The 570,479-nt window shown below is 40.5% G+C and overlaps 19 protein-coding genes across 22 annotated transcripts; all 19 read left to right on the forward strand.

Annotated features, from left to right (window-relative positions):
- The first annotated feature begins 115,808 nt into the window (after positions 1 to 115,808).
- On the forward strand, positions 115,809 to 366,292 carry EDIL3 (EGF like repeats and discoidin domains 3). Of its 4 annotated transcripts, none has more exons than XM_071801892.1 (11): positions 115,809 to 116,113; positions 182,607 to 182,735; positions 214,744 to 214,773; positions 238,924 to 239,052; positions 262,145 to 262,258; positions 290,284 to 290,465; positions 307,881 to 308,036; positions 309,151 to 309,295; positions 314,848 to 315,032; positions 349,686 to 349,841; positions 353,297 to 353,393. In XM_071801892.1, exons 1-11 carry the CDS (start codon positions 116,047 to 116,049, stop codon positions 353,351 to 353,353), a joined length of 1,350 nt encoding a protein of 449 aa, XP_071657993.1. In that variant the 5' UTR covers positions 115,809 to 116,046; the 3' UTR covers positions 353,354 to 353,393. The 4 variants fall into 4 exon arrangements, with proteins under 4 accessions (XP_071657993.1, XP_065716630.1, XP_065716629.1 ...); XM_065860557.2 differs by lacking the exon at positions 353,297 to 353,393 and adding an exon at positions 362,390 to 366,292 and having other exon boundaries at positions 115,812 to 116,113; XM_065860558.2 differs by lacking the exons at positions 214,744 to 214,773; positions 353,297 to 353,393 and adding an exon at positions 362,390 to 366,292 and having other exon boundaries at positions 115,811 to 116,113.
- Positions 366,293 to 376,811: 10,519 nt separating this feature from the next.
- LOC136115289 (inositol 1,4,5-trisphosphate receptor-interacting protein-like 1) lies at positions 376,812 to 378,743 on the forward strand. Its single transcript, XM_065861290.2, has one exon. It carries the CDS (start codon positions 376,812 to 376,814, stop codon positions 378,564 to 378,566), a length of 1,755 nt encoding a protein of 584 aa, XP_065717362.1. The 3' UTR covers positions 378,567 to 378,743.
- Positions 378,744 to 383,663: 4,920 nt separating this feature from the next.
- Positions 383,664 to 385,403, forward strand: LOC136115254 (inositol 1,4,5-trisphosphate receptor-interacting protein-like 1). The gene has a single exon (XM_065861256.1). The coding sequence runs from the start codon at positions 383,664 to 383,666 to the stop codon at positions 385,401 to 385,403; it is 1,740 nt and encodes a 579-aa protein (XP_065717328.1).
- A 5,103-nt stretch (positions 385,404 to 390,506) lies between these two features.
- Positions 390,507 to 392,246, forward strand: LOC136115286 (inositol 1,4,5-trisphosphate receptor-interacting protein-like 1). The gene has a single exon (XM_065861288.1). The coding sequence runs from the start codon at positions 390,507 to 390,509 to the stop codon at positions 392,244 to 392,246; it is 1,740 nt and encodes a 579-aa protein (XP_065717360.1).
- Positions 392,247 to 397,293: 5,047 nt separating this feature from the next.
- Positions 397,294 to 399,125, forward strand: LOC136115311 (inositol 1,4,5-trisphosphate receptor-interacting protein-like 1). Its single transcript, XM_065861349.2, has one exon. It carries the CDS (start codon positions 397,294 to 397,296, stop codon positions 399,031 to 399,033), a length of 1,740 nt encoding a protein of 579 aa, XP_065717421.1. The 3' UTR covers positions 399,034 to 399,125.
- Positions 399,126 to 404,080: 4,955 nt separating this feature from the next.
- Positions 404,081 to 405,820, forward strand: LOC136115089 (inositol 1,4,5-trisphosphate receptor-interacting protein-like 1). The gene has a single exon (XM_065860986.1). It carries the CDS (start codon positions 404,081 to 404,083, stop codon positions 405,818 to 405,820), a length of 1,740 nt encoding a protein of 579 aa, XP_065717058.1.
- Positions 405,821 to 410,943: 5,123 nt separating this feature from the next.
- LOC136115354 (inositol 1,4,5-trisphosphate receptor-interacting protein-like 1) lies at positions 410,944 to 412,683 on the forward strand. Its single transcript, XM_065861421.1, has one exon. It carries the CDS (start codon positions 410,944 to 410,946, stop codon positions 412,681 to 412,683), a length of 1,740 nt encoding a protein of 579 aa, XP_065717493.1.
- Positions 412,684 to 417,725: 5,042 nt separating this feature from the next.
- LOC136115276 (inositol 1,4,5-trisphosphate receptor-interacting protein-like 1) lies at positions 417,726 to 419,465 on the forward strand. Its single transcript, XM_065861278.1, has one exon. It carries the CDS (start codon positions 417,726 to 417,728, stop codon positions 419,463 to 419,465), a length of 1,740 nt encoding a protein of 579 aa, XP_065717350.1.
- A 5,042-nt stretch (positions 419,466 to 424,507) lies between these two features.
- On the forward strand, positions 424,508 to 426,247 carry LOC136115277 (inositol 1,4,5-trisphosphate receptor-interacting protein-like 1). The gene has a single exon (XM_065861279.1). The coding sequence runs from the start codon at positions 424,508 to 424,510 to the stop codon at positions 426,245 to 426,247; it is 1,740 nt and encodes a 579-aa protein (XP_065717351.1).
- Positions 426,248 to 431,289: 5,042 nt separating this feature from the next.
- On the forward strand, positions 431,290 to 433,029 carry LOC136115090 (inositol 1,4,5-trisphosphate receptor-interacting protein-like 1). Its single transcript, XM_065860987.1, has one exon. The coding sequence runs from the start codon at positions 431,290 to 431,292 to the stop codon at positions 433,027 to 433,029; it is 1,740 nt and encodes a 579-aa protein (XP_065717059.1).
- Positions 433,030 to 438,132: 5,103 nt separating this feature from the next.
- LOC136115274 (inositol 1,4,5-trisphosphate receptor-interacting protein-like 1) lies at positions 438,133 to 439,872 on the forward strand. Its single transcript, XM_065861276.1, has one exon. The coding sequence runs from the start codon at positions 438,133 to 438,135 to the stop codon at positions 439,870 to 439,872; it is 1,740 nt and encodes a 579-aa protein (XP_065717348.1).
- Positions 439,873 to 444,914: 5,042 nt separating this feature from the next.
- LOC136115275 (inositol 1,4,5-trisphosphate receptor-interacting protein-like 1) lies at positions 444,915 to 446,654 on the forward strand. The gene has a single exon (XM_065861277.1). The coding sequence runs from the start codon at positions 444,915 to 444,917 to the stop codon at positions 446,652 to 446,654; it is 1,740 nt and encodes a 579-aa protein (XP_065717349.1).
- Positions 446,655 to 451,696: 5,042 nt separating this feature from the next.
- LOC136115261 (inositol 1,4,5-trisphosphate receptor-interacting protein-like 1) lies at positions 451,697 to 453,436 on the forward strand. The gene has a single exon (XM_065861263.1). The coding sequence runs from the start codon at positions 451,697 to 451,699 to the stop codon at positions 453,434 to 453,436; it is 1,740 nt and encodes a 579-aa protein (XP_065717335.1).
- A 5,108-nt stretch (positions 453,437 to 458,544) lies between these two features.
- Positions 458,545 to 460,284, forward strand: LOC136115252 (inositol 1,4,5-trisphosphate receptor-interacting protein-like 1). Its single transcript, XM_065861254.1, has one exon. It carries the CDS (start codon positions 458,545 to 458,547, stop codon positions 460,282 to 460,284), a length of 1,740 nt encoding a protein of 579 aa, XP_065717326.1.
- A 5,108-nt stretch (positions 460,285 to 465,392) lies between these two features.
- Positions 465,393 to 467,132, forward strand: LOC136115262 (inositol 1,4,5-trisphosphate receptor-interacting protein-like 1). The gene has a single exon (XM_065861265.1). It carries the CDS (start codon positions 465,393 to 465,395, stop codon positions 467,130 to 467,132), a length of 1,740 nt encoding a protein of 579 aa, XP_065717337.1.
- Positions 467,133 to 472,250: 5,118 nt separating this feature from the next.
- On the forward strand, positions 472,251 to 473,990 carry LOC136115104 (inositol 1,4,5-trisphosphate receptor-interacting protein-like 1). Its single transcript, XM_065861009.1, has one exon. It carries the CDS (start codon positions 472,251 to 472,253, stop codon positions 473,988 to 473,990), a length of 1,740 nt encoding a protein of 579 aa, XP_065717081.1.
- Positions 473,991 to 479,088: 5,098 nt separating this feature from the next.
- Positions 479,089 to 480,828, forward strand: LOC136115105 (inositol 1,4,5-trisphosphate receptor-interacting protein-like 1). Its single transcript, XM_065861010.1, has one exon. It carries the CDS (start codon positions 479,089 to 479,091, stop codon positions 480,826 to 480,828), a length of 1,740 nt encoding a protein of 579 aa, XP_065717082.1.
- A 5,093-nt stretch (positions 480,829 to 485,921) lies between these two features.
- On the forward strand, positions 485,922 to 487,661 carry LOC136115278 (inositol 1,4,5-trisphosphate receptor-interacting protein-like 1). The gene has a single exon (XM_065861280.1). The coding sequence runs from the start codon at positions 485,922 to 485,924 to the stop codon at positions 487,659 to 487,661; it is 1,740 nt and encodes a 579-aa protein (XP_065717352.1).
- A 5,042-nt stretch (positions 487,662 to 492,703) lies between these two features.
- Positions 492,704 to 494,407, forward strand: LOC136115285 (inositol 1,4,5-trisphosphate receptor-interacting protein-like 1). The gene has a single exon (XM_065861287.1). The coding sequence runs from the start codon at positions 492,704 to 492,706 to the stop codon at positions 494,405 to 494,407; it is 1,704 nt and encodes a 567-aa protein (XP_065717359.1).
- Positions 494,408 to 570,479: the final 76,072 nt, after the last annotated feature.

Below are 570,479 nucleotides of genomic sequence, written 5' to 3' on the forward strand. Positions count from 1 at the left end.
GTTCAGATTGCCTGGGAGGCAAAGAAATCCAAGTGGGAATTTAATGACAGTGAAAAAACGACACAATCAAATTCACACATTTGTAAGTTTCAAAGGATAATTTTCATTATATATAAAAACTGTATATAAATACTGAATAGACTGAAACTGTAAATATGGTTTTCAAGCTGTTGTAGAATAACGTGTTGTTTTTTTTTTTTTTCAAAGTATCTGTGATGCTGTGAATCTGTATTAAAAGATAATATAACGAATACTAAAGGTAGAAGAAAAAAAAAACAAAATAATGTTTATTACAGAAATCTTCCTTTTTGTATTACTGCAGTAACTCAGCATACTTCACTACGCTCTTTGGACACCATTCACAAAATTACATTAGAAGAGCAGGTTAAATAGGCTAGGAGTTTCATTTGCATAGTACTTGACATTCAGCAAGCTCTTCCAATTAGTCGATCACTTAAGACTTCTTGCATTGCGAAATGTCTTCCTGTAAAATTAGAAGTCTTAGTTGTCAAGCATTAGCTAAGTATAATTCAATTAAAAAGTAATAAAACCACATTATCATATTAAATGAAATATGACGTGCATTTTTGCCAAGGTCACAAATTTTCATTCCTTAGAACTTGCTAGTGTGTGACTGTCAGATTATTTTTTTTAATGCAGACAACATTCTAGTAGTTTGCATTTTGTAAAAGGAAATGTTCTGCCCTCTGCTAAAGCAGCTGAACAAAGCCTGACTGCCTACTTAAGATTTTGTTTCTTAATGGCAAATTATGGTGGAGTCTGTTTTCTGTTCTACTATTAGAGGCTGCCAGGATGGCATCTTACTGCTCAGATGCCAGTGCATCAATGACCACACTTTGGGAGCTGGCTGTTTCATGATGGGAACAGGACCAGCTTTTGTATAACTTCAGGATCTATTTCTGTCTCTCTCTCTCTAATTCTGTAATGGTTCTAGTTTAGAGTGTCCAAAAAATTAGCCTGTATTATCTAGATGTTTATGACTCTCACATCCATTCATTTTTGAAGAAGAGGAGTATATTAGTTTGCTTAAAGGACACTCATTTTCAACAGAATAGTAGGAGATATCTCTGCAAACATTTACATTAGAAATTCAAATTACCTGTTTTGTCTATAGGACTTTGCTCTACCATAAAAGACTATTGTTGACAATAATTTATATTTTGAATAGGCTGTCACATGACCACGCAAAATAAGCAACTAATTGGAAGAACAGAACGTTCTGAGTGCCACAGGTACTAAATTAGCATTTTTGTCTCAGAAGGCTGTATCAGAACAAAATTTAGCAGATTCAAATAATTTATTTTTCTGCTCTGTTGCACACAACCTTTTAAAGTACATGGAGCACAGATACAGTTTTCTGTATGAATTGCAAATGACCTTTTAGAACTTCGAGCTGTAGCTTATCGGTAGCACAGCTGCTGTAACATCTTTACAAAGTTATATACTTTAAAGCATGTTTCATCTACCTTTCATTAACTATTTGTTTTTCTTTTAAAGTAACAGACCTACAAATCTGTGTATTTTAAAATGTTTCTTCTGTTTTAGGAAAAAAACTTATCAGAAAAAACAAACAAACAAACAAAAAGCCCAATGGTGGCATTATTGATTATTTTTCAATTTGACTGAAGTATTTCATTCAAAAATAAATACTGTTGAAATAAATGGTAGAAGACACGGAGTTTAGTTAGCACGTTTAGAGGGAGAGTTGTGTAGTAAAAAAAAAAAAAGGTACATCCTTCTTTCCAGATTCACTAGAACTGATGAAGCCAAACAATGTAATCCTTAAGGGTTGTTTCTACTTTCATATAAATACTGCCAATCAGAACTGTTTCTCTATATTGCTCTTGGTAGTTCTGATTGGTGTCAGAGTTGAACATTGAAATATTTTAAAAATATATACTTTTAAAATTCAAGTGACTATGCTCTAAATATGTTCACTTGACCAGGAGAATACTGAAATAAATTCTTCCTCAACACCGTGGCAAAGAGTTGAAAAGAGTTGGGGGCAAGAGGTAATATCTTGATGATATTCAGCTGGTGTGGCCTTTACATCCCTCACTGAGGAGTTAAAACTGCACAAAGTACAAAACCTACCTCTGTTTGCCTATATTTTTTCTGCTCTGTATTGCTAATTAAAAAGTTCCATATGAAGGACCTGATAGACCAACACTTTTGTGCAGCTGCAAGAGTGGCAAAGGACTGGAACTTAATGACAAGTTTCAAGTTGCTTTCAGCCATCTAAAGATGAGAGGCTGCTCAGTGTTAGCATGTTTATAACAATATAAATGAGTGTATTTTTAATAGATACATCTCAAAGTAGTGATTCCATTTTCTTTAAACTTCCCCTGGAATGGCAAACTTCTATTAGTACACTGAAATTTCCTTCCAAAGCATTCCTGAAAAAATTATAAGGACAGGAACAGAAAGCAACTGATAACAGAGCAGCTCTCCAATCTTAACCATCAAACACTCAGGGTAGAAAGATTTTCAGGAAGACTTTGTTCTGTGTTCTAGAATAATGTCACCACTAAGTTAATGGTCAGATGTTCTGACCCTGATTTATGGGCATGAGACAATGTAGGTACACCTTGTAGATACACAGTTAGACTTTTGTATAAATGATGACCCCAATGTGAATGGGGCAAATAGGTGAGGAAAGAGAAAGAGACAAAGAAGTAGAAGAAGGAGAAGAAGAAGTATTAAAACTTTTTTCCTCTTCTGCTTCTGGAATTATCAGCTGTAGCAAGAAGTAATCAAGGATCTTGTACAGCACTCTGGATAACCTGCTTACTAATTAGATGATTTTTATTGAAAGTGGTCCCCACAATGTAGGGGAAAGACTGTTTCATCCCTCCAAACATTCACCAATAACTATGCATGATTCAATAAACCTATCTTCCATCTCTGTTTAGTAAATGATATGACAGTCACATCATAGCTCTTCAGTTCAGACTGTAAGAAACACTACATTTTTGTCAGAAAGCTATAAAATTAAGATGTGTGTGGAATAAAAAAAATAAATCACTCATTCAATGACTACCTATACTATTTACTAGGAAAGACAAAAGAGAAATTGAGTTCAAATTTCTGTATCTTTAGTCTATTCCATAATCACCTTTTCCTGCCAAATATAAAAATATTTGAGTTTAAATCACCACCAGTACAAATAAAGTTATGCCCTATAATCATGTTACAGACAGCAGGAAGAATGCTAAGGTGATAATATTCTAGTTTTTGCCAATAAAATATCATATTCTAGTTAAATTGCCTACACCAGGAGCCTGAATAACAAGTAGTTCACTAAAACATGACTTTTTTTATATATTTCCAAAAGACAAAGTTAATGCCTTTTGATTATTCTGAATATTTAACACATTTAAGGAAAGATTGCATTCATCATCCATTTTAGTAATTGTGAGAAATTACATATTCTTGTTCAAAAAGGCAAAAAGCCAGACAAGATATTTCTGATCATCAGGTTCCAGAAATGGAGGCAAGGCATAAGACACAGCATGACCTATAAGCATAATGATTGCAATAAATCTGACTGCATGTTGAATAATTAATGTTAGTAGGGTTTACAAGGGCTTCCACTCCTCCCCTTCTCCTGATATGTAGTCGAGGCTGTTCTTTAGCAGTGTAGTAAAAGCAATGCAAAAGAAGAAAAGCAAAAGAAAAAATGAAACAAACTTTCCCATATTTGATCATATTCTGTTCATGTTTAATGAAAGGGTAATGAAAAGATTTCTTATCCAATATTTTTCTTTTATTTGAAGAACATTTTTTTGAACCTACTAATGCTTAAGGAATTCTTACTTCGTTGTGGCATTGGATAGAAATTCTGTAGTTTTTACCATGAAGTCTACATAATATTTGTTTTCAGTTTCCATGTCAACATTTCCACTGTGAAGCTTTTGTTCTCATTCAAATTTCCTAAATCAGAGTGTTCTGTCTTCTATATTTTAGTAGGTTTTCCCTGTGTCCACTCATTAGCGGTCTTTTATTTCTTTCTTGGCTTTACACGTGGCATTCAGTTTTGATTTCCTTGTAAAATTTTGGTTCTCTAGAGTATGATTTACTTGATTTCAGAACAATAACAAAGCTCTAAAGAATGAATGAAACTGATTTTAAAGCCATAGAAATTATAGACGGACAAGGATTTTTACATTGCCTAGTGAACTCCCACATTTTTTGTAGGTCAAATGAATTTTTAAATATATTTTTAAAATGATCTGCAGTGTGCCTTTTCTCAGAAAGACAAATTGTCATTTATCACTCATCAGTTGTGTTCATCATACCTAGTCATCAAATATGTGTTCATTAAAACACAAAATAATAGAATTTTTTTCAGATCTATGACTATGAGGTGTTTCTACAAGATGTCTTAGCAACACATTCTTCTTTCATCTGGTCTAAGAATGTAGGTCTCTGATCAGGTCCTTGATCATTTGTGTGCATAATATACCTAAGAGACATCAAACTTAATTCCAGACCCCTGCCCCCCACCCCGCCCCAGCGACAGTACTTTCCTCAGTCCTATATGTCATTGTCCTCATATCTCTGTCCTTACTCACAACTTCTCATTTTGCCACTTGTAACCGTTGCCATGCCATAAAGATTATGGCTGTTCTTATTTTCTGGAGACTAGGAGAAAAATCTCCAAATTCTTATATCATCCTTGGCATTTTTCCAATTTACAAGAGACCTTACTGAGAGCAGCTAAGAGTCATCAGGTATTGCACTCGACTGCATTTTTTTCTATCCTAGAAAAGGAAAAAGAGGACTAGACTTCGTCCAATGAAAAAAAAAAAAAATAATAGCATGTAAAAATTAAAATACGTTGAGAAAATAAGGAAGTGAATGGAAGAAGAATATATAGGACATTAAGCAGTACTTAAGAAAGTTAAAGGCTTACTTTCATGTAGACCAACGGCATGGAAGTTATCCTTTATAAGCAGCTGAAGTCAAACACTTTATTCCTCTATGGTAGTCTGGTTTCAACGAAGAGAGCTTAAATTTATGCTGGACTCATTATACCAAGAACTTGAAAATTAAATTTTAATTGAAAACTGGTAACATCATTACCACTGTGAAAAAAGTCATACACTTATACATACAGAAACAAAACAACTCTCGCTCTTTAAAATGCACATTAAAAACATATTATGTCCTCCAAATAGGTAATATGGACCATTCTCTTTTGAGGAGAAATTTGTTTTTAATGATTATTCTTGGTTTTCAGCGTAACAATTTGTTTTAACATTTGTAATGGATTGTAAATTGAAAATGTCTCTCAACAATGGGCGGTAGAGAACAAGTAGAGTCTGGCTGTGAGAAGAGCTTAATTCTCATTATACTAATGCATCGTATGCACATTATTGAGAGAGATGGAAGATCTTTGTAGGATTATATGTTGCTGATTCTATTGGAAAGCTGTAAATAGTGAATATTCCAGGCAGATATTTTGTAAGGACAAGCTAAACCTGCTAAAATTTTAGAAACTAGTTGAAACTGTATATCTTTTCCATGTATATTTACAAAAGTCTTATTGGGATAATAGCACATTTCAATTTTGCTAACCACTTTTGTTCAAGCTTCATAGAACATTTTGCCAATTCTGTAAATCTCAAAAAAGCCCTGTTGGAAAGACTTTTTTTTTTTTTATTTCACCACTTAAATAATAAAGGAACAACAGCACAAACGGCTTCCAAAAGTAGTGTATAAATTTTTGTACCTTAGGAACAACATTAAAAATCAGAACAGCTTTTAAAACATTGTAGTAGCCCACTTGCTCATGAATACAGCAACCTCCATTACAGAATCAAAACCAGTGATCATGTGACTAGCAGATTATTTGTATGTTTTTACTTCATCCTCTCTGGCACATATTGGCATTTGGTTTTGCATGTGGTGGTACGACTGTGTGTCTTTGCAATTGTGACCATTCTTTCGGGCAATTTCCAACTCCAAGCCTTTGTGCTGTATAAGCACAAAACCATCTTTACCGTTACATATGAAAAAAGTATCTTCTAGACAAAACATCAGAAAATTATTTGTCTTTATGATAAGATTTCTTTTGAAATATAAAGAATATGACCTTTATATTGTATCTGTTTTCCGTGGTGTTTTTTTTTTCCTTGAACTGGAAAATTGGAAAAGTGATGACAACTGAAATGATTCTGCTTGATCCTCTGTACTGTAGTTCTTATGTAAATTACTGGAATGTACTTTTATTGTGTCTCTCTTTATGTTCTCTTTAAAATAAACCAGCCATATCTTTTCAATCTCTCTTCAGAAAAGAGTTTTAGTGTATTAAGTCATTTTAATCATCTTCCTCTGGATGGTTACACTATTCTGATGTATCTTTTCAGAACTGGGATATACAGAATGATATTCCGGATGAGGAAAAGTGACTGATTTATATAGTGACATTATATTTTCTGCTGGTTTCCCCATCGTGTTCTTCACACATCATTACATTTTGTTTATTTGTTTTTACTGCTGTTGTACATTGCCCAGACAATGGTGCCAATCCTGGACCATTAGATAGTTTCTCCCACAAGATCTTGTTCACTTTATTATTCCTTGTTGATATTCCTGCAGTGTATATCTCACTTTTTGTTTTTGTTGTTGTCAGTATTGTTCTTCCCTAGCTCCATAAAAATATGGAGTAATTAATATAATTTCAGAAAATTATTGCTATAATCTAGTGCCTCTTTACATTTTTTTTATATATTTGGTTATATTCAAACAAATAAGAAAGCAGAATCTTTAGGTTTTGTTTTTCTTATTTTAATGGATGTGGTTTATATTTTGTATAGTGTCCCATTGTGCTCATGTGACTAATAATTACAAATTGTACTTTGTCCAATAACTGTATTTTCAAGAGTGTGTGTCCTAGGAGTTTCTTTTCCTTTTGCATGCCTACGAGTAAACCTGTTATACAGCAGTCAAAAAGGAAAAGGTGCAAAGCTCTGCCTTATATTTAGCTCATGTATAGCAAAGAACTCTACCTGGGCGATGCATCAGCTACTCTATTGCCAGGGCCTTGAAATGACTGCTCTAATCCCAACAAGATGAATCAGACTGTTATGAAAGAATCAGATGAGAATGTCCCTTCCCTTTGAATATGTGAGGCAGAGGAAAAGACAGAAGCAATACCTTCCCACTCTAAAATGGAGTGAGTTGTCTGCAATGCACTTAAGAAAATATTATCCCATTAAGGATAATGGCAAAACTTTAAATGTCATAGTTTTCCTAGGAATTTCCTTTATGAACACCGCACTCACATGAAATTGAAAGAAGATTAAAAAGTCCTTCGCTTCTAGAGTTGCACATTCCCAAATAGTAACTTGCTTTATGTAGAAAAGCACAACTGTGCAAACACCAGATTTTCTTGCCTTTCCCCCCTCTTTATCTAAATCTCTCTTCTGGGCACTTTGTCTCTTTCTGGAGCAGAAGACTTGCTCCTGAGCACATCTCATTCTTGCCACCCTACCGTGAAAAACGCTAACTGTTTGCTTCATATTTGTTTGACTGTGAAACTAAATTAAAGAACAATCCGTACATGAAGTCACCAAAGCACACTGATGCTTGTCTTGCCTCTGCCATCCTGTTGGCAGCGTCTCAGTAAACATGCAATAAAAGACCTTGCATCTTCCTACTTGCTGCAGGGAGATGCCTGACATTGCTATTACTGTCACCATCCACAGAACATCCAGTTTTATAGCTGAGAGGTGCCAAAACCACTGAAGAGTTTGGCAACCCAGACTAACATTTTGCATATTTGCACTGTGTTCATCACAGTGACAGCTGCTCAGACAGATTTCTGAGTCTTTTGCACCACTAGTGCACCATGTATTTCTGTCCTTGGCAATCCTTTCAAGAGAAGAAAATACCAGCTGTTACTCCTGGTCACCAGAACAGCAACAGCCTTCTTTCCTCACCACCTCAAAATAAATAACGGAAGCAGGCAACTAAATCTAGACTGAGGAATGGCTTCCATTTCTAAATGGGACTGATAAAAGGATATTAAGTCAATGGGACTCTGTGAGTCTTCAGTGGAAAAAATAAACAGAAAAAATGAAAATTATGTAAATGATTGTGATTGGGGGTTTTGGGTTTCAGTTTCTTGGTTTCTCAAATTACTTTTAACAACCAACATGGTTTTTTTTCTCTCTCCTACTGAATACTCATACAAAACATTGGTTCAACAATATCTCATATCTATGGAAGACATATGAAGATACATTTATACAGTATCATCCAAAAAGATGACTGCACATACTGAACCTAATGGTTTCAAAATTCTGCAATTCTGTCTTCTCTGTTGTATATTTCAACAGAATATATTTTCTCCCCCTTTATTTTTAATTATTCACAATACACACTTGGACTACATCTATACCTCATCACTTGCATATCAAAGGTACTTGTAAAAGACACCTCAGTCACAACACAGACACAACTAGGGGCAAAAGAGTTAATCTCCAAGTGTCCCTGCAGATAGAGAAAAGTAAAATCACATAGCCATCACTTTCCTATTTTAATTCCACCTTGAAGGTCCCTGGCTGGGATGGCAGGGATGTGTGGTCACAGTCTCAATTAGTTTATTCCATCACTGATATCTATGTACTATGGGGCTGCTGTAAACCACTCTGTCAGGATTATGCCCTTCTCCTCCTGGTGGATTTTAACCTTTGAGTTCTTCTTGTAATAGTTCAGGTATTTCAGATAGGACTTCTCATTCATGACCTGTTTGCATGACAGTTTGCTCAAGAAGACCCTAACTTGACTGCTAATCAGATTTTCATAGCAGTTCCTACAAATATACTTTAATATTTGTTTTAGTAAGCATTTATTATTGTACCAATGTTTTTCATAGAAGATACTGTTAAGTCAATGACTATACTGATTCCAGTTACTGAATAAACAGGTGACATTAATCCTGTTAAGACATTAAACAGATTGGGGGATAGTAGGGAAAATTATTAAGAGTGAATTTTTTTCAGTTAAGTTAGCTACTGACACTAATTTTTAAAGTAGGCAAATAAACAGCAGGAATCAGCAGAACCTCTATATGTGTAGCAGTAGTTACAAGAAGTGTGTCCTCCAAAAAGTACAAGGAATAGTTTTTTAATATTACATGTATCTGCTATTCCTGTAACACTAAAAAAAAAAAAATAAAATATCCTGATGCACACAAGCTGAGTAGCAGGTTTTCTTCAGCTTGCAGTTCTGCAGTTCTTCTGGGATTAGAAACTGGCCCTGAAAATAGAGCATGTCAGAAGTCTAAGTCACTATAAACCCTTCACACATGAATAAACAATTCTTCTCCACTTTCTTCATCTCCTTTTTTTCACAGCACTGTGACATTCAGATCTTGAACCTATCACCTGGCATTATACCCTTTACAGGTTGTGATGTTAATGTATTGAATATTCAAATTGCCACTATTTGCTAAATATTTTTTCTTCTTTTTCTATTTTTTTTTTCTCTGTATTACATGTAATTCTCCAGAAACAGCTCACTCAGTCAAATCTTTTGGGTTGTAAGGCCTGAAGTTACATTCTTATGCTGTTGGCAGTAGAACAGGGACTATACTTATAATAACATATAGAAGCTACACATTCACAATACTTCTGCAGTGCTAGCTGTTTATGTGAGCTTCCCATTATATCATAGGATATCATATCATTCAGTTCTGCCTTCCATGAAGAACTAAAGCACCACTAAATATTACCTGTTATCTGCCATGCAATACACATTCAGAAACTGTGTGATTAAGCGGTCAACAAAACCGAATCATTTTTTCTTATTATTGGAGTATAAGAATGGCTTTATAACAATTTTAAGACAGATGCATGGAGACATAAAACTACCCAATTTTGAGTTTAATTTACAGAAACAAATTCTGACTTTAACTATGTATACCATGTCTACTCTAACAAATGCTTAATGCTACTGTGGTAAGAAAATATATATTAAGAAAGAATAGTTTTAGAAAGAAGCACAATATGCTTTTACACACTTTAAATGCCTATTCTGGGATTGGTTTGAGATAAATATGTTTTATACTTCAATTTAATTTCTTTGTAAGACCTTCTTTCACCATATAAAAATCTATGAAACCTTGGAGTATAAGCAGAGAAAATAAATTCAAAATCTAACTTCCAATTTAGATGCTTTGTGTCCTACCACACAAAAGAGTCTTTTCTCTCAGGAGGTGAAAACCCAATGCACAGGTATTAATAGCAAACTTCAACTGAGTTTCAGGCTTTTGTGATGTCTCTTGATATGCAAGATAACAGCAAAGTGAAATGCCACAGAGATAATGTGCTCTGTCAATGCAACCAGGAGCAGGAGACTGAATTTAACAGAGAGCAACAAATCTTGCAGATAATATCCTCTCCCAGGTGAGTGGATGATGTAGTTAGTATTCAATAAGTCCTGGAAGTGGAAGAATGCAGGAGAGGGATAACAAGTAGTTGCACTGATGGGTATCAAGTAGTTTCTAGATAATGACTCCATGTAAAACATAGCTGAGGATAGGGAAAGTCTTGTGAGCACCTGAAGGATACTGAGAAGTTTGATTCTTGGTTTTCATACAGCTAGTATAGTTCTTTTACAGGACACAGCAAACACTTTAACATACTTAATAATTGGCTCTATTTGTCTTTATTTTAGTCATTTTCAGCAACTTTGCCTGTCAGTGAATTCTCTGAGACTGGGGAGCATTGGGACTGAATTGACTCAGCCCTGTAGATGTCCTCACCTTGGTTGTTAGGTCTTAGGCAAGTTCACAGCCTGAATACTATAGATTTGGACCTCATAGAAATAGGTCTGGTCACTCACTTGAGATGACCATAGAGGCTAAAAGACACACCTCCTGGGATTTATATACTAGTAGGTGTCTATGAGGCAGTAGGATGTAGGGTTGATTCTTAAGAGTAAACTGAAGTCTTTGACTTTTATACTCCACAAATGTTGAGGTTGTGTCACAGTATGAGTAAGAACAGTTGTTATTTATCACTAAATTTAGCATTTTCTCGATTAGAACTTCATCTGAGCTTGATTTACATTTGCTGCTTATCTGTATCAGAACTCCCAGTTTGCCTCAAGAAGAGGGGCAGGAATTTGCATAGTCTCCCGCAGTTACTGTAATGACCCAGATTCTGACATAACACAGCAAAAACCATTTTAGAAATGTAAAGTTAAGCTGAAGTTAAACAGGGAACCAGAAAAGGCAGCCTAAACAAAAGTGCTTTTCCCAGAAAAATGAAGAAAGACTAAAAAATAAAAAAGGGAAAATAAGTAATAGATCCTTCAAAGATCTGATAATATTATATATGTAAACTAGAATATCTGTCTTTTTTACTTTTATCATCAAAGCTATGGAGTTCTGTTCACAAATTTGAAATTGCATAGTATTTATACATATTTAATGTATGTTCTGTAGCTTTTTTGTGTGCCCAGTTTTCACGTTATTTTTTACAGGTAAATTTTTTTTTTTTTTTTTTCTAGTGTGAAAATACGTGTTCTGCAAACACATCAGGTCCATAGACTATTTTCTGACAAAAGAAATCTTAGAACTCCTTGATACAAAGAGCTTTCACATTTGAAGCAATAACAGTTGTAATTTGAAATAATTTACAGACAGAGTACATTTTATAGTAAATAATCTGAGTTCATAATATTTCAAGACACAGAATTCACTAACCAAAATTACATTCTTTATATAAGAGAAATACCTGTAACTTCTATTGAAAGAGACATTTGATCATTTTTAGAAACAATAACAGAATTTTAAAATTTCTTTTTGTTAATTGTATGTTAATCAACCTGTGGAATAATATCTAAGTTCTGCACTGCACTTTTGGAAATGAGTAAAAAAATGTTTTCTTTGTTTTATCTGTTGAAATCTCCTTTCAGATCACAAGAAACCTCTGAAGTTCCTGTAGTTACTAGCTTTGCTGATATTCTAGGCACAGGATAGCATTCTAAATCCATAGCTGAATCTGTAGCTGAGCATTCAAAAGATGTGAGATATAATCTGCATATAGCTGACAAGTATGGGAAAAAATCATAGAAGATCCATTTGTATACAATAATAGAGTAAAAAGTCCTCCATGTACTTTTGGAATTTCTTGAACAAATCTGATCCCAAAAAAAAATAATAAAAGCAGTTTTTTAACCACATCTAGCTGATGTATCACACACACAAAAATAATTCCTTCAGTTTCAATCAGTTTGAATTTGGACAATAGTCCTAAAAGGTCTTTGATTTTTTCTTTTTAATTTTTGTAAAGATCAGTAGTAAACAGATTTGGGATGACTGCAAAAACTAGAACTAGTGGGATTTGTAGAAGACTTAGCTGCTGAGCTATAACTTCTTGAAAAAGAAAATAAAAAGTTGTCAAAGAGCAATTAAGCCTAAGGGGAGGAGGCTTAATTAGTTGGTGCAATCCCTGTGATGCTTGAAAGAAAGAAGAAAAATCCAAGCAAAGCTACCTTTGGGGAGACAATTCAGTATTTCTCTTTTCAGCAAGCAGCAGTTTTTCATTGTTTGTTTCTCCTGTTTTTTTCCACTTTGAAGTGCTGAGAATAAAATGGAAAATTTTTGAAGCCTTATCTCTGCAACAATGGTGGTGTTCTGGGGTTGTCCTGCACCATGAGAAACTTCTTACATGTGGTTTCATTGTCTGAGCAGGAGGAAATTGTTCCCAAACTTCAGCACTTTGCATTGCTATTTCTCACACTGATCTTTGTGGCTTCACCCACAGACTTCTTCAGACACTTTAAAATTTTGGTAGCTCCTAAATGTTGGATCAGGTTTCTAATGGCAAAATGGGAGACAATATACATTTTTTTCTAACCAAAAGAATACTTCATTCCTTAAATTGGAAGCAGTCAGTGAAGGCACCATTCAGGATTTCAAAGTCTATAAGACAAAGGGCATGGCCCTGTCACATATATCAATCAGTATTCAGAAGTACAGGAAAGAAACATGACTTATTATCCATATTAAAGTACTAAAATCTATTTCCCCACTCCTAAGTACTTTCTGGTTTTTGATATGTTGAGTCAGAAGCCTAGGAACAGAAAACAAACAAACAAAACAAAACAAAAAACAAAACACAAACAAAGGAACAAACAAAACAAAAACTAAACAAACCAAAACAGAACAAACAAAAAAACAACACCCAAACCACACACATTAACTTACCTCATTTAGGTAGTGACTGTCTTGGATAAAATTTCACTATGAATTAGGTTTCTGCCTCCAGACAACACAAATTATGACTATCCAATATTTAATAACTCAATATTTCAGTAACAAGTTTTTACTTACAAGATTTTACAGGAAAAGCTCCATTAACATAAACAAGTGCTGGGTTTTTTTTGTTTGTTTGTTTTTTTAACCAAAATCACAGATCATTTTTCATCATCTGCATGTGTTGTTACAGGCTTCTGTTCACCTGAGCCTTAGACCTTAAGACACATCCCTGACACATTCATAACCCAGTAATAGCAGTTTGACGCTCCTTGCTTTGGACAGAAGATAATGATTTAAGGGATGCTGGAGAGTGCAAGAGTCTTTTATTTCTAAGCCCTCGGAGGCAAACACACATCTGAGCTATGACATGTTGGCAGACAGGCATAAAACGATGTCACTTGCTGATTGGACTTTGTCAGGTAATTCACTGCCAAGGAACACAAGTTTTTATGATATTGGCACAGAAATTATAGAGCATTTTTACAGAAAGTCTGGGAGTAGCAGACTGGCAGATTATGGCTAATGGTGAAGAGGTATATCTGTATTAATCAGGATGTGCACTGAACAAAATAATGTTTTCTATATTTCTCAGGTCATGACCATGTATTCCTCAGCAGGGCAGTGACTGAGTATAATAAGTTAGAAAAAACTCTTTTGGTCATCCCTCACTGCTATCAGAGAGGACCTCAGGGATAGAAGAGTCAAAAGAACAAAGAAATATAAGCACTTCTCCCTGCCCTCTGTCAAAAATAACTGAGTTATTCAGTGTATTTTGTACCTAAGAATCAGGCAAAGCTCAAGAAATCACATTTTTGAATCTGCTGTTTAGTAGGAAGAAGGAAGTGATACAAATTTGAAACTGAAAATCTACGACACGTGACTGTGTTACTTAAAGAAGCTGCCAGCTTTCATTTGTTTTATACAACCAGTTTGCTGGAATAGAACTTTCAAAAGGAAGAGTATGAAGGATCCAAAACTTCACTAAGTGAAGACATTTTGCAGAGTACCTCTGCAGAAATAACTTCCTTATCTCCTCTGAAAATACCAAGCAAATCATGAAATGTGAATTACATGGTTTGTATTGGATATGATTTTCTCGAGTGTTTGGAAAACCTAACCAATTTTCAATGAAGTTATTTATGGACATATCAGTAAGGTTTATGAGAGCAGAATTAGAACAAAAAATTACTATTATTAATTATTGTTCTTACTGATTTGTATTATAACAGCACTGTCCAAACATGGAACTAGAATATAATTGTGATCTTGATTACTTATCTCTCCTTGAGTAGGTAGTCTAATTAATTAATGTTGTGTTCTTCCAGATGTTCACATAATAGAATTACTTTTTAATCAGTGTTTTCACATCTGTTGCAGCCAGGTCTACAGTTATGCCTCATATTACTGCTGCTCTGTTATCCCTAGGGAACAAAGAGAAAGAAAAGGAGCCACAATAGTGCATCAACCTGGCAAAATAAGAAATTAAAAAACCTTATGTGTGTATACTTAGCATTCACTACATTTAATACTAGATCCCATGCTGGGTAAAACACACAAATTTGTTGGTGTTTGAGTATCAAAGAGATAACACTACTATTGTTTTGAACTTGGAGGACAAACAGCCTTGTACTGTGACAGTAACATCACATGAATATAGTGGGCTGGAAAATACTTGTTTAGTTGGTATCAGATGTCTGATAAAAATCTTGTCACTGCTTCAAGGAAAAAGAAAGGAAAAGAAAATATTTGTTTGATAATGCAACTATAACAACTAAGCCATGATGACTATAGATAATGAATAGTGGTAGTGCTGAACATGCAACTGAAAGAACAAGATTATACTGTGAAGTGTGTGATTTGTCCTCATAACTTTCCTGTATCACTTTGAGTGCTGTCTGTTAAAAAACAGAGTATAGTAGTTCTACACAGTCACTTTGCTGATGTATAGCACTGAGTTTAAGCTACTACAGCTTTCTCCCAGTCAAACACCTCAGCAATATTTTAAAGTACCTTATTGTAAAGAAAATTAGTGTAATTGATGACGAAAGTCATATATATCAAGCTGTTTCCTTGCACAGAGTGCCAGGTGTTACCTTCCCCATTGTTTGAAGTCAGGCTCAGGTTGAGAACAGAATATTTATTCATCGATCTGGTTTTTTTCATCTTCCTATAAAATATTTTTCCCCAACAGATACAGATGCTACCAACATTTCACTGTGTTCCTTGAGGAATCTCCTTTAAGAAGAAAATATTCCTTCCAGCTGCTTCTGACATCTGATGAACCCAGCATTCAGAAAAAAAGAGTTTCTAATTCCTTCAAAGATATTGTACCAACAAGCTACAAAAACCCACTCACAGTAAAACAAAATACACCTGTAAGTATAAATAAATGTAATGTTTTGGACTCATGCAGACATTTTCAGAGTCGTAAGCCGTTTTCATCTTCTTTTGAAAAAGCATTTTGCTGAAGGGACTTCATGGGTTGCAAATCAAAGATTATGGCTTTGGATTCAAATAAAAATCCTTAAAAATTCTGAATGTCAGAAAATACCCGCATAATTTAGCAGTCCCATTAACCTCATTGAGGAAACCATAATTGTATTGAAGCGAATGGGAACTCTGTAATTAATTGTAACAAGCCAATATAATTAAGTGGGAACTACTGCAAAAACATGTACAGGAGACAGAACAAGTTGATCTGGAATTGAACCTCAGGTATTCATGCTTATACACTTTGGGAAACCAAAATAAGTTGGGGTTTTTTGGACCAGTATTGTGTACTTTTTGACAGATAGGGAGCACATTGAAGTGTCTAGAATCACGTGTAAAGTAGTAACACTAACAGATGACATGGATGCAATGGCAAAAAAATGAGGGTTTATGTGCTGAAAGGTGTTCTCTTTGGTCTGGCAAGTAATCTACCCTTTACATGTGTAATGTGCTTAATGGAATAGGTTTAATCTTTGCTAATTCGTAAACAGAAATAGAAGCAAAATGAAAAAAACAGTACTGCAAAAGTTTTAGAAATCTCAAGTCAGGGCAATAGAGATAGAACAGCAGGGTAATGACTGATCTTGCTATGTTAACTGTTTAACTTGTTGGACTTTAAAAGTTCATATCACTGAGCATGAATTCAGGAAGGAATGAAATGTTTATGCGTGATTTTGTTATGTCAAGTAGGAAATGCCTTTCTTTGGTAATCGTTATCAAGGACAGCAGCTCTGCCAAGGGAATGCAAACCAAGTCACCTCCTCAGAGGTCACACCAGCAACATGACAATTTCAGGCTTCTGGCTTAGTCATGACAGCATGTAGCAGTGCCTACAACCCTTGAGGGATTTAGTGGCATCTAACCTTAATGACAGAAGAGATACTGACAAAGAGATTTGACCAAGTATTTATTTAAATATAAACAGTGACACTGTTCATTATAAAGTGATTTATTTTCCTAAGTGTTCCTAGTGTGGGGTTAAGCAGGAGAGATGCAATCTCCTCAGACAAAAAGTTTCCAAGGAAAGTTTTATTTGAATCAGAAATGCTTAAGACATATTATCTCATTGATAGATCAAGGGGTTTGCTTTTTCTACAGGTTAATTCTTTTCTCCTCAACATATGTTCAAGAAGATTTTATTGTCCGTGAAAGTGAAGGTCAGACAGTACAGAGTCCAGCTGAACACAGCTTAGGGAAATGAGATGCATAGTAAATGATGTGCATAATTCCCTGCACACTGTGGTAGTGACAGGGAATCTCAGGTGTGAAAACACTCAACACCCCATCTGTTCCAAATGAACTCCTTTCCTGTAGGAAGGGGTACAGAAAAGTAAACAGGCCTTTAACTTTCAGTCCAAATCTACAGTGTCAGTTTTGTTATAGAATTTATTTTTTTTTTAATTATAGAAATAGACAAGTATTTGATTTGGAGGACTATGAAATTACAAAGAGACTAAGAGCAGCTCAAGATCCACATTGTCCCCAGAGAGTGTTCTGTGCATTTAATTCTTTGAAAATTTCTAGAAGATCTCAGAAGCAGTGCTTATCAAAGGAATAATATGTGTATCTGCATTGCATAGAAGGAAAGGTTGGTGCTTATTACTTGGCAAAACTTGGCCAAAGATGTCTGATTACTTGATGTCCCTTAGCCTATGATGTCTAAGTGTAAGAGAGAAGAGTGCTGCTGGACTTCAGTTGTGTGTTGGCAACAGATTGTAATTGTAGGCAGCTTACACGTGGTTTTTATTTGACCCCTTTGAACTAAGAAGACAAATCTTGTCCAAGAAATAACTTTGCATAATAAATAGGGTGAATATCTTGCTTACACACTCCCAGCTGTTTCAGGTGCCATAAGAACTACAGATATCTCACCATAACTACTCTGGTGACAAAAAACAAAAAAAGTAGTAAGCAAATTGTATTGATTTTCTACCCAAAAACCCTCTAGAATATTAAAATTTGTGTTTGTCTTTTTTCCCTACTTAAGACTGGATTTCAGTTGTACATTTTTTCCTATTGGGCTGTGTTTTAGAGTGGATATTTTATCTACGTAATGGTACTTTAAAGTATTTGTTTTAATTAGATTTTCTCTTTTGGCCAAAATTCATTCAAAAATACTATCTAGATGTTTTGTTTGCTAAATATATCTGAACAGGGTTTTTTGTTGATGCCTAATCCCAGTCTGAATTAGTTCTTGGTACACAAAAAATCTAGGTCATACTTGAAGGTATCTTATGAGTTGTTTATATCTAGGATTGAGTGAACAGCAATCAATAGGTTTTTATTAGCAATAGAATCTGCAGTTTCTGATACAGGAATTTAGTTTCTATTTTAGAGTCTTGTCCAAGTTCTCAACTAAATTTCCAGTGACAGTCTGCACCCTAAACTTCACCCTGCTTTTAGTAAATTTGCTTCTCTCATGTCTTTGAATAATAATGAAATTTTTAAGCATAAACTATGGCAAAAGCTAGCATTTCAAATGCACACCTACTCCTAACTAGTGTTTTATTTCTCTGCCAAATATTGGACTAGAATAATAGGAAGGAAAAATACATATTAAAAGTCATGAAAGGCTTTCATTTGCTATTTTCAAACACATCAGCAAGAATCTGGCTGTTTCTGCCATTTCAACCATTTATAGATAGCTTCTTTTATCTTCACTTAGAGATATCTTACAATTGTTTCTACAATTCTGCTTTGTGATTTTCTCAAAGGTATTTCAGGGTTTTTTTAAGACTGCAATGGGTTATCATTTTATAGTTCCATTTTTATGAAAAAATTACTAATATGAGGTATGTATAAACACTCAGAGGAAAACTATCCATATTCAGAATTAAAGGAGTCATAAGTTAAATTTGGAGAATCAGAGGTAAACATCTTTTAAGTACTAGAGATACAATTGTTTTACAATTTTAGCTTGGCTGGAAGTCTGTCACATCCAGGAAAAGAGCCCATCTGTCATATGATGCAATCCGGAGTTTAAACATAAACATTCTTTTCCCTCTCATTTGTCTTATTCATATCCCTTCTGTACAAGAATAAAGCAGGAGTCCTAGGAAACAAAAATATGTCATTAAGTAAGAAAAGGCTGTCCGCCAAGCTGGATTAAAAATGACAAGCAAATTTCATTCTAGGATCTGAGGTATTGCTGAACTACAGGATTCATGAACTGTAATAAATTAACACCAGTATCTAATGTATTCCTAGTCTCTGACTGAGCAAGTTTTCTTTTGGGCATAAGCACTTTTTGCCAGTCACTTTACCTGAGTAACATTAACAACCATCTAGGAAACCACAGTCTTTAGAGGACATGGTAGATGGGAAAATTTAGAAACAAGAGACTGCAATCACATTCTGGATTATACTGTCAAAACTAAGAAAAATATTTTGAAGCTTATTATATAGCATTTAAAGGCTTAAAGTGTTCTTTTAAACTTCATTAACATATCCTGAGAGTTTCAAACAGCTTTTTCTGGTTTTGGTGTTTTAAGATTTTGTTTAGGTTTTTGTTGTTTGTTTGTATTTTTTTGTTTGTTTGGGGTTGTGGTTTTGTTGTTGTTGTTGTGTATGGTTTTTTTTCTTTTTTTCCAGAAACCTCTCCATCTTACTTTCCTAGGAAAGTTAAAAGCAAAATAAAAAATTCTAGGCTCGGTCAGAGAGCATGTATTTGTTAACAGTAGAAAATAACAAAGAAACAAAAAAAAAAAAAAAAAAAAAAAGAAAATGAAAATAGATTAAGTTTTCCAGAAAAAAATCTAGCAAAGTTTCTATAGAAAACTTATTTGATGCTCTCGAAGAGTGGAGAAAATGAAACACTCGAACAGGTTACATCTCATTGATTATGTGCCTGATAATGCCTTACTGTGACATACTTAGCTGGCTACAATCTACAAAAGATAATCTGATAATAATAATGAAAATAAGTGTACACTCAACACCTGTCTGACTATCATAATCACTTTTGTGTCTCTTGAACTGCTATGATGATGACTTCAAACTATGAGGTAAAATTTGGCTGAGAACAGTTTCTAAAACAGGAAATCATCCTACATGCAGAAATCAATGCAAAGGAAAGTTATAGAAAATGTCGAAATTGCATGCAATCTTTTAGGACCTCAATATAATGTGCCAAGGAGATAAAAGGCTATGTTTCCCCAAACGTCTGTTATAAAAGCATTGTTTAAAATTATTATCATGGCTTACATGCACAGGTATGTCTATTTAAAGTAAAAATTATCATCTTTTGTATTTTCTCACTGCCCAACCCATATAAGAATTCTTTGAGTATGTAAAAGAATCTTGAGATAATAAATCTGTGGTTCTTTTATGGAAAAATAGTTTATATTCCTAACTTTGGATTATTAGCAACCTATTGTAATCATGCATTGTTAACCTTTTCTTTTTCTTCTCAAGCGGTAGCTGTCTTTCAGAGTGCTGGTTTCTTCTGAAAACATGGTGAATGGATATTTTGTGATCTGAAACAATTACTTGGCTGCTTGCATTACTGCAATAGACACATCACTTTAAACTAAGACTGCACCATCTGTTCTGCCCTCTAATTACAAATACAGATACAACATAATTCAGAGCTGTGCCTTATAATGTAAGTGATTTAAATCTATGTTTGTTCCTTCATGCAATAAATAAGATGTGCATCTGGTGTATTTTTTTTGCTTGTAGTTTCAAAATCAAGAGAGAAATGTTTTCTAATAATATGGACAATATTTGATGGTTATAGGAATTCAAATTTAGAGGTTTATATAACTATTACTTTTGAAAAGAGCTATGATGAAAGCATAAATATACTAAGCCTGTGCTCTCTTGCTTATTTAAGTGGAGAAAGACATTCCAATAGTCCTAACCTTTAAGGTCCTGGAAAAACTAGAAGATGGACTGATACAGCTTCCTTGTGACTGAAAGTCTTCAAAAGAGACAAAGACAAAAGACTACAAGCTTTCTTTGAGTTAAATATTTTTTGGAGAGTATCTGTAAAGTTAATGTGATATTCACATCTATGAGGTGGGTCTTTTTTTAAAAAAAAATGCAGAAAATAGGTGTAATACCATCAGGGACAAAGGTACAGGGAGAAGACCAGTAGGAGACATGGCCACCTGGGAGAAGAAGAAACAGTACATTGTCATCCTTGCAAGCACAGGCTGCTTTATAAACTGCTGTGCTCCAACTCACCCCATCAAGCAAAAGTTACTAACAGGACGTAACAAACTGACACCATGTGGACAATTATTTAGATCTTTCTGAAACCCCTGAACGTTAGCATGTCCCTCGGCCTGCTCCTACTTCATTTAACATCTCTAAATCCACGTAACTACTGAAATGTAAAAAAATCTTCTGTTCTTCTCTGATTTGCTCATAGTTTCTGATTATTTTTGTTATCTTCAAAATTCACATGCTATTTAAGGAGACCTGCAATGGTCAGTGATGTCTGAAAGATGTGATCATTCATAGCACCATTATTAACCTTCCACAGAATTCAAGCCTAAAAATAACTTCTGCAGTACAATCCATTTCTCTTCTATCTAAATATCACTTATCTGTGGCTTAAAGAGGTGCTAACCTCTACTTTTTTGGTACATTGAATTAATATTTACACTGGTCATAACTGTTTTTCTATATCTTTTTTTTTTAATAAAGATTTTTTTCTTAACTCAAACTGTGAAGTGTTAGTTACAAAGCTGAGATTTGCTGTAAAATAGCAAAAAGAGTGCTATTATGTACTGTCTGAAGTAGTCAGCATCAGACATATCTGTAGGTAAGCATAAAAATTAATCAATAAAATGCAATACATGCTTCTGTGTACAAGTATATATATAATTCATAACACCAAGAAGTGCACACAACCAAATTAACCTCTAGACCACAGAAACCAGACTTTCTCTATGGTTAATGAAGTTCATTGCTAGAAAACACAACATTAAAACAATAACACTGGGTAATATATGGCAAATCTTTATCAGCTCCTTTGATTTCCCATTAGAGCAGTCCTAAATATTGAGTATTTCCATATCCTTGTATTTTGCCAAGAATACTACTACAGTAAAACAAAATGCTACTGAAGAAGTTGGGTAAAACATCCAGTGTTAAGGGCACAACAGCCGGAACTAAATCTGCTGAACCAGAGCCAGACCTCAAAAATACAGATTTTTGATGTTCCTGCAAAAATTAGTAAATACCAGAGATGCGGACTTTGTGGGAGGGAGCAGGACTTATGAACAATTAACTCACATTTTGAACACAACCTCTTTCTAGCATCGAGCATTCTCTTTCAGGCTGGTTGGGGATAAAGAGGTGTTGCAATTCAAGCAAGTCCCTTACAGAGATAATTAGCCTCACAAATACACTAATTTTACTTAGCTAACTCAGCGACAGAGCTTAATAATAGAGGAGTTTTCAATGCAGTGCGGTTTTGTAAGGATTTAGAATGTCCTCTAACAAGAATCAGGTTTTAGCCATTAGGAAACAAGAAATAAAAAAATCAGTGACCATTTATGTATAAAACAAAAAAGACTGGAATTTTTCAAAGAGGAACTGTTATGCTAATCTGAAATAAAGTAATTCTTGAATTCTAAGGATGAGATTGTTTTATTAGTGATAGATGATCTGAGACGAGTTTAGCAATTCATTGTGTGATTGGAAACTCAAGACAATACCTTCTTGGTTTGGATCCTTACATCTGTCATCCTCTATATCCCAAAAGAAAGCAACACCCAGATCTGTACAAAAGGGACATTAGAACACTGAAAAAACATCTGTCTCTCTCCTCTTCCATAGAAAAGCTCTATAGTAGACATGGTGGGTATTTAGCCAGCTCTGGTTTCTACAATGCATTCTAAAATAAGTAAGAAGTTCTTTAAGGAATTTTTTTTTTTTTTTTTCCTGCATGAAATTCAGTCTGTTCAAAAGTATGGGCTGTTTTGTTTTGGGGTTTTTTTTGTTTTTTGGGGGTTTTTCCTGAAATATTTGGAACTTTTTGTCATTTAGTACTTAAAAATGTCAGTGTCTTCACTAGGCTGTCTCTTAACTACAGAATTCAAGAGGTAAGAGGAACTTGTCAGGAATTAAATGGATATCCAGTCAGGAAATGGAATAGAATAAAAATAGGGATCTGAAGAAAAATAAACTTTGTGTGTGATTTTGCTTCCTGTGAACTAGCCATTCTTGTAAGCAAACAGAAAATAGAAGAGTACATATGGCAAAATGGCAAAAGCAGTCTAGAGGAGTTTTGGATGGATGTTGAAAGAGGTAGATGTTCAATCTTGTAAACCTTATTTTTATCCTCTTATTTCACTATAGTTGTCTTACGTTGCCATATTAATGCACATCTATTATTTTTTAACTAAATATCATACCTATTATCAGCTTTACCAAGAGCCCGCCTCTCCATATTTTATTTCAAGACTGAATCTCATTAGAGATTGGGTAAATACTGGTGTAACTCACTGAGATGTAACGGACAAAAACAAACCTCTAAAAAACTTAAAACGTGTGTCAGAATGGGGGTGTTTTTTTCTTCTTGCAATGGGTGCAATAAAACCCACTACCAGATGCACACAAGAGCAGTCTTGTACAGAGCTACAAGGAAACCTCCCTTAATCTTTCATTTCCTTAGACTTTGGACTTTCGCTCTCTCCTCAAAATAGCAGAAATTATAAATAAAATTATAAGCTTGTAATATAACAAATAGATTTCTGATCAGCACAAGGTGTGGTAGGTGACCTCTTTTGGGTGCACACGCAGGGCACTCACGTGTTTCTCTGTGCATGCAAAACTTCCTGCCTCTTCACATTTTCTAAATTACATCTCAGACCTAAGACACTTTCTCAAAGAAAATGCTGTCAAAACACAGCATGATGTTGCAAACCAGCACTTTCAGCAGAGGCTGTTTCATCACAAAATTCCAAACTAGTGCTCGTAAACAATCCTGTAATTTTTCATGGCATGTCAACAAGCAAAGGCTTTGATAATTTTATTTTGACAGCAAAAAACAGTGAGGAATTAAGTTCATAAAACTTGACTTAATTATGGAGAAAACCCTGACATACTATTCTGCTACATTTCAGAAGTCAATTAAAGTGTTTACAGATTAGTCAACCTCTATCCATCCAATTCACATCATCATTATGCAGTCTGCAAGGGAAATGCTAAATAGAAATAAACAAATGCCTGTAATTTATAGTTATAGAAAGTTGTCATTTGCTTCCTTCAGCCTAGTGGTCTGTCAAGATTTCTGTTCTAAACTATCATACTCAAGAAAGTCTACATCTTGCCTTAGAATTTGTCTAGTCAAATATTTTTCTAAACATATCGTCGCAAAGGCTGGAATGTCATTAGATAAAACAAAGACCTTCTCACACTTGGCCCATATCTACAAATCAAACTAGGTATTTTTCAATCTTTTTTGACATTCTGAATTGACCTGATAAAAATACTTTTCACCCAACCATTCAAAAGCTCAGCTAGGCCTTTCTATTCAGACAAAAAAATCCAAACAACTCAATCCAACATTCAGCAAAATTTAAAGTCCAGAAATATAAAATCACTAACAGAAAGGAACTTGTCTGGAAAACACTTTGCCATTAAACTTTAGTATTTTCTGGTACAAGGTAAATTCTTAATAGTATTATACAGCTCATAAAAGGATATTTTTGATGTTGAGTCAAATGAACTGCTTATAAAAATGTTAATTTATTGTCATTGGCATTTAAAATTAAATTTAAATTAAAATTTTAAGTAAAATATTTTTTAGTTGCGTCAGGTATTATTTCATTTAAGTACATAAAACAATTGCTAACAGAAAATTTCTGTGATGATTGTATCATGATGTCCAATTTTTAGTCTTGGAGACAGGACACTGGTGTATCAGAATATGCTTGGTTTGGTCTGGAGTATCTTATCATAGCCCTGAGGCAATAATCTGTGAAAGTCAAATTATGGCAAAATAAAAACAGCAGAGCAATTTTGCTTATATTTTGGCTAATTTTTTCTGCATAAGACAATAAGCAGTTTTAAGTTTATTGACCTACGATTTAATCTCCCTCTAATAATATATTAAAACACAAGGAAAAATCCCAGCCTGCACAGCAGAAAGACTTCAGGTTTTGTTTTTGTGAAGATAAAAGTTATTCTACCCTAAGAACATCAAATAACCAAAGTAACATGAGGATTCTTGAAAAGGTTTAGCTTGTATTTTCACTTTGCATTGAACGGAAAACCCACACTCATATACCATATACTGCGCTTGTGGGAAAGGAAGCTGCATAGAAAAGCAAACCATTGGCTTTTTATCAAGGTTTTCCTGTGTGGAAAAGAGAGAATATTTCATAGATCTGCATGTAAAGAAAACTAAGAGGGCATGCCTCCTCTTTTTGTGAATACATATTTCTACAAGAAAGAGATATGACATGGTAGGAGACAACTTCATCTTCTCTATGCAAAGACACCACAAATGTGAGAGAGACATTTGGATGTCCTGGGTGTCCTCTGCTCACACTTCAACCATGCCTCAGGTCCAGTACCAATAACAGCATGAGTTTCTAACTTTTTGTAATCACTGCTATAGAGAACTGACACTTCCCTGGAGCTGGAAAGAAGGAGACTGCATCAGGGTAGCCAGAGTAAAACTGACAGGCTGGAGAACCCATGGGGAAGGTAGAAGTTGAGGTTTTGCTTGTCCAATAGCAGGAACTCAGCTCCTTCCTCCAGGGATAATAATCAGTTGCCTGTTAGCTTGATCCATTTTCTACAAATAAACAAGTTATTCACTGGGTCTAGTGGAAAACTGGATCCAGTTTTAAAACAAAGCTTACAAATTGGTTGAAGAACCAAAATGAATGGGGCTAAGTTTCAGGCCAGCCTTCCTGCACAACCCAGGAAATTTGTCTTATCCTTATTTCAGTTCTCTATTATTTCCTAAAAAAAAATGGTGGTATTTCCCACATTTGTGTTCTGAGATCTCCAGGGCACAGGCTCTCTTTTAGTCTGAGATTGTGGAGCAACCTACATAAGGAGGCTCATTCCTGCCTGGGGCCAATTGGTGTCACCATGACAAGAAAAGCAGTAATAAGCAGAGGGTGGTTTTGTGGGATTTAACAAACATTTGCAGGCCGTCTGGATTGGACTTCTCTTGCGATATCTAGGAACCCAGCAGGAACCTCATAATGTTTTTGGGTTTTTTTTTGTGCTAACTGATGGAAGCGTGGCTTGTTAACTTCACCCAGGATACTGGGAAGACAAGTGGACTTGCACAGAGAAGCAGCAGAAAGAGAAAAAAAAAAAGATGGTGTTGGTAGTTTTAAAAGTATAATAATTTAAAGGGGTCAATATATGGATTTGTGCACATAAATGAAGAAGTAGTTACCTCTCAAATTACTTCTTTGAAGGAATAACACAACACGATGACCACATAAAAAGCCCACAGGGCATTTGTCTCCTATTTTGCTGTAATTTACAGTTGAGGAAAAAAGGGTGCTAAAGTCCACTGAAATGCTTTTAAGCTTGAATAATACTGAAAAAGAAGATCACAAGAAAACCTCTGAACTGGTAATAGTAAGGTAATATTGATCTAAAGACAAGTGTTTAAAAATAACAAATAGAAGATGGATAATTCAAGAAGTCAATACGCTTTGAAAAGTAACCTTTGAATGAAATCTATCTGTTGTTTTGCTTGGTTTTGGTTTTGTTTTTCTCTCCTTCCAGCTTTTGAACATTATCACAGGATTTTTATATCAAAGAAACAAATAACCAAAGCCACAAAATACGTAAATGCTTTGAAGTATTACTGGAACAGGCTGCTTAGGGAAGTGATTGCATCATCAGTCCTGGAGGTGTTTAAAAGATGGGTACATGAGGTTCTTAGGGACATGGTTTAGTGCCAAAGTCAAGTAAATGGTTGGACTCAATGATCTTGATGCTCTCTTCCAACCAAAATTATTCTATGATGCTGTGAACATATTGTCAGGAGCACAATACAGTGTCCACATCTGCAAAAGAAATTGAGGATAAAATGTAAAAAAATTGTGACATCTAGGAGAAAAGTACACACTGGATAACCCTATAATAATCACTGTAGACATCCCAGATGCAGAATCTTTCATAGCTAAAGTGACCTCGATATATCTGCATGTCTTGTAAATACTGACAGGAAGGTTTAAAAACAAAAAAACAATCAGAGAATTATTTTATATAACTCTTTTGTTCTAAATTCAGGGGGTAAATCATCCATGCCTGGTAGCATAAAAGAAAGTATTATGCCATAAAGAAAATTTGGTTTCCAAGACAATTTTAAACTTTACTAGTCATTTATAGTTTTTATTGGAATAATCTCTAAAAATTACACTGCATCTGCAGATAATATGTAAATTAATTATCGTTATCAGTAGAAAAGGGTGTTTTTTTCTATCAATGACTAGAAGATTAAGGTCTGACCTGTGCCAGACTTATTGTTTCACTTCTTAAAATCCTAAACTCAGAATTCATTCCTTGTGGGTTTTCTAATCCTATCTTTTAGAATATTCTACTAAAAATATTGTATTCAAAAGATTCTAATAAAACCATACAGAAAAAAAAAATAAAAAGCAACAAAGTACACAAAAATATTTCCTTGCAAGTATCCATGAAAAAAAATATTTATTCTGGTAAGTGTATGATTATATACCCTATATTTCCATGATCCAAAAATAATTGTGAATGAAAGCAAAATGCAGCCATTTAGAATTGCCGAAAATTGTAATACTATATCTATGAATACTTCGCATGTTTATCTTTCTCTAGTTACACACAAAAGTAACTCATGAGCACATTATGTTTTCTGCAGCTTTGGGTCATGATTAGTAGATCAATTAACTATAGATAAAAGTAGAAATCACAGCCTGCTTTTAAATATCAAGTATGCATTTCATAAGCAGTGTTACACTTGTACAGTCAATATCTTAATAACCAAGATGTTGGGTAGTGAAATGTCATTATTGCTCAGATTTGTCTTCTACTGTTGCTTAGATGGCTATCCTACAATCACTATATGTCTGGATAGTTCACTAGCAGAAAAAGAAATTATGCAACAGCTTCAGGTTTAACTGAAGAATGAGAAAAAAAGAATTGTGTGTAAACTTTTAAAATGGGAAGTTAAAAAAATAGATTTCATGTTAATGTGTCATAGTTCATTTTTGGAAGACATCAAAACATTCAATGCTGTTCTTTATTGGTTGCAATAAGCTGTAAAAATTATTTATAAGACTGTTTTTATTTATAATTCACTACAGGATATATATTTCAGGCAAAAGTGTAGGATGTCATATTAAAATAATAGCTGGGGGGAGGGGAGGCTTAAGCTATCCTGTTTAAAATGTTTCTTAGTATAGATATTTTATTCATAAATGATGGTACAATATCCTCATGACATTTTCTGAAGTAGTAGTTCCGTCAACATTTAGGAAGAAGAAAGAGTTAGATTCAGCGAAATGCGTGCGAGATTGATTTTATAGCCTTCAGGTACCAGCAGCCATCTCGGAGGCGTTCCTTTCCCATTCAGCACGCACAAGCATCTTCAGGGAAGGACAACACAGTGTTCCTTAAAAACAGATAAAACTATCACTAAGCCATAAGACTCTATCAGGCAATTCTTATCCTTCCCCAGAGAGCTTTTGTGCTAGGAAAGTTTATTTTGGCTGGTGGGGCGGAATGGTTACTGACAAGCTTCTTCAAAGACTACAAAAATTACCAGAATCTCCTGTGTTAACCACATTTTTCAGTGCATTCAGTTACTCACTAGCTTTTCTCAATGCAGATCCAAAATCAACTTCTGATTTTCCAGTGCCTGGAAAAAATAAAATGAAAATATGTGTTTGAGATTGTAATTTTATCATGGAAAAAGAACATTAAGTTTCTCTCTTTTGCTTAATGCATATATTGATGACATGTCTGTTCATCACTTGCCAGATCTTTGGCACATGTGTGAATACATCACTGTACCTTTAAACACAGGCAGAAAGAATACTTGGTAGAGGTCTGTTTTGTCTCTGGAAATAAAAGTCCAATTAAAAGTGTTTAACTTTCTACTAGTATTACTTGGTCAGACTGGAATCTACTGAAGGAATTGCAATTTATAAAACTTTCTCACTTTGTCTTTCTTTCTAACTTCTGTGACCTGTCCTGGCTTTTTCTCCATAGGTAGCTGACTTGTTAGTTAAAACAGTTTATTTTATGTGGACTCTACTGCAATCACTCACATTTTACCATCTCAAAGCCTAGTTTACCAACCATTCAAATGCAGTGTATACAATTATAACCTTAATTTCATGTTACATTATTCTATTTCAAGCTTACGTTGCACCTGTGGAGAGCTATATCAACAGATTCTACACTCTCATCAGTTCAAATTAAGACCATTTTCTGAATTTACTAAAATTTTAGTGGCCAAAAAAAGAGAGGTGCAATACCTATTAACACTTCCCTCATTTGATTAAAAAAAAAAAAAAAAGAGGTTTTGAAAAAGATGTAGTACAGGTATTATTTCATACACTTGGTAAAATCTCTTCTGATGAGGGATCGGATGATTATTCTGAAAAAAAAAAACAAACAAACAAAAAAAAAGAAGCTGAAGATTCTATGCTACTTTGAAAGTGTGTAGATCAGGATGCTAGTGATGAAGTCTAAGCATCTGAGCCCCAATCCACTAAAGGGTTGTTCCTTGTAATTATTTTTTCATTGGATGTGATTACACACCATTTTTCAGGCCAGTATGAGCTAGCAGTACTTTATATTCCAGATCACAGGAACTCAAATGGGTTCTGAAGATAAACCAGTCCTCAGCAGAACATACAAAAGTGTACCAAGCATCGAGATGAAATGGAGTCCACACTTTATATCAAAAGCTGACACTTTGTTGTTTTGAGGAAGGCTTGCTTGCACCTACTCAATATTTACTTGTTGTACGTTGTCATTTTTTGTTTTGACTCCCATAAGGTTCCTAGGCAAGTGTTTTGTATAATGGTCTGCATCATCTAATCTGTAACAGTCCGTACTGCCTGAAATTAAGGTGGATAAGCGAAAAAATGTGTCAGCTCTTATTCTTAATGACTACAGACTTTAGCTGTTGAAATTTTTTTCCCCAGAATTCTATTTGAGTTATTATTATTATTATTATTATTATTATTACTACTACTACTTATGACAAGTTTGAATGCTTCTGATAATAAATTGAGAGAAAAATCACCCTTTCCATTCATTAGTAAAACTAATCTAGTCATTTTAGTGAAAAATTTCATTATTTCCATGCTTGGAACATGTACTGAAACTAGGCAGAGAGATCTGAAGTAGATCTTGATAATTCACCAGCAAAATCCATCCCTACGTTATCTAGAATAATTCATTCCTTGAAGATGGTAAGTACCCAGTAAAGTCATACTCCTTTGACAGACAAATTCTCATGTAATCCAAATTTAGAGGCAGTTAGCCTAAGCTTTCCACTTTCTACTATGCTTTTCCTTTCTGCAGCGTTATGGACATTAGGTAATTTTACATTTCACACACATAGAGTCCCTGTATGGCTACAGAAACCACCTGACAGAGTTAAGTTAGAATAAAAATGAAACAAAACCAAACCAAACCAAATCAAACCAAACCAAACCAAAACAAAACAAAAGAGGCAGAGATTCTTCAAGAATTTAAAGTGAGAGTTCAGAAAAACTTCAGGGAATGAGAATGGAAAGACACTTCTGAAGCACTTGGCTATTAAAAATCATTAAGCTTGAGGGTGCAGACGAATTTTTGTTATGCATATTTCAGCCTGCTCTGAGGAAAAATAGGATCCAATGTTTGTCAGATTTGATTAGTAGAAATTACCAAAAACTCAGCATTTATTGAAATCCTATGAAGTAATTCTAAGTACCTGTCCTTTTTAGGGGTACATTAAACACAGTCAAGTCATATTCAAAAACAAAGAGTGAACTACAGTAATATGGGTTTTTTCAAATAATTATGTTAGTGCAACTAAAACAGTATTTTTGCATATTTTCTGTATGTAATCACTCTAGTTATTTTATGTAATACTTGCTCGTATTTCATTTGTACCTCACTGCAGAGGTGTGAGCTGCAATGTACTAGGCACTTTTTTCTATTTTTTTTTAATGAAAAAGCACAATAATGGAATATTCCTTATCTCAACAGCCTTGCATTCAAAATGTATAGTAACAGACAATGGATTGAAAAATAAATAGGGAGTATTACATGAAGTATAAAATGACAATGAAGTGATTACAATGAAATAAATATTGTGTCAGAACCAGGAACAGAACACTTGAATTGTGTTTATTTTGTTAAAACTACAGAAGTCATTTCCACACAGTAGTATTGTAATATGTTTTGAACATGAGGATGTTCAGTGTTTCATGATGTTTCTACTAAGACCAGATAGGGGTCAATGTATTTTATTGTATAATGAAACAATGAAATAATATTTACATTACAATGGATGAACTGGCACCCATTGCAAAGAAATACTCTGGTAAATCTTGTACCCTGAAGTAAAATAATTTCACTACTGCATTATTTTTTTTTTCTTTTCAGGAGCTATGGATGCGTAACTATTTCTTACTGCTCTAAATGGATTTTTTTAATCATAAACAGTTTTTCCTTCCAAGTGGAGCAATCAGAGAGAAGAAAAAAGAGATAATATATTGAAGAACAGGTAAGCAGTGTTGGAGCAGAGAATTTAAATTTAAATTCTTAGTTAATATGATATACCAAAACCAGTGTTTATGATGAAGAAAATAATAAGATAAAGATTTAAGGCAAAGTTATGCTGAGGTGAAGTCAGTGTTTATTTTCATAGCTGCTATGAAAACAGATGTCGGAAAATGTGTCCTTCCTGACCATAGCAGCTGATTTAACGCTCCAGCTGATCGTTGTCTTTATATATAATACCAAGAAGTTCTGGTCCATGGTAAGACCTGTAAGCTCCATACTCCAATGAGTTTGTTTCAAATGATGACTTAAGAGTGCAGCCTTGGATGTATGGTCTAGCAGAAATCCAAGAAACAGGTAGGATGGTATTTGCAAAAAGTCAAAGCAATCTCAGGTGACACAAAATAACAGAAGGATGACTGTGTGCAGTTTGTGCTTGTTCATTGCTTACCTATAGGAAATTATTTTCCATTCAGAAGCATTTAGTGGAATCTATATTGTTGTTGTCTGCGGAAAGTACAAGAACAGTGTTCACATAGTTCTACCTGAAAAGTTCTGCTTACTGAAATGTTTTCCTTCTCCATCCTTGAACTGAATTGTGCAGTAGTCCAGGTTTAAAGGCAGAGATAGTTAACTTACAGGCTGGTGCAAGGAACAAGCCTTTTAAAAAAATAGGAAGCATGGCTTTGAACTTGCAAGCTCAGATAATGGAATTCAAGATGCCGACCTTTCCATCAGGCTGTGACTTTTTCTTTCTCACAAGTTTTAGAAGAAACTACGAATATTTCTCCATTCTTTTCATACTCAAAAAAGATGGAATCCCCACTTCAAATCCTGAGGCAGGAATAGACGGGAGACCTGGGAAATGTTCAATTTAAGTGATGTACTTAAAGCTTTGTGTATGTGAGCTGGTGAGAGCTATCTGAGGATACAAGCCCAAATGTCATGTTTTTGGTTTTGTTTACTTGTTTGTTTGCTTGTTTTCCAAATCTACATATATATTCTTACTTAAGACCTCATTATTTATGGTGGAGAGACTACTATTGTTATTCCTAATTTGTATTTAATGCAGTTCTGACTTACTTTATCATGTTCACCTCTTGCTAGTGTATGCAGACATCTGCACTGAAGCCGGTTCACAAATGAGGGATTTTGACAACGGCTTCTTTGTAGTCAGAGGTTTAAGTAAGTGGTTTTAGTTAACTAGCATGCAACTGAGTGCTTAATTTCGAAGAAACTTTTCCTTAGCTGGTAGGATTATTTAAAACCCAAAATCTACAAAGCATTGATTATGAAACTGATACCAATGGAAGTGCTATTGTGCTTAAGTTAAGCATGTGTGTAAGCACTTTGACAGATTGGGTTCTGATCAAGAAAACAGTGAAAAGCACCATCTGTTCATTGGCACTTCACAAGACAGTGAAAAAGTCCTGAAGTCTGCTCTTCGGTGAAGATGAAAAAGAGATCTGTCCAGAGCAACAAGCTATCACAAAATTAATTTATCAGCAGAAACAAGCAATTCCTCCACAGTCCCAGTCTCTTCAGCTTCCTCACATTAATTTTGTAGATTATAAGAAAAATAAGGTATAATGCATCCCTGCTGCAGGCACAAAGCTCACTGAGGATGAGAAAGAAGTGCAATTTTGTTTTTCCCATTCTGTGGTAATAGTGGTGAAAGAAATCAAATATCTTATGTCTTATTTATGAGAGCCACAGCCAATCATTATTACTTTTTCTAGAGTGAGAATGACATGACTGTAAGTTGCTGCTTTTTCTGATTAGTCAACCATGTTTCTGAGAAACATCCATCCCACACACAGTCAGGTGTTCTTAGGGATGAAGTCTGTCTGACAAATTAAATGGTTGAGAGTTGAAAAAACCTGCGTATATATCCACACATTGCCACATTTCTGTGGACCACAATTAAATAAATAAAACTGCCAGATTGGATTAATGAATTATATTAAAAACACCAGTGCTTGAAACTGAAAAATTAATATGATATCTGCTCCCACTCTCATTATGCACTAAAAAAAAAAAAAGCAAACAATAAATATTATTCAGATGAAAAATATGCCAAGTTGACAACGGCTGATCAATGTTATCAGGTTCAAAATGCTCCGTTGTTGGTTAGCCTCTAGCCCAAACACTGCATTTTGCAAAAGCAAAAAGTCTCAGCAACTGCAGAAGCAGAAACATACCAGCTGGAAGTTGGCAGACAGTTAATTCCTGTGACTCACTGTGTCTGGCACCAAGTGTCACATGTAGAGTGGGAAAAAAAAAAAAAAAGAGTGAAAAAAGAAAGGGTGTTTTTTTCTGGCATTTCTAACCAACCAGGCTTGCTGACAAGCTTTGTGCCATTCAAGATGTCGGCATAATATATCACTAACAGAATGAAATATGCACTGAAGTGTGCAGTTCTTTATGACATATTATTCCTTACCTTAATGCACTGAATACCAGGCTATCACCTAAGGTAATTTTTCTGTTTCTATATATGCTTGGTCATCAAAGAGCTGTACTTAACAGCTCAGCTGGCATAACAGAGATCCAGAGTTAATGATATTAATAAAATGAATGGGAGAATCCATGCCTTGCAGTAGCTGCTTCTGTCTGTCTGCTTGCTCAGGAAAATACCAATGAACCCTTTTCTTCTTCCATTCATAGCACAAAGGTTGTCTTCATGACTATGACTTCAGTGGCTATGAGCTGGGATGAGCTTGTTGAAATCAGCATTGGTAGGATGTACAACACTGAGTGATTTGTTCTTAGTTTTAAATGAAGGATTAGATTTCAAAATGCAGAATAGCATGTGTCATGGAAGCAAAATTCAGTCTTCTCTTATCCCTCTCCAAAATACAAGGTGACTCTGCTGAATCTCAGCTGAGGATCCTCTAAAACCGTTAAAACTGCACTCGCTTCATTACATTTATCCACCTAATGAACAATATTACTCTGCAGGTTGAAGAGCTGATATGAAAATAATCCACATAGCATCTTCATTTGCTAGCATATTAGTGATCCATCACAAATTATATAACAGTAGCTAGCTCATCCAAAATCAGTCAGAAAGGAGGAAAATTATGATGGATAAAATGTCTTTGCAAGATGATGTACTTCACCTGCAATTATTGAAGCAGGTCTTTAGTAGCTATAAGCCAACAAAACACCTAAATTCAGTGGAGCTCTATCCCTATTGACTCTGCTATTACAGATTTGTTACACTTGGCTGGTGGAACAAAGTGTCAGGAAAAGACCATTTGAGGCTAATTACTTTGCAGCAGAACTGATTTAATGGTTCCCAGATTCCCACATTGTTCACCCTCTGCTGCTGAGTTTGGATTTCAGGAGTTTGGAATGGGAGCATTCACGACAGCTTCCTACACCCAGAAGGGTTTTGGATGGTGTATCAGCCCTCAGAAGCAAATTTATATAGTAGCAAATGTGATACTGTCTTGAATTGTGTGGAAGGTCTGGCTCAGCACAAGACAGACCTCTTTAAACGAACTGTGCACTCCTCAACAACAACCTTATGTCCCTGCCATGCCCATTTCAGCTAAAGAGGTCAAGTAATTTCTCCATCATTGCTTAGAGAACTGCCATTAGACTTGCTAACAAGCTAAGTGTCAGAGATATTTGGATATTGTCCAACTCATTGGATATCTGTCAGTAATAAATGTGTGACCAAGTCAAATCAAACTGAAAATGGAAAGTTTTTTAGAATATCAACTATTTGCTAACTTGACCAGCATCATTATATCTCATCAGCTGTAACTCTCAGCTAGTTGAAAAATGTTGCAATGTATATGTAGCTCAAACAAAGATATGCAATAATATACTAATAATATTTTTTCCCACCTGGATATCTCTTAACCAATACAGAAGGGGAGAACTTCGGATACAGCCTTTTGATTTTTTCTGAGGTTTTTTTTTTTTTTACATCTTCTAAGATTTTAGCCGATATTGTACACTCACAAGTTCAGATTTCAAAAAGATTAATCACTGTCATCATTTTGTAAAGATACTATGTTTTCCCTGTATTAATTTAACCCTCTGACCTAAATATCTCTAAATACAAGATCCCAGAATAACCCTACAGTCTATATCAAAATGACAGAATATTTTTTTGTCATTATTACTGACTATAGCAGTGGCTATTTAGTGACAACTTTATCCTCCCCTTAACAAAATTAAACTTGCTGATATGCATTTGATTTTGCTATAGCTTCAAAAAGAAACAATATTCTTATATAAAGTTAGTGACCTCATGCAGCATATTAGCGTCTTCTTATATAACAATTTAATGTCAGTAAATAGTTGGAAACTGTTATTTATAAGAATTCAATATTTTAAAGTTTATGGATAAGTTAAAGCTGTTATATGTTATTGGGAATGAAATATCTTCAGTTTTTACAAAGACTCGGATAGGAAACCAAAATCATGAAATATTAGTAAATTTCAAATTATGTTAGTGCTAAAGCTGACATGTCTAATAAGCATGTTATATCATCAGTTACATATTAAAAAATGCAGGTTTTCACTACTTTCACTCCCATATAAAGAGGATATAAAATCAGTTATGTTAGTGACATGCATTAAAATCACACTAGTTATCAATGCATGTCTCTATATATTTCTAAACAGAATACACTTTGTTTATTCATCGTGATAGAATGCAAAAAGCTTTGCTTTATACAAAAGTTGCAAGAACAGTCCTTCATTCAGGATAGAGCCTCTGTGAGCTGAGAATATCTCTTCCACAAAGGATGAAGAATAGATGGGAACATCGCCAGATGACACTGGGCACTAAGTCACAGCAGAGGTTGGTCACACATGCAGGGTATACAGACCCTTTCCTTTCACTGCAATTTCCATTATAAGGGAACTAGAAAGGATCATTGCCAGCTACATTTAGAAATACACTCTGTTGTTCTTCTCTCCCTCAAAATCCTAACCAACAGTTTTTCCCTATTGAACAAAATATCAAAGATACTCACAGTAGGGAGGAGCTCTGGACTGGGCATCAATGGGTGACAAGAATGACATAGCTGACAAATAATTTTTAATATTCTGGAAATATGTGAAGAATAGCTTGCTTTATATTCCTACTTTCTAGCCTGCCTTGATCTATTTACGAAAACATTCACAAATGCTCCAGGACCTATGAATTACATCATAAATTATTATCTGACCAAAAGCTGACAATAAAAGTACAATATTACTTATTTACCACAAATCTACAGACTAAAATGTTACCATCATCTCGTCCTGGGATATAAATAGTGTCACATGAGATAGCAAATCTGCAGTTGACAATCCCAGCCAGCATACTTTAGAAATGAGCAATTTAAGGACAATCTATAAGACTGAAATGCAATGTGTACTGCATAGCACTAAATAGATGAAGACTAGTTCAGAATAGTTTCTGAACTACTTTTCATATATAATAGCATTACCAAAATTGTTATTTCAAGGCCATGAAAGATACTATGCATAGTTCATACTAATATCTTAAAGAGCAAGCAGGATGTCCTAAGTAGATATGCACCAGGCAGAGCCTACCTTGTCCATGTTGAGCAACAGGAGGAGCCCACTTTGTGCATATGCTCTCAAACCATCATTAATAATTCAGCTATTAAAGAGGTTGTGCAGAGTCCCTTTTTTTTATGAAGTAAAACTGTTTAAATATTCCAGAGCTCACTTATTTATCTTTTTAGAGAAGAAATCACTGTGGTGTATAATGCCAAATGAAAATGACTGTCAGGAACTCAGGATTTATGTCTGGTTTCTCTGTTAATGATGTGACACGAAAACTGCATGCATATCAAAATTTCAAGTAATCCATGTATTTTGGGCTTTTTTAGATTTTCAGTTCAGAAACACGGGGTATACATATCCTATAGTCTAAATAATGAATCTTTGTTTCTTCTGAGTTTATTATACTCCTTTTTTTAACCCTTGTCATAGAGGCACCCCGAGGCTAATTTAAGGGACAACAGGGTCCAAAACAACTTTTATTAAACTGGTGAGAAACAGGGTTTTAGCACTCCAAAAGTGACTTAAATATAGGTTCGGGTATCAGTTGAGGAAAATTATTAAGGGGCAGCAACTACTACAACAGGCGGTCCACAGAGTGCATGCACGTGGCTTCACCCAAAACAATGCCGGAACCAGCCCTGAGTCCCAGAGGAGTACACACTTGCCTGAACACGGTGCGGGATTAAAGAGATAAAGGTAAAGCGTATGCTCGCGATTCCACGAGGGTAAATTTATAATACACTTGCAATTCTGCGAGGGTTAATTTACTTACACGTGCGAATGTGCACGGAATACTACACGTGCTTATGTGGAAGCACGGGAGGAAAATACACACGCGATTGTGCGAGGATAAATTTATAATACACTCGCAATTGTGCGAGGAAATAAAGTTACACTCACGATTGTGCGAGGAAATAATTTAAAGTACGCGTGCAAATGTGCACGGAATAAAGTTACACTCGCGATTGTGCGAGGAAATAATTTAAAGTAATTTTATACGTGCTTGTATTAAGCACGGGAAGCTACACGTGCATATGTGCACGGAAAGGATAAATATACTCGCAATCCTGCGAGGGGTTTTACTCACACCCGTGGTGGCAAGGCAAGCGGGGTCTCCATCCCGGGGAGGGGGGGGCTCTCGGCGGCAGCATCTTCAGCTCGTGCTCCGAGAGACCGGCAACAATGGGCGGAGTCTCGACGAGAGAGTCCCGTTTTTATACTGGCTGATCAGACCTGACTGTAGGCATTCCAGAAGCTTCTCTGCACCCCCACACCGTGTGTGGGGTGCCCCTGAAGCCTCCAAACATCCCCCACACTGGTCACAGGTGCCCAGCGGCTCCCTGGCGCCTCGGCAATCCCTTCTCCTAATGGCCCTGGCCAGGGTGCTCTGGGCCAAACAAAAGAAGCTGTTAGCCTCAGAGAGAAGGAGATGTGCCTACTCCCTCCATACTGAAGGAGGGGAGGGGAGCGAGGGGGGTTTGCATTCTGCCACATCCCTTGAGTTCAGTTTGAACTATAGTTGGGAAAAAAAAAAAATCTCTTTACACAGAAAGCCCTGAAACTTAATTAACAAATAAAGATACATGCATTTCGTTTCAGTCATTCTATATTTGAATAACACAATGTTTACGTCATGTTTCTTCCAAAAATGAGATGACAATGTCTGCTATTGAGTGCAATTTTTTTTTTCTCTTTAAAAACATGATTTACATTTATAACTTATGAGTGTATATTTATTTCCTCAACCCTTTACACAAACTGATTTTCACATTTCATATATTCTTATTCTCAAGCATATATTCACTACATATACAAATTGTGTGGTTCAGCGGCTTAATTGAAGTTATCTATGCACAATTCACACTGTAGTTCAGAATTCAAGTGAATGAAGCTGTTTCAAATAATCAGTAAAGAAAGGTTAGAGACAGCAAACTCTCTGCTTCACCTAAGCAAGGAAACTACAGCGCTGATTCAGGATCATCAAGACTCAGAAGCCATCATAAATTTAAATATCCTTACAGGGGATCTGTGCATAAGAACATGTTTTGAGAAAATATGATATAAAGGGTGCTGATACTGATATTTAGGTATATAATATAATGTAACATAAAGGAAGAAGTTGTAATTCCTACTTGCATGCCTCGTTTGACCTCTGTTCCTTAGCTAAAACATAGGCTTGAATGCTGTTTCTCATGGCCTAGGTCTGTCTGTCTGGTTATAAAGCACAGGAGTGTGCAATCATACAGAATAAGTTCCCCAGAATATGAGAAAACCAGGATTTTCCTTTTTGCTTGTCATAACTGTCTCAGAACAAGCAGCAAGAACACAGGGTCATATACACAAGCTCTAAAAATCCATGAATTTGTTTAAATTCTCTATCTGGTAAACATTGACTATGAAACAATTTTAGCATAAATATTAGTAAGCTAATAGAATTATTATTGCAAATGAAGTACTTCATCAATGAGAGAATTTAGAAAATAGTATTCCAGACCTATTAATCCTCAAATATGTCTCCAAACATCAATATTTTTCAGCTAACACTATATACGAACCAACTGGATCTATATTAGTTGTACAGAGACAAAGAATTGTAATAAAAAGAAGTGTTTTCACACACATATATATATATATATATTTATAGATGGGTAAGTATTTATATGTGGATATTTATAAATATGTCTGGGTATAAAATGAAATGCAAAACCAGAGAAGCTTCCTGAAACATACAAAGTTTAAGTTGTATTTCTTGTAAATATTCATCACTGTTAAGAACTGATTTGCTGTCTTCTTTTCCTCTTTTCTTTAAGTGGCATAAAATGAGTGATATATTCTTCCTGGAACTCTAAATAAGCTCTTTCAAAATTACCGCTTAAACTTCTGCATGAGTCTCTAGACATCTTAGTGAGATAAGGACAGTATTCTAGAATTTTTTTAAAACACAACTCTATCTTTTCATCAGATGTCTTAGGTTTCGTCTTGAGAAAAACAACTTATTTGAGCAAATTAAGAGAAATCATTTATTTCCACATTCATATATATGTATATTACAAAAATAGTGTCTTAAAATGCTCTTAAACATGAAACACATAAAATTTGTACCTTGGAGCATTTTCCCACACTTCAGGAACCTTGATGTTCCTATGGATCTTTTCAAACAGGTAATTGTTCAACTCCCATAGACTGGACTAGTAAAAATGTATTATCTTCAAAATGAAATACGATTTATTTGAAAAAACTTGAGCCAGTTCATGTTTAGCTTCTAAATGGGTATAAAGGGCTCGGATTTCTGTGAGTATATTCCATAAATAATGACCTTCTCTTGTCATTTTTACAGCTCAGTCCTAAGGGCTAGAATTATGGCTTAATTTTACATTTACTCAGATACAGGCACTTTCCAGACAGAATTTTGTGAAGGGTAACTAAGCAAATTTCACACAATAAAGTGTCCTTTCAAAATAATACCCAGATTGCCTAAGCAATTTTACCCTACCATTTCTGTAAATGAAGGCATGGTTAAATAGATGACAGCTCTTTTTACCAAACACAGTAAAAATCATTTAGGAGCTGGCTTACAAATTTCTGTCTGCTGGCACAAGTATGGAGAGTAGGGCAACTTAGTATTCTGACAGATGTGGAGCTTTTTTCCTAGACCATTGTGAAAATATGTGAGGAAAAAACAACAGTTTCTACCAAATATGAGCAAGATGTCAAAAAGTAGTGGGAGCAAGTTGCTTGGTGAAGAAGGGCAAAGTCAGTGTTGCAGCAAGTAGCTTTATGGTAATATACAATTTTGCTGGATGAGAAAAAATGAGGAGTATTTTTCCTTTGAGTGGTGACTCTACCTCTTTAATTAACAGTCTTGGATTTAGTAGCTTTTCTGACATTTATTTATCTGTCTATCTATCTGTCTAGGTATCTAGCTATCTACCTATTTATACAGAGATATACAATTCATTTCCCAGGATGAGGTGGTTTTGCCAGGTGTTGGTCATCACTTCCCTACCTCAAACCAGGATCCAAGGACTGGAAAACCCTGTATGCCTGCCTTTGTCCCTTGAACAAGTTAGTTCTTTAAAAAAACCCCTTCCTACTACAGAAATACTCTTCAAATGTAAGTTCAAAGAACTTGATACACAAGAGAACTTCAAATATGGCTCTGACTGCACAGTTGTATAGCACTGTCTCAGCTACTTTTAAACTAACTGATTTACGGACTAGTAGTAGTAGCTATGGTGCGACAGGGCTTAGTGTTATGCTACCATGATTATTTCTAATAAAAATTAGATGCATGCCTTTTCAAACATCAGGAAAATACTATCACAATATTTTCAGTTTTCACAAATGTTTTTGTAGACAAATATAAATACCATTAATTTAATTTATACAGACAGTTTAATTTCCCTTGCTGCCTTCTTTGCTGGATTTTTTTATTTTCCCCAGACTACTAGAACTAGATTCAGTAAATCATATTTCACTGTTATGAAATTAGAAATTCAGTGGAAAGAAATTAAATTGCTGATCAGCATACCTGTAAGTAAGAATGGGTAAGAAACACAAAAGATTTACAAATTATAGTGAATTATATGACAAGAAGTGTAACCTCCATCCTCATTGCTCTGAAATAACAACTACCTCTGTCTTTCCAGTAGTACCTCAGTGTCCTTGTTCTCTCTCTATTTCAAAATGTATAAAGTTTTCATTCTATCTCTTTTAGTATATGGCAAGTGTCAAGGTGAATTCCAGTCTACCAGAAATTGAGTCCACAGAGGGTTTTTCTAGATAACTGACAATATCTGACTGATTTAAAGTTGAGTAGCACAATGTAAGGTGTATTAGAATTTAATATACAGCGATATCTAAAATGACACAGGAAATACACGCATAGGTGTATTTTTAAGTAATACAGTTGGAAATTACAATTATTATCTTTCAGGAGGCATACTACTAGGGCTACAAAGTTGGTGAAGGGTTTGAAGAGGAAGATGTGTAAGGAGCAGCTCAAGTTGTAGGATTTGTTCAGCCTGAAGAAGAGGAGACTGTGGGCAGACCTCATGGTGGCTACAGCTTCCTCACAAGGAGAGCAGGAAGGGCAGGTGCCGAACTCTTCTCTTTAGTGACCAGTGACAGAATCTGAGGGAATGGCAGGACGATGTGCCAAGGGGAGTTTAGGTTGGACATTCAGAAAAGGCTCTTCACCCAGAGGGTGCTGGACACTGAACAGGCTCCCCAGGGAGGTGTCACAGCCCCAAGCCTGACAGTGTTCAAGAAGAGACTGGACAATGTCCTCAGACACATGGTGTGAACTGCGGGGTTGTGCTGTGCAGGGACAGGAGTTGGACTCCATGATTCCTGTGGGTGCTTTCCAACTCAGGACATTCTATGACTATGATTCTACAAATGACTATGTGGATGCGTGGTTTTTTTGTTGGTAGATATTTGAAAGCATTGTTTCCCAAAATGTCTAAATGTCGAAACTTCTTTCATTTATTGATTCTGTCACTTTTCTCCACACCTAAGATTGTGTCAGTCCATCACTTGGCCTCAGTGTGGCTAAACTTGGAGCGCTGAGGCACTTTCCAACTGTAGATGCACACGTTAGCCTCTCAAAATTTTATGGTGGGATCTGGATGTCCCCCTGATCATGAGAGAAAACTTCTGCAGAAGATTAAGTTAATTGGAGTATATCCACTGCTCCGGATAACACAGACTCTAAAAGGAATTTTATTTGGCATTTTTTAAGTATGCAATTTCACAGGATGTTTACAAAAAAACAAAACAAACAAACAAACAAACAAAAAACCACACACACACAAAAAAAAAACAAAAACAAACTGGCACAGTGAAGCTGCATGAAACTAAAAACAAGTCAGTAGAAAAAGGCAAAGCATCTAAGAGGTTTGACCTGAATCCACTTCACGTTTAAGTTGCTAACTTCTATGAAAATAGTTTTAGAGCTGCTTTACTGTTGATTTTGACAATGTCACAATGAGAAAACCGAAAATTCACTTTCTTCCCTGGGGAGGAAACAGAAGTAAAAGAACCCAAATGTCAACAACAACAGCAAAAAAAACCCTCTGTGGAGTTACTGGCTTTTTTAGGAATACATGTGCTAAATAATATGAAAGGTGTATCTCTGCAAGTATATCTCCGTAAACTCTTAAGGTATATGGATATAGTTTTAAACCTACATGTTTACATAGCACCCTAGATGACCTAGATGGCAACTGAAAATTGAAGAATTAACATGGACTGCAAAAAGCATGGAAAAGTTTATTTGTAGAAGTTCTTGTAGACAGACAACTGGGCTGTTGAGTGTATAATGGGAAGTATCTTGAATCTTATTAAAGAACTACAGGGACTAGGAATGGCCTACACGAGAGAGAAATTCAACAGAAATGTGTATATTAAATGATCAAAGAAATGGCCACACCTAGAAAAACTTGTGAAACTTTTCATGTATTTTGAGATTTCTCTAAAATCTCTCAAGATCTTAAGTATTCCTCAGGGATTTTTATATATTTCTTAAACTAACCTAAGTTTCAAAGAACTTGAACTTCTAAGTCAAATAGCCAGGTTTTGGAAGGGTGTAGAAGTGTCTGGAGTATTGAGCTAGATGAAAATATCTAGGCAGGAGACTCCCACTTGCCAGATTTACAGCATCTTTGTGCTGTGAAAGAATCAATATATATGCTTGATATTATTAAAAAGATTTGTTATTGTTTCCTACTACCACTTAAAACTTATGATGTGATTGCAAGAAAGTATACTGAGAGCTATATACACTGGACAATGTTGAGATACAAATAGCTATGCACAGAATCTTAAAACATTGCAATGACTCCCTACCTTGTCAAAAATTGTCCTTCCTATTTTCTTCCGAAGGCTACTGTTTTGTAATGTTCAATTACTGCACTTTAAACATTTATGGTTTTAGTCTCAACTTCTCTGTGATATATTCCTTTTGGTTCACCCCTACTGTTTGGTTTGGTTTGGTTTATTTTATTTTATTTTGTTTTGTTTTGTTTTGTTGTGGGTTTTTTTCTGGTAGCAATTTTTTTTCCAGCTCTCTCTCTCTCTTTTTTATTTTTTTTTTTTAAGGGCATAATAATTCTCCACTTTCCAAGGGTATTTTGAGGCTAAATACATTAACATGTAGAGAGACAAAGAAAGAGAGGACTTGCAAGTTGTAAAAAGGTAAACATTTTTTACTAATGCTACTAATAAAATACAGAAAATAATACAAAATATACAAAACCAATCTTGAAATTCCTGGCAGGGCAGTGCCAGCTGCTCCACAAACATAAATATATATAACTCTGAGATGAATATGTGAATACTTTGCATTACCTCTGCATTGTTTTCTCCCACTCCTTGATCAAGGAGATATATCTGTTATTCTGTTGGCTGTGTTACATTCATTAATGTTACTATTAGGCTGTGTTCTGTCTATGCAGAATTGTGGGAACACTCCATAGCATAGCTCATATTCTTGATTCCTGAGACATTTCCACTGGCACCAGGGCCATAGATCATGGTGGTTCTTCTCCAGCCTGCCAGCCACCCACCTTTTTTTGTGTCTGGTTTTTGGTTTGTATTTTTTATTATTGTTATTTTGTGTGTTTGGGATTGTTTTGTTATTTTGGTGGGTTTTGTTTGGTTTTGCTTGTTTGTTTGTTTCCATGTTTACAAAGGTATGTGATTCCAGTGCATGTCTAGGGCTTGTTTCAGTATGGAAAGTGCTAGACTGTTTACAAGACCAAGAGTTAGGGACTCCCAAGACCATAAATTTTTTATGTCTCTGATGAGTTTGGATCTCGTTTTCCTCAGCATTACGCAAATACAGAAGTCATAAGACATGCATAGTCTAAATAGTAAGCACAGAATGTGAACTTATACTTTCTCCTTCATAGACCTGACTCTCTAGGTTTTTGACAGTAAAATTATTCAGATATTAATGCTATATATTCACTGTATTTTAGGTACAACTTCCTACTCTTTAGACCTTCAGGCATGGCCCAGGATATAGTGGGCATCCAGGGCATGCCTGAGCTGAAGTGTATGCCCATGTTTGTGGAGGTCTGTATCTGCCTGAAGCTTAGATATCTCAGCCACTGTTATCACAGCTGTACTAAACCACCAACAATCAAAGCTCATCTAGTCCACCGCCCTGGTCATGAGGAAGGACATCATCAACTACAGCAGGTTGCTTAGAGCCCTGTCCAGCCTGGCCGGGGATGTCTCCAGGGATGGTTCATCCACCACCTCTCTGGGCAACCTGGGCCAGTGTTTCACCACTGTGGCAGAATGCAAACCCCCTTCTCTCCCCCTCCCTTTCTTCGATATGGAAGGAGTAGACACATCTCCCTCTCTCTCTGCTGCTTGAGGCTAACAGCTTCTTTTGTTTGCCCCAGAGCCCCTGGCCAGGGCTGTTAAGAGAGAGAAGAGGGAGTGCTGAGGTGCCAGGGAACCAGTGGGCGCCCACGGCCACTGTGGGGGATGTTTGGAATCTTCAGGGGCACCCCACAGACAGTGTGGGGGTGCAGAGAAGCTTCTGGAATGCCTACAGTCAGATCTGATCAGGCTATAAAAAACAGGATTCTCGCTAAGACTCCACCCTCTTGCGCAGGTCTCTTGGATCACGCACCAGATGCTGCCGCCGAGATCACCCCCCGGGACGGAGACTCCACTTGCCTTGCCGCCACGTGTGTGAGTAAAATTTACCCTCGCAGTATTGTGAGTGTGTCTACTTTCTGTGCACATTTGCACGGGTATTTATACTTCCCATGCACATTTGCACGCGTACTTTCCGTGCTCAATACAAGCACGTGTATAAATTATTTCCTCACACAATCGCGGGTGTGTTTTTCTCCCGTGCTTCCACATAAGCACGTGTAATATTCTGTGCACATTTGCACATGTATTTCTCCTCTCAGGACTGCGAGTGTACGCTTTCTGTACTCAATACAAGTGTGTGTATCCTTTTAAAATAATCCCACACTGTGTTCAGGCAAGTGTGTACTCTTCCCGGACTCAGAGACGGTTCCGGCATTATTTTGGGTGAAGCCTCGTGCATGCACTCTGTGGATTGCCTGTTGTATTAGTTGCTGCACCTTAATAATTTTCCTCAACTGATATCCGAACCTGTATTCAAGTCACTTTTGTAGTGCTAAAACCCTGTTTCTCACTGGTTTAATAAAAGTTGTTTTGGACCCTGTTGTCCCTTAAACTAACCTTGAGGTGCCGCCGAGACAACGACCCTCAGTGTAAAAAATTGCTTCCTCATCTCTAGCCTGAATCTCCTTCCTTTAGTTTAAAACCATCACCCCTTGTCCTGTCACTAGAGCACCTGCTAAAAAGTCTGTCCCTGTCTTTCTCACAGGTCCCTTTTCAGTACAGAAAGGCCGCAATAAGGTCTCCCTGGAGCTTTCTCTTCTCGAGGCTGAACAACCCCAACTCTCTCAGCCTGTCAGCAGAGCTGTTCCAGCCCTCTCATCATCTTGGTGGTCTCCTCTGCCAGCCATGTCCATGTCTGTGTTGTGCTGAGAACCCCAGAGCTGGACCAGCACTGCAGGGGGGTCTCACCAGAGTGGAGCAGAGGGTCAAATTCACCTTCCTCCACCTGCTGCCCACGCCCCTTGTGATACAGCCCAAGATACAGTTGGTCTTCCAGGAGGTGGTGCAAGGATTTCCCATAAGTTCAATTTTTTGTTCTCAGTGCTCTCACTGTTCGTCAACCTGACTTCAGATCTGTAATTCCTCCGACAGACAAAAAAATACTTGTATCTGTACCCACACACCTCACCCTTGTTTCCTCCATGTAGCTTAATACATATGTAAATTCAGAATTTTGAGACTTACTTAGAACTTTAATAGAGAATAATTTTAATGTTACATTTTAAACAGAGAACTATGCACATTTTAATCCTTGTTTTAAAGCACTATGATTTGTTATAAGGGTTAAAAAGAACTGTTTGTACAGCAACATTACCAAGAATATTTTAATTATGTGTCAGAAATGTACCATTTGTTGTTATTAATCTGAAAAGTAATGCACTGAGAACTGTTTTGGAATGTAAGACTGGCTTTTCCAATGATTTTGTTTAAGTATAGTTATAAACTGAGGGCTGTTTATATAGTAACTTTCTTAAAATGTTACACATTATACATATAAAGCATAAATTCAAGTCAGTACGTTAGCTGCCAATTGCAACGGAAATTTTGAACGTGAGATTTTGATACTAAAAATCTGTATTATTATGAAAAGCAGTCTATTAGTAATTCAAAGGGTCAGATGGACCACATTGATTTTTGTGGCTCACCTGAAAATCCGAAGTCTAATCTAAATTTCCATCCAAGCAAGAAGTGGGTCAGTTGACACATCAAACCTGGTTATGCTGTGCACTTCTTCAAGTCTTGCAGTGACCTTTATAAATGAACAAAGATCAGGGAACATGCTGGGGGAGCTACAGAGAGGATCTGTGTACCTTACAGAGAAAGAATTTCATCACAGGGTATATGGAGACATACTAAAGCTGAGGACCAGAGAATCCATCCATTGACAGTACAAAAATAGATTAGTTTGTATTTATAATCTTATTAATTTTTCAGTTGCCGACTCATTAGTAGCTGAAGTTCTCTTACTCTATTACATTCTTTGTGGGCAAACCAGATATTCATATCTCTAGCTATAGTGGAAAAAATGTCGAACTTTAATAAGGTTCTTTTATATTTTTTTTGAGATCTCTTGAGATCATTATTTGTGCTTCTAGACACTCTATGCAGCAAAACTGTACTTGAGTTCTAACCTAGTCTTTTCATAGACATCCTATTACTATGTGTCATTTAAAATAAGATGATGCTTTACAAAGTATTATATTTTCAGAGAAATATACTCACCTTAGAAGGCAGCAAAATATAACTGATGGTAGTTACTGTATTTCATATGACTAAATTCTCAAAGTGAATAATTCAAGCATATGTGGTCATAAGCAAATTAGTCACATGGTTTTTTCCAAGTAGTGTCACCAGACAATGACAGCCACTGTCACTGAACAAAATACACCAGAAGTAGCCCTTGTCCCATGCAATGGCTATGGCATAGACATCTGGAAAAGAGGATAAAAGCAAATAAGACATTGGAAGAATGAACTGTTGTTCTAGAACAATTGTCTGTATCTCTGAGCCTGGTCTCACAATGCAGCAGTCAGCTGTATCACATAATATACGCCTCAATTTATCAAGCTGTAAATTAAAGCTATTTAGGGTTTTTGTATCTCTTTTGTCTGAAATGTAGCACCATATTTGTCATTTTCACACATGGGGTTCAGCTAGAATTCACCTTTATTTTTTTTCCTGTTAATAAAAATCCTTCTCTCCAGAGGAAAAAACCCTTTGTTACTCTACAAGATCTATATATGCATTTTCTTCCTGTCACTAAATGCTATCTCATTTTATTTCTCTCTTTCCAAAGCATTCAGTTATTCATGTATAATTTTATAATCCTTCCTGCATGAACAGTTCTTCCCAATTTCATGTCATTATACAGTTTAGCTATGAAAATTCCAGTTTGTGTGCCAAAGTCTAAATGAAAAAGGTAAATAATGTCTAGTATTTACAGTCCCTGTGAAATTCACTTTGATGTTTTTCAGCCACACTGTCCTTTCAACACAGTCTGTTGCCAACCCTACTTTAATTTCTTCCCTAATTCACAATACCTGTACTCACAGTTCTACTAATTTTCTCTGTTTCAACAAGTAATTATCCAAGTGGTTTGTAAATATTTAATTTCTTATAATGGCATAACTCCCTTCAATATTAATTGTCTGATATTATTGAAATAATTAGATCAAAACTTAGGAATTAGGAGCAGATTTATACATCACCAGCAGAAATTCTCACAATTCTCCCTAAGAGTTTTAACCCAAAATGTTAAGGTTTCTATTATGTTTATTTAACTCATTCATATATGTCTATCATCATCTTTTCCTGGATGTGTTATACACATATTTCAAACCTAATTGACATTTCAATACTTTTCTGTTATCTTTCATCATACCTTCTATCAGGAACAAAAATGTTTTCCAGCCTCGCACAAATATCCCATTTGTTTCTCTGGTTTCACACAGTTCGTTAGGTTGATTAGTCCCTTAAGTATCTTAGCTATTTATCCCCCCCTGCTCCCGTGAGTAATGACTTTGTCTTTATTGACCCCTCCTAAGGGTTAATGGGAGAGGATTATTGATACCCACTGCCTTGCAGCATGCTCCATCTCTTTTTCCCTTGATGTGGTGGATCTGACTGCTCCCAGAGCAGAACTGCAACATGTCCTCAGCTCTGTCTGCAGCTCCCTCTCCATCTTCATATCTTTCATATCCCTCAGCAAGGGAGCTGGGGAACAGCTGATACTGACTGACAATGTTGTCATCATTTAAAGGAATGAATCCTGTCTGCCGTTGCTAACCTAAAGATATGTAAATCCTTTCAGTTTTAGGTCAGTCTGTTCACAAGATATGAGTGATTTGCAAAACACCTAATCACGAACTACAGACGCTATTGACCTTGCAACTTTAGACATTTTGAAGACTGTACAATTAGTTGAAACTTGCTTTAACACATATCTCAAGACTGTTGGATAAATGTTGCTCATTATACACTAAAAGGAGTATGTAATGCCATGTGTAAATGTGAAACCAATCAGCTCTTTAGGATATGAACGCAATGATAAAATTTTGTTTGCAATGCCTTTTATTTTTCTTTCTGGTATGCTGTCTTTATTCCAGCATCCAGACTTGTGCAACTCTGTAATAAACAATATCTTGTCTCTGTGTGCTAAATTTGACTCATTTGTATGCACACCAGATAAAGAAACCTGGTTTTGGGACAACAACTGGATATTAAGTGTCACCCTGAGAGTCCAGGAGAGTCCTCTTGTCACATGGGGGCTGCTACTGCCTTGGACTTTTCTCAGTGTTATTTCTTTCCCTCATTAAATTGGCATTAGCTTTAGCTTGATATTCCTGTTCACTTAGGGGCCAGTGATATGAAAATGGTCTTACTCAAACCAATGCTTCCCTTCTATGTCTATGATTTCTTCCATTGTTGCTGCAGGAAAGGAAGGGAAGAAGCGGAAGTGGTCTTTCTCTATTGTTCTGACTACTACACAAAGTGCACACATTTGTAAAAACAAAAGGAAACAGAAGAACATTGAGATGAAAGCCTGTATGGAGTTTTAAAAAATGTTAGTATTATTTAAAGTGTGAATTTCATCAAAATGTCTCCTTTAATAAACATGAACAATTGGGTGTGTGAGAGAGCAAATTTGCACAGGAACTCCACAGACGTATGTTCTGGAAGATTTGGTCTGCTTGTGCAATTCTTCATTTAAAAAAAATAAAAATAAAAATAATAATAATTTTTAGCTGAATTCCTCTTTGGATAGAGGGTCCACCTTCATTCCAGAGTCAGGAAGCAATATTATCTGGAAACACTCCTGCTACCAAAGTGAAATTGGAGTTTTAAGTAAAAAAATTACCATCTAGTCAGGTCCTGTAAACAGCAAGTTCATTTTAGGGCTAGATTATCAAATTACAAGTGTAGGATTTTTGTTGCATTTTACATTCCAGCAAGCAACTGTTATTTAGAAATAAACCTTATAGACATAGAGAAAAGAATTACTGACATTTGAGATTGGACTAACTGATCTCTAGACTCTACCCTTTAACTGTAGTTATAACAAATAGGACGTTTCAAATTCAAATTTTGAATTCTTTGCTACACTGGATAACCTTGAAAATTGAAAAAAAAAAAAAAAAAAAAAAAAAGAAACAAATACCACTGTTGTAGAGTTCCAAAATCTGAGAAATAATGGTGCATAAGGAAAGAGAAGACGTTTTCTTGCCCTTAAAAAAAGTGAAATTGACTATCAAATATGCAGTGTTTTTAACTCATGTTGAGTAAAGTTCCTTGCTGTTTGGTTTTTTTTCATTGCTGATTTAAAATTTAAGTTTGGCAAGACAGCTTAAGTCACCTACACTTGGCATGATCTGAGTGTTTGTCTTTAGTGACTGTCTTAGAAATTTTGATGTTGTTTTAGCATAATTTCCATAATGCATAATAAAAGAGTCAGAAAAAAATGTATAACCTCCAGTTTCTTCTCCTCCAGAATATGTTTGTTCACATCCAGTGCAGCAAGTAAGCTGAGATGATGGAAAGAATTTCAGTTCATACGAATACAAATGGGTTTTCAAAGTAATTATTTTTGAATCTTTATTTTAAAAATGAATTAAAATACTTTAAAAATATGTATTTTCTTTTGAAGGATTTTAGAAGTGCTTTAAGTCTTGAAAATGAAACAAACACTTCTTTTGAGGTTGGTCAGGTCTTTTCTGGTTTGATAAGGCAACCCAGGATTTTTTTCTGTTTATGACTCTATCTGTAGTGCACTTGTTTGGATTTATAGCTTCTCTGGTTTTAGACGAGAGAATAAACTGCCTTATTTTAGCTACCTATACCCTTATAATTATGGCAAAACTCTACTTTGTGGAATATTTCCCTAGAATTTGCGGCCTATGTGAGGCATGAGTTTCTCCAGAATTCTGTGAAGTAGATAAAAATTTTCAAATACACCATAATTTTTAATAGCACTTTTTCTAAGCTCAAAATTTTAGTTTCATTGACAATTGAGTCAAAAGATGTACCTCTGCATCCAGCTGCTGCTCTTCTAGAGTTAGGAAAAAAAGCAGTAAAAATTATAAGAAAGCTAAAGATCTACACTGTAAAATGAGTCACCATGATCCTACCTTACAAGTGAAAGTGTAGTCCAATTAAATTCACACAGATTCTGAAAGATATATGATCTAATACCAATGTGTGGCATGACATTTTTTTACAATTAATTATAATTAACCAAATTAAAATATATTCATGCTTTTAACTATGTCTAGGAAAGTGAATGGTAATTATTATATATACATTTCAATTAAATATAGTATACAGTAGGATCTAATAAGTTAACATGATGTAATAAAGCAGGCAATATCAAAATTTATATGACTAGTTAATTTCTGATGTTCAGTAGTTTCTAATAAATAGTAGAAAGGAAGGTGATAATTATTTCCATGGGTTTTGAAATCTTGCTATTTTAATTCTCAGTTTTGTTTTTAAAATACAGTTTTACTAATTTCTAGAGTAAAATGATTAAGACATATGATGCCTGCTTTTTCTCTTTTATCAGTACAATTGTGTCAACAAAAAAAGAGCATGCAGCACATGTTTGGACTAATAATCTATACAGAAAAAGTCAGCTTTTGTGGTTGTGGCTGCAGATCTCCATCTTTTTGGCTGCAATGTATACACCAGTATGCATGTTTCTGATAAAGGAGAATTGTCTGAAGTATCTTCAGAGACTTTTGGGCTCTCAAATGACAAAAGTGTGACTGTAACCTATACTTCAGTTTTTTGGACAGTACTGTTAACCTCAAAAAGCCAAGAAACTGCCAGTATGATGGAAGAGCAAAACACAAAAGTTTAGAGGCACTATCTGCATGTAACACTTAAGTTTAGGTCAATATATATTTTTTTTTCTTTTGTAAAGGAAGTATTTCAACTCTTTCTAAAAGATATCACATCATGGTAAAGAAATCTTTTCAGTTAGGGAAAAAAGGAACCTATTAGTGTAAATTTGTAGCATTGTAATCCATGCTTTCAAAAAAGATGTCTCTCCTACTTATTAAAAATGCTAGTAGAACAAAACCTGCCTGTAGTGTGGCACGAGAAAGGGCTTGAAATAATTTGCACCACTACATTGAATATATCACCCACTGGAATTTAATCTGAGAGGTTATTCCTGCTTTTAGCAATCCATGTTGTACTGCTCTAATTTTGGAGATGTACAGCTGTAGTCAATGTTGTTTTGAACAGGCTAAAACACAAGCTGTTATATGATTATGGCATATTTACCTTCCCAGCAGAATGAGATACTAAAAATGGTAGAACCTCAGCAGCAAGATTTCTTATTTACTACTTTAGCAGTTTGCAGATTCTGGCAAAATTCATAACCAGGTTCAGTCTTCACCGTAGCTTGAGTTAATCTTACAAGGCACTGTAAAACCAGACAGACCTTTGTAATCATTAGTTGAAATAAATATCAATTTACAAGCTACCTTTGTTTACCTCATAAGATTCCATATATAATCATTTTCTAAACAGCTCTGCATTGCTTACTGACTGTTCAGCATCTTTAGCTAATCTCTCAGTTAATGATGGAAAGAGAAAGTGTTTCACCTCTTTGCTTGAAGTGCATCATCATGAGGGACATTGTTGACTGACTTAAAAGTATGTTGTGTGGCTTGTTGTTTTTTGGTTTTTGTTTTTTTTTTTCATTCTGATTGAAAAATAAGCAAAAATATGTGTCCATTTACAATTTTGTGTGAGCTTATTCATTGACTACAATGGAAGTACTAAAGATCTTTGATTTAGGCAGATATTCCACTATACCATGGGATATAAAAAAGGCTGTTCAGTGTTCAGTGAAGCCAATGAAATCCTTACTAGCATCAGAGTTATAAAATTCAGTTACTAACAGAAGCTTAATTGTATTGTATTGTATTGTGTTGTATTTTTTCCTTTTGTTTTTCAAATAAAAATACTTCTATTAAAAAAAAATAAATAAATATGCAACTATTATCAATTTAAAGCTAAGGAAATGTAAATATTTTGTGTGGTTTCAATTGAACTGAAAAGGCAGTGACTTTGATTGATTCGTACTCTCAAAAAAGATTCCACAAAATTGAAAAAAAAAGAGGGCTTTTGTGTTACACATTAGGAGACATGTTATTGCATGGATTGCTTATTTTTTGGCACCTTATTAAGATCAGATGGAAGAAAAGCTGCAGACCTTGTTCTCTCAAGAATCTGTACAGCTGACCTTACCCAAAAGCTTGAACGTCGTTCTGGCAGAATAAGACAGGAGCTGAGGAACTGAAAGTTTCCCTTCACCACCTGCATCCCATCAGGATTTTCAATTCAGGGGTAATGGAGCTCTACAACATGCACATGAAATTGTTCAACCCAAGTTATCAAGTAAGTTACAGAAACTTACCCTTTCCTGAAAAAGCTTCTAAATTACAAGAAGGGATCACAAACTCTTCAAATGAGTTTTAGTTCTTAAGAATTATGGAGTGGAAAAAATGAGTTTCATGAAAGCATACTATTCATTAAAAAAAAAAAAAAAGAAATATAGTAAAAAGTAATTCAGAAAGGCTGCATTTTTAACAATTCTTGAGGCATTTGAGTTCAGAAAGCAGTCACTTTCACATAGGTTTCTCTGATTTTCTTATCACACTCCCTGATCACCACTTATTTTCGACAGTGCTAAAACATTCAACTCTACATTGCAAAGAAGAGGCTGTTCAGGCTGCCTTCCACCATGCTTCCCCTAATGTTGTGAACTACAGTGGAAAAAAATCACATGCTTTATGTTTAATATTTCCCATTACTCTAACATGGAGTAGCATCTGGTGTATTGGGTACTGTCTAGAGAAGCAGGAGATGCGGTTTTGAACTTTATGCTGAGAAAAGGAAACAGAACTCACCTGACCCAGGTGATAGTGGAGTGCTCTAACCTTTCAGCTGCTGCCTAGAAAGATGCTGATCTTTTTGTTGGCCCTAGGAAACGGGTAGGATCTTCCTCTCTTTTCTAAAATAAAAGAACATTTAAGAAAAGCTTCAAGTTTGCCCAACTCAGATAGAAAAACTCAAGCTTTGGAGGCAGCTGGGATTTAAGATGCAGTAATCCCTTTCCTCAGCATTTTTTACAGATTGTCTAGGGCAGTTCTATTTTGAAGTCTGATTTTTATGATAACCACTTTGAACTGTGTAACTCCCCTGTATGTTGTGGAGGCAATACTTCTGAATCCTTATCCTGAAATTCCTCCGAGGACCTGGTTATTGATCAATGTGTTCAGAATCACAAATAGTGATAGAAGCAGGAATCTAAGACAGCACTCATAAATCCCAAACCATTTCCCCTTTGGCTTATATACAGGAAAACTTTCATTCATCACAATCACAAACATAGTAATGAAAAATAATGAGGAATATGAACAAACGTGCAGATGTGGAAATATCAGTGATCCTCCCTTGACTTCTGTGGGGTAGAGAGTATCAGTAAAGGAAGAAAACTGTTAAGATATGTTTCATGGTATACACCTAGGAGTAGCATTGTGAATGGCCTCGCTTCAGTTTTTCCTCCTTGTATTATGAATGAATTACATGGGGGAACACGAGCAAATGAGCAGATCCATCAGGCTGCTTCATGCTTTCCCTGTCAAACCCGTAGCTCTGAAGAGTTGACATGATTCATCAACACTGTTAGCACATTTCTTCATCTCCCTGCTTCTCTCTTATACAGAAGGAAGGTGATAATGCAATCCTTTCTGCACAGGCGGATATTTAAATCTCATGTCTTATGAATGTATCTCGTGTATATAGCTTCATCTCTGCCATCACCTGCTGCATAAATTTTGTTCCATCTGGTTGAGGAGGCGGTAGACTAACCTTCCGCTGCTGGTTTGTACTGCATAACCTCATTCTCTCCTGAGGTGACCTTTTCCCTCACATTGTGAAAAAGAAGCTAATCATATAACCTTTCAGAACAGTACAGCAAAAAGACTGTGTTTTACCATAATACAACAAAACTTTAATTTACCACAAATCTCTGACTACACACTTTTCCACAGTATGCAGTGAGTCATAGCTGCACAGTGGCAGAGATGACTCGATTAGTGTGGACATGGACTTCTCACCTGAGAATTAGGTCTTACAACTTTAAAAAAATGAATCATACCAATGAGAACTGATGTGTGCTGAAGAATGCTTCCTGATATTCTGCACACGCCTCCTTCCCAAATCAGGTGAACTATACCCTCTTAAATTTCATTCATCTTGTTTGCAAGGACGTTTTTCTTATAGATGCTTTTGGAGACCTGGAACTTTAAAAATGAATTGCAATACCTTTATTTTTCCTATGGCTGTGGTTCTTGGCACCTGCCTGTTTCACTGCAGATAAGTAAAATCATGATTTTGGCTTAGATACCACAGTAAGAGGAGCTATGTAGATAATAACAAGAGATGTTTCATTTCTCCACGAGCATATTGCCACTGGAATAAAGAAAACTAATTCAACTTAAATTCTGAATTAAATTTTGCTGCATAATATATGCCTACTTTTACATATACATTTCCAGGTGATAAAATAACACAGAAAGACATGTCTCATGACACGCTGTGATCACAGTATCACAGTATCACAGTATCACAGTATGTTTGGGATTGGAAGGGACCTCAAAAGATCATCTAGTCCAATCCCCCTGCTGGAGCAGGAACGCCTAGGTGAGGTCGCACAGGAAGGTGTCCAGGCGGGCTTTGAATGTCTCCAGGGAAGGAGACTCCACAACCTCCCTGGGCAGCCTGTTCCAGTGCTCTGTTACCCTCACTGAGAAGAAGTTCTTTCTCAAATTTAAGTGGAACCTCTTGTGTTCCAGCTTGATCCCATTGCCCCTTGTCCTATCATTGTTTGCCACTGAGAAGAGCCTGACTCCATCCTCATGGCACTCACCCTTTATATATTTATAAACATTAATAAGGTCACCCCTCAGTCTCCTCTTCTCCAAACTAAAGAGCCCCAGCTCCCTCAGCCTTTCTTCATAAGGGAGATGCTCCACTCCCTTAATCATCTTTGTTGCCCTACGCTGGACCCTCTCCAGCAGTTCCCTGTCCTTCTTGAACTGAGGGGCCCAGAACTGAACACAATATTCCAGATGGGGTCTCACCAGGGCGGAGTAGAGGGGAAGGAGGACCTCTCTCGATCTACTGACCAGCCCCCTTGTAATACACCCAAGGATGCCATTAGCCTTCCTGGCCACAAGGGCACAGTGCTGGCTCATGGTCATCCTGTTGTCCACCAGGACCCCCAGGTCCCTTTCCCCTACACTGCTCTCTAATAGGTCATGCCCCAACCTATACTGGAACTTGGGATTGTTCCTGCCCAGATGCAGGACTCTACACTTTCCCTTGTTAAATTCCATCAGATTATCCCCCGCCCAACTCTCCAGCCTGTCCAGGTCCCGCTGGATGGCAGCACAGCCTTCTGGCGTGTCAGCCACTCCTCCCAGCTTAGTGTCATCAGCAAACTTGCTGATAGTACACTCAATTCCCTCGTCTAAATCATTAATGAATATATTGAATAATATTGGCCCCAGTACTGACCCCTGAGGCACTCCACTAGATACTGGCCTCCAACTGGACTCCGCACCATTGACCACCACTCTCTGGCTTCTCTCTTTAAGCCAGTTTGCAACCCACCTCACTACTCTATTGTCGAGACCACACCTCCTCAATTTAGCTGTGAGGATGCTGTGAGGGACTGTGTCAAAGGCTTTACTGATCACTAAAACAGGCTTTAATATACATGTTGGCAATAATCCCCACATCTCTGATGTAACCAGGCCTAGTTAATTTCCCTTGATTAGTGTCTGCAGAAGCACAGGTTTACTTCAGTCTTTGTCCTAATAGTAAAATAGGCATTTTGATACACGCAGTTCTAGTAAGTTTGGAAGCCAGCGCCCTTTTCCAAAATACCATATGCACCACAAACCTGTATCTCAACTGAAAGTTAATTTTACTGTCTGGATAAATAGAAGAAGAATTGGTAGAGAAAGATGTGAACCTTGGGGTAGTCCAACGCATGGACTTGATTATCCTTGTGGGTCCCCTCCGACTCAGGACATTCTATGTTTCTATGATACTTCAGATAATTACATTAGAATCTGTGTGTGATTCAAATGATATTAGATTTAAATTTAAAAAAAAAAAAAAACAGTTATATACATGTAGATAAAAGGAATGTGCCTGTGCCCATATAAAGAGAGACAATATCATAGAAAGCAATGTCTCTGAAAATATTCAGATAATGACAAGCAACGCAGAAGGGTTCTTATATCTTTCTGCTGGTCTAAGTTGATGTCATATGTAATTAACAAAGAGTAAAACAGAAGTAATTGTATCTCTCTTCATGGGGAAACTGATAGTGTATACTCTGTATATTCTGATCTGTGTGAATTTTCTTTAAAAAAAAATGAAAAACTGGGCTGAGAACATTATGGATATTGTTGAAGGTACTGCAGCTAGTCCTGTCAAACTGTCCTGCCTAACACAATCTGATGTTCTCCCTCATTTCCTTCTTTGACCTGGAGTATTTTTACCTTTGCAACTATTTTAAGAGGAATTTCAGCATGGAAGTGATAGTTTGATTACAAGTATTACTTAATATTTTCATTAAAAAGTGTTTTGTTTTGTTTTGTTTTCTGGTTTAGAGTATCTGGTACCTGTCCTAAGTCTCTCAGCCTCAACCTTAAACCCTCACCAGTGCATGGAACATTGATTTGAGATTCTATGATAATCTATTGGCAGTCTTCATTTGCCCCAAAGATTACCTTTAGAGTTTCTTGTAAACATTGTTATAGATGTGGATGTACTAGGATTTGTGCTGAAAGATTTTTCAAAATGGTTCTTAGTCTTCCCAGTGTTCAAAGAAGATACTCCATGAAGGAGTGTTTAGGAGGATGTGTATGCATGAAACTGTTTGAAAAAAGACATGACACTTTTCACGCTTTTGAGACAAGCTGCTTGTAGGTCCAGTAGCTTATGAAACAGGAAAGTGGGCAAGAAGCTTTGCTTTTATAAACTTTATAAAGGAATCCACAGAATCAGAAACAAATGTATGAATAATGGGGTGAAAAGAAAAAAAGATATTTTAATTCTATTTTGTTTGTATTTAAAAATGAACAATAAATCTTAATGAGGTCTTCTCTGCATAGTATCTACGTACATTACATATCCTTCATTCTACATTCTTACTCAGAATGTCACAATTTACTTTTTTTTGTTGTTGTTGTTTAAGATGAAGATATTACAATGTGTGTAGGCTAGATGTCATCAAGTGCTCATTGTGGAAAATACAACAATTCAGTTTAACTATAAAAATATAGGGAAAAAAATCCCATGAATTTACCTTCTTGTAGCCCTGGAAGCTGAGAATGCATTTTAAAATTTAAGAAAGAAATTCCATGAATCAGAAAGATCACTTGTGGCATATGAAATATCAGTGTTTCTGAAAGTGATGCTGACAGACTCTACCATACAATGAGTCTAGTGGGTGATTTTCTAACATAACTAATGTATAGATGCTGACTTTCCTGATGTCATCAAAAATTCATTTCATTTCACATTTGCTGACATTTAAAGTGCATATAGACAACAATTGATTTCTTTCAGCCTTCTAAACAACTTTAAATAAAACTAGTGAAAATTGATTCTCTCTTGTTCCCTGGCATGTCAATTTAAATTTGGTTATTGAACCAAACTCTTGAAAATTATCAGATACTTCAAAGAAAATAAAAATAAATGTTTACCTCTAGAAGTTCTAAGGCATATTTGAAAAGTAGTCTTAAAAGAATAAGTAATAACACTAACTTCTTTATTCTTATATGCAATTGGCTTATTGTAAAATATTTGAATTTAAATGGTCTTATCCTGTTTTTCTTCAAGTGTTTTCTTTTGCTGTTCAGAATATTCGATAACACTCTGTACTGTGTATGCCTAAATTAAGTTGTATTTAAGAAACAACACAATTTGTGTATCTGTTGAAAAATATGTATCTGTTGGTTAAAATAAGTATTACAGATATGGTTTTACTTGACAGACTTGATAAATACTGGGTGTTACTATAGGAAACTTTGTAACAGAAAACAGCTGAGTTTTAATCTACTTTTACTGACCTCTTAGAAAAAAAAATAAATAAATAAAAAAGAGTTCTCAAATTCATTGAGCCAAATCTAGGAGCTTCAGCAGTTCTTTGCCATCAGGACAGCATAGGAGAGAAGCCAGATTCTCTTGGTGTGTTACCCATTTACAGAGGCTGTAGAACTTTCATGTTACTCTGGCTTTGAACCTGTTCTCCTTTTAATCCAAGGAGGGAGTTATGTTTCAGTGGAAAGAAAATAAATCAATTTTTTTTCTGTATGATGCAATCAAAATTTAGTAGAGCTACATGCCTCTTTTTTATCTGTATGGTCTAACACTTTCAAAAATTTACCTGTGACCTCCAAATACTCTGGACTCTGTTGAACACTAACTAAATGCAAAAAGTAATTCTGTAAAATATTATTAAACTATTATATACAGTAGATTAAAACCAAACTTTAGATAGACAAGCAAGATGTAGCTGTAAATAATCTTTGCCTAAATACTAGATGTTTCCCACACGTAGATTGGTATTTGCCAAATTACAGTTACAGAATTTATTTTACACAGTGCTCATAGCTAAAGATCTAAAATTCAGTTTGCTATTTTTCTGCTTGATTTTGGTCCATTTCAGTTGGAATCAAATTATTTTCAAAATTCCCAAGAAATAGTGACTTAAATTTTTAGCAGCCCAAAGTGGAGGTTTCTGGTGGCTTGACTTATCTAATAATCAAATCTTTCACTGTATTAAACACCTAATGGGGTATGTGAGTGTAGAGAAGATATAGAGTCAATCATATCAAGGACAAGAGGCAATGGACACAAACTTAAATATAAGAAATTCTACTTCAACATAAGAAGTCTACTTTGAGGGAGATCAAATACCTAAGCAGATGGTTTGTAGAGCTTGGGGAGTCTCTGTTCTTGGAGATTTTCAAACCCTGACTGGACATGGTCATGGAAAACATGCTCTAGCTCACCCTGTTCTAACAGGACTGTTGGACTAAACATCTGTGGATTATTCTAAGAATAATCCATTGAATCCTGCAAATAATTTGAGGTATGCAAATTTTTCACTGAGGAAGATATCTAATCCTGTTTTAAAGATGACAAGAGCTCTCTTCATCCTTGGAAAGTTCTTATTTAACTATTCTTGCTCTTGTTAATAAAAATATACTTTATTCCCCACCTACATTTCATAGAATCATTTTGGTTGGAAGAGACCCTCAGGATCATCGAGTCCAACCATAAGCTAACTCTAAGACTAACCCATGTCCCTAAGAATCTCATCTAAACTCTTTTTAAACCCCTCCAGGGATGGTGACTCCACCAGTTCCCTGGGCAGCCTGTTCCAATGCCTGACAACCCTTTCCATGGATAATTTTTTCCTAATACCCAGTCTGAACTTCCTCTGGTACCACTTGAATCCATTTCCTCTTGTCCTATCACTTGCTACTTGGGAAAGGAGACCAACCCCCTCCATGCTACAATCTCCTTTCAGGCAGTTGTAGACAGCGATAAGATATCCTCTCAGCTCCTGTTCTCCATGCTGAACAGCCCCAGCACTCTCAGTTGCTCCTCATCACACTTGTGCTCCAGACCCCTCACCAGCTTCGTCACCTCCTCTGCACTCTCTCGAGTATTTCAATTTCCTTCTTATGATGAGGGGCCCAAAACTGAACACAGGATTCAAGGTGGGGCCTCACCAGCGCTGAGTACAGTGTCACAGTCACTTCTCCAGTGCTGCTGGCCACAGTTTTCCTGATTCAAGCCAGGATGCTGTTGGCCTTTTTGGCCACCTGGGCGCATGCTGGGTCATAGTTAGCCGGCTGTCAACCAACACCCCCAGACCCTTTTCAGCTAGTCAGTTTTCCAGTCAGTTTGAGTAACTTCAATTTTTAAGTACTTGATATCATCACTTTTTTCAAAACATATTAAGGTATGCTAACTATTACTACCAGCACTTTCAATGGAGTCCTGATATCATTGTAGGTTTCATTGAAAGAGAGCAAAGTGCTCTCCTCTTTCAATATATTCCAGATGGTTGGTCATGCAGTCCCATCAGTTTTTCTCATAAAAGATGTGAACAACAACCTCTGTCTTTGCACACATAAAATACGAGCATACGTAACAGAATACAGCAATATATGCAAGAAAATATATTGCATTGTACGGTTCAATGGATAGCGGCTTCTCCTTGTTTTTGTAGTACACCATGTACTCTGTGTTGACTGAGAGGACAAATGAATTACTACTGTCTCCCAACATTTTCAAAATCAGGCTATCAAAATGGTGTAGTGGTCAGCTTTGGAATCACTAGGCTACCTGGTGCCACAGTCAGCACTGGATTTTGAATTCTGAGAATCAAAGACCATACATTTAAAGGTCATGTATGTTCTGTCTCGACTCCACTCTATCAGGTTCCCTGAAATGCTTTAGTTCCTGGAATGGTAAGCAGTATATGGGTACAATGTAGGAAGATGCAGCTTTTCAAGACCTTGGTTTCCCAACATAAATCACAACCATTAATTAAAGTTTTGTATTTACTATATAGTGAAGATCCACATAGACTATGAACTTGCATTCAAACAACTGACTGACTATATTTTGAATTTATTTTCTACACACAGATATTGCACAACATTTTTGAGAATGTTAACTATATTTTTGCAATGGTACTTTTAAAATTTTCATTTAAAGTTCATTATAAACTTAGAAATTTATTTGTTGGGGTCCTATTGTTATACATAAGTAAGATACAAATTAAAAAAAATACTTTCTAAAGATCAGCATTCAATTTTTTCCTCTAGAGAGCTATACTAACCAGATGATCTTTCTTAGTGGTGCTTATAAAACTCTTTATTTTTTCAAATTACTGAAGAAATACTAATCGACCAGTAGATAAGTAATTTAGAAAGCAATACAAGGTGGAGCTTATTTTTTAAGGGAAAAAAAAAAAATGAATGCCACAGACAACATTTAAAAAATACAAAATGAACTAGAAAAGCTTTTTGTAATAGAAAACAAACAAACAAACAAACAAACAAATAAAAACTATAAAATTCTGCTGATGCAAATTCTTGTCACTATATTTCAGTGAGGAAAAACTGCAGCTTAGTACAACTTTGAAAGAGCTACATTCATATGCAAAAGTGAAGAAAAACTGTGTCTGGCTGCTACATTTCCCATTTACTTTTTTTCTCAGTCTCACGTGACTTCTCATTAAACATCACTGTCCTGCTTTGGCTCTTGGTTTTGATAATAAGTAAGTACTGCAGATAAAAAATTAATTTGCTAAGGATGAGAGGTTTGCCTAATTGGAAAGGAACAGCCCAAATAACAATGCTTTGTTGACATAGGCTTAATACCTGACTGGCTTGATAAAGTAAAAAAGACTCCAAAAAAATCTAAAAGGTGCTAAAATGTAGACTTCACAAAGGATATGGTTGAATTCACAGAATCACAGAATCCCAGAATGTCAGGGATTGGAAGGGACCTGGAAAGCTCATCCAGTGCAATCCCCCCGCCGGAGCAGGAACACCCAGCTGAGGTTCCACAGGAAGGTGTCCAGGCGGGTTTGAATGTCTGCAGAGAAGGAGACTCCACAACCTCCCTGAGCAGCCTGGGCCAGGCTCTGACACCCTCACCGGGAAGAAGTTTCTTCTCAAATTTAAGCGGAACCTTTTATGTTCCAGTTTGTTCCCATTACCCCTTGTCCTACCATTGGTTGTCACAGAGAAGAGCCTGGCTCCATCCTCCTGACACTCACCCTTTGTATATCTGTAAACATTTATGAGGTCACCCCTCAGTCTCTTCCAAGCTAAAGAGACCCAGCTCCCTCAGCCTTTCCTCATAAGGGAGATGCTCCACTCCCTTAATCATCTTTGTTGCCCTAGTTCAGCCAAAGTCTACAAGATTCTATTTTTAATTTCTAGAAAAATACAACTATCCTTTAGCACATCAGATGTAATTGGCTGTAATCCACTCAAATGCTTGAGTATTGTTACCCTATTAGATATATTTGCCATCATACATAGGTCTTTTGACCTGGAGACATTTCACTGTGTTCTTAAAATACGCTGTTACAGTTCTAGCCAAATGGAATAGGTGAAATAAATGAAATTTATAAAATCAAGTTGTTTGTTTGTTTGTTTGTTTTTGTCAATTATTTCTTGCCCAACCTTGTCTGAAGAACTATAAAACCGTGCAGATCAGAAGTTAAACTGTATGAGCTATAAGATATCCTTGAGATTAAACTGAATATTGAGGTTGGAAGTTTGAATGATTGCACAGGTTCATGTCTGTGTATGAAAGGAGAAAAAATTGAGACTTAAGGAAGAAGGAAAAGGGGGAAGAAAGTGCTAGCAAATTTGACAGAAACTCAAGAAGTATAAGCTACGGTTCCATATAAAAAGTCAGCAACAATATCAACTTAAAGTACTGCATCATCTTTCTTACTGTGACTATTTCTCCATATTTCCCTACCATACCTCCACCATAGCTGTAATGAAGAAGAGAAAGGGAAGAAGAGAAGTAATAATTGATTCAAAACCATATTTTTTTTATACTTTATGAAACAAAAAATAGTTAGCTTTTCCAAACGAATGACTGAAAAGGAAGACTTATTTTCTGAAACTACCTTCTGTTGATTTTTTTTTTTTTTTTTTTGGAATGTGTTTCAGTCAATTTAACTTTGCACAGTCTATTATAGTGTGGAGAATGCCTGTGGAACTGAGATTCGGTAATATAGCCTTTTAATTTTCCACCATTATGGAATTATCTCATAGTCCTAGCTTTTAAATAGCTTTATATTTGAAGAGACTAAGTTATTGATGGTTCAGCTACATATTTTTAAAGTTTTGTTCTAAGTTTCTTTTCAAGCCTCTCTTCTTAACTGGAAATAAAACATAACTTTAAAATGTTCAATGATTAAAGCCAGAATTGTTTTTAAAATATTTTATCCAAAAGCCAGTAAGTTAAGAATTCACAGTATATTAAGTAATTCTTGTGTTTTAGGAATGGAACAAAGAAAATGAGCTACAAGATCTAAATAAAACTTCTAAAGAATATTTCTTGTAGTAAGTGACCAAGCTTTCCCAAAACAAAATAAGAAAACTCAAGACATAGATCTCCATGCATAAGTATCTGATTACTAGATAAACATAATTAGCCAACAAGTACACATTTTAAAATGCAGGATCTTTGCAGATATCTCTAGCGGAATGTAAAAAAACTTCAGGCCAATGGTGAAAATGAGAGTTGGAAGAGAAAGAAAGATAAATCAGTAACTTCAGCAGTGACCAGGAGTATCTTATTCCATGAATAAAGAACAAGAGATCCTGCTGATCGAGGTAAATGAACAGGCAGGAATGTGTTTTGTACTAGACATATAAGATAGAAAGACTCAAGTGATACAACTATTGCTTTCCACACAAGTTGTAAAGCATGGCACTACAAGCTGGCATTCATTTTTACAACACAGTTGTTTATCAATATGCTATGGTTTTGATGCATAATAAAATTCCCAATTTAAATCACTGGCGTGATTCTGAAGACCTGTGGAAGCGATTAAATAAATGCTTGTTCATCAGAACAGATTGCAGACCACGGCTGCAGAAACCAACCCTCAATAGACTGCAGGATTTGGAATTGATTGCTAGTGTTATGATTTATCCCAGTGTTAATGAAAAAAATCCTCTAGAGTGGACTGAAGGGACATTTTTTCCCATAAATCCAGACTTCTCTTCCAACTCACCACAGAATTGATTGAAAAAAAAAAAAAGAAGCCAGTTTTCCTCGTGGCCCAATGCTTCACTCAATTACACAAAATTACACAATTTGAGGCAATTTTTTTTTTTTTTCCAAATGGTCTGTAGTCATAAAGAGGTCAGCAGAATAACTTTTTTCACAGATGGAAAGTTATATTGTGTAATGATCTGAGAATGACAACAATAAGGAAGAAGATGGAGAAATTAATGTTTTCATGGGTTAAACTCTATCACAAAGAGGTGGAACCCGCAAACTCCGTGGTGACAGGGAACACAGGTTGGCAGCTGGCATGTAGGACCTGGCTCAGTATGGCCCATGGCCAAGCAGGGCAGGGCTGTAGCATCTCACAGCATTGCTGGAGCAGGGACTGCGTGTCCCAGGCTGGGATGAAACAGGGTCCTGGGCAGGGTACAGAGAGGTCCTGGGAGGCTGGGCAGTGGCAGTGCCCCAGGACCTTACATATGGAGAGAGACAAGTCCTTGCAGAGGGGAATTCAAAACACCTAAATTAAGCTACTGCTCTCATTTACCAACCAGGACACCAATGCATTGCACAAGAGCTTAAAGCAGACTCACCATCTACAGTGTCTAATGTTATCCAACTGTTAAATATTCCAGCCTATAAAACAGTCCAACCTGACAAACAGTATCAGAGACAAAAAATATTGGCAGGAAGATAAGTGAACATGACACTCAGGGCTTCAATATACTTCTAAGTAAAAGGCAGATATTTCCTCATAATATACACAATGATAAGAAAAAATATTTACCGCAGAATAATTTCTTAAGTATCAGTTAGATAATTATGCTGATGGTACCATGTCAATGGCTTTATGGGACTTAGCTGTAGATATCTCTCCAAAGATGCTGTAGGGTGAGAATTTGTAGGACTGGGAGAAGGGACTTCCCAAAACAGGTTTTTGGTGGGCTTGGGAGACATAGATGTCTGCTGTTTCAGCCACATGGCATTTTGCTTTCTGGCAAGTACATTATAACCAAAAGAAAGTGTTTCACAAGTGAAATGCCTTGCTCATCCTGCCATCAGTGACTTCTCAGCCTCTGTCCTCACCTTGAGATCAGAGTCCAGCTCTGTGTGTGCAGATGGTGGCCAGCAGAGAAGGGTGAGTTTGAGAGTTGACCATGCTGTAGAGGACTCTTATGTTCAGTAAGGAAGGCCAAGTGGACATTCCCTGCTTGGTATGATTGTACTGATGTGGAAAGTCAGCTCAAGGTGGGCTTTTGAAAGTGACCCAGAGCCTTAAGACCTGGTTTGCTACTAGTTCTGCAAATCCTTTGTCTGCTTCAGAGTCTGCTTCAGAATCTGCTTAAGATTCTGCAGCTTATCTTGACTCAAAAGTAGTGAATTACATTTTCCTTTCATGACCTGCTGAACTTTTTGGGTTTTTTGGTTATTTTTATCTGTAGGACCTTGAGACTGGAGTCAGAGAAAGAGGCACACAGGAATGGTGTCCTCTTTGGGACTGGTACACTCTTGGGAGAGGACAGGTAGATAAGGCCAAGGGTTGTGCAACGGTTTTAAGAGGTGGACATGCTGGATAAATTCAATTTTATTACTGCAATAAATTAGAGTCACATCTCTAAGGTCAGTTCTGTGGAATATTCATGCTTCCTTGACCCAATGTCCTGGTCTCGTGCCAGTTCACCCTGAGAGGAATTAATGAAGAACTTGTGTGAAGACAGCTTCAGCTTATGACCATACTCATGAACCAATTAAAAAGTGATACTAATGCATTGCCAAACTTGGGAACTTTTTTTATTTGTAGTTGTTTCTTTTACACTTAGCAACAGATATATCCAGAATCCTATCTTTGTGAAAAATTAACAGCAAAACCATAAAACAGCATGTTCCTCATCTTCAAAAGCTGAGGGACCATACAAGTGTTGTATGTTTCTTCTGGGCTGAGTGTTGATTTGGAGTAGGTGACTGTGCAAATGTTAGAAGATGTATGACTGATTTGGCAGCTACTAGTCTCTTGAATTGGTGGCTTGAGTTACTCTGTGTACATAACGAGCAGGATACCACTGAGTTTTTTAAGGCAACACATGCACAAATGTCTGAGTGAAAACTGAGATTGTTTGAAAAGCATGGTTGCACTGAAGCTCAAAGCGAGGGGTGCTAAACTGGTTAGGGTCAACAGATGAGCTAATGCTATGGTTTCGGTTTTGTTTTTTTTTCTGTCTGCATATTCAGGGTGTATCTGGTTTCCTAGAATTAGTCTGCCTGGATCAGTTGTTTTTTGTTGGGTCTTTTTTACCTCATATTCAGCAGGTTCAACACCTAAAGACACCTAAAAGGTAGGTACCCTTTCCAGGAATAGGGAGAGGAAGAAAGTTACTACATCCTCTTTCTAGGCAGAGTAATGACCGCAGCTATAGTGCAGCTGCCTTAAATCACAGCATTCCCTCAGCAGAGGTGAAAAGCTACCAACTATGAAGTTTATTAGCAAAGTTCTCTTTGGTTTCTGTGGGACTAGAGGACAAGGCTTGGAGGAACTGAGAGCATCACAAAGATGCATATTGCTCGATGTGTGAAGGGTCACTTGCCACCTTTCTTTTTAAATAAAAAGTCTTTTTGTTTCATTCTTTTCTTGTGTAAGTGCAGGGTGCATTCCTGGATTGAAGGAAACCTGCCTGTTCTGTTGGTTCACATTAGTACTATGCATATTTTCATCCTGCTGGTGCTCTGTAAAGCTCAAGGTCCTTCATTTTCATCTGAGCAAATGACTTGACGCTAATTTGAGATTCTTGCTTTTTGCAGAAAAGCAACACCAGAACACCTGCTTATGAAAGGCCAGGGTTGGTAGTAGAGTTCAAACAGATCCCTAAGGTTCATAAGTGTTCAGGGAGGGCAAAGCATTAGAAAATAAATGAGTTGATGAACTTTTAGAGGTCTCCAATGCCTAATTATTTCAAATTATATCCTTCTCATAGGCTAATACTGGAAGAAGTTAACCATAGTTAATTAGCACGTACTTTGGCAGTCTGCTCAGTTTAATTATTTTGCTACATTCTGTTAGGGCAGAGTATCCAGATAGTAATAATGATAAAAATGCCTTGTAAAAATGCCTGCTTGGCTGAGGAACTCCATACCATTAATAGTTTTTTTTGTGCCATCACTGCCGAGTGGTGTATTTTTAAATGTAACCTGAGCAGACTCAATTGCTAGAGCTATAGCCAGACACCTAACCGTTGCGGGAAACTAAGGAGTTAAACAGTGTTGGGATATATAACCAGAAATCTTACCTGACTGGGAGAGCTGAAAGAAACAAATGAACAAAATTTCAATATTTCATGTGTTGTGGTCTTTTAAAGTAAATAAAAGACTGATGTTTTAATGACAAAATACCCTATTTAGAGTTTCAGGAGATCCATTTGGCCAAGATCTTTCCTAGTTACCATTTTTGCACCACTCAGAGAGGTCTTATTTTGGGGAAAAAACAGAGACTACATGTGGTATACTATGTGTATACGGCAGCATTTAACATAGTTATTAGAAAGGTATGAGCAATGTAAATCCCCATTGTAGGTCTTTTTATGATACAAACTGAAATCCATCTTTTGTGTACGATTTTTTCATAAGGGTGCAAATTCAGACCAATTACTCTCTCTGCCAGCCTAGAAAAAAAAACCCTTGCATTTTTCTTTCACCTGTAAAAAGTCCACAGAGTATGCTTTTCAATAGTCAGCAATAAATGACATATGAGTATCAGTTTAGAAAGAAAAAACATCAAATAAGGTAACTATGGTCCTCATCCATTTCCTTCTGCATCATATTGTACAGGCTGTATAAAGCCAAGTTCCTTATTTCATTTTTACTGATGTAAATCAAAACCCTTGACATTTTAGACATACTTTTATAAGGCCAGGGAAGAACATCATGTACCTGAACACTCACCAGGCAAGCTGTTTCTGTGCTATGTCTCTTCTCAGGGCAGACAATGTCCTTGTGTACCAATTATAGATGCTCACTATCACCAGTACACATCTATTTAGACCAAAAAGACTGCAAGATTTTTGAAGAGGACTGGTATTCAGTAAACATTGCCTGGCTGGATAAACACACTATCAAGCTTTTAGTCTCAGAGATTCAGTGTTTATAGTAAAGTGTCCTTACTTAACTGCTTTTGTTTTCCAATGAGAAATGTAGAAATTTGTATTGAAAAGCTGTCTTGATTGTGTATGTGACTTTACTCAGTCTGTCCTGACAACCAAGCTGAAGTGACAAATTTTTTTCCCTTGCTGATCCCTAAAACAAAATAAAAGAGTATAGCTAGGCAATATGTCTGCACATGTGACTTCGTGTGCAAGATTGAGGGCAGAATGCCAATTGATGCTAAGATAAAGCTGTTCTGTGTCATACGACAGTATTAACGGCAGGAAGGAAGTTAAACCTTTTGCAGTTGTCATGTTACAACCCTTCAGAGATGAGAAACATGCACATTTAGTGGATGACGAAAGCCATGGATTTGAATCAGAGGATAGATGGTAGTGAAAAGATATTCACCGCTGCACGGATCTGCCTTTGTGAGATGATTTATTACCGTGGTCTGCAGCCATGAAGTCTAACACAGCTTTCTTATTCAAAGATCCTCAGGGAAGGAAAGAAAAAGCTGTCAGAGAAGTAGCTTTACAACTGGCCGGTTGCACAGCTCAATGCTGAGGCAGGACATTACTTGACATTACAAGGTCCTTCACCTCAGTTGACGCAACCCTAAGAATCAACACATGCTGGGAGGGATTGAGAGCAGCTCTGCAGTGAAGGAGTTGGGTGTGCCGGTGGATGAAAGGTTGGACGTGAGCTGACAATGTGCTTTTGCAGCCCAGAAGGTCAACTGTACCTCGGGTTGCATTAAAAGGAGCATGGCCAGCAGGTGGAGGGAGGTGATTCTGCCCCTCTGCTCAGCTCTGGTGAGACCCCACCTGGAGTCCTGTGTCCAGCTCTGGAGCCCTCAGGGCAGGAGAGACATGGATCTGCTGGAGGGAGGCCAGAGGAGGCCACAAAGATGATAACGATGGAACAGCTCTGCTGGGAGGACAGGCTGAGAGAGTTGAGGTGTTCCCGCTGGAGAAGTAAAGGCTCTGGGACGAAGTTATTGAAACCTTTCAGTACTTGAAAAGGGCCTGTAAGAAAGACAGGGATAGACTTTTTAGCAGGACATGTTGTGATAAGACAAGGGTCATGATTTTAAACTAAAGGAAGGAGAATCAGGCCAGACATGAGGAATAAATTTTTTACAATAGGGGTGATAAAACATTGTCCCAGGTTGCCCAGAGAGGTGGTGGATGCCCCATCCCTGGAGACATCCCAGTCCAGGCTGGACAGGTCTCTGAGCAACCTGATCTGGGTGAAGATGTCCCTGCTCATGGCAGAGGCTGGACTACATGAGCTTTGGAGGTATCTTCCAACACAAACTGTTCTATGATGCTTTTTTATTTTATTTGAGTAAAGTTTGAGACTGCACTTAAAAGAACTGACAGCAGTAAAGGCACAAAGAAGAACAACAGATGCTAGTGCAAAACTTGCTCCATCCCATGTTTGCTTCCTTGTGTTTGCTTTGCTGAGTGTCTCTTGCTGGTCTACCTCTGAGTGAAGGGTTCACCCACCCCAGGGTAGGCTCACAAAGGTATTTGCTTTCTGGCAATGATCTCGAGACTTTTGTCATTGTTTCTGAAATGATCAAATAAACAATAAATAAACTGACCAACACCTCTTGGGAAGCAATGAGGACATGTCTAGTCATGAAAGGTGAGGAAAAACACTGACATTTTCTATTATATCATGAAATTTTACAAAAGCAAAGTGGTCAAGGCTGTGTCCTTTGAAAGCAGGACTTCAAATCTAAAATCAGCAGAATTATGAGGTAAATATTTATTTGGAAAGGCTTTTCTCATGCTGTAAGACATTTCTTAATTCAATTATAAAGAGATCCATACGTTCTTTTCCATACAAAAATATTCTTTCAAAGGTCTCTGTCAGTGAAAATATGTCTCCTTTCTGCTCTACAGAGCTTCTTGACATTCCCCACCAACCCAACACGTAGCAGCTAAAAGGATTTGTTTTGGAACGTTTCCCATTAACTAGCCTGGGGATGCTTTTTTGTGGGTTTTGGTTGGCTGGTTGTTTTTTTCACTATATTTCAGAAATGCGCTTCTCGTCTCTCATTCTCACCCACAATGTCCTCACTTTTTTTTTTAATTTTTACCTCAATAACAGGAATGTAATTTCTTTTTGTTCACATTCACATCACTTTATTCCATTTGACATCCACTGTAATCTTATTTTCCTTGTTCTCCATTAACAAAACAGGTTGGGAAAATCTGTTTAGACTTTTAGAGAACAGTATCAATCTACAAACTTCAATGGGGGAAAAAAAAAAAAAAATCTCATTCAAGATGTCAGACTCTTTCGACACTGGGTTGAGTGACAACCTTTCTCTTCTTTAAAAATTACGTTCTAAAAAAGCCTCACCGATTAAAATCTGACTCCTCCTAATTTTGATTTGGGACTGCCACACATCTCTTATTCAGTTTTTGCACTGGAACCATAAATATCCTTGTAAGTGTAAGAAGAACATGCTTGTACATTTCCTTTGGGTCAAAAAGATTAATTTGTTCTAATAATTAGCATTCAGGCCACTGAGATTTAAATACAACTTGTACAATGTTAAGCAAAATAGTCTACCAGGTTCTAATATCTACTTTGTTCTACTTGATTAAACACAACAGAAATGCCACTGGACCACTTGGAACTACATAACATACTTTTATACCCAGATGTCCCAGTTTCTCCTTCATTTGCATTTACTTAGACTTTTAAACTACAGTACTTGCTATCAAATCTCCCATGCAGAGAGAAAGTCTGAAAGAAATGAACTTGCTTCAGACGAGTGCTTTTTTCTTTTATTTTTTTTCTCCCTTCATGGCATGAACCTCAAATTAACTTCAGGGAGAACTTATAAGCTGTAGTGTGGTTTTATTTGTATCAAGAATGAAGGGTCAGATTTTGTCATGCTTGCTCACTCCAAGAGGTAGTTTAACTCCTCTGTATTAATAAGAGACTTTACAGGGAATAAGGTATTACTGAGAGCAAGTGTCATATAATCTGGTTCTTAAAATATAGTTCTAAAATAGTTACTTTCAAAAAGCATATCCAATGGATATGAAACAGTGCTAGGGTTTTGTATATTTATTTTTAGCGTGGAATTGTAGTTAGATCCTCTTTAAAGATTGAAAGGAAGGACACATCATTTGTTTGAATTGAAAGACATCATCAATATCAGCACCATGGAATAATTGTTTAACTGAGTAAACTTACTTTTATTCAGTATTAATTATCTCGGAAAAGAGCTGAAGTTGTAGATATATGAAAATATTACTCATTCATATTCTTCAAGACCATAAGCTTTCATATAAGTAGCAGCCCAGAAATTAATATTAATTTCATATTTAATGTAGTTGTGGCAGGCCACCAACAACTGTATTGCTAATAAACAAGATGCAAAAGATGGCACTAATCTGCCAAATCACAAATAAGAATAAGCAGTGCATCCAATTTTCTCTATCACTAAAAATAAACTCTTGTGTGTTTGTTCAAAATGTGTCATCAAATAAGGAGTTGACATATCTGTATGAGAAATTCTTGACAGGGCTGTGTTGTTCCATTAACAGGAGAAAGGTCAACAAGTACCTAGACATGAAAAAACGTCATTATTATCAAACACATATGTATGAAACCTTTTAGAAGACATTCATAAAAGAAGTATACTACAAAAGTACAATGTATCATCCCAATTAAATAGCTGAGCTATTGAAATATTTTAGAAAATATTTTTTCCTAAAACTAAGTGAGATAACATTGTTAAGAACATCGATGAGCTTTGCAAGTAGAATATGAAATGTGACATAAATTCTATGATTTGCATTCACAATTTGAACTTTCTAGCTATGAATTTTGCACTTCTTTGCTGATGAAGTGCAAGTATTCTTCTTTATATAGCAAAATAGAGAATTTAATTGAAAATAAATTAAGGTTCAAGTCATACAAGATCTGATTGATGTTGGAGATGAGAGCACTCAAGTAATCCATTCAACCACATTAACTTCTGAAGAACACACATCCCATAGTCACATGTTCCTCTTCCTTGCTATGCTGTAAGCATTTTATACTACTGAAAATGTAGCATTAAAGGACCTTTTTAAATAATATCTCATAAAAAAATTAAATAAAGTAATTTTAAACTATGTGTTTCCTGTTTAAAACATAATTCAAATCCCAAACATATATGTTTGTGCATAGGGAGGGACTTACATAATTCAGTTCATTCATGAATGTAAGGAAGTCCGGTGAAACTCAAAAATTGTGCAAAAAGCACTAAGACTTTAATGATTTAAGGAAAGCATTATACCTCTATAGACTGGAGAACTATGCTGTTTCTGTACCTCCTCATACATAACAGCCAACATATTGCTTACGATGGAGATAAAGAGACCAGTAATGTGTCCCAATTCTCTTAGGTTTTTGTTGGCTGGTTGGTTGGTTGGTTGGTTTGTTTGACTGGAGTTGTGTACATCCGCAAAGCCACAAGGAAATTATTACTGTGCCTACCTCAAGTAGAAAACAGAGAAGCAGAATTAGATGGAAGAGAAGTGAATAGGAAGCAAAGAGGTAATTGGGGAAGCACTCTATTGGTTATAGTCTGTTCCTATGCTTCCTAACATCAGAAAGCCTTTCATTATTTTCACTTTATTTCTTTGAAAAAAATCAACATTTTACCTCAGATTCTCTGTCCTTCATTAACATATAATATAGTCATTTAGTTGCATGGAGCTTTTGCTTGTAAGATCAGGCAAATAATTTTATTTTTTTTCCTCATGTTTTCAGCTGTTCTACCTACATAGCAGAAAACTCTGTCCTACCTTATTTAGGCTGCTAAATCCAACATCATCTCTTTTTAACAGCTTGGGAACACACAAAATAGGCCAATGATATGGGATGAGTCCCTGGCCAAGTAACTGAAATAACAAATTACAAAGGACTGAGCTGGTGAGAATCTCCCTGCTGACAGCAAGGAACAAGATATGAGAAAATAACTGTATATTTAGGACTGCTTCTGACATTATGAAAACATCTTCTATTAGTATTTTGAGAGTGAAAAAAGGTCATTTGTTTATAAATCTGAGGAGCTTAGGAGCTTGTAGTTTTAAGGCTCTATTGGTACATTTTCATGGTCATATGCATCAATCTACTATGTAGAAAATACCCTAATGAATTATGTTGATTAAAAATACATTTTTTATTTTTGGTTTGCTGGTCATAATCCATAGTTTTGGAAAATGCAACTTATAATGTTACACGGAAAAAAATAATAATAATTAAATATGTGTAAATGGTCAAATAAAACTGAAATGTGAGCACCTCATCTACTGGAAACTGAACTTGTCAATGAAGGATGTAATCACTACTAAGCAATCCAGGTTTCCCATGTGTTAGAACATCCAAAAAATTTCCATTATTTAATTATCAACTCATTCATGTCAGTCTGAATAGGAAGCAATTTAGATAAAATTATAGTGCGTGTATTTCATGGTTTGGTTTTGAATCTCAAGTGAAAATGTCCTTGGAAATGTACTCAATAAGACTTAATCTTAATGTTTTACTAGTTTCTAGAGCTGAAAGAGGATCTGAACAAGATCTCAGCTGGTACGTATACTTACAGCTCTACACTGTCCAGCTTGTGATTAAATATTTTTGAAGATCTTAAAGAGTAATATGCTACCTTCCACAGAAGGATGCTTAAAACATTATTTGTGTGATCACATAATAAAATCATATCATATTTACCAGAAAACAATATACTTCTGGTCTCTGGGAGTCAAAAAATTTGCACAAATATATTTGCTAGATGCAAATAATACAAGGAAATAAGAACACTTTTAAGAACATTCCCATTTTTTCCAGCTGTCTGTATTTTGTGAATTTTCATTCTACCTATAGAAGTTTGATTAGTCTACTGATCTTTTCATTTCACATAGTAAAGCTATCAAAAACATAGAAACATTGTTTATTGATGTATTATTATAGTTGCTGCAGTGGCAGCTTTAGTCATACTCTATCCTGAGAGAGTCATTAGCCAAATGGAAATCTGAGGCCAGAAAACATTTCCAGTGTTCAACAAGATACCTCAGTTATTTGAAAAACAGTGTTCTTTTCATTACAAAAGTCCCAAGTTCTTTCCAAGGATAATTTATTTTCAATCAAAACTTAGAAGCTATCTACACTTCCAAAAAAAATAAGGTTTTAGAAATTAAAGTAGTGCTACCCAGTCTTCTCATTGTTTCTTGATCTTGAAATGGAACGTGTTAGTATATTCCTTCTGTCCAGATCTCTACACCTGCAGGCACTATGTGAGTACAAATCTGTGTTGCTTGGACACTCTCACATCCACTGTGTTCCAGTTCCACAGTCTTACATCGATTCTATGCATGTGCAACAGCAGACAGTCAACTGTAAAACATTACAGCCTGCTGTAATTCCCAGTGAAATTAGTTGGAAAAACTGCCACTCATTCCATGCGATTTTTTTAAATTTGGTTTCAGTATTGTTGTTAGTAAAGAATATCACCAGAGCATATGCTTTGGGAGAAGCATAATTAAAAATCTATTGTGTTTACTACAATGTCGTTAAGTTGCACAAGACTAAAATTAATCTCTAAAAGAAATAGGCTCTTGACATACTATGCTGATGCAACCAATACACAATACCATATTGAGCCATATTGATAACAAATTGATAGTTTTATTCCATCTGAAAAATTGTTTTTTTACCCCAGTGACTCCTGCCAGTTCCATCTTCCTTTGCAAAACTGTATGTTTAAATATCATCACTTTTAATACCAAAATCCTGCCTTCTTTTTAGTCTAGAATTTCAGTAAAACTGGTCTTGAACATCACTGCTTGGCAATGGATTGTCTTTAGATACAAGTAAAAATACAAATTAATAATAATAATAATAATAATAATAATAATAATAATAATAATAATAATAATAATAGAAACCTTTACCAAAACAGTTCTTAGAGACCCATTGACTTTTAGATCCAAATTTAATACAGGAACAGTTTCTGATTTTCATTCTCCTTCAGTTATTCCCAAAACAATTTCTCCTTTCTCTTATCCAAATTTTCCTGTCAATTTTAATATCCTCTCTAGAAGAAGTGTGAACAATCTGCAATTTACTCCAAAAAATGTATGTATAACTTATAGGTTTGCACAAAATAGCCAGTGACCACAATTCCAACAATCTGACTGCTGGAGCTTGTATTTTGCATCAAAGTTTAAAGACAGTTTATAAGTCTTCCTTTCTCCTTCAAACCAAATGTAGTGATTAAAGTAAAAACAGCCATTGGTAGTCCCATACCAAGAATCCAAGAATACAGAAAACAGCATCTTTAAATTGGTCAACATTACTCATGTTTTTTTTTCCCATGTTCCTTGGTACACTACATTCCTCAAATATATTTTCCTTAACTATTTATACGTATATCTTTTTTACCTGTGAGGAGTGTTGTAGGATTGAGTTGTGATTATGAGCTTTGCATCATTCTGCACTGGAAAGATATCAAATTCACTTCACTCATTTCAGATGTTCATTAACCCAGATTATAAAACATCCAAGATTTCTGGGGTGAGAGTCTAATGTGTTAATCTGTTACAACACAGAGACTGCATGGAAAATTCTTATGAATTTTCAATACAGATGAAAAATTTCTCCCAAGGTGGCCTTCTGTCTAGTTCAGAAAATTCCAGGAACTTTATTTGAGACATGCCCTTGGGCTTTCCAGTTATTTGCAAGAAGCATCATAGCATGATCTGTAGAAAATATTAACATTTCTATTAGAGATCCTTAGCAAAACAGATTAAACACTAAAACATCAGTCAAAATAAGAAGCTTAGGGTCTTATCCAGTAGAAAGCAGATGTTGGTCTACAAAAGCTTAGGCTCCCACACTCCCAGGGCCCACTGCTCTTTCATACAGACTTATTGCTTTGACATTGATCATACAATACTGCACTGCTAGAGACAGAAAACATTTTTCCCCAAGTGGTTTTTCCCATCTCACTTTCAAGACCTACAAATGAATTTACTCTTGTGAATGAGGTAAATAGCATGCCATAATACACTAAGCTGCCGATACATATTGGATGTCATGTGTTTTTGCATTGGCATGACTTTCAATTCGTTTAAATGTGAAGCTTAGTAACAACTATCATAGATTTGCAGACATAGCTGGGGAAAATCTGAATGTGTCACCATCAAACCAGGAACCTGTTACTCCCTGCGGACATGAGACAGAACCTCCCAAATCCTCCTTACTCAGTGTCACCCACCAAGACACCAGCCTAAACAAGAGCTTTGCTTTTAATGGATTGTGAAGCTTAGTGACAGACTTACACACCTTTTCTTTCCTTTCTGACCTCAAACTGTTCATAAGCATGCTCTGGAGGAGATGACACTGCAGATAACTGTTCAATCCAATGTGGCAGGATCTCTGTTGCCATAAGTTGTTTTGTCTTCCAACATTGTGCCTGGTACCTAATTTCTGTATTTACATACTTGTCAATGCTTACGATACCTTGTTTCTTCGGTGATTTTTCTCTGAATTATTTTCCACAAGGTAAAGGCTTTCTAACATGAGAATTCTCATTTTATTACTGTCATCCATTTTCATTACCGTCACTTCCAAAAATAATTGAGGAAAATAAACAAACAGACTGCCAGAATGTATAACGTACAACTTTTGTGAATACATTTTAATCATTTTATGGGAAGAGGCAGTTTTTTACAGGTTACATTCACAAAACTTAATTAAGAGCTTTATAGTTATAGTAGATTTAAAAAAAAAAAAAAAACTGAAACTCTTTCCAGTTGTTAATTCACTGGTTTATGTTAACCTACAAAATTAGTAAACATTTGCTAGATTCTACTAGAAAATATTTTTAATGGAATGGTGTCATTTCTGTCAAAATTGCTGAGCTATATATTGGAAGCTTGTTTTTGGAAAAAAAAAAAAAGTATTGCTCTGCTATTAAAATAAATGTCAGGGTAAAATTTGGCAGGCATTTTCTTTGTCCATTAGTGAATTTCCTTTTAACATTCCTTATAATTAGCATGCTTATTACATTACTTATATTTTATTAATGTGTAAAATGCTTTTGTTTCCCACAACAGAAAAGGCATATACGAAATGCCAAAACCACCCTCAAAGGAAAGGTATACAATCCTGCTGATTTCAGAAGTAGCTACAAAAAAACAACTTGGCCAATTGTAAGTGAAATTAAACTTCCACATATTCAATGAAAAATATAATCCTAGAACCTTTGTAACAAGGTGGTACACTGAACAAGTTTGAAAGAAAAACCCTAAGATTGCCCAACGATGTGCTTAAATTCACTGTTCTGGAATCCTTCCAGTGAAGACAAACAAGAATTTTGCTTCAGAACCACAAGTGGTTCCATATTGGCCACAGTGGCACATTTATTATCAAAGAGAACGTAGCTTACAGAACTAGTATTCACCCAAATCTATTTAGTTTTTTGCTTCGTTGGTTGTTTTTTTCAGGTTAGAGGTAGTATAAGGCTGAGTTTTTCTCATGTGACTAATCTCTCTGCCTGGGGATCCACAGGGAATCTCCAAGTGCAGAGACTTATGAAAATAAAAATTAATAAAAAAAAGTTAATTGAAGTATGGCAATCTCCAACAAAGGCTTGACCTCAATGAAGAAGTGAATGTCTGGGTCAGGCCAATCAATTTTTTTTCTTAGCTCTGCAGCACATTCACAGTGCTACTACTTAATCAGTCATCCCCTGACAAAGAGCATTTTGAAATCTCTGATGAGGACAGAGATACAGGGGCTGTCAAATCTACATTCATCTATTTCTCCAGAATTCTCTAAAGCATCAGTAGAACACCTAAAGAGCTCAGTTTGCAAATGTACACAATTTATATTGAAGATAAACTTCATGCATTATATGCTAAGCTCCAAGAGAGTGTAACCATGTTGTGTTGACTTATTCATCCCAGTCCTGTCCAGAAAAGCAGATCCCTTGCATCTTTTAGCATGCAGCTACATCTAAATGCTGATGTCCCATCCTGCTGCTTCCCTCCAGGCACACCCCACAACAGTGACCTGTTCCCCAGGGGTACATCATCATGCTTGCACTAATTACACAGCCAGGTGCAGCCCTGCCTGATTGCTGGGAGAAAGCAGCTCAACATGAGTAGTTACAGGCTTTGTAGTACAAATCACAGAAATAATCTGCCAAGCCTAAAATGTTCTGACAGCAATATTATCTCTCAGGATGGATTTGTTTTTCTTCAGGAAATGTAAGTAAAGGTCGGAGGCTCGAGTGCAACTTAAAAAAACAGTGAAGTGGAAAAACAGTCCTATGGAAAGATACAATGCAAAATAGTGACACCTCTTGGGCTATGAACATAGGATGAGGATGCTACCTCAAAATAACAGCTGGTCTGTTTTTCCCACACTTCTTTATCTCAAATTGCTTGTTAAGGGCCCTGGGGATTTGCTGTAACACCATCAGTTGCTGAAGCAGAAAGAAACCACCCTTATCTATGTTTCATTCCCCGCTCCATCCATAGTGTTTATAATTATTATGGATGGAAAAGACATATGAGAGCATCTGCGACAGTCTTGAGCATTTAAAGATGTTGCTACATAGAAGATACACTTCTGTGCCATAGTAGAACTATAAATCTTCTTTTGGGGAAATGTTTCATCATACTTCATAATAACATTGTCAAAATTTGCCAGATCATTGGAAAGTTCTTCAAAACAGAGTCCACCCAGGGTTTTGAAGTTAAAAAAATGTTTAGCACAAGAACTTCAGTTACCATTTAGTACTCAGTAAACTAATACATTTTAAAATGTATCACAAGAAAATAAAGGGTTTCAAAGTAATACATCTACTTAACAAAAAATAATAAAAATATAATTTTAATTAGTGAAACCAAACATTTATTTACAATGAGATATTTTCATTAGTTTCAGTATTAGTTACATCTCTTTGGAGTAATGCATGCACTTACATATAATAATTCAGAAACCATTGCTATTTTATATCCACTGTTAAGAGTGCATGATTTCCTCAGTCCTTAAGAAATTTCTAACCTGGCCTGGACAGATTTTGTTCTCAGAAAGGGAATAAGAGGGAATGAACTGGAACATGTTCAACAGTTTTCTAACAGCAATATTTTTCCATAGCTCTTCCACTTAAGCATAAGCTTAAACAGGGTGAAGTATTCAAAATAGACTCCAGAAAAAACATGTATACTTCATCACAATTAAGTTCAGTGGAATGAAGATGGTGGGTCCCTAAGCCACAGACTCTTTGGCAGAGCTAAGAACTGTGGAGTCTTTCCAATAATCATAAAAGAAATAAAAGGCAAGGCTCATTTGACAGCTTAGCCACAAGAAGCTCTGGCTTTCTGCTGAATCCTATGCCTTCATTAAAGGACTTTTTAGCTCAAAATAAGTCTGGTTTCAGGGGTTCTGATAAACCACCTCCCCAGCTAGAATGACGCCTCACACCTGCAAGAAGATTAATGTTTGTCCTCTCTTACCTAGACAGTTAGTTTAGAAAAAGTGCTGTACAGACTACAGAATGAGGGCCGGATCCTCTATCAGGCCTTTAATGGCAATAAGGCTTTTGTGAAAGTAGAACTTTTCTGAAGTAACGCATGTGAATCAGGCTTAGCTTTATACCTTTAAGGACATGGCAAACGTGTCTTTATCCTGCTACATGACTTAGGAGGAAAAAAAAAAAAAAAGAAAAGGGAAAAAATAAAGTTTGTCTATTACATTCACCACATTGAAAAACAAGAAAAATATCTTCACTTTTCAAGTGTGAGGTTTTTGTTGTTTTATTTTTAAATTTACTGCTCATCCTAATCTTGACCTTTTTTTCTTCTCCTTTCATATTGTGCTTTATGAGACTTTTTAAAGAAGAAAGGTTTTTATTACCAGCAGTGGGAGCTGGTCTAAGGCAATGTATCACAGGATATGATCTCCCGAAGTATTCGGTGTGTATGAAATTGAGTTTTAACAGATGCTCCAATTGGGCTGAATTCTGAAGTCATGAAAAGTTCATCATTCAATTCAGGAGCAAATACATATACAGAAGCTGAATCATCAGCACATTAATTACATACAGTAAACTTATTTTTTGGACTGGGCATCTTTTTACTTTGGATATGTGAAGCATACATTTGGATTCTGCAAGTGGTTCCCTTGGTAAAACTATGATGGAAATACATGCTTCTGTTAAGAAAATAATCTAGATAATTTTATATTAAAAAAAAAAAACAAACCAAAAACAAAACAAAAAAAACCCAACACTTTTCAGTAGTGCTATTTAGAATGTCAAATTGGACACAAAGTTAAATTATCTGTAGTGAAGGAATATACTGTACTTTAAACACCAATAACAAAAGAAAAATGATTTCAAAACATCACCATATAGTCTGCAATCATATTTGCAGAGTTCGAAGTATGTAACAATGAAAGACATAATTATGTATGTACTGAATTCTGATTATATACTCACACTTGAAGCTTTATTTCTTTTTTATATTCTTACACTTATCAGCAGGGTGCTTTCCAAATCGTATTTTTACAAACACGGTACAAGAGAAAATCAAGGACATTTCAGATTATTTACTGTAAATGTTAACAAAAGCTAGCTGCGCCTATAAAATCCAGTACAAAATTCATCCAAAGCATATAATTCCTTCCTCTAAAGAATTAAGATGTCACTGTGTGTCTTCTTGTGCCAAACGAAAAACCAGTTACAAGTCAAATAACTGAAAAACATTTATTTTCTTTAGGATTCTTTAAGATTAAAGAAATTTGTTAATTTGTTAATAATGTGCAAAGTTCTGTAATTAGTTACAGTTGAAAGCTTAAAAAATTGTGGTTTATTTTCTTTTTGTAATAGCACATCCAAAACTGGACTTTTTTCTTTTTTTTTTTTTTTTTTTGATTAGCTTACTCTCCAGAATTTCCGTATCCTGGAGAAGAATTTGGAGATTAACTTCAAGAGTTTTATACTAGAAATGACAAAGAATGTATACTCTGGATATTTAAATCATTGAAATACAGAACGAAAGGTTTAATCTGAATATACATTTCTCAAAAGCATGTTACCAGAAGACTAGCACATCGTGGAAATTAAGGTGTCTTGCAATGGTTGGACCAATGGTCAAATTAGCCTTGTTTAATGCATAGTATGCATAGTCTATGTAACTAATCACTCAGAAATTTCGCTTATCAGGACATCTCAAGCTGCATTTTTCCTTACTTCAAGGTTTTGTCCAAAAAGTAACCATAAGTTCAGAGAAAAAGTTTAGAAAGAAAGTATGATTTTGCCCACAGTAGACGTTCCTGACATCATCTGAACCCAAGAAAACCCATTATTTGTTTTAGAACATAGAAAATTAGCAATATGGTTGATCTGGGCAACAGGTGTATAACTACATGTGGAAAAAAGAAAAAAACAAAAAACATCTGACCATATTGGAAAGTTGTAGCTGTCATTAAAAAAAAAGTGTGTATAATTTAATAATTAGTAGAAAAGAGCTGAACCGGCTGTGTTCAGTCTATATTTACAGAATTAATAGCAGGAATTGAGGCTTAAATTCGAGCAGACAATGTGTCCATACTTTCTCCACTATCTGTATAGCAGACTTGCATAACAGCAAGGTATTTGCTGGCAGGTCCCAGCACAGAAATTTTGTGTAATTTTACCTGCAGTGACCATGTTACAGATCTGGGTGTGATAATGTAGCAGGATCTTCCCAGCTGCTGCTACTCCGAACAGAAATGAAAGCTGAGAGCCTCTCCTTTCTTGCTTCCAGTATTCTCCTGATGAACCCAACCGGCAAGAGATTGGGGAAGGTAAACAGGAATGAGGGGAGAAAAAAAAAATCATCCTGGAACAGCAAAATACGTGAGGATGGAAGAATGGCTTAGAAGAAAGACAGTTATCAAGCAAAGCTCTTTGCTGGTTACTGATGAGACTTAGACAGCCACTTGGGAGGAAGAAATAAGGATAGCTGAGCAAAGAGGCTGGGAGTAAACATGCAGAAAGGAAACAGAGGCAAGTGGCATGAAACAAAAGATGATGCAAAATGGATTTGATTTGACTGGACAAGGTTTCCATTTGGGTTACAAGTAAAATAAGGTGTAAAAGAATTAATTTCTGCTGACCTGAGGCTCAGCAGTGTATTCTCTACCTCTGAAATCTTCTTTCTCCTTTTAAATTACTGCAGGATAAGTTATCATTTTGATATTTATATAAGTGAGCTGAGAACAGAAGGAGGATTTCTGAGGGTGGGATAATCATGCCTGAAGCACATTAGGGACTTAATTTTTAATTTCATTCCAAGCCATCATAGGCTATTTCTCATGGAAGAATATTCAGTAAAAGAAAAAAACAAAATGTCAGCAGAAGTCCTAGAGCCAAATGGTTTTTATTCAACGAAGACATCAATAGAAGGAAACATTAATGCAAAACACTTTCAAGTGAATTTCATAGACGTTAAGGTTAGCAAATGTTGTTCTGACAATAGGTAAAATATCTGCAAACTTAACATTTAATATTGTAAAACAATCAAACAAACATAGCCACATTTTACTGCGCTGGAGTCATTAATTCCATCTTTGAAACAAAGAAAAGAATCTCAGATCTGTAGATGAGCCCAGAGGAAGGGAACTTAAGAAGGATTTTCTAGATTTTATCTTCAGGGTTTTCATTGTCTGATTAATTAGAAAAGCAGTAAGAATTCAGAAATGATATAACGGCATTCAAAATTCGTCTTTCCCTCTCTAAGACAGTTGTTTTTGTGGTGCTTTCCTTTGTTTGTTTCATTATTCTTTTTGTCTTTGCTTTTGCTTCTTCAGATACAAATTTTGGTAAACATACAAAGTTAGAGGGATGAGTATTTTGTTTTAGGATCCTGTCCAAAGATTTCAAGGGAAAATGTGTTAAACATCTGTTGAGTACTATTGATTCTGAATGATTGATGCTTTTCTTTCAGAGAGTGTATCCCAAAGTTACAATCATGAAGAACATTCTGTGCCTGATTGCTTTTGGGACATTGAACAACTCTGGGAATTCATAAACTCCCTTGACTCCCAGTGACCATGGTTTGTTTTATAGATTATTATATAGGGCTTGATCCCATCAAATCGCCATAAACGGAATAACAAAATCTCCCTGCCAATAATGGCCTTTGAATAGTCTTTTTTGCCTGAGATTGCTAAAACAGATTGTAAAAAACAAAACAAAACAAAGCAAAGATCTTCCTTATAAAGTGCCTTTGGCATGCATTACTGAGATGAATATGACAACAATGAATATTTAGTGACTTTGCCAATGAGGAGAATTGACTCTGCAACATAGAAATGGATCCACAGGAATTAGCAAGGTTCTGCTTTGATTCATCAATAAAAAATGAGGAAAAGGTACGTAAGAACATAAGAATGGACTTACTGCATCACATCAAATATAAAGAATAATGCTAAGAATGAGCTATAAGAATAACTCATCATGCCTAACCTCATATCCTGTCTCTGGTATTATAGTAGCCTGTCAGTGTTTCTTCAGAGTTAAACAAAATCAGGTCAGGGATACAAAGGCCTTGGCCAGCTTTTAGCAGGGCACATTTTAGGCTTTTTCTGAGACAGAGACAATATTACGCCTTTGGTTTTAAATTGCTTCTAATGAACTTTTCATCCATGTATTTGCTCATGATTGTTTTTATTGTAGGTGTACTTCAACAAGCTCTCTTCCTCTATTTCATCCTAGGGTTGTCTGGATCTGTTGCAGTTTGAAAAATGACACTGAAAAGTAAACAAAATGGGTGATGTTTAATTTAAGATTCTGTGCACTGGGACTCACAGATAGTGTGATAACCTTATTTTCTGTCTTGAGTATAAAGTGACCTTGCTCATCAGTCAAATCTCCTAAGAGTAAGAGCACTAGCTTGGGTTACAGAAACTTTAAGTTTATATGAACAGATATCTAATTTCATTTCTCATCACATATTTAGCAGCTAATAATCTGAAAACATCTGACAGATCAGCACTATCTTGGGAATTTTGCTGGCCATCACGATTTTCTTTACTGCACATGGTGAGAAAAAGGGAATAATTCATTTCATTCTTAATCTAAAAGCTCATCTAACCTAAAGTAGGCTGGATGATTTAGGTGACTATGTTCTACAAGGGCCTATTTCTCTCCTTTAGCTGAAAAGGAGAATGTTCGTATCTGACATTGCAGACTTATAAAGTTCTGCATATTCCAGGTACAGTGAAATGGGGAAGAAGTATCTATGTTTTGTATAAATCATTTTATTGCTAAAAATATTGTAAAGCTGCTAAAAATAATGTGACCTATTGCCTTTTTCTGTCAGTGACCTTACATTATTTTCATATATATTTGTATTGTAAGCAGTTATTTCCATATATGCATATACACAGACACACACTCGCATGTGAGCGTGCACAAAGACACACAGCTGTATATAAAAATTATATATGGCAAAACCCACTGGTATGTAACTTTTTTTTGGGTGTATTCTGAGACTAGAGGAAAAAAATGTTTCCTCTCACATAAAAATCATTCTGATTTAGTGGCTCCGTTGTAAGTTGCTATTTATTTATTATATTTTCTGAACAAGGGCAGTATAGTAGGGTTTTTTTTGGATTTTTATAGGCTTGTGTTCTTCTACTTCTGTAGGGGAACACATGAATGTAGGAGGATAATCTCCTCTAAATTTTATTAATAAATTTACTATCTTTCATTTGTTATATCTCAGTTAAGATGATATCTGATGATTGGGTTTTGCTTCCAAAGTCTGTATCTTTTGTAGACCATTATAAGTTTTTTTCCTCACAAGTAGAATGAGATATATTCACTTTTCTGAATATACGGTCTCATAAATGGACCAAAGATTTGAGTAATTCAGTTTTTTTCAGCCCAACAACTTTTACAATCCTAAATGAAAGCACACTGGAGTGGATCAGTGTTGATCAAATTTATCTCAAAGAAGACAGAGAGAATACATGGAAAAACTGAGCAAGAAAGAAACTTGAAGTTCCTATAAGGACTAGAGAAGAAAAAGCATTGGAAATATTAATTTTAAATAATTAAATAATGTGACTAACTGGAAAAAAAATTCACTTACTTATGTAGGATTAGTTTAATAGGATATAAGATGTTTGATCCTGTTAAAAGGCTCTTTAACATTATGAAGTATATTATACAGAAAATGTTTTTTATTATTACGTCAAAAAAAAAAATGTTAAGAGGAAAAATGTAAACAGATTAATGAAGAATTAAGGTGAAAGATTTTCCATTATAAAGATTCCTGACTGTGGATAAATAAAGATGTGTTTATCATGCACACTGTAGGCAAATCTGTGATGCTATACCAGCACTGCTTCTGTTACTCAATTTAATTAATTTGGCATTAAACCCTCTATGCCTACAGTTTCAGCATATAATGCAGACACACCTGAAAGCAAAATCTGATCTTAACTGGAGTCTGATTTTCTATTGACATTTTAACTGGCATTTTAACTTTGTCCCAGAGTTTTTTATTAAACAAACAGAGGCAGTGGACTACTCAGGATCACAGAGTACAGTCTATTCCACTCAGTAAGTAAAAGAACTTCATGACAATCATTGAAAACTGAAATGAGATGTTGGATTACAATTTCTAGATCATATGCTACACTGCTTGAAGGATAAATTTATTTAAAGCTATGTCAACACATGTGTTAAGAGTTATGATAACTAAATAAGGTTTCTTCATTTCTCAGGAAACAAGCCCTCCATTACACTATTCACTCATAAAAATAACACTTAGCTAGCATGTTATTTGGGCATTTATTTCACAAATAGTTTTCAGAACATACTTGATATCTGAGCTATTGTAAAGCAAGACCATTTTTGTTTTCCTTATCCTCAAGATATCTTCAGAAATAATTTATTCATGTTCCAAGGAAAGTGAACAGAAGGTTACAATGTATTTGAGAATTCCTTATCAAAATCATTCCTTCAAATTCAATACTAATCAAAAATTGCCTTTCATAAAAGTTGTTTATTTCATTTCACTTTTAAAATCTATGTTATAGTCTGTCATGATTTTTGAAATCACATTGAGAGCCCTGACACTGCACAATCATGTTTAATCTTGAGAAGGGGTCTTTCCAAAACAGGGTAGATAGTAATAAAATTATATTGGGCAGAACTTCTGTCTCATTATACAACAGCAAAAAGGGAGTTTAACTTCCAGTATTGACAGTGTTTGGGGATTTTTTTTATGTGGGTTCTGCTTACGGTGCTTCTGAGAAAATGAAAACTGCACAAAAGAAGAATAAAAAAGTTAAAAAGGACTTATTTTTCCAGTAATATAATCTCATGAAATAAAAAAAAAAACTCAAAGTATGAACCCTAATAAGTAGGCTCTAGTAGTATGTTCTGAGATTCTTAGGTTGCTGAAATAACATTTATATTCCACTCCATATTTCAACAGAAAAACAGCTGAAGCAGGACATTCTTGATGGTATAAGTTAATTTCAGGCTACCTTCAAAAATTACAATATTATGCTTCAGGAACCAAATTTGACTTTATTTGCAATTTTTAAAAATCAGCTTCTTTCAGATCAATTGAATCAAAATTAACACTGGTGTGTATGTTAAGCACTGTTTAGTGCTTAAACCACATCTATCTCTATGACATTCCTTGTGTTTAAGATTCCCAGAGATTATGCTAGCTTGTAGACATTTCAGAATTTCCCTGAAAGAAAGAGATCTGGTTCAAATCAGTTTCATTTAGTGTGTTCAAACATTATTCTTTAAGTAGCATTCAACTGTTTTTAACGAATTTAAGAATGAACTTTAAATATGCCTCTACAACTGATAGCTATTCCCCCAGAAATATCAGTGCAGCCTGTATTACCCCTCCAACACTGAAATTTGACTGAGAAAAACATGACTGCCTATGTATTATTAAAGTAACTAAATTAGTTCCAAAACCACTTGCTAAATAACTTTGCTGAAAACAAGCAAAATTACAAAAACCACAAAACCAAAAAAGCCCAATGTTTAATAAAAACACAGCAATTGAGGTTTTTACTACCAAAATTCATCATCAAAGGCCTAATCAAATTGTTAAAACTGTCTGGCAGGTTGCCCTGTGAGCAACAGTTAACTGGTCTTCGTGGGTGTTTATGTATTTGTGGACATGAATTATCCAAAACTGTCCCATCAAAAGTTCCATAATAAATTACAATTTCATCTCATATAAGCAACATATTTTAGAGGAAAAATAATTTAAAAGTGGATAGGCATAAAGACAGTTTCTTGTTAGGTTTACCCACACAACAATGCAATAATCTAACACAGTCATTTAAAAAAAAGGATCAAATTCTTATTTCATATGTCATACCAAAAAAAAACACACTCAAAGAAAAAGTTTTCTATATCAGTAGCCAAAAAAAAATTTGAACAATGCAAGTGACCAGTAAATATTTAATTCCTCCTGACTTTCAAACAGAATTCTGTCTAATTTAACTATAGTTTTTCTGTCTTTTCTGTGTCTTCTAAGATGTTAGCATCACCTTCGTACCTGCTATGAAATTAGAAAAATTACTAAAATTTCAGAAAAAATTGGTTATTATTTATATTAGTTATATTAGTTATATTAGTTATATTAGTTATATTAGTTACAAGGCGGTTGCTCAGGTTGCGCCTGACCCTCTGTTGCTCCAAACTAGACCACACCAGAGCCCTCAACCACTTTGCACAGGACAAGCCTTCCAGCCCTTCCACCAGTTTTGTTGCCCTCCTCTGGAAACATTCCAGACCCTTTGCATCCTACTCAAGTGGTGGGGTGCAGAACAGCATCGAGGATAGCACACAATACTCCTTCAGCCTTGCTGGAGTTTTGGGAGCTGCCAGTTTTGTCTAGGAAACCTTAAGCCTTCCAGCTGGGAATGGGAACTAATGATACTGCTGAGCCATCTCTGTAAAATTCCTCAGACCTACGGCGCTTGCTCCGGGGAGAGCTGCGCTAGCAGAGCACAGCTCCAGCATCAGGAGAGTCCAAGCAGGGCAACAAGTGTGTGCAGGAGCAGAGGAAGAAGCCCCAAGCCACTCCGCTAAGGAGAATGAGAGGAAAGGGATGGCATGGCCGCAAGACAAGGGGGAGGAAGCAGTGTGGCTGGGGATAGCAACCCCACCTGTGCGGTTCGCAACACCGAGACTTTCTCTGCGGTTGTCAGGTCTTTATTTTCTTTTACTGCCTGATAATCACAGCCAGAGGGCCGGGAGCCCTAGAGGGCCAGCTCATGCCCCAGCTGCTGGCCCAGCCCTGGTTTCGGCAGCTCCTGGACCGTTCTTCTAGAGCTGCCGGCTGGGTGGCCTCTTTGGGCCTGGAGAAGAGTCCTCGAGGCTGCCAGCCTTCCTCTTCAGGGCTTGCCGTGGCCTGGCAGAGCTGCCTTCTCTACCCCGGCTGGGAGAAGATGGACCTGGTCCAGCGTCGCCAGGCTCCTCCTGGGGCTCTGCCTGCCCCCCAGGGATAGGAATCGGGGCAGAGGGAGGGCTGCTGGGCCCGTCCTGAAGGGCGGCTGCTGAGGTGCTGGGGAGGAGGTCCACGCTGGCGCCTTCTGAGCTGTTGGAGGAAGCTGGGCCAGGCGTGGGAGATCCTCCTGGGGAGACAGCGGGGCCAGGGGCAGCCACGGGGCTGCCTTCCCGCTCCCCGGCAGCACGGCCGTCCTCCAGGCCCAGCCGACGCTCAGCCTCCCTGCGGCAGAGTTCCGCAGCGACGTCAATCAGCTGGTGCACAAACGTCGCCGCTCGGTTTTGGAGAGAGGCCTCCAGCAGCTGCACCAGCTGATCTTCATCCAGCCCAAAGAGGAGCAGCATGGGGGTGACGAGCGCCTCCACCGTGCCTGCCCGGGAAGACCGTGTCCCAAAGAGCCGGCGCAGCTCCTGACGCACCCAGCTCAGGACGGGCTGCAGGAGAGCTGGGTGGTCCTGGAAAAAAGAGGCCCGCGCCCTGGGCCGGAGCCCACGCAGAGCAGCCCCGGTCACCATCCCCACAGGCCGTGCTTCTCTTGCTGCAGCTCTGGGGGCAGCTGCATTTGCAGGAGCTCCTCCTGCCCGCCGGCCAACAGCTGCTGCTGCCCCAGGTGCTGGGATGACGTGCTCCTGGAAGTCGTCATCCCCCCGCACGGAGTGCAGGATGGATGTCACCCTCCTCTTGCACAGGGGGCACTCAGGCTTGCTCTCCGTCCACCGCACAATGCATGGGTAGCAAAACTGGTGGAGGCACGGCATCACGTAGCTGGCCTCCTCCCAGCTCTCCAGGCAGATGGCACAGCGCGTGTCCAGCTCCGAGGCCATGGTCTCCACGTCCTTTGGTGGGCTGGTGGGAGCTGTGGGTGTCGAGCTGCTCCCTCTCACCAGCGCTGCAGCAGCCGCTGTCACACTAGAAAACCAAGAGAGGCCACAGCTGTTGGCTGGTGCAGGGAGAGCTGGAAGAAAAGCCCAGGTGCCTCCAGAAGGAAAGCCTCCCAGCTCCCCAGGGTGAGCTGTCCCTGCCCAGCTCACCTCTGCTGCCGCGAGCGAGCCGGCTCCTGCCTGCCCCGCTTGCCTGATCCTGGCAGGGCCCAGCAAAATCCTCTGATGGCTCTGGGGTTGGGCACTGAGAGCTGCAAGGAACAACTCCCCGAACACAACACCAGCACCGACAACAGCCTCTCGCAACACTCCAAACCGCGCCAACTCACTCGGCTGGAGTGCAGTCACAAGACAGCTGGGTGACGCTCAGCGCCCGGATATAAGCTGAGAGGGACACCTGGTCACAATGGACTGCTCGGCAACGTCATAGTCCATCACGACGTGACCTCAGAGCTTGCGTCAGGGGAAATCTTAGAGGAAGACCAGCATCTTCTGTCCTGCCTCTGGCTTCTATTTATCTGGACTGAGACATAAGACTCTGTGTATCTATCCATGCCTTTAAACCTCTTTTCATTTGTAAGACAAAATGATTCATTTCCTATTTCATATGTGACATGAACGATGTAGCTCAAGTCTCAAAAATGAAAATTTGGCCAGTGTGAACCATTGCTCAGTTTTCGTAAGTGCCACAGCTTCCAGAAGCTGCAGTGTCAGGAGACCACATTCTGGTTTTCATTTGGTTCAGGTTCTTTTAGAAACAATGAGAAGAAACAAAGGAAAGGGACTGGGGGAAGGGGAGGAGAAAAGTAAATCTATGAAATCATCTGGTTCTCTCAAATGAAATATTATTGGACTATAACCCATATGCCTGAAAGACTCATGATTCACTCAGCTGTGTAACTCAACTGCCCTACTAAAAGTGGGTCAGTGCTGGCCATCCAGTGGAACTTCAAGTCCATCTTAGAAAACAATTATGGCCAGAAGGCTGGGCAGATTTCTGGAGGACCACTGTTGGGTGGGCTGATGTGTTGCAAACATGACCACTGAGTTTGCTTCCTAGACTGGATGCAGTCCTGCTTTGTTCACTAGGGTGACATTGCTCTGAGCATGATCTAAAAGCTTACATCAAGAGACAAGAGATCTGCAAGGAAGACCAATATCTTCTGTCCTGCATCTGGTTTTTATTTATGTGGACTAAGACATGATCCTCTTCATATTTATCAATGCCTCTTTTCATTTCTGGTATTAAGTTATCTGTATCAACTTGCACAGGTAATCCGCAACAGGAGGCCCAAGATACACTTTTACTAATAGATAATTTTCCTAAGAGAATCTTGGTATCCAATAGTGTCATTCTATATGTTATTTCTAGCACACCTTTCCGAAATTATATTAAAGGACCTTGGCAGAAAATAGCTAAAGCATTATGCTGAGATGAGTTTGGCTGTGATGGAGTTGATTCTCTTCACAACAGTCTCTGTGGTGCTGAGTTATAGATTTGTGGTTAAAGCAATGTTGATAATGCATGAGTGTTTTGACTCTCACTGAGCAGCATTTGCACAACATCCAGGCTTTCTCTTTTTGACACTGGGGGTGAGCCAGAGGCTGGAATGGGACACAGCCCAGACAAGTGATCTAAGTGGTTCCTAAGGGATATTCCACCCATATAACTTTGTGCTCAACATTAAAAACTGAGGAAGGGTTTAGTCGGGGAGAGGGCTACTGGTCACAAACTGGCTGGATATCAGTCTGCTTTTGGAAGGCAGTGAGTGATAGACTTTGTATCACTTGTATAGATTGTTGAGTTTTTACCTTTCCTTCTCTTAAACTGCTTTTATTGCAACACATGATTCTTTTCACTTTTCCTCTGCTTATTTTCTCCCCATCCCTCTGCAAAAGTCACTGAATGAGCATCTGTGTGGACTTCTCTGCTGACGGGTGTCAACCCCTCCCACACAGGAAAGACTCCATCCCTTTCTTGGCTTAAGAAGCAAAGGGAACTATGGTACTTCAGATGTTTATATGGAATCACTTCATATGCCCATCATGAATTTTGTAGCCTAGATAGTAATTTTTTTTTTCTTTCTCTTTATTCATAATTATAAACTGAAGAGTTTGGATCCAGTTCTGACTGTCAAAGGAGAGTGGATACAATTCTGCTTTAAATACAGCTCTTACTCTTCTTAATGCATTTTAGCACACTATGAACTTATTCAATTGGCTAATTAACATTTCCCATGGAAAGTAATTAAGGTCTATTGGATATCCTTTATTTCTACAGACATAGGAAGGAATGGAATGGAAAGGAGGAAAAATCCTCATACAATGTACTCACTGTTCTTCAAAGCCATTCACTGGATATGGGAGAGCTCTCAATTTTTGCAGTCATGATAGTAAGAAAGATATTTGAACCATACCAGACTTTCTGCTTCAAAAAAGCTCTCACATAATAGCTTTTACTACTTAATTCTATCCCTTATTATGAAGATACCATTTAATCCCAAGATCAGGTGTAAGGGTGTCAGTGTACGACAGTGTTTGAACAAATCCATTATTTTGAAGTGTTTGTTAGCCCTAATTAATGGTTGTGCTTTTATTATCTTGAACGTTGCATCATACAGTCCATAGCAAGGTAGCGTGCTAGTGCTGCTGTATTGCTTTCAGTTTGGGAACCAGGGTGGCGTCTTTCTAGTGTGCACTTCTCCACAGTGGGATGTACTCTGTAAAAAGCAAAACGCTTTTTGTGCTTGTCACAGTATTAAAATGGTTACTCCAAGCAGAAGCCAGGACAGGCATATCTGGAGAAGCGCATCCCTACATCAGAGTTTTTTACAAGACCTGATGTGTAAAGATGTTAAGAAGCACCCATTGCAGAAGTTGTACGGATGCATATAAAAGAGCCTAGGACTCTACCATATCATGTGGTTAATTTCTAAAGATTATTTCAGAGGGAAAAATAAGGAAGATTTTTTTAAATTATTATTATTAAAAAGAACCTAATTCTATAATTTACTTCTAATTATTAAAATGTCATGATCCAAATAGGAACAAATTGCAAATTAAAGCTGGAAAAGACTGCTGTATTTTCTCTCTGTTCATTAAGAAATAGGAAAATAACTTACAGGACCTCTGTAAAACATTTAAAGTAAGTAACAGTAGTGTTTTGTCACTAAGATAATTTTCTGTTGTATCCTGCACCACTGAAAATGCAGACATCAGTCTTTTACAATGTTTGTCCAAGTGACTTAGCTAAGTATCCTAAACCTTGTGAGAAGGAAAAACACCTTAAACAGTAAATACATATAAAATTGTTCCCTATAGACTACTCCAACCTCTAAGAGCAAGTAGCATCTGTTGTTCCAAAGTTGTCCTCCACAGGGTAAGGGGAGTAGAAAATACTCTGTTTAGCACTAGAAATACCAGGCCATATAGTACTATTTTCCCAAATCTCAGGAACAACTCCAAATTGCCTTTTGAACTCTCAAATTAATGAGCAATTATTTCATGTGCTTGAATAAGAGCAGTTGTTAATATATTTGATACTTTATGATATTAGGTGTTTACAGTTAACCTGGAACAAAATTAATTAGTAGCAAGCCCTTCACATACAAAGCACTTCCCTCAATGAGTTTCATCCTCAAAGTTTTACTCAAAAGAGTAATTCCCTTTAAAGATAACTAAGTACTGTTCCTAGAATTACAGCTAGGGATCAGGCTCTTTTCCTGAAGATATAAATACTAGCTGCTGTCTGTATTTTCTTATACAGCAAAAGTAATGCCTCATTAGACTCTGACGTCAGTGAAGACATTTCCTTATCTAAGCACACTGAATTTTTAGAGGCTTGGGAATTGTTTTATAACCTGAGTGATAGAACTGCAGGTTTTAGAAAATATGTGTGACTCTCAATGAATTATTCAATGATAGGAAAGAGCAGATAAGTTTTCCTACAGATAAGTTTAAGAAAACTTATCATTTTTTTTTCTTATCAATGACTTCCAGGTTGCATTAATTAATTGCTATTAAAAGCTTGTATAATCTTCTAACGTCTTCTACAGAGCTGGTATTTCTCCTTTTATTAAAAGGACTTAGATATTTGTCTTTATTCAGCTGGGAAGTGGAGATGTCTTTATGTCCTTTTTGAGACTTTTGGAGGGACACAGGATTACATATGCTGAATCTGTCATATGGTGTGAACAGCCTTATACTTTCCAGATATTCACTTTTGATTACGTAATATCTTTATAAAAAGTAATTACTGGTTTTCTTTGTTTTTATGGCAAGCATAGGTCTAGTATAAGAAAAAAGCAGGTAAAAAGCTTTATGTTTTCTTAAAGGAATCCATTTCCTCTGCCTTTCAGAGAAAACCTGTAAAATAGGACAAAAAGGCATGATCAACTAATGAAAATTAATGGTGTGAAACAGATTTCTGTACTAAAAGTCTTTACACCATACATTTCAGTGGTTTATAATGGTCCATGGGAGCATGTAAAGTTAGAAGGTGCAACAGAGGGGACAAGGGGAAAGGGAAGGGGAAGGAGAAGGGAGAAGCAAAAGGACAACGCCAAACATAAAACCAAAGATTGAAGTGTCCTGTTCTTTCTATACTGGACCATGGTGAATCTTTGCAGAAGTGTGCATAAAAGATGAAGGGACAAAGTGTGATGGCTCCATCAGTATCTCTGACTGCACATATCCAAACCCCGTCTTCAAGTGTGTGTAGTTCGGGTTGCCAGTTATTAATACATCGACAGAAGTCCAAGTAGATCTACTTCAACTTTCAGGAGGAAAAAAAACCAAAAAGTTTTAACAGGAAAAACACAAAACAAAGGCCAGAGGTTGGACATAAAGAAAACCGAGAGAATCCATGGTTCCTTAGTTTGTGTTCATATAGAAGATTACAAAATAATAATTACTGAATTCCTGAAAGAAGAATGTATAGTAGTCACTTGCCTTATCCACACTAATAAGCTGTTTCTATGTTTCTCTGTTATGTGCCAAAGTTTAATGATCACAAGCCAGGTTAGTTTGCCATTTTAAAGCAGTGTATAAGATTTTACCCTTTTCTTGTCTTTCATGTATTTTTCCCAGAAACAACAAAACCTTTCAGAATGAGTGACCCTAATGAAGAACTATCAGCGCAAATCTAGCGTAGGCGATATCATGGTGAACAGTGTGGAAGTACTGAAGCATAATGACTATGAGGATCTAAGCAAAAGCTTCAGCATTGTATTCTCAGTTAAACAGTCTGAGTCTGACACTGAAACAATTAGCACCTGCAGTGCTATTTATTTCATATGCCTAGACCACACTCCCTTTAAAAAACAAACAAACAAACAAACAAATAAACAAACAAACAAACTCATGTTTTGAGGCTTTTAGTCACTTTATTGTATAAACCGTTTAATTAATTTCCTTACTTGAACAACTACATTTTAAAGTGATAGAAAAAATTGTAGATTTCATACTTTGCACCATAATATTAACAATAGTTAATGAAGAATTGTTGCATTCTCTTCCACCATATGCTCAACAAATAATGTACAAAAGCCTTAATTGTTTTTACTTTCTGAAATTGTTTAGCATGTTGTCTGCCTATTGATTGGTAAGACATAACAAAGAAAACATTAGAAAACATTAACTGCAAATATGTTAATCATACATATACAGTTGGCTAGAGAGGATTATATTGCTAGCAATTCATGAATCTGTGAAATACTCTTCTGTAAAAAGTCACTCAAAGAGCACAGGTAACTTTTTAGCAAAGAGCTTACTTCATATTCCAAAGTATGGTTATAACTAGTAGCATCTTTTTGCTACCAATAGAAAAAGACTCAAGAGTTTCACGCTAAATTCAACCTAACATGCGAAGCGTATTTCAAAGAAGTCACTAACTGAGGATTAATATTACATAATTTCTCATTAAATATAATTATAAGTCCTTTTAATATGATTCACTAGATGATACTTTCAGTTCAGTATTTCACAATATTTACAATGTTTTTACTCTTTCTGCATTACCTCAGTCTTCCTGATATTTTTACAATAACTATGTATGAGAAGGTGGTGCTACATTTCATTTAATGTAGCTTCTGAGCGTCTCCTATGTATCTATTACACTGTGAAGATCTTTGCCTTGTCAGGAATCAATCTCATACCCATATACAAAAAAAGAACAGACACATAGAGGATACATTTGTTTTGTCCAGAGCAGGGTGATTTGAGAATGTACTATAGCACACTGCTCTCTGACCATTATTTGTACTTCTGCACTTTACAGTAATGTGGACATTTCCATCATAAAAGCTTCCAGTGACTGTGCAGGGTGACAAGCAGCATGTGGAGGTGACTGTCTTGTCCATCCTGTGTGGTTAAGCGATGCTCCTAGAAAACCCTGTGGGATGTGACATAGCAGACTGCATCATCTGTACATCAGGAGGGCACATTTTGGGCTTTATGCTCAAGTGCAGAATGACTTCTAGTGTGGCTTCTTTTTCCATCCATAAGGTAGCTCAGGTAGTTTGTGACTGCAGCCTTAGAACACAACTAAGCAGACCTGACCATCCCATTAAGTGTGTGATGAACCATAAAACATCACATAGAAACTCAGCATTAGTGACACTGGTCTCCAGCTTCTTTTCTAAATAATGAACCAACTCACCTTCTCGAATTCTGGTTCTCTTCCTGTAAATCACCTGTATTAGAGACAGATTCTCATTAGAAAAAGCTAGATGGAAAAAATCCATACAGACTACTTTGAGGTGCAGAATTTCCAGACCTCCTCAGGGATCAGAGAGGGATGCATATATCACAGAAACACAGAATCACAGAATGTTAGGGATTGGAAGGGACCTCAAAAGAAAATCCAGTCCAATCCCCCTGCTGGAGCAGGAACACCCAGATGAGGTTACATAGGAAGGCAGCCAGTCAGGCAAGAAATGCAATGTTAGCGCACTTATCTCCCATGTATCCAGCCATAATTGACAGGGTTGGAGTTGTTCATCCTGGAGAAGAGAAGGCTTTGGAGACACCTTATTGCAGCCTTTCAGTACTTAAAAGGGGACTATAAGAAGGATGGGGATTGACTAAAAGCAGGCCATGTTGTGATAGGACAAGGGGTGATGGTTTTAAACTAAAAGAGGGGAGATTCAGGCTGGACGTGAGGAAGAAATTTTTGACACTGAGGGTGGTGAGAGCCTGGCCCAGGTTTCCCAGAGAGGTGCTGGATGAACCACCCACAGGCCACGCTGGACGGGGCTCTGAGCAACCTGAGCTTTTGAAGACGTCCCTGCTCATGGCAGGAGTGGCACTGGATGAGCTTTGAAGGTCCCTTCCAACCCAAGCTATTATATGATTCTATGACTTTGTGAGGTACAAGGAAAGAACAGTTTCTTAATTTACATCATGGAAGAGACTGTCAGAGTGTCAAGCAGGCAGAAGGAAGAGGCACAGGAATAAGACATGAACAGCTTAAACACTTCCTCTTTTAGGGTCTAGTACAAGCAAACAAAGTGAATCAGTTACAAATTAGCTCTAGAAAGATATTACAGTATATTGCAAGCCAAAAAAAAAAAAAAAAGGCAGAACTGGAAGAGAACTGAAAATTTTTGAGATAAAATATTTGCCTGGCTACATAAAGTAATATATGCGTTTAAAGGGGATTACTCATGTTGTTGTCTGAAAGTGCTCTGTGGTCCTTCCAGGCAGGTCTGTAATGAAGTTATTAAAGGAGGATGATGCTATCCTGAAAACAAATAGGGAAAGGTTGAGCCAGAAAGCTAAGTTCCCAAGACCTTGTCTTCTGTGAAATATCTATGAAGAGAGAATCCTGCTTTAAAAATAAAATAAAATAAAATAAGTTTAAAAAAAAATCAAAAAAAAGCCCAAACCACAGAAGAGACCCCACAAATGACTAGTTTGGTAACCTAACAAAATATGGTGTTAATTTATGAGCACTACCTAAATGATTTCCATTTAAGAGACATATTTTGTTGGTTTTAATTCAAAACTGTTCTTGAACACCTGCAAGAAAATCAAAAAGTGTCCTGCAGACTGAAATCCTTTTATTATCCCTCTTACAACAGTTTCCACCACAGGAACCTGTGTGCCTCAGCATTTCAGATATTTCAGGTATTATGGAAGTCTGTTACACTTCAGTGTAACAATTCCCAACACATAATATTAGATACATGGAAAAGTTTTTGTTGGGCAGATGGAGATCTCAGATAATTTACAGGCACTTCAGAGCAACTTATTTTCTTCCTATTCAGGAAGACTTTTCACACATCTAAGAGCTAAAAGGTAACAGGGCTATTTTTTAAACAATTACATCCTCTTAGTTGTTTTCTTATGAGTACAGCATAAGCGAATTCCAGTATTTGTGGTTCTTCGTGATTCTGGAACAACCTGCATTTCTCACTCATTTTCACTCATTAATAGAGTAACCACAAGAAATGAGAAATAATGAGATCTTAATTCCTCTCTAGAAGACAGCATTGTGAATTCTCTCTATGCAAGAAACTCAGAAAATAGAATAGATAACCAACTCAGTATACATAATATTTATGAAAGAAAAAATGAAAAATGACTGCTGCACTTTTAAGAAACAAACAGACAAACAAAAAATCCCAAGCTCCAAGTACACAATGAGAAAATCACTGTTTTGTTTATTTAATTGTGCTTTTTTTTTTTTTTTTGTTGACAAACTAGGAGAAACTTGCAGCCATTGCTACTTCAGCTGTAGCAAAGTATCCTTGAAGTGGACCATAATAATTGTTGGATGAGTAGGTTTGATTGAGTTGGAAGTGCTCCTGATGAAGCATTGCTGGGTTTGTTAAGATTGTTGTGGGAAGATCTTTTTTTTTTCTAATACCTATTGGAGACAAACTGAGTGTTTAAAAGGACAAATAATTCTTGTGTACGGGTGGGGAGTTGATGATATATTGGAATGCAGCAGAACTGAGACTTTAACAAGATACAGTTGTAGGAAGAATATATTCGATCTTGAAAGTTTTAGCTGTTGATCAGCACACCACACAGTCTCCCTCTCTCTTCTGAATTGTTCAGTTTATACTGAACATTTTTTTCTTAATATTTTGTTCCTGTAAACTTTGTTCCTGTTCCTGGTTTCATGGAAAAAGGGAAGATGCTGACCACACAAAATAAAGGAGAATAATGTGAACCTACAGGCATTGTTTTGCAAGTGCTAACTAGGTATTTAGGTTTTAAAACAAATAAGACATAAGATTTCATAATGCTGTGTGGCTTTATAGCAGATGTTGAAGAATGTCTTTCTCTTTTATTAATACATTATACACGTCATAAGCATTCTCAGTATTTTCTAGTGGAAATGAACTATGGTTTCCTACATTGTTTGCCTGTATTGTTTTTAATGTGATTGAGTGCTCTGCACACATATTTTAACACCATGATGATAATTTGTGCGTGGATTAAGAGATTACAAGATACATACATCTTATGGGAGACTATAGATCAACTATTGATCAATCAATCAGGCCGATAAAAGGCTGGCAAATCACAGGTGTTAGCAAATATACAATCCCTAATCAGAATATTATTTTCCTTAGTGCAGGACTGTAGAAGAAGCTGATCTCCTGAGTTAATAAATTAGTGCATACTACTTAGGTAAAATCAGTTTTTTGTTCTCCATTATTCCAACTAAATTCTAGAACTGAACAAACAATAATCACCTGTGTTTAACTTCCAAGACAGAATTTTGATATTTTGTTACTCAAATATCCATCTCTTCTTTTGAGGTTTGGTTTGCTTGATTACTTGTAATAACACAGATCTCTTACTTGCAATCAACTGTGGAAGTTTTAAACTTCAGTACTGGGAAAAAAAAAAAAAAAGAAGATGTTTCAAATATATTTTCAGTTAAAAAAAAAAAAATTAATGTGAGAAAACTGTTTGTTTTGTTGTGGGTTTTTTTTGTTGTTTTTTTGTTTTGTTTTGTTTTTTTCCCAGGCAGCAAACAAGCTCAATAATTGCTACTGTGTATGGTATAATATGTTATGTTTTGAAAGATGTTTCTTCAAAATCTTACTCCTAAATGTTCATAGGACTCAAACTCACTAAATGGTATTGTTAAGTAAATTCTTTTCCTGGTTTGTTTATTTTCACTGCTGTCATTAAATATCACAAACTATTAGAAAAAGATTGTAAATCACACTGCTCCTTTTACTGACTTTTTGATGTAATGGTGGCAATTACAGAAACGTGGTGGGACAGTTCACATGACTGGAATGTGGTCATGGATGGCTACGCCCTTTTCAGGAAAGACAGGCCAGCCAGGCGTGGTGGTGGAGTTGCTCTCTATGTGAGAGAGCAACTGCAATGTACTAAATTCTGCCCAGGAGCGGATGAGGAACGAGTTGAGAGTGTATGGGTCAGGATCAAGGGACAGGCTGGCAGGGGTGATACTGTTGTAGGTGTCTATTACAGGCCACCAGATCAGGCTGAGGAAGTTGATGAGGCCTTCTATGCGCAGCTGAGAGTGGCCTCACAGTCACAGGCCCTGGTTGTTTTGGGTGATTTTAACTTCCCTGATGTTTGCTGGAAGGACCATTCAGCCAGCCAGCCACAGTCCAGGAGGTTCCTCCAGTGCATTGATGATAACTACCTCATGCAGATGGTGGAGGAGCCGACCAGGAGAGGTACACTGCTGGATCTCATCCTCACTAACAAAGAGGGTCTGGTCGAAGCAGTAAAGGTTGAGGGCTGCCTGGGTTGCAGTGACCACGAGATGGTGGAGTTCAGCATCTCGTGTGGCAGGAACAGAATAGCAAGTAGAATTGCAACCCTGGACTTTGGCAGGGCTAATTTCGGCCTTTTCAAGCAATTGCTGGGGGAAATCCCATGGGCAAGACTGCTTGAAGGAAAAGGGGCCCAAGAGAGCTGGATTGCATTCAGAGATTGCTTCTTCCACGCTCAGGATCAGAGCATCCCCACACGTAGGAAGTCGAGGAAGGGAGCCAGAAGGCCTGCGTGGTTGAATAGGGATCTGTTGGGTATGCTCAAGCAGAAGAGGCGAGTTTACAGGTCATGGAAGCAGGGACTGGCCACTTGGGAGGAATATAAGGCTGCTGTTAGAGGATGCAGGAAGGCAGCTAGGGTAGCCAAGGCCTCCTTAGAATTACAGCTGGCGAGAGGGGTCAAGGACAGCAAGAAGAACTTTTTCAAATACATAGCAGATAAAACTAATACCAGAGGCAACGTAGGCCCACTGATGAATGAGGTGGGTGCCCTGGTGGCAGAAGATACAGAGAAGGCAGAATTACTGAATTCCTTCTTTGTCTCTGTCTACTCTGCTGGAGGCTGTCCTGGGGAGCCCTGTACCCCTGAGACCCCAGATGAAGCCAGGTTAATGGAGGAGTTTGCTTTAGTCGATGAGGACTGGGTTAGGGAACAATTAAGTAGTCTGGACGTCCATAAATCCATGGGTCCAGATGGGATGCACCCGCGGGTGCTGAGGGAGCTGGCTGAAGTCATTGCTAGACCGCTATCCATCATTTTTGCCAAGTCTTGGGAAACGGGAGAGGTGCCCGAGGATTGGAGGAAAGCAAATGTCACTCCAGTCTTTAAAAAGGGCAAGAAGGAGGACCCGGGTAATTATAGACCGGTCAGCCTCACCTCTGTCCCTGGGAAAGTAATGGAACAGCTTATCCTTGGTGTCATCTCAAGGCACATCAGGGATAAGAGGGTCATTAGGGGCAGTCAGCATGGCTTTACCAAGGGTAAGTCATGCTTGACCAACCTCATAGCCTTTTATGAGAATGTAACAAGGTGGATGGATGATGGCAGGGTGGTGGATGTGGTCTACCTTGACTTCAGTTAAGCCTTTGACACAGTCCCTCACAGCATCCTCACAGCTAAATTGTGGAGGTGTGGTCTAGACAATAGAATAGTGAGGTGGGTTGCAAACTGGCTTAAGGAGAGAAGCCAGAGAGTGGTGGTCAATGGTGCGGAGTCCAGTTGGAGGCCAGTATCTAGTGGAGTGCCTCAGGGGTCAGTACTGGGGCCAATATTATTCAATATATTCATTAATGATTTAGACGAGGGAATTGAGTGTACTATCAGCAAGTTTGCTGATGACACTAAGCTGGGAGGACTGGCTGACACGCCAGAGGCTGTGCTGCCATCCAGCGGGACCTGGACAGGCTGGAGAGTTGGGCTGATGAAATTTAACAAGGGAAAGCGTAGAGTCCTGCATCTGGGCAGGAACAATCCCAAGTTCCAGTATAGGTTGGGGCATGACCTATTAGAGAGCAGTGTAGGGGAAAGGGACCTGGGGGTCCTGGTGGACAACAGGATGACCATGAGCCAGCACTGTGCCCTTGTGGCCAGGAAGGCCAATGGCATCCTTGGGTGTATTACAAGGGGGGTGGTCAGTAGATCGAGAGAGGTCCTCCTTCCCCTCTACTCCGCCCTGGTGAGACCCCATCTGGAATATTGTGTCCAGTTCTGGGCCCCTCAGTTCAAGAAGGACAGGGAACTGCTGGAGAGGGTCCAGCGTAGGGCAACAAAGATGATTAAGGGAGTGGAGCATCTCCCTTATGAAGAAAGGCTGAGGGAGCTGGGGCTCTTTAGTTTGGAGAAGAGGAGACTGAGGGGTGACCTTATTAATTTTTATAAATATATAAAGGGTGAGTGCCACGAGGATGGAGCCAGGCTCTTCTCAGTGGCAAACAATGATAGGACAAGGGGCAATGGGATCAAGCTGGAACACAAGAGGTTCCACTTAAATTTGAGAAAGAACTTCTTCTCAGTGAGGGTAACAGAGCACTGGAACAGGCTGCCCAGGGAGGTTGTGGAGTCTCCTTCCCTGGAGACATTCAAAGCCCGCCTGGACACATTCCTGTGCGACCTCACCTAGGCGTTCCTGCTCCAGCAGGGGGATTGGACTAGATGATCTTTTGAGGTCCCTTCCAATCCCAAACATACTGTGATACTGTGATACTGTGATGTGGGTGAAATTCCTGAGGAATGACAGCCTTGTGTTTTTATTTATGAAGTTTCAGACTTGGTGAATTAATCTGATTACTGCAGTGAAAATGAGTTACAGTAACTGTTTCTTGGTTCGTAAGAAAGTACTTCATACTCTGGCTTCCCTTTTTCCCTTTTAGAAAAGCAAACCTGAATCAAAGAACAACACATAAAGAGGAGATATCATCTTAAAATAATGAGCTCAAGGGGCTTCTTTTATAAGCGGATGGAAACAAGAGATGATAAAACCAAAAAACAAGCTGCAAACTGAATACAAAAAGCATTGGAAGTTTAGCCAGAATACTGACTATGGACTCCAGCAAATGCTGGTCATCTGTGCTGTTACAAATAGTATCTATCATTTTTATTAGAGATGATATCATCAACTTTATATGTAATAGTTTTAGTCTTTAAAATGCTAGCTAAATGCATATTTCTTGCAAATGCCTGTCCTCCACTGTAAAGCCACACTGAAGTACTATCAGGTCACCTCCCTTCTAATAATTTATCAATATTTCTCCTCTACACCACAGTATTTCAGTCTCTTTTAAATTACTTTATCTTCCCACTTTCATTTTTCAGTCTTTAATGATGTTTCTAGTTCCTTTATATGGTTTTCCAACTAAAAGGAACCTCTGATCTTTCTGCTTTTCATTTCTCCATATTGTTTTTTGTTTTGTTTTTTGTTTTGTTTTGGTTTGGTTTGGTTTGGTTTGGTTTGGTTTGGCTTGGTTTGGTTTGGTTTGGTTTGGTTTGGTTTGGTTTGGTTTGGTTTGGTTTGGTTTGGTTTGGTTTGGTTTGTTTGTTTGTTTCGGGGTTTTTTTTTTGTTTGTTTTTTTGTTGTTGTTTTCTATGAACAAAGACCTCCTCGGCTCTGTACTCCAATTATTCTGCATCTTCTCATCAGAGCAAACAACAGCTGTCCAAATTACGTGTGTGTGCATTTCTGTCCATGGTGAGAACAAAGTGTCTTTATTTGGCAAATGATGTTCTAATGTTTTGGGACGTGCATCCATCTTTCAAACTCTCAAAGTTATTTTGAATGGTTGAAAAGAAAAATCCTGGAGTTACTGTAGAAGCACCATCTTCCAGAAGCTGGGTCAGAAAATGGGCTAGGAAATATGGGTCTGAAGAGTATCAAATATGTGGTCCTTGAACAACAACAACAACAACAAAGAGCAACCAAATACACAAACAAATCCAAACAACTAAGCAACACAAACCCAACTAAACAAACAACAGAAAAATAAAGGCCAGAGTAATTTTGAAAGAACTAATCTGTATTAAAAGACTAAAGCTTTGGATGCCAGTGACTACTTCTAGGTAGGATTTTGAGACATTGAACTCCAGATTTTCTAAAACTCAACAAAGAAATTCTGTTTTCAATCCAAATTGAATAAGCTAAGTTACATGGATTTTTTTTTTTTTTTTTTAAATTGAAAGGAATTTCTTATTCAGATCATCATTGCTTCTAAATAATGTGATGCAGCAAGTTCCTCTTGTGCAGGTTACATCATGGCAGTTCAGCTTTGGGAGGTTATAGTGGATCAATTAAAGGTGTAATTTCCATTACTTCTGATGAATACTTGGTTCATTGCACTTCAGTGTAAAGGGTTTATTTTTCAAGCTTATAATAAAAGAGCAGCATCTGCAGGTCCAAAGAAACAGAAAAACAACAAAAAAATATCTAAAGGATTGGTATGTTAGGCCACTCCTTTCATCTCTAAGGACTTCAGTTGCCAGGAACAGGAATGATATGTGAATCAACAAATAGCATTTGTCATCGAAGTGCAACTCTTCTCCGTCCATCTAATAGAATCTGACTTTTCTTCAGGCTCAAAGGTCGTAATTTTTTTTATATTTCAGATGATACAATATTCTTGTATTAATCTGAGGACTGTAAAAGCTGATTTAAACCTTGCCTAGGCTAGATAGATTGTTTTGGCCCAGAAAAAAATCTGAGTGTAAATGGTTAATTTTCACCTGAATGCAGATACATGGTTGAAAAGCTGGATTTTTAACCATCAACTTGACAAAGGTTAATTATCAAAATGCTTTTGTAAAGTCTGTCTATGATATTTTTATCAGTTCCTGACTTTTTTTTTCTCTCCTCTCCCCATCATGAAAAGAAGGATTTTGAGATTATTACTTAATATTCTTCCTCTCTATCTTTGCAGTGCTCCAGTATTGGTTATTTGATTACCAAAGAGACAAAACCTTACTGTTGAACAGATGTTAGACTCTATTACATCTTTGGTGAGTGAGTATATGAGATTTGTAAGAGCCACCTTAATTTGCAAGATGCTAAAATATTTGGCTGCTTATATTAAAAAATAACTTGACAAATACTATGCCTCCATATTATATCCATACATATTTTATAAGTGAATTTTATAACAGTAATTAATCTTTGCTATTTAGCCAACTGGAACCAGAAGACTTGAAAGAAAACTACCTTTCTGAAAATTCTAATTCTCGAATACCACAGAAATATCTTTTATCATACACTTTGCTTTCATGTTCTTGTGTAAGGAATTCTCCTAAACACGAAGCTTTTCCAGTTTGAGTAAAACGGGGGCTGCAAATTGCCCTTTAAAGTGTTCTTTCTTAAGATAAAAAACTCATAATTACAAACATTAAATGAAGTTTTGATGTGACAAAACCACTACTCAGGAAGCACTTTGGGATATCTATGAGAAGTAAGTAGAGTGCTATATATAAAAACTTTAGAAGAAAGAAAACATTTACGTGAAATATTTATATACTTCAATGTTATCTAGATTCATCCATAATAGTAGAAACTTCTAGTCATAACGCTTTATAAATTCTGTTTAATACTATGTTCAATGTGCCCATTCAGTGTTGTCATAAACATAGTTTGTTCTAGGTGCCTATATTTAAGTATATCCTTGCTTTCTGAGATTCTCTTCATTTTCATTAAAGGAAATATTATTACTAAATATTACTATTGCTATTGTTTTTACTATTATTAAAATTGACTGATAATGTGGTAAAACGGTATTACACCAACCTCCAGCTCCAGGGAGAGGTGTCCTGATTTTGAACTCAAAAGAAATGACATTGCTGATGCTCTGGGACCTGCACAATCCTGAAGTGGTTTTTGTGAGGATATAGATGTCAGACATAGGTCTGAAGGAGTTTTTAACTTGGACAACACAGGTCATCTTTGAATTATTTCTTTCCTGAGACTCATATCCAATACAATTAATACCCCAAATAGAAAAATAATGGCAACGATAGATCTTATTTTGTCATAAAACTTTCATTTACTTATTCTTTTGCCATTCACTTTGTTTCTCTCCTGTGCTTCGTGGTTTGGGCTGTAATCTTAAACTGGGAATCCTCCAGGGTAGTGGCTGTTGCTGCTGCACCTTGGCACAGCCTCAAATACAGTGCAGCCTCAACCCCAACCTCTACAACAGCTGTCTGGAAAATAAGCTTTGACTATCATTAGAGATAAAATCAAATGAGACAAAAAAAAGATTTCTCACAATTATCATGAGAACCAGAGTACTCATTGGAAAAGTGGAGTCCCTGAAGGGGAGAAAATAATCAGGATATTTAATTGATATACCAGAAAGCCAGATGAAGCAGCTGTGTTGCCTGGATCAGAGTATGGGTAGGAATCACAGCATCTTGTGTCAGGCAAGTTTTCTGTCTGCTGTACCACTAACAACCTGAAAAGAAAAGAGGATCTTCTGTTTCCTTTAGGCGAGTATGCCATTTTCCAATGCGCACAAATACGCTCCACCAGTCATGAAAGACTTCCAGAAATTTAACTGGAACTTGTACACGTCCCTTCCTTGACTTTTTGTTTGTTTGTTTTGTGTTTTTTTGGTTTTTTGTTTGTTTGTTTTTTTGGCATTTCTTTGTGTGTGATCAGTATCAATTTCTAACACACATCTCTATGTCTATTAAATAAAACAAACAAACACACAAAAGCACAAAATAAATCTCACATAAAACCAAGAACACTTAAAAATAATTTTATATGACAAGGAAAAGATGGCTCTGTCAGTTCACTGCAGTGGTATAAAAGTATTCCTAAAATCTGTCACATTGTCAAATTCCAACCTGAATGATTTACAAAAAGTCATGGTAGGTTGGCAGCTATCAGAAGATGAAAGAAAAAGTTTTGGTTATTTGTCTTCTTGTTTCACACAAAACCAATAATTGAAATCTATTAAGTGTATGTAATGTTGATTTGAAATGCATTCTACCATGAGAGACCAGGTGTAAAAAGTCTCCTGGCTCCAATAATGTTCTCTTTTTTTTGACATCAAAGATCTTTGGCTCAGTTTGCAGTTAAGTCTCTGAAATGCAGATGGCACAACTCCATTAAATACTTTATTGTGATTTAATGGTTCTTCCCCTGGGTTCTGAAATTCAGCACGAATGAGCTGTTAAAACTAATTGTGCAATATAAGTGCTGAAAGTAAGACAAAAGAATTTTTAAAATTATATTCCAAATCACTTCTTATCACTCAGAATAAAAAAATTAATAACAACTAAAAGAAAAAAAAATAAATTCTTCTTATTTATTGGAACAATCTGCAACAGCATATTTAGGGAAAAGCAGCCTCAAACACTATAAGAGCTACTTACAACTTAAATGGTTAAAACATATCCTGGCTAAGGTGAAAAATATCTTTTGTAGGTATCTGACATAAACTTTTTCACCAAGTTCACTCGTGGTGTTGTCCTTGGAATTCTATTATAAATAACAGTAGGATGCAGACCTTGGGGTAACACATTTAACTTTGCAAAATTGCAACTCCAGCATTTATGTAGCACTGAAGAAAAAATAAAATAAAGCAAAACAGAACAAAACAAAATGAAACCAAACCACCACCTCGGTCATTACAGACTCTAAAGTAGGAACTTCAGATCTGCCTCTAAAAAGCTATATTTGGAATGCTATCAGCTTTCAACTACCACAGCCCTTGTGTGTTTTGTACAAATTCAGCTTCAACTTTATTTGATCAAGTGGTAGCAACACCAGGGAACACAGATTTCAAAGCCTGCAACATATATTGCATGAGAATGAATCCTTCTAGCTTCTACAGACCTGTCTCACTGGGTTACACTTTATGGATGTTTCTGCAATGATTCAGGGTGCTACTAAGTCCCAGTATTGGTAGGTGAGAGGAAAGGCAAACCTTGCTAGAGATTTCAAAGAACTATTGCTCTCTTTTCTCTGAACAGCTGTTTAAAATGATACATGTGTTTGATAATGACTTAATGTTCCCACTAACAATCTTGATTTAACTTTGCTATAAAGGGACAACAAACAAGCAGGGCAGAACAATCTTTATTAGTACAAGAGCCACCGCACAAATGGAGAGAATAGGAATCATGCAGCAACAGAGAGAGACACAAACACTAGAAGAAGAAAGGTGTGTGTCAACCTGGTTTTGTAAGGAACTGAGGTCTGTTCAGTCAGACAGTCTCTCTCCACTCACCGATTTCCTTTAAGTATACTTGTCTGCAGCTGGAAGAAGGATGCAGGCCGTGAAGGGTACAGAAACATAATATCCAAGATGCCAATAAGACTCCTTCCCACTATCGAGTGCAAAAGCATTTTATAAACTGATGCAGCTGGCAAAGCGTGGGGTTTAGCAGTGTCCTGGACTCATCATCCTCTCAAGAACTGCAGGTACCCCATAGTCTTCTGGGACTTGTGCTCACCAGAGAACAGCAATCTCACAGTATCATCACCTCTTGGTGTAGGGTGTGGAGCAGAAACTGGTTTGTACCCATATCAGAAGACCAACTATCTTGTTTCCCCCAAAATAACACAGAGTTTTACATTAACTTTTTCTCAGAAAAGATGCTTACATTTTTACATGTATAGCTGCATGGACACTATTTAAATTGACTTTTTTAAAATGAACTGTAACTAGGCTTATTTTTGGAGTAAGGCTTATATTTCGAGCATCCTCAAAAATCCTGAAAAATCATGCTAGGGTTTATTTTCAGGCTAGGTCTTATTTTTGGGGAAACAGGGTATGTGCAGTTTCCTGAAAGTGACACTTCACAGGATGCATCATTGTCTCATTACCTTAACATCAGCAAAGCAGAGGAGAGACACTAATGTTTAACTCAGACATCCCTATGTAGAAAGTAGAGGAACCATGTTGTGTTGTTGGTGGACAAGTAGGTTAGTACTCAGCCTCTACATGGGCCTTACTGCTGCCTAAAGAACCACCGTTCACCATTACTGCAAAACCAAATTGATAACTTTCTTCCTTCCACCAGTGGGTAGGTAAAAATTTCAGCTGAAATTAATTAGTATTGAGTTCCACAGCTTCAATGGCACGCAAAAGATATGCAGAACAAAATGTAGGAATACTTCATTTCAGTGGTTCCTCGCATACCTTAGCCTATGCACTCCTTCTCTTTTATGTTCTCGAGCACATTACATGTTCATATTATGGGTGGCAAAGGATTAATTTTAAAGCAGACATTTAGTTGTTGCACAGGATTCTTATATATCTGTCCTCTATAGATAGTAAAGACTTATTTCCCAGATTAAAAAAAAGGAAATCAAAACCAATCATGGCACTGATTTTGTTGCCTCTTTCCTATGAAGTAATGACAAAAACAAAAACAAACAAAAAAGCTCAAACAAAACACAAAAACAAACAAAAAAACCCCAACCAAACAAAAACAAACAAACAAACAAAAATCCATGCTACAGAAGACAGAAAGTAAAAGTTGTAGGGCTTTTTTTGTTTGTTTTGCTTGGTTGGGGTTTTTCTTGTATTGAGTTTGAGTGTTTCCTGTGTTGCACAGTCATTTCTCTCCCTTTTCTGTGATGCAGCATTACATGACACTTCTTTTGAACCAGAGCGGTTTGAGGGAAGCAGGATCTTCCATGCTTTATGCAACAAAACCCCACATTGACTTAACTGGAAACCTTGCGTGTTCAAGAAGCGGGGAATCAGGGTCTGACCGGGAGGAGAATAAAAGAATGAATTGTTTGCTTTTTCAGAGTCAGTGTCAACCAAAAGAATAATTCTAGCAGTGATGCTGTGATGGTGATTGACAGATGTAGTATCTTTCCCTTTCTCTGAGGCAAATACACAGAACTTGCAGAATAAGAGTAGCCAGTTATGGTGAATGGTGAATGACAAATCCCTAACGAACAAAGAATGTATGATTAGAAAACATGGCAAGTTCTACTGCTTGTGTGCAGCAGTGGCTTTTTATAGCTCTAATTGTAACTCAGGTGGCAATACAATCTCTGCTTGTACACCTTGAGCTCTGAGCTTGTCCTGATTTCTCACTTTAAGAAGGCTCAAATCTGGCCAGTGCTTTGATGGGAACCAGTGATAAAGCTAATCTCTGAAACGAAGCTGGTATCCAAGATACCCTAAAGGTGTTATAGGGTAATTGACAGGTTACATTTACGTTTACTAGATGACTTCTAAAATTGGCAAGAGCTTGGTGAATAGTAAGGATAAGCTCCTACTCTTTTATTATGCAGCACAGATTCAAGTTACTCGGTTCACCATTTGTGTAGCAATTATTAGACTTTGTGTCAATACTACTAAACATTAAGCATACTACTATTAAACATATTACTAATAAACATTAAACATCTAATTCTTATGCTAAAAATCTGTTCATTTTGTGCACTGATTTACTGTTGTTGTTGTTCCTTTACTGATGGCTTTTTATCTAAGAGCAATGTGACAAATGACATGGCTGCCTACATTTCTATTAGCACATTTTTTTTTTCTGTTTGGTGCACTACAGGACTTCCAAGGGTTAATTTGAACATTTGAGGTAATGTAGGAAATAATGCAGACAAAAGATGATGAAAAATAAGATGCTAATGAAAGCAAAATGAAGGAAAGCATGGGGACACTTCTACTTGTGGAATAGCTCTTGCTCAGCATCAGAGAAATTAAAAATGTTGTGTTTTCCCTTTAAAAAGTAGCAGTTGACCTGTCTCTCTGCTCTATCCCTTCCATTCCAGAAGATCAACAGGGATCTCTAGCCTAAGCATTGGGTGTTGCAGATGGAGACAGTTTCCACACTCCCGATCTGGTAATCCCATTAGGCAGAAAGTCCTAGTAAACAATGTTGATCATTTAGATGGAAGAAGTTAAAAAAAAGCGGATGCAAAAGAGTTCTTGACCCCAAGTTATTAGTAAACAAATAAAATAAATAGTTGGATATTAAAGTGCACTTAATTAAAATTCAGCAGAAATGATCCTGAAGTGTGGAAACAATTTGGAAAATGAAAAGGAGTCTTTATGTCTACTGTTCATGCAATGGATGTCAGAAAAAGGAAGACAGGATTAAGATCTGGGAGCTCTTGAGCCCATTCTGATACTAAATTTGAGAACATGAAGCACATCATGAGTACACATGGTGGAAAGAAGAATTTTCCATTACAGATAAGTATCAAAATGCAAACATAAACATATAATATTAATATGTAGCACATGAATATTAAAATACACATAAAAGGTGAGAGTGTCAGCTTGAGCGGCAATGACTTGTGCCATTCCAGTCCCATCCCGTTCATATTTAAGTAAAGTTCCTTCACCGCTGGGAGGTCATTAAGGATTTGCAGATATGTAAACAAATAAGGGAAAGAGAACCTTCAAGACGTCTTGAGTCCTGGGGTTTCCCGTATGAAAATTATGTTTACATACTTGTAGTACTCGTAAATCATAGCAGAGTCAGAAGGCAGTCCTTCCCACTATCAAGTGAGGCAGTTGCTTCAAGAAAGTTATAAACAACAAGTGGCAAAAATCCACCATTTCTGAACTTTAGAGAACAACGAAGGACACCATATCAGCCCCTTCACCAACAAGGTCAGGTCAGGGATGGGTCTCTATAGGCCATAAGCCCTGTGATGTGACACGACCACAACAACCCCTGATGATGAAGCACAAAAGAATTGTGGGCTCACAGTACCATAGCAGGGGGAGACTGGTAAAACTCAAGGCTAGCACAGTAAATAGGATTTGCTTACACATACCAGAAAATATGTTTTAAGAAAACCTAGAAGCAAATAGTCACTACATTTAGGCTGGGAGGAAGGGAGAGCCTGTACCTCTGAACCATTGTCACAGCACCGAGATGGAGCAGGGTGTTGCATTGCTCTGTGCTAAGAAAAATAGTTGGGCTAGAAGGAAGGTGCTGGGTGCTCCTACAGCATCCCTCAGTCAGGGTCCTTCCCAAAACACAGGGGACCAAGCAGGGGAAGCAGCACCTGAAGAGGAGTCCAGCAGAGACGAGCAGCAAGAAAACTGGAGAGACAGTCTGATTACTCTGAAGTGGGGGATAGATCTTGTTGAATAAAACTTATTCAAAATCTGAAAACAGAAAGGCATTGCACTTTAGGTAAGAAGGAAACATAAAAGCCTTTTGTTGTTTCATCCCTTTTGGCTGAATAAACAATGTCTGGCTTTGAAGAAGCCATTTCTGTGTCATTTTAATCAGCTGCTAGTCACAGGCTTTCAGTGGAAAAAGGCTTCCCAGCACCAAATGTAGTCAGGCCCTTTAGATTTATCCTAATTGGGGAAATAAAGGGACTGCATTACGGGATTATTCCCTCAAGAAAAATAAAAAAAGGCAAGCCTGCCACTTGGGGGTGCAGGCATGCTGGGCTGCCACAGCAGCTAAAATGCAGCTTGCCTTGTAATTATGACAGCTGGATTCTTGGTTGTGAAACAGAGATAAGCAGTAAAATTAGTACCGTCATGGAGAAACGATGCATTAATATCAGAAGCTTTGTTAAGGCTTCCTAAATTTCCACTATCTCTATGTTGATAGTAAAGCAACACTCAAGGAGAAATAGAAGTATTTTCTTTCCAGAGGGTAGTTCTTCAAGGGAGATCTCTGGCATGGAAACTGACATGTAAAATCCAAGTTATTGTAGAAGTAGTGATGCAGTTGCAGAGTAAGTCTGTGCAGCACGACGAAGGAATGTCTGCAGCCCATGCAAGTGCTGCCAGCTGAATTACGCAAGCACACATCATAGTGAAGACAGTGAAAGTTTTAGTGAATGCTACCAGCTACTTCATGTCCAGAGAGATACGTTGGACTAAAGACAGTGGTAAATTATTGTCTCTGCTAGCATGGGCTTCATTAGTGTAGGGGAATTTTTTTTTCGTTATCTGTCCTAACCTGCTGGATAATTTTGTTGAGTGCCACCAGAGACGCTTGAGCCTCCAAGATGGGTGAAGCGTGTGCTTTTTGTGTGCACTTGTGCCTTGTATGTAAGCAGAAAATGCTCTGGGATTCTGGGTGTAAAATGGTCTTTATCAGGGCATGTTACTTCTGCTAATTTCATACCTTACCCGATGCAAAAAAAAAAAAACACCTCAATCTTTTAATTATTTCCTGACAATGTAATGTGATGAAACTAAAATACTTCCAATGTCAGAGGAAAACGCGATTAATTCCAAGCTCAGATGTAAAACTAGAGCTTTAGGAAAGTGCTGTCACTCTGCCACTTACAGGCACTTAATAGTAGACAAAGGGTTTGTAAAATGAAATGCTGGAAACTACGGTGAGATGCTAGCCAAAGTAGCCACAGATTAGACTGCTTAATGGGTCGTTTCCACTTTTAATTTCATGATATCTCTCCTTGCTGTCATGCAGCCAGCCCGGACATTCAGGTTGTATCTATAGAAATGCTTCTCAACAGCCTAATGCTATTAAGTGCATTCTTCTCACTCAGCAATTGCATTAACATTTAATATAATATTAATAAAGGCTCTTTTACTACGAGGCCATGTAGAGGGGATGCAAATTACCGATGTAAAATATCTGAAGAGCTTTTTGACTCCCACTGGGCAATTAGTGCTCATTTCACTGTAGTAGCTGTATATTTGCAGGTGGGGAAAAAAAGATGCGAGCAGTAGACTGACACTGGACCTTCTCAACCTTCACCTTGGACTACTTTTGAAATTTCACCAAGTCTTTCGTTCTTGCTGTGATTGCCTTTCAGTGACGGGCAGGATGACATCTTACCTGGGGATGGAGGTGGAAGAATGGACATTAGTATTTCGTTTAAGTTCCCCATCTGGATGTTCAAAAAGGATTTTAAATCGGCTGCTGAAGCAGCATCCAGCAAAGTGCAAGGCTCAGGCAACACCTACAAGATAAAAGTTTGCGGAGGGCAAAACTACCTCTGTGAACCGTGCCAGCCTGCGAATTCTCTTCCCGAATAGAAGAGGGCCACAGGGCCAACGGCTAAACCGCGGCACACTAAGGGAGAGGCTGGCCAAGGGTGCATTCCTGAGTCCGCTCCTGAGACCCGCGGTCCCCGCAGACGGGACAAGGGGAGCGAAGGGCAGGGAGCGGGTGTTGGGGGAAAGGCTGGCAGAAGCCAGCGCCTGCCTCCCTGCCCTCCTCCCTCCCACCCTCCGCGTTGTACATCATTTCACACGATCACCACCGACGCGCCGACCCCCGCCCGCATCCCACGCCGCGGCGCGGCCCGGGGGGGCGGAGCAGGTGCCGGGGTGTGTCGGGCAGCACCGCCCGCGCCTCCCTCCAGAAGGAGCCGCTCGGAGCGCAGGAGGAGGAGGAAGAGGAGGAGGAGGAGGAGGAGGCGGCGGCAGCGGGACGCACGGAGGCGGCCGGCCGGGCCATGCTGGAGGCGCGGCGGCACCTGGCGGGCGCGCAGAGCCGGCGGGCGGCGGGGCAGCCTTCTCGTCGCTGCTAGGGCGGCGGCAGCGGGAGCCGCGGCGGGGGCTGCGCTCCGCCGGGGGGGCCGCGCTGCTTCGGGAGGGACCTTTCGCATCACATCGCATCGCATCACCGGGCGGAGGCGCCGCCGCCGCCCGCCGCCTCCTTCCTTCGGCAGAGGCGGCGCGGCCGCGGGAGGAAGAGGAGGATGAGCCGCGCGGTGGTGGCCTGGCTGGCGCTCTGCGGGAGCCTGGTGACGCCGCGTCTCGCCCGAGGTGAGGGGACGGGGACCGGGGGGTCGCGGTCGTGCCGGAGCTCTCACAAAGTCAGAGCCGAAGTGCGCGGGGGACCGGGGAGGCGCGACCGGCGGGCGGCTCCCAGCTGGGTGCCTCTGTCTGGGCTTGCTTTTTTGTTTTCATGAAAAAAACCCCAACAACTTATCTTTACATTTTAAATAGAAGCCGACGAAAGATCCATCCTCAGACACATTCTGTTTTGAAACTACACCTAATTAGAGGGGAAAGAAATGCCGTGAGAGCTTAAATGTAATCCAGATGAGCGGCTGAGAAGATTTAATAATATCCGCAGAGCTGTCCACATCTCTTTCTGCACCCCCCCCCCCCCCCCAATCAGCGGTCTTCATTTTAATCTGAAGGCTGTTAGCTCAAAGCCAGAGATCCAGCTCCAGCAAACCGTGGAACAGTTTGCAAACACGTTCGGGGGCTTTAACATCTCGGCAGCGGTGGATGGCTCCTGTCAGGCGACCCCTTTCCTGCCTCCCTCTAACTAGGGCATCTCCATCTGAAACACGAACGGCGCCTTCCCTGTGTCTCATGCCACCCCCCCTAAAAAAAAAAAAAAAGAAAAAAGAAAAAAAAAAGATAAAAACGTACAACCCTGGCCCAGAAAAATAACTTTAGAGCTCTTGGAGTTCTGTTTATTATTATTTAGAATAATCATTTAGCGCAGGCAAGATGGGTTTTTCTTCCTCGCATTAAAAAAGTTACCGGCGCTCATCTTGCAGCGACCTGAACGTCGTGATGTAGCGGGAGGGGGGGGAAGACCGATTCTACAGCAGCAGCTTTTGTGAAGGCGAAGGGGCCGGGGGTGGCCGGGCTGCCCGGGGGGGAAGGTGGGAGTTCACCTGCCGCCCGTCCCGGTGCCGCCCGGTGCTCTCTCCCCGCCGAGGCAGCCGCAGCGCCGTCGGGGAAGGGGCTCAGCCCCCGGACAGCTATGGGTCCGCACCACCACCAACCCCTCGCCCCGCAGCACGAAATCCGTGTCCCCTGTGGGGACTCTCACCCCCCGGGCAGAGCCTTTTTGCCGTCTGCGAACTCCAAACGTGCCCCTGTGCCGGGGCTGTTCCTGTCCCCCCTGCCGGCCTGGGGGGCATCTCTCGGGGTTGGAGACTTTTCCATCGTCCTAGTTGTATCTTCCAGAAGCTTAGTAGAACTGTTATCCTAATGAGTAACAGAATGTTTCCGTTGACTTTTAGACCTGTTCTCGTCATTATTCACGTTTTTTATTTTCAAATGAAACCATTGTATCAATAAAATTGAATATTTTATTAGCTCTTAAATTATTCAGCACCGTGGATTCTCAAAATCCAGTAACATTCACACAGTTGCAGCAAGCATGTGATAGCTTATGCAATATGTCCTTGTACCTGTGGTTTATGCCCAAAGTCTTTTGAGCAAAGATCCTATCTGCCACAAAGTCTGGACTTGTCTTAAATACTTTGCATTGGGCTTCTGTAGGACTTCTGATAGCTCACATCTGAAACATTTTTCCATTCAAGTCCATGGTCTTGCCATGTTTTTAAAGAACTCAAGAACAGAGAGAACTTCATAGATTTTTCTTGCAAAAGTGAAATAGAAAGGAAAAAAAAATCCATTTACTCAGTGATTCTTTAGGCTGTAATAGCTCAGTTAAAGGTTTGTCCTTGGCTTTCAACATGAAAGAAAAGAAAATGATACAGAGGTGTGGGTGTTTTTATTTGTTGTTGTTGTTTTTGTTTTGTTTTGGTTTGGTTTGTTTTTTTCTGAAACAAGGATAAAATGCTGTTTGACAGGTCTGATATACTGGGTTAATTTTGCTCTCAAAGTTATGATGACTCTAAGTAACTGGAACTCTTTAGAGACCAGGTTTTGAACAGTACAAAACTTTTTGTGCATTGTTTGAACATTACTTGCTGATTAGTCTATTTGCATAGCGGTGTATAATAAAAACCTATGGCAGTGTCATCTATGCAGTGTCCAGTTCTTCCCTGTCTTTTGGGGTAAATTCCAACTGCAGATCAAAGTTAAGTCATATAGTTCATTACCAACCTGCATTTCAAGTCTACTATTAAAGAAAAATGCGAACTGTTTTTTTACTGGACCTCTGAAAAGTAATGTCGGAGACCAAAATCCCATTTATTCACCATATCTTAAAAACCTCTCTTGCTTTTTGCATTTGGAAAACATATGTAGTATATCAGCAAGTTGTTTTGGTTTTGGTTATTTTTCTGAAAGAAAAAGGGCAAGAGAAGGGGGAGAAAGATTGAGAGATGATGATGATGATGAAATAGTCATCCCAATGGAAAACATGAATTTTGTTCTTTGTGTCCAGTCTGATAAATTTGCAACCTCATGCACCGTAACAGGAGTCTGATCTCCAGAGATGTGTTTATATGCATGTATATGATGAAATTAGGCTTCAAGGGTGCAGTGACTTCTACTCCTTAGTTTGCAAGAAAGATGCAGATGCATTTTTAATAAGGAATGTGCTTTTATGCATATCTCAAAACAGTTCTAAGGTTTTACATTTGCTGTTATTGCTGTTCCTTGGTCAAATTTGAAAGCGAGCCAATCTGATGTTCTGCCTTGTAGTGGGCAGAGAGTAACTACAAGAGTGAGTACAGAGGCTACAGGACGTGTAATGTAGGTTTCTGAGTCGCACTGTGTACTATTTTAACAACAAATAAGTCAATACTTTTCATAATAGTCAGTGAAAACTGGGATCAAATTAAAGGAAAATACAAATTAAAACTGGTGGCTGTTATAGCCCCCTGTTTACCTCATGGAATGGGCTAAGCTGATCAGCTGCATTAATGGTACTGTAAATTCCTAGCAGTATATTCCATGTCTATATGTTAAATGTCTTCCCAACAGGATCTTCTGAAGATTTACCATTTGCATTGTCTTTATTGTGAACTTACCCTTTAACCATATCACACTTTTGCACTTTGCTTTTTGCTGAGTTTTTAGGTATGGTTTGCCTAAAAATGGTATTTACTTTACCAAAACCAGGCAAAACTAGTTTGTTATTTTATGACTGTGTCTTGTGAACCTGAGCCTAAGTATTTTTGAACTTTCAAGGAAGTATTTCAAATATGTTGATTTTTCTCCACTACAGTGGGAACCTTCACTCTTTCTGAGGCTTAGAAGTTTCTATAAAGCCTCTTTCTGCAGCTGGAATGAGCTGCAAGGGGTAAAAGCACTGAGAAACAAGAGAGGTAAACTGTAGCTTTGTTCTCATGTAACTACACCAAAAGACTGAGAAGATCATAGACACTTCTAAAGACCAAGGTCCTTCTGTTTTACCAAATGCCTTTGCATCTTTGGGCGGCATCTGCTTCTGTATGAACTGCTGACGGTGTGACCCTGCATAATGATTTTCACTGTTCTTTTAACAAATTACATTTGTATTCAAATTGATTTTCCATGACTGTTCATATAGCCTCCAGAAAGCATGTCGCAGATATACTATTGCATCCTGTACGTGTTTGGTCAGCGTAGGACAGAATTTAATGTCAAGCCATGCATTGTTAGAACTTGAGTTAATAGTTCTGGTGGTATTCATTCGGTTTTTTAAGTGCCTGACTTTCAGTGCCCTTTATGTTGTAATCCTTTATGTCTTTTTTCAAAGGATATACTTCATACAAGGTTGTGTATCGACAATAGAATAGTGAAAAGGGGCACTGCCTTATCTTCCCTCCTACACATTTTTCCAATTACCATCCAGTTGAAAATCAAAGAAATTATCCACTTTGGAAGTTATTTGAAAAGACAATCTCTTTTTGTTCAGAGATTGATTTTTATGCCTGGAATTAGCTGTTTATACAGCATATGTCCATACAGCAGCAGTAACAAACTCACAGCCTGATATCCCTTCAACTTAAGATATCTGGAGAGGCGACAAGGAGTCAGAAATAAATCTGTGGTATTCTCAAATTTATAGTGAGTCACATAGATGTTAGCATGTTACTGGTTTTTTTTTTTTTTTTTTTAATTTAGGTTTTTACACAATTCAAACTTATGTAAGCCACACAGCCAGGAGTATTTCTGAAAACTTAAGAGGATGATCAGCATTGTAATCATCACTTGTAATAAGTGATATTGGGCTTTGTAGCATACTTGAAGCTTAGCTACCTTCAGTTTGAAAGAATATGGGCTGAACATCAAAAGAGTGTTAATGTATTTCAACTTTCAAAAAAGGTTCATGGTGAAAATACGGGTTTACTTTTTCTTGGTCAGATGGTACACCAGAAAAAAAAAGATTAGTTAAAAGCCTCAAACACAAATAATGTTTGTAAGAACCTTAATATTTTCATATTTAAAAACCCTGGAAGATGTTGTCTCATATTGGAGGACCTACATACAATTTTCATTTAAAGGGGGTGAAGGGAGGAAGTAGAGGGAGAGACAACATCAGCCTGAATTCGATGTGTTACATCAGCTTGAAGAATAAGTCATTATGGATCTAGACTTCATTCTTTATATGAAACTTAGATTGTGCAAGATCTTATCTTAGAAGGAGAGGTGCTCACTGTGTGTGGTGACAGAAGAGTATGGATCATTTTCTAACGACATGGTGTGTAGGGGGTAAAGCAGCTTTTGTGCCATCTGTGTTGAAGAACCAGAGTGTGGACCTATTCAAAACCAATAACTGAATCTGTGGTTCTATATGTTGGGTATTTCCAAATGCAGGAGCTGAGCTAGCAGCTGAAGTGTCTCAGAGATTTGGAGGTGCAGAATTTTGTGCATGTCTTCATGGTTTGGGATTTTATCAAATCTCGGTCTTGCTGTTGTGGGAATATACTTACAGGGTTTTTCTGTTTGTTTGTGTGGTACTTTTTCTCTTTAATCAGCAAGCTGTGTTACCTTTCATCGCAGTGGGGGTGTTCTTCTATTTTAAGTTTTAGAAGCTGAGAAATTAAACAGACCGTGATTATCTAACAAAGTGTCTAGCCAATCTAGGTAATAATTACAGTATGGGGTGTGTGAGTGAATGCATTATCATATGAAACACACATGAAAACAACTTAATTTTACATATTATGTAGTGGTTATATACATGCATACTATATTGTGGATATATCTACGCTTGAGATAGTGTGCAGAGGAATTACGTTCACTTATGTGCCCCACATCTGGTCCGCTACTTTCTAAAAGTTTGGGTAATGTTAGATAAGACTTGGTTGTTCTATGAACTCAGGATCCAGATCTCTATTTTTCAAGTAAAAATTTGTTGTATTTAATGAAAGCAGTGAATGTCTAAGGCTGTTTTTTGAGGCTCTGAATAGTATTCCTCAGTCTACCCCCCCCAAATTTTTAATAAGGGGCAACTTGTAGCAAAGGCTTTTTATGACTATAAGTTTGCCGAAGCTGCTTGAAAATACAGAAGAAAGTATTCACTCATCTATGCCAATCAAATAGAGAATCCTGAAGTATCTTAACTATACCACTCGTGGCAGCAGAACATCAAATCTTCAGTTTTAGGAGTTAGGAGTTTAACCATAATATTTAAATCTGTAAACTGAAGCATGCAGATGACAGCAGGGAGGTGATGCAGGTGAAGAAACAGGCTCAAGAAGATCTGCTCTCCTTTCGTGGAGCCTGGGCAGGAGCTTTGCACATCCTAATGGAAAACTGAAGGTCAAAAGCAAGAAAATGACCAACTGCTTCAGTTTTGTGGGTCATGTGTGACCTTGGAGGCCACCCGTGGAACAGGGAGGGGAGCTGAGCACTATTGTCCTTCGTGGGAGGAGGTGGGAGTTTTGGTGTGGTGACCCCGGAGATCTGGAGGTGTAACCTGTCCAGCCTGCGGTGTCTGCATCAGTGGTGACTCTTGGTTAAAGCTATTGAGAAATTTACCAGCTTAATATACTTGATCAGAACACTGCAGTTCTGTACATTTCAACCAATAATCAGTCTTCCCTGTCATGCTCTGATGTTTAGCTTGCTCACCTGGGGCATGGACAACATGCGTTCAAATTGACTACTGAGTGGTTCAGACTATGGATTTAAATCTGAGAGTTTAATTTTTCTTTATTTTAATACAGAGCAGGACTTTTTCAGTGTTCTGCAAATAACCTTCTTCTTCCTGTCCCAGTCCCCTTGCAACTTATTTTTTCCTTTTTTTTTTTTTTTTTCAGTTTTAAACAACACAAGGCATTTATACATAGCTGGATTGTGGTCCTAGACTAGGGTAAAGCTACAGTTTAGACACAAAGGGCTGGCTTTTTTGTGTCTTTGTCTTTGAGTGCTCTCATGATAGTATCTCTTTGTCAGAGACAAAAAAAAAGAACTAAAAGAGATGATTGGTTTGTCAGTTCTTAGCTGCAGTAATTTTATTTGCCATGCTTCTATGTAGGGAGGCTGACAAAATTTCTACAAAAACTACTTTTTTCCTATCATTGTCAAGATGCTGTGTCAACCTGTATAATTATGGAGAGCTGTGACAGCAGCGTGCAAATAACAGTAATTTCTGCCATGTGATTACTCATGTCTTATGTTTCTACAACACTGAAGCTACAACAGACAATATGGGAAATAGTTCTGTATAAACTTATATACTCTACATGTGAGTGTGAAAAGCAGAAAATAAAAGACTTTTGTTTTATTTTGTTTTTAACATTTATATGTTTCAGTCTGGCTCTCCCTCATGTACGACAACCTCTGTCGCTGCTGGGTATCATTGCACACAACCAGCCCCTTTAATCCAGGCTTCCTCTATGATTATTCTCTATTGCAATCCCATAGGCCATACTGCTTTAATCTGTTTGCCAGTTTTTTGTTTTGCTAGTTAAGTATTATGTTTGCAGACAATGGCCTGTAGTCTGAGATTGATTTTTTTTTTTCTTTTTTACTCACACCCTTTGCAGTTTGGGCTTTTGAAATAGAGACGGAGAAAATATTATTTGCTATGTAACTTGTCAAATTCCTTACTTGTGTGAGGAATTGCACATGACTGCCTTACAAGGGCTTTTCTAGGTTAAAGATGAAGAGCTGGTAGCTGAGTGCTTTCAGATGCTATTCCAGAACTATTTCAAAACCACTGAACATCCATTTGTTTGAACAATTTTAAGGAAAGATTAGATAAATACTGTGAATAGTGTACCGTGTAGATGAGGAAATTGTGCTCTGTTGTCATTGGAAGTAGCTAAAATGACCTAGTAGTTCTCTTCTGTGGTATGTCCTATATATATTTCTTTAATGACGTTTTTGTATAATTTCTTTGATGTCTTTTTTAGGGCTTAACTTCTGACCTCATACAAAATGATGCATCATTTATAGGTTGTCCTTCAGGATAAAGGTCAACCTCTTTAATAATACCTTTCATTTTTCTGAGTGTGATCAAGCCCATCCCATTGTAACATCTTTATTCACAAGGCCCCTCTTTAACCCGGTATCCTTGTTCAGGTGCATGTGTCATTTTAGAAACTTCTTTAAGAAGTCCTGTATTTTCTAGTGTAGCACACTTAGACTCCGGTTACCAACTTGCACATTTGCTCTCTAGTTCCTTCTTATGGTGGTTTTAATTAACCCCAAACTCTTCTTCAAACGTGAGTCTTGTAGTTCAGCCCATTATTAAAGTCATAGTGGCAAAGTAGAGATCAACAAAAAAATGGTAATTCAAGCAATGCTGGACACACTTGGGAATATAGTCTCACAGGTGTATCTCTTCTTTTGTGGAATCTGTGACACAAGAAAAGAAAAACAAAAACAAAGCAACCTTCTGCGTGAGAACCCTGAAATCAGTTGGAGTAAAGTGTGGTTGACTGTATGTACTGGCTTAATATTAAGACTACACCTTTATTGCTTCACACAGCAAGAGCAGTTATTACTCTAGCATGCCTCAATATCTTTCGGTATAGTTGAATAATTACGTACTAATATGCATTTAAAATAATGAGTGTGAGTAAAAATAGAGTAGTAAAAGGTACAGCTCTGACCTATGGGTCACAGCCTCTTGGCCACCTCAGGGCTGAAAGATGGGTCTTTTCTGTAGGAAACTTTCCAAGTCTCCATAGTTTCTTACTGCTAAATATGAATTAAGATGAGCAACTACGTCATGTGATATTTGAGAGTACGGCCAAACCCTTCTGATTGCTCTTTGCCACTGGCTTTTCCCTAATTTCAGCACTGGTGACGGTTTTATGCACAACAATAAAAAACAGCATTTATGTGCCATGCTAGTTTCTGGTGCTACAGCTTGTTGGCATGAATTAGGGCAGGACCAGGCAAGCCCCAGCACTGGTGCAATGAAGGGCCATGGGAAGAGGGAAGGAGGAGTGAGTGAGTGGCATGGGGCTGTTGGACACCAGCTGTGTTCTCACCTGGTTCCTTCAGGAGGATATTACAGATAGTCTTCTTGGTGAGAACTTATTTGTTTTTTGAAATAAATATGTTTCTGGACCTACAATTCCAGGCGCTTGCTGGTTCTTCATGTGTGAATGTCCTGAGTCTGTTTTTCAGTGCCAAACAGGTGAACTTCAACCATTTCAAGCAGAGAGATAAGCTCACTCTCTACCCCACCCTACCCTAAGTCACTGAATGACACATTTCTCACCTGCTTTGTGTATAGATATATATCGTGGACTATGGAAACCAGGTGCAGAAACCAGGCCCATGAGGATGCAGTACAAGAAAGACATGGACCTGTTTGAAAAGGTCCAGAGGAGGCCGCAAAAATGATCCAAGGACTGGAACAGCTCTGCTGGGAGGATGGGCTGAGAGAGTTGTGGTTGTTCAGCCTGGAGAAGAGAAGGCTTCAGGGGGACCTTATCACGGCCTTTCCATACTTAAATGGAGCCTGTGAGAGAGATGGGGACAGACCATTTATCAGGGGCTCCTGTGATAGGACAGGAAGTGATGGTTTCAAACTAAAGGAGGCAGATTCAGGCTGGATATGAGGAAGAAATTTTTTGCAATGCCCATCATGAAACCCTGTCCCAGGTTGGCCAGAGAGGTGGTGGATACCCCATCCCTGGAGACATCCCAGTCCAGGCTGGACAGGGCTCTGAGCAACCTGAGCTGGGGTTGGACTGGGTGAGCTTTGAAGGTCGCTTCCAATCCAAACTATTCCAATCATTGCATTGCTGTCTGCATTACGTTTGGGTGGCTGTAGGTAGAGGAGCAAATTCTGTATTTCTCCTGCCATCTCCCAGTCCTGAGTATTTGCATCCTGGGACCAATCAAGCGTTGATTAACTAAACTATCCTTGTAGGTTATGTTGATGAGGACAGATTATAGTGTTTTTCTTCCCTAATTATTTTGTGCCAAATATTTATCTTATAGATAAAGATCAAACCTGGGCCATGCAAAACAGGCAAGACTCAGAAGCTCCCCATGTGCTCTCAGTAGTGCTGGAGGAGCTGTCTTATGAATTCTGTCCTGGCTTATTTCTGGACAAATGAACTGCTTTAAAACTACCGGTCAGTAGATGTGGTTCTGCCTTCTCCATTCAGACCAGCTGAAGGCTGTATAGGAAGAAAGAAGTCACCAAAATGAATGAGTAAAGTCACTACAAGTTTCAGTTACTTCAGGAGGAAAAAGTGAAAACTCTTCAAAATGTTAATATAACATTTTTTGTGTTATTTGATTCACAAGGTCTTCATGTGTACGTGCGCATGCTGAATCTGGCAGCTGGATTCAGCTGGACAAAGCCACATCTTTCAGCGAGTAAACAGCCTGACAAAGCAATATTGTGACCTTCCCAAGCGGCAGTGTCCCTCAAAGTCAGCTTCACGCACCGGTCCTATTGTAGCTGAGTCTCCTCCTCAGGTCTAACACTAGTGATTGACTAATTTTGACCAATAAGTCTGCCACTTGATTGTTTTTTTTGGTAGTCGTCTTCTCATAGAATCACAGATTATTATTTTTTTTTAATTTCCTGAGAGAGCAATAAATAATTAAAAACAGCTGTGCTGTTTTCTTTTCCAGCGATGAATTGCACTGTGAAATTGTACTTCCAGAAAAATCTGAACAGAGTTTTAAGTCCCAACTACACATTCCCTTTTAAGGCAGAGGAGGGAAGAAGGAATACCCCAAAACTGTACTCAGCTCCACTGGAATAAATGTCAGTCCGATTTAACTGTAATCAGTATTCAGAACTTAACATTTTCTCTAAAGCAGCACTGTTTTCAGAGCTGAAGAACTGTAACAAGAAATAGAGGAGGTTTTCTTCTTTTATGTTTTTGGAGATTCAGGAAGCTACTCTTTCACCTTATAAATGTTCTACTCTGGCAGATAATCATAATATCTTGTGGTAGAATCTGTCATAGTAATCTTTTGTCTCCGGTGTCACATGAAGCTTGGTTTGATTTGTTTTGTTTTGTTTTTCCTTTTCTTTTTGAAGTCTGTGTACCTTCCAGATAATAAAAAGAGCATCCCTGTAGTCTGAGAACAAATGTCAATACATCACATAGAAAGGCTTCTACCTTTAAGAGGAATAATAAGATGTGATGAGTTACGTTTGCTAAAAGCTGTGATGTTAGGTCTCCTGTACTGGAAGCTCCTACACTGTAAGCATTGCAGCTGCTTGCACATACATTTCATTGTGTGTGTGTGAGAAGTGCTAGCATACTGTTAATATTTACCCAAAGAGTTGCAGGGATCTGGCAAACAAGTAATCATCTGGAATTGCTGTTTCAGAAGAACTCTCAGTTAATGTTGTTCAGTGTTCTCACTTTGTTACCGTATACATAAGAGATTTTCATTTATTTTCTGTTTTCAAAATGAGGTGTTAGAAGCTTTTAAAATTCAAATTGCAAATTCCCAGTCTGTTTACAGCATGGTATATGTATTCTATACCATTTGGAGTAATTTTTAAAAGCCTTTAATGTAAGATATCTGAACAGATTTTCTGTAGAAAAAGCAGCTTCAGAAAGGGTATAGTTTTGTTCTGCCCCATTTTCTTGTTAAGATACAGCAGTAAAATTACTGAAGATTTCAGACATATTACATCTGTTCTTTGAAAGAGAACATCATAAAAGACATAAAATTACTGTTCTGGTAGATTACAAGCTGTAGTGTATATCTGCTGAAATTGGCTTTATAGAAGGTTCTTCTAAGTTGACGTAGTTTAGAAATAAAATACTAACTTCTTTTGGATCATACCCTACCTGAGCAGTGGAATAACTCTGTCAGCTCTGCTCTTAAACCACGCAGGCTTTGCCCAGAGTTCAGGCTTAGCGAAGCAGCTGGAAAGCCACAGATGGACATCACTCTACTGGTGACCAGTTAAGGAGTAGAGTCGGTCCTATGCCATGTATTTCCTACTGCCGTCTGGATAGAAAGGAAGAATATATAGGACTGATATTCTTTAAAGTGTAATAGATCCTCTGTTTTTCTGATGGAACTGAGGACTCAGAAGAAATTGTATCTATATGGAGTTGGTGCTATATTGCCAGTGTTCCTGGAGCAGCATAGATGTGTCACCACGTGGTCCCGTTGGAGCTCATGGGTAGTCTGGGTATAAAGGGCAGTGGCATGAATTGTAAGAGGGATGGATTCGCTGGGGATGATGAGGCATTATGGTACTATTGCGCAATGTTTGTGGCATTTTCTAACATAAGTACCAGCACAGGATGGATCTTTATACAGTATTTATGTTCTGCAGTATTCAACCTGAAATGAAGTGGTGATGAAGTTTATAGATACAACAGGCTTCTGCATTCAATACAGCCATCTCAGGCTTTCAAAAAATTTTCTGCGTTAGAGATGACTATATGTATTCTTGGTGTCTGTGTAGTGACCTAGTTTGCTTATCACCAACTACCTTGAATTTTTAGACTACGTGCACTGTTGTCCTGTTATCTGGAAGAGTAAAGAAGAGGTTGTGGTGGTTTTTGTTGCTGTTGTTGTTTTGTTTTGATTTTTTTTTGTTGTTGTTTTGTTGGTTTTTTTGTTTGTTTTTGTTTGTTTGTTTGTTTTTTGTTTTTTTTTAAGTACAGATGGGAGAAGAGTGGTCTTCTATTTACTTGCATTTTTTATTTCTTCAAGATTGAAGTTTTTATGAGATCCTACTTTCTTCCTTTATGCAAAGGTTTACATGGAGTTTTTCTCTTTTCCTGGAACACTTTTGATAGATTGAAAGCTTTCTAATACTTCTGAAAATCAGCAGTGTTATTTGAAAGTGCTTTTCATGTTTAAGAATTATATTGTAATTTAACCCATTGCTTCTTTTATCTGGACTATTATTTTATCCCTTTTCCTTTTATTTTTTCCATTTGGGATGTTGAACAGACTTGAACTCCTGGATATTTTATGTTTTGGTTAATGGTTCAAAGAGCGAGGGCCCTGATAGATGTTAATCCAAATTTTATATTTAAAGTAAGTTTCTTTTCACATTTAACTCCTTCAGGAATATGGATTTTTGTGGCTTTGCTTGGTTTCAATAACACAAAGAGATCTCTTGTGAGTACAGCAGAATAACATTACACCAGAGCTTCCTCTAGATTAGTGTCTGCAGCTTTGCCAAAACTATTATCTATATTACAAGCTGTCACTTCATGTCCAAAATGACTAATTAAATCTTCAAATCAGATGTGCATTTTTTTTTATTATTATAAACATAGTTTAAGCTTTTATGGTTTTACAGAACTTTCAGGAAAGAGCTGCATTAGAAAATGGACTAAAACCTCTCTGAAATTTTGGGTTGTTATATTGCATTTTCAGGTTTGGACTGCTGTCTCTCAGGGAAAAAAACCTGCAAGTTCTGCATTAGGTGTGTTTGTGCCTTGATGACTGCAAGTCCCATTATGATCTGATCTGAGGCCTCTAACCTGGCTTGCTTGCCAGAAATTTTATACAACTCCTATCAACATTTTTTTTTATGCTAGTGGTGAAATCATGCTTTTGCAATAATCCAATTGAATAACAGTGTCTGTATGTGAAGTGAACACCACTGTCTTTGAAATGTAGGTGGCATAGTTGGCCATTTACTCTTGGGAGAACATGGTTCCTTTGTTTCCATTCCAAACAAGACTGCCTCTGGCATGGGCTTGACCAGCTATCATGGTAGATCAGAAACACTGACCCAGATGAAAGGTACTGAGGGAAGATGCTGCTGTACCATCCTCAGGCTGCAGAGAAGCCCAGGGTGGTGACAGTGAGGGCTTTTTCCTGCTGAGGTGTGCTGCATGTCATCAGACATGACAAACATGAGATTTACAGCATCTTTTGAAGACCACACAAAGTCAGCAACTCGAGTCCTGCCTTGCAAAGGAAGAGGGAAATCTAGAGGACCACCTCCCAATGAGTTGTGGATAGAAACTTCCATGATGGGAAAGCTGGAAGCTTACCGCTTCTGGCATCACATCACAGATTCTTCTCCAGTTCTGCAGTTATAGTTACCAACCATGTTAGCAAGCAAATAAAAAAAGGAGGGTGATAACTAATGAAAACTCACGTGTGGGGAACAGACGCAACCATCCCCTGACCTGACAACTTCTCTCTGGTGCTTATATTTGGGATGCTGCAGAGAAACTATGGCCAGTGATACTGCTGGGAAAGCCTGGCAAAGAAAATGTGTGGTTGCTGCTGAATGGGTTGGGTGATTTGATATGACAGCAGGCAAGAAGGCAGAGGAACTAAATACAGCCATTCCCATAGTCCTCCCCAGACAGCCCCGCCAGATCTCTGTGTTTGGTGACATGGGTCAAGGAGAAATAAAAACAGCAGTGGGTGAGCATCAAGGTGGGACGGATGGAGACAACCTCACCCATGGGCCAATGGGACAAGGTGGACTGCACCTGAGGGTGCTGAGGGCTGACCAGTGGCCTTGGAGGGCGAGATGTCTATAACCTCTGGGTGGTCATGGAGATCTGGGGACATCCCCTGTGACTAAAGAAAAGTAAATGTTACATCCATTTTCCAAAAAGACAAAAAGGTTAACTGAAGGGGAAACTCTAGTCTGGGCAGCCTTGCTTAGTCCTTGGGAAAGTCATGGGCAAGTGAAGGAAAGGGTGACTGGAAGTTGTCACCATAGGTTTACCAAGGGTAAATCACACCTGATGGCCTTCTGGGAAGAAATGACTAGTGTGTGGATAAGGGGAGAGTGGTGAGTGTCGTGTACCTGGGCTGTAGTAAGGCTCTTGACACTGTTGTTGTTCTCACATCCAACTTGGGCCATGGTGGTTTGGGTACATGGGCAGAGAGACAGGTAATAAACTGGCTGGATTATGTGACTCAGAGAACTGTGGTTAATGGGGCATACAGGCACAAAACTTAACAAGTGACGCACCACTGTGTTTCAACTGGGACCTCCAGTTCAGGAGAGACCTGGATGAATGGGGGTAAGGTCAGGGGGACCACGGTGTTGGTGGGGACTGCAGCTCCTGTTCTGCAAACAGGGGGACCTGTGGGACCAACTCTGTGTCTGCAGATGGTGGGCAGCCTCATGGGGACAAGAGCAGCCCCACTGCCTGTGGGAAGGGGGCTGAGGAGACAGAGACAGACCCCTCACAGCAACGCATGGCAGGAGAGTGAGAGTCATCTTCTCTGCAAATATGACCCTTACTGCGAGGGGTGGAGGGAGGGAGTGTGAAGACTTGGGTCCCTTGTAAACCCCATTTTGAATAGCTGTGTGAGATTGAGAGTGCTGTTCAATTAACCATCTGCAGAAGAGCATTTTGTTTTTGTTGCTGTTTTGTTTTGTTTTTCTTTTCAACATAAAGAGTAGGATTGTATTTTATTTAGATGGTAGCAAAAATGAAGTCTCAGACCTACAGAGTGCATCTGGTGTTTTTTTAATTTTATTTGCTTGTTTACTTTGTAATTGTTGCTTATCATTAATAAAGGAGACTAAGCAACATTAAACAAGCTGCAATTTTCATTCTTTTTGCTATTTTCACTTTATAGTCTTGCAGTTGTGTGGGTTGGCAATAAGAACCAAAACCCAAAGATTTACTTCCATTATTAAGATTCTTTTATATTTGCTTATGAAATAGAAAGGGATAAAAAGAGTAGCAATATGTGGAAATTCTTCTTGAACATTTTCCTTCTTGAGACAGTAATAATAGAAATGTCTAATTTCCAGATTGTGACAAAAAAACACGGCTTTCAAGCATATTGGAATGAAGTTATGAGTTGGCGTTTTAAAATGCAATCTGGTTTTGACACAAGAAATCTCAGATGAAAACCTCCTGCTATGATGATGAGATTTATAGGTGTAGGATTCAGTGATCATGCATGGAGTTTAACAACTCTGCTGATATGAGTGTTAAGGGAAGAAATTAAAATGAACTCAATTGACGATTAATTTTGGTTACACTCAGGGGGAAGAACAGACATTTTCAAATAATTAATTATCTAATTTAAAACCTCCTTATTCTTGGCTGAGGTAAGAAATTAGATATTTTGTATAATAAAACATCTGATCTTTAAAAGTAATGGGAAGTGCTATTATTTTTCATGAAAACTATAGGTGCTTCAGTTCACTGGGCTCTGCCTCAAGAAATTAGTTTCAAGCAAATTAGCCAATAAAATGAAGGTACCCTGCACTAGGTTATTAATAAAAGTGGTATGTAAGCATAGCTGATCAGTATATGACAATCTATATAAGAAGAGAAATAAAAGTATGCAGAAATTAAATGGTCTTGATTACTGACCATTGGTCATAAGCTATATTTCTCTTGGTTTGATATGAAATGTATCTTTTGCTTGAAAAATGAAGACATGTCAGTCGAATAAGATGTGAAGCTTTCATTGTCACTGCTTGCCTTCATTACAAATTGAGAGTGCTCAACAGAATTTAGAATCAAAAAAGACACAATCTTGCAGTGCTGTGAATTCTGGAAAACATATTCTGAGACATAATCATTTCACTTCTTATCACCAAAGTTATCAACTGAGGATTACGTTCAGAGATAATGTTCAGATTCTTGTATTTTTCTCTGATACTTACACAAGTGTTCTCTCCCAGCCAAATGCACCACAGTGTGAGAGCCCCAAATTAAGGGCATGGTTTCTAGTTTAACCTTTTCACTAGAGTCCTGAAATAGTAACAGTCCTGCTGATACGGCACTGGTGGCATAATGTCTGCAGGATGCTCAGATGAGGCAGAACAGTTACTGATTTCTGTTACTCCTGCTTAGTGCCTTTGGCTGCAAGAATAAGGTGACTGTGTTTTATTTTCTAACCATTAGCTTGATGGGCAGTTGTGCAAGTATCCTGTTACTGCACCTATAATTTCTAATCTGGAGCATGAAATTGCTTTGAAAATTTTAACAGTGGTATTTGGGGTGAGTAGTATGTCTCTCTTTTTGTAAGAAAGTGTATTGAATTGCAGCCGAACCAGTGGCATGGCAAAAGGTTTCATGGCATGTCTTTGAAGACCATGGTTAAGTAAATCTGTCCAATTCTGTTCTCACAGTGTCTAGAGACATACCAGCTGGCACCATGGCATTGTGTGTAGCCAACCATACCAAAAAAAACAAAAAAAATCCCCAAATTTTGCAGCCTCAGGATAAAAGAAAATGCTGGTTGAACACAGACAGAGCCTAATGAATGATGAGATTGTGATGGTCAAAGTGGCTACAGAGCTTGTGATCCCCTGGTCCAACTAAAGGTCAGCAGTGTGGTGTTGCAAGGAGAGTTTTAAGGACAGGTTTAGAGAAGATGAAAGGGAGCTTTGTTGAACTCAAAAATGTCTTTCCAGAGCTAAAGGGTTGTGTGGGAGAGAATGAAACACAGGCTGCTGTGGTGACGAATTTTCAAATATATGGAAGGTTCAGCTGGACTTCTTGTTCCTAAGAGATGATGTGTTAAGAGAAATCCTTTCAAAGAGCTTTGAAAATACAAAGCAGTGAACTATGCTGGACATGATAGGAAAGGGTGAGAAAATGGAGGTGTGAAAGGACAGTAATGATCTAGGTAAAGAGAAAGGCTTATGTAATACTCCACAATAGCATTTGGAAAGTCACTGTTCCATTTCTGAAAGCATTAGTGAAAGATGACAAATTAATACAAAATCAAGAAGATGAGAATTTGGGATGATTAGCTGTGCCAGTGAATAGGAAGGGCTGTGTCTGAGGGGTATAATTAAGGAAAAATTGGCAGAACATCAGCCAGCTTAGTTCCTCACTCTCACGCCGTTTAGAATCAAGTGGTGACCAAAGTAATAGTGGTCAGTATTGCCATATTATTTTGGTACCATAATAACTATTGTAATTCAGGATCATTCATATGCTGGCAGGAAATCAAGGTCACTGTGGACTTTGAGGGAGTAGTTTGCTTGCTAGTGTGCTCCTCAGAGAAGTTGAAGATTAAGGCTCAAATCTTTGTTCTTTATTCGAATCTCTCTGTCCAGAAATTCCAGGACACATTAGGAAGAGCTCTTCTGTCTGCCCGTGGGACGCAAATACATGAAGTAAATGGTGAAAAGGGGAAGCCTATCCCTAACAAAGACTTTAGATCAGCTAGTTGAAGATGTCAAGCTGATTCTACTTGGCAGTGTTCAGAAGAAAAATCTGCATTGTAGCCACACTGCTTGAGCTGCCAGAGTGAAATGAAAGCTTGAACAAGAGGCGATTAATCTGTTATAAGGATTTGGGGAATAGACCAAATTTATTCCAGTCTTAAGCTCCGCTGCACGTTTTTCTTAAATATGGTGTGCAGGAGAGCCTCTCTTTTCTAAAGTGAGGGATGTGGAGAACTTCCAAGCTGCCAGACCCAAGCTGTGTGTACAAGCATTGTACTATACTGGGCTGAGGTCTGAGACCCCTTTACCCTCCATGCTACCACAGCCTCTTGTTTGCACAGCTTTCCAAGGAAAGAAGAACCAGATGCCACATCTGTGATTACTCCAACCTAAACTGGGTAATTAGGGACTACAGTCTTGGGACAAGTCATGAAGTCAGCTAGAAGATCATTTCAGATTTAGTTTGTGAAGGTCAGAGTGTAAGTCATTTGGAAAGCAATGGTGAAAGAAAAAGGTATTTTTTAATATTACTGGTGCAAAACATGTTACACAGAATAGAAAGGCTGGATAATTATTGCATGCAGGTCACACCAGTACCATCAGCCTTCAAAAAGCAGTCTGGTGGATGATTTAATTGAACTGACTTAGAAAATTATTTACCTTAGGCAATATACACAAACGTTTTAGATGACCATGTGAAATGATTCAATGAACTCATTGGGTACTGGAGCATGTTTCATGAGAGAAAGAGATAAAGAAATTTGATTTTATGTTAACCAACATTAGTCAGGTCCATTTTATCCCGCAGGAGGAGAAGTGAATCTCTGGAATAAGTTGTGATGAGCAGTAGTTTGAGGCACTGACCTGCTAACTTAGGCCGAATGGATGTCATTGGTGCACATCAGTAAAACTTGTTTGTTTCTTCTTTTTTTAGCTATTATATTTCAAAACTTCCTTTGGAACATGAAAGATGGAAAGTACTTACTGGCAGTTGAAACCATATAAGAACATTTTTGTGAAAATAGATCTCTATCAGTTTTTTAAGTGCAGAAGTCAGAATTGTCCAGTGTAAATCCAGACTTGTGAGTTAATTTGTTGTGGGACCTTGACTTCCATTTGTGCTCTCTTTGCAGAATCTGTGTGCTACCAAAAGAAGATGAGGAGCTATCCATTTTCCTTGAGCTCCCGCTTTAAAAATATTTTAAGTCTCTTGTACTTGAATAGTATTAACAAAACTGCATGTATTAACACTTAAAAACAGTGGAACATTGAGAAGGAGAGAATCTCCTTATATTGTGTCCCTTGTCTGCACGAACTGAGAAAGGAGTAGTGTACGTAAAGAAGTGTACATTAATTAATTTTTATCTCCTCTTAAAGATAAAAATAACTGGTCTTAAGAAATAAATGAGATTAAAATATTTATGATTTTCTACCTGGCTTTTTGGGGGAAGGTGTTAAGGAGACCTGACTCTAACATAACAGTTCTTTTGTTCCCCCTAGACTTTTGAAATCTCAGATTGTAAAAAGATTTTAGGTGGACATTATTTACTGTCAGAGTGAAAATTGAATGGAAGGCAGATCTTGCATAGGTTAACATTTTTGTTTAGTCCTACTGAAAAAAAAAAAAAAGTCAGTGATAGCAGAGTCTAAGAGGAAATGAGCCATAGAGGTGAAAGTAACTTAAGGTTGTTTCTGCATTTGTCTCCATAGTCTTTTGTCAGCAGTTGCTGTTTTCAGAAGGAGCCCTGCTTGCTCCTGGTTGAAAGCCAGAGCTTGGTTCTCGGCAATTTGGAGCAGCTCTGTCTTCCACCAGCTGAGAGTTTGGCCCCAGGTTTTGACAGAGAACTGCGCCTTAAAGCATCTGCTGCTCCTTTCCTGTGTTCTCTTTTATGGGCATCAATTGTGCGAAGTTTTGGTTGCTGCACGAATAATGACTTGTACTTGCGGGAAAGTAGCATTTTGCTACTGTTTGCTTCCCATAGGCATTTATACACTCTACGTTTGTGAGCATCTGCCTAACTCATGGATAACAGAAAAATGTAAACAAATACTGTGTTCAAATAAGCCTGTGTAACCTTAAGAAAAAAAGACTAGTGATAAGTTGAATAGCTGTAGAACATCAAGCAATACTATAATAAAACCCAAATGCACTTGAGTGTGGTGATACTATGAAGTCTTACTGTATGAGTAATGGTTCAAGCATCTACATATGATATTTAATAGTATCAGCTTGCCTGGGGTGTTTCCTGCCTGGGCTGCATTCCTTGTATTTTTCTATTGACTCTCTGCATTCTTGCCACTCTCTCTTCCAATAGAGTTACAGCTCAGCTTGCTGTAACTCAAGTGCCAGGATACATTTGTCTGTGTCATTCACAGAAATTAGCAAAGCAAAGGTGAGTTTTATTTTAGCAATAGATGTGAGCAAAGCTGTAGCTTGTAATAAAATTAATAAAATTTGCTTTGTGGTTTTTTTTTTTTAATTTGTAAAAACTTATTTTAGTGGTAAATACACTCTGCTTAAAAATACCTTGGTTTTAAATCACATTTAAGATTAATTATGTGTCTACTTTATGTTCTCACCGAGCAAGATGGAGCAGCCTCTCTTCAAGGTCATCTCTATTTTGGAGTTCATTAATGCTATCAGGATACAGACTAAATGATGATGACATGCAGTCAAGACCACATCAGGAAATGTCACCCCCTGTTTTACTGGTGATGCTTGTGGTGTGGCCACTGGAATGACCTTTGAGATGAAACAGTAGGAAGGATTAGAGCCACGGAGGAGGCAACTGTGGAGGGATTGAAGGGATTGGTTCTTGATCACCAAGATCAACAGGTTTAAAATGTGTGTCCTTCAGAACTGGAGACGTTAAATACATTCCATTGATTTCAACTATGTTACAGTTATTTTTAAGCCATTTCACATTTCTTTCATTAACTTCCTAACTACTGAAGTTTTTAGGAGCAGGAAAGTAAATCATGCTGATAACAGACTTCCATTAAACAGAAATAGTAATTTTCTGCACTAGAAATGCATGCATTTTTCGTTTTGAACTAATGAGATGTATATAGTGAGTCAGCTTAAAATTTCACAATTAAAACCACTGAGTAATACAATAGAAGAATTTTTTGAAGCAAATGAATTTCCAGATTTCCATAACTGTCTTCAGAAGAAAATGAATATATATAGTATGTATTTTCTTACAAAAATATAAAGTTGTTGCTCTTCTTAAAAGGCAGAAAGAAAAGAAAATGTGAGAACATATACTAGATGCATCATAAGAATTAGGTATTTCTTGAATGCAGTGGCTAGTATCAGAAATGTCATGGTCTCTCACTAAGGTCTTCATGATTGTCAAAGCATTTAAAATATTTCCTTGAGTAATGTAAACCTAAAATCCTGGTATATTTAATCCTGAAGGTAAATGTAAGCATTTCTTCTCAAGTTTGAGAGCATGCAGTCATTCAAGTATTCCCTTTGCTGTTTTTTAGAAAGCTGGATTTTTGACTGCACTTCAACAGTGACTTGTTTAACTGGACAGTCTTCCACATTTAGCAGTGATGAAATGGGAATGATGTGTTTGCTTTCACCGGTGTTGCCACAAGAGGATTTAAATAATCTAGCACAATTTAAGTCAAGGACTATTCCAGCAAAAAAGCCTAAGGACAGCAGATTCACCAATATGATAGACTAGGATAGAGAAGTCAATGGAGAACTTAATGGTATAGACAATAATAATATAATTTTAGGCATTTAAAGATTAAGTCAAAAGTTTAATAAGCAAATGCAGTCCTTAAAATAGCCATGCTGGGTATTTTTAGCTTTATCCAGAACCACTTGTAACTGTGTTACAAACCTGTGTTTGAGTTTGTTTATGAGATTTTCAGTAGGACTCCCCTGTGATACAAAGGATACCTTCTCTTTGTTTGCTAATAGATCAGGTACCAGCAGGCGGGGCTGAAGGTTACACAGCTTTTACAGATTTTAGAAAAACTCCAGTGTGACTGCTTATAAAAATGGACTCTTACCTGAAAAAAAACCTCTAGTGAAATTCTGGTTACATATTTGGGACATTTCACATTTGAATTGAAGTATTTGAACCAGAGTCATTGATGAAAATATTCTTTCCCTGGATGAGAATGGTATCCTGGGAGTCTGTTTGCATCTGGGAATGCTTTTTGGTTTGCTTCGTAAAGCATTTGGCATGATGAAGACCTACTTCACGACTAGTAAGTCGCTTAGACATCTCATTACCCGGAGCAGTGCATGTGTAGAAACCATCATGTGGCTCCCCATGGTTTGTTTAGGGATGATTGGTGCACATAGTTCTCAGGTCTTTGTTGCATACTGGTAACTTGGGGTCTGACCTTCAAGAATAAAAAGTCTTGAATCTCCCTATACATGTTGCATCCCTTGGCCCTAGTCAGTCTGCTGCTTTGTGCAGTCTCCAGCTTCTTGTGCAGCCACAGGAGAAGAATTAGGTGGCTTTGAACGAGATTGAGTCAAGCTACCAGTGTAGGCATGTGGAAGTGCTAGTAAACCACAGCCAAAACCTTTTCTTGAAAGACTTTGTCGAAGGTTTGCACAGAAGAGATTGACCTACACATGGTAGGAATTTCCAGTCACAGCTGCTCTGTGTTGGCTGCAGGATGTCATGTACTGGTACACCTGCAGTCAAAAAGTAGCACCATACCAACACAACATACATTACAGTGTCCTTACTTCTTTCAGGGTTGGTGTGGGCTCTGATGCCTATAGATCTGTCTGAGCAACTCTGGTCAGCACAGACCTGCTCTAAATAGATTTTTTTTGCCTGTTGCTCACTTTTTTTTTTTTCATGTGCTTTAAAGAAGTTGCCCTGTGAAAACAGGAAAATAAACTGGAAAGCATAAATAACATTTTCTGTCTCTTAACTACACGTAACTACTAGAATTATCTTATAAAACCTAGACAAATATTTGACTATAATTAACATGCTTTTCAACTTATGCACAACTTGCCTGTTATTTAACCAATGGTTTAGAAAACTGGAGTACTGCTGGAGGATCCATCACATCTGCAAAGGGTCTGTGTGGAGCAGGTCATTACCTAAAACAGGGAGCTGGACTGTCATGCTTGGCACAGACAGGGAAGCTTGAGAAGCAGTCAGTTTTTTTCAGGGCTTTTGTTGGTTTGGTCTGGTTTGGTTTGATTTGGTTTGGTTTAGTTTGGTTTGGTTTGGTTTGGTTTTGTCTTGTTTTTTGGGGAGTTGGTGGTTTTTTGTTTGTTTTTGTTGTTATTGTTGTTTTTTTGTTGTTGTTTTTTTTTTTTTTTTTAATCAGGGTTTACATGCATACATATGCACACTAGAATGGATGAGACTATGTGTTACATGAGTTGAATAGGAAAGCTCATTTTCTCACAGCCCAGCATATGCTATGAGTGCAGAGCAAAGAGGCTGGACCCCATTTGCCCCTCTGTGTTGCATGTAGTCCAGCAGTGCTGGAGCAATAAGCAATGGTGCTCAGGAATGCGTGTGCCAAAGGCGAACTGCACTTCCCTGGAGCAATGGGGCAGCACAGAGGACATAGTCTTATACAGGGTTATGTCATCTGCAAAAAGCATCTCAGTGTTACTCCTAGCTCGGGGCTCTGCCTGAAGGCACAGACCAGTGTCAGGGTTTTATGTTCTGTACTCTCTGCTTTCTTGTCCCTTTTCTTCCTTTTTTCCCTGGTTCCTTTTTCTTTCCCTTTTCATCACGTAAACACACACATCCTTGGTTTGGTAATGAAATGCAAAGGGTGTTTACTGGGACAGAAGGAGCTGGCATAGCATCCTGGGAGGAAATTTGAAAGCTGCCCTTTGCCAAATACTTATAAGCTGTGAAGCAGCAGGAGGGAGGGATTGTCATAAAAAGATCACGAGGCTGTTTCATCTGTGTAAAATCAGAGATGTTTGTCATGTTATCGAACAGCCAAGTGTTTTTTATTAATTCCTGTAGTGTTTTGCTAGGTATTCTGTACTTAGGAATCTTACCAGAATATAAAATATTTAAAGAGCACCATCTATTTCTTTCTGAAATTACCTCTTTCTGTTTTGTTTAAATTGTCCGATTAGTAACTAGTCATTTTTTTTACTTGTTTACGGCCATGTTTATAGTTATGAAAATTTAATCTCAACTGTTACTGCAAATTAGTTTCTTCATTTAGGAAAAAAATACTTTATCAGACAAATACAATTGTGAATTATTTAGTTCTTCATAGTGGAATGATGATTTGTGTCTTTGTGAATATGCAAGACTCCTTGTCTTATTCTAGCACTTTCAGTAAAATGATAGTCTTGGTCACCTGAGGGTTAATGTGTCAAAAAATGAGAGGAATTTAATAGTCTGACTGTGCTTCTTGAACAATTCTCTAGTCACATGTGGGAGTATGTGAAGCAAATAAAGTAAATATCCAGGAAATTTTCACAGTTTTAAACGTGGGATTTTTTTTTTTTTTTAAATGATGGAAATCACTGAGTGAATTTTAGTTACTCACATTAGTCATATCTAAAGAAGTATTATTTTAGAAATGCTAAGTAACCAACATGTAGGTTAAAGATGTCGTTTTTTTGAAATGTAAGTTCTCTAAGTATTGTTGTGTAGGTTGTATAAAGTAGTCTAGATAGGAATAATTGATTTGGTATGGCATTTGTATCTGTTTTAAGGGTTTTGGTATGTATATGCATGAGGCTATGGAAATGACTGTCTATTTTGACTGCTGCGTTCAGTGGTAGCCTTATGTCAAGCTTCAGAGGTCTTTTAAAAGTCATTTCTGTGCTAACAGCATTCTGTCAGTTTTTTTGGAGAGACTGAAATTATTCTGGGAGCTGGATTTTTAGGCAGAGTACTAAATGCCTTGATGTGAGTTGCTTTGTCATCAATCCTTAAATTGGAAGGTTTACGTAAACCTTGTTTGTGAAGTTTAAGTAGCACACATGCCTGTATCTCTCCTCCCATGCAACTGGAAAGCTGATGATTAGGTCTGCTGTCCATACTATGATTAATTTTTTATGCGCCAAGAAATGTAAATGTATGCCTTTGATCAAAATCAACTGACTGAGAGAAGACTGAGAAGGTGATCAAGGAATATGTAGTTAATTAGGCTGTTCATTGGAGTTGCAGACTGAATAAGACATGGAGTTGTAGATAACTTGCATAGAGTAACTCCACGTTCTCCATGCTGTAGCATGAGGACTGTAGTACCTGCATTGGACATGTTTCTCACTACATGGCTACCAGTTGCCTGATTAAGTGATTTCATTGTAACATCAGCATTAATAGAACTGCTTGAGAGTAGAGGTTTCGAAGGCTTTTGCTTATGGAACTCCAAATGTAAGGCTGTATTCTCTAAAACATTGTACCTTAATTTTGAACACACAGTAAATACAAGTTCAAGGTTTTTGGTTCCAGATCAGAACTTCCCCCCTCTGAAGCAAAATGATACTCTGATATAGACATTTTCCTTTTTCCAGCGTGTGTTTGATGTAAGTAGTATATAATTTGCTCTACCTAGCATAAGAGAAATACAGTCCTGCTTTAGCTTAACTTGTTCAAAATGTGTACTGACTGGTAATCCAGCAGTTCATAAGTCTATTAGTAATATTGGTAATATCACTGAAGTAATATGTAGGCACCTTTTCCAATTTTCAGACTCTTATGTATGAATAATTTACATACTTAAGTACTTGTGTCAGTAGCGATACTTTAAATGTGTAGGGAAAACACCAGGAAAGAACAGTGGCTGAAATTAGCAGGAATGTTTTATGTTCTTGGTGTTGGTTTATCTAAGGAGTGATTCTGATTTCTGCACTTGTGCTGAACCCTCTATTCCTCTCTGTGTACTTTAATTCACTTTTTTTTTGTGACCATGACTGTATATAATAATCCACTTGAGAGCTCACTGAGACCTCATAGAATGATACTCAGGTTTTTGTATTGCTACCAGAAATGCCAGATCTAATACCTCCTTAGCATGCCACTTGCCTTTATCATGGAATGAGAACAGTATGGATTATATGATTGATTAGGTCTTTGAGCCTGCAGCTCAGAGCAACCCGTTAATGCCCAGATATTGAGAACTGGCGTGTTGTTCTAGTAAATGCTATCCCATCAGTATTATTGCATTCCCTGAGTTCATCCAATTATTCCTCTGTTATACCAATCTGCCTCAGTATTGATAACATTTCCCAGCTTTGTATCACCAGTGAGATTGCTAACAGAAATACTAAAAGACCTATTCAGTGACACATTTCAGAAGCAATGCTGGTCTTTGCCATAGTTACTTTTTTCAGCACGCTCATTATCCACATGAAGTCCATATTCACCTCACATTTCCTCTGCTAATGACGCTGACAGGAGGCCCCACTAACGCTGAGTTGGTGAATATAATTCCTCCAGCATGTTGCATAAAACATTGCAGTTACAATTAAATCATATGGAGAACAAGGATATAGTTGACCTGTTATGATGATGATGTATTTCTGGTTCTGTTGTGAAGGTGATGGCTTAAGACATGCATTAGACTCATTACAATTTCACTGCATAGTGTCTGAGTCCAGAAAAATGGCACTTCTAATTACGCTGGTAGATGTGGGCAGGATGTCTGTTGTTATGGGTGTCGGCAAACCTGTGATAGGTGAAGCGTGTGAGGTGAAACAGAGCGTTCCTGATCACTCTGGAGGAGACGGTATCCATAATATATGGCTGTGCCTCTAGGTGTCCTATGTAATTATGATGTAAGCTTGAGAACTGGTAGGAAAAAAAAAAGAAAAAGAGCAGTTCAATAGCTCATAAATGCTATTGTCATCTATGTATCAGTATTGAATGGTGTCAATACAAAAAGTATTAACATAATAAAAGGTATTTTAGAAGTGGTTTCGAAGACGTGTTGAAGACAGTGATACAATAGAATATCTTTCTAATTTTCAGCTTTCTTTTATTTTTAGCTTTATCTATAAGTTTGTTGTTTAGAGAAGAAAAGTCCTGAATGGGGAGGAAGAAAGAAAACAATAGTGTTCCTTTTCCAAGTGGAAGCACAAAGAAATTTTTGTAGAAGGTGGTTATGAGCACAATAAAAGGCATCAGTTTGACAGAGTACTTAGGGGAAGTGTCAGATGCTCAGTGGTCCTTCTTTAGATCATGTCGAGCCACCTTTTTGGTTGATGATAGAATTGTAAGGTTCAATTCTATTTCATCAACAGCTCTGTCTTTTTAAAATATACTTCTTTAGCGTAGGTGTTATCTAAACTGGCTTCTGCATAACATTCTCCATCACTCATTATGGATATTTATCTCATTTGATTCTTCTTTTTCTTCCATGCCTACTCCTTATGCCTCCATCAGACATGCTTGTAATACATTGTCAAATTTTATGTAAGACTTTTTTCTCTTTTTGACAGCATTTCTTCTGTTGTTCCTTGTCCTCCCAGTTCTAGTTTGTGTTATGGCAACAAGCAAACTTTAAACAATTCAAGTGCCTGTGAATAACAGCTGTTGAAAAAGGTCTGTTTAAAAACTGTGTAGAATGATTTGTCACTATAAATCTAATCCTGAGTTTACTCCTTACACTATAAGCAGTCTTGCTGATTTTACTTAGAAAGACCTTCAAATGTCAGGAAAAATTTACTGCTTTCAGGTGCTTACCACAATTTATTAAAGAAATAATCTCTTGCACCTTTTATTGCTTTGTAGGTCCAAAAGTTCAGAATAAATCAATAGTAGTGATAGTATTTTGTACTATACTATGCTGGTTTAACTGAAAATGAGTTAATTTTCTTCACGCAGTTAGAAACCTTTCTTTTTCATAGCAAGCACAGTCATTATGTGGACGTAGTTTGAGAAGAAGACAACACTCAGCACAGAGTTAATGTTTTTACTTTCTCTGGTCTGAGAGCCAAGGACATTCTGAGCTCTGCACACAGGTGTGAGGCAGCCGAAAGGGGGATATGGATGGGGCAGAGCTTGACTAACACCCAGACTGATCAATAAGAGTATTCCATCCCATTAGCGTCATACTTCATATTTAAGGAGAGTTGGGATCTTCTGCTCTCTCTCTGGCCTTTTTTTGCCAGGAGTTCTGTTCAGGACTGTCGTTAGTTTGACCTTTTGCTATTGGAGGGGGCACCTGCTATCCTGACATTTTCAGATACCTCTGGGCCTTTCTGCCTTTTTTCTCTCTCCGGGATCGGCTGTTGGGATCAGGTGCTGCTTTCCTGGGACTGGCTGCTCAGTATGAACGAAGTTAGTGAGGAATTGCATTGAGTATCTTTTATTTGATATTCTATTTTCATTTTATATATATATATTTATATATATTTACTAGTAGTGTATTAGTATGTTGTTATTTTATTAAACTGTATTAATCTCAATGCAAGTTTCTCCTTTCCCTTTTGATTCTCTCCCGTTTGGGAGTGAGGAGGGAGAGTGAGCAAGCTAGCTCAGGTTAAATCACAACATATGCACGGAAATAATATTTAACCTAGTGGTCTACTTCTAACAGGTTTGAAGCAAAAAAAACCCCTATTTTTATTAGCTAAGGGAGGATTAACAAAGAACAGCAAAATACTCATAAAATTTTAAGTGTATCAGGTGCTTTTTTAAAAATCCCGAATTTGTACTAGCATTTGTGTGGCATTCCTGCACTTCACCAGATTTTGTTACTCACACCACTGAAAAGGGAACTTGTCCTGTCACATCGTCTTTGACAAAAAGTGTTATTACTCTAGAAAAAATACAATGTACAGCTGGTTTGATTTTACATGGAAGAGTCCACTACTGGAATAATCAAAGCCCAGTCTAGAAATGCACAATGAACAACTACAGGTGCATCTAAGAGGAGAGAAGGAATAACAATTTGTACAACAAAACATTACATTGTGCTCCTGGCTATCCCTATGAAATAGTCACGAGAGAACAAAATGTATTTTTGGTTTGCATATCCTCACTGCCTATCCTGAAGTGAGACACACATCATCTACCGAAGGGAAAAGTAAGACAGAAATCAGGTAGTTGCAGTGTTTGAGTTAATAAACCTCTGAGAGCTCAAGGAGAGTGCCAGAGGGACACGCTGGCAGCACATTTTGAATTGCAAAGGACTGGTACTTGGCAGCTTGGAGCACAATCATGGAGTTTATATGTGTGTAAGCAAAAAATAATGTACTATGTGGTTTAATACACTCAAACTGTATACCCAATGTAGACGTTTATTAAAATGTACTATACACTTGTACATTAAAGAAAGTACTATTACAGATACTGAAATAAAGATGTAACAGACATTACATTATTCTTCATTAATCCGTCATGTTTAACATAGGAAAAAGAAGGTGTTTTGGACCCAGGGGGTCTATGGTCTAACAATACCTGTAAAATCTACGAACGTAGATTTGTAGGTAATTTTATACATGCTTTTTTGGTTTGTGTGTGAGTTTTGGTATTTCCAAGGCCAGAGTTTTCAAAATGCTGTGCTAAGGTATTCCAGGCTTTCCATTGCAGGAGTATAGACTCTGGCTCCCTACAGCCTCTTTATGAGCTGCAGAAGGACGTCACTTACCTCAGAAAGGGCACAACAGCTCTGAGTCTGGATTGGGGTCTTTCACATTGGACGTGAATTTTCAGAATTTTTTTTTTTCCTCCAGCTGTTTGTGTAGGTTGTACAGCATGGAGTTCAGAGACTGTTCAGGAAATGTAGCATGAAGTACATGAACATAGACCTATCTTCCTCACTCTCACTTGTTTTATTATACTTGAGCACACTTTTTAGTTTGTTTTTTATTTCATTTTTTGGTTTCTAACTTTCTGTTGTGGACTTTTTCATAAGAAACTGTGATGCAGGCCCTCACTCATATGACAGATTAAAGTGGTTAAAGTGATTGATGTAAAGTTGATGGACATTATATGTAAGCTTGTACATATAAGTTTGACTTGTGTCTGTAGGCCGCTAAGTTGGTTAACTACTGAGTAGATTTTAAAAGATTCTTTTTCTTTTACTTGCACCTGCAAGGTCCACTGTTTCCTTCTGTAGCCGTGTGCATTCAGCTGCTTTAGAAATGGTGATGTTCCTAAATTCTCTCAACTAGTCACTGAAGCCTTCACTAGCCTCACCTGGTGTATTATGTAGTGATTCCTTGGTGGAAACTGGGATTAAAAAGCAAAACAACAATTAACTTGGAAACTTTAGCTCAGGAATTTTACCTGCTGAAACTGAACACATTTATTCTGCTAACTGTTCAGCTTAATCATCTAGCCCATATCACTCTCACTGTGTAGGATTGTCTTCCTGCTGAACATGCATTAGTACTTAATGAGGTAACTAATTTCTAAAATTTAAATCATGTGGCTGCCACTGTTCCCCTTCAGAGACAGTTCCAAGGTTTGATGTCAGCAGAAGTCTTTTGCTTTAGCTGTAAAAAGACTGGCAGGTTGAGAAAATCTTCTTCTGGTCATTGTAATAAAAATGAAGAGTGGATATTAAGAATTTCTGTATACCTTTTGATTGGTGCTTCATAGACCATTTAAGAGAGACAGGAACTAGCTGCAGTATCTGTTTTGAGCTTGCATGGAGTTCAGTTGCTTTATTTAAAGATCAACAACACATGTCATTCAATTTAAATAACTACATAATTAAAAAAAAAATGGGTATTGAATGCAAATAAATTATCTGGCTTTCCACGCCCTGTTTTTGACCAAGAACTCAGTATGCATTCTTCTATGTCCCCACTGTAAATTGCACTTGATTTGTCAGAAAGGGTTCTAAAAGTATTTATTTAGGTAGTTCAGTGAAAACTTTTCTAATGATGTATTTTCATTGTAAGAACAGATTTTAAACAGTTACTAGTATTTAGCATTTTTATAGTGTGAGCTGGCTGATACCTGATGATGGCAAGTGGGCTGCATATTTTGGTGTAGGGATGGGATCAGACATTAAGTAAATAATTTATAGCCAGCTATTTTTTACAAACTCCTAAGAAGGTAGCCATCTTTTAGTTTCCCATTATTCTACTCCGGGAATTGATGCACATTTAAAAATTAATCCAATTAAATTGTATACAGCTTTTTGTTTAGGAAAGCAGATAAAAACAGTTTATTGAAAACAGAGAAGTGCAGGGATGTCTGGCCAACCATACCAAAGAAGTGTGGTTATGTATTCCTTGGAAGGAAAACACCTGAGAGGAGTTGTAGGTCTGAAGTCTAGGCATTTGTGTGGGCAAGAGAAGTTGCGCAAGACATGGAACCAATTCTGTTCATGTTCGCCTTTCCTTTTTACTTAGAAACTTTCCTGGAAGAGGTAGCTTGAGCCTGTATAATGGTAAAAGTGGGCCTAATACCCTCCTTCCTTTTTTAATGCTTCAGGGAGAAGGGCTCTATCTGGAAGGAATATGTATCTACAAGGCAGTTTAGCCCTGGGGCAAGACAGGTGTGGAAGGAAGAGATGAAGAGCTGTGGGTGAAGAATCATAGAATAGTTTGGGTTGGAAGGGACCTTCAAAGCTCATCCAGTGTCACCCCTGCCATGAGCAGGGACATCTTCACCAGCTCAGATTGCTTAGAGCCCTGTCCAACCTGGCCTAGCATGTCTCCAGGGATGGTTCATCCACCACCTCTCTGGACAACCTGGGCCAGGCTCTCACCACCCTCAGTGTCAAAAATGTATTCCTCATGTCTGATCTGAATCTCTCTTCCTTTAGTTTAAAACTGTAAAATATAATAAGGATAAGGTGGTGCACATCCCTGCCCATGCTCCCCCCATACCACACATGAGCAGCACTGCCTTCCCTCCCCTACCTCACCTTCACACCCCATCTCATTCCTGTACAGCTTGACATAAACTGTCCACTGGTGTGTGCGCTGACTTCCTCTGTTTTCTTCCCAAAATACCATGCAACATTTCCATACACAACTAGCTTCGCAGTGCTAACACTTGTGCACTTACATTGGGCACGAGTGCACCTTTCTGTAGCATCGTCTGAGAAAAAAACAATCAAATAAATAAACAAACCTCACAAAAAACATATCAAATCTGTCCTCTCCACCATGTGTATTTGATGCAGGAAAATCATGAGAGAATCTTCCTTATGACCAGGGAGTTGTGCCAGGTCTACCCAAATTAAAGTTCTGCTTTGGAAATGTATAGAGAAATTGTGCAATAAGGAAAAACATTTCGAAGAGTTGGATCTGGGACACCTGGGTTCAAGCTATTGCTCCTTCATAGGATAGAATAGGATAGCATGGAATGGAATGGAATGGAATGGAATAGAATAGAATAGAATAGAATAGAATAGAATAGAATAGAATAGAATAGAATAGAATAGAATAGAATAGAATAGAATAATTCAATTGGAAATGACCTTCAATGATCATCTACTCCAACTCTTACCTTCTTCTCAGTACCTTTTTCCCTCTTCCTTTTTTTCTGTCCCCGCTTTTGTGTAACTCAGATAATACTGCTTGGTTAGTACCTAGTAATAATAGTGCTTCTTCACTCTTGGGTGTAAATAGGGCTGAGAACATTAAAGATTTTCTCTTACAGCAAAGAGGGAGCATGGCTACGCTGGGGATAGATAACTTCCTACACGTGTCTCCTGGTGAACAATATTTCCCATTGGAATGGGAACAAGAAAAACTAATATTTGGGAGTCTGAGAATAGTTCTAACTATCTTTCTGTTAACTTCAAAGTTGCCTTTTGATACAGAATGCAATTAGTTTCTTTTAGCGGCTGCTGGGGGTATCAGAGTTTAGAAATTCACTTTATTATTTAAAACCACTTTGGGTGATAGTCGAAGCTTGTTTTCTTTTCTCTTTCTGAAGTGCTAAGTTAACAGCAAATGCCTTCACACAATTAGCAGATTAATAATCAAGGATTTTAAGACTACTCAAGATTAGGAATTTATCTCTAGGCCTTTTGAGTTCTCAAATGCAATCAGTTTAATTAGTTAGATTATGCCACCTTGAAGAATGTTAAAATTCATTGAGCATTGGGCTGTTTCTGCTCTCCACTTCAATTTGCTTTCCTTCAGAAACGTGTTCTCAGTTGACTGCTTCATTCCCAGTGAGCCATGCAATAGTAGTAAATTTTGGAGATTATTTTAATGATTTCTAAATATTAGTCTAAAGCTAAGGCTTACAGAAATAACTAAGTGTGGAAAGTGAGGAAACTTTTAATTTGTTCTGTCCCTGGAAGAAATCTTTGTGTTACCTGTTATTCAGTTTCCTAAATAAATATCTTCATTTTTAATAGCTTTTTGCAATGTATGAGTTCATACATTTCCTTTTCTGTTCATCTGTACCAACTTACATGCTTAAGGAAAAAAAACAAAAAACAAAAAAGTGCATGCATCCAGAAATAATGATAAAGGAATATTAAGTTTGAAAAGTCAGGGAAGCAATACAGAGGATGGAAAGACAAGAATTAATATTGTCTGAATGCTTTTTATTTATGCCATCTTTGCCTTGTGTTGTACCGTTTTCTATTTTTTCGTACATGTGAGACTCTTCATCATGGCACAAGGCATTGGTGGGTGTGTTCTCTAAGTAATACATCTCCTCATTCAGTAACAGGTGTCTCTTCAAAAGCTTTTGAGCTGTTATGCAATGATCTCACTGATAATGCAGAATTCTTTTGAAAAACGCAGATGACTTTATAACGAGTTGTTGTTCTTTAGTTTGTTAAATTATTTTTGTATGACAGTGTTATTTGAGCCTAAAAAGGCACTGTGAGAGAAGCTGAGAGAGAAGTAACACAATGGCTAAACACAGAATATAGGATACGAGTCATATATAGAACTTATAAGCTGATATTTTTTCCTCATTATCTTTAAAATATGTGAGCGTATGTATCTGCTGTTCGGATAAAGTGAAGCTTTTTTGATTAGTTCAGGGATTAACAAAAATAAAACTTGCTGAAAGTTCTTCCTGGATGGAAGACAATCAAAAGGTTAAGCAAGGCTTAAAGATTTGCCAATAAAGACAGGTATGTGCTAAGACAACACAGCGGACTGTGGACTAGGTCATCCGTGTTGTGGGCATAAGTCTTGCACGTCTGTCCATGCTCTCAGATAAGGTGGTCTAACCCTGAAGCAAACAGATGGAAGTACTTCTTAATCCAGTGTTTTGGTAAATATTGGCACTTTGCTGTGCTTTATTGCCACAGGTTCTGCTGAGGTTCAAAAAGCAATATGGACATGCTCATAGAAGAAAATCCTTCGCAGGATTTTTCCTATTGTAGAGGCGCCAACTCTCACTTGGGAAGCCTCTCATTGTAAATTGCTGGAGACTCCAAGTGTGTAACAGTACAGGATTGCTATGCACTGGGTTTGGAAACTACTGCTGTAAACAGCTGTTAATTCTGCTGAGCTCTTCCATCTGCAGCAGTACAACTGTTCTTACACATAATTCCCTGCTACCTAGGTGGTCATTTTTCAGCTCCATCAAGAAACACTTCTCAGGCTGTCCTCCGGACCACGCTGTCTACACAATTCCTGTTGGCAAACTTGGAAGATCCAAGTCCAGAGCCCAAACCTGCATGACAGTTGGGGGTTTTTCCCTGTTATTTATCTTGCAGAATAGATATGGTTCAAAGTTTGTTTGCCATATAATCAGAACAGGGTTGAACATTATTTATTGCATTCTGTTCAAGACCTGCTCCTGAAATAGAATGATTAATTTCTTTGCAGGCTCATCAGTGTTCATCCTTGTAGAATCTTTGCGAGCTTCCTGAATGTGTCTGAATACATTTCCATAACAATTCTCTGAAACAAGATGAAATAATTGTCTTTGCAGAAATAGGAAACTGAGGCAGAACACTCTGGATATCTGATGTTGTCACAGTAGTCTGTTTCATTAAAGAGAATTTAAAAAATTCAGCTCATAGATCACACATTTATTGTAGATTCAAGTTTTTATTAGTTTTGCTTCTATTATCTGGAGCTCACAAACTGAGCAACACAGGTAGCAGCCAGTCATGAGCAGTCTGGTTGAAACAGAAGATACCTCTGTGGTTTTGTTCCACTGTTCTATTATGAGATCATTTCTCCTTTTCCTGTAATTACCTGTGTCAACCATTATGTACCTTACTACACTTCCAGTACATGAAAAAACAGCGATATATCCAGTATCTTTCACTGTGCATTACTGACATGACCTTTGGGAATAACAGTTTTGCTGATGGAAATGAAGAAAAAATGTCTTCCTTCAAAACAAAAATGTTAGTTCTTGTTTCCTGAAATAATGCATTTTGTGGTTTTGTAGCATTTTTCACTTTGCTAAGGAAACCACAACAATCACGTTTCAAAATGGAATTTTGTTTCCAGATACAAATCAAAAATACTTATGCTATCTTGAAAACTTTCCCAGGTTTTTATTTTGGGCAGCCAAACTATTCATGACATTCAATTGTAATTCACCACATTTGGCTCAAACTGTTATTTCATGAGTAACTAATGTATAAATACAATATAGCTCCGCTTGCTCAACTCTGATGTACATCAGGTCCAGCTTGTATGCTTTCACTGTGGATAAACATAATTTCCACGTATCTCGTTTGCATATATGACAAGTATTTTCTTAAGTATTATGTGATGTAGAAAAACTGGAAGACTTCAACAGAAAGTGAGGTTTTACAGTTGCGGATGAGTGGTTAATCTAGCCAAAGACAGCAGAATTGCTGGTTGGAGGTATATAAATGCATATCTAACACTTAATGTAGCTTTGCAGAACTGCTGTTAATGCAGACCCCAGAGGCTGCTTCCTCTATTCATTTTGCCATGCAAATGATTTTAGCATGGAGAATAATTGACAGGCTCACCTTCATGCTAAGTGCTTCTGCATTTCAAAGTTTGCAAACAATAACTCATTAGTATCAGGGCCTTAGTTTAAAGCCACACCACCTTACCATCTTGTTCAGGTTCCTCTTCCATATGTTTGTGACTTGTCCTACTGAAAATCTGGACCTGTTTCCTTTTAAATATTAATTATGAGTGCTTGCTTGGCAGAAATCTGTAGTTTTTCGAGGTGTTTCCGCAGACTGCTAGAATCAGCCTTTGGGCTAATATGGTAATGAATGTTATCCACAGCTTTTCAAGCCAGTGGTTATATTGAGATTGCTGCCTCTCCCTACTTTCATAGTGTGTTTCCTTGTGTTCCTATGAGACATCTCTGTCAGGAATCCCACATTTGAAGCGTGAATTGAATGTCTTGAAGATCCAGAGTGTTTCAGGTAGTGGTACCATTTCTCGGAGGTACTGAGACACCTTGGTTACCCACCAGCTTCCAGATTAAGAGTGTTCCAGCACACAGACCCAAACAACTCCAGAAGGTGAGTGTGCAAATTCCTGCCTTTTCAGTCAGTTCAAAATGTCAAATGGCTACAAAACAAGATCCATACTGCAAACGGCAAAGCTCCATCCAAATCTTCTATGTGGAAGGTGGTTTGTGTTGCTTCATCCATCTGGATATGTAGTTTGCCTTCCATTTACCCAACTGGGAGAGTTGCTAAGTGTTTTATCTTGGATAGGCTGTGATCCCCATAATTATCTAACTAGTGCCAGTGCAGTACTAGAAGACAGCTAATATACATTTTGATTATTTAGCAGTGAATTAGCAGGAATTATAAAGAGGTACTAGAATCTGTTTTTCTTTATATACATTTGACTGTGATTAGGCTTTAGTGGCAGATTTGGGGAATCTATATATTTGATACAAATACTTCTGTTCATAGTAAGTAGCTCTGTTGTCTAAATGCAGAAGTAAGTATGTATTGATTGTAACATACTTTCTTTCTCCTAGCATGTATCTCTTCTATTGAAGTAGTACTAGAAGGGAACAAACCCTCATTTTTCAGTAGAGATAAGATAAGCTATGTTTTCTATCCAGTGGTGAGAGGAATTGGAGGGATAGCAGAAGAGACGAACTGGTAACTGGGGTGCTGCGAAACTGGAACCTGTGGTTGTAGATTCTTTACGGAGAAGGACCTCTTATGCAATTTTATTGTGGATGTCAGCAAGAAAAGCTTCTAGAAACATCATTGAAAATACAAATCGTAAAAAATTGCTTGGGGACTGCTATTTCCAACCTTTTTCATTAATTTTACTGCTTTTTTATTTTTGTCAAATTGCATTTTACAGTATATTCAACAAGGTCTAATAGTAAACAAAATGTATTTTCTGTATTTGCATAACAGTATAGTTTTGTTTCATCCATTTGAAAAAGGTTATCTCACAGACTCAAGATGGACACATTTATCTTAGCATCAAGGGACGTTAAGTGTAGGAGTACAGAGACTAGAGAGAAGCTGTTGTGTGTCTCCTCATGCTGAGGAGTTCTCTGTACACAAACTTTTAAAGCAATAGCTCTTGCAAATTAATCTAAAATGGGTGAAAGTGCCCATGCATGGAGCTATCTGGGGATGCGTGCTACAATTAAACTCATGTGCTACTTAATCATGATGGACTTGCAAGAGTGGGCAAACTGCAAGCTGTAGCAGAAGCACTGGATATGACAAGTGATCTCTTACAATATGAACGTGGTTAAAATTGCAGGAAGGTGGTACACTGTGAAAAAGGCAGGTAATATTTAAATTGAGTGATCCTGGGACAGTCTGACTGCTTCATGAGTGGGTGTCAATCAAGACCCCATTTAATTCCCAGGTGGCAATTCAGAGTGTTGCCATGGCTATTAGTCATTCAAATATGGGATGTATCCCGCTGTCTTTCTAATTTCCAAGAGATAAAGGCAGCTTCATTAATAATAATAACAACAACAACAACAACAGCAACAACAACAACAACAATAATAGAAAATCCAAGAAGTCTTTCTGCTGAAAAGGTGCCACCTTTAGAATGAAATTTGTAGAGGACTGACATCCAGGATGAATTTACTCTCTTTGACTGGTTCGAGGCTCAGGATTGAAAGAATTTTGTGTGTATTTGTGCACTACCAATACCACCAAAAAAAAAAAAAAAAAGATTTCGTTGTAAAAGAAAATGTGCAAAATATAGCAAAAAGTCTCATTTGCCTAGTGGAGGCAGGAAACAGGAAAAATAGTAAATATCTAGAAGCTTGAGCTGGGGTTTCCAATATAGATTTTGTGATAACCTCTAAGGTGGAGGACAAGTGTTCCTTTACAAATGTACTTCTTTCTGAAAAACCTGGCAGGCAATGGCAGAGCAAGTAATCTGAGGAAAAAGCTATGAAAGCATTTTCTATCCCTCCAAGGATTTTGCTAGTGTCTGTTTCTCTCAAAGCAGATGTTTAAGGATTCAGTCAGGGGGATGGAGAGATCTTACTCTACACTCAATATTCATTTCTCCCTGCACTGCTGAGATCTCTTTTTCCCTTATTGTTTTGTCTCTGGGGACAGTAGGTGCCTGGGAAGGAAAATAATGTACAGCATGAGAATGACCATGGTTTTATTTATTTATTTTTTTTTTTTAAATCAGGTTGCTTTACAAACATTATCTCTATTCGACAATTTATTTACTTTCTCCTTGTGCCTTTTTTTTTTAATGTGTACACAGCAGTTCTGCCCATCCTGCCTAGTAATCCAGTAGGAGGCATAGCAAGAAGGGTGGAAGGAATCTCCTTGTGGATAGCAGCAGGAATGGATCTGAGCACTTGCTTTTCTTAGACTTCTTCCCTGAAATGGGAGATCTGGGTAGTTCAGTGGTTTATTATGTGGATAACTGTGTAGAGGTCTCAGAATTTGTTAGGATATAGACAGGTGGCATACAAATAGGAAAAAGGGACAGGCAGCTTTGCAAGTGGCTACAGACTTTGAAGTGCAGTCTGTTTCTGTTTCACATTTTGAGACAATTACAAAACTCAACAACCACTGGTTCAAGAAACTCTGGAAGAACTTTTTACTCAAGTCTTTTTTTCATCTGCCTTTAATGAATTTTTCATGGCACAAAACCAAGGATATTACTTTAATGTAGAGAACATTTCTAACAATATAATAATTCAGATAACACATTTAAATCTCTGATGTTTCAAAGTAAATGAGCAGTGACTAAGCTATCTCAGTAAGATCTTCAGAGGAGAATGCTTATGACAAGTAGAGAGTTCTCCATGGGTGGGTACAGTTGTGAGCATGCATTTTTGACCACTTCAAGACAAAGACTAAGTTTCTGGAAGTGGTATCTTAATCCTAAAATCAGAAGCTCTATTTTGGAGGACAGTCAAGTTACTGCATATGGCAAAAAACAGTGTGATGAAAATGTATGTTAAGCATTCAAACATTTTTTAGACAAGGTTAAGTCACAAACAATAACACCATTTTTATGGTTTGAAACTTTTCATTTTCTTCAACACTGTCTTGCTTTCAGTTGCTAACCTGTGAAGAAATTTTAATGAATGGTCATGTGCCCCACATCAAATGTTTTTTGTTTGTTTGTTTGTTTTTTAACCAGGAGTGTTTGAAAAACACAGAAATCAGCTCCCAAGCCCAGACTTGCCAACGCCTTGACTAATTGTATCTGTCTTTTGAATTTATGTCCTGAAGACATGGTATTTCAGTGGCACCCAGCATTGCGTAGTTCCATCTTTCCTCAGTCTGGTGGAAAACATTTGTTTTCATATAAGCAGCTGTTGGTCCGTAGCAATACTTCTAAAACTTGTAGCTAGACAGCTCTTAAAATGGAAGGTAGATCTGTCAGAAGACAGGATCAGCATGGATAGCAAAATAAAAGCTAGCGAAGTATATAATACAATTTTTACCTAAAATAGACCACAGTTTTTTAAAAAAAACTGGAAGAAGTTATTGGTATTGTTATGGCTAAATTTCCATGATGGTAAAAATTAATCCACAGCCCCAGCATTTTTAAAATTTTATTACTGGAAAACTGTGTAGGAGACCTAAAACACCTTGTCTGTTTGGATTTAGTATCTTGATATTAAGTTACTTGGCAATAGATTTGAATTTTCAAAGAGAAAGCAGATAACACAGGTTGGTTGTATGTGGATCTTTTAAAAATGTTTGAGCCTCTTTCTAGTCTACCAACTGAGGAAGATTTTCAGAATTGAGGAAAAAGATTTTCACTTTCAATGTTGTCGAATGCGGGCTGGCAAACCTGAAACCATCTGTCTGTATTCTGCAAAGTAGTTGCTCTACCCAGGCAAATCTTTAGACTCTCCATGGTTATATTTACAGGGTTGATCATCCTCATGCAGATCACTGGTTTACAACTCCTGTGCCCTGGGTTGTCCTTCTGCCGCCCAATTATGTCTGTCTCTTACTACAGTCTTTTAACTTATTACCCATTTTCCCCTACCTATCCTGATTCCCTGTTGTGGTTTTGGTTGCCTTCTGGGACTGAAATTGCTGATATAAGTGGCAGGCCATAGACAGTAAGACCAAGAAAGAGTAAACGATTTTACTATCAAGTATTGGACTTCTGCCCCTTTTTCAGTGGGTGTGGTATGGACTAACCTTCTTCTCTCTAAAATCTTTTATCCCAAAGGGAATGTGGAGCTGTTTTTTTCTCCTGGAGATAGAAATAGTACAAAATTGACTTACTTTCATTTCAGGAAAAATAATTTTTGAAAGATGTCCTTAACTGTGCTGGAACAAGATTATTAGGAGAAAATCAGTGAGGGAAAGGTGAATCTAGTATAAATATAATGCTAAATAAACAGCAGTGGCAGAGGAACTGGGTTTGAGACATTGCTTGTAAAAATTACTTATCTGTACAAATATGCCTACATTCCTAACAGTTTTGCATCTTTACTTCCCGTCCACTGGCTGTGGTCTCTATTACATGTAGTGTTCAACTGCCTTCAAGTGTTGCATATCTGTTGAACTGAAGGCATATTTAAATTTGAATTAATGTCACCAATGCATTTATAATTTCATCTACATGCAGTTTTAGATTATTGTCTGTTTATATCTTCATGTTTCCTTAGAAATGGCATGTTGAAACAGTGAAGTTAAATAACAAGCATCACCTCAAGTTGCTTCTGCTGATTTGTGTTAATATATATTTTGACCAATCATCTGAAGACTATTACAAAAAGTAAGGTAACATTGAAAATATTTTATTGACGTCACTGATAAAAAAATAATTCAGTGGAGAAAATAAAATTTATTTGTTTTATAATAGATCCTTTAGCAAGTACTGCAATCTCAATGATGTTCCTGAAGGTATGGCTTGGATTTTCTATGCACCAGGTCATACACTTCCATCCACTGTTTGTTATTTGAAGTTACACTCACAACATAATCTTCATATAAATGGATTTTTTTTATTTTAATTTTTTTTTTTTTTAGATAGCAGCATCTGAAGGCTTATTTTGACTGATAAAAACATCCCTGAGAAGTCAAGGCAGTGTTGCTAACATGAAGCTACACAGCTCTGAATCTGTTTTCTTGAGGAAGGTCAGACATGTCAGAATTTTATTGAGTGAGAACCTGTGCCAAGAGGTAAAGTCTTTATGCATCCATTTTGAAACTAGGACTTTTGTTCATGTAAGGACTATTTTTTTGAGTAGGTCTTTATTAGTTTCTGTTAGTAAAATAATATTGGGTTTGCTTGTGCAGTCATATCCCCATACTCCTCTATATGTTATAGAATCATAGAATCATTTTGGCTGGAAGAGACCCTCAAGATCATAGAGTCCAACCATAACCTAACTGTGGCACTAAACCATGTCCCTAAGAACCTCATCTACACAACTTTAAACACCTCCAGGGATGACGACTCCACCACTGCCTTGGGCAGGCAGTTCTAGTGCTTCACAACACCTTCTACGAAGAAATTTTTCCTAATATCCAATCTAAACCTCCCCTGGAGCAACTTGAGGACTTTTCCTTTCGTCCTATTACTTGCTACTCAGGAGAAGAGACCAACACACTCCATGCTACAACCTCTTTTCAGGTAGTTGTAGACAGCAATAAGATGTCTAAATAATCCCAGTTCCTCCAGCTGCTTCTCGTAAGTCTTTTTCTCTAGAACCTTCATCAGCTTCATTGCCCTTCTCTGAATTTTCTCCAGGATCTCAATGTCTTTCCTGTTGTGAGAGGCCCAAAACTCGACACAGGATTCGAGTTACAGCCTCAGCGGTGCTGAGTACAATGGGATGTTTGTTGCTCTGGTCCTGCAGGCCACACTATTTCTGATACAAGCCAAGATGTTGGCCTTTTTGGACACCTGGGCACACTGCTGGCTCATGTTCAGCTGGCTGTTCACCAACAGCCCCAGGTCTTTTTCCACCTGTCAGCTTTCCAGCCACTCTTCCCTGAACCTGTAGTGCTGCCTGGGATTGTTGTGACCCAGGTGCAGGACCCGACACTTGGCCTTGTTAAACCTCATACAGCTGGCCTCAATCCATCAATCCAGCTGATCCAGATCCCTATGTAGAGCCTTTCTATGTTCAAGCAGATGAACACACCCACCCAATTTGGTGTCATCTGCAAACTTACTAAGAGTGCACTCAATCCCTTCATCCAGATCATTGATAAAGAGATTAAACAGAACTGGCCCCAATCCTGATGCTCAGGGAACGCCTTCCGTGACCAACCGCCAACTGGATTTGGCTCCGTTCAACACAACTCTTTGGGCTCAGCCCTCTAGCCAATTCTTTATCCATCGAAGGGTACTTGCATCCAGGTCATGGGCTGCCAGGAGAATACTGTGGAATAGTGTGTCAAAGGCTTTATTGAAGTCTAGGTACATAACATCCACAGCCTTTCTCTCATCCACTGAGTGGGTCACCTTGTCACAGAAGGAGATCGGGTTGATCAAGCAGGACCTGCCTTTCATGAACCCATGTTGACTGGACCTGATTGGTTGTCCTGTGTGTGCCATGTGATGACACTCAGGGTGATCTGTTCCATGAGCTTTCTGAGCACTGATGTCAGACTGACAGGCTTGTAATTTCCTGGATCCTCTGTCTAGCCCTTCTTGTAGATGGGCATCACATTTGCTAAAATCTAGCCAACTGGAAACTCCCCTGTTAGCCAAGACTGCTCATAAATAATTGGAAATGTCTTGGTGAGCACTTCCTTATTTAAAAAAAATATATGAACCGAAGAGTTAGGCAAATCAATGTGAGATTTAAAAGGAAGTAATCCATTTTAGAAGCTTTTCAAGAAAACATTGATAACAACAACAAAATACATCAGCTAGACTGTATTTTCTTATGGACCTAAGAAAGTGGTTATTACCAGAGGCAAGTCCTCTTGTATCTTCCGTAAGAGGTATGCAAGAAGGACTTGGAAGGCTCCAGATATCGTCTGAAGACATTGCCAATGTATTCCAGACCTGTCCAGTCTTTTCCATGTTCACACTTGCCCTTGAAAGTGAAAGGACAGCAGGTAGTGACTAGTACTGCGGAGTGAGTCCTTGTCAGCTCTTCTCCTTACCTACAATTTTTTGCCATGAAAAAACAGGGGCAGGTTGATTTGTCTCAGGCAGTGTAGTGACTTATTTCCCTGGTGTAACTGAAATGAAGCTATCCCACAGCTCAGTCCTTCCTGAAACAGAGTTGTTACCACCATTTAAATATTGATTTATCCCTGAATAATACATAGTCCAAATAAACTCTATACAGTGCTACATGGGAATTGCATTTTCAGTTGCCCTTACAGATGAGAAAAAATGTGCAGTGTTGTCCAACTAGGTAAAATGATGTTGTGTCTACATTTTAAGAATTATTGTCTGTTTTTAAAGCTGACAAGTTGACACAGAATAAGATCCAACTGAATATCTCCTAATTAAGCTGATTTATGCAAGTCTGGATAGCTCCTAGGGAGTAGCTGGTTAGAACTTGTGGAAAACTGAAAACAAGGACGTGAGTCCAATTTCATATAATTAACATATTTAGGTATGGACAGGCATTGGTTCCAAGTAACTTGTGAATTTTGATTAGAGTACATAATTATTACATCTCTATTTGAAATGGCCAAGCTAGTATAAATTTACAATATTTCCTATTCTAAGAGCAATCTAACAGTTTGAAACATGTAACATAGGTATATTCTATATGCTAATATTTATACAGTGTCTAGGAATTACTGGTAGACAAATTTTTAGATGCAGTAATTTCTTAAAATGTCTTATTGAGGTTTTGGTGGGTTTTTTTGTTTTGTTTTGTTTTAAAATATGCTTTTAGTATCTAGTTAAGGTGAAATGTTCTCTTTATTTGCCATTCATCTGATAGAACTCTCATAAAGTTCTTTCCCAAGATTTTATGATGGATTGAGTTGTAATTGTTTACGTCCACATCTTTCTCACTGTTCTTTCTCAGTATTCTTAGTGGCATCTTAGTGGCACTTATCAAAAGAGGAAAATTGGTCATATTTGGCTTATTCATAGGTAGCATCTTTGTATTCTCTTTTTCAATATTATTAGATATCTCAAAATTCAAATCTGGAAGTGGTCAATATTCATATGTTTTATATAAATCTCGGATTTAGTATTCAGATTTTCAGTCACTTAACTTTTTACATCTTTTTAATTTCTTAGAAACTAGAAAACATATTCAACACAAGTACAAAACAACAAGTACGGCTTACACATTCAGTATTTATTGACCACCTTGGACCTGCTTTCGCACATGCATACTACTTGTGTGCATGGATGTAACCGCACAAAGTGAGTTATACAAATGGATTTGGGGCAGCTACTTTAATAAATGTTAGTTTTCTAACTACAGAAGAAAAACAGGCAAAACTGAATCAAAGGAACATTGAGTGTAATCTTTGATTGTGTATATGATAAGTAGTGATTCCACAATTTGATGAAATTCATTGTTGTATCTTCGCAACTAAATAAATCTCACAAAGTTCACAAAACCTCATGGCCCATATGTAATCAGGGTAAACTATGCTTTTTGTCAGGTTGGCTGTGTTTATGTGAGAGGGCATCACCGCTGGGGTGATGGGTGCAGGAGGCCTGTGCTCTGCAACACGTACAGCGATTTACTTCTGCCTGTGGATTTTGTGCAAATTGTCAGACTTGCTCTCCTTTCTGAAAACAAGTTTTTGTTCCAGCTGTTGACTGAAGATAGTAGTTCCACGAACACACATCACAGGCAGGACTTGATGTGATGAACTGCCATATTCATCTTTTTTTTATCATAGCTGGTTCTTGCCTCCTTGTAGCGAGCTGGCTTATCTGCACCCAGATAACAAGGAGAACAATATGAAAACATGTAATATATGTTTTGTTGTTCTTCACAGTATCTGTGTTTTACTCTGAAACTGTTTTGGTCATAATGACTGGCTCTGAATACGCACATAAAAGATCAAGCCCAAGAGGGAGCTTGAGACCAATGACTTCTTTTCCAAAGTCCTGATCCTGTTGTTGTTGTTGCTGTTTTTCTTCTGCTACCATATAAAAGAGTTCTAAGCAAAATTAAAGAAATGTTAAAAAAAATCTAAGTTTAATTAAAACATCAATTACATTTTGTAGTCGTTCTTTATTGCAAAATTTATTTAAGAACAGAAAATAGCAAGGTGATTAGCTGTAAATATTGTAGCATAGGCTTCTGACGTTAGGTGAGACGGATAACACCTTACTATCATGATGAAGGGACTCTGTATGAATGCTAGGTTGTTTTGCATGAAAATCATGTATCTCATTGAGTCGTTATTGAGGGTGGGACTCTTAATACCTGGCAAGGAATGTCATATGTGTTTTTGTACATCTGTTCCTAATTCCATTATGTGATAATGGTTCTCAGTTCCATCAGAAAGCAACTGTAAGATGGACATAATATTTCAAGCAGACTGAGGCACTGGGAGAATTTGAAGCCATGCTAGATTCTAGACTTTTGGAGATTTTTTTTGTGTTTCAAAAGACCTGGAAAATTGCACACTAATAAAGGTTTTTAAGGTTTGTTGGGTGAATAACCACTTCTCTGATAATAATATTAAAATTACATCAGAAACCATCTAAAAAGAGAGTGAGGCCATAAAGTCAGTCACAGTCTTGAGCATCTGGATGTATATTTATCTGTCATTAAAAATGGTATTTTAACTGTTGTGATAACACATAGAACTTCAGATCAATTCTAAATTTTGTACAAATACGTTTAATGCTATCTTGAAAGGAACATGGAAGTTTTCAGATTAACTTGAGTAAATGTGTTTCTCCCTTCTCCACTGAATTTGAGAACAATAGATTCTCAACAACCATTTTCTGGGTTTCTTTGAACTGTTTAAATCCGTGCTTTAGTGACAGTTTCAAAGCCATGATGAGACACTTCTAATTAGAAAAAAACTACTTAGTTCTCTGAGGCATTTTTTAAAATGGTGAAAGCTTGTACAAAAATAACAAAAATCAGCAAGTGACATTTGTGGATTCTCCTGCATTATAGCGTGTAAAGTTCTGATGTTCTGGCTGGGACCAATTTCTTCATTCCCTTAAGGAGTAGCACTATTATATAGATGTAGCTGTGTGGTTTCTGCTGTGCGTTTCTAACCAAAATATTTTCCTTTTAGGAAGGTCTCTGAGATTGTTGATGCCATACTGCAGTATTATGGTATGCTGAGACACCACGTTGAAAGTATCATGTTGATTTGCCAATATACCTGCTTTCTGTTTTGCTCTTCTTTTGATCTTGCTCTTGGTTGTCTTGTTTGGGTTTGGTTTTTGTTTTTTGTTTTTTTGTTTTTTGTTTTGGTTTGGTTTGGTTTGGTTTGGTTTTTTGTACTGTTTTGTTTTGAAAGAAGACACTTTAATAGTTGAATTAATATTAGTTACATATTAGTGTGGTAAGTTTTTCAGAAGGTATTTTCTCCAGTCAACTTGCACATGCGCATTCCAGAATGTTTGTGGAATTCTTCAGTTTGCAAAAATAGCCCAAGAAGCGGTATTTGCAGCAGACATTTAAAATTAATGCTGAATCATAGCATGAAATATACAGTATTTGTATTTGTGAGTAAGCTAACTTCATCATTAAACACACTGGTCCTTGAAATTCACTATAGGGAAATAGTTTTGCAAAGGGGGAGATTCAAACCTCAAAGCAAACTGGCAAAAATTAGAACAGATAAAAGCAGTCCAATTGAGATGTCTGGTGTGCAGAATGCTAAAATCCAGCCTATAAGTTTGAAGCCTTGTCAAAACCTCGCTAACTTTAATAAGACTTAAAATATGCATTTGAGGAGACAGATTGTAGGGATGAGGCTCAAGTTAATACTGAGTTGTTGTATGACTAATAACATTAATCTTTATGTGACCTGTTCCGATGGGTTATTTAGTGAGGAAGACAGGACTTCACTTTATTTTTTCACTGGAGGAATTTTTGTCTTGCACTGGATGGCCCGGGGAAAATGTGTCAGATTAACTCCATGGGGCTCATGGAGTCATTTGTTTTATCTATATCTATGTGTGTGTGTGGTTTCATGGGCATGGGGGTTTCCTTCCTGGAGGACACAAAAGTGCCTTGTGTTGCCTTTGTGTCCTTTATTTGCTTTTTTGACTGCCTTTTCATGAGTAGCATGCGTGTTGAGAAATATGCTCTGTTTGTGTCTTTTGGAAATGAAAATTTTTTGCCACAGAGAATGCAGGTCATGTGAAATTATCTTCCTCCTGCTGTTTGGCATGCTGTTGGCTCAGTTGGCTGGACCGCTCTGCACCGTGCTGGTAAATTTTTTTAAAAGCTAAATGTGTGTTTCAGATAAGAAACAACACTTGTTATTGTGTAGAAACCTGTGCATTAATTGTGTCATGTGACAATTGAAACAAGGTGATTGAATGAAGTATTCTACTTCTATTTTCTGTGAAGTCCGTTCTATTTTTTTGCAGAAAGTCGAGATTTGTTATATAGAAAGTCAATCTGCCTGCTGTGTCTTTCAAAGCTGCTTCATCAACCAGTGTCTTCCAAGAGAAGTAGATAGAAAGGGATCACTGCAAATGAGGGAATAGAGAAGAGGAAAAAAAAAAAAATACAACAGACTTCCAAACTATATTATGGATATTCCTAAATATATGCAAATAACAAAATTTAATTGACATTATTTCCTCAGAAACTTTGGTAGCATTTACTGGATAATTGATACCACCACTTAATGCCAAGAAGCCCATTGTAGTTTTAGAGTAAAAGCAAATATGGGCCCTTTAAGGACCGTCAATATAATACTTGAGAGTTAGGATGTGATCAGCTTAATAATTCTCCTGTTTTTTTCCACTGAGTTTTGATTTGGCCACTTTTGAAATCTCTGGTTGACAATGAGAAGTGCTAACCTGAGTAACCTATCAGTGTGGCTGCTTGGGTGAAATGAGGGAATTGTCACAGCTGCTGGCTGCAAACTATGTCTTGTGAGTTAGAAAGAACAGACGGTAATTTAAGCATTACAAGAAGGATGAGTCTCAATTATTTAATTTTAGTTCAAGCATTCCTCTTTTTTCTTTCGTTTTTTTTTTGGATTGCCAACTCAGATTTTCCTGATCGCTGACTGCAATGTTGATTTTTTTATCTGAAGAGAGAAAGCAATGGGTTCTGCAGATATACATTACTTTCTCCTTTCTTCCTTAGTGCAGTTTTGGTAACATATTTGCATTGCACATTCCATATGGCTTCTGCATTTTAAAAATTTTTATTGTAAAAGAATTAATTGCTGACTTCTTGTAAAGTAGTTATTAAAAAGCAGGCACCCAGGAAGGCCTCCCTGATGAGAGTGTTTATTGCTTGCTTGTTACAATGATTATTCTGTATACTGTTCCTTGAAGTTGCTACTTAATGGGGATGGATGAATTGTTAGATAAACTATATTGTTTGGGAAGCTGATGGTTTTTTTGACTCTTTGGGACTTAGCAAATACAACAAGTAAATTTCAGAGGTGTTTGTCTCCACAAAAAATAAATACCTTTAATTTTAAGTGTTTTGGTTGGGATCTTTTTTCTGCCCCTTTGGTACATAACTACTGTCATACTGTTGCTTCTTTGAGTGTTTATTTAGCACCTGAAAAATTCAGTCTGTACATAGTCCATTGTACATCACTAGTATCTCTGGTAAAAACTGAAATTATTATAGAATGGTATTCTCTACTTTAAAATGAAGTCATGAGGTGCTCTTCTTATTTTGAAAAGCAGAGTTCTTTTAATGTACCCTTGGTATTTTTTATTTTTTTTTAATTCTATTCATTATCATTTTTGTTCTCCAAATACATATATAAGCTATAAAATTAATTTATAAAGCAGGCTACCAGAGCTGAGTTATCTGCCTAATACATTGTTTGTATTGAGCTACCTTTAACATTTGGGATGTCCGTGCTTGGCGATACTATTGTGGGAGAATGGTTGATGGCCACAGTATGGTTTCATTGTCTTGCCTGACAAAGAATTAAATTACATCTGTATTTCAGTTTTGTCAAGGTGGTGTTTGGAAGTTGTTTGTTTGATGATTACATTTTCTTAGGATGTAGCTTGGATGTGGTGGGATTTTTTCTTTAATCTTTAAAATCTTTTGCTAATTATGGGCCAGATAATCCTTTTTGATTGTTACCGTGGAAAGGTGATAATAACTGCAAAAATCTCAAATGGCTGAAAATCTGTTAGTACTCAGAGTCTGGCTTATCTGATGTTATCTTCTGTTGCCTTCTATTTTTTGTTGGTTTTTTTTTCCGTTTGTAATTTTTATGTGCTTGAAGAAAAATTGAGAATCGAGATGGGACCAGAGATGAAAGAGACGTGTTATGGGTGAAAATGATGCTGTTGGCTCCTGACATGAAAAATATACAGGGATTATCCAAATAATATTTTTCATAGTTTAATATGCTGGCTGGCAATTATTCTAGGAGGGACTGAAAAAAATGACCAGGTACAAGTATGGTGAGATGCAGCGTGACTGTGCTGGCACAGGAGGAATAGTTAATCAGGTAGGGAGTAGCCATGCAGAGCCCCTTTTGTCCATAAAGTACTGAGAACTTCTTAATTAAGATAGTCTGTGCTTATTATCCTGTGTTTTCCACCTCCTCTATTATGAAAACAAACATTGATAAACAAATTTAGCTTTATGCCTGCTGCATAAATCCAGAAGGAAGGCTTGGGTTACGTCTGGATATTTGTCGTTACCTAGCTTCTTTTTTTTTTGCAGGAAATCAAATTCCTGTCTTATTGTAATTGTTGGGGAGGAAACAACCAACCAACCAACCAACCAACCAACCAACCAACCTTAAATGAGATTGTGCAGTAGGGAGGGAGTGAGTCACTTGTTTGTCACAGTAAACCCAAGTCACAACCCAGGCTTTGTTACAAGTTTCTGTATTTGGCCAGGTATTGGGTTTATTTGCAGTAAATACATGCTTAGTTACACTAGCAAACATCTTGTTTTCTCCCTGGGCCAAATTATTTTCCTTTCATTACTTTTATTCCTATATCAACCCAGTGACATTGGTTTATTTTTTTCCACTTTATTTGGACAGAGAAACAGACAAAAATCAAGGCATGGGTAATTATGGAAAGTTCTGTGTCTCTATACATATCGAAAAAAAGAAAGGATTTATATTGCGTACTGAAAAGGAGTTCTTCTTGAGTTTACTCTCAATTGAATAAACATCCTATTTACTACTTATGCTAATTAATTCATCAGGCTGTGGCTTGTAGATACCCACCTAAGGAATCACTAACATGTCAGCCTTTTTGTGTTAATTTTTTAATGCCTTTGGCCATGAAGTTGGAAGTAACAACAGGCTTATAAGGCTATCACGTGTAATCAGCACTTTCTGAATGTAGCAGTAACAGTGATAATTTTTTGTCATTTAACATAAAAATATATGCCATTAATATTTATCATTGATGTAAAAAGTCTCACAAGAGTATCATTATTAATCAACAAGTTTCAGGAGAGTTCCACAAACTCTGCAGTCAGATTTTTAGTCTTATGAATAAGCAATAAAAACAGTCACTGGCTTCTTAGTACATTTCATATTTAGAAACTAAAATTATTATAACTTCTTCCAGCATTTTAACATGCTAATGATGAAATTCCAGGAAAGCCCTGGAGGAGAAAATGTTATTTCACACCTACTACCTCCTGCCTTCATGACGAGAAGTGACAGTGTCTCTTTCACTGTAACATCTACCCCTGGTTGCTGGTGGCTTGATGCTATGACCTGTGCATGGGACTTTGTCCTTTGTGTCCCTGCTGAACACCAGGCACCAGCAGACACAGAAACAGTCACTGGATGCAGAATGCTTCACTGGCATTGCACTTCTGACAATGAAACCTACCAAATTTACTTCATGCTCACTTTTGTTTATTTATAGCATGTTTCAAGAAAATAAAAGATGTAGTGGAGTGCAATATTCTCTGGCTTTGATCTGTCGTTATTGAAGATACTTTCTATTGTGATACCTTGTAGGTTGCTGTCAATAATTAAGCTTTTTGGACAATGTTGTTAAGCTTGCTTGGTGGCTAATGCAAGGAAAACATTCATATTGCATTGTCTTCCTTTCAGTCACCTACTAGGGTAGATGTATAAAGAAGAAGAGGGTTGCAAAATGCTAAAATTGTTGTTTGGAGTGACTTGTCTTGAACTGTGTGCAAGATCCTGATACTTTAAATGCAGCTTTCATGACCTGAATTGCTTTATTTCTGAATAACATAGCAGGGGACTTTAACAAATACCTTTCTCTAAGGTAATAAATGTCTGCCCACTTTTAGTTTTTTTAGTGTAACACAAATACAAATAGACGAAAACTATTTTTTAATGGATTTCTCCAAATGGTTATACATACATATTACGTGTTTGATTTAAGCAAAACTAGCAAGAGCCATTGACAGCGATTTCTCACTCAGTAATCCAGCAATGAGGCATAATACTGAGACAAAAATGGTATGCCACTAGAACACACACTGAAGGGCTCAAAAGTTTCTAGACACTTCTTAAAATAACAGCTTTGAACTACTTAGCAAGGAAATTGTAACAGATAAGTAACAAGTGGAAAATCATACAAGCCTGTACAGAAATTGAAAAACAAATACTACCAAATTCAAATAAAAATAAATAGGGTTAAGAAAACAAGAACTAATAAGAAAATTATGAGAAATAAGAAATTGCTGGATTAAAAATAGATGAGACAGTAAATTAAAAATCAAACAAAATCCTAAGAAGTTGTCTTAAAAATTGGGTTGGTGATACAACATAATTATGTAATGGAGAAAGCAATTCAAATACTGCTTCTGTTGACAATATCAAACAAGAATAATGCCATCAAATACTGGAATTTTTTTGAACTCGCACAAGACTGGTGCAAGTAGCATTTGTATTTAAACTGATTCTGCTGATCTCGTTAGAAGTTGTTGTATAACAGCTCCTGATGTAGACATCCTGAGCACCAGACGTCTGATCCAGCTTTTTTTGGAAGAGTTTTGCTTTTAACTTCCCTAGGAGATTTATTAGGCCTTAAACCTGCAGGAATGCCAAGTGTTATGTAAATAATGCTTTTATCATTCAGGATGTTCAGCACTACCGTGTGTTACGTACTCCTTCTCTTTGCCAGAAATGAGGCCGTGTAATCAGGGGGAGCATTGCCTGTGCTTGGCTACAGGGCTTGCACACAACAGTGGCTCTGATGAGGAGCAAACCTAATTTGGAGGCAGGATAATGTCCTACCCCCATGGTGGCAAATAACTGAGGATGCAATTGCCTCATGGTAGGCAGTGGTTTGGGCCATTTCTGTTTTTTGAAAAATAATAATAATAAAAAAATCAGGAAGTTATTTTGAGGTCAAGATCAAAACAAAGACATGGCAGCAGTTAACCCACTAGGATCATGGTCTGTTGAATGGGTCCCTAGGTAATCAAGAGGCATGCATGGGGGTAGTGACAATAAGTTTTGTTTGGGGAGAGATCAATACCTTGAAAAAAAATTAATGTTAGCCTGTTCTCAGGGAAAAAATAATAAAAAAAAAAAGAAATTAAAAGTTCCAGTGACAAACACACAACTGCAACTTGCACAAAATAACAAGTGATTCCTTTAATGAGGCCCACAAATAGAGGGGAAAGGAAAGGAATTCCCTAATGAGCCTCCAGGTTGTTGTTAATAGCTTCATTTGAGAAGATATACGTTGAACTTCAGACTCCACTGTTATATTCTATTTATCAGTCTTTTTTATTATAGTCATTTTGTTTGTCAAGATCAAGCAGTAGCAATCTATTTGTGTACCCACAATAACTCTTTTATATTTCCTGTTGGTGAATAATGAGGCTTCTCTAATCACCTGTTTGCGCTGTAACTACTGTGCCCTTTGTTGTTGCCATAAATTACTGGATACCATTGGCAAATGATAAAAAATAATATTTGTGAGTTAGAGCATGGAATTGGAGTCAGGAAATGATCTGCATTTTGTGTTTGGGGAAAGAGAAAAAGAAAACGGATGAAGTTAATTGTATTAACAGAGTAATAAGTTGACGTGGAAGGACAGAAAAAGGTAGACCAGTGGTGATCTTGCCCTGCTGTGTGGATCTCTCCAGTCACTGTGGATTAGCAAAATAAGCTGCATTCAGTCCCCTGGAGTTTTACTCTTGTATATAAAAAATTAATTCAGTCCTCCAAAGTGTATACTTTTACACTTAAAGCTTTCTAGTCTTATGTGCTTTATCTGCTTATTTTCTGTAGGTGCTCAGACGTAAGAATTTATGGTGAATTGAAAGAGACTATTTTTAGGTACCTTCTATAGTATAGACAGGGCATGTGAGAAAAAGCAGCTGTTTTCATTAGAAGGCAAGTTTTATTTCTCAGGAGAATTCCATTAAACATTTTTGTGTAGGCAACACAAAATTTGATTTGTTGAAACTGGAAGGCTTTGTAGATGTGTAATCCTTCAATTTTAATTAGGAAGTATTTTATTATCAATATCAGAAACTCACATGTGTCACAACAAAGTGTACTGATTTTCTTTTAAAATCATCTTTCAGATTAATCTTTTTTTGTAGAAACGGATTCAATAAGAACGACCATCTGAATTCCCAGCTGCAATAGTTACTATAAATAATTACTGGGAACTGAATAATAAACTCAAATACAGTTATGTATTTCATATTTGAAAATGTTAAACCCCCTCAAGCTCTTTCAAATAATGCTATTTCTGTATTTTGCAGTTTAAAAACTCTTCAGAGGTGAAAGAAAATCTAGAAATAACATCCATACCCTTAGAAATTAAACTAATTCTCTCAATCTGAATTATTCTTTTCCTGATATATCTGTTTCCTGTGCTACAACAATCCAATTACTTGAGAAGCCTTCCACGGTAGTATGGTAGCCCTTTGTTTTAAAAAACAATACATTTAATCTACTTTTACATCAGACTTATTTGAGAATTAAATTCATAATTCTTTCATCTTTTCAGCTTGTTCTCTGAGGTTTTAGAGACCAAAATGAATTCTCCATTATTTTTTTCCATGAGAAACTGTATTCATCTGAAGTCTTCTGAGAGAAGATATTGATGTCCATAAGTGTTTTCCATTCTGGATCCTTTATTTGTTTCTGAAGATGGTAGTGATCTAGAATTTTGTTTTGCATACTTTACATATAGACTTTTATGTACTTTAAATGTACTTTAAATGTATATGTGTTTATATATGTAATATATATATGTGTATACATATATAATACATGTGTTGTATTGGTCTAGTGCTGTTTTCCTTAAAACAGGGTTCTTTAAGTTGTATGCATGCATATGAGCCAAATTCTGCACACAGAGACAAGATATTGATTTTATTACAGAGTTGTACAAGTCTGGACACTAGCTCAAACCAACATCCCAGGAATATGAAAGTCTCAATCATTTATACAAAACCCTACCAGTATATACATGCCCCCATGCAGGGCTGATGGGTTACAATATTTGCATACAAGTTATATAACACTCTTCTTACTATGTATGCTCAGTGAGTAGGGGTCTTCTTCTGGAGGTGGGTAGCCTTTGATGAGGAGGTGGGGTTTTTTGTATTAAAATGGTGTTACTATGAGTAAAGTTCACTTTAAGCGCATTGATGACATTTGGCAATAATCATTAGATACTCAATAAACTCAATGGTTGAATTCTCAGTTCCAGGATAGGTTTTGTTCTATAATTGAAAGCTAATCACTGCTAGACATCTCATCTTTTATTAGTTTGATGTAAACTTTCTGGTAGGCTTTTTGGCTTATCTAGCAACAGCGCTAGCACCATACAAGTTCATTTAAAAACCTCATTATTACTCTGAAAAGAAAAAGTTTATGTTGTGGCACCTCAGGTTTACAAATGGTAAGAGTCTGGAAAGTGGAAAAAGATCAGAAACATTGATGAGCAATGATAAAGGCTTAGAACTTCCATTGTACCTATTAAAATGTAATCACCTCCCTCCCTTTTTTCCTCTATGTTTGATGAAAAAATACATTAATTTGTATGTTTTTTTACATATTGTATTTATTAATTATACATATATTAATGAGATTTAGTATTTTATCCTCCTTTTTAGTATTTTTCCCTTTCTTTGATTCTTTACTTTCTGCCTAGACCTGTGCTATACACGCAGACTCAGGACTCTGTTAAGTGCCAAAGAAGAGCAGTTGCATTTCAAACAGTACATTGTGGATATCCTGTACATAATTAACCACGTTAACATTATCTGGATGCAGTAAGTAAAGCAAACCTGCAGATAAACCAAAAAACCATAACAAATGAGTTAGGCAAACCGTGCTTTTTCTTTTTTTCTACTAATTAAGCCAGAGTGGGAGACCAGCTTTATTTTCAGGTCCTCTCAAGACATGCCATTGAATCTGGAATGTATCTGGGATGTTGAAGGGCACGTTAATCATTTGACCTTGAGACTAGAAGCAACTAGTTCTGCTCTCCAGATCAGCTATTTTGGTTGTCTTGCAGTGCCACACAGCAAACCAGTTGTTATAGGAACATTTGTCTGTCTTCAGAAGCTGAAACAGAACAGTTATTTAGCTTAATATTCAAGGACCTATATGTATCATTATTAAAATAGCAGTTAAGGTCCCCAAAAACATCACATATCCATGCTGTACTAAAAGCATCACATCCTCAGCTGTTCCATTAGTGAATATGTTCCATTTATACCTTTTTTTTTCTTGTAATTTTCTGATTACTATTCCTATTTCTTTATTTCCAAATCATTCTCCATACCAAGTAACAAGTACACTGAAGTCTGCCACCCATCTTTGTTTAGGTTTGATTAACAAATTATACTAGAAAAATAAAAGTAAATTAAAAATCACCACCAAGAATACAGTATTTTAGTGCAGAGTGGCCACAGTGAGCCAAGGTTTTGAAATACACACTCTTTTCTTGCTTAACATTCCTGTAAACCATCGTATAGTAAAGTGGCTTTTAAAGTCTGAGGCAGTCCTTGCAGCATGGCTTTGAGTGCTTGGATGGCCACGTTGAACGAAAAGCTGCGGAGAGGTGCAGAGCAGTGGGGGTAAGTGGTTGGTTGAGGTCAGGGCTGTGCTGTATGAGTGAATATGGTGCAGATGTCCGTGAAACAGCTGTGGCCAACAAGCGGTTTTACGTAATCCAATTTACCACCTTAGCTAAAAATTCTTGTTTTCGGTGTCTTTGTATCACATGCTGCTGCATGGAATAAGTGCTCTCAGAGGTTCACGCTCAGTTCTTGTCTGATGTTTTGAGTTAAAATGCACCTGACAGCATGTTGTTTCATCTAATTTTATATTGTATTTGGGGAAAATCTAGGGCTAGAAGAAACCTCTTTTACAAGTAGCAGTATGCCATACAATCTATACAGGAGTCTTTATATGTACAAAACTTTTAAATTTTATTCTATTTCTGAACAAGTTTTAACAGATAAAGTGAAAATTGCATCTGTTCATCTTTCCAGAGACTGCTAGCAAAAACTACTGGAAGAGTTTGCGTTATTCACCCATAGAGCTTACATGTTCCTGCCAGCTGCATTGTCCAAAATAAACAGAATCACTTCTTTATCGTAGCTGACAGCTGTAATACCCTTATTATTTCATATCTTTCACAGGAGGGACACAGATCTTCATTACTTAATTATCATTCTTACTGTGATCAGCAACATCACCTTCCTGTAAAGTCAGAAAGAAAATGATGAAAAGCAGCAATATGGTTGTTTCTCTTTAGGTGACATGTCTTTTTTGATGATGACAGAACTTTCATGGTGATAGATACAAATATCCGTGTGGCCGAAAAATGCATGAAATGAATGCAGAAAGATCAGCTAATTGGAATTATGGAAACTTACAGCTTTAGCTGCAGGGCTTGGTATAATAGAAGAGCTCAGTGTAAAAAAGTTCACGCAGGAAAGAGCATTGAGTGCCAGCATGTCTGTTAAAATGGTCATCTAGCATGCCAGTGGGCTTTGGAAGTGAATCCCTTCATTGTCTCCATATACTGTGGTCACTCTTCTTCTGCCTGCAGAGGCATTTTGATGGGTATGAGCTGGATCCATTCCCCAAGGATGCTGGACTAGAAGTTGTACTCAAGTACAGACCATAATGGTTATTCAAGGGTCTGAGCCAACGACTGGTCATTTGGGCACCTTCAAATCGCATGGAGAGAACTGATTAAATCTGAAACAAAATCCGCAGGCTTCATCAAATGTAGATACAGAAGCCTGAGTGCTGCGTGCTCTGAATTACGGATCTGCTAGCGTTGTGCCAGGCTGTTTTCTAATTTAAGCATAACCAATGCTGACTGCTTCACATGGCATATTTTCAGATATGTTTTGCAGTTTGGAATATTGCTTGAAAGCAAAAAATATTCCTTCGTTTTCCGTATGCCTCTGAAACTGTTGGTATAGGTGAATGTGTGTGTTTTTTTTCATAAATGTGTATATTTTTGTATATATATAGACATATATTTGTGGGATGCACTTGGTACTTTAACGGTTTTTCAAAATTTTGAAGAGTGAATTATAAATTTTGCATGTTCTATATTTTAAATACTTGGGATATCAGATGCTGCCCATTTCTTCAATTACATTGACAAGATTGTGTCCAATATGACCAAATTAGATATTTAAGAGTGGATATCCAAAACCAGAAGTAAAGAGATATTGATGGATACTTTTCAAAGTATAATGAGAATATGTTTCAAATTCACATTATTTTAAGGTATTTAATTTTGATGAAGACAGGAGGATATCATGAAAAGTAATTAGAGTTTTAAAAACTGTTAATGATGACTTTTTAATTGCTCAGCTTTCAGATTTGGATTTACTTGGGATAAGAAAAGATAAATTCACAAGTTTTGAGATTAATAATTGCCTAGCAACTGGTGCCTGAGTATATCTAATACAGGGCAAAAAAAGGGAAAACAAAATACTTTCATTTCCATTTATATAAAGTATTTATAAGTATGGAGCTAAGTGTACATATATCTGTATATGTACACATAGGCACATTTTGGTGCTTCCAAATTGCTAACCTCAAAAGTTGTGGAGCATAAAAAAGGAGAAACTGAAAAGTAAATACTGAGATGTAAAGGCTGGATGAAAACTGTGAATATTTATTTAAAAGTGCTAATTTCACAGTAAATGTTTGGGTTTGTTTGTTTGTTTGTTTGTTTTTATAACCATCTTGCTTCACTGATGAAGTGGAAGTAGAAACTGGAAAGATAATTGTCAAGGCTCTGTGTTCCTGAATGCTCAGTCCATAAGGAAGAGTATGAAGGTAGATGTTACCTGTCTAAAGAAGGTCGTAAAGATGGCTGTTTATTTTAAAGGACACTCTTTGGACTGTGCTGCTGATTTGACTGGGCACATGGATTTTTCTCTTCATGGAAAGCAAGGGATGGGCAAGAGAGAAGCTGCTGTGAGTCTGAGTTGTCTCCTCATCAGGAGGTTGAGGCATTTGCATAGGCCTGGGAACAATTAATACTTTTAGGAAAAGCTAATGAGCTCAGTTAGGCTCAAGGTAGGTTAAGTCACATATGGAATCTAGATGCCTATGTTGACCATTTGATCATCATGGATATAGAAGAGGAAGATAGAGAAGTGAAGAAGCCTGCAATAATTTCTAGCAAGAAATGTGAATATTTTGTTAACTGAGAAATTGCAAGTTAACATAGTGCTAAAAGTCTACTGATCAGTTTTAAAAACAAAGAACAAGTGACTGGAAATGAAAATGTATTCCTGTCATGACTTGATATTTCTCTGAAAGCCTTAATTGTGCAAAACAACTTGATGGAGAGACTGTTTAGCTTAAGTGCCTTGTACAGAAAGTCTCAATTTAAGCCCTTATTCTTTCTCTTTGCATAAACTTCGTTCACCTCACAAATCTGAATGGATGCAGAGATACAGGTTGATTCACCTGAGTGTCAGTGAGCAGCAAATAATTGTATAAACATGACTGATCTGAATGACAGCTAAAATTAAATGAGTATGTGCAAGGAGTGCCTAAGTAATTTTTGCCAGCTTTGTTGAGCATGCAGAGAGAAAAGATGTTGTGGAAGGTTGTACTGATAGGGATTAGGGCATCTTCATTAAAGGCTTTTATCAGCTATCTCCCTGCTTTCGTAGGAAGCGTCATTGCTGTTAGCTGGGGTACCACTTGTACCATCAGCTGATGAGTTTGAGGGAATATCTCTCTTTTCCTTTGATGAAACAATGTCTCAACTGATGACAGCTTTCCTTAAATCCTCATGACAGTGTGTGCATGAAAATTTTCCCGCAAGTTGTAAAAATACTCAGAAGTGCATTATATAACCATATTTCTCCTTTAATCACTTTTGATCCATTTTTTACTAATAAAGATTTGAAGTGACAGGAATAGTTCATCTTTTTCCCTGCAGAGCCAGTTGGCATATAAATGAACTCTCTGCAACCTATGAAAGAGAGAAGAGGACTTTTTAAGCTGTTTTCTGTTTCTACTTGTATTTCATATTGTCTACATCAGACGCTTTAAAAGTCTGTAACACAGCAGGCTGAAGTACAGTGACCTACTGCTCTTTCACATTCAAATGAGTAAAGTAGCTCATACTGTATACCATTAGAAAGGGAGGAGATTATACTTTTTTAAGGCAGAGGGGGATTTATTATGATAGAAATTAATCTCTGCAGACATTACTTTGGGGCTCTATTCTAACCCTGAAAGTGGGGACACACTTTTGCAGTATTGTACTATTAGACTAAATCCAAAGCTTAAGTCAGCACTTCATCTTCAGCCAGGATTAATGTTTCAGCCCAGTCCCAGAGTGGTATTTGAATGAGAATCCTCTGCTTAGAATAATCTGATTTTCTTTTTGTAAGATCATGTCAGGTTTTCAAAAGTCACTTGTTGCATCCCTTCGCAGTACTACAACAGAAAAAGTTAAATTTTAACAAATGTTTATACCTAGTTTACATGAGTATGCTGCAATTCTCCTTCACTACTACAAGCTACATCTTAGGTGCATGCAGTCTCTTGATCCCAGAGACTTTCAGAAGCAGCAGGAACTACCTCAATATTCATGACATCTGTAATAAAATAATTAATTTATTATTCTAAGATTCATGTTCCGCTCTAAATTTTCCCATCCAATTCACATGTAGACATTTAGAGATTATGATGTCAGTTTATTCATTTTCTAAAACCATTTTAACACTCTGCCACTAATATGGTAGTTAGAAAGTTAGCTGAACCTTCTACCTGCATAGTAAGCAAGTCAGCCTAGAAACAAGCAGAAGGACATAGATGAGCTGTTGTTATCTAGAAACTTTAAATTACCTTTCAAATAAGAAGGGATAAAAGTTAATCATTCAACTGTCTTTTTACACTAGAATAAAACAAATTATCTGCCTCGCCATTAAATAAAAAACAAAAACAAAAACAAAAACAAAACAAAACACAAACAACTTACAAATTTCTTAAAACAACTGCAGACCTCGTCTGTTTTCATGTTCACTCTTTGCATCTCTGCACAGTTGTGTCTTCAATATGATTTATGGTTCTACTTCTCAGTCGTGGTTCAGCTATGGAGAAATAGATTTGAACTCAGACACTGTACAGATGATTCTGTAAATCAGAAAGCTATTAAAACTCTTTTTCTGAAAATTGATTTTAATGTGAAACTGCTACTGGTAGTGAGTACTTTCTCAGTCTTCTGAAGTATAGTTGCTCTTACGGGTTTCAGAACTGCAGCCTATTTTTACTATCCATAGACCAAATGTCTATTGATTGGCTATTTTCTTGGCTGTTAATTCTTTGTTGCCACCTGGAGATTTCTTCTTTGTAACAAGTTCTATTCTCATAAAAGGAAGTAGTTATTAATTTGATTTCTTTAGACAGAGCTTTTAAAGTAAGCCATGTTTCATGTAGCAATATAGGAAATGTAATAAAAATATAACTGCTCTTCTGGCTAGGACCAGTGTTCCACCTCTTCCTACCAATGGTGAAACCAAATATTTGAGCTTCAAAACACCCATGATATAACATGCCACTAAAGAGTATGGTCCACCCTAACAACTTGAGTGTCCAGCACTCTGAACTCATATGTCATTACATTTGCAACTATTTGCCTGTAGATTTCACTATGCTTTTTGTTTCAATGAGTGTCAGCATCTCCTTGGACTCTTGCAGTATCAGGATGTTTACCTCAATATCCGCTTCCGTAAAATTCATCAATATGTAATGCATACTCAATGTGTTCATATTTATGTTTAATGCAAATTATATAAAAGAATAAACAGCATTGAATTTTTCCATGCACACTTTCTATTTCATGGAATACGCTCTATTCTTAAATTAAAGAAAAAAAAATTGCAAACATCCACTTCTTTCCTTCTAGTTTTGAAACCTTGTGAAACTGCACAATTTTTTACAGATTCTTTTTCTTTGTCATCAATTCATTGTCTCAAGCAAATATTTTTTACAGTAACATTTCAGCCAGAAATCATAACCATTGTAATTCTAGGTGTTGTAAGATAGTCGAGGGAACTTGCATTCATTTCAGGCTAACAATTTTGTGCATGGGGACTGAACGGCTTCTCCCATGCCCAATTCAGGATACTGTACCTTAGCTTTTGGCAGGTGTTCCTATCCCAGGAACTATAATGTTAAAGACTAAATAATTTTAGGTTAGAGTATTTTATTTTATTGAAAAAATCAGTGAACTGCAAATTGATTTGCATATAGTAATGATACCTGGCTGGTCTACGTGCTTTTACAACAAAGAGTGCTTTATGAAGTAGTGCGTGTAGGTGGCTGTGGATGGTGCTTTCCTGTTTGCATAGTGCATCTTCTTTCACCTTCATATAACGAAAATTGTTTTCATAAGCTCAGTGAATTTCTGTTCTTGCAAGGATTGATGGGGTGTTATCATCATGGTGTGCTGCATTAATTATACAGAGCAGACGACTTCCCTTTTTCAGGTTGTCCTTTGCTGTCAAGCAAAGTATCACACTCTTCAGTCAAGAATCATGCAATATTTTGTGGGGGTTTTACAGGATCACGAAGTATGCAGTACAAAATTGTAACGTTTGACAAAGACTAGATTTGTTATTTTTTACCCTGCTCCCCATCATTACCTAGTTGTGGAAAAAAGCAAGAGCTGTACATTCAGTGTTTTGTTGAAAAGGATATAGCTTAAGAACAGTTATATGAAGGTATGTCATAGAGCATCATGAATCTACAGAACAATTCCTCACCAAGTGCTTTTAATAAAAGAGATCCACGTTCACTGACTGAGTTTTTTATTTTGGGTAAAACCTGTCATAATCTTGAAAAAAACACCTAATTGTTACTAGAGAGCAAATATCTGACCATTTTGAATTTTGCTGTATGATTTTTTCTGAGTTCAGAGAAGTAGGGAGGCTTCTTAACTAAAATTCTGAGTATTTATGGATCTCCACTTTGAATTTATTATTTTTGGCTTGCCTTTATTTATTCTTAACTAAGGATTTTTTCCAAAGAAAAGATGAACAATTCATTCCGGGACTTATTTGACCTAAGAATGTTCTGAAGAAATTAAAGATGTGAGGAAAACCAAAAATACATATATCTCCAAAATTTAGTGTCCTCTAGTCATGTAAATATTTTGTATGCTCCTCAATATAGTATGGTCTTTTCTACCTTACTTCTTCCATGTGAGTTCTTGTGTAAAAAGGAGGAAATATGAACATGTATATACATGCATATTTTATATATATAAAATAAGCTACATACATAACATGACTTCAAAGCAAGAGTAGCCTAAAAGGGTTACATGCAAAGTTGTCACAAGTTCTGTAGATTTGGGGTGAGGGGAGACGCATGTGAGTATATACTCTGCTAATTCTGCTTCGCAGGTCGTTGCACCAAATCATTGCTTGATGCAATGAGATTGTCTGGCATTTGTCTGAGAATGAAGTAAAGGCAGCAACAGTTGTATTACATATTTTATATAGTCTTGAGACAAACTTTAACGCTTGACTAGCCACATAATGAAAAGTTCAGCTAGTCAGCCCTAGTAAAGAAAAAACATGAATTATTGTTTTTATTTCACACTTACATTCTTACTGGATCCCTTTCAGAACATTTTAATAAAAGTACAGTGTTAATTGTCTTTTGGTGGTGTTTCAAATAATGGAGTTCCTCTTAGAGTATTTGCTTAATTTACAAAAATAAGTCAATTTGCATAGTTTGTTGCACAAGCAGCATATTACCTATTACTATGGAAAGTCAGCAGCACAGACCACAGTGCTGTAAGGGTTACTGTAAAGGATATAGTTCTTTCTTTGGATTTATTTTACTCTTCCATTCACCATGACTCTAAGTTTAAATTCTAAAACTGCTGTTGTGTTAAAAGTCTTCTCATAGGCAACACAGTAATTTAATAATAACAAATCCTTTACTGAGTTGTGTCAAGACAAAGTGCACCCATATAAGATTGTCTTATTAAGAGACTGGCCTTTAAAATCAAAGTCTGTTCATCAAATTTAGTAGAATGTAGAACAAATTTGATTTGAATACTTTAACATTAATGGCCTCTCAAGAGGCACAAAATATAAATTGAGGGGCATACTGTTGATTCAAAGGTGATATTTATTTTATTCTGCACAATTTCCCAGACACTAAGTCATAAATAAGAGTGCTAGCATTTTACGTGAGTTTTACTAGTTTAATTGTGCAAGTTTGCACAATATGGTATCTGGCTTGTGTCTGTGCAGTTGCTTATTTATCTTGCTGCATTATATTTGATGTCATACCATGGTATTATTTTAGCAACTATTGTTCGAAGTATTGATTTTACCTCTTTGCTTCTCCTTAGCATTGTGTAGTAAGATAAGCTAGATATATTTTGTTGTTGTTGTTGTTGGAGCTTTTTTGTCTTTTTTTTTTCTTTTTCCTGCCCTATTTTCTTTAGAGATGTGTTCTACTTGTTTTATTTCTGTGATGTGATATAATGACAATTAAAAATTTAAACCAGTGACTGGCAGTAGAATTTAGGCCGAAGTGGTGGGTCAAAAGAGCACTTAGTGAAATTATTTCCTGAACACAGAAATAAATGGCTGTTGTAGAAGACAGCATCTGCTTTATTAGTCCCAAACTGTAGGTCGAATCACTTTACTGCAGATTGGAAAAGCGAACGCAAATTTTTAGACAGAAGAAAACTACACAGTTAAATATGCACACTTTAGTCATAGTAGGAGATTTCAGTTTCCGGAAATATAATGGAAAACTGGGAATGAATTCTGCTTGTCAGAAAATGTGACACTTACAAATGGAAACTATATTTTGTCTTTTTATCTTTCTTTTTGTCTCTCATATTGTGTAACTGAAATCAGAAGAACAATGAACCAGGAAACACAAAGTTAAAAAGTCTCCTCTTATTTTAATCAGAATATCCATATGAATTTGCGTAATAAGTGTTCCTGCTCCAGATGGTATTTAGTTTATTAATGTAATTAAATGTATGGGAATACAATTGTCAGAGCATCCAGTTAATAGCAGTTGTTATTTCACAATGAAATGCCCAAGCCCTAGGAAGTAAAAACAAGTATCCTTTGCTGCCTTGCTACTCCAGTAATGTAACAAGCACTGAAAATAAGAAGACTGGACTTATTTAGATTCAGTTAGGAAGACAGATAGTGTTTAGTCGTTAGACAGATAATGTCTTCTGTCATTGACTCTTTTCAAATAGCTCTACTTCTCCGTCAACTGGACAATCTTCAAGACAAAACTGCTAATACAAAGTACATAGACACATGACAGTTCCCTGTGGCATGAAGACAGCTTAGTGCTGACAGATTAAATTTTAAAATAACCTGGCAAACTAACCCACAACTGGAGTTCTTTTCAACTGATGCAGAGAATTCATAAATGCAGTTTTGTATATCGGCTAAATTTCTTAATTGATCATTAGGTTAGAATTCTCACACCAGGCACTAATCTGAAATCTATGTACCAGAAAGGCATGGAAAACATTTTGACTTCCCTTTACCACCATGATGGTCCAAAATGTATTAAAATATCAGTACTACCTTTAGAATAATGTGGCAAAAGACTGGCAAGTTCTCAATTTAAAAAATCATATAATGTACTGATTTTTTAATAATTACCTATCTGCAGATGCTGCTGTGAGTTGTAGTTGCAAAATTTAGTGAACAAAACTGTTCTGCACAAATTATTTGTATTTGTAGAAATAATACTGAAAAATAAAGAACACAGAGCTATCTTGTAAGGTGAAGCTTGAGGTAAATAAAGAGTGCATATATATATATATATATATGATTATCTGATGAAAAAATATGAAATTGAGGCCAACCACAGTATAGAGCACTCTATAATATTGCTTCCAGTTATCCCACTGGGAACAGGATGCAGTCCTGTATTTCCATAGAACTGTGGTAGGGTGGGGTTCCTTAACGTTGTTAAAACTGAGGATTCACAAGACTTGAACAGACACTCTGTTCTCTCTTTTATATCTTTTCCTGAAGATCACTTCAAACAATATTGGATAGGAAATCACAAGAAAGTGTTGGAGACATGTTCAAGTTCCAAGCATATGTAGTAGTCCTGTGGTGTGTCTTTCAGAGTTTATGTCTCACTGCTGTTAATTATCATGACGCTAATTGACTGAATAGGGTGTCTTCACCGAAGCGCAATTGAAGGGCAAGCAACATCTGCTTGTTTAACATCATTTAGGTAGACTAAAGCTACGCACTGTGCCAGTGCTTGCCCTGTATCCCAGGAAGTTTTGATGCATAGCTGGTTCATGGCATAACATAGTTTTGAAGTAAACCATAACTTTGCTTCTAATTGATTTTTTCTGATTCTGCAACCAAGATGAATTCTGGTAGAAGCTGACAAACTTCCCTGGGGCATGGAGGGAACCGTTGAGGACCCCTGAGGTCCTTTAGCCTCCTTCCCTGCCACGGAATAGTTAGATCACAAGTGATAGTGAAAGCCTCGCTGGAGGCACAGTGTGAACATACAGCAGCTCTGGTCGTATGGCTCCACATCAAAAATTACTGATAGGGTGTAAACTTACCCTTAGAATTAAACTGCTCAAAACTCTTTATTGGTTTTAGTCTGTACCGGCAAGCTTTATCCTGGAATCACATATAATTCATCTTCCTGTGATTGACACATAACCAATGCAGAAGCACACCACTGGCCTGAATTTTGTGCTCCATGTTCAGCAGAAATAAAGCTGTGTGCCAATGCCTGATCTGGAGCAAATCTGTGGTGTTGAGTGATTTAAGAATGCGTAAATCTGGAGCACACGATGATGTGACTACAGCAGCAGTTCTTTGTTTATGAACCAGGTGATAAGCTTAGAGCCTGAACTGAAACCACCATTAAGCTTTATGTTGAAGGGAACCTGGAGAGGTAAAATCCTGTGTAAATTCCTTTCCAAGTATATATCCTGAATGACTTCAAATAAGTGAAATCTAAAAGTTGTTTTTTTGTTAATTTTTATTGCATTTTACAAGTTAATAGCTATCCATGTGTCTAGGAGAATCACATCTAATGGAGCAGAAGACTAGGGGAAGATGACCACACAGAGGTGTGCTGTTAAATATAAAATGAAATTAGGAAGAAGGTATTCAAAGGACATGGAGGTCTTTATTCCTTTCTGTTCTTTCTTATCAGCAATTTGCTGTACTTAGAGCTTGTGCATAACTTTTGGAGAGTTTTAAGTAGGATTTTTTCTTTAACCCACAGGGGATGTGTGTGACTCCAACCCATGCAAAAATGGTGGCATCTGTCTGTCAGGGCTGAATGATGACTTCTACTCATGCGAGTGTCCTGAAGGCTTCACAGACCCCAATTGCTCTAGTATTGTGGAGGTTGGTAAGTGCAAACTTTAAATACTGGAATAATTGTTTGAGTATCCCATTTGTCTGTGGCTGGCCAACTGGTCATTGTGTCCACAGTATTTTTTTCATAGTGCTGCAGTCATTCTATTGTTCACTGGTGGTTTCTTAGCCTTATCTGTATATCACAGATGTCTAAATCATAATTAATAGTTAAAATAGTATCCGACGTGTATCTGCAGAACATAATAACTCAGGGAAGTTCAGTACTTGCATTCATAGTTCATAGCTGTGACTTAAAGTGACCAACATTTCTCAAAGATCAATGTAATTAGATATTTCTGTATATCCTTCAGATGATCAATGACCATTTATAGCTTGGTTTCTGATAGTTTTATGCCTAGGTACAGACTGAAGAGTAATTACTTAAGCCGAGTTACAGAAACAATATAGGAGAAACCAGAATAACACAGAGTAGTCACTTTGAATTTCAAAACAATTATTCAGCTGGAGGATAGATTAGTCGTTATATGAGTGCATAGAGTGCAAGCCAAATGCATTGAAATTTAGTGATGTGAGTTTGACTCAGAGTAAACATAATTTTGAGAAGTAACTCCAAAACATCTGGCAGGTCAGGCCTCTGTCTTAAGAAAACTTAAGGATAAAATGAAAGTGCAAAGGAGAAGAGTGTAGACAGCTCATTGTATCACAAGCCATCCCACTATTTTTGATCGAACAAAGGCGCGGCAAGTTGATCAAATCTTCTATTATCCCAAAGTTTGTATAAAAGCACATATGGTAGAGCAAAGCAATAAATGGATGTTACTGTTTAAATAGGTGCATTTTCTACCTATCTCTTCCATAGTGTTGTGAGAGTTAGGATAGGAGGGTGAAACATATAGAAAAACGTCGACTTACAGAAGAGATGGCAGTGTCTCATTTTGCTCCTATCAGGAAAATAAGCAAAGTACCTCTTATCTGAAGACTTTTCGTGCCCTGCCTGCATTTCTTCTGCTGACAGTCGAAGTATTTGAAAGCAGTACAACCCTTCTGGTATTTCATATCGTACATCCGTGTCTGTGATTCATCAGTCTGAGTTCCACTAACATGCTTCAGTTTGTGACAGCTGAGTAGTGCTCACACGTTTTGCTTTTGCCAGTAGTGCTGTAGGACACCAAGCTGGGGCAGAAAGGCAACGCCAGCAGCCAACAGGTTCTACAAACATCTCATTGAAACTGCCACAGCTGGAATCAGCACCTCCCTAACACTGCAACCAGCCTAAATCTGTGCAGTATTCATTCTTTAATAAATAAATAAATAAAGGCTCTATAATGAAATAAACTGAGTAGAACTTAGTCCGGGAACCCAGAGTTGTTGGGTGGTGGGATTTTGTTGTTGTGTTTTGGTTTGGTTTGGTTTGGTTTGGTTTTTTTGTGCTTTTTTGTTTGTTTTTTTTGTTTTTGTTTTTGTTTTTGTTTTGTTTTTTGGGTTTTTTTGGTTGTTGCTGTTGTTGGTTTTTTTTTTTTTTTGTCTTCTGTTTTTCTTTTCTAAAAATAATGCTAATGTTATTCTGTGAAGGAATTCTAAGCCTCCACAATACAATTTTAAGCGAATTTGGATTGAATTTGATTTCCCTGAACATAAGCTTTCTGAAGGCAAATGAATTGTTTCCTGTGAGAGCATGACCAGCTTTGGTCAGACATCAAGTGCATTTTCTTCCAACCATAAAATACTATGGTTATTACCTAATATTTGAGTTCCACAAGAAACTGCTTGTTCACTTTAGTGCAGCCAATAAAAGAGTCAGAAGATGTTGCCTCAGAATCCTGTTTTCCATCCCTTTCCCTACCATTGCTATACATGCTTGAAGAGTCTGAATTTATCCTACAGCTATATGTCATGCTACCCTAAAATGACCTTGACATGGTTTTACTTCATGGGCTTTATGATGTGCTTGATTCTCAGGAAATTGCATTGCTCGTATCTGGGAGGACGGCAATCCTGAGTGAATCTGAAATAAAAGCATATTGTGATAATTACCACTGTAATTTACAACTAAATACTAAAACGAACTAAAAAATTACACATATACTTAACTAGATTCTTGTAACACTTCAACAAAATCTCAGTTTGGTAATCAGAGTAAAGCATAAGCAAACAGAGTGCTGGAGAATATGTAGTAATCACAGAGTTTATGCAAGCAGAATATTACATGTTTAGTTTGCAATCCAGAGGGAGTATCTACTGGACAACATTGGTTAAGTAAATGACTTATTAATATTCTTATGTTAGCTAAAATCCAGACTGTTAATTTAATCTGTTTGTCCTGTGTGATTATGCCATTACTAGCCATTATTTTTTTCAAGACTTTAAAAATATTTTAAAAATAATATTTCGCATTTTAGTAAAGGCTGCCTGCGGCTTTTTCAGCACTCTATTCCCCTAAATAGAGTTATATAAGCCACTGAAAAAAATTTAAGATGATGTTTCAATTTTTCCTGTAAAAATGATGATGAATAGTGTAGGCTATTAGTCAATTAGTCTCCATTAATTCAAACACTGAATGTTTCAAGTAAAATAATCAATTGAAAGGTGGGTCTGTGAGGAGCCCAAGACTGCAAGACCCCATGTGATCACTTTTACTGAAAGTGTTTATTAGCAGATATAAGATTGTTGAAGAAATGCTAACAAAGTTTACTTGTTTTTTGGCTTTTTAATGAGTTATTACCAAAAAGCTATTTCTCTTAACCTTTAGTATCTCAAAGTTTTCTTGACAATTTTCTGTGTAGTTGAAAACACTAAGTTGGTTGCAAATAAGGCACTTATGATGTCAGGAGGGGCTGAGTAAAAAGAAAAGAGGAGGATTAAAGTTAAGAATCAATGAAAAGAAGAGCCTATGTCAGTCTGTCTCCCCTCTAAAGGGCTACACAGCAGATTTTGAAAGTAGTTGAACATTCTGTATGGCCCTCTCATTAGTTACCTTGCTATTAGACTTTATTCAGTCCCAGTGGCAGGATACTGTTGATCTCTGGACACATGCTGGAAAGTCACAAATTTCCAAGGAACACGCCTCAGACAGGAGGATTTCACAGTAAAAGGTAACAGGGATTTTACTTAATCACACATTAAAGTGGGTAAATAAAAAACAATACCATACAGATGGGAAGTTATAAATTCATGTAAAGGAAAAAAGATAGATGCATAAAAGTACATAAAGGTAGGAAGATTAAATATTTATGCCGAAGTCTTACCTAAGTTGATCAACAAAGATTCAAGACTGTTAGGGAGCTGCATGAATATTTCAAGCACTCAAGAATGTAACTCCCTTTATTATGTTAATAAAAGGAAGATGTAAAAAACCCCAACATGATCACAGCACCTTATTTCAATCTCAGAATATTCATTATTACTGTTTTATTCTAAATTTACCTGTGGAAAATCCTGGCTCCTCTGCCATTCTTTTCCACTATTTTCTCACCCTGCAACTTCATGTGTATGTAAAACAAAAGTTTTGTTTGTAAGAGCAATTTATATATTTTAAATTATTAATCATATTCTGATCTCATTCTTTCTCTAGTGGTAATCCTTCCTTATCTCCTGTGCTTCCTTATACTATTCATACTCATATTAAAAGAGTTGAAGTTAGACAACACATCTATTAAAACACTCTGTTTGTGCAGCCAGGTCATTTCAACACTCTGTGTATCCCAGTAGATTCTGAATATCTGATGAATCAGCAGAGAATAAGATAGAGGAAAACAGGAGAAATTACATTTTGGTTCTTTCCAGTACAGCACATCCTCCAGTGAGGTATAATAGGAAGGGGTTTAGCTAAACAGATAGAAGGTAATTATATCAAGCTTCCCAAATAGTAGGATGTTTTCCAAAGATAATAACAACACTATGGCCTGAGTTACCTCTTTAGCAGACTTCAATCTATATCTTTGGAAAGTTGAATTTTAACCTAGATTGAGAAAGATTAACATGTAATTAACATTGTTATTGGAATACATTACAGATGACAAGTTGACAGACTTTATATCGTTTAAATAGCTCACAAGTAATTCCCAGAAGCCATGCAAATTACAGAAATACCATAAACTACAACTGTTACATACAATTAATAGAAGTCTTTAATACATAAATTCAGGAAAACTATTAACATGCCTTCTAATCAACATGGGTAGTTGATGAAAGACAAGTAGCTTAGTCATGGACAGTATATGAGGGAACAATGGCAGTGTGGCCATAGACATTGAAATAATACTGGGGAAAATCTATTTTCACATGAAAACTCTCTGTTTTGTTTGACATGTGCACAGGGGATATCAGGGAGAGAAATACATGATGGAAGACAAAAACTGAAAGAGCAGCCAAGTTTAGTATGTCGTAACGCTATCATAGTATGTAACATGAGTAATCATGTTGTTCACATTTGAAAAATGAGCAACTTACAGATATTCAGTTTTGATCTTCCAAATCTGGAATCCTCCAGCTGTCTGAGAGGATAAACTGGTGAAGATGTTTAGTTTATGTAAGTGGAAAAAAAAAAAAAATATGATGATAAGGAGGGTAGAGAAGCTATGAGCACTTTAAAGAAGAATAGGGAACACTCTCGAAAGCTGCATTCAAACAGACTATCGATACCCATTTGGAAAGTGTCTGTATGCTCTCTTACCTCACCTGTCAATACTAGTAAAAATATCTGTGCGCATTTTAGAAGGGTGGGAAGGCAAGTTAATGATATTATACACATAATACAAGAAATTTGGGTCTGAGTGCAGCATTGTGTCTGAGGAAAGGGAGGACATCTGAAAGGAAAAAAGAAAAAAGAGATACGTCAGTTTTGCATTACACCTTTATTCTGCCAAGTGATTAAAAAGAAATTGTGGAATTCCTTGTTTTTCACATTGCAGCGTTTTCTGTATCAGTTTAGTCTTTCCAGTATCCAAGGGAAACTATTTATTTGACAACTACTGTCTCTGAGCCTAGGACACAGGAATCAAAGGGTTTCTTCCCTTTTCATGCTGTTAAATAAAAATTCAGTAAGATGGATTAGAACCATCATTCCACGATCTGTTGGCTTCCTTTGCACAACCTAATTCTCTAACTTTGCTGTCCTGAACTCTACACTGACACGGCTACAACTTGTCAAATAAAATTAAAAAGGATAAAATTCTGTCATTGTTTTCCAGTCAGTATTACAGGTGCTTTTTAATGCCAGGAGTGGAAATGATTAAATGATTTCAAAGATATTTTTATAGTTCTACAGTACATTATTTTTTTAAGGAGGATTGTTTGCACCACACACTAGATGTATGTACTATGGATTTTCTTTGTAAGGTAGAAATAATGAAATCCATTCTTACGAAAGAATTGTAATGGTATAGTGTCATGTGTATCTAGTATGCAATTGATATGAATATAGCTGCCTTACCTCTCAATTAGGAAGTCTGAAATATTGCAGATTAAAGCACTGGCAATCACAAAATCAGAATACTTGAGGATGAGAGGCACTTCTAGAGGTCTGTATTGTAACCCTGCTTCTCAAGGGATTGTAAGGGGCACAGGTTTCTTGTGGCCATGACTAGTCAGGTTTTGAATACTACCAAGGATAGAGACTTCACAGCTTCCCATGGCAATCTATAGCAGTGTTTAATTACATGGAAGGTGAAAACAAACAAACAACACCATAAAACCAAGCAAATAAACAAATCAACTAACTCACTGAAATATATTTAAGCCATATTTTGCGAATTGTAGTTTCTTCACATTTTCTCTTGTTATGTCACTGTGTGCCACTGAGAAAACCCTAGCTCTGTGGTCTTTATTTCTGTAAGACTCCTCGAAGTTTAACAGTTCCAGGTCTCTTAGGTTCTCCTTACATGTCAAGTGCTCCAGTCCTTCAAGGATTTTAGGATTTTATTTTCATATGCCTCAACCTGCTAGCAGTAGTCACCCCAGTACAATACAGAACTCAGTGCAGATTGCCCAGGATATCGGGAATCAGAGAGCAGACTCCAGATTTCAGCATCTATATTTACTGATGTATATGTAACATCACCTAAATTGACTATATTCATTGTTACCATGACAGAATCTACCTAAGTTACTTATTCAGCATGATTGTTATTGCCGACAGGAGATTTTACTATATCTTTGAGAGTTCTTCGGTAAAGGGTCATGCTTTGCTTGATCCTGATTTATTATTTGGAAAAACTGCAAATGAAGGTAGCGTCTGTTAATATTCTTGTTCTTGAACGTTGTATCAATGGTTCTATTGATATAAAAGTGAAACAGCAGAAGGCTGTGTTGGGCCTGTGTTTATTTGAATGTAGGAAATAAAATCAGGTTTCCTAATTGAATGCTAGTCTCTTCTGGGAAAAAAAAAAAGTGAGATGGATTGGGAGAGTGAAGGTAGAAAACAAGTTCTTCCCTGCTGGGCTTTGTCTATGATACCTGTTTGGATTCGGTGTTGATTTCTTTCCTTGTGGGCGAAGAGGGTAAGTGCTAGTTTTCTTAAGCAACAGCTTATTGCTGCAGGGTTCTTAATAATGTCTGGGTTCCCACTTCCAAGGAATGAAAGTAGTTGTTAAGTGGAGCCCTATCAGCATGGCACCTGATTAAAATGAAGCAGATTTTGTGTGAATCTGATTTTTGCTTGTTGGGTTTTAGTGGGAAATATCCCCCAAGGTATTTGTTGAGCTATTTGAAGTGCACTCTTGTATTACTTCCCTTATGATCAGAATTTGCAGTATGAATATGGAGTACTAAATTCCCTCTTAGTAAAGCTGTAGCAGTTGTACATTCAGTATGTTGAGGACATTTCTCAGCGTACTGCTCTGAAGTCCATAGCCTATAGTTTCACATCTCCATTACAGCAGTGTTGTATGTGAAATTCACAATAAAACAGGTTTTAAAACAGGAACTGTCACATAATCAGGGCACTAGGTTCATTAGGAGAGGTTCTTAGAGTTTACAGAATTCTGTTGAAAGGCAATCAATAGATATTAATACAAATAATTTGATAAATTAAGTCTTAATTTTGAGTTTCTGGTTAGCCTGAAGAGTGCATACTGCACAGAAATCTAAATTGAGTACACTAAATATTAATGCATGTAAGTAGAATGGCTTAATAGATGGCACTAAATGCAGTGCAGAAAATTTTGTGATAATTGTATAGAGTTTATGCCAAAACAATTGCCTTTGGTATTGATTGCTATTAAATCTCTTGTGAAAATATGCGATTAACTCAAAATTGGTGAGAATGCTAAAATATTAATAGAACTATAGAGAATAATAGAATTATTAATATTAAAATATTAATAGAATTATAGAGTACCAGGTTGGAAGGGACCTCAAGGATCTTCTTCCCACTGCGTTTGTCATAAGCAATCGTCACCAGGCATGAAGATATTAAACAGTGTTGGGACCAATATTGATCTCTACAGGACGCCACTGGTGACAAGTTGCCAGTTTGAAAAGGAACCGTTTCCCACCATGCTTTGGGAACAGTCTGTCAGCCAATTCCCTGCCTACCACACAGACCACTTGTCTGGACCATAATATATCCGTTTCTCTAGGAGGAAGCTCTGAGAAACCGTATCAAAAGCATTGGAGAAATCAACTGAGCAGGTTACTTTGTCATAGAGGATGGTCAGGTTTGTCAAGCACAATTTGCCATTTGTGAATCCTTGCCGACTTTTCCCAATCACATGCTTCATTTGACTTGTGATTGCCCCTATAACTTTCACAGGAACTGAAGTAAGAATGATGGGCCTGTGATTTCCTGGATCCTCCTTTAAGCCCTTCTCATAGATAGGGGTGACATTAGCCTTCTTCAGTTATCCAGAGACATTCTTCAATGTCCGTCTTAAAGATTATGTACAGCAGCCTTGCAATTATGACAGACAGCTCTCTTAACACCCTCGAGTGAGCATTGTCAGAGTGCATCGATACATAGGGGTCAACCTTCTGTAATAGTTCACATGCCGTCTCTTCCTTCACTTATGGTGGGTCTGCATTAGTATCAACCTGGATTTCTTCTTCCAAGGCCTGGGACCCAATAGTGCTGGAAAAGACAGAGGTGAAGAAAGTGTTGAGAACCTCTGCCTTTTTGGTGATGTTGGTAACTATTTCATCTCTGCTGTTTAGCAGTGGGCCAGTATTTTCCTTCTGTTACTGCTTGTTGTTTATGTGCCTGAACAACTTTCTCTCACAGTTTTTAACATCTTTGATGAATTTGAATTTGAGCTGAGCTTCTGCTTTTCTTACTGCATCTCTGCACATGCTACCAATACCCTTGTAGTTCCCACAAGATATTATTCTGTTTTCCACCTCAGATACACTTCTCTTTTGGTTTTGAGCAGACTTAGAAGCTTGCAGTTAAGCCAAGAGTGTCTCTTGCTTCACCTACTTCCCTTACCTTTAAAGAGGATGAACTGGATTTTTGCTTTCGCAAGAGCATTCTTGAAAATCTCCCAGCACTCATTAACTCCTTTATCATCTATGGAAGCTTCCAGCAGAATCCCTCCCAACTGAGCTCTGAGCAAGCTGAAGTTTGCTCTTCTAAAATATAAAAACTTGGTCTTAGTACTAACATTCAGCATGCTCAGCAGGATCCCAAACTTCACAATATTGTGATCACTGCAGCCAAGGCTGTGACTAATCAATATACTGCAAAGCGAGTTTTCTCAGTTTGTGAGTACCAAGTCTAGGAGTGACTCATTCTTAGTTGACACATGTAACATTTGTATGAGGAAGCAGTCCTTTATGCATTCCAGGAATCTGATGGATGACACGTGAGCTGCTGTATTGCTCTTCCAACAAATGTCTGCGTAGTTGAGGACATCCATAAGAACCGGGTTCTTTTGACTTGAAGATTGCTTAAGTGACCCAAATGTTGTTGGCCTTACTATCTTGATTCAGAGGTCAGTAACAGATGCCTACTGTAAGATCCACCTTGGAGATGACCCATCTGTTCTTGACCACGAGGCATCCAACAGGGCCATAGTTGACTTCTATACATTCACAGTTCTCCTTAACAAAGAATGTGACTCCTGCTCCTCTTTTTTCTTTACTGTCTTTATGAAACAACCTCCCTTGATCTGTTAGCAATGTTTTGTCAGATGCAGCCCAGGATGTTGCTGGCAACTGAAAAAAGATGGTTGGTATACTCCAGGGTTTAATCAGAATGTGCCTTTTACAAGGCATTTTGAAGGATATGACTAATCTTAAAAGTCTACTTAGTACCGTTGAGCTAAAGATGATGATCCACAATGTTTGTAGGCAGTGAAAAGTTTAGTACCTTTGTGAAAAGATATCCTGTCAAACAAGCCCTATCCTGAAAATCGTATCACACTTGTTTTTTTTCCTATTTACAAATCTGTCATGTGAAAACACAAACTGACAAAGAATGAGTAGTTGTAGTCATGCACTAGAATGTTTGACGAAACAGCAGAGGATCATACTGAGGGAGGCTTTATGCATTTTAGTCCAATTAAAGGGACAAATGAAAAACATAGACTCTTGTTGCCAGAGCTACTTCTCAGGATGAGACCTTGCAAAGATAAGTAAAGTTTGTGAGCATGAGTTGGTCTGAAAAACATACTCCTAGCTCCTCTTTTCTATCAGAGGGATGAAGCTTTCAGTAGTTTATCATGCTTTGATTAGAAGTTCCGACACCAGTGTCAAGTCTTGAATACAAAAATGTTCGAAAAAGCATGGCTGGGAATCATTGACAACTATCACAAAATGGTGAGGTGCTATTTAGTTGGAAATTCCAAGTATATAGAGTGTACTAAAAGTATGGTGCTCTAGAAAAAGGACTTGGCACCATGAAGGTCAGACCTGCCTAGGCTGTGCGTACTGGAAGTGCATCATCACCTCTGAGCCAGGTCCAGTTGCACTGAGTTCCTGTCTTCAGCTGACCAGGATTTTTGCTCTACTTTAAGGGGTGAAGAGGAGACAGAAGAACAATCAGAAAAAAATAAGTGTGGTTTCCCGAGTAATGTGTTGTGTTTGTGTTAGGTATGTTCTAAACTGACTTCAAACAAGTAGATAGAATAAGCCAATTATGTTTTACCAGATCTCCCAGTAAAATAGGCAGCACATAAAAATCTGTGGAGAGCTTATGTTAACAACCAAGGGAAAGTGCTCTTTGGATAGGTACTCTAAAGTTGCCTGGAAAAAATAAATTTGCAAATATTTCAACTACTTTGAAGGAAAGAAATCTTGGTGGATAACAGCGATAGTAGATTAAAGCAACTGAATCTAGTATGTGACATATTGAGATCTAATGAAAAAAATATTCTGGTGCACAACCTTATGCACATTCACATCCATTAGTACATCTGAAGTAGTCCAGATGCCTGTGAGACTTGCTGATATTGTTGCTAGAGTGTTTGTAGTGAAGTTCCATATTATGCTGACTTTTGTTGTTCAGTGATTATTTTTAGCTGGTGAGGAAAGGTCTGGTGATCTGTAGTTTCTTTGAGGCCGTGCAGACATTGGTTGGAACAAGGGAGTGTTTTCTGAAGAATCTCATATCATGCTTGTCAGAGGCTCATCAACTGTAACACAGACTTCGGCCCTGTCCTAGACTCCTTCTTTCTGTAAAAGCTTGAAGACCTAAGTGTTTAATATAGGTGTCTCACCATCTTTTTATTATTATTCTTAGTAGTAGTAGTATTTGTATTTTTGTGTTTAAAAACATATAAAATATACATGTTTTATTTTTAAAATTACTCATAGATTGTTATTGCCCTTAGGAGAGTTTCTTGTGTTAGATCATTCTTGTATGTACGCCATTATCTTTGCCAGATTCTAAATCAGAGATCCGTATGTTGTTGTCCAACTCTTAAGAAATGAAGAGTTGTAGAAATTTTTTTTATAGTTTTAAAATACACCACCCATTAAGAATTATCAATAAGGGTCAGAGATTAATTAGTTTTCTGTTTTGCTGGAAATGGGGTGGTAGCTTTATAGATTCACTTTCTCGTTCCCTTAGTTTCTTGGCTAATGTAAAGTAGTTTTGATGTTTTTGAAGAAACCAGATGACCTGATTTCTCATAAAATTTAGACTTAAATGTTCTTAAAGTACTGCCTCTGTTTGTGTTCCTATTTTATATAATACACTGTTCTCCTGGATTTTTGTGCAGAAGGATATGACTCAACAGCATGGAAACAACTTGCTAAAATAAAAATGCCAGAAGGAAGCTGAAAAGGCAAATTGATCTTTAATGAGATGATAATTCTGGCATCCTGGGAGATTCGGATTCAGATTAGAAGATTTTTAGACTTCTTAGGCAAAAACAATCGGATGGAAGGCTTGGTGGTGTTCAGGTTAATGCAAGTTCTAACTGTAGTGCAGTTCCAGAGTAAAAGAAACAAAGATTAAAAGCTGAATACTGAAACCCAGAGACAGATGGACATTACTGTTGTTTCTTTCTTTTCTCCTCGAAGTTATTTTCCAGATGTTTTTTCAAAACTATTTATATAAAGGGCTCATTAAGCAGAGCAAAATACAACATGATTTGGAATCACATTTACTTATGTTTTCCTCCTCATGTATGTTTGCTTATATTTAAAATAATGAATTAGCGGTATATTTTTTGATACTATAGATAGATGCAATAGTTCATGGGCCCTTTTTCTTTTCTCCAGTAATAAATATTCTTTTTCTCAGAAGCAGAAGACAGCTTAATGTGTCTCTGAATAAATTTAATATTTCTAACAGGAAAAGTTGCTGTTAGTAGCTTAGAAATTTCTTTTCACTCTGTAACTTTGTAGGATCTGATGTCTTTGTATGCTCATTCATTTTTAATTTAAAATCTTTGTTAAGTCATTTGCTTAAGGGTGCAAGATCTGATCTTTACTGTTCAGAACACCATTTCAAAAGTAACGTTCTCTTAAGTGTTTAAATCATTGTGGAATAATTGATCTACTCTTCTCTCTAACCATTTTTTATGTTCAGTTCCAGTAAACTAAATGAACTTGTTAAAATTTGAAACTGGAATGTATACAGCTAGTATTGTCCTGAACAAATATACCTTGTTTTTAAGTGTGCGAAAGACTGAGAGCTGTTGGTATAAATAGGCACAACTCTGAATGTAGAATTGTGCTGGTATGCACCAGGTGAGATTTTTATTTCTATTTTTCTAGCAAAAAAGTACCTACAGAATACTATTTTACCTTGATAAGGGAAATTACTGGATGCTTTAGCTCTTAATTGGGTTTGTTGTGTTGGTTGGTTGGGTTTTGTTTCTTCATGTGTTTGTTTTCAAATATAGATGTAATTACAGTAACTTCCTAATAAGTTTATGGTTGAAAATTCTTTTCTTTTAGACTACTGAATAAATGCAGGGTTTATTGCAAAGAGTAAACTGGGCTTGTTCAGTCTTGAGAACGGAGGCTTAGGGGAGACCTTATCTCCATCTTCCAGTATCTGAAGGGTGGCTACAAAGAAGATGGAGACTCCCTTTTTACAAGAAGCCCCACGGAAAAGACAGGAGGCAATTGGGTACAAGTTACTCCTGAGAAGATTCTGATTGGACACAAGAGGGAAATTTTTCATTATGACAACAATCAGCCATTGAAATAATGTCACCAGGAAAGTGGTGAATTCCCCAACATTGGACACTTTAAATATCCATCTGGACAGGGCACTGGACCATCTTGTCTACACTGTGATACTGTGATACACTGTACTTTTACCAAGAAAGTTTGGACCAGAAGATCCTTGAGGTCCCTTCCAACCTAGTATTCTATGATTATATTGTTTGAAAGACCAAAGATCATTATCGAACTTCTATGAAAATTATAAATCAAAATAACAGAAAGAAAGAAGTCCTTTCAGTTCTCAGATAAATATTTTTATTTGTAACCCTTCAGCATAAATTAATGAGATGTTGGGGTAATCTACATAATGAATGAACTGAAATGGTGCTGCTATATCCTGGTTCCAGCTGGCTCATGAAGAGCCATATGAAGGGTGTCTTTACTGTCCTTACCTCACATCAGGGTAAAGTCAGCTTTCTGTCTGGACTTCTTGTTATTTTTTCAGAGGTGCCTGAGCTGCATTAGCTCATGTCAGATGTTAACAACCAGGCTGAAGGACACCCACTGTTTCCTCTCCTCTTTCTTCATTTACTTGCTAAATTATCCGGAGTGGTTGTTTTGGGGGTGAAAATTCACTATAAGCCGCATGCTCATCTTCATGTGCTCGCATGGATACTGGATCTTGACACACACAGGGAGAGGTACAGCCACTCTGGTGTGGCACTGGTGTTATTCGGGATGAGTTTTCACACTTCAGCTATTTAATGGAAAGATGATTCAGGCATCCTTTTTCTTGACTTTTCAATTTGGTCCCAGAATGGATAATGAGGACTTCAGTGAAATGCTGACTATATAAAGCAGATGAATAATTTCATTTAGAGATACTGGGAGTTTTTCATGTTGTATAACAGTTGTACAGCGTTCTCAATTTGTTGATGCTATAAAATAATGATTAATAATGATTCAGTCATATTTATGTTGTAATATTAATGACCAAAATGATTAGGGCATGAGAATTCGTACTGAATTATGGTTGCAGAATTAATATTTCAGATGTATTACTTGAGCTTAACAGCTGCTTGAGCATTGATATTGCACCATTAGGAGGGTCAATATATTATTTCCTACATTTAAAAAAAAAGTAATCAATTAGATTAAAATTTATATTTTCAGTTGGTCCTCTCTGGTTGTATCTATACTGTTATATATTAATTTGAGGTACAAACTCTTCAGTCATCCATACTCTCTTATTTTGAATCATGCACTGCACTGGTCCTGCTGTAGACCAGGCAATTCAGAAGTCTGAAGCATGCGCAAGGGGCTGACTTGTACATGAGCTTGATTTTTTTTGTGGCTGAAATTAGAACAGGTGAGGTAGAATACAAGCTACATGCTCTCATGAAGCCGCACTTCAGCTTCCTTGGTATTTATGATGCTATTCAGCTTCACGCATAATTGGTGCAAATACACGTAGTTCCACTCTTCCGATCTATGCTTTCAACAAATATCTAATTAAAATAGGCACGGATGCATGCAAAGCCATAATTTTTTTTTTCAAATATATAGGTACAAGATATGCATATATAATCTACTTCTTTTTAAAATCTGTCTATATGTATAAAACTCTGATATCCAACACTTCTTTCCTCCTTTCCTAATGAACGAACAAGGGTGGTCAAAATAGCCTGTAATATTTAGGTTTGCCATATGAGCATTTCCTAAATAGAGAGTAGGATACAAATGCTCAGACTTCAAATCCTTACAGAGCTGCTTCAAATATTGCATTTCAATTCATATACACCTCTTTCTTGCTCTCCATTTCTGTATTAGTGCATACACACAAACATATAGTGTTGCAGAAAGATGTGTAACTGTCATCTAGGTAATGCATTTGTTATTCCTTTTACCCACCAAAAGGAACATGGAAAGAAGTCTAAGTTGCAGCAATTTATCCCATGTAACATCCCTCACTCAGGAAGACGGTGTTGGGAGCGATCAGTGTGCACGTGCATGGGATTCAGAGCTTCTATTTCAGAAGAAAAGTCCAAGATATCTGTAAATGCTGGAGTACTTTCTCTAAATTCCAGCCAGGATGTTTTGTAGTTCCTCATAGCTTTGGTGTAGAAAAAACTAGAGAGGAAAGAATAGCTGCTGCTGTGGTAACTGCCTTAAGGTTAATTTTTCTTCTAAACATACTCAGCGGTTTTCATGGAGTCCAGTGCCTTTTATAGTGTAAACAGGAGGACAGAAGTAGAGTTTCTCTTGTCTGTGTAAGTATCTATGTATCTAAGTGGAGTGATGCCCATGTTGTGCAAAGTGTTTCACTCTTTAGTATTCCATCTGGCAGTTGTAAGATCTTGTAAGAGAATTGTGAGAATTGTGATTACGTATCAGGCCTTAAAGCCCTGAGAAGCAAGAAAAATAAAATATTTTTTAACAGCTAAAACTCAGTGTATTAGATTACTATTATCTAGAAATATAAAACACCATATCCAGTTCTGAATATGGTAAAGTAAAACTGAATTGGCATTAGATTAAACAAAAAGCATCCTTGAAGATGTCTTCTTGGGTTTGTCCATGTGTGAGTAAGGTGTGAGTGGGCCAATGTATTTAAGCACAAATGTACTCTTGTTGAAAAAGACAGATATGTCTTCATTAAAAATTCTTATTACTTTCCTCTCCTTGTTAGGCAGGTCAGCTTTTTAATCAACAGTTATGTTATTAATTATAAACAGTCTAATGAGGCCAGAATTTGGTCCTATAAGATTAATTTTTACAGATAGGAAAACTTCATTGTCAGTGTTATTTGATTTATTCAAAAATATTACTGAATGGATTATAAGTTGTAAGGGGAACTATAATGGTTATAAAAATAAAATATTTAATTTTAGCTTCTGCTTTTCCTGGCATGAAATAAGAAACATCTGCAGGAGTCATTAGCTCATAGCTGAACAATACATTAGCCTAAGTCAGCAACAAAAGTAAGCAGTGGATTAACTTTGTCCTTACTACTAGTGTCATTGGGATCAGTCTTAGTTTTCTTAAAACAACAGACTCTGACCAGTGTAGCGTAAACAAATTAATTAAATCCATCAATCTGAAGGCAAGTTGTGGATACTTTGAAAACATCGGTGTGTTCATCACTTGCCCTGTTGGGGTGGAAGAAAGAACCTGAGCTCTTTCAAAGAATCAGAAATCCATAATTAAATAGATTAATTATGTTTCAAGTATTGCAACTGAATTTATGAATGCCCAAAGACCATGAAATAAAGTTTTCTAAAATAAGGAATGTGAATATTAAACTAGTAGGCTATGAATCTTGATACCATTTAGAACTGGGATGTGTTAAGCATTTATTTCATCCATCTTATGGCTAAATATAGAAAGAACTAAATTACAATGTTCTTTTCTTGCCTTACTGAAATCAAACTGAGAGCAATACTTCTAGAGAAATATCCAGCCCCTGTTTAGGAAAAGAAATAATCAAACTACAATAATCTGGTTAATCAGAATTGAATTAAATGACATATTTTTTAAGATAATTTTGTTTGCCACTGAATTTAGTTTTATATTCTGTCTGTAATGGTCTTGCATCCATGTTTCTCATGAGCTGAGCTATTCATGTTGGTCCATTGTAGCTCCACTGTTCTTTGACTTGGCAGGGCTAAATGACAGCCCTGCTTGTTGCCTACTATTTGCCTTTCTTTGCACATTTTCTTGTCTACTTCAGCTCTACAGGGCTGATTTGCCTGTGAGATGTAATGTTACTGAATGACTTTGGCCTGACCAAGAAGAAAGCTGTATTTTTTGTGCTGAAGTCACTTAGCTTGGTGGGACAGGTCTTCCTGGAACCTGAGGAATCTACTGGTTGGGTGGGAGAGGAGATGGGACTTTCAAGTGCAACTTAACAAATCCAGTTTGTTTGTACCTTTACAATCTCTGCTACCATATTTGGATAGGAAGGACACAATTTTGCTTTATAAACACAGATTCTTTTTTCATGTCATTGCTGAGCATGTGGTACATAAAACACACTGGCAATGATGTGTCTGGTGCAATCGGAGCCGGAAAGAGAATGTGATCAATAGAAAACCAGAGTCCAGTACAGTGAAACATAACAGCAATGGCCTACCTGGTGAGAACAAAGCGATGAAGGGAATGTGATTAAAAGGAATAAAAAACACCTAGCAAAGCAGCTGAGTAGTAGCACAAAAGAAAGAGAGAGAACTGTTTCCACAGTTCAAATGAAAATTCAGGAAAATTAAGTTCTACTGATTAGTGGGTGACACGTGTAACCTATAGGACTGTATTGCCTGTAGGACTGCATACGTACACACGGGGAATACAGAAAGTATTGAAGAACCTGGAGAAGGGTCCTCAAACCCATTTTCAGGGCAAAATGGTGACAGAGGAGGTGAGAATACAAGTGTCGTGTTTCAGAGAAAGTAGAAAAACACGCTCAATTTATGGGATTGTATAGTAAACAAAATCATGCCACACTATCTGTGTAACTACATTTACAAAAGAAACAGTTCATTTAGTAAATCATGATTTGAGCATTTTCCGAAGAACTGGAACAGATTCATAGTTTGTGGGATTTTTTTGTTTGGTTGGTTGTTTTTTGTTTTTGTTTTTTTTTTTTTTTTTTAATATAAGTGCACTGTATCATTTTTAACAAGCGTTTGGAGTCCATTATTCACAATCTTGCAACTTGAATAGAACTGGATTTCCGATTGGCTATACACATTCATAAATTCTAGGACCAGAACAGTCCATTAGGAAATACACTGTGACCTCTTTTATATCATGGTGCATTATCATACCCAAATTTTGCTGCAAGGAAGATGAAGAAGCAGTCTAAAGCTTTGCATTTCTCGGAAAACTTACAAATGTGACATACACAGAAAGAAGAGAGGATTTTAGAGTAGGGAATTTGATGAGGTGAGGGAAGCCCAGTTGATCTAGTTGGCGGTTTCTGCTCTGAGTGTAGATGGAAAATGCCATTGTTATGACTATGTGTACTTCAGGGTAGTTTACCTGAATTTACCTGACTACCGCTGTGTTACAATACACAGTTACATCTTTGCCTAGAAACATCACGTCATATTTTGAGGTCATAATCTCCTATTTACTGAACTTTGTTATCTTTATCAGCATACTGTGTTTAAGAAGGAAACAGAAAGCTTTTCAGCATCAGATTTATTTTCTGTATGTAAATAGTGTTCAGGTGCTTCTCTATTTATGTTTGCATCACTTGAGTAACAGAACACTCTAACCCTTATTCCTGATTATTTCTAGTGTTTCTTGTTCTGTAAAAATTACTGAGGTGTGAATTTTCTCTTTCTTTGATATTTTCAATTGTTTGTTGAAAAGTACACACAAGTATTAGAGATCTTAATTTAAATCTGTTTTAACAGTGTTTTAAGAAGCAACAAAGTAATTTTATGGGGTTTTTTTTAAGATTTGTTATGTCTCTATAACCAATAAACTGATTTACTGTAATATTTACTGCTGATATTAAAAGGAGTGGGTGAGATGATGGAAAGTAGATGGTATGACACGCAGCAAAATAATCCTTTGATCAGTGGGTAAATATATGTTGCTGATGAGAAAGCCATAGAGCAAGGAAAGATGTTAATCTGGCATGCAGTCATACAGAAGAAATCATTGTAATGTAGGCAACTAGATATTGTAAGCTGTACATAGAACTGTGCATAGTACAACATCAACAGTGGTCCCAACTTGAAAGAGGAGGCAAGTGCAGGTGTGTACATTCAAACCAAGTAAAAGGTTGTGTAATTCAATGTGATGAGCACCCAGAGAGAAGCTGAATACAGAAATAAAGTTTCCCATAAATATTCCAGTAGTAATGTTGATGAATGAAAGGACGAGCAGTATGAAACCCCACAGTATCTTGAAATACACCAGAACTGGCCAGCAACTTAGCGTTAGGGATAAACTGAGAGTTCTGCTTTTACACTGGACAATTCCAGCAGTTATTTAAAACCAAATATTAGTGCTGGCTGTTATCTAGTATAGTGTGCCCTGAACAAAACTAGATTACAAGCGTAGGGTCCTGCACTGGGGGAGGAATAACCTCAGGCACCAGTAGAGGTTAGGGGCGGACCTGCTGGAAAGCAGTTCTGCAGAGAAGGAGTTGGGAGTCCTGGTTGACAGCAAGCTGATCATGAGTCAACAATGTGTCCTTGTGGCCAAGAAGGCCAAGGGTACCTGGGAGGCATTAAAAAGAGTGTGACCAGCAGGTCAAGGCAGGTTGTCCTCCCCCTCTACTCTGCCCTGGTGAGGCCACATCTGGAGTTCTGCATCCAGTTCTGGGTGCCCCAGTTTAACAAGGACAAGGAATTGCTAGAGGGAGTCCGGCAGAGAGCTTTGAAAGTGATTAAGGGATGGAGACATCTGTCTTATGAGGAAAGACTGAAAGATCTGGGTCTGTTCATCTCGGAGGAGAGAAGATTAAGGGGGGATCTTATTTATGTTTGTAAGTATCACAAGAATGGGCATCAAGAGGACCATATTCCTTTCAATGGTACCCAACGACAGGATGAGGGGCACTGAATACAAATTGAAACACAGGAGGTTCTGTCTGAATATGAGGAAATTGTGGAGTCTCCTTCTCTGGAGACATTCAAACCCACCTGGACACCTTCCTGTGTGATCTGCTCTGGTGAACCTGCTGTATCAGGTGAGTTGGACTGGATGATCTCCAGAGGTCTCTTCCAACTCCAACTCCAACCATTCTGTGATTCTGTGAGAAACAATAAGTTCTTCTGGATTGTCTGACCACCTTCGCCACAGTTTCGGAACATATTCCTGACCACAGATTCTTTGTGGGTCCAGAAGTATCCTTGGTTAATATAACACCAGATAAAACTAGCATTATGTCAGTGGCATTCTTCCTGAAAAGACAGAGAAAAAAACATCCTATGATAGTGACATGACGTGATGACAACCTGTAAATACAATTTTACTGCAGATGAGCAGCAGATAACAGGCTTATACATGCAAGAAGTGACATGAATGGGATAACCTTTTGAAAGGCTTATGAGATCCTTATTCACCCTCTGGTTTGGTGTAGGACAGATGGAAGAAGTTTGATATATGAACAACCTAAAGAATTAGTGTCACAAGCATCATAGATTGGAAAAAAATCCCCATAGCACAGTAGTTATCCAAACAATTTGTGAGAGTCATTCATGGAGTATCACACTGGAAGTTCTATACAGCACACAAGAAAAAAGAAAAAAAAGAAAAAAGGAAAAAGGAAAGAAAAAAAATGAAGGTTATATCAAATAAAAAAATTTAATTTATTTGCAAGATTTCCATCAGGAAGTTTTTTGGTTTTTTTAAATAAATTGAATAGTTATTAAAAAAAAAAAAAAATAACATCCCTCTTGCCACTATGCAGTGTAGAACTATACAGAAAACAGACAAAGTACCTTTTAATGGCTTCAGGGTGACTAAGAGAGGCAAAAAGGACTTTTAGAGTATGAAGGAGAAAAAACAAGGACAGAAAATGTTTTTATTTGCTTGTTTCCGTTTTACTAGTTCAATTTTTATGGATAACATGGATTTACCATTAACTTCCTTCATCCTTACTGTTATTAGGAAACAAACAATATCTGCCATTCCTTAGTTTTCACTGAGTCCCTCAATCCACCAAAGCGACTATCACATTTTGAGTTGCTTGAAAAATCAGGTGTAAGACTATCTGAAGGAAAAGAAAGCTTGTTAAACTGAACTCTCCTCTCCCCTTGAGGATCTCAGAAGCTTCTGCCAGTATAAAAACCAAACCAAACCAAACCAAACCAAACCAACCAAACAAAAACATTGACAGAAGAAAAAAAGGAAAGCAAAGCAAACCAAACCACAGAAACCCACAAACAAAAAAACCCAAAACAACCCACAGCAAATCTCTTTTATTACCTGATTGACCACCTTGATGCATGGCAGCCAACCACAAACCTGCAACTACTGAACTTCCCCAGGCTTGTGAGGCCATATGGGGAGTGAAGGTTGAAGTTTTTGCACTTTAATATGTTTTGGAAAACAGCTAGAACCTCATTAAGCTTCTCACTCAAGGAGGTGTGCATTTGTTGTGGCAAAACAGTAGCAAAATTTACATGATCACTTTCTGCTGGGAAAGATTGACCTAATTAGAGAGAAATTAATTATCCTGGAGCTGTAAGTGAAGATTTTGTCCTGGCTAGACTAAGCTCCAGTGATTTCAGTGGAGTTTCTGTCTGCATTGTATAGGTCTGAATTGGCCCTTCGTGGTGTGAGAGACTGTTTAAAAATTCACAAACTGCAAGATAGTACAGTAAAAAAAAAAAACAACCCAGAGACATTGGAAGTTAATATGAATGTGTATTTGATTGATTTATTCCAGGTCACCAGAAGACAATAAATTCAATCAGTCATTTTTACATTTATAAAGTGTATCTCATGTACAGACCTTTGTGTGGTGCAAAGAATCAATAGGAAGATACATAAGTGAAGGAAATTCGGTCAAATACGGGCTGTTTCACTGTAGTCATTGACTGTAGATAACAACTGGACATTTTGCTCTATCAGCCTACAGTAGGAGGGTATGTATGTATGTATGTGTGTGTATCTTTTTTTACATATATAGTGTGTCATTTAGTTCTTTTAATGCAGAGTCATGGCCAAAATTCACTAGGTTAAAACATGAAATATTTATGAAGTAGAAGAATTTGCTCACTGGTGAATATTTCATGATGACTGTTCTATATGTCTGTTTCTTGAATATATCTTGCATTTAGTCATAATAATCTATGATGTAGAAAGCTTTTGCAGAATGTTATACGTAGTAATTAACATAGACTTTAAAATACATGCTTTAATTTAAAATCCAAAATTCTAGTGAATTTCCTTAAGCGTTTTCTTTTTCTGTGTATTTAAGTCATCATAAGTTTCTTAGTGAAAAAAAGAAGGTTCTGAAAGGGAAAAAATTAATTTTGTTTGACAAAATATTGTGAGATTAATTTTTGTCTTTTACTTAAGTCACTGAGTTATTTCAAGTTTACTTTGTTATTAGATACTAGTATTAGATATTATTTCATGTTGACGTTAATAATGCAATATGAAGTTGAGCAAATGAAAATGCAGTAAAACTGCATCTGTTAGCATTATAGGCATTTAGATTGTCCTTCTTTAAACCTGAACTTTCTTTCGCATGAATATTAACTGGAAAATGCCATGGGGGCCATGCAAATTATTCATGAATGTGAGTTAAATTCAAAAGGAATTTTTTTACTTTAAAAACTAGCACGCATATCTTTGACCTAACAACTAAGAGGAAGAAGTTTAACATAAAAACTTGGCAAAATGTTAATGGAAATATATTAATTAATTTAATTTTTATTTTTCTGAGCCAATGTTTGTTGATGTCTGATCTTGAAATTTTAAAAAATCAAGTATTTTAAAATTGTTGGGTTTTTATTTTGTTTCCTAAAAGTGTTGAAATTAAGAAGAGATATTTCACTACAAGCATGAAAGTACTTAATGTATACTAATTTTTTTTTCCATTAATGGGAAAAAAATATATATATATATATATTCTTCACATTCTGTCCTGAAGAAACCAATTAATGATGGAGAACACAACCTAGTGATTTTTTATCCTTAGTGCACTTCACCATAGTGAAAATGAATCACTTAACAGTCAGGATTTTCTCAGTAGTTCCTCTAAGTATGTATCTACCTGTCATTTTCCCAGATCTCCAGAAATGTACACTTAGAGCACTTAAATGTATTCGCCTTGATCATTAGAGGTGAAGACTATGGAAACAGTAGGGGGTTTTCCATCTCTGTCATTGTAATTAGTCCTTTAAATCTAATGTATTTCAATAATGATAGTACGACAGTCAAAATGTCACAAAATGTGTGTTAGGTTGCTGTGTAAAGAGATTGAAAGGTGGCAAATACTTAAAAGACGAAAGTTGAGTAACTGTAGATATACATTTTGCTTCTTTCCCATTGCACAGACTTTCTGTTAATTGTTTTTTAAACAAAACGTGATTCACAGAATCACAGCAGGGCTGAGCTTCAAAGGGACCTCTGGAGCTCCACTGGTCCAACCACCCCTGTTCAAACAGGACCACTTAGAGCTGGTTGCCCAAGACCATGTCAAGATGGCTTGGATATCTCCAAGGAGTTTATTATTGTCCAGTGTCTGGAATCCAGAATGGTGAGCACTTTGAAGGCCCAAACAAAAGTGCCACATCTGCCAATAAAAGACAATGTTATGGTGTTGCACTAAATGGTTCAGAGCACCATACAACTTTCCCTGTGTATCCTGCACTTCTGTCCATTTTTTAAGAACACAAGGCATCATTGAATCCAGAAGCAAGGATTGAAGTATCAAGTTACATTATTCTGACCTGACCCAACCAAGTAAAAAGCATTTTCAACATTTCAAATGCCAAGGAAAGCAGATTAAATGAATAGTGATCTCTGTTTTTGTGATAGGCTGCAACGGCCTGCAGTGGAGATGCAAGTGTATAGGAGCGCTCTAGACTCCATCAAACATCAGTTGGAAGGAGGTAATGCAAGAAGAGATTTTGCCATCTCTTTAAAGCATGGAAGAGGGAAAATCAAAAGGAATGGAGGACACATTTTTTAGCACAGCTCGCCAGAGCCCGACAGCTCTTATTTCTCACAGCGGGAGGTGCTGGTTTGGTTTGCTTTTGAAGTGCAGCCACTGGAGAGGGTGCTAAGCATCCTCTGAAAACTCAGAACTCTGCTTCTGAGGGAAGGTGCAAGGAAAATGAATATATCTGCTCTGAGGAACGTATGGAAAAGTAGGCTTGAGGTGGGTTTCAGAAAATCCATATACTCAGGATGAAAAAACTCTTTAAAAAAAACCCAAAAAACAACAAACCTCAAAATCAATAAGCCTGACTCCTACACTAATGAAAATTGAAAGGTGTGGAGGTAAACCAGAGTGCTGACTGACAGCCGCTGTGAAAATGCTTCTTACAGGGTTGAAGTCAGAGAGGCTGATAAACTTTTGACTTCTAGTAGTTTTATTGATTAATATAAAAGAAAAATAAATGTAAATTGTCTTCACTTGTTCATGAGAAGAAGGCTTGCACGCACAAGTTTTAACTATTTTCTGAAAAATTAAGAATCGTGTATAGATGGGAGGATACCAAGGGGGGAAATGTAGCTATTCTGAGAAGAATAAATAAACCTCAAGTCAGGTGATTTTTTTTACCTCATACCACTGTGTTTTCTCTTGCCTTGTTTCACTGCATATAGCAAAACAATATTAGTGTCAGCAAGAGAGAAAAACACCTATTTTTATGCTTATGTTTAAGCATGTTTCTCCTTTGGTATTTCTGTTCATTGAAATACAGCTGTCAGCAAAGAACTGCATGCTCAGTAAAACCAGTGTAGGGCACAGTAATTTGTTCAAACTGCCCTAGGTTTAAAGTAAACTTCTTTGTCATTTGTATTTCAGGGTGGAACAATGTGCTAGGTTTGAAAAGGTCCAGGTTCAGTATAACTTCTGCAGCTATCCTTAGATAAATTGACATTTTCTATAGACATATGGCAATAAATTCTTTGAGATCTGGAGGAGGGCAGGGTTTTATTGAATCTGGACAGTATTGACACTGTTTTGCCACAGTCTACATCATATACATTTTTCAACGTGTATTTTTCAATATTAAACAATAATGTAGGTATTTATTGTGGTTGTACTGAAGTTAAATATAAAGCAAAATAAGCTACAAAGGCAATATTTTGGTTACCAAAATGTTTTACTAATTTAAAATATCTGCTTTGCACGTGGTTGGTTGTTTTTTTTTTTTTTTTGCAACAGGACTCCATCTTTTCTGTCCCTGTATTTACGCCATGTAGCTTTATGGTGGGATATTCCCCGTTCTGATTCCTGAAGTAGCTGAAAAACAATTAAAAACACACACCACACCAAAGTGCTGTGTATCCCTGCATGGGACTCCTCTAATGCTACATCCTTCATTTCAGCTGCCATCTGCTCCTTTGAATTCTCCTCTTGGCACGTTACACAATTTGCAGTTCAAATTTTCTGTGATGAAGATAGTGCTGCATGGAAATTATCTCAGAAATGCAGTATGCTGGTCCTCAGTCATGCTGAAAAGACTACTATAGCTTGGATTTAAAAAAAAAAAAAAAGTATATATATACTTTTGCTGTAGGGTTTATGAACCAAGCAAGGTATTTGAACTCAGACCTGTATGCCCCTGGTCTTATGCAGTTTTATTTAACATGTTGTAGACTATTCTCTGTGAAAGAGTGACCATTAAATACTTTACATTTTGTCTTGATGCAATCTAAAGACTTTACCTATTATGATAATTTTTTTTGTCCATTTGTTGATTTATAGAGCTTCATTCCCCAGCTGGGATGGCAGTACAATCTTTGTAGCTAGCATATTAGAAAATTTGCCAAAACCAGCTAAGTATTTGGGAAAGAACTAGAAATTTCAGGATACGTATTTGCCCTGAAATTTTAGGGTTTGAAAGTTGTTGAGTTTTCCTGTGTGTTTATTGAACTGTCTAGTGTGTATTTCAGTGAGGCAAGCTGGTCAATCTGGATGTAATCTGCTGGCAGCAGGCTGTCTGGTTCAGGTTAGTCTGGGGTGAGAAATGCCACAATAGTGTCACAAAAAGTTCATGCATTAAAGTTGTTATCTGTTGTTACAGGACCATGTAGAGTTGGGTTTTTTTTGTCTTAGCTGCTATTTTCTGCTCTGTTTTGAGCATTGTATATTGTGGTTTTGAATCTATTAGATGTTGGATATTGGATATTGTCAAGTAGTATTGTAGTAATTCTATCATCTTATTTCTGTTGGAAGACTCGGTGATGCTCAGACCCTGTTCAACATCTACTTATCTCAAACCAGCTTTGTTTCAGCCTGAATTTTTGTACCTTTGGGAAAGCCTTGCTCTCCTTTGGTCTCCCTTGCACAGAGACCAACTGCCAGGAGCTTCCCAGCTGTGAGTAAACTGTTATCAAAAGCAGATTAAACTGACCTCTCAGCCTCTGTCATCTCTATATTGAGATGCAACACATTTTCAGCTCATAATACAGAGGAACAGTGTATCTGGCATGGCACCCAGGTGCCTTTGACTTAGCCCGGATCAAGTACTAGGGTACACATTTGCAGTGACAGAGCTAATCCAGCCTCCTGTGGAGGCCAAAACCAGGCTCAAACACACTGTGAGCTTTTGAGTGGGCTTTCACTGTGTTTTGTTGTTTGTTTGTGTTTTTTTGTTTGTCTGGTGGTTTGGTTTTTGTTGGTATGTTTGATTTTTTGTTGATTAGTTGGTTTTGGTTTTATTTTCCAAGAGGAAGAATATCCATAAAATAAAAGTTATTACCATCATCATTATTACTTGGCAGTGCGACAGACAATGCTATTTTAAAATTCTCTATTCACATAAAAATAGCTGTTCAAATTTCCTTTAAAACACACAAACCAGTCAAGTGAAAAAGCTTCAGACAAGTGACTGAAATATGGAAATATGAAATTGTTTGTCTTGCAAGGCAAAATTATCTTTGTGTAACTATGGGGATATCCTGGATAGATATTTGTATCCATAAGTGTAATAGACACCAGCAGATACCTTCTTCACCATAACTAAACTTTATAGCCTTTTCTAGTATTTATTTTTAAGATTATGCATTTAGGTGTTGGAGAATGCTGCTTGAAATTTAAAGAAGCGAATGCTACTGTAGACTGATTTGCTATCTTAGTCACTCAGCTATTTGAATACGCTTGTTTTTTTACATAAAAGTACTAGCATATTTTCTGATTACATTCTCTGCTCTTTTGGAATATGCACATCTACTCAAGACTGCATATGGCAGTGTGTGTGTAAAATTTTGTGATATTTCAAGTCATGACAGAGTACTCCTGGTTTCAGAATTACAGCTTTAAGTACCGTTGTGCCTTTGGCAGCACTTGAAACCTTGGCAAGATCTGCAGCTGACTAAGAACTGAGTAATTGTTTTAAAACTAAATCTTTTTATGCTGTTTTCCTTAAGAAGAACATTCTGCCAAATAAGAGGCTCAGTAGGCACTCCATTGACTGCCTTGTTCCACAAGGTTTTGAGTATAAAGGCACTAAACACAAAAATCACTATTTAATCTTGTCTCTGCAAAATATAGAATTTAACCCAAAGAAATATTTTGTTTTATATTCAAGCATGTTCTCATTCAGCACCAGGCCCTGATACTTAGCAAAAAAGGAAGACTAGTGAGAATGAACTAGTCACCCTTGTTGGGTTTTCTGACAATGTCATTTTAAGATGCTAGTATGCTAGATTTTAATAATACCTGAAATTTTGCTCAGATAGTAATTTTGTATTAGCAATTTACTTATTGATATAAAATAACGAAGAGAAGAAAGAGTATGGTTTCCATAGGCTTTATGTGCTTAAGTGAATGTAAACCCATGAAGAGAGACAGGTTTCCTCCGTTAAGTGCCACAGGCATTTCTAGGGTTTCTTAATTAACAACGTTCTTTTCCATTTAGCATCTGTCATCCAGTCAGAGTTTCATCAGTTCATAGTAAGTTATCACTGGCGTACACTAAGGAGTTAACCGGTATCTTCCTTCTTGTTCTGCTTTGTTTAATTTACGAAAATAGCTGCAAACACGATTTCGCCATCTGAAGCTAGAAGGCGGCCCTACTGCTCCCAAGGGCCTGTGAATGGTGAAGGATGTGCTGGTGTCCCAGTAATACAATTACAATTAACACACCGTAACTGAACAAATGCAACTGTACAACTGTGAGATAACAACCTCTCACTCACACTAACAGATGTATCTTTGACCAGCTGGCATAAATTCATGGTGCATTTTCCAGATTCATCAGATTCGCACGTCTTGAAAACAGTCTGCTTTTGTTAGGATTTACTCCTCTTTATAACTAGGGGTGACAACTATTTATATCACTTGTTGCAGCCAGTTGAGTTGGTTGAGTTAGTTGGTGAGACAGCATTAAGCACCTGATCTGTGACTTGGAGGTGTTTTTAGCACATTTAATGGAATGGATGAGTTCGGATTCAGTGGGGGATTGGGTGGGAACAGAGTTTGTGTCTCTGCTTGAGGATGCGTTGCCTCACCAGTCATGCCAATACTGCCCACAGGGGTTGAGAACCAAAGAAGATCGAACCAGTTTATGGGAAGTATGAACTGAAGTCTGTCTAATGTGGAGCGGGTGAAAAGATAGACTTCTTAAGCACATAATTTCAATGAAACATCTGAGCATTAAAATCACATTCTTACTGATCGATGTTGAGTTTTCAGGAAGTCAGTCAGTCAGTCTTCATAGCGTTCAGGTCCTCTGAGATCCTGAGTTTTGATGGTGAGCAGAACATAATTTATTTTTGGCATCGCAATCAGAAAATGTTATGTACTCTTGGATCCTACTGTTCACAGATGTTCATTTGGATAATTTTGTAGAGCTCTTCCATAGCCTTTTCCATACAGATAATGTCATATATCTAAGTCTATTATTTATATATGTCTTACATTTCATTGGAATGTGAAAGGCGAACATATTTCACATTAATATAATATTAACACAAGTCTTAACATAAACACAAAACTAGTGCAATGTGTCATAATACATAATGCAGTATAGTACAGTATTAAACTGAATCTACCTCCCTCAAGTTACCTATGCTTCAAAGTTCAGATTTTTCCCAGACCTGTCAAGGCTTCTACTATTATAACAGAAACAATCAAAAGTTCAGTATAGGTATTTAGATACTGTCCAAGCATTGTCTTCTTACATTATCTTTCTTAAGCTAATATATTGTGGACAATATGTATCCTGGTATATGCTTTCCAAATCTACCCATGTCTTTTAGTTTTTTCCACTCCTGCACTTATATCATGCAGTTATCCACCCCTAAGGAAAACATGATTAAGCTTTCCCAACTGAACACCAGATTTTCTCAAAGGAAATAAAAAATAATGTTCGTGCTGCCACATGTCTTATGATATTTTGTCAATGATGCATTAAAAGAAGAAAAATGTTCTTGAAAAAGCTTTAAGGATGCAGAGTAGTTTACAGTTCGAAGTCACGCAATGCTGTAATCAGATCACAACTTGGGGATGTCTGTGACTGTTTTGGGGGATTTTATGTCGAATACCTGGCTCCTCTCTGCTAGTCTCGCTGCTCTGAAGTTGGAAGGAGAAACCCAGATCCACCACTCAGCATAGTGAGTCACCAGCTTGTGCCAGCTCAGTTGAGCAAGGCAATTCCAGCTTACTCCCTCTCCACCCCTTGGAAATAAGAAAGTAAATTACAGATAATTACTGTGGAGATGAGTCACTGTATAAATACATAGCATTTTAAAATAACCACAAGTTTTAAATCACTGCTGATGGAAAAAAAAAAAAAATGTAGCGTTGTGTAGGACATTTTTGGTGTGGTAATTTAGTGCTTTTATTTAACAAGTGGAAAGCAGAGTGCTGACGTTGCATTTGAGCTGGTATGATAAAGTAAAAATAGTCTATTCTTCGAGTATTCAATAGTTTGTTGAAGGCTGATAGATGATTTTAAACATCGTCTATCAAGCTATGAAGGGTGAAAGAAGTCATAGCATATATAACAAGAGATTAAGCTCATTTCATTTTTTAAAAAAGTATGCATTAAGTACAAATGGGTTAATATCTTCATATGTATTGTTAATATGCATCTGTAATTTCTGTTGAAGGTTAAGAAATACAGTATTGACAAGTAGATACGTCTTTTGCATTTTACAGAAGCAGTTCTCACTAACTCTAGTCTAACCCAGACAAGAATCAACATAGTCTATTCCTGAAGGAGCCTAAACCAGCTATCAAATAGTCAAAATTAATTAAATAAACAGGAAAATAACTTTATTGGCATAGCTGTCTTGGTGTCTGAGTGATTTATTTCAGCTGAGATTCAGCTCTCCAATTTTATTTAGACTTGTACCTAAGTGCAGAGCGGTCCCACTGAAACAACCCTCAGAGTAATAAGAGAATCCAGTTTTGAATTACTAATGCTGGTATTCAACTCAGTAATTAAGTCTAAAAATGTTATTCACATAGCAATCTGAAAAAAAAAAAAATGCTACTGGAGTTAATATTCTTTGTCTAATTGACAATTTTGTTTAACCAGATTTAATGCACAGTCAGTAGTATTTTAATTATTTGTTGCTCAAGCAATAGTTGAGCTTGCAGCTAGTACAGATTTTGGCACTTGTAAAATATGGTAATGGAACTTCTAACTAACTTTCATGTTCTGTTCTGTTTGTGTAGTCCTCTCTGCCAGTGGTACCTTGAGAAATTACAAGATGCTTGATTGACTTGGTTTTGTAGTTTATTTCTTTACTTCTGATTCTGTTATTCTTAAGGTTTAAATACTTAGTTTCTTTTTTTCTAGAATCAGCTGTCATGTTGTTATTGAACTAATCACATATCTGATTAGTTCCATTTAAAACCAGTAGAGTTGTGTTTTCCCTTCTTTCTTTCATTGTCCTCAAATCCTTGACTCTTACAAACACATGTTATTTAAATTCAGAAATTATTCAGTGAAAGCATATGTTATTGCAATATTTAAAAGCTTCATGTGATCTTTACATATGTACACCTCGAAATGGATTAATCTAGTTTCAAAATACACATCTAGACACCAAATGAGGAGTTACAAAAGGGAAGAGCTAGCCTCTTGAATACCTGATTTAGGTCAATGAGGATTGTGTTTCGTAATGTACTCTTCTTGTAATGTCTTAATTGTTTATCTGAACACTATATAAAGCTATATAAATAAAAATCGCCTAGTTACCTCAGGAAATATCAGTTGGAGATGAGATGGTTGGCTGGTGCTTCAGACAGTAGTTCATTATTTTCTACTGATTGGATTTGACAGGCCCCAAAAGGACACCATGCTTCTCTGCAATAAGAAATACCTCATATGTCCGGCATTAATTGTCACATACAGTCACACATAGAATATTGTACTGAATTAACCAAGTTTTATCATTGGTCTCAAATGCTGTTGGTGTCTGTTGAAAAAGTCTCTGCTATCTCTGACAAAGTTTCACTAAAAAGAGGAAAGATCTGCCTGCTCCTTTCCTTATTTCTCCCACCGTAATACATGGAGTGATGTTGGAGGCAAATAAGTCAATTTACCAAGCATGGCACTGATCTTTGAGAAAATGTTTGAAAACTTTATACATGCCAAGCGCAACCCCTGAAGCCTTCAGGGAGGATCAATGTTTGCTGTGGCTGTAGGGGCATTGTTTTATGAAACTGATTCTGCAAAAAATCAAACAGAGGAGCTTTCATTTCAACTGGTAGAAAAGACTCCTTAAAAGAGTGGTTAGTGTCATAAGAGAGTCTCTATATCACATTTATGGAGAATCCTCTCAGGTTTCTACATGTTTTTAGAGTATCCAAGTGAGAAACACTTGCTTGCTACTTTTTCTGTCATTGAAAACTTTGCAAGAGTGTGAGAAGACCATTTTTGTGATGCATGTGTATATAAAACATACTGACTGCAAGGAGATGAAGAGCTAGGTCACTGATGTACTTTTAAAATACAGTTTTACTGTGAATCCATCTGTTTCGTTATTTTGAATGAACAGGTAATAGATAGTCTGCAGTCAAACGTGCTTTCTGATGGTGATTCAAGGCAATTTAATGGTTATCTATCACCGAAAGGGAAATGGTTTACTATGAAGATATGAATTTGTATTGCTTTCCTCAGACACTAAACATACGGAGTGAAGAGTCCAATGGACAACTACCCATCCTTGCCTCCCTCCCAAAACAAATCAACAAACCCCAAAACCATCATTTTTGCTCCCTAAATACTTCATTTCAGGATCATTAATTCATTATTGCCAGCAGCAAGTTGGGGGAAAGTGAAGGAAACAGAAGGGTCAAGGAGGTGGGGAAATGGGAAAAAGGTGTGGAACGTACCTCTCATTGACAGCTAGTCAACATCTGGCTGAGCTGTGTCATCAGACAACGAATTTCATTAGATTACCAAATACTTGGGCCCTGTTGTTGATTTCTTAGAAGGCTTTACCTTAAGAACCGCTCTTTTTTAGTACTGCAACAGCTGGCAATAAATTTGGCTGCACAGAATTTGACACAAACTCTTCTGTTGAGCATCGCTGTTGTAGTATTGAGCCTGTCCCACCAAGCTGAATTAGAGGGAAAGGTTAAGAGTGTAACATTCTAAATGTAAGTGAAGATCTTAACTCATTAGCTTAGTTCTCCACTAAGATCTGTTATTCATGTTGATCAAACTATTTAGCCTAAAGTTTTTCATGGTCATATTGCTCATATATTAAGAAAATGCAAATAATATAACAGTTAAAACTATATGGATTTCTTCATCTGTATTTTTCTCTCTCCTTTCTCTTTCCCTTCCCTTCCTTGTCCCCACCCCCACTCCCTTTTTGCACAGCCTCGATTGAAGAGGAACCAACTTCAGCAGGTATGAATAATTTATGATTACATCTGCATTATGGTAACCATTCATTCACTGCTTTCTCTAAAATAATTTTAAACAGGTTTATTTTGGGTCTAATACATGCTAAATAGCCATATCACTGTTCACATTTTTTCTCTTCTATTTGATCCCCTTCCTTTTTTTTTTTTTCCTCCACATCCTTAATTTGGAGTCCATAGGAGATACACTCCTCCAGTAGTAATTTAAAATCTTATTTGCCACAGGTGCCTTCCTTTTTGTTTCTTCCTTTTTTAAAGCTGGCACATCGGACTTCACACAAGAAACCAGGTCAAAAGCAATCAGGAGTTCAAAAAAATGATTGTTTATTCTAGCTTTTTATCTGTCTTTATGCTGGTGAAGCTCAATCATCTGCATGACCCCTAAAACTGGCATCCTTAAAGACGGTGCAACCTGGGAACAAGCAGTGAAGGAAGGGAAGGGCAGCAGGTGTAGAAACATCCTGTTCAAAGAAAACATTCTGCAGACTATGGCCTGAATATCTGCTCAGCGAACTTTTATTTCCATTGACAGGCTGCCAAGTAGTGAGAACCATTAACAACACAGTCATAAAAATTAGTTTAGGAGCTCCCCAGGAGACACAAACACGTAGTGTTTATTCTATTGCAAAGATTAATTATTTCTAATTAATTGGCAATCCATTAGCGTGGGAGTATTTAAAGAAAAAGAAGACAACGTACCAAAGAAAAATGCCACTAAACAGCTTAACATATTTGAAATGGCATTGAGTTGTATAAACTCAGTGAGCTAAAACATCAAATGGGTAGGGAGTCACTTTATAGTGTCTTGTTAAAAGAAGTAAAGGTCTCCAGAGGACCAAAGGAGAAAAGGTAAGGAAAGTGAATGAAGAAAAGATGGCAAGGAAGGATTGAACACTGTTTACAACACTAACCTCAACTTGGGAGCAATATAAGTAATTAGGGTACGGTGGAGAACAATAAATGAAAGGATGGAGAACAAAACCTAGAGTAGAATGTGAGAGGGGGAGAATAGTTAAGACTAGCACTGAATAGAGAAAGAAGCAAAAGGGAGCTTTTAACATGAAAATAGTAGTGGAATGGAAAGAAAGCATGACTGAGGTGAGAAAAACTGAGAAACAGAATAACTGAGAAACAAAGGAAGAGTTTGGGAAGGTACTGTAGAGTACTAACACACCCCTGAGGAGTATATCTAAAAATTATTAAGCATCAGCCCCCAACTGTCGGTTTCTTGAGAGATCTGTCAGTCTTGAAATTTTCATGGAAAATATCTTAATAGAAACCTAATGCAGCTGTTCAGTAGAAGTATCAGTTACAAAAATAGATTATTTTTTAGATGAGAAAGAGAGAAAAAAAAACACCCTTTTTTTTTCCTTTATGGAATTAGTTTCAGTATGCACATTTTGTAGAGACAGAATTTAGAGGCATATACGGATACACTGCGCTAACGTTCAAGATAGTATTGCTAGGGTTGTGCATTGTAAAACCATCATTCCTGGTGCAACCAGTGGATTGTTTCATGGAGATATCGCTTCCTTCTTTGCATTTTGAACATCACCACCGTTTTTGTGAAAGCCTGTAATATGAGCCGGCCAAGCTAATCAGATGCATCAGCTGAGAATGGGTACATGGAGGGAAATGGAATTTATAAGTCAGCTATATGGGCTTCACTATAGATCTCCATTCAACTCACCAGCTGAAATTTCAATAATTTCACAAAAGTCTGCAGATCCTTTATTCTGTCCCTCAGGAGCCCTTGCCTTATGGAGTGTCAGGTGACATGGTTTGCTTCATTTAAATGGTTTGGTTTTAATAACTTCTGACTGTTTTCTTTTACTCGGCCCTACTATCATTGCTTTGTTTATTTCCTCACATAATTCTTCTGTTCAACAAAGCTCAGCCAACAATTTAGAATTAATATCTTTGAGCATTGCTCCATCACAGGATATTCCTAAATGTTCTTTTTTTTTTTTTTTTAAATTCACTCATTATCAATAACATTTTTTACACTGATATTTTTTCAAATATTTCCCACAAGACTTGATCAGATATGTTTCAAACGAAAATCATATACTTACTTGTGGTTAGTTAAGTGAACTGCACCTAATTTTTAGACATTGTTTATATTGTTATAGTTTCAGGGTTTGTTGGCATCTGAAAATGTGCCACAATTAGTTACGCAGTAATTAGCTATACTAGTTTAACTTTCTGCTTGAAAACTCTTAACAGAAAGAATGGTGACCTTTTCATGTTTGTTATTCCATGAGAGAATGCCATTTGCAGTGAAAGTATACGTGAGAGATGCACGGATACTGCAATACAGGTAGATATTCCCACACAAACAAGTCAACAACCAGAAATACACAAACATACAGAACCAAAATGTTTTTTGTTCTTTGGTTTGGACAGATTAACAATGCCTCTGGCGTGAATGGTAAATGGAAGATTTACAATATGAGACAAGGTATTTGTGAACATTTGTGCAAATCTTAACTGCTCAGAAATTATATTACAAAGGAACATGACTAAATACCTGCAAAATTAAGCTAATTAATGAAGCAGTAATACTTTCTGGTATTTAATCTGTTTCTGGAACATTAATACTTCACATGGTTATATTCTTCGGGAATTATTTTTGAAACAAATGTTTTCTTGGGAAATATTTTAATTACTTTGAAGTTTTTTTGTCAGATTTAATTTGACTAAACTTCTCCAGGCCCAGAATGTTTTGTTTTGTTTTGTTTTGTTTTGTTTTGTTTTGTTTTGTTTTCTCTTCAGATGATAATTTCCACCTTTGGGAAAACAGTCCCAGTCTTTGCTTTTAGTAACAAATTGTGGATCTTAAACTGTTCTCCTGGATATTAATCGAGTATAAACCAACTCTACATTTGCATGGAATATGACTATGATCAAAATAAGATATATTTAATAAGGATACAATTTTTTAGAAAGTCCATAAGATGAAACAATAATTTTCTGTACAGGTGTATGCAGCTTGTTTTGGATCTTCCTCATCAAAGCAGTGAAGTATGTAGTTAGTATTTGAATAGCCAATGTGTAGTATACCTATTGTGTTTGTGTCATGTGTTTAAGCATGTGTTTTCTAGGTTGCAGCTCAAATTAGGTGCAGTGGAAGTACAGCCTAGAAGCTCAATATAAATTTTAACAAAAAGTGCACTATGTTGCTCCTGATGGGGGTGAAACTCAAAACAAGACTTTTGCATTAAGAGCAGGAAAAAATGTTTCAAATTTAGTGATGAAGGGCATGCGTGTGAAAATGAAGTAATTTTTAAAACTTCATTATAAATACATTACTTGTCCTAACTTTTCCAGAGGAAAATTTATAGATAAAATGCAATTATCCTTTACCTAAGATTAATCTATGTCTTAAAATTTAATTAGCAATACTATCTCTTCAGATGCTTTATAATTTTTTGTTTTTATTGATTTTGCTTTAAGGTATGACCAGATGTTGTTCTTGCTTTGACAGTAACAGATTAGTGCATTCTTAGGGGATTGTTTCAATACAACTTATTTCTGTGATTTTATTGACGTTTATAAAGCTGTGTGTTCTGCCTCAGGCAAATACCTCTTCCTCAGAGCACAAATGCAGTCATGCAGTCTGAAGGATGCAGAGGTGCTGAAAAATAGATAAAAATTATACCTGAAGCCTCATGCAGTCACCAAGAGTGTGTCACAGTAATTTCAGTGGGATGACCTTGTTCAGGCAGAAAGCGAGTTCTATTTGCCACCAGATTTTGCGCTTCTCCAAAAAAGCAGCAAGTTTCCTCAAGCTTGTGACATTTATCTTAATGGAGTGTAATTAACCTTCTGATTCTAGTGGTGATCCAGTAGTGTTGGGAAGGAGGTGTGCACATGCTTCCAGCCGCAAGGTCCAGTAGTCATCGCTTAGCATTCAAAACTGTTAAAAGTACCCTATAATTGTTTTCTAAACACTCTGAGGTAAGAGAGTGTGTTTAGTGTTACCATTGCAGGGGAGGAAAGATGAGATTAATTGGAAGGCAAAGTATATTTTTCCAAACAAAAACTTATTAAAGAATATGAAGTACTTCAAGTTGCAGCTAATACATTAATTTTGTGAGGATTATAAATATTTTTTGAGAATTTTGTGAATATTATATACTTTTAATTGACCTGTGATCCAGAATAAAATTAGAATTTCTTTTTCTATTTAATCAAAGGGACAAAACGATACTATTTCACAGGCCTAAGTGCTAAGCATTACTGAAGTTTAGATTTTTAAAAAGTATGCAATCTTGTTTTAGCCAAAAGTAGAATTTTTTTCAATTTTCTGGTAAAATTACTGGTTCTTCAGAAATAATTGTTTATGGAACATGGTGAGTTTAAACAAACAAACAGAACAGAATTTGTATTGTAAAAATGTGAGCCACATTTAAAAAAAAAAAATAAGTGGTTTTGCTTGTTCTAAATACCCCTGCATGTAAAAAATCACTGAATTAACATTTTCCATAGATCTAAAATGGTAGACATAAAATAATTAAAATCCGAAGTTTTCCCTTGTCCCAGTCTATTTTGAGGTAAATTCATAAATCGAATTTTTAAGATTTTGACTTTTCGTAACTCTTTATGGTGGAAGGTAGGAAGGTTCTAGTCAGCACCATCTTAGATAGCTTTATATCAGATAGATTATAATAGTTTGATATTAGTTTAGAATGTAAGCAGATTCAGATCGAACATAAGAAATACATTTTTCATGATGAGGGTGGTGAGGCCCTGGCACAGGCTGCACAGAGAAGCCGTGGATGCCCCATCTCTGGCAGTGATCAAGTTCAGGTTGGATGGGGATATGAGCAACCTGATCTGGTTGAAGGAGTCTCTGTGCATGGCAGGGAGTTTGGGCTAGATGATCTTTAAAGGTCCCTTCCAAAAAAAAAAAAAAAAATTCTGTGATTTTGTAAATGAAATTTTAGATAGGTCTTTTGTTTGGGCAGAGTAATATTATAACCACTTTTTCATTGTCTTTCCTTCCATCATGTCAGCAAATGCCTTTACCTTTTGGTGTTCAACTGCTCATCAAAGAGCAGAAGATAACCAGTTGGTTAAAGTGCTGGCAACCTGTTGTTGATCCTCAGAGAACTATATTATGAATTCAAATGGAAAACACTCGAGATCTTACTGAGTTTAGTATTTACACAGGAATTATCCTTGTATCCTTATGTTCTAACTATACTGTATGTTTCACTTAAAAAAACTTAACTGATTGTGAGTATGAAATTAGATTTCACAAAAGCTATCTCTTCTTCCTGAAAATAATGTCCTAATGGCCTCCCATTGATTGCAAGAAGTTCAAATGGTAACTGCTTTAATGAGTATCAGAAAAGAAAAAAAGAAAATAAACATATGTTCCTAGCTTATTGCAATAAAACTTTACAAAAAGTTCAGGAGGTATTTAATCTTCTTACTTTCTCACCCTCAAAACCTCAAAGCTACATCTAGTATAGTCTCAAGGACTTCAATTTACTGACTGCTGTACAGCAGCATGCTAAGTGTTGTAGTTTTGTGAGAGCATTCTGTCAGGCTGTCTTTTGAGGTACAATAATTATGCTGTGGAATGCAAAGCTATTCTATTTCACACATTTTGAAGAGGAAAAGCATCTTTTCATATTATTCTAAGGTAAAGGAATTGCTGTTCCCTCGGGGTCTGTAATAGGGTTTTTACTCTCTTGCTTAACTTGGTTTATGCATTTGTACTAATTCCTTTTCTTTTTCTTCTTGAAATGCGTATTTTACTTTTCAGTGCCTGAAGCTAACTTGTTAATTACTTTTACATATACTTCAAGAAAAATGTAGACTAAATCAGAACATTATAGAAAGGTCATGTTGAACCCTACTCCGATGTAAATGAGGTTTACGCAGTGGAAATAGCTCTAGATTCCAGGTGGCACTGAAGGCTATTACAGTAGGCTGTCACATTTTAAAGCTGGAAATCTTGCTTAGGTCAGGAATGGAAATTAATTAGTATTTTCAGTCTATCCCTCAGTGAAAGTTTGTCCATATATCATAAAAATAGCTCATTTTGGCAAAATTCCTTGCTTCTTTTCAGGATTAGACAGAAAGAGTGCTAGGAGGCTGAGATTAGCCTGCAGTGCTGGCAACTATCTGAGAAACTCATACATGGGCAAAATTTTTAAATAATCTGCATAAAGAGTGATATTTCTGGTGAGTTTACAACCTTCATCACCATATACCAATAAAAGTGGAAGTGGAAGATCACAGTGTCCCTTAAGCCAGCTATTGCTTTATGTCATGAACATTTTATTTTGGTTGCTTATCACTTTCTCACCTGAACTTGAGACAGGAATTTCCCATACCAGGCATCTGCCTCAGGCTGAACTCAGCTCAAATCGCTTCACTGTTTCTCATAATGAGGTTAAGGAAAAATGGTGTTCTGCTGCTCCTTTTTATTCTCAAAGCTGTTCTACTGAGAAACCTTGCTGCACCGATACTTCAGAGCTGGGACAAGCAATTTCACAGTGAAGTGTCAGAGGTTGCTGTTCTTGCTGCCATGGAAAAGTCCACAGAGTCAGCCAAGGAGGTAGGCCTAGTTCACACTCAATTAGCAGAGGCAGGTCCTAACCTAACAAAGTTGAGAAGTCGGTTTTAAGGAAGCCGGCAGTTTGTGCTGCTGTCTGAAAGTGAGTGAAATCAAGTCTGCCATGACAACTACCAATGCATCTCTGTATCATGGAGAGCAGAACAGATGGAGGTGTCACCCCAGAAGGGGAAAACAAGAAGCAGCTTTGCAGCTGTCTAGACCTTGCTTGGCCAAATACAAAGATCAGAGCTAGCAGTTAAGACAGGGTCGTGTGAATAAAATAGTAAAGAATTGTCACTTAACACTGATTGCTTCAACCTCTGAAGATGAAGCAAGAACAAACAAGGCAAAGAAGAAAAAATCCCTCATTTTTAAAAAGCGTAGAAAGGAGAACCGCAAGAACTACTGACCTGTCAGCCTCGCCTCTGTGCCTGGGAAGATCATGATTCCATTCCATTTGGATGTTCCTAGAAGCTGTGCTAAGGCACATGGAGGACCAGAAAGTGATTTGAGACAACAGGGTGTACCTTGTTGTGGCCTTTCAATACTTAAAAGATGCCCATACAAAAGATGAGGACAGACTTTTTAGCACGGTCTGTTGCGATAGGACAAAAGGTGATGGTTGTAAACTAGAGGAGGAGAGATTCAGGCTAGATATGAGGAAGAAATTTTTGACACTGAGGGTGTTAAGAGCCTGGCCCATGTTGGCCAGAGAGGTGGTGGATGCCCCATCCCTGGAGACATCCCAGGCCAGGCTGGACGGGGCTCTGAGCAACCTGAGCTGGTGAAGATGTCCCTGATCATGGAATGGGGGTTGGACTGGATGAGTGTTGAAGATCCATTTCAAGCCAAACTTTCCTATGATTCTATGAAACTACTGTTCTTGTTGCTCCGGGGATCTCAGTATACTCTATTGCTCCTTGTGTTGTCTGTCCTTCCAAGAAGTAGAGCTGAAGTGCAGGAGAAAATATGACAAATAACTAACCAAGGCAGAGAGCAGATAACAAATCCTCTCCTGTTAGAATGGACAGATTTTCATCTGAGAAGTGACGGAAACTGAGACAGAAATTGTGGAGGGAGAAGGAAGTTTGCAGGCAAATAAATTAGATTAATGAATTTTACATAGGCACAGAGTGAGTGGGTCTGAATATGTGCACACAAAGGGAAAGGCTGCAGTGGGATTATCCATGTTGGGTTCTCTGCTGCTGGAAGAGTTTTCTCTATTTATGTGGCTATTTATTTCTGATTTCTGCTTCCAACAAACTCATGCTTTCTTGCTCTCTTCTTTAGGCTCATTCTAATGATTATACAGCTACATATTGAGCTGCACCACGTGGCTGTTCCTGCTGAAAGTATCCTCTTCCCTAATGCAATTTCCCTCATAGAGTTGGTGTTCATTTGGTTCAGCTCCTTGATCTGACTTACCATGTAGTGACGTGTGCTGTCAGTGGGAAGGGGCATTTGGTGGAAATACGTAGTGAAAGCTGTAGCAAAGAAAAAATTGTCTATTTTTTGGTGAGCTATTGTAAATAAATTGCATTACAGCAGTCAAAGATTCCAATACAGGCATTAAATGCATGGAAAGTGGAAAAAAAAAAAAAGAACAAAAAAAAAAGAAAAAACCCAAACAAATACTAATGAAAGTAAAACAAGGAGGAGTACTGGTTGGTTCGGGATTTGAAAGCAGGTTAAAAAGCCTGATGAAAAGGACTCTGTTAAAAATAGTATCCCAAAGAGGCTTATTTTGTGCCTATTTTCATTTTAAGCTGTCTTATGACCATCTTTAAAACACTGGATTCACAGTGAAAATAGAAGAGTACCAAGGAAGAAATTTTACTCATTTTCTGTTCAGTGCAAATTTAAGTGGTTTTTAGTTAGTAAGGCTTTGAATTACATATTCATTCAGGAGGATGAAGAAGTATTGAATAATGACCCATTTGTAGGATGACTGGTCCTGTAGAAAGATAGTACATGGTAGCAAAGTTAAGGGCTCTAAAGTAAACGTTCTTTTGAAGATGCTAAGTAAGGTTTGCATGGGCAATGAAGCAGACCATTCCATGACAGTCGTTGTAAGCCAAATAATATTCATCAGTGTAAAGTTTTAGTGGTGTCGCATACTATTATGAGAGACAGTTCTTGCCCATGTGTGAATCTGAAATCCTGACTGTTGACAGTTGTGCATTTGACACTAAATTGCGCCAAGACTATTTGGGCAGTAGTCATTTTGGACATCAGTGCAGAAACAGTATGGGTAGATGTCATCTCATCCTGATTTCGTTTTCAGGAGTGAGGAGTACAATCTAGGTCCATCTTTGCAGTCAAAGAAAAGGAACAGAAACCTGTGGAGGACAAGTCATCTCAGGAAGTTAGATATTTAAAAAAAAGCAAGCAGTTATTCCTTCAATTTTCTTTATTTACTACAGAAGGAATGTGCATAAATCATGTCAATTAGGGAGAAACTCTGAATTTAAGTAAATCCTTTTTTCTGGTTACTATAGGAAGAACCCACAAGTAGACTTTGGTTTTATGTAGCTTAGAATTTTGGTGTGTATTCACATATAAGAATGCACACATTTCTGATTATTCTCCTGAGGTTTTTAGGACCTCATCTTGTAAAACTGTTGATTTATGTTGTCATTCATTTTTCTTCACACTCATTTATGATATCTCCTTCCAGGATATACATTAAGTACATTAATATTCTGTGCTTCAAAGATTTTGAGCCTACAGAAAGCTAAATCCATTTATAACAGCACTGATGCAAGTTTATAAAGATCAGGCTTCAAATAATTATAGTTATAGAAATAAATAAAAGTAGCTGTCATAAGCTTTCCTGAAATCTAATGATCTTCGAGGTATAAGTTATACACTCTTGGTGCTGACTACTTCAAGATAACATTTGTAAATTCTGAGCAAAGTTAACCAGCGTGAATTTTACAAGTACTATGTACTATTGATATGATTATAATGCACCAGTCTTGTGTTGGAGGAACGGTACCAGAAAAGCCTTAATTTGAGAGTATTGTGAAATCAATATATAACGAAACAGTAGAAAAAAATTAATTGGCTTACAAAGGAACAGAAAAGTGTTAAGTATTGCAGGCTCACACTATGTACAGTCCAGTCCTAGGTTCTTTGGTGTAATAAACAAGAGAAGGAAAAGAAAAAAAACCATATTTTAAGATTAAAACCAAGAACAAATTAACCATCTATGTTATTATTCAATTGCCATGTTATGATATTTAATAGCAGAATGAATGGGAAATATTATTATCTAATAACTTTCCTAGGAATGACTCTATATCACAATTTCTACAATTTTACAAGTTGGCTGATATACTGAAAGAGCCAAGGAGAGCCTTTAACCATAAAAATAACTTTTTATCATGTATCCTGCAAATCTGCTGTTCTAGTAAGTTTTCTTTTCACTTCGTATATCTTGTTCTTAGATAAACACATATATTTTTATCCATAACTCTTGTTTAGTAAAAAGCAAGTAAACAAACAAAAGCCTACTATGATTCTTGGTAATCTATGCTGATTCTTGGTAATCTTGCACAATAAAAAAAAGTCTTCTTACAACCAGAATCCTTGTCCTACCTTTTCAGTAGTTCAAATCCTATTATGTAAGGGTATTAAAGAACTTACAGATGTGCCTAAGCTTAAGCAGGCTGGATAGCTGCTAAAGCAAGTAAGGAAGCACCAAGGAAAACTCACAGGCTTGTGTCAAAGTAGCAGAGAGCATGCCTGAGCTGAAAGAATATGGTACTTCTGCTTGATTCACTCCCTTTTGCAACCGATTTTATAATCAAGGAAAGATGTGACTTTTAGGATTTGGATGTAGGTACATAGGTTGCAGAAAGGCTATATGGAGGAATTGTTTGTAGATACAGGTAGCATATTTTATTGAATCAGCTGGTAGGTGAAATGAACAGACATTCAGGCACATGTGTTTTTCTTATGTCTGAAGCAGCAGTATTTTATCAATTGTGATCATGGATATGCATAATACTATTACATTGCTGTGGATTTCTGGTGCATCAAAGACAGGGAAGTGTTAAAACTGACAGATAATGGGATTATCTGCAAATGGAATTAAGTGCCCTGGAGAACTGAGCAGAGGGTTTAAAATAGAGGTGAGGTGAGTCATTTTCTTCCATATAGTCTTTCTTATCGTGAATCTCTGTCTCATCAGCTACTGATCTGATGTCCAGTTACCACGAAAATGAGTTTCTTCCTGCATTGCTGTGCTGGTTTGACTGAAAATGAGTTAATTTTCTCCATGCAGTTAGAAACCTTTCTTTTCAATAGCTAGCACAGTCATTATTTGGACTTAGCTTGAGAACAAGAGATAACATCCCGGGACAGAGGTGATATTTTTAATTGCTCTGGTCTGAGAACCAAGGATGTTCTGAGTTCTGCCCACAGGTGTGACGTATCAAGGAAGGGGAGGTATGGATGCGGCAGAGCTTGACTGACATCCAGACAGATCGATAAGAGTATCGCATACAATTAGCATCACGTGAATTATTTAAGGAGAGTTGGAATCTTCTGGTCTCTTACTTCTTCACCTTCTTTGGTCTTTTTGTTAGAGACGGGAGAGTTCTGTTTGGGATGGTTAGTTCGGTCTCTTGCCTTTTTGCAGAGGTCTCTTGGCCTTTCTGCCTTTCTTCCTTTTTTTCTTTCTCAGGAATTGGCCGTTCAGGACCAGGTGCTGTTTTCTGGGACTGGCTGCTTGGTGTGGAGGGAGTTAGTGAGGAATTGCATTGAGTATCTTTTATTTCATATTCTATTTCCTTTATATATATATATATATACTTACTAGCAGTATATTAGTATTTTGTTATTTTATTAAACTATGTTTATCTCAATCCAAGTTTCTCCCTTCCCTTTTGATTCTCTGCCTTTTTTGTGGGGTGAAGAGGGGGACAAGCGATCAGCTATCATGGTTGTATTACTAGCTCTGGTTAAGCCATAACGATTGCACTATTAACTGTTCTTCTGCCTACTACCAATCCTCACAAAACCCCTACCAAGTGAAAAAAGCCCAGCTATCCCAAACGGCCTTGACTCTGGCTTCAATCAGTATTATTTGCCAGTAAGGTGTCAGCTAACTGAACTCTCTGAGTAGCTGTGTTAGTGAGGGGTTAAGAAGATCTTTAAGTCTATCTTATCTTGAACAGAGAAAATAATGTTGAAGGAAGATTTGGCATTTACATTTTAATGAACAGTTGCAGGTTGCCTGCCATTAACACTGACAAAGACTGAACAGCCCCCATCAAAATATATCTTTGAAGGAACATTACAAGCAAAATCCAGATGTTATTATCTTGAAGAGAACATAATTTGATTTATGAGCATAGAAATGTCAAGCAAAGGCTTGACAGGTCACTCAGCCAGGGCCGTGGGTATTTCTGCATATATGCAGCAACTTCTTAGACCATTTCTTGCAGTAACAAATATCTGACACTTCTTTCATGTCTACCAATACTCATTGTTACCCTGATAGATTGACTTTCCATATGCTAATGACCATTTGCCAGAGCCAAGACTCCCTTTTTTCTTTTGTCTTAAAAACTGCATAAATTATTTTTATTGTACATTCTTCTTAAACCTTTATTGCTGCAATTAAAATGCATATAACTTTTTGCCTTTGTAAGTCTTTTATATAAACAGTATTTTACCTCAGAGCATGAATGTCCATTATTAGGCTTAAAGAAAGAATGATATGTAGTATTCAGCTATCGTCTGCTGTATTGTGTAATCTCATCTATACAATTGTAGTATTTCAAAATTTTATTTTGGAAACAGCTATTTTTTTTTTCTTTTTTTTTTTTTCCACTTAGATAAAACTGTTGACTTCAATAGTACTCCTTGTGAGTAATTACTATCTGACTTCAAAATTGTGGCAAAGATATTTACATAAGACCCAAAGTACTGTAAAGTAATAAATACCAGATGAAAATTATCAGTATGACTGGAGATAAGTAAAAGTATGGAAGCGTTTACAGTCCAGTCCAAAAGTGCATATTCATTACTTATTCAAGACACATCTTCCACTAGCTGCAATGAGAGTTGTGGTTGTATGACAACTGTTCTGAAAAAATAACTAGGCTGAAAATGTAACATGCTCCCATGAATGTCTAGTTGTCTATTACTAAAAAACGTTAAAATGAGTTGTACTGTTATAAACTTTAGATGTTGTTTGAATTGTGCCAAATAACCTGAGAAAATACTAAAAATTAATAAAGTTTTATTGAAATGGCTAGCTAAGATGAGGAAGCCATAATCCAAGAACAAAAAGGTCTGGATATAGATTTACATATTCAGTTTGCCTGCGGTACCATATTTTAACATTTACTTGAAAGCATGAATTAGCATTCTACAACATTATTCCAAGTCTTTGTTACAGCTGTTCATGAATTTCATTAGTTTCAATTTTTCTACAGTGTTTTGTCCTGTTAAGACTGCAGAACAGTATGTATTCATTAATATACACTAATAGAATGGGTGACTATATTTCAATATCTGATTCTTAAACTTTCCATATCAACTGGGAATTTCTCAATTTTTTTTTTTTTTCCTGCAAAACAATAATACTAGACATTTTTGAAACAAAATGCAAGTCAATGATCCTGTCAGGTCAGTGTTTTGGTTTAGCTTCCTGTGAACAGGGGCAGTGACAGAAGATGTAAGGTAACGTATTTATCGTCAAGTTTTGTTTCAATCTAAAAGTTCCATAGCAGATCACAGGCAATGTGTTGCAACCTCTTAAGAAATTCCAAATAAAGACTTTCATTCAGATTGTTTAAGTCATGTAGCTAGGGACATCCTTGATGAAAGGACACATTATATTAGTGAAGTTGTTTCATAACCTCTTGGTCTTGTTTTTGTCATTTGGAGCCTAAATGCAGCACATTTTTGATCCATGTGAAATTCTCTGTGCCTGACTCCATTACATCGACAGATGAGTAACATTATTAATTCCCTTTCAGGAACCATATCCAGCTAACAATTAGACTAGATCGGAAAGAGAATATTAACATGCACTCAGGTTGTCTATCCTGAGGTGAGGGGAAGTTAATTATGTCTAGTTCATGCCCTCATCATTTCAAATCACTCATTAATATGGTCGTCATGATGCCTGTGCACAGATCTGTGGATCTTGCAAACCAGACGAAAGTTGGATGTGTCAGACAAGATACCCATGCCACAGCTGACAATGTACACCAGGAAAGAGTGTGTGGCTCCAGGGGAAGTCTACCATGACATTCCCTAAAGAAATATGCTTGTGTCCTTGGGAGTGCTGCAGATTATGCTCCAGCCCTTGCAGAATGCTCTGCTGAAGGCAAAATTTACCTGTGCAGAGAACTGTACTTGAACAACAACAGCTGCATTGTGTGTAATAGCACGAAATGGAATTTTGAGTTGAAGCATTGCTTATCAGAAGAAAAACTAATCTCCAGTATTGCTTTGCAGGAATTATTACTATTGTCCAAAAAAAATAGGTCAGTATTTTCATCCATGTACAACGAACTGCAAGTGAATCACCGTAATCAACAGCAATTAATTTGTATTTGTGTTGTGCATGTAGTTGGTGCAAAAGAAGCAGACATCCAGTAATTTTACTATGTATCTTAAAAACTGAAGGAATATAACAAGAGGAAGAAATTATTTTACACTGAGCCTAGTAAAACCCTGTCCCAGGTTGGGCAGAGAGGTGGTGGATGCCCCATCCCTGGAGACATCCCAGGCCAGGCTGGACGGGGCTCTGAGCAACCTGAGCTGGTGAAGATGTCCCTGCTCATGGCAGGGGTGGCACTGGATGAGCCTGAAGGTCCCTTCCAACCTATTGTATGATTCCAAACTATTCCAAACCATTGTATGATTCTATAACTAAAAACATTGTTTGTGATTTTAAATTGGGATGGTTGTGCAGTGTGTGGGTTTCTGAGTTGGCAAGAGATCAGTATGAAGCAGGAATGGTGTCTGAGGAGAAAGAGAATGATGATCCTACTAAGGAGGGAGTAAGAGTTGGAGAAGAGTGACAGAATCTGGAATTCGAAAGGATTTAGGGTAGTGTACAAGAAATCAGAAGTGTTTGATGACAGCTGGAAAAAAAAAAAAAAAGTAAAGTGGAAAGGAATATATTTCCTCTGTCCTATATCCTAAGGGAAATGGCTGACTGGAGTGCAAGTCTTGTCTATTTCCCTTGGTTTCTGCTGTGGACAATTTTATGCTTTTTTGGACTATATATATATTTTACATTTGGTGATTCTCTTTCATCACTTTTTAGTAATATTTCATGTCCTAAGGATAACCACCCTATGAGATTCTCTTCTACTCTTTCAGTGTCATTAATGCGACACTAGTAATGAGACCTGACTCATACAAATATGAATATGAATAGCATAAGTTTAGACTGTTGCATTTTTTAGTGGAATGCTCAGCAGGAGGACTAACTGGATTTTTATCTATTTGCTGTTATAATTAGTTTCCAAATAATATTTCTAGTTTGTTGTTGTTTTGTTGTTTGTTTGTTTGTTTTTTTCATTTTCCCATTTTTTAGCAGAACATAGTGAAAAAGGATAAGAGTTACAATCACTGACAGTTTAAAGTGCAGTGAAACAGTGAAAACTGACATCTTCATATATGATGACAAGAATAACAATATAAAAATAGCACTGTTGCACAGAAATGCCAATTGACTGTAAGGTTCTATGCTAGATAATTATGCATAGTTTCCTTGTTACTGGGTATATTTTATTCAAGCAACAGACCAATGCAGTAAATACAGAAATGGATTTGTTGAACTATGTAGAGAATGAATTTCGAGAGTTTATTTTAATGTAGAACCTGTAGACATCAGTGTTGTCAGAACTGCACCTCTGAACTGTCTGTTGATCTCAATCTAGAAGTCTCTAAGTTTCTGATTATTGCAACATACAAGATTCTTTGCACTCCCTCAGCAAAATTTTTACAACATAGAAGATTTTCTGTCATTGCAGAGGTTTTTCTGTTTGATGTAAACCAGTATCAATGGAATATAGTTCTAACATAAACTGGAAAATTAATCTGGATTTAATAGTGATACAAAGTAAACCACAAAAAAATAGAGTGTAGCAACCAAGGGCCTACACTTGGGCCAGCAAGAGTGTGAGAAGTCAGCGACTGAAACATTATAATCCAGGTAAAAATAGTGCTGCTGCTTCCTGAGTGTAAAGTTAGAGGAAACAAAGGAAAAGGCCTTGAACCTATATTTTCTGTAAACAAAGCATGTATTCTTTGGGAAAATAAAATCCTCCTGTGAAAGGTCTTAAAGTGATGCAGCACAGGTCTTGCATTAACTTGTTGCAGTAGTTTATGAGATGACTGGTGGGGGAAGAACACCGCGGGCTTTATATGGACACACAAATGTAGTTGATGAAGGGTATAAGGAACTGAAAAACAGCATTGGAAATGGGAAAGAAAGTCCTCTAGCTTTGAAGCTGAGGCACATGAGGAGCAATAATGAGAAAGAAGTTGCGGAAAATGTCTTGTAAAGCACGGAACGCATTCTCCAGCTTTTGGAGCATTTTCAGGTCTCAGCTGGTGTAGCATCACTATACTGCCTACTATACTGACCACACCTCAAATTTGGGTATAATCTATCATTCTCATTCAATGGACTATTTATTAATGAAAAGAACGGTATATCCATCTGGTTTAAATATCATCTTATCAGAAAATATTCTGGCTACACAGTTAAAAAAAGGTGGGAAGATGGCTGGACAATCAGTTTAAATTTATTCTCTGTAATAAAAATCCACAGAACAGGGCTAGAGGGAAATGTGCGGAAATAACCTAAAGCATTTTGCACTGACGGGGTGAACCTTTGCTTTTGCTGCATCCAGATAGAGACACCTTGATCATTATAATCAGCACGCTCCATTTGCTGCATTAAAAACAAGATAAATATTTAATCACAGTGCAATTAAGTCTGGATCAGTGCCATTAGTTTATAATGAATGTATAGTTAGATAGAATCTAATACAGTACTAAGTCACTCATGAGCCAGGCTGAACAGATTTTTATTTTTTTTTAAAGCTGATATTTTGAGAATGTTCATGAGATGAAAGCATGTGTAACTGCTAATTATTTTTACCACTTTCATGCATTAACTGGAATAACATATAAAAGTCAGTTAATATTATCAGTAATCCACATAAACTGTGAATGGGGTTCTGCAAAGCCCATTCTTTTCAGGTTAAAATAACCAGACGAATAAAAGCTGTAGGTATAATAAATAGTTGCTGATACAAAAATCATTTGTAACCTAAAGCAAAATAGAATTAATGGTGCCAAATTCCGAAAGGAAATCAAATGAAATATATTGATATGTAGGAGCGGAGTTACTGTGTTTTTTTCTGGTTTTGTTTTCTCTTTGTTTTACAAATATTAAAGTATGCTGGGCAAGCAAGAATTTATTGCACTTCAGAAGTCTTGAAGGATTAGGTAGTTCAAAATACATCAAGGTCAACTTGCTTGGGTTTTAGTTGAACTGAGACACTATTTTCTTTGAGTTGTGTCATGATGCCCCAATATCATGGGAGTTGGGCCCTAAAATTTTTAGATGTTTATGTAAATTTTGAACCCATAATGACTTTTAAGGGAAAAAAATTATCAGTAAGAAAGAGCCAATACTGGACTACAACATATTCATTTGTTACTGAAGATGCTTCATACATAAGTGGCAGAATGAGCATGTTGACTAGAAGAACTCATTTTCATGATTACAGCTCCTTCTGGCAGCAGGTCAATAGCACATCTGCTGAGAACGCTCTTCAAATGTCCTCAAAACTGTGCACTGCTGAGCAGGCAGCTGAGATGTAGCTGCAGTTTTAAGCAGTGATCAAACGTGCTGTTCTTTGGACCCAGCTGTATCCAGAATGTTCTTGGGAAAATCAATTTTTCTTCTAAATACAGGTGATATCTACAAAATGCTTGACCAGAAGCTTAGTCTTAACCACAAAGGCGGTGCAGAGGCTCAAACAGGGGTATGAGACCTAATTCCTCGTCCAGCATTGTTGGAATGGTTATGTCATACTTGTGTGCTTGACCATCTAGATGGGCTGATACATAAGTATGTATTTTGGTATGATTAATGATCCTCAGAGCTCAGCAAATGCAGGATAATTTCTGTTGAGTTGTTAAAATGGTCTCTGAAGGATCATGACTCCCACACAGACACGCAGCTGGGGGCATTCAAAACCAGCCTCTGTGTCAGGTAAGCCTTGCACAATCGTATTAAATTAACAGGTAAAGTAGTAAATGTGAGGAAGATCAAGAGACCCTCAGAAGCTTTTGTTATATTCCTCCCTTTTTTATGCAATAAAGCAGTTTTCTGTTATAACCTATTGGGACACTCCTGCTGGATTTGAATGCTCATTCGAGTGTTTCTGTGGAAGATGGTCTCTTTTGAATAGGATTATGTTATATTTTGGACTTGTGTCTGCTGAACTTTGAAATCTATAAGCTCACATTTGAAGGGTTACACCTTTCAAAAAAGTTTTTAAAAGGGTGATCAGGAAATAAAAAGGCTAATATACTTCTGAAAAAGAGGAGGTCTCTCCTTGGTGCATATATAGGTCATATAAACATAATTTCTAACTGCAAGGAGAAAACATATGTATTAGTTGAAAAAAGGATGTGAAATATAAAAATTCAGAGATTAAGCAAATCTCAAATATTTGTAAGATATCTAATGCAGATTTTTAATTAGTCTCACTGCAGGATTCTTCAGCTTTCTTCTCAGGTTGCAGGAACTGATGAGCATCAGGGATGGGGTTGAATTACCTGGACGCTGAGCCTAATTCAGTGTGATAATCCTTAACTTCCTCACCATGGGAAGCCTGTGCTATTCTGCTAGCTCCAGCAGCAAGGAGATTAATTCTTTTCTTCCCCAAAAGATGATAGAAGTCATATGTACCACTGGTTTCTTTTACACGTATTCATTTCAAACTATAAGAACTCTTCCTAAGTGAGCTCAGTCACAGCTTATTTTGAAGACTTTCTGTGGCAGAAGATGCATGTAAATTGTTATATATTATTGAAACAAAGGCAAAGGGGAGACTTCAAATGACTGATGTTAAAACTTTGCAAGAAATCTCTGCTAATCATTTTTACTTACCAGAGGGGAGAAAAAACAAAACAAAACAACCAAAACAACAAAACAACAACAACAACAAACCTTATTTGAGTGTCATACATGTAGAACCAAGAGGAAGTTAAGAAAGGCTAGTGGTATGAAGGCAATGAACTACACAGTATTCTTCTTTTACAATGAACTGTAAAATCATTTGATACATTTTATTAGTTTGATGATAACTCCAATATTTGTTTCGATGGGATTCAGAGCTTCCTATATTATCAAAGTAAAATTATCTATTAATCCTGCTTCAGTTATATTCCACAAAAGAAATGAAGCAATTAGCCTTGTAGCTAACAGTATCTTCATCTTGATGTATATCAAGGTCAATATCTAATTTAGTATTTTTCATTAAAGTGGCATTATTTCTACATGAAGAGAAGATGGATAGATAGATACCATCGAAAGTGTTAACATTTATATTGCACTGCCTTTAATTTACTTTTTAAAAATCTGATTATTTGGCTTGTGTCATTCCATTAAAGTATATTATTCTTTTTATTTTTTCTCTTTACAGTTTTCATATTCCTTATTTAATGCTGTCTCAGTAAGAAATTATGGTTTACGATTTTTTATTGTCTTCACGTTTTAGCACAGCAGCAAGCACACTTTTGAGTGTGGGGAATTAGACATTGAGGAAGATGTGACTGATGTACAGTTCTTGTTTAACTACATCACCTGTAACTGCCTGGTATTTTTTAATGTCTTTCCCACTAAAGCAGTAGCAGATTTTATATTTGGCAAAAAAAAAAAAATACTTACACTGTTTGGTGGAAGAATGAGAAAAAGCTTATTTTACAGATGACTGTCACTGAATTGGGGAATGGTATGGGAACCATAGAATAGGAGTTGATTGTTTTTTCTTCTAGTTATGACTGCTATTTAACTTCGTTCTGATTTATTAGGTTTTACTAAGCTAATGGCTACACCCTTAGCCACTGTACTTCCAAGTTTGCTTGTGTCATGTTTTAAGTTCAAGGTTTAGATTTAGCATAAAAATATCTGTCAAAGCATCTGCAGGCTTCTTGATAGTGCAGCATCAATGTATTGTACAAAATGAGTCCATTGTGTCACTGGACATCTGCACAGCTGCCCTTTCAGACAGGCTGTCCCTGATGAAGTTTGCACTGGCACTGCAAATCACTGTAAATGAGCTCATGCATGGCCCTTGCTGTCCTTGGTTGGGTGAGGAGTGGGAGATCAACTGTACTTCATCAGCAATGCACTGGAAACATTTTTGTTTCCCTAAATTCTAATGCATCCTGGACACTTGGAGGGGACAGTAGTGTCATACCTCACATATTCACATGCAAACCTGAGCGGATGAAAAGCATTGACAGAAGACAGAGTTAGTCTACCACTGGAGTGACTCTACCACCCCCTTCTTAGAAGGGACACTGTGTAGGCATCAGGTTCTCAGCACCAGACCTCTTGCTCTTCAATCTCTTCCCATTGCACCATGTACCTTGCTCATGCAGATACAGTCTGCAATAAAACTAAAGAATTTATTTGAGAGCAATCAGAATTTTAGGTAGTGACATCCACACACACGTTTAAATGTGCTTCACAAACGTCAACGCTTCTATGCTTTTTTGCTTGTTTCTTTGTTTGCTTTTTTCTCAAAAATGGAAGACCATGCAAAAAAGAAGTAGCTCAAAGTAAGACCAGGTATTTTAAAAAATACATTTCGTCCAGAATGTCAGGGTAAAGATGTAGAAAGGTATTTGAACACTTCTTTCTGTTACTTCAAAAGAATTTGAATATCATACAAAACAAAATAAAGTAACAGTTTTCCTAAATAGGCTAACTCACTCTTTGTATATATTATAATTCTCAAAAATTGCATTCTTATCGGTGAAATTACGCTTTCCAGGCTTTACTTGCTGTAGACAAATTAAATCTTCCTTATATATGTAATTACCACTTCAGTACTACATTATGCAAGATTTTATTTTTATGAAGTTGACTGTACCTGTCAAAGAAGAAATCATAACATGTTTCTGCCTTGAGCCCCTTTGCAGCTCTACTGAGGATGCATTTGTTTGATTTGTCCATCTATAAAATCTTAGATTTTAGTAAGAGAATCTAAAAATTTCAAATCTACTATGCTTTAACTTTCCTTTTTTTTTTTCAAAAATAGCGTGGGATTTCAATTGAAAAAACAAAATAATGGACTATACTTACTATGTTGGCTAATACAACTGAAACTGCACAAAGAAGAACTCAAAAGAGCAGCAAAGTTAACAGATCTATTACTTTGAGGGCACAATTAATCTTGTTGACATTATTTTATACGAACATGGATAAAATGCCTGGAAAGCATACCGTTGTATTCCACTGCTCATTAATATTGATCAAATGTTGTTGTTCTCTCTGTGTTAGAAACCACTTAAAGATTACCCACAAAAGTATTACAGTGGTATTGATTAAAAAAACAAAAACAAACAACAGACCATCAAAACAACCTCTGAAGTCCACATTTTTTTTTGAAAATTAGTTGATAAGTTTGGTTATTGTGGGTTTTTTTTGCGTGAAGAGGTATATTTTTTAATTTGCTGTTATAGATCTGATTAACCAACAATATTAATGAGATTGTCAGGGAATTCATTATCCACCATTCAATGCAGTGTTATTTTGAAGTCTATACAGCCCTATGGAAGTTAGCTGTGACCTCTCATCATCTGGCAGCAGTGCTTAAATCATGCACACCACTTTTGATACTTAAATGGAATTATGGCAGAATTAGGGCTTGGAACCTTCAAGACACTCAAACCTGCATAACTTACCTCAGGCATCCCATAGACTCAGGGGGAGAAAAAAAGAGTACCATATGCTTGAAGATTCATGTGCTTTAGATATCCTGGAGCTGTGTAAACTGGAGTATGGTCCTCTGGAGAATTAGGAAAAAACAGTTAGGTTGATATAGGCTTTTTAAAGTTTCAATCATTCATTATTTTAGAATGCAGATGAGTCTAACCCATGTCCTTTGTAGAAACTTATTGTTCACTAGTGAAAATCAGATGATTGTTGTTTACTAGTTTCAGTGCGTTTAATTAGGATGTTTCATTGCTCTCAAAACAATTTTTGAACTACCAGTTTCTATTAACAACAATAAAAACAAACAAAAACCACGAACAAACACAAAACTAAAACAAAATTACACTATGTTCAGATTGCAAATACTGCTATTCTATGTCTATGACCAAACAACAACTGTTATCAGGCAAAAAGAAAAACAAGTGTTCATACTGTTGGTGCAGGTTGTTTATTGGTTGGTTGTTATTTTTCAGTAGGAAGGCATTGTAGAAGACTGACATTAGTTAGAAATGCTGGCATGCACCACTATATTTATTACTGTGCACCTCGAGTGACCTTTTAAGTCTTTGTACTCTGGACTGATCTGAGAAAATGCAAAATCTAAAGAAAATCAATGAAAGTATGCTGAACATGTGCTTAACAAGCCATATGGAGAAAGCAGCAAGCAAATTGAGAAAGTAATTATTAAAAGATTTATTGTTCTTGGAAGATTAGAGATCCTTTTGCATAGAAATAATTAACATATCAGGCTACCTGCAGGTACTCCTCAAACTGCATCACTATGATAGAGATTTGAAAAAAAAAATACACAGCTCATATTCATTGGGAGACCAAAAGTGCAAAATATTAAACACATTCCCAAAAAAATTAAAGAGGAGATGTAACACAGGCTGTGATAGTTGAAAACCATGAGTCTTCCTAGAGCTGTTAAAGAAATTATATATGTTATTTGGAATTAAGAATGTAGCGTATCATTACATTTAATGTGTAATGTGCGTGGGGAAAGGCAAAAAAGGCAACAACCAGTCTCCTCCTTTTCATATTGTTCATTTTTGCCTTTTTTTTCTTTTTACTACTAATTGAATTTAGAATATTCTGCTATATATTCGTGTCTTTTATTTATTGGATTGAGTGAGACACATACCATGTTTAATGATGCACACAAGCATAACTTCTGGAGGATTTTGTCCTAGAATAGGCTGATGACATAAGTTGTAATAGGAATACGTACATGGATAGTTTCTCAAATCGCTATTATATAACCACCTGGGCAATTATAACTGGGGAATGTGTTCTGACAACCCTGTCATTCTGTTAATTTTTATCTTTTGCAAATTTATATTTTCTTTGAGAGTGCAGTTTTCACTAGTGTGATGTTCTGAATGAATGTTGTTGCTTTGAGCATCTATCAAATATTGGGTTTGTAATTCAAAACATAAACTAACAGACAGATCCTCAGAAACTTATAGCTCTTCTAAGTCTACATAATTCAATTCCCAGTGCTGATTGTCAGTAAATTATGCTGTAGAAAGAAGTTCTTTTCTCTTTCGTTTTCTGTTTCGTTTGTTTTTATGCAATTTTAATTGGGTGAATAATTACGAAATTGCATTTCAGTAAGCAAAGATTAACTTATTTCTGTGTACATGGAAAAGGTTGAAAAGAACATACTTTATATTGAATTCACAAATCTTTTCACATACATACTTGCATGTGAGGCTTTTCAATCAATGATTATCAGTTCTTTTAAGTGAGGTTGTGAAAAAAAAAAAGAAATCATCAAAATGCTGAAGTATTTTCTTCTGGTAGAAGGTATATTACAGGTAGCATTATTGATTTAATAAAATGTAAAAGACTTTTAAGACATGCCATTGAATGAACAAACTTTAGACTTCAGTTCAAAACACACTGTTATTTAAAGGTATGTATATTCACTGCAAACCTAACAAATTAGATCTCACAGCTGAAATTTTAGTTATCTTAGCATGTGGTTAGTTAACCAGAAGACCTTTGTGAAATTAGCTCAAAGAGGATATGCTAAAAAGGCACGAGAAGGAAAAAAAGAAATAGTTTGTGTAGTAGCTGCTAACTGCTGGCCAAGGTAGTCACATATTCAGAAGGTCACCCAAAGACATAGCAGAGATCTACTCAAACTACTAACATGACATATAGTGATTATTCAGGGATATTGTACATGTCACTCTGTACATGATAAGTACATTTGATTAATACATACTTCCTCCGTGGTATAAAAGTTAGAATGCCTGTTATCTTTAATAGGAGGCAAGATTTAGCTTCTCTGTCTCCTGTCTTCTCCTACATTAAAAAATAATGTTGTGATTAATGATTAGTGACATGCTTCATATTTTTTCTTATTCATAAAAATCTGTGCTGGCAAGATAACTGAACTAAGTGAAAAGTATATTTTAGTGGGTTAGTGGAATAAGAAGGTCTACATAAGGGATTTTGTTTCTTTAATGAATGCATATAAATGACTGAAATTATTATGGTTGATATTATGTATCTATATATACTTCTCTTTTTGTTCTCCCCTCTCTCAGGACCCTGCCTTCCTAATCCGTGTCATAATGGTGGGATATGTGAAATTAGTGAAGCGTACCGAGGCGACACATTCATAGGATATGTTTGTAAATGTCCAGAGGGATTTAATGGGATTCACTGCCAGCACAGTAAGTTCCACATGGTAACTTTTATTGTATTTATAGATAGGAACTTTTTTATGCCTTGCAATGTTGAGGATTAATATCGGATCTGGTTTTCTGAATTACATCAGTCTGTGGCCTTTATATTACGAGCAAGTTAATACCACTGCATACTACTACTGCCTTCGGAAAATGACCTTACTTCCAACTTGCTGGACAAAAGACTGTATAATTTGCTATTCACATTCTGAAGCATGGTAAGAAAAGGTAACCACATTTAGCATGGATTTAATGGAAAAGCATATTTGAAATAGTGGGAATCTTGTATTGGAATTGTTTGTGAGTTTGTTTTGGTTAATGCTAAGCAAAAGTAGAAAGAATAACTGCAAAGCAATTTGTGAATAAATCTTCTAGATCTTTCTTTACATATGCATTTATAAATTACGAAGATATGTATTGAATCACGATACTTAAGTTCAAGATTAGAAGTTCCAGATTAAAATCAGATATACATTTGACCCTGTATCTGGACCTCTTTCTAAACATTATCATTTATTTGAAGAGTTTTTCCAGGTTTCAGGTCAGATCAGAACAGCGGGTCGGTATACTAGTCTTAAGAGGGTCTAGTTAATAAATTGATAAGTAGTCACATGGAAAAAAGAATCTTGAAATTTCAATAATATCTCATGCAGGGATTATATAGTAGAATCTACACTTCACCAATGAAAATTTTTAAGAAATAGATAGATATTCTATTTTTCATACCCATATGGAAAATCACAGGCCTGTTTTTCTCCAATTAATATTATCAGAATTTCTGTGTGATAAAAAACAATTAGTAAGAGCTATGCATGTTTTTTCTAAAATGTGACTGATCAGTTTATGATCTCACCTATAAACATAATCTGCATTATCTTGTTTTGTTTTTGTTTTTGTTTTTGTTTTTTTATTCATATGGAAAAAGCCTTTAGAACAAGTGCTTGCCTAAGGAGAAAATCATGTGCCAAATTTGTTTTCTTTTGTGCAATAAAGCACAGCATGGTTCTTAAAATCTCATATTTATTGATGCATTTGGAAGCCAAGCATTACCCAGTTAGGAGGTTAAAAACTGAAACAAACCATCAAGAATCCAGTTCCATTGCACATAGAAGATAAATCCACTCATTCAAATCAGAGTGAATAAGCACTGAATCCAGTCTACCTTAATTAAGTGCTCCATTTAGATACTTGTCTATAATTTGAAGTGTCAGGAACCAATACAGTCCAACTCAAATAACTACTTATGTTCATTATGTCCTCTATATGCTCAATAGAAAGTGTCTTCGAAGCCCTGAATATAGATATTCAATTTCGTTAAGTTTGCCCACACTCTCAGTTAATTATTAAGGTAACATATGCAGTCCCACAAATTTAATCTAGTTAAATTGTGTGTCTAACCCTTCCACTGGGAATATGGGAGTGTTGTATAACATCCACTCCCTTGGGATCTATTCTATCTAGCCTCGATTCTTGGAATGGCCATCTCTTGGAGCTGACTGTCAGCAACAATACTACTGGCTTTATTTTGGTTTAATCATCATATCATTAGACTACTCAGTCAAGATGGGGGACTCAGTTCGTCGTGTTACCATGATGGCAAAGGATAGTAATTGCCAGTCTTTAAATCACATAGCTAGGAGTTCAAGAGTCTCAAGACCAGAAGAGCAGGCAAGATTATGTCTTGCTGTAACTCAAGAGTTACATCAGCTTAAAAATTGTACCTGCATTAAATTGTGGGTGTGATACATTGTGCTTCCCAATCCTGTTCCTCACACTTGAATGTATTTTACTTGAGTCTGCCACCTCATAAGTGAAGCAAAAGTCATTAAAGAGTGGAAAGATAAGCTGTACCTTGATCCCCATGGCTGTTGTACTACCATTGATGTCCAGTCCCATGGAGGAGCTGATGTGAAAACGTGATCTAATTTCCTCGGGCACACTCCATCATGAGACCAGTCATGCAGCCAACATGTGACACACAACTCTTCTCCTTCCATTAAATGTCAAAGAGGTGACCTCTGTTAAGAACACAACAAAGTGAGTAACACCACAAATTTTTTACCAAGCAACATGCACACTGAACATGTGCTGTCTGGAAAGTAGCATCCCTTGTTACCTAACACATGAAAAAAAACCATACTCTAGTGCATTACTGAGTGATTCAATGTAGTTGTTTCCTGGGCCCCAGTGTCCTTTTAAAAACATTCAGGTATGTAACAGTTAGCTAATGATCCTGATAATCAGCAAAATGCATTTATACCAATTTCAGAATAAAGCAGAGCTCTCACACGAGTGATTTAGATTCACCGTGGGGAGACTAGAACTCAAGAAGGCATCTAAAGTGATCTGAGATAAGACAAGTTTATGTGAACAGTTACTCTTTTGGGGAGAATAAAATTCAGGCCTTTTCAGATAATCTGATTTAAGATGTGATAATAAATCATATACAATATATAGCTGTTCAGAGGGTCTCTAGGGATGTCAGCTATGAGAAACAGCAGACGAGATTTCTGCAATCAGGAAGAAGTATGGGACTTCCACTGGTGGACTTAATATAACTCTTTTATATGATATCCTTTTAGCTCAATTCATAAAGTTCCTTTAATACAAATTCCTCTGCTTCATAAAGTTTAGTAATTCAATTCTGAACTTGCTGTAAATCAAGTAAGAAGTCTATCAAAGTCGTTCCATCATAAAAAGGTAAATTAAAATGACCTCATTGCAAGACATGTATCTTCATCTAAACTGCTAAGATTTCCAAAACTTACATTATATTTCTCTTCTACAAGGTTGTTTCTTTGGGTTTTTTTGCCTTTATTTTTTTTTCATGTCTAATATTCTGTCTCAAAATCAATCAAGCTAGATGATGGATTTCACAGTCAAGATACATTCCAATGCTGGTATTTTGTCATTTTGCATCAACAAACATCCTGTCAATATTTCTGATATTCCTTGACCTTTTACCCGTGTAAATAGTTCATATGTGTTTATAAAAAAGATCATTAGCAATTTTACTGATTTTATATTCTAGATTTATTGCAAGACTTTATATTAATTGGCAGTGGTTGTCTGAAAAGGTTCTGATTCCCCAGTGGCAAAAAAGGAAGCAAAGTTTCCCATTTCAAGTCTCACAAACTAATCAATGTTTGGATAGGAAAGTCTGTCTCAGGTGCAAACCTGGGCAGCTTTTTGTGGTGATACCCAACAACAAAATGTTCTTTAGATATTCCTCTGTTATTTAAGAGGAATTTACTCATCTTCTTGGCATGAAGATTCTTCCCAAACCCTGTCCAGCTTGCAATTTGTCATGCTGTTAATGTGTGGTAATCTGGCTCTCAAACATGCCATAGATAGTATCTAGTGACAAGGAGAAAGGAGTTGTTTGCAAAAGCTATCTTGAGGCAAGTCTTCCTACGGTCTTACCACACTGAGAAAGCAGCTCTTCCAGAGAGTAACTTAGAGCATTTTAATTTCTGAAACTAGCACACAATTAATGCTCAGGAAGATTAAGGTGTAGTCTGTGGTGGTGATGCTCATTCTTAAGAGCAGAAAATCATTTTTTTCCTTCAGGATCACTTTGACTGAAATCCATGTAAATACATGTCCTAGCCATTCCCCAGAAAGAAGCATGTAATCATTGGCTGCATTATAATTAACATTTCTTTAACCACGGATTTCAGGAAAGTTGATCTTCTAAGACCTGTCTAGCTTTCATTGAAAAAGACCTATTGCTATTTGTGAACAAACATCTGTTGTTACACCATTATCAAGCTCATTAATCACTCTTCATATGCCAGGTGAAAATGATGGACAAATAGTCACCGTTCAGATAACTAATGCCTTCATCTACACAGAGAGGGACTTTTCTGTTACCTATTAAAACAGACTAGAAATACAATTTGCAGAACAAGTCAAAAGCCATGGAAATACCCAGAAGACTGAAATGGACAGTTTTTCCACTAAAAAAAAAAAAAAAGATACATATCATGGAGAGATATTGATATTATGAATTACTGTGATCTTCAGATAGAGATTGCCTGCTTAAAAAATAGGAAACTGAGACATTAGTAACACTATAATTCAAAGTGTGAGTTACTAGCTACCGCCCAACTAACTGAAGTGACACAGAGATCCAACCAGAAAAAATCAAATTTGAAACAGTAAAGAGTTCAGATTTAAAGGTTTGATTTGGATGTGGTTTTATGTTCTGAGGATCACTAGCTCTGTCAGCCATAACTAAATACATTACACTCCAAGAAAAACAAAGATTATAAATCAAGCACCTTTAATAATGTAAGCAAGCCCTTCCCAGTGTTTGTATAGAGTTCTGTGCTTTCTACTGTGCCATCATTGATGGTCTGTGGTATTTATATCTGCTGCGTTAACATGTTGAGAAAATGCACAGATATGGGCCACATGGCAGAGCATCAGCTCACATTTTGATAGGGCATTGAGATATCATCCCAACTACCCACAGGACACTGACTTTTAGCTGTGGGCCTGCAACTGGAAATGCCAGAGGTCATGCATTTCTGGCCAGGTGACATGATGCATTGCTCTACCAGCAAATTCAAATCCCAGCAACTTTTCCAGCTACTAGGAGGAAATATATGTGCAGGAGCTGTAAAACATCCAGTGGCACAGATTTTGTCTGCTAGGAAGATAAATCTTCTTACAACAAATATGTGATGAGATTGAACAACAGGGACAAGAATTTTTTGGCTGTTGGAAGTAGTGGTTTGTTTTCCTTAAAATCCAGATAAATATCCTGGCTCAAGCAGTAGGTGACTGAGCTAAGACAGCCTGAAGCCCAGAGAGAAAAAACATTAAATCTCAGGTAACAGACCAACACTGGGTACTTCTCAGAAAGGGTCAAGACTCCCTCATCATGAAAAGATGGGACATAACTTGAAGATTTTATTTCATTCTGTAATAGGCAGAGATTGGTTTAAAATCCCAGATAGGAAGTATAATATCCACTCCAATTTTGTACCAGTCTTGTTAGCATTTGCTTATACAGCACTGTTTATTCTTCTCTTGCATACACACTTCCAATAGCTTTTTTTTTTTTTAATTCTTGAGTTCCTGACCTTAACAATTTCCTGATGCATTGAGTTTCATAGTCTAATTATACTGTATATTGAAAAAACTCCCTTTTCAATTTCAAACCTGCTATCTTTCAGCATCTTAAAATGTTTCTTTCTTTGTGTATTATAAGGCTAGAAGAAAAGCAGCTTTTGAGTACCTTCTGTATGCCATTTATTATTTTGCATACGTTTGTCATGCTACTTCTTATTCTTTCTGTGCAAACAGTTGAAATTGTTTCCTTTTCTTTTTCACATGAGAGTTTTTCCAGGACCTTTAAATGGTTTCTCAGTAGTCTTCTCAAAACCTTTTTTGTTCTGTGGTATATTTTACTTTGACAGTGACCTATACTGAGGACAAATTTCTGTCATTTATTTGGTAGAAGATCCTCACAGTACTTCACATATTCTTTAAGCAGCATTTTATTGGAAGTTTCAAGTTTTCCTGGTTTAACCAGAACTGAGTGTTGAGCTGAGGTTTTTATTAAGCTGCCTTCTTGAATGCCTAAATTTCTTCCATAAGGCATCATAGTGGGAGGAATTAGATCTTCCCTATCGCTTTTGGGTTTTATGGGGATATTGAACAGAAGGGAGGATTTCTTATGACCTATACTCTGACTGAACTATACAATGAATAGTACTTTCAAGAAGATGTGTGTTTCCATGGTTTAAAAGTCACTTAGGTTGCCAATAGCCATTATAAACACATTTTGTAGGAGGATCAATCTCTCTTCCTCTAATTACTGTCTTTCTTAAAGGTTAGTATTATTTTACTGTGGAAATTAATGTTCAAAAAATACATTAATTTCTGTCTGATTGTCAAATAAATTAAATTTGTTCATATTCTGCATTTAAAAGATAACAAATTGAGGTAATCTGCACATACAAGTTCCTCTATTTGAAGTAATATAAATACTGAGTTTAAAATTATTTCTTTAAATTCAGTAATAGTTATCCCATTGTAATGTCAACTTCACACATTCTCTCTGTTATAACATAAATATTATAATATACCTTTTCAGTGGATTTCCTCAGAATAACTGTTTATATTCCTGAATACATTACACAGAAAAAACTAGCAGAGTCTTTCAAATGCTGCATGAACACTTTACACAAAGACCCCACAAAGATTCCCTTGTAGATGTTTAATAACTTGACTGCTTTTTTGAAAGCAACGTGTAAATGGTCTTACATGGCTTTGTGAAATTACAATGCGAAAGAATATATGGATTATGCGGGTACAGTTATTTTGTAACAGATAAATATTGTAAGAAAATAATGAGTAGTTTCAGGGCTTACAAGAGGTTCTTCACTTTACAGACAGGGAACTGGGCACTGATTACTTTGCTCTCTTACACTCCTATTTTCATGGTTTTTTTTTTTTTCCCTTAAGCTCTCATACCAGGGTTTAGAGTGTATTTTTCTTACATGCAAGATCTCTTACTTAAACAGATAGAGTATTCCAGATGATGACACACTCATCATTCAAACCTCAGCTTACATCAATATGAGGTTTTCTTGGATAAAAGCAGCAGCAAGTTCAGTATTTCTTGGCTTGTTATGTTCATTTTTATCACTTAATACTGCATTATTCCATGCAGTAGTTACTATAAAAATATTTTCAGTTTTCTTCAATATTATACATTCACCAAGCAAAAGCTCTTATCTAGGACCTCAATTTCATTTATTCTTTTGTGTTTTCCTTTTTCAGGTTCACTTTCATGCTTGCCAAAAAGTACGTGTTCATTTCAATTCTGTTACAAAAAGTGGTACAGGGTTGTTTTCTTCACTGGAAAAGGTCATTTTGTAATATCTAGATGCTATTATTTCCATCCCTTTTCAGAACTTGAGTTCAGAAAATAAGCATTTCATACTGTTTTCTTTCTGATTTTAATTTCCAAAATTCAATATTCTGATTTTGGCAGCTTTCCAGTAGTGTGACGATTGTCTGTTTTCTTTTTGTTTAGTCTTAACCTTCTCCATAGGAATGTTCTCAGTGTTCTCTTTGCGGAGATTTGACATAGAAAGGCTCTGCAAATTAAAGCAGACTTTAAATGGAATAACAGTGACTGGAAAACCTAAATTCACCTTGGTTTTCAGCGTGGACCTTTAAATAGCTCTGCTGACCCTAACTGATTTGTTATTGTAAAATTTTACCTCCATATTTGTCATTTTAACAAGCAATACACTTTGTAAATGAGCCTGCTTTCCATCCCTTTATGTGACTCCACCTTTCTTACAGGCAAAGAATGCTTGTTACTGAGAGCAATGTCCTTGACTTTCTGTGAGGTCATAAACACTTTTTCTTAAGGCTTTGAACATGAGTTTCTTTGACACAGCCTTGAGATTCTAAGTGACTTGTAACGTTGAGCTGCTGCTGAACTGTCACTTAAACAACTATTCTTCAAGAAAATGCATCAAGAAGAAAACCTAAAGACAGTGTATTAACCACATTATTACATCAGTACAGAATTATTGTTGTTGTCTATATTAATATTTGAAACTCTGACACAGTAGATTATATAGTTTGTATTAGAATAATAGAATCCCAGAATGGCTTGGATTAGAAGGGACCTTCAAGGATCATCTAGCCCAACCCAGCCACCATGGGCAAGGACATCTTTTGCTAGATCAGGTTGCTGAAAGCCCCATCCAGCACTTCCAATGAGGGGGCATCCACAACTTCCCTGGTCACCTGTTCCAGTGCCTCAACACCCTCATTGTAAAAAAGATCGTATGTCCTATCTAAATCTACACTCCTTCAGTTTAAAACCATTGCCTCTTGTCCTGTCACTACAGGCCTTTATCAAAAGTTTCTTTCCATCTTTCTTATAAGCGCCCTTTATAAATTGAAAGGCTACAATACGATCTTCCTGGAGGCTTCTCTTCTCAAGGTTGAACAGACCCAGCCCACTGAGACTTTCTCCAAAGGAGAGGTGCTTCAACCCTCTGACCATTCTCATAGCCCTCCTGTGGAAGCAGATCCCCTCTAACAGGTTCATGTCTTTCTTGTACCGGGGACCCCATAGCTGGATGCAGTACTCCAGTGTAAGAGTGTAGAGAGACAATCACCTTCCTTGACCAGCTAGCCAGGTTTCTTTTTACATAGCTCAGAATAAGATTGGCTTTCTGGGCTGACTGCCATTGCACGTTGCCAGCTCATGTCCAATCTTTCATCCACCAGTTCCTCCAAGCCCTTCTTGGCAGGGCTGCTCTTCATCACTTCATCCCCCAGCCTGAATTGATACTGGGAGTTGCCCAAACCCATGTGCAGAACCTTGCACTTTGCCTTGTTGAACCTCCTGTTGTTCACATGGGCTCATTCCTCGAGCTTGTCCAGATCCCTCTGGATGGCATCCCATCCCTCAGACATGTCAACTGCACCACTCATCTTGATGTTACTTGTAAATCTACTGAGGGTGCGCTCAATTTCACAAAGAGAACAATCAATAAATAATAATAGAATTATGGATGATTAGATGAAGAACACAGGAAGACTGGAGCTGAAGGAAGCATCTGTTCTCTGCTCCCTCTCCCGACTTTTTATGCCCATTTAGGCAAACACAAGAAATTATAAGACAATTTCAACCTTTGTGATGGTTTAGGATCAACAGAGCCACACCACAGCTTTAAAGGAAGGATTGCTTTCAGTCTTTGTTGTGCACACAGATTCATTACAGATATAGCAAGACATTTCTGTGAGGAAGATAATGAAGATAAATGAAATCTGGAAATGAAATCTCACTATTTAATGAGACAAAACTTATCATTTAGAGTTTTGTCACACAGTGGCACAGTCTCATCCATCTGTGTAGGAAGCAGCTGTTAGAAACAAGAGGAGTTTTGTAATTTAGATCTTTTTCTTGTTTTTCCTTTTTTATTGTTTTGCTGCTGTAAGAACTACTGTGCTAAACCATCTGTGTGTGTAGGTGTGTCAAGGATGCAGAATTAAAATATTTTATTTGTGTTAGGAATTCATGCTGGCACATGGCTATGTAGTTCTCTGTTACTATATAGAATATTACTATTTCCATTGTTCATTGAATAAGTTGAAAATTATATGACTGACTTTAATGTTTGAAACAGTTCACATGGCAATTTTTCTAAAAATTAAAGAAATAAAACAATATAGTCATTGTGTGTTTTTTACACTACAACCCCAGTGAACAGTTTGAAGAAGCCAAACAACTTTTTGGAAGTAAGATCCAGAAATGTATTCAGTATTCCAGCTACCCTTTTGAAATTATAAGCAGTGTTTATTCATGTGGATGCACTTTTGGTATCAGTGGGTTTATTTGTAAGTAAGCGGTACATAGAGGGAGAGAAGGATATAGTGTCAGACTCATTGCCTATGTGTGCAAAACTTTAAAAAACAGTACCTGGACTTGCAGTTCAGTATAATGAGATAATAGTCTGATAGTATATACCAATCTGCATTACAAATGTATTCCCTTTGTATTCATAAAATATCTCAAGCAAAACTCATGGTGCTGTCACATTTGCATATGAATGCCCAGGATATTATTTTAGCTTGCATTTATTCCAATGTGTTAAATAACATATAATTATTTCTGTAGGGCATCTGGACGAGTGTTTTAGTTTGAATCAGGAGTGCATTTTTAAAGAAAATCTCTTGATCACCTCCATTTAATGTTATTTTCTTTCTGTGACAGCAGTCACAGAGCACAAGAACTGGATCCCTTTGAGATGAAAATAACCTAAAAGAAAACAGTCTGGTAGTCTAAAATTCCTCATGTACGCATTCTAGTAGGTAAATGGGCATTTCGTCCACGCAGCCAGCCTAGAACTTGTACATATAAAACATCTCTGAGATATGTGTAGGGTCATGCAGACAATTGTGTCCTCAGCTCTGATCATTTCACTCTACAGCTATAATTCTGTAAGACCACACTACTTATGAATAACCTGTCTGCACCTATGCTTTTCTACAAGTACAATGAAAACAACTAATAGATCTTGTTTATCTTCCTTTTCTTATGACTTGTTAATGACTGACATAACGAGGCACTTGGTTTCCTGTAGTCTCATGATCCAACCTGAATTTTCTGAATTCTCTGGAATTCTCTGGAGTCATAATTGCCTGATACTGCCAAAACTGATGATGTGCATCTTCCCTGATGATATATTTCCATCAGACTTCAGTCTGAATCATCTCACCAGGCTTGTCTGCAAGTGTACAAACTAACCACAAGATGGGATTTTTGGTGGGATCAGGTCTTTGAAAGGTAGTCAATGCTAGATCCTGGAGAAGCGGAGAGAAAGAAACTTGCAGAGGGACGTAAAAGGTGGAATTGGCAGCTCTGCATTTCTAACAGATTAGATATAATGCTGAAACTGATACATTCCCTTCTGGTAACTGCTGTTAATAAAAACATAGATGCTCCTATGGCTTTCCAGATGAGCTTGTTAGTTCTCACAGTGACGTTTTTCTGCTCAAGTGCACAGAGCTTCAGTAGTTGCTTATCATCTCAGAAGGACTTCTGCTGGGAACTGTCATTGGCTATCAATGAGCATTCAGAAATTGTCCTGTTAAAACAAAACATTGGCAGTGAATTGATGTTCCATGGTCCAGATACATATGCATTACACCACCAAAGAGAATTTAAATTATTTACTGCAAATAATAGGTAAATTTTGTAATCTTGTCAGGTTTCATTTCATAGTCTACACAAGTCAATAGGTTATCCGGTTTGGAAAATGTATTCTCTGTGATCCTTTCGTGTATCTAGCAGAACTGTTTATGCATGTAATCATTACTCTTGTATAGTTTGTGGAGTTTATTTAAAAGTAATATTCTCTTCCATACCAGTAGTTTTCCTTGTTAAAGAGAAGTCAGTCAGTTCTTTTCGCATCTTTTCTGTTTTTATTATCAGCTATACTTAATATTTAAGGGAGCTTCAGAATAACACTGCAGAAGACACAGCAAAATTAGGAAAAAAATGTGAAAGGTGAAAAGAACCTTTGCCTGAATCTAAAATCCAGAGTTTACGGTATTTATTTCTGACTTCATTATTTCAGTGCTCTAACAGAGAGAGAACCTCCTCCCATTTCTCAGCAAATTAATCCTTTTTACTGGGATTGTACAGGAATGGTCCTAAATTATCGTACAGATGCATATAGACTGGAAGGCAATTCCTTAGCTGCTAAACATAGTTCAGGAAAAATACACAAGCCTATTTAGATAGGTCTTATTTGATGTGACCATCAAGCAAAGGTGACATTGCCTGAGCCAGCTGCCATAAATAAAAGTTCCAGATCTGAGAGATGTTTTCAGTGCACAACATATAACTCTCTGTGAGTCATGAAGAGCAACCAGGGTGTATGTGTCCTGAGATAATAGAGCTGTCAGTCAGATGGAGTCAGAAGTCACACCAATAAATATTTCCCTTCCTCTCCCAAACAGTCATAGGTAATGTGAGGTATACTTCATATACATTGTGGATCTTTTATAGCGGGGGGACATGTGGTCTTCTTTTTCACCTTTGCAGAGGAGACATGGAAATTACTATAGTCCAGAAGACAAAATTATTGATAAGTGGTTAGCAAATAAGTGTATTTGCCACAGATAATACGTACTATATACATGGCATTTATACCATCTACATATATCACAGAGTTGTTGAATTGATTATGTTGGAAGGGACCTCTGGAGACCACCTAATCCAACCCCCATCCTCAAGCAGCATCAGCCCCAGCAGGTTGTCCAGGATCATGTCCAGTCATGTTTAGAATATTTTCCCACATGAAGACTCCAGAACCTTTGTCCAGTGTGTGGCCACTCTCACGGTGACAAAGTGTGTTCAGACAGAGTTTCCTGTATTTTAAACGGAGGTTTTATTCAGCACCTTCCCGGGGACTGAGGTGAGGATGACCAGCTCGTAGTTCCCCAGGTACTTCCTCCTGCTGTTATGTTTGTGTACATATCCGATAAAGGAATATATGTTTGGTTTAGAACTAAGGACATAACTATGGTTATAATAAACATAGTGATTTGCTATAGTGAATAAGAGACGGTTAATCATGTATTACGCCATGAATTCATTTATTAACCCTCCATAAATCTCAAATAATTTGTAAATGTTTTTGACTTAATATGTGTCCATATATATTAAAAGTAATAAAATGTGATACTCCACAGCAGCTAGATGGGAAAAAAACGTTAGAGAACTGTGCCAAAAGGTCTAACCCATTCTGCTATTTACAGTGTTGGATTTAAGAATAGGATTCATAAACAGTAACGCATACATACATTTATGAGCAAATAGCAATATGAATTTGAAAGGTATTAGCAAAGCATAGAAATGACATTTATGTGCACTTATGCAACATAAGTGCACTGAAGACCCACACACGACTTTTTATGAGAGCTTAAATGAGATGTATATAAATTGGCCATAAAGGAATACGCTTCGCCCCGTGTATATCAAGCACAGACGTGAGCAAATATAACCATCTGTTGTAGACACTTTAGAATATCCATCATCATATCCTTTAGGACCTGTTGGTCTAACAACTTTTTTCAAAACACATGCCATAACTTTACTAATGTGAAAAAGATAATTCCCTACACTCACTCTATTCTGAAGTACATAAACAACTGCATTTTAAAAAATTAAATTATTCTGCGGTACACGACAGGAAATATGTTAATTTACTGATCTGGGTTCAGACTTGCTTTGAAAATAATTGGACTTCTTGCCATGAGCCAGCTATGCTATTTTAACAAATAATCCAGTTAGAGGTTACAGTCTAATGCTGTATAATTTCAGTTAACTTGTGAAGCTGAGATTTTTGGAGCATTGCTTGTAATAAAAACTGATTCACAACTTGATTCGCTTTTTAATAAGATTTTTTTCTTCTCAACTACAGTCAAAATGATTTGTCAAATGCTTATTATATAAATAGCCAATTATTTTAATAAGGTCCATTGGAAACCATAAGAATTGTTGCCCTGAAGACATGCTTCTACAGTGTAAAATTATGTGGTAAGTTACTTAATGGGATGAAAGTTTACATGCCAGTATACGTTAAAAGTAACTAAAAATGAGAGATCTACTTCAATTTATATAAAAACTTTTCAAGTAATGATTCTGTAATAAGAAATAAGAAAGGTCCTCAGAATGTTATTCCAAATCTTTATTAGATTACCTCAGATGAAAAACCATTAAATATGCATTTAAACAGGTAAATAGAAAATCAGCGAATACTGACACAGTCCAGTGTTGGAAGTGTGGCTCCATAGAGAATACTGTAATACCTTTTCAGTGACTATAACTTTTCTCATGTACTTTGTGGGAGTTTTTGAAATACAGATTAAAAGTATTCTTCAAAATACACAAAAATATGAAAATAAAGCCACAAATATTGTTGTGACTGCAACAATATGTGTAGTTACTGCAGTGAAGATTCCTGTAGAGTCCTCCTTTGTTTAGGATCTGCTCAATGTCCTTTGAAGTCAGAAGACACCTTTATACTCTCTCTACACGCTCCCATTAGACTTTCATGAAATTCATTCTGTGATCTTGCCGTTCTTTTACATAGTTTTCAATATTTTCTAAGAAAAACAATGGAAAACAACTTTTGGAGTGTAAAAACACTAAAATAATTAATATTTTTTCTCTTGTTAGAAAACCTGGACATTATAAAATGTGCATAGCACAAAAAATGTTAAAAGTCTGTATATAGAAGTGATACATAAACTCTGCAGTGTTCATAGAGATTGTCCATGTAGGTTGCTAGCAACTCTTTTTTAATTTTTTTTCCTTCTCGTTTTAATTCAAAGTGCTAAAAGAAGAAAAGTATTCTGCAAAATATTTCATTGGGTCTTTTTCTTGATATTTTTACTATTATAATTTTCATAATTGGTTCTACAGTTAAATCTTAGCATTCTGAAAAACAGTTATAGTTAGTGCTATAGAGAAATTTATTTGTAAGTTACTTGAAAACTTTGAACTGAATTTTTGTTAAAGTGAGGGTTGCAGAGAAGAAATACCATTACAGAACATGAAGAAAGCTAGGAATATGCTGTAGATAATACATGTGGTTTTAAATGTTATTTTATAGATAAATACAGCAACTGATTCCCTGATACTATAACACCTTTACTTTGAACAGAGGTGTAAGTTATAGGTGGAAAACATGACAAATGAACTGCTGGGAAATAAATTAGTCATTAACAAAATGCTGTTTTTTTCAAAATTAAAGGTCAAATGTAAGAAAAAGTCATTAAAAAACTTCAAAATAATCACTCATTTTGAGTGTCTCAGAACTTGCTTTTCTTTACAAATCAATATGAACTCAGAAGTATGTTGTTTACTGAAATTTTTCCTGAAACAAGTTGGCCTAAAATTACTGGAGAAATAACTACAAGGGGAAATAACACTTAATTTTTTCCAAATTAAGGAAAAAGGGTTTGGTTTTGGTTTTTGATTTTTTTGAAAGGGCTTATTGCAGTGGTATAATTTAAAAAAAAAAAAAGTATAAATTAGTCTAAAGAAACTCAAGATGACATAAAATTGTTTTGAAAAGCAAGCAAGTTATAGCCTGTTATATTAGGAAGGATGCTTAAGAGTCACTCTCTGACAGAACCCTTGATAGTAACAATTGAAGTCTTCCCAAAATTGTTTTTATTACGTGTTCAGATGTTAAGGTAATTGCTGGTTATGAGGGTATCTCTAGCTTAGATTCGTAGTCTAGCTAAAAATTCTAATTTATGTCTAGACATTATTTTTATTTCACTGGCTTGCTTATTTGGAATGCCTCTTTTGGCTTTATAACACTACTTCAGTGACTCTCTTACTCTCTTCTTAACAGAAGAAACTATCTGACATATTTGTACTGAGTGGTTCAGGGAAAGGTCTAATACACAGCTCTTTGACAGATTATTCTGGAAGATATTTACCACAACATATTGTACCAAATGTTTGCAGGAGAAGGAAAACTTTAAATAGAACAGTGAGAGTAGGTAACATGATGTTTACCTTCTAAAGAGGGTTGTACTTTTTAATCTCAAATGTAAAGCTGTTTTCTACTCTTTTTGAAGATCAGATAATCAAGGTATCTGAACAGTGAGTCTCTTCAGTATGACATTCTAGTTGAAGTTTCCTGCAGGTTACTTGGCACACCATTTTTAGAGCCTTCTGTGTTCAGGAAACTAGCTTTGGAAAAGCAACCAAACCACTGAATTTTAACAGATGTCTGTCCTTTGTCAAACACGCATTGAATATATAGCAGATTTATATTAAATTCCAAAATTTTATAAGAATGTGCTCCGGTTCTTCTTAAATATTTCACAATAGGGTTGTACCAATAATGTATTAGTGCTTGTTTTTGTATAATCCTGGTTAAATCAAGGAACAGTTACAGCTGAAGATATAGCTTATTTTTTGTTTATACTAAATATAGCCAGAAATTTCAGAAACAGGTTAAAAACTTCCTTAAACCTATAATTAACAATAATAAAATTAATTTTTATAATGATAATTATGTATCGCTTCTGTATATTTTAAACGAAAATTGAACATGATCTACCTGAGCTTGCAAATATTTGGTGATCTTTTTTTTTATTCTATTTCAATACAAATTTATTTTTTTTTTTAGATTTTTAGAACAAAAAGTTTCTATTGATTTAGGAGAGGTTATCTTCATTTAGGAGACCTTTTATAATTTAGGTTTGTTTAATAAACCACAGGAATATGGAAAATAACATTTTTATGACTTTGGAAGGTGGGGAGGGGTAAATATTTTAACAAAAGTCTCCTGCTCTTACAGAAGTTGTGTCCTTCTATAGGTGAAATGCTATAACCCTTGAAATTTTGTTATTTAACTGAGTAGCTCACTGTTAAGATAGCCCTATGATAATCTCTTGATACTCTTGAGTCAGATCCTTTATGAAATAAAACTTTTCAGTGGAGCTTTACCATTGAATGTCTCATAAAAATTATTGTGCTTGAGCGAATTGGTACAAATCTGTAATAACAAACAAGAGTATATAATCTGACTGTAATGGCATTTGTTAGGAAAGTAATAATAAAAATTTGAACATCTCAAAGTTCTTGTTTAAACAATAATAGATATTGCAAAGTTCTGCAAGCATTATCATGCACTTTGTGTAGCCCTAATGATAGAGTGCTTGCTTGTGTGTTTCAATCAGGAGCACTATAAAGAAAGAAAGAAATACAGAGAAGACTTTAAAAAACATACAAGAACCACCAAACAACTACAAGAAAAGCTCCAGCTAAAAGACAGCTATTCCATACTACATGTTTTTCCACTTTATGCCTTACCAGTTTCCAAATTTAAATGTATTTAATCACATTGTTAGTTATCAATAACTTTGATTTTGAAATAGAACTGGGTAGGGAAGTTTCTAATGTTTTTCGTTTCCATAAAAAAAAAAAAAAAGGGAAGTGGGTTGGGAAGGGGTCCTGTTTCTCAAATTGTGACTTGATCTTTATCCAGTGTGTGGTTTAGTCTTCATAGAAGACGGTTATGATATAGAGGTTATAACCAGTTGATCTTCTCTTCCTATCTGTTTTTTAAACACTACATTAACTTTATTATGGAAAAAATATTTGTAATATTAGTAAGGCATAACTGGATTTGTATAATCAATGTTTCTAACAAGGGCCAAGCAGACTTCCATTATGGACACTTGAAACTAGATGTTGTGACTGCAATGAACAAACCATTTTATCAAAATAAAAGACTGATTAACAACATGACTTAGAGTTGAGATGAGCAGACCAAGTGTGATCAGGAAGCCAAAATAAGTATGCAATCAAAGGATAAGGAAAAAATGTGCCTGTCAGCAGGAGGAAACTTCAGGAAGTCTGTAGTACAATAGGTAGTCCTGGATCTCAAACAAGGGTTGAGGTGGCAGGAACAAGGAATTAGGGCTGTGTAAAGAACAAGCAGGCAGAGGACAGCAACAAGGTACTGGTGAGCATTTGCAGCCAAAATGCAAGCTGAGGTGGCAAAAAACAACTGATGGAGCTTATCAGTCCCTTCATCACAAAAAGTCAAGTTTACAGCAAGTAGCTTGCTGAAGAACTCAATTTACTGAAAGTAATAGTTAAATTTTTGATTATAACATTTACATCATTTATATACTCATTTCATGTAGGGTAATTTTTCAGAAAAAGACAGGTAGAGTCCAAAATGGGGATTATGTATTTTTAATTATATTATGTTTGCAAGTACAGTATTGGTTTTTATTCATGTTTTATTAAATACATAGAGGATTAAAAATATATAAATAATCCAGCAAAGAAAGACAAAGCCACAGAACTCTGCCTCATGACAATTCTCCAAATCACCATGTAATACAATGAAGTTTTTTCTTCCTCACCCAGTTTCTGACAATGTGCTTCTGTTCCAGGGTGCATAATGACCGTGCCTCCAACAGAAGTGTACTTAATAGCTTTGTAGTTCTGGTTATCTTAGAAGGTATGAAATGTAAATTTAATCAGAATAAAAAGAAGCCTTAGCATAGCATTTACTTCCTAATCAAGTGTCTTAGCCCTTCAAGCTGTTATTCCAGGAACAATCTGTTTTCAGAAAATGGTCAGTGATTCTTGTTCCTGTAACACAATTGATTTCAGAATCCACCTTCAGTAGAGCAATCTTGGGGGATTGACAATGAGGTGGCAGGTGTTGGTTTCTTCAGGTTTGGATTTTTATGTAGGTTTTATTTTATTGTTTCTGAGTTCTCCATTAGTGCACAGCTATCTGTGTTTTAGTTACTACAATGCATAAGATTGCTATCTGAACAACACATGTAATTAAATATTCTATATCTGCATACTCAAATGAAATAATGCATACTAAAGTCAATAATTCTATAGAACTTATGCTTCTTTCTTCAACACAGTTCAGTTCATTATCTTTCCATCTAAAGGATAGATAGATGGTGGATAGATGATGGCAAAGCAGTGGATATGGTCTAGCTTGACTTCAGTAAAGGATTTGACACAGTATCCCACAGCATCCTTGCTGCTGAACTGAGGAAGTGTGGACTGGATGATCGGGTAGTGAGGTGGACTGTGAATTGGCTGCAGGAAAGAAGCCAGAGAGTCGTGGTCAATGGGGCAGAGTCCAGTTGGAGGCCTGTATCTAGTGGAGTGCCTCAGGGGTCAGTACTGGACCCAGTACCATTCAACATATTCATCAATGACTTGGATGAAGGAATAGAGTGCACTGTCAGCGAGTTTGCTGATGACACCAAACTGGGAGGAGCAGCTGACCCGCCAGAAGGCTGTGCTGCCATCCAGAGACCTGGACAGGCTGGAGAGTTGGATGGGGAAAAATGTAATGAAATAGAACAAGGGCAAGTGCAGAGTCTTGTATCTGGGTAGCAACAACCCCAGGTTCCAGTATAAGTTGGGGAATGACCTGTTGGAGAGCAGTGTAGGGGAAAGGGACCTGGGAGTCCTGGTGGACAGCAGCAGGATGACCATGAGCCAGCACTGGGCCCTTGTGGCCAGGAAGGCCAATGGTACCTGGGGTGGATTAGAAGAGGGGTGGTCAGTAGGTCAGAGAGGTTCCCCTGCCCCTCTACTCTGCCCTGGTGAGACCACATCAGTTGTGGCCCCTCAGTTCCAGAAGGACAGGGCACTGCTGGAGAGAGTCCAGCACAGCCATGAAGATGCTGAAGGGAGTGGAGCATCTCCCGTGTGAGGAAAGGCTGAGAGACCTGGGGCTCTGGAGCTGGAGAAGAGGAGACTAAGGGGTGACCTCATTAATGTTTAAAGATATATAAAGGGTGAGTGTCACGAAGATGGAGCCAGGTTCTTCTGAGTGACAACCAATGATAGGACAAGGGCAACGAGTACAGACTGGAACACAAGAGGTTCCACTTAAGTATGAGAAGAAACTTTTTCTCAGTGAGGGTGATGAAGCATTGGAAGAGGCTGCCCAGGGAGGTTGTGGAGTCTCCTTCTCTGCAGCCATTCAAACCCGCCTGGACACCTTCCTGTGGAACCTCATCTGGGTGTTCCTGCTCCGGAAGAGGGATTGGACTAGATAATCTTTTAAGGTCACTTTCAGTCCCTGACATTCTTTGATTTTGCTAACGTTTGTTCTGGTATCAAACATTATGCTACAGTGAGCTAGTCTTCCCTCATTCATCAAATATGACATATTTGTTTGAACTGATAGGACTAAAGGTTCTCAAAGTATTGGGAAAAAAAAACATTGTAGGATCCAAGTATCAAAGATAACAATAAAACCTTCCATCTTTCTGTACTGATAATTGCTAATTTCTCCACAGGGACAGAATATGAGGATAGCTTTAAAATTATCTGATACTTAAGGTTCAGTCTATTTTCTACATCATCGCATAGACAAAATAAAATACACTGGAAATTTGTGCATTTTTTCCTACATATTTCACTATGAAGAGTAAATTAGAAAAAAAAAAAAATCTTGAGGAGATATTATCTTTACACAGAAAAGCTTTTAAGATAATAGATTACTACCTTTATTTCACCAAGTAAGAGATAGTTCATATGTTCACTCAATGTTTTTTAGTTCACAGTGACCTTGATATTTTTTCCCACAAGTGTGTTAGCCTGTGTTACAGTGACAAATAACCTGATGAAAACGTAAGGTTAATGGGCTTTGCTTAAAAAGGCAAATAGGGACCTGAAGAATCTTGTTAAATTTTATATGTACATATAAATAATTTCATTTAGAATTAAGCAGGTCTGTTCTTCGGTCATTTCCCTTGGTAGGTTTTATTTCTCGCACACTAAGCTATTACTCTTCTTCTCCTTCTTTAACAAACAGAAATTCAGCTGTGAGTTTTTATTAGTCCAATACATGATACCTTTATAGGCAACAAATAGTAAGACAAAAAGGATTAAAAAGAAGCTCAGAGACAGTAACTGTCATCAATTTCAGTATAAAAATCTGAATTTTTTTCTACTTCAAAGAACTGAAACTAGACTCCACATTTATCTGAAGGTCTGTCCTTGTATTTCTGTTGACACCAATGTGAAAATTATCACAGATTCACAGTCAGGTTGAGGGTAAAAGAGACCTCTGTAGGTCATCTGGTCCACTCCTTTCTGCTCAATCAGAGCCACATAGAGCAGGTTGCCCAGGGCTACATCAAAATGGTGTTTTAATATCCCCAAGGATGAAGGTTCCACAAACACCTTGGGAAACCTGTGCCACTGCCTAGTCACCCTCACAGTAAAAAAGTACTTTCTGATGTTGAGACAGAAAGTCTTGTGTTTTGGTTTGTGTCCATTGCCTCTTGTCCTGACCACAACTGAAAAGAGCTTGACTCTATCTTCTTTGAACCATCCCTTCAGGTATTTATATTTGTTGATGAGTTTCCTCCTGACTCTCCTCTTCTCACAGCTAAACGTGCCAGCTCTCTCAAACTTTCCTCATGGGCAAGGTGGTCCAGTCCCTTAACTATTTTAGTGGCCCCTTGTTGAACTCTCTCCAGTATGTCCATGTCTCTCTTATACTGGAGAGCCCAGAAATGGATGCAAAACTCTAGGTGTGGCCTCACAAGTGCTGAGTACTGGGGAAGAATCACCTCCGTCAACCTGCTGGCAGTGCTGTGCCTAATGCAGTGCAGGAAGCTGTTGGCCTTCTTTGCCTTGAGTGTGCATTGGTGTCTCATGGTCAACTTGTCCAACAGGATCCCCTGGTCCTTTTCCCCCAGCCTGCTCTCCAGCTGATCAGTTTGCCAGCATGTACTGGTGCCTTTCCTCAAGGTCAGAGGAAGGACTTCGCACTTGCCCTTCTTTATCTTCATGAGGTCGCTGTTCAGCCCATTGCTACAGCCTGTATATGTAAAACATCAAATTAAAAGCAGAAGAATTACATGCCAGAAATCGAGCAGCTTTGTTGACAGAACTGAATTCTACTTCTTCTACGCAGGCCTTATTGCATTGAGTTTAGGCACCTGTGTAGCATCTTGTGTTTGTATAGTCCAGTGCAAAGCGGGTTTGCATTTTAGGGACAAAAGCAGATTCAACGAAACAGTGAGGAGTATTACTTCAATTCAGAGGGTGCTTTGCCCACCAATTAATGCAATTAGTTCATGTCAGTGAAGTGTCTTGTCTTTTGAACTTATTTCTCTGCTATGCATGTGTGCGCTTTATCGAGAACTGTATCCAAAATTCACACACACTTACTCAAAAGTGGGTGAAGTAAAATTATAGAACAAGATTATAGAACAAGACTGCTTTTCTGTTTGCAGTTTATAGTGTCTAACACAATAGGACTTCAAGTCTTAGTGAGAAAGAGCTTACCATCTTTTGAATATTTAACTGTATGCATCAATGCAGCCTTTTGAGACAATAAAGTGTAAAATCCATATAGCATTTCTACTCCATACAGAGTAAATGTAAATTCAGGGATGGAGAATTTTGATTATGAGATATTCTTATCCTTAATCTGCCTATTTGTGGTGACTGAAAAATACTACATTGCATTTGAGAGAAAGAATCTGATATTATACTTGAAGGTTACTACTCTGGAAAACACAGGGGAGTATTATTCTTGCAGCATTTGACACAATGTGCTGAAAAAGGGAAACTCAAATGAAAATAACCACCTTTTCTGTCTTTTGAATCTAATAAAATTTGCAAGCTTCTAGATCAAGCGATTAGTTTCAATTTGCCCACTAATGCAAGCACAGAAAGGAAATTTTTTAGAGAGTCGAACAAGCTTGTCAATTAGATGTTTAATGAATTAAGAAGAACTGAGAGACATTCTTACTTGGCATCTGTTGATAAAGAAGTAGCTACATTTCTTGAAGTTGCAAGGATCACTAATGCGTAGCGTGTTAGAACTAATTGAATTTGTTTATTGAAGACCAAACTGTAATCTAGTTGGTGTATTCAAAACTGTGGCCCTGGTGTCCTCTGGAAGGCAGAGTGAGAATCCCTGAGCAAAACTTAAAATCCTGTTTTATGACAGGACGTAGTAAAACTTTAGTAGGTATATGAAAATAGCTAAAATTTATATGAGATTGCTTTGTTTTTTTTTTTTTTTTGCTACAGCATGCCCTGTTTAATCACATCTTTTACTGAGCATGTTTGCTGGGCAAAAGAATGTATATCTTCTAATGTCAATTGTACAAGTATGTTGTGTTTTGGTGCTTTAAAATGTACTTATTAGAGAATCACAGAATCACAGAATGATCAGGGTTGGAAGGGACCTCTGGAGATCACCTGATCCAACCCACCTGCTAAAGCAAGTATACATAGAATAGATTTCACAGTAATGTGTCCAAGCAGGTTTGAATGGCTCCAGAGAAGGAGACTCCAGAACCTCTCTGGGCAGCCTGTTCCAGTGTTCTGTCACCCTCAAAGTAAAGAAGTTTCTCCCCATATTCAGATGGAACCTTCTATGTTTCATTTTGTGTCTGTTGCCCCTCATCCTCTTGGTGGGCACCACTGAGTTTGATCCATCCTCTTGACACCCACCCTGGAGATATTTATAAACATTGATGAGATCCCCTCTCAGCTTCTCTTCTCCAGGTTGAACAGACTCGGCTCTCTGAGTCTCGTAAGAAAGATGCTCCAGGCCCCTAATCATCCTCATAGCTCTCCCATGGAATCCCTCTGGTAATTCCTTGGCCTTCTTAAACTGGAGAGCTCAGAACTGGATGCAGTACACCAGATATAGCCTCACCAGGGCAGAGAAGAGGGGGAGGACAACCTCCTCCAACGTGCTGGCCACATTCTTCTTAATGCACCCCAGGACGTTATTGGCCTTCTTGGCCACAAGGGCATACTGTTGACTCATGGTCAACCTGTAGTTGACAAGAACTCCCAAGTCCTTCTCTGCAGACCTGCTTTCCAGCAGGTTTGCTCCAACCTGTAGCGGTGCCTGGGGTTATTCCTCCCCAGGTGTAGGACCCTACACTTGCCCTTTTTATTGCTTTCACAACTATTACTTTCACAATTTCTCTTTGCTGATCCTGACATTACCTTGTGTACTTCCTGCAGATGTTAATGAATGTGAGGCTGAACCCTGCAAGAATGGTGGAATCTGTACAGACCTTGTTGCCAACTATTCTTGTGAATGTCCAGGTGAATTTATGGGAAGAAACTGCCAGCAGAGTAAGTATTGCATGTTTTTACGTCTAATTTTTAATAAAATAAATCAATATTTTCTTATACAGAAATGACTATAGAAATATGTCTGTAGTCTACAAATACATAATGCTTAAGATATCCATCTTATTCTTTTAAAAATGGAGGAAATTTAAGACAGCAAATCTGTTATGCATTCACATAAAGCATCTGATGGTGGAAACATCTGAAAAATGCAAAATTAGTATCCAAGAGTCAAACAAGAAGGAGTAAATAGCGTAAAACAGAAAAATATAAAACCTGATTCAGACTAGGGATTCATCTCGCCTAGTATCTTGTCTTCGCACTAATTATTAGCAGATACTAACAAGTGGAGGAGCAAGGCAAAAATATATGTTACTTTCCCTGACATGTCTCTAGCCTCTGAAAGTGGGAATACTGTTTTTCAGAGAAGTCATTGGTGGAGCTCCTCCAGGATCTGTCCTGGGAACAATATTGCATGATTTTACTGGTAACATTGACTGTGAAGGCACTATAAAGGTCTGATTCCTAAAGTTGTAACTACAGAAGAGGTCTTCACATATGAAAGGCTAGGTGATTTTAAAGACTAACATATCAAAAATGCAATAAATTGCTATGGTACAAAATGCAGTATACCTGAAGAGTTAATAAATGTTAGAGGCTTATGGTAGAGAAGAAAGCCTGTGTGCTTAAGTAAGACAAAGAATGTTAATTTAATGGTGTTGTGGAAAAGCTAATATAGTCCCAAGGTATGTCAAGCCTGGTACCTTAAGGAGAAAATTGAAAGTATTTGTGTATCAGCATTGGTAGTATTAGATATCACATTCAAGATATCTGAAATACTGGAGTCATCCACATTCAAGAAAGTAAATTTGTAGTTCAGGGAAGATCTGCTATGTGGAGCAGGCAAAAAAAAAAAAAAATGTTGAAAACTGAATACTATGTAAATGAAACGTAACAAAGTTGAAGAATATGATTCATCTTTTTGTGTTCTATTGTGGATACATGGGGAGGAAGGGAGGAAAAAAATAACACGGACCAATAACCACAAATTACAAGCTCGGAATTTTTTCAAGTAACCTCACTGAATTCCCAGATTTATATACACACAGGCAAAATACTTGAGGCATCGAATGCAATGTGTATATAATTCTAAAAAGAAATCAAAGTTTAAGATTTGTTTTGAGAAATTTTACAGTCCTATATGTCTGCCTTAAAGAACTTGTAAAAAGTGAACATCTATTAAAGTTTGCTGTACAAATTGCTGGTGAAGCACTTCATGTAGGTTATAAGATGCAATTAAATTACCATTTGCAATTCTACCAGGAATCTCATCCATCTCTTCAGAGTTAATCCTTTTTTTTTTTTTTTGCTGCATCATGCACATTGCTCAGATTATAGAACACATAAGACTAATCTCCTGTTTTGCTAGAGATGGGATAGTGGGAGCTATGACTGAAGCTATCATTGCATTTTCCAGATCATTATGTGTTATTTCTTATTTCTTTTATTTTTATAGATGTATATGTAACCACGTGTAAATATACATTTTATGTATAATGTACTTCGTCTGGGTAGGCACCTGCACATGGTAGTACCACCAATGTCTTGTGTGTGGGACAGTACCAGTGAGGAGTGTGAAATCAGATGTGTTTTGAGGACTTAAGAGAAAAGTAATAATTTACTTAAATCAGTAATTAGAAAAGGCTACAAAATGTAAATATTTTAATACTTCCATTATACCACTCTCTATATTCATGTCATTCAGCTAAGTGTATGAAGAGTTATCAATAAATAACAGATAATTAAGGATGGGAATAATGCTTGTACTGACTGTAGTCACTGAACTACCCCTGTTCAAGAAAGTCAACACATTCTTCTAGTACTACGGCACAGTTCACAAACTTTTAGCATTCATCTACGTTTTAACAGCTGGCATTAAAATGGTAACTTTTCATATCACCAATATAATTGTGTACTATACCAGCCCCTATAACTGCGCTTGTAAATATGTTTTTTTTTTATGAGAAGTTTAGTATGTCATCATACCTAATTATGTAATTACAAGTAGTAATTACGTATTCTAATTACACCATTAGAGACTAACACATATTTACAGTAATCACATAATTAAATACTGTTATGCTAATTATGTAAATTACTGATTGCTCTCTCTGAATTAGCTCACAAAGCTCAAAGATTGCTAATCCGCATCACAGAATAACCTAGATTGAGAATAAAAAGAGAAAGAAAATATCATGGAGTCTACTGTTATTGAAAGCTTATTCTGCAAGATGCATTTTCTAGTAGTATATCTAGTTGCGATATCCCAAATATCAGTGCTCTGTGCTGGTCATTTGTCGTGTTACTCATCCGCTTGGAATAGTTTGTCAGACTGTTTTTCCTAATGCTCCAAGTAAGTTTTCTTTTTATAAAAAAAAAAAAAAAAATCCAGTATTTCGTTCCACCAAAATTAATTTATCTTGGCTAATCTACTAAATAACTCCATTTTATCTCATATGTAGCACTATCCATATGTGAGACAGCTGCTGTATTATAGCCGGGTCCTGTAAGACTTGTGGAACACCCACCCAAAATCCTTCTGAATAGTCTCAAGAGTCTCTGCTACTAATTAGTGCAGCTGAAGTAAGAGGTGAAGACTTGTCTGGCACTGAGTATTAAAATAGCACTAAAATGCCTTATGAGTTTGGAAACATGTTTTGACCACTTTGGCCATCTTCTGAGCCTCTTTTTGGCATGGATGATGTTTGGAGTTGCTTTCTAAGGGCCCAGCTGTGAAATAAAGTTCTCAGAAAACATGGAGGTGATCTTGTGGCCAGCTGTTGTGCTTCACACACACCTCAACAATGCTTCTGCTCTTTTGGGGCCTTTTGTTTTCTCTACATATTCTTCTCATATTGAAGCACTGGCCTGACCTCTTTTTCTTGTTTGTTTGTTTTTGTTTTTTTCTGTTTTGGAGAGACTTAAATTCAGTTTTCTTCTTTCTTATTAGCTCCTGATACCTTTAGCCATTCAAGTATAAATTATACTTAAACCAGCTGCTTCTCCTTGCTGGAAAGCACAGGATGAGGTGAAGTCAAAGTAATGTATAGTACAAGCAGACCCAGGGCTTCAAAACATTTAAATGTTCTGGAATAAGCTTAGCAACCTGTTAAGAGATACTGAGCATATGGTATTTACAAAACTTGCCTGCAGATGTTTAGTAAACACAGAATGGAAAGAGAGCACCTTTTCCCGTGCTCTGAAAGCAAAAGCTAAATTACATTAATTTCTTATTACTTTCCAGATTTCTTAAGGCCTCAACATTTACTTGATGCAGCTGTACTTTTGTTCTTGCACTCAACCTATTTCTTACTTCTGCACTGAATTCAAGCTATCAATTATGATTACCTACTTTAAGTTTTCCTTAGTCTTGGAGTCTCTATAAATAAGTACTGCTCCCAAGATAGATTCTCCTGGGCTTGAGCATTTTAGTTTCTGGATCACAAAAATTTCCTTGCAGGCAACAGGGAGCCACTTTCATCAGTGTCAGACTGTTTGCATTATTCAGGATGAATCCATATTGTTAAAATCTCCCATCAGCAATGTGGATTGTGAATTGCAATAATTTGTGAATTCCACAGGTAATTTTTGATCACCTTTTTTTTTATCCTTCAGTCTAGCAGATGGTACTACACAGTGGACATGTTACAATTTCACCATTGTACATTTTGGAGCTGTATTTTGCTGATTGCCAGGAGCTGCTGCCATTTAAGCATATGGCAATTTTTCTGATGCTTTTTCTTTGAAGATAGAGAACAAATTAGTCACTGTAAATATTTTTTTTACATATACTATGGCCCCTTCACCTCCTTTTCTGCATATTTCACGTGCCCATATGTAGGAGGACTACATTCAGAGCAAGTGCACCAATATGGTTTGTCTAGCATGTCAGAAATACCGCTAAGCGGTGTACGTTCACATTATTTTCATTTGTTTCCTGTGTTTTTTGTTTTAGTATAATAATGTTTTTATGCTGTACTTGGTCATCTTCTGCCTTCCTCTCTGTGGAAATCAAAGTGGCATTTTTTTATTTAAATAAAAATGCTCATTCTTTCAATGTCACTTTTATTTTAAAATTATCTAAAAATCTGACAGATCTAGACATAAAGAGAATTTTAAGACGTCGGCTTACACCAAACCTTGTACTCCCAGGCTGGATAGTGTCATCCTAAGCATTCTGAAGCACTCTGATTTTAGAAATTCCTTTCTTTTAAAATTGTTCCCGGGAATCCAGTACACCTGCAACTTGCATGATTTGTACCACAGGAGAAATAACGGGTTTCAGAGTTTTTTTGTAAGAGACTATATTACTTCGTTTCGTGTCTTCTGTATTTCACTTGTGTGTTTTCAAGGCAGCGTACTCGGTTGTTGCAACTTTTTGGCTTCAGTTGCTTGTCCTTTGAAATGCTCCGCTTGATGCTCACAGCCTTTGATGAGTCTTGGTTATCTCGGGCTTCCCCAGCTCCAGCTCTGACCAGCTCTGGCTCAGCAGGATTCAGGCTTCTGAAAGACTCCATGCTTAGGTTCAGAAAAACACTACACAAAAGAAACATCACAGGACAACCACACAAGTAGCGTTCATGCAAAATAAAACAGATAAAAGCTATGTTTCAGGGTGAAACATTACATCTGGCTAAAATTTATTTTCCAAGAAGTCTGTGTCTTCAAAATATGGATAGGAATCAGAACTTAACCATTTTCTTAAATTAATAAACCTGGTAACAGGCTTTCTGGTAAATTCATCTTATGAAAATAACCTGTTAAAATTAAACTGTTAAGCATGGGACTGTTGTTGGATGGTAAACATGATCCCATTAAAAGAACATCTCATTTAGAGTTTGCCTGCTAGTGAACTTAGTTTTTAGGGGATGAGATTTTTATAAACAGTGCCAGTTGGCAATATGGTTTGGCTTAAAGCTTGTAGTGAGCGACTGTGAAACACTTTCCTTGACAGGAATCAACATGGACTTGAGTTCCCTAAATCACTGATTACAATTAAAATCTCTTTGAATGAGATTTAGGAGAATCTAACTTTCCCTACAGCTCAAAATATCAGTTTGACGAATTCTGTGACTAATTCAATACGAAGTTTGGTTTCAAGTATATCCTTGATTGTTTTGAATATCTGACAGTTTTATGACCACAAATACTGGTGTTACGTAAAATATAGCAAATTCCTATAAAACAAAACTGGCCATACTAATTTTTCTTGTGTGTTCTTGGAATTGCTCTGTAGTTAAAGATATAAATGATTTATGTTTTTATCTACCAACCTTTCATTTTTATTTAGTTGATGCATATTTTCCAGTTTCATTAGGAAAAACAATGAACTATAGAAAGAAACCTAGTTTCCAGAACTACAGGCTGTAGTGCAGTATAATCATCTGCAAAAAAAGAAAATATGCCTTCATTGGTACAAAAATAATTTTCTTTTTTATATGGGAGTTTCTGTTCCATTTGCATTCATTTTACCAGTATGTACTGAAAATTTTGTTAAGGCACATGGTAAACTTGCAAGATTTCCAGACGACTTGTAGAGTATGACCATAAATTGCATCAGGACAGGTTTTGTGTTGTTCTCTTTCCATTTTATTAAATATATAAGCTCTTGTAATTGCACCCAGTTTCCAGAAATATCCAAATAAAATTTCTGGTTTTGTCGGGGAATTGGAACAAAAATCCACTACCCCTGTTTTTCGATGTATCATACTGTAAAGTAGCAATTCCTTGGAAAACAACACGTACCAGCTATGTTAGTGCATGAAGGAGCCTTGCTTTAGCACTTCTGTGCCCATCTTGCTGGTTTTGTGTCTGCTCGTTCTGGGCTGCTATTTAACTTGTTTGCCTTGTCCTGGCAAAAATTCATAGGGCAATAAAAAAGGTAATTAATTAACCAGATCAGTTGTTTGATCCAGTGAACTTCACAGCCACACAAATGCTGGGCTGGTACAAAGGAATGGCAGGGGACCGAGCCTGGGCATAAAATCAAGACTTAACACCAGTTAAAAATTTTAATCAAGCCACAGTCTAATCAAGAGAGCAGAAACCATCCCTTAACTCATGTTCAAGGCAAAGATAAAAATATATTTTAATTTTTGTTATATTTTTTGTTTGTTTCTCTTCAGAGGTCATAAAATTTAAAAGCTAGATTTCTCTGCTCGTTTGCCAAGGATAGAACAAACAAAAATACAGTAAATATGTACATTCTTGTTTGTCGTTATTTAGATGACAAGTTCAGGACTTGCATGGAAAAATTAAGGATATTTTATAGTTCTGTGTATAAGTGCATATGTGTAGGTACATGTGTACACAAGTATTACCCCTAGAGAAAATAATTCACTTTTTTAATGCACTCAGGGTAGTTAACTTATTGATATGGTGTCCTTGCTGGTTTAGGGAATCAAAAGGAAGAGTAGAAAAAGTTTTGTACCTAAAAAAAAAAATATCAATTTAATATGAAGTTACTGATAACACTTGATTTGTGACCTCCCTGAATTACAGAAATATTTTAGAATAGAAACAGATTAGGAATGTATTTTGAACGTACAAGAGGGAAAATTACATTTTTTAAATGTGAATTTAAACAATGTCGTTAACTCTATCTAGGTAATTTGTCATGTTCTTTTTTGAACATGCTATAAAAATAAAAGCATAAGTTATTTAAGAAGTTAAATAAAAGCTGAGAGACAGGCTAAATGTGCCAATAGTAGGGGTGATGCTTTATATACATTTTTACCTATTTCAGATTATCATTGGTGGAACACAATTTCTATATTTGCATTGGACAAAATCCATCTTGATTCTCTTGCTGAAATTAATTAAAGTTTGCTAAGGCTACAGTGTTCTGGGAATATTTTCTGGCTAGCATTTATGTGTAGCAAATTTGTATGAAATTGCAAAGACACAGAAAATGTTATAGAAATGACAGAACACATTGTTAAAATTGAAATGTTCTCCTGGACATTTCAATGATCTAGTGAGGAACGTTAATCAACTCTAACACTAGTAATATTGAGTCTTCAAACAAAATAGCACACTCTTACCCTTCGGCTGCAGACCTTCTTTGTGCAGGCATCTTGTGTGAGGCACAAAGATGTGCAAAATTAGGCTCAACATGTCAAAATTGTAGTTTTTCCTTTCAGCACAACAGGAAAATGAGACTGATCTTTCAGCATTTGATGTTGAAACAAACTCCTCAGCACTATGCCTTTGGGTACATTTTCATCTTGCTGCAGTTGTACTGTACAGCAATGTCTCCCTTTGAAAACTCATTTCTCAATATCACTTTGATTAGGCAGTAGAGGATACAATCTTTACTCAGAAACCTGACAGAAACTCATTGTAAAATATTCAGATAAGCCCTTAGGACCCAACACGCATATTTTCCACATTTAATCATCTCCTTAATACATGAGTCACTTAGTGCAACAGTAGCTTTTCGGTTGTGTCAATAAGTACAATATGAACTCAACCCTATTTTAAGGCTTCTGCAACTTGACCTCGTAACATCTCATTTTAGCTTGAACCACCTTGTTGCAATTTTCTTGTCTTGTTTTCTTAATTTAACCTACTTATCTACTTTTCTCAGGTTCTGTGTCATTCTTTATTCATGGTCCCCCTCAATTATCCTCAGTAAGGAGGCTGGAAGGCTACAGTGGCATCAGGGATTCCTTCTTCTGCCTGTCTTCTGCCTGTCTATTCTTCATACTGACGGAGCAATATGACCCTGCATTTCCAGTAATATACACTCATAGGCATTCACAAAAAGTAGAGGAGAAAAAAATACTTATCTTAAAAATAAAATGCACTATTCCTGTGTTGGAAGAACTTTTATGTGCATTTTTATGTATGGCAAAGCCTATGACAATGCATATTTCAGCATTTCTAAGCTTTAAAAGAAAAATTACAGCACATTGTTGTTCTCAAAGTAGCCTCTATAGCTCTTATGTTTCTAGTCTGGTCAATAATACACATTCTTTTTTATGTCCTCACAGAAATGAAAAAATAATTTGCAGGTAAGGAATTGGTACTATAAAAGAAATAAAATCCAGACTGTAGCCAGTAGAAGAAAGTTGAAAACAAATCACTGGTTATTATGGCCAAAAAAACCCTGTTAAAATTATGGAAAAACACTGTCAATATAAGCACTAATGATTATAAATATATAAAAAGAATGATTTACAGTTGCAGTAGGCTCAACTAAGTTCCCAATAGCCAAGTCACAGGAACAATTTTTCTGTTTCAGGTACTAATCCAATTGGAAAATACCGTATTCCAAGGCTTCATACTTATAAGATATAGGCCATTAATTTCAAAATAGATTAATCATGGAGCCTGGCTTGCCATCTGAGTCAGCCTGGTCTAGACTGAGGCTACTGTTTGGTGGGCAGAGAAATGAGCAGTAAGAGGAAAATCATCTTCAGAGCCATGCAAACTCATCATAATGAAACTGCCATGAGGTTTGCGGCAGTTAACAAACTGAGCACAGAGTAGAATTACAGGTGCTTATGGCATAAACCTTGCAAAAGTTGGAGGTTTTAAATTTGATTCACATTTTGGAGATTCATTTGGGCTTGGAATTCAAGCCAGGCTTTGAAAAGTGAAAATCCATGTGAACTAAACAGAAAATGAAATAGAACATGGTTACATGAACCTTAAAAGAACTCAAATCTCCAGGCTTGGCACAGCTCCCACCTGCAGTTTTTAGAAGGAGAAGAAAATGTAATATGTTCAGTGATCAGCTTCCCACTGAGGCAAGATTCACATCTCCTGCTGCTTTCAACAGGTGGAGAGTCCAGCAAAGCCCCTGTTCCAGGCATTGGTACAATGATGTGTAAGATACATAGGAGGGGAATGAGCAATGCTAGTAGGTGACATCTATTTTAGAAACTCAGAATATCTGCAGTGTCTTACCACTGGTTGTGTTAGAAGGAAAAGCAGCATGTCATTCATCACCTATAAGATCAGAGGCAAATAGCATGTCTCCGTGCCACCAGCCCACAAGCCACCCCACGTGGATGCACCCCTGCAGTTGGAGGATCAGCAGCCACCACATCACTTACGCACTCTGCTTCAAAATAAATGACGAGATAGGCAGATATGAAAAATTCGGCAGTGATACATTACTGAGAGAGAAAAGCTTCATGTCTTTCTGTCATGGTGTACACAAATTGGGACTCAGAACGGTGCAAGTGAGGTTTTGGAATGAAGTAGAGTTAAAACTGTAAAAATTCACACTTTGCCAAGAAAAGTTGATGGAATTACTCTTAATCCAAATGTTTTTCCTTTGTATCAATGATCGTTTTCTAGTATTAATGCTAAATGTGATTTGACCTGCCCTTGGTTTGGTGTAGTTATTTTGTTTGCACAAAAATACCACACAAAACTTCTAACCTTTAAAGCTTATGGACACATTAATATCCATTAGTGATCCAGAAAAATCTGTTTGATAGAGATAACCCATGTGGTTTTCCTTTGTTGGCAAACTGTACAGTCGATGGTAGCACTGCATGCCTTCACTAATCAGAATCAAATCCTATATGTGCTCCTATTGCTGAAACCCGTTTTGTAGCTACTCTGTTCCTATTTTTATGCAATTCATTTTTACCTCTGAAATTTCATCCTAGGCATAGCATCAAAGTAATCATGTTGTAATTCATTACACCAAAGATAGAGAAAAGCAAATATTGCTGGGAAAAAATAGTCCCCAGTATTCTTTGACTTTGAAAGCAAATTGGAGTCCTTACATCTACTGTGTGCAAATATGATTCTTTCTTTTTCTTCAAGGCTTCTAAAAGGTTTCTTTTCTATTCTGGATAGCAATATAGTGTCTGTACAGGAAGCTGAATACGGATTTTACTGAAATCTTTTTTTTTTTCTTACCTACTGGTCTTTCCACAATTATTTTCACAATACCTTTAACTTTTGCATCAGGTGCAAATTTGACTGAGTATTGGGGTTTTTCTTTGATAAAAAGTGGCAAGTGGAAAATCTTCAATAATTAAATTAAAGCACATGATGGAACCACCACTTAGCCTTTTCTCATCTCTGCTGAAAGTGGTGGTGGGTCTCCCACTGAGATGTCCACAGGCAAGATGGGGCACGAGTTTCGTGATGTCCTTTAAAAGCTATGCTTTAGTCTTCAACATGCAAATATAACTGCTGGACATAAAATGTGATTTATTAATGAAGTATAGTGTGTTTCTCCTCTTCACCTAAGAAGTTATATTTCTCTAGCAATAATTGCACATTGATTTAAAGATTGGAACACTAGGAATTTTATGCTGTTCATTATTAGTATTTAATGATGAAGAATTCTAGTTACAGACACCTAAATATATTTTACAAGTGGTGTTTGATTCAATATGGAAAACCTAATTGTTAGTCATCATCTAGCCTAGTGACATCTGTGTCATCTTTGTTATGTCTGCAAAGTACAAGGAAATGAATTCACCAGGACAGGTAGCCGTTCAGGGAGTTTGATAAGTTAGCCACTAGGAACAGTTGAGAAAAAAGTTAATTTTTGTGAACAGCAAAAACTGCACCTGCCAACAGTGCCCCTGTGTAAGAGACGTAATGCAGAGGAGTGTTTCCTCTTGCGAAAGCAGAGATGTCACTGTGCTGTTGTGTGACCAAAGAAGGGACCTAAGGAAAAGCAGATTCTGGTCTCTGATGTAATCAGCATATTTTGTGCATGGTGGAGCACCTTCAGAAGGCAGTGTGAGAGTCACAACCCGTAATTCCCAGTGCACCAGGGAAGTATGAATAACGTGGTTTCAAATTTGATCAAAAAAGGAGGAATTTCATTTTCTTGGAAGTAGATACTGGTCTTGTTCATTCAAACTTTGCAACTCCTGAAAGACATACAAACCTTCAACTCAAGCTGCTCCATTTTTCCGAACTGAAGTTCATTCTTATTCATGTTGTTAGATGCAAATGCATGCCTGCTGAAGGGATACTGTCGTTAAGTGGACACACTCCTCCTTGTGGATTTTGCTGAGATTAGGTCTTCTTGTGCAAGACAACAAGCTGAAAAAGAAATTCCCCTGCTCTGCAATCCTACTGCAGTTAAGTTAGCAGATCAGCATCCAATATTGCAATTCTGCAGTCCATGTTAAGCCAAAAGGATTTGAAGTCATAGGAAATTTTACACAGGGAGACTTAGACAAAAAAGACATTAAAAAGATTGAAGGACTGCGTGAACTTTTTGCACTGGCACTGGGGACATAGGATTAAGAGGTTATTGGGAATTGAAACTGATATAGGTAAATTTTTATAACATAAGGTTAAAGCTTTTTGATAAGTCATTAGGGATAAATAATAGCATAGTTCAGTGCTATTGCTACTTTATTGAATCAAAAGAGTCAAACAACTTGGCTGTGGTTATTACACTGTGATTTTGTCCTGTGCAACTTTATTTGGAATTTTTTAACACAGACATTTTCAGCACAGTGGGGTCTCCTGGCTCGTACTCAGCCATCAGAGTTTAATGCGTTAAGATGAATTTGTAAACAGAGTTGTGCCCAGTTATGTATTACTGACAGGTAACTTCCCATTTGCCTTTTGTTACGACATTTTGTGAATAGTTCTCTTTACATAGTTATAAGCGAAAGTTACTAAGTCAATCTATATACTTTCAAATGTGTAGGCATTTTGTAAAGAACATGAGAGGATTTTATCCACAATAAATTCAAATATTTATTTATGCTTTATTTATTAAAGAAAAATGCTAAAATATTTTTATTTTGGTGACGGGATTCTGTTTTCTAATACCTTCCATCTCTTCTCTAAGCACCTGGAACAAAAAAATCACAGCTCCCTAATGGCTTCTCTGACTATGTTTATTTTTGAGGAATTTCAGGAAAGGTGATATTATTTCTTAGTTTGTCATCTTAGGTTTTCTACAGAATACTAAGTAAGGGCTTATTTACAATATTAAAAGGAGATGCATTCTGAAATAGTAGCTTTGTAAAGTCGAGTTTCTATTCTTAACTGAAATGTTGTAGTTACTCATTCTGTATGCACTTTATTTTCATGGGGAGCTGTTTTTAAACAGACTATAGTCTTGGGAAACGGGAGAGGTGCCCGAGGATTGGAAGAAAGCAAATGTCACTCCGGTCTTCAAAGCGGGCAAGAAGGAGGGCCCGGGTAATTATAGACCGGTCAGCCTCACCTCTGTCCCTAGGAAAGTAATGGAACAGCTTATCCTTGGTGTCATCTCAAGCATATCAGGGATAAGAGGGTCATTAGGGGCAGTCAGCATGGCTTTACCAAGGGTAAGTCATGCTTGACCAACCTCATAGCCTTTTATGAGAATGTAACAAGGTGGATGGATGATGGCAGAGTGGTGGATGTGGTCTACCTTGACTTCAGTAAAGCCTTTGACACGGTCTCCAACAGCATCCTCACAGCTAAACTGAGAAGGTGTGGTCTAGACAATAGAGTAGTGAGGTGGGTTGCAAACTGGCTTAAAGAGAGAAGCCAGAGAGTGGTGGTCAATGGTGCGGAGTCCAGTTGGAGGCCAGTATCTAGTGGAGTGCCTCAGGGGTCAGTACTGGGGCCAATATTATTCAATATATTCATTAACGATTTGGACGAAGGAATTGAGTGTACTATCAGCAAGTTTGCTGATGACACGAAGCTGGGAGGAGTGGCTGACACTGGAAGCTGTGCTGCCATCCAGCGGGACCTGGACAGGCTGGAGAGTTGGGCGGGGAATAACCTGATGAAATTTAACAAGGGAAAGTGTAGTGCTCTGTATCTGGGCAGGAACAACCCCAGGTTCCAGTATAGGTTGGGAAATCACATATTAGAGAGCACTGTAGGGGAAAGGGACCTGGGCGTCCTGGTGGACAACAGGATGACCATGAGCCAGCACTGTGCCCTTGTGGCCAGGAAGACCAATGGCATCCTTGGGTGTATTACAAGGGGGGTGGTCAGTAGGTTGAGAGAGGTTCTCCTTCCCCTCTACTCCGCCCTGGTGAGACCCCATCTGGAATATTGCATCCAGTTCTGGGCCCCTCAGTTCAAGAAGGGCAGGGAACTGCTGGAGAGGGTCCAGCATAGGGCAACAAAGATGATTAAGGGAGTGGAGCACCTCCCTCATGAAGAAAGGCCGGGGGAGCTGGGTCTCTTTAGTTTGGAGGAGACTGAGGGCTGACCTTATTAATGTTTATAAATATATAAAGGGTGAGTGCCATGAGGATGGAGCCAGGCTCTTCTCAGTGGCAAACAATGATAGGACAAGGAGTAATGGGATCAAGCTGGAACACAAGAGGTTCCACTTAAATTTGAGAAAGAACTTCTTCTCAGTGAGGGTAACAGAGCACTGGAACAGGCTGCCCAGGGAGGTTGTGGAGTCTCCTTCCCTGGATACATTCAAACCCGCCTGGACACATTCCTGTGCAACCTCACCTAGGCGTTCCTGCTCCAGCAGGGGGATTGGACTAGATGATCTTTCGAGGACCCTTCCAATCCCAAACAATCCCAAACATACTGTGATACTGTGATACTATTTACATGAATAACATAATGGATTCTTAGCTAAATTGCACTACCATTTAGTGGTAATTTCTTAAGAACACAAAAAAAACCCATCATATTGAATCAGATAGTTCAACAGTCTGTTTGGCTTACCATCATGTCTCTGACTGTGGCAATGACAAACATCATTTAAGGAGAGAATGTAGGCTTGAGTAGTTTTTCTCATTTCCTCCCTTCATGTCTCTCCCAGGTCTTCAGTTCCTGTAGAGATACTAGAGGGTACACCCCTGGTCACCCTCTTTAGTATCGTCTATGGACCTATTATGGCTGAATTTGTCTAATTCCTTTTTGAACCTGTAGATCCTATACCTATTTCTAGAAGGCTCCAGAAGATCACTTCTCACTGTGCAAACAAGTGCTTTCTTTTACATGTGTTAAGCTGATTTCCAGTGAATTTCAGTGGGTGCTCTTTATTTTCAGTAATGTAGATTCGATGAACAGTATTGTATTCATCTTGTCTGTGTTTATGTAAAGTTCAGTAATATCTCTCTTCGACCTCTTCCCCTCCAACCTGAAAAATCCTAAGGTTTTATTCCCCTTTCCTATGATATCTATCTGCTTTGTCCCTTTAATAATTTGAACTGTTGTTCCATATATTTTCTTTAGCTCCACATCTTCTTGGGATGTGGAGACCTGAGCAACGCATGATGTGTGGTCACATCAGAGTTTCATATACCTATGAAGTAATATTCCATGTCTTCTTCTCAATGCCTAACTTTTTATTAGCTTTTTTGGCTGCTACTGCATTTTAAGCCAGTGACTTCAGAGAACCAATAGCAACTCTCAGATTTCTTCTTGCAGTGGTAATGTTCACTTCCACATTCAGTATTGTGTAGCCGTATTTTTGTTTTGGTTTCATAGATGTAGTATCTTCTATTTCTGTACATTGAGATTCATCTGTCACCCTTTGGACCACTCATTCAGTTTTCTATGTCCTTCTGGAGCTGCTAGCATTTGATCAAGAGAGCTTGGTATCTTCAAAGTGAACCGTTTCCCCATTCATACTTTCCTCCAGGTTGATGAGTAAAATTGACTCCAGCGATGATCCTTGAGGGATCTCACTGCCAACATTTCACACTGAAAAGCCACCTCCTATTATTTAATTAGACTTCTGTCTACAGTGGGGCCTTTTCCCCACTCCCTGGCAAGAGCCTTTCATGTTGAACTTTATCATGTGCTTTCTGAAAATCCAGGTGTACTGTTTCCACTGTATTACTTTTATCTCTGCACACACTGTCACCATTGAAGAACTTCATTGTGAGCCAGGACTGCCATTTACAGAAAACGTCTTGTCTCTTTCCCAACAGATTGTCTTTATCCAGGTATTTAGCAATTGTAATTATAGACTTAGTAGTTTACAAAGTGCTGAAGTAGACTGACCTGCCTGTAGTTCCCACAGTGCAACCTAGAGATGTTTTCTGTAGGTGGTGGTGGAGTGCTGATGTGAGTGCAGATCTGTAGTCCCTATATGCAGCTTCTTCATCTAGGCACAATTTCTAAAAACTCTACTTCATAAAAACACTTTACCACTGGAAAAAGCAAGTCATTATTAGATGCTGAAAGAACTCAAAAATTCTTTTGCTTCAATTTTTTAAAATCTCTAGGCTATGCAAGAGGTCCCTAACTTTGTTTTCAGTCTGTATCCTCAGCACAGAGCTTGTAGAGCAAGTAAAGGCCAAAAGTGAATTTTACAACCTTACTATAAAAGTATGAAGAGAGGACTTGCTAATGGAAGTGTATGATAGTCACTTAGCAGTAATGGCACTGTTGAGAAATAGAACATAACATCCAATTTATTTATATTTGATTAGTTCTGATAACCGTTGTTTACACACATGAACCATGTTGACCAGCATGATAACAGAATAATGCACTGATGTTGGCTGAGATGCTACATCAGCATAAAAAGCATGTAATCTCTTTGGACATATCAGCGAATAGGTGGCAATTCTTCCCATTACTGTCTGAAAAGCTGTCTTCTGTTGCATGGAACATAACTAATCGCTTCATTTTCATGTTACATCCTAGGGACTTGAAGACTAACACTTTATTTGAAAAGTTTGCTCCTCTGAAAGTGTTTGTTTGCTCATTAGCTGTTACTGATGCAGATTGGTAAAGATGTTGCCTTTGACATAAAGTATTTTATGTGAAGACATGAAACAAGATAAATCATATTCTTCACCTCAGTGTTTGCAGTACTACATTGGCTACTAACATACTTGGAATCACATTTCAGAAATCAGAGTAATAATAATTAAAATGTTAATAGGTCAATAAAATAAATTTTGTTTTGGTTTGTTTTAAATATGTGAAACAGTCATGGAGATAAATGCCTTCTGTTATTCAGATTTCAAAGCTGAATGGCTCTATAGAATTACCAGGGCCAGGCAAAAATGTGCTAGTCCATTGTGCACTTAGGAGTCACCTGGAAGTTACAGAACCTGTGACTTTTATTTTTCACCTAGTAACAGAGAAAACTGTTTGACTTTGTGTGTTCTCTAAGCATACTGAAATGCAAAATGGGGGGTTGTAAATTCTGTTTTGTGGTTTCATTTTCTATTGCAATGGACTAGAAAGAGGAACACATGATCTGTTACCATGTCTCAGTGGAAGTGCTGATTAAATTCCTTCAATGGGAACAAAAACATTGATTTGGTTTTGCCTGTAGGTTTAGTCTCCAGAACAACAATTAACATGAGTTGCTTTATCACCCTGATCAGGACATGGATTGTAGAAAAAACACTTGAGCTACACAGAGTAAGCAAACAATTTGGTTAGCTGCAGAATTATTGAAAGAGCCAACAGCTAAAATGCGTGAAGCTGAGCTTGTGGTCTGTAGCTACGCGTCCCCCATGTTTTGCTCACCAGCAATCTTCAAACTCCAGCCCATATGAGAGGTTGAATATCTCAAGTCTAAAACACTGTTGCCGTTAAGCTAGAGATTTTTTAATTATAGGTAAAGATCTGAATTAGAGATCTGCAGAGTTTTAAAATTTAAAAAGTCAGTATTCTATACACAGATCTTGCACAACATAGAATTCATTCCAAGTGAAAATCTGCCTCTGTGTGGGAGGGACTGTAGAGGGTACAGGCTTTGCTTGTACTTAAAAGTGACGTTTTAAGAGATGACATAAGGAGAAATAGCTGTTAGTGGGGGAAAAAACTGGGCATGAGCTGGATAGGAGATGAGATGGCAGTAAGAATGTGTATGACAAAAAAAAAAAAGGAGTTCAATACGTTAAAAAAAATGTGTATGTAGTAATATATCTACCATGTCTGTGTAATCTCCAGCTATATGGGTACACTGTAACCTATGCTCTTGGATCACTGAACCCAAGCCATGAGACAGTTAATTGGATAATGAGCTGGGATAAGTGACTGTCCTTCACAATAGTTCCACACAATATGTATGCTCTGTGCAAGTATGACTGAAGTAAATTGATTGTACAAAGCCCAGGTACTTCCAGTTACTTAAGATTTTAGCTCTTCTTCAATCTGTTGTAGTATGTGTTTACACATATGGTCTACCTACATATGCAAAGACAGCATCTTCTTGAAAATGAAGAGTTTCCTTTGGCCTCTATCTTCTCCTGGAAATTAAAATATACAATTAGAAATTCTTCTGCTTTTGAAAATATACTGATTTTCTATGCAGCTGACAGAAAAAATCCTTGTCTGCCAAGCTACTTTCGAGCTGTTAGACACCCAGCATGTACTGGTGCATGTACCGTTCCTCCCCAGAAAGCAGGACTTTGCACTTTCCTTTGTTGAACTTCACGAGTTTCCCATTCAGCACATTTCTCCAGCCTATGAAGGTCCTTCTGGATGGCAGCACTCCCATCTGGTGTACCAACCACTCCTCCTAGATTTGTATCATCTGCCAAGTTGGTGAGGGTGCACTCTGTCCTGGTGTCTGAGCCTTTAATGAACACATTGAACAGAGTTGGCCCCTGTATTGACCCCTGGGATCCACCACCAGTGACATTAAATGTAATACAGACAGAATGGTATTTCTATGGCAAATAGGTTTCTGGGGTTTTATGTGGGTATTTCAATCTGAATAACTTGATAATTCCAATTCCAAAGTCACATTAAACTTATTGTGATCATCATGTTGAAGCCCGAGAAGACGCTGGTTTGCTATTCTACTCCACTCTTCCTTGGCATCTGTTTTTAAAATATTTTTTTCCATAAAGCCCAAATATGTTAACTGTCTAGTAAATCTAGCTTTGCAGAAAAATATATCATCATGTATTTTTGAAGTGACGTGTTTTCAGTGTTTTTAAAACTCATCAGATTCATTTCACTTAATTTTAGCTTCTTGAACCTAGGCACTAAGTTGAAGTTAGTGTTCTAGTCTTGTTCCCTGGTCAGTAGACACACACACACACAAAAAAAGATAATTACATCTGACTTAAACACTTTCTTAATACATGATGGAATAACGGAAATAATGATTTAGAGTTGCCTGTTTCCTCCCACAGATGATGGAAAGAGCCTAAGCAGCTACTTCAGGGTAGATGAGTAACTCTCAGATGGGTCACTTGGATTGCATCCCTTATGTTTGCTTTGTTTGGGTAGATATTTCTTAATATAAACACTTCGGAATAATATCCTTTTTATAATGAAAAGTTATATTGACAAGGGAAGATAAGGGGATATTAAAAAAAAGTGTATGTGCAGATTTATGTTTAAAATACACCACGCAGTCACAAGTATAACATCATATTTTACCACACTGCTGTAGTAATGAAAGACTTCTTTTACTGCACATATACAAAGATAACTTTCTGGATCTTCTTTCTGAATTTTTTCCACTCTAATAAAAGTCCATGACCTTTAAATTATTTCTGTATTTTTAACAGGGCTTCAAGGCCTGATCCTTAAAGCTGCTTTACATGAATATGTTATACCTACATCAAATGGCTTCCAGGAACAAGATCTAAATGCCAATATCTAAATTTCCAGTTATTAAAAAGTTAGACATATTGTAGAAGAAGATGGCAACAGCTTAGAGACCATATGAACTGCTGTTTCTGTGTAGTAGATTAAGTAACAGTCATTTGCATGCAGTTTGTGTCCAGTACTATGGATATAGCTCATATTTAGCATATCACTTCAGCACTATGTTGTAGGATATTGCCATCTTTTTCCTTCTTGCTGAAGAACATGTATTCCATTATAATGCAGAATTCATATTAGCACTGCTAGTAGTTTTTAAACTATTTCAATGAATACATCTTGTAATGAGTAAGACTGTCATTTCTAGGAAGAGTTGCTGTTCTTATGGGAAAAAAGAAAAAAATAAAACAACAACACGCCAAACCACAAAGACAGAAAGAATGTCTCTAGGCAGCAAAATGAGATTTGCCACTTGAAAAGCTCATACTCCTGGCAAATGAACATTCTCATTGTCAGGCTGGCTTGCAGGAATGCTAATTAGATTGATGTTGTAATCCCACTGATTTCCGTTGTAGACCTGCTAGAAAAAAAGCAGATTGTCTTTCAGTGTAACTGAAAGTTTTACTTCCAAGGGAAAGTTTGGGTTTGTTGTATTTTGCGTGGTTTTAGTTGTTTTTTTTTTTTCAAAGTTGCTTTTTGGAACAGGCAGATTTTGAGAAGAAGAAATCGTAAATACAAATGTCATGAGCTCCCTTCAAATAGGCAATAGTTGGTTAGCACTTAAAAAAAAAGTGGTATCATCATCTGATTCCTGTAACTAATTCAGAGAATCAGGCAGAGCTTCAAAAGAGTCAGCTGCTCAGAATTCAAATATTTCACCTCCTGATAAGATTTAACAAAAGTTAAGGAAATCTGTGAGATTTCCTGTTCAACTAAAACCTCTGAAATTTGAATTCCCACCAGCCAGCATGACTGTGAGTGTGCATTTGTGTCATCAGGCCACTCCAATTGAGAGGCAGAATATGATCTTTCCAAGTAGTGAACCCCATTCTGCAACACTGGTATGAATATTCTTGAGCTTGTACTTTTCTTTTTTTTTTCTTTTTTTCACCTGGGAGTGCTGACAGCCTCTGGAAATTAAAATATTAATAGATGAATTTAGGGAGAAGAGAGGATACACTATACTACAATGCATTTACCACATAGGTAAGGTTTTTATCTGTGTTACATGCTCCACAAACAAACAACTACATGTCACCGAAGACAGATGAATGTAAATATTAAAACCAGGAACTCTGAAAACAAGTTGTGTCTGGCTATCCTGAAATCTGGCTGAAATTTCTCGGAACACTGTGTCTCATTAACATATTTCCTAGCATAGCTGGTAAGCTGCTGAGTTTTCTTGTATTCTTCCAAGAAATAGTTCAATACCAAAGGAGGGGAGAAGTACACAGATTGCACAGGGTTCATCACTAGCAAATTAAAAAATATTCTTTTTAAAACCACTGGTGTTACTAATTTCATTTTCACATGTCCAGGTTATGCTTAAATTGTTAATTGGCTGTTCTGTCTGTCATTTACAACAAGCTAGAAGTAAAGGAGGTAATTAATAAATCTAGAACAGTACAAATCTCTACCCACAGCTACCCAAGTCCAGATACACCAAAAAGTCTTGTGACTGGTAAACAGAACTTGTAATTACATATTTTTTCAAGTCATTGCAACCTAAGATAATCATAGTAGTCAGTTACTCCTATGCAGCAGTTAGAGGCTGTGGTTTCTGTGTCTACCATTCCTTGAGCATGGAAGCATGACCGCATTAGTTATTTTGTAGTGCAACTTGAAAGCTCCTATGGCTTTAACTTATATAATATGAATTTAGTTTAATTCGTGTGTGGAATTTTTTCAGTGTTAGTCCATAATTTCTGCATTATTCAGATTAATTTTACTAGTGTTTAAGTGGCTATAAGCTATTTAAAACTGGTTAGTGTTGCTACCCAAACATGATAGAAATGTTATTTTTCACAGTGTCACCTTGAAATGTAAAAATCATTTTTCACACAAAGATTAATACTATTACATTTGAGAACTCAGCAGAGGATTTTGAGAAACTAAACTCCTTACTGCAATATAATTTAATCTTAAAAAAAAATAAATCATAATTGCTGCTTGAAAGCAAAATAAAAGTAGTGAGTATCAGTGAAGTGTTTAATGCTTTAACTTGAATAATGGTATAAACTTAGAGGAAGCGTTTTGTGTTTGATAGTTAGACAATGGTGCTTCTCCTTTCTGAAGTCACCATGGACTGATAGTGGTTTTCTGCTCTGGTTGTAAATTCACCATGTGGTACATCATGATCAAGGTTCAGCTGATCATTTTTCTGAGTTCTAAACTGCCCCCTGGATTTTAAATTGTGCCTCCAGTTAGTGCAGTAACACATACAGCAAGGGCAGCTGTGCTCCTTCACACTTTGTGCTGTGTGCTTCGTACAAATTGTGATTATTTGGCATCCCCAGGTAGAAAAGAAAATAGGAGAGGACATAGATAACACTAAAGACTATTTTAAGAAGAAGACATTCTTGTCCACGTTCATAGAGTCAGGACAAGAAATAAATGGAATAAGAAAAATTCAAGTTGGATTTCAATCAAACACCAAATAGCATTGTTGAATGTTCACTACTGGAGCTTTTCAAAAAATGCATTCAGCAAATATTTGTCAGGAATGCTGTGGCTACGATATAGATGGCATGTCTTGGGACAGAGACCTTTCCAGATCATTTGAAGCTGTGGTTTTCTCTGATAGGGATCTTCAGAGAGCATGTCTTCATTCTGGAAGTTGTCTTCCCAGGCCATTTCCATTAAAAGCATTTTGAACGTCCCTAGAGATGCTGTCAATAACGTTAATGTGATGGAGTTCGGCACAAAACATAGCAGCAAGAATCACTCGAGGGGAAAATACTAAAAAAAAGTGATTTTTTTCTGATTACAGCTCTGCAGATATGAGAGTGTATCTGTACTCTTGTTTTTGAGCATAAGAATAACCATGGCTGGTCCAATGATAGTAAAATAGTCCTGACTTAGACAGTGATCTGAAGTGAATCCTTAATGAATGAATGTAAGAAAGGGGATGAGCACTAAGTTATGGTTGTCTCATTGTATTTTCCCAGCTTCCAGCAGCCTTCAGTTTAGGGAGTTTCTAAATCAGAACGTGTATCTTCCTTTAACTTTATTCCTGTTGGATAGGTCCCCTCTTCAGCTGTGTTCCATGTTGCAGTTCCCCTGTGCTTTTTGTGGGGAATTTACAATCCTGTCCTTTCTACTCAAAGAGCAGAATAGAGAAATCGCCAAACGAGAACTAAGCAAATCAGTCCTGAATGACAACCCTCCATTTCAAACACAGCACTATATAAAAAAGACCTAATCTGCTTTCAGCATCCGAGCCTTTGTCTCCATATGTTCCTGTGCTACACTGAATGTATAAGTCTTTGCAGACCTGCTCAGTGTAGAAAATCCCTCTGGATGACCATCAGAGGAATCTGAATCCCACCCTGGGGACTGCAAGGCCAGTGGGGGAACATGCTTATAGGCAGAGAGCTAAAGTCTCTGTGTCAAGGAACAAGAAGAAATGGGAGACTGAAGCACAGATTGCATGCTGGGGAGTTTATTCTTGTATAAGCATTAATTACTGCAATACCAGAGGTCATCTGTAACCCCATTGAGAAATGGTGAACCTGGCAACTGGGGACTATTGTGTCGCTGAAACCATTATAGAGTCCGCTGACACCTTTAGTAGGAATGGAAGCTGTGTCTCCCAGTGACCCCTCTGCCAAAGCATTTTACATAATACTTGTAAAGAGAGGATTTTATCATTATCGTGTCATGGCTGTGAAACAGCAAGGCCTACAGGAGCAACACTTTGTACATTGCATATGGGTAGGCACTTCAGTAGCAGACTGCTAAATGATTGTCTGTATCAATCGATCTAGCTCCTATAAAAACAAATTTATTGTTAGCTGAAGAGACCTCTCCTTGTCAGAACAAGCTGGGCAGGGATGTGTGGATGGCAGGAGGAACAAGAAGAAGAAATAGGAGGCTGAAGCCTAGATTGCATGTTGGAGGGCTCATGTATATATTAGCATTAATTATTGCAATATCAGAGGTCATCTGTAGTTCCATTGTCAGAGTTTGTGTTCAGCACAATTACCATGCTATGCTAAGTACAGCCACAGCAATCTCATTCCAGAAAATGAGGTGCTTGGAGAAAGACAGGATTGCAGATGTCTAAAGCAGATTTGTTTTCTGCACGCCTTCAATTTTGCATCTGTTTGTTTTGGTGATGTTAGCTAGAGACAAAGCAAGAGAGGAAATGAAAGCTATATATTCATGCTGCAAATCAGGCGTGTTTCATTGTCAATAACAAGAAATCTTTTTCTTCTATTTGCAGAGGCATAATCCTCACATATTCAAGCAATTTTTAGAACATTTGGAGATTTTGCTTAATTTGTGGGCTGACATAAGTGTAGAAGTCCCAATTAGATACAGTCAAGTAGCATGTTTCCTCATTGCTTTCTGCTTATTATATCCTACTGTAGTAATTCCTTATCTTAAAATGGTTTGTCCTTCCCCTATTAGAGGGGGAATACGTGACTTATTTCCCTATTCTAATTTAATTGTGAGGAGTTATCAATGTAAGACACAGTAAGCCAGATGCCGTCTTCTTCTCTTTCCTTTTGCACAGATATTTTGTTCAGCTGGAGGGATTTATTGTTGTAAGAGACAAGGCTGGAAAGAAGTACTCATATTTTGCCTAAGGAGATATATGATCGATCTCCATACACTTTTCTACAAGTGAAATCTGGACTAACGATCATTTGCTTTGTGATGCAAAATGGTACATAACATTTCAGATCTAGTTAAGTTTAAGACTATAAAAGAAGCCTTCAAGGCAGTTTTATAACCATGCCATCTTCACATGAGTTGGTGGGGGTTCTTAGGAGAACTGAAAAGATGTAAATGAATTTTTACTTTTCCTGTGTTGTTGATTTTTCCCATCCTTCATTGGATCCATTCCCAGTCATGTAGCTTATTGGCACACCTTTGCAATCGGTCATCTTCATGAACAATGGGGCATTGTGGGCATAGGTTTGTGTTTGATGAGAGCAAGATAAGCATCTTTCATTTAGTGCGTACCAATTGCCACTGTAGGATTAAAACCAATATTGCTTGATTAAGTATTTTGCTATATAATGCCACTGTAATAACAGCTTCAGATGACAAAACCTTCCTTGTGAATCTGTATCATGAACCTTTCAAGCAGCTTTTTAATTGCTGGTTTTTGGGGCTTTTTTTTACTTTCTTGCATCAAGCTGATTGCCATATCCCAGCATGTCAGCATTAACTAATACAAATGGTTTTCTGTTTAATGACTGATGTTGACCAGACTGAATTGTACAGTCACTGTAGTGAAATTATTACTCCCTTGGAGACTGCAGTTTACCAAGCTGGCATGACTTTTGTCAAATGAACCATGGATTTAATAGAAGCAGATGTATAACAACAAAATATAATACATCTTTTACTTGTTCTGCAAAATATGTATCCCAGTTTTATTTAAAAGACAGTCTCCAAAATCTACATTTGCTTATTTCCTTCATTGCTAGTAATCAATGGCATATCACAGCCATTAAGCACTAAAGAAAAAAAAAAAAAAAGGATCTCTTAATATCTTAACTTGATGAAAAGTATTTTTTGTGTCTCAAATTGAATATCTTGTACAGATGCCAGTCTCTAACCAGCCCTTTACTAATGTAAGATGTTTGGTGGAACCAGAGGCAGATCATTCAGCTGAGACTTTTCAAGAAAAGTAAATTTATTGGGATTTTAGACAGTAATAGCCCCATTAGAACTTTTGTAAAGAGAACATATGACTCACAAGTCTATTGGAGTATTTGGAAGAAATTAATGAGCATATGGCTAAGGAAAGTCCATTTACTGTGCAGTATTTGACTATCCAACAATGTGTTCAACTATTTTCTTTCAACAGATAAAAGTAAATGGAAAGGTTTTCTTGTAGAATAATGTCCAGTTAAAAGTAATGAACAAAAGAATGGGTAAATCTGCAGTTTTAAAAGTGGAAGGAGATTACTCAGAGAGTCCTAACAAATCTTCTGCTGAAGTCCAGGCTGTTTGATAAATGAGAAAGACAGCAAAATGTTCTGATAATTTAAGAAATCTACCTGGCAATATTAAAATAGACTGAAGAGTGTAAAAAAAATTTTGAAACGAAGATTGACCTGGCTGTGCAATAGAAGATTAAATACAATGTGGTCAAGTTCAAGTTAAGACTACTAAAACCAAAAAGCCCTCATGATGCACATGGAGTTATCTTAACTCTCAGGAAGAGAGAGTCCTGCGTGGGCTTCCTCAAGGCCCATCTGCCAGACCTGTACTTAGGAAATTGCTCAGTTCATCAGAACTGCTATGGTCAGACCAAGATTGCATTGCAAATTCTGTCATGTGGACCTGCAAGCAGGTCTCAAGCAGGATTAAGCTTTAACTTAATCCAAGCTAACCACCTCATGAATTATGGCCTTCAGGGTGTTGAAAAAAGATCCTCTAAAGACAGATCTCAATGGCTTGTACATATATTATGTTGTAAGGATAATATTGCTTAGAAATTATTATCCAGTCTCATATTTTCTACGCATCTCACGTCATTATGCTTGAACTGAACACCAAAGTGGAAACTATCCTTAATGTTGTAGTTTTAATTTTCAGGAGTAGTGGTAAATTTTGTGTTTAAATCACATCAAAAAACTGACAAACATGACAACCAAGACTGGAACTGCAATTAAAATAAGAAGCCTGTACAATGAAATACTTATTCCCAAAGGTAAAGATTTGCTTTGCATTTCAAGAATAATCCTCCTAAAGCTAAGGTAGATATGTCTGACCATATATGGTCACAACTGACAAAGTAGAGTTAAGTGCTGTACTTGGTAATTTAACTGCCTCCAATGCAGAAAGGAAAATTCACCTTTCTCCTGTAAGGAATTCACACGTATTTCAAACACCATTTACTGTATCTCAAGCACATTAAACAGAGGCTGATAAGCAAAAAAAAAACGGACATCCACATCCCTTCCAAGTCTGCCAAAGCTGGGATATTTATAGGAGATCAAGGGTCATCAAATACATGTTCTTCTTGTCTACTGAAGCCAAATACCATTAGCTGGACCCCAGTCAAAACTGGCCCTGACACATGGTGGGACCCTGACTTCATGCACATATTTTTTTCCGTTAGGTCACTGAATAATACTAGCAGGGCTGGCAGGTGTCCTTGTCCCTGTTCTCACGATGAAAGAAGTATATATATACAGAATATAGCTGTATGTTCCACGTACATATTAAAACACCTGCCATGCCTCCACTTCAGCTCCTCTTGGAAACCTCTCTTCTGTTTTCTCACATCTTTATTTTTAAATACTTATCAATCTATACCAGCTGTTAAGAGCAGTTAATCTCATGATGAGCTGGAATCAGTCCTGTATGTACATGTGTGAGTTTGTGAGTCACACACACATACAGACAAACTCATGTGCACTTCCTTGTTATGAAACATCAAAGATATTTTCTTAAGTACATGTAAGAAACTTTCAAAAATATGCAGTTTTCTTAGTAGAGTAGTATACCTCTGGCTTGCAAGCAAATATGGCAGTTTATACACTGAAGGAATTTATTCTGATTAGATGAAAAGATTTCATAACAGAGCTGAGATTTGAACAGATCTTTCAATCTATAAATAACACATGATAACACAATGAAAAATAACATTTTTCCAACATACGTGGGGTTTTTTAATACATCCTATATTGTGCCTGCCTATGCTGTTGACAAATGATTTGTTTTCTGGCACTACTACACAGCTGGCACAACAGCAAGGGAGATCCGTGTTTTGTTATATTTTGTATATCATTAAAAGAGTTATTGGTCAAGTGCTGAATGCTCTGCCTTTATTGTTGGGTGCTACATTACGCAGAAAAGTAGAACTGGGGCTTTAGATTCTAGCTGAGTTTCATGGACAGTTAAAAATGTGGATGAAATTATCAGATGTTGCAAATCAGTCAGTTTCAATGGGGCCAGGATTTCATTTAGAATCATAGAAGCGTTTAAACGTATCCTTAAATTAAACCTCTTTTTACATTTAAGAAGTAGCACACTTGAAATCCAGCTGTGTGTGGGTTTTAGTTTCTTTTTCAGTGCACAAGCATGTGCTGGTCCATGGCCCTTGCTCCATAAACAACTTAAAACTGAAATTCTGTTTGTGTTTTTCTCAGTTATCAGTGACACACAATACCCAGAGACTATATCGCAATGACTCCCAGCAATCTCTCTGCCTCAGCTTCTGCTTAAAGAAGCAAATTGCACTGGTCACTTTTTATTTTCTGTTTCTTTAAGTTAACAAGGAATTAAATTATTGGTGACTTTGTGCCCATGTGGTGTAAGGTTTTCATAGCAGTACCATTTCGGAGTTCATTCTCTAGTACTGCTTAAGGTGAAACACTGCCAGGTGTCTGAGGAAACCTAAAGTGTAAGTAAATGCCTGCTCTATCCTGTTGTGTTCAAAATTGCTGAATGGCAGTTGACCCACAAAGCAGATCTTTTTGGCAGCTGCTACAGTATTTCCTGTTCTCTTCATACTCTGCATCAAAATTGAGCTGAGAAAAAATATTTATTTCAAAGGGTCTGGGGTATTCAGTAGTGTTCAAAAGACTGGCAATCATTTACTTACGATGAATTTTCAACTTTTTCTCTGTTTGGATGGCTCATAATAATTTGCTGCACTTGTTCCTGTACTCATATGGAGTAGCTTCAGAAAACAATGTATACAGAAATGTCTGGACTTTAAAAAAAGATTACATCTGCGAGTATTTCAGGTGAATAAATGGATGATGAATGTCACACATGAAATTTTGAACATTTGAACATTACAATTGAATATATACTGTGTGGTTTGCTTATTAGATGTAAAAGACCCTTAACTATTTTTAATGTAACTGAACAATATCATGTGTCTAATTTCATATTTGTGAAGATAACTGCAATAACAATAGATGGTATATTGGCTAAATGCTAACCTCTATTGCAAGAGCAGCGATACGATACTTTGCAGCAATTACAGAATTTTAAATTCGCATTTAGCAACTATTTCAATATTTGAATCTAAGGATAATTTTCTTTCATCATATCTGTAAAGACAAACTCACAACTCTTCAGATAATACAAAGAAATGAAAGCTTAAACTATTTCATTAATTTTGCAATGGGAATAGTTACTTACAAGCATAATTTTTGTACTTTTTATTATTTCTGAAAAAAAAATGCTACTCAAGTGTTTTAAATCTCTTCTAATAACACATTTGACACAACATTTTGGATCTATTTGCACGCTATTTGCAATTACAGCCACTTAGAAGATTCGATCATTTCAGTTGCATTAATTTATTTACTTGTTTCCATTCACAGGATGCTCTGGCCCACTAGGGATAGAAGGAGGAATTGTGTCAAACCAACAAATTACTGCATCATCCACTCATCGAGCTCTTTTTGGACTCCAGAAATGGTACCCATACTATGCACGACTTAATAAGAAGGGTCTTGTGAATGCTTGGACTGCTGCAGAAAATGACAGATGGCCATGGATTCAGGTAACAGATGGAGCCGAGGAGGAAAAAAAATCTCCTTGACTCAATTGCCAGAGTCGCTTAAGAGACTGATAAAGACAAGTGGTAAACTAACAGCTAGGTTCTTATTCACTGTCAGAAGTGCAGTCTAGACTAAAAGAGACTATTTAGTTACAAAACAATAATCATCTCAACTTTCTAAATGCACAAATTTAAAAAAAAAAAAAAGAAAAAGTATGCATATGTTCCATTGTGTCTCTAAACCATGGAAGCAAATTTGTAAAGACTCTTTTCAATGAAGCTGTTTTCCACATATGTTACATTTGTTAATTAGGTTCTTAGTAGCATTTCACAGCAGTATCTCATGGTGGAGATACTTTGACACATGCAGCCTTCCTTGGGCATCATTCTAGAGTGCTTTAATGTGATTTTGGCTGTAGGAATAGTTTGTCCTCCATTCTGAGCTGTCCTGGGCATACAGGTTAAGCATTGTGTGAATACGTTGGAAATAACAGGAACTTTTTTAGTTAAAGTTGAAATAACTGGTAGTTCACCCACATCCATGGGGCTGAAAATACACACTTATTTTTTCACTTCCACTCAAGGGTGTTATTGCTAGAATGATTCAAATGGCAGTGCCTACTTTTGTGGACTGGATTTCTTTGTACCCAGCAAATTACTTTGATAAAAGTAATGAAGCTATAGCTCACTACATTTATGGTCTTTTCATGATATGTGAATTGGGCTAAGCTTTAGCGTTTTCAGCTGTTAGTTAATAAAGGTGATGTTAGATATGTATGGGATGACCTCTTGTACTGATCAGTGCAATCAACATGTGAAGGCAGTTCTTCCCACCCAATGAACAACCACAGGAGCAGCAAAAGATGGTACTTGAGCATCTTGTCTATCAGCGCTAAGTTGAACCATCCGTCTGTCCCTTGGGTGTGTCAGACACGCTCTTCTTGGAGTTACCTTCATGTACATGGCACAATTTGTGTTTATATTCAAGTTTTTGTACTGACTGTTATTTGTGAGTTTTCTGAGCAGTTGCCATATGTTTGGGGAAAAAGTGAGCAGGTTTACCCGTTCATTTTTCTAGTCTGGAAAGCAGGCACAAAACGCTGTTTGATTAAGTTTTCTGAAACTGGTGTGGTGAGAGTGCTGGGTTTTGTCAGTTCTGAAAAATGAAGCCAATGTTGCTGTTTGTTATTCACTGCAGAGTGAAAACACAATGGCCCTTCAATGCATCTTAAGTCAGTTTTATTCCATAAACAGCAGAGGGATTAGGTAGTCTGTAAAACTTATACATTGAAGAACTGGCAAGAATAATGCTAAGGGACTTGGGCATGATTATTTTCACAGGAGTGAAAGTTACTAATGTAACTTTAATGGATAAAGAAAAAGTCTGTGTTACAGTACTTTGTGGACTGCATTAAAGTGTGAGCTTTATTAAATGAGCTGGAGAAAAAAATCAAAACCATTTAGCACTGGCCCCCTAGATGTGTCTTTACCAGGCGATGAACGGGATGGGGATGGATAATGGTCTGCTTCCACATTTGTGCTTGTCAGAGCCACCACCTGCCATGGTGGCAGCCGTGCAGGTTTCTACCCAGACCAGAGGTAATTCTGCCTTGGACTTTGCTCCCAGGGAAGTCTTCCCTTTGCTCTTACCTGGAAGCAAGGACAAACAAATGGAGGAAACGTGTCCACAAATCTCAGCCCAAGGTACCATATTTGAACAACTTTTCTTTTTAGGAGTTAATGAACTAGGTAATGCAAATTCCATGCAGGTTATTCTGTAATTTTGACAGCCACAGTATGTAAGGACTTTTCTAGAAGCTAATTAAGTGATATGATCAATGTGTACTAAACACCTAGCATTCCCTTCTTTTTCTTCTCATTTTTCTTTGAAAATAAATTTTGGTCTATAATTTTCACAAAACTTTCCAAGTATTCTATTTTTCTTTTTAGTTCAGACTAAAAATAAAAATACTCTGTAATTTAAAACCAGAAGTTTGAATCTTGAGAGAACTTTTTTGTCCCCCCCTTTTCTGAAGACTTTTCTCCTTAGAGCACCTGGGAACAGAAAATCTAAACGTGTCAGGGAGATGATACTTGTAGAGAAAAACTGCTTTTTAGCCTTCTGCAGAAACCCTGATTTGATTTGGCAAGGATACAGACCTCCACAAACTCAGACTTTATGCACTGCATAGCAGTTCTTTACATCAGTGCACTGCCTTGTTCTTCAAGCATGAAATGCGCTCTTGAGACAGACACTGCCTGACCCTTACATGGGTGAACAGTTTCTGTTGAGAGGAGAAGCAGAAATCCCTATCTTATTTTTGCACCACTCCTATAATGGCCAAGGAGATACTTCGTAAGCATTTGTAGAAGGTTACAAAAAGTCAGCCCACTCTGATTTGTGCCAAGTTTCTGTCTACCTTCTTTCGGGTCTTGTCAGAAAAATCCTCCCTGTAACAATAGCCTACTCTTAGTTTTTAGTTCTGTTATCATATCACCAGCTTCTTCCCACATCCTAATTTGTGGGATCTGTATATGGGACCTTTTCCATTCTGCTCTGAGTGACAAAGCAGCTGGTCCAGAAGATGGCTCCTGAAAAACACTGTGAATGTTTGGCAGAGATTAAGTGGAAAGTTACAAAGCCAGAAACACCATTTTTAAGAAATGTAAATTAACATTCTGCAAAGTGAACCTCAAGGAGTAGCCTGTTATCCTCTTATAGTTTCTAATGCTAGATAAATTCTAAAGGAAGCTGTGTATAATGAGCAAAATCCTCCAAAGTATAAGTACATACAGGCCTGTAGCTATTTTTCCTGCGTTCCATCATTATCAGTTTTCTTTGTCATTTAATTTCTTTATTTATATGCAGCTTGGCAAACGAAAGGTTTGAGTGCTTTGCTTATAACTCGCTTGTAATGAGTCTAGAGTTTTTTTGTCTAATCTTTCAGGTGTCTGACACATACGAACTAATTAGTATGCAATTTCATTTTCCTGCATTCTCCCAATGAACTGAAAATTGAAATTACTGTTTTAAATTTACACTCTCAGCATGTAATTAGTAATGGCACTACAATGCTTGTAGTTGGCTCGTGATTTAAAGGGTCAGTGACTATGTTTTTGAAGGTAAATTAAAGTCAGAGTAAGTCATATCTCCATTTTAAAGTTCTGCTGACCTCTGTGTCTCCTTGTAGGTTGACTGTGATAAAATAGCATGTGCTTACCACTTCATTAGTGACACTACCTTTTAATGTTTCCAAATGCAATGAGGAAAACATCCCACATTTCTATTTTTCATTAATTGTTCATGAGATATAACCCAAATGGTCACTTTGCCTGTTCTGGTAACCAGTCTTCAATGTCAAAACTCTTTTTATAAGAAAGCACAGATTTCTCTTTTCCTTTTTTTTTTTTTTTCCCCTTTAGATTCATGCCTGCAAAATAATCTGTTTCTTTTTATTCTTATTCCACTGTCTCTCTTATTCCATCTCTGCTACTTTCTTGCACATATCTGTATTTTTCTATTCATTATATTTTTCCTTAGAGCAGTATGAAGCAGAATATAGATGGTCATGGCCAGGACAATTGTTTCTATTCTCTCTCTACCATATGCAAAACCATAATTGCTGTTAATTGCTGTTAATCTCTAACACAGGACATTCTAAATGTTACTGCTCTCTAGTGATATCTAACCTAGGGATCCATGCCTGTACCCTGACATTTCTTCTTCTCTCCCAGTTTCACAACCCAAACCTAATTTTTCTTAACTCATTTTGCACCTGTTCATGGCTGTTTTCCCTTTGCTTCTATAAAATATTGTCCTTTTTTTTTATATCGCTACAGTTACTATTCCTGTAATACACAAAGACCTCAACAGCGGTGAATATACCAAAAATACAGAAACTGGAATGTCATAAAGAAAACTGTGAAATGAGATTTGGTATAATTAGCGATGTAAGGACTAGCCTACAGTGCCAAAATCCTAAGTCATGCAATTAAAATGTATGAGTAATTGGGAGAAGTATGTTCTCTCAGGAATGAGAGAGTAAGGTAGGTGAATATTGTGCCGTTAAGTTAATAGTCCTGCTTCTTTAGGCTTTCAGAGTAGATATGGTCTTTTTGTTCTGCAAATAATGCAAGTTCTCAGTCCATAGATGAACCTTTCTAAAAGTTAATTTTCCCAGCAACAGTAAGACTTACACCACTTACATCAGGGAACCTGGAATGGAGAAGGAGCTCACAGCTGAACTTCAGTGGCTCCTGCCACTGCCTCACAGGGTGAGCTGGGCTGGGACTCCTAAGAATATCAACCTCAGAAATATGTGACAGTCTTAGAACAAAGCAAGAAGATGGGTAAAGACATAGAAGAGGTATAGGGTAAAAGGTATTAGATTAAAGGCTAGACAGCAGTGAAGTCTGGTAGGACACATCAGACAGCAAATATGGGTACAGCTGGCAAAGGTGATGTTTCATGTCAGAAAGCGTCAAGGAAAGTTTTAGTTAAGGAAAGGATGGGCTAAATTTGATTTTCTTGTCGTGGCTGTAGCAATCAAAAAGGAAGAAGAAAGATCAGTGTCTGCTGGTTCCCATTCAGTTGTTGCTGTTGCACTGTGACTGAGATATCACATCTAAGAACAAGAGATTCCTTAACTTCTGCTCATCTCCTGATTGTGATAGTGAAGAGGATCCCTGTGAGGAATGTAACTGATGATGCAATGAGTGCTGTACAAGGGACTACCAGCTCTTTTTAAAGTGCTCTATGGTCTTTTAGATACGGAATTTATGTGAGGCCAGTAATAAACCACAGCCACCAAGAGCAGATTTGGGCATACATTACATCTGAAGAATATGAACTAAGTATCATACCACTGGGTGGAAACTGTGATTGAACAGCTGAACTGCTGCTGTAGACTGTTGTATATAAATGTAAGTTATTAAAGAGGAAAAAAAGCTATTTTGTAAAAAGCTATTTTGTTATCCCTCCTTAAAATATAAGGAACCATTCATACGGAGACATCAGTATGGTTACCAATTGGCTGTTAAATAAAATATTCAAATATTTAATTTTATTATCGCAAAAAGGAGCAGGATTCATTTGCAAAATACCTAGACTGCTCGGCTTGGTTGCAGAATCAAGAAATGGGAAATAAAGTTGTTCAGGTTGAGTAGTTAGGTTTTCCACCTAGTTTTTATTTCATACAACTTGTCCAAAACATTTCTTTTGGGTTTTTTCCTCTTCTAATAATGCATATTTTTGCATCAATTTTCATATTTTTATTCTTTTTTTGGATCAATTTTTGAATGTCGAATGTCATTTCAAAATGGAAAATTTAGAATTCTTGTTTAGAATATATGAAAAGAGCATTCTGATTTTAACATTCTTCTAATTTCTTCTCTAAATGGCTTTTCTGACGCTATATGCCTAAGTGCAGATGAAACTCCGTATTTTGAGATACAACAGTTTCATTAAAAAGGTGCCCAACTCCTGATTGGTAGTTTGAATACATTAGCCTAAATTTTAGTCTAAATTAAAATACATTTGGTTTGTTTACTTCTACCTACTCAGTATATGTGTTTTAAATACTACTTTTTTTTTAAATTTTTAGTAACTTTGCACAGTTCTAGAAAAACCTCTTCGTTATATTTCTTAAAAGTATGAGCAAGTAGGCTTCCTTTAGAGATCTGTGAGGGAAAGTAATCTACCCCAGCAGATTCAGGGTAAAATTTTTCAAGTCCTCTGCGTATAATAATTTAAAATTTTAAGGTCAACTAAGTTCACTTAGAGCCACAAAAATGTAGTTCTTACAAAGCTGTCTCCCACAGCAGAAATCAGAGTGATGAATTAGGGACCAACACATTGGATATCCCATGAAATGCATGGAAATGTCCAGTGCAGAGCCAGCGTGCTGCATGGCTGATCAACACATTCATCCAGAGAAAAAGGAGTACAATATTCTTCCTTACATATTGCCTATACACAGCACTCACTGATACTTGTTTGAGAGAATCTAAATTCTAGTTTCTGCTCCGGCAGACATTGTTGGTTCTTTATTTAGCAATTACTATGGATGTGTTTTGGTTGCTTCTTCAATCTAAATATATTGGAATATTGCATCTGGTAGGTATAACGTATGCTTTTATTTGTGGGTTAATTTGGTTTTTACACAAGTGTTTCCCACATGACCTGTGGTTTCAATCTCATCTCTAGTTCTCAGCTTCACATTTTGAGGCCTTGCAGTCCCTAATACTGACCTAGTTAATTGTGTGTCTGTAAATCTTACCAAGCTAACCATAACTATTCTGACACACAAAAAGTGTACTTGTAGTAAAGGCTTTCTAAGTTACATAATTCTTATCTGCAAGCAGGAATCAATAAAGTGTTGTTTTTTTTTTTTCCTTCGTGAAATACAAGGAGAATAATTACTATCTTCCACATCAAGAACTTCCAAAGAGCAAGTATGCACCAGGTGATAGCTATTTGCTAATAAAATGTTAAAACCCAAAATACACAGAGGTCTTGCAGAACATTCGTTCAAACATCTGTTAGGAAGAGCTCTAAGCAAACTACCATCTGTCAAACCACTCATTTTGTCAAAGTTCATTTCCTCATTCATGAGTACTGTTGTATCAGCTTCCAAAAATACCTGTCATCATAGATTAAATATTTAATATTACTTAATATAGCACCCAGTTTAGTATAATGTGGTCAAGTGAACCTTAAAAAATACAATCTCAGAGTCATCATGTAAGGTGACTCAAACCATATAGGAAGACTTAATTTGCTGATTTAAATGCTGAAAAAAAGCTATTAAAGTTCAGCTTTTTTTTTGTCAGTAATCCAAAATTTGACTTAAAGTCATGGGAGGATTTCCTTGGGGGTTATTGACAAATGGTAGTAAGTACCTGAAAGCCCTTGTCAGGGAAGAACAGAAGCTAATAAAGAAAATGCAGTTGAATTGTGTCAAAATTATCCCATGTAGGACCTTTGTACTGTAGGAATCAGAAGACATCATCAGCTGGTGAAAGTCTGCCCTAAATTCTCTGGCTTCAGTGAACTCAGTATCAATGTCTGCTGGCTACAGATTTCCCTCAACAATTATACATTTAGTGTACAGGTATAAATATAATTTATGTACTCAGACAAGAAAATAGAAGGACTGTGAGCCTATTTGTTAGTTTAATCAACCAGATACTCCCTTGTGTCCCATAACTTAGTTTCTATTTGATATCATCTTGTATTTTCTAGTTTCATTCCTTGTAGACACAAACACCCACACACACATATATTCAAACAATTTTTGATTGAGGTTTCAGATACATAAAAACAGTCGGTTCAGAGTTAGCATCCCCATGGCAACAGAAACTTGGTGCTTCTATAAACACTATCCATAACATGACTTGTCAGCCTGTGTGCCAGCTTTCCTTAATTACTCTGTGTAATATGACTGAACGACTGAAGCAACAGTACTTCTAAATGCATTGTTTCATGCATCTGTAGTGCTTTTTCACGTTTATCATCCTGATATTAAAAGTAACCAAACCAGCAAGTGGTGACACACTGAAATGAGCAAATGTGTGTCCACCTGGTTTCTTGTCCCAATAATATGTTGCATGTGGAGATGCCCCAGCACCTGTGTGTTGGCTCACTGACTGTAATCGAGTGATAGGTGGGCATCACAGTCCTCTTTTGGGGAGGAGAGCATCTAATTCTGTAAAATGATATTGTGCTGATGTGCAATAGTCAAACAAGTTGTATTTTATGTTGTAAACATGCACTTTCAAAACCAGGAAAGCAAATGTTCCTTGCCTGTAGTTACTCTCCTGCAAGGCTTGACTTCTAGAAAAAAAAAAACTGTTTCAAGTTATTTCACTACAACTAAGGTTCAAGATATAAAGTTTAAGAAGAAGTAAAATTACACACCAGTGTATTAAGATTTTTGTGTGTGTGTGGTACAGAGGCATGCATATACACTTACCTCTGTGTTGATGGCCCCAGAGCAGTATATGCTGAATTCATATATGTGTAGGTAGGTAACATAAACACAGAGCAATCTGCAGGGTGAAAATATAGGAAAAGCCTTGGTACAGCTGTCATGTAAGAAAGCACGCATGCAGTCCTTGGCTGCACCTCTATATTTTTCTGCGATTTTACAGCTGCTGGGGAAAAATTGCTGTTTTATACAGACTGTGAGAAGTATGGGAGGTAAACAGCACCATGATAGCACAGCAGAAAGCAGGGGCTACAGTAAATTCACACTCCTTGACCTCCTCTGGAAATGATAATGTGTGCATGTCATCTCAAAGACTTTTTAATTTCAGTAGAACATCAGTTCTGTGGACTGAAAAATAGAGTGTATTTTACTCTTGCACTCTTAAAACCTTCTTATTCCATAAGTGGTTAAGATAAAGAGACATAGTTCAAGACTTGAGTCTTTCAATGAGACTTTTCAGATTTTGAGGGCTTTTTCTTTGTCTACTGCAAAACCAAGCAACTTCTAATGTTTTTAATCTAATCTATTGCATGTCAGCTCTTGTAGAAGGAAAAAGTATTTTGAGGAAAAATGCAGAGATAATTAAAATGATTGCTAAGTCTCACAGAAGTGTAACTTTTTTATGTTTATATATCAACTTTTTTGTCTCTTCGTTAATTTCAAGAGACAATGAAAAATATATTGTGAGTGTATTTGTTGTGATTCAACCAAGATTCAGCCAATTTCTTAAGGTTCAGGCAGGATTAATCATTTGAGTTGCCTTTTCATTTTCTGTAGTAGCATTTGTGGGTGAAGAAATCATTTGAGTGGCAAAGTCTTTTTGTCAGTTACAAAGCCATCTGTCCCCTATGTGCTTACTAATCTACTGCTATACTCCACTTGTGTCCATCTAAAACCTTGGCCTCTCTCCCTACACAACCAGTCTCATAGCAACCAACAGATTATTTTCAAAGCTGACAATATATGGGAGGGATTGCTTTCACATACTCATATTTTCCAATTTGTCTTTCTCCCACAAATGTTGTCATGAAGTGAACACAGTCTAACAGTTGCTGTAACTATCAGCAGCACTACCAGATCAGTCAGAAGTCCTAGTTATAGCTGGAATTTCAAAATGCTTTAGGTTGTCTGTAATCTGACAACTAAAAATACTGTGCACTAACTACACAAGTCATTTGCAGGTACAGGGGAAGAGCAAAAGGATGCACAATAGGCAGCATAAAGCCAGCTATGGCTGCCAGGCTCATTGAAATAGAAAGTTTTAAGTAGGTATATGACAATTGTCTTTATCATGGAAGAAAGGGGATAAATATGTGTATTTTATGAACGGTCCTTCATTACTGATCTGCACATTATTATTGACTGAGGAAGGGTTGCTAAAGCGTGTTAGCATGAGAAGTGGCTGCTCACGAGGAGTCTGCAAACACAGATCCACCGTGTTGCTTGTTCCTTGTGGACTCCTTGCAGAAAATCTAGACCTGGTTTGAGCTGTGGGATTTGCAGCATCTCCCAAGGCTGACATGGCCAAGATTGCATAGGAAAGGAAATCTGCCCATCGCATAGCCCATGACCATCCTGTCGTGTGGAATTACACTTTAGGTCAATGCTTGCCCTTCCTTTGCAGTCATAAAGAGTTTAATTTCTATAGACAAGCTGCATAAAAGGTAGTGAACTATGGTTAAGAAGTGGCCCCTGCACAGTTCGTTTGTGCACCATTTGATAGCACGATTAATACTTACTGGTTTTATTCCAGTGGAAGAAATAAGTAGCTTTAGCTGTTGTTAAAACTGTATTGTGTTAAAATAAGCTGGGAATGTGCAATGATCACAACACCCTAGTAGGGATATCACTGAGCCAGGGAAGTCTAATCTCCCATATGTTTGAGTCTTTTCTTCAGATTCCATCTTTCAATGGATGGGCTTAATTCCATGTTCAGCTTTAATATTCAAAGATAATGAAGATAATTCCTTCATCTGGGCAACAGACCATCAGTTTCTAGCACATTTCTTTATTGCTTAACATTTCTTGGTCTGAGAAGATAAATAGGACTGAGACAAAGCTCACTGTACTCAGAGTGGGAATTCATCCCAGTTGTCCTTGTCAGGGCAGGTCTGGATAACTCTGATAACTCTGGTTGTCAGAATTTTTACTAACAAAGTGCTTTCAAAACAAAAGGAAAAAATGCAATAGAAAGTACCTTTGATCTTTGCAATGGGCACAGTAAGAGTCTTTCCTGGATATGTTTTCATGGTGATTGTAGTATTCTATCTTCTGAATCTACTTCTTTTCCCTAAATAAAAGGGTTTTCATGTAGGATTAAAAGAAAAGTGCATGTTTATTTCTGTGACCTGTCATATCTTCTAACCTCTACAAACTATTGGTCAAAGCTGTTTTACTAGGGGAAATAGATAAAGATATTTTCTCTGACATTTTTATTTACTCATTCTTTGGCTGGTACTTTAAGAAGTGTTCTAGACATTTTGGGGAAGTTCTTTCTGGGAGGTATTAGCATGGCAAAGACAGGAAGAGTATTCACAAATTCAAGGTATATACAGGAATTGATAGTAGCAGTGAACAACTTTTGTGGTTTTTAGTTAACCTTAAATTGCAAGTAGTTAACAGCCATTCAATCAATACCTTGTAAGTGGGATGAAATTTTACAGAGCTACAAACCTCTGAACAACGTGAGACTGATTATGGGTCTCTTCTTGAGATGGCAGTCTAAACATGCCAGTATTTTAATGCTTCATATAATGCAGTTAATGGCATTCATAACAACTATGTTTGGGACCAAAATAATGACTTAATAATAAGAAGAAATCGACCAAGCAAGTTTTTAGTCTGCCTAAACATGTAATCTCGCTGAGACATAAAGTGAAAGTTCTCAGCAAAAGTCAAATTGAGTGATTTTTGGTAATATTCATAATATATGTTCCTCCGTACTAGTATTACATGGGCCAAATGATCCCTGTATTTATGTTTTTCATATAAGCAGGGTTTAACTTATATTCTGATATTTTCAAATTAAATTATTGGGTCAATTCATGTCCCTGATTCAGCATGCCTGACTTGAAGGAAATCAATAACCTAGCTGAAGATAGCAAAGGTGATGAGTTGCTTTCACGTGGCTGGCTGGGGCTAAACTGTGAGTACAGAGAAGACGCAAGAGATGTTTGTTGTTACCATAAGATATGACAGATTGTCAAGGCACTCTGGAAACAGCAGTATTGGGAGGGTGAGTTTGCAGAGGATTTAGTAGCAAAGTTATGAAGAGGCTTTGCTGGAGCTGCATTCATGCAAGTCAAACAAAAAGGGCCTGAGATTAGAAATAACAGAGTATTTAATTGGTTTGTCTGCAAGGTACAATCCCACAATCACGTTAGGAGTTATTTGTAAAGTGACCTGCAGCAAATGAACATGTTAGCTCTTCTGGATTATCAGTTATAAGATAAAACATGTTGGCCTTTCTCCACATAATAAACCTCCTCCCAGAACAGCAGCAACAGCTGGAGTGCTGCTGTGGACAAATCACTGTGTTACCTAATCTGGATGCTGGTTAAAACACACATCACTGCTACTATGCTGACTGCATTAATGCCCTCAGCTAAATCTGGAGAAGCTCTGCTGACAGTGCTGATTAGGAGAGTAACGAAAAGCCGCAGACAGGCAAGATACATGAGCATCTTATACCCAGGTGCCAGTGGTGCTTTGCAATGGGGAAGATAATAGTAACTGACCTGTTCCAACCTTCCTGAACCTCATCACATGCCGAGCCCTGCTCTGCAAACGCTTGCCCTTGATGTGACATGAGGGTAAAGCAGCAATGTTCAGACGTGTTCAGGGCCTCCAGTGCTGGAAGACAGAAAAGCAAGCATGGGAGGGAAATTTCAGGCTCGCTAAACTTCCCAGTGTTGAGGGAATCATGTCAGGTTCCTCCTTTCCTGAGATTGTTACAAACATTTCCAATGGCAAGTGTATCTATTTTTCATCAGAAAATGTTTCTGTGGGTGCTTTCTAGCTAGATTTATCAGAATTATGCCTCAAAAAAAACCCCAAGAAAATTAGATTTCAATCCTTCAAAAACTGATGAAATCAGCAGAGAAGGGTTGCTGTAATAAATCTTTGAATGCCGGTATAACCTTGATCTCCTATTCAACCCTATTTTTATATGAACAATATAGAGTATTAGTAAAAATTCATATACTTAGCACTAGAAAAGATGGAGAATTATTTATAGCCATGTTATTTTATTTCATAACTGAAACAAGTAAACACCATAGTTCTCCATAAACCGCATTTCTGTTTATGAATAAAGGCTCATGTAAAATTACATTTGCACTCTCAAAGACCAAACATTTTCTGAAGGCTTTCATCTGAGCATTTCTTGACAGTTTGCTTTTAAGGTATACTTCAGACAAACCAATTCTGTATGAAATGTTAGTGTTATTGCTAACACTGCAACAACAGATGAGGTGAATATGGTTACATATTCTGGCCAGGAGCATCACATATGGTGTCTTCCTAAAGTCTTTTCATCCCTTTTCTCCTCTCCTACATATAATAATGCAGATAAGACTGATGCAACTGATTCTTTTATAGTTTGTGGGGTTTTTTTTGTCAAGTAAGTAGCTTGTGCACACTGGATATACTAATAGTTGATCACAAATTGAAGAGGAATGTGAACTTCTTCCACTCATGCTACCCCTAGTCTCTGCTATTACATTGATCTATTATTACTATGACTTCTAGTCTTTTTCCTCCAATTCTAAGGTTTGTTAAGCATGCCAGGAAGTTAGTTTTGGTCTTTGCGGAATCCTTTGTGCTGTTAATTGAATGCCCTCCTGTTTTTATGGGAAACAAGCATCTACAGGAACTTCTAAAATTACCTTGTTCGTATTGCCACTTTCTCTTGTGAAAATATTCACTTGTTTTATTTCCTTTCATATGTGGATTTTTTAGAGTTCTAGTAAAATCTTGATTGGCTATGTTGTCATCAGTGTAGGCAGTTGAATGATTTAGCGTCTTACAATAGATTTATGTGAGTCATTGCATTCAAAAACATTAGTACACCAGTGAAAACTGTTTAACAGGTAATTACTCACACAGAATCAGTGCTGAGAGCAGGAAACATGGCACGCTAGTTACTTTTTCCCCTCCTCTTGAAAGAGGCCATGACTCTGTAACCTACTGTGATGATAAAAGTGATCTAATCATGGAATCAGGATGATTATGGTAGTTGAAAGGAACAAGGTTAAAAGAAATTTCAAGGAGTGCTGGGAACTTTTTAAATGGATAGAATCAATTTTATTCCCCAGCCCTTGAGCATACACTGTAGTCGAGGGAGTATGCCTCGAGTGATTTTGTTTTTACTTACTTTTACTATATGACATGGTATAGAAGGCACCGAGTAACTGACAGTACATGAATTTATCCTTCAACAGCATATACAGTACTGACTCTCAGGTATTTTATCTTGTGCCTGGACACTGCCTATTAACTTGAGCTGGCTGCCATACCTGTCCTCTAGTTGAGCTTTTTGTAATATCAGCACGGTGAGTTTGCACCATCCACCATATGTGGTGTATTCACAATCTATTTCTTGTAGCATCAGGTTTAAATGAATTGACATCGGACTACTGGCTTTCTCTTACATGCAGTTTTACCTGAGTGCTTCAGCATTCATCATCTATTTCAGCCCCAGAAAACTTCCTTATTGAAGCGCAAAATGTGTTTGAGGCAGATTCTATTGCCTGTAGGTGTTACATGGCACCTTACACAAGTTTTGTGAAATGCTTCATGCCATGATGCCATGCAATGGGCATCTTGGGATTTACCCATGAACATTGCAGCCAAATCCCTGATGTCTGTTGGGGGAGTTAGGTCCCGTGGAAGTTGCTGGACCCAGAAGCCCTCTCAAAGCTATGGCTGAATGCCGGTCTATGGACAGCGTCTGTGTCAAGTCTGAATCTGCTACTCTCAAAATAACCTTAAACTGAAGTAGGGCTGGTAGAACTGATAGTTTTGTGGGTTTTTTTCCTAGCTTTAAGTAGTTTCTTCAAATTTCTATGCAAGTATCTTCTTCTTACAAGGTCTTTACTGTGCATTAGCACTTAAATACAGGGGTAAATCCCTCAATATTCTATTGGTCTTCTATCATCCTTGATTTTTTTCCCATTAATCAAGGAAGTGGTAAGGGGTTCTTTATAACTGAATATGGTATTACCTTTTAAAAAAAAGGAGTGTTAGATTCCTGTTCTTATCCTGGTGACTTTCACCTCTTTGTTTTTGTTTTGTTTTAAAACACAGTCACCCATGTAATTAGCATGTATAACATTCTGTCTTGGATCCGAATCCACAAAGCAGAGCTTCTTAAGCTGTTTTTCTTCACGATTGCCACAGAAAAAATACCTTTGAAGATGCTTTTAGTGCTGAAAGAGATAGTTCACATTTCACATTGGGAACTTTGCTTCCTACTGAAGTACATTACGTAAGAAAGATTTCAGCACCTGCTTCATTATAGTCATTGCACAGTTGTAGTATTTTAAGTTTTGCTAAGCTCTGACTTGAGAAAAAATAAAATACATAAGAGAAGTCGGACAAGAAGGCAAATTAATTCCTGGTGTATCCATATGCATTGAAGGGAGCTACCACAGGCATGATGTTAGCCTCATGGGGATTTTGTGTGTAAGAAAGCTGCAGGGATTTGAAAGCTGGTTTTTTCCCTTTTATTGGGATGTTCCTGCAAACATTGACAGAATATGTAGACCTAATTGCAAAACACTGTATCTGTTTTTTATTTCCTGTGTTATATCAAGCTCAATATTGCTTAAAGCCAAAGCTCAGTTTGTGACTCAGAGTATGGATAGTGATCAAGAAAGCCTCTAAAAGCAAAAATTCTGTCTGTTAAAACAGAGAAGTAAATTAAATTGTATCGTTTGTACATACAGATACCCAGATCAGGCTATAGAGCAGTCTGATGTATAGCAGAGTGAAGGCAGGCTTTTTACTTCCTGAAACTCACAGAAGACATGTTAAACAGTGTTCATAATAAATGAGTATTTCATTTTTATTATTTTCTGACCAAATCTTCCCTTCATTCAGCAGGACGTTTTTTTTAAGTTTCATTTTTCTACCACTGTATTAAACTCTTTGGCAGATTAGTTTTGGGTGGAATTTGATGTTGTTTTGCTTCTCGAAGTGCAGTGGTTGATTTGTTGTGCATTAGAAATGGAGGCTGGAGCATGGAAAGGAGCCAGTGTGGGAATATAATATCCTGTGGTTAAAGCTGTGGTTTCATTACAAACTACTCTTTCTGAGTAAACAGGGGAAAATAATACACACAAATTCTCATCCAAAAAAGTTGCCTTAGATTATTATCCAGAAAAAAAGAAAAATCACAAATGAAGCTGGAAGAATATTAGGTACATGCATAACTGAATCAAAGAAAATGCATTTTGTATTGGATTATATATTCCTTTTCCCAAGCAGTGAAACATGAAGATTCTTGGAATATGTAAAAGACAAATAATCAATGATTGGTTTCTGTCTGACTGTGCTGATTTGTTTTTGGAGATGACTTTCACTTACTTAGTAACAACTTGTTAAATACAGGAAAAAATAGTTTTGCATATTTATTAATATTCTTACATTCCAGTGAAATCTGCATAAGAGACTGGTCACTATTATATGTTAACTACATTTTCAAATGTAGTGAGTTGGCTGATAATAGTGTCTGGAGCTTCCCTCTAACCTGGAATGGAGCAAAAGAAGGTTTATGAAGACTGTAAAAAGACTTGAATCTCTTCTGTTTTTTACCTCTCTAAATTCCTGTTGAGGGTCCATTCTCCTCATGGCAATTGTGAATGCTCCTGAGTTTTCCTGATATATCTGAGAAAGATCCTGTAAAAAATCTGATGTTTTATAGGCAACTTTCTCCTCTCTCAATGGGTCTAAACCTCTAAAAACCCTCTGTTATTCTAAAGGTGTATGAGTGCCTCTTAATTACTTATACAGAGAACCACCTTAAAATTACACTGAAATGTATTTCACCTCGAGAAGAAAAATATCAGAAGCCCAACTATTCCAGATAAGTAGCAGAGAGATAGCTAGACCCCCTGAAAAGAACAGCAATGAAATTCTGTCCTCCTCCACTTTCCCATTCTGTACACAGTAGATATTGAAACACTGATCTTCTTACATCCTTAGTAGAGGCTCAGTTATGTTACGGAGTGTGAGAAAATCTTGAGACCACACTGTAAAGAACAAAGTGATTAAAGTATTTGGACAGCAGATATCTGATCTGTCTCTGACTCCCCATATTCCTGTGCTGGGGCTTCCATCCCAAACAGTAGGGAGTGCAGCTCCAATAACTGGGGAGCAGAGATAAGATTCATCTGGAGGAAGCAAGTGCTAATGTAGTTTAATGTATTATTGACATTGTCCTGGTTGTTTCCTCTCTAGTATTTCCATTCATCTCCTTTTATCACACATCTGCCTACGCCTTCATGCAATTCTCACAGTACGACAGCTCTTTGTTAAGCTTCATTTGGTGCAAAAGTTACAGAGTTCAGCTGCCTACCAGCAAGAGGGTGTGAGTGCAATTGTCACGGGTCGCTTCATGATTTTTTTCATTGCAGGCACCAAGCTCACGATGCCAGCAAAGTTTGATTTGAATATCACATTCTGAATTTTGTGAGAATGTAGTTATTTTTCCCACACGATAGATGGATAAAGAAGGCAGAACTAAGGTTGGCTGAATAGTGTTGAACTCTCCGTACACCTTTTGTACTTCAGGAGGTTGAGATCAACTCAGACAAGTACACAGGGAATGTTCATGTCCATTGATAGACATTTTGTTATTGACTGTTTTGGGATTAGCATTTCAACCATGAACTTCAGATAGATGAATTTTCAGTGAAAATCAAACAAACATACATTTGTTTCCTTTACAGAACATCCATATATTTTTACTCCCACAAATAAATCTAACCTGAAGGAACAGGTTCTTTGTATGGGATTACAAATAGATTTTTAATAAAACAGAAGATTCAGCCTTTGGTAAATTACCATACTGTTGCATTTATTTTTTAAGAAGAAAATATATAGCAGTAATCCTATATACCAGTAATATGCTATATCTCAGTAATATCCAATATATCAACGATATATGTGAATTTGTGTGTACACATACACATGAAGACATAAGTATAGCACAACTTTTTAGTACAAGTTTTTCATTCATTTGTGTGCATATGTGTATGAAATGAATCAAAGATAAAATGAGTTAATGCAAGTGTAAAGAGCGTAGTTTAAATGCTAAAGCTATACATTTTCCTTGCCTCCATTAAAAAAAAAAAAAGTAATCAGAGGAATCTGGAATCAGAATCATGTCCTTCAGATGGTTATCGGTAATATTGTACTGTTATTTCAGATAAACCTGCAGAAGAAGATGCGAGTCACTGGAGTCATAACTCAAGGTGCCAAGAGGATTGGAAGTCCAGAATACGTAAAATCTTACAAAGTTGCATACAGCAATGATGGGAAGTCATGGACAATGTACAAAGTAAAAGGCACAAACGAAGATATGGTAAGATTAAGTTGTCTGTATATGAATACATCTTATGGTTTAGCTGCCTTAGAGGTATGAGGTATCTATAGACATGATGATGTATCTGTAGATATGTATAATTGCCTGACAGTATGATACAGGTTGCCTTGTCGAAATTTTTCTCAGGAAAAAAAAAAAAATCAATAAATTTGCACTTTCTGTCTGCTAAGAGTTTCTTATACTTTAATTGATGGTTGTATAAATACTATTTCCCAAGGCTAGAATAATCCTGTTTATTACACTTAACTGGTTTTCATTTTAATTAGTTTACTAGTAATTACTCATTACTCTGTTTTCAATTTAGTTTTATTACATTGGCAGATTAGTGTTAACCCTTAAAAGCATAGGACTCATTCATCAATGCTAATCTCTGTACTGCACAAACAGTATCATCCTGTGGGAAGCCTGTGTTTACAGTTTATACTTACCGCTTATTTTTTACAGAGCTGTGCATACAAAGCAGCAAAAATCCCTTTACTCTGTAAGTTAAGCTAGAACTAAGGCACTTTGCAGCATTAGACACAGTTTCTCTGTTGAGGAAATTAAAATACTGTGTGAAGAGGTATATAATGAGGGATGAAAACAAAGTACAACCATATCTCACTGGAGTGAGGAGTGAACAGAAGAATGCTTATGGGTTTATTTCAGCTCCCCGTGCGATCAATGGGAGGGTTGCAGTGCGCTTCAGTCGGTGTTGGATCAGGTTCTTGAACTAGAGGGAAAAAAATAAATGTCAATCAGTATAAATAATTGCAGGCTAAATTGAATTGGGACTATGTAATATACTAATTAGAAAATAAGGCATAATTTAGTTGCATTACTACTTTTGGTTTCTAGGAGTCACAAGCTAGCAATCCTGATTCAGTGCAGGTGGAAAACACATGCTGACACAAGCCAATGGCAGTATGTTTTCCTTAAGAACTTGTATTTTGGGCACTAGCAATGGAAAAACAGCCTCTATTCGGGACAAGCTTGCAGACAAATGTGCAGGGATGGTCAGAAGAACAACACAGATATTTTTGAGATAGGGAAATCAACTGAACCCCCAGTAACCCTCCTGGCATGTTTTTATGAGTGTGTCATTTTATCACAGGTGTTTCGTGGAAACGTGGACAACAACACCCCGTATGCTAACTCCTTCACCCCTCCCATTAAGTCTCAGTACATACGGCTGTATCCCCAGGTCTGCAGAAGACACTGCACATTGAGAATGGAACTTCTTGGCTGTGAACTGTCAGGTGGGTTTTCTGTAGTCTCCACATCTCAGAAACCATCCATCCAGCAGCACATTTTTGTGCCCAAGGTCTAAACCATGAGCATTTTATTCCTGGTGAAATGCAGTCGGCAGAGCTGAGTTTATCCAGACAGTTACTTATCTTTTTTAATGTAAATTATTAAAACACTAACATGTACCTAAATGATGTGACAATAGTTGCTTGCAGTAAGGCAGCAGTAGTAGTAAGGAAATGTACTAGCAACCTAATAACACATTGTAAATCTTTCTGTGCACATTGGCCTCCAATTACATGCGACTTAGAAGAAGGTCATTTATAGCAGTTTTCCTAAGTACCAACAGGTATCAGGACCCAGTATGTCACATATAAGCAGACCATAAAAGAGAGAGTTTCTAACTCAACAGTTGTGCTCAGCACAGCCCAAACTAAGTCCAGAAAGCAATTTCTGAGAGCTGAAGCTGTTTATGCAGGGCTGTACAGCAGAGTCACAGCAGCAGCAGGTGTCAAAGCTGACTTGGGTAATTCCTCCTGGCTGCTGGGTGGCCACATCGATGTGCTGTGTGACACCCTCGGGGGATGAAGGTGCTTCAGCTGCCATCGAGGGCCACTCGAAGTGCAGCAGGATACATTTTGCCGGACTGCTTAAGTCAAGATTTCAGTTTAGATTTGTTTTGTGGACTTCTGGCAGAAGCAGGCATTGTGTCTCACAGCAAAAAGTAAATGAACAAGTGGAGCCAATATAAACCCTCTTAAGGTTTGTAGTAGCAGAAGCTATAGCTCGTAAATGTAAAGCCTGACCTCTAGCCACTCTCTGCAATAACCTCCTTCCCTTACAAATTCAGTAAAGCATGTAAATTTTCTATCTCTTTCAAGAGATCAACCTTTTACCAGTGGGAGCGCTCCACTGAATTCATTTAAAATGATTTTTATGTGGCTGCCTCCTTACTGTACAAACAACAGTCATCCAGTTCACGAATGATATATCAAAACAGCTGGAGTTAAATAATTCTTAGTTCTCTAGTGGCATCAAAACCAGATTCAGAAATGAAAAGTTAATGCATTAATCTCACTGTAGCCCTTTTCCAATACAGATAGGTTTGAGAGTAAATAGAAAATTCTGTCTAGCTGCTTTAGTCTATTTGATGTTGGTTTTTTTTTATGTCTTCCATTTGTGGAACCACAATTTAGAGTAAGTCCTTGCCAGAATGGCCAGGAATTGTTTTGCTCAAAGAACTGTGAAAGCTAGTGAAGTGAATTCATTTCAGTGGTCTCCTCACAGTTTCAAGGTCATCTTTCCTTAGAACTGCAGGCAGCCAAGGCTCAGCAAAACAATTTCTTCTGAAAGAAGAGTATAATTATACATAACAACACACTAATTCACTCTAACTTCAGGTGGTCGGTGTAAAGCAGAAAAACACTTGAAGAGGTCTGACTTCTCTAACAAGTCCTGGTGCTAGAGAAGAGCGTCACTACTGAAGGGAGGGAGACTGTCTCACAGTACCAAATCATCATGAAAACTAATTCTTTCTTAGAACAAACTTCAGCAAAATGTTAAATACAATCTGCTCTAGACTCATAAATAGCTTTATGCACCAGGACCCATGATCAGATCTTATTTAAAACCATGATCAGTGCTTGTGAAGTTGGCCATCAATAAATTAGGCATTACTTTTCACGGCCTTGTGTTCCTGCATTACTTGTGTTTTGCACATCTCTGTATTGTAAATTCCCTTCCTGTACTGGTGTGGGAGGAGAAACAGATCACAGCTGCTGCTTACTAGAATGCCTTTATTCATTAAGCTGTTACAAATAGTAGCATCAAGCTGTTGTTTAAAAAAACACAGATTAACTGTCCACACAACACAGTCAGTTACTCATCCAATTCACTCACACACTCAAACATCTGCACGTATCAGGCTCTGCTCTTGCACATGGTCCATGTCACACATTGTTGATTCTTGTGTATGTTGGTGGCTGTGTACCAATTCAGCAAATTCTTGGTGTTCTGAGTTTGTCAGGTCTTACAGAAGGATGCCGGTCCCCAGAATTTAGCCTTCCTTTTGAGACTTCTATTTTCTTCTGGGCATGTAATATTCCTCTTCTGGCATGTTGTTCTCTGGTAACTATTTCTCTATCCTAAGAGTACCCATAGATATCATTCACACAAACTCACAGACAAAGGGACTTTGTAACATTTGCATTTAGTACTAGATTCCCCTCCTCTTGTTTGTCTTCAGCACTGTCTAATCTGGAAAGGAATCCTATGTTCATTAATAGGAAGAAAAATTTTACAATTCCTTAATTTTCAGAAAAGAAAAATATCACAGTGTTAATCAAAACAAAATCACCTTTGTCCTCAAATAATTGACATATGTTGCTTCTACCAACACTGCATGAATGCTGGCCCAAGATAAGACTCATGTAGACCTTTGCATGCAGATCTATTTGTGGTTTTGCCTCCACTCTATTGGATGTTTAACATTTTCTTTGGAGGTTTGTGCTTTCTTGAAAGAAGAGGTAGATGAGGGGCATGGTACAGGATGCAGACTGAAGAGCAAAATGTTGTGCCCCCAGAAGAGTCAACAGAGAATAACCTTTTTGTGGATTCTTTCAATTTTCAGATACTAATCCATACTCATTATTTCACTGCTCCTGTTTCATCAAGCTAGATCAAATAAAGAGTAACTACAAACTTATATCTGGGTAGGGTAAACATACAGAGTTATCAGATAACGTGTATCACAGATGGTGATATCCAAAGCATCCCAAACATTTTGACCTAAGACACTCCACTAAACATAGCCATAAGAATGTCTACACCGGCCCTCACTGACTTTAACAGGTTGTAAAAATGGGTAGGGAGATTGAATCCTTTCACAGAAACATTGCAAAAAAAATTTTAAGAAAATACAGTGCAGTGAAGAGGAGATGCCCCAGGGAGCCATAAGCATTATTAAGAATGTAGTTCTGTGAGGGTTGACTGTCTACAGACACAACGTTTTGTACTAGTTTGATGACTCTGGCCTTTGCGCTCATAGATCACCTATCAAAATAAACAGTCCTTATCTTCTGTCATTGCAGCAGGGTGCCACGGGAGCTGGGAAGAGACTGGGTCTGCTGTTGCTCCCTGTTACATGGCCCTGAGACATTGTTCTGCCACCCATGTGCCTCATGTTCATCGCTTTTGATTCTCATTGTTCTTCTCACTTTCTCCTGTTACCTTTAACGACTGCCTTTCTCCTCTGGGGCAGCGGGGAAGGAAGGCAAGTGTAAAATCCCATTAATGCACGAACGCATGCACAAGCATGCCAGCAGACACATCTGTCGCTTCATAAATCAATAATAATACTCAGAAAAGGCAGAACTATTTTTTGATGGATTGGGCCAGCACTGAAAAACAGTTTTGACAACCCATGTTTTTGTGTCAGAAACCTCCCTCAGACTCCTCAGATGAAACATGGCTGCTGACAGCGCTTGTGATCCTGGAGTGATACTTCAGAATTGAATAATAAGCAAAGTCTTTCTCTAAAGCAACAAATGAGTCTCTTTCATTTGTGCTATCAATTGCTCCCTCCTACTCCGAGAAAAATTGTTGTGGTGTTGTTTTGAACTAGGTAGTTCATTCTACAGACAAGGTTGTGCAATTTCCATTTGTGTACTGAGAATCGGTTCTGAAAATCTGCGTTCTTTACAAAGATTAACTCTAGGTTTGGTTTATTTTTCATTTGGTATGAAATATGCCAGTACTTCAAATTTTAAATACAGTTGTTACTACACTAAAGGGCATATTATTATTGTTTGTCTCTGATAATGTGTATTTGCTCCTGCTGTTAGACCCCCCACAAAGGGCCTGGTCTCACTTTCCTGATTTGAATCCCTAATAATTTGACTTAGTTCTGTGTGCTTAACCTACAGGAGAAAGTAGAATCTGACCGCAAGGGCTTTGCTAATAATAGCAAAGAAACTAAAAAAGAATCAGGTCTTTAAATCTGGGTAAATACACCGTAGAGGAAAAGAGAACCAGCTTTGATATCTAGCTCAAATAAAGTGAAAAAGAGAATAAAAACTTAGGAGGTATTTTAAGTGGTCGCACAGAGTTCTGGCTCTATCAAGGGACGCCAGCTGAGCAGGGTCATGGTCCCAGCAGGAAAGCCTTCACAGCTTGTGTGTGTGCTTTGAAAAACACAGCTGGTGACTCAGCAGATGATTGCCTGACAGGAACCAGCTCAGCCATGTGGGGTGTGAGTGTCGGGTAGAAAAACTGTGTCTTCCCTATGACACATAAAGGTAAGGTTTTGTGCATTCACAGTGACGATGCATTCCTTGCAAAAACACGTGCGTTAGATCACACTCCTATGTTAAAACATTTTTTTGCAATCTGACTCTCTCGAGTCAGCTACCGAACTAAGTGTGATCACCAAATTTGTGAAGCAAAAATGTGGGGACAGCTGCATGTATGCAGGTTTTTGACAGTTGTCCCCAAAGCAGAAATGAGAAAACTTCTCTTATTATCTTCCCATATCCATCTTTCACCTTTTCCTCAACCAACCATCATTACTCCACCCAGACATATATCTGCCTTTCCTGACCTCTTAGCAGCTGTCTTGCTCTTTGTCTCTTTACTTGCCTTTCTTTTCCTTATTTTTAAAAAATCTTAAAACCAAGCAGCTCATCTACCTCCCCTGGCTTTCAGCACTGTTATTACAGTGCTGCTATCAAAGGGTATCTCTTCTTTTGTCAGCTTGCTACTTCCCTCTTCTGGGTCCAAAGTACCTCCTGTGTTCCCAGTGTAAAAGAGCAAGGCAGAGAAACCTAGATTGACTTATTAATTTGGTTGGTTGGTTGGTTGGTTGGCTGGTTTGGTTTGGTTTGATTTGTTTTCATGGACACCCAACAGAGAAAGGAGAATCCCAAGATCTAACTTTTGCTACATTTAAAATAACTCCATGATATGGGACATTCACTGGGTTTAAACAAATTGATTTCTTCAAAGTGGTTATTTGCTACTATTCATCCTCCTTCACAACTGTTATTCTGCAGACTTCCATCATCAGTGGGTGTTGGGAGTTTCAGAGATTGTGGCTAATGTCAAGTAATTCAAAAGGCTAGAAGACTCAGTGCTTGTTGACATCTTACTTCATTAGTGGCTTTAAGAAAAATTAATGTTTCCGCAGTAGGCAAACATGTGTTTGATGTGATGTGGCATAAAAGCATAATAAAATCAAACTGAATAGAGGAAACAATAGCAAGCTGCTGGACATGGAAAATAAAACCGAGATAAGAAGAGCTGAAATTCATTTTTTCTGTTTGTTTGCCTTCATAAATTTGTGCCAGGATAAAATACATTCTCTACCTTTTTATTCTTCTGAGGTAGTGTTGAAATAAAGTGCCTTGAATTGGTTATTTTTCATTTGTTTGTTTGCAAGTTCCTCCAACAATAGTCTTGATTAAAGCCTTTTCTTCATGAATTGCTAGTTTTCTTTTCCATAACGGAAAACTTAAACCACTTACAGAGATAAGCAGGTAGTGTCAGAGATCTTATTTTGCTGTTTCAGGTTGCTCTGAACCCCTGGGGATGAAATCAGGACATATACAGGACTACCAAATCACCGCCTCCAGTGTTTTCCGAACACTCAACATGGACATGTTCACTTGGGAGCCCAGGAAAGCCCGGCTGGACAAGCAAGGCAAAGTTAATGCCTGGACCTCAGGCCACAATGACCAGTCACAATGGCTGCAGGTAGAGTTTCACATATGTTTTCCCAAATGTTTGCTTCTTTATGTTTCAGGTATGGAGAAGGTTGATTGGTTGAGGATTATACTCATATTCTTCAGCTTCTGAGTGTTACCAACCTGAACCTGCCACATGTAGGTGATGAAGTTGTGAAACCTCACACAGATCTTCATGTCTTTGGGACTCAAGTTGCAGAAAACCCTGCTCAGGGAAACCTTCAGCTCCACTAGCCAAACCTTACGAGGTGCCCAGCAGCCATGAATGTTCCTTCGTTAATGGACACAAGTAGCAGCTGCAGATTTGTTTCACTGCCTTCTCCTCTCTTGTTGAGAGACGTGATTTTTTTCCCCTTTTGTCCTTTCAGAGCTCCCTGGAAAAGCATATTTACTTCAGTATTGTGCACATTAGCAAATCTGGCCTACAGGAATTATCTTTGTCTAATTGAGACTGCTCAAAATTACCTTCTGACATCTCTCTGAAGCTAACAAACTGATTCAGTGATTGAATTCATTATAAAGCTGTGCACAGGGTTTTTTTCAGCCTGGGAGTGATTTATACAAGTCAGTAGTATTCTGATGTGAAAGATTGCATTAAAACGCCATTATGGAAGCCTGTTTGACCAGTTGGTGACACATTTACATTTTTTGAACTGTTGAAAATAGCAGTGTATTGAGCCAGCTGCCAGTTTACAGTGCAGTTCTCAGTGGGAAGCCTCAATAGTACTAGACGTGGCTACTAATCACCTGCAATCTTTTCACATATAAATTATGATGTATTAGCTTTTTACCTATAGTTGCTAAACAATTCAGCGATATAATTACTATCTTTTATCCAAGTTTACACATGTAATGAAATGGAGCATTTGCCTTGTCTGTTTAATTTTTGAGTAACTGAAGATCCTGGGATTTGCTGAAAGTTTTTTAGAGCAGCTTGTTGAAACAGCAGTTAGTAACTTCTGGAGAAGATGAAGTTTTTATTGCTGAGTTTTATGGTAGAGAAGCAAATAAAAATATTTCTGCACATAAAAGAGAGACAGATGTGTCATATTTAGTCCCATCAGTGATACCAAGAAACAAAGGGTGTGCAGAGAATTCGCAGAAATGTCTTGTGGTATTTTATTCTTCCTGTGGATGATAGTGGATTTTTAATTAACTACTGATGGCAAGGGGCTGCAGAGTTAATTCTTAGATTCTCAAACATTCCATTCTGTTCTATGTCTTACTATACTTCCATCAATCATAAGATACAAATTGAATCTGACCACTTGTGCAGTCTCTGCAAGTCCTTGAAGTATTGGGCATACTTTATTTTTAATCTGGTCAAAAGAAAGTTGAGAAGAAATATTAGTCTTTTATTTCATTTGTCATATGGCTATGATATGAGTTCAGTAACTTGACAGGAATATTACCATTTTACCCTTTCCTGAAAGTCATTATACTTCTGATATTTTTCCAAGAGAGTATGATAACTTTTCTTGTTTGAAAAAACAAAAATAAAAACCGAAACATAAACCAGAACAAAACCAAAGCAAACAGAACAAAACAAAACAAAGCAAAAAAATAGGTGGAATTAAAACCACTGTTTTTTCAGTGCTTAAACTGGTCCTTAACTCCTGTTACAGGCTGATCGTTTTGGATTGGTTCACAAGTAGAGATGGTTCCACATGCTTCAAGCCTAAGTAATGATTCTGTAAGAAAGACATGCCTGTCATTTAAATTCACCCATTCATTGTTGTTCTCTTTGCTGTTTTTAGTTTAAAATGCAGAGTATTGTATTGTAACCTTTTAACACACTGACTGTAATTTTATCGTCATGCTGTTTTCACAGAGTTTAGTCAAAACATATTTGTAAGAAAAAGCATGTGAAAACAGAGTTATCTGTATGCCCTTGTCCCTCAGCAATCACATATTACAGGGAAAGATCCCAACAGTAATTCCATGGTATCCTAAAACAGGCTTAAAGTAAGACATACATTTCTGGATTTTGCTAAAGTAGCTGGCCTATCAGTGTGATATTTCACAGTGTTAACTTTCCATACCTTTTGAATTTTCTCTACATGCCTTATTTGATTTATTTCTTACAATTTTCATCTAAGAAATCCTATAAAATTGGGTGCCTACTGAATGCCTTTTAAAATTATTGTCGTAGTGGATGGTATGTGGATGACTTGAACAGGTTTGTTCTGACTTACCATTATTTTGGGGGACCCATGCCCCAGTGCCATCAATATCGACTGTTCCTCTGTTTAAAAGCTCATGTGCTGACATACTTCAGAGCACCTACTGTGATAATGGTTGCTCAGAGGTGATGTTTGCATCATGTGCATAAATGTTACTTGCTACTAATGGGCAGCTCACGGCACTTTTGGATGAACCTTAGAGAGAATTCTTCTCTGTCATGAGCTGGGGTTGTTTTAGTCAGTTTTATCTCAGAGATGAAAATGATGAAACTTCTATGTATTTAACAGTGCAGCTACGTATTTAACAAGTAATCTTTGTTTTAAAATGTTCTGGATGGCAGTATCCATAACTTAGCTCCAGCAGGCAGGAATATGCAGTATTATTTTGCTCAGCACACAGACTGTGCATTTTCAAGATAAAAAGAATACTCACCTTATTGGTACTGCCATTGTTGAAAATCTGTTGTGATCTAGACTTTAATCACTTACGAGCTCCAGGTTCCTCACACAACACCCCTTCACACTAAACACCATTGTTAGTAATAGAAGAAAGTATTTTTTGCGATGTGGGAGAAAAGCCAATGAGATTAGATGACTCAAATAATATTTTTCCATCTCAGTCATAATCTGGGTCTGAATTCCCCCACATGCTTGCTCAAGGGCAGTCTTGCCACTCCTTCAAAGTTGATACTGCAGAAGACATATGAGTTACCTGGCCTAATTCATAACACAGGAGTTTCCACTAACTCAGGTAACCTGCCTCTTTAGTGTCCAAATACTCATCACAGTTGACATCTATGCAGTTTGGTGATACAGAACAATGTAGCTGTTCAGGTTCGGTACCAAATCTACAGCAAATAATCAGTTCCAGCAAATCTCTCTACTCCTGAATGCTTTCCTTTAGGGGTTCTCTTCCTTTTTGGAAGCAACCCTGCGAAATTATCTGAGTAACAGTAAAATTAAAGACAGGCAAAAGGTGAGGAAGTGAAATAAAACAAAAAAAAAAAAAAAAGAAAAAGTAATCATTTGTTTCCCATAATTATGTATAAACTTAGTATAAACTAAGTGAGGTAAATCATTTCAGGTTAATTACTGAGAAACAAAAGAAAAGCCTAAACTTCACTTTCCTTCAAGGCAGTTGCTTTCTCTCATTACTTTGATCTGCTTGTCAGCATCTTTTGCTCCCTTGAACCAGTTTGCAGGCTTTTCCCAGTGTCTTTTGCTGAACTACTGAGACCAGGCTGCTCTGCCAGTCTGGGGAGTGCTTCTGTTCCTCCTGGACATAGTCCAGGACTGCCATTCCAGCTGGACACCCCGCTTCCCATTTGTTCAGTTCTTTGACATTAAAGGAAGAGTTAAAGTACTTACTGCCTTATGTTCAGAATGGGACACTGAGGCTATGAAGATCATTGAAAATTATTCCTACAGATCTTTCAGATGTTTTGGGACTGCTCTTGTAAACAGATTTTCACCATTCTGTGTCTCATTTTCCTAGCCAAGACTATAAATCAAAAGAATTAACATTTTCCTCAAAATCCATTCCCACTCTACTACTAATTTTCTGCAGTTATAAAATTATGAAATCAGGACAGCGGCTTAAAGTCACTTTTCTGTTTGCCGTTAGTTACATTTTGGGTTTTAAAAATATTTCTCTTTTTTTTCTGCTAGATTGTCAGATAACATATCCATCATTGTATTGATTTCCCACTCTCTGTCACTGCCTAATGAGGAGGGCAACACCTTGCACTTTAATGTCTTTGTCCATTTGTCCTTTGTCTGGTGCTTCAGCAAGTAATTTCTCTGATGCTGCTTCTCTGACCTACCGTCCTCTGCAATATTCCTTGAAGCTGAGACATCTCAGTTCACTTGGTGTCACCTAATAGCTGGAGCTTTCTTCTTCTCCCCAACCATCTCCATTGCACAGGTGGTTTTGTATGTTATCCTAGTTCTAACTTTCTTATTGTATATGGGTATTGGGAGTATTTTATCTTAAAACTGGTGATACGCTGGGTTTTCTGAAGGCCTTTATCTCTACAGAGCACAGCCAGATGAAAAGGATGCCCATCTTGGAAGCCTGCTGAGGTTCCTTTTATATTTCCATATTATCTTCAGGTCAGCAGCAGCACTGCAATAGCTTTATGTTTCTAGTTGTACTTGAAACTTTAAAACCTTTTTTTACTCACTGCAGAAATTACTTTCATCTGGTTGCTTAGCTTGTATGTTGCTGCAAAGCTGGAAGAAGGTTCTGCAGCTTGATGTACATTAATGATAAACCTGATATAATTTATCCACATTTCTTTATATAGTTACTATTGAGCTCATATGATTTGCAAAAATCATCTTTTTCTTAAATAGTAATGACAAGCAATGTCTTACTCTAATGCCTCTCTTGTTGGTTGTATGTGATGGAGTCAGACAAGAGCTATTAGGGAAAAAAAGGTTGCTGATAAAGACAGCAAAACATTTTTTAAACGTGATGATTGCCAGTAGTATAATACATTTGAGTTGGGTATTTTCCTGCTGTTTTCATCTCCAGTATTAGACAATATTACTGAGATTTTTCATCAACCCTGCTAGAAAAGAATTGTCTCAGTGCTGCAATTGACTTATTCTCTCAGTTCAGTACAAGACCATCTTTTTTACATCACGAAGTCTCTTGTCTGAAAACAAAGAAAAAGCTGTATTCTGAAGAATTATCCATTTTTTGTTATTATTTATATATATACAGAGACATCTCTGTCTACAAAGCCTCATGCCATTGTAGGATCTACTTATATTCATTTTCTAACATTTTTATGGTGTTTAAGCTTCTAAGTGATTAAATGAAAGAGTTGTTATTCAAAGGCTAAACCAGACACCGCTTATACTCAGTTTTTCTTATAGAGTTCTCTTATAGAAAGTAGACTTTGTGCTATGTTTCTCCAATATTTACAAAAATTGACATTGGTGCATGTTGTGCATTGTACCACCAACACAAGTCATCTCAGATTGTCTAAATGGTAACAAAAGCCAGGATTAAGAGAAGACAGAGGGTAACCATGCCTAATGCTATTTCAGCTCCAGCAGCCTCACGCAAAGCACAGCTAATGTGAGCCTAGAGAGAAAGCGCGGACCTTGTTTTGGATTTCACCAAGCTATTGGCTATATGCAAAGGGATTAAACTACAACAATTTTTTATTTTATGGTTTCTATATAAAAAATTTAAATATGCAATTTACAGATATTTTAAAATATCTCCTTCCAATTAGTTGCATAGACTCCTTCTATAGTCAAGAGAAAGAAGACAACACTGTCATAATTCATCCTACCCTAACTGTCCTAAGTTTCCCGTTACGAATCCCCCTGGAGATGTGTCTTTACTCTGTTAGCCACAGAGAGAGACAGGCAATTAGCTTAAACCAGAAGATTAATTTTTAAATGATGAAAGTTACATGAAATGAATTAGTCCTTTTTTAATATGGGAAGACAACAGTATTTTTCATCTCATACTGGTTAACTCAGCTTATTTTAACATTGGTGTTCATTTACTTGTTTATTTGTAATTAATTCAACAGAGGTTTACTAGATAGGAAATCACTATATTGTAGCATTTCCTGAATGCTGAAAACAACTCATAAGGAGAAAATCGTGTGGATCGTTTAGTTATCTTTTGAATTGAGTTGTTAACAAAGCAAGGATTAATACCAGTACTGGTTAAAGTAGCCAAATAAGTGGTTTCTTTCTGGCCAACAGCTTCAATATTTTATTTTAACACACACACAACCTGGAAAAAAAGAAAATACTCAACAACGTCTTGATTAAATAAGTACTTGAAAGACTTAAAATTGGACTAGGATATAATGTCAGCTTAAGACCAATCTAGTAATTAACATAATGAGGAAATTACATGACTTCTAGAGTCTTGGACTGCTAAGCTGTGTTATATAACTGGTCTTTGAAAGATACAGTATTCTATGGCAATTGTAAGCTTAATTATAGCACATTATCAACAAAGGGCACATATTTTTCTCCGCAACTTCAATAAAACCCAACCGTCACCAACAGATCAGGAAAGGAATCAATGTCCTTTACATGTATAGCAACAAAGGCTCTCTCTCATTCTTCAGACACAAAACTGGTGCTGTTTTTTAATTATAATTTCTCACAAACAGAAAAGGGAGTTCTCAGATCTCAGATGGCAAAAGACAAGTTGTACAGAGATCAACAGTCACCTCAATAAAAAGTATGTCATACAGAAAGGAATATTGGGATACTGAAAGATATTTAGAGCCAATATTGGCCATTTTATCCTTTCAAATCAAAGCCATGTTTTTCTTTTCTTGTGGTTATTGGCAAGGCAGCTGTAGTTTTCTGCTTGAAGGACTTGACTTGAACACTCAGCTTTGGCATCTCCTTGGTCTTATGCGTACCTCAGAGGAGGAACTTCACAGAGCACAGCCTAATAGTTCACAGGATGCAGCAACTTAACAAGGAGTGTTGTGATTAAATTATTAATATGGACCTTTCCTTTCCCATACTTTGCCAGAAACTCGCTACAGGTAAACTTCCCTATAAAAAGCAGCCAGTAGTAGATTACAGTAGTAATAGACAAGTAGTTTGGAGGGATCTAGTAAAAGAGAAAAGGAGGTAAAGAGAGATACCCACTTCAAAACTGCACACTGTTGAATTTACCTGTTTTCACTGCCTAGGCTAGAATGCCAAACAGGTCACTTTATTGGCTTCTTCACTTGCCCATAAACCACAGACTTAAGTTTGCAACTAGATGATCACTGTTTGCTTTAAGGAGAGTATGTAGCTCACTGTATCTGCTTAAGGCTGGGCCAGGACTAAAAACAGACCACAGATGTTCTCTATTACTGGTTTTATCTTAGCCCAAACCAAGACATTTGCAGCAAGATTTTTTTCTTTGATTTTGTTTTTCAACTCTGATATCTCTGTATGTTGCCAATACTTCTTCAACACTACTAACAAACACGCAGCTTAGACAAATGGTATTTAGAAGTATGCTTTGATTTCCTAGTTGCAGTTACCTGCCAGTGAATATTTGATAGCCATTCCAGAGGTCAGGCTCTAACCCAGTTTTTCCCCAAATGGTTTCAAGTTAAATGCATTATTCACATTAATAATGCTACTAAATTGTGCATTTCAGCATTGCCCTTCTTAAATTGCCTTTGACTTTGCAAAGCTTTCTTCTTCAATTCATTTTATGGAAATGTTTACAGTGGTAATTGAATTTAAGCTTTGAAATTAAATAAGGCAGCATGAAATCTTGGTTTATTTTGCCTTTTCAATGCTCTATTTAGGCTGCATTTTATCATTTAGGTAGTATTATCTAGAGCCTTGGTAGAATAATCGATTTTACTCTTGCCAAGTACAAGGAGATTGTTAGAAAGAGAGGCAGAATACAGAAGCAAGGTATCCAAGAAATAGGCAATAAATAGCTACAGCATGATTATTTCCTGGGATAAAGTTTGTATGACAATACCTCCATGAAAAGGTACCAAGAGTCCATCTGAAATGTAATTTCGTTATGGTTAAGATTTTATAGGACAAAAACATTTAATTGCACAAAATCCGTTCCCTACTCTCTCTGTGAAGTCTTCAGTAAGAAAGGAGGGGTTAACTCGGTGTTCCAGATCTTTGAAACACAAAAAATTCATCACCACTAACAAAAATTACTGGAGAAATTTCTGTAAACAGTTGAATCATGTCTGGCTCTAAAGCGTTGCAAGAGAGTACTGTCAGTTCCTTTACTGCCTTGCAGTTTTTCTCTGTGTATAACTCCCCTCCAGATGAAAGTTAAATTGAATAATGACCCATTTCCCATTACAATAACAGTTTCTGATCTTGCTTCAAAGAATCTGGGAGTGTAAGCAAAAACTCTCTGGTTATTCTGAATTTTGACGTACATAGGATCTGAATCTGAAGTACTTTTTATGACTGTATATTTACAGTGTAAATTTTGCCTTTACTTGATGCCAATAGCATCACCTTCTGAAAATGGCATGCATTAAATTTTAGTGGAAATATATTAGGTCTTAGTTGTTTTCAATTATTGATTGTTTTACCTGGCTATCCTTTCCACTTATTTGAAATAATGTTCTGTCTCTATTAGTGAAACAGAATTGTATTTTTCTTGCCCTCTCTTAAAATAGCAAAATGACTACAAAATTGGCTAGGTAAGAATACAGAAGAAACGGATGCAAATGTGTTTATTTACACCTTCTTCTTCCATGGCAGGGTTTCAAAATAGCATCCACTTTTTCATAATGAAACTGTTTGTTGTTTCTGTAGTTACATCTGAATTAGTCTTAGTCTCAAGCACAGTTTTTGCTCCACAATACTTTCAGTCCTGACAAGACAAAACAGTGATAAAGAAAATACAGATGAGGGAGAGATACAAAGTGACTTTGCACAATCAAGTATCTTTAAGCAGCAAAAGAATACCTGATGTAAAAACAGATGAGACGAAAGCTCATGCAGGATGAAAGCAAAAGAATTGAGTGAAAATGGGTCTAATTCTATTTTCTGATAGCTCAGTGCATTATTAACTGACTGTGCTGTTTTATTAGCCCTGCACATTTGTTCCCAAGTGGTACTTCTTGACTAAGCAAGATACTTATATGTTCTTCGTTTATCTGTGAAGATCTTATACAAAGGTCTTGAAAAGCTCTTCTTCACTCAATAGGTTTCTCAGTTTTCTTCCCTATCATTTTCGTCTTTACACCACTTTAAGAATGATGTGAAGCTGTATTACAAGACGCTAGTTGACTTCAGAACACATTTGTTCAAAATCCACTCTTCATTTTCTTATTCTGTTCCCTACATAAAATAGACAGTAACGGATCAGTTCCCAGCTTGTCAAACTGTGAACAGAGATTGTATCTTTTTTGCTAAGTAAATAATAAAATTGTGACACAAACACAAAGCAGTGGTGGCAAAGGAACCTCAAATTAATCTAAATTATACAGCAACAAACTGCCTTGCAGCTTTCTTCAGAGGAGGCAGCGACATGCTAAACCAGGCTGACATTTACTCAGCAGTAAGCAGAAAAATGAAACAGTCCTATCTCAGCATGTTAAAGTATCACATAAAGTAGATATGCACATTTTTCTTGCTGTTTCTGAATCTTAGGCTATTCGTTGGTTTCATCATGTGTTTTTTTTGCCAATAACATCCCAATCATAGTTTAGTGTTTGTCTCAGCAGAATACTTAATATCTTGGCTTTTTCTTGTTTTGTTTTTAGTTTCCATGTTAACTCAGGTGTGTCTATACAGCAATGTATTGTGCAAGACCCTCTTTCCACTCAGCTTAATAACATTCATCCTGCTTGATCCTCAAGTAATGCAAGAGCAGTTTTCGTGCCAGAAAACATGACACAAGAGAAAAATCTTAGCAGAAAAGGTGAGAGAGAAGGAGAATATGAAAGAGAAATCACAGTAGGAAAAAAAAATACTGCCATTTCTTCAATTATCTGGGTCTTGTTCAAGAGCACCTTGAGACTTGTAATATAGAGTGTCAGAGCAGGCTCTCATTGGAATTTTCTCACTGATTGTGGGCTGTATCTCTGTGTACATCTCCTCACAGGAGCTGAGACTTACTCGACAGGCATAAAGATAGAAATAGAGGCAAACTTTCTCAAAACAGAGCCATATTTTATTCTATAATTCATGTTTGACACCAGGATAGAGCTGAGGTGATATCTGAGTTGACAGTGCTTGTGCTCATGTTTAATAGTTTTCTTTAAAATATGTCAGACAATAGGTTATTTTAAAATAATTAATACTTTAAAAAAGTTAGTCCTTGGGGTTACAAGAGCTTCCTGTCTAATTAAGTCCTGTACACAACCAAGTCTTAATTGCTTTTGTTGTTGGAGTGATCTTCTTAGAATCTTCATGTTTAATTAACCACAAGATGTATTAATCCTATTTCAACCCAGCCTTCCTTTGTTGTATAATTAAGCAAAAAAATACTTTTGCAATTAGAACTTAATTCTATATAGAGCTAGTAAAAAGAAAACAGGTCTATTAAAAACCACATATCTGTTATTTCTAATGGCAAAAGTAAAAATGTTCAGACCTATTTTAATGGATCATCTCTTTTTGAGAGGTAATAAGAAATATAACAAGCTAAGAAAAGAAGAAAACTATCAGAATGTTTTTTAAAGGCCTTACCGCAGATGGTTAACAGTCTCCTTTTGGCAACATCAGAAATACTACAAGGCTGTAACACTGTATTTATAAATATAGGAACAGAACCTCACTGTATATTTCTTCATCTGAATTTATTTTTATTGGCTTCGCTTCAGGATGTTCCTCAGTTTGTCTTATTAATACTTCAGTTACTCTTAACTCAAACACTGCCACTGTATACCAGATATACAAATACTGTGGATTCAGTTTTGTATTTCCCTACATAATGCTGAGCATCCTGAACTTTTAGAAACCTCAGTAGCACATTGGAGGAGTAGCTCAGGCTTGCTTTTTCGAGTAAGTACCAGACAGCTGATGTTGCTTCACAGAACCAAAGAATAAAAGTAAGAGATTTTTAGGAGGTGGTTTGTCAGCCCATTAGCTAACTTATATGTTGGTGTTGAGACTATACAACTCAGTGACCAACTGAATAGGAAAAACATGAATGCCTCCAAACTCAATAAGGGCCTCAGAGTGTAGCAGTCACGTAGTTGAGAGGGGCACACAAACCCACCACAGAAGAAAACCATATTGTTTTGAGTGTCTGTCATTAAGCCTGTGAAAGTTCTTCACCCACCTCAACACGATCTCTGGAAATACCATTCTTTTCTTCCCTATGTAAATATGTGTTGCATGCTAATACATGTACACTGAATGGAGAGACCCTCAACTAAAGCATGTGGGCATCAAAACAATGGATCACACATTAGGAGAACGTGAGCGAGATCCAAGTGAGTGATAGCCTGTATGAATAATACATTTATTTTGCTCCTTAATCTTGCCTGTTTCCTGCCCCTAGATCTATCGCCAGTGGGAGGACTGCTTTCCTCAAAATAAACCTCAGACCTGCTTTGAAACAGCTGCCAGTTTAGTTATTAGTGGCTGACCATTTTTCACAGCGTCTGCCACCAAACCATTTATTCTTTTCACTTCCCCCAAATACATATCAATATAAATTGCAAGACAACAGTAGGATTCGCTTTGTGTTCCAAAATACATCAGAGGGGTTGTTTTTATTTGAGAGAAGCTTAAAAGTCTTGTTTTCCAAGGTTCACAGCAATAATTCATAGTCCTAGAAAATCTTTTGATATTAAAAATTAAGTCTCTGGTTTATGAGAATTTCAGAGTTATTTGGGGTTATTATCAGAGAGTTTTAACATGGTTTCCTTTATTTTCTTTATTCCCTGTCCTGCTGTACGTAACTTCGTGTTCATAAGGTAGTCTGACTCTATCCATATGAGCAAAACGGGTTTTGCCGTAATTCTAAGATAATTTTGCATTTCAAATACACATCATAAATAAAACACAAGAGAATGAATGAAAGGCCTTTTGAGAACTTTGCATGTCTTAGTTACTTTACATCTCTTCAGATGCATATGGGGAGGGTGCAATCTTTCTCCTTTTTTTCACTATAAGTTTTAAAGTTTTCTAATTGCATTCCACTTTTACAATAAAATGTCATATAATGTTATCTGGTATTAGTTCTAGGGGAGCAATAACAGCACCCACTATCAGGTCAATACAGGATAGGTAGCAAAGGACCACAGTGTTGTAATTTTTGACCCTCTGAAAAGTCAAACCTCAAATGGAATAATAGCATTCTGGAAAACAATTGAGAAATTGGAAAGAAATGTTGTCACGTTGAGTAACATCTAACTCTGTGGTTTAAAATAATCTGTCATCTATCACGAAAGCTAATTTGGAAGGTGGAAATTGCGGCTAATCAATATACATTGCAGTCTTCCCACATTGCGTGAGCCTTTCCACTTTATTTTGACTGATACAAGAAATAAATACTGGGAATTAGATTTTATTTCTTACATCTAAAGATATAAGCAAGTTAAATTTAATGCAGAAGAAAATAAATGAAAACATGAAAATTAATTATTGAAATTTAATCTGTTCCTCAGTTTTATAGATAACTGTAAATCTCATTTGAGCATTACACTTCAGCTATTTAGGCAATGTAGTCTTTAAAACTAGAATAGAGACTTCATATGGGGAGCTTTCTAGACATCATCTGTCACTTCGCGTTGTATCACGCCATTATTTCACAGAATAAAGGAAAATGCATAAAAAGATACTCAATGCCATGATTCTAGAAAGGCATTGTTTATAAAATTCAGATCTCTTCACTGAGCTGCACTTGATTTTAATTGTCATGTAGTAGGGATAAAAGCAAAGGCAGACAGTTCTGTTATTTTGTTATACTAGTTAGTTTATCACACCGACTTTAGGACCTCGTTGCTCACGGAAGACTGTAGGAGCTATTTGGGAGGATTTTTACAGCTCAGGAACTACCCTTAACTAACCTATTGCAGTAATGTAGTTTATTTTTTTTTTCCTTATATCTGATAAATCCTCTACGTGTGTGTCTTCATCTTTCAATTTTTATGTATTTCATATCTGTGAATACAATGTGCTGTATTTCACATTGTATTGCTGAAATACCTTCACCTTACAATGAATTACTTACATGAGCAGTTAAGCAAGTAGCTAGAAGAACACATTTTATGATATTACTTAACTGTTTCATTATCCGTATTTCTAAACTCTTAAATTAGCATTATATGTCACAGTGCCAAGCAATCTTCACAATATTGTTTCTTTTATTAAGTAAAATTGCACAGAGGAATTTGCACTTCATAAGGGACTAGAAGAGCTATTGCATAAATGGACAAAAGGTGTTTTTCCACAGAAGAATTTTTCGGCGTTACTGGTAACCAATGGAATTTTGAAGATAGTAACAGTAACTATGATTTGTATGAAAGACAATATTTTTCAACCTGATTACATAAATGACTGGAGGATAGTCGAGATGCTGACAGCAAGCTATATATAAAAAGCTTAATTTATTGCAACATACAAACATGTTTGTGGAACATTGAAGAGTAAGTAGTCGAGGCATAGAATATAATTAGCTAAGCCCACCATAAATGTTAGCATGGGAGGGCAGGGTGGAAATATTTGAAATCTGATTACTCAAGTCTGCATGACTTTCTTAGTATCAAAACCACCATTATTAAATGCACCTGCTTTAGTAGTACTTCTAAAATGTCATTGTCAGAACACACTATGCAAATAAGGATTGACATGCAGAATTTAGTGTGGAATTACAAGCTGAGTGGATAGAAAAGTGTGATCTCTGTAACTTCATGCAACAAGAGCTTCAGGTATTTTTTTGGGAGAACTCATAAGTATCTCTTGCTCATACAGAAGCTGAAAGATTTTTCACTCTGCTGTGTTTCACTCTGAGGTGAAATCACTTTGTATTAGCTGAAGCTCACAGTAGCAAAAATGTGTGATTTAGGCCAAGATGTTATGAGGAAACACCGAATGCTTGACTCTGTGTTGTAACAATATAAGCTCCTATAGTATAATACTTATGGAGGAAGCTCATGGGGAGGAGGAGAGGCAGCAGGAAATTGATGTGGAAATAAGAGATTGTCCATCCAACGAAGAGCAAGCAGGTGTTCATATATTTTCTGTTCTTGTCATCACTTGGAGGAGGAAATGCTACCTACAAGATGTATTTTTTCTAGATGTTTAAGGGTTTTTTAGCTGGGATGAAGGGTTTGATTGGTACAGAGCATCAATGGATGTTGCATGGATGCTGCAAATTAATGTTTGAAGACCTGTTCAGATACCTTAATTTATAGTTTAATCTTTTCATCATATTTATTTTGTGTTAGTTGCTGTACATGTTTCCAAATTAGCACATATTTGTGCAAATATAAAAACTTTCAACAAATATAGATATTTATAAATTATTTAACATTTCATAATAGCATTATAAATACATTTACTTTTGTCTTACTGAGTTTTATACACATTCAACAATTATTGTGCTGTCCATCCCACATACTGAGTGATCTCCAGCAGTGACTCAGCTTCCTTTTGTTTCTGTGTGAGTATCGGTGCTCACAAGTGTCACCGCAAACAAGCTCCAAGTGCTCTCCAGGGTATTTTAGGCAACTCTGCCTTTCTGAGAGCACCGGAGTCTGAAGACACTGCTGGCTGGAATTTCAGATATCTGTGGCATGACCTGGTGAGGTGCTCGGAACCCTCAGCAAAAGCTGCATTACCTGCTTTTCACCAGCTTCACAGGCTGAAGTCTGTCCTCATTCTGCTTGCAACTCCTCTCTAAGAAAGGTGTTTTGCGTGTTTCCCTGGCTGGAGAATCAAGTTTGCAGGGTCTGGATTTCCTTTCAGAAGCCCCAAGTGACTGTGGCTGTTGCTGGGTTCCTCTGGGGATGAGGGAGGCGTTGCAAGGCCTGACAAGGGGTGAAGTGGTGACTGTTTTTTTGCAGAAGGCATCAAAAGCCAGAGATGATGTTCAGATTCATTGATTTGATGCATCACGTTAGATTGCATGATACATCGCAGTCACACGTTGGTCACACTGCAGTATAGAAATTAAATCAGAATTACCCTGCTGAGGTGGGGAAAAATATTGTCACTAATGGCATCTGTATTTCTTTTCAAATTTGTGGAGAGATTTTGCTCAATAGCTGTAATCCACACCTTTGCACTCTGTCTACCATGCCAAAATTGTGGGATTTAGCAGGCAGATAAGGGTATCCTGAAGTGCATATTGATTTTATAATGTTTGTCACTTCCAAGACAAAAAAGGGCAGAATCTTTTAAACATTTTACCAACGAAAAGTAACACAGGTGCCAGACTCGTGTTAAAAGTTAAGTCAGTCTTACTACAGAAAAATCCAATACAATCTACCTACCCTAAAAAATAATTCATAGTAAGATAACCAGTTTAGCTTGAAACAGCAGTAGCCTCAGTCATGTTGTGACGTCCTGCTACAATTTTCTTGTGGATGTTTGATCCCTTATAATAAGCAAAGATTTGCATTTTTATGCCTTTACCACCTGCCCTCTCGCCTCCCGTCCTTTCATCTGTCTTGGTCAGGCCAATGTTCAGTGCAGGCTCCTCATCATTGGGTTTGTCAAAGCCAGCATGAGCGGCCATGTTGGAAGCCTTGAAGTGAGGTTGGTTATCTGCCTCCTCCTCTCCATATGCCTCTATGCGTGGATGGTAACTCCATGCAGAGGCCACCATCTTGCTGCCGGACATCTCTTTTCCAGGCAGGTATCTGATGTTTCTGTGGCACCGATGTTCTACCGCAGCACTTCCCAAGTCCTTCCACTCCTTCCATGATGATTCCTGAAGAGCATGGACACCTTCTTACTGAAAGTAGGGGGAAGATATTTCATTTTAGTAACGAGAGCTGCTGCATTGTATTGGGAAGATACATTATCTAGGGCATGGTAGTTTGAAAGGAGTGCTCAAGGCATCCATGGCAGTGGAGTCATCGATCACTAATTCATATTTATCACTGCAGCTAGCCAAACAACCTGCAGGGTTTTGTCTCTTTTTGCATTTATACAATCACAAAGCAGCTAAATGCCAAGATTTCAAATCAGCCATGCTGCATACACTGTGACTATTCTGCACTGATATGCATCCAATGCTCATATGTCAGAAGAGGAGCAAAATTATGAAACTAGAGAAGTCTGAGCATTCATTAGTCCCACACAGATAACTTGGGGAAAAAGATTTGATTTTATAATAATCAGTTTAGTGTCATGGAAACCAATTACAGCATGTTACATCTTAACTGATTTCTCTTTTACTGCATGTAAGTTTAACAATTAAATGCAGTTATATGTATGTAATCTCTGGTTATGTTAACATATTTCTAATCTGTACTTAAATGCAAGTGGATGCTGTAATAATCAGATCTCAGCAGGAGGGTTTATGGTGGTGAGCTTGTTACATGTAACACATGTTAACTGATAAGGCAAAAATAGTGAACATCACTTTTTAAATACTTTCCTTTAAGGATACTGCTGATTTTACTCCTCAGTGGGCAAAAACAACACAGTTTAATTTTTAGCAAAATTAAACAAATCACAATACACACAAAGAGGACTAGGTTTTTACATTGCTATATTTCATTGGTAAAACTGGTTTGGAAACAAATTACAACACAAATAGACAGTCTGACGAGAATACTCCTAATTGAGCAGCTGTGGGAGCTAAACCTTTATTTTGTGCCTGTCACGGTGTTGTAGCTGCTACAACAGCTCCCAGCTTTGTGTCAGACTGTAGCAGTGGAACAAGAGACACACAAGGCTAATCGGTGTGCTTTTGGGAACTGAAAGTAAGGCATAACATACTCCCCTTTGGAGACCATGAACACTGCAGTAATTTACCTGCAAAAGGCAGAAGAGGGTGCATGTCTCACTGTTCCTTGCATGAGCTTACAGATGAGAGACAAGCTTAGTTGATATACATACAGTTTTGAAGTGCTGCTTTTTTTATTTTGCCGTGGATAAAAGAATGGTTTCTTAGGATGTTCTGGCAACATACGTCAGGTAGGGCTGGACTGGCTGCTTAGCTACGAGTCTTGTTTGCATGTGTGCAGAAACACCCTGAGAACAATTGGTGTAGAACTTGGTGAAGATAAAATTATTAGCGCTTAGGGAGAGAAAAAGGTATGTTGTATCCTTTCTTATTGATTTGCTTTTCTGTTTAAAAAAATACTCAGTTCTTCCAGGAGTTTGTGCAGATAAAAATATATATTGCAGAGCTCTGCAGTAAGTAGTACATAAACATACTGGCAAGTCCCATCCCATCTATTTTAGTTCAGCACTTTCTTCTCAAAAAGGTTAGTTCCATATTTCTCCAGGATCATTGCATTTCATCTGCTGTATAGAAATAAGCCTAATTTATCTGATATGCAGCTTGAGAAACTATAGACACTATGAACAATTAAATGCAATCTGTATGGTACTCAGAACATTTCTTATTGTTGTAGTGGTAAATTTAAGATGCACATGATACAAGTTATGTGTAACAATGCACTTTTCAACAGATTGAATGCATTTTCAGTGTGTGGTAAAATTTTATGAAGCCTTTTTTTTTTTTGTCTGATTCTGGCCTAAATTTTTTTTTGTTCATTTTCAGAGGAGTCACAGTGGATCGAATAAGAGTAAGTGCATGTAAACTGGTGCAGAAGGCAATGATAGAAGAAGGATATTCCTACAATATTCAAAAAATATTTGAGGAAGCACCGAAGCGTATAATGAATAACATATCATTTGCATGCATCAGCAAGAATGTAGCTGAGGCAAGGTTTACAGATGAAACAGATGTTCCTTATGTAGCAAACTGATATATTTACTATCATTAACAGGAAAGTCAGGTTCTTAATTTTGTCAGTAACCCCTATTTCCAAGGAATACCAGAGCATTCCCAGTTATATCTAACGGGCCAGCATAGGGCTAAGTGTATCCTGTTGCTCTTAGATTTACTTTGAAGGCCAAAAATGAAAATAATGTAGAAAATGAGAAAACAGAGCTGCAGTGACAAGTGATTCTTGGTTTCTAATGATATTGAACTGCAAACTTGTAGAATAGTTTGAACTTGTCTGGTAAGGTTTCAGCTGTCTGCTCGCTCCATGTGCTGTCACTATGGGTGCTCAGGACCTGTCATCACAAATGTTCTCCAGAAGGTGCTTTCCATATTGAAGCTCTAAGGGTCAATTATTCATCGCAGTATTGACAAATAGTGGAACGCGAAAATGGTTTGTGCCTGTACAAAGTATTTTGTCCTATGTGATTCCGTGTTTTGGTCAGATCAAGCATCAGCAGCTACATTAAACCTTCTAAATGCAACTACATTGTTTTCTGATGATATATGGCTATGGCATCCAGGGCCTATGAAGGAAACATGAAATGTAGACTAAAGAAAAATAATGTAAATATATGGGTTTAATTTTTCATATGGTTTCAGTGAAAAATATTAGGGAGTTAATACCATCCAAAATCCACCTCATTGACATAATAAGAAAAATGAAACTTTCTCAAGCTATGCCTGTGAGATCTTAGGTACAACGGCCCCATTTAGAACAGCCACACAATCCTGTAGGGTTTTATTGTGATTTTTTTTACTAGATCACCTGCATTATATCTCCTGGGTTTTTATTTCCTGTGCTTCAAGAAATTCACTTTTCCTACTTGCTTTCAGCGTTGTTTTCTGTTTTAAATTTGGTGCTTCTTCCATATGTGCTTACAGCTGATCATAGTCAAATTTATCATAGATAAACAAATAAATAAACAGTCATATATCTTACATAGGTACAAAAAATGTCGCAATAAGGATTAATCTCAGTGGACAAATAATTCAGAATTTTGATGGAAAAATGAATTAAGAAGTATCTTTGAGAGTATGCTTGTGTAACCCAAATAGCGATTACACAGATAAGGAAATGTGAAAATTGTTAAGAAAAATGCAGTAGATTTTGAATATACATATCTTGAGTATGTAAGTATTTTATTAAGTAAAGCTGCACAGAGGAATTTACACTTTATAAAGGAATAGAAGAGCTATATATATGTGTGTATATATATAAATATATATTATGAAGTTTTCTATAACGGAAGAACAATTTGGCTAAAAAGAGCTTTCAGCACACAAAAAGGAACTTGCCAAATGCATGCAAATGCACTGAAAGAGTTCCCTTCTTTAAAAAACAAACAAACAAACAAAAAACTAGGATGTGTTACAAAAGCTGGTACAGAATTTCTTTTAGAGTTCTCAATAGGCCTCCCATGATCCATTTGTGTAGCGTCAGGAGTGAGTCACATTCTTTGCTACCACATGCATCTGTGATGTTTTGCCATGCTCTGCTGAGCTTCAGCCAGCAAAAGAGTCTCTACAGGCTGCTCCTTCTACCTTCTGTCCAGAGCTGGTGCCACCTTTCAACATTTCAAATAAAAGCTCTTTCAACATCCTGCCACTCTAGAGACTCCGATTGGCTTCTGAGCAGTCAAAATGCAGCCAGACTCCTGTTTGCAGATGGTTTAACTACCATCTCAGTCAATAAGGCTTTCATGAAGCATGTGAAGTCCCAAGAAAATGGAAGGCATTGTGTGGAGTTTCTTTGGTTGCTTTCTAAATGGCCGTTGTCCATTTCAAATGTGCATTATTTGGACAAGTGCAATAAAACTGCTTTTCTTTAAGGTTTCTTTTCCAATTAATTGTATATGTAACGAAAAACAGAAGCAAAGAAATGCAGAGAAGATAACTTTAAAAGCCCAGATGGTCTGTTCTGATTTAGCCACTGATCTTTATGCTCTTGTTCACCAGCATAATTACAGACATGCTTACCACATGTTTACCAAGTGTCTCTTTCAAACCAAAGTACAAAGTGTGCTATCAGCGCAGGATCACCATCTCAACCGCAGAAACAAATTACTGAATACAGCAGGTAGTATCAAGATTCATACAACTTGATTGCATTCGTAGTTCTGGAAATACTGGGAATTAAGATATTGGCTTTTTTGTTACTGTTAACTTAGGAATTACAGTGTTTTAAAAAACTTGACCCGATTTGAAATCACTGTATCTCTGCAATTGGGTCCATCTTTTTGAAACACCATGTAGTTGTCTCATCCACAATACTACAAAAAAAAACCCTGCTGTGAAAAAAAAAAAAGTGTCCACTCTATATTACGAAAATCAAACTTTTTCTAGTAGTGTCGAGGGTTAAGATTGCGGGGTGACAATCAGACCCTGGCAGATGTATTGTTAACCTCCTCTCCCCCCACACTTCCCCCTTTTGCCCCTCCCTCTCCCCCCTTCCCACTCAGGACAGGCGATCGGGAGGGAAAGAAGGACAGAGAGAAGAGAGTTGGAAAAGTTAAAGATGTTTTACTAATGCTACTAATAAGAATAGAGAAAATAATACAAAATATACAAAACCAATCTTGTAAGTCTCAGCAACTGCAGAGCCGGCACCCAAAGTCCTGGACTGGACTCTGCAGCCAACCGGAGCTGGATTCAGTCTGTCACTAGGCCTCAGTTCGCAGGGACGACCAGCAAGGTCCTCTCCTAATGTCAGCATGAGGAAAAAAGGGAAAAGGAACGAGATCCTCGTGATCTCCCACTTTTATATGAAGTATTCACGTGAATGGAATGTTATACACCGTTGGTCAGTCTCTCGGTCATCAGTTTCTCGTTGCCCCTCTCGCGAGATGTCCATCCGTGCTTATCAATAAGTTTGCATTCCATTGCTAGGTTTAACCAAAACATGTGTTGGGTTCTCCAGGAAAATGCAGCTAACATGAAGGCTTTAGCTGACAGGCAAATTCACCAAAAGAGAAACTTGTTTTTTAACAAAACCAGGACAAGTAGATAACTTTCTCTTTTTTTGTTTTCCTGGATTTTTGGTTTTTTCCCAGTCTTCCCTGTTGCTCTTGTTCAGGATAGAGTATGGACCCTTTACCATGAGGAACACAAAATACTTTTAAATCAGAGTAACCCTCAAGTGTTTATGTGAATGCCCTTGCTTCCTGTTAGGCAAGGTCCTTCTAAAATTGGAAGCATGTATAGGAAGAGCTTCATCTGCCTCATGAACACGTTTACATTTTAAAACGATTGAATTATCTATCTTGGGGGCTGATCTGTAGTTTTGGGGTGGGACGTGTGGTATGTGATATTAAGAAGGTCAGGTTCACTGAGCTAGTAATGTCTTGTGAACTTGAGATCTGTAATGGCTGTACCTGTGTGCAGTGCCTATAGCCAAGATTTTCATCTAATCTTAAGGAGATAAGAGCATTAGTTCAGAGAAAGGAGGTGAATTAGGCCCTTTTTTATGTGTTTTGGGGGCTTACACAAGGCACCATTTAATCCCAACTGAAATACAGTGCAGTACTTGTTTCAAGGAGGATATTTTCACCCATTTCCCCAAAGCCTTTAAATCTGGTCAGTTTAACATGACATTTGGGAAAAACATGGCAGTCATAATACACGGTGGGTATAACTTTAGGAGTGTCTTTTTAACCTCACCTTGGCTGGACCCTTCTGTGAAGATTTGCTGGGAATCAGTCGGTGAGGAAATATACTTCACATGCTGTTGCTCTAAAAAAAATATGTACTTTCTATTAAGGCCTGTGTTCTTTTGAAATACAGTTTGCTCTGAGAAAAATGAACGTTTTCACTATTGGATACCACAGCAACTTTGAAAATCATGTTCTCTTACGTAGTCATCTGATATAAGCACAATAATCTGTTGCAAGTCGGTACACAAATTAATGCTGATTTGCATTATAGTAATAGAGGTATATTTTCTGCTGCTTGCAGAGCAAATAGTTAGGAAACAGCCCACTGCATGGAACCACAATGCACGAGTGAGAAACATCCACTTACAGTCAGAGGAGAAAAATCTATAAACTGCACAAGGGTAATTTTTTACTTGAATTCTTGATAGAAAACTCTACTTAGCAGATAGCCCCCTGCCGTGATAAGCCAAAGACCTTTTATTTCTGTCTGTCAGCCAATGTAATGCTTTGCTTTCTAGTGGAAGCCAGTGTACATTATGGTATGTTTTTATCTTGAGTTTTTCCTAGTAGATGCAGTTGATAGATGTTCAAGTTTACTTCTTTGATTCATATGTTTAAAATTATTTTTTAACCACCCAAGTATGAAAGTGGATGTGTCACAACATCTCCCACACACTTGAAGTTGACTCAAAAGTCTGGTTTTGCCAAGCCTTCCTCAAATGTGCAGATTCCTTGACAGCAAACACTGAGCTTTAGTAAATTAGGCATATACACACCTGACAGAGCAAGGGCTGCAGGAGCAATTTAAAAGATTAATCTTTGAGAAGATAGTATTGGGAACACAAGGGAAAAAACAAAAAAAGCAAGAAATATCTGATGGATGTACAAGGAAAACACATTGCCCAGAGCTGAAAGTATGTTCTTTTTTATTTTAATGCTGTGATTTCACTGGCTTCTCTGTGTGTTGGTGCTCAAAACTTTTAAGTTAAGATGTTGACTTCATTAATAATTGATAATCTCCTATCTTTCTGATGTTTTATGGCAGACCAGACTCCATCCTCTGTGGTATGTGTGCAGCTTTTTGTTAGCTGTAACAGATGTCAGTAGGGGTGTTCTGCTTCAGATATTACTTTCTTTGGGATCCAGCCTTGTTTATTATAGAAAATAGTTATGTTTTTGAGAGGACTGTGCTTTCCAGTCGTAGTTGTATATTTCTCTTCTACTCTCTTTGGTTCAAAAAATGGTTGTTTTCTTCCTTTTCAAAAATGTTGGTTGCAATTAGTTGTAGTCAAAGTACTCCCAGGGAATTTTGGCACTTAATTTCCCTTCATATGTTGAAAAATTACTCAGATGTTTTTACTAACTTACTCAGTGTGAATGTGACATAAAATTTCTTGTCTAAACCCTTAATATGTTAAGCATGGAAATGAGTAAGCATATAAAAAAAGTGTGCATGTGATTTCTTTGTAGGTTTCTTCCATGGAAGTACTGTAGAGTGTACTGAAGAATCTGTAGGAGGTCAGTGGGTAAAAAAGACCAAACAGGCTCAGAAAATCTGTGTGCTCACTCCCAGATGGTCCATTTCATCTGGTTCGACCCTTGAATGGTGAAGATTCTCATTACTGCCTGACCACTGATGGCATCTGGGGATATCAAAAGTGGGACTCGAGCTGCAGATCCCTTTCTGTAAACCTGGAAGTGTTTTGTCCAGTGATCTCTGTGAGAACCATCAGTTTTAAAATTGTTTCCAGTCAGGTAGATCCTAGTTCTTTTAACTTTAGAAAATATTTTTTTTTATCCTGTGGTAGTGTTGGATGAGAGTCTGAATTTACACACCAACATTCTGCATGATACTCTTCTTAGGGTTAGGGTGAAAAAGTAAGAGCATTTTCATTTTATAAATCTAAAGATAAATAATTAAGTAATTCTATTATTCAGGGCTTAGTTGAGTTGTAGGGGCCACTCACAGACAGCCATTTACCTAAGGAATATGGTCTATTGAGACATAAGGAGAGATAGTCAAGTACAAAATAGACATAACTTCAACTCCAAAGATCCGTGTCCACAGACCTCCAGTCTTCTGTGTCATTTTCAAACTGAGAAGAGTACAGATAAGCTTAGGAAATCATTTGTCTGTATTGATTTATCTTCTTGTCAAATAGTCAGTACCCCTTTGATTATTCATTTAGCTACACAAAGGATGGAATAGCCATGAACTTTCTAAAAAATGCAAAATCTTTCAACAATTGAGATGCTCTTTCAATTTTTATGAAAAGATATGAAAAACATACGAAGTGAGAAGGCGGTATTTTATTTTTTGTTATTAAATTCAATTTAAAATCTTTTGGAGTTCATAGTTTTATACTTGTTCTTATGAAAATGAAACATCTTCGTAGATAATTTTTAACTTCACGAACAGAAATTTATACCACTATTAAAATGATCAAACCTTTAATCTTATGAAAACTATCATTCAAATTTCAGAGACAAATCAATTTTTTATTACTTCCAAATAGTAAAGCTCTGGTTTCAGATCAGCTTTACTTAATATTGGATTTAATACGGTGCAGTTTAAACTAATTACTACTGTACCTTGTGCATTCCAGTTTAAAATCTGGATTTGATCAGTTTTCAAATCCATTTAATCCAAATTCCCTGTTGAAAATTCCTATGGCATTTCCCAGTCAACAATTTTTTGTGGAACGTCCATCACAAAAGCTCTATAATGGAATATATTGAGAAAATGGTAAAAGTTATTCAATTGTTACTCTTATTTGGGATCTGTGAGTCCCTTCTCATGACCCTTCATTTCCTTACCCGAGTCAGAAACCAAACCTGGGCCAGGCAAGCCAGATACTGACCATCTATTTCAAAAGCATACTTTTTCGTCTTACATCTCTTAGGATGTTTGGGGGTTTTTTTCTGCTTTTCCATTTTTGACAGTGCCAAGTGATTTGTTTATTTTTTTTTAAACTTTAGGTGAACAGGATAATATTTTTCCCATATAACTCTAGGCTTGGTCAACAATTTTATTGAAGTATTAATCCCTTAAATCAGTCATGCCTTGTGCTTTCCGCACACTCCGCAGTAGGTGAAGAGCCGATAAGCGTTACAGGGTGTTTTGAAAGCCAAGAAAATACGTCTGTGTCAGATCAAAGGCAGAACTGAGTCCCAGGGTTGAATATGTCCTGCCAGTAGCCTAGTCTTATTTTGACCAGAGGTCTATTTACGAAGCTCTATAGTAGGGGCTCCAGGGTGTCCTTTTGACTAATAACAGATAATCTTTCTTATGTCCTGGAGAATGAAGATTAACAGACCTTTTAATTGTATTCAAGCCAGTACATTACAAGATTATTGCCTTAGAAATGCCAAGCCACTTAGTCTGAAACGAAAGAGAAACTTAACTTCTTTTCTAAGCCTGAAAAAAGCCCACTTCTCTAGCTAAAAAAGCCAAAGCCAACTCCTACATTGTAATGTAACAATTTAATTTTATTTCCGCTGGTCACTCATGAGCATCACTGGTAACAAAAGCCTGTGCTAACATTTTGGGGGAAAAACGCACGCACACACAAAATCTTACTGGTGTTTTCAAAGCCTGGTAGCGCAATTTTGACATTTTACTTTGCAGCATCATAACCGTATGAAACAAGTTATGCATAATAATCCTGGATGACAGATGGGCAAAGTCCTTCTTAAAAAGAATGGCTGAATGATGCTGTCTTGGCTGCATTTCCTATGAAAATAGAAGTCATGCACTCAGAGCTTTTAAATACAAGGAGAGACTTTCAGCTTAAACCCCACTTATCCACTTAACCTTCTAGGCAGAATTAGCTTTGCTTGCAGGTAGGGTTTTGTTAGTATTTCAACAGTTCAGTAGTTATATTAATTATTAGTCACTTCACAGTATCTTGTGTGCAAACTTACTTCAGTTTACTTGTTGATCCATAGCCCACATATGTTATTGGGACATTTTTAGGTACTGCAGAAAATATTTGCAACATTATTAATTGCCTGAGAAAAACTGACCAGGTGAATAATGAACTTCCATATTATCACCATTATTTTTCATTTTAAAAATAAAATTAGCTGCTCGTGCATAGGTGAGTTAATTTATGACCCCAACATTTTTACAAACAAATATCGGTTCTCCAATAAAATGAGCACCAGCATCTCCTTCCTATCATTTAGTATCTTGTTTACATTCCCTACGAAAACCAGGTTGCATGAATTCATTTGTGGGGAAGGATTTTGCTTTCCCAGGAATTGCTTCACTAGACTTTGATTTCAGTTTAAAACTCACAACGCACCAGAAGCCTAAGACAAGTTAAATCTGAGATACTTATATTTCTCCTGACTGCAGTTCAAACAAAGCTGACACTGTTTCAAAGTACTGGTACAAAATTTTAATTTCTTCACTCTTCACGTTTCTGGTTATCAAGTGTCAGTCTGAAATTTGTAGTTAAATAGACCACATTTTCCCTGCTTAAAATCTAAGTTTTCTTTTATGTGTGTTTGCCAGTATTTTGCTGCTGTTTTACCCACTTCTGCACCTGAAATTCCCTGCAATGATGTTTAACCAAAAAATTAGGGAACCTGCACTGGGACAGAGCCCACAGCACTGGCATGCAAATTACTGATAAATTTGTTCATCAATGTGTGGTATATTTTATTAAAATGAAAAGAGGTAATCAATTTCTTGCTGTTCTCACAAGCTAAAGAGAGTGGAGCATGCTCATCTCACATTTCAGGATGGTCTGTTCCTTATTCATAGATTAGAGGAAGGACAACCAGAAACGGAAATTGTTGACGTTGTTCGTAACTTTTTTTTCTTTTTTGGTAAATGTTCTTTTCTGTGTTTTATTTTCACTTTTAGTCATGATCAAAAGCTTTTGATCAAAAGCTATTGGCATCATTATTGTTAGTGTAGCAATAACTGTTTTAAGTTATACCTTCCAGGAATTACACTCCTGAAAGCAACTTCTTATTATCACCCAGCTTCATGCAATTTGTGCTTTTGAAGGCATGCATCATTACGTAAAGAACTGAATGTAAATGAATTTTTTTACCCATTTCCATATTGATTTCTAGCCATAACTAGGTGCTGGGATCAGCAAATTGTATTACACAGTCACTGCTTGCACTAGTCTTCAGCTGAAGACCTTGACAGAAGTGTCTAATAATACACCACCAATGTGTTGTATCATGAACTACTCACAACCATATTATTGAGGTTTTTTTCTCTCTTTTTTATTTTTTAATGGCAACCTATTGTTTTGTCCTTGGCTTTCCCACAAGAACTCCAACTGATTGATCGAACACAGAACGGTATTACAGATTTGATCAGCTCTTCAAGCATACTAATGCAGCTCAAAAGCTGCTTCTAACTCCACCAGATGTCTAAGCCTTCTTAATCACTGGTAATTTAATGGACTATTTTTAAAAATCTTAGCATCATCAAGGACTGATAAGCTTTGAATACTCTATAACATATAGAGGGACTATTGCTGTTTTATTAGTGTTTTCTTGACTGTTGGTGACGAATGCAATCAACTATATCCTCTCATCTGAAGTCTTTTCATCACATTTATGATAAAAATACTGCATACACATATGTGAAATATTCGATGTTAGGAGAAAAGGTTACAGATTTAATCACCATTGATGTTATAATTTCAAAATGCTAATTTTTTTAATTTTTTTTTTTACTTCAAACTGTGTTCAGACTGGGCATACTGGGTACAGCCATTTCCCATGAGGACATGAATACTCCCTGATAAGTTATGGGAGTTACCAACACTCACAGAAGTCATTCCAGTTTGCAGAATCCATATGAAAACAGTATTATCTTGTGTGTGCTGCAGGCGGGATTTACCAGTGTGCTGATACTACGACTGCAGAACATCAACTGTCTTGAGTTCCCATAGGAAATGAGTAGCAACTCCCTTTGGCATTTTTGAAAATCCAGATCCTAAGGCTAAAATTTCCTGCTTTTTATTTTTTTTCCCTATTTTACATTTTAGGTTTGAGATAGCAACAAAATGAGATTAGTCATGGTTTAGTAAAGTGTGGTTATAAAAAGTTTCTCTGTGAGAAATAGATGCTGCTTTTAAAATGGCTGTGCAGCTGATCAAATAAATCTGATTTATCTGAATTTTTACTAAAATGCTGAAAAAAAATCAATAGTAATTCAGGTTGGTTTTTTTTTCTTTTTTTCCTATAATACCCAGATAACTGTTATTACTAAGTACATAAATACATTAATGAAGGATTCACAGAGTTTGTACTGTTTAAGAAGTAACTGCTCCTTAAGAAGTTTCCCATGCAAGTAAAGTGACCTGTGAGCCTGTGTGTGTGTTTCACTTTAAAAATTTCAGAATAATGGCCTGAGATGTATTTTGACAGTCCATGCAGATTTCACACCCCAGGTTCTTGAAATTTTACTGGGGACAGGTGATAGTACATGGTATTCTTTTTAACTTGGTATATGCAGTTGCTGCAGTCAAAAAGGGATTCAAAGGGAAACAAGTAAATAAGCCTAGAGAACTACAGACATAGCTGTATATATTGTGGCATGATGTTAAAATAATGTTGGAGGTCTAAGGTTAAACTGAAAAAGAAACAAGCAAAACAGATCTCCCATTTTTAAAGAAGAAAAAAAATGGCACTCCAATCTTTATTTCATCTGAAAACAACCCATTTTAATTTTAAACATGTGCTAGCTAATACAGACTTGATTAAATGTAAATACATTTTATTTTATTTAAAAAGAATGAAAATCCTTTTTCATGGAACATTGAACAAAATGTTCTGGAATTCTTCATATAAATTGTTGTGTCTTCTTCTAGAGCATTTCTTTTTGTCTGATACCTTATTTTCTTACTGTAATTTTTTTCAGGTTTTCTTAATGAGTATTTACCCTAATAGTGTACATTTAAGTAACTATATTAAAAACACTGTGCTACATATAGTGCTGCAATACAAATTAGATTTCTTTAACAAAAATGTATAGTTGCATGATTGTTTTTTTCCTTTAAAGATTTTAGGTGCAACTAGGCCTGATGGATTATAGCTGCTGCTTTTTTCTTTTTTTTTTCATATAAGCCTTTGGAAAACGGCATGAAATGGGGAGCTTCATAGTTTATGAACAATAAATGTTACTGAAATGTTATTAGAAACATATAGATATTGCACATCTGTGGCAAGTGTACTGTACCATCACCAGTTTTCCTTTTATATCCCGTATTTGGGCACGGAGGAGAATGTTAAGTGCCTGCATCTGATGCAATAGGATAAGGAGAGCTGCAGTTCTGCCTTTATGCTGTGGACACTGCAAGCCTATCCCTCCTTTTCTTAGACTCAAGTGCAGCTAGCAAGTATCTGAGTGTGTCACTTTACCCAGCGAAAATCATGGGAGTCACAAGTTTTTAAACAAAGATTAAATAACCCTGAGTGCATTAGGCTGTCTTGAGGAGATTCAGGTGCCCAACCATGAGTCTCTATCACTACATTAAGCATCTCAAAATATCTGAGACCTCTTTACAAGAGCAGCAGATGTGACAGCAGATCTGGACCATAGTGAAATAGCAACTGGAGACTATGCAGGCCTTCTTTTCTCTGTCCTTTGAGGGTAAGGATTGCTCCCATCTTGGCAGGGCTTCCCCCTTACTCTCACAGGTGTTGGATCCAGGTTTCTTTCTTTTTGATCCCTGGTGCTTTTAGTCTAAGGGACTTCTTTGTTTTCCAAATAGAGCAGGACTACCCAGAATTTAATCAGAATTATCTGGAAACAAGTGATTAAAAAAAAAAAAAGAAAAGAAAAAAAAGTACAAAACCACAAAAATAAAAATCTGTCAGAAAAAAACGAGATCTCTAAAATTACAAAAAAAAGCTGGGCATAGGATTAGCTATACTGGGAATAGAAATAAACGGGACAAAAATGAACATTTTAAATAATTATTTAAAAACATTATTCAGCTAACCTTAACTCTCAGCACACCTTACACCTCAAATGTCTCCTTTGCGTCTTTGAATTGAAGCTGAGATTGTATGCCCCGAGAGGATGAGATCCACAGCTGAAAGTCAAGTGAGACATCTTACCATTATCTTCATAATGAAATAGGACCTGGTGCTCCCTGCATTCTGAGGGTTCTTTGTTCTCCTTTAACATTACAATGTAGATAGGGAGTGTGTTATTTTTGCAAACTGTCTTCACTTTTCATGCTTTGGTTCACATGATGGAGTATCCTTATGGAGCATGAAATACATTCCTTGCAGATGAAATTAAGCCAAAAGACATGCTTCAAAAGATGGCCAAGAGTAGCTGAAAGTAGAAACCCTGCAGTACACACTATGTAGACATCCTGTTCTCCACATCAGCTGTTTTGCCTTACAGGTCTGTGCTCATTGCATTGTGCTGCTTTTCAGTGTAAATGCAGTCTACTTGTGTTTATTGGATTACCTGTCTCCAATGCTTCCACACATGGATCTCATGAAACTTATCCACCTGAAGGAGATTTAACAAGGCCAAGTGCCCCGTCCTGCACTTGGGTCACAACAACCCCAGGCAGCGCTACAGGCTCAGGGAAGAGTGGCTGGAAAGCTGACAGGCAGAGAGGGATCTGGGGCTGTTGATTGACAGCAGCTGAACATGAGCCAGCAGTGTGCCCAGGTGGCCAAAAAGGCCAACAGCATCCTGGCTTGTGAGCAGCAGGACTGGGGAAGTGACTGTGCCCCTGTACTCAGCCCTGGTGAGGCCCCATCTTGAATCCTGTGTTCAGTTTTGTGCCCCTCATCATAAGAAGAACATCTAAATACTCGAGAGAGTGCAGAGGAGGTGACAAAGCTGGTGAGGGGTCTGGAGCACAAGTGTGATGAGGAGCAGCTGAGGGAGCTGGGGCCGTTTAGCCTGGAGAACAGGAGGCTGAGGGGAGACCTCAGCAGACGCTGCCTGCAACTGCCTGAAAGGAGGTTGTAGCATGGAGAGGATTGGTCTCTTCTCCCATGTAGAAACTGATAGGACAAGAGGAAAAGGCCTCAAGTTGTGCCAGGGGAGATTTAGATTGGATATTAGGAAAAAATTCTTCCCCAGAGGGTTGTCAGGCATTGGAACAGGCTGCCCAGGGCAGTGGTGGAGTCACCATCCCTGGAGGGGTTTAAAAGGTGTTTAGACAAGGTTTTCAGGGACATGGTTTAGTGCTAGAGTTAGTTTAGGTTATGGTTGGACTTGATGATCCTGAGGGTTTATTCCAACCAAAATGATTCTATGATTCCTCTGCTGAGTCCTGTCCACGTGTGGCTTATCATTCCTGTGTTGTCCTGCTTTCTTAATAGTCACAGCAAATGCCTGGAACTTAATTTGTTTCCATCAAGAATGTGGAAGAAGGAAAAGACGTGTTGGGAGTGGGGAGAGGATGTTCAGAAAGTTATGGCTGATATTTCGTGGTGCATCTACTCAACTTGTACTGAGCTTCCTGATATAACAGAGACCCAAGACAGTAGATTGTGGTAGTCAATGCATCACCATGAGGAGTGTCGAGTCCAGAAGCAGTATAGCTGTGCTCAGGCACACAAACACAGTCGTATTGCTTGCAGATCCCAACTTATGGGCAGCTGTCCCAAACGTCTAGAAGTGTCCCATCCTTACATTCCTGCTCTTGGGAGAAGTGAATGTTGCCAGTTAGATAGTGTCTGCATCTTTAAGTTGCAGTTCTCAAGGAGTTGGCGTGCAAAGGTAGCTATAGGAAGAATGGGCACATCTGCATAGTCAGATGCTGAGAGTTGAGGTTTATTGGCTTCAGACTACTCAGAGCAAGGACAGACTGTGCATGTGACTTTTCTCCTGATCAAGTAGACACACTTACAGTACAAATATGAGTCACTTCACATTTAACTGAACACTGACACACAGTCCATGCTGTGCATCTGTGCTGTGGTTCATTAAAAATGTTTCCTATTCAGGTGGATTTATCTTTGTGTTTTTCTTAAATTAATTCTCCTCCAAATCACACTGAATGGTCTTTAACATCTGAAGAAAGGTGGGAAACAGATATGTACGAAGGGAGTAGATATAGCCCAAGAGAGTTCTTTCAGACACAAGATGTTAAACTGCTTTTTGATCAGCTGCTTGTAGAAATGTACATTAAACTGTAAACCATGGCTCTTCTTGTAACCAGCTAATGATCCTATCAGTTGCAGACTAATTGCCTCTACTTCGTTCTAAATTCTGCTGCACTGAAAAAGCCAAAGTCACATTCTGATCCTGTTAATCACATTCCGCTTTGAAGAGTACGTGGTGGTTTTGTGTTAATTCAACTTCTCTCCCTGGTAATTTATTTGATTGCCTGTTACTTGCAATCTGCACTAACTGAATAAATGTGTTCTGCATCCTGATGGGAAGTTATGACTTGTGTTTAAGCTACTTTAATGCAGATGTTTTGCCTAGAGATTGGGGCAAATTATTTTCACCTTTCTGCTCTAAAGCACTTTCAATAGGAAAAATGAAAAGCAAGGTTGTTAACTCTTTGTAGAAGGTTATAAAGCAACAGATAACAAGCAATACTTCTTTAATGCTAAGTTAATAGCAATTTTCATTGCCTGAAGGCTTCTCATCAGCTTGTGAATAAATAATACGATACTAAAGTACGAGAAAGAGATGCTGGTGCTATATCCTTTCATTCTTTTCCTCTGTATCCAGCAATATGTATCATCTGTATTGTCAAGACCAAGAACAGAGTCTGTCTATTCATTACTTCTCTTAGTTTTATTATTTTAAATATAATACACACACACACACACATACATTCTGTCTCCATAGTGCTACATAAGTCTTTCAGAAAAAGACTGAACATATGCCAAATTACCTTTCAGCTTCCCTCATCATTTTTGTGAACAAGAGTACAAGGCCACTGGATATGTCCTATAAGCACAAAACAGTTGTTCCTAGGACATTTTTATTAACACTGGATCTGTGTGATAATAAAGATTTATTGTGATTTTACCTTTTAAATCCTCTGAATCTTAATGAGAATGCTTGCTCACTGTTCTGAATTTCAATGAGAAATACTCTGAGTGTCATGGCCATGTTAAATATTTGTGAAATCCTTTTAGATTACTTTCAACATTTTAAAAATAAACAAAAAATAAACTTTTTTTTTCAAGTTAACAGAAGATACTTTAACTTTTAGTATAAGAATCATTCTCTGCTAAAAAGAAGTTACACTTGGAAAATGCTAATGTTAAGACTATTTATTATCTAAAGTTGACTCCAAAATGTTCAAATGTTGCCTGGAATTGTGGATCAGTTAGTGATTCCTCAGCAGATCAGCCTTTTTAAAAAACAGACTATTCATTTATACTCCAAAATATTTGGAAGGAAGGTCTGGAGACATGGTGTTTATTAATTCAAGAAAGACTTGTACTAATTAGCAGTGTTCATTCCCAAGAGGCCCACTTAAGCTACGGAAGCAAATGCTCCCGCACTCCTCACAGAAGAAAAGTCCCTCCAAGCAGTGCATGAGAACATCCAAATTGGACTCCTCCTCTGAGCGATCATTGATTCAGTCTCTTCATTGTCCAAAGAGAAAACAGAAAGAAAGATATTTGCCTCCCAAAGATACTTCTCTCATATTCCTGGCTGCTTCCCTGAGCAACATTGCTGCTATCAGTCAGAAATAAATTAGTTCATTCTAGTAGAACGAAAACTCTTGAACCAACTGTGGAAAATGACATTTTCTACTTACTGTCATAGTGTCTCCATGTTGAAGCTTTTAAGTTATTCCTTTTCTTAATTTGTTACTCAGTATTTGCTACTTGCCTTCAAATGTTCAGGCAGGGGTCTCCAGTCTTCCTTGTCTGATTGCTCTAAAGACTTATTTTTCCTATATAAATATATTCTTGTGCTTTCCTGTGTTTTCCTCTTTGTACAGTGCAAACTGTAGTGTCTATCTTTCAAAGGCTTCAGTGTGGACTAGCTGACTTCTTATCACAGAATCACAGAATGTTAGGGATTGGAAGGGACCTCAAAAGCTCATCCAGTCCAGTCCTCCCACCGGAGCAGGAACACCCAGATGAGGTTACACAGGAAGGCATCCATGTTTGTTTATTTTAGCTTCTCTTCTCATGAATAATTTCTTATGCTTGTGTCACATCTGTTCTTCTGTTCTTCCCACATTCCAGTAAAAATCTAGTTTGCTTAGAGGGGCTCAGCTTCCCAAAATCACAATACTGGATCTTCAGTATTTCATCAGCCAGAGATCCTTTATATCTTCATCTTCTGTTTTTAAATTTTTGCTGTAAAAACATGTCACTCATCTTCTCATGGAGTTCAGCACTCCTCTCATTTTACTGTAATATTTTTTAGTATTAGTCTCTCTTGCCTGATTTAATGGACATTATTAAAAATGCCAACTGCTTCACAGCCATTTATTGTTTGAAATAAATCTACCTTTTTTTCTTTTTTTTACTGGCTTAGCACATTGCTGGAAGACACAGAATGAAACATCACTTTTACCTTCACATTTCAAGAAAATGTCAATTTTGATTGGGAATTCAGCTCCTCCATTCTTCCTCTAAAAATACATTATTAGGTCGATTTGCTTCTGTTATTGTACTGTATTCCTTGATCATTTTATTCCAAGGCATCTGGCCCAAATCTGTTATATTCAGTGTTAGGTTCTGGTTCAAAAGAACTGATCACAGATGTGCTGACCTATGTTAAAGCCACTTGAAAGCTCAGATTTTATTACACTTTAAGATTCCTGCCTTGCATTTTTTAAAGTCTTATGCTAAGATTATAAAAGAAAGAAATGAAAAAAAAAAAAAATCAAAGAATTAAGAAGTCAGAGCTTTAGGGGTAGAAAAAGAAATAAGGGCTTAAAGAGAGAAGAACAGTTCAGCAAGAAAAGAAGTGTGATAGCAAATGTTTTAAAAGACTTAGTAAAGCACAGACTTCATCACTGCGAAGGAAATGGAAAGGCACTTGTAGAATCAGCCTTTGGCATATTGAATTATGATTATTAGAAGCACATGGAAAGACTTTTTGGCTACAAATTATTTGCCGTGGAGACAGCGTATGGCACCTAGCACAATGGATATGGTTCAAGATTAGCCCTGTTGTGCCGCTAGGGGGTGTAAACAACAAGTAACAAAGACACAACAAAAGTAAATTGATTTGGAGCTTGCGGAATGAAAAGTTACCGTCGACGGTGTCAGCATGTGGTGGTCATGGTTGCAACACTGTGTAAAGCCACTTCTTAGGCTGTGCACTAAGGGTCTTAACAACCCTGGGTTTTCCTGCACCCAAGAGCTGTCTGCAGTGTGTGACACGCTGCACCACTTTGCTTTACTGTGGTGTAATTTAGACCACAAACCAAAACTGTTCTAACTACATCCTCCTGTGTTTTGTTCTTTTTTTCCCTTTTGCTTAGGTTGACCTGCTTGTCCCTACAAAAATCACTGGCATAATCACCCAAGGAGCTAAAGATTTTGGTCACGTCCAGTTTGTGGGGTCCTACAAGCTTGCTTACAGCAATGACGGGGAGCACTGGATCATATATCAAGATGAAAAACAAAAGAAGGATAAGGTAAAGCAAAGGCAAAACTGATATTTCGGTTGCATTTACGGAGGACTAGATCTGTAGTAGCTCCAGTCCTGGAAGCCTGTAGATTATTGCATGCTGCTTGCTTTATAGGGTTCCATACGCATAGGATCCCAAAGAAAAAAGTCAAGGTGAATAAAAAAGAGTCATATAACACAATGACACTCACAGTGCAGTAGTATCATACCTATCAGTGCTATGCACCTGATTTAATGCTATTGAATATGGGACATAAAATTTTACAGTTCTCCATTTACTAGAATTATTTCTTCCTTTAGCTCTAGAGGAGAAGGTATATAAATAGTGGTTTATTTGTGTATTCAAAACCAGTATCTCAGTGCATATTTTGATAAGCATGCACTATTTTCTGTAATTTTCTGTAAAGCACATCTTTAGTGTACCTCATTACCTAGCCATTTTGGATTGATTTTTTTTTTTTTTTCTGGAAATTAATCACTACAGTTCCAAATACCCAATGGAAAGATTATTTCTTTTTATTACACTATTAAATGAATATAAAACTTAAAAACTTTCACAACTTCCTTTGCAAGTGTTGAATGAGAGGCTTAGAGAAAGTGTAGGTTTGCTGATTGATTTACCTGAAAGCATTTAACTTTTCTTGTGTTATTTAGGATGTTATTCATTATACCTTTTCTTTAAACTGTATAACACTTCCATACTGCAAATACCTGAATTAATAATATCATCTGTTAAGAAAGAGATTACAGCATATGCATTGCTTAAGGGAAACATTAAGCAAGCCAACAAAATGTGAATTATTTATTAAATATCTTAGTGAGATTATGCCTGATTGAAACAAAAGATACATTAATAAAAATACCAGATGGATGAGATATCTGATTATGCATGTCTCAAATCTGCTGGTTTTAACATCTGTATTCAGGGTGGTAAATTTTCCCAGTTGTACTTATTTTTCTTACAGTAAACAAAATTCTTCAGCAAAAAATTAATACCCTTCATATAGGTCTATTCAATTCATTTGTTTGAAGTACTGGGAACGCTTTCGATATGTATTGATTGACATGTGTTGTATGAGTAAAGATAGATCCATTGATGAGGGTTTAGACAACTGCATCTCTTAAATTTCACTGATTTTAAATGGTTGATCAAATGGACACCCATTTATTAAGAGGTATCCTAAATTACTGCAGTAAATATGTACATAACTTTGTGTGTGCATGGAAATATAAGATTATTATGCAAAGATGACACTGTAAACTCTCACTCTTAAAAGCCAAGTGGCAATTCATTGTGATTTTATCCTGATTATATCACTGATATATTTCCCCATCAAATTCTAAAGGATTTTAGGAAAAAACAAAATCAGTTGGTTTAGCCATCCAACTGAGAAGGTCCTGACACCAATGATTATGGATGTGTCTAGTATAATTGGTTGTCAGATAAAAATTGGAAACAAACCACTTACCTTTTGTAGGCATACCATAAAAGCATTCAATATAAATGACAGATAGTCACATCAGTACTTTGTACACTTCCCATTTTTAATCCTGGCATTTAAAAACAGAAGCAAAAGTTCTATTGTGAAAGAAATGTCTTATCCAAGCCAAACTTCTATTAGCAAACTGTTGCATTTGTTTTATTGAAAAAGGGAATGAACATGTGTTCAAGTCACTGGTGAGAGCCACAGTAATAGTTGCAAGCAAATCTAAAAGAAAATGCATTCTCACTTAACAGCATTGTTCAAATCCACACTTGTTTATACCATTTGCCAAGGCAATTAAATTATTTTTGCTTTCATCATCAGCTGGACTGTTAGTTGTTATATGCATAGCCAATTAGGAACAATGCAAAACTCTTAATCATTGTCTTATTGAAACATCTCACATCCCGTTTTAATTAACATTTTCAAGAAAAAAAATAGATGCATCTTATTAGGATTCTTTAACAAATCCAGAGCAATTGAAAGCAGAGTGAGATCTAATACACATGGCTAGAAATTATAAGTTATAATTTCTGAATTTAAATGTGTATGAAATAAACAAACAAGATCATTTGATGCAAGTCTAGATCTCAGTCTTTGATACACTAACATTAATCTAAAATACCTTTACTATTTTTAATATTTTCCATATGACAACAGTCTGGGAAACTCAAAAGTCAGATGACAGAGTCTGGCATTCCAGAAATGCCAGATGTCCATCAGTGAACTAGGCAAAACTTCAGCAGAAAATGGGATTCGACAACCCCCAAGTCCCTTCCTGCCACCATAGTAGTAGGTGCAAACAGTTCCTTGCTAGAAGTAGAGCCTAATTCATCCACCTGTCCATCACCTCATACAATGCTCATAACCTGCGCCATTCTCCATCAGATTATTATTTAATATGTTTGTAGAAACAGCCAGTTCTTAAAATTCTGGTATATAAGGAGTCTGTGACAGTGTTTACAGGTGTTTATGGTGTTACAGGTTGCCTGTCCCCCTCCCTGCAATATATCCACTTTGTTCTCAGAGGACACAAAAACCTGATTTTATCTTCCTCTTTCCAGACAGTTTGGTTTGGTTAAAACGTGTTAACTTATTTCTTCTCAGTTTCTTTTTGGGGAGAAAAATAGTCTTCGTTCTTTCAGACTTTCCTCAAAGGGTATGTTTTCTCAACATCAAATCATTGTGCTTGAACCAACTCTTCCTGAATTGTGGTTTCCTAAGCTTGTTGCAGCATCACGATCTTTAGCACAGAACTCCTGCCTGCTCCATCAATTTCCATGTTGTACCTGTGAACTTGGTTATATTAATTATTGAGAATACATAAATTGCATTCAGCCAATAGCATGGAGTATCATCCAGTAAAACCTTCCAGTTTGACACCAAACCCTTCATCACCGCTCCAACTCTGTCAATGAAGTGTGCCCTGATGAGATTTGCCCACTGCATGTGTACAGCACCAGAAATACTGGCCATATTCTGACCTGTGTGCAGTGGAACAAAAATATAGATGAAAAACAAAACAAAACAAAACAAGACAAAACAAAAGAAACAACAACAACAACAAAAAAAAAAAACCACACACACAAACCAAACAACTACCACAAAAAATAGCTAAATAAAAATGCTGAACCTCATCCATGGGGAGCAGAGGAGCAGTGGTGTCATTGGTCCTGTCTGACAGTAACATCTTTGCACGGGATCTACTACAATTTCCTTTGTTTAAGTTAAGATACAAGATTTGGTCCAAAATGCAAGAATACTGTAGAAAAAACTGTTTTCACAGCAAAGTGAACTTTCATGAAATGTTTCTTCTGTCCCCTGGAGATAGAGAAGTGAAATAAAAAATAGATACTGGCAACTATTAAAAGCAGCAAGCATAAGTTATCCATAACTTACTCTAATTCTATTTATTAACTGAATATCTTGATATCTTCTATGAATGATACAATATATAGATTTCTTATTACCTCTGCAGGTGATTTACTCATCTTTACTCATCCTGTGTTCCTTGTACAACCATCCAACAATTTAGGAGAAAAAAGGTTCCGAAAACTTTCAGGGAAAGAAAGACAGGATAAAAGAAGAATAACCACCTTCAAAGTCCTAACAAAATACATCATTTTACATTCTGGAAAAGCAAAGATAAAAAGAACCTCTCAGACATGTAAAATATGGTGATATTGATAGGTTGATAATAATGATTTATGGATTAATATTGTGGCTTTAAAACACCTTGAAGTAAGAGCTGAGAACTTAATCCTGCTTGATGCTGGATATCTCACTGTTCAGCAGCCTACAGGAGGAGTTCTCATGTATCAGTGGATCTCAGTGAATTTCTGAAACTATTCACTTCTGCTTCAGTACCTGTTAAGTTATTTTAAAAAGAAAAAAATATTATTATCTTGTATTCACAAGTGCACTATGTGCAGCCTGTATCTTTGACCAATCTGCAGCAAATCAGTTGTTTCAAACAGAAGGAAATATGGTGTTCGGTTTTCTTTGCAACATTTCTAATAAAAAAGCTGTTCCAAGAACAATGGATCCTGCAGCTCCTGTTTGGCTTCTACTATTTTAACAACCAGTCATTTGACTTCATGTCTTTGATGAACTTCTATAAATGCAGACAAAAAGGTACTGGGGGAAAAAAAAAAAAAAAAACAAAACAAAAAAAATCTCTTTAAAACATGAAGCCTTTCTCATTCTTTTAAAATAGTTTGAATTAGTTCACTGGAAAATATGAAAGCTTTTCCTGTTGTCCTCAAGAAGCAAAATAACTTACTTTGCAGGCTAGCAAATGGGAAAAAAATACATTTTAGTAAAAAGACCAGAGCTAATAGCTATCTTGTTTTTCTCAACTAGAGGTCAGTAGCTCACTATGCCTCCAAAGCTAAGGACCTCCAAACCAAATTTGACCTTATTTTTTTTTAAATCACATTCCACATGTGATTTATAAATTGCACAGCCTGTGTTAGATAACTCAAGGCCAGCTGCAATATCAAATGACATTTTAGAGGCTGTTTTTTTTTTTTTAAAACAAGATGAGAACATTTGAAAGTAACCTAAAGTAATCTAACAATCTGCAGCACTGTCAGTCATTATCAGCCATCAGCAGTGCAGTTAACTGCAGGTAGACAATGTTCAGTACACAAATGTCCACTGGATTTGTGCAAAAAATTATGAACTAGTTATAAGTTATGTGATTTGCATATCTAGTTAATTGTCATAACAATGGAAGACAGGAAACTACTTATAAATGAAAAGTTAGATCATGTCAGGTTAGAAATCTTTCTGCTAGATTTGCTAACAATTTTTCTGTATGGTGTAACACTTCGTTTACACTGATAAATTAAATTCCCACATGTAATATACATACTTGGCACAGTTAAATAACAATCTTAGTGGCATTATATTCATTATTATTATTTAATACTATGATTTAAAATCGTATTTGACAGTGATTTTTTTTTCCTGCACTGGTTTAAATTGTGAGTGACTTTTTCTGCTTTCAGCTGAGTTAATATTATTTGTGTCGGAGAAAGATCTAGCTATACTCACTCTAGGTTGTGCCTCCAGCACACATATCTCCCTCCCTCATACTATAATAAGAGCTGAAGGAAGTCAATGTGCTCATTTTAACAGTCTCTACCTTGAATTTCTGTAAGCATTTCTGGAGGGAGGTTGGTCTTCAAAATATTTCTCTCTTGCTTGGCTTTGAACCTTCTATCATAAAGCACTTATAAATTGTGCACAGTGCAGTAATTCCCACTTTAGTAGCATCAGTAGATAGGTATCACAGTATCACAGTATCACAGTATGTTTGGGATTGGAAGGGACCTCAAAAGATCATCTAGTCCAATCCCCCTGCTGGAGCAGGAACGCCTAGGTGAGGTCACACAGGAATGTGTCCAGGCGGGCTTTGAATGTCTCCAGGGAAGGAGACTCCACAACCTCCCTGGGTAGCCTGGTCCAGTGCTCTGTTACCCTCACTGAGAAGAAGTTCTTTCTCAAATTTAAGTGGAACCTCTTGTGTTCCAGCTTGATCCCATTGCCCCTTGTCCTATCATTGTTTGCCACTGAGAAGAGCCTGACTCCATCCTCATGGCACTCACCCTTTATATATTTATAAACATTAATAAGGTCACCCCTCAGTCTCCTCTTCTCCAAACTAAAGAGCCCCAGCTCCCTCAGCCTTTCTTCATAAGGGAGATGCTCCACTCCCTTAATCATCTTTGTTGCCCTACGCTGGACCCTCTCCAGCAGTTCCCTGTCCTTCTTGAACTGAGGGGCCCAGAACTGAACACAATATTCCAGATGGGGTCTCACCAGGGCGGAGTAGAGGGGAAGGAGGACCTCTCTCGATCTACTGACCACCCCCCTTGTAATACACCCAAGGATGCCATTAGCCTTCCTGGCCACAAGGGCACAGTGCTGGCTCATGGTCATCCTGTTGTCCACCAGGACCCCCAGGTCCCTTTCCCCTACACTGCTCTCTAATAGGTCATGCCCCAACCTATACTGGAACTTGGGATTGTTCCTGCCCAGATGCAGGACTCTACACTTTCCCTTGTTAAATTCCATCAGATTATCCCCCGCCCAACTCTCCAGCCTGTCCAGGTCCCGCTGGATGGCGGCACAGCCTTCTGGCGTGTCAGCCACTCCTCCCAGCTTAGTGTCATCAGCAAACTTGCTGATAGTACACTCAATTCCCTCGTCTAAATCATTAATGAATATATTGAATAATATTGGCCCCAGTACTGACCCCTGAGGCACTCCACTAGATACTGGCCTCCAACTGGACTCCGCACCATTGACCACCACTCTCTGGCTTCTCTCTTTAAGCCAGTTTGCAACCCACCTCACTACTCTATTGTCGAGACCACACCTCCTCAATTTAGCTGTGAGGATGCTGTGAGGGACTGTGTCAAAGGCTTTACTGAAGTCAAGGTAGACCACATCCACCGCTCTGCCATCATCCATCCACCTTGTTACATTCTCATAAAAGGCTATGAGGTTGGTCAAGCATGACTTACCCTTGGTAAAGCCATGCTGACTGCCCCTAATGACCCTCTTATCCCTGATGTGCCTTGAGATGGCACCAAGGATAAGCTGTTCCATTACTTTCCCAGGGACAGAGGTGAGGCTGACCGGTCTATAATTACCCGGGTCCTCCTTCTTGCCCTTTTTAAAGACTGGAGTGACATTTGCTTTCCTCCAATCCTCGGGCACCTCTCCCGTTTCCCAAGACTTGGCAAAAATGATGGAGAGCGGTCACCCCAGGTACCATTGGCCTTCCTGGCCACAAGGGCACAGTGCTGGCTCATGGTCATCCTGCTGTCCACCAGGATCCCCAGGTCCCTTTTCCCTACTTTGATCTCTAACAGGTCGTTCCCCAACCTATACTGGAACCTGGGATTGTTCCTGCCCAGATACAAGACTCTGCACCTGCCCTTGTTATATTTCATTACATTTTTCGCTGCCCAACTCTCCAGCCTGTCCAGGTCTCTGGATGGCAGCACAGCCTTCTGGTGGGTCAGCCACTCCTCCCAGCTTGGTGTCATCAGCAAAGCTGCTGATAGTGCACTCTATTCCCTCATCCAAATCGTTGATGCATATCTTGAATAGTACTGGCCCCAGTACTGACCCTTGAGGCACTCCACTAGATACAGGCCTCCAACTGGACTCCACCCAATTGACCACGACTCTCTGGCTTATTTCCTTCAGCCAGTTCGCAGTCCACCTCCCTACCTGATCATCCAGTCCACACTTCCTCAGTTTAGCTGTGAGGATGCTGTGGGAGACTGTGTCAAATGCTTTACTGAAGTCAAGGTAGACCACATCCACTGCTTTACCATCATCTGTCCACCTTGTTACATCTTCATAAAAGGCTATGAGGTTGGTGAAGCATGACTTTCCCTTGGTTAAGCCATGTTGACTGCCCCTAATGATCAAGTATGCATCAAGTATAAGTTGTTCCATCACTTTCCCAGGGATGGAGGTGAGGCTGACCGGTCTATAGTTACCCGGGTCCTCCTTCTTGCTCTTTTTGAAGACTGGAGTGACATTGGCTTTCCTCCAGTCCTCAGGTACCTCTCCCATTTCCCAAGACTTAGCAAAGATGATGGAGAGTGGCCCAGCAATGGCTTCAGCCAGGTCCCTCAGCACCTGTGGGTGCCTCCCATCCAGACCCATGGATTTATGGATGTCTAGATTGCTTAATTGGTCCCTAACCCAGTCCTCATCATCTGAGGCAAACTCCTCCATTGTCCTGTCTTCCTCTGAGGCCTTAGGGGTATGGGGCAAGTCCTGAGAAAATTGCTTGGTGAAGAAGAGGAAAAGAGGGTGGCTAAGATCAGGAGTGAAAAATTCACACTCACCCACAGAGATTTTATGTATACCAACTGAAAAGTATGTCTTTTTTTCTCCTCTGAATCACTCCAAAACCGTATATGAACACACACATGTGCATATGTGTTTACATATGTATATGTATATATGTATATATATATTAGAAAAAAACAACATGACTAGTCTTTTATACTGGAAAGCATCTCCCACAGGACTGATTATGCCTATAAACAGCAGCTCTGTTTCTGGTGAGGAATCAAGACAACTTTCACTGTCTTCTACCTGATGTTGTTCACTTCACCATGAACAAAAAGTCTTCAAAGCAAGTAAATGGTCTCTTCAAATCTGCAAATTCCCTCTCTTGCTTAAGCAAGTCTTCTTCAGTGAATATTAAGAAAGAAATGAAATGTTTCCAAAATTAAAGAATATGGCTGAAAAAAATTACTTTTCATGCACCTTATTTTTTTTAGATTTTATACAAACAATGCCCCCTTTTTTGTGCCCAAACACTGAGATGTCCTGCAGTGAAGCAAACTCCAAAAAGAAGCTAGCTAGATCTGGCTCTGCTTCTAAAATAATCTGCCTGTAATATGAGCAGGATTAACTACTCCATGAAATAACATCTTTAAAATATTCTGCTCAGAATAAAATACATGGTCAAGATACAGCACGCATCATAGTGACTTCACCATCTAAGGCTTGAATATTAAAGTCTCAGCTCTCATTCATTATCATAAATAGCAGAAAACAATAATGATATGACCAATACAGACTTTTCATGCAATTTTTTTGCAAGACATGAGATCCAGAAAGATTCTCTGTGGAGACAATTTTCATCCTCCTAGCACTTCCACTGACTCAGTACCACAATCTTTCCCACTGCAGCCACGTGTTAATGAATGTGCTCTAAAACCTGGTTTCCACCTCTACATTTGGAACAAAGCAAACATCCCTTGTAATAAATTCCACTTTTCCCAAGCTATTCTTCTTATAAATTATTCTATCATAAAACAAACAATAATATTATTTTTAAAATACAAAGCAATTTTAATTGTCATTATTAGGATTTGCTGCTCATGCCATAAAACACTTAGTTCTGTTGAAAGCTCGTAGTGAATGTTTGAAAGTAAGACATCCAAATTGCTCGTTGGACACAATTATGAACAAGACTTGTTTATATTTCAGAAATATTTTTTACAGAGAATATCAGTACATATTTTCTTTCCCTTTTGCATGAACTGATCACAAAATGAAGTATCATACCTAAAAGTATAACAGCATGCATTTCCTACTTTTTTTATTTTGATAGCAGCTGTAAGAGAGTAAGTTGCAGAGGAGCTACACATATGTGTGTGGGGTGTGTATGTGTAAACTTGCTGAAGCTGCTGAGCAAATGTTTTAGCAAATTACACCTTTTAAGCACGCAGACTGACATAATTAGATATATGCACTGTAAATTGTCTAACATTTTATGACAAGATTGTCAAAACGCAGGAGCTTCAGGCCTCTTTTGCCAACACAGGCACCTTGCAACGTGGGAGCCACTGGGCTGGGTGAGGATGAAGCTCTGTCCAAGGGAGGGAGCATCCTGCAGCAGATGACTAGAGAAATAGAAAACATAGGGTTGTTAGTCTTCCCCAGTACACCATCCTGGCCTCTGGCTTTCTTCAGTCCATATTTTTAATAGCCCCTGCTGATTTTGCCCCTAACAGTCTACCTGATTTTAACAGTATTTAAAGGCTGTGGAAACTGTGCCACAGTTTAATTCTGTGTTGTATGGGGAACTGTGACCTTTAAGGTGGCTCAGGACATTCCTTGTCCCCTCATGGCTCTGGGAAGGGGACAGCACAATATTGCTTGTTATTGATTTTTTCCATGCCACTTATAATTTTATAGACATCTGTCATATCTTGTTTCAAGCTGAAGAGACTTAGTCCATTCAGTAATTTTCAAAAGGACATTCTTCTGTGCTTGTGGCCATCTTGTCACTTCACTCTGTGTGTTTGTTGTTTGAGGTAAGGCAGAACCAGATCTGCACCCACCCAGAACTCAAACTGAAATATTCACTGGCTTCATGCACTGACATGTTAATAATACGCTCTGTTCCTTATTCCTTGGCCACTAATCAGCTTGGGTTTTATTGTCATTGGGCATTTTTTTCACCTGAAAAATGATGAATGACCTATGTATTGTAACTCAAACATCAGCTTTTTGAATGCTAATAAGTCATTACAGTCTTCAGAGGTGTTGTATACTGAAACAAACTTCTCAGAAAAAAAAAAGAAAAAAAATGTAAGGAGTGAATATTTATGGTATGAGGCTACCAGCTCTTAAAGAGCTTTTAATTGTGTAGGTGGTTCATTTAGTATTGACTGGTTGGGCATAAAGCAACAGGTAATTAAAGAAAAATTACATTTGTTTACAGAAATGGCTTTCTGCTACTGATGAGTCAGAAGTACAGTTTTTGTCCTTTGTCCTACGTTCTGTTTCCAAGTTTCTTCACTCCATTAGTGAACTCAGGCTGAAGTAAAATGAACAGTGATAAAGAATGTATTTTTCCCCTAAGAAATTTACCATGGATCCATGGCAAAAGCATCCATAAAATTTGCTCTTAGAATATTATATTTCACGGAAATCACATCTGTGGATGCTGACGAAGCTTACCTCACTTTCTGATAAATTTATTTCCTTAAAATCCTTTCTCTGATATAGCAAATTTAGTTAATTTATTGAAATTGGATCTTGAATTTTGAGGGAAGGTGAATTTCAGATTTGTATCAATTGACCTCTGAAATGGATGTGTTTGACTTCAAATGTTAATGAAATCATATACAAGTTAGAAATAAGATTTAATTCTTGTTTTCCTACCTTATTCAGCTGTATTTGCTGCTTGGTTTGCATCACATACTTTTATTAATTTTGCATAGTCATATGTGGATACAAATACTGAGTCTGTAGATGGGTTCTTCTGGTAAACAACAATGTTTCTTGTTCTAAACTGTCATCTAAATGTTCTCTCTGAAATACAGCTTCTGCAGGGAAAATAAAATAGAGAGTAAGAGAATTTTCCAATAGTTCTGCAGCAAGAATTGTCTACAGTTCTGCATTATTTAGCATCTGGCTTGGTAAAAAATATCAACAGATATATTGCATGCATGCATGCGGAAGAAATAAAAGCAAAAAAAATTTACTTTTCAGCTTTCCTAGCTGCATATTGTACATTGGGGAGTGCCACTCTGTAACTTTAATAATAAGCTTACTACCTTTTATTGTATGCTGTATTGCCACAAATGAAACTCAAATTCAGAAACAATCTTGTTATCCCAAGCTCCAACTGATTTTATGTAATAAACATTGCATTTGGGTTGCAATATTTCCTGTGGCAAATATATATATTTTTTTTTTCCCTTAGACTCACAGCACTGTTGTTTCTGTGCCCAGTATGTCTGCAATTTTATCCATCTACCTAAACTCCTGGGTGCTTTAATGCTCCCATCTCTGTGTTAGTGAGATGCCAGATGAGAAGGGAAATTTATCACTTGTGAAAGAGCATTACTTTTGGAAGATACACATTTTGTTTGAGATGTGAAATTGACAGCAGTTGAGAGAAGCTTTTGAAATTCAAAGAAAAGGTACAGCATAGAGACCAAAAAGTGAAAGTTTTCGTATAGTGCTTTGTAAACATGTCACAAAAGAACCAGCTTGAGAGCTAAAATAGTGGATCAGCCTCTTCTGAGTTCAACCTCTGACATTTTTTTCTAAGAACTTCTAGGAAACTTGTCATTTTGCACTGATTCACTCATGTAAGCACTTCTTCAGGAGGTCCATATTTCTTGTCTGCATGTTTCAAGTGAAACTCATTTATTTCAAGTCGAAAAGCCATCAGATACAGTTTTTACAAATGAAGAGTGAATTGGCTGACATTTTAAGAGAATGAACATTTCCCATAAAAACTGAAAATATCCCTAGAGAATAATCTGATCATTTTGCCAAAAAGTGGTGCTGTGGCCTTTGAATTTAAATAGCAGCTGCCAGGGGAAAAACCCAATGTTGTTTTAATACAGACAGAATTTTGGGAGCTCACTTTTGTATTGGTTAACTTATACTATTGGAAATATAATAACATCATAACATGCACTGTACCATGCAAGGATTTTTTAATTTGATCACAAACTGATGCCCTCAATTCAAATGCTGACTTCTGTTTGACAGAAAAAGATATTATCCTTGATAGTCACTGACTTTACAAGAGGTTATGTAGTTGCATCCAAGCTGAATTCATATGTGATACAATAAAAACTCTTCTAAACTCTAATTATTGATGTTATTTTGTTGGAAACAATAACAAGATCTTGTGGGATTAATTTGACATGATACAAATGCCAAGTAAAGACATTTAATTTTTTTCAAATGTTAATGGTTTTTATGTAAATTTTAGAGCAGGGCCCTGTGTGTTGGCAGAAAAGCAGATTAAGCTTTGAATCAAAACCTAAACGTGTACTGGAGCTGAACATGCCACACTCACACTCATCTTTGAGATCCCTGGCCTGCAATGAAATCCCTAGGTCTTAGCACAGGTAGGTGCTGCTTTCAGCATCAGTTGGGTACCCACATGATCAAAATTCAGCCTGGAGATCAGGAAGGTGCCCCGGGACATCAGGGGTGTACCACAGCTCTTCCTTCAGCCATGTAGGCTTAAATCTTCTCGTTACTTGCCTTTCAGGTGTTCCAGGGAAATTTCGACAACGACACGCACCGTAAGAACGTCATTGACCCTCCGATCTACGCCCGGCACGTCCGCATCCTCCCATGGTCGTGGTACGGCAGGATCACCCTGCGGTCAGAGCTGCTGGGCTGCACGGCGGAGGACTGAGGAGGAGGATCCCTGTTAAGCTTCGCAGCTCTTGGTGTAGCTAAAAGTCCTTCCGTAGAAGAAACTTTGCAAAGCCTGTAGGATGCTGAGTGGGTTTTTCATGACCAAATGCTCATTATATGGTAGGCCGCTAATTGTCTTTCGCAAGGAGGTCTAAGCCTGCCCTTTAAATGATCCAATCCAATTTTGTCCTTGAAATCTGTTAGTGTTGTCCCTTCTGCTGTGGAATTATCTTTCTAGTTCTCCTTTGAGTTGTTCACACTAGTTGAAACGTGTTAGGGAAAGACAGCAGCATCCTTTTTACAAGGGAAGAGAAATAGCATGACAAAGCTCATTTGTAGCTTTAGAAATATTGGGCTGATGAGTTCTCCATAAATCATACTGTCATCTTACTTGCAAAAAGTGATACTGCAGCTTTTAGCAATAAGTTTACTTGGGGATGACTGCATTATAGTAATTGTGCCTATCAAACTCTGTCAGTATTTATGACATATTTTGGAAGATACTCTGTGGTACTGTAAAACGCAGTACCTGTGTCATTACGAGCTACCTTTTATCACTTTCATCTGAACAGCAGAGTCCATGCACCTAAAGGATTTTCCTAACTAACCCCATTTTCCTCGTCTATTTTGCATGCTATAGACATGACATCTACCTTTTCTGTTTAGTATCACCACTAATGTTATTTTCCTTGAAAGAGGTGACCTGTTTGCATAGAGAACAAAATCTGCTATCAGTGTTTTATAAAGTTAGTGAATTTGCCAAAGTTTATTAATTCTGCTTGAGATGTGCTTTTTCAAGGAGGCTGAGATGAAATTCCAGGGCACTTGTGACACCTCATCTTAAGTACCCAGATAGGTAAAGGCACAAAGCACATCAGAAATCATCAGCCCATTTTGTGACTTGCCCAGGGGTGAGCACAAACCCTAGATGGAGCTGCCTGCCCAGTTACTTCTTTCAGAAACCTTTTTAATTTCTGTGAAGGGGTAAATGTGGGGCAAGAGAATCAGGCGCTAAAATATACACAAGAGGAATGACTCCCTTACTGCCAGGAAACCCTCTCAGTAGGTTTTTTCTTGTGTTGGTGGTCACAGTCTTTCTCCCAGGTATGAGGGCAAGAGGCATCATAGGAATTCACCAGAGCTTGTCTGTTGGCACCTTCCACTTCCAACTATGTCTTTTCACACATATGCCAGTGAGCCTTGAGTAGGTGATTTTTGTCATACCTCATCTACAGAAATGCTTCATACATGCTATGTTGTTGGGTTTTTTTTTTTAACAGCATGGTAGCCAGAGACGACCTCAGTTTAAAAAGTAGGTTTGGGGAGGAAAATGGAGCAGTAGGAGGGACATTCTCCCTTGTGCCTCAGTTTCCCCTGCTGATGGACATAATGATACCAACCTTTGTAGAGCACTCCAAGTTTCCTCAGAATAAAGTGCTCTATTAATGTTAGAGTAGCACCTAAGTCTAAAAAGCATCCCAGGACAAAGGAGCGAGGGGATGTTTTATCTGTTACCTAAAATAACAGCATGTGGGATTACTGCCACCCTTTTAATTTCATAACATGCTGATGTGGAGAGAGATAGACAGTTAGATAGATATACAGCTGCATGTTCTAGCAAATGCCACTGAACTTATTTTTTTGTCACTGTTACATTCTCACCAAACCTCTGAAGTATGAACCTGGGTGCTGCTTCCCAGGCAAACAGCTATTTGGCCCACAGTCTGCAAAGGGCAAGGTTTACTTTGGAAACAAAATGGTTTGGATTTCAAAAACCTGCATTTACTCACACATTCTCCACCACAGACAAAATAGATTATCCATTGAACTGTGAAAGACTCTAGAATAGCAGCCAGGCATTTTACATACAAGAATTGGGGATATATTGGTGGCGGTTTTCTGATAGTGTCACTTAAACTGTCACATTTTAACAAACAGAACACCCTGCCTCTATAAAATGACTTAATCCTTAAACTGTATTTATACAAGTATTTATTTTATAAGGCTTAGACATTTAAAGACTTCTAAAAAAAAAAGAGTCTTGTAAAGGTAAAAGTATGTGTAAGAAATGTTGAGGTCCTGTGCAACACTGCTAAGTTTGTTCTTTATTTTTTACTTTGTGCTGCATAACAAAAGCCACTAGACTGTTACTGTCTTGTCTGTAACTGTGTTAACAGCATTCCTTAATGATGTATATATGGAGGGGTCTTCAAGCATAGTGAGCGATTTTAAAGAGAAAGTCAACCATGATGGTGCTTTAAAAATGCTGGATAATGGAGGACAAGCGTATTCCTAGATTACCTACTGCCCATGTTTTGCACTTTAGGCTCTACAAAAGAAACAACAACCAAAAAAAAAAGTAATATTTCTATCTTTAGGGCACACACAATATTTAAAGAGGTCCAAAACCATTTTCTTGTTGTGGGAGAGGAATTGGCCCTGAAATGAATTACAGATATGAAGAATAGCATGTAGTTATTTCACTAGTCAACTGTACCTAAAAAATGGAAGGCCATTTCAGAAAATTAGGTTTCGTAGTTTACCAACTTGTTTTAATGCTATTTTGAAATACTGTTCTGTGTTCTTGAGTGATTTTTTTCATGTTATTCATCTTTTGCAACTAATCTTTTTTGGTTTACTAATTTAATTGTTATCCATTTCTCTTCATATGAAAATAGCATTGCCATGATACCTAACATAATAATTTCACTTTGTATGAATTTAGTGTTAAGTATTTTCATCCTTATGTCCTTTGTCAGCTTTCATCTGCCAGCAGTCTTCACAACCTGCAAAGAAAGCTCCATACGTTGTGATAACACTCTGTGATAATGTATACAAAAATCATATATGTGATGCTCTTACAATTTCAACCAACATATTGAAGCTTTTTCTAATGAAATTTTTCCTTAGCTACCAAGAAGTTTTCTTTAAATGGCACTGTGCAGCCATAGTACCAAATTCCGCTCCCAGTGTCAGCAGTATAAGTCTGAAATAACTCTTGATTTCTGCAGAATACTTCAGATTTAACAAAAAATATGAGAATCAGATTGTGGTCTAGAATTAAACTTGTTCCCTTCAAATTCCTTTTCTTGTCTTGGTGAAAACCATTGTCATGGGACTTAACACGAAGGTACTCTCCCAGTGCAAGCAACTGACACCCCCAAACCAGAAAAAACAAGTGCAGGACAGGATATGTCCCTTTATCAAGGGATGGAGAAACACTCTGAAATGATCCTTGACTTCTGTATTAATTGTAATAATGGTATTGAACAAGTCTGTAAATGTTCTCCTAATTAAATTTCACCCTGAACCAGTTAAGTATTTGTAGGCAGACTTCACCTTTCTGTAACTCTGTAATGATGTGCTACATTTATAGCCTAGGAAATAAAGCACCGGCGCGAGGCTCTGTTTTATCTGTGTTCTGCTAAGGGCTTATCACGTTAACTGGCTCTGGTTTTGAGGTTGACTTTCTCTTTTGGGATGGCTGCATACAAATTAGTGTCAGTTTTGAAGACTAAGGATACTAAATGAGTGTATCTTTGCTATACAACAAATATGAACTATAATATTCAGTGCTGGCTTCTGGTGTGTCAGTAAGTACAGAATTATCTCGGACACAATGACCTTTGCAACCTTTCAAGCTGTGTAATATTCAAATGGTTTTGTATATACTTAAATCATGTAGAATGATGTAAAACCAGTATGACCTTGTCTAGTCTTCAAACTTAACAATAAAACTTTTGAAAAATGAGGTCATTTTTGAAGCACTTACATTGCAATACCTTGAAGGAGATACAACTTATCTCAGCCTCACTGGCAGCAAATGTGGAGCAGAGATATGATGTGGCATTTTCCTGGATTTATTCACCAGGTCTTTGTGGTAGGTAAGTTTGTTTCTGGCAAAATCAACTGTGGTGCTGCACTCTCTTCAGTGTGTTCCCTTTGTTCTTTCAGATAAAAAAGCAAAGGTTTGAACAAGTCTAAAAATATTTTTTTCTATCTTACTGCTCTCTGAATTGGCACCAGAAATGTAAACTGACAATTTAATTTCCTTTAAGTCAAATTTCTTGGGATATTTATCAGTCCTTATCCTCTCTTCTCCACTCCTGCATAGGCAGTCTGTTCCCCAAAATTCCTTGGTTTAATTAACTGTATAATTTCAATTTCTGAAGAAGCGTAGAGGTTCAAGTAGTGCATGGAAAAGCCATTTGCTCCTGATTTTAAACAAAGAGACTTTAAAAAAAAATTTAAAATTTGGGTATTTACAAGAGATGGAGTTTCAGTGGTTTACTGCATATTGATCCAGAATAAGCCCACAGATATATATGTTCTTTTTATAGATCCATTTCAGCTCGTGTCTTTTCACCAAAAATGGTCTTTTAGAGCTAAAGACCATCCACGAGTATGCAGTGAGGACAGGTACCTTGTCTGAACAACATGTCATCTCTTTCAACAAAAAGTCACGAATATGTTGCATTTTTTCTGATTGTGTATCACTGCCAGTCATAAAAATGAGAATACAAGGGTGTACACAAGAAGCGAATTAGTTTTAGTGAATGATGGCTCAATACTAGCACTTCAATCGCAAATTTCTGAGAACATACATCTTGAATCATTCTGACTTTTAATTATAAATTGCAACTCTCTCATGAAACACAATGCCTGTTCCTGAAGAAATGAAAAGTGATTTTTTTCTCTCATTCTTCATAATGTAGATCCCCAGGAACTCTAATGAAGACAATGAGAGAAAATAATGAGTAATTCTCTTCAGAAGAGCAGCTATTTATCAATGTCGATCCTCCCATACCTGTTACTAATGAGCTTAAGGGCTTAACATGCGTATCAACACTCTACATCATTATGAAATACGTAGTCTGTGATACTTCTGTGGCAAATACAAAGGCATTTACTTTGTACCTCAGATTCAAATAACAGGAGGGCAATCTGTTCATTTAGTGATCACTAAGTAACCTGTGATCACACAGACGTATAAAATAAAATGGGAAAACAGAAGAAAATTTTACAGCACAAACACTTTATTTTCTTATTTTTAAATTCTAATAATATTCTTGATAGAGAAATACACTTTAGGATGCAAAAGAGTGCTTTAGACTAAGAATAAAAAATATAAAAGACTTTGTTGCTTAGCTGTATAACTGCATTTACAGCAAATTACCTTTCAGTAATACATACCAGTATCAGCATTTGAGGAGCTGTAAATACATATATTTAAATGTCTCTGAACATAGGAACATGGAAACATGCCTTGTTAAGAGTGCAGGAAAATATATTTTACCAGTTTATGTTAGTAACAATACCAGTTATGTTTTGATATAGTATATATCAATTTAGAAGTAGGCTCCACAGGTGTGAGAATGTGTGGAAAGCACAAATACCCTGATAAATACAGGCAGGGCACAAAATTTGAGACTATGGCTGGAGCACAGCCTGTTCATCATGATAATGTTTCTCATGGTGCTTGCTCACTGGTGTACGAGCTGATTCATTGTGGTTATCTGAGGTCACACATCAGATGATAGGTCAGCAGGCACATTTCTGATGGCCACACGACTAGGTGAAGGATATCAATCCTCAAAATGTGGAAGGAAAGGTAACTAAATATTTGCATCAGACTGGAAAATCAAAATGAACATCTTGAAATATATAGGTTTTCTGGGATGCTGCAAGAGGTCAATAGGAGCTGTAGAGAAATGTATAATATTGCCTTGATCACAACAAATAAAATGAAGTACATAGACTGTGGGGCATAAAATATATATGCGATGCATGGAAGCGGGATCAAAGGCCCGTTAAAAATGACCCAGCATGTTCTTGTGGAAGTCTCAGAAAACATCATGTAGAAGGTATGGACTGATTCACTGCAGACTTTTGTACTGGGTCTGGCTGAATTGGATTTACCATTCTTCAGTGCCAGGAAGAGTCTTTAGGGAGACTGGCTGGGCACTGGTCTGCTTGTGGGAAGTGGTGATTGATTGCCTTTGCATCACTTAGTGGCTTTGCATGGGCGGGGGTTCCCCCTCTTTCTTTCACCCATTGAACTTCATATTTCAACCCATGAGCTTTCTCACTTCAGTGTTCCTATTCTCTACCCTGTACCGCTGATGGAAGAGGGTGATGCAGCAGCTGTGTGGGCCTTAGCTGATGTTTGGAGTTGGGCCACCACAACTTTAAATGCAAAATATTAATCATATCTGGAAATATGCACACTGAATTGTATAGAAAAATATTTTGTCTGGATCTTCTTTCCTCACGTTTTATATCTGTCCTATTTTTCTCTTGAATGGAGTTGCCCTCACTATTTTTGACTTGCAGAAGTTCCTATATTACATGTGACTCATGTTACTATAGCAGGTTCACAGCTTCTTTAGAAGAGGCACTCATGGAGAATTTTTGGCAAAGCAATTAAAGCATGCATTGCTTATGTGAATATGTTGTGTACACTTTTTTTAATACAGACATATACATGTGTATTTTCACAGAATGACATAATGACTGGGGTTGGAAGGGACTTCTGGAGATCATCTAGTCCAACCCACCTGTTAAAGTAGGTTCAGCTGGAGTAGATTGCGCAGGAATTTGTCCAGGCAGGTATTGAATGTCTCCAGAGAAGGAGACTCCACAACCTCTCTGGGCAGCCTGTTCCAGGGCTCTGGCATCCTCAAAGTAAAGAAGTTTCTCATCATATTCAGATAGAACCTCCTGTGCTTCAGTCTGTGCCCATTGCCCTCATCCTGTCTTTTGGCACCACAGGCCACCACCATATATTTCATATGGGAACAGAGAGAGCAAAGAGGAAGCAGAAGGATGATATGCTTTCCATGTCATTCCAATACCTGTCACTCTGTAATATTTATAGAAGTGCCCAGATAAATCCAGTGTGCATCAGGAGACTCATTAGCAAGCCTAAGTGTTGATTTCATTTCTAGTGACCATTTGATATGAGTGAGACCAGTGATGGTTTGAGTATATTACCCCTTCACTCACTATTTTCTTCCATTTCTCACAGAACAGTCTGGAGAAATTAGGTTTTGTTATATGAAAGCTATATCTGTTGGAAGTCCTGCTTCTGTTTCCAAGGTTTGTGGGTCTTTTATAATTTGGGGAGTAATTTCCTGTCATGCACACACAGCATCATAGAATTACAGAACGGTTTGGGTTGGAAGGGATCTTCAAAGATCATCTAGCCCAACCTCACTGCCATGAGCAGGGACATCTTGCACTAGATCAGGTTGCTCAGAGCCCCATCCAGCCTGACCCTGAACACTTCCAGGGATAGTAATCCACAGCTTCTCTGGGCAGCCTGTTCCAGTGTCTTACAATGTTCTTCCTTTTTTCCAATCTAAATCTGCCCTTTTTCAGTTTAAAACCATTGCCCCTTGTCCTGTCAGTACAGGACCTGGTAAAATGTCTCTCTCCATCTTTCTACCTAGCGTTTCTCGAGAGGAGAGGGGCTCCAGCCCTCTGATAATTCTTGTAGCCATTCTTTGGAGGAGGATCCATTCAAACATGTCCATGTCTTTCTTAAAGTGGGGACCCCATAGCCAGACACAGCACTGCAGGTGGGGTCTCCCAAGAGCTGTGTATTGTGGAAAATCACCTCCCTTGACTTGCTGGCCACGATCCTTTTGATGAAGCCCAGTTTGCTTTCTGGGCTGCAAGCGCACATCACTGGCTCAAATGCAGTTTTCCATCTGCCAGTATCCCCAAATCCTTCTCTGTAGGACTGCTGTCAATCTATTCTTTTCCCAGTCTGTACTAATATTGGAGATTGCCCCAACCTAGGTGCAGGATCTTGCACTTGGTCTTGTTGATCTTCATGAGATTCACATTGGCCTACTCCATCAGCCTGTCAAGATTCCTGTGGATGGCATCTTGTTCCCCAAGTAAATTGATTGCATCAAACAGCTTGTTGTCATCTGAAAATTTGCCAAGGGTGCACTCAATCCCACTGTCTATGTCATCAATGAAGATATTAAATTGATCCCAGTACAGACTCTTGATGGACACCACTGGTTACTGGTTTCCATTAGGACACTGAACCATTGACTACAACTCTTTGGATGTGGCCATCTGGCCAATTCCTTATCCATCTAACAGTCCATCCATCAAACCCATTTCTTCTTTAGACCTAAGAATGTTGTGGGGAATTGTATCTAAGGTCTTACAGAAGTCCAAGTAGAAAATAACTGTAGGTCTTTCTTTGTTTACTGAAGCAGTCACTGCATTGTAGAAAGCCACTAGTCAGGCATAATTTGCTCTTGGTGAAGCCATGTTGGCTGTCCTTCATCACCTCCCTGGCTTCCATAAGTTTTGACATATCTTCCAGAAGTGTCTGTCCTGTGATGTTACTGGGCACAGAGGTGAGACTGTCTAAATGGCAGGGAGAAGCAGGACTAGTGGCATTGTCTATAATAAGTTGTCTACATCCAGGTCTGTATAATTTTTCCTGAACTTCAAAAATCCCAAAACTGAAATATGCAGTTCTACTCTCTACTTTAGGCTCAATTTGGCATTGTGTAGCCTTCATCACAGGGATGTGCCCCGTGAAAATTATGCTGTTTTTTTTCCCAAGCATACACAGAGATTGGATACATATATAAGTTCACAGTACCTTTTTCTCATATAGAATTTCAAGATGTCCGTTCTTGCACTCATACAGGAAATAAAGGAGCAGCACCATATTTATACTCTCAAGGCTGAAAAATGCGCTTTTCTATGAACTGAAGGTGAGATTTGTTTCAGAAAAACTGCCATCGAGACCCAGCCTATGTGAGAGACAAAGTCTTCTGCTCTGAGTATAGAGAGAATAAAAATTATCAAAGAGAAATGTAAACTGCAGACTGATGAGGTTAGACTAGAATGAAGAAATAATTTGGGAAAGGATAAAGAAGAGGACAGGGTCTTTGGGTTAGGAGAGTTGCTGAGGACCAGATGAACAACATTAATTAGAAAGGTAGTTAGTGTATATGAACCATCTTCAATTTGCAGGACACTGTCCTTAATATTTCTCCAAAAGTAATCTTTTCAGGAAACAAACAACCCCTATTTCAACCAATACAGTGCGAAATTTTGCAGAAGTCACATAGGAAACTCCCATGGCAAGAGGATGAAAGGTCTTCTGCTGCACTGTTGAAGAGTCATAATTTCTTCTAGCATAGCATCCAAGCCTACAACCTTGGCACAACCCATCCTTGAAGCTGCTCCGTGCTTCCCAAGGCAGCCACTTGCGGTGGTGTAAGGCACCCAAGCACGTTGGTCTGGGTCTGTGGATGATGCGATGCAAGTCAGGCCAAAGCCTTAAGTCAAGGCAGAGAGATTATCTCTGTCTCCTTGGCAAGATGAAGTTGAGCACACATATCACTGAAATTGCATGTTTTTCCTCATGGTAAAAGCCCCAGTAAGCTCCCACAGACAGACACCAGCAAAACAAGAGAAGTACCTGATTTGTAGTTGTTGATTTATACCAGCTGTGGCTCCAGACGTGTGTATTCATCAGAGTGATTAGTCTTCTCTTCTAATTTTGTTACTTTTTAACATTACAGAACTAGTGTTTCAAGGATTCTAATTAAGTTCATCAACCTAATCTAGCTGTTCATCTTATGTGTGCTGATATAATTTTCTTCTATTTAAGAAAAAGAAGTGGGGATGGGAGGACAGTGCTTGTTTGTGGATATTTTATTTATGTTCCTAATTTGTTTAATTATCTTGGCTTAGAGGCTTACACAGAAATTGAGTTTCCTACACATGGGAAGAGGCAGCATTACTTGAAAGTCGGAAGCATTTCTTTGTTTTAAAGCCACTTTTCCCTTTACTGAGTGACTTCCAAGTATTTTATTAAAAAAGTCATCACTGACCAGTCACCAGAATATGTAAGAAGGTTTTCTTGTTCAGAAAGAAATCGAATTACCAGATAGGAGTCAGAGTGGCTTCCAGAGGAATCTGATCCAATATTTATATAATATACATATATAGCACATGTCACTCACCACTTGCATTGGCCGCTCCACCTTTCCATTTCTTTCCAGTTTCTGAGCTGTGATAGAAAGAGTTGTTTAGCTGTGGGAATGAGACCATCTATTCACAAATGCCTTTTCACTAAGAACACTTTTTAACTGTAACGGTCACATTCTCCAAATATTTCTGGGAGCTTAAAGCCAGACTTCCAAACCAGAGCAGCCCAGGATCTAGGTGTGATGTGGTGAAGGAAAATTTGCCCAGTCTCGGTGTGACTGCTGCACTGACTGAATGGCATGCAGAGTTTACATGTGTAAATACAAAGTGGGTAACAGGAATGGCTCAGTAAACATGTCCCAGTTAATCCCTTCGTGGTATAAAAGACTGCACTTCAACAAAAACAGTATGGATATTTTTAAACATTTAGCAAACTTTTCCCTAGCCTCTACCACAAGCATTCCTATGGCTTGCAAAAAAATGCATTTGTGGTTAATTTCTTCTCCAATGCATTACATTCTATTGAAATTGATGTCTGAAATGCATCTAGGCTGCCTGAATGAATGAATATGTTCCCGAAGTCAGATAATGGACTGCTAAAAGTCCACAATGAGTGTTATGGTACTAGTCTACCATTCTCATCCTACCAAATGGAAGGGCTGCTCGAAACATCCTTGATGCCAACAGCCCAGTAAATAGCCACGAGTCAACACTTGGATTTCAAGCAATCTCATCACAGACGTAAGAACTTAAATTGAAGGAGAGTGAAATGTGCCAATTGTGTTCCAGTACAACTGGTGATGTGTTTTCTGATGAGTGCCATGATTCTTTCAGGCACTCAGGCAACAGCTCAATATTACCAGGGCTCAAACAAACACTGCTTAGTTCTTGCTTAATACTTCTCATGAGTGACTATGAAATCGTCTTGCACTGTCTTCTGAAAAATCTCCATTGGTACACAGTTTGTTGTTAAATTACTGAGGACTCTGCCATAGCTGCCTTTTTTCCTAATTTTGAGCCATGTAAATAGACTGATGATCCTTTTGGTTGTATTCTGATGTCAAAGTGAATCAGCTGAATGTATTGACACTTTTGAAGCCCAAATCATGTCCTGAAATGCAGCAAAGCACTGTTTTGATTGAAGAAAAGGCAAAGGCTCATTAGCATTCATTTACTGTCTCAAGAGAGCCTGAATGAGAGAAAGTATACCTTGGGCTGTCCTGAGGAGAAGCACTTTGATGAACATCCCTTTTTTTCACTCGTTATCCCCCAAATAAGAGGTGACTCCTTTTGCCCTACAGTAAAAGCGTTGGTGAGACCAGTCCCAAATCCCAGTGGTTCTTACACAGATCCTTGTGCTTCCACTTCAACACTGGAAAATGGTAACGTTACTGATGAGAGCTCTCATCATTAAGACTCCTGGCACAGCTTTTAGCTGGTAAAGTCCTATTGAAGGACTTGGGGAGGGTTAGGATGGCTCTTGCAGACCTTCCCCACTCTATGCAATTTGACTACAAGCCAAGCATTTCATTCCTTCAATATGGCAGCCTGGTTGAGCCTACTTTGACCTCTCTCTGCTATGCAAGCTCGGCTGTGTGGTAATGGTCTTTTATTAATCACAGATCACTGGATGAGCCCAGTTGAGGGTTTATATTAATCATTTAGCTTAAGTAAGTATGTTTGAAATAGAATCACTTCGAATTAGAAGGTTGTGGGATTTTTAATACACTGTTTCACATTACTTAGTAATCGAAATTTGTTGAAATCTTAAACCACATGTTGAAAATTCTGCTCATACTTATCAAACTTGTATCTCCTTAATGAACACAACGCAGCTGCAAACCACCAGCACCTGCAAGATGAGGCCTGTGTCCCTGATACCCTTGGGCTGGGTGTGGAAGGGACTGGCCAGCAGGTCTTGGGAGAGTTGGGTGCTGCTGACTGTCCTCGTGGTGTCTTCCTGCCATGGGAAGCATTAGGAAACTTTTTAAACTGGCCTGTGCCAGCCCAGGAGAGAGGCCGGGATGCAAATCCTAAAATTACAGGACTAATTCTTTATTCACACACATGAGGTATGTCATTCAAACTGGAGCACCCCAAACATGGTTTCACACGAGCATTCAGATGCATGATTTGTCCAATCTCTACTTAACACACACATACTGCGAAGTTGCAAAGCAGCTAGAATTCTGTGCCAGCATCATCCAGCTGCTTCATTCTTGATCTAAACACCCCTGGAGTTGTTCTTCCTACAGTTACTGATCTATGATGTCAGATACTGGAGAGTTTCACAGAGGTGAAAGAGGGTCCAGGATGCAGATGTGATTGTCCTGGAATAGAGAACTGAGAGCACTGCGTAACAGGCAGGATCCAGGAGAAGGCAGGCAAGCAAAGCTGAGCCATCCACTGTCTGCATTAGAAGCAAGGCCACCGGGAAAGGGGCACAGATGGGGCAGACTAGCATCCAGACTGATCAATTAGAATATTGCATGCCATTAACATCATGCTTCCTATTTAAGGAGAATCGGGATCTTCCGGCTAGTGTCAGAGCTGGGATGGAGACCTGTTTGGAGGAGTTCTGTTCAGGAGTTTCTTTATTTCAGTATTTTACCATTCTGCCATTTTGCAGAGGCCTCTGGGCCTTTCTGCCTTTTTCTCTGGGATTGCTTGTTCTGGACGAGGGTAGTGCCTCCTGGGACGAGCTGCTCAGTGCAGACAGAGTTCAAGAGGAACTGCACTGGTTGTCTTTTATGTTTTATTTCCATTTTATATACATTATTTTTACTAGTGGTGTATTAGTGATATTTGGTTGTTTTATTAAACTGTGTTTATTTCATTCCATGAGTTTCTCCCTTCCCTTTCTTGTCTCTCCCCTATTTGGGGATGGGAGGAGCAGGGAGTCAACAAGTGGCTATCGTGGCTATATTGCTAGCTGGAGTTACACCATGACATGGAGCTGTGAGATCGCTCACGAGACTGCTCATTACGAGACATGCTCTGAAAGAGCTCTTCACGCACAGAGCTGTGTTTGCGAGGCTCACAGCTGATTGCAGGCAACAACTTCATACCATAGGGACGTAGTGTGGAGACTAGGGTGGCTACAAAGATGATTTTTTCCCTACTTTCCCCTCACACTCTCACAACTGTGGTGGCAATTTCACATGGGAAAAGAAACTCCTTGGCAGCTCCACCTGCACCGGGACCAAGAGAGAGGCACCGCTGATGTGTCTCCATGTGTTCACTGGGGTCCAGGTGGAGAATCTGCTGATCCCAGACACACTCTGGGGAGCTGGTAAGACAGAACTGAACATGCTGGATGTGGAGAAACCAGTGCTCTATCGGGAGTGGGAGCTGCCAACTAGGAAAATTCAACCCGCATCTCCTCATCACCCTTACGAATTGCCTCTTTGGAAGCAATGTGCTCTCTCAGTGGCACAGCAGGCAGAGAGATCCTGCCATGGAGAGGCCCCATCTCACAATCACAATTTCTACCATCACCCATCCCCGAGTGTCATGAAGGCAACAAGGGCCAATCCATGACCACGAGAACAGCAGCCAGCAGCAAGGGAGCTGATCCCATCTCACAGGATAGGATGTCAGAGAGCAAAGTATCCATGGGTCACATCACCCAGTTTTATACTTAGGAAGGGTCTGGGGGGCTTCTGTCTGGTTTGTAAACAGAACCCTGGGAGTGCTGGCCGGCTCGGTGGGTCTGTACATTGTCAGGGTTGGTGTTTGGCTGCCAGGGGCAGCTGCGAGTGGCTGGGCCAGGGTGGTGCGGACGGGCAGGGCCGGCGGGCGTGCCTGTGATGTGCTCGGGCGCCCGTGACATCACAAGGGACGAGTCCCCACGGGGCGGTTATCAGGGGCGCCAGCAGCAGCGCCGCCTCAGTCCGGCTTGGGCCAGCGGTGAGTGCGCAGGCGGGGGGAGGCCGGGCTGGACGGGGCCGGGGCAGAAACGCGGTCCCCGGGGGTGGGTTCTCACCCTGCCTGGAGGGCCTGGTTGCTCATGGGAGCACCTTGGCCAGGGCACGGAGCCGCCGCCACCAGGGCCGGGGAGGCCCTTGCTGCCTCCCAGCTGCCTCGGCCCCATTCCTACCTGCCGCCAGCTCCGTGCGGCCCCCGGCCTCGCTCTCGCTTCACCAGCCCCCTCTCTCCTGACCAGCCCCACTGAGCCCCTCCTCTCCCTTCTCCTGCAGGACATGGCTCTCTTGGATGTTTTCGTCGGGCTTTTTCAAATTCTTACCCTGAATGTGCAGTTGGTCGGCTATGAGCTGGATGAGGAGACGCACAGGCGCATGGAGCAGCGTGCTGAGATGCTGAAACGGGAGATGACTCGGCTGTGGCAGGAGATAGAGGAGAGGAGCCGGGAGCAGAGGAGCCGGGAGCAGAGGAACCAGGCGCAGAGGAACCAGGAGCAGAGCGGCTTTGCCTGGGCATCCTTGCTCCTCTCTGCCTTGCAACACTGGCTGTGCTGGGCCGTTGCTGGAGTCCTGGTCGTGCTCTTTGTGCTCTGCTGGTGCCTCAGGAAATGGAGCCCTGAGCCAGAGAGAGAAGAGGAGAGCTTTGCTAAAAACGTGGAGAAGAAGAAACATGAAGGAGAGAATGATGATGCAAACGAAGCTCAAGAAGAGAATGATGATGCAAATGAACCTGAAGAGAATCATGATGCAAATGAAGACGAAGAAGGGAATGATGATGCAAACGAAGCTCAAGAAGAGAATGATGATGCAAATGAACCTGAAGAAGAAAATGACGATGCCAATGAAGACGAAGAAGAGAATGATGATGAAAACGAAAATGACGATGAAGAAGAGAATGATGATGAAAATGAAGATGAAGAAGAGAATGAAGATGAAGATGGAGATGGAGAAGAGAATGATGAGAATGATGATGAAGATGAAGCCGAAGAAGCGAATGATAATGCAAATGACCTGGGAAGGTTTCTTGAGGAGGACATAGAGCGGCCAGTTCAGCACCTGTACAGAGACTGCAAGTCTGTGATGAGCCTTATGGAAACCTTCATCCATCTCTACCAGTATATCTTCTCAAATACTTATTTCCCAGTGCTGGAAAAAGCCATCGAGGTGGGCAGTGCCTTTGAAGGTTGGAGTCCCCGTGGGGAAGACATCACCTACCGCCTGATTTTGCCCCTGAAGCCTCCCCGAGGACACACCTTCCACCTGGAGCCGGGCTCCGTGTGGCCAATGAGGAACTTCCGCATCCGTGTGGAGGTGGTGTGTACCTGTGAGATGGAGCAGCCGGCAGGAGAGACACGTTGCCTCCTCCATCACCCCGAGCAAGAGCACGGGAGGAATGCAGCCTTCAGCATCCTAGACGACCTCTGCACTGCCTCCTACCTAGACGTGCAGAAAACTGCGCGCTATTTCCAGATGTTTGTGAGACGTTCCTGGAGGGCTCTGCATCTTTCAACCGTACGCCGCCTAACAGTGCTGCCCTCTGACCGCTCCTGCAAATTCTGTGTGGTGCAACGCTGGGGGAAAAGGATTTTAATTGAGTTGATGTTTGGGGTGCAAGAAGGTGACTCGGACATCTTTGTGAGCAGCCAGTATACAGAGGCTGGCTACACTCCAAGCACAATGTGGCCAGAGACCTATGCTGTGGCAGAGATGAAGTTCTTCAGGTTGATTGCCAGAAAGGCACATCCTGACACCTGCTACCTCAGATGCCTGCAGCTCTGTGCCCGCTGCCTGCTGGGCAGAGACTTTTCCACCTATACACTGAAGACAGTTATGATGCACGTGCTGACCACCATGCCGCTGTCAAACTGGCACAGGAGGTATTTCTGGCAATGGCTGAACGACATCCTGCAGTACCTGCAGAGATGTCTGCGGAGGAAATGCCTGAACCACTTCTTCATTGGCAATGAGAACCTGCCAGAGGAGATCATCTTGCCCCCGGAACTGCGAATGGCTGAACCATTCAACCTCTTCCAGCACCTGACGCAGAATCCTTACGCCTCTGAGCACGCAAATCTTGAGTTTGATGGGCTGCAAAGTCGGGTTCATAGGATGCTTCTCGACGGGCGCTGAAAGAGGCCATCCTGCACAGAGCTGTGTTTGCGCAGGTCGCAGCTGCTGGCAGACAACCGTGTGTTCCAGGAAGAACAAAGAGGGGAGAATGCAGGGCACGGAAAGGAAAGGAAAAGGTGTTGCACCTTCCCTGCGCAGCTAAAGCGCCTCCTGGGGAGTGGGACACGATGCAGCTGAAGAGGCCATCACGAGGAGTCTTGTGACAGGGACTCCATTACCACCCGGACAGCAACTGCCCTCTCTCTTCAACAGCTTCCATTCCATTCCATTCCATTCCATTCCATTCCATTCCATTCCATTCCATTCCATTCCATTCCATTCCATTCCATTCATTGCATTGCATTGCATTCCATTCCTTCTGGGAGCTTTACCACATGCAGAGCTGCCCATAAGTGTTGTGTTTGAATAAAAGTTGTGTTGTGAGTGCTTGCATCACTTTTGTGGGGATCGTGGGCACAGGGTGCTGACTGCTCAGCTGCCACAGGGTCAGGGAGCATTTTGCAGAAGAGCTGATGTGGTGGGCTGTGGTCTCTCTCATTCTGTAAATCAGGCTCCTCTTTGCATCCATGCTTCCTCATCAGGGCAATGAGAATAGCCCTTCAGCCTCCGGAAGGTGGTCCATCCAGTGCAGCAGATGGCGCAGCGGACGCAGGAGCAGAGTGGCGTGGCCTTGGGAGCACTGTGCTTTTCTGCCTTGCAGCAGTGGCAGGTCTAGTCTTTCTCCTGCTCTTTGGGCTCTGCTGGCGGCTACAGAAAAGGAGCTGTGCCTATGTCGGTATTAATGAGGAGGAGAGATCCAGCAGCAACACAGCGCAGGAGAAGGAAGAGGAGACAGGGATGAGAAACACGAGGAAGAGGAAAGTGAAGAAGATCCCTGTGATGATAGTGATTTGAGCATGGTTTCTGAAAAGCACATTCAGTATCCAGTGCAGAACATGGCCAGCAAGTGCCAGGTGGCAGAGGAAGTAGCGGTGGCTTCCTCCATGTTTTCAGGTTGCTCTTCTTCAATAGTTTCTTCCTCACACTGCAGCCAGTCATTGAGGCGGGCAGCACTTTTTAAGGCTGGAATCCTCATGAGAACCATGCTGTCTCCCCCCTGCTTGTGCCCCTGCATCCTGCCCTTGGCCATGCCTTCCACCTCGATCTGAGCATCGTGGAGCAGGTGCTGGCAAGAGACCCCTGCAACCATGTGGAGCTGCAGCATGCCTGGATGAGGAGACATCTGGTGGAGAATGTGCTGAGCATGTGCATATCCCTGAGGACACACTGAGTAAATATCACCCTGTATCACCCCTCTTCCACGTTAGGGTGCTGCCCTTCTCCCGCTCATGCAATCTTCAGCTAGCTGACTACTTCAACAGGACTGTTTTCGTTGTGTGGACAGTCGGTGGGGAGAAAGGCAAGTCGGACATCTTCCTGAGCATTTGGTAGGCCGAAGCGACTTTACTGGTGTTTACTTTCTCTCTGATAGGATTGTGCTTTTTCAAGTAGCATTTGGTCATCTCATGATGTCACACTGATCCTTCATGGGTCCTTAGGATTTTAATCTATGTTTTTTGGTTTTTGCTTGTCTTTAGCAGGAATTGTACCCCTTACAGTCGCTAGAGCAAACACATGAAAGTTGCCTGCCTCCTTCTGTCTAGCTATTTATCACACACAGTTTGGCAATATTCAGGTCATTGTATTTATACAGTGTTTCTTTTATCCCCTCTTTCCGGCAGAGGCCAGTAAACACCAGCGGCTGTGGCACCCCTCCTGCCCAAGGCACATGTCAAGGCATCTTTTATACTCCCTCTGAAATTAGTTTCTGTCCCCAAAAAGGAATACTATGTTGGGTAGGACACCTTTTTTGAACATGAGGATTTTAAAGATACACTTGTCCTGGTTTTGTTAAAAGCAAGACCACTTTTCTTCTAGTGATTTTTCTTTCAGCTAAGTTCTTCTAGGCAGCTATACTTTTCTGAGTTTTAGCCTGCATACTTTTCCTTGGATGCTGTACTCAGTGCTGATAAGAAGACCAAGGGAATGCTGAAGAAGCTCATGTTTAGATTTATTACCATGGTAGCCAAGAAAGACTGATAAGTTTTCCCATGTTCCGTCCTGAGAGGGGCGTGTTTGAAGAGGGGTGGATGGAACAGGTGACTTAAATTGACCAATTAAGTATTCCATCCCATAACCGTCATACCCCCCTCATATATGTGAGGGTGATCACGAGGGTCACTCTCTCTTCAATCATGGCCGACATCTAGAGAGGACCCTGCCTGTCTGCCTGTGATCCACAGGCCTCAGGCCCTGCATCCCTGCAACCAGTTTCCAGTTTGCTCTGAAGTCCCACCCGTGACAGCCGGGGGCCTGCGCTGCAGCTGCTGGAGCCACCAGCTCCGCACACTCAGCTCCCGCTACTGCAGTGATGCCAACTCCACATCGAGCATTCAAGATTGGGTTTGTATATTTTGTGTATATATTCTCTTTCTATTAGTAGCATTAGTAAAAGCCTTTAAAACCTTTCAACTTGAAGTCTAAGTCTCTCTTCCTTCCTCCTTTCCTATCGTCTCTCTGATGCACAGGAAGTGGGTGGCGGGAGGTGAGGGGGTAACAGGGAGCGTCCGCCACAGTTTATTGCCGCCTTGCCTTAAAGCATGACACACTCCACATGGGTTCACGGGTAGGAGATAGGAACCACTCTGCTGCCAGGTGGTTGTATTACAGATATTACAGATGGAAGACCTAACTACTCGCAGCGGCAGTTCCCATCAACTTTGCTGCAAACCCTGCTCGCGATCCTGTCGCAAGAGGGACAAGCTCAGACAGGCAGCAGAGCTCCTGTGGGCTTTCTGGGTTGGCGCAGATTTTTCTTAGCACTTGAGTTGACTTAAAGGAACTGCCGTGTTTTGGGAGGAGGTTATTGATGGATATAGAGGAAAACAATACATGGAATTGAAAGGGAGAAAGAAACTTAACAGCTGAGACAATTATACTGTTAAGCAGGTATCTTTTACTTTGTCAGCGCTGGGGAACACTGGGGATCGTCCTCCATAAGTGCTCCAAAGACCGGACGCTCTTGCGCTGCTTATATTCCTATAATTCTTATGTATGAACTACAATCTTTGGAAATTTTGATACAGTCCCTAAGTGCCATGTCTACACATCTTTTGGGTACCTCCCGCCACTGTGCCTCAAGCACTTCCCTGGGTATCTTCGTTGAATGCTCATTAACGCTTTCAATGTAGAACTTTTTCCTGATAGCCCATCCAAGCTTCCTCTGGAGAAACTTGAGGCCATTTCCTCTCTTCCTATCACTTGTTACCTGGCAAAAGAGACCAACCCCCACCTCGCCACAACCTCCTTTCAGGCAGTTAGACACAGTGAGAAGGTCTCCCCTCAGCCTCGTTTTCTTCAGGGTCCCTCAACTGCTTCCATTACACTTGTGCTCCAGACCCTTCACCAGCCTCATTGCCCTTCTCTGAATTCACTCTAGCACCTCAAGGACTTTCCTGTAGTGAGGGGCCCAAAACTGACCCCAAGGTTCAGGGTGCAACTTCAGCAGGGCCGAGTACAGGAGGATGATTACTTCCCTCGTCCTGCTGGTCACTGTATTGCTGATACAAGCCAGGACGATGTTGGCCTTTTTGGACACCTGGGCACACTCCCGGCCCATATTCAGCTAGCTGTCAACGTCTTCTTCTGCTGGGCAGCTTTCCAGTCACCCTTTCCTGAGCCTGTAGTGTTGTATGAGGTGGTTATGACTCAAGTGCAGGACCCGGAACTCAGCCTTGTTGAACCTCCTTACAGCTGGCCTCGGCCCATAGATCCAGCCAGTCCAGACCTCTCTCTAGAGCCCTTCTGCCCTCATGCACATCAACAATCCCACCCAACTTGGTGTCATCTGCAAACCTACCAACCATGCACTGGGCTGCAGCTCCCCCTTTGCCCTTTGCCCTTCTCCAGCCTGGAGCACACAGGAATTGGAATAAAGGCGGAGGAAGAGAAGGAGCAGGATTTGAGTGTGCCCCATGCAGGCTGCTAGTCACACCATGAGGCTCTATGAACTACAAGCATCACTGCCATAAACAGGATGGACAGTCAGCACCTTTCATTAAAAAAATTGTGCTTCAAGTCTATGCAGCCTAGAATTATCTGTTTTCTCCTCCAGGTTTATTGGGACTGAATATTCACTATGGAGAGACTGGAGGGGAAAAGGGTAGATATTGATCTGAACATACCTCCCCAGCACATCTGTGACTCTTCAGGTCTTCTAGTCTCTAAGATATAGAATCACAGAATAGTTGGGGTTTGAAGGGAGCTTCAAAGGTCACCTAGGTCAAGGCCTGCCCTGAGCAGGGACATCTTCACCCAGATCAGGTTGCTCAGAGTCCCATCTCACAGGATAGGATGTCAGAGAGCAAAGCATCCATGGGTCACATCACCCAGTTTTATAATTGGGAAGGGTCTGGGGGGCTTCTATCTGGTTTGTAAACAGAACCCTGGGAGTGCTGGCCGGCTTGGTGGGTCTGTACATTGTCAGGGTTGGTGTTTGGCTGCCAGGGGCAGCTGCGAGTGGCTGGGCCAGGGTGGTGCGGACGGGCAGGGCCGGCGGGCGTGCCTGTGATGTGCTCGGGCGCCCGTGACATCACAAGGGACGAGTCCCCACGGGGCGGTTATCAGGGGCGCCAGCAGCAGCGCCGCCTCAGTCCGGCTTGGGCCAGCGGTGAGTGCGCAGGCGGGGGGAGGCCGGGCTGGACGGGCCCGGGGCAGAAACGCGGTCCCCGGGGGTGGGTTCTCACCCTGCCTGGAGGGCCCGGTCGCTCACGGGAGCACCTTGGCCAGGGCACGGAGCCGCCGCCACCAGGGCCGGGGCAGCCCTTGCTGCCTCCCAGCTGCCTCGGCCCCATTCCTACCTGCCCCCAGCTCCGTGCGGCCCCTGGCCTCGCTCTCCCTTCACCAGCCCCCTCTCTCCTGACCAGCCCCACTGAGCCCCTCCTCTCCCTTCTCCTGCAGGACATGGCTCTCTTGGACGTTTTCATCGGGCTTTTTCAAATTCTTACCCTGAACGTGCAGTTGGTCGGCTATGAGCTGGATGAGGAGACGCACAGGCGCATGGAGCAGCGTGCTGAGATGCTGAAACGGGAGATGACTTGGCTGTGGCAGGAGATAGAGGAGAGGAGCCGGGAGCAGAGGAACCAGGCGCAGAGGAACCAGGAGCAGAGCGGCTTTGCCTGGGCATCCCTGCTCCTCTCTGCCTTGCAACACTGGCTGTGCTGGGCCGTTGCTGGAGTCCTGGTCGTGCTCTTTGTGCTCTGCTGGTGCCTCAGGAAATGGAGCCCTGAGCCAGAGAGAGGAGAGGAGAGCTTTGCTAAAAACGTGGAGAAGAAGAAACATGAAGGAGAGAATGATGATGCAAACGAAGCTCAAGAAGAGAATGATGATGCAAATGAACCTGAAGAGAATCATGATGCAAATGACGACGAAGAAGGGAATGATGATGCAAACGAAGCTCAAGAAGAGAATGATAATGCAAATGAACCTGAAGAAGAAAATGACGATGCCAATGAAGACGAAGAAGAGAATGATGATGAAAACGAAAATGACGATGAAGAAGAGAATGATGATGAAAATGAAGATGAAGAAGAGAATGAAGATGAAGATGGAGATGGAGAAGAGAATGATGAGAATGATGATGAAGATGAAGCCGAAGAAGCGAATGATAATGCAAATGACCTGGGAAGGTTTCTTGAGGAGGACATAGAGCGGCCAGTTCAGCACCTGTACAGAGACTGCAAGTCTGTGATGAGCCTTATGGAAACCTTCATCCATCTCTACCAGTATATCTTCTCAAATACTTATTTCCCAGTGCTGGAAAAAGCCATCGAGGTGGGCAGTGCCTTTGAAGGTTGGAGTCCCCGTGGGGAAGACATCACCTACCGCCTGATTTTGCCCCTGAAGCCTCCCCGAGGACACACCTTCCACCTGGAGCCAGGCTCCGTGTGGCCAATGAGGAACTTCCGCATCCGTGTGGAGGTGGTGTGTACCTGTGAGATGGAGCAGCCGGCAGGAGAGACACGTTGCTTCCTCCATCACCCCGAGCAAGAGCACGGGAGGAATGCAGCCTTCAGCATCCTAGACGACCTCTGCACTGCCTCCTACCTAGACGTGCAGAAAACTGCGCGCTATTTCCAGATGTTTGTGAGACGTTCCTGGAGGGCTCTGCATCTTTCAACCGTACGCCGCCTAACAGTGCTGCCCTCTGACCGCTCCTGCAAATTCTGTGTGGTGCAACGCCGGGGGAAAAGGATTTTAATTGAGTTGATGTTTGGGGTGCAAGAAGGTGACTCGGACATCTTTGTGAGCAGCCAGTATACAGAGGCTGGCTACACTCCAAGCACAATGTGGCCAGAGACCTATGCTGTGGCAGAGATGAAGTTCTTCAGGTTGATTGCCAGAAAGGCACATCCTGACACCTGCTACCTCAGATGCCTGCAGCTCTGTGCCCGCTGCCTGCTGGGCAGAGACTTTTCCACCTATACACTGAAGACAGTTATGATGCACGTGCTGACCACCATGCCGCTGTCAAACTGGCACAGGAGGTATTTCTGGCAATGGCTGAACGACATCCTGCAGTACCTGCAGAGATGTCTGCGGAGGAAATGCCTGAACCACTTCTTCATTGGCAATGAGAACCTGCCAGAGGAGATCATCTTGCCCCCGGAACTGCGAATGGCTGAACCATTCAACCTCTTCCAGCACCTGACGCAGAATCCTTACGCCTCTGAGCACGCAAATCTTGAGTTTGATGGGCTGCAAAGTCGGGTTCATAGGATGCTTCTCGACAGGCGCTGAAAGAGGCCATCCTGCACAGAGCTGTGTTTGTGCAGGTCGCAGCTGCTGGCAGACAACCGTGTGTTCCAGGAAGAACAAAGAGGGGAGAATGCAGGGCACGGAAAGGAAAGGAAAAGGTGTTGCACCTTCCCTGCGCAGCTAAAGCGCCTCCTGGGGAGTGGGACACGATGCAGCTGAAGAGGCCATCACGAGGAGTCTTGTGACAGGGACTCCATTACCACCTGGACAGCAACTGCCCTCTCTCTTCAACAGCTTCCATTCCATTCCATTCCATTCCATTCCATTCCATTCCATTCCATTCCATTCCATTCCATTCCATTCCATTGCATTGCATTGCATTGCATTGCATTGCATTCCATTCCTTCTGGGAGCTTTACCACGTGCAGAGCTGCCCATAAGTGTTGTGTTTGAATAAAAGTTGTGTTGTGAGTGCTTGCATCACTTTTGTGGGGATCGTGGGCATAGGGTGCTGACTGCTCAGCTGCCACAGGGTCAGGGAGCATTTTGCAGAAGAGCTGATGTGGTGGGCTGTGGTCTCTCTCATTCTGTAAATCAGGCTCCTCTTTGCATCCATGCTTCCTCATCAGGGCAATGAGAATAGCCCTTCAGCCTCCGTGAGGTGGTCCATCCAGTGCAGCAGATGGCGCAGAGGACGCAGGAGCAGAGTGGCGTGGCCTTGGGAGCACTGTGCTTTTCTGCCTTGCAGCAGTGGCAGGTCTAGTCTTTCTCCTGCTCTTTGGGCTCTGCTGGCGGCTACAGAAAAGGAGCTGTGCCTATGTCGGTATTAATGAGGAGGAGAGATCCAGCAGCAACACAGCGCAGGAGAAGGAAGAGGAGACAGGGATGAGAAACACGAGGAAGAGGAAAGTGAAGAAGATCCCTGTGATGATAGTGATTTGAGCATGGTTTCTGAAAAGCACATTCAGTATCCAGTGCAGAACATGGCCAGCAAGTGCCAGGTGGCAGAGGAAGTAGCGGTGGCTTCCTCCATGTTTTCAGGTTGCTCTTCTTCAATAGTTTCTTCCTCACACTGCAGCCAGTCATTGAGGCGGGCAGCACTTTTTAAGGCTGGAATCCTCATGAGAACCATGCTGTCTCCCCCCTGCTTGTGCCCCTGCATCCTGCCCTTGGCCATGCCTTCCACCTCGATCTGAGCATCGTGGAGCAGGTGCTGGCAAGAGACCCCTGCAACCATGTGGAGCTGCAGCATGCCTGGATGAGGAGACATCTGGTGGAGAATGTGCTGAGCATGTGCATATCCCTGAGGACACACTGAGTAAATATCACCCTGTATCACCCCTCTTCCACGTTAGGGTGCTGCCCTTCTCCCGCTCATGCAATCTTCAGCTAGCTGACTACTTCAACAGGACTGTTTTCGTTGTGTGGACAGTCGGTGGGGAGAAAGGCAAGTCGGACATCTTCCTGAGCATTTGGTAGGCCGAAGCGACTTTACTGGTGTTTACTTTCTCTCTGATAGGATTGTGCTTTTTCAAGTAGCATTTGGTCATCTCATGATGTCACACTGATCCTTCATGGGTCCTTAGGATTTTAATCTATGTTTTTTGGTTTTTGCTTGTCTTTAGCAGGAATTGTACCCCTTACAGTCGCTAGAGCAAACACATGAAAGTTGCCTGCCTCCTTCTGTCTAGCTATTTATCACACACAGTTTGGCAATATTCAGGTCATTGTATTTATACAGTGTTTCTTTTATCCCCTCTTTCCGGCAGAGGCCAGTAAACACCAGCGGCTGTGGCACCCCTCCTGCCCAAGGCACATGTCAAGGCATCTTTTATACTCCCTCTGAAATTAGTTTCTGTCCCCAAAAAGGAATACTATGTTGGGTAGGACACCTTTTTTGAACATGAGGATTTTAAAGATACACTTGTCCTGGTTTTGTTAAAAGCAAGACCACTTTTCTTCTAGTGATTTTTCTTTCAGCTAAGTTCTTCTAGGCAGCTATACTTTTCTGAGTTTTAGCCTGCATACTTTTCCTTGGATGCTGTACTCAGTGCTGATAAGAAGACCAAGGGAATGCTGAAGAAGCTCATGTTTAGATTTATTACCATGGTAGCCAAGAAAGACTGATAAGTTTTCCCATGTTCCGTCCTGAGAGGGGCGTGTTTGAAGAGGGGTGGATGGAACAGGTGACTTAAATTGACCAATTAAGTATTCCATCCCATAACCGTCATACCCCCCTCATATATGTGAGGGTGATCACGAGGGTCACTCTCTCTTCAATCATGGCCGACATCTAGAGAGGACCCTGCCTGTCTGCCTGTGATCCACAGGCCTCAGGCCCTGCATCCCTGCAACCAGTTTCCAGTTTGCTCTGAAGTCCCACCCGTGACAGCCGGGGGCCTGCGCTGCAGCTGCTGGAGCCACCAGCTCCGCACACTCAGCTCCCGCTACTGCAGTGATGCCAACTCCACATCGAGCATTCAAGATTGGGTTTGTATATTTTGTGTATATATTCTCTTTCTATTAGTAGCATTAGTAAAAGCCTTTAAAACCTTTCAACTTGAAGTCTAAGTCTCTCTTCCTTCCTCCTTTCCTATCGTCTCTCTGATGCACAGGAAGTGGGTGGCGGGAGGTGAGGGGGTAACAGGGAGCGTCTGCCACAGTTTATTGCCGCCTTGCCTTAAAGCATGACACACTCCACATGGGTTCACGGGTAGGAGATAGGAACCACTCTGCTGCCAGGTGGTTGTATTACAGATATTACAGATGGAAGACCTAACTACTCGCAGCGGCAGTTCCCATCAACTTTGCTGCAAACCCTGCTCGCGATCCTGTCGCAAGAGGGACAAGCTCAGACAGGCAGCAGAGCTCCTGTGGGCTTTCTGGGTTGGCGCAGATTTTTCTTAGCACTTGAGTTGACTTAAAGGAACTGCCGTGTTTTGGGAGGAGGTTATTGATGGATATAGAGGAAAACAATACATGGAATTGAAAGGGAGAAAGAAACTTAACAGCTGAGACAATTATACTGTTAAGCAGGTATCTTTTACTTTGTCAGCGCTGGGGAACACTGGGGATCGTCCTCCATAAGTGCTCCAAAGACCGGACGCTCTTGCGCTGCTTATATTCCTATAATTCTTATGTATGAACTACAATCTTTGGAAATTTTGATACAGTCCCTAAGTGCCATGTCTACACATCTTTTGGGTACCTCCCGCCACTGTGCCTCAAGCACTTCCCTGGGTATCTTCGTTGAATGCTCATTAACGCTTTCAATGTAGAACTTTTTCCTGATAGCCCATCCAAGCTTCCTCTGGAGAAACTTGAGGCCATTTCCTCTCTTCCTATCACTTGTTACCTGGCAAAAGAGACCAACCCCCACCTCGCCACAACCTCCTTTCAGGCAGTTAGACACAGTGAGAAGGTCTCCCCTCAGCCTCGTTTTCTTCAGGGTCCCTCAACTGCTTCCATTACACTTGTGCTCCAGACCCTTCACCAGCCTCATTGCCCTTCTCTGAATTCACTCTAGCACCTCAAGGACTTTCCTGTAGTGAGGGGCCCAAAACTGACCCCAAGGTTCAGGGTGCAACTTCAGCAGGGCCGAGTACAGGAGGATGATTACTTCCCTCGTCCTGCTGGTCACTGTATTGCTGATACAAGCCAGGACGATGTTGGCCTTTTTGGACACCTGGGCACACTCCCGGCCCATATTCAGCTAGCTGTCAACGTCTTCTTCTGCTGGGCAGCTTTCCAGTCACCCTTTCCTGAGCCTGTAGTGTTGTATGAGGTGGTTATGACTCAAGTGCAGGACCCGGAACTCAGCCTTGTTGAACCTCCTTACAGCTGGCCTCGGCCCATAGATCCAGCCAGTCCAGACCTCTCTCTAGAGCCCTTCTGCCCTCATGCACATCAACAATCCCACCCAACTTGGTGTCATCTGCAAACCTACCAACCATGCACTGGGCTGCAGCTCCCCCTTTGCCCTTTGCCCTTCTCCAGCCTGGAGCACACAGGAATTGGAATAAAGGCGGAGGAAGAGAAGGAGCAGGATTTGAGTGTGCCCCATGCAGGCTGCTAGTCACACCATGAGGCTCTATGAACTACAAGCATCACTGCCATAAACAGGATGGACAGTCAGCACCTTTCATTAAAAAAATTGTGCTTCAAGTCTATGCAGCCTAGAATTATCTGTTTTCTCCTCCAGGTTTATTGGGACTGAATATTCACTATGGAGAGACTGGAGGGGAAAAGGGTAGATATTGATCTGAACATACCTCCCCAGCACATCTGTGACTCTTCAGGTCTTCTAGTCTCTAAGATATAGAATCACAGAATAGTTGGGGTTTGAAGGGAGCTTCAAAGGTCACCTAGGTCAAGGCCTGCCCTGAGCAGGGACATCTTCACCCAGATCAGGTTGCTCAGAGTCCCATCTCACAGGATAGGATGTCAGAGAGCAAAGCATCCATGGGTCACATCACCCAGTTTTATAATTGGGAAGGGTCTGGGGGGCTTCTATCTGGTTTGTAAACAGAACCCTGGGAGTGCTGGCCGGCTTGGTGGGTCTGTACATTGTCAGGGTTGGTGTTTGGCTGCCAGGGGCAGCTGCGAGTGGCTGGGCCAGGGTGGTGCGGACGGGCAGGGCCGGCGGGCGTGCCTGTGATGTGCTCGGGCGCCCGTGACATCACAAGGGACGAGTCCCCACGGGGCGGTTATCAGGGGCGCCAGCAGCAGCGCCGCCTCAGTCCGGCTTGGGCCAGCGGTGAGTGCGCAGGCGGGGGGAGGCCGGGCTGGATGGGCCCGGGGCAGAAACGCGGTCCCCGGGGGTGGGTTCTCACCCTGCCTGGAGGGCCCGGTCGCTCACGGGAGCACCTTGGCCAGGGCACGGAGCCGCCGCCACCAGGGCCGGGGCAGCCCTTGCTGCCTCCCAGCTGCCTCGGCCCCATTCCTACCTGCCCCCAGCTCCGTGCGGCCCCTGGCCTCGCTCTCCCTTCACCAGCCCCCTCTCTCCTGACCAGCCCCACTGAGCCCCTCCTCTCCCTTCTCCTGCAGGACATGGCTCTCTTGGACGTTTTCATCGGGCTTTTTCAAATTCTTACCCTGAACGTGCAGTTGGTCGGCTATGAGCTGGATGAGGAGACGCACAGGCGCATGGAGCAGCGTGCTGAGATGCTGAAACGGGAGATGACTTGGCTGTGGCAGGAGATAGAGGAGAGGAGCCGGGAGCAGAGGAACCAGGCGCAGAGGAACCAGGAGCAGAGCGGCTTTGCCTGGGCATCCCTGCTCCTCTCTGCCTTGCAACACTGGCTGTGCTGGGCCGTTGCTGGAGTCCTGGTCGTGCTCTTTGTGCTCTGCTGGTGCCTCAGGAAATGGAGCCCTGAGCCAGAGAGAGGAGAGGAGAGCTTTGCTAAAAACGTGGAGAAGAAGAAACATGAAGGAGAGAATGATGATGCAAACGAAGCTCAAGAAGAGAATGATGATGCAAATGAACCTGAAGAGAATCATGATGCAAATGAAGACGAAGAAGGGAATGATGATGCAAACGAAGCTCAAGAAGAGAATGATAATGCAAATGAACCTGAAGAAGAAAATGACGATGCCAATGAAGACGAAGAAGAGAATGATGATGAAAACGAAAATGACGATGAAGAAGAGAATGATGATGAAAATGAAGATGAAGAAGAGAATGAAGATGAAGATGGAGATGGAGAAGAGAATGATGAGAATGATGATGAAGATGAAGCCGAAGAAGCGAATGATAATGCAAATGACCTGGGAAGGTTTCTTGAGGAGGACATAGAGCGGCCAGTTCAGCACCTGTACAGAGACTGCAAGTCTGTGATGAGCCTTATGGAAACCTTCATCCATCTCTACCAGTATATCTTCTCAAATACTTATTTCCCAGTGCTGGAAAAAGCCATCGAGGTGGGCAGTGCCTTTGAAGGTTGGAGTCCCCGTGGGGAAGACATCACCTACCGCCTGATTTTGCCCCTGAAGCCTCCCCGAGGACACACCTTCCACCTGGAGCCGGGCTCCGTGTGGCCAATGAGGAACTTCCGCATCCGTGTGGAGGTGGTGTGTACCTGTGAGATGGAGCAGCCGGCAGGAGAGACACGTTGCTTCCTCCATCACCCCGAGCAAGAGCACGGGAGGAATGCAGCCTTCAGCATCCTAGACGACCTCTGCACTGCCTCCTACCTAGACGTGCAGAAAACTGCGCGCTATTTCCAGATGTTTGTGAGACGTTCCTGGAGGGCTCTGCATCTTTCAACCGTACGCCGCCTAACAGTGCTGCCCTCTGACCGCTCCTGCAAATTCTGTGTGGTGCAACGCCGGGGGAAAAGGATTTTAATTGAGTTGATGTTTGGGGTGCAAGAAGGTGACTCGGACATCTTTGTGAGCAGCCAGTATACAGAGGCTGGCTACACTCCAAGCACAATGTGGCCAGAGACCTATGCTGTGGCAGAGATGAAGTTCTTCAGGTTGATTGCCAGAAAGGCACATCCTGACACCTGCTACCTCAGATGCCTGCAGCTCTGTGCCCGCTGCCTGCTGGGCAGAGACTTTTCCACCTATACACTGAAGACAGTTATGATGCACGTGCTGACCACCAGGCCGCTGTCAAACTGGCACAGGAGGTATTCCTGGCAATGGCTGAACGACATCCTGCAGTACCTGCAGAGATGTCTGCGGAGGAAATGCCTGAACCACTTCTTCATTGGCAATGAGAACCTGCCAGAGGAGATCATCTTGCCCCCGGAACTGCGAATGGCTGAACCATTCAACCTCTTCCAGCACCTGACGCAGAATCCTTACGCCTCTGAGCACGCAAATCTTGAGTTTGATGGGTTGCAAAGTCGGGTTCATAGGATGCTTCTCGACGGGCGCTGAAAGAGGCCATCCTGCACAGAGCTGTGTTTGCGCAGGTCGCAGCTGCTGGCAGACAACCGTGTGTTCCAGGAAGAACAAAGAGGGGAGAATGCAGGGCACGGAAAGGAAAGGAAAGGAAAAGGTGTTGCACCTTCCCTGCGCAGCTAAAGCGCCTCCTGGGGAGTGGGACACGATGCAGCTGAAGAGGCCATCACGAGGAGTCTTGTGACAGGGACTCCCTTACCACCCGGACAGCAACTGCCCTCTCTCTTCAACAGCTTCCATTCCATTCCATTCCATTCATTGCATTGCATTGCATTCCATTCCTTCTGGGAGCTTTACCACGTGCAGAGCTGCCCATAAGTGTTGTGTTTGAATAAAAGTTGTGTTGTGAGTGCTTGCATCACTTTTGTGGGGATCGTGGGCATAGGGTGCTGACTGCTCAGCTGCCACAGGGTCAGGGAGCATTTTGCAGAAGAGCTGATGTGGTGGGCTGTGGTCTCTCTCATTCTGTAAATCAGGCTCCTCTTTGCATCCATGCTTCCTCATCAGGGCAATGAGAATAGCCCTTCAGCCTCCGTGAGGTGGTCCATCCAGTGCAGCAGATGGTGCAGAGGACGCAGGAGCAGAGTGGCTTGGCCTTGGGAGCACTGTGCTTTTCTGCCTTGCAGCAGTGGCAGGTCTAGTCTTTCTCCTGCTCTTTGGGCTCTGCTGGCGGCTACAGAAAAGGAGCTGTGCCTATGTCGGTATTAATGAGGAGGAGAGATCCAGCAGCAACACAGCGCAGGAGAAGGAAGAGGAGACAGGGATGAGAAACACGAGGAAGAGGAAAGTGAAGAAGATCCCTGTGATGATAGTGATTTGAGCATGGTTTCTGAAAAGCACATTCAGTATCCAGTGCAGAACATGGCCAGCAAGTGCCAGGTGGCAGAGGAAGTAGCGGTGGCTTCCTCCATGTTTTCAGGTTGCTCTTCTTCAATAGTTTCTTCCTCACACTGCAGCCAGTCATTGAGGCGGGCAGCACTTTTTAAGGCTGGAATCCTCATGAGAACCATGCTGTCTCCCCCCTGCTTGTGCCCCTGCATCCTGCCCTTGGCCATGCCTTCCACCTCGATCTGAGCATCGTGGAGCAGGTGCTGGCAAGAGACCCCTGCAACCATGTGGAGCTGCAGCATGCCTGGATGAGGAGACATCTGGTGGAGAATGTGCTGAGCATGTGCATATCCCTGAGGACACACTGAGTAAATATCACCCTGTATCACCCCTCTTCCACGTTAGGGTGCTGCCCTTCTCCCGCTCATGCAATCTTCAGCTAGCTGACTACTTCAACAGGACTGTTTTCGTTGTGTGGACAGTCGGTGGGGAGAAAGGCAAGTCGGACATCTTCCTGAGCATTTAGTAGGCCGAAGCGACTTTACTGGTGTTTACTTTCTCTCTGATAGGATTGTGCTTTTTCAAGTAGCATTTGGTCATCTCATGATGTCACACTGATCCTTCATGGGTCCTTAGGATTTTAATCTATGTTTTTTGGTTTTTGCTTGTCTTTAGCAGGAATTGTACCCCTTACAGTCGCTAGAGCAAACACATGAAAGTTGCCTGCCTCCTTCTGTCTAGCTATTTATCACACACAGTTTGGCAATATTCAGGTCATTGTATTTATACAGTGTTTCTTTTATCCCCTCTTTCCGGCAGAGGCCAGTAAACACCAGCGGCTGTGGCACCCCTCCTGCCCAAGGCACATGTCAAGGCATCTTTTATACTCCCTCTGAAATTAGTTTCTGTCCCCAAAAAGGAATACTATGTTGGGTAGGACACCTTTTTTGAACATGAGGATTTTAAAGATACACTTGTCCTGGTTTTGTTAAAAGCAAGACCACTTTTCTTCTAGTGATTTTTCTTTCAGCTAAGTTCTTCTAGGCAGCTATACTTTTCTGAGTTTTAGCCTGCATACTTTTCCTTGGATGCTGTACTCAGTGCTGATAAGAAGACCAAGGGAATGCTGAAGAAGCTCATGTTTAGATTTATTACCATGGTAGCCAAGAAAGACTGATAAGTTTTCCCATGTTCCGTCCTGAGAGGGGCGTGTTTGAAGAGGGGTGGATGGAACAGGTGACTTAAATTGACCAATTAAGTATTCCATCCCATAACCGTCATACCCCCCTCATATATGTGAGGGTGATCACGAGGGTCACTCTCTCTTCAATCATGGCCGACATCTAGAGAGGACCCTGCCTGTCTGCCTGTGATCCACAGGCCTCAGGCCCTGCATCCCTGCAACCAGTTTCCAGTTTGCTCTGAAGTCCCACCCGTGACAGCCGGGGGCCTGCGCTGCAGCTGCTGGAGCCACCAGCTCCGCACACTCAGCTCCCGCTACTGCAGTGATGCCAACTCCACATCGAGCATTCAAGATTGGGTTTGTATATTTTGTGTATATATTCTCTTTCTATTAGTAGCATTAGTAAAAGCCTTTAAAACCTTTCAACTTGAAGTCTAAGTCTCTCTTCCTTCCTCCTTTCCTATCGTCTCTCTGATGCACAGGAAGTGGGTGGCGGGAGGTGAGGGGGTAACAGGGAGCGTCCGCCACAGTTTATTGCCGCCTTGCCTTAAAGCATGACACACTCCACATGGGTTCACGGGTAGGAGATAGGAACCACTCTGCTGCCAGGTGGTTGTATTACAGATATTACAGATGGAAGACCTAACTACTCGCAGCGGCAGTTCCCATCAACTTTGCTGCAAACCCTGCTCGCGATCCTGTCGCAAGAGGGACAAGCTCAGACAGGCAGCAGAGCTCCTGTGGGCTTTCTGGGTTGGCGCAGATTTTTCTTAGCACTTGAGTTGACTTAAAGGAACTGCCGTGTTTTGGGAGGAGGTTATTGATGGATATAGAGGAAAACAATACATGGAATTGAAAGGGAGAAAGAAACTTAACAGCTGAGACAATTATACTGTTAAGCAGGTATCTTTTACTTTGTCAGCGCTGGGGAACACTGGGGATCGTCCTCCATAAGTGCTCCAAAGACCGGACGCTCTTGCGCTGCTTATATTCCTATAATTCTTATGTATGAACTACAATCTTTGGAAATTTTGATACAGTCCCTAAGTGCCATGTCTACACATCTTTTGGGTACCTCCCGCCACTGTGCCTCAAGCACTTCCCTGGGTATCTTCGTTGAATGCTCATTAACGCTTTCAATGTAGAACTTTTTCCTGATAGCCCATCCAAGCTTCCTCTGGAGAAACTTGAGGCCATTTCCTCTCTTCCTATCACTTGTTACCTGGCAAAAGAGACCAACCCCCACCTCGCCACAACCTCCTTTCAGGCAGTTAGACACAGTGAGAAGGTCTCCCCTCAGCCTCGTTTTCTTCAGGGTCCCTCAACTGCTTCCATTACACTTGTGCTCCAGACCCTTCACCAGCCTCATTGCCCTTCTCTGAATTCACTCTAGCACCTCAAGGACTTTCCTGTAGTGAGGGGCCCAAAACTGACCCCAAGGTTCAGGGTGCAACTTCAGCAGGGCCGAGTACAGGAGGATGATTACTTCCCTCGTCCTGCTGGTCACTGTATTGCTGATACAAGCCAGGACGATGTTGGCCTTTTTGGACACCTGGGCACACTCCCGGCCCATATTCAGCTAGCTGTCAACGTCTTCTTCTGCTGGGCAGCTTTCCAGTCACCCTTTCCTGAGCCTGTAGTGTTGTATGAGGTGGTTATGACTCAAGTGCAGGACCCGGAACTCAGCCTTGTTGAACCTCCTTACAGCTGGCCTCGGCCCATAGATCCAGCCAGTCCAGACCTCTCTCTAGAGCCCTTCTGCCCTCATGCACATCAACAATCCCACCCAACTTGGTGTCATCTGCAAACCTACCAACCATGCACTGGGCTGCAGCTCCCCCTTTGCCCTTTGCCCTTCTCCAGCCTGGAGCACACAGGAATTGGAATAAAGGCGGAGGAAGAGAAGGAGCAGGATTTGAGTGTGCCCCATGCAGGCTGCTAGTCACACCATGAGGCTCTATGAACTACAAGCATCACTGCCATAAACAGGATGGACAGTCAGCACCTTTCATTAAAAAAATTGTGCTTCAAGTCTATGCAGCCTAGAATTATCTGTTTTCTCCTCCAGGTTTATTGGGACTGAATATTCACTATGGAGAGACTGGAGGGGAAAAGGGTAGATATTGATCTGAACATACCTCCCCAGCACATCTGTGACTCTTCAGGTCTTCTAGTCTCTAAGATATAGAATCACAGAATAGTTGGGGTTTGAAGGGAGCTTCAAAGGTCACCTAGGTCAAGGCCTGCCCTGAGCAGGGACATCTTCACCCAGATCAGGTTGCTCAGAGTCCCATCTCACAGGATAGGATGTCAGAGAGCAAAGCATCCATGGGTCACATCACCCAGTTTTATAATTGGGAAGGGTCTGGGGGGCTTCTATCTGGTTTGTAAACAGAACCCTGGGAGTGCTGGCCGGCTTGGTGGGTCTGTACATTGTCAGGGTTGGTGTTTGGCTGCCAGGGGCAGCTGCGAGTGGCTGGGCCAGGGTGGTGCGGACGGGCAGGGCCGGCGGGCGTGCCTGTGATGTGCTCGGGCGCCCGTGACATCACAAGGGACGAGTCCCCACGGGGCGGTTATCAGGGGCGCCAGCAGCAGCGCCGCCTCAGTCCGGCTTGGGCCAGCGGTGAGTGCGCAGGCGGGGGGAGGCCGGGCTGGACGGGCCCGGGGCAGAAACGCGGTCCCCGGGGGTGGGTTCTCACCCTGCCTGGAGGGCCCGGTCGCTCACGGGAGCACCTTGGCCAGGGCACGGAGCCGCCGCCACCAGGGCCGGGGCAGCCCTTGCTGCCTCCCAGCTGCCTCGGCCCCATTCCTACCTGCCCCCAGCTCCGTGCGGCCCCTGGCCTCGCTCTCCCTTCACCAGCCCCCTCTCTCCTGACCAGCCCCACTGAGCCCCTCCTCTCCCTTCTCCTGCAGGACATGGCTCTCTTGGACGTTTTCATCGGGCTTTTTCAAATTCTTACCCTGAACGTGCAGTTGGTCGGCTATGAGCTGGATGAGGAGACGCACAGGCGCATGGAGCAGCGTGCTGAGATGCTGAAACGGGAGATGACTTGGCTGTGGCAGGAGATAGAGGAGAGGAGCCGGGAGCAGAGGAACCAGGCGCAGAGGAACCAGGAGCAGAGCGGCTTTGCCTGGGCATCCCTGCTCCTCTCTGCCTTGCAACACTGGCTGTGCTGGGCCGTTGCTGGAGTCCTGGTCGTGCTCTTTGTGCTCTGCTGGTGCCTCAGGAAATGGAGCCCTGAGCCAGAGAGAGGAGAGGAGAGCTTTGCTAAAAACGTGGAGAAGAAGAAACATGAAGGAGAGAATGATGATGCAAACGAAGCTCAAGAAGAGAATGATGATGCAAATGAACCTGAAGAGAATCATGATGCAAATGAAGACGAAGAAGGGAATGATGATGCAAACGAAGCTCAAGAAGAGAATGATAATGCAAATGAACCTGAAGAAGAAAATGACGATGCCAATGAAGACGAAGAAGAGAATGATGATGAAAACGAAAATGACGATGAAGAAGAGAATGATGATGAAAATGAAGATGAAGAAGAGAATGAAGATGAAGATGGAGATGGAGAAGAGAATGATGAGAATGATGATGAAGATGAAGCCGAAGAAGCGAATGATAATGCAAATGACCTGGGAAGGTTTCTTGAGGAGGACATAGAGCGGCCAGTTCAGCACCTGTACAGAGACTGCAAGTCTGTGATGAGCCTTATGGAAACCTTCATCCATCTCTACCAGTATATCTTCTCAAATACTTATTTCCCAGTGCTGGAAAAAGCCATCGAGGTGGGCAGTGCCTTTGAAGGTTGGAGTCCCCGTGGGGAAGACATCACCTACCGCCTGATTTTGCCCCTGAAGCCTCCCCGAGGACACACCTTCCACCTGGAGCCGGGCTCCGTGTGGCCAATGAGGAACTTCCGCATCCGTGTGGAGGTGGTGTGTACCTGTGAGATGGAGCAGCCGGCAGGAGAGACACGTTGCTTCCTCCATCACCCCGAGCAAGAGCACGGGAGGAATGCAGCCTTCAGCATCCTAGACGACCTCTGCACTGCCTCCTACCTAGACGTGCAGAAAACTGCGCGCTATTTCCAGATGTTTGTGAGACGTTCCTGGAGGGCTCTGCATCTTTCAACCGTACGCCGCCTAACAGTGCTGCCCTCTGACCGCTCCTGCAAATTCTGTGTGGTGCAACGCCGGGGGAAAAGGATTTTAATTGAGTTGATGTTTGGGGTGCAAGAAGGTGACTCGGACATCTTTGTGAGCAGCCAGTATACAGAGGCTGGCTACACTCCAAGCACAATGTGGCCAGAGACCTATGCTGTGGCAGAGATGAAGTTCTTCAGGTTGATTGCCAGAAAGGCACATCCTGACACCTGCTACCTCAGATGCCTGCAGCTCTGTGCCCGCTGCCTGCTGGGCAGAGACTTTTCCACCTATACACTGAAGACAGTTATGATGCACGTGCTGACCACCAGGCCGCTGTCAAACTGGCACAGGAGGTATTCCTGGCAATGGCTGAACGACATCCTGCAGTACCTGCAGAGATGTCTGCGGAGGAAATGCCTGAACCACTTCTTCATTGGCAATGAGAACCTGCCAGAGGAGATCATCTTGCCCCCGGAACTGCGAATGGCTGAACCATTCAACCTCTTCCAGCACCTGACGCAGAATCCTTACGCCTCTGAGCACGCAAATCTTGAGTTTGATGGGCTGCAAAGTCGGGTTCATAGGATGCTTCTCGACGGGCGCTGAAAGAGGCCATCCTGCACAGAGCTGTGTTTGCGCAGGTCGCAGCTGCTGGCAGACAACCGTGTGTTCCAGGAAGAACAAAGAGGGGAGAATGCAGGGCACGGAAAGGAAAGGAAAGGAAAAGGTGTTGCACCTTCCCTGCGCAGCTAAAGCGCCTCCTGGGGAGTGGGACACGATGCAGCTGAAGAGGCCATCACGAGGAGTCTTGTGACAGGGACTCCATTACCACCCGGACAGCAACTGCCCTCTCTCTTCAACAGCTTCCATTCCATTCCATTCCATTCATTGCATTGCATTGCATTCCATTCCTTCTGGGAGCTTTACCACGTGCAGAGCTGCCCATAAGTGTTGTGTTTGAATAAAAGTTGTGTTGTGAGTGCTTGCATCACTTTTGTGGGGATCGTGGGCATAGGGTGCTGACTGCTCAGCTGCCACAGGGTCAGGGAGCATTTTGCAGAAGAGCTGATGTGGTGGGCTGTGGTCTCTCTCATTCTGTAAATCAGGCTCCTCTTTGCATCCATGCTTCCTCATCAGGGCAATGAGAATAGCCCTTCAGCCTCCGTGAGGTGGTCCATCCAGTGCAGCAGATGGTGCAGAGGACGCAGGAGCAGAGTGGCTTGGCCTTGGGAGCACTGTGCTTTTCTGCCTTGCAGCAGTGGCAGGTCTAGTCTTTCTCCTGCTCTTTGGGCTCTGCTGGCGGCTACAGAAAAGGAGCTGTGCCTATGTCGGTATTAATGAGGAGGAGAGATCCAGCAGCAACACAGCGCAGGAGAAGGAAGAGGAGACAGGGATGAGAAACACGAGGAAGAGGAAAGTGAAGAAGATCCCTGTGATGATAGTGATTTGAGCATGGTTTCTGAAAAGCACATTCAGTATCCAGTGCAGAACATGGCCAGCAAGTGCCAGGTGGCAGAGGAAGTAGCGGTGGCTTCCTCCATGTTTTCAGGTTGCTCTTCTTCAATAGTTTCTTCCTCACACTGCAGCCAGTCATTGAGGCGGGCAGCACTTTTTAAGGCTGGAATCCTCATGAGAACCATGCTGTCTCCCCCCTGCTTGTGCCCCTGCATCCTGCCCTTGGCCATGCCTTCCACCTCGATCTGAGCATCGTGGAGCAGGTGCTGGCAAGAGACCCCTGCAACCATGTGGAGCTGCAGCATGCCTGGATGAGGAGACATCTGGTGGAGAATGTGCTGAGCATGTGCATATCCCTGAGGACACACTGAGTAAATATCACCCTGTATCACCCCTCTTCCACGTTAGGGTGCTGCCCTTCTCCCGCTCATGCAATCTTCAGCTAGCTGACTACTTCAACAGGACTGTTTTCGTTGTGTGGACAGTCGGTGGGGAGAAAGGCAAGTCGGACATCTTCCTGAGCATTTAGTAGGCCGAAGCGACTTTACTGGTGTTTACTTTCTCTCTGATAGGATTGTGCTTTTTCAAGTAGCATTTGGTCATCTCATGATGTCACACTGATCCTTCATGGGTCCTTAGGATTTTAATCTATGTTTTTTGGTTTTTGCTTGTCTTTAGCAGGAATTGTACCCCTTACAGTCGCTAGAGCAAACACATGAAAGTTGCCTGCCTCCTTCTGTCTAGCTATTTATCACACACAGTTTGGCAATATTCAGGTCATTGTATTTATACAGTGTTTCTTTTATCCCCTCTTTCCGGCAGAGGCCAGTAAACACCAGCGGCTGTGGCACCCCTCCTGCCCAAGGCACATGTCAAGGCATCTTTTATACTCCCTCTGAAATTAGTTTCTGTCCCCAAAAAGGAATACTATGTTGGGTAGGACACCTTTTTTGAACATGAGGATTTTAAAGATACACTTGTCCTGGTTTTGTTAAAAGCAAGACCACTTTTCTTCTAGTGATTTTTCTTTCAGCTAAGTTGTTCTAGGCAGCTATACTTTTCTGAGTTTTAGCCTGCATACTTTTCCTTGGATGCTGTACTCAGTGCTGATAAGAAGACCAAGGGAATGCTGAAGAAGCTCATGTTTAGATTTATTACCATGGTAGCCAAGAAAGACTGATAAGTTTTCCCATGTTCCGTCCTGAGAGGGGCGTGTTTGAAGAGGGGTGGATGGAACAGGTGACTTAAATTGACCAATTAAGTATTCCATCCCATAACCGTCATACCCCCCTCATATATGTGAGGGTGATCACGAGGGTCACTCTCTCTTCAATCATGGCCGACATCTAGAGAGGACCCTGCCTGTCTGCCTGTGATCCACAGGCCTCAGGCCCTGCATCCCTGCAACCAGTTTCCAGTTTGCTCTGAAGTCCCACCCGTGACAGCCGGGGGCCTGCGCTGCAGCTGCTGGAGCCACCAGCTCCGCACACTCAGCTCCCGCTACTGCAGTGATGCCAACTCCACATCGAGCATTCAAGATTGGGTTTGTATATTTTGTGTATATATTCTCTTTCTATTAGTAGCATTAGTAAAAGCCTTTAAAACCTTTCAACTTGAAGTCTAAGTCTCTCTTCCTTCCTCCTTTCCTATCGTCTCTCTGATGCACAGGAAGTGGGTGGCGGGAGGTGAGGGGGTAACAGGGAGCGTCCGCCACAGTTTATTGCCGCCTTGCCTTAAAGCATGACACACTCCACATGGGTTCACGGGTAGGAGATAGGAACCACTCTGCTGCCAGGTGGTTGTATTACAGATATTACAGATGGAAGACCTAACTACTCGCAGCGGCAGTTCCCATCAACTTTGCTGCAAACCCTGCTCGCGATCCTGTCGCAAGAGGGACAAGCTCAGACAGGCAGCAGAGCTCCTGTGGGCTTTCTGGGTTGGCGCAGATTTTTCTTAGCACTTGAGTTGACTTAAAGGAACTGCCGTGTTTTGGGAGGAGGTTATTGATGGATATAGAGGAAAACAATACATGGAATTGAAAGGGAGAAAGAAACTTAACAGCTGAGACAATTATACTGTTAAGCAGGTATCTTTTACTTTGTCAGCGCTGGGGAACACTGGGGATCGTCCTCCATAAGTGCTCCAAAGACCGGACGCTCTTGCGCTGCTTATATTCCTATAATTCTTATGTATGAACTACAATCTTTGGAAATTTTGATACAGTCCCTAAGTGCCATGTCTACACATCTTTTGGGTACCTCCCGCCACTGTGCCTCAAGCACTTCCCTGGGTATCTTCGTTGAATGCTCATTAACGCTTTCAATGTAGAACTTTTTCCTGATAGCCCATCCAAGCTTCCTCTGGAGAAACTTGAGGCCATTTCCTCTCTTCCTATCACTTGTTACCTGGCAAAAGAGACCAACCCCCACCTCGCCACAACCTCCTTTCAGGCAGTTAGACACAGTGAGAAGGTCTCCCCTCAGCCTCGTTTTCTTCAGGGTCCCTCAACTGCTTCCATTACACTTGTGCTCCAGACCCTTCACCAGCCTCATTGCCCTTCTCTGAATTCACTCTAGCACCTCAAGGACTTTCCTGTAGTGAGGGGCCCAAAACTGACCCCAAGGTTCAGGGTGCAACTTCAGCAGGGCCGAGTACAGGAGGATGATTACTTCCCTCGTCCTGCTGGTCACTGTATTGCTGATACAAGCCAGGACGATGTTGGCCTTTTTGGACACCTGGGCACACTCCCGGCCCATATTCAGCTAGCTGTCAACGTCTTCTTCTGCTGGGCAGCTTTCCAGTCACCCTTTCCTGAGCCTGTAGTGTTGTATGAGGTGGTTATGACTCAAGTGCAGGACCCGGAACTCAGCCTTGTTGAACCTCCTTACAGCTGGCCTCGGCCCATAGATCCAGCCAGTCCAGACCTCTCTCTAGAGCCCTTCTGCCCTCATGCACATCAACAATCCCACCCAACTTGGTGTCATCTGCAAACCTACCAACCATGCACTGGGCTGCAGCTCCCCCTTTGCCCTTTGCCCTTCTCCAGCCTGGAGCACACAGGAATTGGAATAAAGGCGGAGGAAGAGAAGGAGCAGGATTTGAGTGTGCCCCATGCAGGCTGCTAGTCACACCATGAGGCTCTATGAACTACAAGCATCACTGCCATAAACAGGATGGACAGTCAGCACCTTTCATTAAAAAAATTGTGCTTCAAGTCTATGCAGCCTAGAATTATCTGTTTTCTCCTCCAGGTTTATTGGGACTGAATATTCACTATGGAGAGACTGGAGGGGAAAAGGGTAGATATTGATCTGAACATACCTCCCCAGCACATCTGTGACTCTTCAGGTCTTCTAGTCTCTAAGATATAGAATCACAGAATAGTTGGGGTTTGAAGGGAGCTTCAAAGGTCACCTAGGTCAAGGCCTGCCCTGAGCAGGGACATCTTCACCCAGATCAGGTTGCTCAGAGTCCCATCTCACAGGATAGGATGTCAGAGAGCAAAGCATCCATGGGTCACATCACCCAGTTTTATAATTGGGAAGGGTCTGGGGGGCTTCTATCTGGTTTGTAAACAGAACCCTGGGAGTGCTGGCCGGCTTGGTGGGTCTGTACATTGTCAGGGTTGGTGTTTGGCTGCCAGGGGCAGCTGCGAGTGGCTGGGCCAGGGTGGTGCGGACGGGCAGGGCCGGCGGGCGTGCCTGTGATGTGCTCGGGCGCCCGTGACATCACAAGGGACGAGTCCCCACGGGGCGGTTATCAGGGGCGCCAGCAGCAGCGCCGCCTCAGTCCGGCTTGGGCCAGCGGTGAGTGCGCAGGCGGGGGGAGGCCGGGCTGGACGGGGCCGGGGCAGAAACGCGGTCCCCGGGGGTGGGTTCTCACCCTGCCTGGAGGGCCCGGTCGCTCACGGGAGCACCTTGGCCAGGGCACGGAGCCGCCGCCACCAGGGCCGGGGCAGCCCTTGCTGCCTCCCAGCTGCCTCGGCCCCATTCCTACCTGCCCCCAGCTCCGTGCGGCCCCTGGCCTCGCTCTCCCTTCACCAGCCCCCTCTCTCCTGACCAGCCCCACTGAGCCCCTCCTCTCCCTTCTCCTGCAGGACATGGCTCTCTTGGACGTTTTCGTCGGGCTTTTTCAAATTCTTACCCTGAACGTGCAGTTGGTCGGCTATGAGCTGGATGAGGAGACGCACAGGCGCATGGAGCAGCGTGCTGAGATGCTGAAACGGGAGATGACTTGGCTGTGGCAGGAGATAGAGGAGAGGAGCCGGGAGCAGAGGAACCAGGCGCAGAGGAACCAGGAGCAGAGCGGCTTTGCCTGGGCATCCCTGCTCCTCTCTGCCTTGCAACACTGGCTGTGCTGGGCCGTTGCTGGAGTCCTGGTCGTGCTCTTTGTGCTCTGCTGGTGCCTCAGGAAATGGAGCCCTGAGCCAGAGAGAGGAGAGGAGAGCTTTGCTAAAAACGTGGAGAAGAAGAAACATGAAGGAGAGAATGATGATGCAAACGAAGCTCAAGAAGAGAATGATGATGCAAATGAACCTGAAGAGAATCATGATGCAAATGACGACGAAGAAGGGAATGATGATGCAAACGAAGCTCAAGAAGAGAATGATAATGCAAATGAACCTGAAGAAGAAAATGACGATGCCAATGAAGACGAAGAAGAGAATGATGATGAAAACGAAAATGACGATGAAGAAGAGAATGATGATGAAAATGAAGATGAAGAAGAGAATGAAGATGAAGATGGAGATGGAGAAGAGAATGATGAGAATGATGATGAAGATGAAGCCGAAGAAGCGAATGATAATGCAAATGACCTGGGAAGGTTTCTTGAGGAGGACATAGAGCGGCCAGTTCAGCACCTGTACAGAGACTGCAAGTCTGTGATGAGCCTTATGGAAACCTTCATCCATCTCTACCAGTATATCTTCTCAAATACTTATTTCCCAGTGCTGGAAAAAGCCATCGAGGTGGGCAGTGCCTTTGAAGGTTGGAGTCCCCGTGGGGAAGACATCACCTACCGCCTGATTTTGCCCCTGAAGCCTCCCCGAGGACACACCTTCCACCTGGAGCCAGGCTCCGTGTGGCCAATGAGGAACTTCCGCATCCGTGTGGAGGTGGTGTGTACCTGTGAGATGGAGCAGCCGGCAGGAGAGACACGTTGCTTCCTCCATCACCCCGAGCAAGAGCACGGGAGGAATGCAGCCTTCAGCATCCTAGACGACCTCTGCACTGCCTCCTACCTAGACGTGCAGAAAACTGCGCGCTATTTCCAGATGTTTGTGAGACGTTCCTGGAGGGCTCTGCATCTTTCAACCGTACGCCGCCTAACAGTGCTGCCCTCTGACCGCTCCTGCAAATTCTGTGTGGTGCAACGCCGGGGGAAAAGGATTTTAATTGAGTTGATGTTTGGGGTGCAAGAAGGTGACTCGGACATCTTTGTGAGCAGCCAGTATACAGAGGCTGGCTACACTCCAAGCACAATGTGGCCAGAGACCTATGCTGTGGCAGAGATGAAGTTCTTCAGGTTGATTGCCAGAAAGGCACATCCTGACACCTGCTACCTCAGATGCCTGCAGCTCTGTGCCCGCTGCCTGCTGGGCAGAGACTTTTCCACCTATACACTGAAGACAGTTATGATGCACGTGCTGACCACCATGCCGCTGTCAAACTGGCACAGGAGGTATTTCTGGCAATGGCTGAACGACATCCTGCAGTACCTGCAGAGATGTCTGCGGAGGAAATGCCTGAACCACTTCTTCATTGGCAATGAGAACCTGCCAGAGGAGATCATCTTGCCCCCGGAACTGCGAATGGCTGAACCATTCAACCTCTTCCAGCACCTGACGCAGAATCCTTACGCCTCTGAGCACGCAAATCTTGAGTTTGATGGGCTGCAAAGTCGGGTTCATAGGATGCTTCTCGACAGGCGCTGAAAGAGGCCATCCTGCACAGAGCTGTGTTTGTGCAGGTCGCAGCTGCTGGCAGACAACCGTGTGTTCCAGGAAGAACAAAGAGGGGAGAATGCAGGGCACGGAAAGGAAAGGAAAAGGTGTTGCACCTTCCCTGCGCAGCTAAAGCGCCTCCTGGGGAGTGGGACACGATGCAGCTGAAGAGGCCATCACGAGGAGTCTTGTGACAGGGACTCCATTACCACCTGGACAGCAACTGCCCTCTCTCTTCAACAGCTTCCATTCCATTCCATTCCATTCCATTCCATTCCATTCCATTCCATTCCATTCCATTCCATTCCATTCCATTCCATTCCATTCCATTCCATTGCATTGCATTGCATTGCATTGCATTGCATTCCATTCCTTCTGGGAGCTTTACCACGTGCAGAGCTGCCCATAAGTGTTGTGTTTGAATAAAAGTTGTGTTGTGAGTGCTTGCATCACTTTTGTGGGGATCGTGGGCATAGGGTGCTGACTGCTCAGCTGCCACAGGGTCAGGGAGCATTTTGCAGAAGAGCTGATGTGGTGGGCTGTGGTCTCTCTCATTCTGTAAATCAGGCTCCTCTTTGCATCCATGCTTCCTCATCAGGGCAATGAGAATAGCCCTTCAGCCTCCGTGAGGTGGTCCATCCAGTGCAGCAGATGGCGCAGAGGACGCAGGAGCAGAGTGGCGTGGCCTTGGGAGCACTGTGCTTTTCTGCCTTGCAGCAGTGGCAGGTCTAGTCTTTCTCCTGCTCTTTGGGCTCTGCTGGCGGCTACAGAAAAGGAGCTGTGCCTATGTCGGTATTAATGAGGAGGAGAGATCCAGCAGCAACACAGCGCAGGAGAAGGAAGAGGAGACAGGGATGAGAAACACGAGGAAGAGGAAAGTGAAGAAGATCCCTGTGATGATAGTGATTTGAGCATGGTTTCTGAAAAGCACATTCAGTATCCAGTGCAGAACATGGCCAGCAAGTGCCAGGTGGCAGAGGAAGTAGCGGTGGCTTCCTCCATGTTTTCAGGTTGCTCTTCTTCAATAGTTTCTTCCTCACACTGCAGCCAGTCATTGAGGCGGGCAGCACTTTTTAAGGCTGGAATCCTCATGAGAACCATGCTGTCTCCCCCCTGCTTGTGCCCCTGCATCCTGCCCTTGGCCATGCCTTCCACCTCGATCTGAGCATCGTGGAGCAGGTGCTGGCAAGAGACCCCTGCAACCATGTGGAGCTGCAGCATGCCTGGATGAGGAGACATCTGGTGGAGAATGTGCTGAGCATGTGCATATCCCTGAGGACACACTGAGTAAATATCACCCTGTATCACCCCTCTTCCACGTTAGGGTGCTGCCCTTCTCCCGCTCATGCAATCTTCAGCTAGCTGACTACTTCAACAGGACTGTTTTCGTTGTGTGGACAGTCGGTGGGGAGAAAGGCAAGTCGGACATCTTCCTGAGCATTTGGTAGGCCGAAGCGACTTTACTGGTGTTTACTTTCTCTCTGATAGGATTGTGCTTTTTCAAGTAGCATTTGGTCATCTCATGATGTCACACTGATCCTTCATGGGTCCTTAGGATTTTAATCTATGTTTTTTGGTTTTTGCTTGTCTTTAGCAGGAATTGTACCCCTTACAGTCGCTAGAGCAAACACATGAAAGTTGCCTGCCTCCTTCTGTCTAGCTATTTATCACACACAGTTTGGCAATATTCAGGTCATTGTATTTATACAGTGTTTCTTTTATCCCCTCTTTCCGGCAGAGGCCAGTAAACACCAGCGGCTGTGGCACCCCTCCTGCCCAAGGCACATGTCAAGGCATCTTTTATACTCCCTCTGAAATTAGTTTCTGTCCCCAAAAAGGAATACTATGTTGGGTAGGACACCTTTTTTGAACATGAGGATTTTAAAGATACACTTGTCCTGGTTTTGTTAAAAGCAAGACCACTTTTCTTCTAGTGATTTTTCTTTCAGCTAAGTTCTTCTAGGCAGCTATACTTTTCTGAGTTTTAGCCTGCATACTTTTCCTTGGATGCTGTACTCAGTGCTGATAAGAAGACCAAGGGAATGCTGAAGAAGCTCATGTTTAGATTTATTACCATGGTAGCCAAGAAAGACTGATAAGTTTTCCCATGTTCCGTCCTGAGAGGGGCGTGTTTGAAGAGGGGTGGATGGAACAGGTGACTTAAATTGACCAATTAAGTATTCCATCCCATAACCGTCATACCCCCCTCATATATGTGAGGGTGATCACGAGGGTCACTCTCTCTTCAATCATGGCCGACATCTAGAGAGGACCCTGCCTGTCTGCCTGTGATCCACAGGCCTCAGGCCCTGCATCCCTGCAACCAGTTTCCAGTTTGCTCTGAAGTCCCACCCGTGACAGCCGGGGGCCTGCGCTGCAGCTGCTGGAGCCACCAGCTCCGCACACTCAGCTCCCGCTACTGCAGTGATGCCAACTCCACATCGAGCATTCAAGATTGGGTTTGTATATTTTGTGTATATATTCTCTTTCTATTAGTAGCATTAGTAAAAGCCTTTAAAACCTTTCAACTTGAAGTCTAAGTCTCTCTTCCTTCCTCCTTTCCTATCGTCTCTCTGATGCACAGGAAGTGGGTGGCGGGAGGTGAGGGGGTAACAGGGAGCGTCTGCCACAGTTTATTGCCGCCTTGCCTTAAAGCATGACACACTCCACATGGGTTCACGGGTAGGAGATAGGAACCACTCTGCTGCCAGGTGGTTGTATTACAGATATTACAGATGGAAGACCTAACTACTCGCAGCGGCAGTTCCCATCAACTTTGCTGCAAACCCTGCTCGCGATCCTGTCGCAAGAGGGACAAGCTCAGACAGGCAGCAGAGCTCCTGTGGGCTTTCTGGGTTGGCGCAGATTTTTCTTAGCACTTGAGTTGACTTAAAGGAACTGCCGTGTTTTGGGAGGAGGTTATTGATGGATATAGAGGAAAACAATACATGGAATTGAAAGGGAGAAAGAAACTTAACAGCTGAGACAATTATACTGTTAAGCAGGTATCTTTTACTTTGTCAGCGCTGGGGAACACTGGGGATCGTCCTCCATAAGTGCTCCAAAGACCGGACGCTCTTGCGCTGCTTATATTCCTATAATTCTTATGTATGAACTACAATCTTTGGAAATTTTGATACAGTCCCTAAGTGCCATGTCTACACATCTTTTGGGTACCTCCCGCCACTGTGCCTCAAGCACTTCCCTGGGTATCTTCGTTGAATGCTCATTAACGCTTTCAATGTAGAACTTTTTCCTGATAGCCCATCCAAGCTTCCTCTGGAGAAACTTGAGGCCATTTCCTCTCTTCCTATCACTTGTTACCTGGCAAAAGAGACCAACCCCCACCTCGCCACAACCTCCTTTCAGGCAGTTAGACACAGTGAGAAGGTCTCCCCTCAGCCTCGTTTTCTTCAGGGTCCCTCAACTGCTTCCATTACACTTGTGCTCCAGACCCTTCACCAGCCTCATTGCCCTTCTCTGAATTCACTCTAGCACCTCAAGGACTTTCCTGTAGTGAGGGGCCCAAAACTGACCCCAAGGTTCAGGGTGCAACTTCAGCAGGGCCGAGTACAGGAGGATGATTACTTCCCTCGTCCTGCTGGTCACTGTATTGCTGATACAAGCCAGGACGATGTTGGCCTTTTTGGACACCTGGGCACACTCCCGGCCCATATTCAGCTAGCTGTCAACGTCTTCTTCTGCTGGGCAGCTTTCCAGTCACCCTTTCCTGAGCCTGTAGTGTTGTATGAGGTGGTTATGACTCAAGTGCAGGACCCGGAACTCAGCCTTGTTGAACCTCCTTACAGCTGGCCTCGGCCCATAGATCCAGCCAGTCCAGACCTCTCTCTAGAGCCCTTCTGCCCTCATGCACATCAACAATCCCACCCAACTTGGTGTCATCTGCAAACCTACCAACCATGCACTGGGCTGCAGCTCCCCCTTTGCCCTTTGCCCTTCTCCAGCCTGGAGCACACAGGAATTGGAATAAAGGCGGAGGAAGAGAAGGAGCAGGATTTGAGTGTGCCCCATGCAGGCTGCTAGTCACACCATGAGGCTCTATGAACTACAAGCATCACTGCCATAAACAGGATGGACAGTCAGCACCTTTCATTAAAAAAATTGTGCTTCAAGTCTATGCAGCCTAGAATTATCTGTTTTCTCCTCCAGGTTTATTGGGACTGAATATTCACTATAGAGAGACTGGAGGGGAACAGGGTAGATATTGATCTGAACATACCTCCCCAGCACATCTGTGACTCTTCAGGTCTTCTAGTCTCTAAGATATAGAATCACAGAATAGTTGGGGTTTGAAGGGAGCTTCAAAGGTCACCTAGGTCAAGGCCTGCCCTGAGCAGGGACATCTTCACCCAGATCAGGTTGCTCAGAGTCCCATCTCACAGGATAGGATGTCAGAGAGCAAAGCATCCATGGGTCACATCACCCAGTTTTATAATTGGGAAGGGTCTGGGGGGCTTCTATCTGGTTTGTAAACAGAACCCTGGGAGTGCTGGCCGGCTTGGTGGGTCTGTACATTGTCAGGGTTGGTGTTTGGCTGCCAGGGGCAGCTGCGAGTGGCTGGGCCAGGGTGGTGCGGACGGGCAGGGCCGGCGGGCGTGCCTGTGATGTGCTCGGGCGCCCGTGACATCACAAGGGACGAGTCCCCACGGGGCGGTTATCAGGGGCGCCAGCAGCAGCGCCGCCTCAGTCCGGCTTGGGCCAGCGGTGAGTGCGCAGGCGGGGGGAGGCCGGGCTGGACGGGCCCGGGGCAGAAACGCGGTCCCCGGGGGTGGGTTCTCACCCTGCCTGGAGGGCCCGGTCGCTCACGGGAGCACCTTGGCCAGGGCACGGAGCCGCCGCCACCAGGGCCGGGGCAGCCCTTGCTGCCTCCCAGCTGCCTCGGCCCCATTCCTACCTGCCCCCAGCTCCGTGCGGCCCCTGGCCTCGCTCTCCCTTCACCAGCCCCCTCTCTCCTGACCAGCCCCACTGAGCCCCTCCTCTCCCTTCTCCTGCAGGACATGGCTCTCTTGGACGTTTTCATCGGGCTTTTTCAAATTCTTACCCTGAACGTGCAGTTGGTCGGCTATGAGCTGGATGAGGAGACGCACAGGCGCATGGAGCAGCGTGCTGAGATGCTGAAACGGGGGATGACTTGGCTGTGGCAGGAGATAGAGGAGAGGAGCCGGGAGCAGAGGAACCAGGCGCAGAGGAACCAGGAGCAGAGCGGCTTTGCCTGGGCATCCCTGCTCCTCTCTGCCTTGCAACACTGGCTGTGCTGGGCCGTTGCTGGAGTCCTGGTCGTGCTCTTTGTGCTCTGCTGGTGCCTCAGGAAATGGAGCCCTGAGCCAGAGAGAGGAGAGGAGAGCTTTGCTAAAAACGTGGAGAAGAAGAAACATGAAGGAGAGAATGATGATGCAAACGAAGCTCAAGAAGAGAATGATGATGCAAATGAACCTGAAGAGAATCATGATGCAAATGAAGACGAAGAAGGGAATGATGATGCAAACGAAGCTCAAGAAGAGAATGATAATGCAAATGAACCTGAAGAAGAAAATGACGATGCCAATGAAGACGAAGAAGAGAATGATGATGAAAACGAAAATGACGATGAAGAAGAGAATGATGATGAAAATGAAGATGAAGAAGAGAATGAAGATGAAGATGGAGATGGAGAAGAGAATGATGAGAATGATGATGAAGATGAAGCCGAAGAAGCGAATGATAATGCAAATGACCTGGGAAGGTTTCTTGAGGAGGACATAGAGCGGCCAGTTCAGCACCTGTACAGAGACTGCAAGTCTGTGATGAGCCTTATGGAAACCTTCATCCATCTCTACCAGTATATCTTCTCAAATACTTATTTCCCAGTGCTGGAAAAAGCCATCGAGGTGGGCAGTGCCTTTGAAGGTTGGAGTCCCCGTGGGGAAGACATCACCTACCGCCTGATTTTGCCCCTGAAGCCTCCCCGAGGACACACCTTCCACCTGGAGCCGGGCTCCGTGTGGCCAATGAGGAACTTCCGCATCCGTGTGGAGGTGGTGTGTACCTGTGAGATGGAGCAGCCGGCAGGAGAGACACGTTGCTTCCTCCATCACCCCGAGCAAGAGCACGGGAGGAATGCAGCCTTCAGCATCCTAGACGACCTCTGCACTGCCTCCTACCTAGACGTGCAGAAAACTGCGCGCTATTTCCAGATGTTTGTGAGACGTTCCTGGAGGGCTCTGCATCTTTCAACCGTACGCCGCCTAACAGTGCTGCCCTCTGACCGCTCCTGCAAATTCTGTGTGGTGCAACGCCGGGGGAAAAGGATTTTAATTGAGTTGATGTTTGGGGTGCAAGAAGGTGACTCGGACATCTTTGTGAGCAGCCAGTATACAGAGGCTGGCTACACTCCAAGCACAATGTGGCCAGAGACCTATGCTGTGGCAGAGATGAAGTTCTTCAGGTTGATTGCCAGAAAGGCACATCCTGACACCTGCTACCTCAGATGCCTGCAGCTCTGTGCCCGCTGCCTGCTGGGCAGAGACTTTTCCACCTATACACTGAAGACAGTTATGATGCACGTGCTGACCACCATGCCGCTGTCAAACTGGCACAGGAGGTATTCCTGGCAATGGCTGAACGACATCCTGCAGTACCTGCAGAGATGTCTGCGGAGGAAATGCCTGAACCACTTCTTCATTGGCAATGAGAACCTGCCAGAGGAGATCATCTTGCCCCCGGAACTGCGAATGGCTGAACCATTCAACCTCTTCCAGCACCTGACGCAGAATCCTTACGCCTCTGAGCACGCAAATCTTGAGTTTGATGGGTTGCAAAGTCGGGTTCATAGGATGCTTCTCGACGGGCGCTGAAAGAGGCCATCCTGCACAGAGCTGTGTTTGCGCAGGTCGCAGCTGCTGGCAGACAACCGTGTGTTCCAGGAAGAACAAAGAGGGGAGAATGCAGGGCACGGAAAGGAAAGGAAAAGGTGTTGCACCTTCCCTGCGCAGCTAAAGCGCCTCCTGGGGAGTGGGACACGATGCAGCTGAAGAGGCCATCACGAGGAGTCTTGTGACAGGGACTCCCTTACCACCCGGACAGCAACTGCCCTCTCTCTTCAACAGCTTCCATTCCATTCCATTCCATTCATTGCATTGCATTGCATTCCATTCCTTCTGGGAGCTTTACCACGTGCAGAGCTGCCCATAAGTGTTGTGTTTGAATAAAAGTTGTGTTGTGAGTGCTTGCATCACTTTTGTGGGGATCGTGGGCATAGGGTGCTGACTGCTCAGCTGCCACAGGGTCAGGGAGCATTTTGCAGAAGAGCTGATGTGGTGGGCTGTGGTCTCTCTCATTCTGTAAATCAGGCTCCTCTTTGCATCCATGCTTCCTCATCAGGGCAATGAGAATAGCCCTTCAGCCTCCGTGAGGTGGTCCATCCAGTGCAGCAGATGGCGCAGAGGACGCAGGAGCAGAGTGGCTTGGCCTTGGGAGCACTGTGCTTTTCTGCCTTGCAGCAGTGGCAGGTCTAGTCTTTCTCCTGCTCTTTGGGCTCTGCTGGCGGCTACAGAAAAGGAGCTCTGCCTATGTCGGTATTAATGAGTTGGAGAGATCCAGCAGCAACACAGCACAGGAGAAGGAAGAGGAGACAGGGATGAGAAACACGAGGAAGAGGAAAGTGAAGAAGATCCCTGTGATGATAGTGATTTGAGCATGGTTTCTGAAAAGCACATTCAGTATCCAGTGCAGAACATGGCCAGCAAGTGCCAGGTGGCAGAGGAAGTAGCGGTGGCTTCCTCCATGTTTTCAGGTTGCTCTTCTTCAATAGTTTCTTCCTCACGCTGCAGCCAGTCATTGAGGCGGGCAGCACTTTTTAAGGCTGGAATCCTCATGAGAACCATGCTGTCTCCCCCCTGCTTGTGCCCCTGCATCCTGCCCTTGGCCATGCCTTCCACCTCGATCTGAGCATCGTGGAGCAGGTGCTGGCAAGAGACCCCTGCAACCATGTGGAGCTGCAGCATGCCTGGATGAGGAGACATCTGGTGGAGAATGTGCTGAGCATGTGCATATCCCTGAGGACACACTGAGTAAATATCACCCTGTATCACCCCTCTTCCACGTTAGGGTGCTGCCCTTCTCCCGCTCATGCAATCTTCAGCTAGCTGACTACTTCAACAGGACTGTTTTCGTTGTGTGGACAGTCGGTGGGGAGAAAGGCAAGTCGGACATCTTCCTGAGCATTTGGTAGGCCGAAGCGACTTTACTGGTGTTTACTTTCTCTCTGATAGGATTGTGCTTTTTCAAGTAGCATTTGGTCATCTCATGATGTCACACTGATCCTTCATGGGTCCCTAGGATTTTAATCTATGTTTTTTGGTTTTTGCTTGTCTTTAGCAGGAATTGTACCCCTTACAGTCGCTAGAGCAAACACATGAAAGTTGCCTGCCTCTTTCTGTCTAGCTATTTATCACACACAGTTTGGCAATATTCAGGTCATTGTATTTATACAGTGTTTCTTTTATCCCCTCTTTCCGGCAGAGGCCAGTAAACACCAGCGGCTGTGGCACCCCTCCTGCCCAAGGCACATGTCAAGGCATCTTTTATACTCCCTCTGAAATTAGTTTCTGTCCCCAAAAAGGAATACTATGTTGGGTAGGACACCTTTTTTGAACATGAGGATTTTAAAGATACACTTGTCCTGGTTTTGTTAAAAGCAAGACCACTTTTCTTCTAGTGATTTTTCTTTCAGCTAAGTTCTTCTAGGCAGCTATACTTTTCTGAGTTTTAGCCTGCATACTTTTCCTTGGATGCTGTACTCAGTGCTGATAAGAAGACCAAGGGAATGCTGAAGAAGCTCATGTTTAGATTTATTACCATGGTAGCCAAGAAAGACTGATAAGTTTTCCCATGTTCCGTCCTGAGAGGGGCGTGTTTGAAGAGGGGTGGATGGAACAGGTGACTTAAATTGACCAATTAAGTATTCCATCCCATAACCGTCATACCCCCCTCATATATGTGAGGGTGATCACGAGGGTCACTCTCTCTTCAATCATGGCCGACATCTAGAGAGGACCCTGCCTGTCTGCCTGTGATCCACAGGCCTCAGGCCCTGCATCCCTGCAACCAGTTTCCAGTTTGCTCTGAAGTCCCACCCGTGACAGCCGGGGGCCTGCGCTGCAGCTGCTGGAGCCACCAGCTCCGCACACTCAGCTCCCGCTACTGCAGTGATGCCAACTCCACATCGAGCATTCAAGATTGGGTTTGTATATTTTGTGTATATATTCTCTTTCTATTAGTAGCATTAGTAAAAGCCTTTAAAACCTTTCAACTTGAAGTCTAAGTCTCTCTTCCTTCCTCCTTTCCTATCGTCTCTCTGATGCACAGGAAGTGGGTGGCGGGAGGTGAGGGGGTAACAGGGAGCGTCCGCCACAGTTTATTGCCGCCTTGCCTTAAAGCATGACACACTCCACATGGGTTCACGGGTAGGAGATAGGAACCACTCTGCTGCCAGGTGGTTGTATTACAGATATTACAGATGGAAGACCTAACTACTCGCAGCGGCAGTTCCCATCAACTTTGCTGCAAACCCTGCTCGCGATCCTGTCGCAAGAGGGACAAGCTCAGACAGGCAGCAGAGCTCCTGTGGGCTTTCTGGGTTGGCGCAGATTTTTCTTAGCACTTGAGTTGACTTAAAGGAACTGCCGTGTTTTGGGAGGAGGTTATTGATGGATATAGAGGAAAACAATACATGGAATTGAAAGGGAGAAAGAAACTTAACAGCTGAGACAATTATACTGTTAAGCAGGTATCTTTTACTTTGTCAGCGCTGGGGAACACTGGGGATCGTCCTCCATAAGTGCTCCAAAGACCGGACGCTCTTGCGCTGCTTATATTCCTATAATTCTTATGTATGAACTACAATCTTTGGAAATTTTGATACAGTCCCTAAGTGCCATGTCTACACATCTTTTGGGTACCTCCCGCCACTGTGCCTCAAGCACTTCCCTGGGTATCTTCGTTGAATGCTCATTAACGCTTTCAATGTAGAACTTTTTCCTGATAGCCCATCCAAGCTTCCTCTGGAGAAACTTGAGGCCATTTCCTCTCTTCCTATCACTTGTTACCTGGCAAAAGAGACCAACCCCCACCTCGCCACAACCTCCTTTCAGGCAGTTAGACACAGTGAGAAGGTCTCCCCTCAGCCTCGTTTTCTTCAGGGTCCCTCAACTGCTTCCATTACACTTGTGCTCCAGACCCTTCACCAGCCTCATTGCCCTTCTCTGAATTCACTCTAGCACCTCAAGGACTTTCCTGTAGTGAGGGGCCCAAAACTGACCCCAAGGTTCAGGGTGCAACTTCAGCAGGGCCGAGTACAGGAGGATGATTACTTCCCTCGTCCTGCTGGTCACTGTATTGCTGATACAAGCCAGGACGATGTTGGCCTTTTTGGACACCTGGGCACACTCCCGGCCCATATTCAGCTAGCTGTCAACGTCTTCTTCTGCTGGGCAGCTTTCCAGTCACCCTTTCCTGAGCCTGTAGTGTTGTATGAGGTGGTTATGACTCAAGTGCAGGACCCGGAACTCAGCCTTGTTGAACCTCCTTACAGCTGGCCTCGGCCCATAGATCCAGCCAGTCCAGACCTCTCTCTAGAGCCCTTCTGCCCTCATGCACATCAACAATCCCACCCAACTTGGTGTCATCTGCAAACCTACCAACCATGCACTGGGCTGCAGCTCCCCCTTTGCCCTTTGCCCTTCTCCAGCCTGGAGCACACAGGAATTGGAATAAAGGCGGAGGAAGAGAAGGAGCAGGATTTGAGTGTGCCCCATGCAGGCTGCTAGTCACACCATGAGGCTCTATGAACTACAAGCATCACTGCCATAAACAGGATGGACAGTCAGCACCTTTCATTAAAAAAATTGTGCTTCAAGTCTATGCAGCCTAGAATTATCTGTTTTCTCCTCCAGGTTTATTGGGACTGAATATTCACTATAGAGAGACTGGAGGGGAACAGGGTAGATATTGATCTGAACATACCTCCCCAGCACATCTGTGACTCTTCAGGTCTTCTAGTCTCTAAGATATAGAATCACAGAATAGTTGGGGTTTGAAGGGAGCTTCAAAGGTCACCTAGGTCAAGGCCTGCCCTGAGCAGGGACATCTTCACCCAGATCAGGTTGCTCAGAGTCCCATCTCACAGGATAGGATGTCAGAGAGCAAAGCATCCATGGGTCACATCACCCAGTTTTATAATTGGGAAGGGTCTGGGGGGCTTCTATCTGGTTTGTAAACAGAACCCTGGGAGTGCTGGCCGGCTTGGTGGGTCTGTACATTGTCAGGGTTGGTGTTTGGCTGCCAGGGGCAGCTGCGAGTGGCTGGGCCAGGGTGGTGCGGACGGGCAGGGCCGGCGGGCGTGCCTGTGATGTGCTCGGGCGCCCGTGACATCACAAGGGACGAGTCCCCACGGGGCGGTTATCAGGGGCGCCAGCAGCAGCGCCGCCTCAGTCCGGCTTGGGCCAGCGGTGAGTGCGCAGGCAGGGGGAGGCCGGGCTGGACGGGCCCGGGGCAGAAACGCGGTCCCCGGGGGTGGGTTCTCACCCTGCCTGGAGGGCCCGGTCGCTCACGGGAGCACCTTGGCCAGGGCACGGAGCCGCCGCCACCAGGGCCGGGGCGGCCCTTGCTGCCTCCCAGCTGCCTCGGCCCCATTCCTACCTGCCCCCAGCTCCGTGCGGCCCCTGGCCTCGCTCTCCCTTCACCAGCCCCCTCTCTCCTGACCAGCCCCACTGAGCCCCTCCTCTCCCTTCTCCTGCAGGACATGGCTCTCTTGGACGTTTTCATCGGGCTTTTTCAAATTCTTACCCTGAACGTGCAGTTGGTCGGCTATGAGCTGGATGAGGAGACGCACAGGCGCATGGAGCAGCGTGCTGAGATGCTGAAACGGGAGATGACTTGGCTGTGGCAGGAGATAGAGGAGAGGAGCCGGGAGCAGAGGAACCAGGCGCAGAGGAACCAGGAGCAGAGCGGCTTTGCCTGGGCATCCCTGCTCCTCTCTGCCTTGCAACACTGGCTGTGCTGGGCCGTTGCTGGAGTCCTGGTCGTGCTCTTTGTGCTCTGCTGGTGCCTCAGGAAATGGAGCCCTGAGCCAGAGAGAGGAGAGGAGAGCTTTGCTAAAAACGTGGAGAAGAAGAAACATGAAGGAGAGAATGATGATGCAAACGAAGCTCAAGAAGAGAATGATGATGCAAATGAACCTGAAGAGAATCATGATGCAAATGAAGACGAAGAAGGGAATGATGATGCAAACGAAGCTCAAGAAGAGAATGATAATGCAAATGAACCTGAAGAAGAAAATGACGATGCCAATGAAGACGAAGAAGAGAATGATGATGAAAACGAAAATGACGATGAAGAAGAGAATGATGATGAAAATGAAGATGAAGAAGAGAATGAAGATGAAGATGGAGATGGAGAAGAGAATGATGAGAATGATGATGAAGATGAAGCCGAAGAAGCGAATGATAATGCAAATGACCTGGGAAGGTTTCTTGAGGAGGACATAGAGCGGCCAGTTCAGCACCTGTACAGAGACTGCAAGTCTGTGATGAGCCTTATGGAAACCTTCATCCATCTCTACCAGTATATCTTCTCAAATACTTATTTCCCAGTGCTGGAAAAAGCCATCGAGGTGGGCAGTGCCTTTGAAGGTTGGAGTCCCCGTGGGGAAGACATCACCTACCGCCTGATTTTGCCCCTGAAGCCTCCCCGAGGACACACCTTCCACCTGGAGCCGGGCTCCGTGTGGCCAATGAGGAACTTCCGCATCCGTGTGGAGGTGGTGTGTACCTGTGAGATGGAGCAGCCGGCAGGAGAGACACGTTGCTTCCTCCATCACCCCGAGCAAGAGCACGGGAGGAATGCAGCCTTCAGCATCCTAGACGACCTCTGCACTGCCTCCTACCTAGACGTGCAGAAAACTGCGCGCTATTTCCAGATGTTTGTGAGACGTTCCTGGAGGGCTCTGCATCTTTCAACCGTACGCCGCCTAACAGTGCTGCCCTCTGACCGCTCCTGCAAATTCTGTGTGGTGCAACGCCGGGGGAAAAGGATTTTAATTGAGTTGATGTTTGGGGTGCAAGAAGGTGACTCGGACATCTTTGTGAGCAGCCAGTATACAGAGGCTGGCTACACTCCAAGCACAATGTGGCCAGAGACCTATGCTGTGGCAGAGATGAAGTTCTTCAGGTTGATTGCCAGAAAGGCACATCCTGACACCTGCTACCTCAGATGCCTGCAGCTCTGTGCCCGCTGCCTGCTGGGCAGAGACTTTTCCACCTATACACTGAAGACAGTTATGATGCACGTGCTGACCACCATGCCGCTGTCAAACTGGCACAGGAGGTATTCCTGGCAATGGCTGAACGACATCCTGCAGTACCTGCAGAGATGTCTGCGGAGGAAATGCCTGAACCACTTCTTCATTGGCAATGAGAACCTGCCAGAGGAGATCATCTTGCCCCCGGAACTGCGAATGGCTGAACCATTCAACCTCTTCCAGCACCTGACGCAGAATCCTTACGCCTCTGAGCACGCAAATCTTGAGTTTGATGGGTTGCAAAGTCGGGTTCATAGGATGCTTCTCGACGGGCGCTGAAAGAGGCCATCCTGCACAGAGCTGTGTTTGCGCAGGTCGCAGCTGCTGGCAGACAACCGTGTGTTCCAGGAAGAACAAAGAGGGGAGAATGCAGGGCACGGAAAGGAAAGGAAAAGGTGTTGCACCTTCCCTGCGCAGCTAAAGCGCCTCCTGGGGAGTGGGACACGATGCAGCTGAAGAGGCCATCACGAGGAGTCTTGTGACAGGGACTCCCTTACCACCCGGACAGCAACTGCCCTCTCTCTTCAACAGCTTCCATTCCATTCCATTCCATTCATTGCATTGCATTGCATTCCATTCCTTCTGGGAGCTTTACCACGTGCAGAGCTGCCCATAAGTGTTGTGTTTGAATAAAAGTTGTGTTGTGAGTGCTTGCATCACTTTTGTGGGGATCGTGGGCATAGGGTGCTGACTGCTCAGCTGCCACAGGGTCAGGGAGCATTTTGCAGAAGAGCTGATGTGGTGGGCTGTGGTCTCTCTCATTCTGTAAATCAGGCTCCTCTTTGCATCCATGCTTCCTCATCAGGGCAATGAGAATAGCCCTTCAGCCTCCGTGAGGTGGTCCATCCAGTGCAGCAGATGGCGCAGAGGACGCAGGAGCAGAGTGGCTTGGCCTTGGGAGCACTGTGCTTTTCTGCCTTGCAGCAGTGGCAGGTCTAGTCTTTCTCCTGCTCTTTGGGCTCTGCTGGCGGCTACAGAAAAGGAGCTCTGCCTATGTCGGTATTAATGAGTTGGAGAGATCCAGCAGCAACACAGCACAGGAGAAGGAAGAGGAGACAGGGATGAGAAACACGAGGAAGAGGAAAGTGAAGAAGATCCCTGTGATGATAGTGATTTGAGCATGGTTTCTGAAAAGCACATTCAGTATCCAGTGCAGAACATGGCCAGCAAGTGCCAGGTGGCAGAGGAAGTAGCGGTGGCTTCCTCCATGTTTTCAGGTTGCTCTTCTTCAATAGTTTCTTCCTCACGCTGCAGCCAGTCATTGAGGCGGGCAGCACTTTTTAAGGCTGGAATCCTCATGAGAACCATGCTGTCTCCCCCCTGCTTGTGCCCCTGCATCCTGCCCTTGGCCATGCCTTCCACCTCGATCTGAGCATCGTGGAGCAGGTGCTGGCAAGAGACCCCTGCAACCATGTGGAGCTGCAGCATGCCTGGATGAGGAGACATCTGGTGGAGAATGTGCTGAGCATGTGCATATCCCTGAGGACACACTGAGTAAATATCACCCTGTATCACCCCTCTTCCACGTTAGGGTGCTGCCCTTCTCCCGCTCATGCAATCTTCAGCTAGCTGACTACTTCAACAGGACTGTTTTCGTTGTGTGGACAGTCGGTGGGGAGAAAGGCAAGTCGGACATCTTCCTGAGCATTTGGTAGGCCGAAGCGACTTTACTGGTGTTTACTTTCTCTCTGATAGGATTGTGCTTTTTCAAGTAGCATTTGGTCATCTCATGATGTCACACTGATCCTTCATGGGTCCCTAGGATTTTAATCTATGTTTTTTGGTTTTTGCTTGTCTTTAGCAGGAATTGTACCCCTTACAGTCGCTAGAGCAAACACATGAAAGTTGCCTGCCTCTTTCTGTCTAGCTATTTATCACACACAGTTTGGCAATATTCAGGTCATTGTATTTATACAGTGTTTCTTTTATCCCCTCTTTCCGGCAGAGGCCAGTAAACACCAGCGGCTGTGGCACCCCTCCTGCCCAAGGCACATGTCAAGGCATCTTTTATACTCCCTCTGAAATTAGTTTCTGTCCCCAAAAAGGAATACTATGTTGGGTAGGACACCTTTTTTGAACATGAGGATTTTAAAGATACACTTGTCCTGGTTTTGTTAAAAGCAAGACCACTTTTCTTCTAGTGATTTTTCTTTCAGCTAAGTTCTTCTAGGCAGCTATACTTTTCTGAGTTTTAGCCTGCATACTTTTCCTTGGATGCTGTACTCAGTGCTGATAAGAAGACCAAGGGAATGCTGAAGAAGCTCATGTTTAGATTTATTACCATGGTAGCCAAGAAAGACTGATAAGTTTTCCCATGTTCCGTCCTGAGAGGGGCGTGTTTGAAGAGGGGTGGATGGAACAGGTGACTTAAATTGACCAATTAAGTATTCCATCCCATAACCGTCATACCCCCCTCATATATGTGAGGGTGATCACGAGGGTCACTCTCTCTTCAATCATGGCCGACATCTAGAGAGGACCCTGCCTGTCTGCCTGTGATCCACAGGCCTCAGGCCCTGCATCCCTGCAACCAGTTTCCAGTTTGCTCTGAAGTCCCACCCGTGACAGCCGGGGGCCTGCGCTGCAGCTGCTGGAGCCACCAGCTCCGCACACTCAGCTCCCGCTACTGCAGTGATGCCAACTCCACATCGAGCATTCAAGATTGGGTTTGTATATTTTGTGTATATATTCTCTTTCTATTAGTAGCATTAGTAAAAGCCTTTAAAACCTTTCAACTTGAAGTCTAAGTCTCTCTTCCTTCCTCCTTTCCTATCGTCTCTCTGATGCACAGGAAGTGGGTGGCGGGAGGTGAGGGGGTAACAGGGAGCGTCCGCCACAGTTTATTGCCGCCTTGCCTTAAAGCATGACACACTCCACATGGGTTCACGGGTAGGAGATAGGAACCACTCTGCTGCCAGGTGGTTGTATTACAGATATTACAGATGGAAGACCTAACTACTCGCAGCGGCAGTTCCCATCAACTTTGCTGCAAACCCTGCTCGCGATCCTGTCGCAAGAGGGACAAGCTCAGACAGGCAGCAGAGCTCCTGTGGGCTTTCTGGGTTGGCGCAGATTTTTCTTAGCACTTGAGTTGACTTAAAGGAACTGCCGTGTTTTGGGAGGAGGTTATTGATGGATATAGAGGAAAACAATACATGGAATTGAAAGGGAGAAAGAAACTTAACAGCTGAGACAATTATACTGTTAAGCAGGTATCTTTTACTTTGTCAGCGCTGGGGAACACTGGGGATCGTCCTCCATAAGTGCTCCAAAGACCGGACGCTCTTGCGCTGCTTATATTCCTATAATTCTTATGTATGAACTACAATCTTTGGAAATTTTGATACAGTCCCTAAGTGCCATGTCTACACATCTTTTGGGTACCTCCCGCCACTGTGCCTCAAGCACTTCCCTGGGTATCTTCGTTGAATGCTCATTAACGCTTTCAATGTAGAACTTTTTCCTGATAGCCCATCCAAGCTTCCTCTGGAGAAACTTGAGGCCATTTCCTCTCTTCCTATCACTTGTTACCTGGCAAAAGAGACCAACCCCCACCTCGCCACAACCTCCTTTCAGGCAGTTAGACACAGTGAGAAGGTCTCCCCTCAGCCTCGTTTTCTTCAGGGTCCCTCAACTGCTTCCATTACACTTGTGCTCCAGACCCTTCACCAGCCTCATTGCCCTTCTCTGAATTCACTCTAGCACCTCAAGGACTTTCCTGTAGTGAGGGGCCCAAAACTGACCCCAAGGTTCAGGGTGCAACTTCAGCAGGGCCGAGTACAGGAGGATGATTACTTCCCTCGTCCTGCTGGTCACTGTATTGCTGATACAAGCCAGGACGATGTTGGCCTTTTTGGACACCTGGGCACACTCCCGGCCCATATTCAGCTAGCTGTCAACGTCTTCTTCTGCTGGGCAGCTTTCCAGTCACCCTTTCCTGAGCCTGTAGTGTTGTATGAGGTGGTTATGACTCAAGTGCAGGACCCGGAACTCAGCCTTGTTGAACCTCCTTACAGCTGGCCTCGGCCCATAGATCCAGCCAGTCCAGACCTCTCTCTAGAGCCCTTCTGCCCTCATGCACATCAACAATCCCACCCAACTTGGTGTCATCTGCAAACCTACCAACCATGCACTGGGCTGCAGCTCCCCCTTTGCCCTTTGCCCTTCTCCAGCCTGGAGCACACAGGAATTGGAATAAAGGCGGAGGAAGAGAAGGAGCAGGATTTGAGTGTGCCCCATGCAGGCTGCTAGTCACACCATGAGGCTCTATGAACTACAAGCATCACTGCCATAAACAGGATGGACAGTCAGCACCTTTCATTAAAAAAATTGTGCTTCAAGTCTATGCAGCCTAGAATTATCTGTTTTCTCCTCCAGGTTTATTGGGACTGAATATTCACTATAGAGAGACTGGAGGGGAACAGGGTAGATATTGATCTGAACATACCTCCCCAGCACATCTGTGACTCTTCAGGTCTTCTAGTCTCTAAGATATAGAATCACAGAATAGTTGGGGTTTGAAGGGAGCTTCAAAGGTCACCTAGGTCAAGGCCTGCCCTGAGCAGGGACATCTTCACCCAGATCAGGTTGCTCAGAGTCCCATCTCACAGGATAGGATGTCAGAGAGCAAAGCATCCATGGGTCACATCACCCAGTTTTATAATTGGGAAGGGTCTGGGGGGCTTCTATCTGGTTTGTAAACAGAACCCTGGGAGTGCTGGCCGGCTTGGTGGGTCTGTACATTGTCAGGGTTGGTGTTTGGCTGCCAGGGGCAGCTGCGAGTGGCTGGGCCAGGGTGGTGCGGACGGGCAGGGCCGGCGGGCGTGCCTGTGATGTGCTCGGGCGCCCGTGACATCACAAGGGACGAGTCCCCACGGGGCGGTTATCAGGGGCGCCAGCAGCAGCGCCGCCTCAGTCCGGCTTGGGCCAGCGGTGAGTGCGCAGGCAGGGGGAGGCCGGGCTGGACGGGCCCGGGGCAGAAACGCGGTCCCCGGGGGTGGGTTCTCACCCTGCCTGGAGGGCCCGGTCGCTCACGGGAGCACCTTGGCCAGGGCACGGAGCCGCCGCCACCAGGGCCGGGGCGGCCCTTGCTGCCTCCCAGCTGCCTCGGCCCCATTCCTACCTGCCCCCAGCTCCGTGCGGCCCCTGGCCTCGCTCTCCCTTCACCAGCCCCCTCTCTCCTGACCAGCCCCACTGAGCCCCTCCTCTCCCTTCTCCTGCAGGACATGGCTCTCTTGGACGTTTTCATCGGGCTTTTTCAAATTCTTACCCTGAACGTGCAGTTGGTCGGCTATGAGCTGGATGAGGAGACGCACAGGCGCATGGAGCAGCGTGCTGAGATGCTGAAACGGGAGATGACTTGGCTGTGGCAGGAGATAGAGGAGAGGAGCCGGGAGCAGAGGAACCAGGCGCAGAGGAACCAGGAGCAGAGCGGCTTTGCCTGGGCATCCCTGCTCCTCTCTGCCTTGCAACACTGGCTGTGCTGGGCCGTTGCTGGAGTCCTGGTCGTGCTCTTTGTGCTCTGCTGGTGCCTCAGGAAATGGAGCCCTGAGCCAGAGAGAGGAGAGGAGAGCTTTGCTAAAAACGTGGAGAAGAAGAAACATGAAGGAGAGAATGATGATGCAAACGAAGCTCAAGAAGAGAATGATGATGCAAATGAACCTGAAGAGAATCATGATGCAAATGAAGACGAAGAAGGGAATGATGATGCAAACGAAGCTCAAGAAGAGAATGATAATGCAAATGAACCTGAAGAAGAAAATGACGATGCCAATGAAGACGAAGAAGAGAATGATGATGAAAACGAAAATGACGATGAAGAAGAGAATGATGATGAAAATGAAGATGAAGAAGAGAATGAAGATGAAGATGGAGATGGAGAAGAGAATGATGAGAATGATGATGAAGATGAAGCCGAAGAAGCGAATGATAATGCAAATGACCTGGGAAGGTTTCTTGAGGAGGACATAGAGCGGCCAGTTCAGCACCTGTACAGAGACTGCAAGTCTGTGATGAGCCTTATGGAAACCTTCATCCATCTCTACCAGTATATCTTCTCAAATACTTATTTCCCAGTGCTGGAAAAAGCCATCGAGGTGGGCAGTGCCTTTGAAGGTTGGAGTCCCCGTGGGGAAGACATCACCTACCGCCTGATTTTGCCCCTGAAGCCTCCCCGAGGACACACCTTCCACCTGGAGCCGGGCTCCGTGTGGCCAATGAGGAACTTCCGCATCCGTGTGGAGGTGGTGTGTACCTGTGAGATGGAGCAGCCGGCAGGAGAGACACGTTGCTTCCTCCATCACCCCGAGCAAGAGCACGGGAGGAATGCAGCCTTCAGCATCCTAGACGACCTCTGCACTGCCTCCTACCTAGACGTGCAGAAAACTGCGCGCTATTTCCAGATGTTTGTGAGACGTTCCTGGAGGGCTCTGCATCTTTCAACCGTACGCCGCCTAACAGTGCTGCCCTCTGACCGCTCCTGCAAATTCTGTGTGGTGCAACGCCGGGGGAAAAGGATTTTAATTGAGTTGATGTTTGGGGTGCAAGAAGGTGACTCGGACATCTTTGTGAGCAGCCAGTATACAGAGGCTGGCTACACTCCAAGCACAATGTGGCCAGAGACCTATGCTGTGGCAGAGATGAAGTTCTTCAGGTTGATTGCCAGAAAGGCACATCCTGACACCTGCTACCTCAGATGCCTGCAGCTCTGTGCCCGCTGCCTGCTGGGCAGAGACTTTTCCACCTATACACTGAAGACAGTTATGATGCACGTGCTGACCACCATGCCGCTGTCAAACTGGCACAGGAGGTATTCCTGGCAATGGCTGAACGACATCCTGCAGTACCTGCAGAGATGTCTGCGGAGGAAATGCCTGAACCACTTCTTCATTGGCAATGAGAACCTGCCAGAGGAGATCATCTTGCCCCCGGAACTGCGAATGGCTGAACCATTCAACCTCTTCCAGCACCTGACGCAGAATCCTTACGCCTCTGAGCACGCAAATCTTGAGTTTGATGGGTTGCAAAGTCGGGTTCATAGGATGCTTCTCGACGGGCGCTGAAAGAGGCCATCCTGCACAGAGCTGTGTTTGCGCAGGTCGCAGCTGCTGGCAGACAACCGTGTGTTCCAGGAAGAACAAAGAGGGGAGAATGCAGGGCACGGAAAGGAAAGGAAAAGGTGTTGCACCTTCCCTGCGCAGCTAAAGCGCCTCCTGGGGAGTGGGACACGATGCAGCTGAAGAGGCCATCACGAGGAGTCTTGTGACAGGGACTCCCTTACCACCCGGACAGCAACTGCCCTCTCTCTTCAACAGCTTCCATTCCATTCCATTCCATTCATTGCATTGCATTGCATTCCATTCCTTCTGGGAGCTTTACCACGTGCAGAGCTGCCCATAAGTGTTGTGTTTGAATAAAAGTTGTGTTGTGAGTGCTTGCATCACTTTTGTGGGGATCGTGGGCATAGGGTGCTGACTGCTCAGCTGCCACAGGGTCAGGGAGCATTTTGCAGAAGAGCTGATGTGGTGGGCTGTGGTCTCTCTCATTCTGTAAATCAGGCTCCTCTTTGCATCCATGCTTCCTCATCAGGGCAATGAGAATAGCCCTTCAGCCTCCGTGAGGTGGTCCATCCAGTGCAGCAGATGGCGCAGAGGACGCAGGAGCAGAGTGGCTTGGCCTTGGGAGCACTGTGCTTTTCTGCCTTGCAGCAGTGGCAGGTCTAGTCTTTCTCCTGCTCTTTGGGCTCTGCTGGCGGCTACAGAAAAGGAGCTCTGCCTATGTCGGTATTAATGAGTTGGAGAGATCCAGCAGCAACACAGCACAGGAGAAGGAAGAGGAGACAGGGATGAGAAACACGAGGAAGAGGAAAGTGAAGAAGATCCCTGTGATGATAGTGATTTGAGCATGGTTTCTGAAAAGCACATTCAGTATCCAGTGCAGAACATGGCCAGCAAGTGCCAGGTGGCAGAGGAAGTAGCGGTGGCTTCCTCCATGTTTTCAGGTTGCTCTTCTTCAATAGTTTCTTCCTCACGCTGCAGCCAGTCATTGAGGCGGGCAGCACTTTTTAAGGCTGGAATCCTCATGAGAACCATGCTGTCTCCCCCCTGCTTGTGCCCCTGCATCCTGCCCTTGGCCATGCCTTCCACCTCGATCTGAGCATCGTGGAGCAGGTGCTGGCAAGAGACCCCTGCAACCATGTGGAGCTGCAGCATGCCTGGATGAGGAGACATCTGGTGGAGAATGTGCTGAGCATGTGCATATCCCTGAGGACACACTGAGTAAATATCACCCTGTATCACCCCTCTTCCACGTTAGGGTGCTGCCCTTCTCCCGCTCATGCAATCTTCAGCTAGCTGACTACTTCAACAGGACTGTTTTCGTTGTGTGGACAGTCGGTGGGGAGAAAGGCAAGTCGGACATCTTCCTGAGCATTTGGTAGGCCGAAGCGACTTTACTGGTGTTTACTTTCTCTCTGATAGGATTGTGCTTTTTCAAGTAGCATTTGGTCATCTCATGATGTCACACTGATCCTTCATGGGTCCCTAGGATTTTAATCTATGTTTTTTGGTTTTTGCTTGTCTTTAGCAGGAATTGTACCCCTTACAGTCGCTAGAGCAAACACATGAAAGTTGCCTGCCTCTTTCTGTCTAGCTATTTATCACACACAGTTTGGCAATATTCAGGTCATTGTATTTATACAGTGTTTCTTTTATCCCCTCTTTCCGGCAGAGGCCAGTAAACACCAGCGGCTGTGGCACCCCTCCTGCCCAAGGCACATGTCAAGGCATCTTTTATACTCCCTCTGAAATTAGTTTCTGTCCCCAAAAAGGAATACTATGTTGGGTAGGACACCTTTTTTGAACATGAGGATTTTAAAGATACACTTGTCCTGGTTTTGTTAAAAGCAAGACCACTTTTCTTCTAGTGATTTTTCTTTCAGCTAAGTTCTTCTAGGCAGCTATACTTTTCTGAGTTTTAGCCTGCATACTTTTCCTTGGATGCTGTACTCAGTGCTGATAAGAAGACCAAGGGAATGCTGAAGAAGCTCATGTTTAGATTTATTACCATGGTAGCCAAGAAAGACTGATAAGTTTTCCCATGTTCCGTCCTGAGAGGGGCGTGTTTGAAGAGGGGTGGATGGAACAGGTGACTTAAATTGACCAATTAAGTATTCCATCCCATAACCGTCATACCCCCCTCATATATGTGAGGGTGATCACGAGGGTCACTCTCTCTTCAATCATGGCCGACATCTAGAGAGGACCCTGCCTGTCTGCCTGTGATCCACAGGCCTCAGGCCCTGCATCCCTGCAACCAGTTTCCAGTTTGCTCTGAAGTCCCACCCGTGACAGCCGGGGGCCTGCGCTGCAGCTGCTGGAGCCACCAGCTCCGCACACTCAGCTCCCGCTACTGCAGTGATGCCAACTCCACATCGAGCATTCAAGATTGGGTTTGTATATTTTGTGTATATATTCTCTTTCTATTAGTAGCATTAGTAAAAGCCTTTAAAACCTTTCAACTTGAAGTCTAAGTCTCTCTTCCTTCCTCCTTTCCTATCGTCTCTCTGATGCACAGGAAGTGGGTGGCGGGAGGTGAGGGGGTAACAGGGAGCGTCCGCCACAGTTTATTGCCGCCTTGCCTTAAAGCATGACACACTCCACATGGGTTCACGGGTAGGAGATAGGAACCACTCTGCTGCCAGGTGGTTGTATTACAGATATTACAGATGGAAGACCTAACTACTCGCAGCGGCAGTTCCCATCAACTTTGCTGCAAACCCTGCTCGCGATCCTGTCGCAAGAGGGACAAGCTCAGACAGGCAGCAGAGCTCCTGTGGGCTTTCTGGGTTGGCGCAGATTTTTCTTAGCACTTGAGTTGACTTAAAGGAACTGCCGTGTTTTGGGAGGAGGTTATTGATGGATATAGAGGAAAACAATACATGGAATTGAAAGGGAGAAAGAAACTTAACAGCTGAGACAATTATACTGTTAAGCAGGTATCTTTTACTTTGTCAGCGCTGGGGAACACTGGGGATCGTCCTCCATAAGTGCTCCAAAGACCGGACGCTCTTGCGCTGCTTATATTCCTATAATTCTTATGTATGAACTACAATCTTTGGAAATTTTGATACAGTCCCTAAGTGCCATGTCTACACATCTTTTGGGTACCTCCCGCCACTGTGCCTCAAGCACTTCCCTGGGTATCTTCGTTGAATGCTCATTAACGCTTTCAATGTAGAACTTTTTCCTGATAGCCCATCCAAGCTTCCTCTGGAGAAACTTGAGGCCATTTCCTCTCTTCCTATCACTTGTTACCTGGCAAAAGAGACCAACCCCCACCTCGCCACAACCTCCTTTCAGGCAGTTAGACACAGTGAGAAGGTCTCCCCTCAGCCTCGTTTTCTTCAGGGTCCCTCAACTGCTTCCATTACACTTGTGCTCCAGACCCTTCACCAGCCTCATTGCCCTTCTCTGAATTCACTCTAGCACCTCAAGGACTTTCCTGTAGTGAGGGGCCCAAAACTGACCCCAAGGTTCAGGGTGCAACTTCAGCAGGGCCGAGTACAGGAGGATGATTACTTCCCTCGTCCTGCTGGTCACTGTATTGCTGATACAAGCCAGGACGATGTTGGCCTTTTTGGACACCTGGGCACACTCCCGGCCCATATTCAGCTAGCTGTCAACGTCTTCTTCTGCTGGGCAGCTTTCCAGTCACCCTTTCCTGAGCCTGTAGTGTTGTATGAGGTGGTTATGACTCAAGTGCAGGACCCGGAACTCAGCCTTGTTGAACCTCCTTACAGCTGGCCTCGGCCCATAGATCCAGCCAGTCCAGACCTCTCTCTAGAGCCCTTCTGCCCTCATGCACATCAACAATCCCACCCAACTTGGTGTCATCTGCAAACCTACCAACCATGCACTGGGCTGCAGCTCCCCCTTTGCCCTTTGCCCTTCTCCAGCCTGGAGCACACAGGAATTGGAATAAAGGCGGAGGAAGAGAAGGAGCAGGATTTGAGTGTGCCCCATGCAGGCTGCTAGTCACACCATGAGGCTCTATGAACTACAAGCATCACTGCCATAAACAGGATGGACAGTCAGCACCTTTCATTAAAAAAATTGTGCTTCAAGTCTATGCAGCCTAGAATTATCTGTTTTCTCCTCCAGGTTTATTGGGACTGAATATTCACTATGGAGAGACTGGAGGGGAAAAGGGTAGATATTGATCTGAACATACCTCCCCAGCACATCTGTGACTCTTCAGGTCTTCTAGTCTCTAAGATATAGAATCACAGAATAGTTGGGGTTTGAAGGGAGCTTCAAAGGTCACCTAGGTCAAGGCCTGCCCTGAGCAGGGACATCTTCACCCAGATCAGGTTGCTCAGAGTCCCATCTCACAGGATAGGATGTCAGAGAGCAAAGCATCCATGGGTCACATCACCCAGTTTTATAATTGGGAAGGGTCTGGGGGGCTTCTATCTGGTTTGTAAACAGAATCCTGGGAGTGCTGGCCGGCTCGGTGGGTCTGTACATTGTCAGGGTTGGTGTTTGGCTGCCAGGGGCAGCTGCGAGTGGCTGGGCCAGGGTGGTGCGGACGGGCAGGGCCGGCGGGCGTGCCTGTGATGTGCTCGGGCGCCCGTGACATCACAAGGGACGAGTCCCCACGGGGCGGTTATCAGGGGCGCCAGCAGCAGCGCCGCCTCAGTCCGGCTTGGGCCAGCGGTGAGTGCGCAGGCGGGGGGAGGCCGGGCTGGACGGGGCCGGGGCAGAAACGCGGTCCCCGGGGGTGGGTTCTCACCCTGCCTGGAGGGCCCGGTCGCTCACGGGAGCACCTTGGCCAGGGCACGGAGCCGCCGCCACCAGGGCCGGGGCGGCCCTTGCTGCCTCCCAGCTGCCTCGGCCCCATTCCTACCTGCCCCCAGCTCCGTGCGGCCCCTGGCCTCGCTCTCCCTTCACCAGCCCCCTCTCTCCTGACCAGCCCCACTGAGCCCCTCCTCTCCCTTCTCCTGCAGGACATGGCTCTCTTGGACGTTTTCGTCGGGCTTTTTCAAATTCTTACCCTGAACGTGCAGTTGGTCGGCTATGAGCTGGATGAGGAGACGCACAGGCGCATGGAGCAGCGTGCTGAGATGCTGAAACGGGAGATGACTTGGCTGTGGCAGGAGATAGAGGAGAGGAGCCGGGAGCAGAGGAACCAGGCGCAGAGGAACCAGGAGCAGAGCGGCTTTGCCTGGGCATCCCTGCTCCTCTCTGCCTTGCAACACTGGCTGTGCTGGGCCGTTGCTGGAGTCCTGGTCGTGCTCTTTGTGCTCTGCTGGTGCCTCAGGAAATGGAGCCCTGAGCCAGAGAGAGGAGAGGAGAGCTTTGCTAAAAACGTGGAGAAGAAGAAACATGAAGGAGAGAATGATGATGCAAACGAAGCTCAAGAAGAGAATGATGATGCAAATGAACCTGAAGAGAATCATGATGCAAATGACGACGAAGAAGGGAATGATGATGCAAACGAAGCTCAAGAAGAGAATGATAATGCAAATGAACCTGAAGAAGAAAATGACGATGCCAATGAAGACGAAGAAGAGAATGATGATGAAAACGAAAATGACGATGAAGAAGAGAATGATGATGAAAATGAAGATGAAGAAGAGAATGAAGATGAAGATGGAGATGGAGAAGAGAATGATGAGAATGATGATGAAGATGAAGCCGAAGAAGCGAATGATAATGCAAATGACCTGGGAAGGTTTCTTGAGGAGGACATAGAGCGGCCAGTTCAGCACCTGTACAGAGACTGCAAGTCTGTGATGAGCCTTATGGAAACCTTCATCCATCTCTACCAGTATATCTTCTCAAATACTTATTTCCCAGTGCTGGAAAAAGCCATCGAGGTGGGCAGTGCCTTTGAAGGTTGGAGTCCCCGTGGGGAAGACATCACCTACCGCCTGATTTTGCCCCTGAAGCCTCCCCGAGGACACACCTTCCACCTGGAGCCGGGCTCCGTGTGGCCAATGAGGAACTTCCGCATCCGTGTGGAGGTGGTGTGTACCTGTGAGATGGAGCAGCCGGCAGGAGAGACACGTTGCTTCCTCCATCACCCCGAGCAAGAGCACGGGAGGAATGCAGCCTTCAGCATCCTAGACGACCTCTGCACTGCCTCCTACCTAGACGTGCAGAAAACTGCGCGCTATTTCCAGATGTTTGTGAGACGTTCCTGGAGGGCTCTGCATCTTTCAACCGTACGCCGCCTAACAGTGCTGCCCTCTGACCGCTCCTGCAAATTCTGTGTGGTGCAACGCCGGGGGAAAAGGATTTTAATTGAGTTGATGTTTGGGGTGCAAGAAGGTGACTCGGACATCTTTGTGAGCAGCCAGTATACAGAGGCTGGCTACACTCCAAGCACAATGTGGCCAGAGACCTATGCTGTGGCAGAGATGAAGTTCTTCAGGTTGATTGCCAGAAAGGCACATCCTGACACCTGCTACCTCAGATGCCTGCAGCTCTGTGCCCGCTGCCTGCTGGGCAGAGACTTTTCCACCTATACACTGAAGACAGTTATGATGCACGTGCTGACCACCATGCCGCTGTCAAACTGGCACAGGAGGTATTTCTGGCAATGGCTGAACGACATCCTGCAGTACCTGCAGAGATGTCTGCGGAGGAAATGCCTGAACCACTTCTTCATTGGCAATGAGAACCTGCCAGAGGAGATCATCTTGCCCCCGGAACTGCGAATGGCTGAACCATTCAACCTCTTCCAGCACCTGACGCAGAATCCTTACGCCTCTGAGCACGCAAATCTTGAGTTTGATGGGCTGCAAAGTCGGGTTCATAGGATGCTTCTCGACAGGCGCTGAAAGAGGCCATCCTGCACAGAGCTGTGTTTGCGCAGGTCGCAGCTGCTGGCAGACAACCGTGTGTTCCAGGAAGAACAAAGAGGGGAGAATGCAGGGCACGGAAAGGAAAGGAAAAGGTGTTGCACCTTCCCTGCGCAGCTAAAGCGCCTCCTGGGGAGTGGGACACGATGCAGCTGAAGAGGCCATCACGAGGAGTCTTGTGACAGGGACTCCATTACCACCTGGACAGCAACTGCCCTCTCTCTTCAACAGCTTCCATTCCATTCCATTCCATTCCATTCCATTCCATTCCATTCCATTCCATTCCATTCCATTCCATTGCATTGCATTGCATTGCATTGCATTGCATTGCATTCCATTCCTTCTGGGAGCTTTACCACGTGCAGAGCTGCCCATAAGTGTTGTGTTTGAATAAAAGTTGTGTTGTGAGTGCTTGCATCACTTTTGTGGGGATCGTGGGCATAGGGTGCTGACTGCTCAGCTGCCACAGGGTCAGGGAGCATTTTGCAGAAGAGCTGATGTGGTGGGCTGTGGTCTCTCTCATTCTGTAAATCAGGCTCCTCTTTGCATCCATGCTTCCTCATCAGGGCAATGAGAATAGCCCTTCAGCCTCCGTGAGGTGGTCCATCCAGTGCAGCAGATGGCGCAGAGGACGCAGGAGCAGAGTGGCGTGGCCTTGGGAGCACTGTGCTTTTCTGCCTTGCAGCAGTGGCAGGTCTAGTCTTTCTCCTGCTCTTTGGGCTCTGCTGGCGGCTACAGAAAAGGAGCTGTGCCTATGTCGGTATTAATGAGGAGGAGAGATCCAGCAGCAACACAGCGCAGGAGAAGGAAGAGGAGACAGGGATGAGAAACACGAGGAAGAGGAAAGTGAAGAAGATCCCTGTGATGATAGTGATTTGAGCATGGTTTCTGAAAAGCACATTCAGTATCCAGTGCAGAACATGGCCAGCAAGTGCCAGGTGGCAGAGGAAGTAGCGGTGGCTTCCTCCATGTTTTCAGGTTGCTCTTCTTCAATAGTTTCTTCCTCACACTGCAGCCAGTCATTGAGGCGGGCAGCACTTTTTAAGGCTGGAATCCTCATGAGAACCATGCTGTCTCCCCCCTGCTTGTGCCCCTGCATCCTGCCCTTGGCCATGCCTTCCACCTCGATCTGAGCATCGTGGAGCAGGTGCTGGCAAGAGACCCCTGCAACCATGTGGAGCTGCAGCATGCCTGGATGAGGAGACATCTGGTGGAGAATGTGCTGAGCATGTGCATATCCCTGAGGACACACTGAGTAAATATCACCCTGTATCACCCCTCTTCCACGTTAGGGTGCTGCCCTTCTCCCGCTCATGCAATCTTCAGCTAGCTGACTACTTCAACAGGACTGTTTTCGTTGTGTGGACAGTCGGTGGGGAGAAAGGCAAGTCGGACATCTTCCTGAGCATTTGGTAGGCCGAAGCGACTTTACTGGTGTTTACTTTCTCTCTGATAGGATTGTGCTTTTTCAAGTAGCATTTGGTCATCTCATGATGTCACACTGATCCTTCATGGGTCCTTAGGATTTTAATCTATGTTTTTTGGTTTTTGCTTGTCTTTAGCAGGAATTGTACCCCTTACAGTCGCTAGAGCAAACACATGAAAGTTGCCTGCCTCCTTCTGTCTAGCTATTTATCACACACAGTTTGGCAATATTCAGGTCATTGTATTTATACAGTGTTTCTTTTATCCCCTCTTTCCGGCAGAGGCCAGTAAACACCAGCGGCTGTGGCACCCCTCCTGCCCAAGGCACATGTCAAGGCATCTTTTATACTCCCTCTGAAATTAGTTTCTGTCCCCAAAAAGGAATACTATGTTGGGTAGGACACCTTTTTTGAACATGAGGATTTTAAAGATACACTTGTCCTGGTTTTGTTAAAAGCAAGACCACTTTTCTTCTAGTGATTTTTCTTTCAGCTAAGTTCTTCTAGGCAGCTATACTTTTCTGAGTTTTAGCCTGCATACTTTTCCTTGGATGCTGTACTCAGTGCTGATAAGAAGACCAAGGGAATGCTGAAGAAGCTCATGTTTAGATTTATTACCATGGTAGCCAAGAAAGACTGATAAGTTTTCCCATGTTCCGTCCTGAGAGGGGCGTGTTTGAAGAGGGGTGGATGGAACAGGTGACTTAAATTGACCAATTAAGTATTCCATCCCATAACCGTCATACCCCCCTCATATATGTGAGGGTGATCACGAGGGTCACTCTCTCTTCAATCATGGCCGACATCTAGAGAGGACCCTGCCTGTCTGCCTGTGATCCACAGGCCTCAGGCCCTGCATCCCTGCAACCAGTTTCCAGTTTGCTCTGAAGTCCCACCCGTGACAGCCGGGGGCCTGCGCTGCAGCTGCTGGAGCCACCAGCTCCGCACACTCAGCTCCCGCTACTGCAGTGATGCCAACTCCACATCGAGCATTCAAGATTGGGTTTGTATATTTTGTGTATATATTCTCTTTCTATTAGTAGCATTAGTAAAAGCCTTTAAAACCTTTCAACTTGAAGTCTAAGTCTCTCTTCCTTCCTCCTTTCCTATCGTCTCTCTGATGCACAGGAAGTGGGTGGCGGGAGGTGAGGGGGTAACAGGGAGCGTCCGCCACAGTTTATTGCCGCCTTGCCTTAAAGCATGACACACTCCACATGGGTTCACGGGTAGGAGATAGGAACCACTCTGCTGCCAGGTGGTTGTATTACAGATATTACAGATGGAAGACCTAACTACTCGCAGCGGCAGTTCCCATCAACTTTGCTGCAAACCCTGCTCGCGATCCTGTCGCAAGAGGGACAAGCTCAGACAGGCAGCAGAGCTCCTGTGGGCTTTCTGGGTTGGCGCAGATTTTTCTTAGCACTTGAGTTGACTTAAAGGAACTGCCGTGTTTTGGGAGGAGGTTATTGATGGATATAGAGGAAAACAATACATGGAATTGAAAGGGAGAAAGAAACTTAACAGCTGAGACAACTATACTGTTAAGCAGGTATCTTTTACTTTGTCAGCGCTGGGGAACACTGGGGATCGTCCTCCATAAGTGCTCCAAAGACCGGACGCTCTTGCGCTGCTTATATTCCTATAATTCTTATGTATGAACTACAATCTTTGGAAATTTTGATACAGTCCCTAAGTGCCATGTCTACACATCTTTTGGGTACCTCCCGCCACTGTGCCTCAAGCACTTCCCTGGGTATCTTCGTTGAATGCTCATTAACGCTTTCAATGTAGAACTTTTTCCTGATAGCCCATCCAAGCTTCCTCTGGAGAAACTTGAGGCCATTTCCTCTCTTCCTATCACTTGTTACCTGGCAAAAGAGACCAACCCCCACCTCGCCACAACCTCCTTTCAGGCAGTTAGACACAGTGAGAAGGTCTCCCCTCAGCCTCGTTTTCTTCAGGGTCCCTCAACTGCTTCCATTACACTTGTGCTCCAGACCCTTCACCAGCCTCATTGCCCTTCTCTGAATTCACTCTAGCACCTCAAGGACTTTCCTGTAGTGAGGGGCCCAAAACTGACCCCAAGGTTCAGGGTGCAACTTCAGCAGGGCCGAGTACAGGAGGATGATTACTTCCCTCGTCCTGCTGGTCACTGTATTGCTGATACAAGCCAGGACGATGTTGGCCTTTTTGGACACCTGGGCACACTCCCGGCCCATATTCAGCTAGCTGTCAACGTCTTCTTCTGCTGGGCAGCTTTCCAGTCACCCTTTCCTGAGCCTGTAGTGTTGTATGAGGTGGTTATGACTCAAGTGCAGGACCCGGAACTCAGCCTTGTTGAACCTCCTTACAGCTGGCCTCGGCCCATAGATCCAGCCAGTCCAGACCTCTCTCTAGAGCCCTTCTGCCCTCATGCACATCAACAATCCCACCCAACTTGGTGTCATCTGCAAACCTACCAACCATGCACTGGGCTGCAGCTCCCCCTTTGCCCTTTGCCCTTCTCCAGCCTGGAGCACACAGGAATTGGAATAAAGGCGGAGGAAGAGAAGGAGCAGGATTTGAGTGTGCCCCATGCAGGCTGCTAGTCACACCATGAGGCTCTATGAACTACAAGCATCACTGCCATAAACAGGATGGACAGTCAGCACCTTTCATTAAAAAAATTGTGCTTCAAGTCTATGCAGCCTAGAATTATCTGTTTTCTCCTCCAGGTTTACTGGGACTGAATATTCACTATAGAGAGACTGGAGGGGAACAGGGTAGATATTGATCTGAACATACCTCCCCAGCACATCTGTGACTCTTCAGGTCTTCTAGTCTCTAAGATATAGAATCACAGAATAGTTGGGGTTTGAAGGGAGCTTCAAAGGTCACCTAGGTCAAGGCCTGCCCTGAGCAGGGACATCTTCACCCAGATCAGGTTGCTCAGAGTCCCATCTCACAGGATAGGATGTCAGAGAGCAAAGCATCCATGGGTCACATCACCCAGTTTTATAATTGGGAAGGGTCTGGGGGGCTTCTATCTGGTTTGTAAACAGAACCCTGGGAGTGCTGGCCGGCTCGGTGGGTCTGTACATTGTCAGGGTTGGTGTTTGGCTGCCAGGGGCAGCTGCGAGTGGCTGGGCCAGGGTGGTGCGGACGGGCAGGGCCGGCGGGCGTGCCTGTGATGTGCTCGGGCGCCCGTGACATCACAAGGGACGAGTCCCCACGGGGCGGTTATCAGGGGCGCCAGCAGCAGCGCCGCCTCAGTCCGGCTTGGGCCAGCGGTGAGTGCGCAGGCGGGGGGAGGCCGGGCTGGACGGGCCCGGGGCAGAAACGCGGTCCCCGGGGGTGGGTTCTCACCCTGCCTGGAGGGCCCGGTTGCTCACGGGAGCACCTTGGCCAGGGCACGGAGCCGCCGCCACCAGGGCCGGGGCAGCCCTTGCTGCCTCCCAGCTGCCTCGGCCCCATTCCTACCTGCCCCCAGCTCCGTGCGGCCCCTGGCCTCGCTCTCCCTTCACCAGCCCCCTCTCTCCTGACCAGCCCCACTGAGCCCCTCCTCTCCCTTCTCCTGCAGGACATGGCTCTCTTGGACGTTTTCATCGGGCTTTTTCAAATTCTTACCCTGAACGTGCAGTTGGTCGGCTATGAGCTGGATGAGGAGACGCACAGGCGCATGGAGCAGCGTGCTGAGATGCTGAAACGGGAGATGACTTGGCTGTGGCAGGAGATAGAGGAGAGGAGCCGGGAGCAGAGGAACCAGGCGCAGAGGAACCAGGAGCAGAGCGGCTTTGCCTGGGCATCCCTGCTCCTCTCTGCCTTGCAACACTGGCTGTGCTGGGCCGTTGCTGGAGTCCTGGTCGTGCTCTTTGTGCTTTGCTGGTGCCTCAGGAAATGGAGCCCTGAGCCAGAGAGAGGAGAGGAGAGCTTTGCTAAAAACGTGGAGAAGAAGAAACATGAAGGAGAGAATGATGATGCAAACGAAGCTCAAGAAGAGAATGATGATGCAAATGAACCTGAAGAGAATCATGATGCAAATGACGACGAAGAAGGGAATGATGATGCAAACGAAGCTCAAGAAGAGAATGATAATGCAAATGAACCTGAAGAAGAAAATGACGATGCCAATGAAGACGAAGAAGAGAATGATGATGAAAACGAAAATGACGATGAAGAAGAGAATGATGATGAAAATGAAGATGAAGAAGAGAATGAAGATGAAGATGGAGATGGAGAAGAGAATGATGAGAATGATGATGAAGATGAAGCCGAAGAAGCGAATGATAATGCAAATGACCTGGGAAGGTTTCTTGAGGAGGACATAGAGCGGCCAGTTCAGCACCTGTACAGAGACTGCAAGTCTGTGATGAGCCTTATGGAAACCTTCATCCATCTCTACCAGTATATCTTCTCAAATACTTATTTCCCAGTGCTGGAAAAAGCCATCGAGGTGGGCAGTGCCTTTGAAGGTTGGAGTCCCCGTGGGGAAGACATCACCTACCGCCTGATTTTGCCCCTGAAGCCTCCCCGAGGACACACCTTCCACCTGGAGCCGGGCTCCGTGTGGCCAATGAGGAACTTCCGCATCCGTGTGGAGGTGGTGTGTACCTGTGAGATGGAGCAGCCGGCAGGAGAGACACGTTGCTTCCTCCATCACCCCGAGCAAGAGCACGGGAGGAATGCAGCCTTCAGCATCCTAGACGACCTCTGCACTGCCTCCTACCTAGACGTGCAGAAAACTGCGCGCTATTTCCAGATGTTTGTGAGACGTTCCTGGAGGGCTCTGCATCTTTCAACCGTACGCCGCCTAACAGTGCTGCCCTCTGACCGCTCCTGCAAATTCTGTGTGGTGCAACGCCGGGGGAAAAGGATTTTAATTGAGTTGATGTTTGGGGTGCAAGAAGGTGACTCGGACATCTTTGTGAGCAGCCAGTATACAGAGGCTGGCTACACTCCAAGCACAATGTGGCCAGAGACCTATGCTGTGGCAGAGATGAAGTTCTTCAGGTTGATTGCCAGAAAGGCACATCCTGACACCTGCTACCTCAGATGCCTGCAGCTCTGTGCCCGCTGCCTGCTGGGCAGAGACTTTTCCACCTATACACTGAAGACAGTTATGATGCACGTGCTGACCACCATGCCGCTGTCAAACTGGCACAGGAGGTATTCCTGGCAATGGCTGAACGACATCCTGCAGTACCTGCAGAGATGTCTGCGGAGGAAATGCCTGAACCACTTCTTCATTGGCAATGAGAACCTGCCAGAGGAGATCATCTTGCCCCCGGAACTGCGAATGGCTGAACCATTCAACCTCTTCCAGCACCTGACGCAGAATCCTTACGCCTCTGAGCACGCAAATCTTGAGTTTGATGGGTTGCAAAGTCGGGTTCATAGGATGCTTCTCGACGGGCGCTGAAAGAGGCCATCCTGCACAGAGCTGTGTTTGCGCAGGTCGCAGCTGCTGGCAGACAACCGTGTGTTCCAGGAAGAACAAAGAGGGGAGAATGCAGGGCACGGAAAGGAAAGGAAAAGGTGTTGCACCTTCCCTGCGCAGCTAAAGCGCCTCCTGGGGAGTGGGACACGATGCAGCTGAAGAGGCCATCACGAGGAGTCTTGTGACAGGGACTCCCTTACCACCCGGACAGCAACTGCCCTCTCTCTTCAACAGCTTCCATTCCATTCCATTCCATTCATTGCATTGCATTGCATTCCATTCCTTCTGGGAGCTTTACCACGTGCAGAGCTGCCCATAAGTGTTGTGTTTGAATAAAAGTTGTGTTGTGAGTGCTTGCATCACTTTTGTGGGGATCGTGGGCATAGGGTGCTGACTGCTCAGCTGCCACAGGGTCAGGGAGCATTTTGCAGAAGAGCTGATGTGGTGGGCTGTGGTCTCTCTCATTCTGTAAATCAGGCTCCTCTTTGCATCCATGCTTCCTCATCAGGGCAATGAGAATAGCCCTTCAGCCTCCGTGAGGTGGTCCATCCAGTGCAGCAGATGGCGCAGAGGACGCAGGAGCAGAGTGGCTTGGCCTTGGGAGCACTGTGCTTTTCTGCCTTGCAGCAGTGGCAGGTCTAGTCTTTCTCCTGCTCTTTGGGCTCTGCTGGCGGCTACAGAAAAGGAGCTCTGCCTATGTCGGTATTAATGAGTTGGAGAGATCCAGCAGCAACACAGCACAGGAGAAGGAAGAGGAGACAGGGATGAGAAACACGAGGAAGAGGAAAGTGAAGAAGATCCCTGTGATGATAGTGATTTGAGCATGGTTTCTGAAAAGCACATTCAGTATCCAGTGCAGAACATGGCCAGCAAGTGCCAGGTGGCAGAGGAAGTAGCGGTGGCTTCCTCCATGTTTTCAGGTTGCTCTTCTTCAATAGTTTCTTCCTCACGCTGTAGCCAGTCATTGAGGCGGGCAGCACTTTTTAAGGCTGGAATCCTCATGAGAACCATGCTGTCTCCCCCCTGCTTGTGCCCCTGCATCCTGCCCTTGGCCATGCCTTCCACCTCGATCTGAGCATCGTGGAGCAGGTGCTGGCAAGAGACCCCTGCAACCATGTGGAGCTGCAGCATGCCTGGATGAGGAGACATCTGGTGGAGAATGTGCTGAGCATGTGCATATCCCTGAGGACACACTGAGTAAATATCACCCTGTATCACCCCTCTTCCACGTTAGGGTGCTGCCCTTCTCCCGCTCATGCAATCTTCAGCTAGCTGACTACTTCAACAGGACTGTTTTCGTTGTGTGGACAGTCGGTGGGGAGAAAGGCAAGTCGGACATCTTCCTGAGCATTTGGTAGGCCGAAGCGACTTTACTGGTGTTTACTTTCTCTCTGATAGGATTGTGCTTTTTCAAGTAGCATTTGGTCATCTCATGATGTCACACTGATCCTTCATGGGTCCTTAGGATTTTAATCTATGTTTTTTGGTTTTTGCTTGTCTTTAGCAGGAATTGTACCCCTTACAGTCGCTAGAGCAAACACATGAAAGTTGCCTGCCTCCTTCTGTCTAGCTATTTATCACACACAGTTTGGCAATATTCAGGTCATTGTATTTATACAGTGTTTCTTTTATCCCCTCTTTCCGGCAGAGGCCAGTAAACACCAGCGGCTGTGGCACCCCTCCTGCCCAAGGCACATGTCAAGGCATCTTTTATACTCCCTCTGAAATTAGTTTCTGTCCCCAAAAAGGAATACTATGTTGGGTAGGACACCTTTTTTGAACATGAGGATTTTAAAGATACACTTGTCCTGGTTTTGTTAAAAGCAAGACCACTTTTCTTCTAGTGATTTTTCTTTCAGCTAAGTTCTTCTAGGCAGCTATACTTTTCTGAGTTTTAGCCTGCATACTTTTCCTTGGATGCTGTACTCAGTGCTGATAAGAAGACCAAGGGAATGCTGAAGAAGCTCATGTTTAGATTTATTACCATGGTAGCCAAGAAAGACTGATAAGTTTTCCCATGTTCCGTCCTGAGAGGGGCGTGTTTGAAGAGGGGTGGATGGAACAGGTGACTTAAATTGACCAATTAAGTATTCCATCACATAACCGTCATACCCCCCTCATATATGTGAGGGTGATCACGAGGGTCACTCTCTCTTCAATCATGGCCGACATCTAGAGAGGACCCTGCCTGTCTGCCTGTGATCCACAGGCCTCAGGCCCTGCATCCCTGCAACCAGTTTCCAGTTTGCTCTGAAGTCCCACCCGTGACAGCCGGGGGCCTGCGCTGCAGCTGCTGGAGCCACCAGCTCCGCACACTCAGCTCCCGCTACTGCAGTGATGCCAACTCCACATCGAGCATTCAAGATTGGGTTTGTATATTTTGTGTATATATTCTCTTTCTATTAGTAGCATTAGTAAAAGCCTTTAAAACCTTTCAACTTGAAGTCTAAGTCTCTCTTCCTTCCTCCTTTCCTATCGTCTCTCTGATGCACAGGAAGTGGGTGGCGGGAGGTGAGGGGGTAACAGGGAGCGTCCGCCACAGTTTATTGCCGCCTTGCCTTAAAGCATGACACACTCCACATGGGTTCACGGGTAGGAGATAGGAACCACTCTGCTGCCAGGTGGTTGTATTACAGATATTACAGATGGAAGACCTAACTACTCGCAGCGGCAGTTCCCATCAACTTTGCTGCAAACCCTGCTCGCGATCCTGTCGCAAGAGGGACAAGCTCAGACAGGCAGCAGAGCTCCTGTGGGCTTTCTGGGTTGGCGCAGATTTTTCTTAGCACTTGAGTTGACTTAAAGGAACTGCCGTGTTTTGGGAGGAGGTTATTGATGGATATAGAGGAAAACAATACATGGAATTGAAAGGGAGAAAGAAACTTAACAGCTGAGACAATTATACTGTTAAGCAGGTATCTTTTACTTTGTCAGCGCTGGGGAACACTGGGGATCGTCCTCCATAAGTGCTCCAAAGACCGGACGCTCTTGCGCTGCTTATATTCCTATAATTCTTATGTATGAACTACAATCTTTGGAAATTTTGATACAGTCCCTAAGTGCCATGTCTACACATCTTTTGGGTACCTCCCGCCACTGTGCCTCAAGCACTTCCCTGGGTATCTTCGTTGAATGCTCATTAACGCTTTCAATGTAGAACTTTTTCCTGATAGCCCATCCAAGCTTCCTCTGGAGAAACTTGAGGCCATTTCCTCTCTTCCTATCACTTGTTACCTGGCAAAAGAGACCAACCCCCACCTCGCCACAACCTCCTTTCAGGCAGTTAGACACAGTGAGAAGGTCTCCCCTCAGCCTCGTTTTCTTCAGGGTCCCTCAACTGCTTCCATTACACTTGTGCTCCAGACCCTTCACCAGCCTCATTGCCCTTCTCTGAATTCACTCTAGCACCTCAAGGACTTTCCTGTAGTGAGGGGCCCAAAACTGACCCCAAGGTTCAGGGTGCAACTTCAGCAGGGCCGAGTACAGGAGGATGATTACTTCCCTCGTCCTGCTGGTCACTGTATTGCTGATACAAGCCAGGACGATGTTGGCCTTTTTGGACACCTGGGCACACTCCCGGCCCATATTCAGCTAGCTGTCAACGTCTTCTTCTGCTGGGCAGCTTTCCAGTCACCCTTTCCTGAGCCTGTAGTGTTGTATGAGGTGGTTATGACTCAAGTGCAGGACCCGGAACTCAGCCTTGTTGAACCTCCTTACAGCTGGCCTCGGCCCATAGATCCAGCCAGTCCAGACCTCTCTCTAGAGCCCTTCTGCCCTCATGCACATCAACAATCCCACCCAACTTGGTGTCATCTGCAAACCTACCAACCATGCACTGGGCTGCAGCTCCCCCTTTGCCCTTTGCCCTTCTCCAGCCTGGAGCACACAGGAATTGGAATAAAGGCGGAGGAAGAGAAGGAGCAGGATTTGAGTGTGCCCCATGCAGGCTGCTAGTCACACCATGAGGCTCTATGAACTACAAGCATCACTGCCATAAACAGGATGGACAGTCAGCACCTTTCATTAAAAAAATTGTGCTTCAAGTCTATGCAGCCTAGAATTATCTGTTTTCTCCTCCAGGTTTACTGGGACTGAATATTCACTATAGAGAGACTGGAGGGGAACAGGGTAGATATTGATCTGAACATACCTCCCCAGCACATCTGTGACTCTTCAGGTCTTCTAGTCTCTAAGATATAGAATCACAGAATAGTTGGGGTTTGAAGGGAGCTTCAAAGGTCACCTAGGTCAAGGCCTGCCCTGAGCAGGGACATCTTCACCCAGATCAGGTTGCTCAGAGTCCCATCTCACAGGATAGGATGTCAGAGAGCAAAGCATCCATGGGTCACATCACCCAGTTTTATAATTGGGAAGGGTCTGGGGGGCTTCTATCTGGTTTGTAAACAGAACCCTGGGAGTGCTGGCCGGCTCGGTGGGTCTGTACATTGTCAGGGTTGGTGTTTGGCTGCCAGGGGCAGCTGCGAGTGGCTGGGCCAGGGTGGTGCGGACGGGCAGGGCCGGCGGGCGTGCCTGTGATGTGCTCGGGCGCCCGTGACATCACAAGGGACGAGTCCCCACGGGGCGGTTATCAGGGGCGCCAGCAGCAGCGCCGCCTCAGTCCGGCTTGGGCCAGCGGTGAGTGCGCAGGCGGGGGGAGGCCGGGCTGGACGGGCCCGGGGCAGAAACGCGGTCCCCGGGGGTGGGTTCTCACCCTGCCTGGAGGGCCCGGTTGCTCACGGGAGCACCTTGGCCAGGGCACGGAGCCGCCGCCACCAGGGCCGGGGCAGCCCTTGCTGCCTCCCAGCTGCCTCGGCCCCATTCCTACCTGCCCCCAGCTCCGTGCGGCCCCTGGCCTCGCTCTCCCTTCACCAGCCCCCTCTCTCCTGACCAGCCCCACTGAGCCCCTCCTCTCCCTTCTCCTGCAGGACATGGCTCTCTTGGACGTTTTCATCGGGCTTTTTCAAATTCTTACCCTGAACGTGCAGTTGGTCGGCTATGAGCTGGATGAGGAGACGCACAGGCGCATGGAGCAGCGTGCTGAGATGCTGAAACGGGAGATGACTTGGCTGTGGCAGGAGATAGAGGAGAGGAGCCGGGAGCAGAGGAACCAGGCGCAGAGGAACCAGGAGCAGAGCGGCTTTGCCTGGGCATCCCTGCTCCTCTCTGCCTTGCAACACTGGCTGTGCTGGGCCGTTGCTGGAGTCCTGGTCGTGCTCTTTGTGCTTTGCTGGTGCCTCAGGAAATGGAGCCCTGAGCCAGAGAGAGGAGAGGAGAGCTTTGCTAAAAACGTGGAGAAGAAGAAACATGAAGGAGAGAATGATGATGCAAACGAAGCTCAAGAAGAGAATGATGATGCAAATGAACCTGAAGAGAATCATGATGCAAATGACGACGAAGAAGGGAATGATGATGCAAACGAAGCTCAAGAAGAGAATGATAATGCAAATGAACCTGAAGAAGAAAATGACGATGCCAATGAAGACGAAGAAGAGAATGATGATGAAAACGAAAATGACGATGAAGAAGAGAATGATGATGAAAATGAAGATGAAGAAGAGAATGAAGATGAAGATGGAGATGGAGAAGAGAATGATGAGAATGATGATGAAGATGAAGCCGAAGAAGCGAATGATAATGCAAATGACCTGGGAAGGTTTCTTGAGGAGGACATAGAGCGGCCAGTTCAGCACCTGTACAGAGACTGCAAGTCTGTGATGAGCCTTATGGAAACCTTCATCCATCTCTACCAGTATATCTTCTCAAATACTTATTTCCCAGTGCTGGAAAAAGCCATCGAGGTGGGCAGTGCCTTTGAAGGTTGGAGTCCCCGTGGGGAAGACATCACCTACCGCCTGATTTTGCCCCTGAAGCCTCCCCGAGGACACACCTTCCACCTGGAGCCGGGCTCCGTGTGGCCAATGAGGAACTTCCGCATCCGTGTGGAGGTGGTGTGTACCTGTGAGATGGAGCAGCCGGCAGGAGAGACACGTTGCTTCCTCCATCACCCCGAGCAAGAGCACGGGAGGAATGCAGCCTTCAGCATCCTAGACGACCTCTGCACTGCCTCCTACCTAGACGTGCAGAAAACTGCGCGCTATTTCCAGATGTTTGTGAGACGTTCCTGGAGGGCTCTGCATCTTTCAACCGTACGCCGCCTAACAGTGCTGCCCTCTGACCGCTCCTGCAAATTCTGTGTGGTGCAACGCCGGGGGAAAAGGATTTTAATTGAGTTGATGTTTGGGGTGCAAGAAGGTGACTCGGACATCTTTGTGAGCAGCCAGTATACAGAGGCTGGCTACACTCCAAGCACAATGTGGCCAGAGACCTATGCTGTGGCAGAGATGAAGTTCTTCAGGTTGATTGCCAGAAAGGCACATCCTGACACCTGCTACCTCAGATGCCTGCAGCTCTGTGCCCGCTGCCTGCTGGGCAGAGACTTTTCCACCTATACACTGAAGACAGTTATGATGCACGTGCTGACCACCATGCCGCTGTCAAACTGGCACAGGAGGTATTCCTGGCAATGGCTGAACGACATCCTGCAGTACCTGCAGAGATGTCTGCGGAGGAAATGCCTGAACCACTTCTTCATTGGCAATGAGAACCTGCCAGAGGAGATCATCTTGCCCCCGGAACTGCGAATGGCTGAACCATTCAACCTCTTCCAGCACCTGACGCAGAATCCTTACGCCTCTGAGCACGCAAATCTTGAGTTTGATGGGTTGCAAAGTCGGGTTCATAGGATGCTTCTCGACGGGCGCTGAAAGAGGCCATCCTGCACAGAGCTGTGTTTGCGCAGGTCGCAGCTGCTGGCAGACAACCGTGTGTTCCAGGAAGAACAAAGAGGGGAGAATGCAGGGCACGGAAAGGAAAGGAAAAGGTGTTGCACCTTCCCTGCGCAGCTAAAGCGCCTCCTGGGGAGTGGGACACGATGCAGCTGAAGAGGCCATCACGAGGAGTCTTGTGACAGGGACTCCCTTACCACCCGGACAGCAACTGCCCTCTCTCTTCAACAGCTTCCATTCCATTCCATTCCATTCATTGCATTGCATTGCATTCCATTCCTTCTGGGAGCTTTACCACGTGCAGAGCTGCCCATAAGTGTTGTGTTTGAATAAAAGTTGTGTTGTGAGTGCTTGCATCACTTTTGTGGGGATCGTGGGCATAGGGTGCTGACTGCTCAGCTGCCACAGGGTCAGGGAGCATTTTGCAGAAGAGCTGATGTGGTGGGCTGTGGTCTCTCTCATTCTGTAAATCAGGCTCCTCTTTGCATCCATGCTTCCTCATCAGGGCAATGAGAATAGCCCTTCAGCCTCCGTGAGGTGGTCCATCCAGTGCAGCAGATGGCGCAGAGGACGCAGGAGCAGAGTGGCTTGGCCTTGGGAGCACTGTGCTTTTCTGCCTTGCAGCAGTGGCAGGTCTAGTCTTTCTCCTGCTCTTTGGGCTCTGCTGGCGGCTACAGAAAAGGAGCTCTGCCTATGTCGGTATTAATGAGTTGGAGAGATCCAGCAGCAACACAGCACAGGAGAAGGAAGAGGAGACAGGGATGAGAAACACGAGGAAGAGGAAAGTGAAGAAGATCCCTGTGATGATAGTGATTTGAGCATGGTTTCTGAAAAGCACATTCAGTATCCAGTGCAGAACATGGCCAGCAAGTGCCAGGTGGCAGAGGAAGTAGCGGTGGCTTCCTCCATGTTTTCAGGTTGCTCTTCTTCAATAGTTTCTTCCTCACGCTGTAGCCAGTCATTGAGGCGGGCAGCACTTTTTAAGGCTGGAATCCTCATGAGAACCATGCTGTCTCCCCCCTGCTTGTGCCCCTGCATCCTGCCCTTGGCCATGCCTTCCACCTCGATCTGAGCATCGTGGAGCAGGTGCTGGCAAGAGACCCCTGCAACCATGTGGAGCTGCAGCATGCCTGGATGAGGAGACATCTGGTGGAGAATGTGCTGAGCATGTGCATATCCCTGAGGACACACTGAGTAAATATCACCCTGTATCACCCCTCTTCCACGTTAGGGTGCTGCCCTTCTCCCGCTCATGCAATCTTCAGCTAGCTGACTACTTCAACAGGACTGTTTTCGTTGTGTGGACAGTCGGTGGGGAGAAAGGCAAGTCGGACATCTTCCTGAGCATTTGGTAGGCCGAAGCGACTTTACTGGTGTTTACTTTCTCTCTGATAGGATTGTGCTTTTTCAAGTAGCATTTGGTCATCTCATGATGTCACACTGATCCTTCATGGGTCCTTAGGATTTTAATCTATGTTTTTTGGTTTTTGCTTGTCTTTAGCAGGAATTGTACCCCTTACAGTCGCTAGAGCAAACACATGAAAGTTGCCTGCCTCCTTCTGTCTAGCTATTTATCACACACAGTTTGGCAATATTCAGGTCATTGTATTTATACAGTGTTTCTTTTATCCCCTCTTTCCGGCAGAGGCCAGTAAACACCAGCGGCTGTGGCACCCCTCCTGCCCAAGGCACATGTCAAGGCATCTTTTATACTCCCTCTGAAATTAGTTTCTGTCCCCAAAAAGGAATACTATGTTGGGTAGGACACCTTTTTTGAACATGAGGATTTTAAAGATACACTTGTCCTGGTTTTGTTAAAAGCAAGACCACTTTTCTTCTAGTGATTTTTCTTTCAGCTAAGTTCTTCTAGGCAGCTATACTTTTCTGAGTTTTAGCCTGCATACTTTTCCTTGGATGCTGTACTCAGTGCTGATAAGAAGACCAAGGGAATGCTGAAGAAGCTCATGTTTAGATTTATTACCATGGTAGCCAAGAAAGACTGATAAGTTTTCCCATGTTCCGTCCTGAGAGGGGCGTGTTTGAAGAGGGGTGGATGGAACAGGTGACTTAAATTGACCAATTAAGTATTCCATCACATAACCGTCATACCCCCCTCATATATGTGAGGGTGATCACGAGGGTCACTCTCTCTTCAATCATGGCCGACATCTAGAGAGGACCCTGCCTGTCTGCCTGTGATCCACAGGCCTCAGGCCCTGCATCCCTGCAACCAGTTTCCAGTTTGCTCTGAAGTCCCACCCGTGACAGCCGGGGGCCTGCGCTGCAGCTGCTGGAGCCACCAGCTCCGCACACTCAGCTCCCGCTACTGCAGTGATGCCAACTCCACATCGAGCATTCAAGATTGGGTTTGTATATTTTGTGTATATATTCTCTTTCTATTAGTAGCATTAGTAAAAGCCTTTAAAACCTTTCAACTTGAAGTCTAAGTCTCTCTTCCTTCCTCCTTTCCTATCGTCTCTCTGATGCACAGGAAGTGGGTGGCGGGAGGTGAGGGGGTAACAGGGAGCGTCCGCCACAGTTTATTGCCGCCTTGCCTTAAAGCATGACACACTCCACATGGGTTCACGGGTAGGAGATAGGAACCACTCTGCTGCCAGGTGGTTGTATTACAGATATTACAGATGGAAGACCTAACTACTCGCAGCGGCAGTTCCCATCAACTTTGCTGCAAACCCTGCTCGCGATCCTGTCGCAAGAGGGACAAGCTCAGACAGGCAGCAGAGCTCCTGTGGGCTTTCTGGGTTGGCGCAGATTTTTCTTAGCACTTGAGTTGACTTAAAGGAACTGCCGTGTTTTGGGAGGAGGTTATTGATGGATATAGAGGAAAACAATACATGGAATTGAAAGGGAGAAAGAAACTTAACAGCTGAGACAATTATACTGTTAAGCAGGTATCTTTTACTTTGTCAGCGCTGGGGAACACTGGGGATCGTCCTCCATAAGTGCTCCAAAGACCGGACGCTCTTGCGCTGCTTATATTCCTATAATTCTTATGTATGAACTACAATCTTTGGAAATTTTGATACAGTCCCTAAGTGCCATGTCTACACATCTTTTGGGTACCTCCCGCCACTGTGCCTCAAGCACTTCCCTGGGTATCTTCGTTGAATGCTCATTAACGCTTTCAATGTAGAACTTTTTCCTGATAGCCCATCCAAGCTTCCTCTGGAGAAACTTGAGGCCATTTCCTCTCTTCCTATCACTTGTTACCTGGCAAAAGAGACCAACCCCCACCTCGCCACAACCTCCTTTCAGGCAGTTAGACACAGTGAGAAGGTCTCCCCTCAGCCTCGTTTTCTTCAGGGTCCCTCAACTGCTTCCATTACACTTGTGCTCCAGACCCTTCACCAGCCTCATTGCCCTTCTCTGAATTCACTCTAGCACCTCAAGGACTTTCCTGTAGTGAGGGGCCCAAAACTGACCCCAAGGTTCAGGGTGCAACTTCAGCAGGGCCGAGTACAGGAGGATGATTACTTCCCTCGTCCTGCTGGTCACTGTATTGCTGATACAAGCCAGGACGATGTTGGCCTTTTTGGACACCTGGGCACACTCCCGGCCCATATTCAGCTAGCTGTCAACGTCTTCTTCTGCTGGGCAGCTTTCCAGTCACCCTTTCCTGAGCCTGTAGTGTTGTATGAGGTGGTTATGACTCAAGTGCAGGACCCGGAACTCAGCCTTGTTGAACCTCCTTACAGCTGGCCTCGGCCCATAGATCCAGCCAGTCCAGACCTCTCTCTAGAGCCCTTCTGCCCTCATGCACATCAACAATCCCACCCAACTTGGTGTCATCTGCAAACCTACCAACCATGCACTGGGCTGCAGCTCCCCCTTTGCCCTTTGCCCTTCTCCAGCCTGGAGCACACAGGAATTGGAATAAAGGCGGAGGAAGAGAAGGAGCAGGATTTGAGTGTGCCCCATGCAGGCTGCTAGTCACACCATGAGGCTCTATGAACTACAAGCATCACTGCCATAAACAGGATGGACAGTCAGCACCTTTCATTAAAAAAATTGTGCTTCAAGTCTATGCAGCCTAGAATTATCTGTTTTCTCCTCCAGGTTTATTGGGACTGAATATTCACTATGGAGAGACTGGAGGGGAAAAGGGTAGATATTGATCTGAACATACCTCCCCAGCACATCTGTGACTCTTCAGGTCTTCTAGTCTCTAAGATATAGAATCACAGAATAGTTGGGGTTTGAAGGGAGCTTCAAAGGTCACCTAGGTCAAGGCCTGCCCTGAGCAGGGACATCTTCACCCAGATCAGGTTGCTCAGAGTCCCATCTCACAGGATAGGATGTCAGAGAGCAAAGCATCCATGGGTCACATCACCCAGTTTTATAATTGGGAAGGGTCTGGGGGGCTTCTATCTGGTTTGTAAACAGAATCCTGGGAGTGCTGGCCGGCTCGGTGGGTCTGTACATTGTCAGGGTTGGTGTTTGGCTGCCAGGGGCAGCTGCGAGTGGCTGGGCCAGGGTGGTGCGGACGGGCAGGGCCGGCGGGCGTGCCTGTGATGTGCTCGGGCGCCCGTGACATCACAAGGGACGAGTCCCCACGGGGCGGTTATCAGGGGCGCCAGCAGCAGCGCCGCCTCAGTCCGGCTTGGGCCAGCGGTGAGTGCGCAGGCGGGGGGAGGCCGGGCTGGACGGGGCCGGGGCAGAAACGCGGTCCCCGGGGGTGGGTTCTCACCCTGCCTGGAGGGCCCGGTCGCTCACGGGAGCACCTTGGCCAGGGCACGGAGCCGCCGCCACCAGGGCCGGGGCGGCCCTTGCTGCCTCCCAGCTGCCTCGGCCCCATTCCTACCTGCCCCCAGCTCCGTGCGGCCCCTGGCCTCGCTCTCCCTTCACCAGCCCCCTCTCTCCTGACCAGCCCCACTGAGCCCCTCCTCTCCCTTCTCCTGCAGGACATGGCTCTCTTGGACGTTTTCGTCGGGCTTTTTCAAATTCTTACCCTGAACGTGCAGTTGGTCGGCTATGAGCTGGATGAGGAGACGCACAGGCGCATGGAGCAGCGTGCTGAGATGCTGAAACGGGAGATGACTTGTCTGTGGCAGGAGATAGAGGAGAGGAGCCGGGAGCAGAGGAACCAGGCGCAGAGGAACCAGGAGCAGAGCGGCTTTGCCTGGGCATCCCTGCTCCTCTCTGCCTTGCAACACTGGCTGTGCTGGGCCGTTGCTGGAGTCCTGGTCGTGCTCTTTGTGCTCTGCTGGTGCCTCAGGAAATGGAGCCCTGAGCCAGAGAGAGGAGAGGAGAGCTTTGCTAAAAACGTGGAGAAGAAGAAACATGAAGGAGAGAATGATGATGCAAACGAAGCTCAAGAAGAGAATGATGATGCAAATGAACCTGAAGAGAATCATGATGCAAATGAAGACGAAGAAGGGAATGATGATGCAAACGAAGCTCAAGAAGAGAATGATAATGCAAATGAACCTGAAGAAGAAAATGACGATGCCAATGAAGACGAAGAAGAGAATGATGATGAAAACGAAAATGACGATGAAGAAGAGAATGATGATGAAAATGAAGATGAAGAAGAGAATGAAGATGAAGATGGAGATGGAGAAGAGAATGATGAGAATGATGATGAAGATGAAGCCGAAGAAGCGAATGATAATGCAAATGACCTGGGAAGGTTTCTTGAGGAGGACATAGAGCGGCCAGTTCAGCACCTGTACAGAGACTGCAAGTCTGTGATGAGCCTTATGGAAACCTTCATCCATCTCTACCAGTATATCTTCTCAAATACTTATTTCCCAGTGCTGGAAAAAGCCATCGAGGTGGGCAGTGCCTTTGAAGGTTGGAGTCCCCGTGGGGAAGACATCACCTACCGCCTGATTTTGCCCCTGAAGCCTCCCCGAGGACACACCTTCCACCTGGAGCCGGGCTCCGTGTGGCCAATGAGGAACTTCCGCATCCGTGTGGAGGTGGTGTGTACCTGTGAGATGGAGCAGCCGGCAGGAGAGACACGTTGCTTCCTCCATCACCCCGAGCAAGAGCACGGGAGGAATGCAGCCTTCAGCATCCTAGACGACCTCTGCACTGCCTCCTACCTAGACGTGCAGAAAACTGCGCGCTATTTCCAGATGTTTGTGAGACGTTCCTGGAGGGCTCTGCATCTTTCAACCGTACGCCGCCTAACAGTGCTGCCCTCTGACCGCTCCTGCAAATTCTGTGTGGTGCAACGCCGGGGGAAAAGGATTTTAATTGAGTTGATGTTTGGGGTGCAAGAAGGTGACTCGGACATCTTTGTGAGCAGCCAGTATACAGAGGCTGGCTACACTCCAAGCACAATGTGGCCAGAGACCTATGCTGTGGCAGAGATGAAGTTCTTCAGGTTGATTGCCAGAAAGGCACATCCTGACACCTGCTACCTCAGATGCCTGCAGCTCTGTGCCCGCTGCCTGCTGGGCAGAGACTTTTCCACCTATACACTGAAGACAGTTATGATGCACGTGCTGACCACCATGCCGCTGTCAAACTGGCACAGGAGGTATTTCTGGCAATGGCTGAACGACATCCTGCAGTACCTGCAGAGATGTCTGCGGAGGAAATGCCTGAACCACTTCTTCATTGGCAATGAGAACCTGCCAGAGGAGATCATCTTGCCCCCGGAACTGCGAATGGCTGAACCATTCAACCTCTTCCAGCACCTGACGCAGAATCCTTACGCCTCTGAGCACGCAAATCTTGAGTTTGATGGGCTGCAAAGTCGGGTTCATAGGATGCTTCTCGACAGGCGCTGAAAGAGGCCATCCTGCACAGAGCTGTGTTTGCGCAGGTCGCAGCTGCTGGCAGACAACCGTGTGTTCCAGGAAGAACAAAGAGGGGAGAATGCAGGGCACGGAAAGGAAAGGAAAAGGTGTTGCACCTTCCCTGCGCAGCTAAAGCGCCTCCTGGGGAGTGGGACACGATGCAGCTGAAGAGGCCATCACGAGGAGTCTTGTGACAGGGACTCCATTACCACCTGGACAGCAACTGCCCTCTCTCTTCAACAGCTTCCATTCCATTCCATTCCATTCCATTCCATTCCATTCCATTCCATTCCATTCCATTCCATTCCATTCCATTCCATTGCATTGCATTGCATTGCATTGCATTGCATTCCATTCCTTCTGGGAGCTTTACCACGTGCAGAGCTGCCCATAAGTGTTGTGTTTGAATAAAAGTTGTGTTGTGAGTGCTTGCATCACTTTTGTGGGGATCGTGGGCATAGGGTGCTGACTGCTCAGCTGCCACAGGGTCAGGGAGCATTTTGCAGAAGAGCTGATGTGGTGGGCTGTGGTCTCTCTCATTCTGTAAATCAGGCTCCTCTTTGCATCCATGCTTCCTCATCAGGGCAATGAGAATAGCCCTTCAGCCTCCGTGAGGTGGTCCATCCAGTGCAGCAGATGGCGCAGAGGACGCAGGAGCAGAGTGGCGTGGCCTTGGGAGCACTGTGCTTTTCTGCCTTGCAGCAGTGGCAGGTCTAGTCTTTCTCCTGCTCTTTGGGCTCTGCTGGCGGCTACAGAAAAGGAGCTGTGCCTATGTCGGTATTAATGAGGAGGAGAGATCCAGCAGCAACACAGCGCAGGAGAAGGAAGAGGAGACAGGGATGAGAAACACGAGGAAGAGGAAAGTGAAGAAGATCCCTGTGATGATAGTGATTTGAGCATGGTTTCTGAAAAGCACATTCAGTATCCAGTGCAGAACATGGCCAGCAAGTGCCAGGTGGCAGAGGAAGTAGCGGTGGCTTCCTCCATGTTTTCAGGTTGCTCTTCTTCAATAGTTTCTTCCTCACACTGCAGCCAGTCATTGAGGCGGGCAGCACTTTTTAAGGCTGGAATCCTCATGAGAACCATGCTGTCTCCCCCCTGCTTGTGCCCCTGCATCCTGCCCTTGGCCATGCCTTCCACCTCGATCTGAGCATCGTGGAGCAGGTGCTGGCAAGAGACCCCTGCAACCATGTGGAGCTGCAGCATGCCTGGATGAGGAGACATCTGGTGGAGAATGTGCTGAGCATGTGCATATCCCTGAGGACACACTGAGTAAATATCACCCTGTATCACCCCTCTTCCACGTTAGGGTGCTGCCCTTCTCCCGCTCATGCAATCTTCAGCTAGCTGACTACTTCAACAGGACTGTTTTCGTTGTGTGGACAGTCGGTGGGGAGAAAGGCAAGTCGGACATCTTCCTGAGCATTTGGTAGGCCGAAGCGACTTTACTGGTGTTTACTTTCTCTCTGATAGGATTGTGCTTTTTCAAGTAGCATTTGGTCATCTCATGATGTCACACTGATCCTTCATGGGTCCTTAGGATTTTAATCTATGTTTTTTGGTTTTTGCTTGTCTTTAGCAGGAATTGTACCCCTTACAGTCGCTAGAGCAAACACATGAAAGTTGCCTGCCTCCTTCTGTCTAGCTATTTATCACACACAGTTTGGCAATATTCAGGTCATTGTATTTATACAGTGTTTCTTTTATCCCCTCTTTCCGGCAGAGGCCAGTAAACACCAGCGGCTGTGGCACCCCTCCTGCCCAAGGCACATGTCAAGGCATCTTTTATACTCCCTCTGAAATTAGTTTCTGTCCCCAAAAAGGAATACTATGTTGGGTAGGACACCTTTTTTGAACATGAGGATTTTAAAGATACACTTGTCCTGGTTTTGTTAAAAGCAAGACCACTTTTCTTCTAGTGATTTTTCTTTCAGCTAAGTTCTTCTAGGCAGCTATACTTTTCTGAGTTTTAGCCTGCATACTTTTCCTTGGATGCTGTACTCAGTGCTGATAAGAAGACCAAGGGAATGCTGAAGAAGCTCATGTTTAGATTTATTACCATGGTAGCCAAGAAAGACTGATAAGTTTTCCCATGTTCCGTCCTGAGAGGGGCGTGTTTGAAGAGGGGTGGATGGAACAGGTGACTTAAATTGACCAATTAAGTATTCCATCCCATAACCGTCATACCCCCCTCATATATGTGAGGGTGATCACGAGGGTCACTCTCTCTTCAATCATGGCCGACATCTAGAGAGGACCCTGCCTGTCTGCCTGTGATCCACAGGCCTCAGGCCCTGCATCCCTGCAACCAGTTTCCAGTTTGCTCTGAAGTCCCACCCGTGACAGCCGGGGGCCTGCGCTGCAGCTGCTGGAGCCACCAGCTCCGCACACTCAGCTCCCGCTACTGCAGTGATGCCAACTCCACATCGAGCATTCAAGATTGGGTTTGTATATTTTGTGTATATATTCTCTTTCTATTAGTAGCATTAGTAAAAGCCTTTAAAACCTTTCAACTTGAAGTCTAAGTCTCTCTTCCTTCCTCCTTTCCTATCGTCTCTCTGATGCACAGGAAGTGGGTGGCGGGAGGTGAGGGGGTAACAGGGAGCGTCTGCCACAGTTTATTGCCGCCTTGCCTTAAAGCATGACACACTCCACATGGGTTCACGGGTAGGAGATAGGAACCACTCTGCTGCCAGGTGGTTGTATTACAGATATTACAGATGGAAGACCTAACTACTCGCAGCGGCAGTTCCCATCAACTTTGCTGCAAACCCTGCTCGCGATCCTGTCGCAAGAGGGACAAGCTCAGACAGGCAGCAGAGCTCCTGTGGGCTTTCTGGGTTGGCGCAGATTTTTCTTAGCACTTGAGTTGACTTAAAGGAACTGCCGTGTTTTGGGAGGAGGTTATTGATGGATATAGAGGAAAACAATACATGGAATTGAAAGGGAGAAAGAAACTTAACAGCTGAGACAATTATACTGTTAAGCAGGTATCTTTTACTTTGTCAGCGCTGGGGAACACTGGGGATCGTCCTCCATAAGTGCTCCAAAGACCGGACGCTCTTGCGCTGCTTATATTCCTATAATTCTTATGTATGAACTACAATCTTTGGAAATTTTGATACAGTCCCTAAGTGCCATGTCTACACATCTTTTGGGTACCTCCCGCCACTGTGCCTCAAGCACTTCCCTGGGTATCTTCGTTGAATGCTCATTAACGCTTTCAATGTAGAACTTTTTCCTGATAGCCCATCCAAGCTTCCTCTGGAGAAACTTGAGGCCATTTCCTCTCTTCCTATCACTTGTTACCTGGCAAAAGAGACCAACCCCCACCTCGCCACAACCTCCTTTCAGGCAGTTAGACACAGTGAGAAGGTCTCCCCTCAGCCTCGTTTTCTTCAGGGTCCCTCAACTGCTTCCATTACACTTGTGCTCCAGACCCTTCACCAGCCTCATTGCCCTTCTCTGAATTCACTCTAGCACCTCAAGGACTTTCCTGTAGTGAGGGGCCCAAAACTGACCCCAAGGTTCAGGGTGCAACTTCAGCAGGGCCGAGTACAGGAGGATGATTACTTCCCTCGTCCTGCTGGTCACTGTATTGCTGATACAAGCCAGGACGATGTTGGCCTTTTTGGACACCTGGGCACACTCCCGGCCCATATTCAGCTAGCTGTCAACGTCTTCTTCTGCTGGGCAGCTTTCCAGTCACCCTTTCCTGAGCCTGTAGTGTTGTATGAGGTGGTTATGACTCAAGTGCAGGACCCGGAACTCAGCCTTGTTGAACCTCCTTACAGCTGGCCTCGGCCCATAGATCCAGCCAGTCCAGACCTCTCTCTAGAGCCCTTCTGCCCTCATGCACATCAACAATCCCACCCAACTTGGTGTCATCTGCAAACCTACCAACCATGCACTGGGCTGCAGCTCCCCCTTTGCCCTTTGCCCTTCTCCAGCCTGGAGCACACAGGAATTGGAATAAAGGCGGAGGAAGAGAAGGAGCAGGATTTGAGTGTGCCCCATGCAGGCTGCTAGTCACACCATGAGGCTCTATGAACTACAAGCATCACTGCCATAAACAGGATGGACAGTCAGCACCTTTCATTAAAAAAATTGTGCTTCAAGTCTATGCAGCCTAGAATTATCTGTTTTCTCCTCCAGGTTTATTGGGACTGAATATTCACTATGGAGAGACTGGAGGGGAAAAGGGTAGATATTGATCTGAACATACCTCCCCAGCACATCTGTGACTCTTCAGGTCTTCTAGTCTCTAAGATATAGAATCACAGAATAGTTGGGGTTTGAAGGGAGCTTCAAAGGTCACCTAGGTCAAGGCCTGCCCTGAGCAGGGACATCTTCACCCAGATCAGGTTGCTCAGAGTCCCATCTCACAGGATAGGATGTCAGAGAGCAAAGCATCCATGGGTCACATCACCCAGTTTTATAATTGGGAAGGGTCTGGGGGGCTTCTATCTGGTTTGTAAACAGAATCCTGGGAGTGCTGGCCGGCTCGGTGGGTCTGTACATTGTCAGGGTTGGTGTTTGGCTGCCAGGGGCAGCTGCGAGTGGCTGGGCCAGGGTGGTGCGGACGGGCAGGGCCGGCGGGCGTGCCTGTGATGTGCTCGGGCGCCCGTGACATCACAAGGGACGAGTCCCCACGGGGCGGTTATCAGGGGCGCCAGCAGCAGCGCCGCCTCAGTCCGGCTTGGGCCAGCGGTGAGTGCGCAGGCGGGGGGAGGCCGGGCTGGACGGGCCCGGAGCAGAAACGCGGTCCCCGGGGGTGGGTTCTCACCCTGCCTGGAGGGCCCGGTTGCTCACGGGAGCACCTTGGCCAGGGCATGGAGCCGCCGCCACCAGGGCCGGGGCGGCCCTTGCTGCCTCCCAGCTGCCTCGGCCCCATTCCTACCTGCCCCCAGCTCCGTGCGGCCCCTGGCCTCGCTCTCCCTTCACCAGCCCCCTCTCTCCTGACCAGCCCCACTGAGCCCCTCCTCTCCCTTCTCCTGCAGGACATGGCTCTCTTGGACGTTTTCGTCGGGCTTTTTCAAATTCTTACCCTGAACGTGCAGTTGGTCGGCTATGAGCTGGATGAGGAGACGCACAGGCGCATGGAGCAGCGTGCTGAGATGCTGAAACGGGAGATGACTTGGCTGTGGCAGGAGATAGAGGAGAGGAGCCGGGAGCAGAGGAACCAGGCGCAGAGGAACCAGGAGCAGAGCGGCTTTGCCTGGGCATCCCTGCTCCTCTCTGCCTTGCAACACTGGCTGTGCTGGGCCGTTGCTGGAGTCCTGGTCGTGCTCTTTGTGCTCTGCTGGTGCCTCAGGAAATGGAGCCCTGAGCCAGAGAGAGGAGAGGAGAGCTTTGCTAAAAACGTGGAGAAGAAGAAACATGAAGGAGAGAATGATGATGCAAACGAAGCTCAAGAAGAGAATGATGATGCAAATGAACCTGAAGAGAATCATGATGCAAATGACGACGAAGAAGGGAATGATGATGCAAACGAAGCTCAAGAAGAGAATGATAATGCAAATGAACCTGAAGAAGAAAATGACGATGCCAATGAAGACGAAGAAGAGAATGATGATGAAAACGAAAATGACGATGAAGAAGAGAATGATGATGAAAATGAAGATGAAGAAGAGAATGAAGATGAAGATGGAGATGGAGAAGAGAATGATGAGAATGATGATGAAGATGAAGCCGAAGAAGCGAATGATAATGCAAATGACCTGGGAAGGTTTCTTGAGGAGGACATAGAGCGGCCAGTTCAGCACCTGTACAGAGACTGCAAGTCTGTGATGAGCCTTATGGAAACCTTCATCCATCTCTACCAGTATATCTTCTCAAATACTTATTTCCCAGTGCTGGAAAAAGCCATCGAGGTGGGCAGTGCCTTTGAAGGTTGGAGTCCCCGTGGGGAAGACATCACCTACCGCCTGATTTTGCCCCTGAAGCCTCCCCGAGGACACACCTTCCACCTGGAGCCGGGCTCCGTGTGGCCAATGAGGAACTTCCGCATCCGTGTGGAGGTGGTGTGTACCTGTGAGATGGAGCAGCCGGCAGGAGAGACACGTTGCTTCCTCCATCACCCCGAGCAAGAGCACGGGAGGAATGCAGCCTTCAGCATCCTAGACGACCTCTGCACTGCCTCCTACCTAGACGTGCAGAAAACTGCGCGCTATTTCCAGATGTTTGTGAGACGTTCCTGGAGGGCTCTGCATCTTTCAACCGTACGCCGCCTAACAGTGCTGCCCTCTGACCGCTCCTGCAAATTCTGTGTGGTGCAACGCCGGGGGAAAAGGATTTTAATTGAGTTGATGTTTGGGGTGCAAGAAGGTGACTCGGACATCTTTGTGAGCAGCCAGTATACAGAGGCTGGCTACACTCCAAGCACAATGTGGCCAGAGACCTATGCTGTGGCAGAGATGAAGTTCTTCAGGTTGATTGCCAGAAAGGCACATCCTGACACCTGCTACCTCAGATGCCTGCAGCTCTGTGCCCGCTGCCTGCTGGGCAGAGACTTTTCCACCTATACACTGAAGACAGTTATGATGCACGTGCTGACCACCATGCCGCTGTCAAACTGGCACAGGAGGTATTTCTGGCAATGGCTGAACGACATGCTGCAGTACCTGCAGAGATGTCTGCGGAGGAAATGCCTGAACCACTTCTTCATTGGCAATGAGAACCTGCCAGAGGAGATCATCTTGCCCCCGGAACTGCGAATGGCTGAACCATTCAACCTCTTCCAGCACCTGACGCAGAATCCTTACGCCTCTGAGCACGCAAATCTTGAGTTTGATGGGCTGCAAAGTCGGGTTCATAGGATGCTTCTCGACAGGCGCTGAAAGACGCCATCCTGCACAGAGCTGTGTTTGCGCAGGTCGCAGCTGCTGGCAGACAACCATGTGTTCCAGGAAGAACAAAGAGGGGAGAATGCAGGGCACGGAAAGGAAAGGAAAAGGTGTTGCACCTTCCCTGCGCAGCTAAAGCGCCTCCTGGGGAGTGGGACACGATGCAGCTGAAGAGGCCATCACGAGGAGTCTTGTGACAGGGACTCCATTACCACCTGGACAGCAACTGCCCTCTCTCTTCAACAGCTTCCATTCCATTCCATTCCATTCCATTCCATTCCATTCCATTCCATTCCATTCCATTCCATTCCATTCCATTCCATTGCATTGCATTGCATTGCATTGCATTGCATTCCATTCCTTCTGGGAGCTTTACCACGTGCAGAGCTGCCCATAAGTGTTGTGTTTGAATAAAAGTTGTGTTGTGAGTGCTTGCATCACTTTTGTGGGGATCGTGGGCATAGGGTGCTGACTGCTCAGCTGCCACAGGGTCAGGGAGCATTTTGCAGAAGAGCTGATGTGGTGGGCTGTGGTCTCTCTCATTCTGTAAATCAGGCTCCTCTTTGCATCCATGCTTCCTCATCAGGGCAATGAGAATAGCCCTTCAGCCTCCGTGAGGTGGTCCATCCAGTGCAGCAGATGGCGCAGAGGACGCAGGAGCAGAGTGGCTTGGCCTTGGGAGCACTGTGCTTTTCTGCCTTGCAGCAGTGGCAGGTCTAGTCTTTCTCCTGCTCTTTGGGCTCTGCTGGCGGCTACAGAAAAGGAGCTGTGCCTATGTCGGTATTAATGAGGAGGAGAGATCCAGCAGCAACACAGCGCAGGAGAAGGAAGAGGAGACAGGGATGAGAAACACGAGGAAGAGGAAAGTGAAGAAGATCCCTGTGATGATAGTGATTTGAGCATGGTTTCTGAAAAGCACATTCAGTATCCAGTGCAGAACATGGCCAGCAAGTGCCAGGTGGCAGAGGAAGTAGCGGTGGCTTCCTCCATGTTTTCAGGTTGCTCTTCTTCAATAGTTTCTTCCTCACACTGCAGCCAGTCATTGAGGCGGGCAGCACTTTTTAAGGCTGGAATCCTCATGAGAACCATGCTGTCTCCCCCCTGCTTGTGCCCCTGCATCCTGCCCTTGGCCATGCCTTCCACCTCGATCTGAGCATCGTGGAGCAGGTGCTGGCAAGAGACCCCTGCAACCATGTGGAGCTGCAGCATGCCTGGATGAGGAGACATCTGGTGGAGAATGTGCTGAGCATGTGCATATCCCTGAGGACACACTGAGTAAATATCACCCTGTATCACCCCTCTTCCACGTTAGGGTGCTGCCCTTCTCCCGCTCATGCAATCTTCAGCTAGCTGACTACTTCAACAGGACTGTTTTCGTTGTGTGGACAGTCGGTGGGGAGAAAGGCAAGTCGGACATCTTCCTGAGCATTTGGTAGGCCGAAGCGACTTTACTGGTGTTTACTTTCTCTCTGATAGGATTGTGCTTTTTCAAGTAGCATTTGGTCATCTCATGATGTCACACTGATCCTTCATGGGTCCTTAGGATTTTAATCTATGTTTTTTGGTTTTTGCTTGTCTTTAGCAGGAATTGTACCCCTTACAGTCGCTAGAGCAAACACATGAAAGTTGCCTGCCTCCTTCTGTCTAGCTATTTATCACACACAGTTTGGCAATATTCAGGTCATTGTATTTATACAGTGTTTCTTTTATCCCCTCTTTCCGGCAGAGGCCAGTAAACACCAGCGGCTGTGGCACCCCTCCTGCCCAAGGCACATGTCAAGGCATCTTTTATACTCCCTCTGAAATTAGTTTCTGTCCCCAAAAAGGAATACTATGTTGGGTAGGACACCTTTTTTGAACATGAGGATTTTAAAGATACACTTGTCCTGGTTTTGTTAAAAGCAAGACCACTTTTCTTCTAGTGATTTTTCTTTCAGCTAAGTTCTTCTAGGCAGCTATACTTTTCTGAGTTTTAGCCTGCATACTTTTCCTTGGATGCTGTACTCAGTGCTGATAAGAAGACCAAGGGAATGCTGAAGAAGCTCATGTTTAGATTTATTACCATGGTAGCCAAGAAAGACTGATAAGTTTTCCCATGTTCCGTCCTGAGAGGGGCGTGTTTGAAGAGGGGTGGATGGAACAGGTGACTTAAATTGACCAATTAAGTATTCCATCCCATAACCGTCATACCCCCCTCATATATGTGAGGGTGATCACGAGGGTCACTCTCTCTTCAATCATGGCCGACATCTAGAGAGGACCCTGCCTGTCTGCCTGTGATCCACAGGCCTCAGGCCCTGCATCCCTGCAACCAGTTTCCAGTTTGCTCTGAAGTCCCACCCGTGACAGCCGGGGGCCTGCGCTGCAGCTGCTGGAGCCACCAGCTCCGCACACTCAGCTCCCGCTACTGCAGTGATGCCAACTCCACATCGAGCATTCAAGATTGGGTTTGTATATTTTGTGTATATATTCTCTTTCTATTAGTAGCATTAGTAAAAGCCTTTAAAACCTTTCAACTTGAAGTCTAAGTCTCTCTTCCTTCCTCCTTTCCTATCGTCTCTCTGATGCACAGGAAGTGGGTGGCGGGAGGTGAGGGGGTAACAGGGAGCGTCCGCCACAGTTTATTGCCGCCTTGCCTTAAAGCATGACACACTCCACATGGGTTCACGGGTAGGAGATAGGAACCACTCTGCTGCCAGGTGGTTGTATTACAGATATTACAGATGGAAGACCTAACTACTCGCAGCGGCAGTTCCCATCAACTTTGCTGCAAACCCTGCTCGCGATCCTGTCGCAAGAGGGACAAGCTCAGACAGGCAGCAGAGCTCCTGTGGGCTTTCTGGGTTGGCGCAGATTTTTCTTAGCACTTGAGTTGACTTAAAGGAACTGCCGTGTTTTGGGAGGAGGTTATTGATGGATATAGAGGAAAACAATACATGGAATTGAAAGGGAGAAAGAAACTTAACAGCTGAGACAATTATACTGTTAAGCAGGTATCTTTTACTTTGTCAGCGCTGGGGAACACTGGGGATCGTCCTCCATAAGTGCTCCAAAGACCGGACGCTCTTGCGCTGCTTATATTCCTATAATTCTTATGTATGAACTACAATCTTTGGAAATTTTGATACAGTCCCTAAGTGCCATGTCTACACATCTTTTGGGTACCTCCCGCCACTGTGCCTCAAGCACTTCCCTGGGTATCTTCGTTGAATGCTCATTAACGCTTTCAATGTAGAACTTTTTCCTGATAGCCCATCCAAGCTTCCTCTGGAGAAACTTGAGGCCATTTCCTCTCTTCCTATCACTTGTTACCTGGCAAAAGAGACCAACCCCCACCTCGCCACAACCTCCTTTCAGGCAGTTAGACACAGTGAGAAGGTCTCCCCTCAGCCTCGTTTTCTTCAGGGTCCCTCAACTGCTTCCATTACACTTGTGCTCCAGACCCTTCACCAGCCTCATTGCCCTTCTCTGAATTCACTCTAGCACCTCAAGGACTTTCCTGTAGTGAGGGGCCCAAAACTGACCCCAAGGTTCAGGGTGCAACTTCAGCAGGGCCGAGTACAGGAGGATGATTACTTCCCTCGTCCTGCTGGTCACTGTATTGCTGATACAAGCCAGGACGATGTTGGCCTTTTTGGACACCTGGGCACACTCCCGGCCCATATTCAGCTAGCTGTCAACGTCTTCTTCTGCTGGGCAGCTTTCCAGTCACCCTTTCCTGAGCCTGTAGTGTTGTATGAGGTGGTTATGACTCAAGTGCAGGACCCGGAACTCAGCCTTGTTGAACCTCCTTACAGCTGGCCTCGGCCCATAGATCCAGCCAGTCCAGACCTCTCTCTAGAGCCCTTCTGCCCTCATGCACATCAACAATCCCACCCAACTTGGTGTCATCTGCAAACCTACCAACCATGCACTGGGCTGCAGCTCCCCCTTTGCCCTTTGCCCTTCTCCAGCCTGGAGCACACAGGAATTGGAATAAAGGCGGAGGAAGAGAAGGAGCAGGATTTGAGTGTGCCCCATGCAGGCTGCTAGTCACACCATGAGGCTCTATGAACTACAAGCATCACTGCCATAAACAGGATGGACAGTCAGCACCTTTCATTAAAAAAATTGTGCTTCAAGTCTATGCAGCCTAGAATTATCTGTTTTCTCCTCCAGGTTTATTGGGACTGAATATTCACTATGGAGAGACTGGAGGGGAAAAGGGTAGATATTGATCTGAACATACCTCCCCAGCACATCTGTGACTCTTCAGGTCTTCTAGTCTCTAAGATATAGAATCACAGAATAGTTGGGGTTTGAAGGGAGCTTCAAAGGTCACCTAGGTCAAGGCCTGCCCTGAGCAGGGACATCTTCACCCAGATCAGGTTGCTCAGAGTCCCATCTCACAGGATAGGATGTCAGAGAGCAAAGCATCCATGGGTCACATCACCCAGTTTTATAATTGGGAAGGGTCTGGGGGGCTTCTATCTGGTTTGTAAACAGAATCCTGGGAGTGCTGGCCGGCTCGGTGGGTCTGTACATTGTCAGGGTTGGTGTTTGGCTGCCAGGGGCAGCTGCGAGTGGCTGGGCCAGGGTGGTGCGGACGGGCAGGGCCGGCGGGCGTGCCTGTGATGTGCTCGGGCGCCCGTGACATCACAAGGGACGAGTCCCCACGGGGCGGTTATCAGGGGCGCCAGCAGCAGCGCCGCCTCAGTCCGGCTTGGGCCAGCGGTGAGTGCGCAGGCGGGGGGAGGCCGGGCTGGACGGGGCCGGGGCAGAAACGCGGTCCCCGGGGGTGGGTTCTCACCCTGCCTGGAGGGCCCGGTCGCTCACGGGAGCACCTTGGCCAGGGCACGGAGCCGCCGCCACCAGGGCCGGGGCGGCCCTTGCTGCCTCCCAGCTGCCTCGGCCCCATTCCTACCTGCCCCCAGCTCCGTGCGGCCCCTGGCCTCGCTCTCCCTTCACCAGCCCCCTCTCTCCTGACCAGCCCCACTGAGCCCCTCCTCTCCCTTCTCCTGCAGGACATGGCTCTCTTGGACGTTTTCGTCGGGCTTTTTCAAATTCTTACCCTGAACGTGCAGTTGGTCGGCTATGAGCTGGATGAGGAGACGCACAGGCGCATGGAGCAGCGTGCTGAGATGCTGAAACGGGAGATGACTTGTCTGTGGCAGGAGATAGAGGAGAGGAGCCGGGAGCAGAGGAACCAGGCGCAGAGGAACCAGGAGCAGAGCGGCTTTGCCTGGGCATCCCTGCTCCTCTCTGCCTTGCAACACTGGCTGTGCTGGGCCGTTGCTGGAGTCCTGGTCGTGCTCTTTGTGCTCTGCTGGTGCCTCAGGAAATGGAGCCCTGAGCCAGAGAGAGGAGAGGAGAGCTTTGCTAAAAACGTGGAGAAGAAGAAACATGAAGGAGAGAATGATGATGCAAACGAAGCTCAAGAAGAGAATGATGATGCAAATGAACCTGAAGAGAATCATGATGCAAATGAAGACGAAGAAGGGAATGATGATGCAAACGAAGCTCAAGAAGAGAATGATAATGCAAATGAACCTGAAGAAGAAAATGACGATGCCAATGAAGACGAAGAAGAGAATGATGATGAAAACGAAAATGACGATGAAGAAGAGAATGATGATGAAAATGAAGATGAAGAAGAGAATGAAGATGAAGATGGAGATGGAGAAGAGAATGATGAGAATGATGATGAAGATGAAGCCGAAGAAGCGAATGATAATGCAAATGACCTGGGAAGGTTTCTTGAGGAGGACATAGAGCGGCCAGTTCAGCACCTGTACAGAGACTGCAAGTCTGTGATGAGCCTTATGGAAACCTTCATCCATCTCTACCAGTATATCTTCTCAAATACTTATTTCCCAGTGCTGGAAAAAGCCATCGAGGTGGGCAGTGCCTTTGAAGGTTGGAGTCCCCGTGGGGAAGACATCACCTACCGCCTGATTTTGCCCCTGAAGCCTCCCCGAGGACACACCTTCCACCTGGAGCCGGGCTCCGTGTGGCCAATGAGGAACTTCCGCATCCGTGTGGAGGTGGTGTGTACCTGTGAGATGGAGCAGCCGGCAGGAGAGACACGTTGCTTCCTCCATCACCCCGAGCAAGAGCACGGGAGGAATGCAGCCTTCAGCATCCTAGACGACCTCTGCACTGCCTCCTACCTAGACGTGCAGAAAACTGCGCGCTATTTCCAGATGTTTGTGAGACGTTCCTGGAGGGCTCTGCATCTTTCAACCGTACGCCGCCTAACAGTGCTGCCCTCTGACCGCTCCTGCAAATTCTGTGTGGTGCAACGCCGGGGGAAAAGGATTTTAATTGAGTTGATGTTTGGGGTGCAAGAAGGTGACTCGGACATCTTTGTGAGCAGCCAGTATACAGAGGCTGGCTACACTCCAAGCACAATGTGGCCAGAGACCTATGCTGTGGCAGAGATGAAGTTCTTCAGGTTGATTGCCAGAAAGGCACATCCTGACACCTGCTACCTCAGATGCCTGCAGCTCTGTGCCCGCTGCCTGCTGGGCAGAGACTTTTCCACCTATACACTGAAGACAGTTATGATGCACGTGCTGACCACCATGCCGCTGTCAAACTGGCACAGGAGGTATTTCTGGCAATGGCTGAACGACATCCTGCAGTACCTGCAGAGATGTCTGCGGAGGAAATGCCTGAACCACTTCTTCATTGGCAATGAGAACCTGCCAGAGGAGATCATCTTGCCCCCGGAACTGCGAATGGCTGAACCATTCAACCTCTTCCAGCACCTGACGCAGAATCCTTACGCCTCTGAGCACGCAAATCTTGAGTTTGATGGGCTGCAAAGTCGGGTTCATAGGATGCTTCTCGACAGGCGCTGAAAGAGGCCATCCTGCACAGAGCTGTGTTTGCGCAGGTCGCAGCTGCTGGCAGACAACCGTGTGTTCCAGGAAGAACAAAGAGGGGAGAATGCAGGGCACGGAAAGGAAAGGAAAAGGTGTTGCACCTTCCCTGCGCAGCTAAAGCGCCTCCTGGGGAGTGGGACACGATGCAGCTGAAGAGGCCATCACGAGGAGTCTTGTGACAGGGACTCCATTACCACCTGGACAGCAACTGCCCTCTCTCTTCAACAGCTTCCATTCCATTCCATTCCATTCCATTCCATTCCATTCCATTCCATTCCATTCCATTCCATTCCATTCCATTCCATTCCATTCCATTGCATTGCATTGCATTGCATTGCATTGCATTCCATTCCTTCTGGGAGCTTTACCACGTGCAGAGCTGCCCATAAGTGTTGTGTTTGAATAAAAGTTGTGTTGTGAGTGCTTGCATCACTTTTGTGGGGATCGTGGGCATAGGGTGCTGACTGCTCAGCTGCCACAGGGTCAGGGAGCATTTTGCAGAAGAGCTGATGTGGTGGGCTGTGGTCTCTCTCATTCTGTAAATCAGGCTCCTCTTTGCATCCATGCTTCCTCATCAGGGCAATGAGAATAGCCCTTCAGCCTCCGTGAGGTGGTCCATCCAGTGCAGCAGATGGCGCAGAGGACGCAGGAGCAGAGTGGCGTGGCCTTGGGAGCACTGTGCTTTTCTGCCTTGCAGCAGTGGCAGGTCTAGTCTTTCTCCTGCTCTTTGGGCTCTGCTGGCGGCTACAGAAAAGGAGCTGTGCCTATGTCGGTATTAATGAGGAGGAGAGATCCAGCAGCAACACAGCGCAGGAGAAGGAAGAGGAGACAGGGATGAGAAACACGAGGAAGAGGAAAGTGAAGAAGATCCCTGTGATGATAGTGATTTGAGCATGGTTTCTGAAAAGCACATTCAGTATCCAGTGCAGAACATGGCCAGCAAGTGCCAGGTGGCAGAGGAAGTAGCGGTGGCTTCCTCCATGTTTTCAGGTTGCTCTTCTTCAATAGTTTCTTCCTCACACTGCAGCCAGTCATTGAGGCGGGCAGCACTTTTTAAGGCTGGAATCCTCATGAGAACCATGCTGTCTCCCCCCTGCTTGTGCCCCTGCATCCTGCCCTTGGCCATGCCTTCCACCTCGATCTGAGCATCGTGGAGCAGGTGCTGGCAAGAGACCCCTGCAACCATGTGGAGCTGCAGCATGCCTGGATGAGGAGACATCTGGTGGAGAATGTGCTGAGCATGTGCATATCCCTGAGGACACACTGAGTAAATATCACCCTGTATCACCCCTCTTCCACGTTAGGGTGCTGCCCTTCTCCCGCTCATGCAATCTTCAGCTAGCTGACTACTTCAACAGGACTGTTTTCGTTGTGTGGACAGTCGGTGGGGAGAAAGGCAAGTCGGACATCTTCCTGAGCATTTGGTAGGCCGAAGCGACTTTACTGGTGTTTACTTTCTCTCTGATAGGATTGTGCTTTTTCAAGTAGCATTTGGTCATCTCATGATGTCACACTGATCCTTCATGGGTCCTTAGGATTTTAATCTATGTTTTTTGGTTTTTGCTTGTCTTTAGCAGGAATTGTACCCCTTACAGTCGCTAGAGCAAACACATGAAAGTTGCCTGCCTCCTTCTGTCTAGCTATTTATCACACACAGTTTGGCAATATTCAGGTCATTGTATTTATACAGTGTTTCTTTTATCCCCTCTTTCCGGCAGAGGCCAGTAAACACCAGCGGCTGTGGCACCCCTCCTGCCCAAGGCACATGTCAAGGCATCTTTTATACTCCCTCTGAAATTAGTTTCTGTCCCCAAAAAGGAATACTATGTTGGGTAGGACACCTTTTTTGAACATGAGGATTTTAAAGATACACTTGTCCTGGTTTTGTTAAAAGCAAGACCACTTTTCTTCTAGTGATTTTTCTTTCAGCTAAGTTCTTCTAGGCAGCTATACTTTTCTGAGTTTTAGCCTGCATACTTTTCCTTGGATGCTGTACTCAGTGCTGATAAGAAGACCAAGGGAATGCTGAAGAAGCTCATGTTTAGATTTATTACCATGGTAGCCAAGAAAGACTGATAAGTTTTCCCATGTTCCGTCCTGAGAGGGGCGTGTTTGAAGAGGGGTGGATGGAACAGGTGACTTAAATTGACCAATTAAGTATTCCATCCCATAACCGTCATACCCCCCTCATATATGTGAGGGTGATCACGAGGGTCACTCTCTCTTCAATCATGGCCGACATCTAGAGAGGACCCTGCCTGTCTGCCTGTGATCCACAGGCCTCAGGCCCTGCATCCCTGCAACCAGTTTCCAGTTTGCTCTGAAGTCCCACCCGTGACAGCCGGGGGCCTGCGCTGCAGCTGCTGGAGCCACCAGCTCCGCACACTCAGCTCCCGCTACTGCAGTGATGCCAACTCCACATCGAGCATTCAAGATTGGGTTTGTATATTTTGTGTATATATTCTCTTTCTATTAGTAGCATTAGTAAAAGCCTTTAAAACCTTTCAACTTGAAGTCTAAGTCTCTCTTCCTTCCTCCTTTCCTATCGTCTCTCTGATGCACAGGAAGTGGGTGGCGGGAGGTGAGGGGGTAACAGGGAGCGTCTGCCACAGTTTATTGCCGCCTTGCCTTAAAGCATGACACACTCCACATGGGTTCACGGGTAGGAGATAGGAACCACTCTGCTGCCAGGTGGTTGTATTACAGATATTACAGATGGAAGACCTAACTACTCGCAGCGGCAGTTCCCATCAACTTTGCTGCAAACCCTGCTCGCGATCCTGTCGCAAGAGGGACAAGCTCAGACAGGCAGCAGAGCTCCTGTGGGCTTTCTGGGTTGGCGCAGATTTTTCTTAGCACTTGAGTTGACTTAAAGGAACTGCCGTGTTTTGGGAGGAGGTTATTGATGGATATAGAGGAAAACAATACATGGAATTGAAAGGGAGAAAGAAACTTAACAGCTGAGACAATTATACTGTTAAGCAGGTATCTTTTACTTTGTCAGCGCTGGGGAACACTGGGGATCGTCCTCCATAAGTGCTCCAAAGACCGGACGCTCTTGCGCTGCTTATATTCCTATAATTCTTATGTATGAACTACAATCTTTGGAAATTTTGATACAGTCCCTAAGTGCCATGTCTACACATCTTTTGGGTACCTCCCGCCACTGTGCCTCAAGCACTTCCCTGGGTATCTTCGTTGAATGCTCATTAACGCTTTCAATGTAGAACTTTTTCCTGATAGCCCATCCAAGCTTCCTCTGGAGAAACTTGAGGCCATTTCCTCTCTTCCTATCACTTGTTACCTGGCAAAAGAGACCAACCCCCACCTCGCCACAACCTCCTTTCAGGCAGTTAGACACAGTGAGAAGGTCTCCCCTCAGCCTCGTTTTCTTCAGGGTCCCTCAACTGCTTCCATTACACTTGTGCTCCAGACCCTTCACCAGCCTCATTGCCCTTCTCTGAATTCACTCTAGCACCTCAAGGACTTTCCTGTAGTGAGGGGCCCAAAACTGACCCCAAGGTTCAGGGTGCAACTTCAGCAGGGCCGAGTACAGGAGGATGATTACTTCCCTCGTCCTGCTGGTCACTGTATTGCTGATACAAGCCAGGACGATGTTGGCCTTTTTGGACACCTGGGCACACTCCCGGCCCATATTCAGCTAGCTGTCAACGTCTTCTTCTGCTGGGCAGCTTTCCAGTCACCCTTTCCTGAGCCTGTAGTGTTGTATGAGGTGGTTATGACTCAAGTGCAGGACCCGGAACTCAGCCTTGTTGAACCTCCTTACAGCTGGCCTCGGCCCATAGATCCAGCCAGTCCAGACCTCTCTCTAGAGCCCTTCTGCCCTCATGCACATCAACAATCCCACCCAACTTGGTGTCATCTGCAAACCTACCAACCATGCACTGGGCTGCAGCTCCCCCTTTGCCCTTTGCCCTTCTCCAGCCTGGAGCACACAGGAATTGGAATAAAGGCGGAGGAAGAGAAGGAGCAGGATTTGAGTGTGCCCCATGCAGGCTGCTAGTCACACCATGAGGCTCTATGAACTACAAGCATCACTGCCATAAACAGGATGGACAGTCAGCACCTTTCATTAAAAAAATTGTGCTTCAAGTCTATGCAGCCTAGAATTATCTGTTTTCTCCTCCAGGTTTATTGGGACTGAATATTCACTATGGAGAGACTGGAGGGGAAAAGGGTAGATATTGATCTGAACATACCTCCCCAGCACATCTGTGACTCTTCAGGTCTTCTAGTCTCTAAGATATAGAATCACAGAATAGTTGGGGTTTGAAGGGAGCTTCAAAGGTCACCTAGGTCAAGGCCTGCCCTGAGCAGGGACATCTTCACCCAGATCAGGTTGCTCAGAGTCCCATCTCACAGGATAGGATGTCAGAGAGCAAAGCATCCATGGGTCACATCACCCAGTTTTATAATTGGGAAGGGTCTGGGGGGCTTCTATCTGGTTTGTAAACAGAATCCTGGGAGTGCTGGCCGGCTCGGTGGGTCTGTACATTGTCAGGGTTGGTGTTTGGCTGCCAGGGGCAGCTGCGAGTGGCTGGGCCAGGGTGGTGCGGACGGGCAGGGCCGGCGGGCGTGCCTGTGATGTGCTCGGGCGCCCGTGACATCACAAGGGACGAGTCCCCACGGGGCGGTTATCAGGGGCGCCAGCAGCAGCGCCGCCTCAGTCCGGCTTGGGCCAGCGGTGAGTGCGCAGGCGGGGGGAGGCCGGGCTGGACGGGCCCGGAGCAGAAACGCGGTCCCCGGGGGTGGGTTCTCACCCTGCCTGGAGGGCCCGGTTGCTCACGGGAGCACCTTGGCCAGGGCATGGAGCCGCCGCCACCAGGGCCGGGGCGGCCCTTGCTGCCTCCCAGCTGCCTCGGCCCCATTCCTACCTGCCCCCAGCTCCGTGCGGCCCCTGGCCTCGCTCTCCCTTCACCAGCCCCCTCTCTCCTGACCAGCCCCACTGAGCCCCTCCTCTCCCTTCTCCTGCAGGACATGGCTCTCTTGGACGTTTTCGTCGGGCTTTTTCAAATTCTTACCCTGAACGTGCAGTTGGTCGGCTATGAGCTGGATGAGGAGACGCACAGGCGCATGGAGCAGCGTGCTGAGATGCTGAAACGGGAGATGACTTGGCTGTGGCAGGAGATAGAGGAGAGGAGCCGGGAGCAGAGGAACCAGGCGCAGAGGAACCAGGAGCAGAGCGGCTTTGCCTGGGCATCCCTGCTCCTCTCTGCCTTGCAACACTGGCTGTGCTGGGCCGTTGCTGGAGTCCTGGTCGTGCTCTTTGTGCTCTGCTGGTGCCTCAGGAAATGGAGCCCTGAGCCAGAGAGAGGAGAGGAGAGCTTTGCTAAAAACGTGGAGAAGAAGAAACATGAAGGAGAGAATGATGATGCAAACGAAGCTCAAGAAGAGAATGATGATGCAAATGAACCTGAAGAGAATCATGATGCAAATGACGACGAAGAAGGGAATGATGATGCAAACGAAGCTCAAGAAGAGAATGATAATGCAAATGAACCTGAAGAAGAAAATGACGATGCCAATGAAGACGAAGAAGAGAATGATGATGAAAACGAAAATGACGATGAAGAAGAGAATGATGATGAAAATGAAGATGAAGAAGAGAATGAAGATGAAGATGGAGATGGAGAAGAGAATGATGAGAATGATGATGAAGATGAAGCCGAAGAAGCGAATGATAATGCAAATGACCTGGGAAGGTTTCTTGAGGAGGACATAGAGCGGCCAGTTCAGCACCTGTACAGAGACTGCAAGTCTGTGATGAGCCTTATGGAAACCTTCATCCATCTCTACCAGTATATCTTCTCAAATACTTATTTCCCAGTGCTGGAAAAAGCCATCGAGGTGGGCAGTGCCTTTGAAGGTTGGAGTCCCCGTGGGGAAGACATCACCTACCGCCTGATTTTGCCCCTGAAGCCTCCCCGAGGACACACCTTCCACCTGGAGCCGGGCTCCGTGTGGCCAATGAGGAACTTCCGCATCCGTGTGGAGGTGGTGTGTACCTGTGAGATGGAGCAGCCGGCAGGAGAGACACGTTGCTTCCTCCATCACCCCGAGCAAGAGCACGGGAGGAATGCAGCCTTCAGCATCCTAGACGACCTCTGCACTGCCTCCTACCTAGACGTGCAGAAAACTGCGCGCTATTTCCAGATGTTTGTGAGACGTTCCTGGAGGGCTCTGCATCTTTCAACCGTACGCCGCCTAACAGTGCTGCCCTCTGACCGCTCCTGCAAATTCTGTGTGGTGCAACGCCGGGGGAAAAGGATTTTAATTGAGTTGATGTTTGGGGTGCAAGAAGGTGACTCGGACATCTTTGTGAGCAGCCAGTATACAGAGGCTGGCTACACTCCAAGCACAATGTGGCCAGAGACCTATGCTGTGGCAGAGATGAAGTTCTTCAGGTTGATTGCCAGAAAGGCACATCCTGACACCTGCTACCTCAGATGCCTGCAGCTCTGTGCCCGCTGCCTGCTGGGCAGAGACTTTTCCACCTATACACTGAAGACAGTTATGATGCACGTGCTGACCACCATGCCGCTGTCAAACTGGCACAGGAGGTATTTCTGGCAATGGCTGAACGACATGCTGCAGTACCTGCAGAGATGTCTGCGGAGGAAATGCCTGAACCACTTCTTCATTGGCAATGAGAACCTGCCAGAGGAGATCATCTTGCCCCCGGAACTGCGAATGGCTGAACCATTCAACCTCTTCCAGCACCTGACGCAGAATCCTTACGCCTCTGAGCACGCAAATCTTGAGTTTGATGGGCTGCAAAGTCGGGTTCATAGGATGCTTCTCGACAGGCGCTGAAAGACGCCATCCTGCACAGAGCTGTGTTTGCGCAGGTCGCAGCTGCTGGCAGACAACCATGTGTTCCAGGAAGAACAAAGAGGGGAGAATGCAGGGCACGGAAAGGAAAGGAAAAGGTGTTGCACCTTCCCTGCGCAGCTAAAGCGCCTCCTGGGGAGTGGGACACGATGCAGCTGAAGAGGCCATCACGAGGAGTCTTGTGACAGGGACTCCATTACCACCTGGACAGCAACTGCCCTCTCTCTTCAACAGCTTCCATTCCATTCCATTCCATTCCATTCCATTCCATTCCATTCCATTCCATTCCATTCCATTCCATTGCATTGCATTGCATTGCATTGCATTGCATTCCATTCCTTCTGGGAGCTTTACCACGTGCAGAGCTGCCCATAAGTGTTGTGTTTGAATAAAAGTTGTGTTGTGAGTGCTTGCATCACTTTTGTGGGGATCGTGGGCATAGGGTGCTGACTGCTCAGCTGCCACAGGGTCAGGGAGCATTTTGCAGAAGAGCTGATGTGGTGGGCTGTGGTCTCTCTCATTCTGTAAATCAGGCTCCTCTTTGCATCCATGCTTCCTCATCAGGGCAATGAGAATAGCCCTTCAGCCTCCGTGAGGTGGTCCATCCAGTGCAGCAGATGGCGCAGAGGACGCAGGAGCAGAGTGGCTTGGCCTTGGGAGCACTGTGCTTTTCTGCCTTGCAGCAGTGGCAGGTCTAGTCTTTCTCCTGCTCTTTGGGCTCTGCTGGCGGCTACAGAAAAGGAGCTGTGCCTATGTCGGTATTAATGAGGAGGAGAGATCCAGCAGCAACACAGCGCAGGAGAAGGAAGAGGAGACAGGGATGAGAAACACGAGGAAGAGGAAAGTGAAGAAGATCCCTGTGATGATAGTGATTTGAGCATGGTTTCTGAAAAGCACATTCAGTATCCAGTGCAGAACATGGCCAGCAAGTGCCAGGTGGCAGAGGAAGTAGCGGTGGCTTCCTCCATGTTTTCAGGTTGCTCTTCTTCAATAGTTTCTTCCTCACACTGCAGCCAGTCATTGAGGCGGGCAGCACTTTTTAAGGCTGGAATCCTCATGAGAACCATGCTGTCTCCCCCCTGCTTGTGCCCCTGCATCCTGCCCTTGGCCATGCCTTCCACCTCGATCTGAGCATCGTGGAGCAGGTGCTGGCAAGAGACCCCTGCAACCATGTGGAGCTGCAGCATGCCTGGATGAGGAGACATCTGGTGGAGAATGTGCTGAGCATGTGCATATCCCTGAGGACACACTGAGTAAATATCACCCTGTATCACCCCTCTTCCACGTTAGGGTGCTGCCCTTCTCCCGCTCATGCAATCTTCAGCTAGCTGACTACTTCAACAGGACTGTTTTCGTTGTGTGGACAGTCGGTGGGGAGAAAGGCAAGTCGGACATCTTCCTGAGCATTTGGTAGGCCGAAGCGACTTTACTGGTGTTTACTTTCTCTCTGATAGGATTGTGCTTTTTCAAGTAGCATTTGGTCATCTCATGATGTCACACTGATCCTTCATGGGTCCTTAGGATTTTAATCTATGTTTTTTGGTTTTTGCTTGTCTTTAGCAGGAATTGTACCCCTTACAGTCGCTAGAGCAAACACATGAAAGTTGCCTGCCTCCTTCTGTCTAGCTATTTATCACACACAGTTTGGCAATATTCAGGTCATTGTATTTATACAGTGTTTCTTTTATCCCCTCTTTCCGGCAGAGGCCAGTAAACACCAGCGGCTGTGGCACCCCTCCTGCCCAAGGCACATGTCAAGGCATCTTTTATACTCCCTCTGAAATTAGTTTCTGTCCCCAAAAAGGAATACTATGTTGGGTAGGACACCTTTTTTGAACATGAGGATTTTAAAGATACACTTGTCCTGGTTTTGTTAAAAGCAAGACCACTTTTCTTCTAGTGATTTTTCTTTCAGCTAAGTTCTTCTAGGCAGCTATACTTTTCTGAGTTTTAGCCTGCATACTTTTCCTTGGATGCTGTACTCAGTGCTGATAAGAAGACCAAGGGAATGCTGAAGAAGCTCATGTTTAGATTTATTACCATGGTAGCCAAGAAAGACTGATAAGTTTTCCCATGTTCCGTCCTGAGAGGGGCGTGTTTGAAGAGGGGTGGATGGAACAGGTGACTTAAATTGACCAATTAAGTATTCCATCCCATAACCGTCATACCCCCCTCATATATGTGAGGGTGATCACGAGGGTCACTCTCTCTTCAATCATGGCCGACATCTAGAGAGGACCCTGCCTGTCTGCCTGTGATCCACAGGCCTCAGGCCCTGCATCCCTGCAACCAGTTTCCAGTTTGCTCTGAAGTCCCACCCGTGACAGCCGGGGGCCTGCGCTGCAGCTGCTGGAGCCACCAGCTCCGCACACTCAGCTCCCGCTACTGCAGTGATGCCAACTCCACATCGAGCATTCAAGATTGGGTTTGTATATTTTGTGTATATATTCTCTTTCTATTAGTAGCATTAGTAAAAGCCTTTAAAACCTTTCAACTTGAAGTCTAAGTCTCTCTTCCTTCCTCCTTTCCTATCGTCTCTCTGATGCACAGGAAGTGGGTGGCGGGAGGTGAGGGGGTAACAGGGAGCGTCCGCCACAGTTTATTGCCGCCTTGCCTTAAAGCATGACACACTCCACATGGGTTCACGGGTAGGAGATAGGAACCACTCTGCTGCCAGGTGGTTGTATTACAGATATTACAGATGGAAGACCTAACTACTCGCAGCGGCAGTTCCCATCAACTTTGCTGCAAACCCTGCTCGCGATCCTGTCGCAAGAGGGACAAGCTCAGACAGGCAGCAGAGCTCCTGTGGGCTTTCTGGGTTGGCGCAGATTTTTCTTAGCACTTGAGTTGACTTAAAGGAACTGCCGTGTTTTGGGAGGAGGTTATTGATGGATATAGAGGAAAACAATACATGGAATTGAAAGGGAGAAAGAAACTTAACAGCTGAGACAATTATACTGTTAAGCAGGTATCTTTTACTTTGTCAGCGCTGGGGAACACTGGGGATCGTCCTCCATAAGTGCTCCAAAGACCGGACGCTCTTGCGCTGCTTATATTCCTATAATTCTTATGTATGAACTACAATCTTTGGAAATTTTGATACAGTCCCTAAGTGCCATGTCTACACATCTTTTGGGTACCTCCCGCCACTGTGCCTCAAGCACTTCCCTGGGTATCTTCGTTGAATGCTCATTAACGCTTTCAATGTAGAACTTTTTCCTGATAGCCCATCCAAGCTTCCTCTGGAGAAACTTGAGGCCATTTCCTCTCTTCCTATCACTTGTTACCTGGCAAAAGAGACCAACCCCCACCTCGCCACAACCTCCTTTCAGGCAGTTAGACACAGTGAGAAGGTCTCCCCTCAGCCTCGTTTTCTTCAGGGTCCCTCAACTGCTTCCATTACACTTGTGCTCCAGACCCTTCACCAGCCTCATTGCCCTTCTCTGAATTCACTCTAGCACCTCAAGGACTTTCCTGTAGTGAGGGGCCCAAAACTGACCCCAAGGTTCAGGGTGCAACTTCAGCAGGGCCGAGTACAGGAGGATGATTACTTCCCTCGTCCTGCTGGTCACTGTATTGCTGATACAAGCCAGGACGATGTTGGCCTTTTTGGACACCTGGGCACACTCCCGGCCCATATTCAGCTAGCTGTCAACGTCTTCTTCTGCTGGGCAGCTTTCCAGTCACCCTTTCCTGAGCCTGTAGTGTTGTATGAGGTGGTTATGACTCAAGTGCAGGACCCGGAACTCAGCCTTGTTGAACCTCCTTACAGCTGGCCTCGGCCCATAGATCCAGCCAGTCCAGACCTCTCTCTAGAGCCCTTCTGCCCTCATGCACATCAACAATCCCACCCAACTTGGTGTCATCTGCAAACCTACCAACCATGCACTGGGCTGCAGCTCCCCCTTTGCCCTTTGCCCTTCTCCAGCCTGGAGCACACAGGAATTGGAATAAAGGCGGAGGAAGAGAAGGAGCAGGATTTGAGTGTGCCCCATGCAGGCTGCTAGTCACACCATGAGGCTCTATGAACTACAAGCATCACTGCCATAAACAGGATGGACAGTCAGCACCTTTCATTAAAAAAATTGTGCTTCAAGTCTATGCAGCCTAGAATTATCTGTTTTCTCCTCCAGGTTTATTGGGACTGAATATTCACTATGGAGAGACTGGAGGGGAAAAGGGTAGATATTGATCTGAACATACCTCCCCAGCACATCTGTGACTCTTCAGGTCTTCTAGTCTCTAAGATATAGAATCACAGAATAGTTGGGGTTTGAAGGGAGCTTCAAAGGTCACCTAGGTCAAGGCCTGCCCTGAGCAGGGACATCTTCACCCAGATCAGGTTGCTCAGAGTCCCATCTCACAGGATAGGATGTCAGAGAGCAAAGCATCCATGGGTCACATCACCCAGTTTTATAATTGGGAAGGGTCTGGGGGGCTTCTATCTGGTTTGTAAACAGAATCCTGGGAGTGCTGGCCGGCTCGGTGGGTCTGTACATTGTCAGGGTTGGTGTTTGGCTGCCAGGGGCAGCTGCGAGTGGCTGGGCCAGGGTGGTGCGGACGGGCAGGGCCGGCGGGCGTGCCTGTGATGTGCTCGGGCGCCCGTGACATCACAAGGGACGAGTCCCCACGGGGCGGTTATCAGGGGCGCCAGCAGCAGCGCCGCCTCAGTCCGGCTTGGGCCAGCGGTGAGTGCGCAGGCGGGGGGAGGCCGGGCTGGACGGGGCCGGGGCAGAAACGCGGTCCCCGGGGGTGGGTTCTCACCCTGCCTGGAGGGCCCGGTCGCTCACGGGAGCACCTTGGCCAGGGCACGGAGCCGCCGCCACCAGGGCCGGGGCGGCCCTTGCTGCCTCCCAGCTGCCTCGGCCCCATTCCTACCTGCCCCCAGCTCCGTGCGGCCCCTGGCCTCGCTCTCCCTTCACCAGCCCCCTCTCTCCTGACCAGCCCCACTGAGCCCCTCCTCTCCCTTCTCCTGCAGGACATGGCTCTCTTGGACGTTTTCGTCGGGCTTTTTCAAATTCTTACCCTGAACGTGCAGTTGGTCGGCTATGAGCTGGATGAGGAGACGCACAGGCGCATGGAGCAGCGTGCTGAGATGCTGAAACGGGAGATGACTTGTCTGTGGCAGGAGATAGAGGAGAGGAGCCGGGAGCAGAGGAACCAGGCGCAGAGGAACCAGGAGCAGAGTGGCTTTGCCTGGGCATCCCTGCTCCTCTCTGCCTTGCAACACTGGCTGTGCTGGGCCGTTGCTGGAGTCCTGGTCATGCTCTTTGTGCTCTGCTGGTGCCTCAGGAAATGGAGCCCTGAGCCAGAGAGAGGAGAGGAGAGCTTTGCTAAAAACGTGGAGAAGAAGAAACATGAAGGAGAGAATGATGATGCAAACGAAGCTCAAGAAGAGAATGATGATGCAAATGAACCTGAAGAGAATCATGATGCAAATGAAGACGAAGAAGGGAATGATGATGCAAACGAAGCTCAAGAAGAGAATGATGATGCAAATGAACCTGAAGAAGAAAATGACGATGCCAATGAAGACGAAGAAGAGAATGATGATGAAAACGAAAATGACGATGAAGAAGAGAATGATGATGAAAATGAAGATGAAGAAGAGAATGAAGATGAAGATGGAGATGGAGAAGAGAATGATGAGAATGATGATGAAGATGAAGCCGAAGAAGCGAATGATAATGCAAATGACCTGGGAAGGTTTCTTGAGGAGGACATAGAGCGGCCAGTTCAGCCCCTGTACAGAGACTGCAAGTCTGTGATGAGCCTTATGGAAACCTTCATCCATCTCTACCAGTATATCTTCTCAAATACTTATTTCCCAGTGCTGGAAAAAGCCATCGAGGTGGGCAGTGCCTTTGAAGGTTGGAGTCCCCGTGGGGAAGACATCACCTACCGCCTGATTTTGCCCCTGAAGCCTCCCCGAGGACACACCTTCCACCTGGAGCCGGGCTCCGTGTGGCCAATGAGGAACTTCCGCATCCGTGTGGAGGTGGTGTGTACCTGTGAGATGGAGCAGCCAGCAGGAGAGACACGTTGCTTCCTCCATCACCCCGAGCAAGAGCACGGGAGGAATGCAGCCTTCAGCATCCTAGACGACCTCTGCACTGCCTCCTACCTAGACGTGCAGAAAACTGCGCGCTATTTCCAGATGTTTGTGAGACGTTCCTGGAGGGCTCTGCATCTTTCAACCGTACGCCGCCTAACAGTGCTGCCCTCTGACCGCTCCTGCAAATTCTGTGTGGTGCAACGCCGGGGGAAAAGGATTTTAATTGAGTTGATGTTTGGGGTGCAAGAAGGTGACTCGGACATCTTTGTGAGCAGCCAGTATACAGAGGCTGGCTACACTCCAAGCACAATGTGGCCAGAGACCTATGCTGTGGCAGAGATGAAGTTCTTCAGGTTGATTGCCAGAAAGGCACATCCTGACACCTGCTACCTCAGATGCCTGCAGCTCTGTGCCCGCTGCCTGCTGGGCAGAGACTTTTCCACCTATACACTGAAGACAGTTATGATGCACGTGCTGACCACCATGCCGCTGTCAAACTGGCACAGGAGGTATTTCTGGCAATGGCTGAACGACATGCTGCAGTACCTGCAGAGATGTCTGCGGAGGAAATGCCTGAACCACTTCTTCATTGGCAATGAGAACCTGCCAGAGGAGATCATCTTGCCCCCGGAACTGCGAATGGCTGAACCATTCAACCTCTTCCAGCACCTGACGCAGAATCCTTACGCCTCTGAGCACGCAAATCTTGAGTTTGATGGGCTGCAAAGTCGGGTTCATAGGATGCTTCTCGACAGGCGCTGAAAGACGCCATCCTGCACAGAGCTGTGTTTGCGCAGGTCGCAGCTGCTGGCAGACAACCATGTGTTCCAGGAAGAACAAAGAGGGGAGAATGCAGGGCACGGAAAGGAAAGGAAAAGGTGTTGCACCTTCCCTGCGCAGCTAAAGCGCCTCCTGGGGAGTGGGACACGATGCAGCTGAAGAGGCCATCACGAGGAGTCTTGTGACAGGGACTCCATTACCACCTGGACAGCAACTGCCCTCTCTCTTCAACAGCTTCCATTCCATTCCATTCCATTCCATTCCATTCCATTCCATTCCATTCCATTCCATTCCATTGCATTGCATTGCATTGCATTGCATTGCATTCCATTCCTTCTGGGAGCTTTACCACGTGCAGAGCTGCCCATAAGTGTTGTGTTTGAATAAAAGTTGTGTTGTGAGTGCTTGCATCACTTTTGTGGGGATCGTGGGCATAGGGTGCTGACTGCTCAGCTGCCACAGGGTCAGGGAGCATTTTGCAGAAGAGCTGATGTGGTGGGCTGTGGTCTCTCTCATTCTGTAAATCAGGCTCCTCTTTGCATCCATGCTTCCTCATCAGGGCAATGAGAATAGCCCTTCAGCCTCCGTGAGGTGGTCCATCCAGTGCAGCAGATGGCGCAGAGGACGCAGGAGCAGAGTGGCTTGGCCTTGGGAGCACTGTGCTTTTCTGCCTTGCAGCAGTGGCAGGTCTAGTCTTTCTCCTGCTCTTTGGGCTCTGCTGGCGGCTACAGAAAAGGAGCTGTGCCTATGTCGGTATTAATGAGGAGGAGAGATCCAGCAGCAACACAGCGCAGGAGAAGGAAGAGGAGACAGGGATGAGAAACACGAGGAAGAGGAAAGTGAAGAAGATCCCTGTGATGATAGTGATTTGAGCATGGTTTCTGAAAAGCACATTCAGTATCCAGTGCAGAACATGGCCAGCAAGTGCCAGGTGGCAGAGGAAGTAGCGGTGGCTTCCTCCATGTTTTCAGGTTGCTCTTCTTCAATAGTTTCTTCCTCACACTGCAGCCAGTCATTGAGGCGGGCAGCACTTTTTAAGGCTGGAATCCTCATGAGAACCATGCTGTCTCCCCCCTGCTTGTGCCCCTGCATCCTGCCCTTGGCCATGCCTTCCACCTCGATCTGAGCATCGTGGAGCAGGTGCTGGCAAGAGACCCCTGCAACCATGTGGAGCTGCAGCATGCCTGGATGAGGAGACATCTGGTGGAGAATGTGCTGAGCATGTGCATATCCCTGAGGACACACTGAGTAAATATCACCCTGTATCACCCCTCTTCCACGTTAGGGTGCTGCCCTTCTCCCGCTCATGCAATCTTCAGCTAGCTGACTACTTCAACAGGACTGTTTTCGTTGTGTGGACAGTCGGTGGGGAGAAAGGCAAGTCGGACATCTTCCTGAGCATTTGGTAGGCCGAAGCGACTTTACTGGTGTTTACTTTCTCTCTGATAGGATTGTGCTTTTTCAAGTAGCATTTGGTCATCTCATGATGTCACACTGATCCTTCATGGGTCCTTAGGATTTTAATCTATGTTTTTTGGTTTTTGCTTGTCTTTAGCAGGAATTGTACCCCTTACAGTCGCTAGAGCAAACACATGAAAGTTGCCTGCCTCCTTCTGTCTAGCTATTTATCACACACAGTTTGGCAATATTCAGGTCATTGTATTTATACAGTGTTTCTTTTATCCCCTCTTTCCGGCAGAGGCCAGTAAACACCAGCGGCTGTGGCACCCCTCCTGCCCAAGGCACATGTCAAGGCATCTTTTATACTCCCTCTGAAATTAGTTTCTGTCCCCAAAAAGGAATACTATGTTGGGTAGGACACCTTTTTTGAACATGAGGATTTTAAAGATACACTTGTCCTGGTTTTGTTAAAAGCAAGACCACTTTTCTTCTAGTGATTTTTCTTTCAGCTAAGTTCTTCTAGGCAGCTATACTTTTCTGAGTTTTAGCCTGCATACTTTTCCTTGGATGCTGTACTCAGTGCTGATAAGAAGACCAAGGGAATGCTGAAGAAGCTCATGTTTAGATTTATTACCATGGTAGCCAAGAAAGACTGATAAGTTTTCCCATGTTCCGTCCTGAGAGGGGCGTGTTTGAAGAGGGGTGGATGGAACAGGTGACTTAAATTGACCAATTAAGTATTCCATCCCATAACCGTCATACCCCCCTCATATATGTGAGGGTGATCACGAGGGTCACTCTCTCTTCAATCATGGCCGACATCTAGAGAGGACCCTGCCTGTCTGCCTGTGATCCACAGGCCTCAGGCCCTGCATCCCTGCAACCAGTTTCCAGTTTGCTCTGAAGTCCCACCCGTGACAGCCGGGGGCCTGCGCTGCAGCTGCTGGAGCCACCAGCTCCGCACACTCAGCTCCCGCTACTGCAGTGATGCCAACTCCACATCGAGCATTCAAGATTGGGTTTGTATATTTTGTGTATATATTCTCTTTCTATTAGTAGCATTAGTAAAAGCCTTTAAAACCTTTCAACTTGAAGTCTAAGTCTCTCTTCCTTCCTCCTTTCCTATCGTCTCTCTGATGCACAGGAAGTGGGTGGCGGGAGGTGAGGGGGTAACAGGGAGCGTCCGCCACAGTTTATTGCCGCCTTGCCTTAAAGCATGACACACTCCACATGGGTTCACGGGTAGGAGATAGGAACCACTCTGCTGCCAGGTGGTTGTATTACAGATATTACAGATGGAAGACCTAACTACTCGCAGCGGCAGTTCCCATCAACTTTGCTGCAAACCCTGCTCGCGATCCTGTCGCAAGAGGGACAAGCTCAGACAGGCAGCAGAGCTCCTGTGGGCTTTCTGGGTTGGCGCAGATTTTTCTTAGCACTTGAGTTGACTTAAAGGAACTGCCGTGTTTTGGGAGGAGGTTATTGATGGATATAGAGGAAAACAATACATGGAATTGAAAGGGAGAAAGAAACTTAACAGCTGAGACAATTATACTGTTAAGCAGGTATCTTTTACTTTGTCAGCGCTGGGGAACACTGGGGATCGTCCTCCATAAGTGCTCCAAAGACCGGACGCTCTTGCGCTGCTTATATTCCTATAATTCTTATGTATGAACTACAATCTTTGGAAATTTTGATACAGTCCCTAAGTGCCATGTCTACACATCTTTTGGGTACCTCCCGCCACTGTGCCTCAAGCACTTCCCTGGGTATCTTCGTTGAATGCTCATTAACGCTTTCAATGTAGAACTTTTTCCTGATAGCCCATCCAAGCTTCCTCTGGAGAAACTTGAGGCCATTTCCTCTCTTCCTATCACTTGTTACCTGGCAAAAGAGACCAACCCCCACCTCGCCACAACCTCCTTTCAGGCAGTTAGACACAGTGAGAAGGTCTCCCCTCAGCCTCGTTTTCTTCAGGGTCCCTCAACTGCTTCCATTACACTTGTGCTCCAGACCCTTCACCAGCCTCATTGCCCTTCTCTGAATTCACTCTAGCACCTCAAGGACTTTCCTGTAGTGAGGGGCCCAAAACTGACCCCAAGGTTCAGGGTGCAACTTCAGCAGGGCCGAGTACAGGAGGATGATTACTTCCCTCGTCCTGCTGGTCACTGTATTGCTGATACAAGCCAGGACGATGTTGGCCTTTTTGGACACCTGGGCACACTCCCGGCCCATATTCAGCTAGCTGTCAACGTCTTCTTCTGCTGGGCAGCTTTCCAGTCACCCTTTCCTGAGCCTGTAGTGTTGTATGAGGTGGTTATGACTCAAGTGCAGGACCCGGAACTCAGCCTTGTTGAACCTCCTTACAGCTGGCCTCGGCCCATAGATCCAGCCAGTCCAGACCTCTCTCTAGAGCCCTTCTGCCCTCATGCACATCAACAATCCCACCCAACTTGGTGTCATCTGCAAACCTACCAACCATGCACTGGGCTGCAGCTCCCCCTTTGCCCTTTGCCCTTCTCCAGCCTGGAGCACACAGGAATTGGAATAAAGGCGGAGGAAGAGAAGGAGCAGGATTTGAGTGTGCCCCATGCAGGCTGCTAGTCACACCATGAGGCTCTATGAACTACAAGCATCACTGCCATAAACAGGATGGACAGTCAGCACCTTTCATTAAAAAAATTGTGCTTCAAGTCTATGCAGCCTAGAATTATCTGTTTTCTCCTCCAGGTTTACTGGGACTGAATATTCACTATAGAGAGACTGGAGGGGAACAGGGTAGATATTGATCTGAACATACCTCCCCAGCACATCTGTGACTCTTCAGGTCTTCTAGTCTCTAAGATATAGAATCACAGAATAGTTGGGGTTTGAAGGGAGCTTCAAAGGTCACCTAGGTCAAGGCCTGCCCTGAGCAGGGACATCTTCACCCAGATCAGGTTGCTCAGAGTCCCATCTCACAGGATAGGATGTCAGAGAGCAAAGCATCCATGGGTCACATCACCCAGTTTTATAATTGGGAAGGGTCTGGGGGGCTTCTATCTGGTTTGTAAACAGAACCCTGGGAGTGCTGGCCGGCTCGGTGGGTCTGTACATTGTCAGGGTTGGTGTTTGGCTGCCAGGGGCAGCTGCGAGTGGCTGGGCCAGGGTGGTGCGGACGGGCAGGGCCGGCGGGCGTGCCTGTGATGTGCTCGGGCGCCCGTGACATCACAAGGGACGAGTCCCCACGGGGCGGTTATCAGGGGCGCCAGCAGCAGCGCCGCCTCAGTCCGGCTTGGGCCAGCGGTGAGTGCGCAGGCGGGGGGAGGCCGGGCTGGACGGGCCCGGGGCAGAAACGCGGTCCCCGGGGGTGGGTTCTCACCCTGCCTGGAGGGCCCGGTTGCTCACGGGAGCACCTTGGCCAGGGCACGGAGCCGCCGCCACCAGGGCCGGGGCAGCCCTTGCTGCCTCCCAGCTGCCTCGGCCCCATTCCTACCTGCCCCCAGCTCCGTGCGGCCCCTGGCCTCGCTCTCCCTTCACCAGCCCCCTCTCTCCTGACCAGCCCCACTGAGCCCCTCCTCTCCCTTCTCCTGCAGGACATGGCTCTCTTGGACGTTTTCATCGGGCTTTTTCAAATTCTTACCCTGAACGTGCAGTTGGTCGGCTATGAGCTGGATGAGGAGACGCACAGGCGCATGGAGCAGCGTGCTGAGATGCTGAAACGGGAGATGACTTGGCTGTGGCAGGAGATAGAGGAGAGGAGCCGGGAGCAGAGGAACCAGGCGCAGAGGAACCAGGAGCAGAGCGGCTTTGCCTGGGCATCCCTGCTCCTCTCTGCCTTGCAACACTGGCTGTGCTGGGCCGTTGCTGGAGTCCTGGTCGTGCTCTTTGTGCTCTGCTGGTGCCTCAGGAAATGGAGCCCTGAGCCAGAGAGAGGAGAGGAGAGCTTTGCTAAAAACGTGGAGAAGAAGAAACATGAAGGAGAGAATGATGATGCAAACGAAGCTCAAGAAGAGAATGATGATGCAAATGAACCTGAAGAGAATCATGATGCAAATGACGACGAAGAAGGGAATGATGATGCAAACGAAGCTCAAGAAGAGAATGATAATGCAAATGAACCTGAAGAAGAAAATGACGATGCCAATGAAGACGAAGAAGAGAATGATGATGAAAACGAAAATGACGATGAAGAAGAGAATGATGATGAAAATGAAGATGAAGAAGAGAATGAAGATGAAGATGGAGATGGAGAAGAGAATGATGAGAATGATGATGAAGATGAAGCCGAAGAAGCGAATGATAATGCAAATGACCTGGGAAGGTTTCTTGAGGAGGACATAGAGCGGCCAGTTCAGCCCCTGTACAGAGACTGCAAGTCTGTGATGAGCCTTATGGAAACCTTCATCCATCTCTACCAGTATATCTTCTCAAATACTTATTTCCCAGTGCTGGAAAAAGCCATCGAGGTGGGCAGTGCCTTTGAAGGTTGGAGTCCCCGTGGGGAAGACATCACCTACCGCCTGATTTTGCCCCTGAAGCCTCCCCGAGGACACACCTTCCACCTGGAGCCGGGCTCCGTGTGGCCAATGAGGAACTTCCGCATCCGTGTGGAGGTGGTGTGTACCTGTGAGATGGAGCAGCCGGCAGGAGAGACACGTTGCTTCCTCCATCACCCCGAGCAAGAGCACGGGAGGAATGCAGCCTTCAGCATCCTAGACGACCTCTGCACTGCCTCCTACCTAGACGTGCAGAAAACTGCGCGCTATTTCCAGATGTTTGTGAGACGTTCCTGGAGGGCTCTGCATCTTTCAACCGTACGCCGCCTAACAGTGCTGCCCTCTGACCGCTCCTGCAAATTCTGTGTGGTGCAACGCCGGGGGAAAAGGATTTTAATTGAGTTGATGTTTGGGGTGCAAGAAGGTGACTCGGACATCTTTGTGAGCAGCCAGTATACAGAGGCTGGCTACACTCCAAGCACAATGTGGCCAGAGACCTATGCTGTGGCAGAGATGAAGTTCTTCAGGTTGATTGCCAGAAAGGCACATCCTGACACCTGCTACCTCAGATGCCTGCAGCTCTGTGCCCGCTGCCTGCTGGGCAGAGACTTTTCCACCTATACACTGAAGACAGTTATGATGCACGTGCTGACCACCATGCCGCTGTCAAACTGGCACAGGAGGTATTCCTGGCAATGGCTGAACGACATCCTGCAGTACCTGCAGAGATGTCTGCGGAGGAAATGCCTGAACCACTTCTTCATTGGCAATGAGAACCTGCCAGAGGAGATCATCTTGCCCCCGGAACTGCGAATGGCTGAACCATTCAACCTCTTCCAGCACCTGACGCAGAATCCTTACGCCTCTGAGCACGCAAATCTTGAGTTTGATGGGTTGCAAAGTCGGGTTCATAGGATGCTTCTCGACGGGCGCTGAAAGAGGCCATCCTGCACAGAGCTGTGTTTGCGCAGGTCGCAGCTGCTGGCAGACAACCGTGTGTTCCAGGAAGAACAAAGAGGGGAGAATGCAGGGCACGGAAAGGAAAGGAAAAGGTGTTGCACCTTCCCTGCGCAGCTAAAGCGCCTCCTGGGGAGTGGGACACGATGCAGCTGAAGAGGCCATCACGAGGAGTCTTGTGACAGGGACTCCCTTACCACCCGGACAGCAACTGCCCTCTCTCTTCAACAGCTTCCATTCCATTCCATTCCATTCATTGCATTGCATTGCATTCCATTCCTTCTGGGAGCTTTACCACGTGCAGAGCTGCCCATAAGTGTTGTGTTTGAATAAAAGTTGTGTTGTGAGTGCTTGCATCACTTTTGTGGGGATCGTGGGCATAGGGTGCTGACTGCTCAGCTGCCACAGGGTCAGGGAGCATTTTGCAGAAGAGCTGATGTGGTGGGCTGTGGTCTCTCTCATTCTGTAAATCAGGCTCCTCTTTGCATCCATGCTTCCTCATCAGGGCAATGAGAATAGCCCTTCAGCCTCCGTGAGGTGGTCCATCCAGTGCAGCAGATGGCGCAGAGGACGCAGGAGCAGAGTGGCTTGGCCTTGGGAGCACTGTGCTTTTCTGCCTTGCAGCAGTGGCAGGTCTAGTCTTTCTCCTGCTCTTTGGGCTCTGCTGGCGGCTACAGAAAAGGAGCTGTGCCTATGTCGGTATTAATGAGGAGGAGAGATCCAGCAGCAACACAGCGCAGGAGAAGGAAGAGGAGACAGGGATGAGAAACACGAGGAAGAGGAAAGTGAAGAAGATCCCTGTGATGATAGTGATTTGAGCATGGTTTCTGAAAAGCACATTCAGTATCCAGTGCAGAACATGGCCAGCAAGTGCCAGGTGGCAGAGGAAGTAGCGGTGGCTTCCTCCATGTTTTCAGGTTGCTCTTCTTCAATAGTTTCTTCCTCACACTGCAGCCAGTCATTGAGGCGGGCAGCACTTTTTAAGGCTGGAATCCTCATGAGAACCATGCTGTCTCCCCCCTGCTTGTGCCCCTGCATCCTGCCCTTGGCCATGCCTTCCACCTCGATCTGAGCATCGTGGAGCAGGTGCTGGCAAGAGACCCCTGCAACCATGTGGAGCTGCAGCATGCCTGGATGAGGAGACATCTGGTGGAGAATGTGCTGAGCATGTGCATATCCCTGAGGACACACTGAGTAAATATCACCCTGTATCACCCCTCTTCCACGTTAGGGTGCTGCCCTTCTCCCGCTCATGCAATCTTCAGCTAGCTGACTACTTCAACAGGACTGTTTTCGTTGTGTGGACAGTCGGTGGGGAGAAAGGCAAGTCGGACATCTTCCTGAGCATTTGGTAGGCCGAAGCGACTTTACTGGTGTTTACTTTCTCTCTGATAGGATTGTGCTTTTTCAAGTAGCATTTGGTCATCTCATGATGTCACACTGATCCTTCATGGGTCCTTAGGATTTTAATCTATGTTTTTTGGTTTTTGCTTGTCTTTAGCAGGAATTGTACCCCTTACAGTCGCTAGAGCAAACACATGAAAGTTGCCTGCCTCCTTCTGTCTAGCTATTTATCACACACAGTTTGGCAATATTCAGGTCATTGTATTTATACAGTGTTTCTTTTATCCCCTCTTTCCGGCAGAGGCCAGTAAACACCAGCGGCTGTGGCACCCCTCCTGCCCAAGGCACATGTCAAGGCATCTTTTATACTCCCTCTGAAATTAGTTTCTGTCCCCAAAAAGGAATACTATGTTGGGTAGGACACCTTTTTTGAACATGAGGATTTTAAAGATACACTTGTCCTGGTTTTGTTAAAAGCAAGACCACTTTTCTTCTAGTGATTTTTCTTTCAGCTAAGTTCTTCTAGGCAGCTATACTTTTCTGAGTTTTAGCCTGCATACTTTTCCTTGGATGCTGTACTCAGTGCTGATAAGAAGACCAAGGGAATGCTGAAGAAGCTCATGTTTAGATTTATTACCATGGTAGCCAAGAAAGACTGATAAGTTTTCCCATGTTCCGTCCTGAGAGGGGCGTGTTTGAAGAGGGGTGGATGGAACAGGTGACTTAAATTGACCAATTAAGTATTCCATCCCATAACCGTCATACCCCCCTCATATATGTGAGGGTGATCACGAGGGTCACTCTCTCTTCAATCATGGCCGACATCTAGAGAGGACCCTGCCTGTCTGCCTGTGATCCACAGGCCTCAGGCCCTGCATCCCTGCAACCAGTTTCCAGTTTGCTCTGAAGTCCCACCCGTGACAGCCGGGGGCCTGCGCTGCAGCTGCTGGAGCCACCAGCTCCGCACACTCAGCTCCCGCTACTGCAGTGATGCCAACTCCACATCGAGCATTCAAGATTGGGTTTGTATATTTTGTGTATATATTCTCTTTCTATTAGTAGCATTAGTAAAAGCCTTTAAAACCTTTCAACTTGAAGTCTAAGTCTCTCTTCCTTCCTCCTTTCCTATCGTCTCTCTGATGCACAGGAAGTGGGTGGCGGGAGGTGAGGGGGTAACAGGGAGCGTCCGCCACAGTTTATTGCCGCCTTGCCTTAAAGCATGACACACTCCACATGGGTTCACGGGTAGGAGATAGGAACCACTCTGCTGCCAGGTGGTTGTATTACAGATATTACAGATGGAAGACCTAACTACTCGCAGCGGCAGTTCCCATCAACTTTGCTGCAAACCCTGCTCGCGATCCTGTCGCAAGAGGGACAAGCTCAGACAGGCAGCAGAGCTCCTGTGGGCTTTCTGGGTTGGCGCAGATTTTTCTTAGCACTTGAGTTGACTTAAAGGAACTGCCGTGTTTTGGGAGGAGGTTATTGATGGATATAGAGGAAAACAATACATGGAATTGAAAGGGAGAAAGAAACTTAACAGCTGAGACAATTATACTGTTAAGCAGGTATCTTTTACTTTGTCAGCGCTGGGGAACACTGGGGATCGTCCTCCATAAGTGCTCCAAAGACCGGACGCTCTTGCGCTGCTTATATTCCTATAATTCTTATGTATGAACTACAATCTTTGGAAATTTTGATACAGTCCCTAAGTGCCATGTCTACACATCTTTTGGGTACCTCCCGCCACTGTGCCTCAAGCACTTCCCTGGGTATCTTCGTTGAATGCTCATTAACGCTTTCAATGTAGAACTTTTTCCTGATAGCCCATCCAAGCTTCCTCTGGAGAAACTTGAGGCCATTTCCTCTCTTCCTATCACTTGTTACCTGGCAAAAGAGACCAACCCCCACCTCGCCACAACCTCCTTTCAGGCAGTTAGACACAGTGAGAAGGTCTCCCCTCAGCCTCGTTTTCTTCAGGGTCCCTCAACTGCTTCCATTACACTTGTGCTCCAGACCCTTCACCAGCCTCATTGCCCTTCTCTGAATTCACTCTAGCACCTCAAGGACTTTCCTGTAGTGAGGGGCCCAAAACTGACCCCAAGGTTCAGGGTGCAACTTCAGCAGGGCCGAGTACAGGAGGATGATTACTTCCCTCGTCCTGCTGGTCACTGTATTGCTGATACAAGCCAGGACGATGTTGGCCTTTTTGGACACCTGGGCACACTCCCGGCCCATATTCAGCTAGCTGTCAACGTCTTCTTCTGCTGGGCAGCTTTCCAGTCACCCTTTCCTGAGCCTGTAGTGTTGTATGAGGTGGTTATGACTCAAGTGCAGGACCCGGAACTCAGCCTTGTTGAACCTCCTTACAGCTGGCCTCGGCCCATAGATCCAGCCAGTCCAGACCTCTCTCTAGAGCCCTTCTGCCCTCATGCACATCAACAATCCCACCCAACTTGGTGTCATCTGCAAACCTACCAACCATGCACTGGGCTGCAGCTCCCCCTTTGCCCTTTGCCCTTCTCCAGCCTGGAGCACACAGGAATTGGAATAAAGGCGGAGGAAGAGAAGGAGCAGGATTTGAGTGTGCCCCATGCAGGCTGCTAGTCACACCATGAGGCTCTATGAACTACAAGCATCACTGCCATAAACAGGATGGACAGTCAGCACCTTTCATTAAAAAAATTGTGCTTCAAGTCTATGCAGCCTAGAATTATCTGTTTTCTCCTCCAGGTTTATTGGGACTGAATATTCACTATGGAGAGACTGGAGGGGAAAAGGGTAGATATTGATCTGAACATACCTCCCCAGCACATCTGTGACTCTTCAGGTCTTCTAGTCTCTAAGATATAGAATCACAGAATAGTTGGGGTTTGAAGGGAGCTTCAAAGGTCACCTAGGTCAAGGCCTGCCCTGAGCAGGGACATCTTCACCCAGATCAGGTTGCTCAGAGTCCCATCTCACAGGATAGGATGTCAGAGAGCAAAGCATCCATGGGTCACATCACCCAGTTTTATAATTGGGAAGGGTCTGGGGGGCTTCTGTCTGGTTTGTAAACAGAACCCTGGGAGTGCTGGCCGGCTTGGTGGGTCTGTACATTGTCAGGGTTGGTGTTTGGCTGCCAGGGGCAGCTGCGAGTGGCTGGGCCAGGGTGGTGCGGACGGGCAGGGCCGGCGGGCGTGCCTGTGATGTGCTCGGGCGCCCGTGACATCACAAGGGACGAGTCCCCACGGGGCGGTTATCAGGGGCGCCAGCAGCAGCGCCGCCTCAGTCCGGCTTGGGCCAGCGGTGAGTGCGCAGGCGGGGGGAGGCCGGGCTGGACGGGGCCGGGGCAGAAACGCGGTCCCCGGGGGTGGGTTCTCACCCTGCCTGGAGGGCCCGGTCGCTCACGGGAGCACCTTGGCCAGGGCACGGAGCCGCCGCCACCAGGGCCGGGGCGGCCCTTGCTGCCTCCCAGCTGCCTCGGCCCCATTCCTACCTGCCCCCAGCTCTGTGTGGCCCCCGGCCTCGCTCTCCCTCCACCAGCCCCCTCTCTCCTGACCAGCCCCACTGAGCCCCTCCTCTCCCTTCTCCTACAGGACATGGCTCTCTTGGACGTTTTCGTCGGGCTTTTTCAAATTCTTACCCTGAACGTGCAGTTGGTCGGCTATGAGCTGGATGAGGAGACGCACAGGCGCATGGAGCAGCGTGCTGAGATGCTGAAACGGGAGATGACTCGGCTGTGGCAGGAGATAGAGGAGAGGAGCCGGGAGCAGAGGAACCAGGCACAGAGGAACCAGGAGCAGAGCGGCTTTGCCTGGGCATCCCTGCTCCTCTCTGCCTTGCAACACTGGCTGTGCTGGGCCGTTGCTGGAGTCCTGGTCGTGCTCTTTGTGCTCTGCTGGTGCCTCAGGAAATGGAGCCCTGAGCCAGAGAGAGGAGAGGAGAGCTTTGCTAAAAACGTGGAGAAGAAGAAACATGAAGGAGAGAATGATGATGCAAACGAAGCTCAAGAAGAGAATGATGATGCAAATGAACCTGAAGAGAATCATGATGCAAATGAAAACGAAGAAGGGAATGATGATGCAAACGAAGCTCAAGAAGAGAATGATGATGCAAATGAACCTGAAGAAGAAAACAACGATGCCAATGACGATGAAGAAGAGAATGATGATGAAAATGAAGATGAAGAAGAGAATGAAGATGAAGATGGAGATGGAGAAGAGAATGATGAGAATGATGATGAAGATGAAGCCGAAGAAGCGAATGATAATGCAAATGACCTGGGAAGGTTTCTTGAGGAGGACATAGAGCGGCCAGTTCAGCACCTGTACAGAGACTGCAAGTCTGTGATGAGCCTTATGGAAATCTTCATCCATCTCTACCAGTATATCTTCTCAAATACTTATTTCCCAGTGCTGGAAAAAGCCATCGAGGTGGGCAGTGCCTTTGAAGGTTGGAGTCCCCGTGGGGAAGACATCACCTACCGCCTGATTTTGCCCCTGAAGCCTCCCCGAGGACACACCTTCCACCTGGAGCCGGGCTCCGTGTGGCCAATGAGGAACTTCCGCATCCGTGTGGAGGTGGTGTGTACCTGTGAGATGGAGCAGCCGGCAGGAGAGACACGTTGCTTCCTCCATCACCCCGAGCAAGAGCACGGGAGGAATGCAGCCTTCAGCATCCTAGACGACCTCTGCACTGCCTCCTACCTAGACGTGCAGAAAACTGCGCGCTATTTCCAGATGTTTGTGAGACGTTCCTGGAGGGCTCTGCATCTTTCAACCGTACGCCGCCTAACAGTGCTGCCCTCTGACCGCTCCTGCAAATTCTGTGTGGTGCAACGCCGGGGGAAAAGGATTTTAATTGAGTTGATGTTTGGGGTGCAAGAAGGTGACTCGGACATCTTTGTGAGCAGCCAGTATACAGAGGCTGGCTACACTCCAAGCACAATGTGGCCAGAGACCTATGCTGTGGCAGAGATGAAGTTCTTCAGGTTGATTGCCAGAAAGGCACATCCTGACACCTGCTACCTCAGATGCCTGCAGCTCTGTGCCCGCTGCCTGCTGGGCAGAGACTTTTCCACCTATACACTGAAGACAGTTATGATGCACGTGCTGACCACCATGCCGCTGTCAAACTGGCACAGGAGGTATTTCTGGCAATGGCTGAACGACATGCTGCAGTACCTGCAGAGATGTCTGCGGAGGAAATGCCTGAACCACTTCTTCATTGGCAATGAGAACCTGCCTGAGGAGATCATCTTGCCCCCGGAACTGCGAATGGCTGAACCATTCAACCTCTTCCAGCACCTGACGCAGAATCCTTACGCCTCTGAGCAGGCAAATCTTGAGTTTGATGGGCTGCAAAGTCAGGTTCATAGGATGCTTCTCGACAGGCGCTGAAAGAGGCCATCCTGCACAGAGCTGTGTTTGCGCAGGTCGCAGCTGCTGGCAGACAACCGTGTGTTCCAGGAAGAACAAAGAGGGGAGAATGCAGGGCACGGAAAGGAAAGGAAAAGGTGTTGCACCTTCCCTGCGCAGCTAAAGCGCCTCCTGGGGAGTGGGACACGATGCAGCTGAAGAGGCCATCACGAGGAGTCTTGTGACAGGGACTCCATTACCACCCGGACAGCAACTGCCCTCTCTCTTCAACAGCTTCCATTCCATTCCATTCCATTCCATTCCATTCCATTCCATTCCATTCCATTCCATTCCATTCCATTCCATTGCATTGCATTGCATTCCATTCCTTCTGGGAGCTTTACCACGTGCAGAGCTGCCCATAAGTGTTGTGTTTGAATAAAAGTTGTGTTGTGAGTGCTTGCATCACTTTTGTGGGGATCGTGGGCATAGGGTGCTGACTGCTCAGCTGCCACAGGGTCAGGGAGCATTTTGCAGAAGAGCTGATGTGGTGGGCTGTGGTCTCTCTCATTCTGTAAATCAGGCTCCTCTTTGCATCCGTGCTTCCTCATCAGGGCAATGAGAATAGCCCTTCAGCCTCCGTGAGGTGGTCCATCCAGTGCAGCAGATGGCGCAGAGGACGCAGGAGCAGAGTGGCGTGGCCTTGGGAGCACTGTGCTTTTCTGCCTTGCAGCAGTGGCAGGTCTAGTCTTTCTCCTGCTCTTTGGGCTCTGCTGGCGGCTACAGAAAAGGAGCTGTGCCTATGTCGGTATTAATGAGTTGGAGAGATCCAGCAGCAACACAGCGCAGGAGAAGGAAGAGGAGACAGGGATGAGAAACACGAGGAAGAGGAAAGTGAAGAAGATCCCTGTGATGATAGTGATTTGAGCATGGTTTCTGAAAAGCACATTCAGTATCCAGTGCAGAACATGGCCAGCAAGTGCCAGGTGGCAGAGGAAGTAGCGGTGGCTTCCTCCATGTTTTCAGGTTGCTCTTCTTCAATAGTTTCTTCCTCACGCTGCAGCCAGTCATTGAGGCGGGCAGCACTTTTTAAGGCTGGAATCCTCATGAGAACCATGCTGTCTCCCCACTGCTTGTGCCCCTGCATCCTGCCCTTGGCCATGCCTTCCACCTCGATCTGAGCATCGTGGAGCAGGTGCTGGCAAGAGACCCCTGCAACCATGTGGAGCTGCAGCATGCCTGGATGAGGAGACATCTGGTGGAGAATGTGCATATCCCTGAGGACACACTGAGTAAATATCACCCTGTATCACCCCTCTTCCACATTATGGTGCTGCCCTTCTCCCGCTCATGCAATCTTCAGCTAGCTGACTACTTCAACAGGACTGTTTTCGTTGTGTGGACAGTCGGTGGGGAGAAAGGCAAGTCGGACATCTTCCTGAGCATTTGGTAGGCCGAAGCGACTTTACTGGTGTTTACTTTCTCTCTGATAGGATTGTGCTTTTTCAAGTAGCATTTGGTCATCTCATGATGTCACACTGATCCTTCATGGGTCCCTAGGATTTTAATCTATGTTTTTTGGTTTTTGCTTGTCTTTAGCAGGAATTGTACCCCTTACAGTCGCTAGAGCAAACACATGAAAGTTGCCTGCCTCTTTCTGTCTCTCTCTAGAGCCCTTCTGCCCTTATGCACATCAACAATCCCACCCAACTTGGTGTCAACTGCAAACCTACTGACCATGCACTGGGTTTCAGCTCCCTCTTCGCCCTTTGCCCTTCTCCAGCCTGGAGCACACAGGAATTGGAATAAAGATGGGGGAAGAGAAGGAGCAGGATTTGAGTGTGCCCCATGCAGGCTGCTAGTCACACCATGAGGCTCTATGAACTACAAGCATCACTGCCATAAACAGGATGGACAGTCACCACTTTTCATTAAAAAAATTGTGCTTCAAGTCTATGCAGCCTAGAATTATCTGTTTTCTCCTCCAGGTTTATTGGGACTGAATATTCACTATAGAGAGACTGGAGGGGAAAAGGGTAGATATTGATATGAACATACCTCCCCAGCACATCTGTGACTCTTCAGGTCTTCTAGTCTCTAAGATAAAGAATCATAGAATAGTTGGGGTTTGAAGGGAGCTTCAAAGGTCACCTAGGTCAAGGCCTGCCCTGAGCAGGGACATCTTCACCCAGATCAGGTTGCTCAGAGTCCCATCCAGCCTGGTCTGGGATGTCTTCAGGGATGAGGCATCTACCACCTCTCTCAGCAACCTCTGGCAGAATTTTTCCACCCTCATTGTAAAAAATTTCTTCCTCATATCTTCAAAGCATAGTCTGGCTCTGAACAGTTGTCTTACCCTTATGATCAATTTTATGATCAGCCTGGTTGAAAGACTAATTCATATGACACAATTACAGATAAAATAATTTGAAATGTCAAAGTTGTCTTAATACACATCTTAATTATTGCACAGGGTCCTCTTCTTCCCCTGTTTTCATCTTGAGACAATCTAATTTCACGCAGTGGAATTAGTTACTTTGAGAATAGGAAAGATCATACTCATGAATACCAATCCGCAGCCTTTATTATACTGAAGTTAAAGAATGGGGGTGGGGTGAAGAGGAAGAGAAAGCAGTACTTGAAATGCAAGCCAGAACAAACCTGCAAGAGGAACCTTTTCTCTGTGCACTCCTCAGGTGTTATAAGAACAGTGGAGCACCACACGTATGTGTGTGTAATTGACCTTAATTGTGGCTAGATGCACAGATTGAAATGGGAGTGCTACACTGACCGTAATACGCAAAAGCAGAAGCAGCTTCATGACTGGCATCTTTGCCTAAGTCTTCACCAGTACCTTTTTCTATTCCTGTTGCATTAAAGTATCTTTAATTGATTATGCAGGATCTCAGCCTGCTATGTGATCCTGTTACCTTCAGGCATAATTGCAAATGAGACAAGAAATCTCAGCTGTACTGCTCCTTATAATGATATTCATTCTTTTTCCAATGTTAATTATTCCTTGCAGTTGACAATGAAGCATAAAGACCAAAGAGTTGATTTTCAGTGTAATGAAAAACCAGTAGATGCTAATATGTTCCATGTTACTCTGCTTATTTATGTCAAAAAGTACTATTTTGTTTTTCTCTATAAATACTTAAAAGCCAGGCACTAAAAAAAAGGTGAGAACAAAAGACACATAGAAAAACATCAGATTTGTTTGCAAAACAAAGAGGATGTGCCACAAGCTGTGCTCAGAGAAAGCAGTAACTGAGTAGAAACATCATAGGTTTTCTTTGGTACCTTTGATGGTGCCTTTGCCGCTGTTGCACAGGATATTTGCCACCACACCATGCAGCACAGCAGTGCAGGTGTGCGACTGACCTGGCAGATGGGAGGGAGGATGGAGACACCATCATGAACCCCATCCTAACCCCCCCCCAACAGCCATGGCAGAGAGAAGAAGGAGATCTTCCATGGAGACTCCCCCTTCTCACTTGAAGTTCTGCAGAGGGCTGCAAGTGGAGCACCCTCTTGACACTGGGGCTCTTCAGCCTGGAGAACAGGATGCTGAAGGGAGACCTTCTCACTGTCTACAACTACCTGGAAGGAGGTTGTAGCACGGAAGGTGTTGGTCTCTCCTCCCAAGTAACAAGTAATAGATCAAGAGGGAATGGCCTCAAGTTGTGCCAGGAAAGGTTTAGATTGGACATTAGGAAAAATTTCTTCATGGAGAGGGTTGTCAGCTGTTGGAACAGGCTGCCCAGGGCAGTGGTGGAGTCACCACCCCTAGAGGTGTTTAAAAGGTGCATAAGTGAGGTTCTTAGGGACATGGTTTGGTGTCAGTTTTAGGTTGATGCTTGGGCTCAATGACCTTGAGGGTCTCTTCCAACCAAAACAATTCTATGATTCTATGACACTGGGGAGACTCAAAGGAAAACCCTCAGGACTTACTGCAAAATAAGTCTCTCAGTGTCAGTGAAGCTGTGAGCAGGATCCAGCCCATCAGATAAGGAACAAGGACACATGAGTTATTCTGCCTGTTCACTGTGGTACCTGTCTTGCTCTCATATGTATACGCAAGCGAAGAGTTCAATTCATCATCTAAAACTCAACTTGATGCTGCAACATACCCAAATGTGTATTTTGTACTTTAATATGTTTTCATTATGCTTGGACTTCGCCATCAAAATCAAAGACAATATTCAGCTTTTCTCTATTTGTACATTATTCAGCTAAGGATTTTTGCCAGACCTGCATCTCCCTCAAAGACATACAGGATTTTTTTTCCATCATTCTCTGTAGTGAATTCAGCTTTGTGTTCATCTGTTGACACAGTGGTTTGTTTTGCCCTGTTTTGTGTTCTGTTTAAATCCATTAACTTGCACAGGACTTGTGTGTTGTCTCATGTTCAGTATGTTGAAGTGCTTTAATATATTGTGGTCCCTAGAATGCATTTGTTTTTCTTAATCAAAGTAAGTAGGAAATGAGGGAGTAGAATTACGAAGTAGAAAATACGGTATCACCATATCTTTTTTTTCTGATAATACTGCCTAGAACTGATGCATCATTCAAACATATTAATCAAAAATTTAATGTCGATCTAATTCCAATCTTCCATTTACTTTCAGTGATGCAGTTTTAAATTCACAAAGTCCAATATTTGCTAGTCAAATATCATGCAGACTGCTGACACTTTTTATTTAGACGATGACTCTTACAATTTTGTGGAATTCTATATGATATTTGAGAATAAGGCTTACTCAGTCCCTCTTATTGAACCCATTCCTTTTCTTACATCCTTCTGCAGTCATATTTAGAGAGAGAGGAAAAATGAATATGGTAAATGCAGCAACCAATTACTATCAGGAGAGAGGTTATGCCTTACCCTCGCTGCCTGAAGGCAGGCCATGAATGCTGAACACCTTAGCCTTTTTGTAGTTCAAGTCTCTAATCAAGGAAGTATTTTGTTCTTTATATGTGAAATGCAGCTCATCATAAAATGATACTCGTTATTTAATTAAAAAAAAAAATAAAGAAATAACCTATATATGATCAAAAGCACTTAAAAGGTAGGATCTTTTTATGCTTAATTTCTCTCCGTGTAAGTTCTGCATCATTAATAGTAGGAAAATCAGGGACAAGCTTTTTTAAATTCAGATTATCATTTCCCCTTTGTAATCATAATTCTTAATTGCATAAATTTTCACAGATGCCTAAGTCAGGATATTTCACTTAAAAATACTGGCACTTACTTTGGATAAAGTATTTGAAATAAGGGGATTGGGATACAGACTTGATGACTTTTTTTTTTCTGCAAGATGCCTCCATGGATTCCTCATTCTGTGGAAATTATGTCATTGCCTTCTAAAATAGTAACCATGGCTAAATTTGTTTCCCTGGTTTCTTACGATGGGAATGAAGGTGAAAGTCCCATCTGACCAGCAATATCATGACCAGTTCAACTTTCAGCAACATGGATCCATATTCTTATCTATTTGGTAACTGTGATTTAAACTGGTATCTTAACTGGAAACACATCACCAGCTCACAGCTTCCCTCATTGTAGTAATGGAAGTTTCTCTTGTGCTGCGATCACCTGTTGTATTTCTGCTTTGCATGCAGAATAACTATAACAGCTTAAAACAATGTGATACCATCTTTTAAGAAGTTACCACAGAGACCACCTATCTTGTTTTTGCAGGGAGTAGAGATTTCCCACCTTAAGTCATTAGGGCTGTTCTCCTTAATGTCCTCTGGGACGTAACAAAGAGAAGTAATCAGAGCCTACATTTAAGGACATGTCATTCTCTTGTAAGAACAAACATAATGTTTAAAAAATAATTAATAATACATTGTTAAAAATAGTTGATGTATATTTACTGAGTTTATATGTCTTTGGATCCTCAAATTTGACACAAAGGAAATCTGCCATGATACAGATATCTGAGCTTGGTTTCAGTGTGAAGTCTTTTCTACTTGTTTCAAATATGTTTTAAAATAGTCAAGGAATATCCCATTTCACTAAACCTAAGCTCTGCCTAAATAGCACTGGAGTGTATGTTTTTTACTATTTGCTTCTTTTCATAATGTATTATTCTGGAGTTACAGGGAACAAGCCTCCTCAGAAGAGTAGCTTAACCCAGAAACTGTTAGTGTGTATTAATCTTCATTATTTCAAATCTTAGGCACCCTTTTTTATGAAATATTGAAGCATTCCCACATGGTTGGCTAAAAACATTTCCCTCCAAAGCATAGCAAATACCTGCCATCATTTACTTAACATTTTCATGCACACTTGCACTTTCACAAATATGCACATAAACTGAGGGGGAGGCAGGGTCAGGAAATCATCTGTTATAAAATGAATGATTTGCAAAGGCTGTGGGACTCTCAAACAAATAGGGATTTATTAAGCAAACAAAAACGTAGTCTGGTCATTAGGAAAATGTTCTCAGCAACAGGACTGATTAGATTGTGTGGGCATGACATGTCTGTATAACTGAAAGAGAAGTCTTTATTGGCCATTGTACCGATCTGTTGGTTTGGTTTTGGGGAGAACACAAATGTCCCTCCAAGAGGAAGACCAATACTCAACCCACACAGGGCAGGCAGATCCTTTGCTCTGCCGCTGGCAGATATACAGCAGCCTTGGACCCCTTTTGGTAAGAAAATTGCCATATGATCGGCTATCCAGCAGCAGACCCATTTGGTGACTTATTTATGTAGCAGCTCTAATTATTGGTGAAAGGCAGTTAAGCTGCGTTGCTTCAGAGGATTTCATAGAATCATAGAATCACAGAATCATTTTGATTGGAAGAGACCCTCATGATCATTGAGTCCAGCCATTAACCCAAAACTGGCACCAAACCATGTCCCTAAGCACCTCATCTAAGAACGTGTCTTTTAAACCCCTCCAGGGACAGTGACTCCACCACTGCCCTGGGCAGCCTGCTCCAACACCTGACAACCCTTTCCAGGAAGAAATTTTTCCTAATATCCAATCTAAACCTCCCCTGGCACAACCTGAGGCCATTTCCTCTCATCCTATCACTTGTTACTTGGGAGGAGAGACCAACACCCTCCATGCTACAACCTCCTATCAGGTAGTTGTAGACAGTGAGGTCTCCCCTCAGCCTCCTGTTCCCCAGGCTAAACACCTCCTGTTCCCTGAACTGTTCCTCGTAGGACTTGTGCTGCAGACCCTTAATCAGCTTCGTTGCCCTTTTCTGAACTCCCTTTTCATTCGAAAGTAAACCAAACTATATTCCAGGTGCTTCACCCTTCCAAGCACACAAAATGGAGAGGGTGTTCCATTTTCCCACGGCACGTCAGACCATCAGGCTTTCTGAAGCACAAGGCAGGTTGCCATTACGCTTAGCTTGGACTGCTAGGAATTAGAGTGACCAAGGATTTCTCAGAACTACTACATCTTAAGAAACACGGCTTTACCTGCATTGACCTTCTCTGCAGCTGCCGGACTGAACAAGCAGCGTGGGACTGAAAGAATAAATTAAATTAGTGACTTCTTCAAAACACTATTGATTCAGAAAGTGCAATAATGGACAACTGCTTCCTCAAAATCTACATTCAGTTCAAGTCACTGAGCAAATGTATAGGAGATTATTAATTCAGTGGGTTTTATAATGTGATTTAACTAATGTAACAGAGACTGAAGCCAAGACATTTCAAACATATGCAATCCAGTATGCAAAGAAGTGCTTTAAAAAAGGGTGGAGATTTGTATTTCATGTCATTGTGACATTTTTTTCTAGCCTTTTTCTTTTCTAAGAAGCATATTTTTTCATTCTGAAAAAAAAAAAAAAAGTTTAGTACAAAAGCAAACTTTATAAAGTAAAGTGAACAGATTGCGAAGTCAGAAGCACGATCAAAACACATACCAATTTATTGAATATCATGGTTTTCTGAAAGATCTGTGAATTCTAAATTTGTGAATACTTTGGACTGATAGTTACATGTCACCTTTGATGTAAGATCAATGAAATTGTTTTTTTTAAATAGTATTAATCATGCAAAGGATTAATTACTCACTCTGCCCAACTCACCTGTTTTAGACAATGTATTTGCACCTTCAGACTTTTCCTAATTACTGGAAGTTTTTGAAATGTATAGCTTCAGTGCACTTAACATTATACACACGGTATTGTCGAAATAGAGTTACCTACAAATGGTGAGACTATGAATCTTGTTAAACTGGCTGTATAAAAACAGAGCAGCTCAAGGTTAGTCCCTGCAAAACAAGTATGTTTGTTCTTTACAAGACCTTCCTTCAAAAATATCCATATTAATATCTAGATTCATCACCTCTGCCTTTTCCCACATCTTGTGTTAGCACAGAATCTTCAACCCGACAGGCTCTGGGAGGCAAATTGTTGAGCTGCTGACAACACTGTCACCCTGAACTCGGTGACAAACCACCCCCAAAGTACAATGGGCTTCTCCAGCACAGGCAAGAAAAAGTGACCTTCATGCATAATGCAGGATCCTGACACACATCTGCTGGCCGTGTGCCTGCAAGTTTCCAGCCATGTGTGGAGTTATTAAAATATCAGCAGTAGGAACTTCTGTCAGCTTGAGAGAAATATGATATTGTAGTTGAGTTACTGTGGAAGCCGTGGGAGGCTGGGACTGGTGTGTACCTGTCAATATCCCATGCTGGCACTGCAGAGCTGCTGGCATCAGGTAGTGAAAACGGAGCTTCTTCCAGTGTTTTGAAAGTATTGATTTTTATAGTCCCTTAACTTGGACCAGTTTTACACCGGGGTCACCTGAACAGGCTTCAATTTCATTACTTTGATGTCATGCTGATAGGAACCGGGAAACATTCTGATACTTCCCTTTTCTTTACGAGAACATCCTGATGTAAAACATCTGTGCAGGTAGCAGAGGGAAGAATAGGGGCAGGTTTTTGCTTGCTTGCTTGCTTTTGTTTTAGTGAGATTGCATTTCTGATTTGAAAAATTGATTAGGTTTGCTTGATCCTTCCAAAGCAATTGTGAGGATAACTGCTAAATATGTTTATCTTGAAACCTTTACGGTATTAAGGTTCACTCCTCTTTATACCCTCCATTCCCCAAAGACAGTGAGCTCAGAGGACGTACAATGTACTACTTACTCTTTGACAAAGAAATAATGTAGCACAAATTGAAAAAAAAATAGTAGAAGAGATGTAATTCAAGAGAACCTTTCAGTTGTCAATATGATCTCCTTTTATATGAATACATTATGCCTTTAAAATCTTTCTGGGAGATAAGCATACACTTTAGAACTATAGGCAACTATAAACATAGAAAAATGAAAGTACAGGGGATGAGGGGAATGCTGGAAACCCATTATGGTGGGATTTTGAACAACAGTAATGATACATTTGGATCCACAGGTTTACCACTAAAATTATGCTGGAAATAGTCAAAGAGTCTATGACAGGAGGATAAAAAAAGTCACTTTCCAGTGCATTTCCTTAGCTTACATGTCATTTATATCTTACACATAGATAGATAGATAGATAGATAGATAGATAGATAGATAGATAGATAGATAGATAGATAGATGTGCTTTTTATTTTCCAGAGAGATAGCCAGGAAGGATCAGCAGGATGGTTGCTATTTTCTGCTGGAGCTCAATATAGCATGTGGCATCATTTTTTTCAGGTACAGGGGAGGACTGGGGGAGCTGAGATCTTGTGTGTGTTTGCTTACAGGTTTACAGCCCCGGTGACACTTTGCAATATGCCAGACCATTGAACTCCCACAAACCTACTGCAATGCTTGACTGCGTCAATAACAATGCTGTAAAATGTGTATATTTTTCTGCAAAGCCCTTTTCATCTTAGTTGTGATGAAGGATGAATCAAAAATCTAGACATTTTAACAGCTCTCACACATGTTAGTAAATGCTGGCATTACAAGAATAGCATGGGCACCAGGAGGTACATGGCCTGCTCAGGCACTCAACCTCCCAACACAATCCCGTACAGTGGCTGCTGAAGAGAAGGCAGAAAATAGGGCAATCCTACAAATAGCATTAGGCCCTGTTGTTGTCGACAGTTGATCCATCTCCTTTGCCGCTTGCCCAGCTGCTTAAAACTATTTTCCACTGCACACTTTATTAGCAATTTCTGTAGCAGGTCAGCATAGAATCTGGTGTAAAGCTCCTCTATTATCCTGTTTCAGCATGAAAATGAAAAGGCTGCTGGCCATGATTATTTTCTACAACTTGAATATGTGAGTGAAAGAAATATAAGAAACAGTGCTGACAGCATCTCAGATGATGAGAAATAACCACACTTCAGTAAAATTATTCTTGGGTGTGCAGATCCCCCTCTAATTACTGGCAATGAGGACAAAAGGAAAACTTAGATTTACCAAACTGGTTACCTAAGAAATTAAAGATTAAAAGAGAAGTGTATATTGAATCAAAAGGTTAATGATCCCACAAGCAGCACAACAACTGCTGCTCTGCAGTGTGGGGAGACCAGGTTTTGATGTCAATCATGCAACACTAGAAATGACTCACCATCTTTTTTTGTAATTCCTTCTTTAATTAGTAGGACTTAACCTATGTATCATACATGCATGAAAATCACCTGTCTATCCAACTGTCTGAATATCTGTCTACTTCAAACCTCTTCTTCCTTTGTTATTATTCACAGCTGTCCCTAAGGGTACTGTTGAAGTAGAACATCACTGAGAAAATGGATATATTTTAAGGATGAGCTTTCATGCAAGTGACACTAATTATCACAAAATAACAAAGCTGTGTCTTCAAACCATCTGACCATATATACTGTACTGTTTTATGTTCCATCATCCTTTGAGTGCCTCTGCTGGTTCCATTGGGTGGGTTTTTTTTCCATCCCTGTTTCCACCAGCTAAAATCAACTGTCTCAGTCTGAGAGGAATTATACAATCTGCAGTAATGGATAATCAGTCCTTCCAGACAGCAGCAGTCATAGGGACTTTTTAAAACTTTCAAAATTGTCACTTTCCAACTGTGGTGACAACTTCTTGATTTACCCATGAAGGAAACCAGCAAAGTGTACCTGCTCGGTTTTCACACATAATCCCACGAGATCAGAATTTTGTTAGAAGTAGATGCTTATTTTTAGCTTTATTGTCAGAGCCAAAGACAAAACTTCAATATTACAAAGGAGAGGGTAGTCTTCACTGATGGCACTGTGCTAATTGCTGTCAAAATCATGTTCTTGGCAGACAGAAGTAGCTTCAGAAGGAAAATAAACGTGAAGTCAGGTTTATTGATAGACCACTGCCAAGCCAAATGGTTTACTTTCTTTGGACAGTACCCTCCAGTCACTGGAAGGGCTTTGCTATGCTCTTCATCACAGCAGAATTTGCTGTATGAAGACTGCAGGGGAAAAAAAAGAAGCGTAGAAGCTTGTAAGGGATCACAGTGCATGGTTTTGCAAAGTTTGGAGTGCCTTTAGAGGTATTTGACAATAGATGAACATCTTGTATTCCCAGAAGCAGGAGGGGAGAAGAGGTGTGCAGGAGCAGCTGCAGCTTTGAACCTCAGTGTGCCCAATAAAAGACAAACCATGGCACTACGTCCAAGTACTACATTAGAAAATGTCCCTCCTTGTTTGTATGAGTCTCATCACCTTGATGAAGGCTGAGAAGCAGAGAACTACCTTACCTGTAAGATGCACTTTGCCTGCCTATAGTCCCTTCAGACTTAATCACACAAAGACATAGCTCAGCAACTATTAGCTTTGCAAACCTCACTCTACTTCCTACTTGTTATGTGCAGGAATATTACAGGAATATGTCCAGGAATAATTCTCCTTGTGCAAAGACACAGGAGAAGAAATTGTGGAAGACAAGGTTTTGCAGACTACACATGCAAAAGGCAACAACACAGACCTTCTGACTGTCTCATTTTACAGACCACAGGTATGATGTAGTAATGTGATAGCAGTTCATGGGTCTAATCCATCTTGGCAAGTCACCTTTCTGTTCACTTGTGCTAACAGTGAACTGCCATGGTAGGAAGTGTTCTCCTGGTCTAAATAATCTTCTTAGAGTTGTAAAACAAAATAAAACCTAAATATACCTTGGTGAATGTCAGGAACAGCAGTTAGGATGCTGTCAGTGCACAGAGAGCATCTTTCACTGCCCTTTCCCTGACAGCAGCAAAAGCGCAGACACTGCAGCATCCCACACAATGTGTGTGTCTGTTTGTATATGTGTGTCTGTCCACAAGTGCATGTCTAGGATTTCATATGGCTTCTGCATTCAGTATTTTGGGGACGTGAGCTATACAGATGGTTTCACAGCTACAACCTTCCCCATTGCCATCTCACCAACCTGCAGAAGAAACGTATGCCCTGCCTGTCCAACGACTTCTGACATGCCTGTCACCTATTCACCCTCCCTTAGCTTTAGTTGTTGACAGTTGAGTAGTCTTCCATAATAACGTTCACCAACAGGGTGGTAAGAGGCATTGAGTAAGCTTTACTTTTTAATACAAAAGCTGATATCCCTAAAATATTAGTATGTAAAATACATATCTGTTTATGTTTGCAGACTCCTCTGACTCACAGGTCTAATCATAAAATGTTACTTTGTGGGTTTTATGCCAGAGGGACTGACACTGAGTGTTAAATCAGGATCACTTATAGATTTAATAAATGTGTTTTCATATTTTTATTTCAGTCAAATAATTCAGTTATTATATGAAACTGAAATTATTGTTAATCCTTTTGATATCCAAACAGCAGCCTTCCAACATCTTAGCATATTACTGTTTGTCATGACACTTTTTAATTATCATCTGGTAATTTTCCCTTTGTGTTTTTCTCAATTGACCTGAATTAATTTTTTCAGGTCAAATTTTATGAGCCATTTTATGAGATGCTTCACTAAAATCTTTACAGAAAATCATATTATACACTTCTTTGCTTTATTGAATTCTGCAATTCCTACTGCACATATTTTCTTGCACTTGCTTGCTCATTGTCCATCTGTGACTAATCTCCCACTTCCAGATAGAGACTAAACAAAAAAAAAAAAAACCACAAACCAAACACTGTCCCTATAAATTTCAAAAATAGCAACAAAAGAATGAAATAAATTAAGTGCAAGTAGGTAATTTCCTTTTCTTTAGGAGTGAGTACATGAAGTAATTTTCCTTTAATGTCATGTAGCTATCTTGCAGTGCAACCACTTAGTTGTGCACCCCACCCCAGGTTTGTCCATACTGCAACTGCAGGCAGAGTTACACCATAGGCATTTTATTCTAGCAATAATGTGCAATAACAGCAGGGAAAGCTGGGCACTATGATGCCCCACATAAGCCTACACACACATACCTACTGTTTTGGCACCCAGGCTGGAGTGCATTTTGCTGCATGGTCCCCATGACTATCAGCTCCCACATGCTTAAGCACACACAAACCACTTAGAGTTGGTGCATTGCAGAGGAGTGTGTTAAGTGCCCTTATTCCCCACACATCTTGAAAGCCGCAGCCGGTAACAGTTAGTTATGATGTCCCTAAGCAGAATATCACTGATGTCCTCCTAAATCTCGTGTAAGTCACAAGTTACATTGAATGTCAGTGCTCATAGTCTGGTCTTCAGCAAATATAACGTGGTGCTGCGGATATTTATATTACCTGAATAGCCGGTTACAATAGTGACTTAGTTGATTTCTGTTTCCTACTGCACAGTGTGTTATATTGAAGAATGTTCATGCTCTTCATCCTCACAAGTGGACAGAATTTATTTCTTGAAATACAGGTGTGCAGGTAGGGCTATACTAGTCAAAAAAAGTTTTGCTTGATGAAAATAATACTGGAGAAGACTGAGTACCACAGACACCTGTAGTGAAGGGCTGCTTCCCTCCTGCAGCTTTTCACAGGGTCTGGCACTAATAACTATCACTAGATCTCATAATCAAACAAACCAGACATAACCATAAAGCTATTACTGACTTCCTGGATGCTAAGTAAGATGATTCATAACCTTTCAAAGGAAACAGTGAGTGGCATCTTCATGACTTAATGTTTTATACCTGGGCTGGCCAGGACTCAGGGCACTGGTCAGAAGGAAACAAATCTGCCACAAGAGAGAAATGAGCTAAAGGTCACAACAGATGTGCCTTGTATTTTATGGCTTCTATTTTATGCCTATAATTCTTTGGGTTTTTTCTCATTATCCAAGTGATTGTTTTTATCTGTATCTCTGAATAGGAACAAAGGAGAACTTCTTATAGCTATTTTACTGACTTTTTCTCTAAGCATTTCCAAAGACTATTTTACTGAAAGTACTGAACACCAACACAATAGCAAGTGACCAATGTTTTCTAGATTGTCATATACAGTTTTGACTTCCTTGGCTCCCTGGAGGTAATTCATCACTAACAGTGTCTTACTGTGATGTGTCTGAAATTCAGGTGAAGTTATCACCAAGGTGATACTGCTGTACTGAAAACATCCTGAAAGACATTGCGTACATAAATTTTTAAAATTCCAAAGGGAATAAATGTATGTGTCACACAGCTCAGGTGGCTAGAAGTTTAAAAGCTATTACTTTCCATCATTAGCAATCCCTGGGGCTAAAGCATTCAGCTGTGAAAACTGCTTTGTATTTGCAGTGACACAAGGTCATCATAAAGAGATTATTTCCTGTGGTGCTTAGCTGGACTGTCTTTCCTCAAATGACTTCCACAGTTACAGGTAACCATGTCCTTAGCACCAGAAAACAAATACAAAACAAACAAAACAATCTGGGCCTAAACTCCCGTATCTTCGCAGAACACTGAATGTCGAGAGTTTAAACTTCTCAAGAAGTACAGATTTCTGAATTTGCATTCTGCAAAAGCTACTTATAAATATGCAGTATAATGTATTCATAAGCGTATGTGAAATACTTCAGCAGATATAAAGAAATTGCCTATTATGTACCAATTTACTAGTTCATTTCACATTAGTCCATGATTTATATCACATAGCTTCAATGGAATGACAGAAGAGAAGCAGTAAAATGATGAGATTAAAGCTTTAAAATGTATTATGAAGTGGACCAAAATAATAGTATTTAAAAGATGACTTTAAAAATATCTTCCAGTCCCAATGCAAAGAAAATTGAAAGGTAAAAAGAAGTATAATTGTAATTTTTTATTTTTAACTTGATTTTCCTTGCTTGCATTCTCCTCCAGTACCACTGTGTTCAGTACTTATTCTCATGACAGATAACAGCAAAAGGACTTCAAATTTGATATTATTATTGGTCATTGCTCAGGTAACTACAATGTCTTGGAAATTTAGAGTTTTACAGAATTTCAGCTTTCATTTTCTTTCAAACTACAGTAATTGTGAAAAACAACGCTTTTGTTATCCTGGTGAAATCTGAAAGTGCACATCTGTAAATCATAATCACAATACTGTTAATAACGCCAGCCTGGAATGTCCCAAGTACAGAGATCATATTTGTGTTCAGTCAGCATGCAAGGCTCTAGCAAAAATAATGAATGCTAATGAAGTACAATTTTATACAACTTCATGGGAATACTGGCAGAGGATGGAGCAGCTGCAGACCAATATTGAAATCTTGAAAGTTCAGAAACCTTTCAGTGGTCATCCAAGTTGTTATAATGACAAAGAATCTGTGTTTCTTTGAGAATAAATACTGAATTGACACCTAGGGAGATGCTGGTGGGTAGAGCAGGAGAGAATTTGCATTGAGGAGACATAGAGTGCAACCTGCTAGCAGTGATGTGTAATGTCCATGCAGAGGGACATGGCAAGAGGAGCCCAAGGGGGACAGAGAAACACACACAGGGGGAAAGTACAAGTTCACAGATTTTCCTCCTTCCTGTGGTTCTCTTTGAGATCCTTCTTGGTTTTGACCAGGCCCATGAGACACTCACTTTTTTGACACGTCAGAATTTTGCAGTTAGCGCAAGTAAAACGCAACCACAAACTTGTACCTGTACATGTGATTAAAACCAACTGTTCTTTTGAAACCTTATTTTTCCAAGGTATTTCGCCCTTTGCAAGGTTGTTTACCACAGAAAGTTGTCAAGGACACAATCCATTACGCCACTTGTTTATTACACATTTTACTATTTTCTTACATGGTATTTTACCTCCTACATGGTCAGCAATTACACTGCATCATATTAAATCCTGCTAAACTGTTAACATCAATTGTGGCCAAAAAAAACATTAACAGAGACCACTAGTGAAGTCTTAAGACACTATAAAATATATGTGTGTGCAGGCATGTATCAAAAATTAAATGTCTTGTGGAATATTTCTAACAGAATATTTCACTAAGGAATAACTATTTGTCTTACTGTACTTGGGTTCTGATAAAACACTAGAAAAAAGTGTATCTTTGCTAAAAAGGAATTTTAAGTATTAATAGATCTTTTCTGCTACTGCCTTCCTCCTGCCCCCAGCTCCTGCATTATCAGTTTCTCTTTGGCTAGAAATGTAAAGGAATAAAACATATAATTTTAAATACCTAGACCCAAAGCACTGGATACAGACTTCAGTCTATTTTCCACTGAGAGTACTTTTTTAAGAATAAGAAATACAAGATGAAATTATTTATAAGCAGTTGGAATGGCTAATGCTGTAATCACAACATACATCCTCTGAAGACAAATTTCAAGACTGACAAATGCCTCAGTCTTTTGGTGGTCAGCTGCACAGGAATGAATTTCACCCAACTCATGTGCACAGAAGAATATCCTTCATTTCCAAATGCTCAGTAGAGCACTCAGAATCCTTAGGAACAAAAAATACCCCTTACAAATATTTTTAAATTGCTTTCCTCAATGGAAGAAAATGGAGGAAAACCTCCCTTTTGCTTTTGTGGGGTCATTGAATAAGTATATACATAACTTATACAAATTATTATAGGTAAAATTTTCAACAGCCATTTAGAGCTATTAGCAATTATTATTAGGACTTGATAACACAAAGCAAGAAGTATCATTCTAAAGATGTTTGAAGTATTTTGTATTTTGCAGCCAATCACAGAAAAATGAATTTTAATTTAACAAAGTTGCTATGTTTTAACAGCCTACTTCCATTCTTCAGAAAGATTTGAAATGAGGTGATTTTGCATTACTGGGCATTTGGGCCGAGGTTAGGAATAACCCTAGCAGTGTTGATTGGAAACCAGTGTGGTTTCCAAGCCCATTGCTGCAATTACCTCAGCAGACCCAGGTGTTAATAATCTTCGCAATATGTATATCTTACACAGAGGTACATCTTTGAGAAGTTGTGCAGAAAATTCTGTAAGTCAAATTTCAAGGTAAAGTTTGAGTTAAAGATAATTATGCCCCTCTAGGCATAGAAGTAGCCGCTACTACTTCCTGAAGGCAATAATTAATATTAAATTAATGCATAATGAAAATTCATTTGTATTAATGAATGGTACATTAAGCAGGCATTAATACTACATTAATTTAGATTTTAAAAATCAGATAATATGAAACTGTCCTTTATTTCTTCATAAAGGTCTGTGGGACTCTAGACAAAAAATATGCGAACTATTCCCATTTGAAGAAGAGACATAATCGTGTCTCCAAAGGGCTCCAATGGGATAATAATTGACCATTACAAGACAAAAAGAAAGGGAAGACTACATGGGTAGAAACTGATAGAATAGTAGCGAAATTAATGATAACCAATATTGTTTTCTAGTAAGTGAGTTTTGTATAAGCTGGTCTCTGATATGGAAACTCAAACTGATCAAGGTGCCTAAGCTGACATAATATCCTTCAATACCACTAAGGAATGGGCTGTATGACAAAATGCAGTAACGTGATAAATATCCAGTCCAATATTATGATAGTTTAATGGATTAATGCTAGAGCTCAGAAAATACTTTTGAAAAACAATCATTGCTTTGTCCTGCAGTGTTAGTGGAGTCCTGGAAGAATGAAATGCGGCTCAATGGAGGTGTTCATATAATAGAATCACAGAATCATAGAATCACTGAATAATTTGTGTTGGAAGGGATCTTCAAAGGTCATCAAGTTCAAACCTGCTGCCATGAGCAGGGACATCTTCACCCAGATCAGGTTGCTCAAAGCCCTGTCCAGTCTGGCCTGGGATGTCTGCAGGGATAAGGCATCTACAGGCTCTCCAGGCAATCTTTTCCAGGGCGTCACCACCCTTATGGGGAAGAATTTCTTCCTTATATCTAATCTAAATCTACCCTCTTAAAACCATTTCCTCTTGTCCTGTCATTACAGACCTTTCTAAGAAGTCTGTCCCCATCTTTCTCACAGGCCACAATAAGGTGTCCTCAGAGCCTTCTCCAGGCTGAACAACCCCAGCTCTCTCAGCCTGTCCTCATAGCAGAGCTGTTCCATTTCTCTGATCATTTCTGTGGTTCCTCTGGCCCCTCTCCACCAGGTCCATGTTTGTCCTGTGTTGACGACTCCAGAGCTGGACACAGGACTCCAGGTAAGGGCGTCAATTAGTAGTTGTGGCCACTCGAGCAGGCAGTAAGTCCTGGTCTCCAGATGAAGCCGTGTGAAGGGCTGTGCTCATGCTCCTCATTGGGTATAGACCCTGGTTTACAATCTTCTACTTGTTGCTTAGGTTTCAACAGCCAGAGACTTAATTTGCTCATTCCATATAAGAACAGATCTAACCGACTGATAGACGAGGACTGTAGAAAGAAATACCAAGGCAACTTGATAAATACACCCATCATCTTCAGCAATGCTTATGGAAAAAAAAAAAAGCACATACATATATGTGTATGCATATATATAAGGAAAAGAGTAATACTGATATCAGAACAAGGAACAGCAATTGTGAAGTGGGAAAGAGCGTATCAATGTCTTTGCACAACACGTGTTATGTCTCATTAAGGGCAGGAAACTCTCTCCTGCAAGAAAGTGACCCTGCAGCAGACCTGTGGATTGCATTAGCAGCAGAGCACAGCTACAGAAATTATTCTCAGAGCCCAGAGGGGCAAACAGTACACAGTGTGATTAATAAGCAAGGAGAAAGTTTGTACAAGAAAACAGAAATTTTTTAGCTCTGTGTGTGACTTTACACTGAGATTAGGTTCGCCGTGAAAGAAATGGAAGACAATTGGAAAGAATGACTGAAAAGTTTGGAAAAGATTCGGATAATTAAAACGTGTAATACACAGTCTGGAAAGAACACTTCAAAAGAGCTTACTGCTAAATGAAGTTTAAGTGAAGGCTGAAAAGAGACTTGGTCATGTTTTATAAATAAAAAAAATTAAAATTATACTTTAGAAAGTGAAAAACCTATAGTAGAATATTCTGTGGTTGAAAGAGGACAACAGTCAAATGCAGAAAGGAGAAAGGGCTATTGATGAATTTATAGTATATAGCTACTAGAAAATATAGAAATGTCACCATTCATTTATAAAGATATATATTCAGAGTGTTAACTGGGGCATAATTAAGTAATGTGCGTAATTAGGAGGGTCCAACCTGCTCTTAGCTCTGCAAAGAAACACAGGAGTCATGAAGGCAGGTCATTCAGGAAGGCAATACCACCATATGAACTGAAATAAGGATTTGAAATGTGGGGTTTGCTACATAGTTTTTGAAAAACAAACCTGAATTGTAAGCCCTTGGAAAGCTGTGGTTGGAAGCTTTTCATAGCCATAAATGGGTTAGAAGTTACTCTGACTTTGATGAAATTTAATCTTTGAAACGTACATCATTTTAAAACCAGGGCATGGGACTCCCACTCACTCTTAAATTATTCTAAAGTACTCTGCTTAAGTTCTACCTAAACTCTAAGTCTATTTTATGGTCAAAAAATGCCAATTTATTTGACTCAGACAAAATTTGCCCTGTAAGAATTCTGTGTTGGGGTGGAGGCTAGTCTCATGGAAGGGCAGAGGGACAGGAGCTGGAGCTGAGCACCAGATGAACAACCTCCGTGCACCGTTCTGACAGCTCTGACCATATATTCACATTTTCTAGGCCACTCAGTGTTGGCCTCACTCAGCTTCCAATGAAGTCAATAATAAAACTTTCACTGATTTCAGAGGGAGCAATCTGAGGCCAGTACTTAGTGCTTTCAAATGCTTTCTACTTGACTATTTTTCTTTTTCCTTTTTTTTTTTTTTCAAATTACTGCCCAGATGTTTAACCATATCCAGTACAGGCTTTTTTTTTTTTTTTTTTTTTTTTCCCCACAGAAGTCAATACAGAAATACGTAGAAAATTGCACTGTGTTCTTCTAAAAAATATTTTACAGTGTTTACCTCAGTATGACAGCTGGGATTTTTAGGCTTAGCCAAAAAATAAAAGACATGAAACCAGGAGCATTTTCTCTTGCAACTATCAATTGTGTAGAATAAATATACTCTAGAAAAATACCTTTTAAGCCACTGGAAAATAACCCTAATATATAACTTCTTTGACAAAAGACCATTCATTTAGCTGAGATGTCTTGCTATATTTTATACAAATAAAATAAGATGTGATATTTTTCCATATTTGTAATTAAACCCCTTGCTCACAGCCACCACATAAGTAATAAGAAAAAAAATGCAGGTAATTCTTTGAATGGCAATAATACAATAATTTTTATTATTATCATTCTATTACAGGGGAACATGTTTCTTACCAAAACAAACAAAACAAAACAAACAAACAAAAAACAAACAAACCACACACAAAATATACAAATCAGCTAAAATAGTGTTATTTGAGTTATCAGTCATAAGAAAGTCTGTAAGATACTGAAAGTGGGAGATTGTGTGGATACCACTCCCCACTCAAGTACAGTCAACTATCCATCTCAATAACACAATTTACAAGTCCTGGAAAGACCTTACTAGATGTGTTGAACCATTTGTCCAGTCCACCTAAAGGCAGTTTGGATTAATGTGTATATTTAAGGAGCTAAAAATTAGGAACAAATCAACCAACACTTTTGTTTAGTTTGAAGTATCAAGATAGAGAAAGAAGCAATTTCCACTACAGGGATATTTCACTGAAAACTCTTTTCTTGGGAACAAAGACAATAGTTCCGAAGCAAATTCTAGAAGTTGTGAATCTTCTTTGGAGTTTGTTAACGATAAGCCATAAAACATAAAATCAATGAAAAATCAATGAAAAATCGTTACATACATGACTTGTACCGAATTCATCCACTAACTAAAAGCTTCATTACATTACAGTGTACATATAGGACGTCAGCTAAGACCAGGTGCACTTCAATGTTTTTAGTATCTCAGGAATATTTGGTTATGGGAAAGGATAACAGCACAATGCACCTGAGATTGGCCTCAATCTAATTTCACTCACTGGAGAGAATTGAAAGTGCTTCTGGATATCAGTAAAACTGCTGCATCAGTGCAAGTGACTTTAGAACTCAGTTCTGATTGCAAACGGAGGCCACTTCAGATCTGACAGTTAGAAATATTTTCAAAAGTTAATTACTTAAGAAACTATTTTTTTAGTAATAACTTTTGAATTTTGTATAATAAAAAAAGACCACATTGTTATCAAAATACTACCTGCATTTAGATATCCTCCTTGCTTTTCCTATGCACCAAACAGTAACAGAATACAAGGCACTTTAAGCTGTTTCTTAACTTTAAATGTCTGAAATATTCTGAGTTTAAGTGAATAACAAACTAATTTCCTAGCAGTTGCAGCCCATGCTTTTAGAAAACAAAGCAAAACAAAACAAACACAAACAAACAAACAAAAAACAACAACAACCAAACACACACCAAAAAAACCCACTTAGTTCTGTATTTTATTTAGGACACTGTTCTCTGCTATATTTTGAGGCATTCTCCCACTGTCTCCAGGAAGACGGGTAGTCACACTGTGGGAACTCAAAGATATTCAGATCTCAGTTTTTCACTCCTTTGCTCTCCTGGAGTACATTCCAGTTCTGAACTACTTGATGTAATAACATTTATTTCATACCACTACACATTTCTCTGTTCCTAACCCTTCTTTGCTGCATCGTTTACACTAGTCTTCCAGTAGCAGTATTCCAACTAGTCATCTGACGCATGTAACTTCTTCTTATCAAGTAAATATGTCCTTGCAATTTTGCCCTTCATAGATGTCATGCTTTATTCTCAGCCAGCGACTGAGACCACAACAGTGACTTGCTAACTCCCCCCACTCCCTGAGTGAGATAGGGAAGAGAAACAAAAGAGAAGGCAGAAACTCATGGGTTGAGAAAAAAGAAAAAAAAAAAAAACAACCAAAAAACCAAAAAACCACAGTTTAATAAGACAATTAAATTACAATAATATACTACTACTATCAATACTATAAATTAATCAAATCAAATCAAACTCAATACAATCCTTCATTTAACTCCAGTTGCACTGAACAGCCAGTGGCGGAGAGGAAAGCACCCTGCTCCTGAACAGCCATTCCCAGCAAGACACTAAAAAGGCAGAAAAGCCCAAAGGCCACCTCAAAATGACAGAATGGCAAGAGGCCAAACTAACACCGAACTCCAAACAGAATGGAATCTGAACAGAACTAACCAAAACAACCAGTTGAAAAAGTCAGTTCCAGTGATACTCTGAGCATGACATTAATGGTAGGTGTTAAAGAAGTTCCTTTTCCCTAGAGATTTGGGTATGGATTCCAGAAATTCTTCTTTTCAAGTTACAGAATAGAGAAGCTTGAGCTGATGCCTTTCAAAAAGGAACCCCCACCCAAAAAAGCTGGACAATTACACCGCCACAATCCAAGCCCCCACACCCTGCACATCACTCTGGGTCAATTGCAAAAGTAGAATCTGGGGTCTCCCTGTTCTTCCCTGGATCTCTTCATTTTTGCCAGGCAGGCCATCAGTCAAAGTCCTGACCTTCAGTTGTTATTTTGCACCTGCAGCTGTAGAAAAATAAGTTCTTGGCAATAAACTAAAACATTCTCTGTTTCATCTTCTTTTTGAATCCACTCTGTTCCATTACTTTTCTCCAGGGACACAGCTCCCCTTATCTTCTCTGAAGACTCTGAGGGTCATTTTTCTTAACAAGGCAAAAAGTTCAAAAGTTCACGGCTTGTAGAATTTATGCTAAAGTTATTTATGCTAAGCAAATTGTGTATAACCAGTTCCTAAACAAGTTCTACAAGAAGCAGTACAGTAAATGATACAGTAATCTAAGGCAGTCTGTTTCCTAAGACTCCTCCCTTTGTTTTTGTTAAGCATCCCTGCAAGTATGTGAAGCAGAGTTCACAAAGTTTTTCTAAATACATTATCATCTTCCTAAGTTTCATATACAAAATCATTATTAGCAAGATATACAGTAAGGCTAAACCTAGGAAAACTACTGCAGGGTGCAACATGTGGTTGTATATTCTGGTTGCTGTGGGTGACCACCTAAAAAAGGTTTCCCAACAGTGGTGCTCTACGTTTTATTCCCCCATAGTAGGAAATATTTCACTGATCAAATTGGATGTTAATCTAGGTGCTACACCATTATTCTCGTCCCAGCTGCTATCTTGCACCTGCAGCTGGACAGTTTAAAAAGTCCTTTGTTTCCTTGACAACAGCCAAGGTATCAGTAAGTTACATTTTTTTCATACCAAATCCTAAATACTCAAAAGCTACTGGAAGAAAACATTAACTCTGTCCCTGGGTGTTATCTCCTTTTTCTCACATCAGATCCAAAACAAAAGGTTGTGCTAGCTACTATGAAAAGATTCTAATTAAATGGAAAATTACCTCAATTTCAGCCAGCCCACCACATAAGTTGAGAAGAAAATTTTATGATTTAAGAAAAATGCACTTTGGTGGATGTGGTGTTGTCTTCCAGATGTTGATGAGTTGGAAACAGTCATTTCAAGATGCATGTGCAATATCACTCACCTGGAGGACTCCAGAAACCAGAAGGCATTTTAAGAGGCAACATTATTAAGGTATTCCATTGCTGCATTGTAGCACAAACATCTTACCAGTACGTACTCTCCCCAAAGCTTTCTTACATGCCAAAATCCTCAGCTGTCAAAATCTCCAACTTCTCATCTGAAACCTGTTGCAATTTAATTATTTATTTGTTATTGATATAACTTGTGCACCATCTCACTTTTATAACTGGAAGCACTACATAAAATGATCTGAGTTTACTTTAAAAATTAATTTATAAAATGAGTTAACAACAACAAATTCGTACTAAACAAAGTCATATCACAAGAGATGTAGTAAAGGCGTCGTAGTGAAAATAAGCAGTCTATTTTCCTACTGAGACTGATACTATGGAATACAGATATACAAACATTTTTAATGATCTAAGTCTCAGTGTATTCTCTGTGGTCCTAAATGTGAGCTTTAGAGCATTTTTGAGTTCAGGCAGCCTCAATTCAACTTCAGATTCAAACCATGTAATAGTGCCATGTAGTAGCATCCATTGACACTTGTATACCAATTTCAAGTTTGCCTCAGTGTAGTTAACATACATTTTCTAGTATTGTTTCACTTCTTCCTCTTCTTTTTTTTTTTCTCTCTTGTCCTCTTTTTGCCCAAAAATGAAAGTGGGAAGAGTGGGGTGGGAGGTGGAACTGTTTCATTTAATCATTGGTATGTCAGGGGAAAAGAAGCAATGTCTTTTTGCTGTGAAAAATATAGAGTTATTCTTTGATTACTGACTGAAATCTCATAACTTTTGTGCCGTGAGGCATGAAACTCATGCTGTCAAAAGAATAGCACCTTCAGTGTAGCATTACTAAATATTTATTTCAGTGGCAACGTTCTGTAAAGCTTCAACTGCTTAGATTGAGTGCTACTCCCAGACCTTTTCCTTTTTTATTGATTGTATTAACACTTTTAACACTCTACTTTCATAGTCACCAGAGACCATTCATTCAACACATAGAGAAACACTTTTGCATCGAGTAGCATTGTATTTGCATATGCATAAATCATATGAACTGTCTTTATGCAGTTGGGGTCACAGAGCGTTCAGTTCACATGCTTGATATCAGCCAGTCCCTTGAGTGAACTCTTGAGGCAACGGATGTTTTTTCTGCCTTTCACAGAGCTATTTTAAAAGCTTTCTAAGATCTGCTGAAACTTTTGTTCCAGGACCATCTAAAAAGTAAAAGCAAGAATACAGATGAAACCCTCTGGGAAAAAAAACGTGCTCAACACAGATGCTTGCCAGGAAATATGCCCACTTTAGAAGACAAGATAATTCTGCCTGAGGTAGATAAAATATTTTCAACATGATGAAATTTTATGGACCCAAGTAATTCCAAAGGCAGATCAACAAGGATAACAAAGTCTAAGGAAGATGGGAAAGACAGACCTCCTGAATCTACCTTAGGATGCAAGTTTCTCATGGTCATATTTAGCATGAGTTGTGAGGAAAAACTCTACATGAACCATATCAAATCCTTAAGCATGTCTCTCCCATTTCTGTGACCTGTGTCCTGATCACTAGCATGTAAGAACTCAAAGTAATTTTGATCAAATACCACCAAAAATGTACTTGTCCATCAAAAATGAACTTCTGACACAAGATAGACCTTATTTATAACAAAAGCATTGGCAAGAGGTTGCCTGGGTAAAATGCGGAGGTAAAATAAATTCTGGGACTTTCTGAAAGCCAGTATGAAGAAGGATTATTGCCCTCCAGGTAGCTCAAGAATTGAATGCTGGCCATGCCACATGGGGAAGTGTGTGGTTACAAGAAGAAGTACAGACACAGGCCTTAGTCAAGGGCTTTTATTTAAGTAATGCATCAGCAATTCCTGAATGAGATCTGATCTAATGCCTTACAAGAAAAATTGCTCAAAACCTTAAGTTGTCACGCCTGTTGTGTCGGTGTGGCTGCCTTAGATAACCTTAGGGTCCACAGGATGGCACTGTGCCACAGTAGATGCAATCATCCTGAAGATGCTAAAATGAGGACTGGAAAGTACCTTATAGTCCCACTGCAGCACTACAAACTCAGTTTATAATGAGAAACATCCACTCATAAATACCAAAGTAGAGAATTTCTTCTTGAGTCATAATGCTTTCCCTTCTAGTGTTAAGCAGGCCAGAATATAGAATGGAACAGGCAGATCTAGCTGATCAACATGTGTTTCCAAGGCTGGTGTCATCGACAGAACTTTGGGTTTCTCAGCCATTGGAGTGACATGTGATGGGATGCACCTCTTCAGAAAGGGGAAAGCGTGTTTGCTCAGGAGCTAGCAGGGCTGATTGATGGAGCTTTAGACTGGAAGGGAGCAGTGCCAGGCCAGTCAGTGATGAGTAACAGGATGGCACACCAAAGCTCAAGGAGCTGTGAGCTAGTGAGATTCTTCAGACTGCACCGTGAGGTGAAGGACACAGTGAACCACACCTGAAGTGCTTCTACACTAATGCACACAGCATGTGGAAAAAGCAAGATGAACTAGAAGCCTTGGCTCAGTCCCAGGGGTATGATACCACTGTAATTAGCGAAACCTGGTGAGATGAGTCCTGTGACTGGAGTGCCATGATGGATGGCTACAGGCTCTTCAGAAGACGTAGGCATGTCAGGAGCATGTACAGCATTGTATGTAGCTGAGGGACCAGATCACACGGAGCTTACCGTTGGTGATGGTAAAGTTGAGAACCTTGGGTAAGGGTTGAGGGACAGACAAATAAAGTGAATGTCGTCGCAGGAGTTTGCTACAGGCCACCCAGCCAGGATGATGACACTGATGAGTTATTTTTTAAGGAAGTAATAGAAGCCTCCAAGTCATCTGCCCTTGTCCTTATGGGGGACTTCAACTTGCCAGATGTCAACTGGGAATATCATACAGCTGGTACACACAGGTCCCAAAGATTCCTAAACCACCTGGACAATAACTTCTTAGTACAGGTACTAAGGGAACTAAGCTGGAAAGGTGTCTTCCTAGATTTGTTGCTCACTAACAGAGAGGGTCTTGTGGGCAAAGAGGCAATTGGTGGCTGCCTTGGCCACAGTGACCATGAAGCAGTCAGGTTTAAAATCTATACTGACAGGAGGAAAACCGCCAGCAAGATCTTAACTCTAGATATGAAGAAAGCAGACTTCAGGTTGCCCAGAGAACTACTTAGAAAGGTACCCTGGGAAAAGGGTGCTGGGGTGCTTGGGTCCATTAGTGCTGGTCATCCTGCTCTGCTCTGCACTGATGCAGCCTCACATGGAGCACTGTGTGCAGGTCTGGGTACTGCACTATAAAAGCAATATAAAGCTACTGGAGAGTGTCCAGAGGAGGACCATGAAGTTGGTGAAGGGTTTCCCACCAAAGGAAAGGCAGGAATATGTGCTAGGAGAGGTTTAGGTTGGACATTAAGAAAAGGGTGCTGGACACTGGAACAGGCTCCCCAGGGAGGTGTCACGGCCCCAAGCCTGACAGTGTTCAAGAAGAGACTGGACAATGTCCTCAGACACATGGTGTGAACTGTGGGGTTGTCCTGTGCAGGGACAGGAGTTGGACTCGATGGTCCTTGTGGGTCCCCTTCAACTCAAGACATTCTATGATTCTATCATTCTATGTAATAACTTTTTGGCACATTATGTGATAGAAATTGTTATTGAATGTGACAGTCCACTTTTTATCCATTGTTCTTGGCTAGCAACATTTAAATCAAAGCAATGAGAGCTTAAGATTGTGAGAAGAATATATCTACAAAATAAGAAGTGTCACAAGAATGGGTGATATTTTAAAATTCTGGAAAACAGTAAACGAGGTGTGTTCTACAGCAGTCAGGATAGGTTTTTGTGCTCAGAAGGTTGACCTATGAAGTGTACAGATTAGAAGCACTTTAGAAAAACACTTATTCCTATACTGGCTAGTTATTTATTTGTCTATAAATACTATTTCCAAGGTCTGGGTTTTGTTCCAAAGCAGAGCAAAACAAAGCTTTCTGGAGCCTGTTCAGATAAATCAGGCCTAATGATAAGAATGAGCTCTGAACCCTCCTTGAGAAAGTCCTCATGAATTAAATATGTCTATATAATCTCTCCACTTCTCTGGACACAAATGTGCTGCTGCTTTCAAGAAGACTAAATATTTCTGGAAATGCTTGGGATGCTGCTGTTCAATATGTATTTTCATGTCTTACCCATATCAAGATTGGTCTCCTTGAAACTTGCAGCTTCTCAGAGGAAATAGGTTCTTCATCATTTTACAGACCATTCATAAGGGCTTGTTTAGAACATAAAATGTAATTCACTTCTAGTTAAAAAGGTTAGCTTCAGTTGGAACTGCACAAGGACTACCAGAATTATAGCAGGAGTGCAACTTTCCTTATGGGGATAACAAAAGTGCATCTGAAACCCAGAAACAAAAATTAAAGGGAATATGTTTTATCACTGAATCCTTGTGTAAAGTAGGTATAAACTGATCATGAACATTCCAACCACCAGAAAAGTACTGTTTGGGCACAAATTTAAAACAGGGCATTTGGAGTACGAAATCTACACTACAGGAAAACGGGGTTTGAGAAATTATGTGTGGAAGTGACAGCAGGAAAGGTATTCTGCACCTTTCAGTATACATACAACATGACTTGTAAGCTGTTCATTGTTAAATATTTTTGGTTTTCAGCTTATGTTGACTGCCTTCGGGACAATTCTCCCTTTTCACAAACAAATTCTAGGGATTTTTTCACTATGGATATCATACCTAGACTGAGTTTATCTTCTGGATGGGCTTCCCCAGTTTGGTACAATTTTCTTATATCTGATTCCTGTGTCTCGTTATGCACTCAAAATTAAATTGTTCAAAAACTTTAGAGATTGGGAAGAAATTCTCAACATCAGAATAAAACATTCTGAACATTTTTGTGTTATTCTGCAATATACTTCCTCTCTTTGCCTCTCTCCTAGCCTTACTTTGAAATTTTTGAGGCCTTCAGACTTTATATTTTGCTAGGTTTTTATAGCACTTTGGTTTCAGGACATTTGTAGCAGAAAGGATGTGGGGCAAAAAGGATGTTCTTTAGAAACACTACAATTTTCTTTTTTACTTTATTACCAATTAATTATTGCCCAGAGTAATGAAGAACAGAGACTTAACACCTTTACACATTACCTTCCTCTTGGGAAAATGCCAAAATTTAGTATAACATTTCTGTAGCAACAACATACTGTTCTACCTGTCTCAGTGGCCACCCTGCACTGTCAGGACATCACTTTACATGGGACACAATCTAGCTTGTGCATTTCTCCGCAGGGCTCTCTGTCTAAGTTTATTGCCATTGATTAAGGTGTCTTAATTGGTTTGTTTATAAGTAGAGAGTAATTCACAACTCCTCTGTATTTCCTCAGGTCCAATCTATGTGGGCTAGGCAGACCAATTTACCCACAAGAATGCCTTTCATTCCTTCCTTTAAATCCAATCATGCATTTCCCTCACCCAATTTTATGTTGTTTCTGTTCCCCAAATGCTCCCTCTTATTATTTGCTAATTGCAGAGAGGAGTCTTAGTCATGAACCAGGACACTACAATGCTCGGAGCTAGTTAAATACCAAACAAAAAAAGCAGCCTGCAAAGAAGAAATCACTGAAACTTCTTATCTAGATTTTTACCACTGACTTCTGTTCATGTGTAGATATCAGCCTAAATTTGAGAAGGAAGCTGGTGTCCATCTGCTACCATTCAGCTATATATCTTCACCACCCTTAAGAGGGCATTCCTCTTCACATGTCCCAAGACTCATAAAATTCACCTTCAAAAACCACCTCTTCATTCCACTTTGGCATGTACAATCTCCCAAAATTTCCAGTGACAGAAATGTAGACGTCCAAATCACATCTAGGTGGTGAGTTCTCAGGCCGTTCTCACACGTCTCATAACTTTGTTAAAGAGCTTCCTCCATGGAGCTGTGGTCTCTCTCCCATTAAATTTTCAAAGAACCCAAAGTTGACAATGAGTTGCTAATTAATTAATGTAGTGATTACTCATGAATGAAGAGATTAAATAAGAAAATCACAAGCAAAATCAATCTGCTGCAAAACAAGTAGCTGAATTTCTTCATTTTCTTTTAACTACTATGAAGCTGTTTAACTTCTTCCAGCTCCTACTCTTATCCTTTCTCCACCATCTCCAAGAGCTCTTCTCCTCTTTCTCCATTTCTGTTATTTCTGTTATTCTGTTAACAAGACCCCAGACCACAAAATACAGCCACATGTAGCCCCTTTTTTCACTGATGAGCTCTCTAATTTTTACATAGTTCTTCAGTCTTCAGTTCCTATCTTGTTGGTGCTAGGCTTTTCTTTCCATTGAGCTTGTAGTCTGAAATTTTAATACTATTAGTATCTGATTATATTTTAATGTCTTTATCATGGGGATATTGAAGAAAAATGGGTTTCTATTTACTCTTATCTTCTTTCCTGAAAACAATTCGCATCTGCAGTGCCTTGCCTTTGTCACAGTATGAATCACACCCTTGTTCATGCATTGTCTCATAACTATTCGCTCCCTACATCCTATCCACAGTAATTAGGGTTGAATTGAATCTATCTCTCTTTGTGTTGCTGATTAACTGGGCGGGGTAAGAAAAAAAGAATGCAGTACGTGATCTGTTCATCTGAGTAAAACGGAGGCTATATATACAAAATGACGTTATTTAGACTATTCCCACAAATGGCACAATTCTCCTAGACAGATGGTAGTTACAGGCAAAGGGAGAAAATGCACTTCCAGGTGCTCTCTGCAGTTGAAATGTGAGAGGAGGGCTGGACTGGAGGAAATTGTAGCTTTGTGCACAGACCCTACAAACCTTGCATAAAAGATATAAAGGCAGGGAGTCTTTGCATTCACAGTGTATGTTTTCGGCTGGTGGCATTACAATGGTTTTCCTGATCGGCACAGACTTCCCACTGGACCCAATTTTGATTTGAAAGAACTGGGATCTTTCATAACAGTTTGTTCCTGGGGCTGGGACTCCTGGTTAGCAAGAAAAGCAATGAACATTTTTCTTCATAATGTCTTAGTAAATTTCCCTAGTTTCCTGGCTGTTTGCAGAGCAATCCAAGAGAAAGGCAGTGTTCCTACTGCCCTCTACACTGGTGCTCTCAGATGTAACAGCCTTGGATGTTACAACCCTCTAAGACTAGAAATCTATAAGTAAGAGAAATATAACCAACATGGCAAGTACATGGGCTATTTTAATTATATTTACATTCATGTTCTAATTATTCTTAAAATTAGAGGTAACTATGAATTCATAGAAATCTGAAGTCCATCACACATAGGGCATGATTCACTCACCCTTTCTGTGAAAATAGCCCATTTGTTATGTGGGAAAAAAACCTAGTCCAGCTTATGTCACTGATTCTCAAAATATTGCAATGTGCAAAAAAAAATAATTGAATGGTATGAAATATCAAGCATTTATTGTCAGGATACATAAAATCTGAATAGCTTAATTAAAGAGCTGTTATTATTCCACATCTAATTATTCTTAAAAAAAATAAAATTAGAAAAAGAACTGTTAAAAAAAAGTCTCCATAATAATATAATAATTTAAATTGTATACCCATTTCTAGATTCTACTCCTTTTCCAGGTGTTTTGCTCATGCTTTCACTAATTTCTGGGTTCCTAATGGTAACGTCATCAGTCTGGCAAGTAACACAGTAAGTTGTCAGTGTTCCAGGTAATTTGCTTAAAGCAGCATGATGATGGTGAGAGTTTCTTCTTCCTTACTCTAGGATTTACTTTGGGGTTATTTTATGTTTCCTAACATGAGTCTTTCTTCATCAGTCTCTCAGTCCACATTACACCTAAATTTAAAATATACATACAGACTTTTTCACCTTAAGTACTTGTTCTTTGTTCCTTTTGTTTTTTATCCCTAAGGAGCTGACTTCACCCAGCCCGGGGTCTGTATTTGTTTAAGTGATCAATGATGAGTTGTTTATAGCTGCAGGGTCTCCAGTGCCTTGCCTCTTATCACCCCGTGACTGCTCATCTCCTCCACATCCCACATCCTCACTTCGCCAGGGCTCTGCTATCCCACCAGGCTCCTATTCCTTTACACTATGTTACCATCTTATAAATATTTCATTATACACAAAACAATGGTTTGTCACAGCTACCTACATGAAAACTGTGGTTGTACTACACAAAGATAAGCAAAAGTAAACTAAATTAGGTATAGCGACCTGGTCTTTAGAGAAAATACTGCTGAGGCTAAACAAAGCTCCACGCAGTCCAAGAAAGTTTCAGACAAAATTAGCCTAAGAAGCCTAAGTCTTGAGGTCTTGCAAACTCATTGTAACACCTGTAGCATATTAATAACCATGACAGTATTGTACTCCCTGGGCTCCAGAGCAACAGGTACGCTATAAACAAATGCTCTAATGCCCTAATGCACTAGTAACTGTTAATGAGCGTGCAACTAGTAATGCATCACACAAGTGTCCAAATTTTTGGTTCAAATCATTTTGCATTACCAAAGACTGTAGAGGACATCACAGTTATACCACAACAAAGAACTGAGTCTCCAAAAAAGAGCTGTGCATCCCAACAGCACATGACAGAGGAAATAAAGTAAGTGAACTTCACCACGGCAGCCAGTCTGTGGAAAGAACACTTCAATTTTCAAGGCTGCTACTCTTGCGCTGCTCTCAAGCACTGCATCAATTCTTTTGCACAACGCATACACCGTTTGGAAGCTGCTGAATGTGCAGATAATGAGAGCTAATCCTGGGCATTTTATTACTCGCGTGGAAAAAACATACCATAAAAGATCTAATTATTTATTTTGTAAAAGTGGTTAGTTTATTGCATTGCAAAGACCCACACTACATTTTGACTGGAAATGGAGAACAAGTAAGTGGTAAGAAACAGTTGTTACCAAAAATTAATGAATTAGACACAAATATGCTGCTAGTGGGAGGCTTTAGGGATTTGAAGTTCCCTAGCAAAGTAAGATATTTTCAGTAAAGCTGCTGCTAGCTCTTGGGTTTTTTTCTTTTTTTTTTTTTTTTTTAAATCAAAACCTCACCTCTTTGTACTAAAGGCAAAAGAAAACTCCCACTTATTCGAAGTCTGAAAGATTCAACGCATAGTAATGAAAGACTCCCTGTTGCCCTGGGCAAGATTAAACAAATGACCCAAACACATATTTGTACAGAATTTAAGCTCTAAAACTGAAATCCTGAAAACCCAGCTCACCTCTAATTATCTTGAAGAAACCTAATGTTGGCCATGCTGGACATCAACAGGATGCAAACAAACACCCTCAATTAGATTGCAGATGCTGAGCATCTTCTTCAGCCTCATCTCTCACTCGGGGCAATGTGTCTTCTCAGGGTGTGAGACAGGAGAAAATCCAGAAAGACAATTTTCCCAGTGCAACTAAAAGGTATTTTTCTATCAGAATTGTCAGAAAGAAGTCAACATAATGATGAAACAACATATGGATTTTTGAGCTTTCCAAAATCTCGTAGTGATATATTTTTAAATTTTGTCATTTTTCAATTTTCATTTTGAAACCGTTGTTTTTCATTATAAGTTGGACAACACATGAAGAGAACGAAAGAAATACACTTTTTTCTATTGAATAAAATATTTCAGGCTGACTTAACTTTTGGGTTTGTGTTACCTAATTTACCAAAAAGTTGAAAAAAGCCTGCTTTGTTTTGCTGATATGAAAGTTTTCTCAAGGTTTTAATCCACTTGCAAAATTTGAAAAACACATTATTTTCAAGTTTTTCTCAAATAACAAACCATATATGTTGAACTTTCTGTCTTCCTTTGTTCTGCAGTGTTTCATCCATATTTTTGTTTCCCTGAAGTGGTTCGATTATAAATAATTCTGATGTGCTAGCCAAGTTACTTAAAATCTTACAAGCTCAGATGGTTTAATGTATATTCATCAACCTGCGTATTAAGAGCACCATTTATACAGTATTAATGCATCATCTGCTGATGAAGAGAGTGATAACACTATCTGGGCAACCCAATACAAAGTAGTATTTCAAAAACACGTCTGTGTATCAGCAGCTAATATTACATCAGACAGATTTACATTAGCAGAAGGCTCATAAATTCAAACAGCAATCAAATTAACTATCAAGACTGTTGGCTTATTGGCAATCCCCTTGGGGTATGTTTACACTCCATAGAAGCTTTGGTGAGTAAAGGAGTTCATTAAAGACAGACTTCGTGCTAAGTTGGAGGCTTCGGAGGCTCCAGCTCGGGAGAGATGATGCCAGATGGATGTGGCTCGTTAGAGGAACTTGGTCCTAGCTCTAACGAGCTACGAATCCATCCTGTCAGCTCTTGGGCAAACAAGCAGAGTAGAGGCAGGAAACCCAGCCAAGTACAGCTGGCTAATAAGGTATGTAATTGCCTTGTTTCTTTGCATTTGCTTTCCAAATCTAGCAACTATGCTGTTGACTTTGCCCTTTAGTAGTTTAAAATTCATTTTGTTTTCCATCAAAATCTTGTGTTATGTTCACAGTGACCTAACTGAAGGCAAAACAGACTTGTAGCCAGTGTGTCTCTCACAAATTCTGGTACCCAGGGTCAAGAAGTCTCACTCTACTAAGCTACAAGCGCTTGATATGAAGTGCTGATCATGAGTCTTAAATGGTAGAGGGGTATTAAATGTTGGAGACTTTGTGGCCTGCAGCAAAGCAGCAGCAAAGGAAGCTATGTTTTCATATTCAGAGGGCCACCTCTTCCTTCTGAAGCACCTCTGGTCAAGGAGATGATACCACCAATACTCAGCACTGAAGGAAAGGACTAACCTCCCAGCCCAAATGAAGATGAGCCATGTCAAGACCTGATGGTCTTGTTGTGAGTAGCACCTACACCTGAGGAACGGTCAGGTTTCAGATCCAACCTGACCACATGTACCATCCAGCTTCCCTGCTCAGTAATCTCTCTGGTTTGCATCCTTCCCTGACATCTCCCCACAAACTGCTTTGTGAAATCAGTCTCTTGGGATTTCACTCTAGGTAGAAGCCACCTAAAAATTACATGTGACAACACTCAGCATCGCAGTACCCGAATCCTTTTCTGGAACAGGTTTTTGTTTTTAATTTAGTATGCAATATCTACCCTTCTCAGAAGAAGAGAGCAAAAGGGTGGTTCCCGTTAGGAACAAAATTTTCATTATGTTCTTTGAGAAGCAAAAGACACCAAATATTATTGCCTTGCTAGATGTCAGAACGGCAGCAGAACATGCATGCAACATCCAACTTGGTCCAATCTTTTTCTCAGCTAACAATGAAAATGTGTAGCTCCAGTTATGTATCAAACTACATAGCTGCAAGGAAAAAACTAAGAGAAATCTTTCCCTTTTTAAGATTTAACTTGAATATACAGCATAGTTTTTGTTCTTTTTCACTGTATTAGCTCACATTTGATAAACACACTGAAATAAAAGCTTTCCTTCACTCTTCACCCAGTAACTCCACTAAAATCAAGACCTTGTTAACTGAGGACATCAGATTCTTGCTGCTGTTGAAATAGTTAATATTATAACAGAATGCACACTTTATTAAAAAAATCTGATTTGGCTGACAGCTGTGGAGTAAGGCAAGTAGAATTATTGCCATTTAAATTTTATATCCCACTGGAACAACTGTTTAGTGCAGAAGCTGCTTCAGACATAGGGATTATTGTTTAGTTAAAAATAATTAAGGGAAGAGCTGAGAGCAAAACTAATTCCTAGGGATAGAGTCTATATCACAGTAGCCACTGCACTGATAAATATGACTTTGATAATCTTATGATTAAAAAGGTCTCAAGCAGACCTTGGAAAAATACACTGCAATAGATATAAAGAAAATGTAGATGTAGAAAAATGCAAAAGTAAAAAAAGACTCTTCACAAATAAGTGCCCCATTAGAACACAGATTGAATGTAATGGCACCAGGAGCTTATACAAAACCACATGGCCACCGTGTCCTGATTTATATAAGTGCTGCGATTCTCCCTACTTTTTTCCTACTTTCTTTACACCTTTTTTTTTTCCTGAAAGGAAAAAGAGAAACTCTCGCTCAACTTCAACTACACTATTTTAAAGTAACATTGAAGCTTTGACTTAGGCTGACAAATGACCTCCCCGTAGGGATCTCTTTCTCTGCACAGAACTGGCCATTGAAAAATATTGTAATCAGACATGGTGGTGATTTTATTGGAATAAGCTTATTCATTCCTGTTGGCTGTCAAGCAAGTTTCTGCATGAACCATTTATCAAAAAATCAATGGGAGGCTTTTGAATATCATTTTTCTTGAAAACGTATAGAAATAGCTAAGCTTCATAAATGTATTGATGTGTATCCCTGTGTGGGTGGGTGAGTGAAATGAAACTGTGTCTGGACAATGAAAAACAATAAGGAGCTCTGAAGTTCTCCTACATGAGATCCCATTGTGGCAAGGAAATCCCAGAAAAAAAACTCTCCATCAAGTACGGACACTCTGTGGAGATTTCTAAGAGCAAAGGAACAAATAAATGAGCAAAACAACTTTCAGAAATGTGAAATGTAAGATAATTGTGGGTGATAAAAAATGAATAATTCTCCAAAACAGTTTCTAAAGCTCCAATTGCATCCTGCAAAAAGAGACATCCTCATCATGTCCTGTTCTTGCTGCATGACCTGATTTGAGCAGCTGCTACAGACCACTATCAAGAAAATGGATACGAGATAAACAGACTTTCGTTCCAATGTATGAGACTCATTCATGTTTCATATATAAACAGTAAAGAAGCATTTATATAATTTAAATATATGTTAACAAACTCCAATCATGCAGATAGAAATAAGAAAAAAAAGTTAGCATTCATAGTGCATATATGGAGATAAATTTGCTCCATGAGATTCTCTGACACTCCAAAAGGCACATCGAATCAGAAGTTTCCACTATTTTCCTTAAGCCATCATTACCCCTCATCACAGAGCTGTCATTTCAAAGATCATGGGAATCTGTTCATTCTGATAGCTTGGTCCTGCAACCATGAGCACAACAGGCTTTGTCTGATGAGCAATGAACCAGTGATTAACCCCAGCCCACTGAAGGACTTCAACCATTAGAACATTTTGACAATACTTGTTGTTAACTATCTTCAGCTTTATCTGGAATTCCACCATAAAGGAAAATACAGGACATCTGGAGCATGATGACCTCAGGATCAGAAAGAGAAATGAATGCTAGGTCTGCTTGGACCTGCTCCATTATCACAGAATCACACAGAATCACAGGACGTTAGGGATTGGAAGGGACCTGGAAAGCTCATCCAGTGCAATCCCCCCACCGGAGCAGGAACACCCAGCTGAGGTTCCACAGGAAGGTGTCCAGGCGGGTTTGAATGTCTGCAGAGAAGGAGACTCCACAACCTCTCTGGGCAGCCTCTGGCACCCTCACTGAGAAGAAGTTTCTTCTCAAATTTAAGTGGAACCTCTTGTGTTCCAGTTTGTACCCATTGCCCCTTGTCCTATCATCGGTTGCCAGAAAAGCCTGGTTCCATCTTCGTGACACTCACCCTTTATATATTTGTAAACATTAATAAGGTCATCCTCTCCTCTTCTCCAAGCTCCAGAGCCCCAGCTCCCTCAGCCTTTCCTCACACGGGAGATGCTCCACTCCCTTCAGCATCTTTGTTGCCCTGCGCTGGACTCTCTGCAGCAGTTCCCTGTCCTTCTGGAACCGAGGGGCCACAACTGGACACAATATTCCAGGTGTGGTCTCACCGGGCAGAGTAGAGGGGCAGGAGAACCTCTCTGACCTACTGACCACCCCTCTTCTAATCCACCCCAGGTACCATTGGCCTTCCTGGCCAAAAGGGCCCAGTGCTGGCTCATGGTCATCCTGCTGTCTATCAGGACCCCGAGGTCCCTTTCCCCTAGTATGTTCACATTTTCCTCTAGTGCATATATGAAGACACATCTGAGCTCAAACACAGCCCAGTATCATTTTGTTCAGACTCACCCAAAAATTGCTTTGGCAAAAATATATGGAAGGACACATAGTGTGTAAGAAGAATAAATATACTAACATGGGTAGTGGTATCTCATCTGTAATGTGTATAAAACAGGAAGGTAATTTTATGCAAACATGCATGGAAAATTAGACGTTCAGAGAAAGAAAGGAGATCTCCCAACAGTCCTTTTTAATAAGACGAGGTGTGTAGAGAAAGATTTCCTAATTTCTGTGTGCCTTGCATGTGCGAGCAGCCTGTGGGACAAAGCTTTACAGGAGACCTCACCTTAAGCAATGCGCATTTTACCTCAATTTGAGGCTTCTGTTAATGTTTCAAAGAGAGTAGTGGAGAGCTATGTTTCCCAGTATTCCCACCTTGCACACTGTATTATTTTCCATCTGTGGATGATAAATGATCGTAGACATTTCATTTTATTTGCCAACTTAGAACTGTGAAATGTGGTGTGTCAATACGAGAGAGAACATTTCTGAAATAGATATGGATCTGCTTAAAACACTGGAGAACTTTAAAAGTACTCTGATGTCAGTAATGTATTTTTTTAAAGTTCTGCATATTATGTATGAATGTGGATGAGATGGACAGATGGATGAGAAAAAGACCATTGTGATCCCTAACTAAAATTATAAGAGATAAATTAATAATGTTTGGAAGTAAAGGTTATCAAACCAAAAAGGACTAACGTGATGTAACCGTAATAGAGAACATTGGAATAAAGCCATTTGTTTCAGCATGACACTGATAAAAAGACAAAGAATTACACATGAAAATTAAAAAGAAAGCAAAGTTGATGAGGGCTTCAGGAAGCATTTTTCATGCAAGGAATCTTAATACTCCAGCCTGCATTCAAGAGCAAATTGTAAGATAAAGTGTGTGACAATTCAGGAAAGAGATATGTAAAATGTTGTGCTGTTATGCTGATTATTGGCTAGATTTATGATATAATCTTCACAAATTACATTATATAGACTGGAGAGGTGGTTCTTTCCAAAACTTAATCACTTTCTAACATGGAAAAGCTACAAGGTGATCCTTCAGAGACCAAAAATGTAACCTGCAAAAGTTTGTTTGTTTTTTTTTTGTGTGGAAGCTTAATCTCAGTAAGAGGAATCCGGAGTATTCAAATCCATCTGAGACCATCAAAATACAGTATTAGCAGAGTAAGTTACTCTCGTGCTCAAGCTGCCAAAAGCAAAATATTCTGTGTATACAGAAACAAAATCACAAGATTAAATCAGGATGTTCTCCCTTTGTTTGTGGAGAAAATCAAATTGATTAGAATAGCAGGTCACATCTATACTGATGTACCACTCAGTAGCCGACATCATCTCTCTGTCTTTGAAATGAACACCAGCTCATAATACTCACTTACATACCTTTTAACTACTTTGCTTTGTAGCCAGAAAATTGACAGCTAACTCATTAACCTTCATTGTCTTTCAATAAGGTGTTTTTTTCTTAATGTTTATGCCTATTTGTTTATTCCCACAGACTGCAGAGGTACCTATTAGCAAACCTGGTCAGCTGCAAGTTCTCTTTCATTGCTTAATATATTCAGCAATGTGTTCTTCATGATTCAAACCCACATTCCAGTCTTATCAGTAAGTAGAAACTTCATAGATTATTTTTCTTATTTCTAGCTGTGAAGCAGTTTTTGCAAATGCTAAAACTATTCTATAGATTGTTTTGTTGATGGCAGATGATTAAGAAACGATCTAATACACAAATATATAAATCACTGTTTTAAAACCAAGACATTTCACTTGCAACAAGAATTTCTCTTACATATGAGTAATTACTCCTATTTAATGCGTTGTTAATGACTTCCTAAAGCAGAAGCATCAATGTGCCAGGAAGAAAAGAGAAACAGATTTCCTGAGGATTATTGTAGAATTTCTCAAAGTCAGGACTACAGAATGGGATAAAGACAAAGAAACAGAAATTAGCAATGAATCATCAGAAAGCAATAATTCTGCTGCCGTTAGAGTGTGGTTTTTTATTCTCCTATGGGAAGACCTAGAAAAATAAGAGAGCCCTATAATATAAATTTGTCAAGAAAACTAAGACATTTTTGCACCTTTCTGCAGGTTGGAGATGCGTTACGGTAACATCATGGGTGTGGAAAAAATTCAAATAATTAGAATTTGTTTAGTCCTCCTCCACCCCCAGAAAGAAAAATACACAGTCATTTAAAGGGGACCATACAGCAGTGTGACCACATCCAATTTCGGTAAGAAGCTGTGATAAACACAAGGGAACAATTCTGCACTTCAAAGGAAGTTTAAGTGATAATAAGTTAAAACTGTCTTTGTCTAATCAGTTATTTAAACACTACTAATCATCTGGGCTGTGTGCCCAGCTCAACACCCTTAATTTGAGGATCCTAAACCTTATAAAGTACGAACGGTCATCTCATACTCAGATCAGTGATTTTTATTTGCTTGCAAGTTGTACAAATGGACTCCAAGAAGGTTTACAACTTTCTATACCTGAAAAAGGGGCTACACACTGAATAGGTAAATTGTGTGTTTAAAAAACCATCATATCACATTTTAAGGAAGCTACAAGCAGGGGGAAAACAGCCTGAAGCAATTAAGGTACATAGTAGAAATGTTAATTGGAAGTTCTTATGCAGGAGGACAGAAGGAAATTGCTTAATTCAACAGACATAAGGGCACGGCAGGAATTCTGCATTAGTCTCTCCATCCGCCTCTTTGACACCCATCCGCACCCTTTGTGTTGTCTCCTCTGCTGCACCTGCACATCTGCTTGCACACCTGAGCAAGTCTGGAATATGGAAACTTCCTGATCTGAAAAATAACCTTTTTTTCTTATTTATCCAAAAATAAATTCTGTTGACTCATCAGTTCCACGGCCTAGCTCAGCACATAAGAGTACAAGCAGTTGGGCAGCAGCAGAAATTTAAGGCCTGGATTCACATATTACTGCTGCATACCAGAAATGAGGAAGCTGAACTCCTATTAGGAGAGAATAAAGACCTTTGTCATTTCATTCCAGTGTAGAGAAACAGCTGAAGATTGAGTGCACCAGCACCAGGGACCACCTTTAATAAAAGAAGCAGAAAGATTTGGGTTGGGAACCGAGAGTACACGACGGCCCCGGGGCAGTTTGCAGGAACTAATCAGTCATCCTCACAAGACAGGTGAGGCTGTGGACCCAGTGAGACAGAAGGGTAAGCCTAATCATTGTTGTTTTATCATCTGCAACTTCTTCTATTTTTGTCAAAGCCTTTTTACAGAAAATACAGAAAGACAAAGACCGGCATTTCCTACAACTGAGCCTTCTGCAGAAACTGCAAGCACTTGAGGGGTAATCCACCAGTGATGATGAAGAATGGACTATAAAGAGGTAACAAAGCTGCCAGGATAATATTCAAAGACAAATTCCTAAACATAGGGAGATCTTATTGCTCCCCTAGTGATTGTGTTATCATGACACATGCTTACAGCGGTGTAACCCCAAAGACTGTCAGCAGGATGCAGAGATGAGTCAGTCTCAAAGCCTGAGCTCCTCAAAAGGATATGCCTAACATCCTGCAGTTTAGGCTCCACATTTTATTGTTCCTGAAGCTTCTGTGATGACACTTGCTATTTCTCATTCTCAGAGCACCCTATGCAATCAAATATTAATGATTAAAATACATTGCTATTCCCAGCAGGAGAGAACCACTAGCAATACCTATCACAATGCTACCCACTCCTGAAACTATGGTGCTAGAAATTATCATCATGCAAGAATCAGTAATAATGTTAACATATTCTACATCCTCACTCAAAGCACATCAAATGCATAGCAAAATGCTTCATGTGCTTTCTGCTACCATCTTAGCTATTTCTTTCTACTAACTTCTCACAAGAACATTGTTATATTGTTCCCAAGGTGCTCAACAGTCACCTCCCTCGTAGCTGCATGATACTTTTAGGTAAAAGGTGAATACTTTATGAGATGGGACCAGGAAGTCGTGCTGACAGCACACATAGATTGGGTAACAATTTGTGAACTTACATGAAATTGTTGATTGACAGCTGGCTGAATATGAGCCAGCAGTGTGCCCAGATGGCCAAAAAGGCCAACAGCATCCTGGCTTGTATCAGGAATAGTGTGGCCAGCAGGATGGGAGAAGTGGTTGTGCCACCGTACTCGGCACTGGTGAGGCCACACCTTGAATCCCGTGTTCAGTTTTGGGCCCCTCATCATAAGGTCATTGAAATACTAGAGAGAGTGCAGAGGAGGCAATGAAGCTGGCTAAGGGGCCTGGAGCACAAGTCTGATGAGGAGCAGCAGAGGGAATTCGGGCTGTTCAGCATGGAGAACAAGAGGCTGAGGGGAGACCTTATTGCTGTCTACAACTGCCTGAAAGGAGGTTGTAGCACAGAGGGTGTTGGTCTCTTCTCCCATGTAGCAAGTGATAGGACAAGAGCAAATGGCCTCAAGTTGCACCAGGAGAGGTTTAGATTGGCTATTAGGAGAAAGTTCTTCACAGAAAGGGTTGTCAGGCATTGGAACAGGCTGCCCAGGGCAGTGTTGGAGTCACCATGCCTGGAGGGGTTTAAAATGCATTTAGACAAGGTTCTTAGGAACATGGTTTAGTGCTAGAGTTAGGTTAGGTTATGTTTGGACTCAATGATCCTCTTCCAACCAAAATGATTCTACAATTCTATGAAATACCAGTAGTAGTAAAAAAGAACCATGACATAAGAAAATCTAAATGTCTTATAATCTTTTGAGGGCAAAAATAAGGTTTTCTTCATAGACGATAACAGAAACTCCAGGAAAATCCAGTGGGGTGTTGTGTAGCAAGAGATAGGTCATTTGAGAGCTGACAAAGATGCAACTCATTAGTTTGCTGTGCTTTGAGAACCAGGAAAGAAATCCCATTTCACAACCAGCTAGGAAATCAAAACTAATGTCTGAATTAATGCTAGGGCAAATAGAGCAGAAGGATAATACAGTGACATACTCCAGGAGGGGACGAAGAAGGGATGTTAGAAGCAACATCAGGGCTCAACCCAAACTGGTTTTGTCACTGCATTGGCATCTGAATATTAAGACTGTTACCATGAGAATTTGGCTTAACTGTGGCTATGTAGTAGCGAAGACTGAAGAGCACGATGATGTATCTTGTTTCATCCCTTTGACTGATGAACTTTTATTTTATTGATCATCTGTGAATTATACTAAAGGACCTTTCCGCAGTAGCCTGTAGTGAACTGAGTAATGACCTTCCACTAGCACTTATTTATAAAGGATATATCATGTATCATTCCTTTGATAATTTCTACAACCAAAGGCTTTGCCCAACATGCTTGACAAGGGTTTTCTTTTTCTTGGGGATATCACAATGGCTTCTCTACTTGTGTTTTAGCATATTTGTCTGCTTTGCTATGTCCTTTTGGAGTCTCATTGCTTCCTCATATAGGTGCACACCCATATGCCTCCACTCATGTCCTGGCTCTCCTTTGACTTTATCATTCATCATGGAATAATCTAGCTGTCTAGTCAACCTTCTGAACCTTCTGCTGAAAACCTCTCTCTTGATCAGGGATGTGAGTGTGGTTTTTTCAGCAGTCTGATTTCCTCTTCCTGTTTTTTTTTAACTTAACTGGAGAGAGGAGTTTTAGCAGCTTGAACATCTATACTCTTCTCCCACTAACCTGAATAACTTTGTGACTAAGCAGTAGTCAAATATTTTCGTACTTTGTATAGAAATCCAACAATAATGATGATGGCTTTGATATTACACAATGACTGTGTTGAAATTACTTTAGAAGACAGAATCAGAATTCAAAATTATATCAACAAAGAAATTTTCCAAAATCAAGGAGGAAATTCAGCTTGGCAGAGGGCACTGGGTTCACAAATATCAAAAGAGAGTTAAGCAACTACCGTAAGTCAAGTGGCAGAAAAGGTCCCAGGGGTTATAGACAGACCACAAATTCTAAATTATATTTTATAATAATACTGCGCTGTTTTGTGGAAGATACAAAGAGAAATTACAGTGGTTAGTAAATACTTAGCTGGGATGCTGTCTGTTGTATTAGGAGAGGTAGACCCATCTCAGAGTAGGAACCACTACACTGTGGCAGGGAAATACCTGGTTTGGGAGGCTTAAATAAGTTTAGCTAAACTCAGTGCATGTTAATAGATTGTTTGTCTTCTTGAACTCCTTTTCAGCCCTTTTTAGACTTTAAATTATACACTGTAAATTTAAAGAAACTAAAGGTAGGGCAAAATGTTCTGACAAACCAGTACTTTAGCCACAGCTCAACTGCTTCAGGATAAACCCTGACAGATGATAAGTCTTATGGTCCTGAATTTTAACCCCTATACCTGTATGTGGTTTCAGAGGTGGCAGGCTAAGAGAATGCCTCCTTCTCTCTCATGCTCCACAGCTGTAATTCATATCAGTGGAGACAGTTCAAAATAAATAAAGGATCTACAGACTGTCTCCTACGATAGTTCGCATAGCTCTAATATCTTAACACTTTAGGTAAGATGCCAGGTCCATCTATTTTGCCATTCACTGAGGTGGGGCAGGTGCAAGGCTGGACTGAGTTGACTTTTCTTGCCTTCAGTGGGGCCTGTGTGACTTTTCTGACTGCTATGAAGAGGCCTTTTATAACTACGATGGCTGAAGCATATATTTATTTGGTGTTAGGAGAATTTCATTCACAAGGTATGTATAGCTAAGTTCCTGAGAAGCACAGTTTATCATATAAAATCTGAATAAATAGACATTAAAAGCAGGCCAGTGTTCTGCACTAACCAAATTTTGTTGCATATTCTTTAAGGAGATCCCTGACATTGAAGTACATTTGGTCAGCCTTGGAGTACAGTATGAGAATGAATTAAGTATTTTTAAGAGCTATACACACTCTTAACTCTTTGATGATGAAGGTCATACAGGTTTTTCATAAAAGAGAAAGCTCAAGCTGTGGAAGGAAAAGTAACCTAACTCAAAAAAAAAAAAAAAAAAATCAAAAAAGTTAATCTGGGAATATGATTGTTACCATTTATTTCCTTATCTCTCCAGCTGAAATCAGAGACTGGCTATTTAAGTATCAACAAGAATGAGTGCTATTCTAGGCCATTATTCTCATCTTGATGCGGAAGACTCAATCATCCAATCATAATGATAAACGTCCATTAACTACTGCAAAATCACACCACACATTATTTGGAAAAGTATATGACCTCTATATGAAGTTTAAATGAATTTATTCTGATCAGCTTTAATCAACTGTCAAATTAATTCATAATGTTTGGAATAGTATTACTACACTCCTAGAAACTAAGTTCACTGAACAATGTCACATAGTCATTACTTTCTGAAGCATAATGAAACCTAAAGTGCTGGGAAATGATCTACAGTTATAATGGTGACAGAAGTTGACACTTTCCTCACCAAAGAAACTACCACAAATACACAAATCTGTTCTTTATTATCCAGGAATCTTTTTCCATTGCTATAGAGAATTTTTATTTTGTTTGCCAGTGGAGCTGCAGCAACGAGGGCTGACACATTGCCTTGAGAGAACGGCTGCAATGTCCCCATGGCATGTCCAAGCCACCATCCCCATGACGGAGCCTGCAGAAGAGCGAGCACACCTGCATCTCAAACGTTCTTCTCCCCATAAACCCACCTCCGTGGATGCTAGATGCTTTCAGCCAGCTCTGCAATGAGGTTAACACTTTTAGAAGACTGGTAGGGTAGGACAGGTGAGAGCAGTGACGTCCATAACCTCTGGAGCAAGATTTTGCCTGGAAAATAAATACTAGAGGATGTCTGTTTTCTGCCTTATGTTCCTTCCAGCCTATGGGGTGCACCATCAGAGAATCTGTGTGTTTCCCTTCCCAGAGCTGGTAACACACATGAGCTGACGTGGCAGCAGAAGTTGGTGAAGGAGGGTACTATTGCCTGCCACTTGTTGTCACATTATGGGTACTACCATGGCAAGGAAAATCTATGGAAGTCATGAAAAGGCCCCTTGTATGAGAAGAGATATGCAACTTCTCTCTTCATGTAACTTGGTCTCCTGAACTGTATGTTGATTTAAATCCGCTAGCTTAATTGTTTCATCTGAGAACAAGATCAGGTGGTGAGACATTAGGAAATGTTCCAGAAATAATGCATCAAAAGATGTCCCCAGGGTAGTGCTACCTTTTTAAGTTTTCTAAATTTTACTATTCAAAAAGCTGCCTAAGCAGCTTGCTGATTTGTTCCAGGAAACTAAAAATTAGTATTATTTCATTGGATGTAAGAGGCCTATTTTCCGGCTTTAGGTATAATTCTTTTTTTTTATTATTGTTTTTCACTGAGAAACAGCACAATATTTTAGGCCTAGTCAAGCACATTGTCCCATCAAGCTGACTTTCCTGAGGCTGCCTTTTAGTTTACTCTGGCTGAGCAGGTCTTAAAAGCATTCAGGACCGCCACATCATGAATCACAGGGGAGGAAGTTTTACTCATTAGCACAACAAGGACAGCCAGCTCTAGCTTTCCCTCTAGACTAGGAACTGAGAAACACTGTCAAGACATGACATTTTTGTCACATTTACTCTTAAAATGTCAGTTCACACTCAGATTTGAACACAGGCGAAGGGGTGAGAGCTTGCTGGCCTTTTCCTTATTCTGCCTCCGTTTGATGTGAAATTACACACTAATACGTGCAGCCAGAAGAAATTTCAAGATGAAATATTTTTCAGCAACATGAAAAGCAGGAAAGGTCTGAAAAGTGTCATAATTTTCCAGACTTGTCAATGGAGTGCACAGTACATCTGATATAAGACTTCGCCTTGTGCATTTGTCGTGATACAAACGGCACTTCGTCCTCAGGGGACCTGCTGGGTATGTTCTAGCCCCTTTTGCCCAGAGATGAATTAGTGCATTTAAAGGAGAGCACAGAGGCTGCTTTCTGAGGCTTAGGCCTTACTTTGTTCTTGGTCACAGCTCAGCTCACAGAGAGCATCATTCACACACACACAGACACTCACAGGCCCAGGTTTATGATTAATCCCACCGCAGTGTGCTCACACACGTATAACAAAAATGGTCCCTTTGTGGAACCTGATGGACTAAAACAAGGGAACAGTATATTCAGTCAGGTTTTTTTGACTACTAGGTAAAAAGTTCAAATTCAGCCAAAACTGAAGGATGACTCAAGTTTCGTATTTGGACTTTCTGAAAATTTTCTCTAAAAACAGTATGTGTGAGAGAGTACACATGTACAGGAAAAAGTGATTACAGGAGATGAGGAGGTAAAGAAGGAGCATGTTCAAGAATTCGTGATGCATCTGCACTTCTGTTAGTAACAACACATGAAATGTCACTTGAATTCAGCATGTAATTGTTCTTTGCCTCCCCAGTGTCTCATGGGAACATTCCCTGTAGCACCTTGCTTTTGTTTTCTCTAAGCTTAAAAATGGCACGGCACCAGTAATTGCCTAATCCGATCCAGATACTATAAGGTACAGTGCATATTTATTATACTGTGACAACAAATTAGGAATAAAATCTCCAGGAAGCAGTAAATCAAGAATTCTTCTCCAAGTGCCATGCAGAGATTCCATCTGGAGCATCCATAGTGCTGCTTCCCAGTCACTGCTCATGTTTGACCTACGGGAGGTTTCTCTTCCCACCCCTGTCCAGGAGATGAACACAGTGAATTTGCCCAGCCCCACTCTGCTCTTTTCTCATTTTCCTGCCTCTTGATGGGAGTCGTTCTGCCCTTGGAGCAAGAAGAGCGCCCCCCTCTCCATCCAAATGAGGTTGCAATGTGTGCATTGCAGCTCAGCCATGGGACGATCCCGTTAGGTGTGACAAGATTTGTTCCATTGGTTACTTCTTATACTGGAAACCCAGATAATCAGCTGCCCAAAGATTTCAGAGATTCAAAGATACTGCAATGGAACTGATGTTATTGATGGAGGAACCAACAGTAAGAAAACTGTGAATGTTTTTACTGCATGAAGCTCATTATTGATGAGTTCAGCATCCAGTGTCAGAGTTTAGAAACTTTCATATTTGTACTTGACAGCTGAAAACAGCTACTGTAGTGTGACTCCCATGCTTTGCACCCCTCCTACAAATATCAATGGGCTTATCCGTTGTGCTTTAAATTATTATGCCGAAGGAAAATGGATAACACCAGCATTTCAGGGAATATACACGTGCCTGTTCATCTTCCCCAATCATTTCTCGTATTGCGAACTGTCTTTGCTAAGATGATTATTGCTGTGATTAATAAGCTGCTAAACTAAGATCAGAGGTGTCAGTTCTTGAAAGAGAGAAGAACAAAACAATGACAGTGACAATTCACACTTGACTTACATTTATGAAAACATAAGGTTACACTGAGAAAGACTAAGCCAGAAAAGAACCAAAGAAATTGTAGAAAGCAAGCAAAACAACAGCGTTGGATGGTGTATGGAAAGCAGTAAGAATCATGCAACATTATTTTTCAACATTGCAAAGGAACAATTAAATGCTTAAACAGTTATTTCAGTGTCACCAGAAAATGTTTAACTTCAGTGAAGCTGCAGCATGTGCTGAAAGAGATTTTTTAACTAGGAAATAAGGTGCTTTATTCACAGAAGTTATAGCTAATCATAAGCAACAAGGACTTGTTCTAAGGCTTCACTAAAAATAGCAGGTTCAATTTTATCTTTTTGCCCACAGAGCTCCTATAAATTCAGCGGAATGCCACAGAACGACATCAGTTTATTATTATCTGAGCACAAAGTGATTCTGTCAGTTCAGTGTGTGTTTTTTGAGACACACAGACACTGACTTGTAATAGGTTGGCAGAAGACTCAGATTCGATTCTTAACAATCTTATTTAGTACCTGACTATGACAGCATCAGTTTAGGTAACAGATTGTAAGGATCATGGCCATATCTCATTGTTCTTTTGCACAGAAAATTCCTGTTGACTTCAGAGGAAAGTTTGTACCTGGAAAGACTGTAGACGTCAGTTCTCTTGGATTAGTGTCTCATAAGCATGGGTAGCCAAAACAACCTCTGCTACAACAAGTGTATCCTTGCTTCTGTCATTTTTTTGTGTGTGGATATCTCACCAATTTTGTCAGGATGCCTGTGCCTGCAAAGCTAGTATGGCTGCACCTAAAATAACCAGAACTGTCTTTACTTCATACAGTTTTTGTTCTGGGACTGGTCTTGAGTAGTAAATCTGCACCTCTTGTAGTGGATCAGATCCCATGGCACTCCTTTCCAGGTTTGTCTGAGATGAAGTGACAACCAAAAGCTGGGATGCTGCTGCGTCTGTCTGACCCCACCACGCTGAACTGATGCTTTTCCATTATTCAAGGATGACAGGAAAAAAACACAGTGTCCTTGTGGTCATCATGGATATTCTGTTTCATACCTACAACCAAAGCGGACACATGGCTACTGCAGGATTAGACCAAAATGGAAAAGGGGGAAAAAAAGCTACATAAGGATATTTTTTCACCATACCTGACAAATGCAGGTCAACGTTCTGTCTGGAATAAAATCTGTACAGTTATAGTTATATAATATAAGTTCTCTCAAAAGCCCCAAGGATTATCCCCTGAGGTTAGGAATTTCCGATGGACTTTTTTCCATAATCATTGGGATCCTAAAAAAAATAAGGAGCACATAAGATTGTCTAAAAAAGGTACATGCTTCTCAGCTACCTTTGGAGGATTTCCAGTAAGTACTGACATAAAACTTCGGGGGCCTGAAGACCTTGGTAAGAGAGGTCAGAGACTTAAAGCAATGCTAAGGCTGTATCTCCCAAGGAGAAGCAAGAGAAGATCAGAGATCAACCATCTCAAGTTATTTCCTTAGGTTTATGAATTCTTTGTAGTTACTCCATCACTCTTCAACTCTGTAAAGAGACTTTCATTTTTTTATCTGTCAAAGGTCTGGGTACTTAGGCTGTTTCTCAATTAAAGATCAGATCTCTAAAGTTTTACTGATTTATGATTTTCAGCGTTTTTTTTTCCTTTCAAATAGCAGTGGTTGAAAATACCATTCTACTATTATATACATTGATATGGCTAACAATTTTTTCCCCTACCTATCAAAATGCATTAAGGAAACATAAAAGTAAAAATCGCCATCTCTTTCTTTCTCTGTATCTGCAGCAACTTGAAAGAAAATGATGAATGGCAAAATGTTAGAGCAAAGGCTCCCAAAATGAAGGAAGTGGTATGATTAGGTTTTGTATTTTAAATTAGAAATACCTGCTCTGAATACATAAGCAATCAGACATCCGTTTACATCCTGGTTAGATTCTAAAGCTTTATTAATTGCAGTGGAATCACATACAAAATGAAGACTTCCTCCAAAAAGCCAGGCTTACTCAAAGAAAAATTTAATGTTTTATGATAGTATTTTCCACATTAGAGTTCTCGTGGCTAAATCATCGTGGATAAACATATATATGTTTAAACAGAGAAAGGATACACTCTTTTAGTCTAAAAACTGAGCCATAGAAAAACCACTAGGCTGAATACTGATTTTTCATATGAATCACTAGTCAAACAGAGGGAAGAACCAAAATAATATGAGTTACTCTTTCTATTTATAATGTTCAAGTTTGTGTGACATTTCTAAAAGCCTTTTTGTCATACCCACTCGCTCCATGTTGTTACACATAGAGATGAAAACTAGATCAAAGGATGGCCTGTGTTGCAAGTACTCACCTAGTAAACATCCAGTCTCCCTTTTCCTTTCAGTCACTTCCTTTTTTACACTGAATAAATCTGGGGCGATTCCTGTGTTTTTACCATAATTTCCACTGCAGGATGCACCAAAATAAAGACAAACATGACGAATACTCAGCAAAACTGGATGAAATGCTGAACATCCCCCGTTTCACATACAGAAGTCAGTCCACTGAGATTTCCTGAAGGACTTTATCCACGTGACTGAAGGACCCAAGCCACGAGTATTCACATATGTAACAGCCAATTGTTTAAACAAAAATCACATAATGAGACCACCCATAATTTACATGTCTACATTTTATAATCATTTTACATGACTATTTCATATTCAAGAGAAACAAGCACTTCTTATGACAAGTTATACAGTGTGATTGTCACAGTAGTTCAGCTACAGAAAAACTGCATTAAAAACAACAGGCACACTGCTAAACCATGTTAGCAATGAATGTGGTTTTTAACTTGAATCTTAAAGGAGTACAGTATTTCTTCCTTAAAATCCTGCCTGAAGTTTGCAGAGAATGATTTGTTCTCCACTTACCTATTTTTGCCATAGTCAGTTCTTTTCCTATTACAAATCCCACACAGTTTACCCAGGAACTTGGGAGAACCTAGACAACAAATGAGCACTGTGAGGAAAGACAGAAATATTAGAAACGTTGAACTCACAATAACAACAAAACACTCATCAAGTGAGAAGTAGGACTTCTAATACATCTTCATTCACTTCTCTGCCAGTGTTGATGTTTTTCTAAAAAAAAAAAAACCTGTGCATCACTAATGTTCTCAACTGCAGGAAACGTTTTCCTGTTTAACTAAAATCCTTTGAGTTCATGCTCTGTATGTGCCTTTAATAAAAGCAATCTTAAGATGAATATTGTGTGGCTCTCACTTTGCCCATTTTACTGTTTTGCTACCCTCTGCTGGCTTTCTTTCCTCTGTCACATTAAACAGAAGCTGTGGATTTTCACTTTGAAAGCCTTTCACAAAGCAACTCCAGGAACAGGGATTGGGGATGGGAAAAGGGTGGCACTGATTTCTTCCACATCCACTGGCATGAACAGGGATTTCCATCCAGACCACCAGTTTTGATGAAATTTCTTACAATCAAGAACTCGCAGGAACGCAGCCATTATGCATTGCTCAGCTTTCCCATGCAGTGTGTATTTGCTGAGTCTGATGTATAAAGACAGTAACTATTCCCATACTCCTGTCCTCTTCACTAAAACCAAGAAAAACCTCCATGTGCCCTTGATCTCCACATTACTCTGAATAATTATCTCCCATTCATAATCTGTATGGATGTCAGGAAAAAAAACAAACAAACAAGCAAAACAGCAGACATATCATAGCAAATTGGGCAATCCTGACAAAAAACCAGACATTCCGATGCAAAACTGCGGGGGAAAAATATAGATTGCAGCTGCAAATACATCACACGTGAAATCACAGGTAAAATTATTTCTCTACAGTGTGTGGCTGTTCCCAGAAAACTGTGTTTAGCCCTGAGACTCTCATTATTGAGAAGAGCTGTAAATTGCAGAGAGGTCAGCACAAAGCACTGATACGATTAAAGTGGGCTGGAGGCATTGACTTATGAAGAAAGATGAAAAGATCTAAATAAACATGATCTGGTTGTGGAATGCTTAAAAGGCATCAAGATAACCATTAACAAATAGCTGAAGGACACGAAAACTAAGCAGAGAAAAGAGATAGGTAGCATAACGGAGAATAGCCAAAAGTAATGAGATGAAAATTAAGAGAGGAAAATCTAAGCCAACTGTCTGGATAAACTCCTAGAAGTGGAATGTGTGAAGCCATGGAGCACTCCCTGGGGTATAATGTCCTATCAGCTGGGACAAATAAAGCTGAAGTGGTTGTAGGACAGATTTAACCCTGCCTGTACAGAGAGGTAGGCCAAAATGTACAAACAGGTCTTTATCATCTCTAATATCTCTGAATTACTGGTGAGATAAGTCAGCTGAGATAAGTCATTCCATTAACAGAATTCCCTTGTGAATGTAACTGCTTATGCCTTGCAGAAACACCATGAAGTCTACAAATGGCACAGTTTCAGAAAGTGAAAACTATGCCCATGAATTGCTGCCCTTGAGATGTAGCAGACCTACAGAATGTGCCCTGTACAACTGTGTTCGCTGAGAACGAAACAGTGAAGCAAATCTGACATTTTCCAAGTCTGTTATAGTTACCTCAGTGGTGATTGCCAGGAGTTTTGTGTTCATTGTAGGTGATCACGCTACAAGACAGACATGCAGTTCTGACCTGCTTAGACATTTGGAAACCTCAAACATTTTCAGTCTGCACACAATCTGATTGACTTCTTAGGGCTACCAGGCATGGAGCAACTGCAGGCAAATTGATGAAGACTTTCAATTTTCCTGAGCAAAATTTTCAGAAGCAAAAGAGGATGTGCCTAGAAAAAGCACACCTAAGATAACTCTTCCTGTGGCCATCAAGAAAATCAGAGCCAGGACAATTTTTATTTCTTCCATTTATTCCCAGTGGGAAGAGAAATGCAAGCAGTGCCTGTTTTCTGTTCATAATTTTACAGAGGCTAAGCAGGAAAAAATCTCACTGCCTTTCAGGTTTTGTGTTTTCAGCTGCAGTCACTGACACCTCTAGCTACAACAGTTTTCATCCCTTCGGAGAATTTACATGCTCAAAGGATGCAACGCTAACCTGATGAGATTGATAGGATGGTGGTACAAGGACCCCAGTATCCACTGAAAGGGTGGCAAATCCACATAGTACCTGAATGAAGATTATCGTATAAACCGAGGTCTGGTCATTCCAAATAGGCCGAGTCTTATTGCTGCTCCTACAGCAATGAGAATAAAACACTCAGAAACTGACGGGCGTGCATGACAACCAAAGGAACATGCACTGTCTGTGCAGCAGTCTTAGATGTGGAATAGCAACAGGACTTTTATCCTATTCACGCTTGAATAAGCTGAGCTTCCTCCTGCATATATCGGATTTACCTCAATTGTGATGTGTTATTATCATCTCTCTTGTGATTCTGGGCAGCATTCCTACCTACCCACTCTTTATTATTTGTCTGCTTGATCCTGCTGATGCTGTGCCGCTTGCTGTGTGCTGTGTACCCCTTCACAGGTCTGAGCCAGTTGCTGTGATTACAGGCAGAGCTGCGCTCAGAGCCTGCTTTTGTCTTCCAAAAAGTAACTAACAAGCTACTTTTGCTTCAACTAGCTAACCAGTCATTCTTCCTTGCATAAGACATCCACCATCCTGGAGGAGACATTCAACTTTTCTGGTCAAATTGCAAATGTGTCTGGACTAAGTCAACCTAGCAGGTCGAAATTAGCATTTAGAAGTAAGACTCTGTTACTCAGAAATATTACCCAGTTGCACATCTTTCCTTTCGAACTGTCTACCTAGGATTTATTCCTTAAAAAAAAAAAAAAAAAAAACTAATTTTATTTTTAAATAGTTACATATTAAAAGCACAAGAAAGGAATGAGACTTTCAGGGGGAGATAAATTCTGTGATAAGTAAAATTTCTTATTGAACTTTCTAACAATCACCTTGCTCAGTTTGCATTTGTGTAGACATTATTTTTATGCAATTGTACATAAACATAACATCAGCTTTGGCAAATCAGCTATAAAACACTTTCTAGTCTGAAACCCTGTGAATAAAATTTCAGATACAGAATATTCTTTGTGCCAAGGCTTATCCTTTTATATTCTGTTTGCTTTAGTTCATTTTAACCCTTATTAATTACCTTTTTGGCACTACATTCAACTCAACAAAACAAAATTACTCTCTTCCAAAAACAGAGTTTCTGGAATAATACAGGTAGAATTAACTAGAAAGATGCACAGAATCGTAGAGTGGTTTGGTCTGAAGGAACCTTAAAGATCATTTAGTTCAACCCCCCGCCATGGTCAGGGGCACCTTCCACTAGACCAGGTTGCTCAGAGCCCCGTCCAGCCTGGGCTTGGTCACTGCCAGGGATGGGGCATCCACAGCTGCTCCGGGCAGCCCGTGCCAGGGCCTCACCACCCGCATGGGGAATGATTTCTTCCTTACAATTAATCTTGTCCTGTTGCTACAGACCTTTCTAAAAAGTCTGTCCCCATCTTTCTTAAAGGCCCCTTTTAAGTATGGAAAGGCCACAATAAGGTCTCCCCAGAGCTTCTCTTCTCCGGCTGAACAGCCCAACTCTCTCAGCCTGTCCTCCCAGCAGAGCTGTTCCAGTCCTCTGATCATCTTTGTGGCCCTAACAGGTCCATGTCTGTCTTGTGGTGGGGACCCCAGAGCTGGACCAGCACTGCAGGGGGGTCTCACCAGAGCAGAGCACAGGGGCAGGATCACCTCCCTGTACCTGCTGGTCATGCTGCTTTTGATGCAGCTGACGATACAATCGGTATTCTGTGTTGCAAGTGCACATTAACAGCTCATGTCCATTTTTTCATCTGCTGGTATCCACAATCCTTCTCTGCAGTGCTGCTCTCAATCCTTTCACTGCCCGGTCTCTACTGGTATTGAGGATTTTCCTGACACAGGGGCAGGATATTGCACTTGGCCTTGTTGGACCTCATGAGGATTGCACAGGTCCAACTGCTCAAGTCTGTCCAGCTCCCTCTGGATGGCATCCCTTCTCTCAAGCATATCAATTGCACCACTCAGCTTGATGTTGTCTGTAAACTTGCTCAGGGTGCACTCAATCCTACTGTCTACATCATTGATGAAGATATTAAATAGTATTGAACCCCATTGAGGGATGCCATTTGTTACTCGTTTCCACCTGGACACTGAGCCATTGACTGTAACTCTTTGGACACAGACATCCAGCCAGTTCCTTATCCATCTTAACAGTTCATCCAGCAAACCCATTTATATCCAATTTAAATGTAAGAATGTTGTGAGGGGCTGTATAAATGCCTTACAGAAGTCTACGTAGATATACTTAGGCAGTGCCAAGAAATACTCATCCTGTGCTTAAGACTCATCCCAACAGCAAATAACAGAGGGATGCAGACAACTGCCAGTGACTTTATAATTAATCTTCTAAACACCCCAAACAGTGTTTAATGTGTTTACCTTCCTAACACTACTGAAGATATTATACATTTTTCAGGGTTTAGAGATACAGGAAGATTAAGACCTGTTTTTTAATAGAGGTCCTGCAAGCAATCTCTTCTCCCACATCCTTTCCTGGGGTCTTATCTGCCTGTGTTCAAATTGGCTCCCACACAGCACAGCTGTGCAGCCTGGAATGAGGCTACAATGAAAAGGGCTGTGATGCCAGAAAGCCCTCTGGGACACCCCATTTGAGGCCACCACCCCTGGCAGGAGCTGCATTTCAGATCAGACCTCTGCACTTAGTCCTGGCTAGAACTGTGATGTAGGCATGCCAGTGCCAAGCCTTCTGCTTCACGTCCTCACCTTGCTCATGGGACTTCCCAGCTTTAACTCGGACTGGCCCCATGGCCACAGACCAGTCTGTGTGGATATGGTGGGTCCCTGATGGTGAGCACACTGCCTGGCCCCACTGTCTCCTGCCTTGCTGATGACGCTGTGCTCTACTAGCTTAAAGGGAAGGAATAAGGTATTTCTCAAGACGTGGACTCAGTCCGTGCCCTACTGGACACTTCAATGGAAACAATGGACAGGTCGCAGAACTCTTCTGCTTAAAGGGCATTTTGTGATTTTTGGAGCACTTGGACCCAAAACCTCATAGATATGCAGAAGGACAACTCCCAGTGCTTTCAGTTGGGTTGCACCCTTAGAAAAGCCTGACTCGTGAACTGCTCAAGCTCAGGTGTTCAGCCTATTTCAGAGTGAGAACTTGAAACTGAATCTCCCATGTCCTAACTCCCAATGTATCCACTGGACCTCTCTGTCTTAAAAATGAATTGTTATCTTGATGTGAGTCTCAAAATGTTCAGTTTAGTTTGCTTGTTACACACTATGACTGTCAAATTAATTTTTTAAAAACAATGATGTGAGATGAATCATAGCTTCCTAGTTACAGAAAATGACCCTTTGTGCTCTGATTAACTAAATGCCTACTCACTTTTTGATAGGATATCTGTTTTGGAAGCAAGTGCAGAATCATAAAGCCAAAGGGGAAGATGGCAATCTGCCAATTCAAAAAAAAAAAAAAAAGTCCTTATCTGTTATATACTGAAGTCATTAACTATTTTACAGCTATAAAAAGTACATTAAAATGTCCCGGTGTGCTCCTAGCAGGGTCATGATTTGTTGATGCCTGAGAGGCCAGCACAGTGCAGTCTGACAGGTGTTTAGGTCAGGCTGAAATATGACATCTGTGCTCCCACTCAAGATCTGGTACCAGTTCTGGATGATTTGCCAAATGAAGATCTATTCAGAAGGTTTCAGTTTGACAGATAAATAGCCCATCCAAGATTTTTCAGTGCTAGGGCATGCAATAGATTGCCCCATTTGTGGCACCTTGTGCAACCTACAGGCATTTTAATCAGCTTCACTGGCATTTTAACAAACTAAGATTGCCTTCAATATCCCAGATACCAAGATCTGTACACATCTTCAAAGCACAATCCAAGAAGAGGAAAGAAAAGAGAAAATACAGTCCTGCAAATTTCCCACTGAGACAAAGTTAATCACAATGAAACTATCCAAAAGGCAGAAAAAAAGGTAATGAGAACCTGCAGTGACCAACAAATTAATTAAAATTGTGTGTATTCAGGATAGATCAAGATTTAAATATTTGTTCCTGGTGCACCTTTGTTGATGAAGTCTACTTCCATCAGACTGGCTGATCACACTCCCAGTCACACCCCTGTCACCCATCTCTTAAATGTGACACCCTGAATGAAAGGTGGAAAGCTTTGAAAAACCATCATTCATACATGATTCAACACTTAGCTGAAATCCACAACTAAGTCATTGAAAGTGCATATAGAGAATCTGTTGCTATAGTGCAGTATGCACATGAAATGAAGCTTTATCTCTGTTCTTATAGGAACTGCCCTGATAATAAGAAAATGATGATACTTCTAATGACACTGGGTCACTTGCCATCATGTTTGGGCACTGATCTCTTGGTGAAAGAGGAAATTATCAGCTACAAAAGATAGCCTTGCTTTGATTTTTTTGTTTTTAATTAAGAATTTCAAAGTCGACATGAGGTTTAAGCTTACTTCCTAAGCACTCTGTGAAGAACAACCCACAGAGGGCTCTTTTAATCTCCTCTTCTATTTGAAATTATTGGTAGATGACCTGTAAATAAACCCAAATGTCTGCTCCCAGGAAAAATCACATCAGCTCTGGTGTATTAAATACCTCAGTTACAGTAGCGGACTTAGTAGCAAAAACTAAAAAGAGAGAAAAAGCTTCTCAGTTGTGTTCTTGATTTTTATTTAGGATTTCATGGATTCTGTATTACCTCATCCTCCCTGTTCAGTGTCATCTGAAAATGTGATGGACATGGACTCTGTGGTCTCCTCCAGCCAACTGATAAATATGTGTACTGGTTTGGGTTGGGACATAGTTTAATTTGTATGGTTTTGTAGCTTATGTATGTAGCTATGGTTTGGATTTGTCCTGGGAACAATGTTGATAACACAAGGATGTTTCAGTTACTGCTGAGCAGGGCTTACACAGGGTCAAGGCCTTTTCTGTTTCACACACCACCCACCAGTGAGTGGGACAGGGGTGCACAATGGGTTGGGAGGGGACACAGCTGGGACAGCTGACCCCTTCTGACCAAAGAGATATTCCATACCATATGACAACACACCCAGTATGTAAAGCTGGGGGAAGATGAAGGAAGGAAGTTTTCTCACTTTCATGTTCCGATTCTCTCTCCCATCCCACTGAAGGGGGTGAGCGAGTGGCTGGGTTGGGCTGAGCTGCTGGCCAGGGTTAAACCACAACAGATGTTCAACAAGAGAGATCCCAGACAGATCCCAGCTCTGCCGCACCTATTACCAGGCTGATACGATCCACTGACCACAGCCCTCTGAGTCCCCTCATCCAACCAGTTTTCTGTCTCACTGCCCATCTATCCAAAACTCCATGGCCCAGTCGGATGTGAGAACAGCGACAGTGTCAAGAGCCTCTCTACAGCCTGGGTATGTGACACGCACCACTCTCCCCGCATCCACACACCAGTCATTTTCTCCTAGAAAAGCCATCAGGTAGGTCAGATGTGATTTACTCCCAGTAAACTCATGCTAGCAGCTTCCAGTCACCTTTTCCTCCACATACCCAGAAATATGTTCCAGAGTTTTCCCAGGAAATGAATCAAGGCTGACCAGCACAGTTTCCCAGATAATCCTTACTTCTTTGGAAGACAGATGTAACAGATTTGCTTTCTTTCCATCACTGAGGACCTTCCCATCACTGAGGACCTTCCCAGATCTCCATGACCACCCAGAGGTTACAGATGTCTCACCCTGCAAGGCCACTGGACAGCTCTCAGCACTCTCAGGTGCAGTGCATCTTGTCCCACTGCCCCATGGGCGAAGTTATCTCCAGCCACCCCATCCGCCGCTGGTTCTCTCTCTCCTGGACCCGTCTCACCAAGCACAGGGGCCTGGCTGGGGAGAACTGAGGCAAATGCAGCATTTAGTACCTCTGCCTTCTGTGCCCGCTGTCACACCAAATCAATTAACATCTTAATCACAGCACCAATAACTTAGCTACAGAACAAATGGGACCACAGCATGTTTATTTCTCCCTTGGAAACAGAGATTAACAATAATTAAGATGTTTCTTAATTATAGAAATCCTGACTTTGGAATGGAAGCATGTTGGTCTTTTCATCAGAAGAAGGCATGCATTAACAGTATGAACATACCCACTAAAACCACTAAATGGAGAAGATACGCATCTGAATAAATCCTGAACAATTTTTATCTTCTGTTTACTGTATTTTGCAACTGCTGGGAAGATATTCCTCAACTATTGTCCTTGTATACTTGTAATACGCCTACTGAGCTGTGATTGCTGCATTGTGGAGCAAACCTGCCTGAGCCTGGCAGGAACCACTCAATCTGTGAACACAAAAAGCTTCAGGTACCACCGAAATAATTTTATTAACTTCTCACTTCAGAACACAGCTGATATCTAGTCTGGCTGAGTGAACAGAGATTATTCCTGAACTGACTTCAGTGATCTTCTTGTATACTGACAGCTGGGTTGCTGCACACGAAGCTGAGCAATCAGTCAATTCTGACCAAAATTAAAGCCATACTTATGCAGAACATCTGGAGCGCACACCTCCAACACGCTGGAGTGGGAAGCCTCCATAGATCTGAAAAATTTGGGCCTTTCTCTTCAAATCTTGACTGAATAAGCAGGTAAATACAGGGGGTCTTGAAGAGAATATATCCATTAGATTCCCCTGCTAAAATAAAAAATATAATTAATCAGTTGTTACTTACATTTCCTGAACTTTTTTTTCTCCCGTAGAAGTTCAAGCATACTAGCTATTTACAATCTCACACCTTTTTTCCTAACTCATGGGTCGTGAGTAAGTTTTAGCTTTCACCTCAAGTGAGGCAACATTAATACCATATCTTTTTAGTTAATGAAAGTTTGGGACAGTTATCGTACTGCACACATTACTTTTTTTTTCATTGATTCAATTTTAAAACACACTCTTTTGCCTTTGACATAGTACATAAGTAGTTTTTTCACTCTCATTTAGTTTCTTCTACCGTAACACTTAAACCCGCCCAATTTGCAACATCCCTTTTATAAAATGAAAACAACACTTTTTCTTGTCAAATCAATCTTAATAAGTACAGGAGCTTAGTGACTTCATTTTACATCACTTGACTGACTTTTCTGATATAACTTTTTTGCAATTTTGTAAACATTTTCAGATTTACGGGCTGGCAGTACTTTTAATGTCATTTTGGCATGACAAATCCAAAGTAATTGAATTTGTTGCAACTGACACTTAGCATACCACACTTGCCATGATCTGTCAGCACTATCTTATCTGTCCAAGAGAGACTCTGATCTTCAGATTACAAAAGTTGCTTCTTACTATTCATATGATTGCCTTCCATGCACAACCTACCATGTACAATCCAATAAACATTTATAAATACTAATTCTATACTTCCTTTGTTAAGGGCACAAAACCACTTGTTTAAAATATGTAAAAGTTTAACAAACTTGTTTACGTTTGATCACTTAATGTTGATATATTTAGACATTTTGAAACATCAAAGAAACATTCTGCCTCTAGCATTCGCCACTTTTTCTGTAAACTGGCATGTTCTTGCCCTTTCCTGACCTCCTCCCTGCCCCCAGGTCTTTATCTGTTATCTTCATTAGGATCTCTTTGGTTTGTGACAGCACTGGCAAGAAAAGACACATTGCCACTACTCTATGAGGTCTTCTAAAGAGTATCAAGTACATTGTGATGACAAAAGCAAAACTGGAAAGTCTTCAGTGAGCTTCTAATCTTCTTTTTTCACTTGGGAAACTGGGACCATGGAAAAACTTCAGCTGCGTGTAAGTCAGAAGTTTTTCAGAAAGAAAATATGCTATCTTTACAACAACAGGTCACTCAAAATCACCAGATTAGGAGAAACAGCAGAAAGCAAACCTCTCTCCCCCTTTGCCCCACCGAGATAAATGCAATGAAAGGAATTTGTGTGAGATGAAAGGTTCCAGAAATGTAAGCAACAGTGCATATCTGGCTTTTGGTTCCTTCTGCAATAAAGATGGAGGAAGCCCAAAGCTACAACCAGCTGAAGTGGATCCAGTTCCCATGGGGTGTGCAATTTCCACCTCTCATTCTTGCATCCTTTCATCCTGCACAGTTTCCACCTCCCATCTATTGGGATGACAGAGATGCAAATGTTCAAGGGAAAGAAAAAAGCTCTCCCTGAACAGATGAAAAATGCTGCTGATTATAGACAGTCATCTCCACCATAATTGGGTGTTCCTGAACGATACAGAAGGGAACACCTTACACTTTCTCTCTCTATATTTTGAAACAATTACTTACAAATTTAGCTTTTATCCTCAGTATATGAGTACACAATTCTGCCACACCTGTCTTCTGCAACATTTCCCTTCCTCCCCTTGTTAGCACAGGCCCCAGAGTGAAGTATTTAGCACCTTTCAATGACCAGCTCTTGATAACAAGAGCTAACGTTTTCCAACGAATTAAGTGTGAGTACAAATATACCTTTTAGTGTGATGCAGGTCTGAGCAACAGAACAGTCTTTGCTCAAATCACTCCCTTAAGTAGCTTGCCACTATTCCAGGTAATATGCTAACAACAAAACATGTATTATAATATAGTCTTAAACATACACTAAGAAATAGCCCCAAAACAAGCACTCAGTAATAGGCACCACAGAAAACATAATGCACAGTAAAGCTAAATACTGTAACATTCAGCCTTGTTATGGCCCAGGATGGATAGTCCCCAAAACATTCTGAAGGGCAGTATAAATATTTCTCATTATCCCTAGGTTTGACATCATTTTTTCCCAGTTGTAAGAGCCTTATTAAGCTGAATCTCCTCTGCTTTTTTTTTTTTTTCTGAGACATTCAAGACTGTAAAAACAGCAGGAGGGGAACTGTATTCCCTGAAAGTCTGAACAGTCTATGTAGAGTTAACAGGAAGCTAGAGACAGCAGAGAGAAGTTTGAGCATGAGGGGAGCTGGCTCTCCCTTTCATGTGGACAACAATGTAATCAGTCAAATGTTTGGTCATTCTGATTTCCCTGCTCTGAGGAAAGTAAGACATTTACCACCAAAAAGCTCTTCTTTCATTACAGGAAAACATCAGCTGTTTCTGGTCTTTATTAATTTATTTTCCTGTGTGAATTATAAAAACATTTTTATTTGGAATAAAAAATGGAAAAAAAAAGGAGAAGACAGACTCATGAGCAGATGCGGATGCCATTTTGGAGTATTCCAGGCTGACGCACACTTCGGCAGCTCCAGAGATCTCCTGACAACACCAGAAACCCAGGGAGGAATTACAGAGTCCCAGGCAGGCAGCAGCACAGCCGCTTTAGGGTTTCTGCAGGCTCTTTACAAAAATCTGGAGGTCCACCTTGATTGCCAGAAACACCACCTCACTGCTGCTGCCAACGCTGTGGCAGGTGAGTTACAAAGGTCAGAATGATGGGGGGGGGTGTAAAACAGCTTCCCGGATCATTTTGGCATTTGTTGCCTTTTCATTTCACTAAGCATCCCTCGGTCCTCCTACAAATAGGAAAGTCTGAGCTCTCCCCATCGCTCCATCTTCTGGTTTTTTATACTATGGCCACAACTCCTCTGCACATCCAATAAAGCAAACTTTTCCCATTCTTTCAACCTTTCTTCATAAGAAAAATGCTCATACATCTGAAATAATGTGCTTTGTACTTGAATCTTTATTTAAGACAGAATGACCTTAATATATAGATTTTCTCTCAGTTTTATTTATGATAGTGCTATGGGGAGTTAATACTTGTTCAAGTTTTAAGCACTATTTTTATGTAATAAAAACAAGGGTATAAATAAAAATAAAACTAGCTGTCATCTCTCACCTTAAAACCAAACAAAAGATAGTCAATACCAAGCTTGTATACCTATATTTCCTGAAATACTGGAATTCCTGAAGCATTAAAATTCCTGAAGCATTAAGCACAGAAATAAAGATAATGCATCTATACACATACAGTAATACTGCAATCCCAGTATCATTCTCTATATATTTCCCTAATATTAATATAACCTGCTATCTTCTTTGCTTCTTTGACCACCATGGCACATTAAGCAGATGTTCTTATAGAGCTTTCCCCTGTGAGGCACAGGTCTTCCTCCAGAGCGATTACAGCTAATTTATAACCCATCGAGGTACATGAAAAATTCAGCTGGTTCCTCTCAGTGATAAGAGACATTCCAGAAGCAAAGCCTGTGGAATTCATCTGAGATCAGAACTGGGACTATCTGATACTTCAGTACCACATTGCCAGCAGCTGTTCCAAGATTTTCATACAGGCCGTTTGCCCTCACTAGAGCAGCAGGCTCACACTCTGCTGCTGTAATTACACAGATGTATATTTTGCTTTTTTAATTTCTCAAGGTCAGTCATTCTCCCACAGGATCTGTTCAATCTACTACTAAACTGATGTCACTTAAGTACCTATTCACAGAGAGAAATTAAAACTGAGCCATTTAAAGTGCTGAGAGCCTTGTAACTAAATTTTAGGTCATTTTGAAGAAAGAAACCAAGTATTTAGATTCAGGTAAATTGCACATATACAGCTATCAGGAAAAATATTGGAAACTATAGCATGAACTGTGTGGTGCCACACAGGATTCCTCCAGATTCACAAAGTGAAAAGATGTACTTATGAAATACTCAGTCATCTCCATGAAAATAGACATCTGTCTGGAAGCATTTCATTTTCGAAAAGACATTATTACTGTTGTTAGTTCTGTATTAAAAAATGGCTCTATTCTTGAATCGGTACATGGAAGAAGGATTTCCAGAAATGGTTTCAGAAGAGCTGATGAGCATGCATGATGCCAAATCCAGAGTTTGGAAGACAGGAGATGACAGGCAGGCAACGATGGGCACCCCCAGCAGAGCTCAGCAGATTGGGAAAGGATTTCTTGCCTGGCAGATTCAGAATATCTTGTGTAGTGGGGAAACAGGTTGAGACTGGTGCTCAGTGAAAGCTGAACTAGCACTTTGTGTCCTGTTAGAATATATGGCCCCAATTCACAGAGCTTTCACTTCCCATATCTAATCAACAGTTTAGTGGCTGGTGGTTTCATCTAAGCTGTGGCTTAGAACAATTCAGTTTCCTCCTCTGCCTACGAGAGATGAACCGCCTTCTTCCACGCTGCACAAATAATTAAACATCAAACACCAGCACTCAGATGCTTCACCCAAATGCTGGGTGAGTCAGGTAAGTTTTCTCTCAATAATAACCAGTACAAGTGGAAAAAAAGAGGTGGCTTCACACCTGGCTGCACACTATATGCATGGGCACAACTGGTTTTATCCATGCCACCTGATTGTTCTGAAGCTGCAATGCTTCTCTTTTCCATAAAACACTTAAAACAGCGAGAAAAGACAAGTGAATGTGTCGGCGGTGGCAGGAACACTTGCCTGAGAGGTGTGAAAGCTTAATTATTTATTCAAAGCAATAGAGTTTCAATGGGAGACCTGAGAAGACTCTTGTCCTGCCTCTTCCCTCTCCCAGGCACCCTATAGACATGATTACAAAGATGCAGGTTCCTTCAGGAAATAAAAGAACTCCCGTTGTGCAGTTGTTCTAACCCAGCAGCACTTGGGTTATAAGTAAGTAACATCTCCAACTGTTGACTGTAAGCCAGATTTTACTTATGTTCTAATTTTTGTAAGTAATGTTTGCACTAAATAAAATTATTTTGTGAGGGGGAAGGTGTTTTCTTCAGGAAAAATGTTACAAATTATGGTTTCATTCACCATTACTTATTTTTTGCTCAGACACAGACCTCAGAGGTCAAAGTTAACTCTGCTCATTCCTCTCCCAGTCTCATCCACTAAACTAGCAAAAGTGGCCCCATATGTATTAGTCAAAACTGAAGTCTGCTAACATATCTGCTATACAATTTACAATCAAATAAATAATTTTTAACTGAAACAGAGTAGCCAAGTAAGACATTTACTTGTGTGAAGAAGTAAGAACTTCTTGTTCTTTACATGAAGCATATGAACAAAACGGGGCAATCAATGAATTCTGTGAGTTTAGCTGACAAAGTAAGGGGGAAAAGTAGACCCAGTGTGAAAACCATTCCAAGTAACTGCAAAGCAGAATTCCAGGAACTGCAGAAAAGGTGGATAATGCCTGTGAAAAGCCTCAATGTATGCAAACATTAAATACCATTTTTTAACTGAAGTATAAAATAAGTGCTCCTTCTGTTCAATTTGGACATAAAATATTAGTAAAACAGCAGTGAGTGTGTGCATGTCTGGTGTGTGTGTGTGTGTGTGTGTGTGTGTGTTCAGTAATTCCAGTAATACTCAGCCTGAATAAAACTTCACTTATTTCTGGAAAACTTCAGCACTGTATCAAAACAGGACTTTATTACTTTGAAGGGAAACCAGCACACAGAGAAATGACCTGGGAAAGTGACTAGGAAAGATTATGACTGGTGATCCAGAAAGACCCACATATATTTGAACATATTTCCTAAGAGGGAGTAACTACCTCAGGGAACAAAATAGACAAGAAAATTGTAGGAAAATCACTCTGTCTGATAGTGAAATGCATCAAGTTGCTCACTCATATTTCTCAGCATGCCCCCCAGGGTGAACCTAAGTCAGCATCCAAACTTAGAAAAATCTTAAACATTATTGTTTAAAGTTTGCTATTCAACCCAAAGCAGGAGCTTAATTCATACTGGAATTTCTCACAGAACACATGAGCATTTCAGCCACTGGTGTTACACACTTGCACAGGGAAATTTTACATCTTGTTCCACCTCACATCGTCCCAAACACTGTCTACACCCAGGCCACTAAGAGATGTCCCATGCTGCACTGTCCGCCCTGTCTCGTAACACACTCGTTCAGACACTAGAAGTAGTCTAAACATAGAGTTCCCTACAAAGTATAATTACCTCCACAACCTAGAGAACGCTTAGATGGCTTTTTGCTCATTAACAACGACTAGTTCAACTAAAGATGACTACCCAGGAGGACTAGCGCAACAATCATAGAATCATAGAACCAAATGATACTTTCAGTTGGAAGAGACCCTGAGAATCATGGTGTCCAAACACAACCTAACTTAACTCTAGCACTAACCCATATCCCTAGGAACCTCGTCTAAATGCCTTTTAAACCCCTCCAGGGACGGTGACCCAACCACTGCCCTGGGCAGCCTGTTCCAATGCCTGACAGCCCTTTCTGTGAAGAATTTTTTCCTAATACCCAATTTAAACCTCCCCTGGCACAACTTGAGGCCATTTCATCTTGTCCTATCACTTGCTACATGGGCGAAGAGACCAACCCCCTCCATGCTACAAGCTCCTTTCAGGCAGTTGTAGATAGCAATAAGGTCTCCCCTCAGCTCCTGTTCTCCGGGCTAAACAGCCCCAGCTCTCCCAGCTGCTCCTCATCACACTTCTGCTTCACCAGCTTCGTCACCTCCTCTGCACTCTTTCTAGTACTTCAATGTCCTTCTTATGATGAGGGGCCCAAAACTGAACACAGGATTCAAGGTGGGGCCTCACCAGCACCAAGTACAGTGGCACAGTCACTTCTCCAGTCCTGCTGGCCATGCTATTCCTGACACAAGCCAGGATGCTGTTGGCCTTTCTGGCCACCTGAGCACACTGCTGGCTCATGTTCAGCCGCTGTCCATCAACACCCCCAAATCCCTCTGCCAGGCACTTTCCAGCCACTCTTCCCCAAGCCTGCAGCACTGCTTGGGGTATCTTCCCACCATATGGCAGTGTGGCTGCACCTTCATATCCATCGATGCTCACAAGTTCAGAAAGCAGCACTTAATTTTACTCACTGCAAATGTAAAGCCTCAGCTTTCAGTGAGAGACATTAATTTAATTCATGCTTCCTCTTGAATTTTTTGCAACACCTCATTTCATATGAATTAATTCCACTGAAATCCATCAAAATAAATTCATGGTACTGAAATGCAACAGGTTGCATTGCTTAACAATATCTCACCGTTCACTAAGAAAAGTAATCTTCCGGAAAAAGTTTATCTGTTGAGAAAATATCACTCCTATTAGGTAGTCTGTATTGGCTTTCAGCTGTAGCATCCAGCCTTATTTTGATCTTTATTTTTGTAAATAACGTAACTCTTAATTTCTTACCTATAGTCCATAAATTTCTTGTACCACATGGTTAAGACCAGATAATTACAGTAAGACAAGTGTTTTCCAATGTGCAGAGATATTAGATATGGCTTTTTAACCAATTCATGAATTCGATGGATTTTTTCTTAAAGTGCATTTAAGGCCACACATTGGAAACTTTATTCAGACTGAGTCTGTCTTATTCTGCGAAACCACTGAGTTCATTTGCTTGTGAAGTAAAGTCTTTTGGCATCAATACATTTTTCAGAATGTCAACCTATGTATCCAGCAAGAAAGGTAGAACCCACCAAAAACATGAATATCAATCTAATCTTAGCCACCTTGTACCAATTCTCTTTTTGTCTTGCAAAGCCCGACACCAAAACTGTAACATGTTTATAAATTTAGGTTGCATGGTATTTATCAGATATTTTAAAATAATAACAGCAGTCTGCCCATCACCCTAAAAAAACTCATCATATGAACAGGGTATACTTTATTCAGGATTAGATGGTAAAAGCAAGATGCAAATCAATACTTTAAGTCCAAAAATAAAATACAGGTTAAACTCAAAACCAGATGTCCTAGATGCCTAATTCTAGTTTCTCATACCACCATGTTCAACCCAGTACCCTCATGCTGAATTTCTGCTGCCTAATTTAAGTGGCCTGAAGGATCCCTCTCTGGGTCACACCACAGAACATATAATTACATCTATTTAGGGTGCATTTCATTAGCTGTGTATTCTCAGGTTTATACCTGGCAGCAGAAACAGCTGGTTCTCTAAAATGGAAATTAATAAACAACTTCCTTGGTAACCTAGGAATTTTTTTTTCGTTACAGTTCTTTCCTTGCAGTTCTTAATATTGGAAAGCCGACACTGGTACCAGCAGGTATTCTGCCTACGGAAGGCAGGAGAAATTATTTTTATTTTATTGTTGTATTACAGTAACACGGAGAATCCAAAATCCCATTCCCAGAAACCTACTTCTTTCAAACCGAGTTTCTGTCCAGTGGATTGGACAGATGCCTTAATCTGCATGGCTGTGAATTCTGCTGACAGGAACAAACTGACATGATTTAAATGACATTGACAAAATACTTAAAAATAAGGTAATGTTGCCCTCATTGTTCATCCTTGTTCCAAGAGCTTAATGTGACCATGACATTTTTCACTGCTGGAAAGAAGGATAATTCCTTTCACGAATTACTTCAGTAGTGCCTTACTGTTGCAAAGGCACCTACAGAAAATGTTCAGAGGACTGAAAAACACATTGCCTCTTTTTTCATACTATACAATAAAATCATGCACAAAGAATTGGACAAAAAGATAATACTAGCTTCATCTGAAAACTAGTATACGACACAGAGAAGGACTAAAGAAGTTTCTTTTATTGACTATGGTATGTTTGAAAGAATTCTTCATTGGCAAGGACAGAAATACTGTCAGATTTTAGAAAAGACATGCACAAGCATATACAATATACATAGCAGTTATTTTTAAAAGTACAAATGAAACAAAAATAAAAAATCCCTTTCTAGGTATTTTAGGAGTGCAAAATATTTGTGACATATGAAAACATCATTGTGTTATTCACTGCACTTTTTGACATAAAATAGTATACAACCAACTTTTTTTTTTTTTAAACCTAAGTTATTATAGCTTATCCTAGCTGGTCAGTTAAGCCGGTTATTTGCCTACCACTTGTGGTGAATGGTTATGGCTAAGCTTGAAAAAAGCAAAAGCTCTGAAGATATGAAACTCCTTTCAAATACTCTGATCCTCTTTATAGATCAGGGTAAGGGTCCCTATGACTGGAGTTCTGCAGGGTTATATCCTGAATTGCTATTTTAGCTTAAATCCTCCATAAATGATAGAAACCCTCTATTCATTCTGTCTTTTGGCCAGCCAGATTTGTTTCTTTTAACGTTTTTAATGTCTTTACCTCTGCTTCACTTCTTCTAGCTGCTCTACGAAGAGCAGTGATGTACCTTTTAAATCGGATATATTCTCATGTCATGAAGGATACATTTGCATTTGCTGTAGAAGTATGGGGAAAGCTGGGCTAAAATGAAAGACTGTTACTGTGTAGTGCTTGATTTTTAGTAATGTGGCGTAGCTGACAACTATAAAATTTCAGCATTCCAAAAGCATTTGGCTCTCTCATATGAATGGTTTCATAGATTATTACTCAGAATTTATGCAGGTGAAGTTAATGTCAAACCTGGTGAATGAGATTTTTCTCCCATTTAAATTGTTTTTCTAAAATATTCTTATTTAAAAATGAAAAAATCTTTGAACCTGGCCTCTTTAAGACTCTGTTTCTAACTATGCTTGGAAGACGTATTTCCATATGAAAAGCTAAATCAAAGTTTTCTTATTATATTGATTTTCCACTTACAGCAACTGCAAATATTTTCAGTCCTCCTAAAAAGAACACAGATCAAAGTCGACATATTTTTATAACTTGATGAATATTTTCCACATTGAATCATTCAACAAATCAAAAATAACAGTCTATAGCATTTAAAATCAGGTTGAGAATACACTCCAGTGTACAAATGCTGCATTTCAAAATATTTAAAATTATTAAGTTATTGGCAGCCGCATCTTATGTTCTTATATGTGTAATACATTTAGGCTGACAGGAATTCCACTTTAAAATGCTTCACCCAGATAGGTATTAAAAGACAATATCATAAATGATTCACTGGATCTTGTCACAAGTCAGATGAGGTTTTTGTCCCTCACGGCAAATTCTCCAAGGATGAGTAAACAGGAAATGAGAATAACTACATCCAGCTTTCCCTCTTGTGTTACTAGGTACAGCTACACTGATGAAGCCCTGCACAGAGGACTAGTAAAATTATCTGTGTGGGTATACACATATTGAAATAACAAGCATTAATTCTAGCACTTTCAAAAGATACTATGGAAGTCACATATACATGTAAAAACACTGCTATCAAAAAGGAGTATTCTATTACTACAGAACAGCAGGACACAAAACTTCCTGCTGAAAATGATTTAATAGACTCAAAAGACAAAGTGAGTGATTTCTTTGTAGAGGATCATGTGATCCGTAACTTTACAATAGCACCACAAATAAGTTCCAGAGAGTGCTGTGCATCACAGCTGATACTGAACTGCCTGAAAAGCTCAAGAAGTCATTCTTAAACTATTACCCCAGAAGTGTTGTCTGTACAAACTGCCCCAAGACAATTCTTTAAAACAGAGAAACAAATGGCTGCCACGTTCTTCTCTTTCACCAGCTCGTGACCATCCATCAATCTGGATAAAATATTCCTTGATAGCTAGGACACAAAAACATCACTAGTTGTCAAGACAACGATCAGAAGTAGAGACTTTCAAACTACACAAATGGTGAAACTTCTCATAAAATATTTTTCAAATATTAACACCTCTCATTTGAGCCACATCTCGCAAGAAATCACAAAGCAGTGCTTAAAGATGTAAAAAAGTGGTATTAGAGCTTCACACCATTATTAAAAAACATCCTAACTATTACTGAAGCCAAGGAGCTACAATCAAGATGATCCTTATTAAAATAATCTAATGAGATTTGACAGAATATGAATTTAAGCCTAAATACCAACAATGTCATGCTGTCAGCAAATGAAATACATTAACTGAAAACTGTTGCATTTGATTTAAGGTCCTATCACGCAAAATGAGAAAAGAGGTCACCCTGGACCTTCAGGGAATCTGTTCTTACAGAAATTTTAATTTTGTTCACAACCCCTGGGAAGCAAAAATAATGAATTGCCTTCTCAGAGATCTAAGAGGTGTACCAGTCACACACTGACAGCATTACAGCTCATATTACCTCATCTGCCCGCACGAAATATTCAGCTAAAATAGCAATAATAATTGGGACTAGATAGTATGCTCCTTTACTCACACTAGAAATCCCACTTCAATGGAATTGCTGATCTGAGCAAGCGTTAATAATTTACCAGAATAAGTGGTACACCATGCCTGTCTCTTGTTTCAGTCAGGTGCAGAAGGAATGGGTTTTGTATGTTTTAAAGTGTAATACAATAGCTCCTTACGCAGCATGGAAGTTGTAAAATCAAGTAGAGTGAGCCATACATTCTTTAAAAAGGACTTTTCAGGTCAGTTACTGACAGCAAGTTGTAAATGCAGGTGTCTGAGCCTGTCCAGTTTTGGACTACAAAAATATTCACCCATCCAAACCTCAGACTGCATCTGTAAACCCAGGCAACAACATGTGCAAACAAAAAGTGACCCAAAGCTGTGCGACACAGTTTCAGCCACACGTGTTTCTGGGCCAGCTGGCCTCAGACTGTGAGCAAGCCAGCTTAAAGGCTCAGCTCTCTGCCTCTGGGCAGCAGCTGGTTTTGCTCTGGTGTCCACAGGCAAAGACACTTGTGCTGTATCTGCTGCCTCTTCAACAGCCAAGTGGCTCTGGCTACCGGCTCCTGCATGGGCTTCATGATCTGAACTCTTCTAATGCAGAAATTTTTGGAGCACTATTATTTGAAGTTAACTACAATTTCCCACATTTCCAAAACGGCTCAGGAAACACCATTTAGCACCAAGAAAAATGCACTGCAAAGTTGCAACTCCCTCAAGCAGAGTACCTGGAGGTATAGAACAGGCCCTACTGCAAGTCAGGACTCGGCACCAGTTACCCAAGTTCACTCATATGCTCTCTACCTGTAAAACAGACACTTGAAAACACACAACTGGGGAGCTAAGCTGTCTCTTTTTATATCACTACAACCAGGTGGTTAAAAGCTGTAGTGAGATTGCTCAAAGGACATTTTGGAGACTGTCCAAAATCTTCTCTTCAGCACTTCAATTCTGATAATTTGGGAGGACGTGCAACAGCGGGCAAAAAAACCTATTGCTAGTGGCTTGGACTGCCTAGTAGTTCAGTAATAAAAAGTGTTTTTTTTTTTTCCTGTCTGAATGGCTTGAAAGATGACAGCACAATCAGGAGTGATACTTCAGTTTAGCAACACTGAGTGAAAATGGCCTTAGTTTTCACGGGAGAAGGCCACTCTGTGGAGTCACTTCTTTTAGTTTTGAGAACAGAATTGCCTGAAATCATGTATTTCATCATATCAAATACCAAAGATCAGTCCTATCTATATGGATCGAAAAAATGCTATCTAGTCTCTGTGGGGGAGTATCTATGATCTTTCTGGCATGATACATTCATCACACACAGAGAAATCACTGACTTTCCGACAGCCACAGTAGATGTTCATCGACTATTTCTGAGAGTCAATTGACACTCCAGTCATATGTACTACTTTTAACAAATGAGTGTGGTAAAATCAAATCAAGTAATGTATAGGAGCTGACGATTTTTTTCATCTAAATAATCAGCATTTAAGACAACTGAAGCTGACAGTTTTAGAAGTATCTTATCCACTAATGAACCTGGCAGTTCAAAGATTACCTCCGATATTTTCCTTTTCACTTCCTACAGCTTATTTCAAGGGTTGGTTTCCTTGTATCTAATGGCATAAAACTTGCTTACTTCTGGTGTGTGCAGTGCATGAACACTTGTGAGACCTTGGAGATCTGCAGGAGGTATAGTGCAAGTGCAAAGTGTTTTGCTAACTTGCGAGCTGATAGGAGAAGGTTTCCTGCTTCTGCTTATACATGACATTACAAAGTCTTATTGTCCTTCTTGCCTTTCTGCCTCACCAATTCATCCACAGGGTCTCCCGGGAAAACAGAACCATAATTAAGAACAAAACTTACAGAGCTTACAGAAGATGAGAGGAAAACACATAACTGGACTGGTGTGTTGAAGAGACACAACTACTTGCGAGATACAGTATTAATATTAAAAGAGTTCTCAGAAGAGCCTGGAGCTGGCTCAAGTTTATAATCAGTCCAATCAAATTCCAAAGCAAAGATAACACAGATCAGAAGACAAAAGCAATGAATATTCTGGAGGGAAATGTGCAAAGATTGTGTGATGAAGTGCTAAGTCAAAAGTGTGTTTCTATGAAAACGATTCTCCTGATACTATCAGGCAAAATGAAGACCATGTAAATTCTTTTTATGAAGCCTATACAACTATCTTCAGAGAAACTGATGATAGAAGTGATATAATTTGTACTCTTTTCATGAACTTTTTTTGGTGCTCCATTTCTTAAGCAGTAGAAATGAGAATATTGTGAAAAGGCAGAGATTATGTGGCCATGAGTATTAAACAGCTATGAATTCCCAAACCTCTGTCTCATTAAAACTTGACAATTAGTCTCAAGAAAACAACCTCATACTGCAAAAAGCTTAACCTGTGAAAAGAAAGAACACTGCAGACTGAGAAACTATAAATAACCCCAAATGGAAAGCTGGCTGTTCAGCTGGCATAAAATAATTTATTTTCAGTCAGTTTGGAAAACTAATGTCTTAATACATTTCCTTATGATTGTAATTTTATTTTTTATGGATGTTGCTTGATTTCTCCTCATGTCTGTATTTCTCTTCAGTGATTTTAATTTTTTCAGTAATAAATTTTCATTAATATGTAGGATTTGTTTTAAAATTAGTATGTTCTGCTGCTTTTTTTTCCTGTGGATTTCTGTAGCTTTATACTGGTGAGTCATAGCATCCATCCTGCTGGATTTTCCAAACAGTGGAAGTGCATAACCCACATTCTTTCACCATATTATTAGCTTTTACCTTACGTCTTCTTCCTCAGTGGGATCAAGTGTGCTTCATTTTTGCTGTCAAGCAGACTCCTTAGCAGCTTTCTCCTTCTCTAGCTTAAGGATGAATATCTCACTGTACATGAATATATTATCAAAAGATAATCACTGTTAAGCTAAAGCTGCACAGTTACAACAGCTAAATTTGAACCCATTGAGAATTGAGGACAATAGCTAAGGTAAACAGAAAAATTTTTTAAGCACACAAAGATCACGTAAATCCTGTCAGGTTACCCCACTGAGTATTGCAGCATAGGATTAGCTGCCACAACCCTGGAGTTTCAGCTAGCTGTTTATCATTCTTTAAAGAAAGTGATTCACAGTTATTAAGAGTGTCTTGCAGAAGAAGATCAGTGCCACAGGAACTGCAAGGCAAGTGAACAACTGCAAACAAAAATCATGGTGAGAGGCAGTAAATAGAACTGAGGGAGAACCTGAAGGTGGTATTGTCTGGGATGCCTTTGGGACCAGTGTCATTTAGCAGACCCATTACTGATGAGGAAGATACATGTAAGAAAAATAAGACTGAAACTTGAAGAAGATTGAAAATAAAGGAGCACAAAGAACAACAACAACAAAAAAACACAGTTGCATAAGGAGAATGGACTACACATTTCTTGTAGGGCAATAATCTTCTTGCAGGAAGATGTCCCCGGTGCTGTTTGCTGACACCTTTCTGGCAAATCCTAAACGGACTACATTGCACCACTGAGGAACTCTAAATTTTTATATCAGCTGTGTATGCTCACGGTTGCAACCCCCTCCTGCCATCCCTCACCCCAGAAAAAAATAGGCACCGATTACTGTGATTTGAAAATTCGAAGAAGAATTTCAGGATGACAGGGCTTTTACACACTCTAAAAATGGGTAACTCAAGAACCGACCAACCTAAAACCAAGCAAGCTTAAGAAGTGACAAACCTGTTAAAAATAAACCAAAACAAACTGAAACCCTGGAACTCTTTCTTGCTTGGTTTGTTGGGAAGTCTGTTTCTGCTGCTGTTTTCCCAGTATGCTCTTCCTCAAATCCTGAAAAATAGTCAGTTTTAAGTGGTATCAGTGGGAATTCTCAAATTCTTTTCAAAAGCGATCCAATGTAGCATGAATCACAATATTCGCTTTTGCAGAAAATGCCATCTTTGAACCCATACTGAAAAAGGAAATTCAAAATCTTTGGTGCCTTCATACTGAACATTCGTTTTTTGAGCTGCTGCCATGGTCTGAAGTGCTAGGAATAATAATCAGGGGGCCTATGAAGTTGCCTGTCATGACAGCGCTCCTAGGTAAAAGCAAACATAATATCCGTTCGTTTTATCTGGGCTGGGTTTAAGCAAACAGCTTTCATTCTGCATGCTTTTATTGTCAGATACTAGGGGAAAAAAAAATCTATAACCATGCTTGGACGAAAGCAAAGCTACACCATCACTATTATAGATGGGATCCTGAGGCGATTTAAGGTTCCCAAAGATGACGAATGTGCACGGGGCAGCGATCTGCATGTGGAACCGCTCTTCAGTTAGCTGAGCACCTCTCTAAAACCCTCTATGTTATTTATGCAGAAACATCACTATCAAGATACACAGGTTAAGCCTCCAAATGCGACAGAACAATATGAAATCACTTCTTTTGTACCTTTGTCAAATACTAATCAGGTAAGTACCTCTGAGACAGTCCACTGGAGCTCACACTGTGCTGTGCAGAGCTTTTTATTCTATTTTTTTTTTAACCCAAGACTCCTGCAACATCATGACTGTCTTCTCGAGCAACGCTTATAATTAACATTATGCTTATTTTGAACCTATATCTTTGCTCAACAAGGCGACAACATCTTGTCAGCATTTAACACATGGAAACATTCGTACTGCCTCAGAACAATGTTAATGTAGCCCAGCATCTTGCTCAGCAACACCTAGTAGTGGGGGCTTTAAGGATGACTATGAAAAAGACAGCATGGAAAAAATG

The sequence above is a fragment of the Patagioenas fasciata genome, chromosome Z, assembly GCF_037038585.1.
Source record: "Patagioenas fasciata isolate bPatFas1 chromosome Z, bPatFas1.hap1, whole genome shotgun sequence".
Lineage (NCBI taxonomy): Eukaryota > Metazoa > Chordata > Aves > Columbiformes > Columbidae > Patagioenas > Patagioenas fasciata.

What these genes read in the sequence shown, in the direction of transcription:
- EDIL3 (XM_065860557.2), top strand. Translation starts at nt 116,047, where the DNA reads ATGAGCCGCGCGGTGGTGGCCTGGCTGGCGCTCTGCGGGAGCCTGGTG. An exon ending in GACGCCGCGTCTCGCCCGAG is followed by an intron (nt 116,114 to 182,606) that starts GTGAGGGGACGG and finishes TTTAACCCACAG; the next exon opens with GGGATGTGTGTGACTCCAAC. An exon ending in AAAAACAAAAGAAGGATAAG is followed by an intron (nt 349,842 to 362,389) that starts GTAAAGCAAAGG and finishes CTTGCCTTTCAG; the next exon opens with GTGTTCCAGGGAAATTTCGA.
- LOC136115289 (XM_065861290.2), top strand. Translation starts at nt 376,812, where the DNA reads ATGGAGCAGCGTGCTGAGATGCTGAAACGGGAGATGACTCGGCTGTGG.
- LOC136115254 (XM_065861256.1), top strand. Translation starts at nt 383,664, where the DNA reads ATGGAGCAGCGTGCTGAGATGCTGAAACGGGAGATGACTTGGCTGTGG.
- LOC136115286 (XM_065861288.1), top strand. Translation starts at nt 390,507, where the DNA reads ATGGAGCAGCGTGCTGAGATGCTGAAACGGGAGATGACTTGGCTGTGG.
- LOC136115311 (XM_065861349.2), top strand. Translation starts at nt 397,294, where the DNA reads ATGGAGCAGCGTGCTGAGATGCTGAAACGGGAGATGACTTGGCTGTGG.
- LOC136115089 (XM_065860986.1), top strand. Translation starts at nt 404,081, where the DNA reads ATGGAGCAGCGTGCTGAGATGCTGAAACGGGAGATGACTTGGCTGTGG.
- LOC136115354 (XM_065861421.1), top strand. Translation starts at nt 410,944, where the DNA reads ATGGAGCAGCGTGCTGAGATGCTGAAACGGGGGATGACTTGGCTGTGG.
- LOC136115276 (XM_065861278.1), top strand. Translation starts at nt 417,726, where the DNA reads ATGGAGCAGCGTGCTGAGATGCTGAAACGGGAGATGACTTGGCTGTGG.
- LOC136115277 (XM_065861279.1), top strand. Translation starts at nt 424,508, where the DNA reads ATGGAGCAGCGTGCTGAGATGCTGAAACGGGAGATGACTTGGCTGTGG.
- LOC136115090 (XM_065860987.1), top strand. Translation starts at nt 431,290, where the DNA reads ATGGAGCAGCGTGCTGAGATGCTGAAACGGGAGATGACTTGGCTGTGG.
- LOC136115274 (XM_065861276.1), top strand. Translation starts at nt 438,133, where the DNA reads ATGGAGCAGCGTGCTGAGATGCTGAAACGGGAGATGACTTGGCTGTGG.
- LOC136115275 (XM_065861277.1), top strand. Translation starts at nt 444,915, where the DNA reads ATGGAGCAGCGTGCTGAGATGCTGAAACGGGAGATGACTTGGCTGTGG.
- LOC136115261 (XM_065861263.1), top strand. Translation starts at nt 451,697, where the DNA reads ATGGAGCAGCGTGCTGAGATGCTGAAACGGGAGATGACTTGTCTGTGG.
- LOC136115252 (XM_065861254.1), top strand. Translation starts at nt 458,545, where the DNA reads ATGGAGCAGCGTGCTGAGATGCTGAAACGGGAGATGACTTGGCTGTGG.
- LOC136115262 (XM_065861265.1), top strand. Translation starts at nt 465,393, where the DNA reads ATGGAGCAGCGTGCTGAGATGCTGAAACGGGAGATGACTTGTCTGTGG.
- LOC136115104 (XM_065861009.1), top strand. Translation starts at nt 472,251, where the DNA reads ATGGAGCAGCGTGCTGAGATGCTGAAACGGGAGATGACTTGGCTGTGG.
- LOC136115105 (XM_065861010.1), top strand. Translation starts at nt 479,089, where the DNA reads ATGGAGCAGCGTGCTGAGATGCTGAAACGGGAGATGACTTGTCTGTGG.
- LOC136115278 (XM_065861280.1), top strand. Translation starts at nt 485,922, where the DNA reads ATGGAGCAGCGTGCTGAGATGCTGAAACGGGAGATGACTTGGCTGTGG.
- LOC136115285 (XM_065861287.1), top strand. Translation starts at nt 492,704, where the DNA reads ATGGAGCAGCGTGCTGAGATGCTGAAACGGGAGATGACTCGGCTGTGG.